The sequence below is a fragment of the Sturnira hondurensis genome, unplaced genomic scaffold (genome assembly GCF_014824575.4).
Source record: "Sturnira hondurensis isolate 20B ecotype Veracruz unplaced genomic scaffold, ASM1482457v3 Scaffold0003874, whole genome shotgun sequence".
NCBI lineage: Eukaryota > Metazoa > Chordata > Mammalia > Chiroptera > Phyllostomidae > Sturnira > Sturnira hondurensis.
The window spans coordinates 22348-599063 of NW_028076505.1; the positions used below are offsets into that span (position 1 = coordinate 22348).

The 576716-nt window shown below is 50.7% G+C and overlaps 4 protein-coding genes and 2 long non-coding RNA genes across 13 annotated transcripts; 4 read left to right on the forward strand and 2 right to left on the reverse strand.

Annotated features, from left to right (window-relative positions):
- Window positions 1-15366: 15366 nt before the first annotated feature.
- LOC118984823 (uncharacterized) lies at window positions 15367-20589 on the reverse strand. The gene is made up of 5 exons (XR_005065994.1): window positions 20036-20589; window positions 18714-18949; window positions 18319-18464; window positions 18001-18084; window positions 15367-17819 (listed from the first exon to the last, which is right to left on the reverse strand). It is a non-coding gene; the product is annotated as an uncharacterized LOC118984823 (long non-coding RNA).
- KCNJ15 (potassium inwardly rectifying channel subfamily J member 15) lies at window positions 18728-64265 on the forward strand. 2 transcript variants are annotated; one of them, XM_037042961.1, is made up of 4 exons: window positions 18728-18801; window positions 55214-55302; window positions 56663-56776; window positions 57944-64265. In XM_037042961.1, the coding sequence occupies exons 2-4, from the start codon at window positions 55230-55232 to the stop codon at window positions 59086-59088; spliced, it is 1332 nt and encodes a 443-aa protein (XP_036898856.1). In that variant the 5' UTR covers window positions 18728-18801; window positions 55214-55229; the 3' UTR covers window positions 59089-64265. The 2 variants fall into 2 exon arrangements, with proteins under 2 accessions (XP_036898856.1, XP_036898857.1); XM_037042962.1 differs by lacking the exons at window positions 18728-18801; window positions 56663-56776.
- Window positions 64266-105374: 41109 nt separating this feature from the next.
- On the reverse strand, window positions 105375-326889 carry ERG (ETS transcription factor ERG). 4 transcript variants are annotated; one of them, XM_037042964.1, is made up of 12 exons: window positions 326842-326889; window positions 260552-260653; window positions 256974-257061; window positions 157643-157860; window positions 144411-144562; window positions 125629-125832; window positions 124727-124807; window positions 122743-122814; window positions 115918-115986; window positions 114692-114748; window positions 113958-114005; window positions 105375-107311 (listed from the first exon to the last, which is right to left on the reverse strand). In XM_037042964.1, the coding sequence occupies exons 3-12, from the start codon at window positions 257010-257012 to the stop codon at window positions 106791-106793; spliced, it is 1461 nt and encodes a 486-aa protein (XP_036898859.1). In that variant the 5' UTR covers window positions 257013-257061; window positions 260552-260653; window positions 326842-326889; the 3' UTR covers window positions 105375-106790. The 4 variants fall into 4 exon arrangements, with proteins under 4 accessions (XP_036898859.1, XP_036898858.1, XP_036898861.1 ...); XM_037042963.1 differs by lacking the exon at window positions 326842-326889 and adding an exon at window positions 306508-306759; XM_037042966.1 differs by lacking the exons at window positions 122743-122814; window positions 326842-326889 and adding an exon at window positions 306508-306760.
- Window positions 191623-195729, forward strand: LOC118984825 (uncharacterized). 4 transcript variants are annotated; one of them, XR_005065998.1, is made up of 4 exons: window positions 191623-192668; window positions 192972-193052; window positions 194095-194267; window positions 194680-195729. It is a non-coding gene; the product is annotated as an uncharacterized LOC118984825 (long non-coding RNA). The 4 variants fall into 4 exon arrangements; XR_005065997.1 differs by having other exon boundaries at window positions 191623-192500; window positions 192579-192668; window positions 192972-194267; XR_005065996.1 differs by having other exon boundaries at window positions 192972-194267.
- Window positions 326890-430241: 103352 nt separating the features above from the next.
- Window positions 430242-446180, forward strand: ETS2 (ETS proto-oncogene 2, transcription factor). The gene is made up of 10 exons (XM_037042967.1): window positions 430242-430407; window positions 434375-434446; window positions 436771-436882; window positions 437966-438085; window positions 438438-438638; window positions 440008-440091; window positions 441050-441274; window positions 442136-442399; window positions 444082-444200; window positions 445121-446180. The coding sequence occupies exons 2-10, from the start codon at window positions 434375-434377 to the stop codon at window positions 445334-445336; spliced, it is 1413 nt and encodes a 470-aa protein (XP_036898862.1). The 5' UTR covers window positions 430242-430407; the 3' UTR covers window positions 445337-446180.
- A 5839-nt stretch (window positions 446181-452019) lies between these two features.
- LOC118984898 (uncharacterized) lies at window positions 452020-453919 on the forward strand. Its single transcript, XM_037043112.1, has 2 exons — window positions 452020-452688; window positions 452893-453919. The coding sequence occupies exons 1-2, from the start codon at window positions 452025-452027 to the stop codon at window positions 453534-453536; spliced, it is 1308 nt and encodes a 435-aa protein (XP_036899007.1). The 5' UTR covers window positions 452020-452024; the 3' UTR covers window positions 453537-453919.
- The last annotated feature ends 122797 nt before the right edge of the window (window positions 453920-576716 follow it).

Genomic DNA, 576716 nt, shown 5'->3' on the forward strand with positions numbered 1-576716 from the left:
GGTTGGGCATTCACTTTACAAGGCTGATTTTTTGTAACCGTGGCTCAGTCAGCCCAAAGCCACAGAGGCACCAAGTCAGAAAGCACCTGGAATGTCCCTGCCACTGAGGGTACTCAGCAAAGCACCCTGCTTCCCCAGAGAATCCCCAGGCACCGCCCCCCACCAGACTTTGTTGGCACCTGAGTTTGGAAAAACCTTTTCTGGGGTCCTGATTTATTTTATTTTTTCCCTTTCCCCCCTTTTTTCTTTTGAAGAGCTTAAAAAAATAATTTCCATTCGAGCTGGAAAGGCAGAAAATGCAGTTAACGCCAACCACATTTTTGGTACCCTATAAAAGCTAAATAAAAATAATAGTTAAACAATGCACCAGGTCCAGCATAGGTGTGGGGATCTTTTCAGGCCAATGAACAAACCAAAGACATGGAAAAGGTCGGCTTCTCCAGCCTCGTCTAAAGTACACACCAGGGCTACCAGGAAAATACAACCGCTACCGCTGGGGGAGCTCGGCCGGGCTCCCCTCTCCGCTTTGAATGAAAGCAGACAGCTTCACTGTGCGCCTGCCTCGGTGTGACTGCCCTGCAGTGGAGACAGGACATTTTTGCCGTGACTTTATCATCTGATGCAGATGTTTGGCTCAAGTCTCCCGATCTTGTCAGCAAAACTGACGGTAGAAAAAGTAGAACAAGAACCTTGGTTTATTTGTTTTCTTATGAGGTGTAAATTTGCATATGTGCGCGTGACTTTTACCGTGGTCCCTGACGGAGCTCTGGCCCTGGGGGGCACTCTCCATTCCTTCTCTCTGCGAGGAACAGTCGGATTCATTACTCCCATCTACTGGGGGAGATGACGGCCACCTCCCACACCCTTCGTCCTCTGAGGACCACAGTCATCAAGTGTACCTTTTTCTTTGGCCACCAAGAAATGTCGACTCCCACCATGGTATTGCAGCTGGCTAACCCTGTCTTGACCTCTAGCCTTTTCAAAGTCCATAAACAATAAAAACAATGGGGAATTTTCAAAGCTCATCAAGTCTAGACCTTCCTTCGAGGGCCCCATGCCTGGACTTGATGCACTGTGGCCGCTTTTCCCGAGCGAAACTGGTTAAAAAGTAGCTAGGAAGTTCTGAAAAAGCAAAAGCGGTTGTGATAACAAGTTAAGCATCAGCAAGGAAGTTTTTCTTGCGTGAGACATTCAGTGCACCGTCTAGGCTTCCGAGTAGTCTCACAGGCCGCTTGTCTGTTCTGCTTCCAGGGGTGAATGGAAAGTCGTTCTCAGAATGCGTCTGCATTGTTGACTAGCCGTGATGTTTCAGGGAAGCCATTCCTTCTTCCAAAACAACTTTAATTTTTATGGTGTCTCAGTTAAAGCAGGGACATTTATTTTCTTGTGGGTAAGGTTCTTGGATTGCCCGATTACGAGGATTTAGGTCATTTCTTGACCAAATAGCCCTTGACCAAACATGGCTTTCACAACTGACTTCTCTTGAAAGAGAAAAGAAAGACTAAAAAATGCAGGCGTTTGGTGTGTAAAACTGTTTTCCCGGGGTTCAGTTTCTCAAAGTGCTCATCTCCCATGAAAGATTTCCAGAGTCAGTAGGTGGTACCAGCCATCAGTGGCATAATGAAAATGACACGTGTATGTGTGTGTGTTATTGTTGAGTTGAATTGAATTTAATGAACTTACCCCCATGTAGTTCATTTGTTCAAATTATTGACAGATTCTCTGGGATTCACTGGTCTTAATGAATATGCAAATATAATTTTTAAAAAGTTCAGGCATCATGGAACATATTGTCCCTTATTGTAAAATAAAAATAGCCTTGGACAGCCCATGGAATGTGTTCTAGCAGCATAATCAATTCTTTACTGTGGTTTTCCTGCCAGCCGGGGAGCCCTGCGTCACACAGGGTGGGTGCCAAGTGTCTGGTTTGTGCTTTGGTAAGACATGTTTTTCTTGCTGAGAATTTTCAGGTTTGCCATTTCCCCAAGTGCAAGACAGCCAGGTCACCTTGCTAGACAGTGGGGCACAGCTTTTTTTCCCAGATGTTTCACTGAAGGATGGGGTACTAGAGTTCAAAACACCAGTGGGCGGCGTGCTGGAACCCACAGCCTCCACGGTGAAGCCAGCCGGACGCCTCCCTGTCGCTTGGCGAATGCCAGGGGACTGAGCCGCTCGGGGGAATTTTCATCTTGGACAAACGTGCTCGAGCTTCCAGATGCAGGTTCTCTGCCACAAGCAGCAAATTGGTGAGAGTGTGCAGAGTTGAGGCAACTCCTTAAGTACATTTTGGCAAAACATTCTATCGGTACGATATGGGATTTCCACCCTTCCTGAATTACCTTGTTCTGCAGTCTAAACTTTTTGAGAGGGACTTTACTCTCCTCTGTCCTGTTGTTCACACGGACCCAGGGTAGGTGTGGGATAAACCTCTTTCTTCTGCCAGAGAGGGATTGTCCTGGAGAAGAGCCAGAGCACCCTGAGCCACGTCTGTCCTTCTGGACTTGTCTCCGCTGTCCTACGGTCACTTGTTTTACGCAGGCAATACTGGAAGGGCAGGTTCTTCACACTCTCGTGGTCACTTACTCAAACAGGAAATGTAATCAGGGCGGCACGACACGGTGGTTGTGTGCTGCCCAGGGGGACTCGAAGCGGTTCCGAAATACCCGCTGCTCCCGAGGCAGCTCCTCTGGCCTTTGTTTCTGCCCCCTTGAGAGTGAGCACTGGGGTGTCACAGCGGGTGTTTGTGGGAAAGACCCCCTTCGCCACTCTCCCCACACCCACACTCAGGCATCTTCTTAGGTCAAGCCAGACAAAAACCCAGGGCAAGACGTTTCAAGAGTGTTGCATCTGACATTTGAGCGATTTTAAGTGCCCCGAGTAGCTTCCTTTCAAGTTCTTACAGTGGTCTGCGAAGCCCTACAGGAGTTCTGCCCCCAGGCCACCCCCACAGCTTTCCTGCCAAGTGCCCATGCCTCCTCTTCTCCAGACCTTCCCCTCCTACGCTCTTCCTATCGCCTATCCCTCGTCCTACAGGGCTCTGTCCAAAAGTCGCCTCCTGGGTGACCCCTTCCTGACCTCCCGTCTACCTCATCAAGTCCCCTCGAGCACACCTGCTTTCTCTTCCCCAGTGCTCATTCCCACCTGACAAACTGCACGTCTGTGTGCTGACTTAGAAGCTCAAGTCAAAGAGAGAGGAAGCGAGAAGCTGGGCTGGGTGTCGGGGACGGTCTCTTGTCCATTGCTGCCTCCATGGCTTTTGGACGAGTGACCATAGGAGATGCTTGATGAAACCTGGTGAGCACTGGACACGCTAAAGGGGACAAAGCCAAAGGGTGCGGCGCCTGGGACGGAAAAAGGCAAGGGTTCGACTCTGTGCCTCATCACCTGGTTCGGCAACCTCAGCCATGTCCCTGAACTTTCGGGTCTGTACCATTATTGAGATTTGGGCTAACGTCTTAGAAAGTGAACATTCTGGATGGTCTTCCAAGGTATACATTTTTAGAGTTATTTATCTTCTTTCTGACTTTCCCAACTAGACTAAAATTCTCTTAAGGGCAGGATTGTACAATACGCATCTTTTCATCTTCTGATGAAGTCACAGGACTTCTGCTAGTCACAGGACAAGTCTTGTCCTTGGTGCTCAGTTACTGCTTGCTGGAGAGAACTCTCTTTTCCCCTGGGGATTGCCTCTTCTCTCCGAGACTAGTCCCTGAGACATCAGCTGGGTCTTGGTCGGCTGGGTCAAGGGTTTTCCCTGACAAAGACCAGATGGTAAACGTTTTCATCTTTGCAGGCCATCCTTCTTCATCACAACTGTACAGCTCTATCATTTTAACATGAAAACAGCAATAAGCAATTTGTAAGCAAATGGGTGTGTCTGTGTTACAATAAAGTTTTATTTACAAAAACAGGTGGTGGGCCGAATTTGCCCATGGGCTGTGGTTTGCTGGTACCTGTGCTAGGCTGTTATTAACATAAAGTAACCATGCCTAAATATAAATTGTTTCATTCTATTGCACTTCAGAATTAGACATGACCTACGTTAAACTACTTTTAGTTTCAATTCTATTGTTAGCCATTTGTTACTTAAATAAAGACTTGCTAAGTGTCACCCAAGCTTGAGTCCTTGTTTGTTTCATTTTCAGATTGTATATATAAAGCTTAACCCACATAAGACATGTCCTGAGACACCGCTTTGTCTATTTTCTTCCTTTTCAAAAAATAATACCCTATCTACGTGACCGTTTTGTTTATGTAAACCGAACCTGAGACAGAGCTGCTCACGTTGGCCCGCTGTGTTCTTTGTGGTTAAACTAGTTTCTCACCCACTAGACTGGAAGAAAGAAAGAAAGGACCATACCAGATTAGATGTGTTTTAAGGCGGGGGGGAGTCAATATGTAATATAAACCAGACTGTACCTCTTTTATTCTCCCAAATGTACACGAGTGAGGACAAAGGGTGGGCGCGGCTCCCTTAGTTGAGACGCTGAAACACCTAGGCGACAGGAAACAGAGAGGAGTCCGCATTTCGGGCTTAGCACAGAAACCGGACCTGAACAAGGGCCTTAGGACCTGAATCTAGACCTATCGCCTCTCCTCATCTGGCAGTCACCAAACCAACTTCCGCATAGGTGTGCCTTCCATCCTCCCCAAACACTGTGGGGTCTGACCCGGAGTGGCCGGAGGTCGCCTCTAAGGGAACTGCCGGCTCCCCTGGCAGGAGATCCACCCAGCTCACTCAGGGAGCTGACAGCCTCCTCTAGGCGGAACTAAGCCCCAACCAGAAAGATCTTTATCTCTGATTCCCGCCCAGTCCCTATTCACTCCGAGGTTCAATAGGAAATGGGGGAAAGCGGGACATTTTCCTTTGACCCCCTGGAAAGCTCTGTCTTTTCCCAGGCCCTGGGGCAAAGCACTGTAGCTAATGAGACAGCAGGGGTCCGTCCTGTTGTAACTTTTAAGTTATTTATTCTGCAGAACTAATGGGCAGCAGTGGGTGTTTGGGACTAAGAACAGCCTCTTTTCTTCTTAATAAGAGGCCACCAAAACAGCCAGAGTTATGCCCGGGGGAGCAGACCAAAGGGCAGCTGAGAGGACTGGACACGTCCTGGGGCAGGCGACCACACGGGTACTGTGGGTCTGAGGCGCTCCCTTTGGGGTCGGTGACTCACCCATGACGTGCAGGGAAAGGCGTGGCCCTCCTTCGACCGCAGAAGGTTTCTGCAGGCCCTGCTGTCACAGGGTCTGAAAGCAGGAGGTCGGGAGGAAGGCTCGGTGGGAAGGGGCGAGGGACTGGAGACCTGGTCTGAAGTTCAAGCTTCCTGCATCCTCACTTTGTTCCTTCCTCTTCGTCTGCCTCTGTGGTTGTCAACCCTGCCTTCAGTCCGATCATCTCAGGACCGTTTCTGTCTGACTCATTTCCCTCCCCATGATGTTCTCAAGACTGATCCATCCATGTGGTCGCAAATGGCAGTATCCCATCCTTTCTTATGGCTGAGCAGGGTTCGGTCTTGTATGCATACCACAGAGTCTCCATCCAATTGTACACTGAAGGGCACTGCGGTGTTCCTGCGTCTTGGCTACTGTGAGTGGTGCTGCAATGAGCATAGGGGTGCGTATGTCTTGCAAACAAGTGTTTTCAACTTAGTTGGGTAGAACGAAGAAGACAAACAAACAAAAGCTCAGAGATGAAGACAGAAGTTCGGTGATTACCAGAGGAAAAGGGGGTGAGGAGGGTGGTAAAGGGTAGAGGAGGTCAAGGTTACAGTGGAAGAAGGAGACTTGACTTTGGGTGGTGTGCACGCAATGCAGTCCACAGATGATGTGTCCTGGAAATGTGCACATGACACGCATGTAATTGTATGAACTACTGTCACCCCCACACATTAACAAGAACCAAATAAACAAACAAAAAACAAATCACCTCAGGACTTAAACATGGTATCGGGGGTCCAAGCCTCACCTAGACCAAATACACCAGAATCACTTGGCCATTTAGAAGTCTCTCTGGGAGATTCTTTAGTCAGGGCTGGCGTCCACACAGCTCTACTTCATTATCATTTCGAGGCTAAAAAATACTCCGGAAAAGACACATGGATTATTGCTACCAGCTGCCTGGGAACATTTCCCCGGCAACCTTCTCAGAAGGCTGCGTTTGACACCAGGCTGGGGATCACCTTCTAATTCCATCATATTTTTAAAGATGATGACAGGTGTCTACAGCCAGGAATCAAACAGGACCTTGTTGCAATGCATGTGTTCAGGTTGGGCCCTTTTGGCCTTTATGGTGTGGTCCTGTAAGGCACCTCCATTAGGCCAGAGGTGACCCGTATGGGTTATGACTTCAGGGGTCAAGTACTGTGATTCAGTGTGGGGACTTGAGGGTGAGAACAAGATCTGAACCTCTGCACTTCAAATCACTAGCCATTTGAACTTGGACTTAACCTGAAACTTCATTTTCTCACTTGTAAAGTAGGGAAAATCATCCCTATCTCACAGGTGCTGATGTGTTAATACGATAATAATAAATTTAATAATGAATAACAATTAAACAAGGCGGTGGGAAGAAAGCACCTAGATCAAATTCCTGCCCCACGGTAAGCCTGCAACAAACAGCAGTTGTTATTAACAGAACTGAAATAAACCTTGTGTCTAGGCCAGAGTGCTGTTTCCCTGTTGTATGGTTCAAGAACAAGAGCCGAGCCCACTAATAAAGTCCTGATTTTTCTTGAAGCAGTGAGCTCACTAGGGTTTTCTTGTGTTGCCAAGTTCAATCAGACCCAGGAGTATTGGTTACTGTCGGGGAACAATGAAGACAAACATTCGGAGGACTCTTGCTGCAGAGTGCAGGCCAAAAATAAAACTGCCGGGGCTGCCTTTGATTCCCTTTGGATTCCCAGCCGCCCGTGGGAGGGGTGAGGGTGGTTCCATAGTCCTCGCTATCTGCTGGGGGTCAAGCGGGGAGCTATGCTGGCCCCGAGGGAGTGTCTTTGGAATCCCGGTTAGAATCAGGGTTAAGCATTTAGGCAAAGTATGAATCTCTCCAATGCTCTATTTCCATTAAAAAAGTAACGAGGAAACGCAATTACAGAACAAGCAGAACTCCAATGCAATCTTCACGAGGTAAGTTGTGTTTTGTGTTGCCCTGCATTGTGGCCACGGGGCTTGCTCTCCGGCCAGTGCGGTGGGCCTGCGTTTGGTTTAGAGGGACACGTGTTTACCGCATTGTCTGTCAGACCGGGAGTCCCAGTCGCACTCCGCAGAGTCAACATCTGGGAATTGCCATTCACAAATAACATGTCTGAGATCCAAACTTGAACTTCTGACGGGAGACTTTTCAAGTTGGAAATTATCCTGAGCCTCAATTTTAAGAAAAAAGGCAAAGTTACAGAATAAAAGCAGAAAATGAAGGATGAATGGGTGGGTGGGTGGAGAGATTGATTGATTTAAGAAAACACTGGAGGTCAAAGAAAACGCCATTCCTCTGTCTAATCACGTGTTCTTTGTGGTCACTTGGGAAGTTGGCCTTTTGGCGGGAGGCTGGTGTCAGCATGGTCATGGTCCATGACTTCCCGTGTTCCTGATAAACAGACATGTGCTTTACTATGCTTGGCCGTGGAAAGACACTTTCCACTACCTGCCACCCCCTCACCGCCTTCAGAGGAAGAAACCCAATACCCATGACACACTAGAAAGAACCTTGCTGATGCAGGGTTCACTCTTAAGTGAAATTTTATTTCTAGGGTTCAGCAAACTGACAAATGTCACTGCTTCTAAACTGGGCCCATGGTGACATGGCCCAAACAGGTTCTACAATTCAGGTGGGAGTTTTCACTGTTTGCCAGGGCACATCCCTTCACAAGGAACAGCAAATAGCACGCCCTCCCCACCCCGTCTTTACACACTTGCACACACCAGCAACCAGTGATGCCAGTCTCTGAGTCAGCATGGGGCAGGGTCAGCCCTTGAATAGCAAAAGAACAGAAGGGGGGTCTGAGCAAAGTTTTTTTTAGGTTCTGCAACTAAGATAGGAGCTAGATTCTCCTGCCCGATTACTGGGAATATGAACGTCCTGTAAAGCTCAAGAGACAAACAATGCTTAACTAAGTGGCATTAACCTTGCAGCTGATCACTGCAGTACCTGGCACTTCAATTAAGTTCTATGTGTTCACGTAATCTAAACTATTGGACCCCTCAAGCGATCTACAATAAAAGAAATAGAGGGAGACTCAGAGAAGCCCAGCACCCACACTGCTTTCCAGGGAAGGAGCGGCGAGACTTCTAGAGATTCACGGCATTTTCGTCAAGCTCAGGGTCTCCCTATGAGAACCAGTGCAAACACAGTACATTTGCAAGGAACTGAATGGCCAGCTCACCTGTCCCACAATTCAAATGCAAGGGACAAAGGAGAACCTGTGTATTGGGACAGAGATCGGGCCAGCACTCCTGGACGTGAGTTCAGGCCAAACGAGGAAGGATTCTGCCCCAGTGGCTAAGTACAATGGGCAGGAAGAATGTCCTGACACCAGCCACCTTCACCGTGAAACTCTACTTCCTACTGCCCTCTTAACCCTTTGGGGGCTAGACACATCTCAGACCCTTCCTTGTCTGAGCTGCACAGGAGCCCTGGGAGGAACATGTCTTCACCTCCCAATTCACAGGGCAAAAGCCAGCTCACAGAAGACAACGATTTTTCCTGGGCCTGCAGCTGGGACACAGACATCCTAGAAAGGAATCACTATCTGTTGGGGACTAAACGCACCCTTCTTCCCCCCACTGTACCGCCCTTCGTACCAGAAATAAATAATAAAATGATTCGCTGCTCTGAGGCAAGGGTTACGTTTTAGGCTCAAGTTTCTCGTGGGTCTCCACACTGTGCAATGCGAGTTGACTCACTGAGATAAGATGTACCATTAGGCAATTTGGAAAACAAAATGTCACAGTCATAATACCAATGCTCTGGCTGGTGTGCACGCTCCCCTGCGTGAGAATTGTCCGCTGTTGCTAAGTCCCAACGGTGCCTCTTCGGAACCAGGGCTGCCTGGGAAGCACACACGGACTTCAGGAGGGAAGTGCGTTGAGGCAAGGTGTCAGTGATTAGTAGAAGTTCTCCAAGCGAAAGTCATTTGAAGAAGAAAGAGCCAAGTCCTAAGTCCCCACTCACTCTGAGTTAGGGTGACCCCTGCGGCAAACCAAACCCAAAGGGACAGAGCACTCGAGAGACTGAAAATGTTCTCCAGCCTATGGTGGAGAACAAATGCATGAAGGGGGGGTCTCCCCAGGGGGACTTCTCAAGAGGGAATAAAGAGAATCCAGTCCCTCCATCTTCAGCCTGGGTGTCGTCTAATGAACGTCAAGGACACCCAGGCTTGTATGACTTTGCTTTCAGGAGGCCAAACTTGCCTCGTAATTCTCCAGCTTCTGTTCTTTAGGTTGGACCATCAAAGAGGAGAACGACAAGAAAAAATATCCTTCTTTATCAGCTCTGTGTTCTGCTGGTAACCCAGAAGTCTGGACGCGTGTACTGGATCAGGTAGGTGACGCGTGATGTTAGAGCAAAAGGGACTGTGGGCAGCTTCCCCTCGAGTCCCTCGGCTGTCTGATACATTAGTGGGTACACGGATGACCATTTCTGCAACTTCTCCAGGCAGGGCGGCCTGACTGGCACCCACCCTTGGCTAAGGCGATGAGGAGTAGATGGCGATGGAGTAGGAGGCGATGCGGTGCAGAGCGAGATTGCGTGTGCTTGACCCCCTGTTCCTGGGGTCACACTGCTTCAGTGTGGAGCCCTCTCCAATGCAGCACAGCTCGGCTGGGCTCGTTCACTTTACACAGGCCAGCCAATGTGGATTGCTCAGTTTTTCCACACTAACTAGAATATTTGGCAAAAAGGTACAACTTTGTAATGGAAAAGATCCCAAAGTAAAAAAACAAAAAAAACCACCTCATTGTTTACCCTGTTCTGTTAGTAATCAGTATTTAAGATGAGTCCCAAGAATTCTCCAAGACTCCCCTTCCATGAAGAAATAGGGGTGCTGAAACAAAATCAGGGTTTTCATGATTTTCTGTTGCTATCAGAGGCAGAAATTGCGTGGACCCACAGGGAAGTGATTCCGAAATTACAAACGAGGGCCTCACAGCGTAATACCATCGCTTAATGCAGAGTGAAGCAAAGGCCGGGAAGCAGGCACCCTGCCTCCAGTGGGCCCCGCCAGAGGCCAGGCTCCGATCCCAGGAAAAGTGGGAAAGAGGCCCTCTCTGTGCTCCAAGACCAAAATATCGTGCAAGACATGTTAGAACAAGGGAGACCTGCAGAGAGGCGACCGTTGGACGGGACCTGGTGACGAAGGACCGAGCCTGCCCCGGCAGCTAGAACCGGACATATCGCCTGTCCACTGATGTCACCAAGAAGAATGCCTGGTTTTTCAAAGCTGAAATGTGTGCTTTGTCACTAACCAAGAGCCAATTGCTGAAGTGTGAAGACGGGGGAAACTGTAGAACCCTTCACCCCTGCTGTGGAGCCCCTCGACCTGGGATCATTCGGGGAGATAGTAGTGTTGGCTGGACTGGCTTATTTGCAGCTTTCTAAATGTGGCTCTTGTCAGACACACAGGGAGACTGTTGAGAAAGTAAATTCTGAGAGTCCCCACGACAAACAGGTTCTTTTCCTGTCCCCCTTTTCTTGTGTCTGTATGAGGAGGGGGCTGACACTGTGGTAATCACCTCACAGAACACATCAATCAGACTATCACGGTGTGCACTTTCAACTTATCCAGTGGCGCATGTCAATTATTTCTCAATAACACTGGAAAAATAGAAGTGATTACATAAATAATGCAAAATACAAAAATAAGGACATAACTCAGATAATTGCAGAGGTGCTTCAAAATAAAAAAATAAATGCTACTTTTGGAGTTTGGACCCCAATCCAGTGCACCCTATGTACAGTGGCGGGTCTGCACCTGGAGGTGGCAGGGTCTGTGGCTGCAGGTGCCTCCCTGTCTGGCCTGGAGCATCCCTACACCATCGATTCAGAGGTCACAGCACTGAGACCAGACTGTTGCCAGAGGGTTGGTGCAGTTGGGCCTGGAAAGGAAGGTGGGCTCATTCTGGTGGCGGTGGCCTGAGATGGTAACACTCCCGGTTCAAGTTTGCGTTGCTGGTGACCACCCACGCTGTCAACTATGAAGCATGGTCATCACCGTGTACCTTCCATGGTTGGGTGTGAGCGCAGAGCGGCTCACTTAGTGAAAGCAGGTCTGAAGCGAACCAGGACAAACTGTGTATTTAGAATACACTATGCAGTTGGTTGCACAAGCGACCAAGTCCTGCTCCAATAAGGCAGGAGGAAATTGCCTCACTATTGGGTGGTCAGCAGTCACCAACGCCCAAGCCACGCTCTGGGTGGGGACTCAGAATCACTCACAAACCCCAGTGGAGGTTTGAAGGAAGGTGGCCAGCCTCCACCTTCTTCCACGCTGCATGGAGTGTTGGGCGTTGCCTGCATTTGATTTTTTACATGGACATTTTCGCATTTGAGAAAACTCGACTTGACGTTTGCCCTAGCAAGTGTCCACGTGGTACTAACCCATAAGGTCATTGTGCCAGTACTGACACACTTTTTATGTGTGTTAGAATTTGACGCCTGACTGCGTGAGAGCTGAGGACACACTGGGGAAGAGTGGCCAGCTGTCAGGGTTTGTGTGGGACTAGGGGATGGCAGGTTTTCCAAACTAAACCTGAGACAGTTGTGGCAGAGCCGGGACGGTCGGTCACCCTAGAGAGGAACATCCTGGAGGTAACATTTGCATTTCAGGACCATTTGGGGGGCATCCCATTGGAGAATGTGAGAAAGCCCTACAGCGGTCCCAGTGCTTTCCTTACGATGAATTGTTTTGGTCGGGAATCATGGTGGGAAGGTGGAGAAGCCTCCAGTGGGACCTTGGAGGTGGTTCTCACTCCCCTGTGCCTCTCCCTCAAGAGCCACATGGGACAAGAGCGTCCGGGTAACGAGATTCGCTGGAGGGGATCACAGCCGGCTGATCAACAGCGAGGAGGGCTTGTCCGACGGGACGTGGCTTAAAAATCGAGAGATGAAAAAACATCGAAGAACATAGAAACTTCTAGAGAATTCAGTGGGAGCCATTCACCTTCCCTTTAGGAGAGGTCTTCTGTGAGCCACACCAGAGTCAATGGCCTGTCGCAAGGCCTAGGACACTTGTAAAAGCCAGGTCGCCCGCAGGGCAGCTCTTCTGTCCGGTCTCTGGGGAGACCTTCACTTGGCCTCATCCCTATGACTTGCGTAGTTGGCTTCGGAAGCTCTTTTCCAAAAATTTTTATTGTTGTTGATAATTTCAAAATGTCTCAGGTCTTTTGCAGAACACAAAGCAGCCACATTCCTCACTCTAAATCATGCCCTAAAACTTGGCCTGTGGCCATGACTCTGTGCAACAGAAGGGGGCCCCCCACTTACCACACACTTACTGATCTTTTTCACTACCTGTCAGAATCTTCAGTAAGGAAGAAATATTAAGTGGCTAATGAGTTCTGGGTCGAGGCAAATTGAGAGCAGGAAAAAGTTAATGCAGCTGTTTGGCCACATGGCACATCTCGGGAAGGAATGAAGAGGGAGAGAATGCTAGAACTGGTCACCATCCTAGTGCCACTGTTTGGGGGCGAGACCTTATGTTCTTCAGAGCTGTCCCAAGAGAGTTCAGCGATCAGCCTCTGAGGCACCAGCAGTTTTGGGGGCCGGGATGGTGGCGTCTGTTCAAGAGTCATTCCAGCCCCAAAACGGTCCTGAAGACACCCCTCCGTTTTCTGCCCAACCCGGTGCAGTGCCCACCAGGAGAGCTACCCATGCTTGAACCTTCGGAGCAATTATTCTCACTGTTCTACTAACCCTTCATTGTTTTAAGTCTCCACACCCATCAGCCAGGTCCAGGGAAGAGCCATTCCGACAGCCCCAAACTGGTACTCACAGCTCCTCTTACACCAGGAACAACTTTAATGAAGGTTTCTGCCACTTGACTAACTTAGATGTGTACAAACAGGTAAATGTGGGGATGGACACAGCACAGGCTGGTGCGTGAAAACTTCGGTGAAGTACTGGTGGAAGCCCTGAGTTCCTGGCTCTGCCGACACCGGGAAAGTCACAGTCTGGCCTTCAGTGTCTCCAACAGAAACAGTAAAAAACTGGACAGGAGGATCTCCAGGAGTTCCTTCCCACTCTAACTAAGACTCTTCTCCTTGTTCTCTTTCTGAATGTAACCGTTAGTGAAAGTCTCCCTCCTTCCTGGAGCCAAGCTGGGAAGAGGGAGGCAGAGTGAGAGAAAGATGCTGGGAGGGAGAAAAGAGAGCACAGGGGAGGGAGGAGCCATGAAAATGGGTGGGGGTGGAGCCAAGGATGGGGGGCTTCCTTCACAACATGGAATTGGTAGGGTCCATTCTGGGCATGCTCATTTCTGATTGGTGACTCACGTATCTGACTAGCAGGTAAAAATGGTAGAGAACAAATATGAGCTTGGATTTCCTAGTTTAAATATTAATAATATTAACAAAATGTTGATGCCAATAAACGTGGCCTTTGTCCTTCTGATGTCATTAAGAGAAGAGTGACTTTCTGTCTCATGAGGTCATATGAAGGCAAATTGGACATATGTCCTTTCACACTTAATGGAATACTCTTAAGGAGTCTACAACTGAGTCCACTTTTTTCTTGTGATTTTTGCTACGTAAACCCTATGAGGCTGAGGTTAGAGCTACAGTCTTTACATGTCCCGAAGGTCAGATCACTTGGCTCTTCCAATCTTCACTAGCATTTGTTAGGTGGCTTTTTCCTGGAATGTCTACAACCCTTCTTTGTCTTCATCTGTGGCGGCCTTGATCCCTCCTCTTGAGCCCACGTTCAAGTTCAAGGTCAAGTTCATTGACCTCCCTGTTGACTTCTAGAATGTTTTGATCACATACCACTTATACTGAATTATGGTCAGCTAATCACCCATCTTTCTGCTGAACTGTAACTCACTCCAGTGCTTGGATGGTGCAGTCTTTCTAATCAGCAAAGAAAAGGCACCCAATTTAGTTACTCACTGAACTCCACCCTCATGATATCAATAACAAAGGGTTCTTCTGTGAGTGCTAGAAGGCATCCCCCTGGCACTGATGGTGACTGACCACGTGCTCCAACAGACCGTGCATGTGCACCCTAAATTGAATTCCAAATATTGGTGCTGAGATTCCCACTTATATTTTGATTGGGAACCTGATTGCATGGAGGAGGAGGGTGGGGGACATTGAGGGAGTGAGGGGCCATAGTCAGGGGGTGTCCTCATGCCAGTGGAAAGGAATCATTCCAGCCCTCACAGAATTAGCAACTGTAGCCAAAGCCGTTGGTGATCCACTCAGATTCCCTTGGATCCCCTTCACTGTTTCTGGGTGCCCATCTCTATGCTTCCATGTGCATTACTTCTCTCTGATCACCTGAAGCCCCTACTAGCAGACCCCGAAGACTGCCTAGGACTGCACTGCTTTGCAGATGCAGAAAGCCAGAGCACTTGGGAGACAGCATGCCCATCACCCCTGCTACTCTTAGCCGAGGTGGACTGGGCCAAGAGCATGAAAGCCCAGCTCCCTGACCTAAGATGCTGTTTTCACTCCAGAGTCAGTCAGGGCGTGGCCTTTGCCTGAGATCACACCCTTGCTTGACTCCCTCCTTCCCCTGATGAGCTTCCCTTATTTTCCTTCACATTCCTCCCAGGAGCACTTTTTAAATTGATTATGTGTGAATTTTTGTCTCAGCATCTGCTTCTAGAACTCCTATTCCAAGACAAGATTTCAACTTTGTGACTTCCTAAGATAAGGTTCTCCCTGAACAGGCCAAAGGCAAGCAAGTCCCCACCTGGGGCCTGCAGAGTCTTATAAGGATTGAAATGAGCATCCCTCATCCTCCATGGCTCACAGACACACCAGGGAGACAACGTAAATGCCTCTGGGGCAGAGATGGTGGGAGTGAACTGGAGGCAAATGACCAAATCCTGCCTGGCCTGTGGAAAGCTCTTTAAGCTGGTGGGGGTCATAGGAGGCTTTGATGGTATTTTAAAAACTGACATACCTCCCCCCAAATAGTTCTACATCTAAATCAACTTAAGTAGATCTAGTCAAAGATAAAAGTGTATTTTTATTCCCTCTCATCACACTTCAAAGTTTTTTGTCTTGATTCAAGCCAAGATGAGAATTGGATGCACTACAATACTTTTTTTTTCATTTTTGGAAATTATTCTTGGGAAATGGCTCTCTTGAAAAAGTTAGTTCTTGTAATCTTTTCTGCCCAGGTTTCAGACATCTTTTGAGAACTTTGGGTAAAAGTCTAGACTTTAGATTTACATTCTATTTAAATTTGACACATGAAAGGATTTTGCTTTTAATTAATTGGGGAGAAAGAAGAAGGAAAAAGAAAGAAAGAAAGAAAAGGAAAGAAAAAGAAACAGAGAGAAAGGTCACTTGGTAAATAGTCATTCATGTTTGTTTTTAAGGCTCTTAGATTAATAACATTGAACATCTTCAGTTAAAGAATGATTAACTGTTATTTGAAGTAATTGTATATGCTGGATTCCAGATCCTACTCCTCAGAGACAGGTTGTGAAGTAAATTTTACTCGTGGAGCGAATTAGAGATTGAATGACACACACTATTTTTCTTTATGCTTAATTGTTTGTCTTATTTCCATTGTCATTAGCCTCAGAAATTTCCAGAAATACTTAGATCATTCAGTTATTAAAAACATGCAAAATAAAGTCTGTCTTCAGTGACAGAAATTGCATTCATGTCTATATAGATGCAGCATTCTAGAACTTTCCCACTCACTTCACACTTTAGCCACACGTGTACAATGCCTCACCTCCTTTTGTGACTTCTGTCAGATGGACAACCTCAATATCTAATTGTTGGATATCTCCAAGTGAAAAAGAAGGAAAACAGGTAACCACCACCCACATAAAGAATATTGGCTTAACACTTAAATTATTTCATGTGTTCATACCAGTCCTTTGGACTCATTTTCTTGTCTCATCACTTGTAAGGCTGTTATGAATGAATGTGAGCTCTACTATGCGTGGTCCTGCAAGAAATAAAACTTGCCAGAGTATTAGGCCATGGTTATAATTCATGTCGTGTATTACTTGATACTCAAAGGAATCTACGCATGCATATGCATGCTCACACAATAGACTAATTTGGGAGAGATGTCCCCTAATGAAAACTGCATGGCCCGAGAGTGAGAAGTGCAGCTCTGAGCCCCAACCCCCCTCTTTCCAGCCCTGGGACTTCCAGGACCTCAGTTGCCTTTTCTGGTTCTAACTTTCTCGACCTTAAAATGTGACTGATTGTGGCTTTGGGGCCTGAGTGTCAAATTAATACATCATTAAAGGAGCTTTATAAATAGAGAGAGAACACTCAATGATCAGTTTAATAATTAAAGGGGAAATGACAAATATTAATTAAACCTAAGGAGATAAGAATTAAAGTTTAACCGTAACAACAAATTGTACCCTCCATTTATAGTCTTTTATCAATCTACTTGGCCAGCATCTTTTTGAGGGGCTATGATATGTGAAGTGTCCCCAAGAGACACGGTGACCAAGACAGGTGAGGCAGAGCTCTCGGAGCTCTGAGATAGAATACACGGGACATGGCAGAGTTGGGGTGAGGGAGCTGTGTTCAGTGGCATTCAGACCAGAAGGGGGTACCGAGATGCAGAGTTGGATGGGGACCGTATGAGGTAAGGGCCTTAAAAACGACATCCCAGAAGATGTACCATTTGGGCTAAGGCCTGAGCAGCGACAGTGAACCAGGCGGATGAATGAAGACCCGAGAATCCTCCCGGCAGAGGGAACAGTGTAGGCATGCTGTTCGAGGGAGCACAGATTCAGATTCTGAGTTCTGGGTTTTCTCTTTTTATTCTTTCCCGCTCTGTGTTTATCGGTGTCACATGGGACTGTTAGGGTGTCCTCCTTTGAGGTCTGTCTGGTGCCACGGCTTGGGAGTGAGACCGCCAGCCTTGAAAATCTGACCCTTGTGTGGCTCCTTCAGACTCTTAATCCCTGAGCCTCTGGGGGGCCAGCGTCTCTGAGGGGTCACCATCTTCTCCCAGGAACAAAAGGGAAGGACACTGGTACACTGTTCCCACTGGGGACACAGAGAAAAGGAATAACTTGTGTCGGGGCTTTGAGTCAAGGGAGAGGGGAGGAGAAATGGGATGGCCTCTTGCCTTCCTCCTCAGGCCCCAGAACTTGGAGGAGGAGACACACCCTCTGCTCTCCATAAATCATGTCCCACACTCTTCCCTCCAGTTTAAAGCAGCAGTGCAGGTCCCTGTGTCAGGGACAGGTGAGTGTCTCATCAGCTGGCTCCTTTGCTCCCTTCCATGTCGACCTTGGACCAGGGCAGGGCATCTCATTGGAGAAGGCGCCTGAGGGAAGTCATCCTCTTTTCTGGAACTTACTGGGGGTCTCCATGCACTTGGGCTAAAGCAGGCTGCTGACCTGCACGGGCTCGGACAGGCCTCCGTGGAAAGGACATGAAACTGCGTTCAAGGGAGGAGCTTGCAGCCTCCGTTCCCAGAGCTGGAGAGACGTCCGCTCAGACTCCTGCTTTCTGGATGGAATTCTGAGCGACTCTTGTAAAAGTGCCAGGCTCTGTGCGTGGACGCTGGAAACCAGATTCTCATGCACGTGCCAGACCCCAGTTCCGAAGATCCAGCAGAGCCCAGCTCTGCCCGCAGCTGTCCAACCGCCGCATACGTTTTGATCAAGGAAAACAGCCTACAGGAAAAATCAACACGGCCTTAAAAGCACTGAGCTAAAAACACAGTTCCCCCTGTGACCTTGTGCTCTTATGTTCTGATGTGGGTATTATCTGCTCATCAAAACTAAGAATACAAGAATTACAGTTCAACTGAAACAACACATTAGACCCTCCATTTATACTCTTTTATCAACCTACTTGACCCGCACTTTTTGGAGGGGCTATGACACTTCAAGCGTCCCTCGAGAGACACAGGGTGACCACGACAGGTGCGGTGGGGCTCTGAAATAGGACACACAGGACACGATAAAGAGCCGGGATGATTTTAGGCCGTGCTGAGTGGCGTTCACAGGAGAAGGGAGATTCCGAGATACAGATTTTCCCTGGAGGCAGGATTTATGTTACTATTCATTAGGAGTGGGGAAGGCAGGCAGGGAGAGAGAACTTGGGTGAAGGCGAACTGGTTAGGAAAAAATAATCTGGCTATTTATTTGTAGTTTATTGAGGCAAAGGGACCTTTAAAAGACTTTGACAAGAGTGGCTGAAGTTTCTTCAAAGATTAACTGGCATTCCTTAAAGAGGCTTTCGTGTTCTTTTATACAGGTGTCTGAAAAACTCCAAACCGGGCGTCCATTAGGATTCTCTGCTGGGCTGTAGGTTTCCTTAAGACACACAGCTGACATCAGGGACTCTTCTCTCTCTCTCTCTCTCTCCCCCCTCCCTCTCACTTTCTCTCCTTCCCTCCCTCCCTCCTTCCCCAGCCCTCCCTCCCTCCGCCCAGTCTCTTCCAACCTCCTTCTCTCTCTCCAGTTCCTTCAGGTGAATCCTACTCAAACTTGTCCCGACTCGTTTCTGACTGACAGGGAACGGTGAGAGTCGTATTCATTCTGCGGGAACCCACCCACACCTACCTTTCCCAGGGCGACCTGCAGGGACGGCTCCTTCCTCTGCCCGGACAGAGCGCACCCCCAGCCAGGAGCCAGCCTCCTCGCCAGGCAGGTAGGAGCAGAGAGCTGGAGCCGGCGGGGCGTGTGGGAGATATTTCGGAAATGCTTCCTTCTCAAGGTAAAAGGCGAAAGTGTGATTCTTCTCAAACTCACTGAAATCATTCAGGACGTTCCAGCTTATCCGGGGGGGTTTACAAGTGCTGTTTGCATGTGGAAAACGGGTTTTTTACTTAATGATGGGGCAGGGAAAAGAAGTGCTTTATTCTTGCCTGTGAAACACTATCCAGATGTTGTCTCAGTGTGTGTGTGTGTGTGTGTGTGTGTGTGTGTGTGTGTTGGGGGGGTGGTACGTGATCTCCATCAGGGACCAGGGGACTCCGACTTCCCCGTCCCAGTGCGTCTCCCTCGGCTGTCGGGGAGAGTCTGCTCCTGGTTGTCTGGTTCTCCGTGTCTGCCCCTGCGCTGCTCTGTCCTTGGGTGGCAGAGAAATCAGTTTAGGTTGCCGTAGGGTGAAACCTCACTGGAGTATTTAAAATTCTGCTACCTAGCCTTAGGAGAAAAAGTTATGTAAGTTTTCCACGCGCGGTATACGGAATGTAAACAGTTCTGACTTGGAGGACACCGGGAGCTTGTTCAGGCCCCTGCATAATACGCTTTCTAATCTGTGTGTAATTTCGTGTGTGTTCAGACCGGTCTCAGCTAATAAATGTCACGCCGGGTAAAATTTCTACATCGCTCCTGCGAAACGAGTTTTTTTTTTTAATCTCCTCCCTGCACTTCCGCGTCTAGCTGCCTGTAGGAAAGAAGAATTCGTTGTTCAATGGATGTTTCTTGACCTCACAATCACTTCAAGTCACAGGTTCAGAAACTTAGAACAAATGCAATATTTAACTTGGGAAAGTTAGAGACCAAAGTTTGTCCCACTCAATCCGAATGCTAAGATTTATTTCTTCTTATCAGAAAGTACCTTAATCTTAATTTTTTTTTATTGACCTAAAGGAAGGACTTTGAAAAAACATTACAAGTGATTCTTAAGGTTCTTTTCCTGAAAACCGAAAATCACATTCACACAATCAGCTCTTTCCCCAGATCCTGTCCCAATTCGTCGACTCTGGTAAATGTTTAAACAAATATGTAATGATCAACAACAGCCTTGGGTGAAAGCGTCTCTCAACTTAAAACTGTCTTAAGTATCAAAAGAAAAGCGTCTAATGCCTTTTTAAAATGCGGTCCTGTCGTGAAAACTAGGACTCGGAAGACTTCCATTCCGACAGCAAAGCACTCACCTCACACGCAGCTCCCTGGGGCCGCTCTTTCCTGGGCTTCATTTTTGTCGGGTTTCTTCCTTCCCTGGTTGTGAACACAATAAGGGGCTGCGAAGTGACCCAGAGGTCCCGCGGCAAGTCCTCACAAAAGGTTGGGAAGTGGAAGAGTTTAAACAAACTGCCGGGAGTCCTGTCTTGGAAATGCTCAGGAAACGACGGGGCTGCCATCTCTCCTCTGAGCTCGGCACACACCCCGTCCTTCGGGGGTTTTATAGAAATAGACCTCCTTGAATTTTGTGATTCTGGCTGCTTAAGGGAAACACATTTTGAAAAAGCCCTCCCTCCCTCTTACCAATCCTTCCTTCCTCAACAGTTGTGGTCATTTTATAGAAAGTGCTGTTTCCCCAGTTTGCCCCCTTCACACTTGTAACCGGTGCAGGCAGCCCTGCGTGGGGGGGCAGAGGGAGCGCGAGCCCCCTGCCTCCCCGCACCAGCAGCCCTGGCAGCCAACAACAGCAGGTCTGGGGCTTCGCACGCAGAGCTCAGCCCTCGCCTGCAAAAGGAACCTGGAAAGGCTGCTTGCTCCCTCCTGTCCTGGGGGGTGTGTGTGTAATTATACACCTGAATGACAATGACGTGCTTGCTGCAAGGAAAACCACCCATACGTGGCTTTAGGCAGTGAACAGAGGCAAACGTTTGGGGACTTAATCAGTAAATGTCAAGTACTTGAACTATTCTTTCCTGCCGCACCCCCCTCCTGGGCTCGAGACACGAGCGGCTGACTTCCTCGCACACATGGCGTCAGAGCCGAGAGGTGTGTGCGGATTGCCCGGTGGACCCTGCAGGGCCTCAGAGCCAACAGAAATGTCCACAGAAGGAGCCATAGCCCCGGACAGCTGCTGAGGACGGCCCCTGGGAATGACTGTTTAGGGCGTATAACCCTCCCTAATCATTTCCTTCAGGCTCTGGTTTATAAGTAATTCAGCTACTGTCTTTTCCCCATGACAGTTCAAGCACTTCCCACTGGAGTCAACTGGTATCTTCACATGTGTTGTTTTAATTCTTCTTTGAAGTAAAACGAACTCTACTCCAAAAACAGTCAGGGAGCTATGGCGAGACTAGTGTTACTTTCTGTGCTCGCAAAGGGGAGTGTGGCGCTTTGTAAGGGGAGAGCGCGGGGGCAGGTCAGGCAGAGGTCATTGGCCATCCTTCCCCTCCCCTCCCTCTGCCTTCCTCTCAGACAGTTCCCTGTGCCATGCGGGGGTTGGGCATGGGGTGGGCGGGGCGGCAGAGCTGGGGACCTGGATGGCAGGGCGGCGCCACGAACCAAGGCAGGTTCGCTTGCTCTGTGCCTCTCAAGGATGCTGCGCCACTGAAGGGCACAGATCTGACCCAACACACCTTGCTCTTGGATGCCGCTCAGGTAGCTTTCCCAGGGGCCAGTTCACAGACAGGGAGAGGACTTGAGGACAGAGGTGACAGAGCCCGGCGGTGGCACGTGCTCCCGCAGCACAGGCACAAAGGAAGCCTGTCCCTTACCCCCCCGCCCCCTTGGAAGGGCATGAGCGAGAAAACCACACATAATGGTAAAAGTAAAGTTCTGGAAAAGAAGTTTTATTTGATAAGTGTTACTTGGTTGAGATGGAACAGGAGAAAAAATGAGCAAACAGACACTCCTGATCAAAGACAAGGCGAGAAAGTAGTTATCTGAGAAATGTAGGCGCTCAGCAGAATGGTCTCTGGGTTCGTCTGTACTTGGGGTAACGCAGCTGGAATCCACACAGGCATTCTTCCCAGATCCCCAGGGCATTTCAGCCAAAAAAAAAATGGTGCTGCTGATTTCATAAGGTCAGGGCCAGTGACGCCTCTGTAGGCCTGTGTTTGCTTTCCTGAGGACCACGGCTTCACAGGTGAAGCAGCCAAGAAACCCATGGCCGCTGCAACCCAACGGGCCTCGGTGTTCACAGGCAGCCCAGCTCCGGAGTGCAGCCTGTGCTTCTAGACCAAAAAGTCTGGGCCCCTAAATTCTAGGTATTTTAGTCACGAGCCGAGATGAACCAGGGTAGCCTGATGATCACACCTACGGTGTAAGGAGACGAAGAAGCTGCTGATTTGGGGGGCAGAAACACACGTCGCAGGGAGCAATGACATGGGAGAGCATGTCTGTGCTACCTCAGGACAGAGAGCTTAGAGGAAACACCGGGACAAATCGGCAACAGGATAAGTTCTGTGTTGTCCCTCCCCATGTCCCCACAGCTCAAATTCAGAGCAATTTAGATGTGCAGGGTCTGCATCAAACTAGCTGCAGCTCTCCCGTTGGAGGATGCGCACCGGCCGCAAAGCTGATGGCCTCTTACCCGCCCCCCACCCCAGGGCTCCACGTTCAGGGAAGTGACATCCTGGGCCTGAGCCTGTCCCAGGGACGACGGATCCCATTAGTCCTCACAGTTAAGTGGGGTCATCTGAGGACAAAAGGGTGGGTCGGTGGAGGGACACGGCAGGCAGGGATCCGATTCTCAGGGGGCGTCGAGGCTCCGGGGAGCTGTGTTTGGGCTCCAGTCCACATCCTGTTTCAGTGGAAGTTGCCCTGGGTTCGCGCTGAAATTCTTGTGTGTCACCAGCACCAGAGGCTGATCAAGGTTTTATGGAGGTTGAAGATTATGCGATTTGGGGCCTCTCTTCAAAGGAAAACGAGCAAAAAATTAGGACTGTAAAATTAAGTACAGAGCTTCATACTTAGAAGCTTTGGAGGAGGCTGGTGTACACGGGGACCCAAGCAGTGTGAGTTCACTACCTTCACGGCTAAGTCCACTCAGTGCTGTGCACCATAAAGGCCCACACTTGTTTCTTGAAGGAACGACTGAATTAATTTATATACATTCTAGCTGCTTGCTGCTCTCTGAGTGATTCTGAGAAATGATAAGTGAATATGCTTATCCATATTGAATGACCAATGGGTAATATATCTGGAAAATTGATCTGGGAGATACCGAGAACATTTCTCATATCATTGGCATCTTGCCATGAAAGGTAGTTTTTTTCCTGAGTGAGGCTGAATTTTTCGGTCCTAACAACGCCCCAGAGTAAGATACTATGAAATCTGTTTTTCCTGCTGCTGGGAGGAGGTTTGCTAAAATGAATGGTACACTTTGAGCATTTGAAAAGCCCCAAGTTAAAACCCAAAGAACGAACACCGTGTTAGTTGTGAGCCTAGAACTTAAAAGGATATTAAATACACGAGGAATATGCTTCTCCTGTAACTCAGGGGTTTGCCCCAGGGAACTATCTGTGTGAATGACAAGAAATAGCCTCTTCTTCCTCAGTTTCCCCTAATACTCTTCCCAGGTCTGAGAGCAATGGAAAGTGTCCTTTCTCGGTAAGAATGCTTGCTAACTTCATGCCTACTGGGCCTCATATTGACTCAGTCGTGTTTACGTCTTCAAATATTTGCAGATTGCTATCTTGCTCCGTCGAGGTCCTGTTTGCCAAAGAACACAAGGCCCGCTCCCTGAATCTGGCTTTCTGACTTCCTGAGTTACCCTGGGCGTCTGCTTCTACCCCTTGAGCGTCCAGTGGAAGTTTGCCTTTTGCTTTGAAACACCACGTAGTTTGGCATTGTCTGCACTCTTCCTAAGGGCCACACCCCCACATACCTGCTAGGAGTCACAGAAAATGCAAGAGCCCTAGAGCACCTGACTCCTGTGTTTAGAATTGTCTGAATACTAAGGCATGAGGGCCCGCCCTGACTTCTTTATATTTTCACAAATCCAGGAGAAAAATGTGTGTGTAAATAGATCGTGAGCTTCATCACACACAGACACATACGTACATGTGAATGGCCACGTGGGGGTTCATTTAGCCAGAACATTCTTGATGAAACCGACTGTGCAGGTGTGGAGGGAATATTTTATTGTCAACAACATCACAATGCAATGGTGCTTTATTTTTAATCTTTTGCCCTGTGGAAGAAATTTGAAATCTGCAATTTTCATCTCAGGGTCATATTGAAGATTAAGGCCCCCCCCACCGCCCCCCTGCAAATCGCCCTCTAGACAGGGTTTTTAAAAAGCACTGTCATAGAGACATCGATGTTATCCTCGCTATTGAACAAAGGACCTCAGCATTAGGTCACGTGACCCGATTCTCAGCAATAGGCTGTGATAATCCCATTAAAAAACTCCCGGGGGTTCCAGCTTCTGGCCCCACCCCCCATGGGGCCCCTGTGGGCAAATGCATGACTGGCTTCCCCAGGCATGTCAAAGCTGCCTGGGGAAGGAGAGGGGAGGGGACAGTTCCAGTGGCAGTCCCTTAGAGGAGGGCCCTATGCTTCCTGTCTCGGAGGCCTGAGGGCAGGAGCCGTTCCCCCAGCCAGGGGGCAGGAGGGGAGTTCTGAAACTCGACCAAGTCTGACAGTGCAGCCTCCTCTCTTCTGGGAGGTTCTGTTGGACCCTCTCAAGGGTCCTTAAGAGGGTTTGGGGCCATTCTTGCTCTGCAAGGAGCAGGAAGGTCTGTACTCAGACAGGCTCGGGGAACCCGCTATCGTCACTGTCTGTGGTTCCCCCTTGGAACTTCACAGTCACCGTTACCTTATTAAAAGTTCTGCATCTAAGACATCCTTTAACCTTGAATTCTCGGTCTCACAACCATGTTGGACCACAGAATGGTCTCCCCTCCACCTACCTCCTTACAACGGCCACTCGGTCCTCTGGCTAGCATTTCATGCAACCCCACGGAGGACACTTTTGTAGACGATGACTGGTGTGGGTGACCAGATGTCATGTGCTCCGAGGAAGGACATGTGATGATGTCCACGCTCCACTTGGCTGTGAGCTGGCCTTTGTGCCCTAGCTACCCCTGCAGGTGACTGGCCAGCCTCTGGAATTGCGAAGTGGCCACAGACAGTTAGCTTCCCAAATTTATTTACTTTTTGTTCGTTTTTCCTTTAAATCTATCTTATTCCAAGAAAGGATTAAGTGAGTTTACAAAGACCTATCCAGATACTGGCTCACAAATATAATGCGCATTAAAAGTCACACAAATATAACGCAAATTAAAAGAAAGATAAGATTAGTTCTCAAAGAGGTAATTTGATAAAGATTATTGGCTTATATAATTTTTATCTATTTTCAAGAGTCACAAATGAAATGCACACAGACCAACAAGGGCAGAATCTTATTTGTGACTTCAGAATTGAATGCAGGTTTTAAATACGCTTCCTGTTTGAACCTGGAGTTGCAGGCGCTCCCCAGAATCTCCTTTTACAGGCAGCGCATATTATAGAAGACAGCCCCCGTTCTGCCTCTCAGGATTGGCTTGTCTTCTCTCCATCACTATGTGTATAATTTCATTGTCTGTAAGTGAGACTATAAACTTCTCCATCAGCTTAGCCTCACTTCTACCACCAGCACCAGGGACCAGCAATGTCCTGCCAGCCGGGGCTAGGAGCCTTCCGCAGACCTCCCTCGCCATCTCGGAGGCAGCTGGTTCATCCCACCTGGCTCTGCTTCACCATGGCCTGTCTATTCCTCTCTGTGCGCTACTGGGTTGCAAGCTCAGAGATTCTACCTGATTCTACCGCTTTGTTCCACAAGCCGGGCCCCAGCAATCCCGAAGGCAGTGCTTGTCAAATCAACATGCATTAACGAGAGGCACAATTTTTTATAGCTACATCTTCCACTGAATCATGACCTAATTCCATCCTAGCCTGCAAACACACAACATAGAACAACCCGTCTGAAGTGTTTTGAAAATTACGTGTATCTGAAAACTCCTAACGGGTGCATTTTGCTCCCTTGGTGAACGTTACGGAGTGATAGATTGGCTGCTAGGGTCGCTTACAAGAGGTGATCGAGGAGGGAGACATATTTTTATGAGTGAGAAGAAATGGGGCACCACGTAGCTACAGTATAGTGGTTGTGTAAACCCCATAGAGAGAAAATAGGAGACACGCAGAGGACTCTGGAAAGAAGGAAATTGAAATAAAACAGAAGTAAACGCTGAGCCTGCAGGGTTCGGTGTGGGCGCCCTGCACTCGAAGTTCGTTCCTGAGGAAGAAAACAAGGGGAAGGAAAGAGTGGGGGAACGGCTGCAGCCCTGGGGTGGGGGAGGGGGGTCCAGGGTGTGGCCCTTCCAGGGGCCGGGGAGGCCCCTCACGTCCGTCTCCCACGCACGCTCTGCTCAGACACGGTCTGCATTAGCATACCTGCGGCAGTAAATGTGTCTGGCTCTCAGTGTGTTTTACATTTTAAGTTGAGAATTTTCTAAGATTTGCCCATTTTAAAGGTGAAATATGATAGGACTAAGGCTCACAGGGGCCACTTTCCTGTGATGACAATCACACGCGTTTCATTCCGCCTGGGAGCAGCCTAAGCCAGCTCTCGGTGTTCCCCAGTCAAAGGCGGCACGGGGTATGCACAGCCACACAGAAAGTTTATAATTATGGATATTAACTTGTCTTCTCTAATATCCTGCAAACTTTCTCTACACTATGTTTTTGCACAGCCCTTTGTTTCGTTTTCAGGATCTGAAGGAAAAACACAGTCTATGACTTACTAGCCCCATGGTTGGTAGAAATGTATATTTAATGAGCTTTTTAATCAACTCTCATGAGAATTTGGATAGTTATCTTCTAACCCTCGGTAATTTCCAGAAGATAACGAGTAGAGAAGACGGGGCACGGATGGCAACAGAACAGGAGACAGAGTAAAAAACCAAATACTTCAGTGCCAGAGTGGCTCTGCTGTCAGGCGAACGTCAGGAGGGCGATGTGAGGTCTTCTTCACAGGGGGCTGGGGACAGCCAAGAGGGAGAGACCAGATCCATTCAGGACAGTCAGGAGAGGCCCGGGGCATCTGAGAGTACCTTGGAAAAGGGACAGGACTTCACAAGCCGTCCTGGGGAGGAGAAGCCGTCAGCGGTCAGGAGAACGCAGGCAGGAGGGTGTGGCAGCGGGACAAGCGCGGGAGCTGGGGTGCACAGAGGGGTTGAGTGTGCGGCCAGGACGGAGCGGCTGGCGGAGGGCAGGGCTGGGAGAAGGTCTGCAGCCACACGGCTGAGTGCCCACTGCAGGCCAGGTCTTTCTAGCTGCTCCTTCATCCACACGAAATCCCCTGCCCTGTAGGCTCTCTGGTTCAGAGATGAGGAAAGCCGGGTGCAGAGGCAATTAATTTGATGGCAGTCTCGGGCTTCCAAAGGGGTGAAGCGGGGCTTTGATGTCGGGTCGTTGGTCTCTGAAGGCCACACCCTTCTGTGTTGCGCCTTGGGAAGTGAGATGTAAGGGTAGGCTGCCTGGGGAGGAGTGTCTGGCGTTCACTGAAGGTTGTGGGTATTTTGGGTTCTGAGCTGCTCTTTAGACATCAGTCTGACCGTGTGGGCCTAGGCGCCTGTGGGGTTTGTATTTTCAGAGGCTGGGTCAAAGGGACGAAGAGATGTAGCAAAGCAGAGGCAGCCAGAAGGGAAAGGGACACACCGTGTGAGAAGCATTGAGACGGGAGAACCTCTGGGCTGGCACTGGGTTAGTGGGGACAGAAGGAAGCGAAGACAGATAGACAGGTGGGAGGTCCGGGATGTCGGCTTTTGGAGCCCAAGCTCCAGAGAAGGGACTGGACTTAGGAGAATAATCCGAGCTCCGTTTCGGGCAAGTCTGGGTCAGCTCGGTCGGTTCTGGGTGGTCCTGCAGGGGAGATGCCCCGGGGGGGGGGTGTGCTGAAACACAGATGAGCTGGGAAGGGATGGGATGACCCTCACGTCTTATCCAGGAATGGTTGTGAGGGTCAGAGGGAGGATGCCAAGAGGGAGCGTGAGGAGAGATAACAGGATGAGTGAAGGCCACAGAGGGACAGAGTTGTGGGGACGAGGGAGGGGAAAGAGGGGACGCCCACTGAGCAGAAAGAAAAATGAATCCTCGGAGAAGCAGAAGAGCCTTCTAACCCAGCCACAGCTGGCAGTGGGAGTTAGTTCTCTGAGCAAAAGGTGATTACCAAGGGGACCACCCTCCACTCACGAGTCGGGGGAGGGGAGAAGTGTGTTTGGGAGTAGGAGGGAAGAAGCCCTGGAGAGTCCAAAGGTGGCAACAGGAAAAGATGGTGTGGGGCCGGGGCAGGGGGGCGGGGGGGCTGGGAGCCCACTCACAACTCATTCTTCCAATGCAGAGTCCGAAGGATCAAGAGATTAGCGTTGGACCTAATCACTAATTAGGAGTCAGAGTCCCAGAGGCCTGGAGTAAGGCTCCTCCTAAGCCTGTTTGTCACCAATGTCCCTTTCCCTCTATTTCTTATTCTAAGTGTGGCTAATCCAGTCCTTCCTCCCTTAAAGCCAATCAAGTTATTCAGTAAATTAACAGTTACCATGATTTTAAAAGTATGTGCTCAGCAGGGAGGGGAGAGTACACGGGTTTCTGAAGGAATCTTCCAGCAACTCAGACCCCTTGGAAACAGGGTGCATACCTGGATTTTACAAGCTACCTCCTTCGGTGTTCTGAGTAGCTCTGGATGAACTACAAGCCCGTTCTTGAACGTGTTTCCACAAAACAGGGGGAGATAGCACAGTGTCCAAATTTGCTAATTACAGCGATGATTAAAGCAAGACTTTTTATTCTTTCATAAGCTCAGCAACCTTTTGAACACAAACACAGGATCTGACAAAGATAGCCTACAATGAGGGGTGAATGAACGGATGACGCTGGCTCCCTCGGAACAGTTCGTGGCTGCGGGCTTCGTGCTGACAGACTGAAGTTTGTTCTGCTGAGACTATTCTGCGGTTTCTTGGTGCTATACAGTGACTAAGTCAAACTTCAGCCCAACTGGAATGCTGCAGTATAGTGTTTCTGAAAAATATGGAGGTGGGCTATAAGAATTCAGCCTTCATTTTCTTAGCAAAATCACATAATTAATATTTTGGAAATTTCTGGATAAGAGAATATAAATATCTGATAAGAATTCTTGAAGCCCTACAGGGGGGAAAACAAAGGATGAAAGGGCAGTTAGGAAAAAGCTCCTGGCTGGTAATTTGGGGACCTGACCTTCCTGGATGTGATTTCCAGGTGTGCACACTGTTCACAGAGCACCCCGCATAGCCATAGCACCCTTGGGTGAGGCACACTGATGTGCTGAGCCTCAGGGTCTTAGCACACGGCGAGATGTGAGGAAAAAAATTCAGCAGAGGTGGGTCCTGTCTTTCTCCGCTGCAGGCCTCCGCCCTTGTCACCATCTCTCCCAACCCAAGGTGAACACGGGCCTGTCCTTAAGGCAGCCGCTGGGGAGGACACAAAAGGGTCAGACTTCGAAGCGAAAGTAGTGGGTCAGGCTCACTCACAGGTGGGGTGCGCCTCCTGCAAGTCACCCGACGTCTTAGTTTCTCATCTGTGAACTTGGAGAAATTCCACTGGCAGGGACACCAGGAGGTGGAATGAAATGACTTCAGTGATGGGGAAGCCGGTTCTGTCTTGTACGAACCCATAGGGAACAAGGATTCTCAAAATGACCAAAAATGATTCAACTTTCTCTTTTCATAAAGTTTCCTTAAAAACCCCACAACTTTATAAAGGAACACAGAATTCCACAATCTAAGTCACCACCCTTACAAAAATGTTAAAGTAACTTTTAATTTTTTTTTAACTTATAAAAGGGACTATGCCGCTGTAGCTAGCGACTCAAACTTCGATGAACAACAGTTTGGCCTGGGAGCGCTCATTTCCTGGGTTTGCCTCTAGAAATGTCTGCCGTCCTCCATGTAAACTGAATCAGGCATTAACCTTGTAATTATTTTGGGGGGGTCCTCCATTCCTTCCCGTTAAAAACACGTAGGAACCTTGCAGTGGTAACTTTCTCCCCGCTTTTATAAGGCGGGGAGAGTGACAAAGAGAAAGACTATGAACTTGGCATACAAGTGAACCATGCTCTGGAATTCGGGTGGGTCTAGGAAAAAGTACAGACTCCACTGGAAAACATATAAGGGTGTGGGAGAAATCCCCGTAAACTATAAACTGAGTACATACTGTGCAGGCTGGTATGGAAAGAAACCGCAATGCTCTCTGAAATCAGAGAAGAGGGACAGAGGGCAAATTTGGCACCAGGTGTCCTGGGACTTGGGGATGTTGACAATTAGTAGCAGGCTTAACTGGATCTAAGGAACCTCATTAGCATAAGCATCTCCCTGGGCGTCCAGGAGCTGCGTGTTGGGAGACCTGCTGCCGGCCAAGGTTCCCCATCCCTTGACCTCAGTTACCCACACTCCCCTCCCTCCTCCCTGTTGTTCTGGGTTCGTCCCCACCTCGCTGCCTTTGCCTGTGTGGTCTCTTTCCTGGAAGCCTCCCTTTCTTTCCTTTCCCTTTCAGAGTCTCATTATCCGCCCTCAAGCCCCCTGGAGGCTTGTCAGGCTCAGCTTTCCCTACCCCGCCCCCCGGCCCCCAGCCTGACCACTTCCTCACTTCCTGAATTCCATTTCTCCAGGCTGAACCAAACCCATTGCATGTCTGTGACACGAAGAACTTATCTACTGTGCCTCCAAGTGAACAGGTATTCATCGCCGATGCCACCTCCCTCCCTGATCAGATGACAAGCCCCTGGGCAGCTGAGGGCCTGTGGCATGTGGCTGAGTGAGAACTAGCCATCCTTTGCCGTGTCCTGTTTTGCACTCTGAGTCGGTACTTCCGACTCACTGTTTAGATTCCCCGTCGAACGCAAGGCGAGCTTTCTTATCTCCCTTCTCCAAAAGAGGGCACTGAAAACCAGGGAGGCAAAATCACGTGTCCCAAGTCACCGGCCCGGTTACCTTAGGTGGATCTCAATACCAGCTTTCTGACGTTTCAGGAACTTGCCCCACAGCTGTGACCAGAAGAGCTGAGATTTGAACCCAGACCTCTGTGTCTGGCCCCAACCATTACTTTCTACTATAACACAGCGCTTCCCTTCCCTGTTGCCAAAGTGCTCAAGATGAAGTTGAGCGTGGGATAGTATTAGATGAATATGCAGTGATTCATCCCATTTTGTCAAAACCAAGAGAATAGGACAAGAAGCAGAAAAACCTAACCAGGGCAGCGATACTTTCTCTCCCCTCTCTCTACCTAAAGTCTTAGTATGTTTAAAAATCACCATATATGCATAGGTATTATTTCTCAATATTTTATTTTTATTTTTAGAGCAATTTTAGGTTTGCACCAAAATTGATGGGAAGGTACAGGGATTTCCAGAGATTCCCCTGACCTGCCTCCCAGGTACAGCCTCTTCCATTCTCAACATCACACACCAGAGTGGGACATCTTTTTTTTTTTTACCAATAATGAATCTGCACGGACATGTTATAATCACCCAGAGCCCATAGTTTACATTCGGGTTCCCTCCTGGTGCTGCATATTTTATGAGATTGGACAACTGTACAGTGACGTGTATCCACCAATACAGTATTGTACCGAGTAGTCCATGGCCCTAACACTCCTCTGTGCTTTCCTTATTCATCCCTCCCTCCAGCTCTGGCAACCACGAACTTTTTCTGTGCCCCCAGTTTTGTCTTTTCCAGAACGTTGGATAGCTGGAATTGTACAGTCAGTAGCCCTTTCAGATTGGCTTCTTCTGCCTAGTGATAGGTGTTGATATTTCCTCTGTGTCTTTTCATGACCTAATGGCCCATTCTTCCCGTGTATTTATGACAGGACCAAGACAGCCCTCAATCCCCCCTCCTCTGTTTTGTGGAAATAGGTTATAAAAGTTTATATGCATGTTCATGTTCAAGTGTGTAAGTATGTGTTTCACCTGGGTCACATATAATTCCACATGTGCCGCACGCATCATAAACTTTTTAAATGTGGCGGGTATGTCCAATAGCCAAAGATATCTCTGTGCGGCAGGCCTGCTCCCAGCCACAGAGCCAGGCCTCTGGGCACCAGAAAGCATCGGGGGTCTAAGCTGAAGGAACCTTTTCTTCCCCAGTCCTCTTAGTGGCAAAGACCACCCAGGGGAGCGTGAGACTCCCTTGAGATTTTTTAGCACGCATAGGAGCTTGTCCTTCAGCCACCCTTGGGGCTCCTCCCCAGGACTGGGTGGAATTGAACGAGGAAAAGATGAAGCAAAACTCAGGGGAAGCAATACAGCTGAAGGGTCTCACAGTTGGGAAACAGAGAGAAGAGGCCTGAGTGGAAAGAAACAGGCAATCAGTTAACACGTGCAAGAATAGGAAAGGCGTAGGTGCACCCTTTCCCTAAACTATGGACACTTCTTCCATGACCTCTCTCATCTGAGGGGCGACCCTTCAAGAAAAATCCTTGGGGAACTGAGCTGAGCGGCGTTTTAGTTGTTTTCTAATCGAAAGCGGTGAGCCTGGGCACTATGCTACTGGCGCCATATGAGGCACCAAGCCCTGCCGGGCAGGGTCGGCGCAATTCCGTGCAGGTGGCCCGCATCCTGGGCAGAGGTCGCAGGAAGAGAGGTCTGTAGAAACGCAGGAGCAGGCCGTTGGAAGCAGGGTGCAGGAGGTCCACCCGAAGGCCTGAGAGGTTTCTAGGCTGTTGCCATTCCTTTGTCTGTTTTTATTTTCCAGGGTTAGAGTCAGAGGGTTAGGATTAAGGTTAAGGGTTACAGTTTCAGGGTAGGGGTTAGAACAAAGGTTAAATTCTGGGGTCTAGTTTAGTGTTAGGCTCAGGGTTAGTACTGTGGGTTTGGATTAGGGTTAGTATTACTTTTAGAGTTAGGATTGAGTTAGGTTTAGGGTTAGAGATAGGTTTGGGTTAGGGTTAGAGTTTGGGGTCTGTGGTTTTTTTAATGAATTTTACTGGGGTAGCATTGTTTAGTAACATTATATAAGTTTCAGGTACACAATTGTATATGTTACATTGGGTGCTTGCCACCCAACGTCCAGTCCCCTCCCATCCCCATGTTTGACCCCCTCGACACTCTCCGTCATCCCTTCAGCCCCTTCCCTTCTGGTAACCGCCAAACTGTTGTCTGTGTCTGAGAGTCTGTCTGTTTGTTGCTCTCTGTTTTATATCCCACATGAGTGAAATCATATGGCTCTTGTCCTTTTCTGTCTGACTTCTTTCATTTAGCGTGATACCGCTATGAACCTACACCAACCATTTGCTTCTAATGATTACCCACCACGAGGGGCTGCTTAGCAGCCTGGTGTTTTGGGAACAAAACACAAAGCCTGTGGCCTAGCATGGACCCAGCCAGGCCATGACACACTGTGTGAGGACCACGACAGCTCTGAGAACTACTGCAGCGTGGGGTCTGTCAGATGGTCGCCTCTGGAGAGAATGTGAGCGGCAAAGAACTCCTGGGTCCCCAGGGACCTTGGAAGAAGGACGACAAGTTGTGCTACCTCCTAGGCCTGAGGGTGGTTCTGCATAGCAGTGTTTGTTGCCAAATAGCCGGTAAAAACCTGGGGTTATATCAGGTATGAATACCGTTTGACGCGAGGAGGCTGCCTTCCACCCATAAAAGCCCAAGTGCCGTGCTGCAGGCCCTGGAGGCTCGGGCAGCTCTGTCCTCGGAGGTGGGTGAGGGATGCTGGCGTGCCCAGCTCTGCCTCCGAGGGTGGAGGGCGTGTTCTTGCCCACTTTCTCAGCTGTCAGTCACGTAAGCACTGGCCTATAGGTGTGGGCCCACACACGCCCTCCCAACAGCCCAGGCTTCCTCCTTTAGAGGCCAAGCCCCTTCCTCATTTAGAGCCTCATCTCTGGGCTCTTCAGCTGGGCTCTTCAGCTGGGCTGGACCGCAACACCTGGATTTGAGGTAAGACCCCCAGAGTGTTGGCCACTGACCAACTAGGAAAGGGAGCACAAACCACCCAAACCTCAAAGGGCCTGCGGCTTTCTAGAAGGTTCAGCCAAAGAGATTCATTTTGATCTCAGGCATAACCTCTTCCCTGCTCTTCACTCTTCTTATTTTCAATGAATGGATATTGTACTGATTTGAAGAAAACTCGTACTTGTGAAACTGCTTAAAAATCATCAAGCAGTACTCAGTGAGACTGCAGATAAAATATGGTGCTAAGTTTGTAAGGAGAACAGGTGATTAGCACTTGTACCCTAACTGGAAGGACTGAAACCTCAGTTTATTTGCATAAGCAAAGCTTTGGGTATAAAACCAGTCACAATGCCTCAAACAAACTTCTAAAAATAGCCATTATCTGTTCATTCAGATTAAATTTACAAATAAATAACTTGTTGAATTAGTGCAGAGTGATGAGTCTTACTGCTCTCCATGACAAGCTGTATAAAAGTTCACTCTGAAAAAGCACGGATACTTGGGCTTATTTCCTCCAAGATTTTGTATAGTGTCACCCACAAATCTCATTGCATGTGAGAAGTGATACGATCCTTAAATTGTTCAAGGACAGCAGGTGGCTGTTAAATTTTCCTGACTTTCCGCCAACCACACTTTATCTTAGGGTTTCAGCATCTACCCAAGTCCCGATTAACTCTTACAATTTTTGAGAGTGATAAAAGAGATACGACTTATATTGCTCTAAATTGATCTTAGCTCTGTGAGGTGAGGCATATTTGCTTAAGTATTTAATATTCCTATCTACAATCATAATACTTGAAAAACTCTCCTTCCTCCCTCCCTCTCTCCCTCCCATACATTCTTTCTTTCTTCTTTTTTTATGTGCTTTAACCAGCACCTCTCCCTTTTCTCCAAAAATCCACAAAGCAACTTCCCCAGCTTGTAAATAGGAGAACCTACTAATCTCTAATCATTCTAGCTGATCTGTTTCAATGTTCTATCAATGACCTGTCAATTACCCTATTCAATTACCCAGGACACTTGAGATTGCTGCCACCAAAATTTACGTTGTGCATTTTCACAGGACAATGTATTTTAAAACCAGGATGGTCATAAAACTAAGGACTTTGTGCACACCAACCTAACGGAGTTGCATTATCTCTCAGCTGAGTTTTGAACATCGACAGTTAAACATTCGATGTAAATGTTAAAGGATAAATTAACTTTCAAAACTTCACGTGCTCGTTCACCATGGGCCATGATGGAACAGAACTTTGAGGTCATTTTGTCCAACCCTCTCATTTTACAGATGAGGAAAACAGGACTAATTGATACCTAGTGATGCTAAATTACAGCTCTTCTAAAACTAGACAGCAGAGTTAGTAGGCTTCTTAACGTGCCCAACAGCTACACAGACTCCATGAGCTGATGAGTGTGCTGTGACCTTGAGCGTTTATATTCTGTGGTTTTCAAGTGTTGATGTTTCTAATGTGGCATTTGTGATCCCCAGTCCCGGTCACCTACTACCCTGGAGGCCTTGCCAATCCCCAGCTCTGGGCAGCCCACCTTGCTCCAGCAGGGTTCCCAGCCTTGGCAAAGTGAGGACAGGTGTCCCCGAAGGTACCAGCTCATATCTGGGAGCCTGTGAAAAGCCCTCGAAGCTGGTTAAACTCCTTTCTTCATTTCGTATTGCCTCCCCTACATGCTTCTCCAGCCCTAACTCAGGTTTGTTTCACATCCGTCAGCCTCCTTCCTCTTACACCAAAGACCATCACTTCCTGGACTGAGCACAGTTTCTGGAGTTTCATCCTCTACTGCTCAAAGTTTCCCCACAACTTTTTTTCTCTTTCTTCTCCTTCCCCACAACGGGAACGCAAGCTTCATGACAGCAAGCACTTTGATTGCACTGTCAAGTCCCTGGTGATTGGAACAGTCTGGGCGATAGTAGGTGTTCAATAAATATATGTGCAATAAACACATCTCTTCTCCTTCCCTCCTGTCTTACACAAACAGGTGTCACTTTCTTTTCAAGGACTCACCTCCCTGAGAGACTCATTGCCTCCTTGTCTACCCTCAGACCTTTGACTTCTACATCCTATCCCCTTTCTTGAAATCTTGCCTCCCTAGTTGTCCACTCTGATGAATTTACAGGCCTTTCAACCATCTGGCCGCTCTCTCTCCAGCTTCCTTGCTAGAACATCTTTTCTCCTTCTCTCTAAACATCTGCTCTCAGCTGCTCCCCTCTCTTGCTATTTTTCTATAATGTAAATTTCCTTGACTCATATTTGGTCAGCTTCTACTTCTTGTGCAGCAACTTCCAAATCTCCATTGCCACCCCCAAATTTACATCCTAGAAACAGGCACCTCAAAGCAGGCAGGCTCAGACTCAATGTCATCACAATGCCTTCAATACCCTCTGCTTTTCATTCCAGTCTCCCCGTCCATCAAATCCCCAAACCTAAGAGTTCTCTCATCTCCAGTGCCCCCATCACAACTTGACATCTAACAGGGGCAGGGATTCCACCTAGTGGTAAACCCAGGTGGAGATATTCCCATGTTCATGTGTGGCTTGGATGAATTCAGAAGCCTCCTAAGTTATCTTTCTATAGCTACTCTCCTTGTCTCAGTCTGATTAGCAGAGCCTGGCTTCTTCTTCCTGTTGAAAGATCACATATTCAGTCTTATTTCCAGGGCTGTTTAAAATCAATTGCTAGTCTAGCTTTCAATCCAGCCTCACATTAACTTTCTTGAGGTACCGCAGAGACTCTCAACCATGGATATACCTTAGGAGCAAATGGGGAGCTTTAAAAAAGTACCAAAACTCAGGCTCCTACTCATATATACCTCTCCTTGCCCCGACTGGCGATTCTGATTCAACTGGCCATAGCATTTGGATGTTTTATAGCCGCCCAGGTTTCTAACGTGCAGCCAGGGTTGAGGATCATTGACGTACGCTCTGACCCCGTCAAATGAGAGGACACAGGGAAGTACTTTACCACCACCCCATACTTTTGTGTGGGCAAATTCTCTTGCAAGCAATTGTCCTTCCCCTATTTCTTCTTCCCAAATTCTTGAAAACTTTTGTGATTCTTCCAGCTGGAGAGAACTGACTCTCCTCCTGGAATTCCTTAATATATTTCCATATATCGCATTTGTACATGTGAGCCGAGAAGACTGTTATATACAGAAATATAAAGTAGAACAAGACATGGTTCCTGCCTTTACATAGCGTACACTCTTGCAGAATGAGAGAAGGCATGAAGCAATGATTATCATTAAGTTTTATTCTAAAAAGTATAGACGTGTCCATGATACAGTGTTTAGATATGAGGGACTCTATCTGTTTAGTACATAACAGTTTGTGTATATGTCATCTCTTTTACTGGATGGTATATTTTTGAGGGCCAGGACCATGTACCATTCACCTTTGGGTCTTTCAAAGACCATGTCTTCCTTACAATAGTATTAAATGTTTGCTGAATAAGTGACTGAGTGAGTGAACGAATGGCATGTTGAAGATTTGTAGTCACTGGGGGAGAGTGGCCCTCCAGGGGACTAGAGCTGTAGGTCAGTGTCTGACCAGGGCTCAGAGGGTGTCTCACCAGAGGTCCAAGACCCATGTCATCCTTTGCAGTTCCAAGTTCTGTGTGAGTTTTATAATCTCCCCCATCATCGTTCCACATTTTGTAACTGGTAATAGGAATACCATGTGAGAAACTAGGCCCAATGACTCGTGATTGAAAGGTGGTAACAGGTCTGTTCAAAATAAACTTAGCCCCTTTTGTTTTAATAAACAAATCCTAGAGATCAAGTGGGGTGGTGTGATGTCTGATGGGAAAAACAACCGGGGGTGGGAGGATTAGGAGAAACATCAGCCTGCCCAGCAGAACCACGGGCTTCCCCTGTCCCTCCGCACTCTGCCATGACCTTCATGGTAAGCCGGTGAGCGTCTTACAGATGTTGCCAAGACAGCTGCTGAAATGGCAACAAATGAATGGAGACACATAGGACCAATGAGCCAGTGTCCATGTGAAAATAATGGTGTTTCTCCAGTGGGAACCTTTAATCTTTCCAGTAACTACAGGTATGATTAATCATTCTGCAAGAAAGAAACCATCCTTAGGAGCAAAAGCCATATCCAAACATTCACATGCTCTTTGAGGACATGAGTGAACCATAGCAGAAGAGTCAGAGACCCAATGAGAGGAGACGGCTGGTCCAGCTTCCAGGAGCGTCTGCATCAGGGCAGGTGAGAGGGAGTGCTCCTTGGCCCGAAGGGTCTCGACACCATGGAGACTCATTTCCCACAGAGGCGGAATGGTGCACAAGCATAAATCACCTCAAAGAAGCAATTTAGAAAGTGTCACCTGTAATGATATTTTAAAACCACTCACAGCTTTTAATTAATGGATGGATTCTTAGTCCACTTTTGATTCATTTGTTGACTCTTTTATAGAGTAATGAGTGTGAGTCATTAAACCTCTTTTTGAGCACACGCTATGGCGTATACACCAGGGATCACGTTGTTGTGGGTACAGAGATGAACGTGGCCCAACACCGGTCCTCGAAGAACTTTCCGTGTAGAAGGGAAACAGGTGCACTCGGTGAAAGTCAGGAGGCCGTGCTAGGGGTAGTGATGTTACACTTCAGTGAGAAGGGGGAGTTGGGGTCTTAAAAGGACCTGCTGTGGGAGGAGTTAGCTGTGGGAAGAACCAGAGGGGCACCGTGGGCTCCAGTACTAGGGCGGCCTTTCCAGGCAGGGGGCATCTTGGGAGGAAGGGAGAGTAGAAGGGTGGGGAGCAGTGTGCAGTGTGTGCAGAAGTGGAAGTGGCCCATCATCGCCGGAGCATGGACGATGGAGAGGGGAACCTCCAGAGACTGGACCAGAGTGGTAGCCAGGGGCCAGAGCTTGGACGACGGAGACACAGGGCAAATGGTTTAGACAGCATCGTGCAAAAAATAAAGAATGGTTTGAGGGAGGATGCAAGGAATGGACACAGACAAGTCCTCATTTTTGGAAGGTTATATTTGCATCTAGAGAGATTGGCTTTCAAAGGAAGTCAGATTAGAGAGGGGCCAAGAACAAACCAGGGATGCAGTGAGCAGTAGCCATGAAAGGGTGGAGGAGCAGGGAATGGAAGCAAGAACGATCTAGGAGATAACCCCGAAGATCACGTGCCTGCGGTCAAAATGGGAAGGGAAAGAGGCCAACTTCAGCATCTGGCTCGGGCAACCCCGGAACCACGCATAGAAATAAATAATACGGGAACAGGGGCAGGTTCAGGGTGAGGGCTGCTAACAGGGTGGCACGGTCCTGACTCACCGTCAGGAGCTCTGACTTGCAGGCATGATGCTGCCTGTGTCTGCATCAGTAAAAAGTCATGTCTGTTGTAAGACACTGATAGCTCATCGAGATACACTTCATACGCAGGTGCATTCTTTTAGAGACCCGGAAGATTCTAGACCTGGAAGATTCCAAGCTCTCTGTGCTTTCATTCATTCATTCATCCATTCATTCACTCACAAACATGAAGCCCCTGCGAGAACCTAGCCATTGGCACGTACAGATAAGATGTGCTAGCTCCCATTGCCATTAGAGGCCATGGGGCGCGATGGAGAAAGAGCTGGCTTTTGAGTCTGACAGACCAGGATTTCAATATTGTCACCACCACTGACTAGTTGTATAACCTTAGGCCAACTCACCTGAGTCTCCATTTATTTATTTATAAAAGGGTTTACCAGTCTCTCTGAAATGTATAGTTGAGTACATGAACTACCAACAAGGTGTTGGTTAGGTGTCCATTCCCAATGAATGGTAGTTGTGAATCTAACAATTGCTATTCAAGTTAGAGCTAGACAAGTGAACAAGAAATCCCACTACACGGAGATAAGTACTCTGGGAAACAGAAGCCTGGGGGGGAGGGCGCATACAGGGAAACACCTGCCCATAGCAATAGGGAGAGAAGCACCCACCTGGAGTGGCCAGTGTCTCAAAAGATAGACAGCAGGGAGCAGGTGAAGAGAAAGGAAGGACTCTCCAGCAGGTGGCTGGGCACGTGAAAAGGCATCAGGTCCGTCATTAGAGCACCCGTCCATTGGAGTCGTTGAGTCATTTGGCAGGTATGGCAGTGTGGGGTGCCAAGGTCAAAAGACAGGTAGGACGAGCTCCTGAAGGGTCTCACATGCCATGTTCACAAGGTTGGAAGCTGAGGCTTTGGCCTGTAGATAGTGGGGCCACTGAGCCGGGCAGCTGAGGCATGGTTTGGGGAGACCACTGAGGCTGTGTGGTGGGGAATGCTTCAGAGGGAGAGCAACTTGAGAGACGGACCTGCTGACGAGGCTGTTGTGGTCATTGAAGAGAGGACCTGCGTGTAAACCAAGGCGGGAGTGGTGTGAAGAGGGAGGTGGAGTCAAGGGACAGTGAGGGAAACTAGGGGTGTCCGGTAGCTTTAAGTGCCTGAGGGCCTGCAGAGGAGGGGAGGTGGCCTGGGCAGCAGATAACGAGTGCAGACCGTGGGCTGTCCCAGGAGAGACCCTGAGCCACTTTTTGACTGTTGGTTTGGCAGTGATGAGAGAGACCTGGGGTGGAGACCCAAGGTCTAGGCCTTCTCAAGTTTTTTTGGTGCTGTGCGGATGGGAACAGGAGTGTGTGTTCAGGGAGAAGAAAACAGTTTGGGGTATGGAGACTTGGAAAAAATACCATCAAAAGGACTGAAAGAAGAGGAGGTGTCTACAGTGGCATTGAAAAGGAGTCAGAAGAGTGAGGAGACTTTGGAGAGGACCGTAGCAACAGTCTGAAATACTATGAAGTGTCAAATAAGAGGAGGACTAAAATGTGCCCACCGGCTGTGCTGCGAGTGACTCTGATGGAATGCAGTGGCTGAGGACTTAGTGCTGTGGGCTGAAGGGGCACCACACAACCACCGGGGAAATGGAGGTGTAGTGGCATTTCTTTCCTCCTCAAAATTCTTCTCTACACTCGCTGATTCTGTTCCCCAAAGCTTGGCTCGTGCGTGGTGCAAGGCTCTTCTTAGCTGAACTCTTTGTTTTTTCCCACGACCCAAACAGGTATTTTAGCTTTGTCATTGCATGAGTTTCGTTACTAAAGACCAAGAGGAAAGAGGAAATGACACACAGAACAAACAAGAGGACACTACCGAGGTTTCTCAACCAGGGTCTCATTCCCAACCTCACCCCCTGAAAATTGGATCTCTTGCTGAAGATAGGGATGAGGACAAACCCAAGACAGAACATTAAGAATAGGCAGACTAGGTTTCATTCAAGAGCCAACCCAGCTGATGTGGACAATTAATGGCCCCTTGGAATTTCCTCTTCCATCCTCTCCATTGTTAAACATGAACTTGTGATCTCACTTCAATGTCAAAGCAGTTAGAGGTGAAATCCTGCTCGGCTGCATTATGTTTGTGTGGACCGCAGACCTGAATGCAGAGGAAGAGTCTTTCTGATTCAATGATACGTCACTATCCATTGACGCCAGTGACGTAGTCTAGACAACGTAGATCTTTGAAGACGTATTTGCGGCCACTATTGCATAGCACAAACTGGCTCAGACATTAGGCTACAGCATATGGTTCAAAGTAGACCAAAGTCATCTCTGGAAAGTTGTCCGAGGTTGTACAAACATGGCTTGCTGGGTGAGCTTGCGAATTAGGAGAATCATTTTATTCATCAATAATGCATCAGTAATGTGCGTATGTGTGCACGCTGTCTCACAAATACTCACTGAGTGCTGTGTGTGTGTGTGTGTTTTGTTTTTTCCTCTTCCTTTGGTCAAGGAGCATCTGTGACTCACTGACTCCCAATGCCAGTGCCCCATCAGGGTGAGGGTGTATGGAGAAAGCTCGGATGAGCGAGAAACTCCCAACTTGTCCCCTTCCACTGAACATTAGCATTACAGGGTCTTTGACAATCAGGCAAAGACCGATTATTTCCAGCTATGCTTCTCATAAAGGAAGTTTCCAGATATAAGCCAAACACTGGAAAAGAATTGCTGACTACAGGGCTGTGTGTAATACTGGGAGGTGGCTTATACACAGTGCTTCAAAAAATAATAACGCAGTCCGCTAGTGACCTTGAACTTCCTCCCATCGTTAAAGCCATATGCCCCACAAGCTTCTCAGAGGCCTTTTCTCAACCGAGTTCTGGGAGAGAAGGCAGCCTTCCCGACCACCCTGTCTTCCTTTCCTGGGAGTAGGTCACCTTTTCTCCTAGCACCTCGAGTGGAGCTGGGTGTGGCAGTTCCGTGGGAGAGATGAGACCAGCCTCCGAGGCTGTCCGTGCTCTGTGCTGTGCAGTTCAGACAGAGAACCTCGGAGCCGACTGTGACTCACAGGGTGGCCCCCTCCCGCCTCGGCTCCACATCGCCTGGGAGCCAGTTAGAAGTTTAGATTCTCACAACTCAGCCCAGACCCTCTGAATCAGAATTTGCATTTTAATAGGATCCCCATGGATCCTATTACTAAGTATGGGCCCTAGAGGAATGGATTCAAACTTCCACAGCCTCCTGTGCAAACACCCACCTACATGCGCACACACGTACACTCGTGCGTTGAGATATACATGTACAACAAACACAGTTTTTGTGCCGCACTTACGTTATACACGTTTTTAAATACGCACAACATACAAGCATTTAAAAGGCTGCAGCTGAAGCCACACTTGAACAAGTCTATTCCTATTACTTTCTTGCTGTACCCTCTAGGATACTGTGGTCCAACCCAGCAGAGGCGCCCGTTCCAAGGGAGCAGACAGAGCTGAAAGCCTCATGAAACACGCAACACACTTAGCAAGCAGCGTGTTGGGCTACATGGAGTGTGTGCTACCCAAGTGCTGATCAGTTTGGTCAGTCTGAGAAATGTAAAACCCATTCTCTCTTTGAGGTAGAATATCAGGGTACAGTCTTCGTGCTGTGAATCCAAACAGGAAGTCTAAATTGTTATTTCTCCGGCAGTCATTCACATCAGTGACGTATGTGGACCCCTCCCCATCCTCCCTCCCCCCACATGCCTAGTTTGGAACTGGCTTCCTCTCCGACCCAGGACACCACAGCCCACTACCTCCAAATGAGCTTCACCAGTTATCAAACTGGTTCCCAGTCATCAAACCACGACGGCTCTGCGTTCGCGGGAACGGCATCTCCCCACACCCTGTTGGTCCCTCACACTTCAAGTCTCTACCATGTGTGTGCCAGGCCCGTGTCGGCATCCGTGTGGAAAGAGGAAACGGACATCCAACCTCAGAGCTTTGTTTCAAGAGAAAGAGAAGTTTCGAAACAGATCGTTACAGCTACACCTTGAGTTTTGTTGTGGGGGGTGGACAGTGTGCACCGGGCAGAAAGGAGGAGCGAGAGGCAGTCTTCCTTGAAGCCGGAGGAGGTGAGACTAGAACGGGGCCTGTGAGTACGAGTGTGCCGGGCACAGGGCACAGAGAAGGGGTACAGGGTACAGGGGCGTGTCGCCTGCTTTCTTGGTGTTCCTCCTGGGCGAAGCGCAAGGTCATCTGCCCTGTGCTGACACAGACTAAGAACCCTGCACACGTGCTGACCCCTCGGCTCGTGGGTTTGTACAGTCGAGATGTCTCTGAGGGCAACTTCTTGCGCACGGTTTGGCCACAGCAGCGTGTGAAAAGTTGCTGGTGGAGCAGAGTGAGCCCTTCTCATTTACAGTAAAATCTGGAATGTGTGGGGCTGGTCCGGGCTAGGGAAATTGAATTTTAAGATTAACTGCATAAAAATGGAAAATCTGATTGAAAAACCTCCCTAATTTTGTTTTTCTTTGAAGAGATAACTGCTGCTCCCAGTTTAGAGGCATTTATTTGATTTTAATCCTGCCTAGAGAGAAAATCAGAGCAATGGTACCGAATACCCAACTTTATTGCATGACTTTTATTTAACTTAACATGTTTAGCTTTGCCATGATTTTTAAAGACCACATAATATTTCAGATTATAAATGTCGTGAATTTAAAATCCTTTCTGTGTTTTTGGTGATCAGGTTAGTCTGAATGTTTTAATGCTCTAACTAATGTAGAGAACAGGCTTACACATCATCCTGACGCATGTTTCTTGTTCATTCTTAGACCTACACTTACTGGGTCAAAGGGATAGGTCACTTTGAACTTTGGACAGAACTTGTCCAATTGCCACCGAAAGAGCTACCTACGCCAAATGACTCCATCAGACACCACGCATGAAGCTGTTCACCTCTGTATGCTTGTCCGCACGGAATGCTGGCATGGTTTTCAGAACCTCTGGTTGGTGACGGACTCTGTTTCTTGGTCCGTGGCTCCTTCTTGGTCTCATTTGCCAGCCCTCCAGGGGCTGCCCCAACTCTATGACTGCTTACATCCCTCAAGTCCCATCCGCAGACCAACAGGACAGGCAGTGCTCCTGGCCAGCCCTCTTGTGAACATCAGACACATCAGACCCAGGCTCATCTCTGCTCTGCTCCAGGCCACCCCTCACAGCCCCTCAAACCTTACCCGCCCCCAGGCTGGGCCCTTCCACGTTGCCATCAAGTACTGAGTGAGGCTAACAAGTCACCCAAGCAATGGGCTAGCTGATAACGTAGGAATTTTTAGATTGCAGAGGAGGATCCAGTGTCCTCTGAATCAGTAAATGACCGCCCACCCCAGGCACATCATTTCTAGGCAGGGGTGTCAGGAGTCATCTTTGAGACTTGGTCTGCCTGTCCACCCGTGCCACTGCCCCGACCTGCTAGAGCTGCCCTTGGACTCTGGCTGGGATGGGGAAAGCAGCACGGCTCCCTTCCCACAGTCCGCCCACATGGCCCTTGCTCTGGCCGCAGCACTTCAGGCTTGGACGCCTGAAGCACCAGTCGGCCAGGCTTTTAGCGTCTGCGCTTGCCACTTTCTGACCCATCTCCTGCTGGGTCAAGGACAATGATCTTGAAAAGCAAGTCTGACCCTGTCTGTCCTGTGATCAAAACCCAAGGTGCCTCTCTTCCTAGCACGAAGGGACACCGTCCTCATGGAGCCCACAGAGTCCTGCCGGGTGTGCTGTGCCTTGTGCTCCTGCCTGACCCCCGCCACTCTCCCCTCCTCAATATCCAGTCCTCCTGTGAGCTTCGTGCTTTTGCAAATACTAGGGGTCTCTCTCCCCAGAACACTCATCTTTCTCTCCCCTGGCCGGCCTCCTAACCAGCCACGTTATTCTGTACACATCCTGGGGAAGCTGCCTTGAACTGCAGACCAGGGCACAGTGTACTCCCCACACTCCGTTCTCTCATCCGTCCTTTACCTCCTCCCTAGTTCTCTTCATGACCATTGTTAACTAACTCATCTAATGGTTCACTTGGTCGCATCCTCCCCTGCCCTACTGTGAGCTACGGAAAAGCAAGGGCCGCATCAGCCTCATTCACTGAGGGGCTCCAGCACCTCGCACAGTGCTGAGCACATAGCAGGTGCTCAACAAACTCTCCACATAGAAAGGTATGGATAAGCGTTGTGAAAAAGTTGTTTTTCAATGTATACATTTTCTTGAACTGCATGTTTATAAACATGGCCATTTGGGGCAACAAGGGTTCTTGTTTCATAAGAACTTTCTATAGTCACATTTCAGCCCTCTGCTCTTGTCTGTGGTAAATGTAATTTCCTTTTGTAAGCTCTATGTTGTGTGTTTTGTTTACTGTAAACACACAATGATGAGTGCTAACTCGTATAATGTGAGCAGGCAGAGTTCTATGGCACTTCATGCGCGTTTGACCTCGCATGACCCTATCGTGCATAGGAATTATTATGATCGCTATTCTGCAAATGAGGAACCCAAGTCTCTGAGGGGTAAGCTGTTCAAAGCCTCGCCCCTATGAGTAGAGGCAGGACCTTGTACACTTAACCTTGACTCTACCCCGTCTCTGAAGGAGCCTTGAATCTTGGTGAAGGACAGAGGAGGTCACATGCCCTCTGACTTTGGCAGGGCAGGTGGGGTTAATGGAGAAGGGGACAGGAGAAGCTTTGGGAAAGTAGGGAGCAGTTTGGGAAGGGGCAAGTCCGCATGCAGGCTACGTCCTGGAGAAAACAGTCAGGGGAGGAGCGGGAACCAGGGCTTGCGAGAGCCTCTTGCCTCGCAAAGGTGTCCTGGGTCTACCCTGTCTGCCAAGGGGGCCGCCAGACGGTGGGTGGAGGGGACACTCTCTGAGATGGGCAAGTGTTCTGTCTCCTGGTCACAGCTATAACGAAGCCCTGGTGACTGAAAGTTGCATGTGACCGAGTAGTAAGGTGACAGCGAAATTCTAGCTTCCCAGTTCTGAGACACCCACACGTAAGGCTATAAAGACAGGGGGTGTGTGTCTGAGCTGTCATTTCCCCCTTTGTGTCCATGTCAGGAGAAACTGTACCATGATTTCTGAGCAGGGCTGTTGTGACACCTCCCCAGGGCAGCAACTCGAGCCCCAGTGTGACGGTCCCTGCTCTCTCCAGTGCATGTGGTAATGTCCTGGGGACAGACAGGGAATTAGCTGTGCTCCCCACTGGGATGCATGCCCACTGCTCTCACAGAAGAAACGGTAGCTAGAAGGCTGATCGTTAAAAACGTCAGGAGGGTGTCTGTGGGGAAACCAGTCACGAAGGGTCCCCCAGGTTAGCAGACTTCTGTGACATCATCAGGATGATGGTGCATGGAGGCTGCCTTCACAGCAGGGTTCACACCCAGGTCCGTGGGGCCTGGAAAGGTCAGGGCGGGCATTCAGAAGAGTGACCTTGGACGGCAAACGATGGAGAGTTTCCTTCAACCACCTCTGAGTAAACTTTCTACGTGTGTTCCTGTGAGTGTGCGACACACTGCCACCGCAGTGGCCCCAGCTGTGACTCCGTCATTGTAGAAGTCACAGGATTTCCACACGGCAGCTGTTCCAGAGATCTTTAACATTTCTGCTCACCACGCCTTACCAACTGCTAGCTCTTAACCAATGAATGCTTGGGGGGGAAAAAGCACAATTTCGGTTTTTAAAAATGTTTTAAAATGATTTATGTCTTTTGTAATCATAGTTGTTTTATTTTTATCTATTTGAACAATTTCTGAAAAGGCAGTCAGGCACCTTAGCGGTCTGCCAGAAAGGACCGTAGCACAAGAATGGTTAAGATGCTCCAAGCTAAAATATTAAAACGAGACTAGCCTACTGGGCTTCCCAACACCTCGGGTGCGTGAAAAGGCTGCCTCTCACCCCACAATGGCTGCATTTGTTGTCAGGGTTCCTAGCACTGAAAAAATCTCGGTTGCTGTTCTCAGAATATTGTCTGCACGTTGAACTTGGCCTCTCACTTTGTTGACCTTCTGAGCTACTGTTGGGCATAACTTTGCTCCTCTAGGGATGCCAGATTCAGTAAATAAAAAATATAGTATTTCTTTATACCTATGAATGAATTTAATTTCTAGTGTAAGTTTATATCAACTACTGCAAGGGACATACTGGTACTAAAGAATTAGTTGTCATCCATCTGAAAGTTAGTCTTAACTGGGCATCTTGTATTTTACCTAGCAACCCTAAAAACACCAAAATTGGGAAATAGTCCTCCAGCTAATTAACTCCAGATGGTTAGAACATGTTTTCTTGCACTGTTTACTGATGAATGTTAGTGCTGCGAAAGCTCTCAGACTTCGATTGGATGTGAAGGAAAGTATTTTAAAGTTTGAAAATTTCTTATTATCACTCAACGATCAGAAGTGTCCATGTTTTCAACTTTGGGACAAGCAGACAACTCAGAAATACCGCCAGTCCTAAAAGCAAATTGACCGCAGTCCAAGAATTCTGGTATTCACTGTGTTCGCCTGAGACCCCGTGATACCCAGTTTCTGTATCAGAGCCACGTGGTCAGAGTTGAGACTGACAGTGAAGCCGAGTTTCAAAACTTGTTGACACTCGTCCCGTCGTGAAATAACTTGGTTCTAAATCAAGTGAAAGTCATAAGTTCCTTTTTCTGGGACGAGAGTCCAATTATGATAATAAAGCGCATAGAAAACACTGAGGAGAATTCCACCCTCACATCAAGGTGAATCACACCAAAGTCCATTCATCATCGGTCAGTAGAAACCGACAGTTCCAAAGTCATTTTAAACGGAAGAAAAATAGTCAGAACGAAGCCAGGAAACCCAGCCAGCGTGAGGTCGGTATGTATGTCCACAACGCGATGCTCTTTCTATATTTCTGTCTTCCTTCTCATAAATAATACTGTGAATGTGAGACGGAGAGAATGTGCGTGGTTAGAGGGGGCGCCTTCACTGTCTCAGTGAGTGAGAGGTTTATTTCGGGGAAAATCAATTTGAGGTGCTGCAAATCATACGATAATGCCTTGTGACAAGTCAGAGATCTGTCCCGAGCAACTCTCCAGGACAGTGAGCGAAAACAGCATGCTTGCTTGCTTGCTTCCTGGTTTTGCCTTCCTTTTTGAATGCTCCAGCTGGGGCCGGCCTGAAGTTCCATGAAGTAGAGTACGCTAAGTAAAATCCTAGTGTCTCTAGGAGGATGGTCTGCAAAGATGGGTGCCTCCCAGAATGACCCCTTCCAGGTTGCGTCCAACAAGCTCGAACGCTCGGCGCTGCTTCCTCCTTATCGCAACGGGACAGCGGTGAGCGGTCCTCTCTGGGCGGCCTGGGAACCAAGCCAGACAAGATCTCAGGAGCTAGTTAACGAGCTCTCTTTGCTGAAGAGAAAGTTGGGGGGAAGGGCGTTCGGGAGGCTAACACAATCCGGTTCGTCTTGTGTTTTTTCCCCCCCTCAGACATAAATTTTCCTGTTTTACCAGTCATTTCACAACAATGCATGTCCAAGCCACGCTGTGATTAGAGGGGGAATATGCTTATTACCAAGTTCTTCACATGTCGGAGCACGGAGAGGCCAAGGGGGGTAAGCCAACGGAAATTTCCATGTGCTCGTCAGCTGCTACACATTCTTGCTCTATAGGAAAGTTAGCTGTTATTAAGTAATAATGTTCAGCTGAAGTTGGTCACTCGTAACACCAGACAGATGTATAATGTTTTATTTGGGTTAGACAACTCACTCGCAAATAAAGGGCCTGAAATTAAACTGTCTTTACAAAAATATTCAGCAAATGATACCTCTGACTTATTTCTGTGCTCAGATTCTTTGCCATGGAAAATGGAAAATGAGTCTCCCGTGGACCCCAGGATCTGTTTAAACTTGTCTTTGCCGAGTGGAGAAAGGTTGATGTTCTATGGAACGAAAAAAATTAAAAAAGACTGCACTAAGGAGCAAGGGTATAACTATGCAGACCACATTTAGCAATGGAAAGGGATTTTTTTAGTACTTATGGAATTCAAAACAATAATAACAGAATGGAAACATAGGCAAAAAGGCTAAATATTTGACCACAGAGGCAAATTGGATCATTAGACGCTCCCAGGCGATGCAAAAATGTGGAGTTTGTTTTCGAAGGGGGACTTGCCACTTCTCCAGTGGGTAGCAGGGCAAAAGAAAGACCTGGCAAGTTTGCCAAGCTGTCATGGGCCAACCAGGCACAGCAGCCTCTGGGGAGCTAGGTTCTCTGTAAGATGCAGCTCTTCGGTAGCACGGAGAGGTTTTATCCAGCAGCTCAAGGGCGGGACCCGAGAACTGGCATTTCTAATGAACTTCAAGTGATGCTGATACAGCCCTTGGGGGCGGGGTCCTCCTCAGCTGTGCTGCCCTGTCTTCTGTGTCCAGTGAGAGGGACAGCCCATCTCAGGGTATGTCGGGACAACCAAGAGCGGCATCTGTCTATGAAATGGCTTAGCCTCGCCATGGGCTCAGTGACTTCGAACAAATCACTCCCTTTGATCCTCTTTTCCTCCAAATACAAAGTTCAGTTTAGACCACATGGGTGCTCTTCAAAGTCCTCCCAGGGGTCTGACAAATGCCAGGTATGGTGGCGCAGGTGTCCGTGCTACAGGGCTTCTCAGAGCCAGCAACAGGCAAACGTGGGGTGTGATGCTCCAATGGGTGCAGACAGCGGGGCGTTAAGAGGTTTGGTAGGTAAAGCTTCCCGCAGTCATCTGACCACAAGTCTCTTTACCTGGGGGACACCTGTAAATGCCACACACCCTCGGGAGGCTGATCGAGAGTATGGCTAAGGTCCTTTCGGCTTCAGCTCTCCCCTGCCCCAGAACCTGGCTCCCCGCCTAGGCCTCCCGTGTTTTCAAGGACGGTGGTACCCGCCATCGCAGTAGAAACTTCGGGGCTGTCTTCAGCCAATTGCTCTCCTTTTCCCAGAAATCCTCATTTATTCCCCCAAACCAGCATGCCCGATCTTCTGTCCTCCGGGACACTTCTCCTGGCTACCTGGAAGCTCTACCCACCAGCCACCACTGTTGTCTATTTAATCCCATGGGCTTCTGTCCCTCCTCTTCTGTTGCCAGGTAACAAGCCTGAACTTTTAGACAAACCAGTTCACGAGCTTTTCCCACACATGTCTATCTAACTCATTAAGAGGCAAATAGTGCGGCTCATACTCTGGAAGTGTTGTCTCCAGACCGGCAGCATCAGCATCCCAGGGGGACTTAGTAGAAATGCATATTCCCAGGCCCCACTCTAGACCTACTGAACCAGAAACTCCCAGTGGCTCCCAGCAATGCACACTTCAAGACCCCCAGGCAATTCGAATGCTCCCTGAACTTCAGAAAACGAGTAGTATTGAAGTGGAAAGCAAGGACTCTGGACCCTGGGCTATGTCACGGTTTCCAAACCTGAAGTACAGGAATGACAGCAGCGTGTCCATGTGCGAATCCAGTTACTACGTGGCACCTCTGCAAGGCCCAGCACAGGATAAGCAAGGACTCCGTCACGGCTACTTCTGTCCAGCGGACACTAATGTGTAATGAGCAAGAACTCCTGCCGTGTTGCAGAGCACGCGTGAAGCGGCACCCTCCGTGAGGGAGTGTGGGGACAGCTTAGGTAGGAGCCCAGCTGTGGAGACAGACAGCTCTGATCCGCCAATGCGGTCTTCCATGGGTCACCTTTAGGAACACGTGTGAATCGCCTCATCTCTGCAAGATAGTGTTTTCATCGGGGACACCAAGAAAGGACTTTTCCCACAAGGTAAAGGGAAGGGTTAAGTGGAGCAGGGTCTGTAACTGCCTTGGAAAGTGTCTGGAGCCTTCTCAGCACCCCCTTCTCAACTGAAAGCTGGCAATGACACGATGACCCGATGATAATGACAGCACTGCCCAGCGTGTCTGTCATTGCAGATCATGAGGTCACTGCGTCCTTAACCGAGGGCTTCTTGCTCCCAGAATAGTTGAATCATGCTAAGGCCCTATACCTTGCTCTGAAAAGTTGTCTTCTCAAGATAAAGTTAAATATTGACTTAGGAGGATTGAATGAGAAACATTCAACTCATCACTTCTTTTCTATGTTCTCCTTCTTCCTATTGGAATCTTGCTAATTTGGATTTCTTTTCCTATTCCACATTTAGTCATAGACCAACATTCAGAGTTTACATTAAGGGTATGTGAAGGCTTTACATGTTTCCTTTAAATCCAGTAGCTTGTAGGTCAGGCCATCTCCCTAAGATACAAAAATGCAGAAAGGGTGTGTCTGCGGACAGGCTTTTATGAGGCTTTGTCTCAGTGACAAACAATTCCAAGAATTCAATGACTTACACTGGCAACAAAAGTTGTTTCTTACCCATGTTACATGTCCGCTTTGGTTCAGCTGTAGCTCAGCTCCAAGTGGCCCCTCCTCCCACCCTCTAGAAGAAGGAACGGCCCAACCGAAGCTCACCTGACAGTGCCCTGACGCCTCTGTTCAGGTGTGGTGTGAGTCACCGTGGCTCACACTCCATTGGCCGAGCAGTCACATGACCACATCAGACTCAAAAGTGTAAGGACACACTGTCCCACAAGAGCAAGCTCAGGGAGGGATTCTGTGGACGGACCCCACAGAGCCTGGCAGCCAGTACCTGGCAGCAACAAGCAGTCAGCCAGGACCACACAATGATGACAGCTGTACCCACAGGTCCCAGTTCACATCTTCAAAGCAGGGGTCATTGGGACAGAAGGAACCAGGTCAGGAATGTGCCATCATCTCAGAGCTATTCCCTTCCAGCCACCCTCAGCCCTCCATGGCCCAAGGGAAGAATTACTGCTGCACAAGGAAAGGCTAATTTCCCCAGCAAGTAAGAAGCAAAGGGCCACGCTCTGGAATCTGCTGAGACTCACCTTTAGCCACCTCGTTCTGCCCCAGTGAGTGTGTTTGTTCCAGAGGCCACCTGGGCAAACCATCCGCGTCCTCAGCTGCCATGGGCAAAGTCAAGAAGCCGTGGCAGGACAGTCAGAGCAGCCAAGGAAGCCGGTCCTGGGCTGGTCTGAGGAGCAGCGGGGAGGGGCAGCGGGCCAACAGCTGGGGTCCCTCGTGCTAGTGCGGCCGAGGTCACAGGGTCCGCAGGGAGGCGCGCTAAGCCTCACTGACTTTATTCCCAATTACTCTTAGACCTTCTGAGTTCAGTGAACCTCAAGTACCTCTTGTGAACCAATTCTTTTTCGACTTAATATTTAAACCTGTATATTCTTAAAGGGAAGTTTAATCCATGTATTTTAGATTCATAACAAGTTTTTTTTTAAATCTCCCAAAATTGTTTTGTCAGGAATATGGAGCCTCCAAGAAGGCTTTTCAAGCAACTTTTCTTACAAATAGGAAGCTGTTTTGCTAGAGCTTTAAAGCCGGGTCCCCACATGTCCTAGTTTTACCTAGAAATCCAAAGTTCTGGTTTGCTTCCGATCTCGCCCTTCTGCACCCGCACCACCCTGTTTGGAGGCGCATAGAGTGACTTCGCCTGATGCCTGAGAAGCTCCAGGTTGGGGAACCCCCCGCCCTCCCCCCCAGTGTCTGCTTCTTATTTTTTCTGGGGATGCAGATACTTTCTTTGCCCACCACGGCACGCAGAATGGAGTTTTTCCCAGGACAGGAAAATTGAAAACTTCCAAAATTTGACTCAACAGACCTTTCAATTTTTGGAAAGTATCGGTGTGGTACTAACTAGGAAAAAAATCTTTAACACTTAAAAAGTTAATACTTAGCGTTGGTCCACGGGGTAGTTGGCATTCATCTATGCAGATCATGTAGATTGGACATTCTGACAACCGATAAGCCGGTGTTTTCTGCGCCTTGTGCGATGGTGTTGTTTCAGAATGCTGAGGGGAGCAGGGGGCTGGGGAGACGCTGTTAATAGCACCCTACCACGTGCGTGCCACAGTCTGGTGGTTCTCACCATGTATTCCTGAGGCTGCGGCATCACCTGGGAACTTGTCACACATGCAAATTCCTGAGCTCCGCCCAGACTTACTGAATCGGAAACGCGGAGCCTTCCAGGTGGTTCTGAGACCGCTCAAGCGTGAGCGCCTGAGTCGGGGTGGTGGTGAGCGTGGGCTCAGGAGCTCGCCAGGGGCTCTGCTGTCACACGCCAGCTGTTGAGAATTTGGGTGAGTTCCAGAACCTGTCTGTGCCTCAGTTCCCCCTTCCCGGGAACGATGATGGCGCTTGCCTCACAAGGTCGGTGTGAAGGTTAAGTTCACACATGGAAAGCATTTAGAACAGGAGCTGGCACGGGGCCTGCAGGGTCATTTTGGATGATGATGACAGTTATTATTGATCTGGAGCTTTAGGATTGCTCATCTGAGTCTTTATTCTATCATTTTGTCAGTGCCATTGTTATTATTCACTGTCACCGTTCCCACTTGGGACCATTCCCACTTTGGACCCCTTCTGGCCCTGTTCTGATGGTACTCATGCTTATTATTTGCATCTGTATTTCTTCTCATTGCTCAGTGGCCTTCGGGCCACGTACAGGCTGGTTTCTCCCTGACAGGACAGCGCGTTCCAGCTTGCCCCGGCTGATTTCTTTGATCACCCACTCTTAAAAGAGCCCCTTTCTCGGGCAGAATTTTGTCCCTTTCTGAGGCCAGTGATGGTAACTTGCTTTCCATTTTCTTCAGTTCCCATCATTTTGTCCCCAGCGCCGGAGTGTAGTTCTCCTTACAGCTAATTACTCTTTTTCAGCATGCCTACTCTTTAGTTCTGTTTCCAAAATATGTTCTTCTTTCCTTTATCTCCAGAGAACAAACGCTACACTGCAGAAGCCTTAAATGACTCATGCCATGTACATTTTGTTGGCTTCCAGTAACAGGGAGTAATATTGATCTCTCCATTTAATAATTTCAAGGACTTCAGCAAAGCTATTGTAATTCTAAGAACTGCAATCCTAACCCACATGTTGGAACAATGTAATGCAAATAGGAGAAATGAATACAAAGCCTAAAGAAAACTACTGATGGTTTGTGTGGGATTTTGCTTACTTGTGGGACAAGGAGAAGGGAAAATAGCAGAGAATGTCTTTTACCATCCCCCCATCCTTAGCTTTGGTACACTCTGATATTTCCTTCACATTTTGGCATTGCAGCCAAGGTAGGGTGCAGGATGACTAAAGGGGAAAAAGGCAGTAACATAAGATGATGTAGAATAAGAGTGTCTATCAGCAATGAAATAAATGTCATCCAAGAAGGCTGCTCAGGGATAAAGTAGTGTTGTTTAAGAGAGGGACAAAGTGTGCACAATAAAGCAGGCACCAGATAAGGTCGACGTTGCCTCCTGACGGAGCAATGACAAAGAAAGATGCCATTGGCCAAACATACACACACCCGGGGAGAATCAACTGTAGAAGAGGCCATACAGGTTGATAATTGGGACTCCTTAACTGATATACATAATTCTTGTAATGATTTACAACTGTTGCTGGATTAGAAAAGAAGTGTGAAGGGTACACACGCCCCTTTGGGTCAGACAGACACGAATGGGTGTTGGTGCTTGTGTGCGGCTTAGGAAGAAGCAGGGCAGGAAAGCAGGCCGCAAAAGACCCTGCTGGCTCCACGCAGACTGTGTCAGACTTTGGAGGCCAGGGTGGAAGCGCTCTGGCCTGGCTCCTGCACACTCTGGGCCTCATTCTTTCTGCCCCAAACCATCTCTGTGACGAAGAGAAGTCGTTCCAACCTCCCAGGTCTCAGTCACCGGGTTTGAAAAATGTCTGTCAGATGCCTCCGTTTCGACAATCCTTTCAACTCTAATGTTCTGTGACTCAAGAATAATAATGCACTTCCACAGGCGGTAAAAATATTCTAGACTCTTCCCCTCCAGTTCTCACTGTTTACTTCCGCCGCACTTCCCCTTCCTGCCTCCTGTTTGCCGGCCAGTTGACCGTGGGCCTCAATGGGGGTGAGTTAACCCTCTTGCCAGGGTGGTTTGGGATTTCACTCCCTCCAGAGGGTGGGGATTCCACCGTGAGGGCTTCAATTTAGTCCTTAAAACACTCTTCGGGCCTTTCTTCTGGCGCCATGCCAGGTTACCAGGGATTGGAAATAAATGCTCGGGCCCCGGGCCTGGGGGGCATTGTTAAGGGTCAGTTTCACTGGACCAGTTGCTTTGGAAACACCTGTGAACCCCACGTGTCCCCCTCTCTTTCAGGCAACAGAAGAGTCCCATGGTAGCCAGGTGGGTGAAGGGGAGCCGGGACGGTCCACCGGCCCTGAAGAAGACGGCTTCTGACCTGCTGAGTAAGTGACCGGGCGGTAAACTGCGGGCACAGGGTGTCGAGAGGGAGGGAGAAGGGGTCACCTGTGGAGTGCTATCCACCAGCTGCTCTCTTACGTGGAGAGATGCTAAACCCAAGACCCACCCTGAGGCTCTTCCTGCACTCTGCTCACCAGACTCTGATGGGAGACACTACGGGTGTCGTCAACTCCGACGCCAGCCGTGCAGAAACACAGGGGGAGGCCCGAGAGCAGGGTGCCCCCCGTTGGCCCGCTGCCCCTCCCCCTCCCAGAGAGGTTAGAAGAGGAGCTTCACGGCACTGCGCAGTGTGAACAGGGCCCACTGGGCAGAAGCTGGTGGCCCAGGGAGCCTGGGGTGGTACTTGCTCCCACAGGACGTCTGTGCGTCGCTCACGCTTGAACACTTAAGCCTCTGCTGTTATTTGAGTGGATTGCATGGCATGCACTTTCCCTGGCAGGTTTTTTTTTTTTTTTTTTTAAATGCATGCAGTTACTTGTCTTCGGTAGCGAGAGTCCTGAGCTTGACTCTGCATGGGGCGTGCCAGCACGGCATGGTCTCCAAACTGTCACCCTGGTCTCCTTCCTCTTGGTCACTGACAAGTATTGCTGAGTGTCTGATGAGACCCAGGCTCATCAATTATATCCTGTACTTCTCTTTCATTGTTTTCATCCTCACCCAAGGACATGTTTATTGATTTTTTTTTGAGAGAGAGAGAGAGAGAGATCAATGTGAGAGAGAAACATCAATCGGTTGCCTCCCGTACGCTCCCTGACCAGGGATCAAACCTGCAACCTGGGTGTATGGTCCGACTGGAAATCAAATTACCTTTTGGTGCACAGGACAAAGCTCCAACCAGCTGAGTCAACCGGCCAGGGCCCTGAGCTTTTTTTAAAAGATGATCCCAGTATAAGTGGAATAGGCTTCAACGAGAAAAATAAGTTCTGAGTAACTTTATGGCCCTTCTTTGCAATGAAAATAAAAAAGTGATTTGATTTTCCAAGAAAAAAGAAAAAGATCATTCCAGGGGACATTCAGTAAATGGCACACTCCTGATACTGTAACAGGAAAAACTAAGGAGCCCAACAGACACCCTGTGTCCTCAAGTGTTGGCCCGTGAAGGACATGGTTTCACTTTCCTTGAGGGGGTTTGCCCAGAGGATTGTTTTCCAAGCTCCTAATTGAGGTAACGCTGCTGGGCCAGCAAAGCTTATTGCATGAATCATAGACCACTGCCCACGGGCTCCTTTTTATAGGGGAAAATGAAAAAAAGTTTTTACATGCCAGTGAGGTGGGAGCAACGACAACAAACAAACCATGCCACCAGGTAGCGTTCCCTCTAATCAGTCCCGCTATCTTTCCGAGGAATGTACGGGCCATTTATCTCGGTCACCAGGCAGGTACTCTTAAGAGGCCGGTGGCCTCGCTCCAGCCTGCCCCTGCCTGTGAAGCAGTGTGGGAACCAGGCCCGTGTTCCTGGTAGGTCTGCCCTCCCCGAAGCCTGTGTGTGTTTGCTTGTTCGTTAACTCTTTCAAATGCATTCCTCTGCTGGTCCGAGGCAGTTCTGAAGAAGTAAGGCTGGGTTTGCGTGCCTAAATGTCATGCCTAACAGGGTGTGGGGACAGCACTTCTAAGAATAACCAGCATATCCATTAAGCCATTAATCAAGTTTAATCATTTCCTATGTGTTTGTTGGAGGTTTTTGATAACTTAGTCTTTTCCAGTGTAATCAAGACTAGGAGAGATCATGGATTCTAAATTATTCACTGGGTTAGGGGCAAAATAAACTGCTGTTACGGGAAATGCCATGCAGAAGGGTAAGTTTTGAACATTTTATTAATACTGTCTAAGTTTACAAAATTTGTATTAGCAGTTCCCATTGCTCGTCAACAACTATCTTATGGCTACAGCTGGTGTGGCGCAGTCGGGTGGGCGTCATCTCAGAAAGTGAAGGGTTACCAGTTTGTCTCCCCGTCAGGGCATGTGCCTAGGCTGCGGGTTCGGTCCCCAGTTGTTGTGTGTACGAGCGGCAACTGATCAATGTTCCTCTCTCACGTCAATGTTTCTCTCCCTCTCTTTCTCCCTCTCTCTCTTAAAAAAAAAAAAACAAAAAACTTACGGATGGTAAATTTTAGTTGTATCCATACTGACCGTATGCTCAATCAACTTACTTTTAAATTTTCTAAAACTGGAAATCTATGGTACCTGAATGTACATGAATAGTCACAATACTCTTTGGGGTAGATGCATGCAAGTGTGATCACGCGAGGGAAGATGAATGTCGCTGTTTAACTGCAAGGCTCTGGTTTGGCCCTTTATGGCCTTTGTCTCCTTTAATTATTACAAATCCCCTGAGACAGAAGCTTTCTTCTCATTGTACAGATTAGAGACCAGAGAGGTTGAATCGCTTATCCTGGCTCACACAGCAAATGCATTGGAAGGTCAGCATGTAAGCCAGGTTTGCTTGTCTCCAGGGTCTATGCTCCTCATTTCCTCAAGTTCAAGTCAATCGGTCTTGCCTTCAGAAGTCTCCTGTGTATGTCCACGTGCATTCCTACTTATGTCACATGGATATCCTAGTTGTATTTTCTGGATGTCCTACCATCTGTGACAGTAATAATATGTCCTTCTTTGTCATGTCCTTAGGTGGTCCCAAGAGCCTGCCGATGGACCCAATGCGCCTCAGCATGTCCAGCGCTCCCCTGGTGAAGCACACAGCCGGGCCTGGACAGTCCCACAGACCTCGGGTCATGTCCAAGAGTGGACACAGCAATGTGAGAATCGACAAAGTGGACGGCATCTACTTACTCTACCTTCAAGACTTGTGGACGACTGTGATCGACATGAAGTGGAGGTATAAGCTCACCCTGTTTGCCGCCACGTTTGTGATGACCTGGTTCCTTTTTGGCGTGATCTACTATGCCATCGCGTTCATTCACGGGGACTTAGAGGTGAGCGAGCCCATTTCGAATCACACTCCCTGCATCATGAAGGTGGACTCTCTCACGGGGGCGTTCCTCTTCTCCCTGGAGTCCCAGACAACCATAGGCTATGGCGTCCGCTCTATCACAGAGGAATGCCCTCATGCCATTTTCTTGTTGGTGGCTCAGCTGGTCATCACGACCTTGATTGAGATCTTCATCACAGGCACCTTCCTGGCCAAAATCGCCAGACCCAAGAAGCGGGCAGAGACCATCAAGTTTAGCCACTGTGCGGTCATCACCAAGCAGAACGGGAAGCTGTGCTTGGTGATCCAGGTGGCCAACATGCGGAAGAGTCTCCTCATTCAGTGCCAGCTCTCTGGCAAGCTCCTCCAGACCCACGTCACCAAGGAGGGGGAGCGGATCCTCCTCAACCAGGCCACCGTCAAATTCCATGTGGACTCCTCTTCAGAGAGCCCCTTCCTCATTTTGCCCTTGACATTCTACCATGTGCTGGATGAGACCAGCCCCCTGAGAGATCTCACACCCCAGAACCTGAAGGAGAAGGACTTCGAACTCGTGGTCCTCCTCAACGCCACCGTGGAGTCCACCAGCGCCGTCTGCCAGAGCCGCACATCCTACGTCCCCGAGGAGATCTACTGGGGCTTCGAGTTCGTGCCCGTGGTCTCTCTCTCCAAAAATGGGAAGTACGTGGCCGACTTTAGTCAGTTTGAGCAGATTCGGAAGAGCTCCGATTGCACATTTTACTGTGCAGACTCTGAGAAGCAGAAACTTGAGGAGAAGTACAGGCAGGAGGATCAGCGGGAAAGAGAACTGAGAACGCTTCTGTTGCAACAGAGCAATGTCTAATGGTGGGACCACGGCCTCAGTTTCACTCTGCTGAGGTTTCCATACCTGAGCTCCTTTCCACCGAAAATGTGTGGGTGCACTCTAAAAAACCCCCAACTGTGCAGACATGCAAAATCTATCTTTTCCTTTGATCTGGTGGCTAAACGAGAGTCTCCACTTTCAAGAGCATTCCTTGTTTAGATGCTTTGTCTGAAACAAACTCTCAAAATCTGAATTTTCTAAAATGGGGCTATGTTTCGAAGACCTTGGTGTATGGCAATTGCAAAAATGTCCTGCTGGATGGAGGGAGACATTCAGCAATGCTGACAGTGAATGGCAATGCTTTTCTGCATAAGGGCAGCATCTGTAACATAAGGTATTTATTCAACCCAACACTCAAAGACATGGCCGAGACTTGAAATGTGGTTCACTATTCACTGATATTCACTATATCATTGCTTTAAAACACTCTCTTTTTTTTTTCCTCAGGCAGAGAAAATGTTATATGTACTGGAGGCTATCTGGTAATGGGTCAGGGGGACATATTTTGTACTCACAGAGTATGATAATTCCACTGTTACCTCTTCCCCAGTGGATTTCATTGTGTGGACTAAAGTTGATCGACCAGGAGTTAAGGGTTGTGGAGACATACGCAGGTGGAGCTGAGGGTACTTGCTCACACTCATGTTCCCTTGGAGCATGCCCTTTCTGTTCAAAACATGGACCACAGACCAGCCGCAGCAAGCTCCCTCTAGGGGCTTATTAGTAGTAAAGATGCCCAGGCCCCACCCAGCCTAGAGCATCAGAGTTTGTATCTTACTAAGACCCCCAAGTGACTTGTGTGCAAATGAGTTTGAACAGCTCCTCTCTGGGCAGTGTGTTCAAGGAACCTTCTGAAAAGCCATGGGACTCTGTGGGTCCCAGGTCCACGCCGCCTCCGGACCCATCCTTCCTTTGGTTCATTCTTATGAACCACACTTCCTTTCAGCCACTTCTTTCCTTATCTGTTAAAATGCCTTGTCCCCAGAGGAAGTGCCACTGACATTCTGAGAGCCAAATAAAGCTCTTGCAAGTAATGGTTGTCTCATTCCAGCTAAGTATTGTATCTGATTGTGGAGAATAGTTAGAATGAAAGAAAAATTAAGCTGTGTAAGGATCAGATATTTGCTCAGATGTTGAAATCTAGAAAGTTGAATGGTCCCACAAGCACAGGAGTTGGGAGGGTAATTCATACACAGATGAGTCTGGGAAGCATGGGCAAAATCCAATCATCAGATAACATGTCAAGGACGTTCTCAGAATTTAAACAAATCTTGTGCAACTCAGTGTTACAGAGTAACACTTTGCCTTCAGCGGAATTTAGGGACCAGGCACCCTGTATTTCTTTGGTGCAGGGGATAAATGGGCTAGGATTGGCTAAATGCGCCAAAGGTGAATTCTCATTTCACTCAAAATGGGATGGATTTGTGTATTTGCTCAAGAAGCACGAGTGTAAGTGTGTAGGTGATGCATGGACATACACGTGAGCCCACACGTGTACACACAGGCATGCACATATACACGAGGACTCGCACACTGGCTCTTGGAGCACAATTGTGGAAGTTGTGGGATTCCTCTAGGACTGGGGACACTGGGACGCGGGGGACACAGGGAAGCAGTGTGGATTCAGACTGTCGGTAATTGATGATGTGGACTCTGGCAAGTCTGGCCATCTCTTGACGCTGCCTCATTTTCATTCACAGAAAATGTGGCCAACACCTCTGAGATGGACTGCCCAGGTAATGAAGGGGTCTGAAATTGTAAAAGCCTAGAGAGCACTCTCAATGCACAAGAAGTTTTTGTCTTTAATTATTCAGGAATCTTTCCTTTTTCTGTTGATCATTTCCTGGCAGGTTGTTTTAGATCTTAAAAAATTACATGGAGTTAGGTGTTACCCCTTGCAGTTGTTCTCTGTAATTTTTGATTGTATATCGTGGCATAATCAACAGCAGAATAGCGTCATGGGTGTGCTTACAGGTTTCCTGTAAGCTATCCAATTCTTCTCACGGTATCTCCATCAATGTTCATTTGAATGTGACCAAGGTTAGGAGTTTTACGTACTTGTATTGCATATAGGACCATGATGTAGCAAGAAATGGAAAAAATATTTCTTATGTTCACTTAGCATATCTATTTCAGCCAAATTTGGAAGGCTTGAGCACCTGATCTTCTGCACTACACACAAAATAAATACGCAGTGTCTTCAAAGCCAATACCTGTGTAAATCAATAAATCGTGTAGCCTAATTTTTACTATGTGACTCTAAAGCTGTGACTGGTTTGAAGCTTGGCCTTTCCCAGGCACGCTCATTTGGTATCACTTTGTACAAAACGCTCTCACGCCTACACGCTGACGAAGGACCCTGGTGGCAGAGTGGATCTGTCTGGACACGGTCTTCTGGCGAAAACAGGTTCACACTCTGCCCTCAACTGAGAAGAAGCCATTCTCATGGAGCGCTTCTGACCCCAAAAAGCTTTTGCATTTTGAAGTATTTCCCATGTACCAGGCCGTCTCAGAGAGACCATCCCAAAATGCCGTGTTCCTGTTGAGAAACCACGAGGTGGTGTCTTCCTTATGTCAGTAGTAAAGTTTGTTGTGCGTACATGGTCCGCAGTGGCCAATGGGCCTGCAAGTGCAGCAAAGATTCACTCACGGACCCTCACGGTGAGCCACCTTTTGTGGCAGAGTGCACAGGGACCCCCTTTCCCATTCGTGGGGCTATCAACACCGAGAAGAGGCTCCAGAAATTAAAATTAACTGGTTAAAAGGGAAAACAGCCAGAAATGAGTGGACTGTAGATTTAAATGAACTTAAACAACTCTTTGGATTTAACTTTCAATTTTAATTGACTGTGAATTTCGATATCATTGAAATGTAAATTAAGGTGTATAAACCTGTATAAACACTTCGATTACAATACTATTTTTTGCCCCTGGCTTAGATCTTTAGTACTCAGACATTGTCTGGGGAAAGAAGGAAACAGAAAAGGGAAGAAAGCACAGGGCCTAAGCATTGGTAGCTCAGTAAAGGGCCACCCTTGTCCTCGGGCTTGGTTCTGTGTGTCATCACGACGGCCTAAGGGTCAGACACTTGACCACGTGGTGTCAGGAACACTTCCAGTCTCTCAGTCTTGGCTTTGTTCTTGCTTGGCTTTCCTTTGCCTGTTAAACATCTGTAATACCTAGCTTTGAATCCAGGTATCTTATCACGGCTTGGGGGGGTGGGACTTCCTGTAACAAGAGGCATTAGCATTTCAAGCATTGGTTTCCAACTGCACACTCAAAATCCAGCTTTTGACCCTGGATGGATCCAAGGTGCTCTGAATTTTCTTCCCCTGAGAAGAAAATCTACCCTTGAAGGTCCAAAGCTTAACACTTGACATCCAATGGACTCACTACGTACATTTTGCCCTTTGTGAATCTCGGTTTATCTTTAATCAGAGTGACCCGCCAAGCAGCCAAACCTGAGGTCCCTGGACCACAGTGAGCATGAGTTGTCTGCTGCCAGACTCCAGTGTCTGAGAGCAGAGTCCAGAGTTTCCCAAGTTAGAATTTTCACTGAAAGGAGGTGATTAGAACCAAACTGGGATTTTAAAGAACGAAAGAGTTAACTTCTTGAGGCATTAGTGTTTGTCAGTAAACTTTTTATTGTTGTTATGTGGGTTTGATTTATTTTTAAAGGATCTAAAACAAAACCTTTGTCTTTAGAATAACAAAGGTAAAAATGCCCGATTGACTAGCTTGTACATCAGTTCTCTTCTCCCGGTGAAGAACTTCTCTGCAGGGAAAAACTGGCCACTCGCTTTTATATGACAACAGACAGTGTTGTTCTAGACCTCTGGGGCCCCAGGAGAGACCATCTTCCTAGTTTTTAAGAAATACTGATGATTTCAGTCCAATTTCCGCCCCCCCCAATTACTTCTGCAAAATGCCTCATGAAAAAGAAATATAAGGCATCCTAAAGCGCCAGCCCTTCCCCTCCGCTCTCATCCTCCCTCCATTCTCCTGTGGGACTCAGCTTCCTCTCAGCCCGGAACACACTCGGCCCGTTGGTTTTCGCCCTGGCTACCCACTCCATCAGGTCAGGTAGCTCTGTGGCTTGAAAATCCTCAGTTCAAATTAGTAATTAATGTGTAGACGTTTAGATAGGCAATCCAAAACTGGGGCAGGAGTTTTTATTTTTCCATTAGTATGCTGCTGGTGTGTAGAAATAGAAGACAGAGAAAAAGCTCTTGATTAGAGTTGGTAATTAGTTCCTAATAAAACTACAGGAGTTGACTGTGTCAGTTTAGAACGTCACTGATACATGTGTATAAAAGCCAAAGATGCTGTGTGTGTGTGGAGGCCCCGTGACCCTGAGTAGGACCCCAGAATGAGGAATGCCAGCCATGCTGGGCACGTAGGGCATGTCCTGCTTAGTGACTTGTGTCCTGCATTCTGTCTGGACTTTAGGATGATGCTCTAAATGTCGTTTTTAATCAATAAATCACAAAATTGCATAAGCAGTTAGAAAACTTTTTTCCCAATTTCACTGGTCTTGAATATTAATTTGCTAGTTCTGCCACCCCTTAGAGAAAATATTCACACAAGAGCCGGACATAAATAGCCCTTTCTTTGGAAGTGACGGTTTTCACATCACTGGTAATAGAGAAAGGGTATTTCTCTAGAAAATATCCCTTTGGATATTTGGATATTTTTGACTTGCTCCATTAGTACGAGTAAACTGCAGGCAAACAGGGGGCCTTTGGCACATTCTATGCAGCGTGGAGCAGGATGCCATCTATGGGAGCCTGTTCATCCAGGAGAGGCCCAGGGTGCGGGGCTCAGGGCACCTTCGCTGGGTGCATCGGAGCCCTTGTTCCCAGCCCCTTGTGGGAGAATCAGGCCAAGGGTTTTGTGTTCCTGGCCGACACTGGATGGAAAAGCCGATGATGGAGAAGGAGTCAGTCTAGAAAACCCGTCAGCAAACTTCTTGAGCAGCAGCTCCCACTTCATGACATCGTACTGAGCTATGGTCTTTATCTGAGACCAAATCCTATCTAGTATGCAAACCTTTCCACCCCCTTAAGGTAGCCAAAAGTACTCAAGTCAGTGGTAGAACTTGCTCAAAATCAGACTCTAAGGTAGCCATTCCAATTGATTATAGAGTAGCTATTTCCTTAAAAAAAAGAAAGAAAGTCAGATGTTGTTGACTCTGAGCTAAGAAATGTGACCCCTCAGCTTATTATTACTAGTATTGTTACTAGTGCAGATGTCCTTAATATTATTTAAAAAGGGTTTCCAAGAAGGCGAATGGAGGGGAGTTCAAAGAAATGCAGTTTTTTTTTCATCTCTGTAATTTAACTACATTTTTTTTTCATCAGCAATCAAATCTTAAGAGTAAGGATGTTGTATTAAAACAAATCATCGCAGGAAGTATGACTGTGTCAGGGGCTTTTTACAAAAACAAACTTCCAGATCACAAGAGGAAGCCGGTTTGTGTGCTGACGGAGTATTCAATAGCAGTCGGGAGAGGAAGGCAGGACACCGGCCAACTGCGATCTATTTTTGAAGACTTATTTCTGTGCGGTGTCATGGAATTGTAAGTTAAAAAGCGGCTGCTTTGGTAAACAGACTTCTCGAATCCAAAAGGACCCACTCCAAAATACCACTTAATGAAATTCAAGGGAAGGTTATGAAGACTAAAATCCCAAATCACATGCAGATTTTACAAGCAAACAGTCCCACCCCTTGTAAATCCCAGCGGCGTGCCCTTGCCAGGGTCTGCATCGTGCCTCCGTCTCCTGCCACGTATTCTTCCGCGTCTGATCGCTGTACTGCGACACTGATGCGCGTCCTATACCTGCCTGCGCCTCGGCGGAATAGTGACTCGCGTTTCCCAAGGCTGAGCTACTGTTTGGTGCGTGTTGGACATCTCCCACTGAGTGGCCTGGGTGCTCTGGGGCCGCTGAGCCCAGTTCACACCGGATCAGCTTTAATGATGTCCTTTCGTGTTTTACAAATTCATACCTCTTTGTGTGAGACTATTTCGTTTTGCGTATGCAACCGAATCACCTTTCTGTTTTTACGTATGGAATCACTCTAATCTGTGAAACAATAGAACATACAAACACAATAAAGCCAATTCCACAGTCAGGAGTCTCCGGTTCCTTCAGTGGACTGGGCAAGGTGCTGCGGGGGAGTGCTGTGGAGAGGAAGCTGACATTTCCTTAGAGACCTCAGAGATAAACTCAGTCCAAAGAGCTGTTTGCAGCAATGCTGGCCACCCTCCCTGGGGACAGCTGGGCCCTAAGAACTTAAGAGGTCCGTTTCTGTCAGTACCTGAAGGACTGCATTTTGCTTCCCTTCTAATCAAAGAAAAGAAATGAAATCCCTGCCTCATCTTGTTCTCTTTTTTGCTTTGATGCTGTACTGATCATTTCATTTTAGTCAATGATTAAAGACCCAGTAATTATTTCACAGCGATGTTTCAGCACCTCATTGCCTACCAAAGTCCTTTACATGCTGTTGCTCTTTTACTTGGATGGATTGAAGGAAAGAAAACCCGTACTTATATAAGCCTTACAGACACCCGTATGAGTGTGACTGTAAGACAGCACAGCCATCTGAAATCCGCACAGCAGATATGCACCCAAGGACAGCCGTTGTCCTTGACACACTTTTCTAGGGAAGCCACATGGGCACATGTGGCTGCCATAGCTCCAAACTTTCTTCCAGCATCCCTTTGGGAACCTGCTCTTTGGAACCTTGGTTCATTTGATTGCAACATCCAAAGCAGTGGCAAGACTGTTTGAGTGAGAATGTGGTAGTTGGAAATAAAAAAGCCTGGTCATATAGTAGGAAGTCACATTTGAGGATGTCGTTTGGGGCAAAAAAAGTAGTTTCCAAAATGTTTTCCAGGAAGTGCATAGTGATGAGGCTCATCAGTAGGATGTGTTTTATTCATTGTAATTTGCATGAAATTTCTCTGACATGTATTATTGTCTATTCTATTATCTCAAGCATCCGCTTACCTTTAAGGGGTGACCTTGGCTGAGAACTGAGCTAGCCACATCCAAGATGAGACAGCTTTGTGTTCACCATACTGTGGTCTTGGGTCCGTCCATGAGTGTGGGAATTTGTCGCAGCAGCATTTGGGTCTGGGCTGGGGACACAGCATCCTAGCAGATCACAGTCCTCTCCTCGGGGATCCTGGACTTGGTGCACCTGTCTCCAAAAACATCAAACCAACGATTTCAGTGGTTAATTTTTTTATGCAGAAGTCCATCTTCTTCCTCAAAACTGAGTTTTCCTTCGGGTTTCCTACCTTTTTATTTGAATGTAAGGCTGCCATAATAATGTTTAGCATGTAGTACATTTGAGAGCCTCAAACATGTTTTCTCCTGTCCCACAGACCGCTTGCTCTATCTCTGTTGGTTTGCCTCTGTTGAATCTGTCAGACACTATTGCTCTCAACAGTCCACTCTCTGTGCACTCTGTTTACACGTGAGGTCAAGGTCTGCCACAGTCCACCACAAACAAGGCTCACTGTCAGTTAACTCAGAACAATGTGTGCTTTTCCTGGCCCCGCCCCCTCCAGCTGACCTGCTGCCCGTGAGGCCTGTTGCCTCTGGTCATACAAGCCACACTCACACACACACACACACACACACACATCTCATGACTTCTGATCACATCTTGTTTTGCAGCAAGCAAAGGACACTCACACCTACAGGGCTCTGAATGCTTCAAACCACTTCCAACACTTGACGGTCCATTTTAAACCCGGTGAAGAGAGCAGGACACGCAGCTCTGGCTTCCTCTCCCTTCATGGGCTGTAACTTGAACACACACTTCACAGACGACCTGAGAGCTCACCAAGGCCCCATGTCTCACCCACTCTGACCCCGCAAGCTGATGCAGTGAGCTGGGCCTTTCCCTCCTGGTGGAGTGTCGTAATCCCTGCATTTACAACATGGGACTGTCACTGTGGAGCTGATCTCTGTGTGTGATGGCCCAGGGCCAGGGCGAAAGTGACGCAGAATAGATCGCCCAGGAAGAGCGTGAGATTGGGAGGCAGGAGAAAGTGTACGGAGGCTTAGCATGCGCCCAGAGGTCTGTATCCAGGAGTCGAGCCTACGGAATCAGTGTCTGGGAGGTAGAAACGTCAGGAAACAGCCAGCCTGGAAGGAAAGGGCAGAGGGTCATGAATGCTACTCACCAAGATGCAAACAAGAGCCCACAGGCCTTTCCTGGGCTTGTAGGGAAAAACAATTGGCCACAGAAGAGACACGGCAGTGGCCAGGATTAAAAAATCTCAGAAAAAGATCGGGGAGATCGAGCAAAGGTACCTAGTGTGGCCCAGAGTTCTTCACGTTCACTATGATTGGTTCGACGTAAGAAACATCCAAACCTGTGGAGGATAGTTTATAAGAGTTTATCGGAGCCAAACCAACAACATGCTGGGGAGCAAGTTCTCAAACATCCCAAAAAATAACAGTTGTCAGCTGTTTGAAATTGAGGAGGGAACATGAGAAAGACGACATGAGTGTGGGGAAAGCGAGGTGGGGATGGGACTGCAGGACAGTGAACTTCGTGTGTTCTCTTGAGAATGGTTATAGCTGATTTCAAAGGGCTGTTAACCTAGATGCCCAGAAACAATGGACAGGGCTTGCTTAAGGCAAAGGTAAACTTTTATTACAAGCATGTAGGGTGGGGGTGGACTGCCCACTATCACCTCCCCGGTTAGGAATTTCTGATCTGATCACTCTGAGGGGCTGTTTTCTGTCAAACCTTTTCTCATCCACAATGAATCACATCTTCTTAACATGTGTAGAAACTGTTAGGACCCCCATTTTACAGATGGGAAAACTGAGATCCAGCGAAGTTAAGTTACATAGCTAATAAGTTAGAGTCAGGTATAAAACCCGGGACTGAACAAAGTACAAGCCCATCCTTTTCCACAAGCTCCATCTTGCCTCCTGGGTAGGCCGTCACACAGGGCCCCCATAGGAGCCTAAGGGAGTTAGTAGTTGAGGTTCTTGGAGTAAATAAGCATTTGCTTGGCCCTCAAGTGTTTTTATCAACAGAAAACCAAACCGAGGTTGAGTTGCTAGGTGGCCACAGACGTGACTCATGGATGCTGACTTAATGCTATAGACGGACAATGTGTGTAGTGGGGCTTTGCTACAGAAGACAGAGCGGGGAGTTTCCATGGGAACATTTGGCTGAGCTTCAGACACCTGGTTTGTGACCATTGCTACTGGGCTCTTCAGTGAAACTTGAAGATAGGTAATCATTTTAAGGTCTTGGCTGATTTAGCCCAGAGACCAAGAGAGCTCTATAGAGATAAACAAACACTCTGGAATCTGCAGAGTTTGCTGGGATCCTACACTGAGCGTCAGGAGCCTTCAGGGACATGGGTGTGGCCCCCACACACTCAGTCCTGTGAGGATGACCAGGGTCAGGGTGGTAATGGACAGGGCCCAGACACCAAACAAAGCTCGAAATGCCAGGCAGGGGCAGAGGGAGGCCTTGGAAGTGGACTGTGTAGGGAGGTTCTGATGATGGGTCTCATACTGGGAAAGACTGGTCTGCAAATCTCTCGGGGTCTGGGGCAGGTCAGTCAAGGGAAGGGAACCGGGAGGAAGTGCAGTGAGGACACACACAAAGGACAAGACCCAGGGAGAGAAGTTACAGGGGTGGGACCCAGCCCCAGGGCCCCACCTCGAGGCAGGACCTCTTCCCAGCAGGGGCCCATGGAGAGAAAGCCCAGCAAGCCTTATTTCAGGGACAAAACCCAAGGCTGGAACTGGAGCACGAGGACACCGGCCGAGACAGGAATGGAACTGGGTACCAGACTGGGGCTTCCTCACTGGAAGGAGAGGTTGGAATAGAGCAGGACATGAGTGAGGTAGACCGGTGTGGGAACGGCGTCTTCACGTCCCCGAGCGGGATTGGAGCGGAAGCCACCATGTGAGGGTCAGTCTGTGCTCCCGAAGGCAAAGGGGAGAGGCTGGGAGGCACGCACGCCAGGACAGCCTAGGCCTGCAGTTCTTTGTCGGGTAAAGTGGCCCCTTGCGTCACGTGATGTTTACTCAGCAAAAACAGGCTCTTTCACAATCCCCTGGTCATGGCACCAGGTCCTCAGAGTGTTGTGGTTTCCACATTAATACTGATTTGACAACCTCCCCTGCGCTGAGAAGGTGAAAGCAGGTTCCTGCAGGCGCTGGGAGATTTGTGTCTTTTTCTAGCACTGCCACGACAAATGACCACAAGCCGGAGGTTTAGAAGAACAGAAATTCCCTGTCTCGCGGGTCTAGAGGTGTGAGGTCTCAAATCAGATGTCGATGGGGCCACAGGCCCCTGAAACCTGTGGGGGAGGGTCCTTCCTGCCTCTTCCAGCATCTGGTGGCCCCAGACGTTCCTTGGCTTGTGGCGGCATCTCTGACCTCTGACCTCTGCCCCTGTCCCCGCATGGCTCTCTCTCCGTCTCGTCACACCATCTTCCCTCCTTGTCTGTCTCCCTGTCCAGACCTCCCATTTTTATAATGTCACCAGTCACACTGGGTTAGGAGCCAATTCACGGGTTCACTTTAATGTGTTTACTTTCGCCAGTGCCTCATTTCCCAGTCAGGCCACAGTGTGAGGTACCAGGAGTTAGGAGTCCCACACACCTTCTTGAGGGGACATAGTTCAAGTGACTTTTCTTCTCTCTCCATGTCATCGCAGACTGTTAACACGTGCCCCTCTGCCTGTTCTCCTTGGAAGAGCTAAGGGCTCCTCCTGCCCCAGTTATGGTCATTGTCACAGATTTCCCGGTCCCGCAGGACAAACACACAAAGCCACCCTCTGGCAGGTGTCCCGTCCTGGCTTGGCCATAGCTGCACAGAAACTATGCCATGGACACACTCAGACACCCTCCTGAGAGGGTGCCGGGTTCTCAGCCGAGGGAGCAAGGAGTTTTCTGCCTCGGAAGTCGTCTCCACTGTTTGGTACACGGGAGGACTTTGGAACCCTGGTTTTCCAGTGGCTGGACACCAGTTTGAGCCTCCACAAGGCAATCAGGAGCTGGGCTTCGCCCCCAGCTTCTACCACCAAGAGCTAGAGCTTTCGGGTCTCCCAAGACTTGAAAGCACTTGACATTTAGATGCACTTCCTAGTTCTGTGCCTGTCATTTCTTGGCATGTGTGTCTCCTACCACAAGGGTTGGAAGGAACCCTCTCTTCAACGAAGGCAGGCACATCAATGTGTCACTGTAGCTGTCACCGTCTACCAGCTGACGTCCCCTGGTGGGTCCTCACACTTACTCCATTTTGTCGAATCAGGTAGCGCCATGTCATTCCAAGAACAATACCCCCGTGCACTGTCTTCCTCCCCAACTATCTCCCCCTCCAGGGCGGCAAACCCGAGAACCCCCTCATCTCTCCCGCCTCCTCAGCACAAGCATCCGATCCATCATCCTGTCCACAGCACCCCTGAAACGCTCCCACACCAGCTTCTTCTCTTCCCTTCGAGCTGCTTTGCTCCTGGTACAGGCTGCCACCATCTCTCGTCTGGTTTTCCTGAGTTTTACGCGGGCGACACCACCTCTAGTCTTTCTCCCTCTGCACCCGTCTGTCCCACTGTTCACGGAGTGGTCATTCTAAAATGGGTCACATTAAAATCAGATCATACTACTCCCTTTCTCAAAAGCCAATTCTGCACATTTTGCCCGGACGTGGGCCCAATGGCTCCTCTTGATCTGGGTCTTCAATACCTTCTCCTTGTCGTCCCCTGCCTTCTCGGTCTGTCTTTAAATATCCTGCCCAGTTAGCGGACCCCTACTAGAGAGAAGGCTGCCTCTTCTCTCCGGCCTCTGGGCCTCTGTTCTGCTTCTTCTTCTGTCTGAGAAGCCAGCCCCTGCGTGGTCTGCTGGCTACCTGCGATGAAGGGCTTTCTCAGCCATGCCTGCTGTCTCCCCGACAAACTCCTGGGCACTTTATGGACTCCCAGTGAGCCTAGCACCGCCCCCGGAAGGCTTTCCCGGTAGTGTGACTGAGCCACCAAGCCTCCGGATAACATCCCACGACCGCCCAGCTGTATCTCCGGACCCAGGCCTCGCCGCAGGGCTGTCTGGGGCCTGGGCTCACTGACGCAGATGGCTGAGTCGGAGAAGGTGAGGTGGTGAGACACTTGCCTCTGGTGCAATGTGTAGGGGGTGCTAAAAATAAGTAAGAAAGACAATATTTTGAAGCAATATTTTAAAATCAAAATTAATGCCCCCCAAAATCCATGATAGACAAACTATCAAAACTTTAAATAAAGAGGATCAACCAAAGTGTTCAAAGGAAACGTTTCGGTTTCAGGTATTTATGTTAGAGAAGAAGAAAGATCTAAAATCAGCAATTTAAACTCCAGCTTCAGAAAGTTAGAAAAACAAAAGTAAATTGAAACCAAAATAAATGAAAGGAAATGCTAAAACAAGACAAAAATCAGTGAAATAGAAAAATACACAAATAGTAGTTTGCTTATGGTGGCAAACTTACTTTACCAAGGAGAGCAGTCTGTACTGGAAAAAATATGTAAAGTCTGCCACCCAAGGGTCCTGTAGAGTGAAGAAAGGCAAGCAGACTTCTGGGGAGAGTCGAAACTCACAGGAAGCCACAGGCCTGGGAAGGCCCATCTTGCTAGCCTCGCCCTGAGGACAGTTGCGGCTGTGACGTGTTACAGGCTAACTGAAACTCCAATGTCAAGTCCTCACTTCTCTGGTTCAGGAAAACAGGGAAGGGGTCCTGGGCACTGCCAGGGCTACTGCAGGGTTGTTGGGGACAGCCTGGAAATGAGAGAGCCTGGGATGGAGATGCCTAATTCTGTGCATGAAGTCTAGAAAAGTCTGTGGCGGACCACTGAGCCGTACACACATGGGGTCGACCGCAAAGTCCAAACTGAGAACAGGCTATGGTATAACGAACCGCAGGTCAAGTTTAAAGTTTAGTTCTAACCAAGTTGATTGCCTGCTAAAAGAAAAACATCTGCATAGTTTATGAGAACAGAACTCAGAGTCTTTACAATATGTTTTTAACAATGTTCAGAGTTCAAATAAAAATTAAATGACATATGAAGAACAAGGAATATGTGACCTTGTCTCAAGAGAAAAGACAATTAACAGGGGTCAACCCTGAGATGATAGTTTTCAAAACTATGCTCAGTAAGGTAGGGGAAGTATAATGGCAATGAATGGAAAAAATGTTTAAACCTCAACAGAGATATGGAATATAAAAATAAGAGCCAAGTTAAAATTTGGGAACTGAGAAAATGTATCTGTAAGTGTATGTTTCTTCAAGTGTATCTTGAAAATACACACAAAAAATTTAGCAGATCGGTTGAATAGCAGAATGGAAGTGAAGGAGGAAAGGATGGGTAAATTTGAATACAACCCCATAATATTATCCAAACTAAAGGAGAGAGAAAAAAATTAACAAAGCCCATGAGATCGTGCCAGACATCTGATGTCTCGGCGACAAGAGACCCAGTCGTTCCATCCTTAGACACTACCCAGGTGACAAGGAAACATATATCCATTCAAAGACGTGTATCATTGTTCGTGATGCTTTATTTCTAATAGCCAGAAAAGTCTGTGTACAGCCTGATGTTCACCAACAGGAGAACAGATAAAATTCGATCTATCCATACAACAGGGAATAGAATAAAAGTTAATGATCTACTGATGAAGACAGCAGCCCAGGTGAACAAGCCAGAGCAAAAGAGAACGCACTGTATGATTCTGCCCACACAAAATTCTGGAGTATTCCAAATAACCTATAGTGATGCTGAACAGAGGTTGCCTGGGGTCTGGGGTGGAAAGACTACAAAAGGGTGTGAGAAGACTCTTGGGGGTGACAGGTTCCGAATTTTACTTGTGGTGATGTAATAGGTTTGTACGTCACTCAAAACTAAGCTCTAGAGGTTGGCTAGATGAGTTAACATCACAGTTTTGTGCGCTTTACAGTGTGAGATCATAGATCTCATGTTAAGTGGTCTTACAGAAAACAAACATAAACACATATTTGGAAATGATGGATTAGTTTAGCACTTTGTGGTAATAGTGTCATGGGTGTATGCAAATGTCTGAGCTCGACAAGATGCATGCACGCAACTGGCTGCATGCTGATTACAGCCCAATAAACTTAACACACCCACACCAGGACAATTTAAATGAATGCAGTTTTAGTCTCTGAATATTACTATAGTAAGTGAGATTGAAGAGTTAATATGCATGTTCATCACTCAGGAGCTAGTCAAAATGGAGACTCTGATTCGTTAGGTCTGGGATGGGTCCTGAGATCCTGCATGTGTGACAGACTGCCAGGTGACACCCAAGCTGCTCGTCCACACTCAAGTTCCACCTCAAAGGGGACTGACACTAAGACTCCTTGAGCTAGAGAAGGTGTAACTCAGGAGCATTTGATAAATCTTGGTCTCATGTGTGATTACCATCGACTCTCTCATCCTTACAGAGCTGTGTCCCGTCCCACAGCTTCCTCCCACACAGCGCTATCGGTCTGTGAGACGGTTAGTGACAATAACAACCAGCCTTTATCAAGCACATACTAAGTGTCGGCTGCTATTCTCACAGCTGCCCGTGAATTCACTCATTAAATCCTCGGGGCAAAGCAAGTACTATTATTATCCCACAACAGCAAGTGTCAAAACCAAAGCACAGAACATTTAAGGGACTTGTCCACTGTCACCCAGATGACACCCAGAAGAGGCAGATTCAACCCTGAGATTTCACACCTAACCACACTGCTCTCCTTCTCAGAGGAATTCTCATCCCCCAGGTGTGGCAGGTTCTGGTCCAAAAGTCAGAGCTACTGATCACACCCCAGAATCTTCCCACATTGCCATTTTTTAAAATGGAGGGCTTCGTTATTTGAACATCAAGTGTTTATTAAGCGCTTGTCATGTGTCAGGTTTTATCCACAAGATGGTCGCCCTTGCACCACTGTGCCCTTGCACGGCATCCTGGAGCAGCATCCGCTTTTGCCAGGAGCACCCACAGGCATTCCTTATCTCCCTCCTCCCAGGGCTGATGTTGTGTTGGAGCACGGCCAGCCCCACACTTGTCCCCGGTGTCTCCTCCTGCCAGAGAGCCACATGGTGAGAGAGCCACGTGATGAGAGAGCCAGACAGTGAGCTAGCCATGCTAAGATCTTCTAAGGACTTGAGCAGCCATTTCGACCTCTGAATATTAGGGCAATGGAGTGTTTTCAGACATCCTGCAACTGGAGGAAATTCATTTAGACCAAAGGCATGATGGCCCTAAGTGGCCTATAAGGCAGGTATGACTGTGGGGCTCCCTCCTACAGGCCCGTCAAACGTTTCCACCCAGCCAGTCTCCAGGGAGAGAGCTGACACCCTGGGCTCAGCATCCATCCTCCAAGAAGACCCCTGATGGTACTGTACAATTTTTAAACTTCCTAGTTTCCTGTTGCCCCAACAACCACAGCCTGTGCATACCCCATCTCGGTGAGCAGGTACACCAGAGTGACAAGGCTGGCCCTGCCAGGAGTTGGCCTTCCTGCCCTCCCCTGACTGTAACCTAATTGCATTCAAGTGCAACAATGAAATCCCATCATGCCTTTGGCTTTTGTAGTCACCTGACCCCAATAAAGACACCTGCACATGGGTCCTTACTCTTTAGGCTCCTCCCATGGGGCCCGCTCCTTGGCATGTCATGCCCGCCATCCAGAGCCGGTGAGTATAAAACGTCTCTTTCACTTCCATTTGCCTCTCTGTGGTGTCATTCTTTGTCCATGCCAGACTGCCCATCAGAAAAAAAAAAACATTTAGAGTGACATCGTTATTCCTTATAACACAGGATTCCTCTCCTGGGCTGAGAATGAGATAGCTCCGGGGCCCCAGGGCGAGCCCTCGCAGCGAGGCCTGTAGAAGTGGGAACAGAGGGCTGGGAACAGAGGGCCAGCAAGAAGTGTCCAAGGACATCCGAGTGACGCATGAGCAGTGTCCACTGCAGTGGGCGAGCCTTTCAGGGCAGCCAGCAGGACGGATTTCCTGCAGGGAAAGGTCGCTGATGGCAGGAAGAGATTAGCAACCAAGACAGAACTAAGCCGGTGTAACAGGCCCTGCAAACGCCAATCTGCCCCAAGCAGGGGGCTGGGCTGGGTGACCTCCCAGAGCCCTCACATTTGGGTCTGAGGCGACCTCAGGAGTTCCAAGTCTGTTAGAACTTTGTGGGTTCCACGTGGAAAATTAACCACCAGAGAAGCTGACCCCAGAGGACGTGGGCCAAGCCCACTTCCCAGTTGAAGACAGCATGGCTTAAAAACAGCCTGGATGCTAATGCAATATTGAATGTCAGCTACAATTGAAAAACAAAAATAAATAAAAATAAAACACAGCCCGGACAGCGTCCTGGTCGTCTCAGCATTCTCACTGAATAGTATTTTGGTGAGCCGAGTGTAAATGAATGAGAAACACATGGATTTAATTTCCCTTGAAATTAGGAATGGGGGAGCCCAGCCAGTGAGGAATTGCTGAATGTCTCCAACAACTTTTTTCAAGTGCTTTTGGTTCAGAAAAAATGAAACTATGGTTTTGCAAAGCACGTCTTACTCTTTGGTAGGAGACTTCCCAGGTTTCCAGGGGACTTTGACCAGCATATTTCAACTCTTTTACACCTCACTTATCAAAATGTTTAGTAAAGTTTTCTGGAGGTCTGAGAAATATTTTATAACTTTTTTGTGAAACTATTTTTATTTAGGGGAAAAAATCAATGGGAAAGTTGGGAAATGTGTATGCTAGACAGTGTTTGTCCAGGTGAAAGTTCACACTGTTAGGCAGGTGTTGGGCTCAGTATCACCCTCATATCAGGGAGGAGTACAGACATAACATGGGAAAGGAGTGTATTTGAAAGTCTCTTGGAAAGCAAGGGGAAAGAGGGGCCATTCGATGGAGATAGGCTTGGGGAAGCGTGGGAGGGGCAACACAGGATCACGTAGCGCCGTATTTCTCATCTGATTGTCAGGCAGGGTATCCCGAGTATGAGTCTCAGAGTGGAGCAGACTCTGGTGTCCTAACCTTACCCCCAACATTGCCTCCACGCTTCTCCTGGCACCATTCTTCTCACAAGACACATGACGAAGGAGTTGCTTATGGAATATTTAGGAGTGGATGGAGGAGCAGAGATGGTAGAAGAAATGTGTCACAGGAGGTGGACAGGAGAGGGGCAGGGGCCAGCAGGCACCATCTTTGTTTCAGGGACACAGCCTAGACCGCAGTCCACCGTACTTGCGGAACCCTAATCGGCCCACCTCTGCTCAGAGAGGGACAGGCCCTCCTCCGGCAGGAGGAGAAGGAGGGCTGCCTGAGCATCTGATGAGGTTTAAAGTTATGGAAAGAATCCAGAGAATAAGGGTCGTTATGGTGAATTACCCCCCATTTTCATCTTCAGGCTAGTGTACAAAGAACAAACAGATTACATATCTCTTTAAAACCACATTTATTCTGGATTTAAAATGAGAAGACCACATAGGGTCACCTAGCAGTGACAATAGCCATTGTCAATATTCCATGGACTCCCCTGCATTTCCCAGTCACCTCTGTAGCTAGGTTGGGAACATAGGATTAGTTCTGGCCAATGAAATACTAATAAATAGCATAAATAATATGTGTCCTAGCTAAGGGGGAAGGAAAGTTCCAGAAAAGTTCCCTGGAAGAGCCTAGATAATGCTGCGGGCTAAACACACTGACCAAACTTCCCCGAAAGAAAACCAAACTGCCACCGTCCTCCACACCGATGACCACAGTAGCAAGAACAAACAGCTGTGTCTCTCGGTGTCGGAGCCTGTCGCACACTGTTTCGACTGCCTCTCATTCACGCAGATGGTGAGGGAGGGATTTCTCCCCAAACACACAACTTCTGACTCTTGACAGATGAGAAGGGCAGTTTATGTGTCATGTGTCCTCACAGCCCAGGGGAGGAGGACATGCACACCACGCAGGGCCACACAGGGGTTGCTCTCAGGATCAGAGTGAGGAAGCTGGGGCTACTGGGGGCAGGTTTATAGTAAAAAACAAAAACAAAAACCCAGGGGGTAGAGCGACCCCTGGTTCCTGCAGGCACCAGGCTGTGCTTGGCTCGCTTGAGTAATTCTGGCAGGAAACTGAATGTTGCCCGCTGCTCTGGGAGAAGCTGGAACAGCACTGGATTCCGGGCAGAGGGAGGGTTGCTGGGTTGAAGGACCCCATCTGCAGGAGCAGAGTGGGACAGGAGCTACAGGCCAGGCCACTCGAGCCCCTCCTGATTTGAACAGATGTCAGGGGGCACATGATATTGAGCCCTCATTTTTGGCCTTACCCCATACACGTATCAAGTTACTTCATCAAGAACTCCCAGGAAATAGGGCATCGTTTTACAGAGGGTAGACCCGAGATTTAAAAGGCTAGCAAACTGTCCAGCTTTGGCCTGCTGGTAAGTGGCCAAGCTGACCTTCAAATCTGAGTTTGTTCATCCCAGAGCTTGACCCCTTAAGTCGTTGCTTCCAAGGCATAGGAGATGGTCCATCCTAGAAACGGACCAGAAGAGAAAGAATGAAAAGGGATTCACAAATACACCTCCCCTCCCCCCACAATCAGGAACCTCAGTGTTAACTAACCAACACCATCTCTTTCTCTGTTCTACGTTCGTCTTTCCGAGTCCTACACAACCTTCCCCAAGGCAGTGGGTTGTTGGGAACCGCCTTGCTTGGTTTCAGAAGCTGTAACCCCCCATGGCTGAGGCTGAGGGAGCAATCTTGGGACCCTAAGCCAGTAAGGAGACAAAGCTTATCCCCCTGGCAGGAGCACCGCCTCTGCCCATTTTACTTCACCCTGCCTGGCCCCCAGTGCATGACAGGTTAGCCAATGACTGGTAAGATTCCTCGAGGGAGGGATGACCTAAGACAGGCATGGTCATGTGGGGGCCCTCAGGGAAGTACTTGGGGGGGGGTACGGAGAAAGAGGGTGATGGATCCTTGCCTTTTGGCTTTGACATAGACCGAGTCCTCATTCTGTCTGCAAGAAGTCTCCTAATCTCTTGGCTGCCTTACTTCCCTTGCCTGACCTAAGCCTGAAACAATGCTGGAGGTGGGTGCTGTCCTGTGCTGGAAAGTGTGGGTTCCCCAGGGTGATCAGGCCTAAGAAAGAAAGCATAAAATCCTGTGAAACCTGCTTTGCTTATACCCTCAATGTAAATGATAAGGGTCCGAGCATAAAATGAGTTTGTTTCCCCAAAGTTTTATGGCCCTTCAGCTATTTAATCCTGACTCAGAATAGGCCCTCAGGGTTCTTTGAACATTATCTATTTGATCATTACCACCTGACAATGATTGATGAGCTTTTCATATACACCCTGTATTCCTATGCAAATTAAGTCCAATAAAATCCTGTCCAGGCAGGGGTCAGCGTGCTCTCCTCTTGAGGGAGTGGCTACGTGGAGGTAGTCCCTTTTGCCCCACAAGACTCAGAAATCCATGCGAATTTGTCTCTCTCGGCCACAATGCTGTGCGTCAGAGGGTGAAGGACACAGCCCCACTGACCGCTAACAGCCCGGCTCTGCCTCAGATGTCCCACCTTGTCCTTTAATCAATGGCCCCCGAAATGCCTACAAGCCCAGCTACTCCAGACACGCTTCTGATTGCACAGCCCAGAGGCAGGGAACCCACCCGAACTGACCAGCCAGCTCCCAGGTGCTTCAAAATCCTAGGCCAGGGTGCCTCAGGTTAGTGTGACCTTTATGCCATTCTCACTGGGGTTTGGATTTCCAGAACAAATTCCTTTTCACTGAAAGAGACCTTAGATCCCGTCCAATCCAACCCTCTCGTTGCAGAGTTAAAGAAACTGAGGTCAAGGGGCATTTCCCAAGGCTCCTAAGCTAGTTAAGGCAGAAGCTCGTTTGGTCTCCTCCTTAGGCCCTTTACCAACTCCCTCCTCCCATGCCCTCCTCCCAACACAAAGGCCAGAGAAGGTGGATTCTTTTTCTTCAATGTCCTTTGCAGATCGGGCAACCACAGGACCCAGTTCCTGATACTGAACCACAAGAGAACCCATTGGAGGGGACCTAGGAGAGACGTGTCCTTCCGGACAGAAGGAAACAGGCATGCAAAGAAAGCTCTGTCACTTCTCTTGCCACCTGTCATGGGCTGAGTTGTATCCCTCCAAATTCATATGTTGAAGTCATGAACCTGACTATATTTGGAGACGGTCTTCGAAGAGATGAGCAAGTTAAAATGGGCCCTAGTCTACTATGACCGGTGTCCTTATAAGAGATCAGGACACAGACACATACAGAGGGTCGACCACATGAGGACACAGGGAACAACGGCCACCTACAAACTAAGGAGAGAGACCTCTGATGAACTCACTTTGCCGACACTTGATCTCAGGCTTTTGGCCTCCAGACTGTGCGATGATAACGTTCTGTTGTTGAAGCTGACCAGTCAGTGGGACTGGGTCACAGCAGGCCTGGGACACCAATGCACCTGCCCTGCTTCCTGGATCCCCCCACATCCGAGGAGGAAATGATGCTGGAAACCAGAGAAAGTGTGGAAGAACATTTGGAAGAACGAGGCTGGAAGGCCCCCTGGGCCTGGTTTCCCATGGGTCACCTCCCAGTGGGTGCACCTGCCTGACATCACGGCCCAGACTTTCTCGCTGTGCTCGTGAAATGCCATTTCTGGAGCTGGACTGTCCCGATACCCCAGGGGCATTGCCATCAAGCCTCAGTTCCGGCACCCGGCCCGTGACGAGAACCAGGCTTCCCCAGGCCTAGGGATTGCCACCGCTGATCACAACATCACCCTCAACTGTCCACGGTTTAGCCAAATCCCAGAGAGTTTGATTTACTGTAAGACAGGTGTTTAGAGGCAATGTGGGGTTCTGTGGAGATTAAGTTCAAAGTCAGGCGCAGGGGTTCAGGCACCCTTGGGTTCCTGGGGTGTCCTGGGGCCTCCCAGCAGGACCTGGGTCTCAGAATGATCTAAGTCAGTGGTCCCCAACCTTTTTGGCACCAGGGATGGGTTTTATGGAAGAAAGTTTTTCCACGTGGACTTGCGAGAGTGGGCCGGGGGAGGGAATGTGGGGATGAGAGGAGGCGGAGCTCAGGTGGCAATGCCCACAGCCCACCTCCTGCTGTGTGGCTTTTTTCCTAAGTGGCCACTGACCGGTACTGGTTCTCAGTCTAGGGACTCGCCACTCGTCAGTCCTTGGGACTCGAGTCAATCAGTCCTTTTGTTCTAGCACCGTGCCCTAGCCCTGCCACTGCTTAAAGCCTGCCCTGACACAGGTCACCAGCTACCCACACCTCGGTCACCTGCCTCTGTCACCAACACCCCATTCCAATCCCTCTGGCCTGTGGAGAAGCCTGGTGCCTAACCAGAGCTCTGCTCCCTTCCCCTTTTCCTTCCCTCCAGCTGCTCCCCCCAGCCCTGCCCCTACCCACAGTCCTGCTCCCAAAATCTGCATGCTTGCTCTCCATGCAGTCAAGTTCACCTTCTCTCCTCCCACGTTGTCCAATTCCTCTCCCAGCTCCTGTGAGCACTGCTACAAGCCTCTGGGTTAGACATGCCCCGTGCTGTTGCCACTCGGTGCTTAAACCCATTGTTTCCTCCCGGGAACTGCACTCCCTGAAGGCAGGAGCCGCCGCGCATCCCGCCTTCACTCAGCCTTCTCCCTGGCCCGAGCCTGATCTCCCAGCCTCGTCAGGCACACCTGTGACCCGAAGGCTACGCTGCGGTCTCTTGGGATTCAGGCTGCATTTGTCCTTACTCATCCTTTTGCCTTCATCAACCTTCTAACTGAGGTAGCCAGCCACTGTGATGTGATCAAGTTTTTAGAAAATCTCAGATTATTGATCACTTCCAACGGGCTGGGCACCCTAGTAAGGATTTACATCCACCCATTTAATTGATTTCCATGATAGCTCTTGTTGTTTCTTGTATTCGTATGGTCCCCACTGTGCGGAAGCAGGGATGAGGTCTGAGTGTGGCCGATGGCAATGTTGCTCTAGACTGCATGGTCAGAAGCAGTGGAGCCAGAAGCCAGCCTCTCTTCACTCCCAGAAAGAAGCAAAGGAAAAACCAGCCCAAACCTGGTTCTCTGCTGCCTCGTCCTTTTCCCTGGCGACAGGTTGGTGTGAAAGGGGAGACTCCCAGTTCAAAGGCAGAGGCCCACTGAGTCTCTGAGCTCAGTCTCCTTCCACCAGGCTGTGGGTTTGTTCTGCAAGACCCTGGACTCAACGCCAGCCTTCTGCAGTCTTGGGGCTTAAACACTGGGCAGACCATGCTCGGTCATACAGTGGCCACACCTAGAGATACCCACGTATGTGAATCTTAGGCCATATGTTCTTGGGCTGCATTTTCTGGGCATAATTGGGAATTAGATGATTTGCTTAGCATAGAACATGCTTTTTAGCTCACAGCTCTCATACTATCACCACTCCTGCCAAAGGTGTGGGCCCAACTCATGTGCCTGTCCTGTGCCAAAGGCCCCTGGGCTGAGGCCAGGCAGACTGGGAGGCCAGCCCAGGCCCCACCTCAGCCTCAGGGGCAAATCTATACCAAGGCTACACTTGGTGTGTCTTCCACCTGACTTAGACCGGTCTGGAGACCAAGGTCTTTCCAAGAAGCCCCAGGTGGCTTCAGGAATCCTGGAATCCATAAGCCTTTGTACCCCCACTTGGAAATAATTCCCCACAGAACCCCAAATGCCTTTCTTGTCCTAAGTACAGCTTCCCGTGACTTGGGTACACCATGGGCCACTGAGAGTAGGCAAAGTTTTAGGACTCTTGGTGTACATATGGCAGTACTGTTCAGAATTTTCTACAGAGGACCTTCAGCCACAAAGGAGGATGGGCCGGCAGCAGGAGCGGGAGGCAGAGCCTGAAGCAGCCCCGTAACCAGTGAGGACTGTCTTTGGGGTCCTGGGTGTATGTCCACCATTCATGAGAATTTAACAGTCTGCTCCCTAACATGCTCATGTCTATTTTCTAGTAAATAGAAAATTAACAATTGTCCAAACCCTTAAGAAATAGGTGCCCCAGGAATGAGTGCCCACAGTTCCCCCTTGGCTTCAGGTGGGGGCAGGCGGTGTCCCTGGGGGTAAAAACGCCCCAGTTGAGAGAACAGACATAAGGCATTAACCTCGCTGACTCTTCCAGAGCCTTCTCTGGCTCACACTTAGGAAAACCACAGGCAGTCAGGGTTTTAACTGAAGACACATACACACGAGCGAAGCCAACTAAAGAGCTAAAGTTCCAGGAGATATTTGCATGTAGGTCCAAGAGGCCTTCTGGAGGGGGGGAGAACAAAACCCCCACACGTCACTATTAGGCAGTGACTCCCAATGTTTGGGGGTTGCCTAAATACTGAGGCAGCCTATGGAGATCACCAGCACCTGGAAACACACACCTCCTCAGGTCCCTGTGGCCTTTGGAGATTTCTAGAAACCCACAGCCATGGGTGAGTCCCTAAGAGTACAGGGATCCTGGGGAGATCCTTTGTCCTACTCAGACTATGGTAAGCATGTGTTTTCTTAAAAGGCTTTGAGCCAATGTTTAAAAAGTGAGCAAGTTCACATTAATGGCTGGAGATTAGAAGTCTCTGGCTGGGCCTGGGGTGTCTGCGGCTCTGTGGAGGTGAAGTTTGGTTGTCATCTGTGGCTGGGGCTTGCTAGTCCATTCCACCTTCCTCTGTCACAGAAGCTGCCTGGTCCCTGGGCCCCAGCACCCCTACACAGGGGCAGCCCCCAGAAACAGGGCGGAGGGGGACCCCTTCTGAGAGGGGAGCTCTGGTGGTGTAGCTGGTCATCCACCTGGTGCTCTGTGGTCAGCATATACACAGAGCCCTGCGCAGCAAGAAATGGCCTCACTGCTGATCAAGGGGGAAGATAAAGATGGTCAGGAGATGAGGAGTGTGGACTGACATGAGAGTACACGCGTGAGGATGCTCGTGTGGCATGCTAGCATCCTCCAGGGAGCACCCACCGTGGAGGGGGCTCTGTGCAAGTCTGCTCGGGCCCCCGAACTCAGAGCCCGCACACTGGGGGGCTGACACCACAGCTCTCCGAGTCTGTTTTTGAAGGGCCCACACCAAGGCGGGACCCCTTCCTGAAACCAATCTGTCTGAGAGCGAGCCTGCTCTCAGCAGAGTCCCTATGCCATTGTAAATACTCGCATCCCTTCCCCACTTCAGACATCACTGTGTCTCACTGCCCTCAGCAGAAACACACCAGGGCACCGCGCAAAAACACCACTGCTCTGGTTCGGCAGGCAGGGCTCCCTGACTTCCCCGTCCGGCAGACGTGTCTGAGAACGGTGGAGCCTGGTGTCAGCAGCAGTGCCTTCGGATGTGCCTCGTGACAGTCTGCACTCTGAATAGCCCGAGCAGGGCAGGTCACTGCCGTTACTAATGTCCACACCGTGCTTTGCAGGACTATTTAATTTTCATAGATGCATTGTGTGAAGTGTGAAGATAAATTTTTATGAGATTTCATTTAGACTTTTAGTCAATAAAATACTTAAAACCTCTTTTATGGAGTCAAACAACACTCATTCTAACTGCCATAAATCATCATCTTATTTCATCTTACAGAACACTGAATTTTGTCTTGCCGATTATCAAGCCATCGACTTTCCCCATCTCATAATGAAAACATTGAGACATTAACTTACCAATACACACAGCAGTAGATAGAGTTTTCATCATTCTTTGAAGGCGTGTGTGAACCATATGGAGTGTAAATACCAATGGGGAGAATTGATACCACTCACAGCTACCCAAGTTTCAAGAAATTAATAAATAGGAAAAAAGAACGAGGCGAAGAGGAGACCACAGTACGTGGCATCCCTCCGGGTGGGGACAGAAGTTTCGTCTCACTCCTGCATCACAGCCACACGTCCTAGGTTTTCTGAGTAGACTGTAACTTGCAATGTGGTGGTCTGTTACCCTTACAAGGGCGTGCAGTCTGGCAGATGAGCTGTGCCCTCTGGGGGAGGGGTGGGCACACAAAGTGCTCATTACTCCGCCCGCACCTTCTCGCCAGCTCCCTAGAGGGCACACGCTGCAGGTCCTGGCTTCCTGAGCAGGTGTCCCCGGCTGGCCCTCCCCCCACAGTTCCCAGCAGACCTGGTTCCTGGTAGTTATGCGTTTGCTTTCCTCCCTGGTCTATTTTTGCCCAGAGCTGTAGATTCCCCACTGTCAGTTACGGTTCTTTCTCCTCAAGGACCCTTATCTGTTCTCCTGAAGGAGGGTTTCCTCTGAAAGCTCCTGGTGAGTCTGAATCACAGCCAGCATCCTTGCCGCGGGCCAACGGCCCCCTCTGCTAGCTAACCTAACAACCTTGTTTTTGCCTTTGAGGAAAAGGGCTGCACGTGGTCATCAGAACTTCAGCCAGAGGACACGTGTGGGCAGCGCCTCCGAGGGCCAAAGGCAGCGAGCCCCACGTGAGGGCGGAGACGTGAAGTCATCAGTAGCCACTGCTGCTGCCAACACTCCCCCTGGGAGAGCCCCGGGTGCCTCTGCAGTGACCGAGGCTCCCCTTCCACTATTGTAGTCTCAGCCTTGGGGAGGTCGGGGGGCTTAAATGGACATTTTCCAGAGTTGAGCCTTTACCCTGGTATCTTGGCCCTTGAGGTTATGCAGGCAGCTGAGCTTGCAGAGTCTCATACTCAGATCTCAGGTGTTTTTCACTACAAGGTTTGAAGCCCAGTAGGGTTCCAGGAAAATGCATGCTATTGTCTGTGCTAGCCACGGCTAATTAGCTAGTCATCCAACACACTTTATTTAGCTCTGTGAGGCAGGGATACCCATTATTCATTCAGTGTTTTATCTAGAATGCCTAGATCTGACCCCTAATAAGCACCAAACAAGTGTCGATAAAATGAATAATCCCTCTGATTTGAGAGGACGTTTACAGAGCTCTTCACTCCAGCAAGCACAGGAAACTATGGATTGTTACCCCCGTTGCTCTAACTTTTCAGAGTCAGCAGAGATTTCCTTGCAGGGCTTCATCACCACCCCGACAAGACATGAAGATCACTCTCATAAACTCACCTGGACTGCCTCTGATCCCACGCACTCATGTTCTCTGATGTTTCTAACAGAAACATCAGAAGACACGCTTTCATCATTGTCAGGTCGACCAGAAGGACTGGAAAAATTACACTCTGCCAGGTGAACCTGTGTCCACTAGTGTTGCAGAAGGATAAAGTGGTACGCATCCTCAGTTTCTCCCAGCCCCAACTCACTCCTCACCTTCTGATAGGCCAGCCTCGGAAGACCTCCGAGAGCAGATGTTTCAGGCCTTTTGCCCTCAAGGAAACTTCAGCTCCTTATGCCAAAGATGTCCGTCACTGACCACCTCAGCCCTTCCTGCTTCTCTGGCAGGGGTGGGCTCTCTTCTGTTATCATCTTACATCCCTAGTGGATCTCCGAGTGGGACCGGGAACATACGAGCTGGCGGGGAGTCAGCATCCCTTCCACAGCCACCTTCTCAAATTCCTTTTCGTTTTCCCCACCTTGAACTCCCCACTTTCCCCAAATGACCATAAAATAGCAGCAGAGTTTAGGGGCAAAAAGTCTCCGTGAAGCACCGGGCTGTGCACACAGCACGTTGTCATCGTCACGTTTATAATCCTATTTACAACGGCAGCTTTTCGGCCTCACTCTCTCCGGAGAGACGCGGACTTCACAAACACCCCCAAGACAGTACAGGCTAGGGTCCGGTCTCCCAGCGTGGCGGGGAGTGTGTGAACACTAAGAATGAGCCCCTCCGTCTGACTGTGAGACAGTCCCAGTAGGCTCTCCCACTTCATAACAGTCAACGACCACATTCCCGACCTCAGTGAAGTCAGAGGCAATAGCCTCGGACAGTGGAAAGGGCCCCCGCTGACTTGGGTGAGAAATACGCCCCTCCCTCCATGACAATGGCCCACAGGGGGTGTGAACTCCAGCGACCAGGAGGGTTGCCATGACTGAGGCCAGGCCGTCATTCCTGTAACGCCGCCAGCACCCTCTGCCCAGAAACACTTCCTCTGTTATCAAATAGAGCAAAGCCAGCAGAAAGTCAGTGAATCGAGTGTTTACGTGGCAGCTGAGTGTTGATAACATGTTGGCCTTGGTGTGGTTCTGGGCCCGGCGACAGCGAGAAGTGAGGAGCAGGTGATGGCCCTTAAACAATACCCGGTTCCGGGTTTTCCGCCCGGCGTTTGCTCCCTCGTCCCAGAAGCCTGGCTCTCAGGGCCTGTGTTTATGTGGAGCCCGGCTCAGGGTCACTCTGGTTGAGTGGCATCCAATTGGTGTGGGTCCCACAGCCAGAGTCCCGTTGCCAAGACAGATTAGGAGCCGCCGACAGGAAAGAAAAGGAAGGAACAAAAAGAGAATGTAATTTAGCAAGAACAGCCTCAAGTCACAGATGTTGCCAGGTTGCTGAGCTGATAGGAGCCTTGTCTACTTGTGGAAAATTAAAATCAGTCTCTAGTCCAGTTGAAACAATCTTCAGACTGTCTGCAACCCGTGGACGGCAGCGTGGATGTGTAGACGCTTCTTTCAGATTTTGAGTGCAAAAGAGCAGACAGCGAAGGGCTAAAGCAGGAGCCAGTTCTCTAGAGACCAGAGCCCACCTTCTCAGAGAGGCAAAATTAATCATAACAACGGTAACTACTATTACGAGTAGTGTTAGTGTAACGAGAGGCCATGAAACAAACCCCCACGGAGCTGTTTGCTCACTGAGGCAGGGCCAACCCTTTCTGTCTCCCTTGGGGTTTGCTGGAGCCGTGTGGCAAGTGCTGGATTCGTGCCCCCGTAACACCGAAAAGAAAGCAAATCGTCTCAAGTCTATAGCCTGAATAATCCACTAGGACAGTAACAGGAATATAGACACTTGCGCAAAAGTTCAATAATCACACAAAAGGACAGTCTTTCTTTGATGGACCTCCTCCCTGAAACCTGAAGGAGTGAGAAGCTCTGAGTGTTGAGAAACCCATGTCTTCCTCCAGCTATGCTGTGAGCTGTCCCCATGGCCTTGAACATGGTCCTGACCTTCCCAAGTCCTCTTGGGTCCAGGAAGGGGCTGCTGTCTGCTGTGCCCACCTCGACAGGAGACACGAAGGCCACACTCACACCCTCTGAGAAGGATACAGTGCCCCCCAGAAGCAAGCTCTGTGGGCTGCGGCTGCTGTGTCTTTTGCACAAAAACACATTGTCATCATTTACAGTTGCAGACATAGATCCTAGGGGAGCAGGAACTGGAGTTGGAGTTGGGATAAAAAATCAAGTGGAAAAGGACAGGAAAGTTTCTCATTACAGACCCCCCCCCACACACACACACAACCACCCTAGTGTCAGTTTCACAGATTGAGAACCCCATGCTGGGACACACAGCCATCCCTGTATTGTTGGGACACAGGTCACTGGAGACTTGTTCAGAAACATTCTTTCCAGACTGACCAGTGACCAACTCAATAGGGCAGCCATGAGAGGCAAAGTGGAACCAAAAGTCAGGCAGAGGAGGCAGGTTGCTGGAACTTGTATAGAGGACATGATGAAGCCCAGCCCAGACCCTACTTGAGGAAGGACACATGGCCCCAGTGGCAGGCAGAGCTGCCAGCCCCTTCCCGGGCGAGCTCTGTGCAGAAGGTGCTTGGCCAGTGTGGCCCCCAAGCCAGACCAGGAGGGAGAATGAAGGCCCAGCCATTGGCCATTTTTGCTCCCAAGCTGCACCCAGTGTCGGCTGAGCCTGTCACGCCTGCATCACGTTGAACTCCTCCCTCTTCCCACTCATACTTTCCCTCTCCTCCTTCCACTGGTTTTAGCCTCTTAATAACACCCTACACTCCGAACTCCACCTCTGAATCTCCTCTGAACCTGTAACAATGAGGAAATAGAAGAGGTGGGCTTCTCCGAGACAGAAAACGAGAAGGGTAAGGGAAAGACCTGCCTTCTCTTGAGCCGTCGTTGCTGTTCCGTGCCTGGCTTTCTGCTGTGGCCAGACCCTGGAGCACAGTGGAAAGGATGCAGGGGTTGGGTTTCCATCCTCGCTGTCACTCACTGCACTGTGACCTCTCAGGGCCTCTGTTTACCCACTAGCAAATGGGGAGAAGAATGCTCTTATCTGGGAGATGAGTCATTGTCAGGGTTTATTATGACAATGGACATGAATGTGCAGGGGAAACCACAAAACTCCATCTGCTAGTGACCATTTCTTTCTCCTCCAACCAGAGCTCAGAAAGCCAGTAGCAGCTTGAAGGCCATAGCCTGAGAGGAAGAGTTCTCACCCTGCCCCACCATCCCCAGGATAGCAGGGGGTGGCAGGGAACATTAGGGGCTGGGATGAACAGGAGAGGGGGACACGCAGTCTCATTAAACTCTCACGCCAGAGGTCACACTGAGTACTTGCTATAGGCCAGGGACCATGCCAGTCCCTCATGGTGCTCAGTGGGGGCCATGGACATGAACTACAGAAACCCACAAACAGATAAAAAAACTTCCCACAGGAAAGGAACTACGAGAGAGGAGCCGCAGACGGCATCCCTGAGGAAATGACTCTTGAACCAAGAGATAAATGATAGGTAGGAGTTATGTTGGCAAAGAAGGAAGGGAGGGTGAGCCCTAAAGCTAAGCAAATGCACGTGCACAGGAGACCTCCCCTCCCCGTGTGAAGGGGAGCAGTGAGCACAGAGCCTGGGAGGGGAAGCTGGAGAAGCTGGGAGTGGGCTGCGGGACTTGGCTAGAGAGGTGGGTGAGGACCAGATGGGGCATTCCTGGCAGGTGAGTTAAAGACTGTTATCCTTACCCTAGTGCAATGGGAAGCCACAGTCTGGCTTCACACAGGGCCCTGAGATGACTATCCTTGCTGCACAGGGAAGGACAGGTGGGAGGGAGGACAGGGTGGGTTATGGTAGTGACAGCTAGGACTGACTGATTTACTGTGTGTCTGGCACACATACCAGTATTTAAATGAAGCAGGCACCTAATGAAATAGGTCCCATTAGGACCCTCATTTTAACTATGAAGAAATTAAAACACAGAGAGAACAAGTAACTAGGATTCCAACCAAGTTATCTGACTGTGGAGCTCCACATTTAACTACACAAAATGAGACAATGGGTAGACCAGATGGATGGTGATTTTAGTCATTTTAATTGGGTGTTAGCAATGGAGCTGAGAAGTAGATGCATTCTGAAGATACGTAAGAGGTCCAATGACAAGACAGAATTCAGTTAGATTGGTTGTAGGGATGTGGGGGAGATGGTCTCATGGACAGTGCTGGGGTGGAAGTCAGGGGTGCCACTCACAGAAATGTGGGGCACTGGAAAAGAGCCAGGGTTGTGGTGTTTGGGGGCTGAGACAGGAGGCAGGGGACAGCACGAGCCCACTCGGACCTGCAGAGCGCTGGGGCGCCTTAGTGACACATTTGGTAGCATGGGATTCTTATAGAAAGACATGGTTTTCCCCTCTCTCAAGACAGCAGCTCTCACTGCTTGGTTCTGACCCATCTGCCAGACTCCTTGATTTAACATAATCTAGCTAGTGTGCACACAGGGAAGGAGCCACTACCTCCCTGAAAGTCCTATCCGAAGGCAAGCGAGCCCCCCACCCCTCCTCGGCAGGAAACCAGCAGCAAACCATCCATCAAGCCTGGAAGTGTCTACTACGCAATGAAAATGCAGAGGTGCGTGATGGGGGTAGCGGGTAAGAGTTAGATTTTGCAACAGAGTCTGCATTAGTTTTCTCAGGCTGCTCTAACAACAGAAATTTATTTTTATATGGTTATGGAGGCTGGAAGTTCCAATCAAGATGCCTGGTGGTTGGTTTCCGGAAAGGTCTTGCTTTCTGGCTTGCAGTCAGCTGCCTTCTCCACATGTCCTCACCTGGACCCTTCTCAGGACTTCACATGTGAATTCGGAGGGGGGTCACCCATTTTGTTGCGTAACAGATGCCACGCCCTATCTGTTATGAGTTGTGAGATTACATCCTTGCACAATCCATCTGTCTTTCTAAGTGTCAGCTTTTTGCCTGTAAAGTGTGCTTGCAGAGAGGGTGTAATGATATCATGTCCGAGAGATCTAGACAAGCCCGGAGCCGGACAGGGAGTCACCAAGCAGTGGTAGAAACTACTCTCGAGAGGCCATCAGAGCCCATAATCTCTCTTCACACTCGGATCCCTGGGGTCATCAGGCCCCCACTCCCATTTCATCCTTGTTTTATGCTCCTGATCCTATGGTCTCTCTTTCGAGAATAGTGGCCATGTGCCCTGAGGTTGCTCTGAGCGGCCGGCCCGGAGAGGAGCGCTCAGCGCCCCACCGATGTTTGGTCCATGTTCTGCCGCAGCAGCGTCTGCCGTTTGCTTCCTTCAAAGGAGGCCCTGCCTACGGAGTTCGTTTGGTGAGGGCAGGAGGTTGGGGCAGAGGACAAGGGGTTTATGTGAAGACAGTCTCAGACCCTGAAAGGTCATTTTTCATGGGACTAATGGATGAAGTGATTCCCTCTTCACCATCCAGGAAGTGAGGCCTGCTCCTTCCTGGCCGCTGGTTCCAGGGGGAAGGGTCAGCCCATCTGTGACCCGAGTTTTCCTGTAGAAGGAGCCCCTCTGTGGGCTTTTGCCTCCAGTCTCAAAGGTGGCGGGACCCATGTGCGGAGGCCCTTCCAGGGGTGATGAGACAGGCAGCCGGGTCACACAGTTTATCAGTCCAGAACACTGGAGACTTGAGAATGGGACAGGAAACGAGGCAGCTGAGACCCCAATGTCATGGTCTGATGTCTTGAAGGAAAGAGGGATTCCTAGAGACCCCAGACCCTGGGAGGGAAATGTCTCTGCTTATGAAACCTTGGGGGACACAACTGCACCTGATTGGGGGACAGGATTTTGTTGGGGAGGAAGATCCCTGCAGACAGGGCTCCCCCACCCGGGCCGTCCCAGCCGCCAGCAACCCTCAAGGAGGACCACAGTGTCCTTGCTGAGATGCCGCAAGATTCTATCACTGTTCGCATCAGAAACAAGTAGCTGTAGCTGTGTGTGTGCTCGTAAAAAGCCTGCGTGAAACACAGGCTTCTAGGCATGTTAATTTGTTCCAAGCCTCACACTCCTGCTGGGGTTTGCTCCAGGTGAAAGCCCAGGCAGTTCTGGCTGCAGCACACACCCCTTGACCTTGAACTTATCTCCTTTCCAATCTCCCTTTACACAAGCCTCAAACTGATAAAGGAGTAGTTCGTGAATTACATTTAGCAAACCGGTCGAGACCCTCCAGGAGTCATGTACCTAGGCCCTTTCCTCCCTGCCCGCAGTATTCACCGGGTTCCAGAAGTGGAAGTCCTTTTATTTCTTAAATACGCTTCCTTGGGACAAAAGTTTCGGTGTTGGATAGCTACTCTAACAAGGCAACAGTATGAAAGGTGCTTTCACGTCGGGTACCAAGTCTCTAAAAAAATACATAAGAACTGGGCTCATGTCTCAAAAAGAAAGAAAGAAGGAAAGAAAAAAGAAGTAGCTAAGTTTCACAGGATCGCCACTATCTGAACATAAGTGGGAGGAAAAATTCATGAGCACAGTTTTTTTTAAAAGAGTGTTTTAAAAAGAGAAGGGAGAAAAACTAAACTTACACTCTTTGTGTCCTGGGAGAAAGAGGAAAGAGAGAAAGCAAGCCAGGCACCTGACCCCTTGCTACCCTTTCTCCAGATGGGAGGAACCTCTCGCGTCTGGAGCCCCCCAGGCTGGGGCTCCGTCAGGCACCCTGAAGTCCCTGTTTCCTGGAATCTGCTGAAAGAAAATGGCAAACCAGCCAAGATATTCGACTGAGGTTTGTTAAGAAAACATAGTCTCAGTTTGAGTTGTTTTCTGAGAGGAGGGTCAGAGAGATGTGGTTTAAGGAAGAAAATTGCTCGTGGACAGTTATGGAAATAATGACTCTGTTCACTGTCCCGCATGTCTCTGGCTGTGGTCACAGGCAGCAACGTGGAGCAGCGTTTGCAAAGCACCTGGGGACCGTGGGCAGGGTGGACGGCCATGCAGAAGGCCAGAGCTGGGCAAACGTCACTCCGTGCTGGGTACCAGGGCAGCTCCACAGCCGGGGCTCGCGTGTGGGTGTTTCAGGGGAAGGTGGGAAGGCTCTGCTTTCCGGAGCCTGGCAGGACTTCCAAATGAAATAAGAGAACCCGCTTTATCTGATCTGTCATCCACACTCCCTAGAGAAGAACGCTGTTCACATCTCTGACGTCTACCCAGAGCAAACCTCAAAGGGCTTATTTTCATGCTCTTTTTTAAGGACGTGTTCACCAAAGTCTAAACTGTTTGACTTGACCTTGGAGATGGTTTCAGGCAGTTAAAGTCCGTGGTACAAGAGCATAAAAACACTGATTCCGTAGCTCTGAATCAACCAAATAAATAATAGTAATGATTCTAAAAGGCAGATAGTTGTAGCTGTTTGACCACCAGAATTCGTGTTTTTCTCTCTGGGGTATCTTTGCACCAACCCTCTGTGGTGTCACGCTCTATCACGTGTCACGTGTCTGTCATGCTCTCTCATTCGGGGAGATCACGTTACATTTGCTTTTGTATTTTGGGTCAGATTCAAAAATCTGCCGAACTACTTTTACGAATCAGTGGAGATTACGAGGCTTGAACAGTGAGGAGGGGTCATCCCTACCCAGTCACTTATCCCACACTTCCTGCGCCTCCCGAGCACCCCGACATTTATGCCGCAGCTGTGGGGTGCCTGGTGCCGGGCCAGGCTTGGGCACGGTGGGATGAGCTAGACCCCAGCCCTGAAAACAGAGTTCTAAGGCTACGCAGTAACGTCTGTAACACCCCGGGGAGCCAGGGAGGGGGTGGATAGTTCCCACGAACGAACGAACATCCCCAGAGAGGGAGAGAATTGACCTTGGGCCTGGGAGGACGGGGGAGACTTTGGCAGGAAGAAGTAAAGGGCTAAGTTGCTCTGGGTAGATGACTGTCCCAGTATGAGCAAACTGGGGTCGCCAGAAATTCGGACAACTGAGTGGCTGAAACGGCAGCTGTCTGCCAGACGAAGAATGGAGTGGTGGGTGATGAGTGTCAGATTCAGAACATGGAGAATCGTCAGGAGATAGGAGTTTGGGCTTTTTATGTACATATAGCAGCTAGAGACAGAGAATCTGTGGTTGGGGCGGAAAAAATAAGGGGCCTGGAAGAAAGTTCAGTCTGGGGTCGGTATGAAGACTGGACTAACGAGGCAGGTTAGACCAGCAGGGGTAAGAGCCAGGGGAAGCAGACCGGCCGTGCAGGAGTCTGAGAGCAGGGCGGTGGGCGCCAGAGTGGGGGCTCGTGGCGGGGCCGAGAGGAGAGGGAGCTCTGAGGAAGGCGCATTGGACTAGGAATCCAAGCTTCTGGGCTTCGTCCTGGTCCTGCGCTGGGCAGCGGTGTGCCCAAGATTTGATCCCTCTGGCTGCCAGTTCCTCAAGAGCAAGGGGACGAGGCTGGGGGAATCAAAGGTCCTGGGCACGGCCATCGGAAGGGACAGCTAGACCAGTTTGGAGAAGAGAAACTCAGAGTCCCCCGGAGGGGGGATTGGGGACTGTGGCTCTCAGACGTTAGTGTGCCTCAGAATGACCTGGGGGCTTTGTCAAGAGGGAGGACAAGAGCCCAGGGCCCATGGCTGGAAATTCAGATGCTCTCTGGGGCTGCCTTTGGCGCTGCAGACTTTGGGAGCCCCAACCTCATGGCTGAAGCGTCATCTGACCCTCTCAGACGGGAGGAATGTGAAGCCCAGTCTAAAGGGGGCACCTCCCACCTGCCCCACCACCCAGTGTGGGGACTCCCAGCAAGGGGGCCGCTACCTCCACGTCTCTCCTTCCCACTTGGTCTCTGCCTTGGCCCTGCCCCACGACTTGCTGAGAACCTGCTGAGCTCACAGGGTCCCCAAGAGCCAGATGTGAAGCTGCAGAATCCAGAGAAGCCGGTCTGATGTGACACAGGGACTGGCTCTTCAGTGGCCCCTGTGGCTGCAGTGGCCAGGACTCACTGCAGTCAGGAGCCCGCACTGGGCTCCGCCAGCCCACCGCCCTTTGTCCTTTGACACCTGCTTGTGCCTTGTGGTCCACAGCCTCCCCCAGCATTGGCATCGGGGAGCTGGTGGGAAATGCAGAACCTCAGGCTCACACCAGACTCGCTTAGAGCCTGGGCGGTAACAAGATTCCAAAGGAGTTTATGTGTGTGCACTTAAACCCCAGGCGCTCTGGTCCCTGCCTCCTCGGCCACCTATACATGGTCCTCACACGGGGGGTAAGGAAAGAAAGGAGCCCTGGCCAGGTGTCTGGAAGGAGTGTCGCTGGGCGCACCAAAGGTTGCAGATTTGATCCCCGGTAGGGGCGCATAGGGAGGCAGCTGACCAACGTGTCTCTCGTGTGGACATTTCTCTCTCGCCCTCTTTTCCTCTCTCCTAAATCAATGGTCATGTCCTCGGGTGAGGATTAAAGAAAAAGAAAAAGAAAAAGAAAAAGAAAAAGAAAAAGAAAAAGAAAGGAAAGGAAAGGAAAAGAAAAGAAAGAAGGAAGGGTGGGGAGGAAGAACCCTAGCGCTGGCCTGCCGCCTTCGCCGGCACACCTTTCTTCGCTTTCCGGTTTGCACGTGAAAGCTTTGGTGATGCGCAGCAGGACCCAAGGGTGGCGGATTTAAGGACCTTGGGATAAAAGCTCTGTGGTTTGCCTTTCACTTCCCTGGAAAGGAGGCCCATTCCCTGTTTCTACACGTTAAACTGTGTGGATTACAAACATGTCACCACCACTCTGAGCAGGAAGGTCACTAATCCCGGAGCTGGCCTGCGGCGACCAACTGAAACCCCGGTTAATCGGATTGGCTTCCACCTTAAGGAGCGAAGCAAATACCAACAAAACAGCCGAGCACCTGGGCTGGATCCTCTTCTCGGCCTGTTTCTGCACCGTGGGCCGCAGGGGGCTGGGGCCGGCCCAGGCACCTCCACGGCCCCCGGCAGCAGGCGCGGCGGGCAGCGCGGGCTGAGCGCCAGGCTCTCCGTCCTGGCTCCGCGCCTGGGCAAGCTTCGCCCGAGCTCCGCTCCCCTGGCCTGTGCCCGGGGTTAGGAGCCACCGTACCTGCTCAGCAGTGGAGGGGATTAGGAGCCCGTGGGAGTGCTCTCCCGGTAGCTAGTCCACAGAAACGAGCTCCTTTCGGAACAACCGCCTACAGCTGTGCTCGTTTGGCCCGGGGAACAAAGCTTTGCTGCCGGCCAGCGGAACGGGCCGTGTTCCCCAGTGTGGGGGATCCCCGGAAAGATTGTCCCTGCTCTGAAGCGACAATACAAACCAAACAGGAGCCCCAAGACTGGAGGGGAGCCTTGAGCAAGAGAAGCCGCAGTGTTAGCCGGGTCTTCTAGGGAACGCTCGCGCCATCTCTTGGACGAGAGTGGTGTGGACTCAGGTCCCTGGAAGGTTTGGCTGGTCCTGTCCTTTCTCCTCTCAACAGGCCTTTCACGTTAGAACCCCAGGCTTCTCCCCGGAAAAACGCGCTGGACTACTTCTCTATACAGTTCTGGCGTATCTCTTTCCCCTTTCTGCCACCCCGACCTTTCCTTCCCTCTGGGCTCACCGGGTCTGGGGCTGCCATTTCCACGTTTCTGTCTGGTTTCTAAAAATGCAGCTTGGCCCAAACATCCAAAGAACCAGTTCTGTAAGAGGATTATGGTGATCACAGATCACGAGTGCCGTCCTCCGCACGCGGAGCCCAGGCGGGGACACAGCCCTTCACATCTCGGACTCCACCGCCTCCACCCAGCCCTGCAGGCGTGTGACCTCGGGTCACTTACGTAACTTCTCGGTGCCTCAGTTTCCTCAACTGTAAAAACAGGCTGATGGCAGAAACCACGCAGCGGCTGCTGTCCCGTTAAACGAGTTAACACCCAGAGCACTGAGAACGGGTCCCTGGTGCATTGAGAGGCACGTGTTTGCCACTGTCGGCTTTCGGGGGCTGTTCTCTCCCGCAGCACCTACCACAGTGGCGTGTGACTGCGCTTGACTCACCGGTCCCTGCCAGGCCAACGTCTCTGTGTGTGTGCAGTGAAAGCAGATAAAGTGGGGGCCACACTGGGAAGACGCCGGGGTTTGGAGGCAGGTGCTCCACTGGGCCCCATTTTTAGATCCACAGACTCAACTCAACCGGAACGCCCAGGGGCGGTGACTCCCCGCACCCCCACCTGTGTAGAGCCCGGCACCTGGCCCCTTGGAAGTGCCTGGCTCATGGTTTTCTTCCCCAGCTCTTTCAATATATGGGTTTTGAACGAATAAACGACAGACTGACTGGATAATATGTCAAAATAACAGGACAATTTCAAGGTCACAGATCATCTGAGGTTTCTCTCCTCCTTCACTTCATCCCTTTAGAATATAAGTGTGTGTATTTTCCCTGTTTCTATAAAATCAATCTGAAAAGGAGATGAAATTAAACGTGGGTTTCTCATAACACAAATACAAGAAGATCCCCTGAAACAAATTTTATTTATAAAAACATGTGTTTATTCTCACTTGTTTAAACTCCAGTCACTTTCAAAGTGCTCTCCATTTGATGCAACACACCTAGCAAGACTTCTTTCCACTTCTCAAAGACAGTTTTTGGACTCATCAATTTGGATGCCTTTTAGTGCTTCTGCCATTTTTTTGTTTGTTACTTTGTTTCACCTCTTCCATATCAGCAAAATGTTTTCTTCCAAAACCTTTTCTTATCTGGGGACACACAAAAAGAAATCACTCAGGGCACGATCAGGTGAACAGGGAGTGTGGCCACGGGGGTCATGCTGTTTTTTTAGTCAAAAACTGCTGAGCACTCACTGCATTGTGGACAGGTGCGCTTGTAAATCACCATCATGAAATGGGCAAGTGCTTGAAAGAGTTAAAAATAATCCACTGCAGCCAAACGCAGCCTCTCCCAACAACACCAGCTGGCACACTGGCACAGATGGGCTCCTAGAATGTTCTTAGTGGAGGAAAGCCTGTCCTACAAGGGGCCTGCCCACCAGAAGATAATTCCATTTGGGGGAGGTTCCCCCTCGTATGTGGAAACAGGTTACAGGTGAGCACGGTGGGGATTCTGGCTCTGAATTTGATGACGTTCCCTGTGGCATCAACTCTGAAACAGGGAAAGTCATTCTTTAAGTGTAAGAACAGCTGCCTGAGAGAAGGGAAAGCCAAACCATCCCGCCCCGCCTGTAATGCTGTTGAGTCACACACACGCCACCGTTTGTGAAAGGCTCGCACGCAGTTACACTGGGAGCCCATCTCTGAGCTCGCTCCAAGGATCTGCAAGGGAAACACTTCTCTGTTTTTATTTGGAAATGTGCCGGCAGCCCTCGGCAAATAACCCTGGCCGACTGGCTCTTCCTGTGGCACCCGACTCCTCCACCCTGCGACCCAGAAGAACACACGGCCCACGTGCATGAAGGCATTCCAATGCACCGAAGAAGGGCTGGCCTGGGCCCTGGAAGTCATGGCCAGGGCAGAATCTCCCGGGGCTCAGGTTTCATTGACTATAATCTCCTCCCTACCGACCCCCCCTTTCCTGGGGCCACCAGTAGCTCAGCTGACCTCAGGGTTCCAGCCTGGCTCTGCTCAGGGGGACTGCCTCCAAACATTTCCCCATCAGTATGAAATGAAAGGACCTTACAGCTTCTAGATGGAAGCTCACAAGACTTAGACACACACACATGTACACAGGCATTCACAAAGTATGTGTCCACGGATTTAATCCCAGGCTCACAGCACACAGGAGACAACTGAGCAACTGGCTCCTAGCTCTCTCCAGAGAGAGGAGTGATACCTTTACACAAAATTTTCCAAGCTGAAAACGGAGGTGGGAGTTGGGTCTGGGTTCCCAGCGGAAGCCACTGTCAGTGTGTGCAGCTCTGGCGCCACCTGGTGGAAAGATGGGGTTGTCCCAGTGCTTGACAGCCAGCCCATCACCTCTCGCCTGGCCCAGAATTCTTCCCAACCAGCCCTTCTTAAGGCTTGGTGATCACAAGGTGTGTTCTAGAAATACTTTTAACATTGCACCTTCTGCCCTGGTTGGTGTAGCTCAGTGGATTGAGCGCGGGCCTGCAAACCACACGATCACGATTTGATTCCCAGTCAGGGCACATGCCTGGGTTGCAGGCCAGTTCCTAGCAGGGGGACACATCAGAGGCAACCGTACATTGATATTTCTCTCCTCTCTCCTTCCCTTCCCCTCTAAATATAAATAAATAAAATCTTTAAAAAAACAAAAAAAAACATTGCACCTTCTTTGTCGGGCTTTCTCCGGGAAGGTGGGGGAGCAACTCAGTCAACATGAATTGGAAGTGTGATCAAAGGGATCAGAGCTCTGAGACAGCCGGCCACAAAACGCTCACAGGGACACACATAGACACACAGATGACAGACACGTGACTCTCACACATGTAGAGGCACACACTAAGGAACACACACACACAAACACACTCAGAAACACAGGCACACACATGCAGGGACACACACATACCAGGACATCCACAAATGCAAGCGTGTGCCCAGTTTCTATCCCCAGTTCCCCCCCCACCCCCACCCTGCCCAGGCTCCTGGGGGCAGCCTGCTTGCTGCACACTGGCTTCTCCAAACCCCGCCACCTTCCAGAGTGGGAGGGAAGCATTCAAATGATGATTCCCGATGTCCGCAGAAGCTGCCTTATCAAGGTCCTGCCTCGGGCAAAAACCAAACAAACCAACCAACCTCTCCTTCTCTGTAACCTCCGATCAGGATGCAGGTCTGGCCGACCCAGGGGAGGGAACCATGGGACAAGCCTGGATCTTCCGGTGGGAGGCAGCGTGGTTGACAGTTTACACTCACTTCCTCTGCCTTTATCAGGGTGAGGGTGGAAGGTCCTGGGTCGACCACTCCCACCCCACCCCACCCACCCTCCTGGGGGTGCTGCTGGCCCACCAGACTGCAAAGACATCCCTGGTGAGGGCTGGTGACGCACTGGGCTGATGGCGACTCGGAGGTTCTGTGTCTCTTCCCCAGACAGGGCACACAAAAGTAAGGAATGACACTCTGTCCTTCATGACACATGAGGGTGACCCTGCAGGGAGCTCATGTGAAGTGACAAGAGACCAGGGAGAGAAGATTCAGAGAAGATGAAGGGACACCGTACAAACCACAAACCCAAAGCGCCAGCGTGTCTGCCTGATAGCTGCAGGGAAGGCAAGGGGCTCCTACCTGGCAGGAAACCTCAGCTTTCAGGCCTGGGTGGGAATCTTGTCCCGAGCTGTGTGACCTTGGGCAGGCCACTTAACCTCTCTGAGCCCCAGCTCCCTCATCCACAAAGAGAGGGTGTCTTACCCAGCTTCTAGCCACCAATGAATAATCGTGTGTTTGCCCATCCTGGGATGGTTGCCCACCCTGCGTCCTACTGTTAATGCAGCTTCCTCTAAGAGCTAGAAAGGCACAGTGACTAATCACAGAAGCTTTGAATCAGACTGTGGTTCAAATCCTGTCCCTGCTGCTTAACAGCCGTGTGAGCTTGGGTAAAATGATGTTAACCAATGCTCAGTCTTTTTTAACTGAAACTCTGTTAATGTTTTCTTCAATGCACTAAGGCAGCTTTACTGTGAGCATGGACCGGGTAGTGTAGGCTTAAAATCCACTGACCACTGCACAATGCCACTTTGAAAAACTTTGTGCCACACGAAGACAAATGCAGAGTGGTACAGATAGCTGTAGAATCTCAGGTTTAGAAAATAGCATGAGAGCGGCGATTTCTTCAAAGGAGAACTGCCGCCTTAACCAGTCTGACACAGGTCCTATGACGAAATTGGAACTATTATTCCCCGTTGTGGCACGTTTCCACGGGGAGGGCCCTTCAGCAGGGACTCTCGCTCTTCCCACCCCTTCCGCTCTTCTCCACAGGAAGAGGCGGGGCTTACCCTGCCGGAAACCATCTCCCCCTCCGCTTCCTGGTCACTCTCCCTGGCGAAAGGTGGTCAGCCCTTGGCACACTCCTCCATCTGACTGCTTGGACTGTCCTGGCTTTCTGTTAAAGAGCCTGTACCAAACCCCTCTCTGCCCTCTAGCCCCAATTCTTCCTTACATATTTAACTTGCACCCCAACCCCTCCTTAGCTTCCTAAGTGGAAAGCCAGCCCTGGCTCCGGCCTCCGAGGCCCGCGGAGGGGGTGGAAGTAGTGAGTTTGGAGCCGGTCGAGGCTCTCCGCGGCCGCCTGACTCTTCCAGCTGAGCCATGTCTAATGCCGAGCAGACTGTGACCAACAAGCCCAAGGCGCGTGCTTTTGTGGGGGCCTCCTCAGTGAGCAAGTGCGGGGCGACAGACCGGGGGCGCCTCGGCCTCCCAGCAGAGTAGGCTCCTGTTGCCCCGGAGACCCAACGTCGTCGCAGGAGAAGCGAGCGAGAGGGAGTCTAGCGCCGGTGCGATGTGATGTTTAACCCCCGACTGTGCTCCTGCCCTGCGGACAGAGTAAGGCTGCTCAGGAGGCAGTTTCCAAGCCGTCGTCATTTCAGACGCTTTTCCCTGACCTTCCTTGTGTGTGTATATGACATTTCACCATTTTGCAGAGCCCAAATGGCGCAGAACTGAAGACGACTTAGTAGCCAAGTACTGCCCCCTCCCACATAGCTGGGCAGTGGTCACGTGGTCCTTGCGAGCCCACCCATAGGCAGGACAGGCGTGGGTCATCCTGTGTGGTGCTTCTCTGATTGCAGGTTCATTTCTGAGTTTGGCCCAAGGGCATCCCTGCTGAGTCCAGTCACCTCTCCCTCGTTCATTCATCCACACAGGGGAAGACATTTACTGATAGCGTACTGTTGCCCTGGGCCAGGCGGGGTCCTGGACCGAGGGACCAGACGTGCTCCACCACGGCCCAGGCTGGGTTCCCTCACCGCCCTCGTCTCCAGCTGGCCTACATCCCTCCGCACGTGTGTGCGCGGAATTGATGCCGGAAGCAGCTCGACGCGGAAGAGGTAACTCCTCTTTCAGGATGTTTTACAAAATGCAACCTGTGTTTGAGTGGCCATGCCCCCTCCCCCACTGTCCTGTCAGCATGAGGCAGAGTAGTTTCAGAGTAGAAAGTCGACAGTCGGTCCTGGGACAAGCAGAAGTTCACCCTCTTCCACCGGGTGAGCTGAGCAACTTGTTTAGTCTGACTGTAGGGATTTTTCATTTTTCATTTGTTTCAGGAGGAAGATTGCAAGGAGCAATGAGACAAAGCGTTTGAAGTCTTCAGCAGTGTCGGCCCCTTCGCTCACCAATCACTGGATATTCCACGTCTTGTGTCCCAACCCTGACCTGCTTGTCACCGGTGTGGTGCTCAGCCCTGCTCCCAGGTGTTTTGGACATGATGCAGATCCCAGCATCAGTGAGCTTTTGTGAGTTTGCTAAACTTGGCTCATCCCTTCGCCTGCTCTTGGGGATCCTGAACTTGCTATGAACCTGTTGTCTTCTCCGCCCACAGCAGCTGGGGTTGTCTTAACGTACCATCCAGGCCCTCACCTAGGAAGGTGTGAATCAGTAAGGTCAAGGACAGTGACCTGTAATCTGTCCCCAGGACCTTCCTCTTGGGTGGGTTGATCTTTAGTTAGTATTCTCAGCCGCGTCCACTCAACCAGTCATGACCTCCTAGAATCTCAAAACTGGCTTATGAAGTCCTTTCAAAATGAAACTCTGGCTACCATTTTGGATTATTTTCCTTAGGGAACATGAAACATGAAAAATGAACTTTAAAAAAATCAAGTTCTTACATTTAAGATGCTTCCTGCTTAAGTCTGTAATTCAGCTTGTTCCGGAACAAATCATAACCAAGTGAGTAATATAAGGCCTTGCCTCACCAAAAAAACATTTTGTAAAAAAATGTTTGAGAAAATGAATGAAGCTTTTTTGCTTTATAAAATTAGTTTAACATAAACAGTATAAGTTAGAAGAGTCTGCATATTTATTTCCATATAGAACTAACTTGGGCTGGCCTTTACAGAGAGTGGAAAGAAAAGTAAATACCGCTGAAAAGCTGGCATTAGCTTCGCATTTCCAGCATACAGCTTTGCGAATTCATCAGAGAGAGAGCGTCAGACTTGTTCAAGGAAGTCCACACTGTTCTCAAGAGAGGGGGCCTTGGAGCACAGGCCTTCAGGTGTGCAGAGCTTAGAAAATGCGAGAAGATACATGTACCCAGAGTGTGTGAGCAGAGTCTAATACGGCCACAATATTTCTATTTCTGGGTGGACACGCCCTACAAAATCTTTCCTACTGGATTGTGAGTGAAACCATGAACATGAGGAATCCTGACTCCCGTATTTAGGTTATTGTCTGTGGTAAGAGTCAGTTTTTAGATGTAATTAAGGCCCTAATAAGTTGACCTTGAATTCATTTTTAAAAAGAGAGATGATCCTGGGTGGGCCTGGTTTAATCTGGAGAACCCCTGTAAGAAGTCAGAGTCACAGTGAGAGCGCGTCTCCTGCTGGCCTTGAAGGAGCCACTGCCTTGCTGAGGAGAGGGCCAGTGGCAGGGACCCCAGGTCCCTCTGTGAGGTGGCAGTGGCCCTGTCAACCAGAGAGGAAATGAGACCTCAGACCTGCAATCGCTAGGAACTGACTTCTGCCAACAGCCAGTGAGTCTAGGACAGGGTCCCTGCTTCAGATGAGACCACAGTCCCGGCTGATCCCTGGATTTCAGCCTGGCGAGACCCTGAGCAGGGGACAGTGATGTGGTGCCTGGATTCCTGACCCCCCATGGACGCTGTGAGAGAGCAGATGTGTGCTGTTCCTGGTCGTCTGTCACTCAGCGGTAGATAGTTAATTCTCGTGGGACTAGTTAACAGTCGGGAGGAGAGCTGCCCAGAGGACGTGCAACCCAGGAAGTCACGTCAGGGTAAACTAGCTTGACCTCGTGGGCAGATTCCACGCAGCCAGAGAAACGAGCTTTGTGGGGTTGAGGTTTCACACCGAACGTTCCACACCGGAACACACACCATCTCCCCTTCCACGGCAGCGCTTGTCAAGCTTCGCCAGCATCAGAACCACCTGAAGGCTGTTGGAACCGACGGCTGGGCTAGGACTGGTGGCTGAGTCCCTGCCTCAGGTGTGGGGCAGGGCCCGAGAACACGCCGCAGCTCCAACAAGTCCCCAGGTGAGGCTGAGGCTGCTGGTCCCGGACCACACTCTGAGAACCACTGCTCTGTGACAGAGAAGGAGGTCTCCGTTTCCTGTAACATTTGATTTCTGCATCCAGCCTTTTCCTCACTTGACAATGGGAACGTTTTTAAGATGTTTTTAAAACAAGATAGAGTGAAGGAGCAGAACCTGACAGGCCTTTGAGTCTACTCAGTCACCTGAGGATGTCCGCTCGGATGGAGTGACGAGACTAGTTCAGCCAGGTCTTTGAACTTCGTTGTTCTGTGTCCACTATTAGAGGTCCATCTGGGGGCCTGTGGGGCGTCTGTGCTATCCATCTTTGCCATCACACTCCCAGCTCCGGAGCATCAGCTGTCTGTCCTGCACCTGTCCCCTGAACACGTCCCTCCAGGCCCCCGTTCCCAGGTGGCAGTGCAGGGAGGAACTTCGAGGAAGCAGTGGGCTCCCCAACTGCATCAGTCCTGACCTACGTGATCTCACCCCGAACCCCGTGGAGATGTGGCCAGGGCATCAGGCTGGGAGCCGGAATGAACTTTGGGCTGAGCCTTGGGAATATGCAAGTTTCCATGAAGTATCCCAAAGACTACTTGAGATGACTACAGGGATGATCACAGGGGGCACGGGTCCTGCTGGCAGAAATGAGACTCTGCAGGGTTTGTGAGCGCCCACGGGGAGAGCAGAGGTGTGGAAGGAGCAGAGAGAGAAAAAGGTTCTTCGTGGAATGAAAAGTATGAATTGGAGAGTGCTCTGAAATGAGATTAAGACAGGAGCAGAGGGTCATCGTTCTTTTAGGACACAATTTAAGAATGGTTTATTTGGGAGGACTCAGCATTATCATCTCCCAAATTACCATGCGTGTCAGAGAGCTTGCTAATCATCTGGAGGGGTGGGGGTGTTGGGGAGCCTAACTGAAAACACCTGGTGCAGCCGAACACGACCGCCATGTCTTGTTTCTATTACTGCTCTCATGATACAACCTTGAAAGAGTGGAACTGAGTGATGAGCCGGGTACATTTGTATTTCTGCACAGGGTGGAGGCGTGCCTTGACTCTGCGTCCCCAAATAAAAATGACTGATCTTTTCCACTAGAGCAGCGGGGCTCACCCCAGCTGCCTGCTTTGATGCTTTTACTTATTTGTCTTTCCCCCAAGGAATAGAAGCACTTTGGGGGCCTTTCCCCAGCTGCTGGGAAATGATGGATGGGAGGGCTCCTCTTAACCTAAGTAATGCAGTGTCTGAAGCTTCGGGCACTGGATCCCACCGCTGTGAAAGACCATTGCCACAAGAGTCATCGCACCGAGGTCTGGCAATGTCACTGAATCACAGCAAGAGGATGACAACGGGCAAAACGAGCCCCATACCAGCTGTGAAATGGGCCCACTTAGAAACTGACTCGGACTGGTCAGGTTTGCTCTGTCTCACAAGGGTGTGTGTTCTGCCTCTCAAACTGCCGTCACCTTGGCCGAGGTTGGCAGCATTGGTGACATGCATGAGAGAAGAGGCATCAACAAAAAGTGACTTGAGATCAGAGAAATACCCAGTGTCTGGTAATATATCAGGCCTGGGGCTGGCTGATGACTCCCATACCACGGCAGCCAGATGAGCCTGGGGCAGGCAGATCAAGGCCCCAAGCTACCTGGCCAGATCCTTGGAGAGAGAAGGCAAGTAGAAAATTTAGAGGCTGCCCTGGTTTCTTTAAAGGCACAGCTATCATGACACTTTATTGATCAGCGATCGTACAGTTTGCATGAAGACCTACAGCCTGTTCATTTCACAAATGCTTTGTGATCACAGAAGGAAGGGTGCTCGGTGCCCCAGTGCTAATCCCGAATGTCTCCATGATGACCTCGGCATTAAAGGCCTCTTTCCATTCCGGGCATAAAAAAGGAGGCCTTGGGGGAGGCCTTTGGTCCCTTTGCTCCAGAAGGGACCAGGAATAAAAGAGAAGGGACAAGAGTGACCTAGAGAGGCCAACGATGCTGTCTGGGTGCCAGGCACCCCATTGGCTTGCCTCTCTCTTCCACAAGCTCCTGGACCTAATAACATTATAACAAAACCCACAACTTCCAGCACAGGTCTCTCTTACGCAACTTTAGTTGCTAAAAAAAGTGCAAACGCAGACTCCTGTGTAAATCTGATTTGCCATGCTAGGCCAAGCTTATTTTATTACATACATTCTGCATTCTAAGAACTAATAACTTCATATTGTAAACATTAAGCATACAGAGTTAAATTTCAAGGCCACATTATAGCATCGATTGTCTCTTTTGTCATGTATCTTTGGCTGGCCGAGATCAACTCGTAGTGTATAAATGCATAAGTTATATAATTATTATATAAAAAGGGAAAAAAAACACATTGACTTGTATACTTCACTCTGACAAACGCACAGCGTTCGCGACTCGAAAGGAGCACTGGAGCCCGCCTCACCCAGGTGCCCGGGGGATGTCGGGTGCGGCAGCCAAGATGGCTTCTCTCACCTGACCCCGTGGAGAACACAGCCCCCACGAGGGCATGCTGTCCTGAATGATCATTGTAAATAGCAGTCAATTCCAGTTACAGTTTTCTTCTGACAAACAAACAAACAAGAAAAAGAGATGCACGTTTCTGAGTCTGAATTCTACCACCTCGCCTCCCTCCGTTCCACTGCGCCTTCCCTGCAACACGGGGCTTGGCGCGAGACTGCCGCCCGCCACCTCGAGTCTCCGCAACGCCTCCTCCACGTCCCGGCCCGAAGTCCAGCCTGCCCTGCTTGAGAAGCTTCTGCCCCTGGCCCGCCTCCTCCTGCTCAGCTTCCCCCTACGCCGCTGCCGCCGCCGCCCCTTGCACATCCTCCAGCCCTCTGTCTCCAGCCACATGCCCTCCCCGCCTGCTCTCAGCCCGCCGCTCGGCCCCTCGCTCCTGCGATACTGGAAGGGAGTTGGAAACGCTGGGTCGTCTTCACAGTTTGAGAGAGCGGACCGCCCTCCACCGAATGGAACGGATCTGGTTTCACCAGAAACGCAGACGCGGATCAGTTCTGCATCAACGTCTGCTGCACAGTTTGTCTCTTTTTTTTCCTTTTCTTCCTTTTTCTTTTTTTTTTTTGATACGTTTCTATTTTTAAATACAGGTAGTTTTCCTTAAGATGGCGTTATGCACGGTACGCTAGGTCAAGACTGTGTTATCTCTATTGCTTTAGTTCAGCCCCGGTCGGCATTATGAGCAGGACCCCAAACTCTACTCTAAAGTGTATACGCTTCCTAAGACCACTCTCTCTGGCACTCTGTCCTAGGACTTCGTGCTCTGCTTACAATGTCTTTTACAAGGTTGGCCCACAGATTATATGTCCATATACGTTACATAGTTAGCATCCTCTTTACTTCTGTAGTAATACTTTGGTAATTCCCTCCCGCGAAGAGTCTTTGGATCTCGTCCCGGCTTCCTCCCCCAGCCCCCGTCAAGCTTTCCCATTCCTCTTGAGGCACTTGATTCCTCTTCTCCAGTCGAGTTTGTGGCTATTTACTGGTGACTGTGTGTTGTTGGGAAGGGCTCCTCTCAGGTCTTTAGTAGTAAGTGCCCAGATGAGAAGGCATGTGGCCGGCTGGAAGCCTAGTGTTAGGGTATAGGCCTCCAGTGGGTGAATTCCAGTATGGGTTTGGGGCGGCGAAAAAACTGGACGACGTCACAGGGAGGGCCGGAGGGTGGGGCGCCACAAAGTTCATCTTCTGCGGGTGGGCGTGGTAGGAGCCCATGTATGGCAGGTCCGAGGGGTACTTGTAGAGCGATGACTCTGGAGGGTGGGGCTGGAGGGCCTGCGCGATCCCGTGGAAGTCGAACTTGTAGGCGTAGCGCTTCCCGTGGACTTTGGTCATGATGTTTTTGTCATAGTAGTAGCGGAGGGCGCGGCTGAGCTTGTCGTAGTTCATGTTGGGTTTGCTTTTCCGCTCCCCCCAGCGCCGGGCCACCTCGTCGGGATCCGTCATCTTGAATTCCCCGTTGGTGCCCTCCCAGGTGATGCAGTTGGAGTTTGAGCTGTCGGACAGGAGCTCCAGGAGAAACTGCCAAAGCTGGATCTGTCCGCTCCCTAAAGAGGACGGGCAGGAAACACAAGACCAGTGAGGACAGGTTCCACAGAAAGGCATTCTTTCTTCAGTCACAGAGGCGGGTGCTGCTGGTGCACCCAGGCCCCTTTCCCAGGCCTGTGTCGCTGTCCCTCAAGTGCAGGGACCTCCCTGTTCTTCAGATCACTGCCCGTGGCTGGACAGGGTCTGCCACCCCACCCCAGCAGCCCATGGCCAGAGACACACACAAAGGGTACCAGGGATGGGGTCCCCTTGCCTCTAGGAGGGGCCAAGCATGTGCCGCTGTTCATGCTCCCGAGGACCCCTACGTCCGACTGAAGCAGGGGCCCAGCTAAGGCCCCAGCGTCCTTAGCTCTCCTTGCCCTGTCCTGCTTCCTCACGCCCTCTCCCCCTTCATTACACATACGCACAACATCCTCATCTCAAACTCTGTGTCTGGGGGACCCGACCAGGACGATGAGCCTTGGTGAGTGACCATCAGGCTGGTCGATAGACCCAAGTCCTCTATCAAAAGCAGACTCCCCCCACGGGGCCGAGCCCGGTGGGTGCCACACCATGTGTGACGGCCCTAGAGGAGCAGCCTGGTCGACGCGTTTTCGGGGGTGGGCGGGCTTGTTTTTCCTCCTTTTGTGAGGCAGAATGTGTCATTATGTGGATGGCAATAATGACTTCACACCACTTACATTGGCTAGGTCAAGTGAAATAATAAAAGTCAGGTTTAGGAAATGAACTTCTAAAAAGTTTATGGAAAAAAGAGAGAATGGAAGTAAACACTGTTATTTCTAACATAACATTTTGCTGGCACTCAGAAAGCCATTCTGTCAAAACTTTTCCTAGAACAGAATTAACCCACTCAAAATGAGGAAGTTTAGAAAAAAGTTGGCTCCTTGTCAAACCAGATCACCCATTTCCAGTATTTGGGCAAATGCGCCCTAACGGAAATCCACGTGCTGGGCCCCCGAGCTGCAATGTGCACTGTGTTCGGAAGCGTTTCTGATAGAGGATGCCAGCGAGGGGCCGCGGGTCCAGGAGATCGGGTTTGACTGTGGGCACCGCCAGGGTGTCCCTGGCCCCACTGGGGGCATACAGATGTAGCTTTTGTGCCCCATTAGATCCAGAGACAGATCTGGACACATCCTTTTAGCCACTGTGTCACAGCATGTCGGGATGACGTGTGGCCCCCTAAAGGAGGGACACACTTGAATATTGACGGTAACACCGAGTCCCGGGAGAGGCAGGGAAGCTTTGAAAATGGATAAGAAACTGTTCCTTCCTCCTAAACCCCAGCTACTGCACTGCCTCGGGCTCATGACCAAAACATGACCTTTTATTATACTGTCAGTGAGATCAATAGACTTGCTCAGGTGATTAAAGTCTCTTTAACTGGCAACCGTTCCGGGAATAGATGTGATGTAAGAATCGATCATAAATTTGTTTTCACTCAGCCTGTCTCACTTAGCTCCAAATATACACTGTCTGCCTCATAAACCCCCATCTCCACACTGGGTCCATGGAAACGGACGTGAGTCCGTCTGTACAATAGCATCGTGAGAAAGGTCAGTCTTTCCTGACTGTGTTCTGGAAGGTTATCATTTTCAGCTGAGCTACACATTTGAAAGGTATTAGAGGCTTGTAGTTCATCACAATGGGGGCCTTTGCTTCTTCGGGACAACATGTTCAAACTGTTCTCAATCAAGTGTTCTTGCCCCCAACGTGGCATTAATATGCATTAACAATACAAAGAATGGTATGAGAAAGCCATATGGTTTCAGTACATACATTGTAACCAAAGGATTAATACTTGAAAAAAATTCCATATATGACCTGGGAATAGGAGAAAACATGGATTTTTGATTTATGGGTCTAACATATGCTTCCATATAAACAGGGAATTGTCTGAAAATAAATATTCACTGTCAGCCTCCTCCCACGAAGAGAGCAATTCCACGCATTCTGTATAAATACAGATTTTCCTCAGCAGCCAGAATGTTTGGTATCTGGTTGAGCTTCGGCTCTGCCCCTCAGGAGTCTGTCCTTTATAAACGTGTGAGACGGGGGACCAGTGGCCCCGCAGCGGCTCCCCGCCCCCTGCTGCTTCTGAAGCACCAGGATGTTCGGGACCCAAATCCCTGGCTGGAAACTCAAAGCTCATGGGGACGGAGAAGCACTGCTCCCTGTTTTACCCTAAGTTAGCCTTTAAGACATGGGGCCCAGGCCTCTGAGCATTTCCAGGGTCATCGGGAGCAAGAGATCTGTAAACAAAATCCACCAACTTCCAAACCTGAGACAGAACTGTCAGTGCCAAAGCGATGAATGTCTGTAGAAGGGAACATCGTGTCCAGTTCACGAGTCGTTAGATCTAGCGTTTATCACAAACCCGCTGCACTCGAGCGTACACCAGACTTTATCTCTGGGCAGCGATTCTCAGGGACGCGCCAGGGTTGCCAAGAAATCACAGTCAATGGTGAATTAAAGTCACTTATGGCCACGATTTCCAAAGCTATCCATTCTAGTCTTTTAGTGTCAAGGCAATAACGTTTCCTGTGCAATAAAAATGCATTTTAGGGTGCTGGATAGGGGTTCCAAGACAGGAACCCCTACAGTTTTGGAAGCCAAAGTGTGACCTGGGGCTCACTGGCCAAACCTACCAGTGAAAGGAGAAGCTCTCGCAAGACACGACCCTTCACCCCCACCAGCACCCCACCTGCACCTCGTGAATCAAACACCTCGTGAATCAAACACCTGTCGCACCTGTTTTCTCCCTCTCCCGTGACAACATCCTTAACACCGGGGAGGAGCAGGTACGTGAGTCCCACTTTCGTCCAGGGCAGGACCAAGCGGCAGGGGAACAATGACGCAGGCGGCCCACCCGCAGGAGAGCCTGGCGGGGCGAGCGGCCCTGGGCTCAGAAGAGGATGAAAGGTGATCCCTGCATTTCCCAGAGGAAAGCAGTCTCCTAACACGACGGAGAGAAGAGAAACAGTGCAGGAGGGAGGTGTAGACAGAGCACACGAGGGCAGCACATCTGAGCAGTATAGAAGCTGCAGACGACGAGAGCGGAGCAGGGAGCGAGGCAGCTGTTGTGGGCATGCAGGACTGCCACTGAGCAGGACACCGTGGGGACAGCTGATGGAGGGGCCCAGCAGGTGCCAGGTGATGGTCATTTGGGGCCACTTTCTACCATAGCTGGGGCTACGCGGAAGAACGGTGTGTGCATTGAGGCGGCAGGCACATCCCAGGAAGGCACGCCCCGGGCTCAGCGGAGCTCAGAGAGGACTTCTTGGAGGGGCCACTTTGGTGTTGGCACTGCCTGGCACTGCCACTTGGGGACCTTGGGCAGCTCACCCAGCTCTCTGTGCCTCGGTGTCAGCTGCAGAACTGGGTGACCGTAATGGTGCTGTCCCCCAGGGTCACGGTGAGGATGAACTCGGGAGGCAAACGTTCTCACCATGGTCACTTTGGGCTGAAAACCTCAGTTTAAAGACAGAAGCACCCCTTGCCTGGAGATGCCCACAGAAAGCTTGCAGCATGCCATGCACTGTTCTGAACACTCTACGTGAGTTTATGTACCAGGCCCCTCGAGAATCACGTGATCACTCAGGGCAGAGATGAGCCTAGAGCCCAGAGCGGTAGGGGATGGAGGCTGGCTGAGGCCAGCAAGCGTTGGAAGCCTGTCCCGGGCTGTCAGCCTGAACCACGGTACAAACTTGCCTTCCGGCCTGGCCTGGTTTCTGTCCACAGTCCTCTTGAGTCCTTCCTAGGCTGTCCCCTCCCTGGGCCTGGCGCTTGTAAGTTCCGAGTGGTGGACTGGACACTCCTAACTCCTAACATGGGGACAGTCCTGAACCAGGTCTCAGGTTTTGCACGGAGCGGATGCAGGCTCCCACCCGCCATGGAAAACTATCCGTCTGTCATCCAGGCCGCTGAGCCGAACACCATGAAGCCCTCAGGTGGGAAGGAGGTCTCTGTTCACTCAGGGAACCACCTGAGAGGCTCAGCCAGCCTGAAGGGACATTGAGGAACTATGTGACCCATGACACAGCAACACAGTGACACGCGCCTCTCAGCAGGAGAGGTACAGCCAAAGTGCGTATCTGGGATGGAGACACAGAGAACCACTGTCACCTGTGCATTCCTGCCGGTGGCACTTCTACTGAAAATGCTGAAAGAATTTGCGCTGTGTGGAGAGCCCAGGCAGCTGTGCAAGTGAGGAAGGATTTATTTGCAGAGACGGAATGACAGACTCAAACAGGAACAGCATTAACAGAAAGACAACAGACACCGTGGTGTAGGGGGAGAGGCCACAGGAGGGTGACCAAGGCAGCGTGAGAATGGGGTGGGGGGGGGCGGCTCATGACAAGCTGAGTGAATAAGCCTTTCCATTCAGATCAGAGACTGGACGCCGCCGCCATCCATCCCCAGGCCCACTGAGGAAGGTATCCAGGGAGAAGGGCGGCCCTCGATCTGGACACGAGAGGCCACTGGCCCACTAGGTGCCCAGGCCTGCGACGGTCTGCAGTCCCCTCCTGGCTCTGCGCTGGAGGAGACTCCACCTACAGTGGGTCCCCCCAGCGGCTGGGCACAGTGTGCCTCTGTGAAAGCTGATGTTCCACTGAGGGGCCAGCCTCTCTCTGTGGCCCCACGGTCTCTCCAGCGACACCCTGGAGCTATGACAGCGCAGGCGTGGACATCAATGTCATTTAGCCAGCTTGTGTGAACGGAGAAGCCGGTGGTCTGGTTTGGCATCCCTGATCTTGGACCTCACCTGTGCACCTCAACAGCTGTCCAGCTGCATGGCAACCCTTCCGTTGCCTTCTCTTGCTCCCCATTGGCCAAGCCATGTCCTCTCCCCCAGGGTTGTGCAGGGTGGTTCAGGGGAAGAACAGGAGAACAGACTTTGCAGACAGAGAGTGCAGGTTCAAGTCCGGCTCCCTGTGTGACCCGGGAAAGGTCACCTAACTTCCCTGGACCTCGAGATCCTCTTATGCAGGTGCAGTTAATGAACTCTCAGGGCTGTGAGGAGATGGGGCCACAGCCGTGGGCGCTGGCCCAGCGCACAGGGGGTGGAGCTATTAGAACCTTCCCTCGCATTATCCTGGGACATTCCTTCCCAGACTGCTCCGGCGCCCGCCTCTTCCTTGTTCTAGCCCCTCCCGAACGTTGCTGCCGGATCGGTCTTCCCAAACCACGGCCGATCATAATCACCTCAAAACACGGCCACCCTTCCTACCTCAAGGGCTACGGAGACTGTTGCAAATGGAAAGCGGACCCCAGGCCTGAGGAGGGACCAGAGAGGTCCCTGAGGAGGGACCTGAGGAGGTCCCTGTGCCTGAGGAGGCACGGCCTCCACACGGATGCTCGTGTGCGAGGCAAGAGCCCGCGGCCCCCTGGCTTGGACAGTGTCGGCATTACCCATGTTCGCTTCCGCACTAGAATGTACACTCCTTGAGGGTCAGGATGGTACCTATTGCTCTTGCACTTATCTATTCCACAAATAATTACTGAGCCCTAAGTTGGGGAGAGTAGTAAACAGAACAGTCCTTTCTAACTGGTCAGAACAGTCCTTTCTAACAGTCCTTTCCAACTGGTCAGATTCTTAGAGAATCTTCGTGGAATGAGTTAACCTGAACTAAAACATAACACCAAACAGGGAAGACTCTCCACAGTAGTGTTTCGTGTTCTCAACATGCATGTCCCCTTGAGAGGGGGTCTGCCGACCGCATCTGAGTTTTCCTATCTCCAGCCCCTTTCCGGCCCCTGCATTTAGGAAATACACATTGCAGCTTGTATGTGCAAGACGCCTGTGACGCCTTGGCACTCCAACTTGAACTTGCCGTGAGGATGCGCAGCCTGTGCCGTGAATTTCTGAGCACAGCTGGCTCTGACCTGAACGTGAACAACAAAACCATGTGGTCGGCACTGAAACCCGATGCCAGGTGACAGTCCTTGGCAAGGCACAGGTCGCCAACGGGCCAATTGTGAATCTGCACTTTCTTCTAGCATCTAAGTGGAGAAACAGACCACTCATGGAAGATAATCCTAAACTGGAAAATGTGTGGCTGTAATTAGCATTCTCCTTTTTTAAAATACAACGTAACTGCTTGTGTAACAGGCTGGCTGGTGCCCCTCCCCCAATTCACATGTTGGAGCCCCCGCAGAGCCTCAGACTGTGACCTTATTTGGATGTGAGGTCTTTACAGAGGCGACCGAGTTAAAGCGAGGCCATCGGAGACCCCGATCCAGTAGGACTGGTGTTGTGAGGACAAGGTGACTTCAGACAAAGAGCCGCACAGAGGGGAAGACAAGGAAAGGGACCCAGCAGAAGGCAGCCGTCTGCAAGCCAAGGACCGACGTCTGGGACAGACCCTCCCTTCATGGCCCTCGGAAGAAGCCACTCCCCTGACACCCCGACTTCGGACTTCCTGCCCCAAACTGTGACAGAGACGAGTCTGATGTCCGAGCCCCCCCTCTGCCTGTGGTACTTGGTTCTAGCGACCCCAGGAAAGCCATGTCGTTTGGGAAGGTGAGGATGCTCTTTGCTGAGCCTCCAATTTTAATACGCATTTTTCCCACTTGGGCCAATGACCCAGTGACAGCTCCCCCAACCCAGGCACCTCTGCTGGAGTGAGGCCACCAGCAGTACCTCACCTGGATTCGCAAGGCGGCTACTCGTCGGCCCCAGGATCTGGTAAGGATCTGCACAGAAAGAGAAGAAGTCACGTCCCAAGGACGCAGTCGTGACTCGTGAGATGCACCTGCAGGCCCCGTGCCACCTGTCTCGTGCTTCCCAATTTCAGAGCGGAGAACGCCCCCACACCAGCGCCACTGAGCCCCACTTCCTGTCTCGGAAGTCGCGTGGGATCTGGGAGAAGTTTCTTGCTCAGGGCCTCCTCGTTTGGCGGAGCTCAGACTGGGCCTGGGATTCCCAACACCCAGCCCCACACGCTGTCCACCCCAGGATGCAAACAGGGCACACGGGTGGTAAGTCCCCAGTCTGCCCGGCACTGACTGGGCCGTGCTGGCTGTGCCACTGACAGTGTCAGCCTCCCACTGCGCCCCAACATGGGGTTTCGAGCTGCTGTTGACACTGAGGCACCTGGCCTGTCAGGTGAAATGAAAAGAATCCGGGGTCAGAGGGCGCCGCAGCCCACGTGCACTCTGAATGCGTCCTTCCGCATTTGCTCTGTGGGTTTTGGAGACATGTCATCAAAGCCCCCAGTCATCCTCGTTGAGTAGGCTAATAACTGGGCGCCGTTTTGTGTAGGAAGTAGTTACAAAGGAGACAAGGGAACGAGTTACATTTAGAAAAGGACACGTTTTAGAAGTAAGCTAGGAAACCTGTTTCTTCTCTGCTGGCCCCTCGGATGTTCCCCGAAACATACCCAACTGAGGCCGCGGGTCTTCAGTTTTGGGCACTGTGGAAGGGGATAGCTGAGCAGCTGAAAGCACACAAATGAAGGACAATTAGCTGTAAGTTACGTTTGGCCGCTAGTCTTTGGTGTTGTGTCATCATTCCCTCAACCATCTTGGTAACATAATCCAGGCTTCCTTTTATAATAAGGAACACCTTGAAAAGTGTACTTTTAAATTATTTAAAAAACCCACTAAAGAAACGGAATTTGAAATGGTTTACAAAATAGGTGAAAATGGGTCACAGTTTAAAACAAATAAAAGGGAAACTGCCAGGAAAGTGGAATAAAGCAAGAGATACTTTGAACATGGCCAAGATCAGGAAATCGCTCAGTGTTGAATCCGTGCTCAAATGTGCCATGATGCACGTGCATGTGTGCTCACGTGCATGTGTGTGCATGTGTGTGCGCATGTTGAAATCTGGGTGGGCCAAAAAGTTCGTTCACTTTTGTCTGTACAGTGGCTCTGGTCGTGCTTGGTTTTCTTTAACTTCATTTGAAACAATTTGTCAGACTGTATTGTGACCGCCGTCGTATCAGCGTGCATTTATGAAAAACATCAAAATTGGTGAATTTTTGTACAGCCATTTTAATATTGAAGATAGAAGGTAATATGTGACATTTTCAGCATATTATGCTTTATTTCAAGAAAGGTAAAAATGCATCTGAAATGCAAAAAAAGACTTGTGCAGCATATGGAGAAGGTGCTGTGACTGATCGAATGTGTCAAAGTGGTTTGAGAAGTTTCATGCTGGAGATTTCCCACTGGACGATGCTCCCCAGTCGGGAAGACCAGCTAAAGTAGATAGCAGCCAAACTGATTTGATGTTCTCTCAGTTGAGAACAGTCAACATTATACCACACGTAAGATAACCGACACACTCACAATATCCAAATAAATGGAGTTATTGGTGAAATGAAAAATGTGTCTTTTATTTTACAGAAAAAACTAAACAGGCTTTTTGGCCAACCCCATGCATGGCATTAGTCATTTCTTTTCTCATGGAAGTGGGCATATCCCCAAAGGAGAAAGAATCGTGACATATGTAAAGACTAGTTGCCCTTGTGTGATCGATGGGACAGTCACTTGCCCTGTTGACAGGGCACAAATGAGCTACAGAAAACGTTGTTTACTCCACCAAGAGTCACCCACTCTCCTGTGACATGCAGGTTCAAGGCTACAGGAGCCAACACTGTACCTTTCGACGGGGGGGCAGGGTGGCCGTGACCAGTCCAGGCTGACCTCCTGGGGGGTTCATAAGGTAAATCTGTAAAGACAAGTAAACTGACTAAAAGATCAATAACGTCATTTTATAGTATTTTTTAATTTTGTATTTGAATAAATATTGGGCAAGAAAATCCAGGAACCCAAAGAAATTTTCAACCTGGATTCTACTAGATCTGGGTTTGGTTTATGAATTATAATTCTGCTCATTTTGTTGATCTGACACTTTCACCGGTTCACCTGAAAACTCCCATGGGCAGGCTCTCTCAGAGCTGGCTGACTCCTCCCAGGCCACTTCCAGCAGCTGCAGGGCTGGCTGTACTGGACGTTTCTTCCAATCTAACGTGTCCTGAATCCAAATGGGACCGACCTATCTCTACCCCTTTTTGGTCTTCACGGCCCAACCAAAACGGAGCCCGCCCTCTGACCAATCACCATTCTTGTTTGCGGGCTGCACCTCCATTCACCAAATAATGTTCACGTTCCCTTTTCTTCCTTACAAACACGCACCCTCTTCTCATCCATGTTTTCCAGCCGCCGCCCTCGGCCAGCCCCTCACTCTCACCTTATCGTCTCACCCATTCATGTTAAACCCATCTTATTAACTGTCTTCTTATTTTTCTGTGCACATGTCTACTCTTTCTTCTTCTCTGAATCAATCTAGAATTTCTCTAAAATATATTACATGAAATAAATCGCAAGGCTGAGAGAGTAGGGTGCCCACAGCATGTTAGCAATGAGCGTGAGAGCTTAAGTAGAGGCCACTGATTTCTCTGTATTGATCATGCGTTGTCTTGTGTCCTGTGAATCTTTATGCACTTTGCATATGCAAATTTAGTAACTACTTCTGCATCCTCAATGCAAGTTCTGGTAATGGTTATGAAGGCTCTAAGTCATTTTAGGTTTCTTTCAAAAATACAATATATTCCAGGAACATTAGTCCACATGCCTGAATCGGGTGGGCATAGAGCTATTTTGACCTGCTGAACCATTTCAAAACTACATCTTCTTGGATCGATGGGTCTCAGTTCAATGCTGCGTGTTATTCTGGACCAGCTGAAAGAGCCGCAGCCAGATATTTCAGCGTGTATCTGCTGCCCGACGCCTGCCAACGGCTACGAAATCTCACTTGGAGAGCAGCTCAGGGTACTTTGTTTTGAGCCTGTCTTTAAACAGATCATTTAAACCTTATTTAAAACTGTAGATTTGGTGGGTCCACCTTCAAAAGGCTGGACTATGTTGCGGAAGATGTGTCTCTTCCCATTTTCCCATCCTGAAGAAAAGAGCGGTGAGATGCAACGTAGAGTTCAACTCAGAGTTGCTGTGATGTGTTTGGTCTGCTTGGCTCCATGTCTCCACTGGTGTGCGTGGCTGTTGAAACCCGACCCCCTGCAGCTTCGGCTGAGCCGGATGTGCTTTCTCCTTGACCTCTGCTGTGGCTCCCCACCGCCTGCGGCCTGGCACTCTCGCATTTTCAGACCGCCAGCCGTTCCCACCCAGCTCCTCAAAGCCTCACTTTGTTGGTGTTGGGGCTGCACATGAGCATTAAATTGGTGGCGGCTATCGATTTACAAGGCAATTTCAACTTAAGTGTCTGGGAGCACTTTGCATACAGATTCTCACCCAGCTGCATGTTGTCTAGAGCATGGTTAGCCAGAGTTTCGGTTTGAGGACCGGCTCAGAACCAAAAAATCTGCCAGCGAGGTGTCCGCAACAGCATCCGGCCCAGTCCTGGAGCAGACACGGACACCAGCCAGGGGCTTCTGCCGAGCACGTGAGAAAGCAAGGCCACACAGAAACACATCCTAGCCCTTTGCTTCTTGAAGTGTGGTCTGTGGACCAGCAATGCCGGCAGCATCTGCGAGCTCGGTGGAGATGCAGACCCCCGGTCTTAACAAGATCCCAGGTGGTCTGGTGCACACTGACGTCTGAGAAAGCCTGGCCTAGACATGCCCATCTCCCTTTTCTAGAACACTGTGTTCCCACAGACAGTGGTTTCAGAAACACTGCCTGAGTATGTTGGTGCCAGTGAACAAATGTGTGGGAAGAGTTCCAGACCGAGCAGTTTCACCTGAGATGTCAGCACACTAGTGGAGTTAACGGCAAGTGTCAGCAGGTCAGTCAGCCTCTCCTTTAAACAAAAAGCCAGTATTGCTCATGAAATGGGGCTGGATGAGATTAAACTCCAAACGACTCATAGAAAAACAGTTTGAAACTAGTTTCTTCTCGTAAAACCCTTTGTAGGGCATACAACCAAGCCCACCCTCCCTTGAAAATAAGTCAGGGCCCGGATGACAACCGAGTCTGAGAGTGAGCCAAGAACTGGAGATGTTTATGTGAACCATGACTAACATGCTCACAGACACACTGCCATGGACGATAAGGGGGCTCTTGTTTGCCGTCACCAAAGTCTGGGCCAGCGCTTCCTTCCCAGCTGCCGATCCTGTGCCGTGGGCACCGAGCCCCCTCCTGTGGGGTGTGATGTGCAAAGTGCTGGACTTGGCCTTGTGGGTATGAGACGCGGCCGGTGCTGGCCTCGTCAGCAGCTTCCCCGTCAAAGCAGAGGAGGTGGATTCTGCTTGAAACGTTACTACTCCGGGTACATTGGCTATTTGTTCCTTACTGAGAGCAGATCAGGGACTTCTAATAAGGATACATTTTCTACTTAATTCTTAGTGGCCATTTTAATACACTTTCCACTTCTCTTCAACCTTGACCTTCAAGGTAATTAATTCAAACCCTTGGCAGAAGGTCCTGCTTTGGGCAAGGTAGATTTCTGGCATTGACCTAGCTGTTTTGTTTTTTCCTGTAAAGCTTATGTGTAAGAACTGAACTTTACAAAAGCCATTTCATAGGCAGCTTAGGGTCACACAGAAGTAAGCACGTGCCATGATCTTGACCAGTAAGCATGAAGCTACATTTGTGTGGGGTCGACTGGTGTTGGTTCTTCCACATCCGCACCTCTGCTGATTTACTGGGAGCTGGATCAATCAGTTCCTGGTTCTGAAGGGGTTCCCTCCCCGCATCGACCTTTCCCTGGATATGCAGGAATCCACACAACACCGCCCGGCCCTTCCTGCAGAGTTCGTTTCGCCAGGCTCCACGCTCTCCGCGCTCAAGCTTTACTGCAGAGCAGCCCCCTGGCCCTCCCGGCGGCCCCCTGCCCACTTTATTTCCGAAAGGGCTGGAACCTGACTCGTGGGAGTCGTGCCCACTCTGCAGCACCCGCCCCACATTACAGAGCTCCTCCAAGGCCCCGAGCCAGGCTGGGTTGTGAAGAATGAAGCTTGCTGGCTCTGGAGGAACTTAGATGCCAATGGCAAAGACAGAAGGACCAAGTGCTGTTGCCCAGGACCAATCTATAAACACCAGTTTAATGGGAGGAAGATTGAGAGTCAACTCGAATGGTGTGGCTCAGTGGATTGAGCAATAATGGTCTAGGAACCAAAGGGTCGCTGGTTTGATTCCCAGTCAGGGCACGTCCCTGGATTGCGGGCCAGGTCCCCAGTAGGGGGTGCGTGACAGGCAACCACACATTGATGATTCTCTCCCCTGCTTCTTTCCTGCCTTGCCCCATGTCTAAACATGAATAAAATTTTTAAAATAAAAAAGTCACGTGACTTTAAAAAAAAAGAGTCAACCCTAAGACAAGTAAGTTGTTCTCTCATTTTCCTCCATATTTTCCAAAATCCTCCACCAAAGAATGGGGATCCAGGGGCATTTCACATTCCCTCCTTGTCAAGGTTGGCAGATCTCTGGTTACATTATAGGTACAGAAAAGCAAAGAACACGTGCTTAGCCTTTGCTAAGATACAGCATCACAGACCATCTCACAGGGAGGAAGTGCGTCACCACGCTGTCTGGCCCTGGCTGGTGATGCTGAGCACCCTCCGCTGTGAGCTGCCGCAGAGGAGCAGTTCAGAATTCCAAGACACCCTGGAAGAGCAGCAGCTGAAAGTGGAAGTCAAGGCTGCACTTGCAGGCTCACCTCTCTAGTCTCTTTTGATAACTACCCAGATGGGTATCACGATGCATGGGTTGCCATGGTGATTGAGGAGAGGAGGCTGCAGTTACAGAACATCCTCCTAGGCACACACCGGAGTTTTCACATACAGTGCTCCTAAGATGCCAGGCGGGGTGGCAGATCCTGAGGTCAGAAACCAGCTTGCAAGTTTCTAGGAGTCAGAACTGTCTATTTATGCCACCTAAGACCTTCGAGGGGCCATGACTCCCAAGACATGTGTTCAGCAAAGGAGGAGGGTGCTTACGAGGGAGATGGGGAAAGGTTTCTGACAGCAATAACTGACAACTTGAGAAACACCTTAAAATAACGATCACAGAAACAGAATGTAAAGTGATCTGCCTGTGTGCTAACACTCTGTGAGAGAGAGGAGAGACTGCTCTGAATGCTAACTTATAACACAGGGATCAGGGTGCATTCTGCATCAGGAACGTTTGGGGAAAGCTCGTAGAACAAGCAGAGGAAGGGAAGGGGTGAGCGTGAACGAAGGGGTGAAACGTCCGTATGTGGTTCTCTGTAAGGTCTCTGCAGCAGCCTTGGCCATTTGTGGGGTGGAACGGAAAGGACGCCGTGACTTGACAGGGTCAGCAGCAGAGGGCTCTGGAATAAGGGGTCCATCTGGGAAGTCCAACAACAGCAGGGTCAGATGGGGCAGGGGGGCAGCAGCCCAGGGATGGGCTGCTTGGGGCAGAAAGGAAAGGAGGGGGGCGGGGAAGCAGGACTGGGCAGGATGACACAGGTGGGTGAAGGAGTGCTCTGTGTCCGTGGAGATGGGAGTAGGGGACAGGAGTGGACTTGGAGATCACGACACAGCCAGCTGGGAATGCAAGGGAACAGAAACTCAAATCTCTACCCCCAAGGGTTCAAGGACCTCTCCCAAAGAGGCCAGAGTCAGCTTTTCTGAAAGCAGAAAAATGCCGACTGACCACAGGGCTGCAGTCAGAGTCCCAGTGACTCATTAGGCCTCGGGCCATCAGCTTGGCAGGGCCCATACCCGCTGAGATGTCACAACGCTCCCCAAGGACACTACTACAGGCTGCCCCACGCATAGGACAGACCCTTTCTGTGACCCGATGCCTAATTCTCTTCTCTGAGGTCCAGTCCCTGAATCTGGTGCACAACGAAGCGTTCTCTGCTTGTTCAGTCTGGTTGCAATTCTTTTCAGCTCGGCTGCCATGATTTGTATCTCCTTACATAATCGCAGGAGCTGTCATCAAAATAGGTGTTTTTTTGACACAAATTGAGAGCCTCAGAAACAGACTTTGCTGGTAATGGAAATCAGGAAGTGTCATCTCAAATGATGGGCACAGAGCCATGGGGTGGGGGCATCTGAATCTGCCGCCTGGTTTTTTCCTCAGCTGAAACACAGGGATGGTGACCCAGCCGTCACCCTCCTGGCCAGTCCTTAGACCCGGCCAGGCTGTATCTTCCAAGTCCACCAATTCCTCAAATATGAAAAAAAATAGTTCCAGGACCCACTGTTCTATCTGTGTAGCAACAAGCAACAGGCTGCTCTGACCTCGGGGCTGTAACAGCCCATCTGGCCAGCACTGTAGCCTTTTGATACAACTCAACACCCGCTCACAATCCCTGGCTTTTGTGACTCTGTCTGAGGCCTCCATGAGAGAGCGTCAAACCAACCAACCAACCAACTCCGGCCAACTGTTTTGCAGACAGCGTTGACTTATTTTTTTTTTTTAAAGTAAGGATGGAAGTGTTTTTAAATGCTCACAAAAATCGCTGTGATTTTCCCGCCCTCCCCAAGTGTTCCCAAGGATGCACCAGCCAGTGGTAAACTCAGAACTCTCCAGAGCTAGAGGAATGCGGGCCTCAGTATTTTCCATGCTCAGCACACGGGGAGGTTCCCACAGGGCCAGTCTGCTTTACTCTGGACCCTAGGTCTTGCCCAAGATTAAGTGGCCTGCACAACCCCCCACGTGACGGAGCTAAGGGAGCCCTTTGGCTGAGCCTTCCCACCATGCTTCTCGGGAACAGGGAAGCAAGCGTCTTCTCTGATGTTAAGGAGAAAATCGCCAGCCTGAACCCCTGGGGCAGCCCAGTGTCTTTCCCACTGGAAGGGAACAGTAGCTGCGAACTTAGTGCCCCCACGAACTCCAGCTAAGACATGTGGAGCCGGACATGAGACTGGGGGCCAAGGGCAATAGCCTGAGTCTGAGAAGACTCGAGTTCTAGACCCGTGTGCGGACGTGGAGAAACCCCGCTGCCGCCCTGACTCATGATTCGCTTGGCCGAATCGTGAGCCACCTGAGCCTGGTAAGGGCACAGGTGTCTAAGGCAGGCCGTCCCTCATCTGGGACCCCCCTCTTCCTCTGACGGAGGGGAGAACCCCATCCCCTGCTCCGACGCCCCTGCAGTCAATCAGTGCTGTTAAATGTCACTGGTTTTGGGGGGGTTCCTCTTGCTCTGCAATGTTCCCTTGAGGAGCAATAGTCACACTTCTGTCCTTCAATTAACTTAAAAGTGGGCGGGGTCCTGGTTGCCAGGCACCCAGGATGCTGTCTCTACCCATCCAACTGCCCCACAGCTGGTTAAGGGGCTGATCTGCTGTGAACACCACGGGGACTACCCGGGCTGTGAGGGTGTGCTTTTAATGAACCGGCCTCCCTGACTGGGCTCTGAACCACAGGGACTGTTTGGGACTCACTCCCGACCACCGAGGAGGGGCTCTCTTGGTGCCACATGACTTAGGTCACGGATCTCGAGGGCCCTCCTGGGATGTCTCTCACTGCACAAAGCGCACAGGGGGCATTTTCGTACCTGGCCTAGTTGTAATTCTTTGCGTAGCTTCAGGATAGACTGAAGTATTGGGGAAAATAAAAGCTGCACCCCCTGCGGACAAAAGGAAAGACAGAACAAGTGAAGGTCTTCTGCTGTGGTCGTCGGCGGTCGCTCTCAGCAACAGTGCCCGCCTGCTCTGCCCTGTGACGAGAAGGGAGGGACCTGCTAGAACCCAGGTCCCCAGGGCAGAGGACAGCACCGTGTCAGCGGCAGATTCTGAGGTGGGAGCAGACACGAGAATCTGCTGAGCCCCTTTGCTTAGCAGGTGTCCTGGGCTCGGATTTCACAGCTTCTTGCTGAAGCTCATTCTGGTGTCCCCACCACATGCCCAGCCGTCTCCATTTATTAAAAAAGGTCTACGGTGCGTGGTGTAAGTTTAAAAGTGCCCGCTCCCCTCCCCAAATAAAAACCCTGTAAAATATTTTACAGAGCCTTTGGAAAGTAGTACCAAACAGTTATAGGTACTTTGCCAAAGAATCTATGGATCTTATTAAAAATTAATCCACATCTCCATTCAAGTGAATGTTTTCCCTTTCTGTCTCTCCAGCAACATGCACGCATTAGCAGAAAATGTTCCCTTTTTTTAGCTCAGTCCTTCTGGGGGTGATTGTCCTGGTCTTTGACTGCTTCTGTGTTCAACAATAACAAAAATAATAAAATCAGAGATTTCTAGAAACCTCCACTCACTGTTTTTTTAAATGACCATGAAATTATCAGACAATATGAATAGCTCAAAGGTGTTTCCTAAGAGGGGGAAATTACTTTATCTAAGTTATTTGTTATTTCTGGCCACAAGGCCATTACTAGGCTAATGAGTATAATTGACATCGAAGAAGTATCCTATCCACTCAAAGCACTTTTTTTTAACTTTAAATTAAAAGCACGATATTCTGAACACTTAGGACCAAGATCAAGTATCGATTTCATTGCAGTACTCAAACCTGGGCTCTCACGATACATTTAAAAATAAAATGGCAATTATCTGGCACACGGCTGCGTTGCTACAGGAGGGCCAACTTCGAGCTGGCCCCTGATGGCTGTACGCCCAGCCTGGGTGGGGACAGAGGGTCTGTGCAGGCTGAGAAGTGGGGGAGCAGCCTGTGGCCACGCGAGTGCGGGTGTGCTGCTGTCTGTGCCGCCGGAGGGAGGGAACAGAGGCCAGCCACGGGCACATTCGGCCGAGGGAAGCTCCGCCTGTACTCTGAGCCTCTGCTGGGAGGGGAGGGAGGGAGGTTAGCCTGGATAAAGCACTATGTTACGCTCTACTAGGCTCAGGCAAAAAACAAACAATCAAATAAAGTGTAGACTCTGTGGTGAGAGAGAGAAGAGCAGGTATCTGGTTAGTAACTCAGTTCACATCCTCCAAAATGACACACCGCTTCCCTCTCAACACACGCGCCGCCTGCCTTTCGCCAATGTGCAACGTCTGCGCCAGAAGGTTAAAGTTGAGATGAGCAGCCTGAAACTCTACCCACGAGGAAAACATAAAAGTCCTGCTTGTCCTAGTCAACACTCCTTGAAGAGAAAAAACGAAGAAGAAGAAGGAGGAGGAGGAGGAGAAAGCAGGAGACGAAGAAGAAGAATGCTAAGGGCCCCTTTACATCAAACATGCTCTTAGCGTCTACAGTCAGCACAGTGCGCATCTGGGGACCAAGAGGAGCAGGTTGGAATCCAGCAAATGAGAGCCAAGGCTGCGGCGGATGGCCGCTTCTGCACGTCTCCTGGTTAAAAGTTCTTGGTTGTCAAGGGAAGTGGGGAGTGTGCAGAAACCAGAGGGCGCCCCCTGCCTCTCGGCTGTGGTACCTCTAGCACAGAGCCTCCTACCTGTCAAAACCCCTCAAGCGTCCACCTGTGCCGTCTGCCTTCCTGATGCACTGACTGTCCCACGCTCCACCTCTACAGCATGCAACTCGCGGGCGGGGCCCCACGCTGGTCCTGGGGGGAGGGGCAGGGCCAGCATTACCTGTGTTTCTAGCATGCATTAGCCGTGGAGAGTTTTGTAAGGCTTTATCAACATCATCTGAAGTCAAATGTGGAAGAGGAGCTACAAAACAAAACAGCAACATCAAAATGAAAAAGAGAGAGAGAGAAAGAATCACCTTCCTTAAAAAAAAGAAAGAAAGAAGAAAGAAAAAAACACCCCCCCCCAGCGCCCCCACTAACATCATGGGCTGCTTGGAAATCTCTCCGTGGCCCTGCCACTTGTTAGCGTGTTAACTCCCAGAGGGGCGGGCACCCACGTGTGTCTCAGGGAGTGCGTGGTGGGGATGCCAGGCAAAGTGTTGACACCAGAGCTCCCCCCACCCCGCGGTCGCACCGCGCCCGCCTCCCCCGGACCATGCTTGACGTCGGGCAAATGACAGCCTGCAGCAGCCTCGGCGGGTTCATGCCCCTAAGTGCCACTGTGCCGCTCCCGTCCAGTGCGGCCTGGCCGCGACTCGTGAGACCAGGTGAGGATGCCCCTCAGGACGCAGTCACGTGGGGCCCCGGTTTAGCTTTAGGGAAGGTGAACCCTACTCCCCATCCTGGGGGAGCCTTCCCATACATCTCTAGTGCCTCTGGGGCCCCAGGGAGACAAGATAACATGTGACCAGGTAAAGCCTCTTTTCCCTTTGACCTGCTCATCCAGGGAGCCCTGGCGGAGGCAGCTGAAGGCTAAGGTGTCTTTCTGGCTTCTCGTGGCCGCGCCATGGGCTTTGCAGTGTGCGTTCACTACGCCATCGCCTGCTAAGCAACCGGCTCCCTCAGACCCAGAGTGGGGGTCAGGGTGGGGCAGAAAGGCTCTGTCGGACGGAACCCCGCACCACTCAGGTCGAAGAGAACCACGGTGGCAGTGACCTCGGTCCTGAGTGGGGACCACCTTACTCTCTCTGAGGTAGTGGAGGTGGGAGAGAAGGATTTCGGCGTTGTAGCTGGGGGTGAGCCTCTGGAAGTCGTCTTTGGTCATCTTGCACAGCTCCTTGCCGTCGATGTTCTGGAAGAGTAAGACGTCGACGTCGGGGAGGCCGTACTCTTTCACGGCCCACTCCAGCCACTGCCGCACGTGGTCTGTACTCCACAGCGTGGGATCTGCAAGGGGAGGGGACAGACTGGGTCAACTCTGGGAGGCCAGCGTCCGGGGCAGAGGCAGGTCCTCCAGCCAGGCTCCGTCTGGGGCAGGTCAAAGGGCAGGTCTGACCTTGACTTGAACTGCTCTGGAGGCTTACGCTTATTCACCCGCCCCGCCCCTCTGTTGCTCAAATACTCTCAAGTTTCCTGTAGAAATGGGGGCAGGGCATTCTTTTTTTCATTTGTTATCATTTTAATTTATTCACTTAAAATCAATACATACAAATGGAAAATTTCCTTAGAAAACCACTGGTATCTTTATATGAAATCATGAGTTAGCAACACATATCAGGCAGATGCTAATGACAGATTCCAAAAAATCCAAACCGGTATTCACACAAAATACTGACCACAGAATTGGGAAGAAAGTGTCGGTTCAGTAAACCCACACTCCAGCATCGGCTGGGAGCTGTGTTTCTCAGAGGGGCTGTCAGTTACCCGCCTTCCCCAGAGAACTTGGTTCTGCAACTACCTCACACCTGCAGGGACAGGGCTGGCCGGTGACTCACATCCCGCAGCTGTGGTGCCCAGGCACCCACAGGATGCAGGCGATGTCATCACACTCCACTGCCGTGGTAGGGAAGGGACCCTGGGAGGGCCAGGCGGGCAGGGCCCTGGGAAGAAGGAGCAGGCCGTGCCCAACAGAATCGCCAGTGGCCTGGGGGCTGGGCATGCAGGGCGCTCCCTGGCAGCTGGGATCCGCCCTCAGACCCCCGAGTTCTGAGACACCTGGGCAGAGCAGGAGCCCAGCGCCAGAGCCGGGGGTCTGCCAGCTGGTGACGGCCTCCCGAGGCTACTTCTGTTTTCTCTCTGTTTTACATGTAAAGTGAGAGCCCTGACCTCGATCCGTGGCCAGGCCCGCAGGGGTCAGGCGGGCCAGGATGCTCCAACCACAGGGAGTGGAAAATCCTGGCATGGGAACCAATCATCCCTTCAAATCACTTTTTAGCTCGTTGAACAGGCTTGGCGTTGCTCACGTTTCAGGCTCACAAGTGGGATGTGCTGTGGAAATGGGTTTGAAGTTTACAGAAGCGAGCAGCGGTAGCGGTGAGAAATCGGCAGTCACAGGGCTGCCGTTCTCGTCCCTCCCTCCCTCCTTCCTGTCACTCATTCCCTTCTCTTTCATACCTTTTCCAAAATTAAATGTGTGGGGTGATGTTGGTTAAGAACATTACTTAAGGTTCAGATGTACAACTGTTCGATTCATCACCTGTACACTCCACACAGCCCCACTGCCTGATGTCCAGCCTCCTGTCACCGTGCATTTGACCCCCTGGGCCCTCCTCTGCCTTCCCCTCCATCCCCTCTGGTAACCACTGCACTGTGGTCTGTGTCTGTGAGTCTCTCTGTTTGTCTGATCTGCTGCTTCTGTTTTATATTCCACATGAGTGAAGTCATATGGTTCTTGCTCCTTATCTTTTTAATAGAAAGAAACCATCTCAAATCCAGTACAACCCACCCGCAACGCACACCCTCCGGCAGAGCGAGTGCTGCAGTGGGGGCCGGCGTCGTGCCCATACAGGTTTGCGTATTTTTACCGCATCAGCTGGATACACTGTGTTGTGTTCTCAAAGTTAACACGAGCGGTGTCTGACCTGCTGTTGCACTCAGCACTGTTTCCAGGATGTGCCCAGTTCATGCACGGAGGCACAGCCAACCATTTAAGCAGCTCTTGGGCACTCCCCACAGGAACGCGTCCGATTTGCTCCCCGTAGGAGCGCATCACGCTCCTCAGATGACCCATGTGCACACCAAGCTCGGAAAGCTCTGGCCCAGGGCATGCAACTCCGGCTCCCAGGGCACGCGCACCGTCAGCGTTACCCGTTGTACTGGATTTCAACCTCCATTCTAGCACATGCACCCTGACCAGTAACTAGTGCACGGCATCTGGAGACCTAGGAGGAGCCTGCCCGCCTACCCGCCCCCCCACCCCCGACGAGAGCAGAGAGCATCGGCGGAAACTCCAAGAGCAGCATGGACGGACGGGAAGGCGTGCCCCTTCTCCTGTGACTCCCTGATGTGGGGGCACCGTGTCAGTCTGGAAACCAACGTGGGCACGGGAGTCTGGCTTTCTCCTGCTCAGTGGAGTTCCAGTGGTGCCCGGTCACTGGGTCAGGGCTCTGCTTCCCGGGACAAAGCTTTCAAACCTCCAGACTCTTCTCACAGGTCTTTTGTCTACCTCCCTCCCTCATGACAATCATGGTTCCTCAAACACATGGCACGGTGGCCTCGGACGCCCTCCCTTCAGGTCATCCCTCTGCTCTGGGCAGAGGGGACAGCTGCAGCGTCTCAGACAGGGCCTCCTGCCGGCTGTCCCCAAGGTGCCCCCCACGGACTCCACCACGAGGCACTAGCCCCCTTCCCTCTGCTTTGTTTCGCTTCCCCTTTAACAACTGGAGGGCCGTGTCCTCCTGGGGCCGTGTCCTCCTGGGGCCGTGGCCTAGAAACCCGCTCTTCCCAGGAGTACATTCTCTCCTCTCAGTGGCCGAACCAGGTAGTGTAAGGACGACACGTAAACAGCTTCCCGAAGGTCACCGGGTTCTTGTGAAAATAGCGAAAGCGCACCGTAGGGAGACGGCCCACACAAAGCCCAGTCTACCGCCCCCCCCCCCCCCATTGATGTGCCTGTTTACTGGTGTCCCTCCCCAAGCTGGGCTGTCACCGCCCATTCCATTTTCCTTTAAGAAAATCATGTGCGGGACCCCGGGGACCAATTCCTCAATCGGTTTTGTTCGTGTCTCTAAAACTCCCAGGTGGAGCGGCTGGCGATCTCCCCGGAGCTGCTGGAGAGAGACGCACTCGGCAACCCATCTCAAATGGCTTCTTAAAAAAAAAAATAGGCGCACAGTGTCTGAACTAAAAACCCCACTTCTAGAAATTTACCTAAGGAAATAATAAAGGATGTGGGAAGTGATTTATTTTCAAGGATGTTGTTTCTAACGGGACAACACTGGAAACACCCGAAAAGTCCAGCAGAAACAGAACTGGTTGAGTTGTGGTACATTCAGGGACGTCCCGGTGACGTTCAGAAACTAACACTCGCACCACTGAGTGTACTCACTGACACAACAAAATGTCTAAAATAGGGTAAATTTAAAAAGTCTGAAAACCCTATGGCAGAATCGTTACATTTTGCAAAGAAAACAAGACACCCAGGGAAAGCCTGGGGCGATGGGCATTTCTGCGGAAAAGGCAACGGAGATTTTCAGGGTTTTTTTTTTCTTTTTTACTAAACTGTTATCTTCTCTTTTATTATTTTTGTCAAAGAAAAAGCAGATAACAATTAGGTTAAAATTTATTTACAAAAAGTGTATTCTTCTCTGTGTTTCCAAATCAAAATAAGGTCTCACAGAGGATTAAATACACGTTTATATGTATATTTACTAGTTAGTGTTTTTATGAAATTTCCTCATTGGCATCAAATTGTAGTCTCACTTTCCTACACAGTTTGGTAATGGGAACGGCTTTGTTTGGGAAGGAGAAGGTCACACAAAGCTGGGCTGTTTCTGGGTCTGCCTGGGCTTTGGTCCCCACGCTCCTGCCCTGTAAGTTCCCGACCTACCCGCGGCCCCTTGTCCTGGGGCTGCTCTGTAGGTGCCATAACTGAGAACAGTTCAAAAGGGGCAGGCTCAGACTCCTCAGCCTGGAGCACCTGGCCCTGAGTTCTGTGGTCCCTGCCGTTCTCCCAGTCCCTCCCCCACCCCTGTCCACCGCCACACACTGTCAGCTGCCATCCCCTGAGCCAACGCCCCATGCCTATGCCCACACAGCACGCCCTCCTTCTTCCTCCTCCTCCCTTGACCTAGACTCGCCCTCCCCTTTGGGTGTCTGTCCCCCTTTTCTCTTGAGCTGGAAGCTTCTACAATGAATCTCTTGGGAGGGGAGCAGTTACCATACTGCAGGCCCAGGCCTCGCCCCACGACAGCCCACTCTGAGCTCCACCCCCGCCCCTGGGCCCGGCATGGGCACGCGGCTGTAGACAGAGGGTTTTAGGGCTCAGGTCAATGAGTTGGGGCTCAACCCACCCTTCAGCTCCACAGAGAGCCCAGCAGAGTCTCTGGGTCTCCTCCAAGACCCCTGGTGCGTCAGCCAAGCTTGCTTCTGTCTCCTTGCCTTCACAGAGGGGAGCTCCTGAGGCCCCCCAAGATTCCACAGGCCTCGCCTCCTTCCCTGACCCACACTCTGCAGGTGAACAAGAAAGGGCAGGAGGCAACAGAAGGAGCCCCAGAGAAGCATCACCCTTGCCCAGGCTCAGACTCGGCAACCACATCATCTGCCTCCTGGTGGCAGTGAGACGGGGAATGTGTCACCTAACCTCACGACCTGCGGCTGAGCCCTTCACATGGAGAACTCCAGACTCTGATAGGAAAAGAACTGAGATGAATTTAACTCGGGTGAGAGTTACTGAGCATCTCCTATGTGCCTAAGTACTACAGGGATCCAGAGCAGCCAAGGAGAAGGCATGCTGGGAGCCTGCCCAGGGAGGCAGCTGTGGGCACCACCCGCGGGCACCACCCACAGAACAGAATGAGAGCTGTGTCTCCAAGCAGGACATGTGTGCACAGAGAGGGCCCCGCAGATCCCAGCCAAGGAAAAGGGAGAGGGTTTCGCCAGGGGTGTGTGGCGTGAGGCTGCACCAACGGAAAGGACTGTTGCCAGAAGCAGGAGAGAAGCCCCTCAGTTTAGGGGCGCAGCTGGAGCCGAGCTTCACACCCACCGAGGCCTGGGGTACCTGGTGCACTGAGGGCCATGTGAGAAAGTGGGCCTGGCTCTGGTGGGGGATTTACGAGGACTCCTGGCCTCAGATATATGGGGATGGAGACAGAAGTTGGGGTCAAACAAGGGGAGCCTTCAGTATCTTGCTAAGAAGCCTGGACTTTATGGTCTAGGAAGTTCAGAGTCATTGAAAATATGTGAGGAACCAAAGAATGCTTTAAATGGCATGAGGTACCACAAACTTGATGAGATAATTAACGGCTTTACTGGGAGCCAGAACACCCGAATTTGGGTCTGATTGAACCATTCACCACATGTCAACATTCACCTCTCTGGAACACGTTTTCTTTGCTGGCGGGTAATTAAGTGGTGAACTGTTAGGGAAATAGAAACGTAAATGAGATACTGCGTGTGAAAGCACTTTGCCGACACAACGCATCGCAGAGAAGCCGTGCATCCACCCGCCGGGCTCTGCAGTGCAAACTCGGCTAAAAGGAAAGAAACAATCTATTATCACAGGGCAGCCTCTTCCTCTTAAACGCAAAAGTCTGATTTATCACTTTATTTTAAGAAGCGTTTGAAGGTGCTTCTGTCAGATGAATCATGAGCCCCTGCAGGGAAGTCGTCCCGTTTTCAGCCCCGAGGTCCAATTGTTCTGAAAATCTCTGTGTCATCGTTCCATGCTCGTGGACGTTCACGTGGCAAACCCCCAGGTATAGGGGAAGAGGAAAGACGCCATCTCTCCCGGAAGCCTCTGACTCGTGTCTTAGATTACATGGTCGATAGCCAAGAGTTTTAGGAAGGCTATGCCAGTAAGTGGGAATTTAAAAATAAATAAGAGCACGGCATAGAGTTTCTGGAGCTGCCCTATTCAGGGTCCTAGGGGACCAGGGAGGGCGGGGGATGCCCAGCCACTGGATTCTGACCTCACAGAGTTCTGCTGTCGCCAGGAAGATATGCAATAGATACTTAAATCAGCTGAAGGATATTATATGGCTGAGGGCGCGCTGTAAACCTTCACAAAACAAAAGCCCTTACACAGGCCAATGCCTGGTTTGAGAGACTCCTCGAGGGGAAGGGACGACAGTGAGCTTGAACCACAGCTGGGCTGGTGTCAGACCCCGGGTGTCATTTTCCCTGATCGATGTCATTGCAAAGTACTGGCTTCCAGACAGAAAAGTCACCCTTGATAATGGAAAAACAAACACCTTAAAATAAAGTGTGCCTCTAAGACACACCACCACCCAGCGAGGTCTCTGTTTGTAAAATCGGGAGCCTGACAAGCCTGCCAATCTGCTGTCCCAGACACTCAGAAGTCTGCCAGAATTTCCCATTTCGCCTCTGCCTGGATCTGAGCGTTAGCCCACCAGAGATGGAAATGTGGTCTCTTCACAGCCTATCCTCAAGGCTGTTTCTGTAAGTCTTGGTTTCCACATCTGTGGGTGGGAGTCTTACCATTCCGATCTCTATTGATTTCTAATTTCACTGCACTTCGGCTGGTGAGTGAGGTCACACGACACTTCTTACTCTTCACATAGGTGGTTTCTTCTTCGGTGTCCTATCCCATGGGCAGTGTCTGCACACGCACCTCAGGTGTTTAAAAACAACTACAGTCTCTCTACCTGTTGGCACAGGTTTATATAAATAACCACTGAATCGAAATTGGTAATGTATATATCATTTTTGTGTGATTGATTTATCAGTTACAGAGACAGGCAAATTAAAACCTCTCACCAACGTGGATTTGTCCACTTCTCTGGTTCTTTATGTGCTGGGGGGCTATGTGATTAGACACATGCAAGTCCCTCACTGTTACACATTTTCGTGAACGTAATCTTTTTTCGTCATGAAAAAAAGATTCTCCTCAATTATTTCCAGTAATGCTTTCTATTTCCACGTTTGTCAGCTCTGTTTTGATTAGAATTTGACCAGCGTGTCTTATTCCATCTGCGTGCTGATACACGTTTTTGTGGCTAGCGCACAACAGACTTTATGGCGTTTTTAAGAAACCCTTCACTCTCTGTCTCAGTAGCAAGTTTACTTACATTTATTGTTACCGACTTAGCTGGCCTCTACTGCTTTATTTTGTGCTTTCTATTTCCCTTGCTTTGTCTGTTCTTTATTTCTCCCTTCCAAATGTCTAACTAGATTAATCTACTTTTCTTCCTTTCTTTTTTTTTTCTCCACTGGCTTGGCTGTTTAACATTTTGGCTCTATTTCTTCACTTATTAATCTTGAAACAAAGTATGTGTAATCATCAAATACACCCTTTTCCCCAACAATGTGAGGAATGCAGAAATCTCAAACTCCTGTCATCCATCCCTAATCACGCATGATAATGGTGTCCGGGGTTTTATTCCACCTTCTTACTGTGCCCCCCCCCCTTAGGAAGCCGGGGCGGTCCTTTTACTGCCATTTCTCTTTCATCTGCCCTCGTATTAACCCATTTTCACTGCTCTCATTTCCTTCTTCTACCTCACTCCTTCCCTCTAGGATCCATTTTCTTTCCCTGTTTATCAAATCTTTTGTTATCTCCTGCACTGGGAGTGAGTTAGCAACAAACTCTGTCTTTGAAAGAATCTTTACTTCACCCTCAATTTACACAATGGATTAGACTGCACTCTGATAAACTTGCTGCCTCTGTATCCTTGTGAAGTCTATTTTACTCGTCCAAAGTCTTTATTCTAAAGACCCCACTGGCTTCACGTGGCTCCGAGAGGGGTCTCTGGCGGGCAATAAGAAGGATGGGAGCCCAGAAGAGAGCCAGAAATACGCCCGTTTCTCCCAGGTCACCAGGGATTTTCTTCTACCACCCTCTGTGTTCTGCTTTGCTGTTGGACAGCGCGCTGCCCTGGGGACTGTCGTTACTTTCAGAAAGTCTGTCTTTTCTCTTTAGTTGGCTTCAGTGTCCCCGGTCACTGCTCTTCTGCGGTCTTACCAGAGTGGGACTGCTTTGGACTGATTCTTAGTTTTCCTCCCCTGGCTGGCGCGTCCCCTGTGTGGAAAATGGTCTTGTTCATCAATTCTGGAAAAGTCGGCTTTCATCTCTTCAAATATTTCATCTCCCTCATTATTGATTCCTTCCTTTTTGAAATTTCTATCGGATCAGCATAGCACATTATCATGAGTCCTTCCTACTCTTGACATTGTCTCATATTTTCCATCTCTCGTCACTACGCTGCTCTCTGAGAACAGTACCAACTCTTTACTTCACTCTTCAGCTTTTTCAAATCAACTGTTTAACTCATCTGCGTCTCTGATAATTTGTGAATCTTTTTGTGTTTCGAGGAGTCCTGCTTCTCCTTCAAAATTATTTGCTCATTTCCACATTGTCTTGTTTCTCCCTTTTTTGGTTCCTTTTTCTAAGTAGCTCATCATTTTAAAATCTATTTACTTAATATTTTCTATCCTATACTTCAATTATCCAATGTTCTTGAGAGTTTGAGCATGTCAAGTGTTGTTTTTGCTGAATCTTGGTCTAGGTAGACCATTTCTTCCTATTTTTGTATTTGGGGTTACAGAGGCATCTTCCGGTCTTTATCTGCAAGAAACGTGTAAGGCTTGGAGACAAGACATGCCTCTCCGGGGAGATTCTGTATGCCCTTCTGTTAGGGGCCCAAGGTTATCATGAGCCATGGCCGCTTTGCTCTGGTTCATTTCTCAGCCCCAGGGTTGCTGGCACTCACAGCTGTGTGCACATTGTGTTAAGGGCTGGGGAGAGGCTCGGTCTCAACTCCTTGCTGTGTGCAAGGCCAAGACCTCATCTCCTGCCCTTAACTGACCTTTAAACCCCAGTCTCAGTACAATACAGGCACCGGCTCCCCACCCCATCCACGCCACCAAAGATGCCCAGGTGCCAGCGGGAGAATGGGCTGCTCTGTTCTCAGCACCCTCCTTGTTTTCAGTCTCCAACGAATTCACTTCTTCCCAGTTCAGCTGCATGAACAGGATGTTCGATTCTATACAGCATTTCTAGGTGCTCTGCACAGAGACCGTCTCTGGTTCCTGGTTCCTTCTAAGTTCAATATTTCACTAGAACCAAGAGCCTTTCCTGCACATTTTTTTACCTATTTAAAACTTTTCCATTTTCGAAATAGTCACCAACCTAGGTCAAGTTAGACTCTAGTTTGTTCATTTATTAATTAATTGATTATCAGTAACGAACTGCACATGTGAATTGTCAACATCTCTGGGGAAGTATGCCTGTCCCCCACAGGCTTGAGAAACCACCGTCCTATTATGTGTTTTATTCAAAAAGGACAGGACTAAGTTACACTCGTGGGCCCCAAACAGATCTCGATGTTCTGACACGCCAAAATGCGTTCCCGGAGGGGCCATGCTCCACTCTTGCTGCGTGATTATCCAGGTTTCAGATTGGGTTTTTCTTTGTTTGTCTTGCCCCTGCTGCCTCCCCGTAGCTGTTCCTCGACAGCTCTGCTGTGTGCATCCTGTTTTCAACACCGAGTGACCTGTTCCACTTCAAACCTTCTCCCTGCAGTCTTCTGTCTCTGCCCCCGACACGGGGGCATCCCCAGAGTTTTGTCCTTGGCCCTCCCCCCGCCTCACTCCAGAGGGAACCCTGGGTGTTCTCTCCCCTGCCAACACGTGTGCTCTGTCGACAGTTTCTGAGGTCTGCCGACACTGAGCTCAGTGGCTTAGAGCAACGACAGGTATTGTCTCCCAGTGGGGGGGTGGGGGCGGGGGCTGGACGTCTGGGACCCACATGCTGGCCAGGCTGCGCTCTCTCCAGGACTCTGGGTAGAGTCCGTCCTGACTCTTCTGGCTTCCGTGGTGACGCCTGTCCTCGGAGCCCCTGGTCTCCCAGTCGCGTCCCCCCCAATCTCTGCCTCTGTTGCTCCACGGCTTCTCCCTGCGTGTTCGCATCATTTCGCCCATGTATGTCTGTGTCCAAATTCCCCTTTGGAAATGGACACCTGTCACTTTATGAAACCTACCCTAATGACCTCATCATGACTTGATTAACTCTGAATATATTCTCGTTCCAAATGAGGTCATGTTCAAAGGCACTGGGGGATAGGGCTTCACATGTCTTTTCGTGGGGGCACTGTTTGATGTGTGCCGCATGCCTGTGCCTGCTGACCCAGCTCTGGCGTCCAGGGCTCTGTCCCTCTGTCTCCAGCATCGAAGCAAACAGGAAGAAAGAGCAGCGATTGTTTGAGGAATCCTCACATCCCAGGCACTGCTGGTGACCCTCGTGTGTATTGTCTTACTGAATCCATCCAGCACCGTATACAGTCGGCGTCACTGCCATCCTTATTGTGGTGGCAAGGAAATAAAGAACAGTGAAATTAAGTGACTCCTCAGATCCCAGAGCTAGAAAACGGCGGCGTTTAGAGAGCTAAAGGGTGTGATTCCTGATAAGGGGCGCTCACCCTGAGCTCTTGGTGGCTTGCTGGGCCACGCTGTGGGTCTCACAGGTTTCTTAAACACCCAGTGAACCAAACCGACATCATCTATCTTAAATTTTTTTCTACATTCATCAACATCCACCTGGCCAGTCATGCTCAATCTCAGCTCTTTTCAGTTCCATTCTTCTCTTTGGGTTTTAAGCAAAACAGATACACCATTGCCATCGTAGAGACGTAAAGGTAAGTGCTGGGCAACAGGGAGACTATTTTGAACATCTCACCCACCCTCTCCTTGTTTACTTCGGTCTCCTCGGAGAAGGCCACTTCGGCATCTCTGCAACAACGTCATGATCTTGTCCCACCCGCTACCGCCCTGCGTTCTTCCCGAGGTGCTTCTGAGAGTCCAGAACAGGCATAAGACCCAAGGCTCTGGGGTCGGACAGACCTGGGTCGTGACCCTGGCTCTCCAATGGCTGGGATGCCTTGTGCTCAGCGTCCCTCGTTTTAGTTTCTCCACCTGTAGAGGGAACAAGTAGCGCCTAAAAGACAGGGGACCACGGGGGTTAAATGGGGTAACACCTGTTTCACCTGTGCAGACGGCCAGGTGCTGACGACAGCGCGCACTTACTCGACAGACGGGCGCTGCCACCGTTTCGGTGTGTGGGACTTTGGTCACAGGTGAGCCCCCAAGAGTGTCCTCCAGCGCTATTCCGCTGACAGTTTAAAACAATAACTAACACTGACGTTAGGATGAACGTTTCAGCTGATCTGCTTGTTTAGTTAAGTTGCGTAGAAGGAATTTAACCAGAAGCTTTTGGAAACCCGAACTATAATGCAGACAGAGTGGGAGGGGTCCTGGGGAGAGTTCAGCTCGGCCTGACAGAGGACAAGAGAGAAATGTGTGGTTTCTGACGTCAGATTCTTCCAACATAAACGCGCAAGGCCCGCCCGGAGCGGCTCTGCTCTTACCCGCCTGTGCGCGTGTCCCAGGGGACCTGTGCTGCCTCTGGAGGGCTCTGTCTCCTCAAGTGCAAAGGCACAGGCTCCTGAAGCATCTGCCAACTTGACTGGGTCAGGAAGCCAGATATTTAGGGAACATTATCTCGGGTGTTTCTGTGAGGGCGTTTCTAGAAGAGATTAGCATTTAAATTGGCAGCCCAAGGGAGCAGAGGGCCTCCCCTCTGTGGGTGGGAGTCTTGGGGTTCCCTGGGGGCCGAAGAGAACAAAAAAGTGGAGGGAGAGAGGACCGGAGCTGCCTGCCACCCGTCCTCTGCTGGCTGAGCACCGTGGGCTCCCCGGACTCCCCTTGGCAGATGTCAGGGTGTGGGTTTCCAGACGCCTCAGCCTCCCAAACCCCACAAGGGGATTCCCCGGAATAGACAGACAGACAGACAGACAGATAGGTGGTAGATATTGTGTGTGTGTGTGTGTGTGTACACAAGAGGGGAGGGGAGAGAGGGAGACAGAGAGACTGGCTTTGTTTCTGTGAAGAACCCTGACTAATACATGAGGTTGAGCAAAGACCATCAAGAATCTTGCAACTCCAGCCCCTGTGACTCTGGGATTCCCAGTAACTGAATCTGGATTGCCATGAGCTCAGTAAATGCCCCTTGCCGACCTCTGCTTGCTACTTTGTCTGGTGACTAAGATGCAAAGGACGCAATCACCAACCCACGAAGCTTATAATGACCTAAGGGAATAATAGACAGGCTTATAAACCACCACCAACTCTACTAGGACGAAAACACACGGTGCTGGCCGCCCGGGCATGGTTGAGGGGATGCTGTTCTATGACTCGTCGGTCATCGTGGTCGAAGCCCAGCCTGGGGGTGCCACACGCAGGCAGGCTCCTGGGAAAGCTATGTGGGCCCTCTGCCTGGGTGGGGCTCCGGACCCCGACCGCACAGTCGCCAGACAGCAAAGGCTCTCACTGGGCGCCAGGTGTCGGTCGGCACCAAGCGCTTCTCTGCCGCAACCCGCTCTCTGTGGAGGATGTGACAGGTGGCTGGTGAAATGCGGTGTCGCAGCTGCGGCGGGAAGACGGTCACGTTCACCAGCCTCCGTGGGACCCGAGGGTCAAGTCCAGGGATTCTTCTCTGAGAAGACGCTGGCCTTCCCTGTGGCACCTTCTGTTTGAAAACAGGAATTACTCCCCGATGACTCTTTCTAGTGCGGCTGCCGGGAAACTGAAAGGCACACTGGAAGCTTAGCCCGAGCAGGGTGGCCAAGCTGTGGCCAGAGCGGCTGCATTCTCCCTTCATGTGACCTTGGCTTTCTACTAACCTTTAATTGCCTCAATGCTGACCCCTAATTTCTACTTGAACAGTAGTCTGGTTCATGTGTTCACCACTAGTCTAGTTCACAAGGCTTCTCACCCAGATTTAAATAAGGAGATAGATGCATTATAGAATATAATCGGAAACAAAATGAAGTGTCATAATAAAAGACTTAGTAAGACGTAAAAGAAGCGATTAAGTTGCCAAGAGATCAAGGGTGGCCTCCCAGACAGGGTGGATTTCAGAGATGCCTTGAAGAATGAGAAGGATTTGTGGGCATAGAAAGGAGGGGTGTCACTCAGCGGGGACAGCGCACAGGAAGACAACGGGCTGTGGCCAGGCAGCAGGGCGGGAACTCAGTGATGTGCCCGGAGGGCAGGGTGTGGCGCCGGAAGCCGAGGCGCAGAGGGAGTTAGGGATCAGACCCCGAAGGGCACAAAGGAAGCCCTTCTTGACCAGTCATGTTTATATTCATCTCCTTCCCCAGATGTCTTGAGTCACCGGTCTGAATCACGCGCTGGGACGCAATCACACACTCCCACATCATGAGCTGCTTTGTGTCCACGGGGCTTATCTGCTTCTGACAGCTTCGGGTGATTTCCTCTGGGACGAGCATGAGTGACAAGTACTCGCTGAACACTTCTTGGGTTGAGCAGAAGTTCCCCAGTGCGGAGGGTCTGAGGAAGACACCATACGGGTAGCTTCACCCGTGTGTGTTTGGGGGCCAAGAAGAGGGAGTCTTCGGTTGCATACGAGCTTTTATTCATGGTCACTGGAACACAGGAAGCACTTGGCGAATGAGTGAATGAGTGAATGAATGAATGGAGTAAACCAGTGAGGACACAGACGCAGCAGCCCTACCCCTGAGCCTTCGGATTTCCACGGGGGCTTGTGCTCAAGGTGGATATTTAGAAAGTAAGCAGAACCTTTGAAAAGCTCAATGCTTTACCACCCACCTTAGGGAATAAAAACAGAGAAAAAGAAAAACCTTTCAAAATAATGTCAGCTGCTAAACCCAGAGGCCCTCTTGCATTCGGGTCAGCATTTTGCAACTTTGGAGAAGACCGTACCTTCCTCTTTGTGCGGGCTACTGGTTAGCACGTCGCTGAGCACACTGTCAATGCCCGCAAAGGGACAGCGGCTGCCCGAGGCACGCCTGGCACACGGAGGGGCGGTGCCGCTGATGGCAGACACTTCGCGAGACACGAGACTCATGTCCCTGAGAACATACCGGTCCTGTTGTGTGATACGGGGACCCACTGCTTCTGAACCCTGACCTATTCCACAGCCCTGGTGAGGCAGCACTGGAAATACCTGGAGGTCAGATTCCAGCCTCGTGCCCAAGTCATCTCGGCTGTTGGTGAGAACCCAGTAAAATGCATTCGGGGCTGGTCGTGTGCTCGACCGAGGTGCCCGAATGGAGCTCAGCGCCGATGCCAAGGGACGTTGGGGAGGTGCTTCCTCGGCTCTCGTACCGCATGCCGTGTCTTTGACGGTCCCGGGGTCCCTGGGAACGCCTTGACACGCGGCCTTCACCAAATCCAGCGTGCCAGCCAAGGACAAGCCCCAAAACACATCTTCAGGGAGGAGCTTTAGGGAGACAAAGTTCCTTCCTACCAAAAGGCCGATGATGACGATGATTCTTCTTCTTTGAACATTAATGGGAAGCTGCTATTTCCTATTCTTCCTTCTACCATTCCCTCTTCCAAAAGTGACGTATCCTACCTTTGTTCAGAATAATTAACATATTTTAAGTAGAATTTATTTAGTTCTTCTCGCCAGACCAGCGCTTCTCACACCTTATTATGCATGAGAATTGCCAAGGGGCGTGTCCACAATGGAGAGCCCTCCCCCACCTGGGTGCAGCCAGTCTGGGCACGTGCACGTTTAAATCGCACGCCCCCCCCCCCCCGGGATTCCCGACACAACAGGTCTGATCCCACTGGAGAAGCACGTCCTAGTCGGGCTCCACATTAAGCTGAGCCAACAAAGAGCCGCTTAGCCAGGTCATAGGGCTTGGGTCCCTATGATCAACACTGATGTCACCAATGACACTGATGTACAACGGTGTCAGAAAGAGCCAGCCCCATGGGATGCTGACCTAGACATACGGACATGCACACCAGAGAGATGGCAGATGGATGGGATGGATGGACAGACAGATGACAGACCATATAGAGCAGGGGTGTCAAACTCACTTTCACCGGGGGCCGCATCAGCCTTGTGGTTGCCTTCAAAGGGCCGAATGGAATTTCAACTCCTTAACAGTTAAGGAGCAGTTACATGTACACAGTCCTAAAATTATTTTGGCCCTTTGAAGGCAACCACAAGGCTGTTGTGACCCCTGGTGAAAATGAGTTTGACACTCCTGGGATAGATAGATAGATGATAGATAGATAGATAGATAGATAGATAGTTACATAGATAAGACAAAGACAGATTGGAAGTACAGACGTGATTTATTGTCTAACCAGTACACTTTGAGAAGGAGAGACACCATCCAACAATTTTGCCAAGACAACAGGCATAAGCCAGGGCTTCTCAGAATGCCCAGTAGCCCCACTGATAGGTGCTTTTCTCATGACCTCCCTGTAAATCTTACTATAGCAAGTCAAGGAACACACGTTTCTCTCGACTCAGAGTCCACAGCAAGGCTACCTTCCCCACACGAGTTTTCTTTTGTCCTGTGGGATGCCGAGTCATGGGTCCCCTTCGCACTGCCTGCTGACACCTTGGAGCCAAATAACACCCAGTTTTTGCAACTGTGCAAGATTTAAAAGCTTGCATTTATATATATATATATATATNCAACTGTGCAAGATTTAAAAGTTTGCATTTATACATATATATATATATATATGTATATATATATATATATAGAACCTCCCTCCTGGTTCCACTGTCTCTGTTTTTCCTTTAGTCCATGGTCCCCATCCATCTCTGTTTTAAATTGGCTCTAGCTTGCTCTTTTGTGTACATTTGTGTGAACTTTCTAAAATCCATTCTGCAATAAGGAGGCAGAGTAAATACATTAGATTCCAGAATATATATATATTCATGAGAGACATTTTATGAGTTTCTTTGTAGTTCTGGAGTTTAAGATAGTATCAACACTAGAGACTTTGAGAAGCGAGCAGTCCAAGTTCAAGAGCCCCATCTGAGCACAGACAAGGCCCCAGGTCCTGTCTTCTCACCTCTCACTCTAACCACCCACTCCCTGGCCTGTGTGTACTGGAACCATTTTTAGGTCTAGAATATGAACATTGGTACGTAGTTGATTGCTGGTACAATACTTAGAAGTAATAACCTTTTGAGCTGTCTTTATGATGAGCACTCCTGAGTATTAATCAAGGCCTCTATCTAGTAGAAGCTATATGAACCGTTGGAACCAGGTCTGCAGAATTCTCTCCCTGTGTGCAGAGCACTCTATGCCCAAAATGTGCCCGAGGGAGGCCCGGGTCCTGGGGTCCTGGGGTGTGGGTACAGCAGCTGAGGGGGCTGCCCCAAGTCCTGCAGCCTCGCAGCCATGCTGGGGGACGATCTGCATTGTGCAATGTGGCCGTGTGTGTGCGTGCACACGTGTTCATCTGTGTGCCTGTGTATGAGCACACACACATGAAGCTTGACCAATAACTGAAAGACACAACTTGCAAAATCAGCCACAATTAACTCTTACAAACGCTACCAACTGAATAACTGCCTGCATTTGTGTGAAGCAACCTGAGGCGGGAGCCGCTGAAAGAGGACTTTCTTCAGGAGCCGAAACCAGCCTTTACACAAACACCGACTGTGAGCCAACCTGCGTGGCCAGCCCTCCCCCAACCTAGCAGGCACAGCACGAGAGAACCTACCCTGGGTCAGAAATGGCGGGGGCTCGGCTCAGACTAGGTTGAACTGGCTCTTTGCCACTTCCCCATGTGAATATCTCTCCTATTTTCTAAACATGTTACTTCACACAGAAAGCCTCAAGCCTGGCCTTTTTGGAAAGGACATCAATGACATCAAAACATACTGATGGTGTGATAGAATTATGACCTCACTGGGTAGAGGATGTAGGTGGCACCAGGCATCACCTCGTGGGTCTGTGATCCCCTGAGGAACCAAGACAAGAAATTTCCAGTTCAGGCCCTTTGGCAGACTGATTCTCTCATTGTAGAAAACGAAAAACTTAGCTTTGCCTAAATTGAAGTTACATAATTCTTAAGGGGGTTGGCAAAGGGTGAGTGGGCTTGGGTGGGAGTTTTCTGGGTTTATGCCTCATCCTGTTTCTATCTGGCCAGTCTCCCTCCCAGGTGTCCCCAAGCACATCCCTGCTCTCAAGCCTTGCTGAGGTGCCACACACCCAGGATAGGCACCTTGGACCTTTCATTTCTGCACCTTCCCTCGTTTAAAAGGAAATGCCTCCTGCTCTCAGCACAGTGACAAGTGACACACCTTGGGTATGTATCCCAGTTGCCACAACCAAACCAAATAAACATGGCTCCTGTAAAAGTGTCAAACATCAAAACCAGTTTTGTCCCTCACACAAGGCACACATGAGACTTTAGCTCTGCGGTGTCCTATGAAAGCCCCACAAGGGGCTTGCAGATCAGGATTGGCCGTAGAGACTGAGCCCTCTCATACCCAGCTGTATCAAATCAGCTTCACACAGTGTGCTGAAAGCCCATGGTGACAGCCCTGCAGAGAAACCCAGGCCAAGAATCCAAGTCAGGTGCTTTGCCCAGCACTCTGCCCTCTCAGCCCTCCTGTGTGGAAGGTGGTAGAATTCCACCGGATGGGAGCCTACGGCAGAGTGAGAGGGAGGAGTCATACCACAGAGAGGATTTGAAGGTGCCTGCCATCACTCTCCCTGGGGGAAGGGACCATCAAGTTCACACACACAGCATCCACGTGTGCCATTTACAACCGTGGCCACAAGGAATGACCTGTGCACGCAGCCCAGTGACTAGGTTTCATTCCATTGCCTCTCCCTCAGTTAGTGTTCACGGGGGCACCCACTACCTCCCAGGCGCTGCACTTGGCCACTCGGGTGAGGCCTTTGTTGGGCTCACCGTCCATGGAGCGAGGGAGATGACCAGCGAACATTCACATGAATGTGCACTGTACCGACAGATGGGAGGAATGCAGTAGAGAAAGATGGGGTGGGTGGGGGAGGGGGAATCACTGGGTGCAGTGGGGAGTGACTCCAGACAGGGGTGGTCCGGAAGGGCCGCTCTGAAGAGGTGCTTGCACACAGCCCGATGAAGGATGGGACCACCTGGAATCAAGGCTTGCAGGCTGAGCTGCCAGCGAGTTCAGGCCCCTGGGTAGAATGGCAGGGTGACCAGATGGCCGGAATGAGTGATGGGAGGGACTCATGGGGGCTACTGTCAGGAGCTGAGATTTAATCCGCCACCTCAAGAGAGAGAATGAAGGATCCGGGCAGATCTTTTCAAATTCTAACTTGGCCTCTGGTTAGCGGTCTGGCCCTGGGCAAGTTAGTTGACCTTGCAGATCTCTCTTTCCCTCCTGGGAGCACAGTGATGAGCCCACCTACGTCTCAGGACCACATGAGACGATGTCTGCGAATTGTTGCCTGAGACACCCAATCCTGAGCCAGGCTCACGGCACGGTGGCTGCTGAGCTCGTTGCCGTGGTGTTTCAATTTCATGCTACGCATTTCCTCTCAGGAGCTTTAAGTCCGTCCTCCGATTACCTCGAGTTTTGCTAAATAAACACATGCCTGCCATTTTCCTCCAGGTCCCTGCTCTGGGCTGGGTTTAGAACGAATTCTGTGGCGAACACAGCTCTGGTTCTCGGAATCGGGATTACAGGCCAGTGACGCTGGAACGCCGGACTCTGAGAACAGGCGGCGCACGGTTCCCAACTTGTTATTTTCCCAGATAAGAAAAAATTTTTAGGAAAAACTAACAAGGCTATCATCTATTATGAATAGCATTTCATAAAAGAAAAGATATTTAACACCAAATAATCTTAGCGAAAGGGCAATTCCTGCCTCTAGGGCACTTCGGGGCCATCCTCTTTCACACACGCACACGCACACGCCAGTGAACACCTCACCACACGCGGACCCACTCCTGCTGGCTCCCACGTACAACCACTGCTCTAGGCCACGGAGGGTGACGGAAGCCACAGGTGGGAAGAGACCATCCTGTGACACCTTACACGGGCGTCTGACCTGCTGGGACGATGACTCTGCGCTCGTTCGTGGTCATGTTGGGGGGTGCCATGTGCTTCTCCTCCATGTAGCTGCCGTAGTTCATCCCGACCGAGTCCGGGCTGCCCACCATCTTCCCGCCTTTGGCCACGCTGCATTCATCGGGGGAGTTCCTGGTGGAGGAAAAGATACATTCCCCTATTACTGTGGCAACTGAAAAACACGCCGCCCTGGGCTCGCTGTGATTCAGAGACAGGCAAGGAAGGCGAATGGAAGGCGAGGCGGAGGAGACGGAAGGAGGAGAGGGGAGCGAGAGCAGGCAAATGCAGTGCCTGTGAGGGACTGAACCTGCCCCCCCGCCAAGTCCCTAAGTGGAAGTCCTCATCCCCCATGTTATTGCATTTGGAGGTGGGGCTGGTTGGAGATCAGTTTAGATGGAGTTGGGAGGATGAGGCCAACACATTGGATTCGTGTGCCCTTATGAGAAGGGGAAGAGACCAGAGAGCTCTCTCCAGCCGCCCTGTGAGGACACAGTGAGAACTAGCCCCCTGCAACCTGAGGAGAGGGCACTCGCCAGACACCACCCCAACCAGCACCTTGACCTTGGACTCCCAGTCTCCAGAACTGTGCAGAATAAATGCCTGCTGCGTGAGCCCCTCGGTCTATGGTGTTTTGTTATTGGCTGCCTGAGCTGTGACAGGGGCCAGGCCCAGTCCCAGCACAGAGAAGGCACATGGGGAGCGAAGCTGCCACCTGGCTTCTATTTCCTCAGCCAGCTCCTCCTGAAACTGTCATGTCAAAACTCCCTCTGTGACAACGGATGGGAAACATGTGCAGAAGACGGTGAACTGCCGTTTGTTCTCGCTGCGTGACAGTCAGCAGGCCACGCACACAGATGCCGGAGGCGACTCCGGGCAGGGTCGACGAGGCTTATCCTGAGATGAGGTTCCTCTTTGTTGAAGCTTCAGGGCGAAATCCCTGTGTGGAATTTCACATCCCAATTTCAAGCCCCTCTTTCATTTGGGGCCTTGGAGGCTCACAAGGTCCCGAGCTTGGGTGCCAGCAGGCGGGCAGAGGCGGGGGCAGAGGGCGCCCTGGGAGACGGCCGAGAGCGCACTCCAGTGCCCAGGCAGGGGTGTGCATGGCACGGCGTGGTGTGGGTGCAGGAGGGGTTCGGCCCCCGGGGCCCTGGGGGACAGTTCACAGCGCTGCTATTAATAAGGCAGCACAGCCATTAGGAGAAGGACAAGCCTGCCTTTCTGCAAAAAGGAAAAAGGGAGTACTTTTTTTTGAAAAAAGTTTTTGAGATTGGAAAGTTATAGGAACTGGTAAAATCCTGTCTAATAAGAAAACTCCCAATAGAAAGTCTGGTTTACTGAGGAAACAGAAAAACACGTCAAAACCTTCTTCGATGGTTAATCCAGGGTCACTGTGGCAGAGAGGCCCTGGTCTGGGTTACACCCTCTAAGGTGGATTCCTAGATATTGCCTCTCGAACTCTACCCGACACGTGACTTTTCATTTTCCAGGGAACCACACGTCCCTGCTGGATTTTAGATTTCCATCCCGAAGTTGAAGGCCTGAGGGTGGTGGGGGGTCTCCTCCACACTTTGTTCATGGGAGCTCTGCAGCCTCCTTGCAGAATCACGGAACGAGAGCCCTGGCATGGACTTGACCTTCAAGCCTGAGAAGGTCACAGCCATTTAGGGCACAAGGGCGCTCTGTGGGTGGTGCAAGGCTGAGGTACGATGAAGGTCACTCCGGACCCGAAGGCCATGGCAGGGGTGTGGGCAGAAGAGCCGACTGGGGCTGCACAGCTCCCAGGGGAATTGGTTCGGCACCCGGGAACTTCAAAAACACAGGTCTGTCCTCAGCATCAGTTGCTGAAGTGTCAGGGCTGCGGGCTGACTACGGGTGAGAAGCTGTTAGCATCTGTGGGGGGAGGCTACAGCCGGGGCCGCCCAGGATGCAGGCCTGACCGTGGGCCTGGAAACACACCGCCCTGCTCCGCGGTGTGCTCACAGCTGTACTAACATGACGGAAATTCAAAACTAATGACTGTCTGAGTTCCCATGGTGCAGGCCCTCCACTTTCCAGCGCTGCCTACACAGGCACTATTTCCTCTTGATGCGATTTTTCCTGGCTTCAAACATTTATCTCTCTAAGACCCATCCCAGCATCAAAACACCAAGTGTCTTCGCTTGAACCTTAGTTTCCCGGCCCTTCGGAAAATTCCATCAGTTGAGTGGAGTGTGTGTTTTGGTTTGTTTGCCTCAAGGAGAGAAGTTACCAGGGCAGAGAGTAAAAGGGATGTGGTTCTTCAGGAAAAAGACTAGATGCAGTGGTGATGAGCAAAGACCTGGGGGAGCCCTGCTCCGAGTCACCCCCTCCTGCCTTCATTGAGCTGTTTTTGTCGAGTGCCCGCTGTGCCCCAGGCAGCCTCCGTTCTTCCCTCTCCAGCACGACAGTTCACTATCGAAAATGTGAAAGGTCAGAGCAATGTAGAAAACAGATTCCCAGAAATAGGGGAAATGGGAACTGTGGACCCTTCAGACCATTTCTTGCATTTTCTTCATTTGCACTGGCTTAATTTCCACACCTGCGGCCACGTACTGGAGCCAGACCCCCATCGAACCCAGGCAGAGGACGGGCTATTAATCTCACTGCCCAGAGCTTTCCAAAGCTCACGTCAGTAAGTGTTTGGGGGGAGCTCCTTCATTTTCGTGTTATAACCACGAGACCTAATTCAGCTCATCAAACTTCCCCATCCCCGTTTCCATTGTAACATCAGACCAACAGACCTGAATTTCACAAGCTGCACCTTCAGGACGATAAAAAAAATAACCTTCTTTCCATGGCATTTTGTTTAAGCTTCTGAGGAAGACAGAATGAAACTGTGCCATGGATCATTTCAAAAAGTTTTTAGAATAAATCTAAGGGAACTCCAGCCCAGGGGCAGAGAGAGGGCCGCCCACTGGTCCACATGCTGGACTCGAGGTCGGTGGTCAACAAACATCAGACAAAGGTGGCTTGAAGCGTTCCATTCTCACTTTTCAGTCATTTCCCCTTGTTTTCACCCTTGGAAATCTCAACAGCAAAAGAGGGCATCTTTGTGTGGCCCTGTTCTGGGGGCTTATCAGTCACCGGTGCCCACAAGAGCCTGGTGGGGCAGGTGGGAGACAAAACCAGGATGTGTATAAAAAACCCTAAGAAACAGAGGCAATTCCTGGAGCAGAAAAATTTTCAGGGCCGTCTATTAGGCACTGCTTTAAGAAAATGAAACCCTAACATGATTCAGGGAGCTGGAAGTACGAATTTAAAAGCTTCACTATAAATACCCGCTCAGCTCTTTGCCCAGGAGTGGGGAGAAAAGATGCAGAACGCGGAGTTTGCCTCCTCGCGGAGGGCACCACGCTGCACCATCACTGCGCACGCGCAGACGTGCCCCGACATCAGGGAACTTCCCACAGACAGCGTGGGGCTCCCCTGCACTGAGCCCTGCCCAGTGGGGACAATCGCGAGCTCTCTACCCCGCCGGCCGGCACAAGATCTGGACATTCAATGCATTCCTTTTGAAATGCACACACACAGCCAAGGGCATGCCTTTGAGTACTGTATTCTCAGTGTTCCTACAGGTGCTTTCTAGCCGTTTCTGTGAAAATCCTAAAGCAGTTCATCAGATGGTTGCTCAGTGGATAGTCATTTGGAAAATATGAAATGCCCTGTCTTACTGCTTGGGCCTCTGTCTTCCTGCTTGCAACACGGAGTTCTTTTTGCCAATAAGCATGTCCCAGATCTTTCTCTCAGGCCCTCTTAAAAGCGTACAGAAGTCATTATGCAAATCAAACCACGGTGAGCTATCACCTCACACTGTCAGGGCGGCCATCTCAACCAAACAAATGACGACAAGCGCTGGCGAGGAGGCGGAAAAACCGAAGCCCTCGCAGCACCATCGGTGGGAGTGCGAAACGGGCCAGCTGTAACAAAAACGGTCTGAGAGGCCCGTGAAAAGTGTTTAAACATGAATAACCACAGGACCCAGCAGTCCCACTTACACATATTCATCTCAAACTGAAATCGGGTCCTCAAGAGAAATCAGTCTCCTCTGCGCATCAAAGTGCGGTTCACCAGGGTCAAGGTGCGGAGGCAGCCTACAGGTCCGCTGATGGACGAACGGACCAGGGAAACGGGGCGTATAGGCACAAGGAACGCGGTTCCATCTCAAAAGAAGGAAGTTTTCCAACATAGGATGACATGGGTTAACCTGGAAGATAGTTCACTGAGTGAAATAAGCCAGTCACAGAAAGACAAATATTATGTGATCCCATTTATTTATAAGAGCTGCCTAAGTCAGATTCAGAGAATCGAGCTGTGAAATGGCGGCCGTGAGGGGGATGGGGAGAGACGAACCAGGGAGGCTGGGCACAAAGCAAGGTGCTCCCAAGACACAGCTCTCGGCTGCGTCAGCAACGGACCCCGAGGGACAGCGGGTCCCCAGCCAGCCCTCCATGTGGGCTGCTGCTTGCTTTTGAAAGGAACTGTCCCCAATCAGGGAGAGGCGGGCAGGAACAGAAAAAAATAAACAAGCAAGGGATTTTAAAAATGAAAAGATCTTAAGGGATGGAACGCTATATAGTCCAGTGTCCACAGTCTTCTGATTTCTGTGTTTCAATGTCAAGTTTGCCTCTGAGAGCACCCGAGTGCTGGGAGAAGACACAGAGGCACAGACCTCATTGGATTGCTCTTCTGTCTTGTGACTTCTGTCTGGATCGGACTCGTGCCAGGGGTGGCTCCAAGCTCTTTTCATGGATTAACGCTGTAATCAATATGTGGCTAAAGCATTTAAAATGCTGTCCCGCACATGATAAATGCTATGGGTTAGCTGTTACTATTCTTTCCATCAACACAGCTCTACGAGTCAACACCTGTAGCAGGGATGTCATAGGGGAAGCACAGAGAAGGTGACACAGGTTGGGCTCCAGGTGGCCGGGGTCCTGAGTCCAAATACTTGACCGCCACACTCCAGGACCCCACGCGGGATGGGGTCTCTTTCACAGATGCACAACGTAAAGCTGACACAAACTGACCCTCAGTAGACCGGGTGCAGTCGTCACACTGGGTGTTTTCAGTGAATGACTTGGGAGTGGCCCTGAGGACAGTCACAGAGAAGGTGCAGGTGTGAACTTAATCAGGCATCCGTGTGCAGGCGAAGGCAGAGCCTCCTGGGAGATGCAACGTTATCTGGATACACAGAGGAATTTTGATGTCTGATCACCTCAATGTACAGTTGGATGTCACGTGCTCCTCCCCAAAACTTCTTCGAGGGGCTCGGCGTGGTGCACACTCTGCACACCCGATGGCCCAACATTCTCGAGTGTTAAGAGGAAACAGGGGAAGTGCCCCTGCTGAGAGGGCAAAGCAGGAACGAATCTGACTTAGATCGTGGGCCTGAGAAGGGACAGAGTGGAGGACCAAGACAGAAGCTGGCCCATCGGAGAAGTAGCCAACCTAACTCTGTAAGATTAGGTGGGCCCCAGCCTAACACAAAAGCTTCCTTTCTTGTACCCATACATAATACCTTTTCTCTTTAAAAAATATTTATTTGTTTTTAGAGAGAGGGGAAGGGATGAAGAAAGAGAGAGAGAGAATCATCAACATGTGGTTGTCTCTCGCACGCCCCCTACTGGGGACCTGGCCTGCAACCTAGGCATGTGCCCTGACTGGGAACTGAACCAGGGACCCTTTGGTTCACAGGTCGGCACTCAATCCACTGAGTCACACCAGCCAGGGCACCTTTTTTTTTCCTTGAAAAAAGAGTAATGTGCCTATAAAAATGTACTGAGAAATTAAAGCTTTGATTTTTGAAAAGGAAAATAAACTTGGCATCTAACATTGGTTTTTCCCACATCAGCGTCTACTCAGAGCAGCAGGGCAGATTCCACTATGGAAAAGACCCACGGAGACAAGGCACAGACGTGGGCGGAAAAGACCCATGGGGACAAGGCACAGACGTGGGCACGGCTTGACAAGGCTGGAGCCTCGGCCCTGTGCGGTCCTCTGGGCCAAATGTGAATGGCCTCATTTATCCAAGAATGTCATGGAAGGCAGCCCCATGCAACGGCCCCAAGCTCACTAGTCACATTAAATCTGTGATACACCCCCCAGCTAAAAAGTTAGCATAGGCTCTCTGGCCTTCCAGAAAGTCCCAGGAGAGCTGACATCAAATTTAGGAAATCGATGTGACTCCTTCTGGTGCACAGAGGCACACCTGGGGATCCTCTAGAAAAGCTACCCTTCCTTCGAGACCCATCCTCCTTCCTATTCCCGAAGTCCTCTCACACTTGGAGACAGGCCTCTGCTGCCGTGGTCTCCAGCACATGCTGGTGGGAGAGTTCCGGGCTTTAGGTCCACAGCGACCTTCCCCAAACACAAACCCCCACCGGCCACATGCAACCCAGCTCTTCCTGCACCCGAAGTGCCTTTGGGTAAATCCTCATTCCCCAGGATGCTTCTCAGCCATCTGGATAGCCCTGGATCGTCTCAATTCATTGCTCATTGAACAAATATTCACAGAGCAAACCTCTATGCGGGGCACTGTCCCAGGTGCTGGGGACACACGAGTGTCCCTTTTGTCCTAGCACCTGTGGTTGAGTGGCTGAGGCCCCTCCCCCCGACTCCCTATATCTGCCCCTCCCCAAATGCCCCAATCTATATTCCATATCTCTCCCACCCCACCCCCATGACTCTGTCATGGGCAGATGAGCTCCCACTGACTCCCATGCAGTGTCCAACCCCTCACTGTTTATTAGAATGTCACTGTCTTCAAGAATGTCCATTCGTTTATTAGGTGACTTTTAGGGATGAAGCCACAGGGGAGCAATACAAAGGTTTTCTTTGGCCCCTCTACCCAAAGAGCCCCAAGGGCCGGCTGGCCCCTCCCACCAGCCGGCGGGCTCCCTAGGGGGCCGGCCCACAGAACCCAACACCAAACATTCCCTCCACACGGGGTTTTCTCCCTGAGAATCCTGAAAGCACACGCTTAGTCCTGAACAAACTCCTAATCAAGTTTTACAGCGTGAAGCGAGGTAAGCCACCACAAAAGGTATTTTTCGCCCAAGACAAGGAGGGGACTGTCTACAGCGCTCTGGGGTAGTTGGTGGGTGGGCCTGTTTGATTTCTGAGTCAGAGGTGATGGAAAGGCTGCCTCGGGCCTGTGGCCCAGCAGTGGGTGGGGCTCGGCAGTGATTCATGGAGAACTCCTGGCTTAGACCAAAACTGCAGACGTCTGTCCTCGCAACTCAGCCTGACTTTTGCCCTTGCTAACTATGCTCCCTTACACCTGGACTCGCGGGCTCTTCCCACCAGCGCCGCCCTTCCCCGTGACCTCCAAAGCAGCTGAAGGCTAAATTAATTAAAAAGTCACCACCAGCAGTGTACCCACAGTGAGGTCTTTGTCTCTAAGAGGGATTGGAAGTCTCCCTGGGAAAGTCTCGTTACTTAAGTACATATTTATAAAGTTCTCTTCGCAGCAGAAAACGGGTATCAGCAAGCCCACTGGATGTGTTCACCTTGAATGCATCCTTTTGGGTTTCACCACCTGGAAATAGAATGTTCTCTAAGTTGAGGTCTCTGCAAATAGTTACACGACATCTTTTCTACCCTGTGAGGGTTTTTGTCCTTTTTTGTTGTTGTTCTGTTCTTTTGTTTTGTTTTCTTTTGCTTGAAAAACTTTCATTTCTCAGGGAGGGGAGACTGAAGCCCAATAGCTATTTCAGGTGCTTCAGGTTTTTATTTTCATTAGAGGCTATGTAACTTCTGGTTAACCAAAATGATTTCCCCTTGGAGACAAAAAAATGCCAAAGCCATCCCCCGCCGCCCGCCCTCAATGACTGTGGTGACCCTGTGGATTTGCTGGCATCCTAGTGAAGCACTTGGCCACTGGGCTCTCTTCTCTTACCAAATGAGGCCTGTCATTTCACATCCAAAGAGACAACAGCAATGGATGGACGGATGGATGGACGGGGCACCTCTGCCCTCCCCACCGCCCTTTTCCCTGGCGGAGGCCCTCTCCACCCACGCACAGTGCAGCTTACAGCCCCACGAGCTGGCATCTGTAGAGACACAGGCCCCTTTACAAGTGGGACATGCTAACTCCCTGACCTCACCATCACGGTTTGGAAAAACCACCAGTGTGCCAGTCTCCGGCTCTGCACCCCCCCACGGCTTGGCCGGCGGCCGAGCTTAACCAGGAAACTGTTCACGCTGATCCACTTCAGAACCCTGAGGCGGAGAGGAGCAAACACGTCAGAGCTGTGCATCTCACTGTCCTGAGTGACAGGCGGAGTCGTATGGAAAATGTGAGAAAAGTACACGTGAAGTCCAGTCTCGGCATGTCAAAGTAGGAAGGCACAGAGGGACACTGATCCTGGGGTCACACATGCAATGAGAACCTGATAGGAAAAGGCCTTCAGCCGAGATCCTCTTGTCCGGTGGTTGGGCAAAGCCTCTCCCCACACAACGCAGGACAGGGCACATGAGCGGCCGTTGTCCAGACCTGGAGAGTTCCTGTCTTTAATTTCTGTCTTCAACACTCCTGGCCCACAAGTGTTTAGTGGGCCACCGGGGCACTCAGACTGCGTGCGGGTCTCTGCTTCACACTTGCTGCCTTCAAGGGGTGGCTTCGTCTGCAGACACTGCGGGAAGACGACGCAAGGCGAGAGCAGGCAATTGGCCTGGGGCAGTAAAACAGCACTCGCTTTCAGAGCTAAACCTTTACGTGTGCAACACACACACACTCCACGTGTTTAGTGGAATTTAGCGTTTGCATTTAGCGCCTCTCGGAAGATAGAACGTAGAGCTTGTCCGTCACCTGGAGAAACCCGCTGCTGTCCCAGACGGCACAGAAAGGGTGTCCAGCCCTAGGGAGAGCCCCAAGGGAGCGAGGAGGGGCATGGGCCCTCGGCCAATGGCCTACGACAGGCGCACTTGAGCAAAGGAACCAAAACTTTTGAAAACTCAATGGTCTTCATCTGGAAAATGGGGACAGTCACAATGCCATCTGGTAGATTTAAGGAGGAAATGGGATGATACATTGTATCTAAGAAATCACGAGGTGCTGTAGAAATGACGTTTACGATTACTCCTCACGATCCCCTTTCCTGCCCAGGTGGTGGGAATCGTACCTCCCTGCAGCTGTGACTGGGCCCTCTGTCCTTGTCCTGGTTAGGCTCTCTCACAGAACCTTTTCCGCCTTTGCTGGACCGTGAGCTTCCCCTAACCCGTCCTCACGGCAGCCAACCCCATATAGGATGCAGAGGAAACACCAGGTGCACGCTGGTCTGGCACAGGGTTTCTCACCTTGGACACCACTGACATTTGGAGCCAGGTCATTTCTTGGCGGGGGGATGCTGTCCGCTGTTTAGGATGTTGAGCATCGTCGCTGGCCTCCACCCACTAGATGCCAGGAACGTCCCCCTCCCCCGCGTTGTGACAATAAAAATGTCTGCGGACATTGCCAGATGTGCCCTGGAGCACGATCACTGCGGCTGAGAACCACTGATGTGATGAAGGCGGACCCTCTGAACTCAGGCAAGGGGGCAAGAGCCCCTCCCACTGGCTTGGTGGTTGTTAGTGCCTGTCCCCAGGGTCTGAGCCACGCCCAGAGGGGCCTGGGCTCCGGTCTCAGAAGGATCCCCAGTTGTGGCTCATCCATACCTCAATGGCACCATGTCCCCCAAACCCGGGGCTCATCCTCACCTCCCTCTTCCTCATTCCACAGATCCCACCTATCAGTGAGCCACACAATTCTACCTTAAAAACATATCCATAGTGGCCCCAGCTGGGTAGCTCAGTTGGTTAGAGCATTATCCTGATGTGCCAAGGTTGCAAGTTCAATCCCCAGTCAGGGCACATGAAGAATCAATGAGTGCATCACTAAGTGGACAACAAATCAGTGTCTGTTTCTCCCTCTCTCCCTCTCTCTCTCACCCCCTCTCCTCACCCCTCCCCCTTCCCGCAGTCCTCACTATCCCTTACCTGCAGAGGCCTCCAGTAGTCCCAGCTTCCACGCAGGAGCCCAGGAGACCCTGCTAGGTCTGAGTGGCATCATGTGGCCCCAGGGTTCTCCTAGCTCACTCAGACTGAAGGTCACACCCCCTTGGTGGCCCTACGATCTCGGTGCTGCAGAATTTGGAGTGCCCCCTGCCTCCCCGCTCCTCCAGGCTGACTGCTGGGGTTTGGAGAGCAGACTCGGCCTCGGCACCCAGCTTTCAATCCTCTGCAGGGTCATAGCCTGAACGACCCCACTGATCCACTGATCCCATGTGTGACCCCCTCTCCTATTCCCATCCCAGCGGGCAGAGTCCCTCCTGTCACAGGAACCTGGCCACCTCAGGGGATGCTGCTCTGAAGTCTGGAGGGACAGCCTCACCCACCGCTGACCCAGCGCAGAGGCCAAGAATACCAGGCACGGTCAGGTTCTTGTGCCCAGTTGGCTAGGCCATTGTGCCCAGAGAGTTCCTCTGTTGCTAATCGAGGTGTTGCTGTTAACCACACCCATGTTCAGTACAGGGGACTGGCCTCCCTGTGGCTGAGCCACATCTCATCAGGGGACGGTCTAAGCAGATCTGACACTTCCCTGAGGAATTCCACTCCAAGTGAGGAATTCCACTCCAAGTGCAGGGGTTTCCAGCCTGCCGCCATACCCTCCTGCAGGCCCCTTGGCCCGGTGCAGGGCTGCCTGGACCCCTGTATTAGTCCCTGTGCTGACCCCTCAAGCTGGGAGAGTGGCCCCGCCAGGCAAGTGGGCAGCAGGCTCCTGAAGGCAAGCACAGGCCCACGTCAAAGGCAATGGTGTTTGCACTTGGCTTGCAAGACAAGGGGCTCCTACCCCTCCTCCTCCTCCTTCTACCTCGGGAACAGCGCAGTGGGAACAAGACAGAGTTTTGTTTCTGCAGCCCTGTCCTCCCCTCCTCACTGCATCTCCATCCTGAGGCTTGCTCAGTGCAGGCCAGCGTTCCTGGGGCTGGTCTCAGGCCCGACCCCGGAAGTGAGGGCAGGGGGCGCTCACTCTGCTAGCCAGCAGGGGTGCTGCGTGTGCCCCTCTGCCCCCACTCCACACACATACACCACACACCACACACACAGACAGACCACACACCACACGCACACACCACACCCCTCCCACACACACCACACACCACACACCCCACACCCCTCCCACACACACCACACACACAGACAGACCACACACCACACGCCACACGCACACCCCACACCCCTCCCGCACACACCACACACCACACACACAGACAGACCACACACCACACACCCCACACCCCTCCCACACACACTCCACACTCCTCCCACACACACCACATACACAGATAGACCACACACACCACACACCACACACCACACACACACACACTACACACTGGTCTATTTTCTACAGGTAGGAACTAGTGCTTGAGGGAGAAAGCTCTGGAAATGCAGCTTGCTGTTGTGTTCCCGCCATGACTCTCCTGGCGTGCGTGGCATCAGGGGTGCCACCAAGAACAGATCCCTTCCCCCAAAAAAACACAGACACAAAAACAAAAACAGATGGCATGCCTGACCACCACACTGCGCCCGGCCTCCACACTCTCGGTGACATCCTTCACGACACAGTCACGCCCCACTCTTCTCAGCCTCAGACACGCAGGGCGGGGCAAACGCAGGTTAACAGTTGTTTGGGTGGAAAAATAACACAAAAACTAACCCATGAGGATACAAGAATAAACTGCTCCACACTCACAACTGCAACCTCCTTTTGCCCGCACCGTACATCTGGCCGATGGCTGGCGGAAACCCTCTGCCAGATGGACGGGTCGGCCTGTACGACAGCTACACATAACAAACAGGTAAGTGCCCGCAACTCTGGTACCGTGGGCCCTCGGATGGCATTTTCCACCAGGGGCCTTTCAGAAGTATGGGGATTTCTCTCTTGATGGGGTCTGAGGTGGGCCTGCCTTGGCTCGAGTTTCGTGTGGAGTACCCATCCACGCCACGGGAACGTTCAACGTCAAGGTGACCTCCCCAGTTTCAAGGGGACACCAGAGGCAGAGCGTGAGCCGACTTCTCAGAGTCCAGGAGAGTCGTGGCATCTCCCGCCTCCCTCTTTGCCATGTCCAGCGTCACTGCAGATGTTCCCTCTAAGGCACTGTGACTTGGTACCACCTTCATCGATGACGCACTGGAAGTTGACGCAGTGGCTTCTGACACTTATAAAACTGTACTTAGCATTAAAATACATACCCCAGAGGGCCTACTACATCTGTAACAGAGGGAAGGCCCTGGGTGTGAATCCAGATTCAGAGTCCCTTTCGGTGGCCATCTCGAGTTAGCCAGAGAAAGCCTGAGCCTCAGTTTCTTCATCCATCAAATGGGGACAAGCACCCCTCACTGGGCTGCTTGGAGGAGGGATGGGACATCGTGGGTAAAAGAGCTTTGTACACAGGGAAGCACCAGAAAGTGCGGGCTGTTCTTACGACTCTAGTTGTGCAACATTTTAAAATATCACCCTTTCTTTGTCCTGTGGTTTTTATATTCTTCTTCCTGAATGTATATAGGGTATGAGACCATAATTGAAACCAACTTTACTTTTCAAAACTACATCTGATGAAATGCTTTCGAGGGCCAAGGATCGTTCTGCACTTGATAAGACATCCTCCGTGACAGCACAGAGAAGTTCATGATCATGGGCCACAGAAGAGCTCGGCTTTAAGTGTAACAAAGATGAGCAGAAGCAGCAAGTGTTAAGAGGAGAGGACGGAGGAGGGAAGAGGGGTGGGGGGGTCGGGGGCCAACACGTGACTAAGAAGATCCATCAGCCACGGCATATGGCTCGGACACACGTGATGCTGCCTGGCCACTAGCTGACACTCTCCCTCCATAAAAACATAACACAGCATCATTTTCCAGACAATAAAACCTCAGAGATGAACGCTGCCACATGTGTTCACGCCCCCCACCCCCGCAGAGCCCTCATGCCTGGAAAATGGAATTGAACCCCACTTCTTCAAAGCGAGTTCTTGGTAAATACACTACCAGTTTTATCACCCTTGTCCTTCATCACGCACTTTCTCAGCACTGGCCAATGCGACCGCTCAGTGGCCTTGCTTCTGAAAGGATGTTTGGAGAAGCGCCCCTGACTTCCACTTGGCCTTGACGAGGGGGCAGGGAACCCAGGAGGACAAGAGTCAGTGGTCTCCTTACCTCGAGCCGTTCACCTGGTTAGGGTTACATTCCATCTTGATGGTGACCCTGGCCGGGGGCTGAGACAGCCAGTCCTGCTGGGGGACGCGCGGGCTCATCTTGGACGTCTGTCCATAGTCGCCAGAGGAGGATGCGGTCATGTCCGTCTTCGCCAGGTGCGGCGTCCCGTAGGCGCACTCAAACAACGACTGGTCCTCGCTCACCACTGACAACGCCTCCTGAATGTGCAGAGAAACACAGAGTCAGGACACACTGGAGGTCAGGCACTGCTCAGAGAGGTACGGTCATTTCTCACTGGGACCACCTTGAGTGAGTGCCAGGGGCTGCCTTTCGGGAGAGAAACTAGTAGCCGGTTTCCTCCCTTCCGGACCCTAGGAGCCTGGGAAAACTTGTATGCTGGCCTCCACACGGCCCGGGATTGAGTGCAGCAGTGCAGAGAATACCCACTTTAATCTCAACTCGAGGAAGTTGAATTTCTAAGATCTTAGAAGACATCCAATTGCATGTGTCATTATTTGACAAATGCAATCTATAATTCGAGCAGACAGGACACAGGCGGGCCGTGAAGATTAAGAAAGGAAAGTGACGGTGCACACCTAAGCATCTGGCGAAATTGCCACATTCCCAGGAGAGTTTAAGGAAGAGGCACTTAGAAGGAGAGTGAGGGGAAACAGAGCGCAGAGGACAAGCACACAAAGATATGAATTTTTCCACTTTGAAGTTATTAGCTGCAAGAGGCCTGCAAGAGGTGCTTCCATGATGGCGAACATCTGGATGATAAATGAACCAGAACAGGAAAAAAAAAAAGCTGTGAATTATCCCGATGCCTTCAAATACCAGGATGTTCAAACTCTCTGGATCACCAGTGAGCTCTTTTTTATTTCCTTCCTCCCTACTGCCATTTCTGCCCTTCTGCATGATTTGGTGAGAAGAAAGAGAAATCTGTTGGTGCTGGGTCATTCTTTCATGGTTTTAAGTCAAACAGGTGGCTAGCCTGTGGCTGGGCTGACAGTCTACCTGCCGCCAATTCAGCAGAGGGAAATGCGACTCGGAAGGTTCAACCACGCCGATGACATACCACGCAGCAACCACACAGAATAACCGGGAGATGATCCAGTGCCGGGTTCTAGGTGGTGGCTCATTTTTATTTCAGCCTGTTGGCCAACTCGGTACTGCTCTCGAGCAGGGAGACGCAAATGCTGGTTGGGTCCCGCCTTCTTTAAAAGTGGAAACTTTGGAGCCCGGGCGGAGGGTGGGAGCAGGGACTGTGGAGACTGTCTCGTCCAGACGTCTCATCCCCAAATGAGGAAATCTGAGTTCTAGAAAGATCCAGCCCTTGGTGCGAACTCTCTAAGGTCAACAGGGCACCGGTGAGGCAGCTGCCTTGTGCTGGGTCATCTGCGTCTCCTGCCCCACAGCCCACGGCGCCCTTCTTCCATTTCCCGGTTTGGGATGTGTGTTTATATCACACTCCTTTCTTATGCTCTGAGTTGCTGCTAAAACGAATAAGGACGCTCCCTGTTGGTAACGGAGCCTTACGAGGCAGCCTTACGAGGCAGCCTTGCTAGGACAGAAACCTCCCTCTCTACCCAGAGGTCTCAGCATCCGTATGGAGCACCTGCTACTTCACAAAGCCAGCGCAGCACGTGCTCTGCCCCTGCACACCCCACCCACCCAAGGACCAACCTCGTTCACAGCTTCCCGCGTTCATGGGCTTCTCGCTGTGAACCAGTGAGTGGGGAAAACGACAAAAGGCAAGTTCAACGCTTTGGGTCTCACACTGATGGCCAGGGCCCTGCATGTAAGCACCATCCACCTCCTTCAGATCCCTTAGAATCACAGCCCTGTGGTACTTTGGGAAAGGGGGAGCTAAGGGTGTAAACACAAAGTAACACAAAGCGTGCAGAAGGACCCCTTGTGCCAGCCAGAGAGCCAGAATCGGGCCCAAGAAAGACAAAAAACAATGCAGGCATGTCAGACACACTGCAGCATGGACGACACCAACAGGCAGCAGCAGAAGGAGGCAGGGACCCAGCCTGGGGCGCAGAAACGGGCAGGTCGGTGTCGAGGACCCCGGACAGCAAGTCTCTCTCTTCTGGCCACAAATGGAGGGAATGAAGTGAAGGAGTCGGAACTCACCGACATGGGTTTCAAAGTCAAATTGGCACCATGGAATTGGGTAGCTGTGTCAAGACAAAAATGGTCGCTTCTTAAATAATTTTTGGGAAACAGGCTCCCTTCCCGTGGCAGCACTCGGAGAACAGTTCGCACACTCGGAACAGGAATGAGGCCGGAGCTGCCCCTGCTCCCACCAGCCCTGTAGACTCCGCCAGGGCCAGAGCGCAGAAACCTACCAGGTAACCTTGGCGTTGGCTCAGCGGTGAGGACAAACATGAACAGATGTGTGATTTATATCAGAAATTAGCAGACACGGGTTAGATATAAGAAACAGGTCTATTTCAGAATCACACACAAAACAGTGGCTTTCACAACAAAGAGTAACAATGTTACAATATTAGTATGACCGCCCCCAACCCCGAGAGAAATTAGGAAGTTCTTGCAAACACATCTAATGACCAAATAAATGTAGCGTGAGATTTTGAAAATGGACCAAAATATTAGAACTCAGAAAAGGCTACAGTGTGTGCTCAGAGGGGGCGGAGTCCACTCTCACATCTGGCAAATCATTACTTCAGCACATGGTTTTTGAAAGAAAGGAATCAAAGTTAATTGAGATCAATTTAGAAAAAAAATATTTATGAAAGCGAGAGATAAGGGAGACGCACATTTTTCCTCTGTATCTTCAAGTTCTCCTCAAAGTCAGTATTGTATAAAAATGAGAATGGCAATAAGACTCAGAATACCAAAAGTTGCTTTTGCTCACCGCAGGAGAAATAGTCTAAGAAACCCCCGTAGCTTCAGGACAAACATTTCAAAAGGAGTGAACCCCAGTCCACATCCTGGAAAGACAGGGCAATCAGAGAGCTGCCCCGAAGTGATTCTCATGAAACCAAGAGGACCGAACACTTGGATTTAAGTCCAGGTCAGGAAAGGAAACGAACAGATGAACAAAGCACACACATGCACGCGCACACACGTGTCCACATGCCCGTGTGACACGTTTTTACAGTGGGGAGCACAGAAGGGCTGCAGGGGCATTTTCAGAGACCCCCACCGACAGGGGCGACCCCTGCCAACAACACACGCTGCGCTTCAACAGCGTCTCTCTGTTCGCCCACTCGACTTCGCTCTGCTCCACACGGGCTTCGCCGATTCCTGCCCGTCCAGTCTGAAGGACAAAGGCTGATGCAGAGGATTCTCCTGCTTGGCAACCATGGGACTTCAAAGCTGGGACAGGCCCTCGCCCCGTAGGATTAAAACCAGAAAGAACGGCGCTCTGAATGCAGGCGCATAACCAGGAACACGTGAGTCCTTCAACCCCGGTTCTGTGAGGGGCTGTCCCAGGGCCCCGACAGCCAGGCTGCCCCCGTCTCCCTGCCTGCCGCCTGGCTTCCCTCCTCTCCGGTGCCATCTCACCTACCTGCCTGCCCACCCGCCACAGGTGTCGCCTTAGTGAACGTGTATGGGATATTCTCCCAGAGCGCTCGGCCGGCCGCAGGACGTGGGGACTGCTGTGGCTGCTTCATAACAGAGGATTCAGAAAAGTCAAAACCTGGCAGGAACACGGCATAATAACTTAATATGCCTGCCTCTGTGTTGCTATAAAAAGCCCTGAACTTTAGACTGGTGTGTGCGAGTGCGTGGGGGTGTTTTTCCGGCAGCTCCGGGAAAGTTGGGATATTCTGATGTGGCGAGTGGCGGAGGGCCGATGCCATTTTTTATGGACTCAGGAGAAACACATAAATCCTAAGCAAACTGTCCCCAAACCAAAGGGCCCGCTGTGTCGGTGCACAGTGTTTACCATTTCATTTGAACACGGAATACGCACGGCATGTGAAAACCATTCCTCTGGGCTTCCGTCACGGGGTAACAGTTGACCACCGGCTCCAGAGCAGGGAGAGGACTCAGCCACGTCGCACTGGAGGACTAAAATATGCTTTTGTTTTTAAATAACTAGATTGGAGTCCGACAAAGGATCCAAAGGATCCAGAACAAAACAAACAACAGCAGAACGTCCAATGCACCGCCATCTCCAGCCGAAGGCCCGGATGCCTTTCCGTAACAGATGGGCATTTTGAGAGGCCCCCTTAATTCAAGGGAAAGAATTTGAAAATAAGGGTCTAGACTCACATGTGCTTCTACCATGTGCCCGACGGCTCATAACAACACTATAATATTAATCCACAGAATGCAGCATCCTTGAATTTTCATGACAAGCCAGGTGTGGCCGAGTGTTGAAAGCGAGAGCATCTGAAAGAATGATGAGCCCGCTTCCACACTGGAGCGTGTGAAGCACACAGAGGGAAGTGGTCCCTGAACGCCTTTCAGAAACTCAGAAGACCGCCAGACCCAGCTGAACAGGGCGCTGGGTTTCCCAGTCGCTCTCCGGTCTCCTCGAGCCTACACGCCTCAGATGCTTACGAAAAAACAGATGGGAAAACGGAGTGCGACAAGCACACTAAGTTTGCAGTCATGCTTCCGAAAACAATCCCTTTCGGGGTCCTCACTGTCGCAACGCAGTGCCCACTTCGGGACGCCAGCGTCTCTTCTGCCACCAGCCCACCTCTCCGTAGAGTCCCCGCCTCCTCACACCTCGGTGCAAAACGCTTCCCGCACTTCCTCTCGCACATGACCAGGCAGACTCTGGAACGTCATACAGCTCCCTGCTCTGCACACAGATCTTCCAGCCGTGTTCTGCTGGCTCATAAACAGTGGACCCATCACATAATAAACCAGGTCACCTCGGTAAGCGCTTGGCACGCCATAACTTTTCAATGTCTGCTTCACTGACCCCACTTCTTGCGTTTGCAGAGCTCTGAAACCGGGGTGCCCCTTACAGTCGGCGGCATGTCGCAGTTCAGCGGCAGCTCTCCTTCCTCCTTCCTGGCAGATAAAATGATGGTTCGTTTTGGAACCAATGGCATCTCACATTTGATGAATGACTACAGCCATTCAGTCCTGACAGCAGCCCTGTGCGGTCAGTGGTCATTCCTGCCCGTGGATGAGGAAGCAGGTAGGTCAGCAGCGAAGAGGAGGCAGGGTTTGGGTCTCTGAGTGGATCGCTCCCCGAGCCCTGCACCCGCACTGTCTGGGTTTACGAGAAGAAAGAAGAGGCTGGGCTAATGGAGCTCGAAGGAGGAGTGAGTCTCCACCCTGTCTCTCGACAGCTGTGGGAAGAACAGATAAGAAATGGAACCACCTAGAAAGGTAGAAAGGCTGGAAGTGGGAAGAGGTGGGAGAAGGTAAGGGGACAAAGGCCCAGATTCCCAGGGTTTCGGATGAGATGGAAGGAACAGGAGAGGAAAGGGAAAGTCCTCTGGGGACAGCAGGTGACCTGCTGAGTACGACCCGCTCTCCTATGAGCCTAAAAGCATGACGGCAGTGGGTCCCAGATACAATTCATTATCTCTCACTTAATGGTTGAAGCCAGCAAACCTGTTCTTTGCTTTGGTGAATCAGATCATTCAGACCCAAATCAATAGCCCGGTATTGGGGTGCATTCATTGTGAGTGATGCCCGACTTCCCTTTGTGTGGCAGCAGACACCACACAGGGAGAGTAGGGCGGGTGGGACCACCGTTTATAGACAGACCTCAGCCGCTGGCACTTGGCGGCGTGAGGTGGGCGTCTGCAGGCTGATGGCACAGGAGAGAGACCTACGAGGCTGCCTCAAGCCCCGGTGCCTACAGCTCCTCTTCAAGACAGAGTGCACGCCAGAGATGCTTCTGGAAGGTCTACTCCTGTCGAATTTGGAGGAGACAGAAACAATGCAAACACAACAGACGACACACCCAGAGAAACCCTCCCCTCTGTCACCGTTCACCCAGTACCCACACGCCAATCAACCTCTCGGGAGTTTTATTCTAAACAATCAGGTGTAGCCAACATGTCACGTGACGAGACGCTTCATCTGACTGGCGTGTCTTCTAACTGTAATACCACAAAGCCAAACCCTACACGCTGCAGACACCTTGTCGAGCTGGATGTGAATCATTTCGCCCCTTATTGACATTATTTTCTTTTCTTCAGTGGAGGAGACATTAAAACCATATATTACATGCAGATCTAGCTCTGTGCTCATGTTTTTCTCATTTAACACGCTGCTATTTTCGTCCTTCAAAAATATAAAAAATCTTGGATTAACCTCAAAGGAAAAATGTACATAGGCAAATGAAGCCTGTCTAAAGAGTGTATTTCTCCAATGTGGTATCACTTCAGCATCAAAAAAGTTTACAACTCTTTCACAGCCAGGCACTAGGGGAATGAGACCCAGGACTCGTGGGAAGGTGCATGCGTGCATAACATGCATGTGCGCACGCACACATACACATGCATGTATACATGTATGTAGACACACATGCACATATATACATGTGCATGTACCTCTGTCTATCCATTCTTATTATCTTTAGTAACCTAGCACCTTAGAGGACCTTCCCATAGGCTTGTCTCTAAGCATTTCCCCTAGGGCAGATGTTGCCTAAATGATGGTGAGAACCCGAATTCTTCCTTTTTCACCCTTACTTGTTCCTTCCCTTCTCATCCAAGAAAGTGCCTTCCCTCCCCTCAGCACACCCCTTCAGAAGAGAATGAGCTGGAGACGGTCCCCTGGTGACCCTGGGCCGAGGCGCCCTGCTCTGACCTCCCCAGGTCTCTACTGGCCTCTGGGCAGGTGTGGCCACCCCTGGAGTCTTCTTCTGCATGTACTTCTCCCCCTCCCCTGCCTTTATCCAAATAGAAGCATTTTCAGGGCAGGATCCTTTGCGTACATGTTCCTAGCATCCAAATAGAGTATTAACTTCACATAGGTGTTGATACTCACATTAACCATGAATTAAGTTCATGGGGGCTACGCACTTGGGAGACACACGGGGTGTACAGCCAGTGACCGGGACCAGCAGGTCCTTGCTGCTGGCTTGGTGTCTGCAGTTACAGCACCATGGAGCACAGTCCTGCAGGCCACACCTGGGACTAGGGACTCTACATAGCTACGGGACACACAGAAAAGAAGTAAGGCTTATGTTCCACACAGTGCAAACCAGGTTCAGATGAGCCCCGAGGAATTAGAAGCCCAACAAACCTAATTTTCAAACAACCCTGGCGTACTCTCTGCATACTATACAGGATGCTCTTTTGAACATTTGAAAGGAGAACGAGAGGGGACTATGGAGCACAGTCCCTGGCATTCAAGGGTCCAAGGATTCAGATACGCGAGAGGAAAACGTCCCAGAGCCCTACAGCTCAGCCTAGTGCTGCAGGGAACAATACTGTATTGTGAACCCAAAAACTGGCTAAGAGGTTAAATTGTATGCGAAGTGCTCTTATCACAAAAACAAAGTAAATAAAGAGAGAGGAAGTAAACTCTCAGAGGATGTGTTTGTGGCATCGATTGTGGTGGTGGTGTCGCAGGCTTATCTCCAAACTCCTTGAGTTGTGTACATTCACTATGTACAGAGGTTTAAAAGCAACCAGAACATTGTATAAGTGATGTTAATAGCGTCTTTGTTCCCCTGCAAAGAACACACTCTCTTCTTTCCCACGGGCTTCTTTCCTCCCGTAGTGATAAACGGAACCCACAGACATGTGCAGAAACAATCCGTTTGTAGGTTCGAAGCTGAGTAAGTGCAAAGGGTGAGCCGCCATGCCCGTGGGTCCCTCTGCACCCTCCCAGGCTCGTGTGGGGCTGACCATCCACACTTACTCTTGTTTTTCCAGTCACATTCATCACGTAACACTCAGAGAATACTCACCAAAGCCTTCATCTGCTTGGTATCTAGTTCTAAACACAGGGGTACCTCGGCACCCATCGTTAATCCATTCCAGAACTTGTGACGAGTGCCGAAACCCACGAGCACTGAAGGATGAAACATGTTCTCTTGCGGGCTGACCACTGCGACTCACACGAGTTCTAGCAAGTGTGAGAGTCCCCAGCAAGCACCACGTGCTGAAACATTTTTTCTGGTCAAAATGCGACGAGGACAGGGTTTGAGGAGTTGTGAAGCTGACCAGTGCCGAGGTGTGACTGTCATTCATTTGATACGCAAAGATCATTTCCAATTCCCTTTTGATGAGCAACTGTAGGATGTGTGAAGCTGCACCCAGATGCAGGGGACAGCATGGCTGGACGGGGTGGCCCTGGGTCTGGGATCAGCAAACCTGAGTGTGAAGCTCGGGTCTGTCCCTGCTCTCCGTGTTCCCTGGGGAGCCCCCTGTGACCTCCGAATCCGCCTTATAACAGCACCCCCCCCCCCGGGAAGGGGGCAGGTCAGTGCANCGCAAAGATCATTTCCAATTCCCTTTTGATGAGCAACTGTAGGATGTGTGAAGCTGCACCCAGATGCAGGGGACAGCATGGCTGGACGGGGTGGCCCTGGGTCTGGGATCAGCAAACCTGAGTGTGAAGCTCGGGTCTGTCCCTGCTCTCTGTGTTCCCTGGGGAGCCCCCTGTGACCTCCGAATCCGCCTTATAACAGCACCCCCCCCCGGGAAGGGGGCAGGTCAGTGCACAGCTGCATATTCAAGCTGCAGCAGAGCTGCCTTATTCTTGTTTGAGTCTCAGTCTCTCTAGTGATAAAGGGGATGTTGATGACAGCTGCCCAGACCCCAATCAGCGTCGTTAAATGGACCAGATGAGCTTGTGTATAGAAAAGGCTCTTATCAACTTTCTACATGTATTTTATTTAGGGTCACATTGCAGTAAGTTGATGTGACTGCCCCCAATTCTCCACGTGGTTCAAGGTGACAGTTCAGACCACCCATTTCAACTCATATTATTCTAACAAGCCAGGTGCCAGGAAAAAGTACAGTCTCTCATGGGCAGTGAGTCACTCTCTCTCCGTAAGCACTAGGTCTAAAAACCACACGTCTTTATCTAACATGGGGAGAAGGGTGAGTGAGCATCTTTCATCGTTAAGAGCACATTTGATACTTGAACTTCCAGTGATACATCCTTTTTGGTCCCTGGTCCAGTTCTATTAAAGTTTTGGGTTGTAATTCTGTATTAGCTTGTTTGATGCCAATTAAATAGGAGTTTTCTGGAAAAAGGAATCTGCATCCCCAGCTCAAAAATGTAGCCTCAACAGCCACTAAATTCCCTCCCTGATGCTCTTACAGGTCTTCTCCTACCAGGCAAACGAATGGAGTGAGGAGGGAGGGAGGGAGGGAGGGAGGGAGGGAAGGGAGGGAGGGAAGGGAGGGAGGGGGAGGCTGAAGGGGGGAGGGGGAGGATGAAGGGGGGCAGTTCTTACAACACAGTCCCCATTGCCATCCCTAACAGTGCACAGCACACAACTGCTGTTCCTCAAACTCCCCCCAAAGAGTCTTTTCCAGGTTGTGGGACCCAGGCTCCGTTTTATTTTAAATGTCCCCTACAATATAGTGGGGTTTTCCATAAACTCGTACACGGAAGTATCTCTACGGCAGCCTTCCTACGAGGCTCACAGGACTGCTCTGCCCCCCTGACTTGCGAAGCTTACCTGCCCAGGGCGGGGAGCAGATGACTTGGGATTCACGGGGCACAGCGGACCCCCAGACAGTGCCCCCAGGGTCACAATGTCCTTGCTATTCCCTCATTAATGAAACAGTCCTTCTGTGAAGACCAGGGGAGGGGTGGCATATTACCCCTCTCATCTTCAGCTCTCCGTGTGGCCTTTTCAAAACACACATCCATCTGCTGAAAACACGGGCGCTGCGCATCTGGAACACGTCTCCCCCTTGAGTCTCTGACACATGGATCCATTGCTCTCAATACAATTCCAAGAATTTTATTCATGAGGAAATCCCGGCCCCATGGAGACCCCTGGCGAGCAGGGGCGGATGCCCTCGCCCTGCCCACACCCCGCGGCAGGTTCCACTCTGTTTCATCAGGTGTGTACGTCATGCCTTCTGACTTTCAATCCAGAATTTTCCCTAAGAGGGGGGCGGGCATTATAACAGCCTTCACTTAAAAAAAATACTGGAGGCAGTTCCCACCACACCAAATAGGCACATCACACCAGATTGAATGTGCAAGAGTCGGGATCCGCACAGGCGAGTGCCCAAGGACTGAAGGACACAGCCGACTCGGGACCCACCTGCGCACTCAGCTCAGCCACTCTCGCCCTGGGGCCTTGGCCTCCCACCTGTGGAGTGAGGGTCTGGTGCTCTCCAGGGTCCCCCTTGCACTCAACAAAGTACAGTTTAGTTGGCTATGACAGTCCCTTCCTGCCATTGCCGCACTGCAAGCTCTACCTTCTTTGTCTTGAAGCAGGTGTGTGGCTGAAAGCCATCCCCTGTGGAGTGGCCAGGAAGGTTAACTGCCCATGTTCCCCGGTATCTTCTGCCTACTAGGGATGAGAGGAGGCCGGGTCCCCGAGAGCTCATTCCACGTCTTCCAGTGTGGCTGGGACGCATCTGTACAGCAACACGGCTGGGCTGTTCTGCACGGAAAACCGGCAGCAGCAATGAAATACAGTTCGTGTGACCAAAGGCCTTGCAGAAACTGGGGCTCGCACACCAGGACAGGAGCCCTGCACGGAACCCCTACTATTCTCCAGGTGCTCCAGGGATGCCTTCTTTTCTTTTCCTTTCCATCCCTGTTGTCCCCAAGTATCTGTTGGCACAGGCCACACACTATATAAACCAGAGAGAAACGGGCATTTTCTTTTTCTTGGATGCCAACTCCCACTGTGGAAGGAGCCAAGTGCTCACCGCTGTGAGGGTCACATTCCTGCCAAGCTCTGGTCTCGGCTCCATGAGTGATGACACCTCCCTCCCCCAGGTCGGGAGGCTAAGCCTGTGCGCGGCAGACTTTCCAGCCCATAAATCTGCCTCGGTTGTGGAGCCGGCAGGAGAACAAGGAGCCAGGGCATCAGACCTCCATTCGCACTCTGCGCTGAGCTCATTTCCCTCCCATGATGCAGCGTGGGGCTCCGGGAACTCCCCTTCATCAGAACACTCTCCTGCACCCACGAGCTGGGTGTTGTTACGACGGTGGGGGCGTTGATCTGAATCATTCTTTGTAAATGCGCCCAGCAATTTCAGACGACACCCCCGTGGGCCTACCAGCAGCCCCGCCTGGCACAGGGCTGCAGCCCCTCTGCAAATCAGTCCGCCTGGGAAACCGCAGTCCCCTGAACGCCTGCAAATCCGCTCACACCACCACCAATCCGACCTCAGATCCGCTCAGTGCTAATGCTGAGCCGCAGGGGTCTGCCCCTCAGTTTTGGGATTGCCTCCTTATTCAGGACCTCTGTATTCGTCACACTGACCCCCCCAGAGGAAGCAGGGCCAGGGGTGTCCGTGTCTACACATCTTTTCCATGAGAAAGAGGCAGCTCGAAGGACGTGTGCACCACCGAACAGCCCCGTGCTGCACAAAGACACCCACGGGACAGGCATGGGTGGGCACCTGCCCGCCAGGCCCCGTGGCCTGGGCAGAGCTATGTCTTTTCAGAGGGTCGGGGCATTCTGGGTTGCCCACCCACCTAATTTAAATGATGGCCTTTGTGAGGATGTCCCATGAGGCTATGTCTGCTTGTCCTCCCCGTTGTCCAGCCTAGGGGACTGGCACCGACCACCATGGGAAGCACAAGTGCACTCTGAAGTAACTTACAACGAACACGGTGCAGACAACTGTGCAACTGGAGGTCAGGAAGCCACACCGCCACCATCCGGTCTCCAGCCGTCAGAGCCTCATCTGGACACAAGCAGGTGAGAGCCCCCAGAGTCCTGGCCAGTGGGGGTCGGACAGGTTCCCAGGGGCCCCGACAGCTGAGGGGGACGTTTTTTAACGCACTGAATGCTGGTGCCATCTTCCTGCAGGCGCTTCCGCCCATGCACCCACCCACGTGGATCGCTAAGGATCCCTTTAGTCTCACTCAGCGTGGTGTCTCTAAACGGCGTACTTTGCTTTCAAACAACAGGGTGTGTGTGTGTGTGTTCTCCTTGCCATCAGGGGGGGGGGGGGGGGGTGGCCGCTGGTGATGAAGGGGACGAATCATGTCTACACCCCAAGCCTGGCAGTGTGGTCTGCTGTCACCTGGCCAAAATCAGCAGGGAGCTCTTTGTGACGCTACCAAACCCACGCACCCAGCTTTCACCCTTCTTATCTACTCGGGTGCAGGTGACAGGAAAATGTTAAATTCAAAGTAAATATATAATGTCTAGAGTGAATCAGGACCTTGCTTTTCAGAGTCTGATGCTCGGACCTGCATCACCAGCAGGGCCTGGGACTTTGTCGTATGCGCAGAACCCCAGGCCCCACCCGAGTCAGAGTCTGGGCACAACAGACGGACAAGGAGCATTACTTGTACACAACGGTGTGGGAACTGGGTCAGGAGGCGGGGAGCGCTCTGGAAAGAAAGAAAAGCCAGAGTGGTCAGGGAGGCCCCCCTGAACAAGGAGGGGCAGATGGAGGCTTCCACTGGAGAGTGGTCAGGGAGTCCCTCATGGAGGAGGTGAGGCCTGCAGAGACTTGAAGGGCAGGAGCCCGTGGATTCCTAGGGAGGGAGCCCTCCACGCACCAGCAACAGCCAGAACAAGGCCAGATGTGCACACTGGGGTTTGAACATGGGATGCCGGGTTCAGGGAGCACCAGGGAGGAAGTATGGCCACTAGACAGGAAGAGAGCAAGTGTGTGGTGTGGACGAGGAGAGCAGCCAGGAAAGGCCGGGGTGGGCAGGTGGGCAGAGCTGGACACGCCACTGGCAGGGCCTGGGCTGGGAGTGAAATGGGAGCCCTGGTAGGTGTTATGGCGAGAAGCCCAAGAACTGTCTTCTTTCCTGAGATGTATGAACATTCTCCACCTTGTAAGGGTTCTGTAAAAGACAATTCTTTTTAAATTGTATGATTTGCAAAACTAAAAGGGATCAGAGTGCATGCATGCGGCATGCCAGGCATACCCCAAAAGTCACGCCTACAGGAACGTCAGCGTCATCCTCTGCCCCCCAACCCCTTGCAATGGAAACTTCCAGCCAGTTGTCACCCACAGAAACTTTGGGAATGTGGGCTTTGCATTCGGAGAGGCCGTAAATGGCCATGACCAATTTTAAAGGTTTTACAGAGAGGAAATACCTCATGGAGGCATCCCCCAGCCTGACACAGAGCGGCCCTCAGGAAAACTGACCTCAGGAGGAGGCGTAGGACTGGACTGTGCCCTGCATGAGGCCTGTGCGTTTTAAGGCACTTGGGGGCAAACGGCAGCCAGGGCCACTTCGTTCTTTCTGCTCCCCTTGCTGGGGCACGAGTCTCACAGCTTGAGACTGCGAGACTCAAGGACGCCGGTCATGTGGGACTGGGGCCCGCCCTAACAACCTAGTCCTAACTACCTCTATAAAAACCTGCTCTCCAAAGAAGGTCCATTCTCCAGTTTGGGGGTGAGGACTCCAGCACAAGAACGTGGGGTGATCCCACCCAGCCCGCCACAGTCTGCACGCTCCAGGAGAGAAGAGGACGAGCCCACTGTGTTCACTACTGGACCCCCGTGCCCAGCACCATGCTGGCCACCAGGGCAAGCACAGTAGGTCAGCAGTTCTCAAAGCGTGTTCCAGGAACCCCCAGGGCTCACCCTTCTTGGGACTCTGCTGCTCGGGCCCGTGTCTGTAACGCACTACTGTCTGCCTTTCCCACTCTCACTCTCTCACACGTGTGCAGCGAGGGTTCCCAGAGGCCACGCGACACCTGATAGCACAGCCGACCTCACGGCAGCAGGTCTCAGAATCCAGCTGGGCCCCGTTCAGCCAGATCCGCAAATGTATGCACTAAATACGAAAGACCAGGACTTCTCTCACACAATGTCTTTTTGGAAAATGTCGTTATTTTTCAAAACATATATGACATTTAAATGAACACATAATGAGTTCATTATTGTTATGCTTAAATGAACTCATAAATCAATGTTTCAATAACATCTTGGTTTGTATTTCTAACTCAGTGAATATCAACCGATAAGACCCATCTAAGTGAAGGCTCTTTAGCATCCTCACTACTTTCTCAGAGTTTGAAGGGTCCTGAGACCAAAAGTTCAAGGTCCACTGCTGTGAAGAAGTAGCTAAGACAGTCTGGCTTCTCTGATGTAACCCACAGCCTTACAGCGATAAGAAGTTTTATAAAGAACATATTTTTAGTAGCAAAGTGTCACAAAAAAGGAAGCTTGTTGGCCAACCTCATAAGTTGACAGCACAGAGTTCTCATAAAAAAAAAACCAAAACGACCAATCTCAGCTCTCCCAAGATAGTACTTAGTGATACGTTAACTTCAGAACTTACATAAGTGACCAAGGATCGGGGGACCAGAATGTTTCTACGTCCCAACTGCGGAGAGCCAGACCCCAAACTGCATCACTCGACCAAACTTCCTAAAGGACAGGCTGCCCACGCCCTCCTGGCTACAAACTACCCACAAGCCTCTGCTTCCAGCTAGGCCTTCTTGAAAGTGCTGTGTCTATGGCAACAGAGGAGGGGGGCTGTGAGGGACCCCAGACCAGCAGAGAAGGAGGGGAGGCTGCAGACCAGCCACCTGCTGCCAAGCTTGGGCAACGGGCCCCAGGGCCGAGGGCTGGGGAGCCCAGGCGCAGAACCCCTGCCCGTCCCCCAGCACCCCCACCTTGCTACCTTCCCCTTGTGGCATTCGCTGCATCTCTGTGTGGGCAGGTGGCACTCTCCAATAAATGGTAGGGTCCACTCTTTTTCTTTTTTAATGACCAGGTTGTTTTCATTTTTAAACTCGTCTCCTGGACTGGGACTTGGAAGAATCTCCCCATTTTTATCCTTGCTAGAAATCGCACGAAGGTGTCCCATTTTAAGACAAATCTCAAAGGGGTTTGATTCAAGTAACAAGTAGTCGGGCACCTGCCCGCAGGAAGCGGTGACGACGGGCACTGGCAGTGGGAATATGAGGCTCCACTATTCTCAGGGTCTATCATTCTAGACGGGCTGTCATTACTTTAATAGGGGGACAAGACACACTGGGAATAAAGGAGCTGCCTCGGGAGGGGGCGGTGCAGGTGCCGTGAGGGCAGGGTGAGCCCGTTCGGGGAGGTTTTACCAGGGCCTGGAGGCGCTGCCACGCGTGACACACACATGGTGAACACTTGCTGCATGAATTCCTAGTTTGTAGGTCCTTACTGTAGTGCTGAGTTTGCAAACCGCGTAGAGAGTAGAGGAAGGGGAGGAGGGAGGGGAAGGGAGAGCGGAAGGAGGGAGGGAAAAAGACCTTGGTGCGCACTGACCTTGAAGAGCAAGACAAACTGGGCAAGTCGACATGGTGAGGCACACTTTCTAACAGAGAACCCAACAGGAAAAGCCCCAGAGGAAGACCACCCTCGGCGAGGCGTGGGAGGCCGAGGGCAGGGGTGGGCAGGTTGTGGGGGCTCAGACTGGGGGCATAGCCTGGCCTTGGTTTCTGAGGCCTACCCAGAGTCTGTCTTTCACTCTGCACAGAACGTGGGCTTGTCATTTCCACTCTCCTATTCCTTCTCTCCTGGCCCCCACTGTCTTACCCTCCCCATCCGTGATGGTAGTGTCTCCTCTGGTTTGGGGGCACATCGCTCCTAGTTGAGTAAGGCACACACCTGAATATGACGGACATTCGCTTAAAAGTGAATTCGATTTCCACCAGCAGGAGTGGTTTAATCCCCCACACAGTGTGCCTAAGGGGGTCTCTCTGGGCCTCACTCTGCTCCTGGAAGACACACTGGCCAGTGGGAGGGGCTGTATTTTGGAAGCAAAACTAAAAGTCAACAATTTGCAAGAAGTCCAATTTGAGGAATTCCTCCTACGGATGGTCAAGCCCAGCTGCTAACAGGGTGGGCAGCCCAAACTGGCAGTGTCTGTGGAGAACCAGGTCTCATGGATCCGGGCCATGATCTGTATTAACCAGCTTCACAGGTAATTGATCCCATGGGTTGGGGCATCTTTCAGATGTGGGACAAACTACAGCAAACCATGACCTCAGGTGAGGTCATGTGTAAACAAAAAAGCAGGGCTTCTCTCCAGGAATGTAATCCCACCGGGCCACCCTTCTGCCCCCAAATAAAATCCAACCTCCCAGCGTGTTCTGGCTCCTAGAGACACTCAGGTCCTGCCAAGAGGGGTCTTGAGCTTGTGGCTCTCATTGTTTCCTCTTGCAGTGACTCATTAGGGACCTGAATGGTGAAGATGGACTCCAGCCAATCAGAAGAGGCAGGCCCCCCCACCCCACCCCCCCGGCAGTGGCCTGCACGGCGGGGGCACAGCTGGCAAACTCTCCCATTGACTAAGTCAAGACACACCTGGAGGCGTGGCTGAGAATCAGGGTCCAATCACGGGAATCCAGCCACTGAGTTAAGGAGCTTGTTCTTTACCTGGGTGAGGTCCCACCTTGTCTTTCAGAGAAAGATCCACGAAAGAAAGCAGAAACCACAAGCCACGGAGACAGAAAGCAACGGTGTGTCACTATAGATTTCTTGTGTGGCGAGGGCTTCCAAGCAAACATGCCAACTCCCAAGTGTGCACTGTTGCCCCAAACACACCTCTCCCCTCCTAGCTGGCCCCGCATCTCCTGCACACGACAGTCCCCAAACCAAAGTGTGAAATCAGAAACACACATCTTCACAGAACCCATAAAATGCGTTATCCACCCAGTTAGGTGTGGCCGGGGCAGGCGTGTCAGTGCGGTTGGAGGGAGGGAGAGAGAGGTGATCAGGAGGACTCGTCAGGATCTGAGACAGGAAACTAAGAAATAACTTCAACAGACAGACAGAGAAGATCCATAGCAGTAAAAGTGCTCTCCTCCAATAGCCAGGATTTCAAAGGACTTGAATCTGCGGCCAGAGAGGAGTCTAGTGATTCGCACCTTGACTTTGGGGCTGCCGACACTGAGTCAGTGGTTATACCTCGGGGCCCAAGCAGCAGAAAAACAATACACATTCAAGTCGCACAATCAACTGGTGAATTCTAAGTCAAGTCCTAATACTGAAAAAACAAAGTACACTTTTCCGGCATGTGACAGGGATATCGGCCTAATTCCCGAAATGCTCAAGCGCATATGTGTCCACGCCTGCCATCCACCGACAGGCTCCATGCACACCATTCCTGCCGCCTGTTTCCCGCCCTGGGAGTCCCTCAGCCCCGGTCTCTCTCCCTCCAGCTTCCTGCCTTCTTAAAACGTTTCACAGGCCACAGGCCAGTGACCCACTGCTGGTACAGAAAGGGAGGAAAGGGGTGCACACAGTGCACACAGTGACTCGTCAGCCCTTTGGGGGAAAGGTTCCTGGTGGACAGCCAGGGAAACCAGGTGTGTGAGTGATGGTGAGCAGCACCTTCCTCACCTGGCCCCACCCAGGCCAGCTCACCGGTCGGCAGAGCCGATCTCCCAACCTAACCGGCATGCCTGCCCGACTGCTTATCCTCTCCCACTAGCCTGAAACTGTGCGATGGAAGGACCGCGTGCTTCTCTGCCTTTGGGGACAGGCAGGGGGCTTGGGGGTTAGCATGGACTGGATATGGTGAACTCCACTGTGTCCTAAAGGCACAAACCAAACTTGAGAGAAGCAAAGATTTTCCAAATGTCCACAGCACTGGTCTCAGTTCCTGAAGATTTTCCCCCTTGACAAAAATACTGGGACGACCTGGAGGGCCTGGCTATCCCGGTGACCACATGTCACAGCTGAGGCAAAAACGGGACACTCGAAACTCCCCTTTGGCAGCTGCTACCCCAAAGGAGACGAGGAGGGCCTTCAGGTTGGCCCACACCCCCTCGGTCCAGCCCAGCATGCACTCGCCATGGCAATGAGACTAGAAGACCAGCTTCCAAGCCCTCGCCTGGCACGGGCCCCCGATGGAACCGCAGATGCCCTTGGGTCATGTAATCGGTGTCCACAGCAGCAGCAGCATTTCTAAGAAAACCAGCTCTGGTCAGAGAATCCAGGCAACTTGGGCCCAAGTTCAATGTCTTCTTCAGACTCGGGACACTCTTGTTTTCATTAGTATAGCTATGAATCCTGAACTCCTTAATTCACATGTCAAATATTTATCAACTCATTACTCTGCACTGTGCACTGCAATGCAATTTCAACACTTCTTAAAAGAAGACCCTGGGTCCTAGCCACCTGCCACTTGTATGCCATGATCTTAAGAAGTCTCATCCTCCTGGGTGGGCATTTCATAGAAATTCAGCCACAAATGCTCATAAGCATCGTCCCCATGAGCTGGATTCAGTGCTTCAGAAGATCCTGCTTTCTTAGAAAAATGAATGAATAATTACACCTATGGGTATAATTAGCTGCATAATATTTTTCCCTGGAATCATTTTGTTTATGGCTTTGGGCTATTTTCCTTCTTTTCTTTTAGGAAAGATTATGAAACATTTCCTGTTAGGCAAAATTAATTTGTAAGGAACACATTTTATGACAAAATAAATTAGTTTCCATTTTTATTTGCAAATAAATGGAGAAGTGAAACACAGAACTTCAAGGCAGCCTGGAAGCAAGTCTTGCTAATACCGGGTAAGGAGGTAAGAGTGCGGGCTTAGCATCTGCCGACGGCGCGATGCTGGAGTAGGAACTACAACCCACTGGTCCCCCCCCCCCCGCCCCCGTACACTTGACGACCTCGTTTGGATCCCACGTAATCTTTATAGCGCACTGGTAGGAACACTTGTCATTTTGCTACAATGATTTCCCCAGTAATTTGGCTTTTTAATCATCTGCACTGCACATAGAGGTTTACAACTTCTATAAGTGTTACTGCGCCCTCAAGGTTTGTCTGTCTGTCACGGACCCTTATTACACTGTCTGGGAGGGCAGGGGTGCATGGGTTCCTGTCTGGGCCTGCAGGACCGAGCGCATGACTGGGAAGATGCTCGAAACCTCGCTCCGTAACTTCCTTCTGTGTCCTTCCTCACCTCCTCTCTCATTTTCCCACGTTTATTGAGCACTAATATTCCATGTACAATTAGAATTCTTTTTGTTATTAACCAATTAGACAAAGTTTTGAATCATGTTCCCTTTTTTTTGGCCAATGAATTCTCAGACTTATAATCTTAATGTTCAAGTTCAGGAAAGAGGGCAATTAAGAAAATAAAATGAGCCCTGGCTGGTATAGCTCAGTGGATTGAGCTCGGGCCTGCGAACCAGAGAATCGTGGTTCGATTCCCAGTCAGGGCACATGCCCGGGTTGCAGGCTGGTTCCCTGCAGGCCAACTCCCAGCAGGGGACGCACAAAAGGCAACCATACATTGATGTTTCTCTCCCTCTCCTTCCCCTCTAAAGATAAATAAATAAATAAAATCTTAAAAAAAAAAGAAAAGAAAATGAAACAATGATGTTAAACTACTTTTTTTTTACTTTTAGAAAACTAATTAGAGTCTGATCTTTGAGCAATTTTATCATCTAATTAGGATCTTTAATTAAATGAGGTTTGATACTCACTATGGGCCATGTGGCAGATTTACCTGGATATGGAGAGACGGGGTAAAATGTTGATGTTTAATGTAGTGGGGTGTGTCCAGAAAAGATGAGACTGCAGTCTCTATCTGTCCCAGCAATCTGACGTTCCTTGCAGGTATCGTCCTTCCCAACAGGAGGCACTGTTGGAATTTTGGGCATATCCTCTCCCTTAATTATGTGGAAGTAGACCACATTTTGAAGGTACCCTTGGCTATGCCCACTGATGGCCGGAGCGCTCCCTCCATGATCCTGCCAACCCGAAACGCCCACACGTTCCCAAACGCCATCCCTCATGGGAGACGCAAGCCATGCGCACCCAGTTGAGAACCAAGATGCAGTCCTTTCCACTTAGCACTTTCCTTGTCTTTCCTTATTTTAATATTCAAATCAAGTAGCAGAACTGTTTACCCACTCTCATCACTGAAGTCCATAATCTAATTTTAGTCTTCACACAACTTAACATTTTTGTTTAAAAATCTAATGTTTATGTATCATCCGCTGGCATCCACTATGAGGAATACAGAAGCTGTCACGAGTGTGTAAACCAGAAAGCAGACGTAGCAGAGACTGCCTGGGACAGAGGCACACCCGGCAGCCGTGTCCGGCTGCCAGCAGCACGGGGTCCCCTTGACCTCCTCTAGCTCATAGTCTGGTCTCCTGAATGCACACACTTGTTAGTGACAGCATGCAGGGCTAATGTGTTAGCACATTTGTGTACTTGGTTACTGTCTGAAGCGCTAGACAGACCAGAAAGGGAAACCCGTGAGGTCAGACGCTGTTTCCCCAGGACGGGAACAACCCTCGGCACCGGGAAAGGTCCTATTTGTAAAATGAAGAATGAATGAAATGATGCCGTGGTATGTGCTACCTGACGTGCTCATATATTTTGAGCTAGGGCTTTAAGAAATGGACGTTAGACTGGTCATCTACTATGCAAAGTCATTTACCGGACTGTATGTTGAGCGTTTTACAGTTTAATAAATACCTTTCGCATTATCTCACGTGAGCCTTCTAGCCACTCCATGTAGACCTGGGATAAACTCTACAATCCCCAGCTTATAAGGACATGGACTGTGTTCGTGAAGTTTGCCTGCGAGCCTGTTTTTTGTGATTTCTCGCACTCTGACTCCCACAGACACATGTCGTACGAGTGGTGTGAGTGGTGAGTCACCCTCAAAAAGGTGCCACATCTGTCCCCCGCCCCCCACCCGGGCTAAGCAGACTGCACAGGGCTCCCGGGAGACGGTGCTGAGATGCGGGGGATGGGGCTTTGCAAGTCAGGAGGGAGGGGAGAGAAAATGAACACTTGGAAAAAGGCCTTCCTAAATCGCAGTGTTTGTTCGGGGGGAAAAAGAAGTCGCAGCTGCTAAGTTCTCTTTTTCGTGACCTTAGAACAATGATTTTTCAACCAGTGTGCTTCAAGAATTTTTAAAACACACAGCACCTGACTGTTTAGGCAGGGGGACTAGGGGACTGACCTCTTTTCCCCAGATTGTCAAATCAAAAAATGGGGACAGCCAACACAGCAATAGCCATCCAGTGTCAGCAAATCAAAACTATGCCTCTTTTTTGTCAAATTGGCAAAACAACACATTTTTTTGGTATGCAACAGAAGTTTAGTAATTAGTTCACGTGTGCCATGAGATGAAAATGGCTGAAAACCGCTGCCTGAATGCATGGAAATGTCGGCGACAGCGCCATCGACATCTGGCTGCCACGGCTCAGTGTTCCAGGCTCTCCCTCTCAAGGAGCCCCCACAGGGCCCAGCGAGAAGGGGTTTTGCAGCCCCATCGCCACCCTGAGCTGGGCTCCTCCAGCTGACCTCTGCTCCGCGCCTGCACGCCTGGCGTGAGGCAGCAGGGTGGGGCTGCTGATGACCCGGAGACCTGCCTGCTTCCGAGGCGGGAGCTGGGATTTCGAAGTACAGCGTGTTTTCAGAACACAGAGCGGTCTGCAAAAATGTGCTTCCAAAGGAAGTGGAAGAAGCACTCAAAGAGGAAAAGGATGCAGAGACGTGTCAAAAGGACACAGGAACCATCCTGACGGAGAGAGAGCTCCCAGTGGCCATCGGTGGGGCCTGCTGAGCAGCCAAGTAAATAATGAGAGCACTGGAGGATAACCCAAATGGTAGGATAAATAGCCAAATGCCTATACGCTGATGGAGGTAAAGGATGGAACTAGAGCAATAAACAGGGGGAGGGGCGCGTGGGGAGAGAACTCTTCTTCACAGAAGAGTCCCGAGCAGTAAGCAGAGAAGGGGTCCTAACTGCCGTCAGCGGGGCGCGCCAATCAGTGGGTGATACTAAGGGAGACCATCTGAGGGAGGAAACAGGCTCTGTGAACACCCTCAAGCTGTCTCCCTTAAAACACAGACCAATTCCTGTTGTGATGTTAACGTTCATCCACAAAATCTCAGATAATTGCCCCTCCCCTTGACTAGGGGTTACACCTAGTGCCTTGTAAGGCACACAGTACGGAGAGGGAGAAGCAGTCACTTTGGAGCAGACAAAACAGGCGGACCCCACCTTAGCCAAGCCGTCCAGGTCAACGCCACCAGCAAGAAGACAGAGTGATCGACACATCAGGCCCAGGGGTCCTCTTCTAAGCACCTGTGACCTCTACTTAGACATGACAACACCCACCTGGGGGTGTCCCACCAGATACCTGAGCAGTGCTCTTCAAAGATGGCATGGCATGAAAGGCCAGGGAAGAACATGACACCGTCATAGTTGAGAGGCACTAATGCAAGGCGGTGTATCCTGGATCAGAAAAAGGACACTGGGGGAATCTGAGTAAAGTGTGGAGTTTCCTTAAACAGAGGAGGTGGCGATGTTTTTCTCTATCATGAGCCAATTATCTCTCAGCAAAATTTCTGGCTTTGCCAGCCGTGTGGTTTCCTTTGAGATGACTTACGCCTCTCACTGCAGCCCAAGAGCAAAGGCGACATGTAAATGAATCGGGGTGGACACTGTCCAATGAAACTTATACACAAAAGCGGGCGGCAGGCTGGCTTTGGCCTGGGGGCCAGGTTTCCTGACTTCTGGACAATGGTGGGGGACCAGTGTTCATCTCTTCATTTTGATCACTGTACCTGGTGATGTAAGATGGTAACACCAGGGGAAGCGAGTGCCCGGGACAGGGAACCCTCTGTGCTACCTTTACTACTCTCTAGTGAACCAAAATAATTTCAAAAAACCTGTTAAATGAAGTAGAAATTGTTTGGGGATCGTGGGCCATTTTTGGATGGTCTTGGTCACCCCCAGGCCACACCCTCTTCCCCCATATTGGAACACATCTTGCCAATGTGGCCAATCCCATGCCATCTTCTGTGTCCGTTCGGTACAGAATGGAGGGGTGCAGGCTCACTACATCCCGTGAGTGTTGAAAGCAACAGCGGGGCATACTTCCTGAAAACGAGGGGTCTCAGCCCTCAGAGGGAATCCCCAGAAGGGGACAGCAGTAGCGCCACTGCACCTCTGCTCATAAAAGTGGCTGGGCGGGTCCCAGCGAAACCCGGCTCATGGCGCCATTTGCAAAAACCCAGGAGAGCAACGTGGAAAGTGCTCTCTGTCTTCTGCAAACTCCTCCGAATAGAGTCGAGAACTGCTTTCCTACAGCGAAGGCCTGGAGTGACGGGAACTAGAACCCACACCTCGGGGCACTCACCCTTTGATAACGATGGCATTAAAACCAAACCCGGTCACGGAACACTTCCTCCAGGCGAGGTCCTAGGTGGGAGTTCAGTGTATGAAGCAAGCAGCCTCACGGAGAAGGGACAGTGAGGCTGGGCCTTGCAGGGTAAGCAGGGCTTTGCCTTCACCCGAACAGAGCCCAAAAGTCCCCGCCATGTTGGGGACCCTAACTGTGGCCCCAGGGTTGCAGGTGACAGGATACAGAGTGTCTTTGGTCTTGAATGGACCTGGTCTACCCCACGGGAACTGGCAAAGGGTCTTGCGCAGGTGAGCGGCCCAGCCAGGTGTGTGCTTTGGAACGATGACACCGAAAGTGCCGTGGGTCACTGGAAGGACGCTAACAGGCCTGAGAACTGAGGGGCGAACTGGCTGGGCCATGTGGGCTCCACGGCCCCAAGCCCGAGACTCCAGACGTCTGGCTGGGAGAATGCAGCTTGCTCTTTCTCAGCCAAGGGGGACGGTGTGGGTCTTGACCCTTCTTAGTGGGAAGGACCAAGGTCTTGACCCCCGGGCTTTAACTGCAGCCATTTTGTGGAGTTCTGTACCCTCTGTCCCCCAGGTCTGACACCTCCAGGAAGCTGCGATTTTTTCTTGGTGTGCACCCCCAGCTGCTCAGGTTGAGTGAAGGAGGTGCTAATTACCTCTGAAATGTAAATCTATGACTCATTTGGTAAGTCAGAGGCATAGCCAAGTACACTCTGTGCTGACTGGGCCACGTCGAGCCGTTTCCTAAATCGGATTCCCAATGGTCTCAGCCCCATCTTGAGGTCACACTCCGTCTGGGTGGGGGTTTGATGAAGTCACCTGGCCTCCAGCTTGCCCAGCTTTTTGCTTTTCTGTGGGACACTGAGTCTATTTTTTAAATACTCACATGATCCTACATTTAATTCCATCTACAAAACTGTTCTGTGTGTGTGTGTGTGTGTGTGTATGTGTGAGACAAATCCTTTTAAAATAAGACAATTACTTTAGCTACCAGAAAGTGATGAAATAGTAATGATTCAAACTTAATCCTATCTTGACATATGGGAAATTGACTCAAGTCTGGGAGTGTGAAAAATTAAGAAGCATTCACCAATGCCTAGAAGGAAATAGCCTTCACTTTGTGGCCAAGAAAAAACAGCCGAGGTGGGGGAAAGGAAGGAAGACGGTCTGGGCCTACTGTTATTTTGTGAAACGAAGCTTAAATGTACGGTACAGATACCATCTTAAAGCTCACTGAAGTGCTACCTAGGCAAGATGGCTGAGGTTGGAGGACACTTATGGGCATAAATATATTTTTAAAGGCCTTATACATAATAAATAACATATAAGAACATATGACAGATGTGTAAATAACTATATAATAAATAAACACGGATATGTAACACCCAAAGAGGAAGTTGAAAAACTAAGCTGAAGCTTTTCCCCCTCTGATGGCACGAGATAACGAAGACTGGCTAAGCCGACTGGAGAGCGGGTCCCCCTCTTAAGAAGCACTTCCTGCCCACCAGCAGCAGTGAAGCTGGGAGGGGCGGTTCCCGGCCACGTCTGAGTCATCCACCCCCGGAGTAACTGTAAGAGGTAAGGCCCGTCCTTGGTCCCGGAACCCACTGGCAAAAATGCTCACGCCTGAGAATTTCCTGTCACCGCTCTCTCCTGACTCCATCCCACCCTGTTGCCACCCCAGCATCCCCTGCTGTCCCTCGGTGCCATCCTTAGAAAACCTCCGAAACAAGGGAAGCAGGTGGCAGATGTCTCAGTAGGAACGTGGGGAGGTGAGAAAGCGTGGGCAGGTGGGCTCCCACTTGGCGCAGGCTTCACAGGTGTTCGGCGATGAGGCAGAGTCTGCGTGGTGGCTGGGCATGGTCTCCAGCATAGGCGACCTCAGTGGGCGGAGCCCTGATGGGTCACTGGAGGGCCTGTGCCCTGTCCTCAGGGTCACGGTCTGGCAGAGGCCCCTAAGAGACCCTGCCCCAGCAACACACCCCATCCTCTCTTCTCTTCTCACAGGAAGAGAAGGAAGAGAAGCCCTTCTCTTCCTCGGCTTTTTGCCCAGAGAACCATGCTCTTCCTGTGAGTTTAAGAGCCTCTCTAAGCTGTGTGATGGTGGGCGGGCCAGAGAAAGTGCTGGGTCCTGGAAGGCCGCAGAGAAACCCTGTGGGTCCTGCCCGGCTGCGGGGAGGCCCCGGGAATACAGAAACGGGGTGAAATAAAATACTCAGCTCTATCTCCTTTTTCCTCTTTTGGAGAAAAGGCTGTGATACAACCAACAAGAACACCTCTGGGCTCTATGATAATTTATCCATCCTTTTCTTTGGGGGAAATCAATGGCTGGAAGCAAGGGAAACACAAACAATACAGGCTCCTCCTGACAACAGCAGCCTTAAAGACACCATCACAGCGTGATTAACAACACAGTGACGACGTGGCAGGCTCTGTGCCAACTGCCAGGGTGAATTCATACATCTAGCCATTTAAAGTAGGAGCCGCCATTACACCCATTTGAAAGATGCAGAAACTGAGGCTTAGCAAGTTAAACTGGGGCATAATGCTAGCAAGCATGAGAACCCTAACCCAGATGCCTAATTCCACAGAACGCACTGCTCTGAGTGGCTAGGACTGAAGTGACTGCAAAGCACGTTGACACAGAGGAAGCCAGAGAATACTGGGGATCAGCCCAGCCCAGGAAAGGAGGAAATGTGGGGAGACAGGAGAAAAGGAGGAGGGAAGATGACCTAAATCACTCAAGTTTCCCTCCCTGTCTTCCACTCTGGGCTCCTGAAAAGGGCACCTCATTCAACCAGCCCCCCAGGCCCCCCGCTAGGTTCTTTTCCAGTCTTCATACCCGGTCCAGGTCTGCCCCTGATTAAAGCAGAAGCAGACGGACCCTTTATTAGTGTAGAACTGTTCCTCTCATGGCTTCCTCCGAGAGCTCATGGTGCCCACCGCCTGGACACAGCACCCCTCCCTCCTGCTGCCCAAGCAACAGCCCCTGTTTGGAGACAGCCCAGCCCGCCCCTGCCCCAGCTCATGACACCGTTCCCCAGAATAGCCAAGCCTCTGTTAGAGATAAGCCTCTATGTTCTCACATTTCCTTAGGGGTCTCCTTCCCCAACCCCCTGATCTACCCCAGGGCCCCTGTTCACTGCCACCAGGCTGTCATGCTTGCTGCCCACCTCCTGCCATAGTCGACCGTCACTGCTCTGCTGTGTCCTGTCTGTCACACCCTCCCCACCCCCACAGAAATGAAAACGCCCCGTGAGCCCCAGGCCCATGGCCACATTGGGTGCCCAGGAGATTGTAAGCAAATAAATAAATGAGCTGATCCATGCACACCAAACCCAAAGGGCTAAAAAGCTCCCATTTCCCATTTCTATGGGGAAATGTTTTGAGACAAACTGAAGAAATGAAGCCCCCAGTTATCAATATGTGCCCACAGTGTTTAGGCAGACACGCGATGATGGTGCCCTGGAAACCCCTGACGTGAAAGCAGAGGCCTGACATGTGCACCACAACTCAATGGAGGGGTCTTGGGAGAGGGGCCCCTGCCACAGAATTCGGAATGGCTGCTGCCAAAGCTCCTCACCGTGGGGGTGGGGAGCCTTGGGAGGGAAGAGCTGATCAGAGGACAGTTGTTTTGGAATCTTCAGAAGCGAACACAGGCCATTCTGTGTGAGCAGGCCCCGCACAGAGCAGGCGGCTGCAGGTGCCTTGCGTGATTTCAGACAGCGCTGGCTTGGGCCGCCCAGGGGTCCCCGCTGTTCATGAGGCCCAGCCTTTGTGACACTCCAGGGCTGTATTCTCCCGAAGATGTCCCCTGAGCTAGGATGTGGCTGGGCATTGTCCCGCTGCACACCAGCGTCGTATCCCAGGGTGATCCACCCTTCTCTTAACGGCTGGTGGCAGCTCCGAGAGCTGGGCGAAAATCAGTTGAAGGAAAAGGAAGTCTTGTCGGAAATGAGATTAATCTTGTAACGAGTGTGCAGCCCTGATAACCCATCTGGGCGCACAACTGCTCAAACTGGAGAGCAATTAACCTTCACCCGACAGGCTCTGTCCAACCGTTATAAACATTAAAGAGACAGAATCCTTCTCCACTCCTTGCAGACTAAACAACCAGATTTGAATTCCACGTCAACGGCCTCTCTCTGCAGATGTGCGGAGATGACAGAGTCCAGGGGGAAAGGTGGCCTGGGGCTCTGCAGTAACTCAGGTGACCCGGGGACCCCATGTGAGCAACCTGCAGTGACCTCGGGGAAAAATGGCGCAGGGCGTCCTGAAATAAAATCACTAGCTTTGGGGGTATCGCATGGAGTTGGTTTCATGGGGGAACCGTGTCTGCTAATGGGAACCCACTGGAGGGAGTGTGTTCTTTCCTCTTTTTCTGTTTGCCCAACAGGAGGAATACTGGCACGGAACCACTCCTCACTGGAGGGCATTCCAAGCACGGCGACCATTCACAGGCGAGACGCAGCTTGTGGTCACGGAAGGGAGACACTTTTGTTTTTATCTCCAAGAAGCTGCTCACTTTCGTGGGGAGCAAACCTGTGATCTCATGTTATCTGTGGGTGCTGTGCCCAACGGGGCTGAAGGAGCTGGCCCGTGTGAACGACGGAGAAGCCAGCGAGTCTACGAGGAGCCCCAGGGTTAAAAATAGCTTTTCCAGCACTGAAGATAAATCTCTGAGGTCACTTCACTTAGCACTCGGGCAACCGCGGGCTTTGGTATTTGTTGACCCTGAGCCACTGGACGGCCTCTTGGGCCTCCGAGGCGGGCGCACACTGCCCGGAGCATGGAAACCACAGGAATGCTTACGGACATACACAAAGCACCACGAGGGGCCGATGCTTGGTGCGGCCGGACTCTCTGTGGTGTGACTACCCCCAGATTTTTAAAAACCAATAAAACGGTAAAAAGGAAAATATAGAAACTTCATTTAGTGTATTTTAAACAAATTTCTCTCTCCCAAGGTTTTAATCCAGCCTTCGGGATGGCTGCAGACAGCTCCCAAAATAGCCCATCCAAACGCCTCCAGGGAGCCCCCGTTTCGCTTTCCCAGGGGCCGGGTCGTGAAGGTCACGGCCTCAGGGGTGTCGGCACCCAAAAGGCTAAGTTTCCATGGCCTATCCCTCACGCTGGTCTCCAGACTGGCCTCTAATAGCAGTACCAGAGTGACAAGATAGAGATGATCTAGCAACCTGGGACAAGAAGTCCAGGCCACAGGACCTTGGCTGCCTTGGTAGGCCTCACTGTGCCTCTCCCTGCCACCAGCGGTAAGACAGTCCCCACCCTCCAGAACAGGAGCAGAGACAAGAGAGCAAGCGGGATGTGTCCCGCATCACAGTTTACACATCTCCACACTGGCGGCCAAGAGACACACAAGCAGAGGATGCCCGGACCCGGCTGTCCCAGTCACACCAGGAGCATCCTAATGCCTTTGCCCAGGTGAGCTGGGGATGCTCTATAGGCACCTGAGCTGGCCAATCTGCATGCCCAAAGGACCGTCAGGTGTTCTCAGAGCAGACAAGGGCCTAGCCAAACAGCACGGCAAGAGCCCCGATCCGGCTCTTACGTTGGATTCACAGGTCGACGCTCAGTCCACTGAGCCACACCAGCCAGGGCTTGGCTCCTACACTTAAATGTGCATTTCTTTCCAGAGAAAACATGCAGCGCCTTCACTGGCTTGCAGTCAGGTGCAGTCCACAACTCCTCACACCAGAATGTCTGGGGGCGGTTCATGCAAAGTCCCCTGTGTCTCTACCTTCGGCAGCCACCAGGGACCGGAGACGGACATGAAATCACAGTTCCTGGACAGGAGCCCTGTGTACGATGCCTTTTTATAAGTTCTGTTGTAGAAGCCTGTGTTCAACTTGCAGTCTTGAGGGAAGAAAGACACACGGATAATTTTTATAAGATGGAAACAGCATGCTGACCCGGGCAGGTGGCCTGAGGGTGGCTGGCTGCCTAAGGAGCACCTCGCCCTGGGAGCTGCTGAGTGCTGGGGGCTGCCTAACCTTGGCGCATGTCTTGCCTTTGACCGAGGGACATGATGAGATAAGGGGAACCGCAGCACCCAACTCGGTATCTTGTGAAACCGAAAGAGTTGCAGAGTAAACACCATGTCGGACAGTGATTTTTAGTGTGATTGCTGGGCTGCATTCAACGATGAAGTGGGGGACATCCGTGCTACGAAGTCATGTGTTCTTTTCAACGAAACGCACTGTACTTTCCCATTCCAACGTGGCGGCTACACAGAAGTGACTCAGGCATAAGTTGGAAGGTGGGAGCCCTGGCATGGGCACTTCAGTTGTGACGCACCACCAGTGAGTGGTGTGTGGCTCTTCGAACAGGACAGCACTGCCCAGGAGACAGGCTGCCACCCCTGAACCCACCCAGAGCGGGTTAAGTGGTGTCGCCTCCACCATGCCCGCCTGGATCCTCAGAATGTGTCTTTATTTGAAAGTAAGATCTTTGCAGATGTACTCAGGAACAGGATCGAGAAGAGATCACACTAGATTAGGGTGGTCCCTAAATCCAATGACAGCACCCTTAGAAGAGACCCAAAAGGACAAAGACTCAGAGAAGGTGGCGACGTGAAGGTGGACTGGAGTGTTGCCCCTACACTCCAAGGAGCGCTAGGGTCGCGGGAGCCGCCAGAAGCCCGGAGACAGCCCACCGCAGTGCCCCTCAGAGCTCCAGACAGCACCAGCCTGCGGACGCCGGGGTCTGGGTTTGGGCTGCTGACCTCTGGAACGGCAAGAGAATAAACTTCTGTGGTTTTAGCCACCCAGGTGTGGCAATTTGTCATGGTGACCCTAGGAAACTAATATACTGAGGGTGGAGTTTTTACCAAAAATCTTGCCATTTTAGGGCATTCTGTGGCCCACTGTTTGATTTATAGGGTTAGTACAGCTTTCAAAAGGGCTTCAGACTATGCCAAGAATTAGGTAACTTCCTGGTTACAGCCACCAGATAGCCTTAATTTTTCAGAATAACACTAGTTTTGTAAAACTTCTCCAGGTAACCTCCTCTGTCTGGCTAGGCCCCCATTTCTCTGCTTAGGGAAGTCTGGCTCTGGCACCATTGCAGGGAAAATGTCTAGTTCAAGTTCGAATGAAAGTCATGTGGGGACGTGGTTTGACAAGTATCTTTAAATCTCTCAAAGTTTTGTTTGAAAACAACATTAGAAGTTTCTGAAAATGGAAATTAAAATATAATTTCTTTAGTGAGTGTTTCCAACCAACATTTGTGGGCAAATCAGTCAAATTTTTCCCTGGCTGGTGTGGCTCAGTGGACTGAATGCAGACCTAAGAACCAAGGGGTCGCTGGTTTGATTCCCAGTCAGGGCACAGGCCTGGGCTGCAGCCTAGGGCCCCAGTAGGGGGTGCATGGGAGGCAACCACACATGGATAGTTCTCTCCCTCTTTTTCTCCCTCCCTTCCCTTCTCTCTAAAAATAAATAAACTTCCAAAAATTAGTCAAATTTAGATCGCTTCGTGTATACTCCCCTATAAAGACCTAGTTCTCTCAGTTCCTTTTATTTACCCTAAAAACAGTTAAGAGTGTGGCGATCTAAAGTATAATTGGGTTGGAAAACACTGGAATCCTAGATAACTAATCAGGTTTCTTCCAGTTTTTGACTCCCAAATAAGAGTTACTTCCTTTTCTTCGACTCCTTACCAACTAGACTACAGTTTTGCTCACAGAGGGACCAACTCAGATTTCTTGTCGTCACCTGCCCCACCGAAGACCTGCTTCACTCAGGGAAAGATTTCGCTACACATTTGGTCATTTATTGATGTGTTCACTCACTCGGTGAGTATTTACGGAGAAGCACTTTATATGCCGAGAACTGTGCTGGGCACTGAAGAAACAGTGGGGAGGCAGATTCTGAAATTATTAGACTGAAAATCAGTTCATTAAAAAAAATCTCACCGAGATAGGAGGTTTTATGGTCTCAGGAACGCTCACGTTTTCTTTGGCTTGGACCAGCAAGGCCCACTGAGTTAAACAGTGTGTTGGCTAACCCTAAAGTTCAGGAGGGAACTCCCTTTTCTCTGGCTTAGCCAAACGGACCCTTAATAGCTGTTAAAGTTGATCGTTATTCCGACGCAGATCACCTTGCAGTGAAGTACGGAGAACTCAGCTGTTTATGAAAACGGTCGGCACGTCCTGCCCACTGCAGATGCCACTGGTGTAACCACGACAGTGCCGCAGGAGCTGCCAGGTTTGCACGTGACCATGGGCACCCCCGTGGGTGCCATCCCGGATGCCCTGGCTATGTGGAGGAGATGAAGTGACAGCCCCACTGAAATTTCAAAGGGGGGACCACAGTCACAGAAGAACAAGCGGTGCCCACTGGAGCCCACAAAGCACAAGCTTTCATCCCTGGAGGGCTTTGGAGCAGTGGAACGTTTCGCTGACCCACCGCAGGCCCGGGCAAGTGCTGCGAGGTGTGGCCCGTCGGGAAAAGCACAAAGCCTGCTGGGTTGTCTGGCTCATCCCAACCCGTGTCACGTGATCCAATGCCGGCTCCAAGAACCGCATCCTGGCTTCCAGGCCTCGAGTGGAAAGCACCTCCAGCTTGATACCGCGGCCCCGCGGAGACAGCGTGCAGCCCTCAGTCACGTGCTCACACCTGTTCAAATCCAGCCCGATTCGGGGCAGCGGCCCCATCACCCCCCACCTTCCCAAACACAGGCAGGCTCGGAGGTCCCACACTCACTCACGTCTCCCATTAGGCCTTCGCATGGGACCGCAGGAGCACACCACACACTGGTCACCATGTGATGCTTCTCTCCTGCTCAAGGAGCACAGCTTCCCCCACAACTTGCGGGGGTGGGGCACGGACACAAGGTTTTTATTAGAAGAAGTCAGCAACTGCTCATTGGATTAAATGAACCAATTCTCCAGGGCAGGCTACCAGGTACCACCTCACTAACTAATGCACTCACTCACGCGTTTACCATGCAGGCAAATACACAGCCATCCCCTTCTAGGGTATGTATCGACTAGACGTGACTCCTACCAGGCACGATAAGACACAAGATTACATGACAGCAGCGTGTAACTTAAGGCCACAGAGAACGGAACTCTAACTCCCAGTGTTTCGGGAGTTGCCGGTGTTCTGTGAGGTTCCGCAGATTCTAAATGATGGACAGGAACCGGCACTGCGACAGTTCAGTGCCTGCCCACTCCCCGTCCCACAGAGCGCCCCGCTCGCTGGCACGGGACAGGGAAAACGCCGAGGCAGTGACTAGGGACACCTCACAGCCCTGCAGCTCTGCCTGGAGCTTCCAAAGTCTTGGTTTCCTGAGCTCGTGACAATGCAGCTGAGCTCAGCTGCCGGGAGTCTGGCTGACATGCGGCTTGAACCGGTAAGCGACGCCCAGTGGCGACTCTGCTCTGTTCTCTCTGCCATCCACAAAGGAATGGCATGAGACGGAGACGAATCACGCAGAGGGAAGTGCTTCCACCTCTCTAGAATAAGCTACGAACGCCCAAAGTGTACCTGGAGGAGTCCTTCTAAAAGACAGACGTGGGAAACGAACACAGTCACCAACGAGCTACTTCACGAAAAGCAAGGAGAATGAATTGAACGACAGGGATGAGCCAGGGATCGGGAACCACAGCCCGTAGCAGGGGATGCCTTTTATACTCTAAAGCACAGTGCCGTCCAGAGCCCACCCACCCGCCAACTGCTTTTATCCTGGCACCTCCCCCACCAAGTAGTGCCACTGTCACCATGGAATCTGCCCTACAGACGAGGAAACCCAGGCCCAGACGAGGGGCGTCGCCCTGCCAGGGCCGAGGGACATGGACCTGCCCCCGGCAGGCTGGCTCTGCTCCGAAATGAGAACCTGGGTCCACTGGAAGGTACACGGGCCTTCATCGCTAAAGGGGGTCACATCCGATTCAGCCCTAACTCCTCTTCTCTTCACTCTCCTAGAAAAAGGCCAGTGTGTCAAAAAGGACTATCAAAAACGAGTTTACCCTCTCATCTTTCATTACTCACTTTGAAGAACACGCCTGTGTGCCTGGGAAAACAAAGCCCCGCCCCCAATCCAAAGGCATGAAGTCTCAAAAGACTCTCGATGGTGTACTATCCATTGTTTTAATTTCCATTACTAAATTTTTATTTTCTAATCTACAAAAACTGTTGCTGAAATGGGGGAAAAGAACATAGTTGGACTGCAGTTGTTTGACCGACATGCTTTTCAATGGACGTATTGGCCCTGTATTCACTTCAGACTCGGGAATACAAAACCAACCAAACAACCCAATCCCAGGCAGACAGCAGTGATTTTCCGGGAGAAGGCCCACAGGCCGGCCACTCCCCCTGGCATCAAAGACGAGTCTTGACCTGGGGTCCTGCATCGCACGGCTGTGATCCCAGCGGTTTCGGCACAGGGGGGAACAAAGGCAGAGGAAGACATCAGCGTTCATTCCAACAGGAGGACCCCGAGGTCTTACAGTGAGCAAAGACTTATCAACAGATGTGTCCCCCAAAGAAAATATTGCTTTGGGTAAGTTTGTGTCAATTCAACCAAAATAAGCACATTGAGTTTGTAGATAGACTCGGCAGGGCACCTTCATGAACCAGCACCTTCCAGCACGACGTGACTACATCGCACCCTGTTGGGCAGCTTCTTGGGGTCAAGCGCAGTCTCTGCACCCCCCACCTGTCAGTCGGCACACCTATGGACTGCTTGCTGGATGAAGAGTTCCTACTGGACAGTCCTCCTGTCCATCACAACATGAAGCTCACAGGCGCTCTTCCGTCATCGAAGGAGGCGTTGCACCAAGACCTGAGCCAGCCACTAATGGCCACTTGGTTTCCTGATGATTTCAGGGACCTCAGGGGATCTGGGTGGAGCCCTAGGTTTCCTCTCTTAGAGAAGGTAAACAGCAGCCTTCGGCGCTTGGCCAGTGAGTCGGCTGTGTGGCTTTCAGGGGCTATTTATTTTATTTAGGTTATTGTTCAGTGTTGCTGTTTGTTGACTTGATGTATTTTTTTCCCCCTACAAAGGGGCCAGTCAGTAAGGACACATCCTGTGGATGGATAATTGATGATTCCCTATTGTTCAGTGTTTGTGTGTGTTGTGGTTTTATGTGCTTTGGTTCAAAGGACCTAAACAATGCATCCGCTGGAAGTTAACAGCTAGTGTCAAGTCAGCACAGAGGACAATCTGTGCACCGAGATTTCTGTGCCCAGATCGGTGACCGCTGCTTGACTGAAGAGAGCGAAACCGAAAATGACCGTTACACTAAAGAAACATGAAAAAAAAAACAAGATCACCCGAATCTCCAAGTGGCTTGTGTCCCGACAAACACAAAGCAGACTCATGTATCATTCTCCAGGATAAAATGGAGACTGAGGGACCTACGGGGCACCCTGTGCTACTCACAGGTACACCTAGTCCAGCCTCACTCAAGAGAAACCTCACACTCTTTACCTGCTTCGAGACAGAGATTTCTGCCTGAACGTCTTTAGCAGCAGGCTGCTCCCCTTGGGGAGGAGTTACTGAGGAACCAGGCCTGCGCTGGCAAAGGAAGTTTCCATCGGGGCCCTGCCCGCATCCCCGTGTCTCTGGCTGGGCTGGCTATCTGTGTAGGAAGTGAACACAGGAAGTATCTGTCTACAGACCCTGTATCCTCAAGGTAATTGCTACAGCAGCATTTTAGTGTTTACCAAAGCAGTAAACATGTGATCTAAAAAAAGATGTTTTCCATCTCCAGAGAACAAGCCTTGAAAACATGCACGTGCACTTAGTTCAGAACCAGCTTCTTATCAGAACTGTTTGCAACCTGATGTGCTTCCAACAGTGAGTGAGTCACTGCCGTCAGCTTTCGGGGTGGGACGGAGGGTCCCCTCTCGGATGCCCAAGAAACCAGGGGTGGCTTTCTTCACTCCAGCAAAGTAAATGGTATTTCTCTTCTATGCTTAACACAGGCTTACCGAGTTCCCTGTCTGTGGCTTAATAGATAAAATCAATGAGATTATCCACATTAACTCACACGGCGGGGGGGGGAGGATAATTCAGAAGTCAGCGAGTTTACAATGTTGCTTGTAGTTGATCTTGGATAATATTCTTATTTTATATGTGAACAGAAATATGCTTCTAATTCTAGGGCTTCACGCGAGATGACGTGGAGAGAGAACACAAACGCAGGGGTGTAGCTGCGGCTGTTGATGGTGTGAACCTCCCACAGGTACAGCCTCCTGGCGAGTCTCTCTTTCTTTGCTCTGGATTAAAAGGCTTGCCACCTAACTGCCCCAGATTTCCTGGGGCGAGAGAAGTGACCCAGTATCTGTGACAGGCAGCGTGAAGCGGACCAAAGCAGGGACCCCAGGAGTCCAAGAGGGACCCCTGAGCATGCGAGATGTTGAAGAAGGCCCTCCTCATCCTCATCGCTAGCCTTGACGTTACAAAACTCTCTCGTTGGCTTGTTAACCATTCATTGCAAAGCAGGAGAGGAAGGCGGGAGCGTGGGAGTGAGGGGTGCGGAGAGAAGCGGAGGGAGACGGAGACGTGAAGGGGGGCCCGAGCGTTTCCTCGTGCGGGTTTAAGGGATTTTCAATGCACAGAAGGTGCTCTGAACAGTGAGCACTCGCTGTTCTGTGAGAGTTTCTATTTTGTAATAAAGGGAAAAGAACGTGTGAGAGGAAAATTGGCTGCCTGAAAAAATTGTTTTCAATCCACAAACTATTATAGAAATAGAGAGAAAAAAATAAAGCTTTTTTAGATTTCCTGATTTTTGTCCTAGAGGGAACATGTATTTGACTTGAATGAATAACAGCATCAACTAACATGGATTCAGGACTTCCCATGGGAGCTAACCCAATTAATCTCAACACTCACCCCACAAAGTAGAAACTGTTGCTACAGATGGAAAGACCCAGATACTGGGAGCTCAGTGACTTGTCAAGGATGAAATGCCAGGAAGACCCTCTCCCTGTCCCCGAGAAGGAACTGAGGCCAGGCCAGGCGAATTCACCTGCTTGGGTCCAACCTCACCGAGCTGACGCTTTGGCCCCTGGCTCCCAGGCCAGAGGCCTCTCTCTACTCCCCGCACCCCCGCACCCACACCCCCCTTTCCCTGTGGGCGAGACAAGCCCAAGCCCTCCCCAGCAGAGGCTCTTTGAAGGGTGCCCTGAAGAAAGGGGGTACCAAGGGCCTCCCTGGGCCTGAGCTAAACCCCACTGCGCTTGCTCTGTCTACCCTTCACGTTTCACACACTCTCTGCACATCAGGTAACACGCACGGACAGCGGATCCCAAGAGGACTTCGCAATATAAAACCACATAGTGTTTTTTTTTTTTTAACTTGGAGCAACAGCTTGGGAAACCTACCTCAAATTGAGACACAAACTAATTGTGTGAACAAATGCTGCAGTGTGGTTTCAACATTTTCCTCTTCCTCAAAGGTGAGCATCGCATGCATACGGTTAACTCAAAAAAAAAAAAAAAATGGGCAAGACTCCATGGGACCGAAAGGGAATGGGTGATAAACTCGCCATCGGCTGATGACTTGAACCTGTGGCCTTGGGGGAATAGAAATGGAGGAGGGGTGGTGGGGGGTGGGCACAGAGATGTTCAATTACCAAGGCAGAATGCGTGAAAGCTGTCTGCCTGCGTTCAGTCCAGGAGCACAGGTTCTATGCATACGTCCTCAAGGTTCTGCATTATATTTTCCAGAAGTTGACCTGCGCTGTCCTGGACAAACACCTTTGAAGTAACAGCCCTGGGGTTAATGTTGTGATTGGACTATGATGTGGCTTTAAAAATAAATAATGTTTCTTGGCCTCGGCTTTTTCTTTTTTCCCCTCAACGTCTCAGCACTTATCTGAGCGCGACAGCAGATGACCATTCCTCCCAGGCTAAATTCCATGGACGCCCCTCAAAGGCTTGGGAAGACCCGATGGAAAACTCTGAGCCGCATTTTCACATGCGTTGCCAAGACGAGAGCAAGGAAGTTGACACTTGGAATGAGGAAACTTAAATCAGCAGCTGATCTGGAATCTAGAACCACTGCCCCTTGGAAATTGCCAAATATGGAAAGAATTCTGGTCACCGGGCAAATACAGCATCTGGTGCTAGAGCTTTCGGTCTTGAATTTTCTGGCACTTTTTCCTTGTTTCTCTTTCCTTCAAGGTCCCTCCATTCTTTTATTTACTGATAGTCTACGGGTGACAGGACTATAGGTGGCCTCCACTGTCACCCCCTTTTCACTTCTTCCTGATTAGCCACCTGGAGTATAACCCTGGATGCCCACGGGGTTTTTCACACAAAAGCAGGGGCAGACACAAACCGGTGGTCGTAAGTTTCACTGTTCCGGGAAATGTATGGCTACATCATCGAATTCATCTTTTTTTTTTTTCTGCACAGTAATTTAACATTTGGTACTAGGGCAAAAGAGCAGGGAAAAAAGATCGTGGGGTGATAAACTGAGGGGAAACCAAGAGATTTGTGTGACTTCAGCCACATTCTCAGCCTCCTTCATCTCCGTATTTATTGGCGGCAGCACCCAGGTTGCGAGAGAGACGCCTGAGTCGAGGTGAGCACCCAGCAATTCCGAGGGTGCTGATAATTGGGATTGTGAATTCAAGATACCACAGCCCCGTGCCCTTTGAAAACATCTTTCTGTGCTCTTTTAAACATCAGCGTAATGCTATTTAATTCGCTTTTACTTAACTAGGAGGAATATCTCCACAGAAATATGACTTAGTATCTACAGGCATGGTTATATGACTCTGTGTTCAGAACTTCAGAATGAGGTTCCCTCTTTGGGAGAGTCTCTTCATTTTTCCCTTTAGGACTTCAAAGGAGCTTCATTAAAATCTAGTTTTTCAACAACTTTTCACTGAACCCCTGCAGTTTGCTGGCCCCTGTTGAGGACACAACACAGACGGACAAGCTACCACCGACAACAGGTTCTACGGCTCACACAGGGGAACGTGAAGTCCTGGGGGGGCTCACGGGCGCAGCAGAGCCGGGGGGGGGGGGGCGTGCCGATGGAGGGAAGACCACGCCGGGGGGAAAGGGGACAGGACGAGGAGTGACCCCAAACGTCGTAAAACACGCCTCAGCCGAGTTCAGTAGGGGAAACGTGTGGGAAGTAAGTTGGACGGAGCAGGGAATGAGAGTGTGAATGAGAAAAAGGTCCCGGGGTCACAGTGGCCACTCAGCTGAAACAGGTTCACAGACCAAAATTGTAATGAAATACTGGGACTAAAATGAGATTCCCATTTTTTGCTGTCAGAATGGCAAAAATTCAAAGAGTAAAATATTCAGAGTTGCTAGGCGTGCAGAGAAACTAGCCTCATCAGCAGCTAAAAGCAGTGGGAACGGGGAACGCTTCTAAGAAGTGAATGGGCCAATTTTTCTCTAATTGGCAAATATTTAAATTTGGCACAGACTTTAATACACCTACCCTTTGGTCCAATTATTCCTTTCTTTAGCACCAGTCCTAATAAAGAGAATTTTAAAAATTAGATAGAAGGTCTGTTGCAATGTAGTTAGTGAAAACTGAAGGGACCCTGGCCAGCCTGGCTCAGTGGGTTGGGTGTCGTCCTGCAAAGCAGCAGGTGGTCGGGTTTGATTCCCGGTCAGGACACACGCCTGGGTTTTGGGTTCGGTCCCTGGTGGGGGCACACACAGAAAGCAGCCGATCGGTGTTTCTCTCTCACACTCATGTCTGTCTTCCTCACTTTCTCCCTCCCTTCCTCATCTCTAAAAATAGATAAATAAAGTATTTCTTAAAACATGAACTGAAAGCAATATTATTTCCTACCACAGGATTTGGTTATACACATTATAATATTATTTTAGGTGGGATATATAATCACACATAAAAATTCTGCTTATCAAATATTTTGAGGGACACGTGGAAATGTTTGTAAAACAATGTTAACCGAGAAAAGTAAGACAGTTGGGTAGACAGACAGACAGAAACACACATAGGCAGACCCACCAAATGTCAGTAATTTTCTCTGGCTGGCTGGGATTAGAAGCAATTTGTATTGATTTTGTAATTTTTCTTTTCATTTCTCTACACTGAGAATGTTTTATTAGTATAATCTGTACAACAAAATGCATTTTTCCAAACTACTGAGAATATACACGAGAAGAGCAGAGGTCTTCCAGGGCCCCACCCCTGGACCGCGGAGTCCACCACCTGCCCATGGGTCAGGTGCCTGACTTCCTACCCCGTTCAAGGTCACTGCAGGCTCCCCGCTCCACATCTGTCCTGGCCACGGCCTCCCAGGCCTGCTTTGCCAGGTGCGGGAGGCCGCAGTCCTGACATGTACACGGGACCCTGTTACTCTGCCCCTTCAGAAGCGTTAGAACAGAATCCCGGTGGCCCCGGACCTCGCAACTTGAGCCGGGCCACGGAAAGCAGAGAGAGAATGCAGAGCCGGGCCAGGGGCCAGTGCAGTTTCTGGGGGCAGCTGCTGGGGACTGAGCACCTGCCAGAGGCTCTCCCGACCTCCACTAGCACAAGTCAGGAGAGCCACTGTGGTCCCATTTCACAGGTGAGGCAGCGGAGGGCAGGTGGGTTGGACCCCTGACCCAGGGTCATGCAACTCCTAGGAGCAAATGCAAGTGTGTCTGTGGCCACATAAGATAAGAAATCTCAGGGACTGAAAAAAATCGTCTTCCATCCTGTCCTAATAAAAAGAGGGGATGGGTCCCCTGGAGTATTTGAGGTGTCTCCTAAGCCTAGAGCAAAGATCCTGCCCCAGCAGGGGGTGCCACCAGCCCTGCAAGGGCCTGGGGACTGTCACCATGGCCCTTCTCTGAGATTTCACACTGCAGAGGGGCTCTCTAGTCTCGATTTCCCACAGCCCCAGGGCACATGCCTCAGTGGCCAATCTGCCCTTCTGCCCAGGTCCTGGGGGGCACCGGGGAAGCTCTCCGTTGCAGGTCTACGGGCCCACCCAGGGCCGCTTATCCCGAAGTCCTAACCAGAAGCGACGTCTCCCTGAAGGCATCAGGAATGGTTGCTGCGCTTATTTATTTTATTTTGATGTGCGCTTTCTCAAGAGATGTATGCGCGAGTGTGTCTGTGGGGTTTTTAAATAAAGGTCTGCCTTGCAAAAACACACAAAAAACAAAAAAATAATAACTTTAAAGAAAATATCATTAAGGAAAGGTGCAGGCTTTCAGAACATTATCTGAGAGCTGGGCAGTTTCATGCCCGTATTTAATGGGCGTTCAGGGGGAAAGAACAGCCACACCTTTGGCCGTTCCCGGTGCTGCTCACCAGGGCCACTGAGTCGGATGCCCAGGAGCAAGGCACGCACAGGTGTGCAGAGCTGGGGGGTGGGAGTTGCGGGGGGGGGGCTGCTTCCACAGAGACTGAACTGCACCCCAGAGCCACCCAGGTGTGCGAGCACCAAGCCATTTTCAAGTAATGGCCAGAAATTCTGGTTTTAGGCCAGGACAGAAGACCAGAGCTTCTTCTGGGGATACAGTATTGGCAGCTCAGCACGTTACCGTCTACACCCCTGCCATCGCCACTGAGCCCCTCCCCGCCCCCCAGTGACAAGGGGTGAAACAATTCTTATTTCACGTAAGCCGATGGGCTGACGAAAACCATATATTAAGCTCATTCAATCATCATATCCACCAAAATCCAATGAGATGAATTTTCTTCGGATGACCTTTAGTGTTTAATAAGTTTCTGCATTCACATATAACAGTGACGGCCCTGTGAGTGTCTGCTAGGCGCCAGGCGGGATGTATGTAAAACAGCTCTATGTTTTTAAACGAACACTTCACCTTTCGACTACCCTCAAACCCCCGACCTCTGTTCAGTCAAAGAAAGTAACTTGTTTAAACAACTAATTGAAACAGTAATAGCTGCCTGCTCGTGGAGCCTCGTTTGGTAGTAACTTTCCACATCCTGTGGGGCCCTTCGAGGCTGGCCGAGAGTGCCTGGCCTCCTCTCCCCCTCCGTCAACATCAGACCTCTCCGGGGATAAAGGAAAATGCCCACTCGCCCTCCTTTTTTAAAACACTCGAGACCGCTGCACTCTAGCGTCAGGGGCTGCCGTTACCTGGGGTTCCTGGACCACCCACGGAGCCCGGGGGACACTGGCTTTCCTAGAATTAGCTGCTCTCCTCACTCTAGGTACTGCGACCCACTGGCAGCATTTGGCACCGAGAAGCACTATTCTGAGATGGGACCGCAGGCTTCCTTCGACTTCCCAAGGGTCCCGTTGCTTAACAAAAGGATCAAGGAAGTCTTGGGGACTTGGGTTAAAAACCCCAGGGAAGCACTGTCAAGTTCCAGGGCTGCGGAGTCTGTAGGAAAACGGAGGTGCCGTTTTCTGGGGCAGCGGGGCAGGGGGGTGTTGGACACCCCAGGTGCCGTGCTTGGCACAGGACCAAAACCGATCCACGAACTGCATACGGGGACCTCACCCTCAATGCTTATGTGTTTCGTGGAAACTCGTAATCTGATCTTCAAATCCAGGGTCTCTTGGAGATGGATACATGGGCACTCGCACGTAAGCTGATAAAATTCCTTTACTTCTTCCAATGCTAACATTTTGTTCCCAATTCCAAACTACCAAGGGAATATAATGGTGAGAATCACACACACACACACACACACACACACACACACACACACACACACAAAACCAGGATAAAAACATTTAGCTTTTCCTAGTTCCTCAGAGGGTCTTATATTAATGAAAAAACAAAATCCCCACTCAGATGTGGAATACCAACTTAACCATTCAGCCCATCTGAAACTTAATTGACTAATTGGTTTCTTTACTGTAAGAACGAAACGGAGTGTGTTTGAGACTGGAAATTGCCTGGAGGAAAGACTGACCCGTTTCCCAGTCCCAGTGACCAGCCTCACCTTTCCCGATGCTAATTTGAGCTTTGCACTCACGTAATTAACACTGCAGCCCACAGCTGTTTCTATAAACAAGTCCATAAAATCATCTCATGACTTTACCCAGGAAGGTTACCAGAAACATGTCTTAAGGGAAGTTACCTATAAAGAGGGGCTATTTTGTTTTCACAAGGGATTAAAAATAATTCACTTGACATCATTTTAAAAGTTCACTTGAGATGCAGACAACATACAGATAACGAAGGTGGTGAAACCTGAGGGCAAGCACGGCGTACGAGGCACATGCAAACTATTCCTCAAAATTCATTCTGAAAGTCACTGAACATTCCAGCTTCAGGAAAGAATGTCTTCAGATCCTCAGGAATGTAAAACGTGTATGTTTTGCAAAACATACCCTCCATTCTGAAGGATGGTCTTTTATTTTAATGTCCTATAATAAACTGCTTTTTTGAAACATAAGACTGTACTCGAGCTATTCAAGATTTACAAAGAATATCTGATTTAATTGCTACGAAATATGGACTTAATTAAGGGTGAAAATAAGGATAAAAAGGATAGCAATCGGGGTTATAAAAACAAATAATTCTACTCATGTAACTGGAGTGAAGCACATCAAACTCCCAATTTCCAATTCCTTTCTATGAGAACCGACAGTTCAGCAGTTTCCATCCTTGAAGCCAAAGAAGGAAAATCTATATAAGGTGAAGTCTTTGATGCATGAACTTTTAAGGTATTATTGAACACACCTTGAGAAGTACAACTGAATAGAGCTTCTGAAACACTTTACATAGTGGATGTTACTCAAATCCTCTAATACAAACATTTCAGATGAACAGACAGACCCAACCCAGGACTGGTTTTTGAAAAGGTCTTGGGCCCAATTCCAGGCAAACTTCCATTTTTCCTGAGATTTCAAATGAACTAAAACCGTTGATGAAAACACAACCAAATGCTTCTCACCCCCCTGCCACCACACACAAGGCACGCAGCTCCTTCAAGCTCTCTTTTTCCTCCTTTTAGTATTTGCTGCTGACTTTTTCCATTTCTACAAATGTCACCGAGGCCTGGTGGCCTTGAAAATATTGTAACGGACCAGCACTGCAGAGACGCCATGCCGCTGGCTGGCACACTCCGTCACACCGGCCTCACTTCCAGGAGTGAGGCCACGTTCAAGGTTCCACCTTCAAAGATCTGCACCCACGCTCACCTCTCCACACCACACACAAGACAGATTGGCAAGAAAAGCACACCGGACCCGCATCTCCCCCTGAGCACAGAGAGCCGAGAGGCTGTGCCCCCTGACGCCCACAACCACACATCACTGAGAAGAATGCTCACTCACAGTGCACAGAAAAGTAGGCATTTTATTAAAGACAAATACATAACCCCACGAACCAAATTACCACCATCTGAGTTACGAAAATGCTCCGTTCTCAGCACGAAGGATCCGAAAACCAAGTCAACATTGGCGTGCCCTGTGACCCGCAGCCACTCGCCAGGCACCTCTTCACTTCCACTGGGGCTGGCGGGCACCCCTGACGCTAAGGGTCCCTCCAGAGCATCCGAGAGAGCAACACTGACAAGCCCGTCCTTGCCGTCGACCCTGCCCTCCAACCTCTCCAAGGGCACTGCTGTCCGGCACAGACGCATCCAGACCGGCGGGGAGAGTTCAAGAACACGAAAATGCAGACCCGCTCCAAAAAGCCTTTGCGAAAGTCGTCCACGGCACTCAACGGTGAATTTAGAAACCCCAATTTTTTCCTGAGTTTGAAGTTTTTAAGCCTTGCGGATGGTTGGAGTAGGAAAAAGGAAATTTACTAGGCAGTGCAAAGGAAATCTTGTTGTCCTCTATTGTGGCAGGGGGGGTGTTACCCAATCCTGACTTATCTGCCTTGATAAAGGAAACCAGAGAAAAGAGTAACAAGCACAAGATTTTGTCAAACGGAAAAAAAACCCCTCTCCTTACCTTAATAGTGCTGGCCATAACGCAATCAAGTGTATTGATCGTTAATAAATGTTAATAATAATTATTGCTTCTCTCTGACCAGAAAGTAGTTTTGATGAGGTTGTTTAGAGCGGATGAGATTGTGCTAAGTCTGGGAAATGAAGTCAGCCAATGGCAGGAAGAGGTTTCTATTGGTCCTGGCTGCCCAGCCCGAAGAAACAGGATATTTGGGAGTGGAGAGATAAGAGACCCTGAAAACAATGTTGTTTTTCTGGATGATATGCAGCCAGGAGATTTTTTTTTAATTAAAAAAAAAGGGCATGCATCACCCGAGACTGGGCCCGCCAGAGCAGGTGTGACCCAGTGTGCGCCGCAGGACACGCTGCATGGAGGCAGGATGCAGATGTGGGGACACTCTCCCGGCTTCACACGGGCTGCCTGCGGCTCGGGACCCAAGCACCGAGGGCGCCCTGCCGCCAGGGCCGGGCCTGCTCAGCCCCCACCCCTGAACCGGCCACACGCACCCCGGGGCCGGGGGTCAGGGCCCAGCCTCTGCCCCTTTCTCCTGAAAGGGGACTTCGCAGGGAGAACTTAGGTTGGGACAATGTGTAGCAACAGCCATCCGCTCGCTGGTTTTGAACAACCTTCACTTATTCAACACCTCCGGCAGGCGTCCCAGAAGGGTTTCATTGTTTGCCCTCCAAACACGCCATTTTTATTTGCCCCGTGATAAACCCATATTGAACACAAAGTCTTGAGAATTAAAGTAAGCAAGGAAAATAAACGTGTCAAATCCTTGCTCTCAAATACTTATTTAAAACCTGCATTAACTAAAATTACTAGGAATGCTTTAAAATGTCAGCGAGCTTGTCCCCTGTGACGGACATCGGGCAGCAGACCCGATGGGACTCTTGGGCACAGGGACACGCCATGCAAAGGCAGCCTAATCAAGGGCTTTAAATCTGAACTGTAAGTTCACGGCCACACGTCTGTTTTCCACCCAAAGGAAGTACAGCTCGTAGGCCTGAACATTCCTTAGAGGGTTTCGGGCCTTTAATTACTCATTTTCAGGAAATTACTTGTTCTCTGGAAGAAACAACATTTTGCTTTGAATCTCGCTACATGAAAGTTGGACCAGAAAAAAGGTGTGGTCTCAACAGGGGCCCCGCAGAGCACAATGGACCGAGTCCTGAGTCATCGGGCCACTCTGGTCCCAGAGCCGCGTGCCCAGCGGGTTGCTCTCACTCCGAGTGTGGGCTGCGTGTGTCACGGGGCTATACAGTGGTCCAAGTCTGTATGACTTGTCCCGTGATTTACTCACTTGAGTACAGATGGAAGGAGGAGGGGAGGAAGAGAAAAGAGAAGAGGAGGAAAGAGAGGAAGAAGATGGAGAGGAGGAAAGAAAGAGAGAGGGGGAGGGGAAAAGAGAGAAAGAAAAGAGAAGTAAAAAGAAGAGAGACCAGAAGGCAAATAGACACAAATAAAAAAAAAATAAAGAGAGAATAAAAGAAATCTCATTCTGTGTAAAAATCAGAACCTGACAAATCCTCAGCACCCACAGTTTGAGGGGATGTTGATTTCCGCTCTTTTCATCTCCGAACAATGAACGAGATGGCGGTGGGCTGATTAAAATTGTTTCCCCTAAAATTTCAAAGTACTGAGTTGTTTTATCTGGGCAGCTTCCACTGGGATTCAGGAGCACTGAGAAAAAATGCTGTCCGCTCCCCCAAGAGTCCTTGTCTTTCGCTCCCCTAAGAAGCATCAATTTAAAATGGTCCCTGTGGTACCCGAATAAGCAGGGCCCTATTATGGATTTCCCAAAAGGCCGCCTTCCTTAAGAGGGATGACCCCTGACCACCCCTATGCTAAGGAAGTTGCCCTGGAAGAAAATCCCGCAGGGTGTGTTCAGCCCACTGCCTGGTTTCCGAGCCCTTGTCCTGCAGCCGCAGGGGCATCAGCGTTCCTGGGAAGAGTTAGTTCTTCTTTGAGAGTCTGCCCTTCGCTCCTCGCTCCTTGCTGAATTCAAGGCAATGAACACTGACATCTGACCCTCCACTTGGACCCAACTTCGAACTTGCAGAAAAGCGATGTGATAACACGAGGAACTAACATCCTTCTCCCAGTTACTCCAACGTGGGCGATTCACCACTTGCTCCACTTTCCCTCTCCCTTATTTATGTAAAATGCACAAGCGTATATGTATGTGTTATATTCTTTAATAAGATTAAAGAAAAAAATAAAACGAGATGCTGCATTTGATCTATTTCCTGAAGTCCACCAAGAAATTTCACTCTGTCTGGTTTCAAAAATGTCTAGAAATTTACAAAGTGATCTAATAAAAAACTAATTTTGGGATAACGAATCCCAATAAGGAAAGCGAGCCTTCATTTCTAGGAACACAGTGTCTGACTGAGACAATCGTCCCCAGAGACGACAGTTCCTGGTGGCCTAAGGACATCCAGGCCCAGTGCTCTCCGAACACTTACTTCAGAGTTCTTTAAAGAAAACAAAATTTCGTGGGCTATCGATAGAAGGCATATCTGTTCATCCAAACATAATGTGTGCATTATTCTGGGAGAAAGCCACCTGAAGACACAGATGCCTTGTCACCCCCCCCCCCCGCCCCCACCCCAGGCCCTGCTGTCAGACGGCCTCAGTGCCAGCCCACTTGGCCAAGGAAGGACCCAGCTTCCCTTCCAACTCGACACCCCCGTCCTTGGAGGCCACCCTTCGGGTCACCAGGCAGACCCGGTGCATCCTGCCCTGAGTAATCTGTCAGGACCGGGCCCTCCTCCACCCTCCCTGGGACACGCAAACACCATGCTGGCTGGGACGGCCCTCCCAGCATGGGCGGGGATACACTGCACCCTTCCACTCTGTACTTAACCTTGGTGGACCCATTACCACGGATTTACCAAAGCCTTTCGTTAAGTCGGTCCGTGTCTTACTCCAAATAAAAAGAAGGGAATCATGGAAAAGAGCCCATACATCTACTGTCACTATAAGAGGAGACCGTCACTGCTTTGTCCTAAAACCGTGTCTTCCCCCTTTCTAAAGACTCAACACCCTCTCACCCTGGCGCTCTCTCCCCGCTCCTCGAGGGACCTATGGTGGGAGGTCAAGAGGCGAGTGTGCTGGGTCAGGGGGGCGGAGTTTAGAGACGATGGGAGAGCGCAGCCAGGAGATGAGGGCCGCCAGCTCACCTGGGACACACCAGGCGACTCACGCACGGTCCCCGCACGGAGCGCACAACGGACTGCTCTCATCGGTGAGAACGCCGCAGCAAAACGGTGGAGCAGATGAATATTTAGTGACTTGGAAAACTGCTCCGGTACAATGCCTTGTAAGTTAAAACTCTGGTTACGGAGGAGAATTACATCACAGCCCCACATGTGGAAAATAATTTAAAAACAAGAAACACTGTAGGCTATGCCCTACAATACTAACAGGAGAAGGCCCTGTCTTTCTGTTTCTGTCCCCCTCAGCCCCTCTCCTTTGGTTCATCTGTATCAGGGGTGCAGCCCAGGATGGCTCTGAATGCAGCCCAACACAAAATCGTAAGTTTATGAAAAACGTGATGAGATTTTTTTTGTGATTACGTGTCACGAAGTATTTCATGTGTGGCCTGAGATGACCCTTCTTCTTCCAGGGTGGCCCAGAGACGCCACAAGGTTGGCCACCCCGAAAATATTTACAATCAACATACATGACAGTTTCATGTAAGCGTTATGCAAGTAACATGCAATATTCTACGTTTTCTGTAAATAACTGTATTGCAGGTCCCACACAATCCCTGTAGTTGTTCAACCTCAGTACGTGTGCACATCAGAATGCACACTCCTTTCCAACAGCCCAGAATAAGGACAGAGTGGCTCACTTTTGCTGATTGCCTGAGGACACCCAGAGACACAAGCAGCCCATGGCAGCCGTCCACCCGGCACCAACCAAGCCAGTCAATGGGGATAAGGGCCTCTTTCCACAGTGGGTGCTCTGGCGGCCACTAGGAAGCCAGGGTGACAGGGCTCGGTCCAGCCCCTGGGCGTCTTAGCATCCAGGAAGTCTGTTAGACAGCTTCAATTCCACACACGTAAAACCGCAGTGCCTGGGACCGATGCGGGAAACCCAGATTTTTTAAGGGCAGAACAATAGGACAAAAGTGCTGTATATTGTTCTTAAGATGACACATGAATCTTAAAAATGTATACTGTGCGGATTATTCATGAGATTCCTGCAAGGACGGCGTCCCAGGGATTTTTGCCAGGGGCCCGCCCGAGGCTGCAGATAAGGATCAGGCATCTGGACCGGCCCCCACAGTGGAAAACTCCACGGCTCCTGGAACTTTTCCATCTCTGTCCTGGAGGGTTTGCCTGAGGACAGGCGCAGCCAGCAAAGGCGCTCCCAGCCCCTCGAGCCCCCACTTCACAGGGGTCAGGGACGCTTCTCTATTCCAAGCAGACTTCAGGAGTGCAGTTTCCCGCCATTGGGTAAGACCATCCGTGTGTTTGCACATGTATGTGTGTGTGCATGCACATGCACAAATGTGCACCTGTGCATGTGTGGCATATCCTCCAGCATCACATTAAAAAATAATCCAATTACAATTTAAATAACTATTGTTTCAACGGGTTCTCTAGGTGGTTCATATCCTTTGGCGTCTCGGCTGATTTGAACTCATCTAAACCAAGGAAATTATCACATAGTAAATCCTCCACTTCTCAACACCCAGCTGCAATTTCCTTAATTGTGCAGCACGTGTCGGTTCAGCTCCACGGGCTCCCGTGGAGCAATGGTTCCAATGAGCACAGTTTCACAAGCCTCGCACACATTCTCGAATGTTGCCAGCTCTGCTCTTACCCAATTCCATATGCCTGCAAACATGCAGGCATATTAAAGCCAGTATCGGGGATTCTAAATGTGTCAATTTGTTACTCAAGGCTTAAAAAAGAAAACCCAAGAGCAGAGTAATTACTTTGACACAATAAATTAGTTTAAAGGAGCGTATACATTTCCTGTTTCAAGTATCATGTTTTTATATAAGTGGTGGGCAAAAGCAGACTTACAGTTGTGAGTATCACAATACAGTTTATTCCTGAATTACTAATTAACTGTTGAATGAGTTTCCATGCAAGCAATTGTTCTGCCCGCCCCACGCTCTATGTGAACCTTTGAAGGCACGGGGAGGCCTTTTTCTGTGCGCTGGGCACACGGACACAGAGAACCAGCCACTGCAGGGCACAGGTCACCAGCAGGCTTGCTTGGCTCCCATGCCTCACCATCTGCGGGTGCACAGGGGCAGGCCACCATCCTGCTGAGAGGTGGCCCTGTGCCTCTGTCCCCTGCTCAGATCTGGAGTGCTGCATCCAGGTGCGGTCCTCAGGCCCCACCTCTGCCGCCCTGAGAAGATATCTGAGGGTGTTAGTTAACTCACACTTTGACCACTAGTCAGACTTTTAATGTTTTTTTTAAGTGTGCTGATTTCATTGAAGAGATATTGGATACTGATATTTATTTTGTCTTGTTCTATAAATATTTTATAAATTAGTTTTTAGGAATATACATACAACTTCTTAAAGGAAGATAATAAACTGCACCACATTGTCAGCAACCGAGAGAAAGTGGCAGAGAAGCCTGGAGGGAAGAGTTGCTCCGGCTTTACACAGGCTGCTTGCCGGCTGAGGTGGACACGCCCCCTCTGATGCATGGGGACACAGTTCATCTACATGTCAGCTCCTTTGTATCACGAAGGGAATCAGAGAGGAGGACCAGGAAAAAAACGGCCTAAATGCATTTACATCTGCATGAGTGTCCCCGGGCATCTGCAGACGAACAGGGTCAGCCCTGGACACAGTCCCACTGGGGGAGCTGTGGCAATGACTGCCCTGCCCTGCCCGGCCCCCTCTCTGCCCTGCCCCTCTCTGCCCTGCCCCCTCTCTGCTCTGCCCCTCTCTGCCCTGCCCCCTCTCTGCACTGTACCCTCTTTGCTCTGCCCCCTCTCTGTCCTGGGCTTCTGTGGCCTGGCACCCTCTCTCTATTTCACCCTCTCCATCTGCACAGTGAGGCCAAGGATCTTTCCCTCTCAGAGTGTGAAGTGCAGTTCAAATCAAGGCCGACCTATTCTCTTCCCGTTCACCCTTCCAAAAACGAGTTTCACCCCTTGTAAAGGCACTGAATGGAACTGAAGCTCTGATGCAGATTAATCCCTGGTGTTTCTCTAATCCCAGTACCTGTCTCAGCGCACACTATGGGCTGAGTCACTGGGGACAGAGGCCCCGACAAGCCACAGTTTGCTTAGTGCATATGACTTTACCCTTTTCGTCCTGCTACAAAGATTACCCTGCCTCTAGAGTTTGAGGAAGCAACCACCTCTTGGCCACAGAAGTACACTGCTGGGGCCTCTGTAGTCCCCTGCGGCCGTCCCCTTGGTCTGTGAGAGCTGCTGTCACTAGAGGGCGCTCAACGTCCCTCTAAGGGCCCTGACAGGGACTGCTGCTGTGCCCAGTTCTTGACTTTGCACTTCTGATATTGTATCATTTCCTACAAAGTTGTCTCACTTTGATCCACTGAAATGAATGCTCAACATTCTTAATGTAGCAGACGATTTTGGAAAACGCCAACTGCCTGCCACCAGGGAGCATAAGGGAACACGCACGTGCAAGGAGACACCTTCGGTTCAGCCGGTGGCAGGGGGACTGAGGGCGTCGTTGTTCCCGGTGAGGTTCGACCATGGAGATTGCGTGAGTGCCCACACCACGGCGCATGATTCCAAAGCCCGGCAAATTATTCTACTTCACAATAATTCTAGGTGGTTCGATCTTGTCCTCTGGACAAGTTCCCTCAGATGGTAGGTTTTGAGTGTGTCTGTCTCCTCTGTAGACACCATGAGTTTCTGCGCACCAGTCTTTGTTGTCTCAACTCAGGCATTAGTGGGTCCTTCCCCGCGGCGAGCCGGGGGGTTGGACAGTGGGCTACACAACACACAGTGTGTGACAGCACCTTTGTGGTGCCTTCCGTTCTTTCAAGAAAGTGTAGTATTTGGGGATATGTTTACGGTGCATCAGTTACATATATGTGAAACAAAACCAGCTCTGAGACTAAATAGGAGGGCTTTCTTGGAACTAATTTTGCAATCACACTGACTTTACATGGTCAACTTGTTAAACAGAGCAGACTGCATTGCCTTGGAAATATTTGCAAAATGGAAAAAGGTACCTGATTTTGCAACTTTCCCCTATGTGCCCTCACCTTTACTTAAAAGTATCTGGAGTGTTTCCTTTGTGCCCCCTTGCGCTCTGGTTTATTTACCAAGGAGGAGTGGGGCCAGTGGGGGACAGCTGTTTGTTTGTGTTCCCGGCTGTTGGGGGTGGGGCTTCGGGGGCGGGGCTTCGGGGGCCAGCCCTCCCCTCCAGCCTGCAAGGAGGCTTCAGCCCCCAAGGAGGGGGACTGATGAGGGACTGACACGGTGGGTTTTCCAGCGAGCGGAGCAACCAGCAGCTCACTCTCAGTGTGCCCTACAGTGGGGTGGGTCATTAAGGCACTGTTCCATCTGCGGGTCTGCGATTTTTAAAGGGAAACACACAGCAGCTCTTGATCAGGCTCAGCACACGCGGCACCCACAGTGATCAGCTGGCTTAGGCAGAAACTGAGGATGAGAACGCAGAGCTGACTCCTGTGTCAGCAAGTGAAGGACAGACGCGCTGGGGGCAGGAAGCTGAAGGAGTGAACACATGCATGCATGAATAAATGAGTACACACCCTTTATTTTGCCTGCACCATGATGCATTTAGAGCAAACTTATCAGAATTTGAAAATAAAATAGCTCCATTTGTATATTACCTAGCCCTTTACAATGTTCCAAAGGAACATCAACTAAAATTACTTCCAGCTAAACTATTTCAGGAAGTGGGTGGATTCCACACGCACTAACTAGAACCCGTCAGGACGGCAGAGTCCCCACACTTCTACCCACTCGTCACAGCACCCGTGGTGGGTGCGGTTGCCAGCATGGCCCAGGCTGACTTCCCATCACACATTCCCTCTCACGAGGTGACGTGGACCCTGCTTCCACCAAAAGGTGGGGTCCGTGTCCCCACTCCTCAGAGCCACCAGGCCTGTGGCTCCAGCAGAAATTCAGCTGCGTGACTTCCAAGGCTACCTGTAAAGGGGACACAGCTTCCACCTGGTGTCCTTGCAAACAGCACGCTTCCGCCCCATCTGCCACACTGGAAGGAAGCACAAGACACAGTGTTCCAGCCGCCTGTCCAAGGCGAGGGCTGGCATCAAGGGGGCGTGCGGAAACCTTCTCCCCGAGACTCCGGCCCCGACCGCCCCTGGACTGCAACTGTCTAAGAAAGAGACCCCGAGTGAAACACACCAAGGCAGCCCGGTCAATCCCAGAACCATGAGAAACGAGGCAAAAAAAACTGTCATTGTGACTTTTGATGGGATGGGAGTGATGTGTTAGGCAGTAAAAGGCGACTGGAATGCCATCGGAGGTTGCCTTGTCCAAAAGCAGATTTTTGCAGCGTGGTTATAGTAGAAAATCGTTTCCCCGTGTGAAGATCCGTCCGCCCATCAGATCTTTACTGGCCTCAAATGTGTGCACGGGTCTGTGTCGAGCACAGAAGAGGCAGGAGCCAGGGAAGCGGTCCTGAGCCGAACAAACAAAAACCTGACAGATTAGCTGGAGAAACAAAAATGTGCCCAAATCGCCACAGCATTTTGACTCAGGAGAAAGGGCAAAGGTCACGAACGTCCAGTTCTTCCCCCTCCGCCCACTGAATGTGCGGGTGCCTCAGGGTCACTTCATCCCATTGGAGGGGAAACGCCCCCGACTCCCACTCCTCTCTCCTCCGCAACCCCCAAAGGCCAGTAGCCCTTCCCCCCAACCTCCCCCTGCATTCATATTGCTGGTGCTCCATACCTATTTTCTAGAAACATCTCTGCCCCTCAACCCCAGATTATGTTCCCAAGGAGGCGTGGGAAAACTTCACTTCCTCCCTCCAGGACTCCCACCGAAATGGGGGGGGGTGGATGTGAAGCTGGCCAAGAGGCTTCTTCTCCCCGAGTTACTAAAAAGAAAGCCCTAGTGTTTAGAAAGTGGTATTATTATTATTTTCCCTGAAACACTAGCTCCCAGAAATCAGGGGCTCCGTCTCCAGTGTGTTCTCCAAGGGTTCCAGGATGCTAGTGGGGCAGGGGGCGGGGACTTCCACCAGTCAGTCCTGCTGATAATGAGAGCCATCTGGAAGGCCGCCCTGGTGGGTCTGGTTGGGCCCTGGACGCGAGTGGTCCCGTGGGCACAGGGACACACAGTGGGTCTCTGTTTCCAAGAACCACCGTCCTGTGCGGCCCTCCCCCAACAAGAACATGCTCTGAACAGCCGTCCCCAGGGGCCTTCTCCCCGAACGTCTGTGAGGCTTCTGGAAGGAGTGAGGTCCCTCGCTTTGCGTCTCACGTGTTGAATTCCTGCAGAAGCAGCACCGCTGTCCCGACCCCAGAGGGCCAGAGCACCCCGACGCACCTCCCTGGCCGAGCTGGGATCGGCGCTGTGTGATTGCGTCCTCCTGCAAGGGGCTTCAGGCCTTCATCCGGGCACGAAAAGCATCCATACGTCTCACGGGCCACTCTCTGTTTTATGGAATTCTTGCACGAGGGAGCTCTTTTTATTTCATTATTTTCTTTAACAGCCAGAAAATGGGGAAGTTCACAAAGACATTTTTCAGCTGCCTGAGGTGACCCCTAGCTTAACAGGTTTTGCCTAATCTGTAAATTGGAGTTAAAAGTCTTCCAGTACCTCTGGAGCAGGGGCGCTTTGTCTGTAACGGGGCAGGGAGACCGCCAACAATGGGGCTCCACATACCTTGCGCCTCTTCGTTAGCGACTGCAAACCAGAAACAGATGTGAAATATCAGCGGCTACCTCGGACTGACCCGTGGAAGCTGCGGCTAATCCAGATCAGTCCTAATAACTCAGAACTGCCACCATGTAATTATCTCATTTTTTTCCCACTCACAAATGCAAAAGAGACTCAACGGAACACGCTGAAATCCATTTCCCTCCGAACACAGGTTTCTGCTGGGGAGACCCAGGGATGGAAGCTTTTCCCCCCTGAGCTCAGTGAGGCTGTCATCTACGTTTGGTTGAGCTGATCGTGGGCTTTAAGGACGCGAGACCTGGAAGGGGAGCGATTTTCCCAGAAAGTAGATGTCCCTGTTGTTACCTTGCCCCAAAATGCGTGTAAACGTAAGAAAACCTAGAGGTCTAGGGTGAAGAATCTAGCATCTCAAAACATTCCTGTAACGTGGAAACCCTTTTCATTTTCCTAAATTTAAAGTCATGAATGTAAGTGAAGGAGAAAAATCAATAGAAACGGGGATGATTCATAACCTCCCGAATGAGGAAATCCATCATTCTGCACGAAATTTGAACACTCCATCAATAGCATGTCTACTAGATCTGAGAAGGACTACTTTAACATAAAATCAAATGTAAGGTTGTTTCAGACACTGAATGTTGTTTTTTATCTTAAAGCAGGCACAACGTGGAATGACTTTAGTAGCAAAGCTAGACATGGACCGGTTCTTAGTGCTTATAAATATGGCAGTCACGCTGTCACGCTGCGCCGGCCTTCCTGGCCACGCACTGAAGCTGCTGCTGCGTGTGTGGAGGGCCGGGAAGGGGTAAGAACAGCTGTATCACCGCACTTCATCACTGCACGACTGTGCTTGGTGAGGTGTGAAGCCCACCGTGATTTCATGTATCCCTAGGAAAGAAAAAATGATTCTGCCAAACAAGATGAGCCACAGCACGTGCGCATTCACCAGCCATGAGGCACATCGAATTTTTGAAAACACGCAGTGGGTTATCCCTAGGAAAGAGCAGATGCAGACAGTCACTGGGAACAGGCTGCAGGGGTTTTCAACCTTGGCACCGTCGACACAGTGGGCTGCAGAACTCTTTGTTGGGGGCGGTCTGTCCTGTGCCCCGTGGGTTGTTTACTAGCATACCTGGCTTCTACAGGCCTGTGGCACCTCCCTCACCCCCAGTTATGACAATCAAAACTGTCCTCAGACGTTGCCAAATGTCCCTGGGCACAGAAGGAAAATCGGCCCAGCTGAGAAACACGGCAACAGAGCAATCCAACGCTGCAGTATAGTTTACTCTACGAATAGACGACAGGCTGGCAGCCACCTGGAGACTGCATTCCTGGGCGTGACATGCTGACCTAAGAACATCACACCAGCACAGAGCTGGTGCACGTCAGCTCGAATCATCCAGGAATGCAAACCCAAACTGCCATGAGCTATCACTCAGACCTGCCAGAATGGCTATTTTCAGAAAAAAACAAACAACAAGTGTTGGTGAGGATGCGGAGGCAGGGAACCCTCGTGCACCGCTGGCGGGAGTGTAAATCAGTGCAGGCGGGAGTGTAAATCAGTGTGGCCATGGTGGGAAGCAGTAAGGAGGTTCCTCAAACAACCAAACACAGAACCACCATATGATCCAGCTATTCTGCTCGGGGCATTTACTACCAGGAAGCAAACTGACCATCCTGAAAAGGGACCTGCACTCCTGTGTTCACTGCAGCATTGTGCAGCCAAGTCATGGAGACGACCTCGGTGTCCGCAGACAGATGAGTGGAGAGGAAATGCAGTATGTGCATACACTGGAATATTCATTAGCCATGAAAAGAAGGAAATCCTGCCATTTGTGGTAGTACGTGAAATAAGTCAGACAGAGAAAGAGAAACACTGTATGATCTCATTTAGATGTGGAATCGAAACACAAACAGCTCTAGCCGGTGTGGCTCAGACGGTTAGAGCATCATCCTGTAACCAGAAGGCTACAGGTTCGACTCCCTGTCAGGGCACACACCTGGGTTCCAGGTTTGGTCCCAGCTCTGGGTGCGCACAGTCCCAAGTCTGGGCGTGTTTGATACTCAGACTGGGCACATACAGGAGGCACGCAACTGATGCTTTTCTCTTGCATCGATATTTCTCTCTCCCTTCTTCTCTAAAAAGCAGTGAAAAAATGTGCTCAAATGAAGATTTAAAAAAACCCTCACAGATACAGAGAACAGACTGGGGGCTGCCAGAGACAGGAAGAGAGTGGGGGACAAAATGGGTAGGGGTGGTCAGGTCAAAGGAACAAACTTGCAGTTATAAGAAGTAAGTCTGGGGACGTGCTGCCCGGCAGGGCGACTACAGCTGACGGTGCTGCATGGTGTATCTGAAAGGTCCTAAGAGAGTAAATTGTAAAAGTCTCATCACAAGAGAATTGTAAATTGTAAACTTTTACAAGTAAGTTGTAAAAGTTCTCCCCACACTGTGTGTGGTGATGGGATTTTAACTAAATTGATTGTGGCAATCAGTTCACACTAGAGACATGTGCCAAATCATTAGGTTGTACACCTAAAACCCACACAACGCTGCATGTCAATTACAGCTCATAAAACTAAATAAAAGACGCTGATGAGAGCAAGTCACTATCTCGAGATTTCAGTTTATAACCTATCCCAGTAAACATGACATATATTAAAGACAATCAAAGTGAGGAATGTAGAACACCATGTTTTGGGCCTCGTCACAGAACAACAGCGAGAAGTTTTTTGCAGCGTGAACAAGAATGCGGAGCAAAGAACTCTCCCTCTTGCAGGTTAGGAACACAGGTCAATGCCTCATCAGCAATCTTTCTCTTAAAAATAAGCAGTAACTGTTAAGAACAATGAGTAATTCATCTAAATCCTCTTCAAATAAAACTCTAGAAAGGTGAAGAAGAAAAAAATCCAGGACCCAAATGATTCACCAGCAAATTTTAACATGATTAAAGAAGAGATATGCCAGACTCACCCCAAATTTTCCAGATAACATTAAAAAAAGGAGAGCTTGGTATCAGAGGGACACTCATGTGTCGTGAGAAGGGAAGATGACGGGCTGAGCTCTCCCATCAGGGCACGTGCAGAAACCTGAGCAAAACCCCAGAAAACCAACGGACGTGCAGTGGGTGGTGCACACCAGCACTGGGCGGGGCTTATTCGAAGGACGCAGAATCGTTTCAATCAATGTAAATGGCAAATTTACACTGTAATCACAAAAAATCGTGTGATAATCTCCCAGAGGTGAGAAAAAAGCACTTGATAAAATTCAGAGACAATTCACAATGAAAGTTCTTAGTAAATCAGAAATTAAGGGGAACTGGCTTGCTCTCCTCGAGGGCGTCCAGTGGACCCCATGGCCAGCCACATGCTGTGACAGTGAAACACAGAAGCCACCCTTGCCTGCCGGGAGAAAAGAGGAAGGGGCTCGCCGTCCCCACGACTGTCACGAATTGCACTGGAGGCCCTTGTCAGTGGGTAAGGAAAGAAAATGAATAAAATGTCAAGGATTTTGGGGGAAATAGATGAAACGTTATTAGCAGATGGTATGGGTTTTTTCAGATAAAAAATCCGAGAAAACTTAGAAATGAACCATTAGATCAGTGGGCTTAAGTCTACCAGCTATGGGTCCACAGAGAAAGTTTCATTTTATTTCCACATGTCAGCATCCATAGAAAATGAAATTTTAAAATGACACTATTTTCATTAGCATCAAAAATATCTTAAAATGTGGGAGTAAAAACAATACCAGATGTGCAGGACCCATACACAGAAAGTTAAAAATATTACTGAAGGAAGACCTAAATAAATGCATAGCCATTCACACATTGGAAGACTTAATACTGTATTGATGTCGATTCTCTTCAAACTGATCAACAAACCCAATGTAGAGCCTGTGAAAATTACAACAAGATGTTTGTATGACTTGACAGATTGATTCTCAAGATCATACAGAGATGCACAGGGTCAAAGACAGGGTCAGGATGCTCTTACAGGAGAGTGTGGGAGGACACCCTGCTCTGCCAGGCACTGTCACAAAGCCACTGTGAGTAGGTCACAGTGGACCCATGTGTGTGCAAACAAAACAATGGGAAAGAAAAGAGCGCCCACACACACGTGGGCTCCCATGATTTTTGGTCAAGGTCACACATAAAGCAATGAAGAAAGAGGGGAAATCTCAGAAAAATGATGCTGGGGAAATGGGACATCCATCCGGGGAACAGAAACCTGACAACAAATTCAATCCACCCCAAAAATCGGGTCCAGAAAACTACAGATATAAACGTGACAAGGAAAACAAGAACATTTCTGGAACGTAACACAGAAGACTAGCTTCATGACTTTGGGAGACGAGTTTGTGAATAAGACAAAACACTATAAACAGAAAGACTGATCAATAGAACCACGTTATAACTTAGAAAAAGTTTAAGAACTCCTTTCCATCCAAAGATACTATTAAGAGAATAAAAATACAAGCCATGGAATGGAAGAGGATATTCTTAGCACATCTAGCCTGCTCCTCATATCCAGAATAGGTCATCAGTAAGACACATGACCCAGTGGAAACACAGCAGTGCAAAGGGGGCAGTTTTGCCTCATGTAATGTTTCAAGTCCACTTTTTCCAGCTGGGAGGAAGTAGAGAACAATGATACGCAGCCTCACAAACACTCGTCATGACCCTCAGTACTCCTCAGTAAAGGTCACCTCCTGGGTGAGGGTGCAGGAACTGGAGGGAGAGACCCTCAGGGACAAGTCACCCTCACCAAGGAGGTGGCATTACACAACAAATAGAATCCATTTACAGATGCAGAGAAGCAGCCCTCCAGGTGAGGGACCAGCTAGTTCAGTATTCCTGAGCCGGGCATGAGCCGGGCACACCAGACAACCAGATAATCCTAGAGCGCCACGTGCCAGGACTGTGTAACTTCATCCGGTGTCTGCAAGGTGGGCAAGGCAATGTATTGAGGGGCTTGGACTTATTCCCACGGCGGAAAGCCACCGGCCTAGAGATCACGTGGAGATTGTGGGATCTGACCGACACGCTCCGGGGCCTCTCCAGCTGCTGTGTAAAGGCTTGTCAGCACGCACAAAGGGAAGCGGAGAGAACCCAGCTAAGATGCTACTGCACCACGCCAGGTGAGGGATGATGGGCCAGGAGCTATGGGAGGGAGAGCTGACAAGGCTGGCTGATGCGCTGCAAAGCAGAGAAAAGAGACTCAGGTGGTTTGTGGTTTTGTGGTTTCTGGCTGTCGTTCGGTTTTATTGTCTGGCCTTAGCATTTCTACTCTACAGAGATGGTGGAGACTGGGAGAACACAAGTTTGAGGGAATAGATCAGGATTTGGACTTGAAGTAGAAGATGCTTATAGATATCAATTCAGAGATAGTTAAAAACAGAGAGGTAAGATTGAGAGTCACTGAAATTTGCGTGGATTTTAAGCCATGCTGTTTGGGGCGGGGGGGAGGTGAATGTAGATTAACAAAGAAAAGGTGATTAAAACAGAGCCTTGAGACTGCCCACCACTTAGGAGCTGAGCAGAGAAAGAAGAGCCAGCCGAAGATTGGGGTAGCGCAGAGGGGTTTCCACGCAGTGCTGAGTGCCCATCGGACATTTGTGGTCATGAACTTGGAGGGAGACTGGCTAGCTGAGTCCTGCATGTTTCTTCAGGCAACATTCGGCACCTCAAAGTGCAGCTACTATATACAGAGCAAAGCGCTCTGGGCCAATCGTCATAAATCCTTAGTCTGTATGCTTATTATTAGCCAAACTTCATAGCTGAAGGACAGAGAAGTTAAGGGACATGCCCACAGTCACATCGAGCTGCGATGTCATTCAGGAGACAGTCACACCCAGGGAGGTAAGGATGGGAACTGCTGACTTGGAAGCAAAGCCTTTCCACCTCCACATTCCACATCCTTACCCGCTGCTGTGATGCCACACCCCAAGTGGGGCGACCACGGTGCCCCGGGGCAAGAGAAACTCACAAGAAGGAAACTTGTAAAAACAGAAAGGAGAACTCAAATGAAGAATAATACCAGGGTTATGGGGAAGGGCGCCCTACGTATAAATACGATACGGTCCATCCCAGAGTGACAAATACAAAGAGACAAAAAGGACAGATATAAAGATCACAGAGTGTGTTTGCAAGAAACCATAATTCTGATTTTGAAATTTGGAAACTAAAATAAAGTCGTAAACAACTTAAGAGATATTTTAGGAATTCGCAGTCAAAATTAGACACTACAATGACAAAACCCCTCTGCACACAGGCCAGAGTCAGAATCTCACAAGTCCAAGTGTGCGGACTTCACTTGGCCATTAGGATCACGGTAAGTGTGACCAGGTGGACATTACAGGGGCCCCGGGGTACACATGCGGATCCAGATGCCCTTAGGTATGAAATTCCTAGTCATCGCTGCAGTTTGTGGTCTGGATGGTAAAAATACGATGTGAGAGAAATTGAGCTAATCCGTGGGTAACGTGATCACCAGTCCTGATGGCGGTTCAAGTTCTCGGCACCCAGGGCTGAGATTCGAGTTACAACTGCTGAGCGTGTGGGAGGAGCATGAAGAGTTTTGTTACGTACGGAGTTGCTTGAATCTACACCCGGAGGGGCGGTAACGGTTTGTCATCATACGTGGTCCCCCTCTCTAAATAACCAGAGAAAAAAGCAAGGTCTCCTTTTTAAGAACTAGTATAAGGCTGGCCTGCTTTCACATGTAAATGCTGGCAAAATACAATGAAATTAAAATATATAAAATAAGCTTTGTACTTTTTTTTCCTAATGTGAGGGAAGATTTACTTGCGAAGTAATGGTCTTTACAAAATACACATTTTCAGTTTCCTTTTTCTTACGATGTCCATAAATTTGCTAATAAAAGGCTCTGTCTTGATTTACTAACATTTGAAATGATGGATTATATTGGTATTGCAAGAAAGGGATATTATAAATTAAAAATCCATACGTAAACTGGATTCTCTTATTTGCAATATGACAAATGATTGTGTAAAGTCACGATCAATAAAAGCTATTTGAAAGTGATAAAATGGATTCAGCCACAACAGCTCTACTAGCCATGTGAAAACACTCCACCTATTTTTAATTATCAGTTTATAGCGTAGATCCAGCAGGTCAAAATATTTAATTTTAATCAAGCAATTATCTATATGTGGCTTCATATTACAATGTGAAAGTTCGATCAAACATTTCCAAGGTATTTATCAAAGTTCAATACAGGTTCTGTCTCATAAATCAGTTTTAGACTAGACAAAAGGAATAAGTTCTTGTTTATTTCAATATTTTCCAAGCCAACCCCCAAGACAAAGCTGCTATTCTCATGTGAATTTTCAGTAGAAATCTGCGCAATCTTGCTCCCACAATCTGTTTAGATGTGACAGGATGGCCATAGAACAAACAAAGCAAAGTATAAGCTCCATTAAACTATTCCTTGGACACGAAATACGTGTTTGGGGAAGAACTGAGTTGTTCCATATGAGCTACGGCGGTTATTTCTCGTGTGGGGCGACTCCGGTCTGCAGCGCAGGTTCTCAAAGGAGCCTTTGTGTCCGGGTGAGACCAGTTTTCCACTGAAACCCTCTCACTGAATTCCACTGGATCGCACGCTTCCAGGTCCCCTCCCTGAAGGACAGCCTGCAGTTCTTAATAAACTGTCAGGGGTGGCAGAGAGGGCATGCTAAAAATAACGTGGCTTCGTGTTTACATCCTGTCTGTGGCAGCTCCGACCTGAGTATTCAACATTTTTTTAACACGCTATCGGATGGTCGCTTGTCTATCACAGATCAGCAAGCCATTATGAGCCCCCGATTAATTAGTATTAGTACCTTTTCCTAGGATGCAGAGAGTACTGTTACGGTTGCTGTAGCTTGTAAGACAGCAAGTTTGTATTTACAGTGAACACTCCAGGGAGTAGCTATCCCTGATACTACCTCCAAAAACACTCAGGGGAGCACCTTCTCTGTTCTGCTTCATCTAGAGAGTGGCATTGGTTCGGGCAAGGGTGACGGCCAGCCCTTACTCCTCACACGCCGCGAGTCACAGAAAACCCTTTATGCACATGAATTGTCTGAGCTCATTCTTGCCATGGCCCTGTGAGTTACGTGCAAATCTTCCCGTTTTTCAGGGAAAGAGGCTGAGGCTCAGACAGGCTCTCAGTCCTTTACCCAAGATCAGAAAGGAGGAGGCAGGACCAAGGTGGCCATGAAGCTCGCCCTGACCACGAACAGGTGGTGGTCCAGAAAGTCTTCTCAGAGCTTCTGCCCCGGTTAACATTCTGCATCGGATTCTCACTCCATTCACTATTGTGACGCTCACTGAAACCCCAGCTACCCGCGTGGAATATTCATCTACGTCTAGCCCAATTCGCTACTGGGTTTCGGTGTTATTTCATGTGAAAACAATCAATAACAGAAAGGGCCTGGATCTGGTTTCGAAAAACATAATTTGAAAGGAATTCACTCTGAAAGCTGCAAGCAGCCCAGCGATCTCCGACCAGTCCCCTGGACAGGCTTCTCGGCTGCCTCCGCACCCCTCTGGGTGCCTCCGTCCGTCCGTCTGCGCACACACGCCCAGCTGCTCACACTCACAACCAGACACAGAGAGACCCAGTGTCCGACCGCACGGCTGCGCTTGTAAGAGGTGCTTTGTTTTCGTAGGTGTTCAAGGATTTGGAATCAAAGCAACAGAATTATTAAAATTAATCCAATTTTCTTTCATTTATTTTGTTAGCTCATACCTCTAAAAGACATATTTTGGAAGGCACCGCTCAACCCAACCATTTACAAATCAAAGCTTTCTTTGGAATCTTGGGGACCTAACCCAAGCTAGACCGTGACACCCTGCCAGGCCAAGCCCTCTCCCCTGGAAGGAATATGGAATGTGCTCACATTTAATTACAGTGTCAAACATCTAACTTAAATGGCTTTAATCAGCGGCCAAAACTATGAGTCTTTCTGGCTTGAATTGCCATAAACACAGAATAAATTCAAACATGTCACAAAGTGGCAGCAGCGCGTTGACCACCGGACTGGGAGCCGCGCCACATGTCCTCGCGGGGACGGCAATCGGTGTCTCCATGTGCAAGACTCGGGGGTCGTCGCAGATGACTGCTCTACGGCACCCACCCGAGCTAATGCCCTCCCTGCCCTGCAGTCCCTGGGCCTCCTCACGCTGCAGAGCCTGAACGAAGTTGGCGCTGACCTTCCCGCCCTGTCTGAGTACCACACAGGCACGGTGGCACGTTCAAAACATACCAGGCAAGAGGGGCCTCAACGATCACCAGAAACTCCGAAAGACAGGAGCGGCGGGAACAGACTAGGGTGCCTGTGGTGAGGTGGAGAAGACAGAAACCGCCTGACTATGGAAGTCCCCCAAAGCAAAGAATGAAGTGTCCTTTATTCTGGAAACATTAAAAAAAAAGTCTGCAAGCAGAGATGTCCCAGTGCAACCTGAGCACGTCTGAAAATAAATTCTGGAACGCTCCTGAGAGAGCATTCTCTAGCCTCCTCTGTTTGAACTTCTTCCTCAAGAAAGTACAGAGCCAAAAAAAGCCACCAAAAAATCAAACAAACAGAAACAAAACACACAAAAAACTGCATTGGACCAAAAAGAGAGAAAGAAAGTACAGAGTCGGTGTAAACACAGGAGCCTGTGCTCGTTCCATGCACGGAACGGGCCCCTCACTCACAATTCAGAACCCACCACGGAACACAGGCCCTCCGCGCCCGACGTTCGCCTCTGTGGAAGGACTGGAGGCCGATGCTGAATTAATAGCACTCGCAACTACAGACAGAGGTCAGAAAGTTAATTTTAAAAACTGAAAAGGAATTTATTTCAGATCATCCAAGAAAAGGCTGAGACAACCTCAGGTAAGGCTCAGAAGACCCGCCTTCTTTGGTGGGATGTGAAGGTCACGGGAACGGAGGGGACAGTTGCCAAGGAGTTAAGCACTCTTACAAGATTTGAGGCCAACCAATTAAAATATGGCTTAAAAATTCTGAACTGAAAAAATCTTTCCAGGGCTCTTTCCTGGAGCAATGCAATTCATTGCACATCGCATGGAGGTGTGACTGGGCCACAGAATCCCGCGACCCAGTGACTCTGTTCACCGGCTGCTGCACGCAGACTGGTGTGGGGCACTGGCCTTCATCCGTCTAGGGTGGGGAGACACAGGCAAATCTGCAGTCACTCCCGTGTGTGCTGTCTGTTTAGGGAGTAGGCCCCTTGCAAGGAGTTACTGAGAAATTCATTATGCTTAAATTTTGTAATGAATTTCTAAGTAAACTTTGATCTATTTATTTGTTTATTTTAAAACCACTTTAAGCTCAGTCAGTTTCTTAATAATTTTTTTCACTGTTTGTTACTACTTTGTTTTTTAATCCTCACCGAGCAGATATTTATTGATTTTAGAGAAAGAGGAAGGGGGTAGAGAGACATCAATTGGTTGCCTCCTGCATGCACCCAGACCGGGGATTGAACCTGCAACCTAGGCATGTGCCCTGACCTGGAATCTTACCCACAACTTTTTTGTGTATAGACCAATACTCTCACCCAATGAGCCACCTGGCCAGGGCTGTTACTGTTACCTTTTTAAAAAGTTCTTAAGCTTAATGAATTTCTTAGTAACCTCCTGGACACTCTGGAAGATTCCCAGCCCTTGCAGTTATGGGAAACCACATGATATGCCAGTGGGGAAAAAAGTAAAAGATGTCCCTGAGGTCCCAGGTAGCACATACAACAGGGGAGTTCTCCACGCCCTTCCCTCCCTCGCTGGGGTGGTCCCAGAGGCCGTGTGTTGGTACAAGGGGGTCCTAAGACAGGGGCACTCTGTCAGCCCGAGAGGCTGTGTGGTGGTACATGAAACCAATCCTTGTTAAATTAAGCCACTGGGATTTGGAGCTAATTTGTCACCCCAGCGTGACTTCGATGACACCGTTCCTCAGAACTCCATTAATGGGGTTGCTGGTTTTACTAGGTTTTCTCACGTTCCTGATAGGGTGGACCAAACCAGGAACCCACCTGCCTTCTTCTCTCTCCCCGGGACCAGAGCAGGGCGTGTCTCCCGTGGGCCGACCGACTGCGGGTGCAGGTGCGCACATCAGGGGGAAAGAGCAAAAACGGAAGTCCCCAAACCATTGAAAGCTGCCTGTGGAGCCTGTGTGGCTCCTGCCCCTTGTCCTCATCACTCACTAGCCGTACTGGGGACATACATAGACCCCGAGCCTGTAACCCTGCCCCTGGGGAGGAGTCGAGGAAGAAATGACCACTACATACAGGAATCATGTCACAGATGAAGATATTCTGATAAAAGTAACAACTCCCTCAGGGTGAGAGACAGCTCCTTTGGGACAAAGTGGCCGAGGCTGGCTCTCTGGGGTGACTCCCGGGCAGAGTGCTGGCTGCTGTGAAGGAGAAAGCCATGACAATTTAGGGGAAGTGGTCTGGGCAGGGGGAGCCGTGAGCACAGGGGCCCCAAGGGGGAAATGCGCTTGGAATATTCTAGAACCAGCCAGAGCCAATGTGTCTACAGCAGAGTAAGCCGGTAGCACTCATCGGGTAGGGCCATGGGAACATGAGCAAGAGTTTGGATTTTACACAAATTGTCTACACGTATGTGGTGATGTTTAGCAGGGAAGCGGCATCAATCGATTTGCACTCTGAGGAAAACACTTTGCTTCCTGCAGAGAGAGGGGCCCAGAGGGGCCGTGAGCAGAGGGGCCTTGTTTCATTGCCCAAGAGAACGACCTGGTGACTGGAATTCAGGTTCTGGGGGTGCAGGAGGCGGGGCGTGGACACGCTGGGACACATTCTGAAGGCAGAACCTGAAGAGCATATTGATGGAGTGGGTAAGACGTCTGGCGCCTAAGCGCCCAGGTGAATGGTTATCCAGCTCCCGAGACGCACAGTACCAGGGAAGGAGGGCTAACCACACGGACTCCAACAGAATATCAGGTTGGAATCAACATCTAAGGCGCCGACGTGTCTCTTTGTTCCCTCTGTCAAAACACACACTGCCACATTAGGTGCTGGGTCCTCGGGACAGTCTTGATGCAAACAACAACATATGGAGTCACAACACGTACACGTAGTGCATTCTCCTCATAAAAAGTCAGGTCACAGTCAACATTCTGGTGCCTGTCCTTTCATAACACAAAATGCATGGACGTGTCATTTCGCAGCCACGGATCTGCTATTACACATGAGAGTGCTATTTCCATTTTAAATGGCCTATTCTGTCAGTCTTACTTCTGGAGGGTAGGGTCCCAGGCTGGTTTTTAACTTGATTACCTGTGTTTCTGTGAATTATTGAGACTTTTAAATGAGCAAATAATTCTCTAGATTGCCACACATAGACAAAAGACAGGTGTTCGCCGGTAAAGCTCTTCTCATGGGGGACTAAAACAAACAAAAACGCGTAAAGTCAGACGAGGGGGCACTGGGCTCTCGGTAGACTTGTGCCTCAGGGAGCAACCCCACCCCCACCCCGCCACCCCCGCCTGACAGTCTGAGAAACCTGCACTCTGTCGCTTGGATCCAATCTCAAATATTGCGTGTACTTTCAAGGGCAGTCTGACCAGCACAGAATGAAATGAGTATTTGTTTTATTTTTTAATTTTCCTTTTATCTTCACTCTAGCACATTTTCCCCATTGCTCTTAGAGAGACAGGAAGACAGAGAGACACATTGATGTGAAAGAGACACGTCAACGGGCCGCCTCCCACAAGCGCTCAGACCGGGGGCCGAACCCACAACCCAGGGATGTGCCCTGAACTGGAATCAAACCTGTGACCTTTCAGTTACGGGACGACACTCCAACCCACAGAGGCACACGGGCCAGGATGAAATGACAGCATTTTGCAAAGTGACGGGAGCCTTGGGAATACATCCATGGGAAGACAGCCAGCATGGCATGACGTCAGAAACAAAAACCCTGGAAAGACCAGCAGAGGAGCCTGAGCGAACGCCTTGGAAAGAAGAGAATGAGGGTGAGGGAGGCACGAGGTGCAGTCCTCAAATATCTGAAAGGTCCCACTTGGAAAAGGCATTTCCTCGTTCTTTACGGTTTGAATAGTTCCAGAGGGTCTATCTAAGACCAGAAAGGCCAGAAGTCTCCGAAAGGGGAAGCAGGCGGCAAGGGAAGGCTGCACCGTGCCACCACCTACGGGAATCTGTGGACGAGGCTCATTAACTAACGGGGGGAGGGACTGGCAGGCAGAGCGCTACATGCCCCTCAGCCTGCGTGCTACACTGTCGGGTTTCACGGGAGGAGGAGACGGCTGCCCGTCCCTGAAGCTCTAACATGTGGACAGTCATGTGCTTGGCTGGCACACGGCTGGGAACAGGGATGGCAGGCTGGAAAGCAAGCTTTTTCTCAGCGGTGAACTTGACTTCCATAGGCTCCATTTGATAGGTTGCAAGAGTCTAAAAGCAAAGCTGAACATGGAAAGACTTGCAAGAGCAAATGACATTTAAAGGCTCTTCAAGGTCCCTAATCTAGGGTTTTGCAGTTATGTCCACACGTGAAAATCCTCATCTCAGAAAAGCCTCGAGACATTAAATAGATCAACAGAGGTCGACTGGGGGAGGGGCTGAACTACAGCCCTCGCCAAACATTCATAACCCAGAGAACAATGACCGGCCTGCAGACACAAATATTAACAACAAATCACCGTAACCCAAAACTCCGCGTCACTGGTGGTGGGCAGGGAGCGTGAGTGCACTCCTGGCTTGGCCTCCCTTCCTCCAGGACAAACATGGGTGGCAGTATCTGAACTCGCACAGCTCATGGGACCGGCGGGCAGCCTGCAGCTCCTGCCTTCACACATCTGGCGACCAGTGGTGTGGATTCCCCATGAAAGAGATGTCAAGGCGTCATTATTCAAAGTGACCCTCCCTCGGCTGGGCTAATCAGAAACAGCGCACAAATAAATTAAGATTCTTCGTCTTTGCTAGGTAACCTTCCATGCCTGGTGACATCACCCGACATGTGGCAACACAATTTTTCCAGGGCTTTTTTTTTCTTTTTAAAAATGAGAATCTGGCTGAAGGCTAAGATTAAACTTAAAACAAGGATTGACCCTTCCTTGATACTTTGAAGAGGGTCCGTGCATAAACAGCCACCCTTGCCCCTCAGACTTGCGTGGCTTCAGTGAAATGTGCCTGTCCTCACCTGGCAAAGACCTTTCAGACAACCTAACTGAATCAAGAAATGCAATTTTTAATTGTTTTCTAAATCTGACTTGGATATGCTAAGTGAATTGCTGGTTTATATGTAGAACAGAGAGAGATTAGAGATTAGAAATCTCAAGAGATTAGAAACCGTGTTCTTAAAAGCTGCAAATTTGAACCCAATTGGGAAAATCACAGCACATGGACAAAATAAGAGCCAACAAAGCTGGAGAAAATGTCCACAGCATTCTTGAGAGTACAGTGCCACTGTGAGGGGACATGGTTCCAATTATGCACCGTCTCTGTGAGCTCCAGGAGACATCGTTGCAGGGAAGCCAAGGCCACGGCTTCAACAGAACCGGCCCAGAGAGCGTTTCATGGTCTTTCGTTCAATTGGAACAACTGTGCAGACAATTTGGTTCATTTCGAGAAGGAAGATCTCACGTAAGAAAGAGTGTGACAGGGTATCTTTTTTGCCCTCAGTACAAAGCCAAGTTGTGTGCATGTAAGAAGTAAGATTCTGCATTTTCCTGGCTGCTTTCAGAACAAGACTGGGTCACAAAGAGGAGAGAGAGAGGAAGAAAGCTCAGACAATCTGAAATGACAAAAGGAAAGACCGACTCCCATTATTCACAGACATGGATGGAAAACCCACGATAATTGGACACATGGAAGTTTTGACAAAATAAGCCATTAATAGTGCTCATTTCTGTCTTTGTTTGAGCTGCAGGAAAAAAAAAATACAGATTTCCCCCCCCCCCCCCGATAATAAAGACACAGTAGCTAGAGACGAAGAGTGCATTTAGGCAGAAAGTGTTTGTAGGTTTCCATTTCAACTGATGGAAAATAATTTCCAAAGTCGCCACTGAAGGTGATATAAAACCAAGAGAAGCCTCCACACCTTGTGTTGTTCCTTTATCGGAAACAGGCAACTCTTTGTGGGGGATTCTAAAGGGGACTGTCACATGAAAGGTGGGGTCTGGAGAGAGACGTGGGGAGGGCAGCCAAGAGCAAACACTCCTGGTTCCGGTCCCAGGCTGGTTGAGTTCAAGCTGGGGATAGACCACCCCACCGGCCGAAGTGTGTGGAAGGCACAGAGCTCCCAGCACACCGCCTGCAGCTCACTCGGTCAGCTCCCCCACCCCCGGACCCAATACCTGGCCCCCAAGCACCTCGGTGGGCCCCAAGCACAAAAGCACCCCTAGAAAGAACCGTCACCTGACATTCTCACTGGAGGGTGATGCGTGAAGCAGACTCACAAAAAATACAAAGATATCAAATAATAAAATTACACCAACTGACACAATAGGCTTCTTAGCGCTGCGTCAGTCGTCAACTTTACGGTGAGTTCTGGGTGAAAATCAGCTACTGAGTGAACAGCAGAGTCTCCTGGGGACGAGATCCCTTTTTCATTTCTGGCTTCCCAGAACCTGGAAGTCAGCAAAATGCTTGTCGAACTAACATAAAGTGCTTTGAGGTTTCACATTTCCAAACTAAAGGACACACACACAGAAAAATGCTCTTTTTGAACCAAAGTTATTAGAACCCAGGACAAATTCCCAAGTGGGAGCACAGAACACCTTTTCCTAAAAACGTTTCCAGACAAGATCATCAGGAATCTGACTCGGTGATTTAAATTCAAGTCATCACGCGGCTGCCCGGGCGAGAGGGCAAGGCTGGCGGGGACCACGGGGCCCCGGGCGTCCTCAGCCTGGAATTCCCACAAGCACCTCTGCCATCCTGCGATCGATCGGCTCTTATGGAAACGCAAAGGAGTCAACCTGTTTAAAAGTGCACCTTTTCCTAGTTTTGCCTCTTTGTGCAAACTCAAAGAAGCCTCACATAAATGATCAAAGACTTCTCAGTGGTTGTTCCAAATGCACATACCAGCAAGGGCTGCCGCACTTCAAGACTTTTCAATGAATCTCCTCAGATGAAGGTTTTGAAGATGCTTGCCAATGGAACGTCCTGCCTCACAGCTATAATATTTTTTAAAAGGCATTCAGTTTAAATGAATATACTTGGCCAGACAACTGTATTAAAATTCTTGTTATTTTTTCTGTTATAATGGTAGCCTGTGGTATGACTAGTCTTCTTCAAAAATCTGCGGAGTTATTGCTTCTCTCGCGCCCGGGGTCCATCATGTGTTTCTCATTTGCGTGCGCTGCCCTGCACCAGCTCATTAAAACAAACAGGCTAAACGAAAAGTCCTCACATCCAGCCACAAAGGGCGTAAACTCACTTACAGAGTTTCAGAGCCTCATAACTCACTGCAAATCGCTCTCACACCAGCTGCTCAGTGGTATTTAACTCTGCTGGGTGATGTCACAGCATCCCGGCTCGGAAACTCGCCTGCCTTCGGCAAGTATACGAGGGCACTTTTTCTCAAGCAGAAATCAAGGGGAGTTCCAGCAGGAAACAGAGCCATTTTTCCCCTCCGTGAGACACATTACCCCGCCACACACACAGGCACACACACCAAACACTTCACTTCTGCTTGCACTGCACGGAGAGTCCTAGTGCATTACATGCAAACAAACCCATGGTAACTTGCCTCTCTCCTGCTGGACAGCTCCACGCAAGTTCAATATTCCCCGGGACGGACAAGCGTGCCGGTGTGCCTCTGACCCTCATCCTCAGCATACGATCTTTGGATGACTCATCTGTTCATCTTAACCTCTGTGTGGGCCTGTCAGTCACTATCGACAGAAGAGCAATTTGTAATTTTTTTAAATAATAATTTGGACTACTTTTCTTTTCAGGTTTGGGAGAGAAGTAGTTTGCGGGGGGAGGGGTGGTTGATGTCCCAGCTGCTGTCTTCAAGCCTGATTCAGAGAGTTCTCCGAAGTCACACGTAGGAAGTCTTCGACCTCAAAATATAGTCTGTTTCTAAGAATGGTTTCTGGAAAGTCGCCAACTGGCTGAAGACAAGCCAGTGGCGTGCGAGAGCCTCGTTCGTTAACCGTAAAGAGAGCTTGGTGCCTCGCAGCCATACGGAGGGCTGCCATAAACACGAAACACAGACAGAAAGGGACGAGCCCCGGTGAGGACGCGGAGAAGTGAACCCTTGTGCGCTGCTGGCGAGAAAGTGGCACAGTTGCTGCGCAAAGCAGTTCCTCAAAAAATTACAACGAGAATTAGTCTCTAAGCCGGTAGTTGCACTTCTGGGCATATGAAGCCCTAAACAGAAAGCAGGTTCCAGAAGATACTTTTGCACACCCGTGTTCAGAGCATCATTGTTCACAACGGCTGAAAAGTGGGAGCCACCCAAGGGTCCATCCGCCGGTGAACGGACACACAAAATGCGGTCTGCAAGTGCAATGGAGTATCATTCAGCCTTGAAAAGGAAGGCAAGTCTGCTACAGCACGGACAAATCCTGAGGACATGAGGCTGAGTGAAATGAGCCAGGCACAAAAAGACAAGTACTGCTACGGTCCCACTTATATGAGGCACCTGAAATAGCCAAGGTCACAGAGACAGAAGGTAGAAAGGTGACTGTCAGGGGCTGGGGGGCGGAGGGAATGTAACATTTTTGGTTGGTGGGTATAGAGTCTCATTTTTGTCAGACAGACAAGCGCCAGAGGGCGGGGGTGCAACAATGTGCAGCTATTTTAACATGACTGACGTGTGCACTTACAAATGGTGAAGATGATCCACGTTACGTGATGTGTGTTTTACCACGATTAAAAGCAAAGATTAAAGTTTTCCAGCACCTGCGACAGACAAACAGCACTTGACATCTTCCACTGGCGACTACCTGGTGATTTTCAGAGCACCTGACCCTCACCCCCTCACGCACCCCTTCAGGAGCAGGCACGCACAGGTAACCCGCAACGCGTCAGCCCGTGAGCCGGGCAACGGGGAAGGTCGAAACAAAGGTGAACCACGTAGATGCTACAGAGACACAACCACTGGGAACAAAAGCAGGATGTGGTCCCTGCTGAAAGCTGCTATGTTTCCGAGACTTTTCCATCCAACTGCAGTCTCGGATCTTCTGCCGTGTTGGCCGCATAAATTCACTTGCGTTTATAAGTTAAAGTGCTTGATTTTGGGGACGGCCTCAGTTTTCATATGAGAGAGACACACAGATAAATGGCTATGGAATTCCAGGGCCAGAAGAAACATCCTGTTAAACCCACATCTTTAACCAATAAGAAAATACAATTTTTTAAATCAACAGTATCTTCTTGGTGCCTTTTCACCTCTTGCCCTCTCTGCTTCTCCGCCCTGTCCAAGCAAGCTCTCTCTGGACCCAGCCCTAGCTTATTACATGTGATGACAAGCATGACACGAGCTGTGATGGATGGAGCTCACAGGGGGACCTCCATCAGCCTTGCACTGAATACCGGGCTGCTACGTTAGCTCTGGAAATGGACTTTCCAGGGGGCGAGCGAGGCTGTCTCCATCCAAAGCTGACCTACTCACCGGGGTTCTGGGGGCCTCCCGAGCTGCCGCGCGGCAGTGTTGTGCCGTCTCAGGCCCAACCAGAAAGCTGCTGGCTAACACCAAGGGTGAGCCCTTTGGAGCAGGAGCCCGTGTGAAAGCGACTATGGCTTCCAGAACAGTCCTTCTCACCCAGGCCTGAACACTCCTCTTTCTTCTTACCTCCCTTGAGAGCTCCTCTCCATCCTTCCAGGCCAGAGCACGCCTTACCTCCCTCCTGAAGCCTTCCCCTGGCCAGTCACCCCTCCTTCTATGTCCCCTAGTGTCACCCCATCTTCTGTGTCCCATAGCATTCTGTGCGTCCTCTGTTAGGCCACCTGCTTGCGCAGCTGTGTCCAGTGTTACACTTTGAGGCAATGGGCCACAGTTTGGAATGTTCAGAACTGAACACAGAGCCTGAGGGACTGTGTGCTGTGGGCAAAAAAACTGCTTGGCTGGTGCGGCTCAGTGGAGTGCGGGCTGTGAACCAAAGGGTCGCCGGTTTGATTCCCAGTCAGGGCACATGCTTGGGTTGTAGGCCAGGGCCCCAGTATGGGGTATGTGGGAGGCAACCACACATTGGTATTTCTTTCCCTTTCTTGCTCCTTGTCTTCCCCTCTGTTTAAAAAATGAATAAATAAAATATTTAAACAAAAAAATGCTTGAAAGAAATCGTGCGATTAGCCGTGACCAATCTATACTCACAAATGTCAGGTTGATTTGGTTGCAATTATTTCAATCTTGAAATTTCCTCTTGCAAGTTACATCTTTGCTTAATAACAAGAACAAAATGCATTGATAAATCTAACGTGTGCACTTTTTTTGGTCAATCGAATCTATTTAGTGCTATAGGAAGAAAACAGAATTGAAGAATTAAAAGCATACTCGAGCATTCCTGGGACTAGTTGGTCCTCTTCCTTCCAAACCCTTGCACAATGGAGATAGAATCTGTGTCCCAAGTGACTAGTGATCAGATGAGAAACAGACCCCCACCCTGTGGCCACTCCCTTTATGCCGGAGCTGCAGTGGGAGGGACACTGCTGGGGCAGGTCCAGGTTTCTGGAATTGGTGTCTGGCCAAGGCTTGTCCCAGGATGAACTGGCTAAGGACGTGACCCAGTCTGTCTGCTTCCATGGTTTCCATGTTTTCACGCAAATTCACCATGTGCCACATGGCTAGGCACTGGCCTGGAGACAGGGGGACAGGAGATGTCCTGGGTGTGAGGTTGAGACCAGGAAGTCGAAGGCACTCTTGGGTGTCTCTTGTCCAAGCTCCACTGTCGACTGCCAGGGGACCGCTGGGACAGCCGCTACCGTTCTCCCAGATTCATTCTGGAAGATGGGACTGGGCTCCTTTCAGCTGCTTGAACCCTTTCTCCCCGGAAGAGAGACCTGCCAGTCCACCCAGAACAGGGGGAGAGCCAGGCAGCAGTTCACCCTCCGAGGCAGAAGGAAGTGAGCTCGCCTGTGCTCTGGGATTCTCAGCTTCCCACTCAGGACACGGAGAGGGGTGAGTTCCTCCCACCTCACTCCCAGGGCTGTGAGGCCGGGAGCGGCCCTGTTTGTCATTTGTGCAGGCCGTTCAATGGCAACGAGGCTGAGGCTCTCTCCTAACGGGATGGTGATGACTCTCAGTCACCACCCACATCTCAGCTCACTGAACATCTCCAGGGTCCACAGAGAACTCAGCAGAAGTAGGAGCGTCCAGACCTATGCTTCCCCTACAGCTGCCAAGAGCCACGTGTGGCTGCTGACCCCAGGAGAGGGGGCTGGTCCGAGCTGAGAGGCGCTGGACGTGTGAAACATACACTGGGTTTGAAGGCGGTACAAAAAGAGACAGTCAAATATTTCATGAGTCACTTTCATACTGATTACACACTGAGAAGATTCAATTTTGTATGGAATGGACCTTCCAGGCAGCAACTGAGGTGGCGTCTAAAGAATATAATTAGAGAAGATACGGAAGTAAAATTAATTCCATCTATTTTTTTCACTCTCACTTCTTTTCATATGGCTCCTACAGAATGTAAACTTGCCTATGTGGCTGACACCCTGTTCCTACAGGGCAGTGCTGCTTCCTGCCATGACCCCTGAGCTATTTTTAAGCAGGGGAGAACAGAAAGAGATCAATGGGTAAAGACAAAAAGCTAAACATTAGAGACGCCTAGAAATCGTTACCGAGTTTTCTGGTGAGACACCCCGAGAACCTATTCCTGACTGTAGCAGGCACTCACTGCCTGACCCCCTGCCTCCCATTTCCTTTCTGCTGCCGTGCTGTTCCTGGGCGCTGCCGGGCCGGAGTGGCCAGGGTAGGCTGTCCACACAGTGAGCATGACCCGACACCTGGGAGCGTGGGCACCTGCCCTCATCCCAGGTGGGCATCTCAGGGAGCGGCATGTCCCCAGCTCTCTTTCAGCTCTAAGCCTAGTACTCAATAAGAACATCTGCATCACCTGATTTGGAAACATCGTTCAGAAATAGTTTTGAAACTCACGCCACACAACATAAACCGTTTTAAAGTGAACAACCCAGAGGCATGCGGCACACTCATGGTGCCGCACAACCACACCTTGGTCTAGTTCCAAAACTTTCTCATCACCCCAAGAGGAAATCTGAGCCCCTTTCCCTCCCCGCTAGCCCTGTGTTTTGTGCATCATTGAGCTGCCCTTAGCTGTAAGTTAAAATTTAAATAAAAGTATTAGTAAACTCTGGGCCCAAGGTGGTGGATTATTAAATCTCTCTCAGTGCCCTGACACAGGCTGACTCACCAAGAATGCAATGGTGGGCGTTGGCGAGATCGCCGCCTATCCCTCCCCACTTTCAGGGCATGAGACACCTTACGCAGGTGCGGCCCGGCGGGGGCTCAGGTCCCGTGATCATCACTTAGGCTCCAAGGCCCTGATCCATCGACACACAAGCAGACCCTGCCTTCCAGAGCTTTCTAACAGCCCCCGTCATCTCAATCAGATCCTTCTAGGACCCAGGCACTTCTTCTGGGTGTGAGACTCCTCGGTCTGCCTCCACAAAATGTGTGCCACAGGTCAGCTGACTAACCGACCTCCGAGCTGTAAGTGCGAAGACATGTTGGTGATGACAAAGGTGGGTGGCTCCCTGGCAAGGAGGAAGGAGAGGGCTGAGAGGGCCTGGCCAGGAGGCCACATCGTGGCCCCACATCACCGATGCTGCGGGCTTCCCACCAAAGCAGCCAGCCACTCGGGCTCCGCGTGCTCCAGGGCCTTCCCGGAGCTGCCCCTGCAGCACCTCTGGTGTTGGGAAAGGGCCGGGGAGGTGGGAGCTTCGCACACTTTGCACTTCCCTCACCTGGACACAACTGTGCATGGAAAGCGTGCTGCAGGTCTGCCTGCCGGTCTACTGGGCGAAGCTTCTGAGGGCTGTGGAGCCCATCTGGATGAAAGATGCCATCCAATTATAAAGCCTTATTACTGTTTTTTATTGCCTTGTAAGAGTTCTGATGCTGGCTTTTACACGCCCATCTGTTTCTGTTTAAGGCGCTTCATTCAAATCAAATTTGAAGAAAAGTCCAGATTACCCAACCACAGTGACCCACATGAAAGTCCCCTCCATCACGTCAGCGATCCAAATGAATGAACTCAGGGCACGAAGGGAGGCTGCCTGGCTGGCCCTGCAGAAATGGTGCCTGGCCCCCCGTGTCCCCTCACAACGCGGCAGTGCACGCCACTGCCCTGCGAGTGGCCATGGGGAGGCCTGGGGCAGGCCACAGGTCGCCTCTGGCTGTGCTCAAAAGCACACCCAAAACAGTTCTCGTATCCCGGATGTTACTGAGAGAGCAATTGTAACGTAGGTTGCAAGTCACTAAGTCAGGCTTAGACAGAATCTCGAACAATTTAAAAGTTTTTTGGTGAATCACTGAGATTAAAACACCATCAAACTTATTCCCAAAGAAAAGTTTTACTTCAAACTGATTTAAAGTCTACACTGAAGAAAATACACCAGAAACAAAAACCTTAGCAATTCGAGTAGAATTCAAGTCACGCTTCTTAAAAATGCACAATCCAAAAACAGGGAGAGCTTCAAAGTACAAATATGGCATACTCCCGGCTCTGTCTGTCCCTTCGTAAGCCGTCGAGATGCCCTGCGGTTCTTCAACACGCAGGACTCAAGTTACCGACTTTCCTTTGTCGGCATTTTCTAACGGCCTGTTTATGATCCCGCTGCTGGGTCTGCTGTGCATCTCCAAAGGCTGAATGATGTTTACGGGACGGATGACATCATCGCCATGACAGACCGACTGTGTTTACACCGATTGGGTTTAGAGGGCCTTCAAAACATGGCTTTAAAATCTTCGTTATTATGTAGCTTAATGTGTTCCTGATGTTTCTAGAGGAACACACTTCTAAAAATAGAGAAATCACTTTGTTAAAAGAAAATGAACTACTTGTCTGGTCTATCGTACGCATTCGCGTTCTTCCATGACAGCCCAACACTTGAACTGTGAGCACCGGTGGAGTGGCACAGACAGACAAAAAGAAAACACTAAGTAGGGGGGTCCGCACAAGTCATTACTATGTAAGAAATAAAAGGATATTTTATAGAGAAGAAAGAATAGCCACAGCAGAAGGAATTTCCTATTTTTGCAAATTTACTGTTATCCCTTTAAAACTGTTAAAAGTGTTTTACACGTGTTTTTGCTGCCTGAGATTCTTCTTATCAAAGTCCTCAAGGAGAACCTACCCAACTGGTGGCCAGAGAGTTTCCGGTGGAACTCACAGTGGCACAAACTGCCCTGGTGGGTGACCAGCCAGAGAGAAGAGATCTTTCTACGGAGGTAAAATCGCCCTTCCTGTAGCCTGCCACACCCCCCCCCCATTACTGCAGGTCCTACCCCAGGCTAGATTTATGTAGAACAAGTATAGTGTGTCTCAGACACTAGAATAGCTAAAATGTTTCCTGTGCTACCAAAACCTCCGAATCCCCAGACCAAACACCCCTCCAAACATCCTTTGCATGGCGTGATTTCAGACCCTCACCCCTGGTCATGTCCCTGCGATCCCCTCCTGTTCATCCACACCCAGTGTGTGTAGCCAGATGACTCGACACGCACTCATTCATCAGGCATGCAGCACCCTCTCTGCGCTGGAACTGCGGGGGGAGCAGAAGAGGCTGCAGCCACAGGCCAGGGAGAGGAAGACCCCGCCCCCGTGAACCTCTTTTCTTGTTGAAGGACATGTGTGGGGGGAAAAGGAGTCAACTCAGTGGCTTGTTAGGGGACATGAAACTGAGGAGGGGAGCGAGTAGGGGTGCAGTACTGGGCAACAGCGCTCCTGAGAAGTGACTGGGAAGGCCTTTCCAAGAATGTGGTAAAGACCTAAAGGAAGCAAGGTTATAGGCATGTCACTATTGGGCAGAACATTCCAGATGAAGGAACAGCAGCTGCAAAGGCCCTGCCACAGGAACACACCTGGGATGCTTGAGAAACTCAGCGAAAGCCTGTGCAGGTGGTGGGGTGGGGGGGACTAAGGGTTAAGCAGTAGGAGATGAGGTCAAAGAAGCAACGGGATCAGACGGCACAGGGCCCCATGGGCCACTGGGAAGACTTTACTCTCGGTGAGGCGGAAGGCAGTGGAGGGCATGCGGCAGCCAAGGGGCATGGTCTAACCATATTCAAATCGGTCACTTTAGATGCCAGAACAGGCACATTCTGGTGAGAATAGACCCACGAAAGGTCAGAGCTGAAGACAGCAGACTGGTAGGAACAGAGTCACAGTCCACACACGAGATGATGGTGGCCTGGGCCAGCAAGATGGCTGCGGAGGAGGGCCACGTTCTGGGTTTCCAGGGCTTGGCCAACAGGGTTTATGGAGGAAGCACTGTTTAAAGAAATGTCTGGAGCTACACACAGCACTCCAAATGTGGTCTTAACCAAGGCCGAAGAGCAATGCATTTTTACGTTTCCTTTCCCAGGGTATCCTATTCTGTTAGACACAGAAACTCCAGACCAGCCAACCACACATGACGAACATGATTTAAAAAGGTGCACAGCCCGTGCAGGATCCAACCAGACGAGGGTCAAAAAACCTCTCACTGAAATTCCTCCCACTCACCACAGCCTTCTCTCCTTCCAGCCCGCCTGGGCCCCTGCTCCTTCTGCAACTCCCTGTACCCTAGTTAAGCCCCTCTTCTGTGACTAGTCTCTCCCCAGACCCTTTGTCAACTCGTGGATTCCCTTACCTCCCGTGGTCAACACATCACCCACTTACTCTACCCTNAAAAAGGTGCACAGCCCGTGCAGGATCCAACCAGACGAGGGTCAAAAAACCTCTCACTGAAATTCCTCCCACTCACCACAGCCTTCTCTCCTTCCAGCCCGCCTGGGCCCCTGCTCCTTCTGCAACTCCCTGTACCCTAGTTAAGCCCCTCTTCTGTGACTAGTCTCTCCCCAGACCCTTTGTCAACTCGTGGATTCCCTTTGTCAATTCGTAAGAAATTTTGAAGCAATTTCTTACCTCCCGTGGTCAACACATCACCCGCTTACTCTACCCTGAAATCTCCCTCTCCTTACTCCCCAGGAGGCTGGGCAACAGCCCCCGCCCCACCTGCTGCCGGTCTTCTTCCCTGGCCCCAACCCCAGAGACTAAGCATTGCTGGGAAAATCATACAACTATATTAGTCGGGTCTACCACAACCCCGTCGTTTTTAAAACTAATTTGGAAGGGATTAAGCTAAAGAACATATATGTAGAACCCATGGGCACAGGCAGATAGTGAAGGCCAGAGGAAAGGGGGAGTCGGGGCTGGAAGGATGGGGGGAAGTTCAGACATCTGCAATAGTGTCAACAATAAAAGTCAATAAAATAAAAGAATATAGTAAAACTCATTTGGAATATACTTCCACTCCTTAACTTTATTTATTTCTAATCCATGTTCTATGCATGGGTTTTCTAAAATGTGTATGTAATGTCCAACACAGCTATGGGAAATCTCGTTTCCTGCCTCTTACCCCAAATCTACTCTCAGAAGATGGATGGTATTATTTTTTATTTTGTCCAGAAGAGTAAAACCACAGACCTTAAGTTCTTTCAATGTGAATTTTTCCCTCTCAAGCATTCCCAACAGCTTCACCACATCCTCCCCTTTTCTCCCGACTCAGAGACGTGTCTTTCCAAATCTGACCCCTCCACCGGTACCCTTGACCCAGACCCCGCCGGCTTCCCAGCTCACTGCCCCATCCACCGTCCTCTCCCTCTGGCACCCTGCATGGTTCTTTCCGCAGTGGACTGTGCAACAGAAACTTCTTTTGTCCCAGAACAAATAATCCAAAACATCTCTTAACCCCACTCGTTCAATTTGTCACTTTCCCTCGTGCTGCCTAAAGCCAGCTGAGCCAGGACAGCACTACGATTCTCAGACACAAAGACAAATGCAATGCAGTCCTGCCCTTCGCCACCGTGTTTCTCCAAAGAACAGTCAACACAGCCTATCATCTGCCCGCTTTCTCTTTAGTGACTGTATTTTTAGGACTATAAGGTGCACCAGACCGTAAGACGCACCTAGGTTTTAGAGAAGGAAAATAGGGAAGAAAATTTTGAAGCAAAAAATGTAGTGAAATATTTAATAACCTGTGACCCTGCTCCATTGCTGCCCCCGCCCCCACAGTGACCCAGGTAAACTACATTTGTCCTATAAGACACACCCCCCTTTCCCTCCAAATCTGGTGGGGGGAGTGCATCTTACAGTCCGAAAAATACAGTACTTGCAAGCTGGCTTCCGGCGAAGTCCACTGGGAGAGCCTTCGCAATGTGACCACAGCCACACCAGAGTGAAACTCTCCCTTTGATCAGTGATCTTCAACCCCCCAGCTCCATACAGTCTCCTCGGCGCCAGTCCACTTCCTGTCCGGCATCCCCACTCCACCCTTCAAAGCCAGATTCTCCAACCTGCTCCTCCCTTCTCTTTCCATCCAACTCCATCATCTCTTCAAGGTCCTTCTTAATCCTAGAAATGGCTCCCTGGTCTTCCAGACCTCCAGGTCCTCCCTCCCCTGGCCTCCAGACCCAAGGCGGATCTCACGGCCTCTTCTCCACACGTAGCTCCTGTTGCCGCTGCCCGGCTCCATCCTCCATGCCCACGCTTCGCCCCTTCGTAAAGCCTTCGTCTTACCCCAGATATGAGTGGCCACCCCTTCCTTAAAATCCCACAAATGTTTTTCTTCTTCTGTTGGCACATTTACTCACAGTAGAGCTTTCTGTGCTATGGCTGACCTTCCCTTCCTCACACCGAGGGGCGCCGGTTACAGGGCCCCTGTTCTGCCCCCTTTTCCCTCCTGCTACAGAGCAATACGAACCACACAGACAGGGCCGTCCCGTGCTCCCTTCGGCCCCATCACAAACCAGAATGGTGTCCTCGTCCAAACACCCCCAGTGCCTGGCAGAAAGAATCAATGATGGCTTCTTTCTTGTTTGTGGACGGCCCTGTGAAGGGGCTCGCGGCCCAGCTGACAACCATTACGAGTAATATTCCTCTTTTAGGCCCAGAGGAGACTCTGCCTGCCTGCAGGCATCCCGCCTGTCTGTACAACTGCTTCTCGTAACTTCCTTTGCATTCCCTAGGGTACTGGGAGAAGAAAGAGTCTAAGGAATGGTGCATGGGGACTCTCCCACTGCCATCGGCCTGCCCTGGCTGACTTCTGAGTCGATGCACAGGGTGGAATGAAGGACACAGATTCTCTGCGGTCTCTGGACTGCAAACGCCCTGATTTGGCCTTACTGCCCAGCTTCCCGCATGGGCGGCCAGGGGCTCATTCTCACCAAACTATCTGACATTGCATTAGTGACGGAAGAGGCTGCACTTTGTGCTGCACAATGTCTGCGTGGGTGACGATCAGTACATCTTGGACTGTGATATTTCCAACCACCCATCGATTCACCAGACTGAAGAGGGCAGCAAACTTACTCCCACAGGACAGCAGGGAATGCTGCCTCCGCGCAGAGAAGACACCACACCCAGGGCCCCTGGAAGAGACTCCGGAACAGAAACCCCAAAAAGGCAAAGGTGAGCTTTGCCATCACAGAGGGCGGCCGGGGCCTTTCCGCGGCCACCACGAGCGCCACAATTCCGTTCCAGCGTGGCCGCCTTGCGGATGCTCTTTGTTGCGTTGTGTCTGTTTTGCTATTACTTTGTGGAAACTCACTTGCCTTCTACAGGTGAAAGGAAGGTAAAACAGTGCCCTCGGCCCCTTCAGCTACCCCCGGCCACTGAAATACTTTCCCGAATCCGACAGGCCAAGAATGTCCCGGCACCAGAACCTTTGTTACTACGGCCAGAAGCTGTAAGATGGCACGGATGCTGATTTGAGGCAACTTTTGATGCATAAGGTATGAACACACGTAACAAAAGGCACAAAATGAGCAGAACATTACATAATCCTCAACTTCCTGTCTAATTCAATAGAAACACATAGATGCTGAGCAGGACCATGGCTGGAATTACGGAATCGTAATTGTTTTACATCAGAACCGCTTTGGTGAGATGTCCGACACTATTTTTCCCCACGTCCCTCCCTCGGTCCTGCTCCCAGGCCTTGGTCTAGGAAAGGGAACCTCCACAGTGAGACACATGCGTCCCTGGGCAGGCCGGCGACAGTAAGAACCTGCGTGACATCCCACTCCATGCCACCAAGAGATCCACAACAGCTTTTCCTGTTTTAATTGTCACACCGTATACAGGTTAATTGTAATTCACTATTTAATTTTTTCAATTACATTCCAAAAATAAAGCCCCTTACACCAACGGAGGCAACCAGTCCAAGATTTTTCATCTTTGCTTCCCTCCAACAGAGGCCATTCTCATGACTGTTAAAAGAACCAAACAGTCCTTTCTGGAAGCTCAACCATGGATGACTTTGGAGCAATCATTTTTTTATCTTTTGTTTGTATGTGTTCACAGTGGATAGACAAGCTCCTATTGGTTATATCGGTTTCAGGTGTGTGAGACTCTGATCTGGCATTCTTCCGCCTCACTACGTGATCACCCCACTATTCCAGTCATCATCTGTCGTCATGTAAACTCACCACGGCATCACTGACTGTACCCCTGCCCCTCTGCACCCACCCGCACAGCTCCTCCCGTCCGGAGACCATCGCTCGGCCTCCGGTTCCATGAGTCTGCTTACGTTTTAGATTCCGCCAGTAAGTGAAACCATACGGAATTTGTCTTTCTCTGACTTATTTCACTTAGCATACTTCCCTCTCAATCCATTGATGTTGTCACAAATGGCAAGATTTTTGTTTTTATTGCTGCGTAATATTCTATTTGTTTGAGGTCTGTCCAGAAAAAGTCCAGCCATTGCTAATACAACAAGACTGGTTTGCGCAGCATCGATGTAAACTGGCAGCCCAGGGGCGTGGACTGGAGTGTGCATGTGTGAACAATGACGACTTCACTGTACTAGTCACTATTGAGCGAGCTTGGGTACCGTGTGGCTGTCTCATTCAAAATGACTGAGTGAGTCAAACGAATCTGCATTAAAATCTGCGTTAAGCTTGAACATTCCTCCAGGGAAACTATTTGTAGGCCTCAGAAGGCTGCAGCTGGGGGCAAGTGGTGATTGGCAGCTTCCTCACAACAACACGGCCACTCAGGCATCAGGTCTCGTGCCAAGTTTTTTGGCGAAACACCCAATCACCCAGGTGACTCAGTCCCTCTACAGCCCAGATTTGGTGCCCTGTGACTTCTGGCTTTTTTCAAAACTGAAATCACCTTTGAAAAGGAGAAGATTTCAGACCACCACTGAGATTCAGGAAAATATGACAAGGCAGCTGATGCTGAACTATGTGAGGTCCCCAGGTGCCTACTTTGAAGGGGACTGAGGCATCATTGTCCTATGTACAATGTTTCTTGTATCTTGTATCTTCTTCAATAAATGTCTCTGTTTTTCATATTACATGGCTTGGATACCTTCTGGACAGACCTCAAATATCTACACCACATCTTTTTCACTCCTTCATCTATTGATGGAACCCCTACGTTGCTTCCATTTTTAAAATTGTTATTCAGAACAGTGATGTGTAAACCCCAGGCAGTACATCAGAATCTAAAATACAGCCACACCCAAACCTACCCCTGACCAATTAAATGAGAACCTCTGGGGGTGGGGCCAGGCATTTTTTTAATACCTTGCAGATGATCCCTGGGCACCTGGGATTGCAACCCCGGGCGTTATAAATGTTATCTGGGGGCTCCTCAGAGCATCAGAGAACTTCTGAACTAGGGTCCTGCTCCATTGCACGTCCTGACACTCACCAGCTGCACACCCAAGACAGGGAGCTCTCTAAGCAGCTCCTTTAGCTGCTTCACAAAAATCTACTACTACACACATCTTTCCATCTATCGCAGCTGCGGCTCCCCCAGCCCAGTCAACGTGATCTGCTGTCAAGACGTCACACACGCACAGCGGTACACAGTGCGCAGACTGGGGGGGGTCACTTGCTTTGCATTTACGACTTCTGCACTCGTGTCACAGCAGAAGTTGTGTAACAGGACAATGCCCCAGGAGGTGAGCCTTTTAATGCAGGTGCTGCTTCGTGCGCACACATTTGTTTTCACGAGAAAGGGAAAGCACAGAGAAAAGAAGTGCCCGTGGTGATAGGGGAGAGAGTGCCTTCATTCATGCAGAGTGTTTCAGCCTGGACTTCTCAGTCTTCGGCGGGAAGCAAAGGATGGGTGCCGCTGCTTCTACCTGGGAGGTACAGGTGGGGTGGCGAGAGGGAGGGAGCCGGCCGGAGGCAGGGGACCAGAGGGGCAACGTGATGTGACGCGCCCCTGCTGGCTCCAGGACGAGCCCTTGTAACTACCCAACACTGAGGAACGCGGGACTTTCTTTATTTTTAGTTGTTAACATATGTGGTCCTTAAAACGTCATTTACAGCCAAAGGAATACTTCCATATTGAATTTCAGGAGTGCAGTATGCGGTCGTAGAAGAAAATCCAAGCATCCAGCACAGAGAGCCCTCTCAAGTTACCCAACAGGAGGACCCCCGGGTGGTGGCGACCAAAGATAAATGGGACTGAAAAAGAAGCTAATGTGTCTAAATAAAATGGTTCAACACTCAACAACTCAGAAGTCCCGGGACCTTAACCAGAGAACAACAGAGTGATCGTGCAAATGTAAAAGCTCTTAAAAGGGCAGATTAAATCCTAACCACATGGAGGAAACAAAATGTTTCGGAGACCATCACCCTGGGCCCCTCGGGAGACCCTCAGGATGCTCCGAGTCTGCCTTTGGGGTGGCAGGTCCGAGAAGTCTTGTGTCCCCACACTGCCGCTCACTCTCCTTTCCTCTCTGCTCCCACAGGCAGGTGACCTGGGACTCGGGAGTGGGGCAGAGTCGCTGCCTGGGTGTCGACCAGTGCACAGAGCTTTCACAAGTCGGGTGTGATTCGGAGCTATTTATCACTGACGTGGTCTCTCGGCAACTGGCATCTTGTACCTCATTTCACTGTTTTTTCCTTTGAACTGTGGAAGGATGTTAAGCTCCTGAGTCTTGGTCTCAGACCTTCAGCAGAAGCCCTCATTCTGGAAAGAGGCCCCAGGCCACCAGGGCAGGACCAGTGTCAGGTGGCCCCAAACCTGGCCTGGCAGACTTGCCCACACTGACTTCCCGGGTCCAGGGGGAGGGAGGGGCTGCCACGGGGAGAAGTGAACAAGTAAAATGGGGAAAGAAGGGACACACCATCCCCGACAGACCACACCCTTCTTCCCCACGGAGCTTTCTCAGCCCGACACACGCCAGAACCCAGAGAGGCAAGAAACCTTACATTAAACAGGAGGCTGAAGTCTGAAGGATTAACTGGACTTCTCAATACCTGAAAATGAATTACAAGTGACCACATGAACAATTATCAGTGACCTGAGATACCACTTGAGTGAAAGACTGTTCTCCTGGAAGCACCTGAGAAGGAGCAGGAGTGAGAAAATAACTAAGGTTTCATGGGCACGTGACTGAGTCCAGGTCAGTCCATAAAATGGTTACACACACACGTGCCAAGCGGATCATTTGTAAAAATCACATTGGTAGCAGTTTTAAATTTCATTCTTCAGGAAGGAGTAAATCATAATGCCTTCTAGCTGGGCCCTGTTAGGCATTCTGCTTTTCCAAAGGCACTCAAAAACTGCCAGTCCCAAGGCCAAGGTCATGGTGAGTGTGCCAAGGTTATGGTGAGTGTGCCTCAAGTAAGAAGCGGTTTTCCACCCCTCGCTCAGTCCTCGGACAGTGCAGGGTGAGCAGAGACAGGGTGGCGCCGAACACGTGCCCAAGTCTGGAAGACATCTTCCTTGGGAACTGCTTTATTCTCCACCACACGTCTGCAAAGAAAGTGGCTGTATGTGAGCCAGAAGGAAGAAGAGAAGAAACCTCCCGGACTACCTTTACCACACACAGAGGTGACAAAAATTACACCACGCAACGCAGGGAAGGTAAGCAGTTCCAAGCACTCCACCCAAAGCACGAAGGCACACGCAGAAGAAGCGAAGTCACAATGACAGTGTTTGTAAACCGTTCAACCATCAACACGAGGAAGGTGTGAAGTGTGTGAGGCCTGACATCGGGATGAAGGGAAACAGGGAAAATAATGTTAGAACGGCTGGCTGCATAGTCGGAACATAAAGAAAACGCTGAGGAGCTAAGAGAGGGGAGAGCGTTCGAGGTTCGGCTTCCGCTGCGTCTCCCTAGCAGTCAGAGCAAGGGCCACAGCATGAGGGACATCTGGCTGAGTGCCCCGCCCAGCTCTGGGGCCACACACCCTGCTCCAGGAAGCCCCGAGGGTGGCCTCTGGTGAGAACATCAGGAGCAGCACAAGGAACCCATGTGCGTGTCCTCCCCCAATTTCTTCCAGTCCCCAAATCCCAGAATCCGGCGGAAGCACAAGGCCAGAGCAGGAGTGCGGAAGGAGGTGGACAGGGCAGGCTCCTGGTGGCCAACACAGGAGGGGACCTTTCTGCTTCCTGGCACGGTACTCGGTGGGAAATAGATTCTTTTGTCTGGATCCTATCCCCTATAAGTGCTAAAGATCACCGTGGCAGGACCTGGGCCGGGCAGCGTGGGAGGAGAGGCCAGACACAGGACTCAAGGAGGGCCAGGGCGGACGGACAACGAACGTGATCAGTGTTCAGACTTGGAATCTGACTAATCAATAACAGACTTAACCCAAAGGCCTACGAGAAACTGAATGTCAACCTTCGATACCACAAGAGGTAGATTATGTAACAAGAGTTAGAGCAAAAAAATTATTTATCCATGGGTCTAACTATAAGAAACATTCCAACAGTGGAATGAGTAGGATTTTTGAAACAGTCATCTGTTTTTTCACTAAGGATTCCAGTTTTCCACAGTGGTACCTGGGAACAGTGGACCTGGGACAGCCACGTGCCTGGTCCACATACTGCTTCTAAGAGGCTGCAGCCCGTGTTGCCAAGGGCACGTGGATTTCACTAACAAACAGCACTAACTGCCGAGGAGGACAGTCCCTCAAATGGCTAAGTTGCCCCGAAAAAGGATGGATGACAATGTCAAGCAAATGATGACCCTGCCAGACTTTCCAAAGGCTCCACCCACATCCTGTCCTCGCCTCTGCACTGCTCACGGCCCCTCCCACCTCCCTTCACAAAGGAATCCAGGACTCACCTGCACAGCCTCCAGCCACTCAGGGCTCAGGCCCTGCCCATCCTCCCAGACACCTGGAGCCAACAACTGAGCGCAGCGGGGAGGGGGAGCCTGGGTGGAGCCTGGGCATCTCCCCCAGCGCTGGACCCTCGGAAGGCCCACTCTGCTCCAGAGCCCCAGCGGGCCGGTCCGACTGTCCCATCTGTATCCGCTGGGGCTCTTTCTGCCCTCTCCTGCTCCACCCTCAGCTGAACCTCGGCCACAGGCGCACCCCCGCCCCTCCGGCAAACTCCGTGTGTCCTGAGTTCTGTCTGAGTACCTGCTCCCAGGGAACCCAACTCACACACGCTCTTAAATCCAGAGCTAGGGAAAAGGGACTCTGAAGACTGACTTTCTGGGAAATGAAGTTTCAGAGAAGTCCCACACACACCATGTTACCGGCCATTTCAAATGAAACGAGCAAGCAGCATCATAAGTCTTGCTCTTTCATGAGTGAGTCAGTGATGAAAATGCTGTTTTTGTCCTGAAGACACAAGGCAGGGGTGTACGTGACATGTCAGTTCCACACTTTCGGGTTAGTCTAAAACCTACTTGACGTAAAAATAATAGATGACACTTAATAAATCCTTCAACTGATTTATGTCATCAATCAATATTGATTGAGAGATTTTCTAAAACATGTTTAATACTGTAAAGTGGATTTAAAAAAGGGATAAAACCTGAGAAACATAAAGCTGAGTGGAATAAGTCAGACAAAGACAAACACTGTATAATCTCACTTATACGTGGACTTTAAAAAAAACAATTCATAGAAACCGGAAGTGGATGGAGGTACTGGAAACTGGGAGAGTCTGGTCAAAGGGTACAAACTTCAGGGATGAGATGAGCCCTGGCCAGATGGCTCAACTGGGAGTCGTCCCACACACCAAAAGGCTGAAGGTTCGGTTCCCCGTCAGGGCACGTACCTAGGTTGTGGGTTCAATCCCCAGTTGGGACATGTTACGGAAGGCAACCAATCGATGTTTCTCTCTCCCCACTCCTTTTCTCTAAAACCAATTTAAGGATATGAAAGTAAGGTAAGTTCTGGGGTGTAATGTACGGCATGGGGACTATAGTTAACACTACTGGATTGTTACAGTTGTGCTGCTAAAAGAGTACATGTTTTCACCACCAAGAAATGAACTGATAAGTAATGCGAAGTGAGGGAGGTGTCAACTTGCCCGACTGCGGTAATCGTTTCCCAAAACGTGTGGATCACGGGCACCGCACGCAGTGCTCAGCATCAATTACATCTCAGTGACACACGGGGAACACATGAAACCCGTGTGTCACTGTTTTCTAATCCACAGACCCGTTTCCTCTCCAGGTAAACCTTATGCCACGTAAGATTTGTTTTTGTTTCTTTGCTTGTTTTTAATTTTGGTTTGGGGGAATCAGGTAATAGGTCTTTTAAAATCTTTTTATTGGATATATGTGAATTTCCCAGTCCTAAAGGCTAAGAAATAAGAACAGGAGTATATTGTTTAAATGATTCATAAGATAAAAACATCTTCTCTCTTGGGTCTGCTTTCTTTCCTGGTGTCTTGGTTCATTGCTAGGACTGTCTATTTTATGAGTAATTCTCCCAGGACGACCTCCCCTGATGGCCGAATAGGAAACTTGCCCATGGCCTCTAGTCCCACCTGCAGGCTCTAGCTTCCTCCTGCCACGGGCAATGAAATAGGTAAGTTTACACAACCCCTTCTTCAAACAATAATGAAAAGCTGGAACTGGGGGCTTTTTCAAACAGCGTCAGTCGTGAAAAATCTGATTCTTACTTTTACATCAGGGACAAACTTTTGATTGGTGACAATTGTTCTTAACCACAAAGATTTCAAACACAACCCATTTTAAATGTGGGCTTTAAAACAAAGGACACACGAACCACACGGTTACAGCTGCCTGTCGTGCCAGCCTCGAGCCCGACCAGCTTGGCACCCCCACTACCATGAAAATGGACGGGACCAATTCGGGGTCCATATAAATTGGTGTTATTGTCTATTTCTGGATATCGATAATAGCAGCATATTAGCAGTAAGTGTGTAATGCAAATGAACAGCACTTTCCAGAAAATCCACAAAGAATCCCTCAAAAAATTAATGGCCATGCTTTGGTTAAATTTGCCGACTTTTTTAAAAGTACATTCTCAGAAGTAACATGTACTCTCAATTAAGCAGAACACAACTGGGATTTTCATTTAACCCTGGAATTTGATCTTGAAAATTAGCAAAAGAAAGAACTTTCTCTGCTATTTACAGTTCCTGCTCTGGATAAATCCTAACATCTGGATACCAGAGTTAGCAAAGCAAAACCCATGGAGACACATGTGCGATTTTATGCTGCGAACCCACGGCTTCTTAAGGTGGAACTGCTGGGGTGTCCTCCCTCCCCCACTCAGCCTCCACAGAAGTCACAAGCAGTGTTTGCTCAGTGTATTCAGAGCAAGAAATCGTATATGGTGTATCCCACCCGGTATAGACACACACACAACTAAAACCAGTTTTCCAAAGGAGGACTTTTCCTACCCATTCCATTCCACTTCCTTTGGTTAATATCAGCCTTGCCTCCCTTCCACAAGTGGGTCGTGGCCTACAGTTTGAAAACCACGGCTTTAACATATTGCTATAGAAAGACTGGTCTTCAGGGCAGCCGTGCAAGGGCCTCGACTGAAGTGCAGACTCTGAAGGCCACGCAGCCCCCAGGTGACACGGGTGCACACTGATGTTGGAGGGGAAGTGCTCTTGGTGACAAATCTGCGGAGAGAGTGTCTGTCATCTGAACTGAACTGAGATCAAGAATGTGCCTCAGAATGACCTCTGTTCAAAGGAGCTCTGTCCATGGACTTCAAGAGGCCGCACGTGTTCTGGCAGCAGAGCTACGTGCAAATGGAAATTTCTTTTTGGTTTCACCAACTTCGTCCAACAGGGTTTCTGTCACCAGCACAGCCTTGGTGGGCAGGTTAGGGGAGTCCGTGAGGGGGGTCCTGAGTTGGCTGCAGTAGATCTGTGAGCATATAAGAGAGTGGGTGTTGCTTATTCTGGGGAGAAAATATATGCCATTCATCCAACTTTTAAAAAGTTCCATGACTTGAAAAAGTCAAGACGAGCTGTGAAGCTATGAGAAGACACAGAGGAAGCTTACCTGCCCAGGCCAATCTGAAAAGGCTATCTGCCGCCTGATTTCAACCACGCAGCCTTCTGCAGAAGGCAGGACGGGGGAGGCAGGAAAGAGATGGGCAGTTGCCAGGGGCTGAGGAGGGGAGGGAGGAATGCGTCGTGGGAGCACAGAGCGTGCGCAGGGAGGTGCAGCTGCTCCGTGCGATGCTTCAGTGAGAGACGCAGACCCCTGTTCATTAACCTAAACCCACAGAGCACACGGCACAGAGTGAGCTGTAAGCTGTGGGCTCTGGGCAACGACCGCACGCCGGCGCAGGCTCACGGGTGGTTAACAAATGCACCACCCTGGAGGGGGGTGTGGGCAGTAGCGGGGGGGGTGGGGCTGTGGGTTTGTGGGGACAGCGGGCATATGGGAGCTCCATGTTTTTCTGTTTAGCTGTGCTGTGAGCTTAAAGCTGCTCCAAAAAATAATAAAACATATACACACACATATGTATATATGCACACACATATATGTAAATTAGGACACAGTGCCCCTAAAAACATATTCTCTGTTGCCATTCGGCTCTGTGATGATCACTGCCACATCTACAGAGGAAGGGAGCAATGTGTGAAGAGGGAAAGGAGTCATCCGTCCCAGAACAGAGCAAAGTCCCTGGGTCCCTGCCACTTCTCTGTGACCACTGCTTATTTAATTCAATCAACACCGCTATGTTGAACATCTACTAAGCACAAGGCACAATAAGAGAAACAGAAATGGTCGTAGGGTCACACTGAGTAATGCATCATCCAACAAGCAGAGAAAACATGCACTAAGAGAATCATTCTACGGTAAATACCCCGTCCTCTGTCCAAGTGGCAAGGATCCAAGTGTCAAGATGTGGAGGACAGCAGACCCAAGCAAGAGGCCAGAGGGCATGGAGCAAGGATTCCAGCTCCCTGGCCAGCGAGCAATGGGAGGAAACACATGAGCACTTAGGGAGAGCAGCCGTGTCCAAGTGTGACCTCCTCTGGCTGGTCTGTGCCCCATGTGACCGGTGTGCTGTGCTCACTGTCACACACTCTAATTGTCCAAGCTTTCTGTGGGGGTGCTCTTGCAGAAAACACCCTGCCACATGATGTCGGGTTCGTGTCGCACAGAAGGCAGAACTCTAGGGGAAGAAACCTGGGCTGTGCTCCTGCACACTTCTGCATGTCTTCCGGGCACATTGATGATGTTATTGGTGGTTTCCAATGTAAAACGTATTTTCTCTTATTTCTGTTTACAAAGTTACAGAGTTAAAAAACAAACAAACAGAAAAACAGTTAAGAACATTCTAAGCTTAACAGCTAAGAAAGATCACAAAGCAAAGTATAGGTGGAAACAAATAAAAACACTTATCTTGTGGGGTAACGATAAAAATTAAAAGGCAGAACCAACATCAAAAGCAATCTGTACGATTGCCCTGGCTGGGTGGCTTAAATGATTAGAGCATCATCCTGCAGACCAAAAGTTGCAGGTTCAATTCCCCATCAGGGCACACACCGGAGGCAACCAATTGAGGTTTTTTTTTCTCTCTCTCTCTCTCCCCTCTTCCCATTCCTCTCTCTCTGAAAATCAACAAACGTGTCCACGGGTGAGGACTAAAAAAACACATGACAAACCTGACATAGCTCGGGCTTAAGACCATTAAAGCATAACTCGTACAAGCGGCTGGGAAAAGCAGCCAGCCTTCTAAACCCGGCTGTGACAGGGGCTGCCTGCTCACGCTGTCTGCGTTTCTCCTCCCATTTGAAGCCGCTGCCATGTGCCAGGTGTCCGCTCCACGCATAGCACTCTTACCAAGGCCACCACGGCCTCCACATTGCAAAGCTGACAGCCCTCGCCTCTGCCCACCCAGCACCATCGGGTCCCTTCCCCCCCCTCCTCTGAGCCCTCTGGGGGCTCCTCCTCCTCCTCTTCCCAACTTGCATGTGCTGCAAGGACTCAACGCGCAGCCTCACGCCCGCTCAGTATCTCATCACCTCGCATCAGCGCCTACGACTCACAGAGGTAATGGGCGCAGCCAAGGTAAATTACACTTCAGTGACACCATTAGAAAGTTTCAATCAAGTCACATCACCCATTCTACTTAAAACCCAATGGCTTCCCGACATGCACAATGAAGTTTAAGTCCTTGTCCTTGCGCATCGGAATCTCCCTGTGACCTCAGGACTTCCTCTCTGACCCCACATCCTGCAGCTCCACCCTCACCCTGTGCGTTTCCCTGAACGTGCTAAGTGAGCTCCTGCCTCACAGCCTTTGCACACGCTGTTCCCTCTCTCCGGGCACTCTTCCCTCGTAAGATCACATGGCCCACGCTCTCACTTCCTGTCTGTTCGATTTTCACATCCTCCCAATGACCTTCCCTAACCTCCTCCCTCCTTTCCATCCTGATCACCTCTTGCTTGCCTTATGTTTTGTTTCAGAGAATACCAACCAGCATTAATATATGGATATACACACACACATTTGTTGCGTATTTAAACATATCCTATATTTCAGCCCCTAGAATGTAAGCTTCATGTAAGCAGGGATCTTTTCTGTTGGGTTCATGCTATCCCCCCACCCCCAGCAATGTTAAATGATTTCACTGAAACGAGCAGGAAAGAGAGTTATAAAAGAAATTGAACTTGCTGGTGAGTGTATGAGGAGATGATCACTCGCTCAAGTTTCCAAATGAAATGACACCTATAACACTCCATGTTCCACCCTTCAAATCAGCAAAGGTTAAAACTTGCAAAAGGACCTGATGAAATGATGGTTTCACACCCTCCTTGGAGAAATACAGAAGAGCACAGTCGGGTGGGTGGCGATGGTGTCAAAAGCCTCTTTAAAGTGTCCATGCTCCTTCAACGAATCAAGGTTTCTGATTAGAGGGAGGAGCGCTGAAGGAAGCTGCCTCCCGGGAGGACTAGCCTGGCCTGGCGGTGCATGAGGACATAAGGACGGGGGTGGAGAAAGCAGCCACGGAGGAACAGAGACCCCTGTCCCCGGTCAAGAGGGAGATAACACAGACCCACATTTGTACCACGAAGAAAGGGTGCTATGAATAAGACAGGAGGGGAAAGGTGGAGGAGAGAAAAGAGTTAAAGATATGCCTTAAGTGTTAAGCCTGAGTCTCGGGGAGAAATGGCTGGAAGTCTAGCTTCACACAAGCAGGAAGCCTGCCTGCTCACACTTACTCTACAGCTGCTGCGTCCCAGAGGGAAGAGGTGCTAAAAATGAGGCAGCTTTGTAGAATGCATGAACCTGGACTCTCTGCGAGCTGGACTAACGACGTACGCCCCAGGTTAAATGCACCAGAGCATCTGAAGAAGCTCTGAGGACTCAGAGCATCACACAAACGGATGTGTGGCTCCTCTGATTGGTTGGCAAGTTGAAGGCACCTGCATCCACACCCAGGCAGGGCATCTAACAGGCACCTAGTGCTATGAGGCTGGAGATCAGAGCCAGGTAAGAAGACACAGGAGTCTGGGATCAGAGGTAAAGAAGGTGCAAAAGGACAAGGAGAAGGGGGGAACGAAACCACAGAGAACCCGTGAGTAAGACGAGCATCGCACATTAGTAAGAACAGGGAGGAAGTTGGATGTTCTCCTTAGAAAATACACATGCAACATCCTGAGCCCGTCACACCCTGAGCTGGCCTCCAACTCCTGCCTCCCCCACACCAGTGGTCCCGATGCCGAGTCTTACAACAGGATATCGATGCTCAAACCCCAGTGCCACAAAGGGTGCTGTGCATGCACGGTGGGTCAGGCGCGTGGCCATCCCCAACACACTCGGCAGCTGGGCTGACCTGAGGAATTCCTGATTCACATTCCTGAGTCAATTCCCCTAAGAAGCTGGGGACACTTCTCTCCCGGGCTCTGTTACACTTAATTGGGAGCCCAGGAGACACTCCGGCGTTTTGAAACCCAAGTCCAAACAGCATTCCTGAGACCCTTATGGGTGTGACTGGGACACTCAGAGCTGCCACACAGAACAGTGCCCCCTCCAGGGCAGACAGGAGAAAAAAAATCAGTAGCTCTGATAAACATCTACCAATTGATTATCTCAGGTTAGCTTAATTATTAATAATTTCATTCATTATCTAAGTAAGAGCCACTGAAACACCTCAGCACTCGTTAAATCAGTCCCTTGGGTCCAGCCCACACTTCCTGAGGCAGTGGCTTTGGGGGGAGCCCACGAATCTGCATCTGGAGCAGCTCTCTGGGGCGCCGTCAGAGACCCGCCTCTGCAGGAAAGCTGCCCGCAAGGGTTCTGGGCCAGCCACGCACAACTTACTGCCGTCCCCACAGGCAGTGGGGTCTGACTCTCCTCCGACCCCAGCCCACACCTCCTGGTTACACCAGCACCCTCCCTGAACACGTCAGCAGCACCAAATTTTGACGAGGAGTCACCAGTTTGGGGGACTCTGGGTAGTCCTGGGGGAGCACACGACTGAACCCCACTGCAGGTGCCCTGAGAGCAGCCCCGAGCGACAGAAGGTACAGCCCAGCCCCAGCAAACTCCATGTAACATATGAGGGGGGCCCACAAAATGGAATTATTACCTGGAGGGCAAGCCCCTGGTAGAACAGGCTTCCCCTGCTAGGTGAGGGTTCTAGGAACCCATCTGGATCAGTGTGCCAGCTGGCACTATTGTGAGAAGCTGCGTTTGGCTGCAGTGAGTTTTTTGTTTTTTGAGGACCCTTTCACCACATCTGCCCATTTCATGATGGGCAATCTCCGAGCGTACCCGTCCACCCCGCACTGGGTATTCAGCAGTCTCTGACCAAAAACGGCATGAGCCCTGTGCCCCACCCTCCCTACTCACCCGATCTCACCACAAGTGACACGTTTTTGTTCCCCTGGGTGAAAAAAAGTCCTCAAAGAAAAATGTTTTGCCAATGTGGAAGAGGCGAAACAAAAAACAGCAGGAATACTGAAACACATCAAAATCAACAAGTTCAAAAACTGTTTCAAGCAGTGGAAAAAGCGTCTTGAGAGATGTGTTGCATCAGATGGTGTGCACTTTGAAGGTGACTGAAGCTTAAACATGTAAGAATAAATACACAATTTTTTATAAATAAATTCCGGGTTTGGGGCATCCTCCTCGTATCTGTAGGCAAGGCCATCTAATGTTAGAAGTCTCCACTACTATGCTGTTATCAAATATCTGGCTATTTCTAGACAATGTTATTTTTCTGATTATAAAAACAATACACACTCATTGCAGGAATGTCAGCAAATTTGCTCCTCTCTGTTTCACTAAGTGCCACTGTCCTGCACAGGAACGGACGTGCAGCTGTCAACAGCCACGGAGCTGCCCAGCTGGTCGAGACGCGCAAACCCTGCTGGAATCTGATCAAAGCTTGATTTATTAAGGAAAAATCAGGCCGAGTATCAAAGGCTTACATCATCTTCACAGCACACAGACTTTGGGGGGAAAACTCCGGTCTCTGGTCTCTGTTGAGTGTATCCTCAAAGGATAAACTTTCTAATTTCCTGTGAAGTGAAGTGACTATAAATCAGGTCTGCAAACACGTGCGAAGTGCTTACGACTCAATGGGTCTTTTGTCAGCCAGGTAGGAGCTGGGGAGTGAGACCCACCCTTCTCCAACAAATCAAGATGGGCCCAGAGAATCGGCCCGACCCCCTTCTTAGATGCAGGGATGCAGGGATGCAGGGATGCAGGGATGCAGGGATGCAGGGATGCAGGGGTGCAGGGGTGCAGGTCAGGGCATCCACTCCATGTTACTTTCAGAGTCCAGCTCATTGGCTGGATCCTCAGGCCTCCCAGTGGCCTTGCGGTTACTGCTGGCCACTTCTTACGACCCTTTCAAACCCTTCCTTCTATGGAACACAAATAGCATTTAAGGTCAACATCTTTTAGAGCAAGAAACATGAAGCATTACTTCCAGAGCAGCAGTGACAGAATCATGTGGGAAAGAAGTTCAGCAGTTGACTTCTTGCTACCATATTTTTTGGACTATAAGCTCACCCCCCCATTTGAGAGGAAAATGGGGGTGTATCTTATAGTCCGAATGTAGCTTACCTGGCTCGCTGTGGGGGCAGAGGGGGCAACAGCCTATGTTATTTATGTTATTAAATATTTCACCACATTTTTTGCTTCAAAAATTTTTTTTCCATTTTCCTCCTCCAAAACCTAGGTGCGTCTTATGGTCTGGTGCATCTTATAGTCCTAAAAACACGTAAGTACTGACCCTGTAACTACCCAATTCCTTCCAGAATATTCCTTCTTCTACCTTCTCCCCTTCTACTGATATTACATAAGTGTGTGCTAATGACTTATATTAATACCATAAGCATATATTATGCCTTTGCTACAACATTTAATATTTGTTCTGGCAGAAAAGGTAAATTATGGTAAAATTTAGCATAATTTATGGTAAATCATGTAGGATAAATTCCTTTAACATAAAATGTTTCTTTCCCCAGTTGAGCCTACAGACTGGAGTGTGAAGGACACCCAATCTCTGTGGCTTACCCGCAATGTTAGGTCTCCTCTACAGAGAACTGAAGTCTTTTTTCAGTAGCAATGAGCCAAAGACGAAGTCATCCACTATTTATATTAACGCAGCACAGGGAGCCACTCACATGCCATTTACCAGAGCCCCCCTCCCGGAAGTACAGGCTGCCTTCCTCACCCCGGAGCCGGGAACTGCCCCGCATGGAACCTCCTGCGGAACCAGTTGCCCAAATCAGGTATTTTAAGGAAATACAGAAAGGCGATCGATCTTCCTAACTTTGTTGTCAAGGACACTGACTTCAAATACCAAAAGAAGGAAGTCCAGGAACAAGTATTTAAATTCCAATAGGTAGAATTTGATAGATTCACCAAGGAAACAAATGTCTTTAATATAATTCTCGCTGCCTTGGAGCCAACACCAGCTATTAGAAACTGCGATGCTCACTGGCCAGTTCATCTTCAAAACACACAGGAGCAATCTGAGTCGGAGTTCATTTAAAAAAAAATTAACAGGGCTCCCATTTTTTCAAAATTATCCTCAGCTTATATTTATGCTGACGAATATGATGATAATATAATAAATCAGAACTGAAAGCACAGTTCCGAAATCAAATCCAGGACAGTTCTCCTAAACACATTTCCAGAGGACATGATCCTCAGATTTGTCTAAAACCGTATGTGCTTCATGAATTCCCTTTTCAAATTCTGCAATAATTTCTTGCTGACTTCGTCCTTCTAGTTGGTTGGGAACAAAATGCCAATCAAAATGGATTTCCACTGTTAGCCCGCCTGCTCTGAACTGTACAAGGTATTTCTTGCGTCATCTTTCCCAGGACCTTTAATTTGCACCTTGCGGCTTCATGGTCAACAGAGCTCCCCGCCAAAAAAGGTCCCCCCGACCCCCATCCACGTGTACCATGAACACACTTACCAGATGCGCTCCAAATATCTCTGAAGAAAACTTACACCCACAAGAGGTTTTCCACTCTCACCTTTGTAGACACTATCATGCCCCCATAAAATACCACACAGAAATCAAATTATAGTGTCCCCAGTAGGGATCCAGTCCTCTGTACCCCTGCATAAAATTCGGAATCCTCAACATGCCTGGGATACCTGTTATTTTGAAATTTCACGAGCACCCACAAAGCTCAAAGAATGAGCTAGAGCGCTTATTACTTCCAACCCCATTTTCCAAGACACGGATGTAAGCTGCACATGGTCCAGGTCCATGACCCTCCCAAATATGTTACTTTTGAAATGTGTGAGCGTGTGACATTTTGGAGGGCACTTTACATGGTAGGCCAAAAAAGGTAAACTATTCAATACCATAAACTTTCCTCTCAATGATAATCCACTTTCCATTTTTAATAAATGTTTCAGGCGAAGGACACAAAGCGCATAGGCTACTCAGGGGAAATGAAGACTATGGGGAATGTGAAGAACCGGCGACTCGGTGAGCAATCTGGCCCAGTGCAGGCAGCTGAACCAAACAGCACAGGAGTAGACAGCCTATCTGATAACGCAGCTCTGGCCCCAGGTTTTTCTGTAATGGTTAGTGGGTCAAGTATATTAAAACCGTCGCTTCATTCCTCCCTGTGGCTCTACCCACGTGTATGTGTGGTACGGAAACGAATGGGCCGGCTTTCTCTGCGGACTTGCCTCACTCTCGCACCTCCAGAGCGGCGGAAGGGCTGTCAGTGAGCAGCAGGGGAGGGTGTGGCCTGACCGGCCACCAGTGTCCAAGTGCCCAGGGACCCAAGTGGTAGCCCTCTAGTCTCTTTCTAGGTGACCCTGGGCAGTGTAAAGGAGGTGGAATTAAATAGAAGTCAGGAAGATTTGGATGTAGTTTCCTACGTTCGCTCAGAGCTCCACAATCTTCCCCTGCAAAGGGCCAACAGGGAGCATCTTCCGCATGCAGGCCATATGGTCTTGTTGTAGCTAGTCAACGCGCCTCTAGAGTGTGAGAGCCGCCCTGGATGAAATGTACATAACTGACCGTGCCCGAGTCCCAGGGAAACTGCTGTGACACTCAGTGAAATCTACACTTCCTGTAATTTACATGTGTTACGGAATATTCTTCTCTCGACTTTTCCCAATCACATTTCAGAATGTGAACACGTGCTCAGCTCACAGGCTGTAGGAGACGGCAGTGAAGTGGGCGGGGCCCACAGGCCTGGTGGGCGGCCCCGATGTGGCTGATGCGCAGGCAGGCACCCATGCNGCGCCTCTAGAGTGTGAGAGCCGCCCTGGATGAAATGTACATAACTGACCGTGCCCGAGTCCCAGGGAAACTGCTGTGACACTCAGTGAAATCTACACTTCCTGTAATTTACATGTGTTACGGAATATTCTTCTCTCGACTTTTCCCAATCACATTTCAGAATGTGAACACGTGCTCAGCTCTCAGGCTGTCGGAGACGGCAGTGAAGTGGGCGGGGCCCACAGGCCTGGTGGGCGGCCCGGCGTGGCTGATGCGCAGGTAGGCACCCATGCAAACCCAGCCAGGGAGGAAGCCCGCAGCTTCCGGGCCAACGGGGAACCTACCTTGATATGAGCTGCTGGGTCCGGGACAGTCTGAATCATGTCCTTCAGCAGGCCAGCTCACTCAGCGTCCAGGTAGAACCGGAGACAGCTAGGAGACAAAAAGGGATGGCACAAACCGTGATAAACAACCAGGTTTCAGTGTTTTGGTCTCCTGAAGGACTGAACAAAAGCCATAAAGCGAGGTTTAAAAAACAATTCCCAGCTTGGCAGGAAATGTGTCAGCCCAAAAGTGTCCCAAAAGCTGGATTCTACAGTGACCTCTCCCCTCTTCGGACCCTCCCCCAGGGTTCCAGGCCCCAGGAAAGCTTCCCACCCAGCCTTTGGGTGTCTATAGATTTTAGCCATCAGTTGGCACTGAAAAAACCTTTTCTAATGTATATTTTTAGGTACCATCACTTTTTTTAGTCAACTGTCATTTTTTTTGTTTTTCTTCTTCTTCATAAATCTGGCCCACGACTCTAAGTAGTAATTAACCCCAATATAAAAAGAAACAGCTCAATTCCAGGACTTCAGACACAGAGCTGCCCTTGAAGTTTGCTGGTGAACACATCACAGCAGAGATGTGCCCAAGATGCACTGCAGCCCCAGTGACGTCCCTACTCCTCCCTCTCTGGGGCACAGCAGCCACTGCCAATGTGGCCGGGCTGCTCACGGGTAGCCCTGGCCTCCACGTCTGCATGCGCTGGGCCTGTCCCCCAGAAGGGCTCCACAGGGTCCTGCAAGCTCCTGGCATGCTCAGAACTTTAGGCATTGTTTTTGCCATAGCCAATTTTCTTCATCTTGGAAAGTATGCAACTTTTCCCTTTACATCTAAAGCAAGTCATTTTGGAGGGTAATACTTTCTTTAAAAGGAGTGGCACACTGCCTTGAGATTGAACTGGGTCGCCCTTGAAGGTACCCGGGCTCCTGGCGCACCGAGGAGAGGGAGGCTGTGTGGGGGCGTGCAGGGGGTGGGGCGCATGGATTCTTTGTCCCCCAAAGAGACCTCTTCAGGAAAGCAGCAGACACCCCCAAAAATGACAAACACCCCTCTTCTCCTGGGGTCACGCAGCTCAGCCCTCCTTATAGAAGACAGCCTCCCTTCAGCGCACCCCCCCCAACACACACACTCAGGAACAGACCGTTCTTTCTGTACAGCTCAGCGTCTCTCCGCGTAGCTCACCCCACACGATTCCTCCCTCCGCACACACATGCTGGTGCTCTCACCACCAGCTGAGCTTGTCCCCACCCCTCAGCTCCTGGCTGATTTACAACCACCTTTGATCCGGAGAACACAGCGGAAGGGATGGTCCGGGGGTTCTGAAGCCAGGCCTCCAAAGAACCAGAAGCTCCCCTTCCTGCCTCTGGGAACTCAGGCCCCATGCCCACCAGCGGCGCAGTGATGTGGCCACAGCCCGAGATGGGTGCCTGGTGACAGCCAGCACCACGTACCAGGCCTGCAAGGGAGCCCACCTGTATGTTCAGAATGGTCACCTTGCAGGTGACCACAGTCCCTACAGGTGTCCGCGGAGCAGGGTTCTGGCTGAGCCCCATCAGTCCACAGAACAATGAGAAAAATACATGAGACAGTGTTTTCAGCTACTAGGTTGGGACAGTTTATGACACCATGTGACGGCCACTGAACCACCCCATGAGTGTGTGACACGGAGAAGACAGGGATGCAATAGCCTGTAACACAGCGATGGCCGCAACTCTCGGCTCTTCCCTGCGCCCACACCTTTTGCCAGGTACTGTGGTTCCTCTCCCTACACAGGCAGAGTGTGTTTGGCCAACCCTGGTCTCAGGGGGCCATCCACATAATGTGCTTCACCCCCCAGAACACAGCCAAAGGACAGTGCGCCTGCTCCCAGGCCAGCTCTCGGGAGACGTGAAGTACTTCCACGGCAGCTTTGCTCCTCCTTCGTGAGCGCATCCCCAGCCCAGAACGTGGCTCCCTCTCAGCCTTCTGATGTGCCTCTTCGGGATACTGATTATGTTAGGCTGCTTATTTTTAAGAAACAAAGGACTCAGGAAGACCTTCTGACCTTCCCCCTTACCTGCCTAGAGGAATTCAGATAAAAAAAAACTGCTTAAAGAAAGGGAGCACCACCTTAGCACCCAGATGTGGCAGACGGGCAGCATGGCAGACTCCGCTCTGTGTCTCATTACTGCTGGGGGCCCCGGCGGGAATGTGTTTATCGGCTGTTCACTCTCTCTCCTCTCCCTGCGAACCACCCCTGTGCTCCCCTTCACTGACATGGCCCGTGAGCCCCGAATGCCCAGTTTGTCCTCGGTCCTGTGGCTTTGTGGAACCCTGGGGTGTACATACATGATCAGTGTGGTTACTTTCTCCTGCTCGTCTGCTTTCATGTCCGTGGGAAAAGAGGGGAAATATTTCCCTCTCCTTGACCTCGGACCTCTATTCTCTAGAGCCAGGGTGGGGGTCTCCCAGAACACATGTGATCCAAACCCGCCCCCCACCAAAGTCTGTGGTGCTTTGCTACAGCAGCCCAGGCAAACCGATATGCATTTACCAGTGGATGTGCTGTGATGTTCTGACCAGTGAAAATTAACGGCCCTGGTGGGAAAGGGCCTCGGGATGCGCATCCAATTCACTGCACCCTTCCCCCGGACACCAACGTGACCTCTACTTGAGGGGCGTCCTAGGCACCGTGCACTGTTCTCATCTACTGATGACTCCTGGCCCGATTCTGGCAAAGGACAGACTCCTTTCAGTCTGACAGCCTAAGTGAGCAACCCCCCTTTGGTGGGGCCAGGGCCCCACCAAAACCCCTCCCGCCCACTGCGGTGCTCTCCTGAGGGCGGCCTGACAGTCCCGATGCGCTAGGCGGCGGGGTTGGTGTACCAAGTGCCGAAATCTCCCACCTTACTTTTCACAGTGAATGAATGCAGAGATCCCCCCTGTGTGTGTAGGCATGCCTCTTGAAATGAGGCTTCAGTGGAACACAGGTAAAATAGCTAAAAAATAACTACAGATCCAATTCAGCCGTGTGGCAGAAATGACGAAGATCATAAAAGCCTAGGTCTGCAGACACTGTCCTTGGCCTTCAGTCCTTCTGGACAGAGTGGGAGAGAGCAGGGGGAGGCGGAGGCAGGAAGGGCTGTATGGACTGCAATACTCACAAATGCTGCAGCGTTGGGCAGGAGGGCCAGCGGTGCTGGGTGCCAGGCGGCGTGTTTGGGAGAGAGAATCAGTGGGGCCAGCAGAGCCTGGCCAAGGACACCCAACGGACCAGTGAAAGGGATTTGCAGGTGTGGGACCAAAATACCAAATAGGAAAGACACGGGATATTGACACCACCACACATTTTTTAAATCCTAACTAGGGCCCTGGCCGGTGTGGCTCAGTGGATTGAGTGCGGGCCTGTGAAGCAAAGGGTCGCTGGTTCGATTCCCAGTCAGGGCACATGCCTGGGTTGTGGGCCAGGTTCCCAGCGGGGGACACATGGGAGGCAACCACACACTGATGTTTCTCTCCCACTCTTTCTCCTTCCCTGCCCCTCTCTCTAAAAATGAATAAATAAATATTTTTTCAAAATCCCAACTAGGAAGGGTAGGGTTGTCCCGCTCTGTGTTACCTCCAGTCGCCTTTGCCACCACCATGTTTTCTCTCTGGGAGTCATTTGTCTCGCTCTCGGTCACGACGGCCTTCCTCGGGCCTTCAAAGGTCTCGGAACAACCTGCAACAGAACGTAAATATAGTAAACCTCGGTTTTGTTTTTTCCCCCAAAAGTAGTACCAAGGACCAGCTAGATGTTTAGTGACAAAACCTATTCCTCACACACTACTTTTCGATATCCTTTGGAAAGGGTACAAAGTTAAAATCCGTCTCTTGAAAGTGGAGGCGGTAGGGAAGGGTGGTAACATTCCTCGGAGGGAGGCTCGGCAGCAGGAGGCAAAAACCAGGAGTGAGAAAAAGGCCTGGCCCGGGCTGGCGCACTGGAGCCCACGCACACGTTTGCAAAGGAAATATTCTGAAAATGTTTTCCTTTCCCCACAGCCCCCAGTTTCAGTAATAATGGTTTTCCCAGATCATCCTTCCAGCGCTTGTCTCTGCTCAGAGCAAAGAATAATGGGGTTTATTAAACACCCCGGAGCCTGCAATTAAACAATTGTTTCCGTCCCAGCAGAGAAACAATCCTTTTAATGTGTGGATGCTGGGAGGACCCACATTTTTTAAAAGGTTAGAGCAGCACCAGATGAAGAAAAAAAAGAGAGAGAAAGAAAATAAATCTTTCCTAGAATAGGCCTGTCGGCGTGGCTCTAAAACCCGATCTCTTTTTTAGGAGATAGGAGAATTTCTGTGCCTGTGCAACTTTCCGAGGAAACTATCCAGTCCCAAAATATTACACTTAATAGAACCCTCACAATATGACAAATTGCAAGTGACAACTGTTTCGGTTGAAAATATTTTCAAATTAGAAAATGTCTCAAGCATTGCATCAAAATCAATATTTGCGATGGGCAATATGGCGGTGTTTACAAACGGACCCACGGCCAGCTGACCCTTCCGCTTCACCTAAACGCTTTGAGCCGTGAACAGAGACATTTAGTCCCATTTGCCCAACTGCCACCCCAAAGCGCCTATTATGACACAGAAAACACAAATTCTTGGGAACAAAATTTTAGGGTACAGAACCATACATATAGCAGGATTCCAGCCTCATTTAAAAAAATGGAAGGCAGGCAGAGAAGGAGGGTGACCCAAGGAAGAGCGTGGAGTCGCCAACAGAAACAACCTTTGTGTTTCCAAAGTGAATTACGGGGGCGTCTTATTTTTTCCTTCATAGCTTTGGCTCCTTTCCAGGTTTTAAGACCCAAGAATACTCATCTTGATCATCAGAAAAAAGAAAACACTGAGCCATAGCCAACACATGGAAACAACCTACCAACAGGTGAATGGATAAAGAAAATATAGACAGATAAATACACAACAGGATATTATTCAGCCACAAAAAAGAATGAAATCTTGCTGTTTGCAAGGACATGGATGGACCTTGAGGGCATTATGCTGAGTGAATAAGTCAGACAAAGGTAAATCCCCTGTGATCTCACTTAGGTATGGAATCCAAAAAATAAAGTGAAAACCCTTACAGATGCAGAGAACGGATTGGCGGCAGCCAGAGGTGGGGGCGGGGTGTCAGGGTGAGTGAAATTTCCAGCTGCAAATGGGCAGGCCGTGGGGGGGTAATGGACGGCACAGTGGCTCCAGGTAATGGCGGTGCGCCGCCTGTTTGAAGGCTGTTGAGAGAATAGACATTAAGAGTTCTCATCACAGGAAAAAATTAAGCCTATAACTCCGTGTGGTGATGGGTGTTAACTAGCCTTGCCGTGATTATTTAGCAGGATTTGCAATATCGAATCATCATGTAGTACAGCTGCGTGTAGCACAGCTGCGACTAACACGCAATAGTCCCCCTACCCGTGGTTTCCCTTCCCAAGGTTTCAGTTACCCATGGTCAACCACAGCCCAAAATTGTTAAGTGGAAAATTCCAGAAGGACAAAGAAACAGTTCATGAGTTTTAAATCACTCGCCATTCTGCGTGTGGTGGTGAACTCTCCCGCCATCCAGCTCTGGCAGCCCCAACCCCAGGCTGTGAAGCGCCCCACCAACAAATGCTCATTCCGAACCCAGGACACCTGGGTTATCAGATCGGTTATGAGAGAGAGAGAGACCATGTTCACACAACTTTTGTGACAGTGCATTGTTACCCCTGCTCTACTTTATTATTAATTAGTGTTGTTAATCACTTCCTGCACCTCACTTAGAAATGAAACTTCATCACTGGTAGCCATGAACAGGAAAACACACAGTCGGCACAGGCTTCAGTCCTGCCTGTGCTTTCAGGCATCAGCTGGGGGTAGCCCTGGGATGATGCTGTATGCCAATCACACCGCAATAAAAACAGGAGAAAACTACGTAATAACCACTGTGTCCCCTACACACATTTTCCCGACAGTGACGGTGACTTGTCCTGTCTGGCCGCTGGGGCAGTACTGTCCTGTACCAGTGACCAGTGTGCAGAGGGTAACGGAAGGGCCACGGCACTTTAGGTCAGGCTCCGCGCGGCTGCCCAGGGGCTGGGCTAACGACGTGCTCCCAAACGCAGTCCCCTCTAAATCGAAGGCCAGTACTGATTACCGCTTAGGCAAGTGCTTCCCATGAACAAGTGGTTTAAATGCTCCTGAGACTCCGATTGCTGTGAAAGGAGTGACAGCGTTCAAAGCCTGGGCCAAGTTTTCCCGTCCGATGTCATCCTATAGCATATTTTTGTGCCAAAACGTCTCCTAGGCCAAATGAATCATCTGATCTATGATTGCACTGTTGGACTTGACTTAAAGACAGGAGTAGAGCCCAGAGAAGATTTTGTTAAATACGTGCAATGGGTATTTCTAAATTAGCGTTATGGCATTAATATTTCATTTGTCCAGAGGGTATTTATCTGACAACATAAATTATCCACAACGCAGCTGAGGAGCCACAAAGGGGCTGAAAAGATGTCACAGAGTCCAGGGGAGACACTTTTCCAGACGCAGGCCCGCCACCAGCCACACGAGGCGCCAGCCTAACCAAAGCAGAAAGTCAGAATGCTATGCAAACCAGAGTCAACAACTCAGAAAAACTCAAGCATCAGAAAATTTGGGTACGAGAGCAAACTGCCTGGCACAGCCCCAAAGTCCCTGCTCCCCCAAAAAGCAGAGGTCAAAAAGCCATGTGACCGGTGAGAGGCCCCAGCCCTGTCCCACCTGAGGGCCGCAAACCACCCACCCTGGGCCTCCATGAGCCTCCATATTCTGTACCGCGAGAGGCAGAAGAACGACGTGATCATCAACACCAATGTTCTCAGTGGAAACGGCGAGACACACCTGAAGGGCAAGCACAATGTGCTGCAGTAGCTTCGGTGTGGCAGAAAGGCCCCGAGCTCGCAGCCACGTCCAGGTGGCCCAGCAGCAGCCCACTGAGCCCACCTGGCCTCAGCGTGCTCCTCCGCAGGCTGTGGGTGACGGACAGGTGACGCGAGTCCTGTGAGATGCTGCTGTGACAGTTCCAAGTGCACACACGGAGAGATGCAAGGCATCGTGATGTTCAGGGCCTGGAGACCTCCTTGTCCCCCAAACACACTGGCCAGGGAGCTGCTCCCTGCACACGGGTGTTCCTGACCACCTGTGTCAGCAACAGCGACTATTCCATAAGTGAGGTCAACTCCTGGAAGTTGGACGAGTGGACACCTTAAAGAGCTGCCTCCATGACAGGGACCAGCCAGGATCTCGGATGAACAAGAGCAGCCTGTGTGAGAAGGCTCCCTTCCCACCAGGCATGGACAGAGGGGCAGCAGCTGTCCCCACAGTCATGGTGAATGTGGTCACAGAGGAACTAGTTTTTCCTTTTATGGTTCCTCATAGCTGGCAAAGCCAACACATAGAACTGGCTGTCCCCTTCTGCCCTACAGAGCAAACCCCAATTTTGTTCCAGTGCGCAGCTCACCCACCCTGAAGTGCCCTGGGGAAAGCGAACCCCGCCCCAACCTCAGGGGTAGATTCTATCACTGGGCACCCTTTCCTCTTGCCACCAGTTGGCTTAGGGATCGGCCTGTGAAGAATCCTGGCCAATTCCACCCTGGGGAAGTGAGCAAGAGGATTTCTGGGAAAAGTCTCTTGGCTGACAAAGAAAGGTCGTATGACATTGTCCTGTGTGGCACTTGGAACTGTGCCAGCCACCTCAGGTCCGTGACAGGAGGTGGTCTGAGGATGGAACCCACATACCGTGGGTGTCCGGGAAGAAGTGGAAGAAGCCCTCTGCCCAGGGTGGGGGAGAGCATACGCACATCTAGTCTCCACGGTCAAAAGAGCCGCTTCCAGCTCTTTGCCACCTGCAGCCGAACTCCGACAGCCACACTGACTGTGCTCTTCAGGTCTAATGTTAAAATAAAATGATCTGCTGGGAATCAGTCCAGCCCCATACATCCTCCTACTTACAACACTGTATCTGAGCCTTAGGAAACAAACAACTATTATCAAGATATGTGACCTACCTCCACCTAGACATGTACTGAGTGGAGCATCCTGTACCCACGGGGACATCAGATCTGCCACCAATAAACAAAGGGCTTGACAGGGGCTCACACTCTCAGTTGAATAACTGGTTGGAGGCAGAATGCGGTGGGTAGAGAAGCACGGGAGAGGCAGCAATTAGCACCAGGGGACGGCCAAGCCCCGCCAGGGGCATTAGTGGGTGGTTGGCACTTCACACTCAGTGGGCACTCCATAGTCGGCAATGGGGAGGAGACACGGATGAGCAAAGGTGCGGGGGTGAAAGAGCGCACTTGGAAAGGGCACGTTGTAGGGAGAGCGGCCTTCACCCTCATGCCTGGACGGGGCACAGAGTGTGAGCTCAGAATTGGTAAACGACTCGTCTCTATCACTGAGGAGAGGTTCCGCTGGTACTGGACTCCTTCGATGATCGAAACCCAAACAAACCATCCTTCAACTCCATTTGTTTCCTTCCTTGACCTAAACCTAACTAACTTGCCCTTCAAATCCAACCAGCCATCCACCCACCCATCATCCATCCATCCTCCAACCATTCATCCATCACCCATCCATCCATCCATCTATCCATCATCCATTCATCTATCCATCACCCATCCATCCATCTGTCCAGCTGTCCAAGGATCTTCCATGTGCCAACTACTAAGCTAAGCACTAACTAGGGAAGGGCTTTCCTCACGATTTCAGAGTCAAGTGGGAGAGACGGAATTTAAAGAACTAATCATAAATACCGAGCCTACACTGCCTTGTTTGTCTGCCAGCTGCATAATAATTCACATGCGGGAGTTACGTGGGCAGAAGGCAACCGAGGACAGCACCTGCACTATTCGGGAGACTGGAGGAGAAACCAGGACAGCCCCGACAGGAGGAAAAGCAGTAAGAGAATGAGAAGAGCTAGAAAAGACCCAAGTCCTGGGAGCCAGGCAAGGACATGCAGGGAGACAGAAATGCTTCATAGAATCTGATCTGCAGAGAGATGAACGAGCATGAGAATGCATCCAGTAACCACATACATGGAGAACCAGTCCCAGACCCGGCAAGTCACAGCCTCTTGGTGGCCTCCAACAATGGGGCCGCACAATGGCCAGAGTAAGCCAGCTTCCAAGTGTCTCGGCAGTCAATGGCTGAGAAGATACGTGGCGGTCGATGCAGGCCATTCATGCAAGGAGTTAAGCAGCAAAGAGAGGGAAGGGGAGTGTAGTTCAAGGAAAAAGCACGGATGCGTTCACCCACCCACCGTCTGTTGTATGTCTACTGCTCTCAGAAAGCGCAAGCAGCTAGGGATGCGGCAGGGCTCTCCCTACCTCCCACCAGTTTGCTGCAGTCCAGTTGGAACAAGGCTTGCCTTGCTTGTTTGGCCTGTTTGTTTGGTAAGGACAGGGAAAGCAGGTGTGTTTATAGGTAGGCTAGAGGGCACTGGTCGAGGGGTAGATGGACAGATTCTGGACACAGAGAAAGCAGGGCAGTCCTGTCTGGAGGAGATGGGGGAAGGCAAGGCATGACAGCCCATTGGCGGGGTCAGCACTGGCACGTGGGTGGGACCCAGTGCCGCAAGCGGAAGAGGCGTGCTGATGGGTGTTCAACGACCAGCTCTCCGCAGCCAAACCGACTGGAGGCGATTTCTGCAGAGTCACAGTTCCCATCGTGGCCAATTTCCAGGAACCGACTGCAGCCCCTGAAGGCACAACTGGACGGAGATGCTCCGAGGGGCCCCGAAACGTGGCAGAGGGAAGGCGCGAAGGCAGAGGACCGGGAAGACCGGCCAGAACAGCTGCCCTCCTGGTGGCTGAGTCCCTGTGAGCAGTCACTTCTGGGAAAGGCAAGAACTAGAAAAGAGGGGAGGCCTGGGAGCTCTTAAATCACTTCCACGTAAGCTGTCCGCTTCCTGAACCTGGTCGGTAGCCCAGAACGGGAGTTGTTTATCGTTATCTCCCTTCAATCTGACATCGGCAGTGTGCACGCAGGTATGTTTCCACTTGTAAATCACCGCACTGCCTTCTCCGCGATAACTCAGAAAACTCAGTGAGGCAATTCTTGGAATCTTATAGAATTTCCCAGAGGGTCTGGTTTTGCTCTCCATCATAGAAAACTGTTGCAAAAATAAACAAGAGCAGTTTTGCTGGAAGAAAACGGCAAGCATCGCCGTGAATCACATCTGAGCCACGGGACGGCTGTGGCTGGGGGCTTCCTGTTGGTTTTGTTTTGTTGTTGTTTGCTCGCATTTCTTTTCAAGCAAAATATGAGCAATGACACTGAAATACGGAACAGGCTGACAGGGTCCAGAGGGGAGAGGGGAGAGAATCATAGAGGAAAAGGGGAGGGACTCACATGAACAAGTATAAAGGACACGTGGACAATAACTAAGGGTGGGGGGCGGAAAGGGGAGGGAGGCGGGGAGCATGGGGCGAGGGGCGGGCAGGGTTGGGAATAGAAGACAGAAAGCTGTACTTGAACAAGAATTAAATAAAATAAATAAATAAACATTAAAAAAATTAAATTAATCGGGGTGACACGGGTTAATAAGATTACATAGGTTCAAAGTGCACGTTTCTATGACACACCACCTCTATGCTGCACTGTGCGCCCACCTCCCAAGGTCAGATCATCTTCCCAAAGTCGACTCATCTTCCATCACCATGTATTTGACCGTCTGTGCCCTTCACCACCCGCTCACCTCCCTTCCCTCTGGTAGCGCCACACTGTTGTCTGTATCTCTATGTTTTTTGTTTGGTTTTTTTTGTTTGGTCATTTATTACTTTCAGTTTTATGTCCCACATGAATGAAATCATATGGTTCTTGGACTTTTTCTGACTTATTTTGCTTAGCAAGATATTCTCAAGGGCCACTGCACAGCAAAAGAAGCCACCACCGACGAGAAAAGGCAACCCGCCCAATGGGAGATGATACTGGCGAACAACAGTTCTGATGAGGGATTACTATCGAAAATATATAAAGGAGTCACACAACTCAGTACCAAACAAGGGAATCTCCCTCCACTTTTAAACAATTTTAAATAATTTTAAAAACAAGCAGAGGACCTGGACAGACACCTCTCCCAAGAAGACATACACATGGCCATCAGATATATGAAAAGATGCTCAACTTCACCAGCTATTAGAGAAAACACAAGTCAAAACTACAATGCAATACTGCCCTGGTTGGTGTGGCTCACCGGATTGAGTGCCAGCCTGTAAATCCAAAGGGTTGATGGTTCAATGCCCAGTCAGGGCACGTGCCTGGGTTTTGGGCCAGGTCCCCAGTAGGGGGCATGCAAGAGGCAACCACACATTGATGTTTCCCTTTTTTCCCTCCTTTCCCCTCTCTAAAAATTAAGAAAGAAAATCTTTTTTTTAAAGAGCTTTAAAAAAACGACAAGATACCATTTCATCTTGTTTTTGAGGGTCAATCTTTTTTGCCTTCAACAAGTCAACCCCCATCCATGCTGCTTCTTCCTGTTCCTTTTCGCCTACACGAGTGCACACATGCATTCACCTCCTCTAGGCACCAGCTTAGGAAGGCTACGATGCTGGCGGGGGGCCATCACCCCCGGTCACTCTCCCATCCCAGTGCTGGGTCTGCAGGTGAGAGTACTGGGCCTTGGTTCGGAGTGGGAGGCGGGGCCCGCTTCCACCGAACGGACCACACAGCAGCCAACAGCCCCATGGCCCCTCTGCCGGGCCCACGGCCGGCCTGGCGGTCCCAGCAGAAATGAGACATCTGAAGGGAAACAGGCCGCGGCTGAAAGGCGAGTGACATCAAGACAGGGAAAAACAACTGTAAACACCCTTTTACACTGAGCCTTCTGTTCAAAGGAAACACATCGACCCGAGGGTTTTTTCTCCCCTAAGTCGAACTGGAAAAACATAAATATTTAGTCATTTCATAACAGCAGACAGCTGACAGGCAGGCCGCCGGTTAAAGGGACATTGTGTATTTCTAAGAACGCTTATCAAATAAATACCGCATTTTGCCATGTATGATACACACCCATGGTTTTGTCCCAAACTTTCAGAAAAAAATCCTTCATTTTAATTTTTTAATTCGATTACTTATTTATAATTAGATACTTGTTTTTGGCATTATTTTGCATATGGATATCATTATTGCTCCCTAGAGTTATAGCTGAATGCATAAGCATAAATAAAAGAAATAAAAACATTCATATAGATACGGAATTAGGACTGCTCACATAAATGTGCATCCTTATTTTTCCCTCAAAAATTTGGGCAAGAAAGTGTGCTTTATACACGGCAAAATATGGTATATCTTTAAAAACAGAATACTGAAGTCAGTTATGGAAGCAAATTTGACATTCCTACCAACTCTGCCTTGATACAACCCCAAGATCAAGTCTGCGAGGCAGCAAATGCATCAGTAATCATCTCTGCAAACACTGAGGTCCATTTCACATTTTTAAATTTACAACGCCAGCCAGGAAAAAATTAAAACATTGCCATTAAGACATCATTGCTTTTGAGGTTGTCAATTAAAATAACTGACTGTCAGTTAAGCTCATTGTTATTGTATTAATACCTTAATATCATAAATAAGAAACGTGAAATTCCTGAGTGGCAAGACGATCTGCAACATGACAAAAATGACAACCTACGTTGATGGCAGGACCACCTGTGGGGGCTCAATGACCACAGATCATCATTTTTATGAGAAATTCTTTCTTTTGACATCACTCTGATGTTTGTAGGAGGCAGATGTCTTTATTTTGCTAATACAGTGTGCAGAGGCAGCTGGGGAGAGTTAGAAGCCTTCCTAGGGAAAAAACTCTAGCAGCGTAAAGGCAGAAAAAAAAAAACACTTGGACTCTAATAATGCAGATAAATTTCAACATTATCTGCCATTAATGCTGTTGTATAAAAAAAATGCAAAAAAAATTTATAGAATACCAGCAAGGAAAGGTTTCCCTATGCTCTGTGAGGGTGAGAAATTTCAAAGAACCTTGAACTCATCAGGAGGGCCGTTCTCTGCCCATCAGCTTTCCATTTCCACAGACTTTTCACCAGTGTCAGAGACCTGTGTGGGGTGCACCTCACGGTGGTGGGACACATGACATGAAGACCTCTGGACTGTCAATAAAAGTCATGAGCCTCGTCACAGCAGCCCTTTGCTGATACTTAGGACGTGAAGGCTAGTGCATGCCTCTGGCTGTACAGCTCTGCATTCTGTCTATCCAGCATTCGCCATGAACCCCATCTTCAGTTAGTATTAACTGGTCACTCCCTGCAAAGAGCTGTGTTCAGGGGCGATGGACAAAGAAGAAGTTCAAGCATGTGGCTCTTGCTCCCAAAGAGCCTGCAGGTCTTGCAGGAAAGTAAACCTGTGGCCTGGGGTTTTATGATCTAGAATAAAGGACACGTAGCAGCTCCAACATGAGGCACTGGGTTAGTTCAGGGGACAGGAAAAGGCAGCTCTGGCTTACGTAAAAAGTAGGAAGAACACATGCGCACATTGGAGAGGAGGCAGGACGATGAGCATCACGACAGGCAGGGGAGTCATGGCTACGGAAGAAGTGCCTCTGGACCAGCACAGGGCCGCCCGCTCTGCATGGGAGGCTCACACCAACGGGACAGTAGGGTGAGACCCCTATGTCGGCGTGGCCACCTCCTTGGGGGGAGCCTCTGTTTACCCCATGAACCATGCTGTCCTCTGGAGCAGCAAATGTCACACACTGGTCCAGCAGCAGAGAAGACAACCAGTAGGCAAGCTCCCCTGAGCCCTTCCATGTGTCCCTCCCGCTGGGGACCTCTCCCGAGGCCCGGGATTCTCCTCAGTGAAAACCCACGAAAAGGTACATGAAGCCGTTTAGGGGGAAGTTACAAGTTTGGGGGCATTACTTGTGAATTTTAAATACTTTGTCCACTGGAGTCACATTAATAGTTACCTGTTAGAAGTCACTTAAAGGGGAGGGTCTCCAGTGAGCGTGAACCACGCTCCACTGGGGTGGTGAAGACAGGGCGGGAGATGACAGCCCATAGTCTAGGTATTGCCGCCGTGGTGTTCTCCTAGATGTGGCTGACACCTACCACCAGTTAACTGTCAGTAAAGCCGATTACCCTCCCCGACAAAGTGGGGTCTCACCGAACCACTTGAAGAGCTTAACAGAAAAAACATAGTAAGACTGAGACTGTTATGGGGAGAACAAGTCCTGCCTCCAGAGTGAGACGCAGAAACCCCGTCCGAGGCCCAGACTGCCTGCCTGCCTGCCCCACGAACTTCAGAATCGGACTGAGGCAGCGCCTCCTGCCTGAGGGTCCAACCCACTGGCCGGCCCCCAACAAGTACGTGAATTATGTGGACCAAACTCTTAAAATAAAACTCATTAAAACAGACTCAGACCTGAGTGACCGGATCAGAGGTGGAGACATGGAGATGAGATGGAGGTAAGGGTAGATGTCTACACGCACACACCTACACCCTCCTGCTGGGCCTGCTTCTCGGGAGAACCTGACTGGGCCCCTGCCCTGATTAGCCATCGGCAGTCCAGGGAAGGAGCACGACCTTGGCAGGACAGCTGTCGTCAGCTGGCCCTGCACAATGGGGGCTGACAGCTGAGGCATCTCCCAGTCACGCTCTCAGGGTCTAACAGAGTAAGTCCCCTGCTCCGGAGGGGGTGTGGGTGGCACATCCCAGAGTCCACATCAACAGAGCAAACTGAATGGACATAGATCGCATCACCAGAACTATGAAGAAAAACCCAGGATAATCAAATCACATAATTTATGGTCGGGCAAGAACTCAGACGCCATTAGTAAGTGCGAAATAATCCAGCAAAAGTGGACATTCAAGGTCAGCAGGGCTCCTTGCCTGAAGTCTGGGAGGCCCCAGAGAGCAGGTGACCCAGGACCTGCACACACGGTCAGACCCAGGCGGGAGCTGACCCTTCCCCACCGCAGGACAGAAGGGGCTGGCAGGCTCTGCTGACTTCTGGGTGGGTACCTGCCTCCCCGACTTCCATCTATAGCCGGAGGACTTTGGGAGCGAGGCCCCGGGGCAGCCACAGCTGTCATGGCTGACTCTCACAGGGGACACTGACGTGCAGGTCAGGGAGACCTGGCCTCCCCTTAGGGAGAGCATTTGTCGTCAGACGCTGATGGGACGGTGCCTCTCCCCGCCCCAAGGCGGGAGGGAAGGGGACTTAAACCGTGAAGCCGCACCAGGGCTCACTCACACACTGAGGTCACGGTGGGTGGGGGGAACTTCAGGAGGAGCATCTGGGGAGCTTCCCAGGGTCCCCTAGAGCTCTAAGCTGCCAGGGCAGAGACTGGTGCCTGACTCCCAGGTGAAGAATTTCACAGAGGCGGCCTGGAGCCACCTGAGCACAGGTGAGTAGGAGGGGCCTGGGTGGGAGGGAGCTGAGCTGCCTTCAATGACCTGAGCGTCGCNAACCGTGAAGCCGCACCAGGGCTCACTCACACACTGAGGTCACGGTGGGTGGGGGGAACTTCAGGAGGAGCATCTGGGGAGCTTCCCAGGGTCCCCTAGAGCTCTAAGCTGCCAGGGCAGAGACTGGTGCCTGACTCCCAGGTGAAGAATTTCACAGAGGCAGCCTGGAGCCACCTGAGCACAGGTGAGTAGGAGGGGCCTGGGTGGGAGGGAGCTGAGCTGCCTTCAATGGCCTGAGCGTCGCCTAGTGCCATGAGATCCATGGATGGTGGCCAGACCTCTGGGGGCGAGTCAACCCTGAGAGAAAGGGGCTGGAGATACACCGGGGTGGAGACGCTGGGGGAGGGTGTCTCAAGCAGATCAACGTGGGGCATCACTGTGCAAGGGCAGCTGGAGCGGGGTGTCCGTAAGAGAGGAACTCTAGGGCAGGCGCCCCGTGAGGGAGACCCATGCCGGGAGCTCAGCCCCACAATAACAGTGCAGGGCCAGGACCCTGTCAGCAGCCCCTGCTGTCCTCTCCCTTCCTGCTCCAGCCCTGGAGGGCCAGGGACAACAGTCAGTGAGGACAGAGGAGGGGAAGGGTGAGGCTGGGGGACAGGGAGCCGGCTCTGGACCCGGAGGACCTTCCGATTCCGAGAAAAGCTCACAATGCAAAGGATTTTCCATGTGGCCTGGAAAACAGACTTCCGTGCATCGGCCTTACCTGGACTTCTCAACACTCAAAAATTCGACTGTTACTTAGTGTCTGGCAGTGAGACGGAATGCCTGGCACCTGACAGGGCTTGGAACAGAGGCGGGGCAGGGCCCAGACTTGAGCAGTGAGCTGGGGAAATGAAGCTGCATCGTGCGCTGCACCCCACTGCGTCCAGCTCACTCCAAAAACACACCCGTTTTCTCACGTGTCTGGATGCTTCGGTGGGAAAACCTGGAGCTGCACCAGGTGGGAGCGGGTGGGTGTTAGGAAACACGAGGCCACGAGTCAGCAGCAAGCCCCCTCGTCTCTGCAAGGTGTGGGGAAGCAAAGGAGGCGAGGCGGTGAGCAGTGGGGGCCAACACCAGGGTCGGAGCCAGGAAGCCTATGGGAGTGAGAAGTGCCAGACAGACCAGCACCAAGAGTCCTGGCTTCTGTTCGCCTGGGACTGCACAAATGATGTGTGGAAACACCTCGCCGCAGAGAGGCTGGGCGTGGGTGTGAAGGCAGTCCCAGCAAGCTCAGAACCAGAGGCTGGAAGAACTGTCTCTCTATGTAGAGACTTTAAACTCACACCCGGGCTCCCACCGCTCCCCAGGAAAGGGTGGGCGAGCCAGAAAACATGCCCTGTTGGGCAGGACCTGGCACGGCTCAGGGCCCTACAAGTGCAGTCTCACGGGGTCCCTGCCTGCCCCATGGGGGGCAGCCCCCCAGGGCACAGGAGGGGCACAGAGGGGCCCCAGAATGACCCCACCCCGTGCGGCTGCCTGTCTCAGGCCAGCACTGCAGGACCTCTTCAGCCACGCTGACCACCCTGCCCGCTTGGGAGGAGTGAGGGCAGGTAGGGGACTCCACTGCAGGGAGCCCGGAGATGCAATGATCACACTGTTGGGGAAGAGATCGCAGCACCGATTCGGACGACCCGGCCCACAGCGTGACAGCGTGACAGTGTGACAGCGTGACAGCGTGACAGCGTGGCAGGCAGGAACCTAGCTCCATGTTGAAGCAGCGCCCCTGAGGGAAACCGTGACCGCAGGCTCAGCCGTCCCCAAACAGCTACAAAGTCTTGGGAAGCCTAAAGGACACCTAGGCAGACCTCTTCGGGGACAAAGACAAGGTACAAGGTCACTCATGAAGCACTCCAACACCAAATGATTAAATGTAATAGACGTGCTCAGTAGAAAACAATCAGAAGGACAAGATGACAGAGGGATGGATGGACGGACGGATGAAAGAGAGAGAAATTCAGACTGATTTTACTGAGTTTTCCTTGCCGAAGCCCGGCAGAGAAGGGGGTAGACACAGAGTGGGCTGGAATCAGAACTCAGACTGTTCCCGCCCAAGAGGAAGCCCCCCCCCCCCCGCCTGCTTGAACCCCGAGATCACTGACCCCCTGCTGCTCACTCCCCAGATGTGCTCTGAGAGCGTCGCCTGCCGGCCGCCCTCCCACGTCCGCACGCAGCCCTCCGGACACCACGTCAAGGAGAGAGGGTGACTTTTCTGCTAGAGCAATAACAGAAACAACCCCAAAACAACTTCACGGACATTTAAAAACTCGGAATGAACAGAAGTCCGAGCTGAACAAGCCCTGTTTCCCAAGGAAGCTGCTGCAGGAGGGACGTTTTGGACTGGCAGAGGCTCCGGAGACCGTCCGGGTGCTTCTGGCGTCCCCCAGACGCGTTTCATCCTGCTCCTTCGTGCCTGGCACGAACCCCCCACTTCTTGATCTAATTTGGGTTTAACTTTTGACACTTGCATTACAAATATAGGAACTTTTAAAAAATAAACCAAAACAGCTGCACAAATATCAGACATTCAAAATCAAATGATTTTAATAAATATTGACGTTAAGTGTGGGGGGGGGGCGGGGTGAGGACTGGAAAAGCCAAACCGCTGTATTCACGGCAACTGGAGCCCAGCCCTTTCGGGAGAAACGCCTCTGCGCTTCCCAAACACCAACACAGAGCCAGAGCACCGTGGGGGCCACACTTACCCACACAGTGACAGGGGCGCTTTGGGGTGTCTCCTTCTCTCCCTCAGGCCCCTTTCAAGGGGATCTTTGAACACCTCACACTGATTCGATGCTTAACGTTGAACTCCTTAAGCAGCTGGAAGTTTCCTGAGCAAAACACATGAGCCTTTCATTCTGAGCACTCTAAAATCTGCTGAAAGCCCTCAAAAAAATTACGATTCCAGTTGGAATGAATTTCCTCCTGAGGAGTGAAAGATAAACCACATCAAAAAGGTGATTGAAGAGCTTTCTGCCCCCACTGAGAACGGGCCGATCTCGCCACAGCCGGGGCCGGGGCACAACCGTGCCATCGAGGCAGGGTGAGTGCAGACCCATTTTGGGGGGCCGCGTGGGGGGCGCACCCCGGCAAGGTGCCATTGGAAACCCTGCCCAACCCACTGCACCGTGAACATTCCTGGATGTCGAACTGAGCCAGCTCAAAAAAATGTTAGACATCTAACTCATGTCATTGTCCCCAAAAGAACTTTTCTTTGCACGGACTCCGCCACGTGGAGAGGCCTGACACCTGTCCCCATCAGACCCTTCTCCCCACAGATGCAGATGGCGAAAAATGCCCAGGTCCCCAGCTGTGGGCCTTATCTGAGCATTTCGCAGGACTTTTGGACAAAATTTCATTGAGGCAAACAGATAACCCCGGGGCCACCCTCTGAGGTCCCTCCTGCTGGGACTGCATGAGTGGGGGGCCTCCGCCTGTGTGGAGAGGCAGTGTTGTGGGGACCGCCGTCGGAACCCCCAACTTTCTCTCTTGCCCTAGTGGATCCGTCGGCTGCTGTGCCAGCGCGGTGACAGACCCAGGGAGCAGGAAGTCCCCTCAGGTGGTGCCAGTTCAGGACTTGTGGCCTGCTCCTGGGTCAAACGAGGCACCGGGCGGGCTTCCAGTCATCCTCACAGAAATAAGGCAGGACGTGGCAGAACAGTAATTTTATTCAGAAAAATAATTCAAGTCACTGAAGACATGTTCCTTTCGTTTGAGATTACATCCTTCTCTTTTTCTTTTTTCTTTTTTTTTTGTAGAGGTGTTGGGTGTGAAAATGTCCTTCGTTTGTTGACATGCTGTGAAATTTCAGAATAAGGATTGCTTTTGCTTTTCGCGTCCTTACTCGACCTGGCAGAGCGGGCAATCCCGATTCCCTCCCTCCTTTTATTCTCGTGTCTTAACAGTGGAGCCCCACCCTAAGTGTCTACAAAACTATGGGAACTGGATTAGATACCAGAAAACGTGTATTATAAAATAAATAGAAAGGGCAGGCTGCGCTCCCTCCCAGCCTGCCCTTTCCCACGGTGGGAGGGCCACTTTCTCGCTGAATTTTCTGTGTTCCTACCAGAAGAAAGGCATGATTTNCATGCTGTGAAATTTCAGAATAAGGATTGCTTTTGCTTTTCGCGTCCTTACTCGACCTGGCAGAGCGGGCAATCCCGATTCCCTCCCTCCTTTTATTCTCGTGTCTTAACAGTGGAGCCCCCACCCTAAGTGTCTACAAAATTATGGGAACTGGATTAGATACCAGAAAACGTGTATTATAAAATAAATAGAAAAGGCAAAATATTATACACAGCCATACAACCAGGAAAGCTAATACACAGGTGCGAAATAAAATGCAAAATGAAGATAGTTGCATAAGGATGGCATAATTCCAACAATGTATAATTTTTTAAAAGTTCTTTTAGATATTCCTATAGAATTATCTTTTAAATTGAAAGATCTTTTACATTAAATTAAAATGAAAAGAATGAGAAAGTAGGAGATCAAAAGCCAAAAAATAAATAAAAGTTCCCTATCAAAGCATACGCATTTCTCTCTAGAACCAATGAAGTGTGTTTTTCCAAAAACATTCAAATAAATGTTGGCTTTTTCATCACTTTTACCATTTATTACTATTGTATTATTATTAATTATTGTAATCAATACTATTATTTATTGTCATCAGTATTATTTATTGTATCTGCTTTCAGTGCTAATCCAGCCCATGGGCCCATGTGGGTTCTGAAGGACAGTCCCCGCCCCCTTCAAAGACTCTCCGACTGGGCAGCTGGACCAGCAGCCTCGGAACTCCCTGTGCCATTTCCGTTAGGCTCGGGCCACTGCCACCATCACTGTCCATTTGCTCCCCGTTGGGATCCTGAAATGTCAATTAGAGAGCGTATTTACTAGAGAAGTTCCCTTACCTGGTCCTGTACCGATTCTAACTGCAGGCTCTGCTTTGGCTCCCCCTAAAACGGTACCCGCATCGCGCTCCCAGCATCTGCGGCAGTTCACAGCACCGCATGGGCTCGGCCAGTCACTAGGAGGGCAGAGCCTCCCCCCACCCCGAAACTGCGCTTGCGATAGCAGCAGCCGCAGCAATAACCAAGGGTGCTATGGTCTTCAGTGCTGAACAGAGGACACCATTTTCTCCCTCTGCGCTCCCTCCCAGCCTGCCCTTTCCCACGGTGGGAGGGCCACTTTCTCGCTGAATTTTCTGTGTTCCTACCAGAAGAAAGGCATGATTTTATTTTCTCCCTCCCGCTCCTGTCTGCTTTTTAAACTATCAGAAAGCTGTCTGTCCCGATGCTTGCAACAGCAATAGTATACGATTGTATAAAGAAAATCACCTTCAAGTGGGAGAGTTACCCACTGTCATCCAATGAGTTTGAAGTGACTTCTTGTATTGAATAGTCATGCTGCTAGAAACACAAAAAAATATTCTTCCTAAAAAAGCGACCCTCAGTCACCACGTGGCAGAGTCACCTGGGACGGGCCATCAGGCCTTGTTCCCATTACAAACACAGTGATGCTCTATAGCAAATATAACCACCTACACCCAGCACCCAGGAAAAGGGCTTGCACGGGAGCCAAGAGCAAAAGAAAGAAGAAGGAACCACCAAGGTCCAGGACCAAGGGAGACACTAAAGCGGCCATGGCTGAAATCACAGTGACCCACAGGAATACGGGTCCCAAACACAGGCCCCTTGGAGGACAGGAGCTGGGGTTCTGAGGCCCCAGCAGGGACCAGAGGCCTGGCTGTGTGCGGCCCAGGGAGCAGGAGAGATGCAATGGGACCCTCCACTGGAGAAAGCGTTGGCACAGGCCTGAGGCCGGGTGAGGATTGAAAAGCATCTGTGAGAAACCCAAACCAGGTCTCTATTATCTATTATCTGTAGTTTGTACCAGGATAGATTAGGATAAATTACCCCCACTAAAGGTGAGCTCAGGAAGCAAATATTACAAAGTACACGAAGAAAAAACTAAGATGACTAGATTTTAGTAGATGCCAAGAGAAGGTGGATTGGCACACCCAACATTCTGAGTTAAAAAAAAAAAAAGATCAAACCCAAAAAGTCTATGAAATGAACTTAGCATGACTTTTTCAAGAAGTAATTAAAACCATCACAAAAGCAGGACGGTATACACCAGTCACAGGCAGAGCTGAAATAGCTGAAGATAACTTCCAGAAAAGAAAAAGGTAACAGATAGGCTAAAAAATACATTGTGTGTAAATGATGGGAAGAAGCAGTGAACCATCTCGAAAGAAAAATGGTGCTGGGGGCGGGCGGATTGGTTAAGAAGCATGAGGCTAGAAGGCGCTCTCCGAAGCTCATCGTGGGTTTTCCTGAGTGAACAGTGAACACGGAAGATGAAGAATATTCCAGGTATGTGGGAAAAATAGCAATCAATTTGAGGACATCAGTGAGACTTCAGGATAAAAAATAAAAAGAAATCCTGTGCAAAATAAATGTAATTAAATCCACATCTAGTCATGTCATAATGAAACATCAAAGACAAAGAGAAAGTATTAAAAGTGACCAGAGGACAAAAGAGATTATCTACAAAGGAGCCAATGTGATGGATACAAGATTCCTCATCGGCAGCAGCAGATGCCAGAAAGCAATAAAATAACATCTTCAAAGTGCGGAGGGAAGGACTGGCAACCTCCAGAGCGGTCTGGCGAAGCGAGCTCTGGAGGGGGAGGGTCAATTCAAGAAGTGCTGGGGGCAAGACAGTAAGACTTTACTACTCACAGACTTTTAATTAAAGAACGACAAGGAAATGAAGCCCAGAAGGGGAAAAAAGTTAAATTCAAGAAGCAAAGGCACATGATTTAGTAAGCAGCTGATAAATCCAGATAAACACTGATACAATTAAAGATGATAAATAATGATCCATTTTAGAAGGACTTTTGAAGCACAGGAAAACTAAGGGGCAACAACCTGAGAGACAGGCAGAGGGGGCGGGAGAGCTCAGTAATGTGCAGAAAGGGGGTACCCCCCCACATATTACTGTGTGGGAAGCAGAGGTACTGCTTAACCGTCCACATGGCGCGGTAAAGAGTAACTGTCTAATCATAGGAGGAGCTTGGACTGAAATTAGAACGTGTACATGCCCCAGACCGTAGGTATGGGAGGAGGAGTAAGTAACCCGATACGGCCAGAAAAGGAGTGAAAATGGGAAGCGCAGATGAAGTTAAACAGTAACAAATACAAACGCGTGTTGTAGCTGCGTTATAGACGTACAGTATATAGATGGAGCGTGCTGGTCAAAACACAGTTATTCTCATTTGGGGTGGTTTTTAAAACCCAAGGTACATTCTATTGATGAGAGACATATCCAAAATATAGATGAACAGAAAAGTTTCACAGAAATTTGGTGAAAAAGGTAACCCTGATATATCAAACAAGCAGCTCAATCCCTAACAAAGAGAAAGCAGAGATTTTTTTAATGTCAGGAAAAAAGATACTAAGATGAAATTCATTATTAGGGTGGGTAATGCTTTCTGACAAAAAGGAATAATTCACCAAGAAAAATGTTAGAATCCAGAAGCTGTATGTATCAAACAACAGGCCTCAAAATAACATAAGCACAAATTAACAGCATTATGGAGAGAAACAGAAAGATACAGCATATGTTACAGAAAGAAATTGCCACTTTCTCCAAATGGTTAGATCCAGTGGGCAAAAAAAAAAAAAGAAAGTCACATGCAGGGTTTTCAGAGGATGTTCTGAGGGACTTCGGCTGTTGCCCGGGATTTGGTGCTGAGGACGCAAAGCCAAGACATGGAGAAGTCTGGCACCCACATTCCGAGGAGAGACATGAGTCAGCGGGGGGCTGCGTATAGTAACAGGTGGCTGCAGTGGCCCCTGCCGGTTTACATAGGGGACAGGGGCGGGGCCAAGGATCTGTTTCCTACACATGCCATGACATCCTCAAACCTCTTGCTGATGCAGAGTGGTCTTGGGAATCAGTAAGGGCTACCTCTCAGCAGTGGGGGCGGGGGCGGTGAGGGGGCCACAGGGTCTCCACTCCTGGGAATCTCGCAGGTCTCCCTGAGGCACTCACACATGGGTTGCCACCCGGGGGGCCATGGTGGGACGGTATCAGACAGACAGGGACAGCCAAGCTCCTCCAGGCACAGCCAGCCACTGTATGTCACCTCTGCAGACCCACCCACATACTGGGGAGCTGGAACCGAGTTGGGGGGCAATAATGGAACAGGCACGCCCCTGCATATCCCCATGGCCCGCCCCTCAGGCCCCGGAGGGCAATGCAGGGAGAAGGGAGGGGTAAAATAGTGGAAGCGTTTTCTATTAGACTAGACCCAACTGCTACACGACTGATGGAAAATGGAGAGCTCTGCACCCGACCCACGAGAGCAGTGAGGGATGGGAAAGACAGGAGCGTCTGCTCGTGGGTGCAGGCGGAGTGGAAAAAAAGCGTATTCGCCAGCTACACAGAGCTCTGAAAACACTCTGATCCAGCCAGCTCTACCACGTGTTAAAAGGTTCCCGCAACTCACAGAAAAGAAACTCTTTCCATGCCCAGGTGGAAGCTGTGTAAAAACGGACTAGGCAGTGAGTCCCTAAGACACAATCCACTGTCCATACAACCCACTCACACCACAACGGCACAAGACTGGGAGTCACAAAAGACATCTCACACACAAAAAAAAATTCAAAATAATCATGAGTCAAATAAAATTAGGAAATAGTAAGAACGCAGCCACCACAAATTTCGGCATATGGACTAGCTCTGCACGTATTGATACCGGTAAGTCTTAAAGCACGAGGCTGAGTGAAAAAGGAAACTGCAGGTGGACATGCATGAACTAATGCTACTCGTGTAAAATGTCAGTGCATGTACAGAATACACACGCATGTGCATGTGTGTGGTGTGTGGCACACACATGCAAAGAGAGACACGTGAGCAGGAAGAATTCACACCTATCTCTGGGGCTGAGTGGAGAAGGAGAGGGGGGACTGGAAAACATAAAAAACGAACCAAAGAAATACAGATTTTTTATATGTTAGCGTTATCACCACTGGGCTTTGCCTATGTCAAATGCGCAGAATCAGACACAAGAAAAGCCACCTGACTGCTCGCAGCTTCTGCTCCTCTGAGCAGGGCTCTGGCTGGCCCTTCTGGGTGCAGACGGACTAGAGGCCACAGCAAAGGGACGGGGGATATGCAAGCCCATTGTTGCCATAGCTCAAACACAGGGTAACTGACTGCGGCTAGTAATCAGGTTTCTCCCAGCCCCCAAAGTAAAGTGCCCCAGAAAGACGGAACCAATGCACCCTCTGGAAGCACTGCTGGATTCCTGGGAGTCAGGCCCCAGCTCAGGTCACAAAGGGTAAAGGGCGAATCCACAGAGCCGCTGCCAGCTCCCTGCCCTGCCTGCCTCTGTGCACCGGCGCCAGCCCCGACCTCCGAGGCCCGAGGCCCCCCTTTTGCACAGACAGACAGGGCCCACATCCACCCACCTCTCTGCCTTCCAGCATCTCCATCAGCAAACCTGCTCTGAGCAGCCCTGTGAGCACCCCACCCCCACCCCCCGCCTGTGGGGTTGGATTCCTCAAAGTTTCAATGAAAACCCTGAGTGCGGACCAAGCAGGGCGATATCGAATTACAATTGTACCAGTGCTTAAGGACAATGAACTTCTGATCCCAGCAACTGCTCTGCTCTGTGGTGTGAGAAAGGAAACCTTGGGAATGGTACCCCTGCCTCGATGTGACCACACAGGGACGCGTGTCCCGGCAGGCTCCGGCCCACAACACGCCTCTTCCTTCCAGAGCCCTCAGCACAAACAGGGACCCCTGCCTGAGCGGGCTGCCGGCCACGAGGAGGATGCGGCCATGGAGAGCACGGAAAAGAGACAGACAGAGTCTCTTCCTGTGAAGGGGGCAGGCGCTTTAGAGTAAGATGGCTCAGATGAGAAAGTCCCCATTGCTGTCCCCAACACTGTCCCCAGGCCTCTCACCCAGAAGCCACCAACATGGGTGGACAGCAGGATGCTGACGTCAATCCCTGCCAGCAGCTCAGACCCCAGCGCTGGCATCACCCTTGATTCCTCTTCCTGTCAGCCCACTGGTCCAAACCACATCCAGAGCCTGCCACGCCCACACCCACCAGCACCCACCCCGTGGCCATGCCCTGGCCCAAGCCCACTCATCTGGATTATTCCAAGCTCCCTGCGTTCGCTGCTTCAAAACCGCTGTCCACACAGCAGCCAGCCTGACCTTGTGAAAATGTACATGGTATCATGTCACTCCCGCTGCCCAAACCCTCCAGTACTCGGCTCCCCGTCTCGGAGATTAAAAACCAAGGACCAAGCCCTTACAGGGCCCGTGGTGATCACCACTCCCCAGTTTCTCTGACCTCATCCCCACTCCGCCCCCTGCCCTCTGTCCAGCTGCACTGGCCGCCTCATTGTGCCTCACACTCAGAAGGCACTGGCTGTTCCCTCTGTCTGGAATGTTCTTGCCCCAAAGAGCTGACGCTTCCTCCTGGAGGGGAGGGTCCCTTCACTCGAGGGTCCCCTGGCCCACTCCTGGCCACTCCATAAACCCTAACCCCACATCCCCTACTCACAGGCCCAGCTTTTCTCCTTCCTTCCTCCTTACCGCCCCCCAATCAGGCCTCTCCCTGGAGAATGGAAGCCCCTGAAGGCAGGGACCTTGGTCAGCTCTGCTTGCTGCCAAAGCCGTATCCTCAGCCCCCAGCACCGGGCCCGGCACACAGTTGGCAAGCCAAACACAGCTGCTCTCTGGACCAGAACATCTGGAACAACATGGAAGCAGAAGGGAAGGAGCACTTCCCTGTTCTGGTTTGGGAAAGTGAGAGCAGGAAAGAAAGGGGTGCATGGGACCCCTCTTTCCTGAGTCAAAATGCTACTCACTTTGGTTTTTAAATAAACTGAGTTTAGCTGGAAACATGTTAAACCCTCTTTCTCAAGTTAAGTTATGTGTACCCTAGCTCGTAAATAGGGGGAAGAATGTGGGTCGCGTTCCAAGGCAGTAGCCAAGGCCGGCCCAGGAGAAAACATACCAAATGCCCCAAAGGTCTCACCACGCGCATGGAGAACTCCATTTTACAAAATCAGAGTCACAAAATGTTCAAAAAGTGTGAAGCACCGTTTAACACTTAAAAGGCTGCTCAAAAACAGCTTCCTGGAAAAGTAACTAGCTTGGACTAATTTTTCCTTTTTTTTTTTAGAAATAAAATACCGGTAGCTTTTTGGATTAAAGCATATTAGTTACTTGCCAATTTCTATCATGACACATGGTGGCTCCTTCACGGCGTGCTTATTTTGTTTTGAAAGGCTAAAATCACATGCGATGGGCCGATTTCACTCACATCAAGGTNTCTCACCACGCGCATGGAGAACTCCATTTTACAAAATCAGAGTCACAAAATGTTCAAAAAGTGTGAAGCACCGTTTAACACTTAAAAGGCTGCTCAAAAACAGCTTCCTGGAAAAGTAACTAGCTTGGACTAATTTTTCCTTTTTTTTTTTAGAAATAAAATACCGGTAGCTTTTTGGATTAAAGCATATTAGTTACTTGCCAATTTCTATCATTACACATGGTGGCTCCTTCACGGCGTGCTTATTTTGTTTTGAAAGGCTAAAATCACATGCGATGGGCCGATTTCACCCACATCAAGGTGTCTGCACATATGAAGTCCTTTACATCGCCTTTGAACAATTCCCCTGTGCCTTTCTCCACCCTCCATTTTCTCTAAAGAATTACGTTGACCTTCGTGAATCAACAGATAAAGAAGGGAAACCCAGCAACTGGGAATCACTGTGGTGATTCTCTTTGAGACGTCCAAGCAGCAGGCTGTGTTTGCCAAGCTCACTACTCTCTGAGGAAGGCAGCCCAGCACATACAGAAAGGGCACCTCGAAGTCCTAACCCATCCTAACTCGGCTGCTGGATCTTAATCAGCGCAAATAACTGCTCACCCCACGAATCACATTTGCAGGCATTCAGTCAGACTGGCGTAGCGGGGCCCCTCTCTGGATGTGTCCATCCCGGGAGCCCTGGACACTGGGCACCACCCTGAAGACTGTTTAGTAAACTCACAAATGACACCACGCTGTTTAACTGCCATCAGTTCAGCAGTCACTGGCCTTTACTCAGACTGGGATTTCAAGATAAAAATTAGCACAAGCGGCTACTTCCTAGTCTGTCGTCCATGAGTATTTGCTAAGAAGTGACTAGAATGCGAAATGCAACACCAGTCACTGATGCACACACATGCCCACCTTTCAGTGCACACCGAAAGTGGTCCTCGTGATAAGCACGCATCCTCTTCCTTCCCTGTGGCCGTGCGCTGTCCACTGTTCTCCTGAGAACGTGAGGATCCGCTCCCAAAGAGCACTGTCCCCACGGCGCCGATGGCAGCGCACAGCAGGGGCACACCTGTGGGCAGGCGTTCTCCGAGGCTCATGAGGACACAGAGGCCAGCCCCCTTCGTCTTCCCTCCTTCTCCCTGATCCATTCCCACCGACACCCACGTCACTGGCTAAACACAGCTGTCCTGGTGAAGCAGTGAAGCGACAGTTGCCCCTGGGCTGGTCATCAGGACAGGTGAAGGGCGGCAGATGGCTCCCAAGAGACAGGAATGTCCCACCTAGAAGGGGTCCCCTTCCACACCCAAGGACAGGCTCACATGCGCCTCCACAGCCAGCCCTGCTCAGCCCTCGGACCAGCTTCCTCGGGACACCAGGTCCACTAGGGATGCCGGTATCTTCATCACTTGCCTCCTGCCGTCTGAGCTCAGGAGCTTTAGAATCGAAGAACCGTGGACTTCAGGGTATCAGAGAGCATCCCCTTCCACTGGACGGGCCACTGAGGAAACCAGACTCAGGGGGGCAGAGAAGACATCCCTGCGGGTTTCATGAGGGTGGAAGAGCACCAGCTAGGCACCCAAAGCCCAGCACTCTTCCTAGCAGCTTCCTCCTTCCCGGGAACAGTAATAATGCACGAGTGATGCAGAGGAAGACCCGGTTTCACCCACTCCTTGGGTCTGCAGAAGGAACCTGATGAATGGGGGAACCTGGGCAGTCACAGATGCCTGGTCGATATCCCTTCTTCCCCACCCCCATCCCGACGACAGGACAGGACACAAGGTTGTTTGGGGCAGCAATACCCTCAGGTAAAATGACCTCACCCACGGTCCCTTGCAAGTGGGTGTGGCCATGCAAGGGGGCGTGGCCTAAGGAGATGTGTCCTGTACTGAAGATTCCTGATCTGAGCCCTGCAACTTCCTCTTTGAGACATTCTCCTCCTTCTTTTACCAAAAACAGGGGCCAGGTTACAGGTGGGGCAGCATCTTGGGACCCTTTGGATGAAACCACCTGTGCACGTGGCAGAACAGCAGAGAGACAGGGCCTGGGTCTGTGATGAATGACATCCTTGAGCACTGGACCAAGTTGGGACAGCTCCTGTCCAGGCCGCTCCTTAAACAAGATGAACACACTGGTGGGGGTGGGGGGGCAGGCTGATGTAGGTGACCGCTGAGCTACAGAGAAGAGAAGACACAGAGCGTGCTCCGCCTGTCCCCGCTGGGAGCTTCTGGTTTGGGGGAACCAGCCTATCCACAGGCATTATTCCGGTAAGATTCCTGGGACAGGCTCTCCCCTGGGGGTGGCCTGGGGCTGGCCAGTTCTGCCTATGACCAATGGTAAGTATGTTTCAGAGGTAACATATCAGCATGCTCAATTGTTTATTATTAATTCGGGATTCCATTAGCCCTCAGCGAGTGATTTTCAGGGATGAGATTGCCCAGTACGACACAAAGCAGAGAGGCACTGTGTCGTTGCACCTGTCCAGTTAATTACGCACTTCATTAATGCAGGAAAAACTGCGCATAGAATTTGTCGATACCGGCACTGCCCACGCAACCCGATAAAATGCCTCACCGCCATATAAAAGACCAGGGGATGCAAATTAAGAGGAGCTCAATTTTCCAGCCAAGTAGCATGATTATGTGCACCAAACATTCTCCAAATCGACTTGTCATGGGGCCGCAAAGCCCCCAAGTGCCTATGCTCTTAGAGGGTGCCATTGTACGCCGGGAAGGCACCTGTTAAAATTGCAGCTGTGGTCCTTGGAAAGGTCTCTGGCAGGAGGCAGTAGAGCACAGCGGGTGGACTCATAGGCTTTGAGGTCAAGGTCAAGTCCAGTTCTGGCTCTGACGTCTACTGTTTATGAGTTTAGGTTCTTACGTCTACTGTTTATGAGTTTAGGTTCTTACCTTCCCTGAGCCTCATCAGTCGAAACTGTCTCAGAGGCCAGTGTAGAGATATTGAGACAAGTTCTGTACAGTCAGATAAATAAATGGCTTACATTATATAAATTGGAGCATACCAAATACTACTATTCATAATAAATAGCAGCAGATCATGAGACTGTGAGACAGAAGCTGTGGGGTGCTGGCAAAGTACTGTTTGTTTCTTGGACAAAAGGCCCCAATCTGTAGCAACCGCCAAATGCTATGGTGTAAATACCCCTGCTGTGGCCAGCCTGCGGCCACCAACGTGATGTCACTGAATGCAGACTTGGGAAGAGGTGCACACTCGCAGCCCTTTGGAGTGGGTAAGAGCAAGCAACAGTCCCCAGCAGCACAGCCTTTGTCGTCAGGCCTACACAGGCAGGCCTCCCCTGCGGCTTCTCCCATGGGCAGAATGACACCCGGCACACAGAGAGCACTAAGAAATATTCAGTGAATGAACGAACACATCATCAAGGCACTGAACTATTTTCATCTCTTAATAACTTGGCGTAGATCTGAACTGGGACTCAGACAAAACACTCTGTGGAATATCAGAAAGGGGGAGGGAGCCACCAGGCGCATGGCCCACAGTCACCTGCCAGCCCACTGAGGGCGCGAATTGTGCGTTATGGCCACAGCACAACCCTCAGGGACTCGGGGCACTGTCAGGAAATGTCTGCTGAGCTGGAATGAGCTGAAGGAGTTTCCAGAAAGGAAGTCAACCGAGGTCTGCTCCACACACCCCCAAACTACACGAGCCGTACTAGTCAGGCTTCTCCAGAGACATGGAACCAACAGAGAAAGTGTGTGTGTGTGTGTGCGTAAAGAGGTTTGTTACAAGAACTAGCTCACATGGTCATGGAAATGGAGAAGTCCCAAGACCAGCAGTCAGCAGGCTGGTGACCCAGGGAGCCAATGACGAGAGTTCCAGCCCCAGAGCTGGCCACCTCACAAATGAAGAAGAGCCAACATCACAGTTCAAGTTCAAAGGTGAGAAAAAACTGACATCTGAGCTCAGTGGGGTCAGGCAAAAGTCCCCTCTCACTCGGGAGAGAATCAGGCTTTTTGTGTTTTTCGGGCCTTCAACTGGTACGATGAGACCCGCCCACATTAGGAGGGCAGCCTGCTTTACTCAGGGGAACAACCCATCCACAAATGCCCTCCAAAACCCACCCAGAGGGGCGTCTGACCGAATAGCTGCCCCCGCCCCAGCCCCACCAGGCTGACACATAAAACCAGCCATCACCAGAGGGAAGGTAGTCTGCCTTCCCCTCCTCCTCCTCACTGTAAGCCCTGCCAGGAGGAAATGACCCCAGAGTTCCAGTTCGAAACACAGCCTAAGATGCTGGTCAGTTGATGGAAGTGGCTCTTGATCAGTTCTGATTTCTGAAAGTTTCTAGGAGCCAAAGGATTCTAAAAACGCCACTACTCTATTAGCAAAATCATACGGTATTTGTCTTTCTCTGACTGGCTTATTTCACTCAGCATAATGATCTCCAGGTCCATCCATGCTGTCACAGAGGGTACAACTGCCCTTTTTCACGGCTGAGTAGTATTCCATCATGTAAATGTCCCATCCCTGTTTTGTCCTCTCATCTACTCATGGGCATTTAGGCTGCTTCCAACTTTTGGCAATTGTAAAAATGCTACAGTGAACATAAGGGTGCCTTTATTCTTCTGAAATAGTGTCTCAGGTTTCTTCAGATAAATTCCCAGATGTGGAATCACATAAGGCAGTTCTATTTTCAATGTTTTGAGATAACCCCAGCCTGCTTCCCACGGTGGCTGCCCCAGTCTGCGTTCCCACCACCAGTGCACGTGGCTCCCCTTTCTCCACGTCCTCGCCAGCGCGTGTTGTTTGCTGATCTATTGATGATGGCCATTCTGTCAGGTATAAGGTGATATCTCACTACAGTTCTAATTGCATTTCTCTGATGGTGAGTGACGTGGAGCATCTCTGCATATATCTATGAGCCCTCTCTATGTCCTCTTTTGGAGAAGTGTCTATTCAAGTTCTTTGCCCATTTTTTAATTGGTTTGTTTGGGTTTTTTGGGGTTTTTTTTTTTTTTTGGTGCTAAGTTTTCTCACACAGAGCAGGCTGACAATCTGGGGGCAGGAGGGTTGCGGGTAGAGAGATCAAAAGGAAAAAAAGAAAAAGATGTCCCGGCAGGTATGGTTCAGTGGGTTGAGTGCTGGCCTGCGGACCAAATGTCACTGGCTCAATTCCCAGGCAGGGCACACACCTAGGTTGTGGGCCAGGGCCCCAGTAGGGGGCGTGCGAGAGGCAACCACACATGGCCATTTCTCTCTCTTTCTCCTTCTCAGTTTTCTAAAAATAAACAAATAAAATCTTCAAAAAAAAATAAAAAGAGCTCATGGACACAGACAACAGTGTGGTGACTGTGGGATGAGGAGGCGTGAGTGGAGGGGGAAGTGGGCATAAGGGGGATAAATAAAAAATAAACCATTAAAAATAGCTAAATAAATAAATAAAAATGCCACTACTCAGAACACCAGGAAATTCCCTGGCGATTCCCAAGGAAATGATGAGACAGGCCTTTCACCTGAGGTCGACCTCAGCATCCAAATATGTGGGGAGAGAGGGCATCTCATAACACGACCTGCCTGAGTTTGCAGCCCGGAGACCTAAGGGTCACACCACGCTCTGCTTCTCCAAACCCAGCTCCCGAAGGACCTTCACCTGGAGATAATGCAGCTGCTCTTACTAACACTGCAGTCTGTTGGCAAACGTCATTTTTCCTCATGAATTTTGGAAGACAGGATGTCAAAGTTCTTCCGATTCTCATACTTGACGGTATCATAAATATGACTTAAATAGAGATATTTAATTTAAAAGTTCCTCCGGAAAGAGCTGTTCATGGGAAAACACAGACCCAGCACACACCTTGGCCCGGAACACACGTCCCTTTCCAGCCTGCCCTCGGCCTCAGCACTTCTGTGCCAGACACGCGTGTCCCCGCAGACAGGCCCCGTCAGCCCGTCCCGGAACCTCATGGGAAGGCCAGGCAGACAGCCTGCCAGTGCTGAGAACTCCCTGCAAGTGGACGTTTAGAGAAACACCTGGGTTGATGAATCTAGACTTTTCTTTAAAAACATACCCAGGCCTTCATCTCAGTGGTCCCAATGGAACTTTGGAGGAAGAACTAGATGAAGGAGATCACACTGTTTCTCTGACCTCCTCCGTCACCTCTCCACCTTGTGATAGTGTGTTGGCCAAAAAGTCTGTTACATTTCTTCCATAAAATACCAGACACATTTTTCACTTCCATCAATAACTTTACTGGTTTGGATATTTTGAGTATGCCAGCTATCTCATGCTATTGGCTTCTACTGGGGAGAGGCCAGGAGTGCTGCTAAACATCTTCTCACGCATAAGACAGCCCCACAGCAAAGAATTGTTTGTCCAAAATGTCAGTAGCACCAAAAAACTTCACAAACCACTTCTGACACATTTAATCAACCACGGCACCTTCTCCATACACTGCACAAATCTTTTTTTGTTTTGCATTTCAGTTGCATTCATACCTTTCTTGAAATAATAAAGGATAATATGCCAAAAATGTTGCATATCTTCTTCCATTCTCAATATTAAAATAGCTGCAGACAAAATCACCAATTTTGATACGGTTTTTTTAGTGCACACTGATGTGACAGCTGTCACAATACAATCTAACAAAACTGTTTTGAATGAAGTTCCAAACAACTACCAGAGCCACATACAGGAAAAACAGGGCAGACTTTTGGGCCACCCAGGACCACACGCACATAGGACACACCACACGCCAAGAACACATTTCGATCCCAAGTACCAATGCCAGTCACTGAAAAAGCTCCTGCCACGTTGGTGGCACAGAGAGCTCCTTCGGTTTCTGAAATTGTCCCATCCCACTGGAGGCATCTGCCATGACATGTTCAGGTGGAAACTGGGTGTCATTTGCTGTCTTGGTCACCTGAACGGTTTGGTTCGAGTCCACTGCTGAGGAAGTAGAGGGAGGAACCCGTCTCCAGCACAGAGTGACGATGAAGGAAGACCCTTATTTACTCGCACGGGTGGCAGCAAGCAGTGGGGAGGAACACCTGGCAGCTCTGGGTCAGCCAGGAGCAGCCACCGGAAGCATGAGTGAGGGGCGGGCACATGTGCCATGTGCAGCACCTGCTCACTTGCCAATGTGACAGGACAAGGGAGCAGAGGCTTCCAGACCACTAGCGGCCAGACAAGGAAAGGAAGGGGTGTAGCTGGACCGAGCACCGAAGCCCGGCCCCCACCGGAGGCTGAGAGCCGAGCAGGGAGTAAGACCCTGTCCTGTGAGATGCTTCAAATAGTGACAGTGACATGGCACCTGTGCAAACATGCGGCCCAAAGACCATCTGAGAACATACAAAAGGTAAGAATGCAAGCAGCAAACTTCAGGACCATGAACTGGCAGAATGACGCAGGTCCCTCAAAATCACAACCAACCATGGAAAAGGAGCACTGCCCAATGATCATAAAGCAACTTGGATCGGGTTGCCTCTAACAGACATTCTTTGGCCCAAAAGGAGGAGGCTCAGTTAGTGACATTGTAAAGCATCCTAACTATAAGGTGGGTAGGAATGAGCGAGCTCCATTGCTGTGGGGAGAGCAGGTTGAGGGAAAAGAAAAAAAGCTTCAAAAAAACCAAAACAATAAAATAGATCATACTGAGCCCTTCAGAAGATTCTTCAAGAGAAAGCCACTGGTCTGTGGGCAAGGTGGCTATTCTGTCCCTAGAGCACAGTGAGGGCACCGCCTCCTCACAGTATGGACACGTCCAGGAACACCCCGCACACCCCGAGACGGCAGCCCGCCAAGCTGGGTTCCACGGTGACACTGGCTGAGTCACAACTCTGCGCCTCAGGCTCACCAACGCTCAGATGAGAATAAAATTGTACTCATCCCCAGCAGAGCTGAAACAACTGAGTCACGCCGTGTTACAGAGCAGAGCCCAGTTCTGATGATGCAGCAAGTACTTAAGTCAATGTCAGTGCCCGAGAAAGAAACTGAAGGGGATTCTTGAACGTGAAATAGATGGAGTTCAGCCCAGGTCCTGCAAAGCCCCGTGAAGTGGGAAAACGACCGGGTCTGCCAGGTGCTTCATATCCAAATTCCCTGTCACCTGCTGCCTTGCGCTCCCCTGACTTCTCCAAGGTGGCACCGATCACAGGCTCTACCTGTAGACCCAATCCCTCCCTCATTCCCCGGGCAGGCCAGATGCTCAGCTGGGAGCCTTGGAAAGGCTTGGGCTTTTATAAGACAACAGGGTCTGGAACCAGGGACAACACACCTGGGACCCAGAAAGCCAGAAGAGGCTCGGGCACTAATGGCTTCCCCAGATGTAGCGGTTCCTCATTCCCTCGCCCCCTCCCTCCCTTCCTCTTCCTCCCGCTCCCTCTCCCCCCTAACCTCCTGCGGTCCTAGCCCGCCTCACTCCCTGGCCTCACAGTGCCTTAAAACTATGGCCCTTACTCCTTCGTGTAGGGAAATGAAACAGGGCTCGAGACCTATATCTAAGAGCGCAGCTTTCCTGAGGTCCTAGCTAACGGGGACACTCAGGGGACCCTGGCACAATGTGTGGAGTGACTCTATTATATTTCCATCTACAAGGCCTGACACAGGTTCCGAGGCCAGAAGCTATGACCAGCCTTATACCTTCATGAATCAGCTGATCAGGCTATTGTCCCACGTCAGCGTGCCACTGTATCCGTGAACGCATGGTGTCCCCGGCTCAGAGTAGCATGAAGGCCATCACTCTCCAGTACCAGAGCATTAATTTTATCCTGGGACATAATTCATCACGGTTGGTATGAGCATATGGACGTAGACAAAAGGGGAGGAAACACAGGTAGGTTATGGCCTAACTGTTGGAATCGGTCCCTAAAAGGAAGGACATACTTGGTACAGTTTGCAGGCTGAGGGTGAGCCCCGAATGTGCTCAGTGTTATTCCAACCCCAAGAGCCTCACACACTTGAATGGGAAAATATGTGGTGGGAAAAAAAGCCCATTGAAAATCTGCAGAACGCCGGCCAAGCAACAGTTCTGCGCGCTGTCAGAGGCTCTGGGCGGAGGTCCCTCTGCGAGGCCGCCCTGTAAGTGCCGGTAAAGAGGATCCATAAATCAGCACCGCGTTCCTCCAGCGTGCCCCAGTGTCTTCAGCAAGGGGCTTCTGCTCTGCGGCTGTTGGGTCCGCTCTGGTGTGATGTGGTCAGCTGTGCGATTGCTCTGATTTGGGGGGGTGGGGTGGGGGGTGGGCAGAGGAGCCGTGCAGCGTAAAAACCATGACTTGTTCTTTTGTTCTTGCTCATGACTCCGAGGATGACAAACAGGGCCAGTTCAACACTCCCGCCCTGAATGGCAGCCAGGTGGCTGTCTGGCTTCCAGCTCCAAACCCCCAGGGCATTCCACAGCCTGCAGCCAGCCTGGTTGCTCGGGAGGAGCCCCATCCTCATGTGCAAGTGACCGAGGCAGGAGGCCACTGGCTGTATTTACTTTAAAGTACAGGTTACATTGTCTCGCAGGCGAGGAATTGATTTCTTTTTAACAAATGAAAAAACACAGATTCTGACTCATTAGAATGTCCCGCCACTGAGACGCCAAGGTGCTAAAAGCAGCTGGCATTATCGACGGCACCTGTGTTGTGAAACAAGCATGGGTGTCGGAGGCAGAAAGACATGGGTTCACGTGTGGACTTCACCGTTCACTGTTATCGCAGGGCAGGCCTTTCTGCCCACGAGTCCAGGGCTACCGCAGGGGGCTGAGGGGTGGGGGTAGACAGCAGGCCCGTAGGTTTGGTCCTGAAATGACAGGTCTGGAAATGTTGGAAAGAGGAATCTGTTTGGAAACGGTTTACATACATTTGCCTGAGCACAGACTTACTCGGGCAGAAGGACCTTGGACGTCCTCCGACATACTTTACCCCAGTCTCCCAGAAAAGGGCTGAGGATTAGAGAGTGAAGACTGTCAGAGGAAGGACATTAAAGCCACCCGCCCATTATGCGTCCAAGTAAGATGTCGAGTCAGCAGCTGCACATGGGAATCTGAGTGTGTGGGGATGGCCTGGAGTGGAGACATCTGGGAGTCATCAGCATATGGTGGTACAGGAAGCCATGGGCTCGGACGAGGCCACTCAGGGAGGGGAAGACGAACCCCATTCTTTGATAAATGAATGCAGCAGATTCTGTGGACTGCTGTTCCAACTCTCAGCACCGTCCCTCCTGCAACAGGACAACTCAGTGCCACTCAGTGTCCTGTGCCCTGTCCAGTGGGCAGAGCGTACTTGCCTCCCCATTAACTTCGGGCTTGGCCATGCCCCTTGCTTTGACCAATAAATGGGCAAAAGTGAAAGTGTGCCAGGTCCAGGTAGCACCTGGGAGAGGTATCACAGGTTGCTGTTGCCCTTGCACTTCTGCCAGGAGAAGAACACGCCCCAGAGGGCAGCTGCCCCTTCCCCCTGGGGTCCAGGACAGAGCCCAGTCAAGTTCATCTGACCCACACTCTTCAGAGTAAAAATAAGTATTTGTCATGAGAAGCCGCCAGTGTTTAGGGCCATTTGTTACTACATCAAAGCTGACTAATGCAGACATGAAACGATCACCCCCCAGGAGGCGGTCCCCATAGAGCAGGGTAGGCCAAACTCAAAGATGCCAGACCTCTAAGGCTAAGAGAGTTCCAGAGAGCTATGCAAGGCCAGCCTCAGGCAAAGCTACAAAGTGGCCAAGTTCACCAATGGAACTCACAGACTGTGCGTAGGTGCTCGCCACCCCCTCCCACGAGTGCCGTTGCCACTGTGAACCTGGCCCTGAAGAAGGGAGCTGACAGGAGTCGTCGTGAGAGCACAGTTCAGCATTCATGGGACTGACAACCCAGGAGAGCTGCTTACTTAGGAAGCTGAATGCAGGACAGCCCAGGCCTTCGGTGGCCTGACATCGGCCCTGAGCAGGTGCGGCCAGGAGGAGATGGCCTTCGATCTCCAGATAAACACATAAGAGACGGAGCTGTCAGGGAGCCTGGTACAAGAGCCTGCAGGACTCTGGGTCGTGCCTGACCACTCAGGGACCGCCCCAGGTGTGCCAGGACACAGGAAGGAAAAGTGAGCATGTCCCGGCAGGTGTCGCTGCAAGGGCCGCTACCCACTGCAGCAGGGCATGCCTGTCCCAGGCCTTCAGTGCAGGAGGGGTGCTGCATACACCCGCATTTTAACAGAAAACTGGTTTCTCACCTTCCACGGGTCAGCTCGATTCCCCCAGTCATGGCCCTCTGTACAGCCCAAGGCCGGGTCCATGGAGGAGAGTGAGGCCGGCTGCCCTCTGGGAGAACCAGCCTCTGAATGAGGGGTGCCCGAGGCCTCTTTCAGTACCAAACAGCGGGTACACACACTCAGACACACTCGCACCCCCACACGTTTATGCACACACTATATACTCACGCTCTCACAAATACACATACACACACTCACACACACATTTATGCACACACATGCTCACACACACATACACACTCACAAATACATACACACACACTGAGACACATACCTAAACACACACACTCACATACACAGTCACATATGTACACACTCACACACACAGAGTTTGCAAGAAGTCACAGAAAGGACATAAAAGCAAATCTTCATTTCTCCTGCAGCGCAGACCGAATTAAAAATCAGAGAAGACAAGCCACATCTGAGATCTGTGCACATGATCTCCTAAATGCCCATCGCCTGCAAAACAGGACTTCGCTGGTCCCCTCACCTGTGTGAGTGTTCAGGGCAGTTGTCACCTGCACAATGATGGCATGTTTTGCCGTGTTGCGGGGCATGGGGCCCTGACACATGTCAGCTTGTTTTAGACATCACCGTCGCAGAAAACGTCAGTCCCAGACTCAGAGGCGCCCCTCCCTGCAGAAATGAAACACGCGTGCCGCTTCTCAAACTGACAGCAAACATATGATTCAGGCTCGGTTCCCACCTGCCTGGGAGACCCTGGACTTGAGAGGAGCCTGCACTCGGGCCCCTTTCAGTGGACACACGGGAAGCACCCTCCCACAAGTGCATGACGCGAGGCATGACATTCAGCCACCAGACCTTAAAGGGCGTCTCTGCTGCACCTGTGCTTCCACAGGCACATCCACGGGCGCACACACACACAATTCAAGTGAGTCATTTCCCCCAAATTTTACAATATGTCTTAAATTCCCAGAGTTGTCGTAATCACATAGCAAATAAAAGCATTCCTGAGATGGTTTTCACTTTGACTAGGAAAACTATTTATTAAAGCATCGTGGCTTTCTTCATCCCTCGGATGATCCTGGAAGGCTTGAGAAAAGCCCTGAGTGACGGCAGCGACCTGACTTAGAGGCCCTCAGCCCTCCCTCTGGGTCCTTTCTGGCCAAGGCCACCGTGGCCCCACGGCCCAGCCTCAGCGAGCCACTACTGTCCCCGAGATGCACCAAGTGTCAGCCACAGGACCCAGAGGGTCCTGGCCACAGGCTCTGGCTTCTGCTTCTTCAAAAGCTCCGCCCACACCACCCAGCTAACTTGGGTTGGCCCTTGGACCCAGTGCGGGCAGCACCAGCCGCCCCCTGACCCCAGGCACCAGGCAGCCTTGGTGACACACCCTCCTTACAGGTCCTCCTAGCCTCCCTGCCCTCCCCCCCGCCACCATCTACCTCCATCCTGAGAGGGCAGTAGAAGCAGAGCTCTGCGGTGTGACTGGGTGTCACTCTCGGCTCCACCTCTCCTTAGCCCTGTGACGTCTGCAGGATCCCTCACAGAATTCAGCTCTGCAGCCCTAACAGACGGGCAAGTGCTAGGAACACTGCATGTCATCTGAGAAGATGCACTGGCACATGAAACTTACAAAACTTAAACGGCATTTTACACCCCAAACCTTACTTTCGTCATTTCAAAGCAAGAGACACAAGAAAGAGCATTCATTGAAAAAGCGACAGGACCAGATGTCTAGTATTTCCTACACAAAAATACATGTTTCTGAAGGTTTCTCATGAAAGACTTACCTGGGCTGTGACAACTAATAAGGGGCAAAACCACAAAACTGGGAGAACATTAAACGGCACCAAAGCTGGGCACTTGGAAAGGGCAGGTGAGCCCGTGACCCCGGAGAAAGGGAGCTCAAGTGCCACTCGCCGGGATGTCATAACTCAGTGTGCTCGGGAGGAGCTGACGGTGTCGCTCCCAGGACAGGGACAGGCTGTGAAACAGCTTCCCTGCTCCGGGGACATGCACCGAGCCAGAGCTCGGCTTCCGTTCCTGGGGAAGGCCTGCTCCCAGGGAAAGACATGTCCCCTGGACCCACACTTACTGACCGAGCGCAGGAAAGCCGGCGCATCCCATGCGCTGTTTCTGTCCNAAGCAGAGCTCTGCGGTGTGACTGGGTGTCACTCTCGGCTCCACCTCTCCTTAGCCCTGTGACGTCTGCAGGATCCCTCACAGAATTCAGCTCTGCAGCCCTAACAGACGGGCAAGTGCTAGGAACACTGCATGTCATCTGAGAAGATGCACTGGCACATGAAACTTACAAAACTTAAACGGCATTTTACACCCCAAACCTTACTTTCGTCATTTCAAAGCAAGAGACACAAGAAAGAGCATTCATTGAAAAAGCGACAGGACCAGATGTCTAGTATTTCCTACACAAAAATACATGTTTCTGAAGGTTTCTCATGAAAGACTTACCTGGGCTGTGACAACTAATAAGGGGCAAAACTACAAAACTGGGAGAACGTTAAACGGCACCAAAGCTGGGCACTTGGAAAGGGCAGGTGAGCCCGTGACCCCGGAGAAAGGGAGCTCAAGTGCCACTTGCCGGGATGTCATAACTCAGTATGCTCGGGAGGAGCTGACGGTGTCGCTCCCAGGACAGGGACACGCTGTGAAACAGCTTCCCTGCTCTGGGGACATGCACCGAGCCAGAGCTCGGCTTCCGTTCCTGGGGAAGGCCTGCTCCCAGGGAAAGACACGTCCCCTGGACCCACACTTACTGACCGAGCGCAGGAAAGCCGGCGCATCCCATGCGCTGTTTCTGTCCATATCACGTGGATCACGGGAGGTCAGTGTAGATGAACTTGGCGCCTCTCTAAGAAGCTGGTGTTCTCCCAACTTCTTAAAGATGTTTACGTGTCTGACTTCTTTGGGACGTCTAAACACTGTCATACTCCTAAGCGAGAAGGCGATGCAGTGTTTTCTCAATGTATAACTTCATACAACTATGCATGGAAGAGGCAGGAAATAAACGGAACAGTAACTGCCGCTAACTCTATAGTGAAATCACAGGGAGTTTTTTCTTTCCTTTTGCTTCTATGTGTTTAGAACTTTTCTACACTGAATTTCACGCATGTCATAAAGAAACTAAAAACCCAGAGTCATAAAAGGGTCATGAGTTCAGCCACTTTAAAAAAAAATCCTCAAGAGCTTTGCCCATCTAAGGGAGCTCATGAGCCGTCAATTGCCGGTGGGCGCCATACACGACCCAGAACCACGAACACACGCACTACGAATGTGGTGACCTCAGGACCTGGAAAGGTTTCAGTGAACATAAGGGTGCCCACTCAGTGGCCACCTGCACACCCACAGCTACTGGGCCAGGCAGAGAGCTGGGGCCTCCGTTCCAGAGCGTGTCCACAACAGACCACCAAGAGCACGGCAGGGCCTGGCAACTCAGGCGACCCAGTCCTGGCCACCCTCTTGCCCGAAGTCTCTTCCTCCCTCCTGCCCCGACGTGCTCCCAGCTCCCAAAACACTGCCTGTCACGCTCCAGAGTCCGCCTGGCGAAGCTGAGTATTTTTACATGGTTCCTCCTCAACTATCACTGTTCATGAGATCTGTATATTAACTTTTTCTCTTTACCAAGAAAGAGAGCAGAAACACACAGCTTTGTTTATAAGTGACAAAGGTCATCTAAAGTGTCCCCCTTCCACTGAGTAATTCAACAAATTACTGTCACTCTTGTTGTTGTTATTGCTGTTACTATTATTACTACTAGGAAGATGCCCTCCATGTAGGTAGATGACATTTGCAGTTCAGGGGTCAAACTTCCCATGCTGGATGCACTCCCAGACCCCTGCATGCATCCCCAGGACAGGTGTGTATAGAGCGCAGACGCCTGTTGGTAGAGCTCTCCAGGGGCAGGCAGAGAAGTAAACCCCCGGACAGGAAGGTAGGAGGCCTGAGTACCTGCCCTTCCTCAACCACCAAGGAGGTAAGGTGAGGCTAATCACCCACCTCCCTGCTCCCAGGCCAGAGGCAGTTAAGCGGCTTCCAGAACTGATGCCCCAGTCTCCGTGCCCCACCCCACCCAGTGGGGTGCACATCAGCTAGGTTCACTTTAGTTGTCGGGGACAGAAAATAACATTGATTATTTTTAAATGGTGGCTTTTCAAAACCAGCAGCCCAATTTAAAAATTGGAGAGGAGCCCTGACTGGTTTGGCTCGGTTGGAGAGTCCCTATGAGGCAAAAGGTTACAGGTTCGATTCCCAGTCAGGGTACATGCCTGGTTTGCAGGTTCGATCCCCAGTCAGGGAGCGTGTGAGAGGCAACTGATTGCTGTTTCTCTCATTGATGTCTGTCTGTCTGTTTCTCTCTCTCTCCACCCCCCACCTCCCACTTCCTCTCTCTCAGAAGCACTAAGAAAATGGCCTCGGGTGAGGATGAAAAAAACTGCATCACAGCAGCCCGAGCTAAGTTTCTATCATGATGGCGGAAAGTTCTGGGCACGAATGCTGGTGATGGCCGTACAACATTCCATGTGTCCTTCATCCCACTGAAGAGCACACTAAAAAATGGTTGAAGTTGTGAATTTTATGTTATGTATATTTTACTGGAATATAATTTTAAAAAATAATGGTGGCTTAAACCACATCAAAAGAGACAGATGAAGGCTGGTATGATGACCAGGGACCCTGGGTCCTTCCATCTTGAGGTTCTTGCCACTTAAACATGCAGCTGCTTCTCGGTGACTCAGGACAGCTGCTCCAAGTCCAGTCGTCACATCAGGAATCCAGCAGGTACCAGCGGGAAAGGAAAGGAAAGGAAGAGGCACACCCTTCCTTTAGAGTCTAAGTGGAAGTCCAACTCCCTAGAAACTACACACGGTGCCTCTACGCGAATGCCCTTTGGTAGAGCACAGTCACACGGTTGCACTCAGCTGCAAATGAAGCTGAGAAACGTAGTCTGTGTTCGGGGCACCCATCTGCACAGCCACCGTTCAGGAGTTCCACTGTTAAGGAAGAAGGGAAGGAGGAGCATTGACAAATAAGCCATCTGTGCACAAGGCGAAAATCACCTTGCAAATGGTTTTTGGCACAAAGGTACAAACTTGAAGGTTTTCTCCGATCACGAGGAGGAAGGGCCAGATGGGGGTGGGGAGGGCTTTTAGAAACAACTGTGACCACAGGAGCACTCACTTCTTCTTTGACAAGCTCACTTTGCAACACACGAGGGACCCAGACCCTTAGAGGGATGCAGAGCACAAAGACAGGCCTTCCCCGTGCACTCCAAGACGAAGCACAGATAAACTGAGAAGCACTGCGAAGAAAGAAAAAGAAGGAGAAAAACAAGAAAAGAGGAAGATAGAGAAAGGGTCCCTTTCTTAACGCCTTACCCTTTGTAGAATCTGAAAAACCTGGAATAATTGAATGCAGAAAGGCCCTTAAACCTGAGGTCCATTCAGCTTTGGCGGGGACCGGGAAGTGCCCACTGGCACATTTGAACATTTCAGAGTGATGATGGACATCCGTGTTACCAAAGGCATTGACCTCCCTCACCTCCGAGTACATCCTGCCCTCCCGGAAAAAGGCTCCGCACCCTCAGAGCGCACCGATCCCTACACTTGGTTGTCTCTGGCTGAAAATTTCACAGGCCAAGTACAACATTTCACGTACTCACACAGTTGAGAGCAATCGAGTTCTTCTGAGTCACAGAAAACTTGGTTTAAAAAAAAATGGCATCAGGAAGAACCAGTAACACTAAACGCCCACGTGTCTCGTCTCTTTAAAGCATACTGGAGGAAAGTTTGCTTTTAGGGGTAATTCAACATTCTGTTGCTGCTGCATATGTCATTTTCGGCAGGGACAAAGTCACTAACAGCCTGGAAAGACTTTTATAGCCTTCCCATCCTTTTAAGGGAAGGCGTGGTCCCAGTTTTGACCACCACCCCCGGCCTTTTACTCCTTTCCTTTCTTTTGGACAAAATCTGTGTAATCCTCAGTAATATGAGAACAGCTCTGTGTTACCACACGTGCGCACCTGACTCCGGGCCTTTTCCGCCCCCTGCCCGGGCAGAGATCTGTAACAGACGCCAAAAGCCTCCGAACCCTTCTTCTGGCCTCCTAGCGGCGGGGCCCTCCCCACAAAGCAGACGCCCTGGCATCTCCTGTCTCCTGCCAGGCCTTCCGCCTCGAGCCAGGAAGGACTTCAGACCCGAGCCTGCCTAGGAACAACATCCTGGAGGCTGTGCTTGGCTCGGGACGAGCTGCACAAACGGCGTCTGCTTGAACCATCATGGCAGCGCCGGCGCTGCCTAAAGACAGCGCTCACGTCCTGAAACCCATTAAACCCTTGCTTTTCAGTAGCATTTGTTTTCCATCTCAAAGCACAGCTTTCCACAGGCCCTGGCTCTAAGGGGGTCACGTACGCTAGTTTGTCTGGTTTGGCCTGTTGTCAATATTATCATTAATTGCATCTTCTTTCACTCCAAGTTTTAGAAGGAAAGTTATGACGCCCAACTAATCTCTCTAATGTGTCCGTAACTCCCTTGATAAGAGGACAGACTCTGCCCTGGTCACCCTTCCACCCTCCAAGGACACTCAGAGAGCACCTGACCCCAGCAGGTACGCAGCAGATGTTTGTTGAAAAGGGGGAATGAGCTGTGGAAAAGACGTGGAAGAACCGCAAACGCAGTCTACTAAGGGAAAGCAGCCCATTTTAAAAGACTGTGAGCTGCACGGTCCAACTCTGTGAGGTTCTGGAACAGGCAAAACTAGGGCGACAGTAAAAAGACCAGTGTCACCCAGAGCCTGAGGGAAGGGGCACAGGGGGTTTTAGGGCAGTGACACTATTCAGCAGGACACTGTAATGGTGGACACTTGTCCTTACACATTCGTACACACCCACAGCACGTGCAGCACAGAGAGTGAGCACCCACACAGACGATGGGCTTTGATTAATGACATGCATCAAGACTGGTTCATCGGTTATAAGGAATGCACCACAGTTTTTTAAAAATCAAACAAAAAACCTGCCCTGAGATAGTGAAAAAAAAAGAAAGAAAGAAACAGATACACAGATAAATAGTGAGCAACTAAATAAATGAAAGAAATCATAAGGAAACTTCACAGGCATGTCTTCCTTGGGGGGGAAAGTTTAGTTTCTAAACCTCCAAAAACTGTTATAAAAGTGTGGTCTTTTTAAAGCACAACTATGGGGTATAAAATACCAGGTTCCAGCACACAACTTTACGATAACCTTTCTGTGTTTAGATAAGGCCGACTGGATAGTTGGGAGCCTGGGGGCACACAGTAGGGTCACAGTGACAAAGGCCCCTTCTGGCTATTGCCACTTACACACACCGTGACTGACCCCAGGGTGAGTGAGGTCAGCATGAGCCACAGGAAGTAAGGCACTGGGCCAGGGTCCCAGCTTTGCCGTTCACTAGCTCCGCGATACTGCCGCCGACACGTGTCCACGCTCTCCGAGGAGAATGCACAGGGCAGACCCGCTGACAGCTTCTCCACTGGTCTCCCGTGGAAGAGAAGGTCGGGCACGGCCAGGAAGGGGGGGCAGAGGGGGGCAAGAGGGACCAGCTTCCCCCCAGAGAGTTCCACTCTTTTGGGGTAGATTTACTTATTGGGGTTTTATGTACGATTTTATTCCAACAAAAGGATCCTCCACCAAAATAATTTAAGAAAAGAAAACCAGACGTCTTGCTCCTTTTCCCTGAAGGTATCTGCTCAAGCCAAGGCACGAAGCACCTGGGGGTGAGAAGCAGATGAAAGCTGGAAACACAAAAACTCAAGGGAACCCATTTTCATTTTGAAGGGGATTACGGAGAGAGGAGTCTGCCTTGGCTCCTGTAAACCATCCGTACCTCCTCTCCCATCGGGGCCAAGGCCGCAGATCCGCAGGACGCCACCCAGAGCGTCCCGCTCCCCTGGCGATGGCCAAAAGGGAAGAGACTGCCACCTGGTTGACTGGAGCCCCGTGTCTGGAGGGTTGGGGACCCCTATCTGGGCAATCACCCCATGTAGAAGGCAGCGAATGTTTACTCAAAATCATTTATTAGGTGGTAAGACAAACTATCAAAAAGGAAAGAGGCAAAAACTGGTTGTAGTTTATGTAAAAGAGTCACGGACCCTTAAGGTATGAAAGCCTTCTAATGTGGAGGGAAATAAAGCCACGGAGGGCGGGGGGGCGGGTCTGCCCCCCGGGGTCACTGTGAGGATTAAATGAGCTGATACAGGTAGCACCTGTCACGGTGAGAACTCCACAGAAGCCTGCTTCCCTGGAATCGAGGCTTCATCCTGCCCTTCCATGCCGACTGTCACAATCCATGGACAACATGCAGACCCCCCTTACCCATGATACTTGCAACTCACCTCATCCCTAAAACACAACAGGTCCCATTTTCAAATGGCAGGCTGAACCCATGAGCTCACCTCAGGAAAACCACACAAGGCGGAAATCCAGGAGAAGAGAGAGGAGACAGCGGCCCCTGGGAGACCCCCCGCGGAGCTGGCAGGTGAGCAGCAGGCAGATGGGTGGGAAAACCTCGGCCCCAGCAGAGGGCAGATGGGGTGGGGCCTGGAAGGGAGAGACAATTCCCATCCTAGAACCCAGAGAGGTCCAGACACCTGAGGGCCCCGCCTCCGGGGCAGGGAGGGGCAAGGACGGAGAGGTGAGCATATCTAAAAGGCGGGGTAAGGAGCGATGCCAGGGCCCCACTCCTGTCGCTTTCCTGACACCCTGCAGCCAGGCAACTGTCGGTCCTGTCTCCTGAGATATTATTGGGCAGTCCAGGCCTCACAGAGTGTGGGGCGGAGACAGTGCCCTGAAAAGGAAAATTCAATGAGGGTCCCCTCTCTACTCCCCTCTGAGAACACTCCCGCAGCCCGCCCCAGCAGCCCACTGTCACCCTGCCGCCCTCCCCACGGCCAAGGACTGCAGGGGTCTTCTCAGGAGACACCAACCAGCCCCCCAGGTGCTGCAAAGATGGCCGCTGGTTGTGCCCCAATGCCATGGTCAGGTGCCCACCCTCGTCACAGCACACGCTGCAGCCAGCAACACCTGGGCACAGTCAGGACCTGGTGACGCATTCCGAGTGCGGACAAACACACAAGGAACACCGGAAGTGAGAAAATCGTCCAACCTGAGACGCAGTGCCCAAAAAACAACAGAAACAAAGAACAAAAACAAAACATGTAAAACCAAAAGAAACATCAGGAAGCAAAAAAAAATTTTTTTTAACTTAAAAAAACTATCATTAAGGTCCTAGAGACAAGAACAGACACTGTATCTACTGGGGGTGGGGGGGCAGGTGCTAAAACGTCAGAGACTCAATTTCTGATTAGTATGGGTTCCAAGAACAGAGCACATTTTTTAAAAAACAGGAAGGGAAAATTATCAAAGAAAGAATACAGGAAAACTTCCCACAACTGACTGACGAGCGTGAATTCCAGGCAGAAGGGCCCAGTGAGTGCCCAACACAATAGAAGGAAGAAGATCTCACCAGGGCACATTACTGTGAAATTTCAGGATAAAGAGAAAAACCTGAAAGAAGGGAAGCGGAGGCATGGAGCTTCCCCACTCCAAAAATAAGACTGAGAAGTCCACGAAGCATCGCTTTCCAAATCGTGACGGAAATTCTTTTTAAGGAGGATTGAGTGTCCTGCCAAACCGCCAACCTGAGACCAACAATGAGGCTGATGGGACACTGCCAAGGCAGGGAGTCTGGCACAGGAGACCCCCGGGGGCCAGCAGGTTAGGACACTGGGACCGCAGCCTGCCTGCAAGCAGCTGGTTCAGAGAGCGCAAGCCTCCCTCCCAGGGCTCTTCCTCCCCTCCCCTCCCCCGCCCCCCACTCCTCCAAACCCTTCCTCCCTCCAAAGCCTGAGAACCTCCTCCCACCTCCCCCCCCATCCCTTCCACTCTCATCCTTCCAAACCCTTCCTCCCCCCACCCCCCATCCCTTCCACTCTCATCCCTCCAAACCCTTCCTCTCCCCACCTCCCACCCCCATCCCTCCAAACCTGAGAGGTTCCTGAGAACACTACACAACCTGAGAGGAGACGCCCCTCCTGCCGAACGCAGGGAGCCTTACTGACTCCTTACGGAGGAACACTAAGGCCTCACTCAGGCCCAGGACCAAGTCTGGGAGAAGACAAACCTCGCTCTCTCCCAGCGCACCGTGCGGCTCTCCCCCTGCGTCACAGACACGGTGACACCAGGTTAGCAGTGAACGTGCATTGCACCCGACTGCATTCAGGGACACTGGAAGGGTGGAGAAACAGGAGATGGGGGTGCAAGGGGCCTGAGCCACATTCTCACCTTCCTTAACAGAAAACTGCAGGCTCATGAGCAGCACGAGCCCGGGACCCACAGAGGGGGACATACAGGACAGAAGGACGGCCACGAGGACAGAGCTTCCTCAGGGAAGGTGGTTTTCATTATGAGCCCAGAAATACTATTTGACTTTTCAAAAGCTATGTCTCTGCATTCCTTTGAGAAAAATAACAATTGAATTAGAAAAGTAATGAAATACATAGGGGACTCTGAGAGTGAATCGAGAATGGACGGACGTGCAGTGACCCCTGAGGACGGGCCGGGGGCCCAGACGAGGTGTGGGGCTGGGTCCTGCAGGACGGCCCCTGCTCGCCGGGGCCTTGGCGTCCACTCTGTGGTGGGGCCCAAGCACCACCTCTGGGGAGAAAGAGGCACCAAACCAACTCCCCCCCATTATTTGGTGACATGCTGAGTTGTTGATTTCAGTCGTGCCACAATGTAACACAACTGCGCAAAAGCCAAACAGCTCGGTGTGGTTCTCGGGCTGTGCACATAGGCAGGTCTTTTCAACTTTCACCACGAGTTAAAAACAAACAGAACTACAAACAGAACAGCGTGGTAACTTGGGGGCATATTTCAAATGACTAAAGGCAGCTGCGCTTGGCCCCACGGTTCCACTTCGGAGAATGTATCCTACTCTTTGGTAAAGCCTACAGTACACTGTGCAACGGTGACCTTCGACCGTAACAGTGTGTGAGAATACTGATGCCCGAGCCCGGCCCTCAAGGCCCCCTGATGTAACTGGTCTTTGATGCGGCCTGTGAATCTGCATTATGTGGCCGAGAGGGGAGACGCTTGGTTACTAACAAAGAAAACTGGAAACAGCCTAAATACTCAACAGAGAGAACAAATCATTACAATGTGCTGTTAATGTAAAAAAACAGATTATCAAAATGTATATGTAATATCATCAATCATGGGGGAAATATATATATATATATAAAAGAATTACCACCATTCTGGAATTAAATGCATCACTGGCAACAGCCACAATATCTTTGAGTGTGGAAAGATTTAATTTAAATACTTTTGTTTATCTGTATGTTCTAACATTTCTGCAATGAGCAAAGTATTACAGACACTACCTTCTAAAGTTCAAAAATGCTTAGGCACGTCACTTGCGAGTTGTAAGCATTTTAACGCTGTGCATATAGATTTCAGCTCACACCCACCCACGCTCCGACCAATAAATCCGCACACACAGACACACCCAAACACTCACCAGCAGCTTTTCAGGGCCCGGCCGCCTGCCAAGTCTCCTCAGGGCGAACGACTTTCCCAGGGGTTTCGTCTTTCCTTTGCAGGTGACAAAGTCGGGATGCCGCACACCCGGGCTATCCTTCCTTCTGACTTTGTTACACCCACTGGCCTTTGTAATGCGCCCTCACAAATGTCTGCAGGATGGGGTGCAGGCAGGGGGTGGTACTGTAATAATATCAGAAAACCAGAGACTGGCTTTGTGACCACGGTAAAGACAGCGAGGGCGTCGCCAGCACTGTGTGTGGCCCCGAAGCTCTTCACCACCCCTGGTGGGCACTGAAGGGGGACACGAAGGAAGAACTGACGCTAACGGACATTCAGAACAAGGATGTGTTTTCCCAGCAGGAGGAAGGGGCTGAGTTACAGTGGACCCTGGGGCAGGAAACACCAGGAGGGTGTGTCCCCTTGTGTTCCCAGCACAGACCGCAGAAGTGCCATCAGCTTCGTCCTTCATGGTCCCCACCCTGATGCCCACTCCTTGCCCAGTGCCCTCTTCCCTTATGCTTTGTATCAAAGTCGTCCACCAGAAAGGACCAAGTAAGCTGCAAAGTTCTAAATCATCATCTTCAGAAGTTTTTGAAACTTAACATGAAGGCAGTCAGGGGATTAAGACCCACCCCAAATCCGTGAGCACAGGGCTTTCACACACAGCACAGCCTGACGCGTCTGCTTCCCGGGCCCAGCCTCTCGCCAGCTAGGAGCGATGGGGACACTGGAGCAAGCAGGAAATCTAAAATTAGGTGCTACTCCCTGCAACGGAGGATTTATGGGACGGTTTAATTGGTAGTCTCGGGACTAAAACCTGCACTAGGGAAACGAAAACATCTCTCTGGACATCTGAGGGCGCCCGCACGCACTCTGTGAACCTCCCCTACAGCCAGTGGGGACGCGAGCCCCCCAGGGACAGAGCGAGGACTCGTCTCTTCCACCTTCGAGCCCTGACACGTGCCAGAGCCATGCAGACCCTGGTCTTTTTATTCAAGAGGCAAAACAGTTTCCTCGGTCGCCCCATGGACTGTCGGTGTTCCGAAGATCAAAAGCGCCCCTTCCACTCAGTCGCCTCCAATCCACCCTGAACCACGAGGACAACACTCAGAGGTCGGAGGGACGTTCAATTCAACCATGATGTGTTGACTCTGATATGGAGTATGTATCTGCCAAAAAGGCCTCCTTACTGTTACCTGGGCCCAAATTTAGAGCCAGGGTCTTGGTTTAAAGGTGGCCCCTCACAGAGGCTGCATTTCAGGGAGAACCCACAGATGGAGCTGCCACACCTCCCACCCTGAGCCCCTGCATCTGAGCCGACCCTTATAAATAAGTTTCTGGAATTGTACTTAGACCGTGGGCTGACACCTGCCCCGTCTAATTTGAGCTCTACAGTTATACCCTCATTTACATCTTTACTGACCCATCAGAGCCGCTCCACAACGACCAATCACAACATGCAATTCTGACCAATCAGGACATGGTATTTGGACCAATCAAACTGTGCGTTTGGATTCAACATTTGCCTAAAAACAAGGCAATTAGGAGAGCCCCCTCTTTGTCTCCAGGGAGCTCTCTCACAGACAAATGGATCAGTGTGCACCGGTATGTGGCCATTTTCAGGGCTGGCGAGATCATCTGAAAGGCTTTCCAGCACCATTTTTGGTCAATGCACAGAGTAACTAAATTATGGCTTTATGTGGCCTCCAGGTAGTCAGAGATATTTCAAGTAAATACAAGAAAAGAAGAGCAAAGGGCTTGAGGGGTATGTCCACTGGTGATGTGGGCCAGGGTGACAAACTCTCTATCCTCTGCAGGGGGTGACTCACAGCTGAGTGTCCACAGACACTACTGATCTCCTACCAGGGCTGTGGAGAGCCAGGGTCCCAAGGGACTAGCATGTCCCTTCTGCACACCCGTGTCCCTTTCCATCCCACCCTCTCGACCAATGTTAGTGGAGCTGGTCTTCTTTCCTAGGAGGGTCTTTCCAGCCACACTCTCTCCCATCTGCAGGTGGCACCCCTGGATCCACTGGGGACAGGATGCCCACCCGAGTGCAGGCCATGCCAGCAGGGACAATGACTGGCTGTCTGACTCCAGCGAAAAAGGTGGCTACTGATCAAGGTGGCATCCTCTCTGCAAACCGACACGACTCTATCCTCAATAGAAAGCCCCCTTTGAAAGATGCCTGTATTTCTTGTAACAAGATGGGAAGACGTCTTTCTCTTGAAACCATGTTCTTAAAGAAGATTTCAACTTTCCTAAGATAAGCACTTTTCCTAGGCCCCTCCTGTCTGGGAGGCTTCTGCGCAGGGCGTGGCTTCTGGGCGCCCTGCAGCCTTCCCGAGGGTGGACTGCAGGTGTGGCAGTCTACATGGGGGGATCGGTCTTTTTCTACCTGCCTAATCGGCCAAGGGTGAAATTCAGAAGGACGGGGCTTCTGCCCGGACTTCTCAGACTGTGTAAGTTATCTGAGGAAGAGACACTTACCCTAAATTCTAGGTTCTGGTGATGAGGTTATCACATTATTTACAGCACTATTATAAATATTGTAATCTGTGTAATAGATCATATGTACAAAGCTGGACAAATGTAAGTTTACAGTTGTGAATACGTGAAACAGTTTATTCTTGTACTATTTATTAATTACTGTATTATTTTCATATAAACAACTGTAAACCTATTTTTGCCCCACCCTGTCTAGTATATGTAATAGCTTACATATATTTAAAAATTGGGGGGGAAATGTCACTCAAAAATCACAATAAGTAAAACTGAGCGAAGCAGTGAAACAACTCTGAAGTGGCCCAACTCTGAAGGGAATAAAAGAGTACATCCTTCTGCTGGGGACAGACATGGACTTCAAGGCATCATTAGCCCTGGCTGGTAAGATTATTAACATTTCCTAGATTCCTAGTTGTTTATGTTCAACAGGAATTCCCCCAAAAAAGGAAGAGCAAAATAAGTATCAACTCTTGTAGGAGATCAAGTATATAGCTTATAATATAAGTAAACTTGAAGTAAATTAACTGTTCAATCAGACATTGTGGTGTATCATCATCTAATCCAACCCCGATTGCCAGAAAAGGAAAATAACAACATGAATTTACTCCAATGGCATCCACTGCGAGAGCAGCCACGGTTTGAAAAGGTATTTTGGAGATTTCTAAGGGCAAGCACTCACAGAATTCCAGACCTGTGCTTCCCGTGACCACGACACAGCACTCAGCCCTCCTGCTTGGTCTTCAAAGTGGTGACGGGGCGGGGGGGGACCGCCTGACCCCAACCAACATCCATTTGTAAGAAATAAACAGAGACAATTTGCGAAGAAGAAGGGAAAAGGTTGAAGAAAGGAGTTTTCCCAACTACATGTTATTTGCTTGGAGTTAAGTGCCTCTTCAAATGCAAACAACTAAAAGGAGCAATGAAAATGTGCCTTTCGGCCAAACCAGAAAGGAAGACGCAAAACTGTCATTATTGGCAGGTGATATGACACTGCTACTGTAGATAGAGATCCCTAAAGATTCCACCAAAAAATTACTAGACCTGATCAATGAATTCAGTTAAATAACAGGATACAAAATAAATATCCAAAAAGCAGCTGCATTTTTATATACCAATAATGAACTATCATAGAGAAAAACTAAGAAAACAATCCTATTTAAAATTGCATTAAAATTTTAACTCAAAAAATTATAAGACACTGAAGAAAGAAACTGAGGAAGATACAAATAAATTGAAGCATATACCACGTTCACGGACTGGAAGAATTCACATCATCAAAATGTCCATACTTCCCAAAGAAATCTATACATTCAATGAAATCCCTCTTAAAATGCTAATGACGTTTCAAAGATTTACAACAAAATATTTCAAAAATTTATATGGAGCCAAAAACAACTCCAAATATCCATAGCAATCTTGAGAAAAAAGGAGAGAGTTTGAGGTATCACAATACCTAAAATCAAATACACTATAACGTCATAGTAATCAAAATGGCCTGGTAGTGGCATAAAGACCGAATTCCATAGATCAACAGAATACAATAGAGGTCCCAGAAATAAACCCATGCCTTTATGGTCAATTAATATTTGACAAAAGAGGCAAAAACATATAATAGGGTAGAGATACTATATCAATAAATGATACTGGGAAAATTGGACAGATAGGTGCAGAAAAATGAAACTCGATCACCTTCACACACCATACACAAGAATAAATGCAAAACCCTAAAAAACCTAGAAGAAAACATAGTAAAATTTCAGGCATTTCTCATAGCAATATTTTTTCTGAAATGTTGCCTTAGGCAAGGGAAACAAAAAAATAAACAAATGGGACTACATCAAACTATAAGGATTTTGCACAGTGAAGGAAACCATCCACAAAATGAAAAGACAATGCACTGAATGAGAGAACATATTCACTGGTGATATATCTGACAAGGGGCTAATACCCCACATTTATAAAGAACTCATACGACTCAACACCACAAAAAACCCCACAAACAATTGAATTTAATAATGGGCAAAGGACCCAAACACACACTTCTCCAAAGAGGACACATAGATGGCCAATAGACATACAAAAAGATGCTTAACCTCACTAATCATCAGAGAAATGCAAATTAAAGCCACATGGCTACCCTGAATAAATCAGCAAATAACAAGTGTTGGCAAGGATGTGGGTAGAGAAAGGGGAACGCTTGTGCACTGTTGGTGGGAATGCAGACTGGTGCAGCCACTGTGGGAAACAGGTGGAGTTACCTCGAAAAATTAAAAATGGAACTGCCTCAGGACCCAGCAATTCCACTTCTAGGAATTTATCTGAAGAAACCCAAAACACTAATTCAAAAGAATATACGCACCCCTACATTCACTGCAGCATTATTTACGATAGTCAAGATTTGGAAGTGGCCCAAGTGCCCCTCGGTAGCTGAGTGGATAAAAAAGCTGTGGTCCATCCACACAACGGGACACTATTGGGCTGTGAAAAGGGAAATCTCACCACAAATGGACCTATTAAGTGAAATGAGCCAGAGAAAGACAAGTACCATATGATTTCACCTATATGTGGAATCTAATGAACAAAGTGAACTAACAGGCAAAATAGAGACAGACTTGTAGATATATAAAACAGGCTGACAGCTGTCAGAGGGGAGGGAGTTTAGGGGCTGTGTGTAAAAGGTGAAGGGGTGAAGCAAAAAAAAAGAGAAAAAACTCAGACACAGACAACAGCATGGTGAGGACTGANCCATCCACAAAATGAAAAGACAATGCACTGAATGAGAGAACATATTCACTGGTGATATATCTGACAAGGGGCTAATACCCCACATTTATAAAGAACTCATACGACTCAACACCACAAAAAACCCCACAAACAATTGAATTTAATAATGGGCAAAGGACCCAAACACACACTTCTCCAAAGAGGACACATAGATGGCCAATAGACATACAAAAAGATGCTTAACCTCACTAATCATCAGAGAAATGCAAATTAAAGCCACATGGCTACCCTGAATAAATCAGCAAATAACAAGTGTTGGCAAGGATGTGGGTAGAGAAAGGGGAACGCTTGTGCACTGTTGGTGGGAATGCAGACTGGTGCAGCCACTGTGGGAAACAGGTGGAGTTACCTCGAAAAATTAAAAATGGAACTGCCTCAGGATCCAGCAATTCCACTTCTAGGAATTTATCCGAAGAAACCCAAAACACTAATTCAAAAGAATATATGCACCCCTACATTCACTGCAGCGTTATTTACGATAGTCAAGATTTGGAAGTGGCCCGAGTGCCCCTCGGTAGCTGAGTGGATAAAAAAGCTGTGGTCCATCCACACAACGGGACACTACTGGGCTGTGAAAAAGGAAATCTCACCGCAGATGGACCTATTAAGTGAAATGAGCCAGAGAAAGACAAATACCATATGATTTCACCTATATGTGGAATCTAAGGAACAAAGTGAACTAACAGGCAAAATAGAGACAGCCTTGTAGATATATAAAACAGGCTGACAGCTGTCAGAGGGGAGGGGGTTTAGGGGCTGTGTGTAAAAGGTGAAGGGGTGAAGCAAAAAAAGAGAAAAAACTCAGACACAGACAACAGCATGGTGAGGACCGAGGGAAAGGGGGGAGGTAGAAGAGGGTAAAGAGGGTGATGGAAGGAGACCTGACTTTGGGAGGCGAACACACAACACAATATATAGATGATGTAGTAGAGAACTATACACCTGAAACCTATACACTTTTAATAACCAGTGTCACAGCAAGAAATTCAATAATTTTTTTAAAAATATTTCTTTTTCTTTTTTTTTCTTTTTATTGTTGTTCAAGTACAGTTTTCTGCCTTTTACTCCCATCCCAGCCCACCCCCCTCAGCCCTCCCCACCTTCCTCCCATTTCTAGCCCCTCTTGTTTTTGTCCATGTGTCCTTTATACTTGTTGCTTCAAATCCTTCCCCTTTTCCACTGAAATTCCCTCCCCTCTCCCCTCTGGTCACTGTCAGTCTGTTCTCTGTTTCAGTGTCTTTGGTTATATTTTGCTTATTTGTTTGTTTTGTTGATTAGGTTCCTGTTAAAGGTGAGATCATACGGTATTTGTCTTTCACCTCCTGGCTTATTTCACTTAGAAGACAAGCAACCCAATTAAAAATGGGATAAGGACTTGAACAGACACTTCTCCAAGGAGGACATACAGAGGACCCAGAGACACATGAAAAGATGCTCAGTATTGCTAGCTATCAGAGAGATGCAAATTAAAACCTCAATGAGATATCACTTCACACCGGTCAGAATGGCTATCATAAACAAAGCAACAAATAACAAGTGTTGGAGAGGTTGTGGAGAAAAGAGGACCCTAGTGCACTGTTGGTGGGATTGCAGACTGGTACAACCACTATGGAAAACAGTATGGAATTTTCTCAGAAAACTAAAAATGGAACTGCCTTTTGACCTGGCAATTCCACTACTAGGATTATACCCTAAGAACCCTGAAACACCAATCCAAAAGAACCTACAGACCCAACATTCACAGCAGCACAATTTACAATAGCCAAGTGCTGGAGGCAAACTAGGTGCCCACCAGTAAATGAATGGATCAAAAAGCTATGGTACATTTACACAATGGAATACTACAAAGCAGAGAGAAATAAGGAGCTCCTACCCTTGGCGACAGCATGGATGGAACTGGAAAGCATTATGCTAAGCAATGCAAAAAATATTTAAATGTGCCTTCTACCTTCCAAATACAGGGCTCAGACAGTGGAGGGCCTGCATCAGGGCTCAGACGTGCTCAGAGCCAGATAACCACCTGGACTGCCCACCTCAGAGTGAAACGAATGCCCTTGTGATGTCCCAGAAAAGAGCTGTCAAGAACCCCAAAGTTTTGCCACCCCAAAATATGCCTTTTGGAATACTTATTATTTAAGAAACAAAAAACTCCAAAAGAACCTTTGACCCTCCCCCTTTACCTGCCTGAAAGAATTCACATAGAAGGATCTGCTTAAAGGGAGGGGGTATCAGCTTAGCATCATAACATAAACTAAATGTGGCAGATGCAGAGAAACCTGGCAAAGCTGTCTGTGAACCTTCCCTCTGGTTCCCACTGCTTCTGGGCGGAGCAGCAAGAACTCGTTTACTCCGGTTTGTCCTTTCTCGCCTACCTGTAACCCACCTGCTTTCCCTTTGCAATCCCAGGCTCTTGCCCCCCTCGGCTCCATCCAAACTGCTGCATAAACCTCAACTGTCCAATGCGTCTCTGGGTCTCATATTCTTAGGGCACCCCCACACGGGCCTCTCCCTCAGAGTTGGAGACTCGCTCCTGTTAAATCTTCCTCACGTTAATTTGATTACTACCCAGCCAGAGGTACGCAGAAAGGTGGGAGGAAAACTGGGGTTCTGACCCCCCACATTACCACAGTACCGCCCATAGCACAAGCCAGAGGGAGGCATTTAAAATAAAGCTTCATCTTTGTCTCTGCACTCACAGGAACGCGATTTATCATTTGACTTTTTTCCTAGAAGCCATGCCACCCCATTACCCACTTGGAGCACTAGAGGATGTTAGGGCCGCTGGTGATGAGGGGAGACTCACTCGCGGCTCGGATCCCCACCACGCGGCTCCGGTTTCACGGCCCACCTGGTTCTCTCCCCGGCTCAGAGCCTGGCGCGCTTTCCCCCTATTTCCAGTCTCGCTGGGTCACTTCTAGTAAGGAGCGCGGCTGCTGCCGGGTCCAGGGCGTGGGCGGGCGGCCCAGACTCTGCCTCACAGACGCTCACCCCCGGGCTCTGAGTCAGCTGCCTTTTCATGGAAATACTACTCAATGACCATTTTCATAAAGCGTGGTGCTGGCGCCGTTTCGTTTCTCTTGACACCGGCCCAAGTGTTTTTCTCCTCTGACTGATTTTTGGTTGAAACTCGGCGTGTCTTTTGGGGTTGTTTATTTTTTTCATATATTTCCATTTTTACTGGAGGGGAAACATGAGCCTCGATGGGATCCAGCTGCAGTTAAGTCAGCCACGGGAGGTGCCCGTGTACACCCAGGACGAGGGGCAGACGCTGCCTTTCCAGCTGCACACACGCCAGGGCACGCTGCCCCTCGCATGGGGACACGTGTTTGCCACTGGGGTCTTCCCACAGACCACCTGATCTTCGGGTGCACACGAAGTCCGAGAAGTTCCCCGTCCCCGTCCGTCCAGTGGAGAGTGCGTGGTCAGCCGTTACACGCATTCACTGCGCCCCCTGAGAGCCACACAGGCGGCCCGACAGCCTGTCCACTTTGTCACCGTCCAGGCCATACTCTATATAACAGTCAGCACGCAGGGCCCTGGCCGGGTAACGCCGGGAGTTCGTCTGGACTCCCCCCTCCTCTGAGCCTTTCTGACATCCTCTCCCGGCACCTGCCGTCCTCTCTCTGAAACAGAACCTTTCCAGAGTTAAATGCTGGCACTGGGTATTTAAGCTGCGCGTTCCCAAGGAGGCTGACTCGCTTCTTGGAGGATGAGAAAAAGTCTCTTCTTATGTGTAAAGCCCAGGTTTACCTAAATGTAGGTGCATGTACATGTGTATAATGCAAAATACCTGAACAGATGTACGCTATACCTGTGGTATTACATTTTCATTGGGGGGGAGGCGTAACCAGGAAAAAACTCTCTGAAAAGACTCATAAGGGGTTTGGTCCCGGAAAGGGGTTTAAAACACACTAGTTTAAGCTGAGAGTAACTGCATCACCGAATACCATGATCTCTCGTTGGGGTCGGCACCAACGCCTCGGTGATGGGTACATCACGAAGTCTGAATCTGCCCCGGTTTCTTTAAGTTCGCCCCATGATTATTTCTGTGAGCCGAGAATTCAAAGAGCTACACTACACTAATTACTCTTTAACCAACAATTTACATAAATGCCACCACTTGTTTTAAAAGCCAATGGGTGTTGAGCACAAAAAATAAACAAACAAAAACTTTAAAAAGCAAAGAAACAAAGAGCTAATGCTCCAACGCAAGTGAAGTAGGTTGATGGCTGTATTTAACTCAAAAACAGCTGGGTTTTAATGTCTTCCAGGGAAAGAGTTCCCAGGACACCTTTCCATCCCACAGTAAGTATCCAAAGCAGCAAACCATCCTTGCCTCGCATGACTCTATTTTGAAGCTCTCTTATTCCAAAAAGGAGGCTTATTCTCAGAATGCCACATATTCTCCAACAGAGGAGATGCAACTCTCAATTCCACTTGCTTGCTGCAGAGACTGAAACACAGCCTGCAACCTTGCTTCCCTCGCCAGCGCCAACGCAAGTCCTCTGGGCCTCGCCTGCACTCCTGAATCCGGGCTGAGCCAGGATCGATTCCCAGTCTTTAGGAGAGGAAGCCTGTGTTCCTGACCCCGGCCACCACGCTGCAGGGCACCTTCTCCTGGCTGCGCTGGCCATGCCTTTGCAGGACAAAGAAAGGGGACCATTTAACTCACAACCTCAGAGGTTACCTACGCCAGCATCGGAGAATACAGAAATCACTTTGCAACGACTTCAAAGGGTGAATGCAGAGAACAGGGACAGTAAGGAGAGCCTGTTTTCTGCCCTCAAAACTGCAGGCTCGGGCAGACATACGAATAATTTTCAAACACCAGGAAGTCGAAGAAGATCCCCACTGTTTCGCAAAGATTGCATGGCACGCACAGAACCTCCTGGGGCGCCCCTGGACCTGACTCCTGATGGCCAGCGCCAAAGAACGCAGGCACCTGCCTGCAGCAAATCCACTCTGATTCCCCTCATTCCCAGACACAAATTTCCATGAAAACCAGACACAGGAGAGAAAGCGAGGGCGGGCTCCTCCAAACTCGCTTCAGACCTGCAGCCTGATTTCATTAGGTTCGCGGGCTTGTTTCTCATGAGTCCACCGCTGGTGACACTTCTCTGCCACCAACACTTTAAAACCGTGCGTGTAAGCAAGTAAGGCCAGGGAAGCACGGAGAAGGATTTGGCTGCAGCAAGGGAGGTGGGGGAATTAAGAGATCAGGAGGAGGAGGAAACACTTAGCAATGCTCAGATTCCTCTTGGAAAGGACTCTACCTACTGGCTGTTTGTTACTGGTCCTGGGGCTCAATCAATTCTTCCACCCAGACCTCCTGAAAGGGTGAGAGTTGCTGAGTCTGGAGGGAAAAGGCCTCTACCAGCTTGACCAAATAGAGCAGCTTTCAAAAGCACATTCTGGCCATTTCCCACTTGCCAACACCAGGTGGAGAAGCTTGTGGGGAAAACATCTGGGGCTGAGGCAGGCAGCCCCCTGGGGTTCCTGCCACCCTCGCTGCGCCACAGCTGAACGCAGCACCCACGAGCTGGCCGTCCTGCCCTGGCGGCTTGTCTCTAAGGTCCTCCTCAACCACATTGCAAATCGTAAGGACCCAGCGCAGAAGCAGCGGGACCTTGACCTTCCCCAACGAGCCGTGGGGCCAGCCTGGGGTCCCAGCTGCCAGCAATGACTCGGCTTTTCCTCCCAGAGTTCAGGCACATGTGGCTCCCATCAGCGTGGTCTCGGACTCATTCTGTGTTTAGACCACTTGCCTGTCACGTTCTCATATTTACACATGTTCACTGAACGTAACCCCAAGTGAATTATTTAAGAAGTCTTAATGTGCCTCAGATTTCTCAAATACAATTTAGACTTTAAATTAAATTCGCTCTCCCGTGGGAGAGTAGGCAGTGGAACGCAGCACACGGCATGGAGCAGACACGCAGCAGGCCTCAGAGCAGACCCTCAGGTCCCTCTGCCAGGGTCGCACCCGGTGACCACGGAGGACGGGGCGGGGCTCGTCTGAAAAATTCAGCCTCAATGCAGCAGAGCCTGCCGTGCACAAGATAAATATTCTCACTTTTCTGCTTGTCCCTGAGGGCCTACAACCAGACATGTAGAATGGTGTGGCCTAGAACACACAGCCCCTTTCGTTAGTTTTGAGGTATGGAGGGTTTTTTAAAAAAAATAAATAAATGACAGTATTCTTTGTCCTTCCATGTTTGGTTACCAATAATTGTGCTGAATTGGCTGTTAAATTTGATACGGCAATTAGAGTTGAGAAAGGCCACACGTATTTTACTTAACACAGTTTTATTTTGTTTAGGGTTTTGGGGGGTTTTTTGTGTGGTTTTTTGTTGTTGTTGTTGTTTTTTACAGTAAGCACTGCCCACGGGGCAAAATAAACCAGAACAAAGAGAGTGGAATCCCCTGACCATGACCAGTGATAACGGACACAAACCATCTACAAGGAAGCACGGAGAGGAGCTGGCTGCAGAGCAGGCACTGGGCTGAAAACAAATTTCTCATCCAGGGAACTATGAATTTTTCACCTTTTTTAAGAGCAAGAAGTGAGTCAACAGGAAATTATATATACATATCTTCCCTCCAACAGGAAAACTGCAGTTTCAGGACTGGACATATTGTGCCAGCTCCCACTTTTTCAGGCTATCGTACCTGGTCCCCAAACGATATGTGGGCGACATGGCCAGTGGAGCTTTGGAGCAACTGCTACAGAGCAGACGTCACGGTTCCCAATTCTACCAAATCTGAACTCTTCTGAGAAATGCTCTGAATTTGACTGTGCATATCACTGCTGAGCACTCGAAATGTGCTATAGATGTGAAGTACACCTGGGTTTCAAAGATTCAATATAGAAAAAAATAATGTAAAATATTTCATCAATGTCTTATGTTAATAACATTTGAAGTGATAATGTTTTAGACACGTGGACTAGATTGTTAAAATTGGCTTCACCTGTTTCCGTTTCTAATGTGGCTACTAGAACATTTTAAACTGCACACGTGACTTGTCATTCTATTTCCTTTGCTCAGCCTCTGTGTCACCCTGCTTCCTTCTCGTCGTCTGTCACAACCGTAAGTGGACCCTCTGCTCTGACCAAGAAGACTCCGGGCAGCAGAGCCCAGGCATGGATTTCCGAGTCGGCAGCCAGTTCAGTTCTACTCTGGCTCTTACGATCTGTGGAACTCTGGCTTCCGAGTCTCACGTTGCTATTCTGGAAGACGGGGGCAATTCAGGCACCTCCTTCAAAGAGCTGCGGTGAGGATGACCTGTGGCGACACTGACCCTTGCCTGCGCCACCTGGAGAAGGCAGTGTCAGTTACCACCCTCCAAACATCGCGCTCTCCTGTCCCCTTTCCAAGATTACGTTTAACTTCACACTTGGGTTATGGAAACTGGCATCTACATTAGTCCCTCCGAAACCTGGGAAGGGCTGAGCAGGTCCTGCAGCACGCGGCCCAGGCCCCAGGGAACACTTCTGACCCTCCTGCCCTGTGCCTGTCCGCACGCGACACACACCGTCTCGCAGCTGCAGTGCCTCCCTGCCCCTTGGGAAACACTTCCGGGTCTTCCTGCAGTTTGGCTCATGTCGCTTTTTGAGTCTGTGATTCTTATGAGATGGACTATTTTATCTATACTCTACCTTGTTCCAAAAAAGGATGCAAAGAGATTGACAGGGATATATGCAATATAACAAGCATATTTTTAAAAAATTCAGAACAGATGCAAAATAAATAATAAAGATCAGGCAAAGAGATGCAAGGGCAAGAACGTAAACTGGAACTAAGAATGTGGAAGCCCTGGTGGCGCTGAGCACACACAGGCCTCCCAGCGGAGCCAGCCACCCAAACGCTCAACGGCTGCTGCTGTTAAGACTAACAGCGAAGTCCTCCCATGGGTCACTGGGACGGAAGGACCTGTGTGGTAGGATAACACGCTCACCCAGCAGCGGCCCCGCAGCAAGCCCTGTGCGTGGCCTGGCCGGGGCTCAGCCATGGCCCTGCCATGGCCCTCAACGCAGCACACAAAGCACTTGGTGTAGCCGCACTGCCTCCATCACTGTACAGGGTCGGGCCCTGGCTCGCTGGCACCCTGGCCTGGTGCGCAGGTGGCCCTGCTGAATGTGCCACCTTGGGTAGAATATGCACTCACCCCCTTTCTTCATTTCGTGGAATATGCATTCACCCTCTTTACAGACCATGGCCCATGCATGGGAGCCCGCCTTTCTATGTTCCAGGACATAAGCATCCGTCCCCTTTCTAGGTCCCACGGCACATGCACGCACTCCCTTCCTACAGTTCCACTCCCTGAAGGCATGGCCTGAGTCTTCCCCGTCCCCACGGTGCCTTGCACAGTGTTTTGCACAGACTGTAAGACAGTGACATGGGCTGAAAGGGCAGCTTGCCTCTCCCCACATAGTTTACACTTTCTGGTCTCTCTTCCTCCCACGTGCCTTTCTGTGACCCAGAAGGTCCTCCTCGGCTGGAGCCCTGAACTTGCACAGCCTGGGTTACATCTGCCCAGAGACCAACCTTGGCCCCTTCGGGACTCCCAAAATCCCCAGACATGCCTCTTGTTCCGTGTGACTCACCACACGTGGATATTCATCCCAAAGACGCTGTGTTCAGAGAAATGCTTTTGGTTCTTTGGAGTGAAAAGGGCTGCAGTTTTGTTTACAGGTTGCCAATGTAACTGATAACTCGGGCAGGCAGATAGGCAAGGACACACTGAAATGTTCTGGCTTTTCCCACTAAATTTGCTGTTGTTTTTCTAATTTCTAGACAGGTCCTGCACCTAGGGGTGTCCAACCTTTTGGCACCTCTGGGCCACACTAGAATTGTCTTGGGCCACACATTAAATACATTGCAACATGTAATCACACACACACACAAAAAAAATCTCATCATGTTTTAAGTAAGCTTACAATTTTGTGTTGGGTCACACTCACAGCCACCCTGGGCCGCGTGTGGCCCCCAGGCCGCAGGTTGGACCCCCCTGAAACAGTCCCTGATTACCCATCTCTCTTTTAGTATAGTGCTCTTATTTAATAGGTGATCAATACGGTTTGATTGAGAAATGTGTTTCCAGGTTGCTCAAAATTAATAAAGAAAATTTAACATGACTGAATGCTTACTTTTTGCAAAGAACAAATCATGCTGATGCTCAATGTAGGTGTAAATGGGATCGTAATATGCACAGAAATGAAGCCCCTTCTTTACCTCCTGGAAGTTTAGTCAGTTTACGGTGGGTTCAACATACTTACGGGGTCATTTTATAGAGCGTTTTGCAATCTGGGTATGAAGTACTTAAGAGAAATTGTTCTTGGGGGACATTCTGGTTAGTCACCTGCATTTCTAAGTCTTAGGGAGCTGCAAACACAAATCAAATCTCCTCGTGACGTATGATGACGAGCCACTGCAGGATTGACTCAACTTCTGCAGTAAAGTCCTCTCACCGTGATAACAGCAGCAAAGATCCCTCTTCTGCTTCCATAGCCGGGGCTTTGGGGGGCGGAGAAGGGGCGCAGAATCGAGAATAAATGCAGGTCATACACGGACCTAAACGCCTTCTCCAGGGAAGACCTGCCCGGTTCCCTGGATGCGATCCGTGTGGCCATCACTAATGTTTCAGAACTCAGTCATGAAGCACCGCCAGGGGCAGACACACCAGAAAGTGCGTTCTGACACTCAAGAAGCAAATGGCCCCCCTCCTCTCGCTGACTCTGTCATCTCGTGTCCCTGCTGGCACAGCCAAAGCCAGCCCAGCCCCAGACAAGCTGCAGTTCTGAGGAGCAAGAGCCCCAGCTTTGCAAAGAAAAAATTCTGTTGACGCTAAATGTATCCCATCAGCCCTGGGGCGCGGGCCACGGTTTCAGTGAGCACCCATTCAACACGGAGATTTGTTAGAGCGTTCCTGGGCCAGCCGTCGGCTCCCTTGCTACATGATCTTACCGCGTTTCCTAACAGGAGAAACTTGAGCTTTCTAACACGTTCCACGTCAAAGGTTTATTTATGTTGAGATTGTGAGTGTGAGTGGTTAGTATTTCCTACCATTTGCTTTCTCTTCTTCGGTTATTATTTGCATTCTGCTTGGACTTATGTACATCCACGTAAGGATCCTGAAATGCACCTTATTCACTCCCGGGTTGAAGCTTTACCTTCCTGACTCCGTGATGCAGGGGTGGGGGGGGGGGCGGTGCTCCCTCCCTTTCCCACCAGGCTCCTCAGAGCCACTTCTTGCAATCCCTTCTCAGAAGCCTGGGATCCCCATTCACTCCAGCTTCGGGAAGAATCCAGGCATCAGAGACACAGAGGAAATGGAAGGAAGAGCGCTTTTCCCATGGCCAGTCCCAATTGACACATTAGACTGAGGCGACGGGTGGTAAACCAACAGAGTAAGGGTCCAGGTTTCTTCCACTGTAGCAAAGAGTTCCGAGCCTGGTATCTGCGGTACCTCACAAAGGAAGGCGAGCGGCGCCCACTAATGCATTTCCACAAGGCCAGCGATGAATGCACCCCCTAATATGTCCTCAGTGCGGCCGCACACCTCCTGGCCCAGTGTGAAGGGAAAAGGAGCATGCTTCAATTCAGACTCTTACTTTGCAACTTGAACCTTGTTACTAAGCCCCAAGAATCCATAACCCACATGTCCACTTTGCAGAGAAAATGAACATTCCCACCAAGAATGGAGAATCACTTAACACTGTGATTTTCAACCGGTTTGCCACGGCAGGCCCACGGGTGCGCGGCAAGAAGTTTGAAAACACGCAGTGCCTGACTACATAGTAAGGGGCTGGCTCTTCCCCCTTAGATGGCCAAATGAACAAAGGACAGCGGCCAACACACAAGTCATCCCGTATGAATGAATCAAAGTCACACCTTTTTTTAAATTTATTTTTTTTTGTCAGACCGGCAATAGATACACTCTGACATGCCGCAGGGCTTTGGTAATTAGTTTAGGTGTGCCACCAGATGAAAAGGGGTGAAATCACTGACTCCATGGAGTAAGACAACGGCGGTGCGTCGCCCACAGGGCTGGGCTCCTCTGCCCCACTGTAGTCGGACCGAGGCGCAGACACCCTGCTCCACCTTTAAATGAAGACCTGACAACCGCCGCCAAACCAGCCCGTCATCAAGAGAAAATAAGGATTCCCAGTCCTGCATGGTTTCTTAGTCACCGTAGATGTGCCTGTTTTCTCGCCTATTCATTGGAGGGATGTTTTTCTCCCCCTTGGGTGTGTCCTCCAGAGGGGGTGGGGGGATGGCCCTTGGAATAATATCTGTATCACTCTCAAAAGGAATCTTATGTAAGAATCAGCCTGTGTGAAAAGTCCCGCTCCCACCAAAACAATTCCAATCACAGGCTGTGTTTCAAACAGAGGCAGCGGCAACCTAAGTTTTCAAAACCTTAAGACGGGCTGAGAGTTTGTCCTAGGTCAGATCCCACATCTGGTTCTCCAGAATTATAAATCAAACGCGACACATCCATTCAAAAGGCCTAATTTGCATACTCGAAGAATACTTCGGCCTTTGTGCACAGCCATTTTCAAAGAGGAAAAGGTCCTGTCACCGAAGTCCCCCTGCACACACCTCTGAACGAGCACCGGGTCGAGGAAAGCGAGCCCCTCATTCGCGCTGCTAAATCGCTGTCCCCCAAGCACAGCCAGGGGCTTCCAGACCATGACCTGCCACTGTAAAAATAGAGCGCCAGGGGACTCCGTGCAGCGCTGCCTTCTGAGCACACCCTTTAATTTCTTGCCGCTGTCTACATTTCACTTACACTTAAGTTCAGTAAAGTAATTTTAGATCACCCACCTTCACCACCTTCCCTAGATCGGGGCCATCACAAACGCGAAGCATCAAATCCTCTGTCTTTTAAATACAAAAATGTATAACATAAAAGGTAACATTAAAGGAGGGAGGTTTACCCCTCCCCTGGCTATTTTGAAAACTGGGTTCAGATGCTAGTCTCGCCACTAGAAATCCCTGCTGCTCTGCAGAATGACTACTGTGAACCACTAAGTGCGAGATGTAGAGTGACCGTGGGTTCTGTACAGCTGATTAACTGCTGACAAGCCCGCTGGGGGCGTTAAGAAGAGCCAACAAGAACGCCATTATGAATACCGACGACACAGACCCTCTACACCAACACCCGTCACTGCCATGACTTTCCAAGTGCCCCCGCAACTCCAACGTGCCCTGCCACCGACAGGGATCAAATTTATCTGAAATTGTGTCCAAAATATTTAAACATCTCCGTTGTGCCAGCTTGTCTCTCTGACAAAAGCTACTCCAGAGGGTTTCAGAGTTTCGAGGTCAAGGTGTAGCTCATACACAAGGCTGTGTCTGAAGGACTGCATTGCCCAGGAATGCCTGCCCAAGTAAGTACCCTCACACACTGGGAAAAGAAAATCGGGCCCCGTCGGCATTCCCCACTCACTGGGAAAGCCCGCCTGGGAAGCAGAGGGTGACGCAGCCAGGAGGTGACCAAAGAGACACGCATTTAGAAAGATCAACTCCCAAGTTCAACCGAGAACTGACTCTCAGCCTCCAAAAGCTGGGATTCTGCTCACAATGACTTATTTCTGACGTCAGCTACTTGACCACCTCTGGCTTCTCAGGCTCCCCAAGTCGCATTCAAGACATGCAGGTGTCTCTGTGCCAACACCTGTTGAGTGGGGGTCCCTGAAACAGCGGACAGCACTGGCATTCATGCATCAGGACAGTGTCTCCCCGCCACCCGGATCGGATGACCCACTGACCTGCTATCAGTTTCCACCGGGAAAGCAGAAAAGAGTTTAGAAGCATTAGCTGCCCTGTCTAGTGAAGAAATAAACCCCCCTTTACCATTTTGTTGTCGTCATTGTTTAAGGGGAGGTAACAAGAAAAAAACAGAGCTAATATTAAGTTTAGAAAAATGTTTAAAGTTTTTTATTACCTATCTATATAGGCACAATATGTGACATTTTAGAATAGTAAGTTAAAAATCAATACTGACATCTTTCAGAGATGCTTAAGTCTTACTTATATATCTGGCACTCTGCTGGGATGCTAGCCCTTCCCACTAATAAAATATCTGATTTTATGAGATTAAAAATTCCACAAGATTTTTCTTTAATACCTACCAAAACAAANTATTAAGTTTAGAAAAATGTTTAAAGTTTTTTATTACCTATCTATATAGGCACAATATGTGACATTTTAGAATAGTAAGTTAAAAATCAATACACATCTTTCAGAGATGCTTAAGTCTTACTTATATATCTGGCACTCTGCTGGGATGCTAGCCCTTCCCACTAATAAAATATCTGATTTTATGAGATTAAAAATTCCACAAGATTTTTAATACCTACCAAAACATCAGAAGTGGGGCGAGGAGAATATTTATATACTCACGTACAAGCAGCCCCACTGCATAACCCATTCAATGTTAAACACTAATTTTCAAAAGTTTACCTAAAGAAGGCAAATCAGATTAAATAGCCAAGAACTCATCATGAAATCACAGGTACATGTAAAATGATGTACCACAATTCTACCCTGAACTTCTACAAATAAAATGAAGCAACGATAAAGTGTTAGAAAGGAGAAGAAATTGAAATTTTAAGTGCAATTGGAATTGTATTTTCTTAAACAAATAACTCAAAAGACATAATACCCATTCACCAGTTTACTGTAATTTGTCAAAGTCATTGACTCAAACTGAAGCTCAGATTACCAAACCGCAAGCAGCATTCGTGATGTTTTGTGGCACTCATAAAACCTTTCTTTAGAATTATAAAGCTTTAGTTATTAACCACTAGTTTGCATAGCTCATTCTATTTCCGACAGAACTGTAATTTCAACTGTACTGATTCGTTCATCCACTCCTTGACACACACTGATTAATTTACTGGTGGCGTTTTTTGTGTGACTGCTCTTGCCTGGCCCTCTGCTGATGAAGGAGTCTGCCTCGAACACGCCAGCAGCGCAGGGGTTAAGCCCAGGAATGTGACAGTTCTCCTGGTGATAAGGTGACGGAGAGCTGAGGCCGGCTCAGGGCTCTAAACTACTTGGAGAGAACTGAAAATACTCAAAAATAGTCCCAGTGGTAAATGCACTCTGTGCCTCATGCTATGTCACTCTGGGAAGAATAAAAAAGTGCTTTTTTAACTCACACTGAAAGTTTTCTGAACCACGGAAGCTACAGAAACATGACGAGTGTGAAATCTGCAGCACATATGAGTACGTTTTTTGAAAGGATCAACGAAATTGTTACATCAAGGACAAGTGGTATTAAAGCCGCATTTGCATTAAAATTGTCTACCCATTTTACTGGGCAGTTTGGTCTACTAGTAACAATAGGATCTAAGTCTCATGCTTAAAAATAGTAACAATAACTCTATGCAGTACCTTTGCTAGAACCCCCACATGATATACAATAGCGATAAATGGAAGATGGATTTCTGACAGAAACCAAAAAGACTAGCTGATTTAAAAAATGACAGTCTACATTTTAAACATGCCGGGTTTCCAATTAAAGTGGAACACGGGAAGCCCAGAAGCACAACAGCTGCAGGTCGCGGTGTCTGTCAGAAGGTGAAAAGACAGATTGAGAGCTGGGCCAGGAAAGGAGACGTAGCGGGTTCAGGAGCGCGCGGCCCGGGCGCCGTCGGAGGGCGATTCCACGCGCCGTTGGACCAACCGGGCAGTAACAGCCAAGCCCACATCTGGTCTCTACTTTCAGCCAAGCGTGGGCTTTAATTCAACCCTGATCTCCACTCCAGGCAAGAACAAATAACCTCTTGCTCGGCGCCCCAGCTGCGGCTCCGGCGATTTGCTCTCCTGGCCCGGGCCGAAATCGGCGTGGCTGCTCCTCTCCCGGGGCCTCCTACCTCGCTCGTTTTCCAGGGACCCTCCCGGGTTTCGCACGCCCCACCTGGCCCGGGGCCGTCGGAAGAGCCGACCACCCGCCGCCAACGTCCCCGCAGCCGCCAGCGCGGTACCGACGCCCAGGGCACTGGACTTACCGCGAAGCGAGCTCCGCCGTCGGGGAAAGGCGTGTCCGCACGTGTGCGTCCGCGCGTGTCCGCGCCCGCCTGTGCCCGCGCGCGTGCCTGGCCGTGCACGCCCTGCCGGCCGGCACTGACTCCGGGGCGCCGACGGGTTCAGCCCACGGTGTGGGCGCCGGCTCGGGGAGGCTCCGGCTCCCGCCAATCGCCGCGCAGGGCGGCCGCCCCGACGCGCGACTCACGATCGGAGAGTGCGCGCCGGGGGCGGGGCGGGGGCGCTCGTGTCCCAGGGCGCGTGGGGTGCGCGCGTCCAGGTGCGCGTGGGTGCGCGTGGGCGCGTGTCCGTGCGCGCGCCCTCGGGCGGCGCGGGCGGATCTGGACGCCCGCTTTGGTCGAGCACGGAGTTGGCGGTTCCCAGTAGGAGCAGGAGGAGAAGGGAGAAGCGGCGCCTGGGGCGACGTGAGCGGCGACCCAGTCCAGGCTCCGGCGGGCAGCACGGCACCCGGGACTCGCCTCCTGGAGGGGGAAGGAGCGAGAACCGCAGACGAAGGGAGAGCAGGGACGGGGACAGAGAGGTGGAGAAGCGCGGAGTGGCTGGCTCCTCGTCACTCGGCGTCGCTTTTAGTAAGAAGTAATTTTTCCCCCGCCTCAGCCGTTACAGACGTTAAAATAAGAAAAGTTAAAACTGGTTGCTGCAGTAGTTTAAAATGACCACCGACTGCTTGGGAAGCTACTCAGAATTAAGACGACGTCGCTCGAAGACGATTGGAGAGAAGCACCGCCCAGGTGCCGCCGCTATAGGGATCCTGGAGTCACCACCTGCGCGTGCCCAACCCGGCGTTGGGACGGGACCGCGGGGGCTCGGGAGGAGCTGGATGCGGTCCCGAGGACGCGGAGGAGACACCCCGGCCTGACGGATGCGGTGACAGCAGCCCTGTGACAATAGTGTCCCCAAGAAACAGCCTCAAACAGCGGGAGCCTCCAGGTTTGGCTCATCGACCTGGGGGGCACCGTGCTAAGAATCTGCAGACGCTTTAGTTTAAAAGCGAATTCTGACATCAAAACCGCTTACCTGAGTGCCGCTGCTTCTCTTCACTTCCGTCCCCCGGGGACCATCGCCACTGTCCGGGCGCCTATCGCAGGGACCCCCTTCCAGAGCGTCCTCTCGCACACTCTGCCCTTTCCGACCGAGTGAAAACTACTCATGTCCCTCCCTCTCCAAACTTTAACAGCCAAGAATTTCAGCAAACAGCCAGAAAGAAAGCTAAGTTCCCCCACCCCAAGGGAAGGGAGGGAATAAGCACTCCTTTAATTTGAAAAATAATAATTAAAACTCCCTCAACTTTTAAAGCCGGGCAACACAATCTATTAATTGGTCGCTATTAACATGCAGTTTTATTGACCATAGCACACAGAAGTCCGATTGTGAAGGAGGAGTGTTTTCAATGAGAGTGGAGTTATTTTAGCTGCAGACGTGTTTACATTTCTGTGGTTTAGTCTATAACTTTCTCTTTTTCTTGCTTCAGAATTCTGCTCCATGAAGCAAAGCCCTTAGCTCCCAGACATTCCAAAAAGTCTGCCAAAATAATAGAAAAAAAGAGAGGGAAGAAAAAACACACAGAGACCCCCAAGTCTGGGTCAGGCTGAGGGTTGTAAGTGGGCATCTTAGGTATGCCCCCTTCCCACACACTTTCCAGTTTAAAAAAAAAGCCTTCAGGGCTCCATTTCCTGTTTTCTGGGGAAAAAATAAAATGGGGCTAAGCAGCTGAGTCTAGAAATTACCTTTTCCAGGACCTATAGATTCTGAGAGGGTCTTTAACCCTAGAGATGCCAAAACAGCTCATTCATTTGAGAATCTACCATTAGGAACTGTCCAAAGGAGTGCTTCTCTTTTAAATGGACAAGATTCATGAAACAGCAGATGCATTCTTAGGAAATTTCTTGAGCAAACAGGCACACCATGGTGGATCGGTTACCAGCCCACCTCTTCACAGGAAGCCAAGAGATGATATGAGTAAAAATAAATATTGAAAACAGTGCAGGCCTCGGACAAGCTGCATCTTTTCCTTTCGGAGGCTATAGGATGAAAAGCAGAATGCACATTAAAAGTCACATGTTTAGTCACAGGGCCATGCCATCTTAAACAGTCCGTGCTAGATTCATTATTTGCAAAAATCGATTGATTCCTTAGAATTGCTACCTAGTAACAGAGGAGCCACAATGCTTGTTCTCATGGTCTTCAGAAAATAATATTCAACCTGCCTTTCCCCTACCAGCCGCATGTTCTGGTTCCTTTACTCTTTGACTAGTCTCCAAACAGCCCAGATCCAAGAAACCTCGCTGGATTTTGGAATTTCTCCCCTTCGCCACTCATTTTCAAACCACACCACAGGGAGCCCTTACCATTTCAGGGAGCGCTTTAAAGTAAACAGATTCTCAACCTGCCCAGCGATCTCGGCAGTCCACTGGGCAATGGCTCCGCTCTATAATCCCACGTTACCCTGGCAACGTTTCTCGATTATTATTACTAGTACCTAACATTATAATACTATAGAGCAGTACTGAAAATAATAGTGCGTGCCAACTGGCAAAGAGCATGTTTTGTGCATAAAGACTGCTTCTGTAGTATAAGGAACGTGCTTTTAACGATCCAAGTTACCACTGTTTAGAGCAGAAAAAAAATAAGTTCAGAAAAAAACACACGTCATTTGTGGCTCCCCCTTGCTACTTCTTTCCCTGAAAGACACCATGAAGAAATAATGATGGAGATAGGTGAGAGAGAGAAAATGTCGTTGTTGTTGTTATTGTTATTATGTTTATTGATTTTAAAGGGGCAGAAGAGAGAGAGAGAGAAATGTTGACTAGTTGCCTCCTGTACACACTCTGACCTGGGCTCAAACCCGTCACGGAGGTAGGTGCCCTAACTAGGAATCAAACCCCTAACTTTTGGTGCCCAGAACAACAATCCAACAAACTGAGCCACCTGGCCAAGGCACGAGCATATCGTAAAGGGCACACCCTGAGCCCACTCACAAGACTGGGGTCGCTAACTTTGAAAAATCCCAGAGTTTTGCAGAGTTAGGGCAGCATCTCCTCCAGCTGATTATATCTTGCAGTTGCAGTTAGGAAGTTGTTTCCATTGTCTAACCTAATCCCCGCCTACTACCACAGCACTCCCTCAGTCTGGTCCATAATCAAGGTCAAATAGAGGAAACCAGTTTCAACAAATTAAATCGACTAAGTGTTATTTGGAAAGCCAACAGGACACGAGTCATGGAGGCACATTCACTCTCTGTTCTGCTGGACAAACACAAGACACAGTAACTCTAAGCTAATAAAAATATGACTTAAAAGGAAGGGTTTTTATATAAACACCTCTTGACACACTTAATTCTTATAAGAATTAGTATTTTTAAGTATTTCATACCTGAGATGATCTTTTTATATAAGGGTTTGTGGTCGACTTAATTCCCTTTGAAATCCCTTTTATCCAAAAGATGTTTTGGATTAATTTAAGTATTTGTTACTGGCTAATGTCAAGTTCTTATTCAATGAAATGTCCTGCATTGGGTTGTCACACCTGTTAAATATAAGCCCCCTTTTCTTTTGATATTCTGAGAAGGGCCTTAAAAGGTTTACATCCTTCAATATGGAGATTTAATTGCTTTACCTATAATAAAAATAATCCCTATAAACTTCAGATTGTGGATATTTCAAAGCTTTAAGAACGATTGGATCGGGATGTAAAGGTTGCAGTTCAAAAAGCCTTCCACTTTTAATATAACGTGCACAGAGTTATGAGTTATAAACTCCTGGTTATCATTTTGTAAGGTCTGGTCTTTGTTGTCCTCGCATGGAGCCTCTGTGAGCTCCCTTTATGGCCGAGCAGCTAGTCCTCGTGGGCGCGTGTTAACTCTGAAAAGGGCAGCCTATGCCTCCGCAGTAAATGCTCTCGGGGAGGAAGTCTCAGGTTCCGTTTCAAACGAGGTCCTAGAGCGAGGCCCCACACTGACACTTTCACGTCTTCAGTGAGTTCAAATGGGGCATGAGGCCACTCTGAAGGGCAGCCCTGGCCTGGGAAAGGAGACAGTTGGCAGGCTTCTGTCGCTGGCCGTTTTTCAGCTTTCCACGCCAGGAGTGCCCTTCAGCGTGCCTCTGGGCTTCCTGAGCCCTTCCCGGCACAGCCTGGCTCCATGCACGGAGACCTTCTTTCCATCACAGAGGTGGTGGGGACAGGAGCTTCTGTCCTTCAGGGCAACCCACCTTCCTTCGGGGCAATCCAAGACAGAGGAGGCAGGGGAATAGGTGTCAGGACTCTAGCCTTGGGGTTCAACCTGCAGCATCCCTACGTCCCCCTGCCCGTGCCACCAGCCCTGTTCCATCCCCTCCAGCACTTCTATTCTGGACTGTTAATGAACGCCGAAGGGCAGGGGCCGCGTTCCCTCCAAGAGTCCGGGACCTGCTACACAAGCACTACTGTTATCTTTCACTCCCAGCCACTGCGCAGTCTGTTTCCTGCGTTCGTTGCCCTGCAGACTGATTCCGGGCACCGCTCGCACTCTGCAGCCCTTTTCGACTCACGTCAGATGCCGTTTGTCTCCAGTCCACACAGCAGTTCCTAATAACACGTGGTGACCACAAACTGCTCCGTAAAATTGCATAATGCGTAATTCCTATCAACTTGCATAATCCACAGAAGAAGTTGATAAGAAACACATTGTTCTCCTGTCAGTGAGCTTTGGTGACAAAGGTTATACAAATGAACCAGGAGACCATGTTTGTATTGTTTAAATGGAATTACATGCAGCGCTTTGGGAGATTCATGCCAGCCCTCCGGTGATTGTATTTAGGCAATTTGCTCTTGAGCTTCATGTTCTATGACACAATCCATCAATGAACAACTTTGTCATGTACATTTTCATCAGCGTGGTTACTCGGGAGTGCAAAAGCAGTTGCCTTTTTAGAAAACAGAGACAATTTCTTCTCAGGGGTCCTCGTATTGATAATGGCATTGGCCCCACGGTGCATCGATGCAAACGAAATCAATCTCTTAATGACTTCCTTTTAAATAGTAAACTGTTATCTTATGATTATGGATGGCCCGATGTAATTTTCATGAGTGGAAAGTCTATTTCAGATGGCGTGCACAGACCATGGGTGGGGACTGTGTGAGAACAGGACCAGCTTGCCCAGGGGTGGCGACCAGCACCAATCAGCCTGTGGCCTTGGCCAAGTCACAGCCTCTGTGCCGATGCTTCCATTTCCTTCTCTGTTAACTTAGGCTGCTGGAGTGGATGACCCAATGCTGAACACAGGGTCCCCCAGAGAAGAACTTGGACTGTTCCTCTTTATGTCCCTACTTTTCAGTATTGGGACTGATGAGCTGATTGACTGCACAGCCTATTAGAAATTATACTCCTCTTGCTTGGATCAGCCCTGCCGCGCCTGCCTCGGATCTTCCATTTCTTCCAGGAGAGCATGCTACTACCCAAGTGTGGTCCCCGGAAAGGTACCAGTCTGTGAAATTTGTTACCAGACATTGAGAGTAGGCGCGTAAAAACTTCCATAGCAATGTTTCGAGGTAATTTTATTATGTCTACTCAATCTAATAATCAAAATTTGAGCTTGGATTTTGTATACCTTTTTTTTTCATTTTTCCTAGTAACTTATTTTTCTTATATTTCATAAAATATCCATTAAAACATATTGGAAATATTTTTAAAATGAAATTAAAAGAGCTCTGGCTGGTATGGCTCCATTGGTTGGAGCATCATCTCATAGACCAAAAGGTCATGGGTTCAATTCCCAGTCAGGGCACATACCAAGGTTGAAGGTTTGATCTCTGGTCAGAGGGCATACTAGAAGGCAATCAATTGGTGTTTCTCACATCGATGTCTGTCTGTCTGTCTGTCTCTCTTCCTCTCTCTCTAAAAAAAGCAATAAAAAATGTCCTCAGGTAACGATAAAAAAATAAAATTAAACTAAAAGGGTGTTTCCGCACAGAGGCTTTGGGAGACAGCACCGTGGACTGCACCAGCCCCACATTCCTGGACACTATTTGGGAAAACATGAAATGTGTGACCCAGCCCTGCCTAAGAAACTGATTAATTCATTGGATCAGACTAAAACTTCTCAACCCGACCTTCTCATAAAACTACTATTTTTCCTGCTAGTCAGCAGATGGGGCAAAGGAGGAAGCTCTCAGTCACTGAAGAAATCACCATTCTCTGAGCACATGCAGTAGGGTGTGAATGAAGGTTTGCGGCTGCTTTAACAAGTTTCGGGCCTCCCACAGTTGGGGTGCAGGTTTTCTTTTAGCTTGACACCCACCGCTGCCTTACATGAATTCCTCGTTACCCAGGGGTCTCCCCCACCCTCTGCTGACTGTGCACAGCCAGCCACTTTCACTTTCATAGCATGGATCACAGTGTTGGAAAGACAATCCATCTTGGCAAATGTCCTTTGATTCCTCGGCTTTGGTGCCACGTGCTAAACCTCAGGTAGCGCTAGTCATGGCCCCCCGCACCTCATTGTATCTAAATATAATCAATCCAGCTGACCCTCTGCCCTCGATCCCACTGGCTCGCCTGATTTCGCCCCCAGGTGTGGGGAACTATTCCCTCAGACACCAGCACCTCCTATCTACCCTGAGTATCAGCGTGTGCAAAACAGCCCAGAAGTGCCAGGGATTGTACGGAGGCACAACCTCAACCAATGAGGGCCAGCTGTGAGTGGGCCCATACTCAAGCTCAACCAATGAGAGACAGTTTGTGGGCGTGCCCATGCCCCAGCTCCCCACCCCTCAGGGACACAACTCTGGAGCACAGGCTAAAAGGTCACCTAAAGGGTTTCCCTTCACTTAAGCCCAAATGCCGTGGAGTGGTAACCAGCTCCCAGTGAGTCACTTGTCTCCGACCCTGGTCCTGCACAGGCGCAGAACTTATCTGTGGACTGGATCCAAGAGGGGACCAAAAGCCAGAGGGCATGGCCAACATTAGACTTAGAACCAGGATGAGCTTGAAGGTCACCTCCATGGGAATTCGGGCATTGAGAGATTTGGGGGCCTCACCCTCTCAAAACCTGACTGATCAAACAGCTGATGTCAAGGAGGCCACAGCTCTGTCACTTGTCTAACCCGCCCAAAGCTGCTGTCGTCCAAGAGAACCTCGTCCTTCCCCCACCCCCACAAGGCAGGCAGGACAGCCCTCTCCCCTCACGCACTGATTTCATCCTTCTTTGCAGCTTTTTAAAGTCACTTTAACCAAGGAGGGCAGAAAAGAAGTGGTAGAAAGAAGTGATGGGAGGTCAGGGTAAAATGCACGTGGTGTCACTCTGCGTCACCCACGGGTGACCATGACTAGTGGGATGATGGTCAGAGGAAGCAAGTCCTCACCCAGCCCTGAGCCCAAGTCACAGGGCAGCATGAACCCTTGAGTACTAAGAAGCCCGGGCACGCCTGTCTGTCTGTGCAAGCCAGAGAGAAGGACAGACAGCACCTCCCAGAACAGTTGGTATTTCTCATGTCACCTCCAGCACAGGGACAGGCGTCCTGCTCCAGTTCACACGCCCTTCCATCGCGGAACTCGGCATGTGGTACGATTACGTGTCTCTGTCTCCTGCCAGCCCTGTGAACCTTGGCACTTGGTTTTGTCCTATTTATCTTAGTGCTCCCAGAGCCTGGCACATGAAAGATACTGAATAAATGGTTTTTAAATTGAGTTGAAATGAATTAAATTTGGTCTGCTTTGTCTTGGATTAAAATATACTGGAGCTAAAAGTGAAACATGATATAGTTTGTGTGGATGGATAGATAGACAGAATATAAATATAATGAGTAAATATACATTATATTTATATTCTATCTTTGCACCCTCACTCTCTCTTCCAAACAGATCTGAGTTGAGGCAGAGCGGTGCGTGTTCACTCATTCCATTAATCAATCAGGTCCAGAGTTCAGTCTGATTGTAACAATATTCAGCCAAGGATTTCAAATCATCATTGTGGAAAGATACCCCGGAACCCAGGGCCTTGTGGCCTGGTTCCAAAGAAAAGAAAACACAAACTTTTTCTCCACAGCGTTTTGTTGCGAAGAGCAGTCTCCCCTGTGCATTTTATTCCCTGGCCCACAACTGACTGCCAGATTGCTGATGAGTAGGCGGGCTGAGCCGTCCGTTGACTCTGGGGGATCATGGCTAAAGTTACGTACTGTTTACGATATCCTCCCCCAGAGAAGCCATTGCAGCTTTGCCTCCCGCCACCCCACATGCCCCCCACCCCGCCCCGGTTTCCCACTGGCCCTGCGCCTGCTCTGGGGACCAAGCTCCCTTTCATAAGTTGCAGCAGACCCGCCAGCCCCCAGTTCCCTCTGCGGGCCGCATCTCCCAGACCAGACCACTTCTGTTGAGTAAGCTGTCTGTTTCTATGGGGTCTGTCACCAAAGGACTTAAATTCTTTTACTACCGAAGTCACTGGGCTTTTTTTTTTTTTTTAAACAATCCTTGGAAACAATCCCAGCTTTAAAAAGAACGAAACTCAACATTAAGCCAAATACAACTTTTGAATAATTTAAATGAGAGCTACTTAAGTCTTCTGAAAACAGCGCCAACCGTGTGTTCTCTGATGTGAACAGGAAAAAAAATCATTATGCACCAATGTGCAGAATTTGAGCCCATGCAGATGGCATGTTTTGCACCATGGATGGCGTTACTGTTTTGGCAGAAGCATTCCTGCGACTGGCTCGGCCGAGGGTTTCCACGGCCGCGCGCCCTGGCAAATCGGGCTTCGGGGTTTGGCTTGAGGGTAGATCTCCAAGTCACATTACAGCTACATCCATCATCAGATTTTCCTGGGTTTACGTTTCTCCTCATTTTAAGTAGATACATCAGAGGCCGAGCTACAGCCAGCAGCCAGGTTTCTCAGTCTCTGTTTGGCCGAAATGTCTTCGGGCTTCCAGAAGAGTCTCTGATGGTCATTTGACGTGTAAAGACCGAATACAGCATTAAGATATTTTCCAGAGAAAAGCAGAGCCAACAGCACAGCGCGGAGGAACAAGGGACTGCTGACTTGCTCTGCCACCCCCGTGTGACGTCAAAGGGCAGATCGGAGGGTTTCTCCCTCAGCACCCACGATATACACTGTGCAAGCCTGGAGCCATGATGTTGGCGGGGCACCAATATGCAGATTTTCCTTGAGTTGGCTCCCTTGTAAGGAAGTGAAGCTGCCTACGCAAAACTCTACAGCAAGCCTGTGTGAGAGAAGAGCCGCAGAACAGAGCAGAGCACTATTACAGACTGAGCTGCCTGCAATGTCTTTTTCTACGTCAGAAACCAAGATGGGCTTCCTGTAAGCAGGTCAAACTTATGCACCCTTGTGTTATGTTCTCTCCACTGGAGGTGGATCAGGAACCAGCTAGAGAAGCACAGGTTCGTTTGTGCACTTGGCACACGTGTTGAGCACCTAGTGCATGCATCGTGCCAGGCACGGAGGGTGAGAAGAGGGCATGACTTGCTCCCTCCAGGAACTCAGGGTCTGCTGTAGGCCAGCGGAGAGGGAGGGTCAGCAAGTGTGGCCTCCCCAGCTCCGTGATAAGAGTAATGAGAGAAACGGTCTCGAGATTCACTCCCGGGTAGCCAGATGCAACACAGATGGAGATAGGACCTCATCTGTTGGGCAGAGCCGTGTAATTTTAAGTAGACTCGAACCATATCTGTCTAGAAAGCTATAGTCAGATGTCCAAGCCAGATCTCGGCAAAGCAGATGAATCTCATTGACACAAACCTTGTAAGGAAGGTCACCATGTGAACGAGCAGGAGGAAATTCTGATAAATCATGTAACATGAATTTCATGAAGTTAGACCCCACCTTATAGAACGACTGTGCTAATCAGATAAAATCCAAACATGAATTAAAAATTGGGAATCAAAAAAATGGCGTTGACACCATTCATTTAGCACACATGTGGATTTTTTCTTGTGTGGATTCAAGAGTTGAGAATGTTACCCAAATTCTGTAACAGAAGCATAATTTGGCATATCTTTAGTAAAGCCTAGCAACACTTCAAAAGAGTTTGTGATGTTTTTAGCAAGAGAGTAAGTGTGGGGGTCTGGCTGACCCTGCTAAGAAAATTGAGTATAAATTCAAGACTGAAATGGTGCCAAGAGGCTCCCCAGACCACCTTGGCCCATGAAAATTTTTGCTTTCCTTATGATTAGTTCAAGGCAACAGAAATATTATCCTCCTCATGTAGTTTGTCCCCTTCTGCTTCACGTGACCAGCCTTTCCCTCTCTGTCCATGGGAGTCATTTCTCAGCTATCGGGCCCTCTCGTCTGTTCCCTGAGCGTGGGGACTTCTCCCACTGCAGAGTCAGTTCCACCTCTTCTCTCTCTGCTTTTGGACTCTCAACACCAGTCACTGTGGACACCTAAAGATCACCCCTGGTTTCAGGGACGGAGCTGCTGAATCGCCTTTGAAACAACTGCAACACAGTTGATTTTTCTACAGTTCGTATAATACCAATGCATAAAGTAGGTACTCCAAAAAAACCCTCGTAGGTGACTTAACAGCTTCTGAAGAATTGAGAATTTCACCCGAGTTCTATAAGACAACTTTGTGTATTTGGGGGTAAGGGGCTAGCAATATAGCTTATGAAGAGCTTGTCATACAAATTCCAACAAGGGGGTACCCATGGGCCCATTAACCAGAGGCACCCCATGTTTGGATATATTTTAAACTAGAATAGAGAGGGAGATAGAAAAAGTCAGTGTCCAGAAGAACTTGAAATTTTTTTATCGTTTACTTATCTGAAGCTTATTTTCCCATTGCGTATTCCCTACTTCTGTTTTGCTTTATGTCAGTGGTGACTGGAACTCATCTTCACCTTCCTGAAAAACAATCATTTTATTTACGATATTCAATAAGCAGCATGATTTTATCCTTCCTTGTCTTTAAAAATTGTTTCTGTATTTGTTAATCCCAGAGGGAAGCAGCTCATTCACAGAAGAAAGCAGCTTCATCTCCACAGAAACTTCAGGTATTTGGGACGAGACAGGCAGCTTTAAACGACCCAAACGTGGCTCTCGCCCAGCCCTTGTTGGGCCATCACTCAGTCGGTCACCTCCCCGCCTTGTCTTTCTAGCATCTCATCTTATTAAATAAACCCACCTGTAACAATGTTGTTTAAGTCTAGTCGGGAAAGAAAATGACTCTGTACCCGCCAAGGATGGGATATATAAGAATTCTTAACAATGAATAAACGGCATTCATGCCATCAGAATTTCTCCGCCTTCTTTGATGAAGTAACTAGAGTTTCACTTGAATTATCAGCGCACTCAACACAGTATGCCCCTGGTAACAGGATGACAATTTTTCACTCCCCCAAAGCCGTTTTATAAGACGGTGCAGATTTCAGCAGCGACATAAATAACAGCGTTGTTTGAAAACTCATGAGGCAGCTTTCCGTTTGTTGCTCTGCCTCCTTCCCCACGTCCCTCCCCACCCAGCCCTCCCGCCTCCTCCCGAACCACACCTCTCTAGAAATACTCGCTTTCTTAATGAAAACCATATTTAAGGAAAAAAGAGAGAGAGAGAGAGAGAGGGTTTGCATGACCCACTGGAACGCCTGGACAATCTTCACTGTCAGCTTCAGACGACACGTGTCTTAGGAAAGTCTGGGCCCCTGCCCGTCTGGCGGAGAGAGCCGTGTCCCACATCTTTATGAGAAAGAGGGACAAAACTTCTGTTTTTGGCATTTTATATTGGAGCCTGTTTTAAGTGGGGAGGAAAAAAATAGCAACGTAGAGTCTAGACAGAAGGGATGGGGGTGAAATCTGGAAGCCATCCCCCCGGCGAGGGCAGCGGCTGCCGCCGGTGAGGATCGCCTTACGCGGCCTAATTACACATGAAAAATGTGCACATCATTTCTCTCGGCTGCTTGGAAAAACCGGTGCTCCAATGGTGCTCTGGGACGGTGGCAGCCGAACCAAACTGATATTGTGGACTTGGGGTATCTTACTCCCTGCCTTTTGCGATGGAAGGTGTTTTAGTGTTTTGGTTTTCCCCCACAGGGAAGTTCGTATTCCTCTCGCTCCTCCAAATATTTTTAGTGCATTTTAAATTAGGCACATGGGCACATTCTATGAAGAACATTTGGATGTGAAAGTAGGTTACGTACGGGGTGAAGTCAGGCACGTTTCTGATGCGAAGTCTCTGTAAGGACTTGGCTCCGTGTTAAGGGCCAGGCACTGGAGGTCGGCTGGGCTCCTAGGGTCTGATTTACGGGGAGCTGATTTGTTGTTACGATAACTCCTAAATCATGGACCCGGCTCGCGCAATCACGGCGCTCTCGCCAGGCATGGCTCTGCGGTGGAGGCGTGACAAGGGTTTTTTTAAAAGACTCCTTCAATACAGTGTCTTTTTCCAAGACTTCAAAGCATGTTTCAGATATTAACATTCTGTCACGTGGCAATCCTGGGGCCTGAGGAGGGGACGGGGTTGTGACCAGGAACCGAATTGGCAGAGGGTGCTCTGTGCGGGTTTTGAGGCCGTGGTGTCGCTTCACCTGCAAAACATGAAAGAAGAGAAGAAGTTCAGAACCTGTCCTAACATGACAGAGAAGAGCTAGCGAGTGTGTGTGTGTGTGTGTGTGTGTGTGTCTGTGTGAGAGAGAGAGACAGAGGTAGAGAGACGCAGAGAGAAAGGGGCAGACAGACAAGTGGACAGAGACTCTGGCTTCTTAAATGAGACACGAAATACGCTCTAGTGACTGGTCCAAGTTCTCACAGTGGCACTTACGGTTGAAATGAAAATAGAGACATTTCTATCATCTGCTTGGCACTCTCCAGCCTTCGCTAAGAGGAACCGAAGAAAGTATTTCACGAGAACAATAGTACGCATGACCTATCAGCACATAAAAGTTGTTGTCACACCTTGTACGTTTTTTTTCTGCTGACTACTGTCCTTGCTCCAAATCTTTGCTTTGGACTTAGAAACTCACTCAACTCCGTCATTCAATGCTTTGTTTGAACTTGACAGGAAAATCCGACCATCGGCCTTTATGAACTTAGAGTTGGTCTACAATAGGAAGACCCTGTCTAGACTAGGACCATGAGTGCCGAGGAGCAGAGGCTGATTCTGTGAGGGTTTTGGTACAGGTGTCTCCACCTTCACAGCCAGGTAAGGGGAGGCAAAGGTGCCTCCGTTTATGACAGCAGCGAGTCCTGGAAGGATGAGAGGGTCTTCATCATGGCCCAGGGGAGAGAGTGGCGGCTGGAATAGAAGAAGCACTGGAAGGAAGAATAAAGGCTTTGACAGAAAAGCCAGGGTAGGGGGAGGTTTAGTTCCCTCCTGCCAAGGCCTGAGGTCACCCTTGGCCCAAGTCCCAGGCCCCACCTGGAGCAAGGGGCCTAGACTCCTGGCTTATGTGGGGCCTCCCCACCCAACATAAGGTCCCATCTTCCTTCCTGGGTGGGACCCTCAGCACCTTTCCATGTGCACCATGGACCCCCTAGCTCTGTGGGGTGCCTGTGTATCGCTTCTCAGGAAATGTTCCTAAACCCATGAAAGCCACTCAGTGACACTGATATCAGAGACCAAAACATAACAACAATAACCATGTGGTATGTATGCTTCTCTATTAACTCATTACATAAAATGAATTATGGGTACATCTGAGCGTTAGAATACTGAAGAAACCGTGAGCAAAATCCGTATGTCAAAATCCACGTATCTGCAACAACTGTAACATGCCATGAAGATATGTGGGAATTGTGTTGGTGACAAAAGCCACGTGGACGTAAATAATAATGGGGAGGGATTATCTCGTAAATATTGGCAAGGCAATAGTGAAAATTGAATTTTTCCTTCTCATCCAAGCTCACCCACACCAGGTTACACACCCAGGCCTTTGGAGAGCTCATTTAAAAATTCTGGGAACAAGAGCTTCAGTCTTAGCCCCCACCTGGAGGGGGCAGCAGAGAGCCACACACCCACAGCCTCCCCTGGGGATCCTAAGAGTGCACACACCCTGACTTTCAGCCGAAGGCACCAAAGCATTCTGGCCACTTTTGGCCCCCATCTTGGAACTGGAAAGTGTCCCCTGAAGTCCTCAGCTAGTTCCCAGCCTCTACACACTGTTTCCTTCAAACTTCACCACCCATTCATTCATTCATTCACTCACGTGTTCCCTCAGCAAATGTTTATTCGGCGCTGACTTTGTGTGTGCACAGGCGGAGGTCTTGAGACGCAGCCCCGGAAAGGACAGCTCCTGGCCGTCGTGGAAAAGGCATGCGAGGTTGGGTGGAGGGGGAGATGGGCTACCATGAAACACACACACAGGTGGTGAGCACTGAGATAAGGCCCCCGCAAGGGGGTGGGGGGAGGATGGAGAGGCCCCAGAAGCTGGAGGTCAGGGAGGGCCTGGGAGACAGTGAACAGAAGCTGAAGGGAGGGATGGGGGGATAACAGGAAGATACTGGAGGAAGGGTCGCATGTGGCAGTTTGGGGAAACAGCAGGGACTGAGGAAGGCTGGAGCCTTGTGGGCAGTGGTTAATGAGCCAGGTCTTGTGGATGGCTCGCTGGTGACCTCGGCAAGCAGAGACAGTAGGGTGATGAGGCGGGACGCAGGGAGAGGCTGCTGCCGTAGTGCTGGCAGACACGGTGAGGCTGGACTGGACAGAGGGACACCACAGACACACCCCTGACTCTGGTTCAGGGCGGAATCTGTCAGCCTGCCAAGCCACCGGGGGCAACCATGGTGGGGACAGCGAAAAAACATGGAAGACGAGGAGCCTGTTCTAACATTCCATCCTGTGCGCTCTCAGCAAGGGCTGTTAAATAAACTGGGGCGACCCCCTCCATAGTCAATTGGCTGCAGCCACGAGACTCAACCCCGTGGAGGGGGGGACCACACAGGTGCATGCCCTGGTTCAAATTCACCACGCTGCGCACACTCTTCACAGCTGACGATTTCATTCTATAGGAATCATCTTCCGCTGATGAGTAGCAAATGAGATCATTCTCAGTGTTAAGTCTCATCCACACCTTGCACTGCCCTCTGAATGTCCCTGGCCCCCTGTCTCTGATTTCACAACAACGGTAGCTAACACTTGGATGGTGTGTGTTCCCCAGGGGACTGGCACCAGCCTGAGCATTGTACACAGACTATTTCAATTAGTCATCACCAACGGTAACAGGTAGATGCCACTATTATCTTTGTGTTGCTGGTGGGGGATCAAGGGGCAGAAAGGTAGCAGGACTCAACCAGTGTCTGCTAAGACATGACAAAGCCACACCCACCCTCTTCTGCTCAGGGCCATGTCCAGAACCAAACTTGAGGCACACCCCAAAGGTCTCAGGAGATGTCAAGGGCCTGGGCCACAGTGCGGTGACCACACGTGGCTGGAATGCCTCCTACGGAGACTCAGGGCCCGTTTCTCCATGGAGTTAGGAACCGCCAGTCAGCTGTAAGAATCTGACCAAGATTCTAATGACCAATGCCACCCCAAAAATTCCCTTGGGAAAGGGACAATTACCTTCTGCACCCTGGGCTGGGGCCCCTGCGTTCCAACCTCGCAATCATTACTTTTGCTCTTTTCTGAATTCTATCTAACTTTCCTGCACCCCTCTAACTTTTTGAATGCTATTGACCTTTGAAGAAAGTTTAGTAGTTAACAATAGAGAACATAAGACTACAATACACAGACCAGGTTATCGGAGGATTTTGATATTTCAGAGCTACACGTGGATTATTGACATGTTGGCCTAGAGGTCAAACCTAGATCCCGAGTGTTCAAGAGACCAATGAAGAAACATTTCTGCTACAAACCAGGAGTCCAGCAGCTGGGTGGTGGGGCCGAGACATGAAGATCGCCCTCCAGGATGGTTATTGGGGGTCGCAGCCCATGAAGTTTCTGGAAAGGCCTTCCAGCCTCCTACCCTGCCCCCAGGCTCCTCTTTCTAAGTGACAGTTGGCAGGCCCGGCTCTGGCCTTAGGGTCCCACAGTATGATTTCAAAGTCCAATACCTCTTTCACCAGGCTGTCGTGGTGCAGGGTCAAGGGTACAGGGATACCCCCAAGGGGAACCCCACCCCTCCCAGGAAGCTGTGCAACTTGGCACAAATTCCTTCAGCACTTTGGGCTTTATTCTCCATGTCTATAAAATGGAGACAGTAATACCTTCCTCACTGGGTCTTGGGAAATCAGAGGTGGTAGAAGGTAGAACACCTGATGTGTAGAAGGAGCTCCTTCAAGCCCAGCCGTCCTGATGATGGTGGAAATTGCCCACGCAGGGCCCGTATCCTCCCACACAATCCAAGGGCAGACCTGGGGCCTCCGTGGCCGCCACTCTCAGCAGACGAGGAGCGAGTGTGCGGCATGCCAAGCCTTCACCACAGGCAACGTTCCACTGCTGAAGTCAGATGACTCCCCCGGGCTGCGGGGAGGAGCAGAGGGGGCATTGCGGGGAGCTGGGGGCCATGGGGGACGCCTTGGCTGAGTGGGCCCTCTGCCCGGGACAGAATGGTGGTGGCCTGGAGAAGCAGCTTCTCAGGCAGCACTTCCCAGCACTTGCTGACAAGCTCAGGCCAGCCAGGGGGAGCAGGGGAGCAGGGGGTTCAGTCAGAGATAACCCCAGTCTCCTCTCTGGAACCTCATCGGTCCCTCAGTAAATCCCAATGGTGCTGGGCCCCTGGGCCAGTTCCTTTTTCTCCTGGGCTGTGTCTTATCCCGGTTCACACCCTGTTGACCTTTTGCATGTGAACGAAGTGGTTGTGAAGCACTAGCAAGGCCACACGTGTCCCCGATTTGCCATGAGGTGGCATGAGACATGAGTGTGTTGCACAGGACATGAATTACCTATGTTCACATGTAATACATTTCAGATGCTCACCTATGCATATTTTTAATGTGGAAGGATGGGTAGAGGCAACCCAGATCTCAAACTGTGGTCATCCCCCAGGGATGGAATTAAAGATGGTACTTTTCTCTCTTCTTCATACACTTCCAGTTTGCTGACTATTTTTATATGCTTGAATTTCCCAGTTTAAAAAAATTGATTACAGCTGTTGGGAGTTCTGGTGTTTTGGGTTTGATCACAGAACCAGGGGCTGTTAGAGCTGGAGGAGCCCCTGGTGCCTGTGGCCCTTCGGCCTTTGCCATCCGCCACCTATCCCGTCCACCATCTGTCCCAGCCGCAAGGGGCCCAGCTCGCTGTGGGCCAGCCTGGCTTCCTGTGGGCGCAGGCGCACGATGGCTCTCTCCAGGGGGGACACGCAGCTGCGTGAGCCATTAGGGGTGGGGACGTCCCATCTGAGGCTCATATGCCCCAGGGAAAGAGCCTCTGGCGCAGGGTCCTGGCCGAGGGCGGGGGAGGGGCAGACTGCGGTGCCCTCTGACCTTCTGTCCCCCTTCATCCAAACCTAGCCCCACTGGAGGGCGCCCCTTCCCACCTGCCTGAACCCCTCCCTTTCAGTTGCCACTTGGGCTTGCTTGTGGGTAAAGAACAACTGGAAAGTTCCAAGTGGGGGACTAGTCAGTCTGCATTTTAAACGGCACGCGTATAATGGGGTGAGGGGGAAGCCTGTAATAAGAATGACCTACGAACCCTGCAGAATGTTCTGGGCTTTTACCTCCTTCCTTCTCCCCACCCCTGCTCTTCCCACTTACCCATTAGTCCTGCTGCCTTTTTCTTTCCCAACCTCTTGGCCTTTGCATCTGCCATTTCTGCCAGTATGTCCCCCCCCGCCCCACCCCCCATACGGCTTCCTTTTCCTTTAGATCTTCCCTCCCCAAAGGCTTTCCTAACCAGAATGTGCAATGAAGACACTGGCTTTAGCATATTGGATTAAGTACAATCCTTTTATTTTTTTAACTTATTAACATTATTTTGTTAAAACACCCTAGGTGATATTTTTAAATGCCTTATGGTCCTTGATGGATTTCTTCTAAGTGTTGTGATTTGATTGCTCTTGTCACCTGTTTCTTTATTTGTAATCCACCTTGTTCCAACCTCAGCAGGTGCCTTGCCCGGCATGGCTCAGCTGGTGGGCATCACCCTGGAAAGCAAAAGGTGGCCGGTTTGATCCCCAGTCAGGGCATGGGCCTGGGTTGCAGGTCTGATCTCCGGTCAGGGGGGCATACAAGAAGCAACCAATCAATATTACTCTCTCACATCGATGTTTCTCTCTCTTGCTCTTTCTCCCTCCCTTCCTCCTCTCTAAAAATAAAAATAACACAATTTAAAACTTAAAAGAACACACAAAATCTTCAGCAGGTGATTTTTGGGAATCATTACTATGCATGTCAGAAAAAACTATTCCCCTCTCAAGGCTTGCGAATTTAGGGGAGCAGTAATGGGTGGCACCCTGCACTGGAGTGGGAATAAGAAGGGTGAGCTGGAGGCTCCTGAGGGCCCAGACCCACCGATCAGGAGCCTTTTAGCCTGCAGCTCACCCACCTCCAACATCCTGGTTAGAATCATATTTCCCCATTTCTCAGGCTGGGGGGCCCTGGGAAGATCCACAGTCAGCTTGCAGGGCCTGTGGGCCCTGTTCCACTTCCCAGGTATGAAAGTGAGTGAAGGGCACTGAAGGCCCCCCAGCAGGGGTGAAAATTAATGTGGCCATGTTGGAGAAAACTCAACCTGCAAGATCCCAGACAAGGCTCAAGGGTGTCATAAGTATTCTCATCTGGGCAGAGCATCCCCTAAGAGAAGCAAACAGTCTGGGACCAAGACTGGGTAAATCAGTTTGGACCACTTTGAAGGGCCTTTGAAACTGGACTGAAGCTGGCCAAGGACCACCAATCGGAACCTCCACCGCTAACACCAGCCCCTGTCATCTCCCCAAAAGCAGAGGGGAGAGTGTCGCTGTTGTACTCAGAGTTCGTTCTGTCTACTGTGTGGTGTGACTGTCAGAGTGAAGAACCAGGTTTGCAGAGGGACCCTCAGCAGGACCCCAGGCAGCAAAGGTATGCAGTCTTGGGGGCGAGCAGAAACACTCCCCCGAGTGGTCTGCTGTCCTTCATCAAGGGGCCACAGGTTGGCAGAGCTGCAAGAGCCTGCCACAATAGCAGTTCAGTTAGTCAATGGCAGAATCAGGACTGAAGAGATGATGCCAGACCCTGAGTGTCCCAATGACACTCTGCTCTTGAGGATTGTTAGCGCCTCTCCTGTTTGGTATGGTGGTCAGCCCACCTGGTTAAACAGGTCCAGTCTGGCAATGACCTACCACGGCTCCTCCCGGGACCTCCTTCTCTGATTTCCGCTTCTCGGGGACTGCTAGGTGTCAGACTAGCTGACCGGAGGAAATGAATCACTCCCTGTGGTCCTTCCTCTGCCCACAGCTGTGCTAATTTTAACAAACCGTATAAAAATCACAAATCCAACCCTGGGTGTGGATATTGTTTGTTCAGCAAGTGCCCAAAAAATGAGGTGAAGGTGGAGGCGGAGGCAAAAAATGAGCAGAATGGAGCCGGTGGGGAGGAGACAGCTGACAAACCGCCCTGGACAAGACCATCTTTTCGTGACTTCTTCTGGAAACCTTGTCACAAAGAACAAGACTAACGTTTTTGGAATCACTTCTCCGAGTAATGTCCCACTGCCTGTGGAGGAAACCAGTGAGTGTCAAGAGCAAAACAGCGGCCCAGCTTCCACAGAGCCGTGGCAAACGACAGAAGACTCCAGCGACCAGCCGAGGTGATGGCTGAAAACCGTGCTGTCTTTTATCAGTGCGACTCTTCAGGTCAAATAGGGTATCATCATTTATACAAAACCTGTGAGCAACTGGACCAGAAGTGTGAAATCACTCACCTGGAAACCTTCGCCTGTTCAGCACATGGTCACCCTAGCACTGGATGAAACGCTGTGTCACAGGCTGGGTGGCTTAGAGCAGCAGAGCCTTGTGCTTTGTCATAGTTCTAGGGGCCGGTGACCCGAGATCCAGGTGTGGGCAGGGCTGGTTCCTTCCTAGACTGCAAGGGAGACTCCGTTCCAGGCCCCCTGTGTCCTCACATGGTCCTCTGTGTGTGTATGTGTGTGTGTGTCCTCATCTCCCCTTTTAATAAGGTCACCAGTTCTATTGGACCAGAGCCAACCAATGACCTCATCTGAACTTAAACACCTCTGTAAAGACGCTCCTCCAAAGAAGGTCATATTCTGAGGTCCTGGAGGTCAGGGCTTCCACGCAGAACTGAGGGGACACATTTCAGCCTGTTACAGGGAGAAAGTCAAAGGACGAGCTAAATGTCTCTGGGACATTGCGATTGCCTCGTGTACCAGGCTCTTAGCCATGAAATATCTACCTAACACCCCCAGGCTATCTTCTTCCCCTTCCGCCCCCGGGTAGGTGTAGCCCACCCAGCAAGGGGGAGCCCAGCACTATTCTCAAGGGTGCTGCTCTGCTCTCTGGTCCTGCCTCCGCGGACCCCACAATTCAGTGACCTCTGACCAGGGCTCTTCCTCATAATCCCCCAGACGCCCCTAACACCAGGCTGTTTATCACTTAGCATCCACAACATGGACAAAAGCCCTGCAGCGGACTGGGGGCGTCTGGCACTCCCTCCCGGGATGTTCCGGAAGGGGAGTCAGCAAACCTCTGGAAAGGCGCCTGGAGAAGATATTTTAGGCTTTGCAGGCCATTCAGTCTCTTCCCAGCTTTGATGCAAAAACAGCCGTCAGTACATGGATGAGTGGGCTGTGTTTCAGTAAAAAAACGTTTTTTTGTAAACACTGAAATTTGGCTTGTATATACTTGGCAGCTGTCACACAATAGTCCCCATCCGATTCTTTCCCGGCCAGCCGACAGCATCGAGCTGTCCTTCGTTCACGGGCCGTTCAGAAACACAGCAGGGCACTGACCCGCCCTCTCTGATCCTGGGGAGCCACAGCCAACTTCACCCTCTGCTCCGTTCTTCCTTTAAGGTCCTGATCGTCCCTCTTGGTCCCTATTGGCTTGTCACAACCCTGCCCCGAATCCCTTCCCATGGATTCCCCTAAAGGGGTCGATTTGAACAGGTTCTGCAAGACGGCAGCCGTGTGCCCCATGGGGAGCCCCCATCACTGTCTTCCAGGTCGTTGCTCCCCTTGATCCCTGTCCCTGCTCAGACCAGGATCTTCTCTTGCTCTGGCCATGGGGTGGTGGGGAGAGTCGGCGCCTCTGACGGCAGGCAGGGCCGTTTGTTACTCTGAGAGGAGCAGAGCGCAGCTCTCCTGTTGAGCCAAAGCTGGAGCACCTTGAAATTCCTACTAAACAGCCTCTCCAGCCCCGCCCCAGCCCCACCGCCCGCTCAGGCAGCAGCCGTCTCCTTCCCATGGAGCCACGGCAAGCTGGACCACATGTTGCCGACTTGCCGGCTGGGTCAGGCACTAGGCAGAGCCCAGGGAACGCTCCCCGAACACTGGCTGGGTTGGTGGGGAGCACCCATGGTGTGACAATATCTCCCTGAACTACTGTGTGCTGAAGGCAAATCCAGTCCTTCGTGTGAAGGATGATAGCCATAGAAATTTGTTAGGGGTGTAATGGTGCCCCGGATTTGCAGGCTACAAACTCAGAGACGGGCGATATTGTTTTTCACCCCAGCAATTCGTTAATTAACCAGTGCACCCCTGGTATGTGCACATCAGAGGGTGCTCGCCTTTCAAAAGAAGACTAAGGCTGTGGCTGGAGTAGCTCAGTGGATTGAGCACAGGCCTGTGGCTGGAGTAGCTCAGTGGATTGAGCACAGGCCTGTGAAGCAAAGGGTCGCAACTTCAATTCCCAGTCAGGGCACATGCTTGGGTTGCAGGCCAGGTCCCAAATGGGGGACACGTGAGAGGCAACCACACATTCATGTTTCTCTCCCACTCTTTTTCCTTCCCTTCCCCTCTCTCTAAAAATAAAAAAATGAAATATTTTTTAAAAAGACAAAAAAAAAAGAAGGGTAAGGAATTGTGAAACCTAGGTTACAGCGCTTCGTTACAAATTGCACTCTGACATGCACCATGACAAGGAATTTCCAAACAGCGTTAGAAAATTTGACTTGGACACTAGCACTTGCACTGTCCCACTCACCTTCAATCATGGTACTAATTACATTTTCATCACGTTCATGGGCTGCCAGTATTTGATAAATGAGGACACATTGTGGGGTATTTCCCCCGAGGCCCAGGCCCTGTGGTGGAGGCTGGCCCGATCACGCTCCAATCCAGCCTCTGCAGGTCATCTCCGCGGCTCCATCCTGGACGGTCAAACCTTTGAGGAAGGGCTGTTGGCTGCAGAGCTCGCCTGGCGGTGCCCTTGGTGCAGACAGTAATCACGTGGAATGACAGTTCTGCTTGCACTGGAACAAAGTCGGGCGACTCCTCTGGGCAGGCGTCTGCCAGCCTCAGAAGGACCTCTCCCAGCCCCGAGGCCCCAGCAAACCTGGGTGTTGCTGGACGGAGGCCTTGTGCCTCATCTGTTTGCTCTCTTCAACTCCCTCGTTGACTTTGCCATTGGAGAGTGACTCTCTTTGCTGGGTCACCGGTTCAAGAGCAGCCCGGGCCCTCTGGGTGTGGTCGTGAGCACCGCTCTGTTCTCCCGCACCCCTCACGCAGGCACGGCCTCATGCAGGGGCCCAGGGCCTGCCCGTCCTGTCCTCTCCGCCACTTTCCCGAGCGGCAGCTCAGCCCACCTCAGAGCAGCTTTGAAGCAGTGCGTCTCTGCAGAGCTCCACGGTGAGAAGCCACGGTGAGCATCCAGACCACAGAGGCGGGAGCCAAACCCAGGGGTGACCTGTGGGAATGCAACACTCCCAGGTGGCACACTTGGGTTGCCTCTGCCAACGGCACCCCCAAATGAGAACGGCCCTGGCGGGTCAGCATGGGTCACGGAGCCCCTCCACCGGAGAGACGGACCAGAGGGGCTTCTTACAACACAAACTAGACAGACCAGCAAAACAAGCACAGATTCACCAGGGGGGCCGATATTTCTGTTCTGAGAACATCATCACTGTTCCCATCATCTTGGTAACGCAGCCGCCACCCTCACCTCTGACTGCCATGGTTTTAAAATATTAATAATATTCAGTGATATCATTGTTAATATTAATATAAATATTAATAATATTCAGAAGAATAATATTCTTGCTGCTTCCAGGGTATCAGGATGTGAACTTACAGTACAGCCCCCCAAAAGGGCTAGAGAAGATGGTATTTCTCTGACTGTAAGAACTAAAAGGACACTTCAGCTTTTGTGAGTTACTGGGTAATTTCTAACTTGACCTCATCTAAGGGCCGGGCATTGACCCCGAGGCTCAGGCCCTCTGCCCGGGGCATCAGCCCTGCAGTTAAGAGAGGAGTTTCTCACAGTTTACAGGTGAAGTGAAACGGACGGTCCTCACTAGGGGTGAACCAGCCACCTGGTCAGGGCCAGGGACAACCGCCTCCGGCGTCCACACGGCAAGTGAGTGCCCTGGGGCGCACTAGTCTGTTCAGGCTGCCATGGCAACCACCATAGGCGGGGCGGCTGAGACGATGGGAATATATTTCCTCCCACTTCTGAGGGCTGGCAAGTCCTAGATCAAAGTGGGGGCAGGGTGGGCTTCCTGGTGAGGGCTCTCATCCTGGCTTGCAGATGGCCGACTTCTCCCCCATGCCTGCGCATGGCCTCACCCCGGTGTGTGCCCAGGGAGACGCAGGGAGCCAGCTCTCTGGTGTGTCTTCTTAGAAGGACACGAACCCTATCACATCACAGCCCACTCTTTTGACCTCCTTTAACCTTAATTACTTCCTTCAAGGCCCCATTGCCCAGTAGCTGGAAAAAGGACTCTCTTAGGCCACTTCCTCACTCCACTCATTCATGCCCCTTATTTGATACCTGCTCACTGATGTTTCCACGCACCCAGTGCTGGGATCACAGTGGGAAGCAAGAAGCGGCCTCCCAGGGAGCTGCTATCCTGGGGTGGGGGCAGCAGGGCTCAGACCAGTGAACCTGAAAGAAAACAGAAAACATCATAGGATATAGCACACAATGAGAATAAGTGATTTCTCGTTTGGGCCTGACTTTTTATTGGTTTTCTAAAAATCTGGACTCTCCACCCCTTCTTTAAAACTTTGCCAAACAGGACGAGTGTCTCTCCATTTTTGGAAAAGTGGTGTCCTCAGACATTTTAGACTGCGTCCCTTCTCTGCAGAATTTAAACAGTATTCTTGCTGCTCTGTTTGTTCGCAGTGAATTCCCACAACCATAGCCACAAGGGCTGGGACTGAGCGCGAGGGCGGGTGTGTTTTTTAAAAGAAAAGGGTACGGAGCTATTTCTTCCCTGAGTAAGTGTAAAGCATCACAAAGCAGCCATTGTTCCTTTCTTCACTAATATCATTTTAATATGTGATCTCTACTTCTTTCCCTCCCGATTTGTTGCTTTGGAAAAACAGAAAGCGCCGTTAGGAGGAGGAGACGCGGGTGGGTAGAGTCATTACAAACCTGACGTTTCTAAACTGGGCTGACAGTGGAACTTTGAAAATATTTATCTATCAGAAAATATTTTCAGCCGTGGGCAATTTGGTGAAAAGGTTGAGTTGATGGAAAAACCATAACTCAATGTGACCGGCTTTAATGTGAGATGTTCTTGAAGGCCACAGGATAACCAGCATTTCCAACCACCTGGAAAATTTAGACCAGCTTGGAAAAATAACAGGGGGCGGGGGCCGGGTGGTTAGGCAGAAGGCTGTACAGGATCAGATAAATTTATGTGCTTTAGAGATTTGGATTTTAACGTTAGATTGTAAACGAATGCACTACTCGGGCTAAGCGTTTAAGCAGGTCTCTCTCCGATGCCCGTTTCCCTCTCCCCTCCAGAGGACTGGGACGATTTTCCAAAACGAGGGGTTCTGCTGCATCCATAGGTCGTTCTTTCACTTTGGCATTTCTGGACGAAACGGTGTGTTTTGATGTCTCCTTCCTGTAGCGCCTCAGAACTCTGCCACGTGAGTGCTGGCTGGCAACTTGGTGGGTGTGCGTGGCTTGCCATCCGTGCCATGCTCAGAACATCGGCCACTTGCCACGCTGGTGGCTGGACAGGCTGCCCCAGCTGCCCCGCATAGCTGCTCCGAGAGGCGGCACTGCCCGGATGGGCTCCTCTCTCCAGCCTGCCCGGGCTGGCCTGTTGCTTCAGCTTCCACGCAGGCGATGGGCTTCGGGCTCACTTGAAGCCCTGAGGCCATTTCTTCTGCCTTCTCAGCTGCAACTGCCCTGCACCAGCTTTCTTCTTGAACTGTCTTATGAGCAGGATACAATTTTCTTTGTCTTTTTTCTGCTCTCACACCAACATTAAAGAAAGCGACTCCCCCAAGAACACACTATCAGCAGAACAAAGGAAAAGTGCGCCCAGGCCTTCAGACACCTTGGTCCTCCCTGGCACGCCTCCTGCCGTCCTGCCGTCCTGCCGTCCTGCCGTCCTGCCGTCCTTCAGTGTACGGCGTGGCACTAAGCAGGCCTCAGGGCCAAAGCCCTCCTCCCTGCTGCCCCTGGAATAGTTTCCAAAACCACAGCTTGGCTTACAAGCCCCGTCTCATCCTCACAGCCTACAGCTCCCCACGCTCCCACGTACTCTCCATTGCCACCGTAGCCTGGGGTGCCCCGTTCCTCTCTGCCACCCAGGCCCCGGCACATTCTGACACTTGTGCTGTTCTTTTCACTCCTACTCCCTGTTCAGTTGGCCAGCTCCCGTTCCCTCTGCCAGGGTCACCAGCTTCCCTAACGGTCACCCCACCATGGCTCCCAGGGGCACTCTGTCCCAGGGCTACTTCTACTTGTCCCCTGTCATTGCCCGTTTGCACCCTGTTAGAGGCTGGGAGGGCAGGGCTGCATCTCATTCCCCATTTTGCCCTCACATGCTAGCACTGTGTCAGGCACATGGTGAGTGTGGGACACACATTTGACACATGGAGGAATGCAATCACAAGAACCGACGACTAGATTAAGCCACATGAAATTGCTGACGTTTGATGATTTTTGATGTATAAAAATGGCCCTTGCATGATTCTATCTAATAAAGAAACTGCCTTTGGAATACTGGTCACTGCCCGTGACATGGCAGACTGCCAAAGTGGTTTCCAAAGACAAGGGTCAAGGCTCCAGAAGAGAAGTTTCAGACGGATAACATAGAAAAGGACGAAGGTGGAAGGGGGGAGAGTTTGAGGGGGAGACTTAACAGGCATTTGCAATCAATCATGTGCTGGGAATTTTGCCTGGTCTCTCGATATTGTGCCCTTGGACTTCCAAACCATCTGGAAAATTCTTCCTTCTAGACAAAGTATAATCGTGCCAACTCAGAATGCCCCCCTGACACTCACAAGGGGGCCTGTTGAACTGTGTAGTACAAAAGGGGGAAAATCTGAGTCAGAAAATGATTCAATCTTGTTCGGTCTTCAGAGGGCCCAGTAGCAATAGGATTGATATGTCAAACCTATAGCATATCGTGGATTGAGAAGCTGATGCACGGAAAACCTGGATTCTAGGAGAAAAATAAGCTCAACATGAGAAAACACGAGATGGTCTGATTTGGGTGGAGGTTGAGACCTTGTCACTTGTGTCATGAATAATTGAGAGTTTGATGGTTAAAGAGGAAAAGGGCCTGGCAGGCTCCTCGCCTGGGTAGGAAGGGTCCTGCAGGGCACCCATCCCACCTGTGACTGCAGTCCAGGGGATGCCAAGGGCGTCTGAGCAGCAATTACGGCTCTTCATGGTGGGAGGTCTTCTGTTAATCAAAGGAGACAATGTTTGAAAATACAAATAGGAAGCCAACCCCAAAGCTGAACCAGCAGGTCTGCACAGTGCATGGAACTTAAGAGAGCAACGTGCCTTCGGGTTGTTCAGACTGTTTTGGAAAGAGGCTTCTAAGAGGCAGTGTATGTTCAACAGCGTCATCTGTAACCCAGACACCCAGGGAACAGCACTCAAAATCCAACCAGGAAAACCACAATAGCCATGCACCCAGCATCTACCAGGAACTTGGCTGTGGGGTCCAGGGCCACACAGACGAAGGAGCAGCGACTCTGGGCCTCCAGGAGCTTGCCTTCTTGTGCAGGAGCCGAGCTGACAGACGCCCCTGACGCCAAATGGAGCTGACAGGCACAGAGCAGGGAGACAGGCATGGCTAATGTCCTGGTGGGAGGCATGGACCAGAGTGCTGGGAGGCAAGAGAAGGGTGGCAGCTGGTGAGGACGCTGGGAAGACGTCGGGCAGGAGGGAGAAGTGGATCAGCGTTCAAAGGTGGGAACGGAACCATTTCTCTGCCTCATCCCCCAAAAGGGAAAAGGGGGTGGGGTTGTTCTGTGCTTTGGGCCTGATCAGGGATGACAACCTCACTGGGCTGGAGCCTGACATCCTCTGGGTGGCAGGAAGGCCCTGAGGAAGCACAGCCTGCTCTGACGTATGCACAATCATCTGGGGTGTGTGCGTATGTGTGTGTGTGTGTGTGTGTTGAGTGTTTTCCATTTGTGGATAAATTTATCTCATTTACTCTTATTAGTTCATTTAGAATTAGTTCTAGTATTTATTGCTTTTTACGCTTTCTGGCTTTTTTTAGCCTCTAATTGAAGTGTAACATAATTGAAGTGTATAGAAAAAAATGAACAAGCCAAAAATGTGCATTAAAAGGATTTTCATAGAGTAATGTACCTGAGGAACCAGGACCCCCATTAAGAAACGGAATGTAACCCTCATTTTAGAAACTCCCCTTGTGACCCTTCCCGCCGTTAACTCTCCCCACAGGTAATCACTAGCCTGACTTCTAATGCCGTAGATTCATCTGGCCCTACTTAAAAGCTTCCCATAAACAGAATCATACTGATGAACTTTGCCCAGCGGCATGCTTAAGAGATTCAGTCATATGGTTGCCTACGATTGAATTGTATTCATTCTTACTGCTATATAATATTCCATTCTTTGCATGTACCACAACCAACGTGTCTGTTCCACTGTTGAAAGCATTTGGATGGGTTCCTGCTCGGGGCCAGTGTGGCTAGTGCTGCTACAAATGGTCCTGTGCTCGCCTGTTTGTGAACACGCCCGGGGACGAAGCCACCAGGTCGCAGGTTCCGCCAGAGCAGTGGCACGCATTCACATTTCCACCGGCAGTCAGACGGTCAGCAAGCTCTGCTACAGAGAAGACTCGGGTGCCCCCTCGGGCAGCAAATGCACACCTGAAGAAACTCCTTCTCCACCAAGTCGGCATAGGCCTGAGAGCTCCAGTATTAAATATCTGTGTTGCTTTTTCAGAACTTAAGTAAGAGTACACTCTAGGGTTCTTAAAGGGAAGGAGACCAGAAAGAAGTGTGTTCTGAGAAGCATTGAGGACTCCTTTCCAAGATGAATGAATAATGTAAAATAAATATAGGTCGATAAAACAGCACAGAAATAACAGCGAAGACTTACCAACACGGTGCCAGATGGTGGTTAGAGAACCAGATGTTTCCAGAAAACTATGGTCCTTGTTTTAAACTCTCCTGGCCAAAATGTGGCTAAAACTGTACATGTCAGGCTCTCGGGGCACTCTGACAACAGTGCTCAGCCCATTTTGCAAAGAAGGATTGATTTCCTTGGATGCGTCAGGAAGAAAATGCCGATAAGAATTTTAAAACTCATAGGATAAATTTTCTTTTGAAGTTTACCCATTTTTTTGTTGGACTCAATAAGCAAATTCAAAGAAACCAAAGTTACAGAAGGTGTAAATGTAATAGGTGTAGAAATAAATACTTGGTTTCTTCCTGAGATCAAGCAAAACCTAAGATTTTTATCAGGCAACTGATATTTTTAATTTAAATAAAAATGAGACTTCACATTTTCCCCTCTGAAAAATTTTCCATTTTTTAAACCTGAATAAAAAGGAGAGTATTCCAACCAGAGTTCAGTGGAAGCATACATAAAACATCTAAGCAGACCCAAAACATATAATTGAACTAATGCATCTGCTCCGTTCTGTTGCTTCTTTCCAGGATACAAAAAACACATCCCAGGCAGACGTACACTCCCTACACGTGCACAGAAAGGAGTCATCATTCCCTCACTCGACATGAATTGACCTGTCAGCCACTGTTAATGACCAGCATAGAGAGGTACAGACCAACGCTGGCTGTGGGAGCCACAGTGACCGAATAGATGGGACAGTTGACCGTCTGCCTAGTGTGGGACAAATCTTTAATAATTTTCCCACTTTCGCATTTATGCATCATTTTTTAGCATCATTTGCTCAAAAAAAAAAAAAAAAACAACCCAAAGGTTGAAAGAGATGGAAAGTGAGCATCCAAGGTGGCCGATGACTTAGAAGGGGGGCCCTCGTCTAGGCTGCAGGCCAGCACAGTGAGACCACAGTTCAGGAGACACAGGCGCGCCCAGAGACCCGAACAGTGGGAGTGCGGGCACACTAACCCACGCGCAAGGGCGCACATGAAACAGCTCTGGACCAAGACAGAAACCCCACCCCGGTCCTTCTTCAAATTCCCGCGGTGGCTTCTTCCTGTGGCCTCCAACCCCAGCACTTGGATGTGGGGACAAGTTCTCGCTGAGCTAGCCGATGCCTCCCTGTCTCTGTCCGTCACCACGACCTGTCCCCGTCTCCTCTGATGCACCACATTGCAGCAAGAGCCACGGTCTGTGGTTTTTGCCATCGGTTCTGCTGGTGCTGCTTCTCCGTGGAGCCCACTTGGACCAGGCTTTGGTCCCCACTCCTTGCTCAGGATGTTCTCACGGAGTCGCCAGTAACCTCCCTTCTGCCCAGGCAGGTGGGCGGTCCTCAGCCCCCCTCTTTCTCAGCCCCCCTCCTTCCAGGGACACACTCCCCGTGTGGTGTGGGACTTCTTACTGTCCCGACCCCTCCTACCTCAGCAGCCCCTCCCCATCAGCCTCCTTGGTGGGGTCTTCTTCCTCTTCCCAACCCCCACCACCCACCCGAGGGCCACGGCCTCAGGGCTTGAGGCTCTTCCCACTCACCCACACTACCTCCGACTGGTTCTCAGCCAGCCTCCTGGCTTTCCGCCCCATGACACACTCCGTCGATCGCCCAGGCTTTGTGTTCCCAGCCCAGCTGCCCTCCCAAGCTCCAATGGCAGTGCTCTTCCTTTCTGCTCGGTTGTCTAATAGACGTCAAAATGCACCTTCACAGCCCAGCGTGTCCCTGCCCAGGGGCCATCAGCAGCTAATTGCTCACAGCTGCACCTTTGCGGAAGCATTGGCTCAGCACAGTGAGATGCCCTAGCTGACGAAGACACATCACCCAGAAATTCTGGGAAGCTCATACCCTTGAAGGGGTAAGTGGGCACCCTAGCCAATGACTGGCTGTTAGGACTGCCTGGTACAAAAGCGCAGCCTCTGTGCATCAAGGAGGGACGACTCCACAGTGACATTCATGCCCCAGACTTGCCTAGGGCATCAGGCTCAGATGAGACTCTGACTGCAGCCAGCCCCCTGCCCGGCTCAGCCCCCTGCCCTAGTCAGCATCCCACATCCCTTTCTCCTGAAAGACCCTCCCCCCACGCTGCCAGTCCCTGGCACAGACTCCCCTCCCAGGCTATGCTTCTAGGAAACCCACTCTAAGAGAGGCACTTCCCACTCACCCGCCCCACCGAGCAATTGATGGACTCCTCCCTCGACTTCCTGTGATCTATCAACCCTCTTTGTCACAATGGACCGCACCATGGATGGCAGAGACCTAGACCTTGTCCCTTTGCTTCTCCCTTTTCTCCAGAGCCCGCCTGTGATCGAGTCAGCAACCTCGCCTGGAGAACACCCTGGCTCCGCCCTTCCTCCCTGGCCCGCCTCCCACCTGCACTTCCCAGCCCCGCCTCCTATTCCTCTCCAACCGTCCCCAAAACAAGACCCCCTTCTGCTCAGAACCCCTGATGGCCATGGCTTCCCTCTGCCTAGGACTGGCTCTCTCCCATCACACACCCCGACCCTCCCTCCGCTGCAGACAACTTCCTTGTGACAGCTCTGAAGCCCCGTTGAAGGGGCGGCTGTGCGTGTGGCTTCCGTGTGCTTTACAAAGACGCTTAGTTACTTTGGGCATCATGGCTGCTAAAAGTTCCTCCTTTAAAAATTCAAAGTGAGACAAGGGAGAGGAGAAAGCAAAACCGTACCTACCCTGCCTAGAAAGCGTTACTTACCGAGTGCGACTTACTCTTCTCTGCAGGAAGGCAGAGCAGTCACGGGCGAGGGCCAGGAACTAAGACCGGTCCTGGCCTCTACACAGGGCGTGGGGAGTGGACGGGCACGTTCTCCCATGTCGTGCTCTCTGCTGCACACAGAATACCGAGCACACGTGCGGAGAACACTGTCCCTCAGGAGTCTTTCAGAAAGGCGGGGTGAGGTGTTTGTGCGACAGCCGGTCTCAGCCCTGCATCAGGCACTGCTGCACCTCTGCCTCCTTTGAGACCCACTGCAAAAGTCACCTCCTCTACGAAGCCTTTCTGGCTTTCAACAGAACCCATCCTGCTGCCTCTGGGATCCCATTTGATTTTTTTCTTTAATTTATTGATTAGAAATATCAGTCTTTTTCTGTTGTTCCACTTATGTATACATTCATTGGTTGACTCCTACCTGTGCCCTTACTGGGAATCGAACCAGCACCCCTGGGGTACTGGGACAACACTCTGACCAACCGAGCTACCCAGCCAGGGTCCCATTTGATTTTGCTCTGTTCTTCCTTTTCTTAATAGCAAGCCCAGGCCCTATGCACAGGTGGTATTGGCTAATGAATGAGAGGATGACTCACCTACCAGAGTGACGAGTGGGCTGCCCCACTGGGGACATTTCCCCACTTCCTTACGAGGAGATGAGGTGTCAAAAATTCAGGAAGTTTCAAATTTGTTCACATTAAACCATCATCAATGAGCATGAGAGGATGCTTCTTTCTGTGCTCTGTGTGATTTTAAAAATACATTTAGTTCAACACTCTGCTGCTGGAGTCTAAGTAAGACAAAAAAATCGACATCTCTATGTCAAATATGCTATTACTTGCTTAGAAATTAATTCCATGCACCTGGGGTGATTCTGAGCTGCATGAAAACATCTTTCTGGGAGGGCCACTTGTCTGTCTGCTTCTGTTTGCAGCACCAAATGACCATCACGTGTCCCTGGGGGGAATAATAAATGACTTGGCCCTGGCTGGTGTGGCTCAGTGGATTGAATGCCGGCCTGTGAACCAAAAGGTTGCTGGTTCAATCCCCAGTTGGAGCACACGCCTGGGTTGTGGGCCAGGTCCCCAGCTAAGGGGGAGAGACAACTGATCAATGCGTCTCTCACACATTGAGGATTCTCTCCCTCTCTTTCTCTCTCCTTTCCCCTCTGTCTAAACATAAATAAATAAAATATTTTTCAAAATAAACGACTTCATCCATCCAGACGCTCCTCTGGGCTGGACCCAGTGGCTGGCTCGCTGAGAGAGGTTGCTGTTGGGGTGAACAGGATCTGCCAGTCCACTCACCAGGTTCCCACGCCCAGACAAACGGGAGCGAGGGGGGAGCCCCTTCCCGGTCTGGAAGCAGACTCTGGGCAGGCAAGCCAGTTGGCAGAGTTCAGCATTAAACACTTGGAAAGTCGAGTTTTGGGAGAGTCAGACAGACAGCATTTCCCTGCAGTCCCCATAATTTCAAACGAGGAATTACAGTGCACAGTCAGACAAAGTACTGTCGTCTTACGACAATGCCAGAGAAAGGCGTTTACAAAATCCTTCTCTTTTTCTCTTTTTTTTTGCAAAATGGACCATTATAGATGCCAGTCCTCTTTGCACATGCACTTTAAACAGCGTGAGGTCTCCTGGGTAGGACGGTGCCTGAGCCCCAGAGAGCCCCGGTGCCCTGCCAAATGCCAGCCAGCCTCTTTACAGAGCCTGGCTTTTAGGGTTAACTGTGCTGCACCTCTGGTGAGCCCCTCAGTTACAAGAACTGAACAATGAGAGAGGGGATTCCTCTTCAGTGTTACCCACAGGAAGAGGGAGTCCTTCCCTTTCCCCCATGCACTCACCTGAGTGGGAGCACCTGGCCGGCCCTCCCCAGGAAGCCCCTCCCCAGGAAGCCCCTCCCACCTCTGTCCCAGTGCAGTGGGCCCAGAACCTGTGGAGAGGCTCCATGTGGGGGCTCGGTCCACCCGTGCAGCCTGGAGATGCTGGCGGTCAGTGTCTAGACCCCCTTTGCAGGGCTCTGGTCTAACAAGCATATGGACCTTCATCCATTCTGACTCCAGGGGAGCACCTTGAGGTCCTCCTGCCACTGGCAAACCCTGAGAGAGTCAGAGAAGCTATTTGGGCACCAAAGCCACAGGGGAGAGGTTTTCAGGGCCAAGTGCTGCGCCGGGTGTGAGGGACGATGCTCAACATTAGGGTGCAATTAACGTGCCTCTCGGATTCCGCAGGATTTCGGTGCCCATCTCGGCCCCCGCCATTGCACATGGAAGGGGCAGCAGCCTGGACTCTCTCGGGTTCTGCATTTGGCCTGGCTGCCCCCTCCGACTACCATTTGACCCCCCTACCCCGCTGTTGTCCCCACATCACTCCAGGACGCTTCCTGCCCATGGACACCTACACAGGCCATAGAAACGAGGTCTGCTCTCTCCTCCAGGAGGGAACCCCCAAAGCCAATGTTCCCTGCCTCAAAGAAATAAGAGTTAAATGGCAGTAAAATACAATTCAAATTGGCAAAGATTTAAAAAAAACAACTCACCAGACTTAATAGTGATGAAATTTGAGGAATTACAAACTCTCATATTTGGGGAAATATAAAATCATTTAGCTTTTTCATAAAGCCATTTGGTTACACATCACAAAAGTTTAAATCCTTTGATAGCGCCCTAATTTTACTTCAAGGAACTTACTACAGGCGGTAGCAAAGCATTTATGCCAAGATGTGTATTCACTAGTGTGTTTGTCTTGATCTAGTTAATCATAGTGAACATTTAGAAACAGTATAATTTTCTAACAATAGGAAATTGGTTAAATAAATTAAGATTCATGTACATGATAAAATAGTATTATATATTTAAAGTTATGTATAAAAGTTATCATGGCACATTACAAAGTAAAAATTAAAGCAATTATCAGATAAACTGTGTGCTAGTACAGCAATTTTTAAAAATCAAAATACATCAAGCATAAATATTGAACTTTAATAAACATATGTATACCTGGTGACACCACAGAAAATATTTTGTTCTTTGTATTTCATATTTTCCCTAGTGCACAAATTAACCAACCTACACACCTGTTAGAATGACCCAAACCAGAGCCCTGACGACACCCAAAGCTGGTGGGGACATGGAGCCACAGGGACTGTCATCACCGCTGGTGGGAGTGCAGAGTGGCGCAGCCGTGGTGGAAGACAGTCTGGCGGTTTCTGACAAAACTACACCTATTCCAACCATACAATCCAGGTGGTATTTACCCAAAGGAGCTGACAACGTGCGTGCACGTGAAACCCTGCACACGGTGTGCACGGCAGCTGCATTCGTCACTGCCAGAACCGGGAGGCAACCAAGCCGCCCTTCAGCAGGTGGGTGGGCAAGCAGAGGCCCGTCCGGACAAGGGAGTGTTACCGGTGCTGGAAGGAGGCGGAGGAGCCTTGAGTGCCTGTTACTGAGCGAAAGGAGCCGGTGAAAAGGCTGCTTGTGTTTCCACGTATGTGACATTCGGAAAAGGCAAAGTGCGGAGACAGTGAAAGATCGGTTCTTGTGCAGGGAGGAAGTGGGCTGAGGAGGAGAACACGTGGAGCAGCAATAAAGTTCAGGGCCGTGAAAATAGCCTGTGTGATGCCACGACGTCATTTCCCAAACCTGGGGAACGTACGACACGAGAGTGAGGCCCAGTGTGGGCTGCGGACTCCGGGGGATGGCACTGTGTCCATGCAGGTTCATCACGTGGGACAAACGCTCCGCTCTGAGAAAGTTGCTGGAAGGGAAGGCTGTGCGTGTGGGTGACGGAAGGGGACTCTCCGTGCCTCCTGCTCCATGTTGCTGTGAACCCAAAACTGCTAAAAAAAAAGTGTTTAAAAAAAAGGAATGAACCTTAAGTCCAAGTCATCAAGTAAGATGCTCAGTGCTGTGTTCCAGGGCTCCCAACAGCGGTTCCCCAGTTTGCTCCCAGCACCCCTACCCGGGGGGAAAGCGCACCCGCCCTGGTGGCCTGTCTGGACTGGGAGGGGGCAGACGCGTGGTCAGTAAGGTGTGGGAAAGCGACAACGCCCTCGGCAGACTGGCTTCTTTCCCTTAGTGAATGTGCATTATGCCTCCTCTGTGCCTTTTCATGGCTTGACAGCTCGCTCACTCCGGGTCTGTCTTAGATTCAGGCTGGAGAGACTCCACACAGCAAGGTGGGGAGGGCCAGCGGAGGGAGAGGTAAGGACCGCAAACAAGCAGTGCCGTCCCTGAGGTGGTTTCCAGTTGCAGCCAGTGCCACGAGAGAGAGAGACTGTAATACTATGGAGAATAAAGGCAGGGGAGGCGGCTGTGGAAGGTGGGGAAGGGCCTCGGAGGTGGAAGTAATTCTGAGGCTGGAAGGGCAGGGGCCAGCGGGGAAGAGAAGGGAAGGGAGTGCCCTGCAGAAGAAATGGCAGGTGCGAAGGTGGGAACCCACCGCTCAGGTGGGAAGCAGGTGGCCAAGCTCCAGGCCCGGTGGACCCAGGGTTAGGGTGAGGGGGCTGAGGCGTGGTGGGCTGCGACCTTGTCTGGGCCACTTCAGCTTTGAGACGCCGACGACACAGGGGAATGGGAACGCCAGCCAGACATCACGTCCTGCATCTGCAGCTCAGGGGGCAGGTCGGGGCTGCAGGTATAAGGTGGATGGATGGCCAGCACTGGAGAGCCGTTAGGGTCACCCCAGTTTGCTTGGGACTTTTCTGATTTAAGCAAAACCCCACATTCCGGGAAAGCCCTCAGTCCCAAGCAAACCCTGACAGTCAGTAACCCTGATGACATTTAAAGCCACGGAAAAGGATACTGTTACCTGGGGAAAGAGTGCTGATGGAAAGACAAGAGGTCTCTGAACACAACCCCAGGCACTTTGATGCTTGGAGGTCAAAGGAAGGAGGGCTTTCCATCCCCTTCCAGAGCTGCTGGTGGCTCTGAAATTCAGACCAGAAACCCCATGCACAGAAGTGAGGGCAGATGCAGAACAGATATTAATTTATTACACTGAGGGGTGGAGACTTGGAGAGTTGGGGTGCAGGGCAGCAGGATCATGGAAGTAGCATTCACCCTGAGACCTGGAGGGTGATGAGGCTGCTGCTCAAGGGGTGGGGGGAGGGGTGTCGAGAGGGACAGAAGGCGTGTTCCAGGCAAAGGCAGCAGAGTGTGAGGTCGGGGAAAAGTCCAGAGCGGCCGCAGCTGACACGTAGGGCCCCAGAGGAGGGAGTCAGGGTTGCAGTGGAGGCAGGGCCATGACTTTGAACTTCACCTATGGGCCAAGGGACACAACAGATGGATTTGGCAGCAGAGGGACAGGATCAGGTTTGTCTTTATTTAAAGGGATCAGTGGCTTCAGATGAGGGCAGCAGTTAGAGGAATTAAGTAAGGGTGGAGGCAAGGAGAGCAGCTGGACCTTCACAACAGTCCCACATGGGCAGTGGCAGCCTGAGTAGACAGTGACAGAGTGGCAAATGACGAGGAGGGGACAGAGCTGGAGCAGGTGGTGCGGATGGGATGGGCCACTGGTCAGCGCTGGTCAGCACCGGGCCGGGGGCCATGTGGGGGTGGCCAGCCCATGGGAATCATCGGCACCATGGGAATCAAAGCCTCGGAAAAGTAGGCCCATGTTGGGCAGAGTGATAACAAAAGAAGAATAAAGAGTTACCTATGCAGCCTGGGGCTGAGAGGCAGTGAGTAAACAGAGGTAACACGGCCATGACTTGGAGGTTTTTACTTCTGCTTGCCTGTGCTTTCCCAGATTTCCCCCATGAAGGTAACTTACTTGTTAGAAAAGAAAAAAATCAATGAAATGCTATTTTTAAGGGGGAAATAGGTAGTCATCAGTGAAAAGGGGCAGCAGGATTGAAAGACCAGCGTGATGCAGTGGGTGTGGGGGGTGCTGGGGGTGCAGTGACCCCCAGAGCAGTCAACCGGTCATTCGTGCCGAGGACAAACCACGTCCACCCAGGCCGCCCCCGGGGACACACACACACAGTGGGACTCTTAGCTGATGTTTTTTTTCCTGGAAAGTTCAGCTCCACACCATGCTGACAGCACCCGCAACCTGGAAGCACGCCCCTCCCACCCCACTTCGTTTATCACTTTATCCTTTGCCGAGATAAACTAGAGCATCTCTGATTTGTGGGAGGGGGGCAGAGGAAGGGGAGGGAGGGGTGCCTCTCCTGTCCACCGGCCCTTGACGTCCTCCTCTCTGTCCTGACTTTCACAGCCGACTACGAAGTACGCTTGTTCTCGGTTTAGAAACAGAGACTGGGGGGACTTCTGGCCAAAATGGAGGCATAGGTGGAAACACTGTGCCTCCTCACACAACCAAGTTTAGAGACAACAAAGTTTTAGTAACAAAAACGCAACCAAAACACAGAAAATTGCACTGTACCAAAGTCCAACAACAACAAACCATTCATCCAGACCGGTAAGAGGGGTGGAGTCAGCAACTGGTGGAGTGGAGTCAGAAAGGAAAAAGTGGCCAGACGGACCCAGGAGCACAGGCAGCGGTTGGCAGATCCCAGGCGCCAACAGCTGGCAACAAGTGGACCCAGTGAGGGCGCAGGGCTGCTGGCTGACCATGGTCACACATTTGCGCACAGATAAACCAGGTGAAGGAGTGAGCAGTGAGACAGACCACCAGGCTAGGGCCCCAGCAATGGGAATTAAAGCCTAAAAGCACCAACTGGAAAAATTTTCGGGGTCAAGGTACCAGGAGAAGCACCCAGGCTCACCGAGAGTTTGTTGGAGAGACCCACAGGGTTCTGGAGGGTGTACAAGCCCACACATCCGGGAACCAGCACCAGAAGGACCCAATTTGCTTGCGGGAAGCAGCAGAGGGGACTGAAGTCTGAGAGAGAGCAGAACAAAAGCCATTGCCCCTCTCTGACCCCACCCCCACATACAGCATCACAACCCAGCCACTTGGTCCCCCTGCCCTGATGAACACCTAAGACTCCACCCCTCACTAGCAACAGGCGCAAACAGACCAAAACATTCTGGCTCAAGAAGAACAGCTCAAAGCCCCATAGTCAATACTTCAAAGCAACCAAGAGACAACTAACCTATCATACTCACAGTTCAAAACACTGGTGATCAGAATGCTAACAGAACTGGTTGATTTTAGTCAGAAATTAGAAGAACATATGAAAGCTAAACTAATTAAAATGTAGGGAAATGCACAGGAAACCAATAGTGATGGAAAGGAAACTGGGACTCAAATCAAGAGAGTGGACCAGAAGGAAGGAAAAAAATGACCAAACAGAAAAGAATGAAGAAACAAGAATTCAAAAAATGAGGAGAGGCTTAGGAACCTCCGGGACATCTTTAAATGCTCCAACATCCGAATTATAGGGGTACCAGAAGGGGAAGAGGAACAGCCATGAGTGGAAAACTTATTTGCACAAATAATAAAGGAGAATTTCCCCAATCTGGCAAAGGACATAGACTTTCAGTAAATTCGGGACACTCAGAGAGTCCCAAAGAAGTTGGACCCAAGAAGGAACACACCAAGGCATATCATAATTGCATTACCCCAGATTAAAATGAAGGAGAGAATTCTAGAAGCAGCAAGAGATAAGGGGACAGTCACCTACAAAGGAGTTCCCATCAGACTGTCAGCTGATTTCTCAAAAGAGAACTTACTGTCAAGAAGGGGCTGGAAAGAAGTATTCCAAGTCATGAAATCCAAAGACCTACAGCCAAGATTGCTCTCTCCAGCAGAGCTTTCACTTAGAATGGAAGGACAGATAAAGTGCTTCTCAGATAAGGTCAAATTCAAGGAGTTTCTCACCACCAAGCCTTTATTATATGAAATGTTAAAGGGACTTATCTAAGAAAAAGAAGATAAACAATATGAACAGTGAAAGGACAGTAAACTCACAGTTATTAACAACCACACCTAAAACAAAAGCAAACCAAGAGGACAGCTAGATCAGGAGAGGAACCATAGAAATGGAGATCACATGGAGGGTTAGCAACAGGGGAGTGGGAGGAGGAAAAGGGGGGAGAAGGTACAGAAAATAAGTAGCATAGACGGTAAGGAGAAAATAGAAAGGGGGAGGGCAAGAATACTATGGGAAATACAGAATCTAAAGAACTTGTGACACATGGACATAAACTAAAGGGGGGAATGGTGGGGGAGAGGTGTGCAGGGCGGGGGGAATGAAGGCATAATGGCATAATCAATAAAATATATATTTTTAAGATTTTATTTATTTATCTTTAGAGGGGAAGGGAAGGAGAGAAGGAGAGAAATATCAATGTATGGTTGCCTCCCGTGAGTCCCCTTCTGGGAACTGGCCTGCAACCCAGGCATGTGCCCCGACTGGGAATCGAACCTCGATCGTGTGGTTCGCAGGCCTGCTCTCAATCCACTGAGCTACACCAGCCAGGGTAATAAAATATATTTTTTTAAAAAAAGGAACAGAGGCTGGACAGGTCACTGGCCCCCGTCACAGAGCGGTGAGCAGCAGGCAGCACCAGGACTGGACGCACCGCCTCCATCCCGGCAACGGGACACACACAGCCCACCTCCCAGCTGAGGTCGTGGCTGCTGTGGCTCAGCCGACCCCTTCTCTGCTTCCCCAGTAAAGCCAGGCGATAAACGTGCTCGTTAGCCTTCGGCTCTCTTTCATCCAGAATGTAGGTCTTTATCTTAATCCAGCAGCTCCCTGCAGACGACACACTTACCCCAGTGTCGGTAGGAGTGGATTTTTCCTTCCACACCGTTAGTTTAAGCCAAATCGGTTGATCAACGGAAAAACTCCCCCAGACCTGACCAAAGGTGTCTGGAGGCGTGACAGGGGCCGGGACCTCTGCCGTGAGGGGCATCGCAGGCAGACACGCTCATCGTCCAGCCAGGCACTCCAGGGCCGCCGCCTGCCAAACCCGGCCACTACACTTAGCAGTCTCCCGGATTAAAAAGTGTTTAAACATCTGCTACTTAACGGATACGTAAAAAGCAATAAATTAAAAACCGGGGGTGCGGGGGCAGGAACTTCAATGGAGAGAGGGAGCAGACAACTCAAAGGCCTGCAGAAACAGAGAAGCCATATATTTTCGTTTCTGAAATGACCCCTTGACGACTTAGAAATAAGCACTAATTCAGGTGCCCGGAGTGTAAAATAAATCTGAATGAGCTTAGTGGAAATCGGGCAGCCGTCCACAAAGAAATGCGATAGGCTCACCCTCTTACTTCTAATCCGTCTGGGGCGGCTTTGCACGGGCTGCCCGAGCGAAAGTGGGGTCCAGAAGCCCGGGCCTGTCCCTGTCCGGCTGGGCAGGGCGTGACGTGGCTGCACACTGAGCCCCTGGCACACAGGGCGTCCTTTTATTGCGCCAGTTGCTTTCAGAAGGAATCTTCTGTCTAGTATAGCTTGGTCGCAAAGCATCCCGTGAACTGTGGCTCATCACCGGCGATGATTGCATTGCCCCTGCTCTGCACTTCAGCGTTGGCTTCCATCTCTCCTAAAAGCCAGGTGACATCGCACTGTTCCCTAGGACAGTTTAACCACCCCTTTCCTGTCCAGGTTGTTTGAGAAGACTCTAACCCACAGTCACACCTATCTCTAAGGCACGTTGATTTCTAGAGTGAAAGGTGTGACCGCGGCACCGTCTATACGTGGAGAGAGTAGAAGCTGACATGAACGCAGCCACATGACTTATTTGTGTTCACCATTCACACAGACGCCATCCCGTGCACCGCCCGTGTCACATGCAGCGTGGTTCCCCCGACTCTCCGAAAGCCTCTCCCTCGAGGAGACCTGGACAACTTCGTGTACGTGTCATTGTTCCTTACGAACAAGGACACTTTGGCACTTGGCTCAAAAACAGATGTTCCTGTCTGCACGTGGGTGACGCCGCAGATGCGGGCGGATGGTGGGGTCCAGGGTTTGTGTAAAGGGGACGTGGAATGTGCAGTCAAGCACAATTCTCGTACTTGACTCCCTCCCCCTTCTCCTGTCTGGACACAAAGCCAGCTTCTCTCCTGGGTCTCTTTCACACTGCCAGGGAACTGATGGGGAAGTCACTCTCACCGGGTGCGTGTTTCAGCCGAGCACAGGTGCTAGGAATCCCGGCATTGAGGTAAGGGCTCGGGGCTGAGCATCAGAGCCCCCCGGCCAGGCCCAGGCCCTGCCGCTGCCAGGCACCGACCTTCAGAAATACAGCCGGTTCCTTCCCTTCTCTTTCCTGACAGTGAAATGGGGATAGTAGCATCCTCACGTATCTCACAGACATATTGTCACGTCGAGTAGAACAGAATATGCCATCATGTGCAGAGTTTTACATGATGGCTCTGCTGGGTGAACTCCGTCTCTCGGTGCCAAACGAAAAAATGAATAAATGAAAGGTGGACCTGTAACTAGAGACCGTGAGGATGCTTCACGCTCTGTCCTAAATTCCCAGGACAGAGACTTCTACATTCAGCAGTATTTTTCTTTTAAAAGGCTTTTGTTCCTTTTTCCTAATTTACAAGTAAATAGTCTGATCTTTCTAGAGAATTTGAAAAGGGAAACACAAAATGTTACTCCAAACCAGAGATGACAATCCTTAGCATTTTTGCATTATTTCCTAGCAGCTTACATCTATGAGGATACATTTTTTACCAAGTTTGGTTCACTACACATGTAAACCTACATTCCTGCTACTATTCCCTTCAGGTAGGTTCCCGAGAGTGAAATGACTCGGCCGAAGGGTCGGGAGTCCTTGAAGGTTCTTCACAAATGCACCCGCGTCTTTTGAGAAAGTCTGTGCCAGCCCTCAGTGCCCAGGGTAAGGGATAACAACAGCTACCCCACAGCAGCCTCCCAAGCACTAAGCGGGATCGTCGTCTCAAAGCCTTCCCCAAATTTGATTCCTTTCATCCTTATTAAAGCTGAAATTTTTTCATATCCCACTAGACCTTTCTGTTTCTTATTTTGTACCTTGTATCAGTCAGGAATGCGTTGAGCCGCAAGAGAGCAAAAAATCTGAACCACAAGGCTAGAAACAAAGAGTTTTTTTAAGCAGTCTACAGAAATTGACTTTAAGTGTCATTTCAGCAGCTCAATGGTGTCTGTGACAAGTGTTTCTGCAAATCTTGTGGCCTCGCACTCCTGGTGGCAAGGTGGCTGCCTCAGACCCACCATCACATCCTTATTCACAGCAGGGAGGAAAGAAATACATGGCAGTCATATCTGTCCCCTCCAAGAACCCTCCCCACAGTGATTTCAGCTTCTGTGTCAGTGGCCAGAACTGGGACCCATGGCCACACTGGCCACAAAAGAGGCTGCAGAGATAGTTTTTCCAGCCTGTGTAGTGGAGGTGAATGAGAACAAAGGGGCCTGAAATGGTTGTGGGTTAGCTGACAGCTGTGGTCTTGTCTTTTGTGCATCTTCACTACAAGCTCTGTCTAATGGTATTGTACCAGCCCGCCAGCCAGTAGCCATCAGAGGAATGTGAACTGCCATTAAATAAATAAAATGCCTGATTGTCACCTTAGCCCATGCTGCAGAGGTTGACCACTCGAGAGGCAGCTGGGTCACAAACCAAGGACTGGCTTTCAAGGCAGTCTCCACGTGACCCTGTCACTCATCGAAACCATGGCTTCTTTGTCAGTCCAGGACATCTAAGCGCCTTTGGCAGGTGTCTTCAATGACACAGGCTTCTTACAAGCTGGCTGCTGTACTCCCAGTTCCCATGACCTCCGTCCAGCGGAAAAAAGAGAAAAGGGTGACCAGGCGACTCAGAGGACCCGCCCATCCTGAGACCAGCGGGCACCTCTCCAGGCCCTGCACTCTGCCCATGGCTTTCTCCGGGGCCGGGGAGCCTGGGGGACTCTTCTCTTCAGCTGGGAGTTGAAGGCTCTGTTAGTAAGAAGGAGAGCAGCCACGTGGTTGCTGGCTGGACCGCTGGCACTGGCTGCTACCAACACAGGCAGCTACTCTACCCAAAACCTCCGTATTGAGACACTGAATGTTTAGTCTCTGCTTTCGATTAGTCTGCTCCAACGGGTGAAATAAATACAAACACCTAGAGACTGACTAACTTGTCACCTACCCTCTCCAGAGTTCACCCCTGTCTTCTGACATCAGGCTGTCCTTTCTGTGGCCCCTGAGGATCCCCCGCACCTCTCTCTGAGACAAGGCTGAGAGGCAGAGGCAAAGCCCCGGGGCCAGTGGGGTCACCACTCAGCCGCCCGTTAGTGGTGGGAATAACCCCTTCCCACCGCTATTCCCTGCTCTCCTACCAGGGGAAACGATTCCGTGTCCGCAAAGACCGTTCTCCACCTCTTCTTGGATGAGCCCCGCCCTGCACTGTTGGGGGTGGGGGGGAGGGTGTGGGTGCGTGCACGAGGAGCCTTGTGACTCCTTAAAGAAGTCCCAAAGTGCAGACACATGGCCACCTCCCTCGTCCCCGTGATTCTGACTCACCTAGCAGGATCCTTCTCGATTTCAAAACAGTTCCTCCATTGTACTGTGAATTCTGCCAAATAGTTCTTACACCATTCCAACTTCCGTCCTTCCCTGAATGTTATAACAGCATAAAAACCACGCAAAATATGTGTATAATCTTTAAATAAACTAAACCAAGCCTGCTTGAGAGAAGTGTCACCCTTCCCAAATGTGTGTTCCTTCCCTGCTTCCTCTTCAGTAACACGGGTTATAGACGGAGGTGAGAAAAGGATCAGTCATTATAAGGTACCTGCATTTCCAGGTGCTGCTGACTTCATTTCTCAGCGGAGGCCAAATCGACAGAGGAGCGCAGTCAGGGACCGGGATGTGGCACTGAGCACAGAAGGTAGTGTCTGTCCCCGCTCATGGTGCTGGCCACTTCCATTTACTGGACACCCCTCTCTAATCTGGCCATCCTCTGCGGTAAGGGGAGACTCCGAGAACCGTGAAAGGGGGGTTCCTGCCAGAGAATTCTAAAATGCTGAAGCTGACAACTGGCCCAAGGGTCCCCTGACTGATTTTTTCATTTTAAAAACTGAAACTGCACAGCCCAACGAGCTCTCAGTCCCTGGACCTCTCCTCCCAAACTTAATCCTTGTGTTGCCTTAAAGGAAGCAGTTTGTCTGTGCGCTCTCTACCTGTGCTGCGTAAAAATTGGCCAAGAAATAACCCCCCCAAAAATATAATCTTGCATTTATGTGTCCCATAGACAATCAACCTAAAGATCGAAAAACAAAAGCAAACGAGAGCCGCACAAACTGCCCTCCCACCTTGCCCCCTGCTCTCCTTCCCACCCCCCAAGTCAAGCCCAAGGGCTGTGGCTACCTCTGCACACCTTCCCTCTGCCAGCTCCAAGTGCAAAGCCCTTTCTGCCCCATGGCGGTGTTTGTTAGGAGCATTGGTAAAAAGTGCATATGCCCATCAATAGACTAGGGGTTTTAAAAATAGGCAGTGGTCCATACATGCAGTGGAATATTACTCGGCCATAAAAAAGGATGGACTCTTACCATTTGCAACAGCATGGATGGACCTAGAGGGTATTATGTTAAGTGAAAGAAGTCAGTCAGAGAAAGACAAGCATAACACAATTTCACATATATGTGGAATCTAAAGAACAATATAACTGAACAAAAAAAAAAAACCCGGAAGCAGACTCGTAGATACAGAGAACAGACTGAGGGTTCCCAGGGGGAGGAGGGTTGGGGGATGGGCAGAAAGGGCGAAGGGACTGAGAAGTACCCGTTGGCAGTAACAGAACAGTCACAGGGATGGGAAGTAGAGCGCAGGGAATACAGTTAATAGTATTGTCATAACTGTATGGGGCCAGGCGGGTGCTGAAATCATTGGGAGCACTGTGTAAAGTAGCTGATTGCCTAGCCTCTACACTGTGCACCTGAAAGCAACACAAAATAATACTGAATACCAACTGTAACTGGAAAACTTTTTTGTAATTTCAAAGTCTAGAAACTTTGACTTTAAGTCCTTCCTGGTAACCGTTCCATGTACATTCACACAGTCAACCAAAAGCCTGTGCACCAATGCACACACACCCTTGCACACCCCTCCCCTGGCCCTCAGGTCATTGAGGGGAGGCTGGACAAAAGGCCATTTCTGTTTTTGTTTTGTTTTTTTAAAAGAAGGCAGCTCAAGAAAGCAATGGGCTCAACCTCTCACCTAACATGAAGATGGAGAAACACCACGAGGGACCTAAAGGAGCTAATGAAGGAGTGGAGACCCCGGAAAACACTCCAGAGCCAAGCGTAGCCTTCTTCTCCAGAGGGGGACAAGTCTATGGAGAAATTAAGCCCCAGAAATGCTGCGTGGATGTGCAGCAGGCCTGACTAACACCTTTCAGAGTGGGGGATAACTGGACACCCACAGCCACGCCTCGAGAATCTGCAATGCACATTATCGGCCGTGCCAGGAGGGACCTGAGGGATCGCTGTTTCCGGGTGTTCATGCCCGGGGAGAAATGTGAGCATCTACGGGTTCCACGGGGGCTGATGGGTCTCCACGTCAACATCCAATGTGCTGTCAGTTCCAACGTTGTAACATTTCTCTTGTTAAAGTCACTTATCATGAATCACCACCATCCTCATTGGCACTGGCACAATGGAAGCGACTTGTCCTGAGTGAGCGCTCTACTTTAAGGCAGATGAGGTCTCACTGGAGCCACATGTCCCTGGGCCGAGACCGTTGGGCTGGGTACCGCACACGCTCTCCAGCTGAACCCTCTGGCAGGCCACTCGGCTGCTGTGCACGTACGTCCCAGTGGCAGTAAGCGAGGGCCCGCATTGCACGCGATGAGCAAGCATGCCTTCTTAGTTTTTATCATAGGTTAGGGTGAGTTTGGAAATTGTTTCTGCAGCATCTGTTAAACGGACACTACATTCATGAAGTACAACAGCTGTCGCCCCTGTGCACCCCTGTCAACAGACGTCACGTGAATTGGCACGGGGCCACACTGCCCCAACCAAGTGTGAGGAGCTTAAAGTACTCACCACCACCCACAGTCATCGGGGAACACTTACAGCCCTCCCAGCCACCTGGGCGTGTCTGAGGGCCACAAGCCCACAGACAGAAGGTCTCAGGTGTGTATAGGAAGCAGCCTTCTGCGTCAAAGGTGACGGCCAAGGACATCCCTCAGCATGGGTGGCAGGCAACTTTCAGAGGTAAGTCGTACAGAGGGGTGGATTTTAGTCATCACAATGATTGGGGGGCTGGGGCCATGCTTGGGACGGTTCTGAATGACGAGGGACTGTCTCCCCCAGCGTGCCAAAGGGCCCCTGAAGAACTTCTGCAACCACGAGACTTCTCTCCAGGCCATTCTGCCAGCCTCGCCCCCAGCTACTCCCTTCCTGCTGGAGGCCCCTTCGCAGCAACTTTGCCCTCACCGATGACAGAGACGTATAGAAAGATCTAAGTGTTGCTTTTCCTAAAAACATCCAACCATAGCTTTCTGAAGGAAGAGATAGCCAGTAATTCACAACAGCTGGGACTCAGCTGGGACTCTGTGCATCCATTCTTCATGCTGTTTTGCAGTGTTGAAAGGAGCATAAAATCAGCCCAGCCCCGCTAGAACATTCTGTCATGAAGTAACAGAGACACGTCCTGAGAGGAAGGAAAAGGGATCGCCACGTGCTCCCACCTCCCCGGAGGCACCGATGCTGCAACCCGGTAACTGTTCCGAGAGCCGAACGAGAGCCGGACGCACTTGCTTCCCACAGTCTGTCGAACACACCTGTGAACAAGTCACGTGCAGGTAGCGAGCGGGACCTCCAGAAAAATTTAGGAAGGGAGAAGGAGAGGGAGGGAGGAGGGAAGGGAAGGAAGCAGGGAAGGAAGGAAAGAAAGATTTTCTTTTTTTCCTTTCTTTAAAATACCCTGTGAAGATTTTGCATCACACCTGACCTTGGCACTTCTTCCTTCTTCCTTCCGCACTCCGGACTGGAGGAAGACACATCGTCAACACTTGCTTCGGACATGGCTGGTCCTGGAAAAGAGGAGCAGAGAGATGCTCTGGAAGCAGAGGGCCCTCAGTTCTTTCGGACAAACCACCTTTGCTGGCTTTCCAAGGTACCTTCTGTGTCCGTTTCCTGGGGCTGCCATAACACGTTACCATGAACTTGGGGGCTTATAACAACAGAAATCTATCCCTCCCAGGTCTGAGATAGAGGTGTCAGCAGGGCCCTGCTCCCTCCAAAGGCTCTGGAGGGTCAGGGGATCCTTCCGGCCTCTTCCAGCTTCCGGTGGTGGCCGGCAGTCCTCGATGTCCCTTGGTTTGTAGATCCCTCACTCCAATCTCTGCCTCTCTAGTCACATGGTGTCTCCCATGTGTCTGGGTCTCTGCATCCGACTTTCCCTCTTCTTGTAAGGACACGAGGTGTTGGATTAGAGCTCGCTGTAATCCAGTACAGTCTCACGTAAACACGGCTGTAACTGCAACAACCCTGTCTTCACGTAAGGTCACATTCACGGGCACTCAGGGTTAGGGCATCAGTGCACCGTGTGGGCAGATGCAGTTCCACCCAGAACACCCCCTCAGGCCACACTGTATGAACAGCCACTCAGTCCCACAGCTCGTACACAGGCGTACGTGAAATTGTTTTTGTGGTGCTGATTGATTGAGGGGCGGTGAGGGAAAAACAGACAGTCAATCCCAGAACCATGTCCACACAGCACCATGCTCAGCAGAGCCTCGTGGTCCCCATGCGCATGGGCCTCCAATCACTCAGCCACCAGGACGCAGCAGGATGACTTGGCGCAGCTAGAAGGGAATGAGCAAAGGAATCTACCTGCGGTGGCACTTTCCCCAGGTTGTGGCCCTGACTTTTGCATCTGGCTGTGATGCCTGGACACAACAAGGTCTGAGTTTCCTGCCTCTGAGTGGCCCCTCAGCTGGCCAGTGAGCGCTCCCTCCTCTCCTCCCCTCCCCACCCCCTCCGTGACCCTCAGCTCTGCAGCCAGGCACTCCCTTCAGTGCACTCCCGCTGGGTTGGCGGTGGGGGGTGGGGGGTGGCAGACCAGCAGGAAACTGGTGGGAGCATTAGGCTAACCCCACGAAATCACCAACACTTGGCCATTTTGTACCTGCAGAGCCCATTTCGCACGGGCTTTGGGGCTTCTCTGTCTTGCTGATTGGACTGACTCCCATTGACATATTGATTAAGCTGAGCTGCACACATCAGCCTGGCCAGAGAGGGGAGCCAGCAAAGCTGTAAGTCACTTCCCAAGTCTGATGAAGCGTCCATTTTTAGTTCAGCATGGGCTCGTTTGTTGGTCAGATCCTTTAATTCCCTCCAGGGCGGGTCCACCTTGTTCCATCTGCCCTGGGAAAGGAAACGACAGCTGTTCAGAACAGCATGCTGTTCAGAAGTGAAGGAAGCATCACTTGGAGCTACAAAAATGTCCTATAATCATTTTTAATCGATAGTATCTATTAATAAAACTACAACAGAGGTCTTGGGCTTGCAGAAACCTGAACTATTATTATTTTATTTTAAATACCAGGGTTTAACCTCTAAAGTAATGGGTCCCCTCAAACCATCTCTTTGAAAGGCTGTGACTTTTTCCCAGGGTGAGCGTCCAGGGAGCAAAACATCTCTCAGAAACCTCATGGACGAGGCTCTTTGGAGCTACCTTTTTGCTGGTTGACTGGAATAATTTCACTCCACCTGGACGGCTCACTTTATTCATCAACGAATAAACGAACTCTGGTTGTTCGCAGAGATGCAGTGCCTCCTTCCGCCGGGTGAGTTGCCACCGTTTCTTTTATTCCACAGGAAGCCCAAGAGAGGTGTTGAGGCTTGCTTTACATTTGCGTGTGAATACCGTGTAAATTCACACAATAGCATTTAGGCAAAGAAGCGTGAGAGTGAGCATGGTCCTGGTCCAGCCCAGCAAGAGAGGAACCAAAGCCACTTCTACCTCAGGTACGAACGAGGCCGTCCCTACTCTCCTCACGGCTTTCTAGTGCCTGTCACAGGGCCTGGCATACACAATGAGAGTGACTGCTCTGGGCTGTCACCTCACCCAGTGGTCCTGCTGGAATGAATGAATGAATGAATGAATGAATGAATGAATGTAACAAGATGAACTGACCCAGTGACCTTTAGGAATCTACTGCCCTGTATTACTCTGATTGAACAAACTGTAGGGCCCAGAGAACAAGCGCCTATTTCAAGGGACAGGGGACAAGGACTCCTTCAGGAAAGGTAGAAACCTTAAAGAGTTAGGTACAGAGCTACCGGGCAGATAAGAGGCAGAATAAGGCCCTGAGTACACTGCTGAGTTTCGGTAAAGGAGGAGGCTGGATAAGGCAGCCTGGGGACCGGCCCAGGCAGGTGGGGCTCAGGGAGGGGAGCAAGGTCGCCCACCGCCAGTGCTGTGGGGGAGAGTTTCCTTATAGGAACCACCCAGGGCACCCAGTTCGCATGCGGTGGCCTTCATTCCAGACTTTCCTTCGTGCAAATGTATGTCTCAGATGTTCAGTGCAAAATTAGTATCGTGCAATTCAACATTTTGTGTTACTGTTTACAGTTTTTTTTGTTTTTTTTAAAGATTTATTTTTAAAAAAAGATTTATTTCTTTATCTTTAGGAGAGAAATATCAATGTATGGTTGACTCTGGTGAGTCCCCTGTTGGGAACTGGCCTGCAACCCAGGCATGTGCCCTGACTGGGAATCGAACCGCGATCGTGTGGTTCACAGGCCCATGCTCAATCCACTGAGCTACACCAGCCAGGACACTGTTTACAGTTTTAATAACATATCATGAACATGTGTTGTGCTGATATTCTTTGAAAACCTAATTTGTAATGTCTACACAATATACCATTGAACCAATGGCCTTGATTTATTTAGCAACACCCTCACCCTTTGAAACATTTAGCTTGTCAAAAAAATTTTCAGAGTAAATGAGCATGTACCTAAATCTGTGTCTATCACAGGACCAGTTTGCAGGGCAGGACTGCTGGGCCCAAGAGCATGCATGTGGCTGATAAGGCCAGTGATTCGTGCCTCCAAATGGTACTCCCAACAAAGGTTTGGCTAACACTCACCCCCGCCCCCCCCCCAGCAGATTAACCCCAGGGTTCAGTCCTGCTGCCCCCCGTACCCCGTGCACCCAAAGTCGGATTTTACAGATGAGAAAAAAAGGCCCAGATCTGCCGGGTCTTGGCCCAAGATTCAGGACAAACCAGGTGGAAATAACAGATAGCATTTCCTCGGAAATAGAAGATAGGCCAAGAAGCAGGTGACATCCCCTAGAAGAGATACCCCAGCCTGGGACCCCCTTCCCCAGCCGCCCCCCCCCCCCATCCCGGCCACCCACGGACTCCATTGCAGAGCCAAGACTCTCGGCCACATCTTCAGTGATTCCGGAAACTGCACCCCTTGGAACCTGCCAGAACATTTCCAAGTCACGGTCAAATTATGATTGTTCTCACCCACGCAGCTACCCAGTGACTGTGTGGTGAGGGATTTGCTGTTCGCCACAGACAAGATCCAACACCAGGGAAATGTTCAAAGGAAAACCTCTGCATTTAGATCTAAAATAAAAACAGTAAACTGGACAGCCGTCAGCAGGTCCTAGGTAAATCAGAAGCACCAGCCTTTTGTCTCTTGCCCTCCTCTTAAAACCAGGCGAGATTTCTGTCCTCTGCAGTGACTCGGGTCTCATCAGGGGGACCATAACTGGTTTTAGGTTTCGGTCAAAGCTGTCACTCCAGTAGCAATTTACATCACCATTCTTAAGCCAGGGCTGCGTATTCAAATACTCCCCCCACCCTCTTTTTAGAACTTGGAGCTTTTGGTTTCTTTGTGTAAAGACATATCAAAATGATCTTTAGAAAACAGTAATTTAGCCCTTGAATCATTAATTGTGCCTTCTCCATCCACTTTGGAAGAAAATATATTCAAAGATAGATATAATGCTGATTTATTACACAATTTCCTAAAATTTTAATTGATAAGGATAATCTACAGAAAGGGTGCCCACCTTCCATAAGCAAAGGCAGGGCCTTCAAGAGATTCAGCAGTCTCTTTCAGGGATTTGAGCCATTCTAATTTGAGCCATTTCCTTCTAATCTTGTTCATTTTTTATTTTGAGCCATCCGATAAACTCTCAGTACAAATGGAAGTTGTCACACTTGACTGTGAACTCCGTAAGGGGAGCGCACGCTGCTGTTTCCCTATTAGCCTCCACCTGCCCACCCCACCTGGTGTCCAACACTCAGCAGGTGCTCTTTCTGCGTTTGTTCAGAAACAGGGATCCTCCCAGATGTGAAATTATTTTCCCAGGTTTCCCCCTAGATCCCTTTCCCAGCCTAATCCCAGTCTGGTCTCCTACCCAGCGCAGAGGCTGGCTAAGCTTCCGGCCGGCCAGGCCCTGTCCAGCCCTGGTTCCCTGTCACCAGGCCTTGCCCTGGCAGTCAGGACCATGTTGAGAAGGGACTGGGTTTCCTGAACCTTTAGAAAGATGTGTTTCGGTCAAAAACTTCTATCAGCCAAACACATCTTACTAGTTTTTGAAGTCCTGGTTTGTAAATGATATACAACTGCTATAATGTTTCTTGTGCATTATAAAAATATACCTGTTGATTAAAAAAACTATGAATAGAATGCCAATGTTTTCTTGTAGTACCTGGGAGCTGTCAGCTCACACAGCGTGTGCAGGCACAGCCACACGCACGAGCCCTAAGGTGGATGCACAGTTTTCAGAACCTTCCGGTCCAGTCTGGCCCAGCCTGGGTCCACAGAATCCGTGTTGCAAATCCTCCATCAGGTGGTTCGGGGAGCATTGGGAGGGGTCAGCCTTTCCCACTGCAGACCAACTGCACCATACACAGGATGCTTTGAAAATAAGTAAGAAAAATGTGTTTTCTGCCTGGTCCTGTTACTCTTTTCTTATGTCACCAAAGCGTGTCATATCCAGCTCGTTTATAAAGAAGACAATTTATGTGATTTTTAGTGGAGATACCGACATGGTTCTCATGTCAGTATCTTTAAACCCAAATTATTGCAAGACGAATGTGTAGTTATTCAGAGGAAAACTACCTACATTAAGTATCGAGGATACTCATCACGGTCATTTCACAGGAAATGGATAAGAGTGGGGATTGTACAAGATCTAGAAATTTCCCCTTGGCCCTTTTCAAGATAATCCTCAGCCACGGAGTAGGTGTTCCCGTTTCGACCAGGTGGTGGCGCTCGCGGCAAATGGTGCTGCTACCTTGGCCCGGCAAGCGCTGACCCTGAGCTCCCAAAGCACAGTCAGTCAGAGGGTGGATACAAGCAAAAGCCTGGTACACAGACGGAGACCAGCGCCTCTTGCAGCCTCGGGCAGGCAGCAAAGAAACAGCTCGTAAGGAAAGAACTGCTTCTCCACGGCAGCCGCCAAGGCCAAACCTGGAGCTGGAGGACAGAGGACATCAGGCGGCCCGCATGCATGCATGCGTACAGCGCATCCCCGCCCAGTGAGCAGCCTGCAGCTTCGGTGGTGTAAACGCCCGGAAGGGAGCCACATCCACGGAAACAAACAAATCTTAATCTTACTAAGATTCAACATTTTAACCTTCACCCNAACCCCCCCCCCCCCCCCCCCCCCCCCGCGTCTCTGCTGATGAGATTTAATGAGAGTCCTTTCCAAGTTACACTCCGTGTCCATTCGTATGTAAATGAATTTAGGTGATTGTTTTCCCCCGGAGTCTTTATTACTTTACAAAACCATGATTGCCTTTTGCAAGTAAAAAGATCTTCTGTCCTTCGGATCACAGTTTAAATCCAGGTAATTATCGCCTCTGTTTAAATAGACCTGAAAAAATAAAATAGGGCCATGTAGGCAAAAGTTTAATTTACGGAAGGAAGTTCTAAAAGCTAGGCTCTGGACATTTTGCTTGAGTCTGCATATTTTTCAAGGGAAGACTGTTAAAACAAAATGTTCCTGAAACCTGAAAATTTAAACACAAATACCTAGGCTTTTCAGTAAAACAAAGCATATTCGGCACCCCTGCCTTTCATAAGAATTGAATAAACCATCTTGGTTGTTTACGTGTGGATTCATTTCCAACTTGTAAATGACCTCTAGTTGGAGTCGTCATTATAAAAACCTCACTCACTTCCTTGAAAATTTGGGGAAGGAAAGGATTATGACCTGATATGGTGCTGTAAGGCAGAACGAAAGAGGGGAGGCCCGTTCTCTAGGGCAAGATCCACTTTTTATGGGGCTGAGCCCTAAACAAATGGAGCAGAACTGGACTTCCCTCTGCCTGCAATGCTCAAGTTCAAGATGGGCTTTGCAGAAGGAGAGAACCCGATCCTCCCTCTCATCATTTTGTACCAGCCCCCGGGAAATTCTGTCTTTGTTTTCTGACACACGAGGTTTCTCTACTCTGGGAGAAGCCACGTTCTGTAAATGAAAATCTTTTCCCCTGGGAAAGTTCCCTTTCAATGTCTGCGCAGGGGAGTCTCTTCCCCCACGTGCTTCTCCTACAGCCCCCCGGGGTGTGTATGGATGCCGGGTAGGAATCCATTCCTGGTGTGATTTGGAGAAGGGCAGACAAATGGAGTGTCATGCTCAGATGTGTCCTTGAGTGGCGGATTGGGGAACACCTATACAGGTAAAACAGCCGAAGCTCTATTTTTTTTCAGCTGTGTGCATTCTTCACAAAAGATGTAAACTTTTATGAAATAGTCCTGGCCTATAAAGTAAAAAAAAAGAAGAAGAAGAAGAAGAAGCCTATTTGAAAAACAATGTAGTCATTCTCTCCAACGTTGCACCATAACCCAATTTTAAAACGGGTAGGAACCCATTGACGTGCTGACCCAGTTCAAAATTGGAGTAGAGGTGCCCAATGCCCAAATAGTTCGTTATGTGAAAGCCCGTCTCTGTGGTGAACATTATATTCAGAAAAAAGGTATCAGTTTACAAAAATTGACTTGTCCTATTGTCTTCTTAATAAAGAATAAGGAGAGGAAAGCAGAGATAGAACATTCGTGACTGGACACCCAGAATGAACACCCAACATGAAAAGACAGGGGAAATTCAGTGGCTGAGAACAGTTAATGGAGTCATTCCCCTTGCTCTGAACCTGTCTCCGCAAATTACAAAAGTGGCGACTGTGGGAAATGGAAAAGCCATTAACCTTCCTGAGCTCAGTTTTCTCATCTGTTAAACAGAGATGATAATGGAACTACTTTTTGAGGTGCCGTGAGGTCTGAGTTTAAGTCATTGAGATTTGCCCTAGGAACATAAAAATGCTGAGTGTATCAATCATACCACTACATTATTATTTCTCATACCTGATCGCTTTTTTCCAACAGACAAAAACAAAAACAAAACAAGAAACAAAATACCTTCATTCCCATCATGTTTCAAAAGTCCTGCATCTAATTCATTATATTCTAGAAGCTTTCCCAAAATGCATGTTTCTTTACTAGCAGAGAGGGCAAAATAGCTCTATGATCCACAGATAGCTCCATATGATTAGGAGAGAACAAAGTGTTTTATTTAAAAGTGTTTTAATGCTATCCTTGATCAGTTGGTTGGAGTGTCCTCTTGAAAACCAAAAGGTCATGGGTTCTATTCCCGGTAAGAACACAAAATGTTGCATCCACCAACCGCGAGAACAAATGTCGGAGACTTTCAGGGCTTCAAAGATGTTGCTTTATTGGCCAAGTTTAACCTGTGCAGGGGCGAACTCTCAGAGTGTCCAGAGACACAGTGCCTGCAGGGGCTGCAAATGAGAGTCGCGCCTAGTGCTTACAGCCAAGTCCTTATATAGGGGCAAGCAAGCAAGCGTTGCACAGAAGCAGATGTGGCAGTTAGCTATTGGCTCACAAAGCCCGCACGCGGGAACAGGGTGGGGTCTGACTCAACTGAAAGGAAAAATTTGAAACTAAACAGATGGCAATCAACTTACAGGATGTTTCCTAGGGATGCAGGCTCCTTGGGGCTGAGACTATTTTTCTTGTTCCCAACAATACCTCGGTCATGGTTCATCCTCAGTCAGGGCACGTATGAGAGGCAACCAATCAGTGTTTCTCTCCCTCCTTTCCCCTCTCTCTAAAATCAGTAAGCATGTCTTTGGGTGAGAATTTAAAAATTAATTAAATAAATGTATTTTGGCATTTTTGGAAACCACCTAAGCATCCGACAATGGGTAAATAGCTAAGAAAATTATGGAAGGGTCATAGAACATTTACAAATAATGTAAACTGCATTTTTATAAGCAGTACACACTCAAACATGCTATATGACAGATAAAGACTAAACATAAAATGCTAAAACCTTCCAAGCGGTTTCCGTGAGTAGTGGAGATGAGAGATCTTTCCTTTCCCCTTCATGTCTGCCCCACTCACCAAACAAATGTCCATGGAGTTAACTGAGCACTTACTTTGCGCAAAGCACAGCTCTAAGTGTTTACTGTGTATGAATTCATTTGCTCTTCACAAAAGCCGTTTTACTTAGATGGCAAATGCCCCCATTTTACAGATGGGAAAAACGAGGGAGAGTGAGAATAAAATGACCCACTCATGGCCCCACCTCTGTTAGTGGGGGAGCCAGGGGTTTGGTGGAGATTTCTGACCCCAGAGTGCCCGTACCCATCAGACCACATTGCCTCTTCGTGCATACATCACATTGAAAATGGAAAAATAATCATTTTTTAAAATTTAATCTTGTCAACTAATTTGACAAAATGTGGTGCTTACATTAGAATACACTCTTCATACGTATTGTGGTTTTAGACTTTATACAACCCAAAATAGCACCACCAAAATACCACATTTATAGGATTTGCTTTGATTTTTCTACAGTATTGTTTCTTCCAAATATTTTGTTGGAAGTGACTGTTAGTAACACAAATTCGGATTTCCCTTCTAAACAGACAGAAAACATAATTACTATATTAGTAAAAGACATGTACTTTTAAAGGCATCATTAAGTGGGGGATATTTTGGAACATTTTTCTGCAACTTCGATCTGGAAATGACCGTGTGGGGAACAAAACGGCCCCTTGAGAGGGAATGGGCCCAACTTCCTCTTATTTAAGAAGAGAGCTCCGTAAAATTCCGAAATTGACTTCATTTTGTATCTTCTTTGAGAATCGGAGTTAAGAATTCGAACGTGAAAATGGAAAGAAAGACACTTCTTCTTCATTTAAAAATATATTCAACTTAATGTCTTCAGTGAAGTACTCCCACATCTTTTTTTAAAAAAGGCAGGGAATGCTGGGCCAAGGTCAAGGCACACGGCAGGTCACAGAGGCCAAGGGCACTCACCTCCATTAACTGATATTCCAATGTTATCATCCAACAACTATTCACTGGCTAGCTCCCCTTGCGTTAGCCATGGGGCTAACGTTTAAAAGTCTTTGGCAAACCCCTTCTGAAATATCTGCTCAGTCCAAGAGTCTGAGGGTCTAAAAAGTGCCAGCAGATGTTTGGACCTCAGAAAACAGGCCATCGGAGCATGTTGGACCACCCAGCGTCTGCCCTGGGCAGAGCTTCCTTCTGAAGGGGCAGACACAGAACATAGAGAATGTTCCTTGAAAGTCTCCGCAGATGGAGGGGGTACCCAAGGGTTTGGATGGTGCCGGGAGGTGGAACCCAACAACTGAGCTCCTGAAAGTTTCTGGGAAAACTTGACCTGTTCCATGGGCCAGCAGTACACTTCAAATAAGCAGCCAAGTTCAAGCGGTGGACTTGGGAGAATGAAAACGTGCGGGTGTCTGAAAGCAGAACATAGCCTCGTTGGCTGTCACAGGCCCTGACGGGTGGCACAGGCCGTCCTGACCTCCTCTTCCTGTTCGCCCACGCGCTGACTCCAGCCACCCTGGCCAACCGACTCCTTGCAGAACAGAGCGGTTTCTAAGATGAAATCGTTGGAGTTCATGCCACTTACATCAATCGGAGACGCTTTCTTTCCCTCAAAACTGACTTCCTTGTAGCCTTTAAACCTATACCCCAGGGTGGCTTTTGTCTCCCTGCCTCACGGGAAGTGTAAAAATAGAACAATTTCCTTCTCTCTGTCAGCAGTCTGAGCATTAGGCGTTTGCCCGTGAAACTGCAGATTTATTGTAAAATATTCCTGTCCTGCAGCTCAGAGGGGGCTGTGGTGAGGTGCAAGGAGACCTTCCTTTTTCTCTCAGGAGGCAACGTGAAAGCTGACCAGGTGCAACACTTGTGAGTATGGTTGGTGTCTAGGGCAGGGCACTTAGCGGATGTCTCATTTAGACGCTGAGCAATGAAGGGGGTCTTGTAGGCTGCCCCGACGTGGGTGTGGAGGCAAGGGGGATGTCTGTGGTCCTGACCGGGTGGTGAGGAGGAAGACCCTTCCCCTCTCAGGCCTCGAATTCTCCGTCTGAGGGAGACGGATGGAACCAGAGCATCTGCCCCTGGTGCCTTGTTCTCAGGCTGTGGCGCTAGAACAACAGAATGTCAGGAGCCTGGGGCAGCTGCCTTTGCCCACCAAGTCTTCTCTCCGGCCTCTAAGATTGTGCCAGTCTCCCTGGACGCCTCCGCTCAGGGCTTTCCTCTGGCTCCCTCCATCCAGCCCACCGCATCTCCCCTTAGAGCCTGGGCTCTGAGTCAACAGCAGCCAGCAGCCCTGACCCTCCTCTGGGTTTTTGACATCTCGTTAGAGCCCCTGGTGACCAAGGGGGAATCTGACATGAGCCCACAAGTAATGGAGATCTGGGAATGGATGAACAGATATCCCGTAATCACCTATTCTGTGCCAATCGCCCAAGCCTCCCAGCAGCCCAGTGAGAGCCCACCAACTGTTCATTCGCCCATCCTATGTTTCACAGCCTGTTTGTCACTAGGCTAGTACCGAGGAGCCCAACTCTCCAAAGGGGACAAAACAGAACCGAGCCCTGCCCCCAAGGAGGTGGAGCAGGGAACACACAGGAAACAAGAGTGCAGCACACTCTGCCGGCTCCAAGGAGGAAGGGGTATTGTCTTGAGAGTAAGTGACAGGGCAGTGCCTTAAAGGGAGGGGACAGGAAAGGGGTGACCTGGGGTGAGTAAAGAAGGAGTAGACACTGGGCCAAGCCGTATGTGTGGCCACTGCCCCAGAGAGAGATGGTGCGTCCCGGACCAGAAAGGTGAGTGTGGCCGGAGTCTAGTGGGACAGAACACAAGACGACATCCCACGGTTAGGCAGACCCACTCCTGCAGGGCCAAGGAGGCTGGGCAGCACGTGTGGGCTTTACTCTGAGTGCAGATAGCAGCCCGCGCAAGGGGACACTGCGCTGCCATGCAGGCATTCCCTGCAACAGCCAGCCCCTCCTCCTCCCTACACGCAACCCCTCTCCACGTCACTTGTCATCTTTCACTGGCACCTCCTGTGTGCCTCAGTCTCAATCCCAGCTTCTTCGCCTCTTGTTCTCCAAGTCTGACCTTTCACTGTAACACAGAGGGTTTGACCTCTGCTGTACACACACATTCAACATACCAATCACATGAGGATGAAAGGGGAGGGAAGGGGAAATGGGGAGTTTTCCCAGCGGCCCTACCTCATTTATGCAAAAGACTGATGGGGTCCCAAACCCCATGACGAGGGCTTCCTGGCAAGAGTGTCAGGGAAGCTGAGGGCCAACCTGGACGGCACTGCTGGGTTTGCCAAAGGGCAGTATTTCCCCAAGTGTGGACTGTGGCTGCTTTGCAAGGTGTCCGTCTGTGTTGCATGGAAAGGTTTGGCAATATGGGATTAAGAGAAGTTAAGCCAATCTCTTGACCACAGGATGTCTCAGAGCCCTTGATCTGACACTGCAGGGTGACAGTCCGCATGTCACTGTGGTGCCCACAGTGGCCCCACCTCTGCATACTCTGCTTTCCCATCTCCATCGAGAGTGTAACACATCAGGAAGGCAAAGATTGTGTCTTCTTCACTATCCCGTGTCTTGAATGTTGTCTCAAAGGTGGTCGGGTCTCAATGTTTATCAAACAAATAAATAAAGGGTTTGCTAACAGATGGCCATTTCCCAAAGTCATCTAACCCTGAAATAATTTTTTTCCCAGAACACACCCTGAGACTGTTGTTCTAGACAAGACTCTTTAGGAACGCTTCTAAAGGACGCTGCTTTGGCCCTGGCCAGGCGGCACAGTTGGTTAGAGCGTCATCCCGTGCACCAAAAAATGGCAGGTTCAATCCCCCATCCAGACACATACCTGGATTGTGGGTCTGATCCCTGTCGGGGTGGATGTGGGAGGCGGCTCACTAATGTATGCCTGTCTCTGTCTCTGTCTCTCACTCTTACACCAACGAACATGTCCTTCGGTGAGGATCAAAAATAATAATAATAATAAAGAAAGAACAGTGCTTTAGGAAAACCAACACCAGAACTATGATGTGGTCCAGGCTCTCTACCCGCTATGGAAGGGCCTGGAGCCTGTCACTATATCTTGTACTTTTTTCTCCTAGAGAACTTGTTCTGTCTATATGTTACTTAACCTAGAAATATCACCATCAGTCAAAAGAGCTGTCTTGCCATTGTCTCTTCTCTCTCCCCCACCCCCCCTCTCTCTCTCACACACACACACACACACAATGATGCATGACCATCATCATTAAAAATTGTTTTAGATTTAGAAAATACAGAAAAGGAAAAAATTGGTAATCCCACTACAGCTCAGATTGTTTTGGCGTGTTTCTTTCTCTGGTCTTCTTTCTTTGCTATTTATTTTCCACACTAAGCATTCTGATACACCATGGAAAAGCCGGGCCGGGGACCCACCAGCTACTTCCAGCCACTCCAAGCAGCCCAGTGTGTCCAAGATGCCCACAGACTCCTTCCCGGACCGGCCATGAGTGGCCCCCAGTGTGTGAGTACCCCAGACTGCCACAGGTCACTGGGGGTCACCGCCTGTGAGGAACACTTGGGTGGGGGTTGGAGGGGCAGTACATCAGGCTGGCATGAGCTGCCTGCCCACCTGGGCCCTGGACAGCCCTACGTGACACCCCCGGTCCCCTGCAGAGTTTGAATGGGAATCAGCGGAGTGTGGCAGAGACCCCTGGTCACAAGGCAGGGAGCTGGGCGAGAACGGGAGTCAGTGAGGCGGCAGCAGAAGCCGAGGGGAGGGCAGCTGAGCCCTCGGTGGGGGAGGGAGACAGGAACCTCCAGGGCAGACCCAGGATGGCGTCCAGCTGTCCCTAGAGCTAACGCACTGCGTAACTGCCATGCTGGCTGCTGAGTGTCCCACCCCTGCTGCTGAGCCACCCGGCCCCGCCCCGGGACATCCCAGCCTCCTTTGGCCTTCCGAACCCCTCTTCCAGGACATCCCAGCGTTGGTTCCGATTGGTAGCAGTGTGGGGGCTGACGGGAGACTGGGGCTGCAGGTGGGCACCATTCTCCGTGGAGCAGGGTTGTGGGTCAGTCTGCTTCTCTGGCACAGGCTGGGCTGGGCAACCTGTTCTCTCCACACACCCTGCCTCCTCACAAGGAACCCAGACTCTGCGGCATCCTGGACATGCCCCACCTCCATGCAACAGGAAGCCACCCCCTGGCGCAATTACACATCCCGATGCACGCTGGGTCTGCAGGGCTTCAGGCAAGTGAAACTAAAAATACATCTAAAACCAACACCATGACTAAGGAAGTGATGAGGCAGTACCCTACACAGAGGTTTTGTGCAAGTGGAAAGATAATTCAGTTCTGCAAAAGTAGCTAAATTGTCAGTAATCTCTTCTATAAAATCAAGCCCTTTGCCTCCCAGAAGGTGCCCCGGGGGTCCCTGACTCACAGGCGTGGGAAGAAGCTAAAGGGTAATTTTAAAATATCCGTGCCCAGTAAACAAAACCTCTTGATTTTTCTTCTCTGAGATTTGATGACTAAATTGTACTGCCTAGAAAAACAAAATGTACACCATCAGTTTCCTTTTCTTCATTCTATGACACCAAAAGTATTGATTTATTTTATTACTGGACTTGCCATTTAATCAGGATAGTTTAATAAGCACCTCCTGCCTCAGGCTGGTGCAGAAAGCCCTGCATCATGCCCTCTCCTACTCTAGCTGATGTCGTGGGCTCTCCTCGCACGTCCCCGGAACCCGTCGCCGATTCCCACAGGCACCCCACACTGCTTCCCAACACCCTTACGTGAGGGAGGGAAGGAAGTCACTACACTTAGTAAGTGTAGTGAGCCAGTCAGGTTGCCTAGTGGGACAACGACGGCCCTAGGAGTGGAGCCCAGGGCGGAGCCCAGCGCCGAACTGAACCGAGTTCTGAATCTGAAGCCCCGCTCTCCCCCGTGTCCTTACAGAAAGAAGGGATCTGAGGGGTCTCTCCCTGCACATACACAGGAAAGGGCCAGTGAGGAATTTGCTGGCACCCTGACCTTGGACTTCCAGCCTCCAGGACTGCGAAAGAATAAAGGCCTGTAGTTTAAGCCCCCGTCTGAGGAGGTATTTGGTTGCTGCCGCCCAAGCAGACCAACACGATGCCTTAGGCTGAGGTGTCCACGGCACCACCGAGGGTGCGAGGGCGGCACCACCTTGCTCGAAAGATGACCCAGCAATTGGCGTTCCCAGTTCCTGAGCTGGAGGGCGGGCCAGTGATGGGACCTGCCCCGCAGGGCCAGCATGCATCTACATCAAGCTGGTGTTTGGGGAGAGCTTAAACCAACGTGTTTCTACACGAAAATAAAATGAAACGAAATATCTGATAGACGGGAACGAACATCTACTGAACATCCGCGTGTGCGGGCATCATACTGAGCGACATCACTGATATTTTACCAAGAAAGCAGAAAAGGCCCTGGAATGCATGGCTCCACGCAGCTGCTCCGGCCCAAGCCCCCGGAGCTGTGGAGGCAGAACCTGGAAGGGGTCCATTGTCTGTCGCCCCCACCTCCACCCCACCCACATGAGCCTCCCACTGCTCCCTGTCACAGGCGCTGCCCCAGGTGCCGCCACTGGGGCTCCTAGGAAGCACCTGCTTTGATCCCCCAGGTGGGTCCAGACCCTTGAACTACTTTGAGCAGCTTCAGTGCTCATTTCAAGCTTGTGATCGATGGGTAAGAAGGTCGCCTCTGGACCCCGCTGCCCTGGCAGAGAAATGAAGCTGGGAAGGGGACAGACATGCAAACACGGGGCCAAGGCAGCCTCTTTGAGGCGTCTCTTGGCCTGAGCAGGGAGTGAGGCTACTGCTGCTAAAATCCTGCTGCCGTGGAGAGACCCCTCCCCCTCCCCCAGGCAAAAATGTGCTTCCTAGTCCTTCGGCCACGCCCTTTCCTCGGTGTGTAGCACACTGTCTTTCAAACCTGCTACAGAAGGGGACTGTCCGGCCTGTCACACCTGGGCGCTCACCGTTGGGCGGACAGAACACACATTTCCTGAATCCGCTGCTGGGTTCCTGGTCCACAGCTTTGCTACCATTCCAGGCAAAGCGAATGGGCTTGGGAGAGAAGTCATTTCCTGCCGGTGGATGATGGGCCCCAAGCTTCAGGGGGCTTCAGCTCCCTCTGGGCCCGTCCTGGGACAGGACCAGGGTCCCTCTCAGCTCCTGCCACCCCACGCCTCCCAAAGACCTGACCCACCCCTATTGTGCATTCATCCTCTTTCCTGCTCACTCTTGAGAAAGTGAAAAAACATGCTCCCCACCCCCGCACGTTTGAATCCAGCTTTCCTACCAGGCCGGCAAGCTTCTCGCAGAAAGAGCACTACAATCTTATAATTAAATTAGCTTCTTGTGGGAAACAGCACAATTAAAACCAGAAAATAATTTAGAAAGAGCTAGCCCAGTAGGGCAGGGCATTTCTTTTTTAGTGGAGAGGAAATACAATTAGGTGAACTTATTAAAAACACCTACACAGATATCTGAAAATCTCCCAAATGCACTGAAACGCCCTGCTCTGTGTGAAGCAGACACTCCACTTCCTTTCTTTCCAAATCGAATTAGAAACCCGAGCTCCACGATCCGCCAGGAGACACAGTTACACCTCAGCAGATTGAGAGAAACTTAATCTGAAGCCCCCGGAAATTATTGCAGCGCTCGGTAATTTCCATCCTGTGCAGGCGGCGAGCGGGTGATTTTGTGGTAGGTAAGTCTATTCTATCGCCTGCCTTTGTATACACCTTAAAGCCTTAAAGGGTTAACCGCAGGGTAGAAGTCTGCAGGTCAGGGACAGAACAGCTCTCCTGACTGTGACAATGACACAAGATCAAGGATGGATGTGACCTGACACGTGGTACAACGGACAGTTTAGGCACAACATCCACCTGATGTGTGCTCATTGGTATGTGTGGAAAAGATGTCCTCAGAATTTGGTCCTTGGAGAAGCACAGCAAAGGGATTAAAAGCTTCGCTTTGGGAGTCAGACAGGCGGGAGTCCCGTGCAGCCGAGGGAGCGTGAAATTTCTCTCCACACCTCAGTCTCCTGGTCTGTGAAATGGGAATTATAGAACCCTCTTTGAAGACCGGGATGGGGACTAGGTGAGGCAATGCCGGCAGTTTGCTGAGCACGGCCCAGCACTCAGGAAATGTCCGGTGTTCGCTGTCGTAAAGAGTAAAACCAAAAGTTCGCACGACCACAGCTCCTGCTATGCTCCCGACTGCGGTGTAAATGCCTTCTGTATACGACCTTATTTAACCCCCGTGCATACGTGGTGAGCAGGTATTATTAATTCGACCCCATGTGACAGAAAAGGAAACGGAGGCACCGCGGGTTTGGGAAGTATACCAAAATCACCCGGCCAGCTGGTGGCCAGGCCCATGCTCAAAGCCCTCACTCCAGAAGCCTACGACAGAAACCAGGCTCACCTTTTCGGTAGGTGGGAAGGAAGCAGCACTCGGAAGCCCAGGTCACTGACACCCATCCAAACGCAGGGTGTGGACCCTGTCATAGGTGTCAGGGCACCGACGCTCCTAGCCCTCACCGGTAAAGCAGGTGGTGGTGTAGCTGCCTCGTATCCCAGGGACAAAGAGGCAGCTACACCACCCATGTGACAAAAATATCCCATGTGACATTTTACAGAAATGGATAACAGAAAGAGGAAGGTAGCAAAAAAAATAAAATAAAATAAAACCATGCCCCAAAAGGAAAAACTGATAATGTTGGAAGTGAAATTTGAATCAGCTGTACCTGGACTTACGGCAGATACAGCTGGTCATGGGGATGGTGGCACTGACGCTGTCCTGGAGACGTCTAGATATGAGCCAGGGGGCAGGGCGGAGAGCCCCGTAAACTGAAGGAGTGACATTTAGGGACGGCAGGGAAGGTAAGAACTTGTGTTTTACAGCACCTTCCATGGCTGGGCACTTGGAAGGCGGGCCTTCCCATAGGAGAGGAGAGAGGGCCCTCACCTAGCACCTTGGACATCAGACACATAAGTGGCCTGGGAGCTCTGCGCTCACATGGCCTCTGCAGGACCCCTCCCCCCGGTCCGGGAGCCAATGTCCTTCTGAGCACTTTTGTCTCCTCCCGTGTCATTGCTGGGGTCTCCTGAGACACACAAGTCAACCCTCCACACAGGCTGGGCCACTCAGGGACAAGCACTTCACCTGTAGTGACTCGCCTTACTCCTGGGACCATCTCCTGTGTGTCCCTGCCATCACCCCAGTGGGACCTGATTCCCCAGGACAGATGGGGTAGGCAGGGTAGGTCAGGTCTGGAGAAATCCCCACCTCCCCCAAGGGGGTGCACTTTCTCAGCAGCCCCAGTGACAACTTGGCCTCCATAATTCATCGAACAATTCCGCTGTTTGTATCTCTGGGCAAAGTCAATTTACTTCGTTTTCAAAAAAGCTGATGGTGCGTGCACTTGGCTAGGGCAGCAAGCAAGTGGTACTTGGTGGAGGAGAGGGCTGCACTGGGGACAGGAGGACCCACAACCACGCACTGCTTCTTCTGAAAACAGTGACTGGGACCAATCTTTGCCTTTGCCACAGTGGACAATTTATGAAAATGCTGGGGAAGCAGGGGGTGGGGTGGGAAAATCGATTTGATCTCGCTGAAAAGGCAGTATCACATCTTTTTCCTCCCCACCCCCCGCTCTCTCCCTCTCCCTGTCTCTTCAAGGTGATGCTTAGCTTATCATTTCTTTGTCTGAGCTAAGATTGGTTAAAGACTGGGCGAAATGTGTTCAGACAAGCTCTGCAATGTTTTCTTTTTTAAAGAGGAGCAGAAGGTGCCACACATAGGGCCTCCAAGGTCACAGAACATTCTGTTCCCTGGTCTTCAGTTTACAACCGAGTGTGCTTTACATTTGGAAGACAAGCTATAGCTTGTGAAACAAATGTGGAAATAATCTCCGGGACGAGACAGCCAACACTTGTTATGTAACTGGAGAAAATTCTGGCAAGGGGAGCGCTTCAGCGGAAAGCCAAGGAGCTCTGCTGTTCTTCCACAAAATCCAAATGGATCTGTGTTGCCGATAATGTCTTGGTGGCGGGCGGTTCCTCTAAAGCCTGCCACCCGAGTCCTGCCAAGTTGGGTGTCGCGCAAATAATCACGAGGATGGGAAATCGGGAGAGTTTCTCGGGCCAGAAAGCTGAATATTTTTAAGTGTTGACATTTTGTGAAGGAGGTTTTCTTCCTGAAAGCACACCCAAAGTCCTAAATTTAGAACGATGACATACTGTCTCCAATATCGGTCTTCTTTAACAGCGCCCAGGTTAATCTGGAGAACAATCTGTGCTTTAAAAACATTGTGATAATGTGATCCCAGGGACGGCCCCGGTTCCGTGAAACAGGTAGCTCCATCCCTTCAAGCCCTCCAGTTCAGTCATGGAAACGCAATGCTTTGCAATGACCTTTCTCACTGCCTCCCATGAATGAAACCACCTCCCCGGTGTCACCTCCCCTCCTGCCATCCAGCACTGGTGGAAGTCCAGCCTCGCAGGAGTGGACAGTGATCTTTATCAAGTCCTCTTTCTGCATCGTCTGTGCCACGGGCAGGGCGCCGTGGCGGGGGCTCTGCCTTCAGGGGCAGCCAGGTCCCCCACAGCCTGTCCCAGTCTCACTCACGTGCTCCCTCGTGTTGCTTTATTTTCTCACAGCAGGTCATGCTCTCCCAACCATACTATTACTTGACTCACGGGTTGCCTTTCTCTGCTGACGAGGAAGTCGGCTCCGAGAACACAGGGGCTTGTTCTGTCTCATTCTCTTCTGTGTCTCCAGCTTCTAGGAAAGCACTGCACGCGTCGTAGGTGCTCCATAAATATGTGGGGAGCTACATCATTGCCTGGGAACTGTCACGGCAAAAGGCGCTGTGAATCCCTTACCGGTGTTAATGGACTTCAACTCTGATTACATGCGATGAGTACGTTGCTAATTTAACTGTCAACAGTAACCCTGAGGATGGAGTGAGAACTTCCAACGTCAGGGGGAAGTTGCTGAGTTGAAATGCTGAAGGCTCCGTCCTGTTACCACTCAAGCTCCCTGCATCCTGGTTTTCTTGTGTGGCGAATGGGGTAATAACAGCTTATCTACCTACCCAACAGGGGTGAAAGAAAACGAACCCAATTTTCCGCTAATGCACTTTGTAGGCGACACTCACCCACAGGCTCTTCCGACAGAAGTCTGTTATGACGACCCACAGGTCTTGGGGCCACAATCGAGAGAGGCCTCTGCATCGCCCCGCCCATACCCGTCATCTGCCTGGTCGCTGTGATCTACTGTCCCCAACGTTGCAATAGGAGCAGGCTCTCTCCTGGGGTCTGCAGACGATCCCACACACGAGCAAACCCTGTGTAGATGGGATTGAGTGCAGACACCCCTCCGTGGCTGAGTTGTAGATTCACACAGTGTGGATCCAGTGACCCCCAGAACGCTCTTCGTCTGTCTCCCAGCCCGACCGGCCAGGACCGAAATCTCCTGATGCGCTGCAGCGCCGCCTCCCTGGAACACTGCTGTTTCCTCAGGCAGGTGAAATGTGAAGGCGTGTTGGGAACAGTTTCTCTCCTGCCTTTCTTTTTCTGTGCAAAGAAGAAAGTGTTATGTAAAGACAAGGATCATCGTAACTGGTTATTCTTCCCTCATCCGGCCCATTTCCTGGGAGCTGGTCCTCTTGAGCCACATTGTGCTAAGTGGCGTTGTACTGCTTTCTCCACCCCAGGTATTGCTGGTGGGGACACCCTCTGTGGTCTCTTTGTGGAGGACATGATGACGTCTCCCTTTATGGGTGTCTGACAAGTTCACGACCACATTTTGTCAGAGGGGTAAAGGTATCAGGAAGTTCTGAGAAGTGGACATGGCCACATAAGTCCTCAGACCACGCAGGTCCCCCAGTGTGGGCAGCGGACCCCTCGCCCCTCCCCAGCCCAGCGCCGTGTCCTATGTGCTGTGACTACAGGCAGGTGTGTAGAAAATGAAACAATGTTCAAAGGCCAAGCAAAGAGAAACATCAGCCATAAGCCCACCATTGTGAAGAAGGCGACATTAATACTTGGGTATCTCCCTTTTCAATATTTTACCTGCCATGTTCTGCCAGCGTCGGGGAATAGCAGGACGTTTTGGTCTTCCTTACAAATGTCACAGGTAAGAGCTGGTTTCCCCTTGCATGTCCATTTCCTCGACGGCCGTGGGACTATTTCTCACAAATGACGTACTGTTGTGCCTTCGATTCATGCCCACGCCCGCCCACCTGGCTGTCCGTGGGCCTGCGTCAGTTACTCCTGAAGCCGTGGGAACAGTCTTGGATGGGACAGTATTCTCTCTATCCTGGTGTGGAATAAAGGCCCCCCAGCCCCATTCACTTTGGCAGCCTGGACCTTGCACCACCTGGTGCACTAGAATCCCCAGTCCCCTCCCGCTTCTAGGTGCGGGGTGCTGGAAAATGTGGCCCCCACCTGCCAGGACATTCACCCTCTCCCTCTTGGGCTCTCACCCTTGTACTGGTTCTTCTAGTCACCGTTTGTCCACTTAACACCTGGCTGTGGTGCCTAAAGGTGCCCGGCACGCTCCGGGTGCAGGGGGTGAAGGGAAGTTGTGCCCTGGTGGAACGTACCTAGCGGGCACACCGACGGTCGGGGTGATGACCAAAGGAATGCGCAGTGTGGCTCGACGTCTGCTAGGTGCTGAGGGAAAGCCAGGCAAGATGCAGGTAACGACTGACCAGGGCGGGGGATGGGAGCGGGGAGGATGCTACTGAGCGGAAAGATGTATCCCTGCCTCGTGTTACGGTCAGAAAAGCCCCCTTGACCATCCTTCCCTCCTGATGTTCTGCACGTGCACGGAGTGGCCCTCCGGCCACAGAGACGATATTTGCCTCACCTTTGAGGCCTAACACAACACCCGTGTGTTACTGACCTAGTTTTGTTGAACCAAAGAAAATCTTTCCAGGATATCTCTGTCAATTCAATGTGAGCCACCAGCAATCTCTGGAAGTTTCTCAAATTGGCTGGAGGTGCCCCCTGCCCTTTGCCAGCCTCAGTGTATCAGGTCCGTAGTGTCTGGGCAGACGCTACTCTGCAAACAGCAATTGATGCCCATCTGAGGATATTTGCTGGAGGCGGTGCGGCAAGATGACATTGAGTATGACAAATCACCCTTGGGGGACTTCACTGGCTTGGCTGGATTTCAGGTTTGCGTGTAAACAGGGCCCCCATTCATCTTGCCAGCAGACTCTGCGTCTGGCGCTCCCACACAGTCCCAGGACGGCCTCTCCCTCCCGTAAGTGCTCGTTAGATGCCGTGCTACCCAGGGCAGGCCCTGGAGGCCCAACAGGGAGGGCACCTCACACCTAGAAAGAGGGGGCCCCTCCCATGATCCACATGAAAATGCCCACTTTGGCAAAAATAGAGTTAGGACCCTTTGTTTCAAACCTGCAAAAAAAAACTCAAAAGTTTTATAGGTACTCCTGTTTATAGTAAACAAAAACCCCATTTTTCTTTGGATAAAGGCACCTCCGTGTAGGTAGTGAGGACCAGAAACTACAGGAACAAGTGTCTGCTTCTTACCTCCTGCTCCACCGAACACATCTGGCCAGGCCTGCAGCCACGCACAGACGGTGAAACTGCTGGCCAAGTGGTCTGGCTGTGTCAGACCAAAGCTGCAAACCCGGAGATGACATGATGGAAACCACTTGAAGATAAGGCCCTGCTAACTCGGTGTCTGATGAAAAGTGGGGGGCCAGTGCAGCAACAAGCTGCTTTAATCAGACCAAGTGACGCATGGGATGAGGACTGAGAGGAAGCTCGGGCCCTGGACCACAGGAGTGACCCCCAGGGAGTGTTCGGGGCTGTACCGCTGGACAGGACGCTCTCACATACTCCATCCGACCGATTTCCAAATTCCTCTGAGATCTTAGTGTGGTTATTTTGTACGTTAAGGTGACGAAACCTAATCTCTGAATGTCGTGTCCGGTGGGTATGGGCCTCCTCGTATGCCCCCCAAATTCATACGTGGGTGTCCTGACCTCAGAGTGTGATCTTATTTGAAGATTCGGCCTGTAGAGATGTGAATAAGTTAAAACGAGACCACTAGGGTGAATCTGAGTCCCATGTGACCGGTGTCGTAAGAAGAGATTAGGACACAGAGGGGCACAAAAGGGACATGGCGTGACAGCGAAGAGAGACGACAACCACCCACAAGCCGAGGAGAAGTCCCCGCAGAAACCAAACCACCAGACAGTTGGGTCCTGGATGTCCGGTCTTCGGAGTGCGGAGAAAGTCTGTTTCCATTGTTCTAAGCCATGCGCTCTGTTGTGCTTTGCTGTGGGGTCCGCACTGACTGAGACACCGACGCAAGGTCCCCAGAGCTAGAATGGAGCTTCTGCTATTTCCTCGGAAGCTCCTGGGGTCATGCAGAATCCGTGTTCCTTCCAGAGATGACTTCGGGGGAAGGCGCAACAGTCTGGTCCCCTTTGCCATCTGCTCCTCCTCCTTCCTCCCACCCACCCCCCTTTCCCTCGCATTTCCTCCCTCTCTGCCTCCTCCACGCCGGGCGTCACATTTCTCAGCCATCTGCAGAATGCAGATGGTGTTGTGTGTAAGCCCCGTCACTGGTGTTTTGTTTTGTGTTTTTAATCTCCTTATGTTTCTGACTCTTTTCCTTCAGGACTGTTTTTGAGCTCAAACCTCGTTGCAGGATAAATATTTAACCTCTTACTTGAAATTGCTGCCCTGAATTTCCGAAAATGTTTTTATTCTGCCTTCACGCTTGATTGATAGTTTCTGTGGGTATAAAATCCCAGGCTGACAATCACCTTCCTCCGGAATGCTCCATTATCTACTAGCTCCCAGGGTTGCTGCCAGGGAAGACAGAGTCACTCTCAGTCCTGATTCTTTATATATTGTGGTTTTTCCCCCTCCTGGAAGCTTGTAGAATCTTCTTTTTGCTCTGGTTATTCTGAAATTTCACAACAATATGCCTCAGCGTGGGTCATTTCTACCCACTGTAGTACTGGACCCTTTTGGTCCGCAAGCCTACATCTCTCATTTCTGGAAAAATTGTTCTTGAGTTGTGTTTGGAAGACTCTTTTCATCTCTGCTCTCTCCTCCTGGAACTCCTATGTGTGCCCCCTCCACCCCTGCACCAGGTCTCTGATTTCTTACATTTTTCTCCCCTTCCTTCTCTCTTCATTTTTCCGCTATTTTCCGATAGATATTTTCAAGCTCACCTTCAAATTCTTCCATTGGGTCTTTCCATTCTGCTATTACGTTGTTGTAATAACCAAAAGCTCATTGGGTTATTGCTGTTTTCACATGGTTGCTTTTTTATAGTATCCCGTTCTTTAGTCATAGATTTAAAAAACAACTCATCTTGCTGGAGATGTTCATGGTAGGCATGGACTCTGTTTCCTCCAGGTTTAAAAAATTATTAAGACATGTTCTATATATCCTTTCAAAGCAGAGAGTTCAATGGTTTTTTAGGTGCGTCCACAGAGCTGGGAAACCATTAATCCATCTTTACAGAGCTGTCTGTTCCGGACCTTTCACATGTGAGAATCACAGACTGTGTGGCCTTCGTGTCTGCCTTCTCTCACTCAACGTGACGTGTTAAGGTTCATCCACATGAGAACCGGCTCACTGCTTCATTCCTCGTTGTGACTGAAGAATGTTCCACGGTATGGCTAGACCACATTACGTGTATCCATTAAGCAGCTGATGAACATTTGGATTACCCTGCTTCTAGCTGTGATGAATAATGCTGCAATGGATATTTATATCCGAGTCTGTGTGTGGACACGTGTTTTCAGTCCCCTTGGGCAGACACCCGGGAGTGGAATCGCTGCGTCCTGAGGTAGCTTTCTGCTCATCCACTTTAGGGATCTCCAAGGCAGCCGCGGCATCTTACGTCCCCACTGGTGGTGTGAGAGGGTCCTGATCGCGCCACTTCCTCTCCAAACTGGCCATTACCTGTCTTCCTTGTAACCCTCCGGTGGGTGTGAGGTGGTATTATTTTAACCAAGTTTAAGTGCACGGTTTAGTGGCATGAAGTGCGTTCACACTGTTGTGCCACCATCGCCGCCATCTGTCCCCAGAACTCTTTCATCTTCTCAAACTGAAACCGCTCTGCCCCCACTGAGCACTCGCCCCCCTCCCTCCCCCCCAGCCCCTGGTCACCACCATTCCGTTTCCTGTCTCTGTGAATCTGGCTGTTCTGAGAACCTCCCACAGAAAGAGTCATACGATATTCCTTCTTTTGCGTCTGCCTTGTGTCTCTCGGCATAATGTGTTCCAGGCTTGTCCATGTTGTAGCAGGTGTCAGAACTTCATTCCTTTTCCAGGCTGGCTCATATTCTATTGTGCGTGCATACCATGCCTTGTCTATCCGTTCATCCATCGGTAGACATTCGGTGGCTTTCCCCTTCTGGATACGATAAATGGTGCTGCTGTGAACATGGGTGTGTAACACGGCTTTGACTCACCCTCCCCTGACAGCTGAGGTAACAAGACCCTGAGCACCATCTGCTGAGCTCCCTGGCCCACGTTATTTAAGCTCCCATGACCAGAGGTGCCAAGTCCTGATGTTTCACAGTGTTTCACAGGGCAAATCAGCTCCTTCTGCAGGTGTGGGGTTCGGCTCCCTTCAGGCCGGCCAAGCCCAGCACCACCTTCCATCTGTGCTCCAATCTCTGTGCCCAGGTCCAGCAAGGAAGATGCAGTAATGGCCACCATGAGATAACACGGCCGGAAGAGGACTGTTATGGAAGGAATTATGTCCCCAAAGTAACATGTGGAAGTCATCACCCTTGCCACCCTGGAATTATTTGGATTATTTGCAGTTACAGTTAGTTAGATTAAGAAGTAGTCACACCTGATTAAGGTGGAGCCCTGACCCCATGTGACTGGTGTATGCAGAGGGAGAGAAAGGCGGTTCAGAGACAGGGACTCGAGAAGGCTGGGTGACGATGGAGGCGGAGACTGGAGTGACTTGTCTGTAAGCCAAGGGACCCCCAAGAACTGCTGGGAACCACCACAAGGGGAAGGAGCAAGGAAAGATCCTCCCGGCAGGGAGCGCAGTCCTGCCAACGCCTTGATTTCAGAACCCCCACCAGAGCTAGGAGAATCGCTGTCTGGTGTCTAAGGCCCCAGCCTGTGGGGCTTCGTCACAGCGTCCCCAGGACCCTCAGACACCGTCAGATCACAGGGACGAGCCTTGCCCTGATTCTGATTTATCTTATTAAAAGTGATTACTTGTAGGCCCAATTGATTGTGAGTGTTCGCATGTCCACTCTCTTGTCAGCATTCACCTCCCGGGTTTGTTTAACTCTTTTTAAAAAAGATTTTGTTTCTTTATTTTTAAAGAGAAGGGGAGGGAGGGAAGAGGAGAGGGAGAGAACCATCGATACGTGAGAGAAACGCTGATTGGTTGCCTCTTGTACTTATGCACTCCAACCCAGGACTGAACCTGCAACCCAGGCATGTGCCCTGACCAGGAATTGAACCCACGACCCTTTGCTTTGCAGGATGGTGCCCAACCCACTGAGCCAACACTGGTCAGGGCCCAATTTGCTGAAGTCTTATTTTCAAACAGTTCCCTCCAACTGCCCGTCCTTGGCAGGCTCTCTAACTTAGAGATCTTGGGGAGGCCCAGTCAGGTCTGCTCTGCCCCACGCCCTGGCCGTCCCACAGCAGGGACGTTGGACGGGTTTAGAAAACAACGCCGTGCTTACCCCCAGTGTGGGCTGGCACAGCCGGGGTGAGCCAGGGCAAGGTGAAATGCTGCTGGGTGTCACTTGACACAGAGCCAGAGCAGGTAGGAAGGACACCCTCGTTGGAACTGAAAATGGGAGACAGTGTCCTAACTGGAAGGACAGCAGGGGAGACGTGGAAACAAAACAGGGTCACTCACCTGGTGACGCACAGCACAAAAAGGGAAATTAAGTTTCACTTGTTTTCAAGGCAGTCACGCCGATTCAAGAAATTACAACTCTGTGAAAGCGCATGAAGCGAAAATGGAAGTGCCTCTGACTCCACCTTCGCCCCCAACTTTTCTCCATGTTCAGACTCCAAGGAAGCGCCTGCTTCCAACGTGTGTGGACGCAGCCGAGCATTCTCCACTGCCCGTGCAGACAGGCAGGCCCTGCCGCCGTTGGGGTGTGTTCGTGTTGCTTTAAAGCCACGGTGCTGGGTGACTTGCTTTCTCACTCACTGGCACATTCCGGTCCTCTTCCCACACGGTGGACAGGGAGCCATCTCAAAGTCCCTGCGCCTCAGCATCGGGGTCACCTGGTCTCGTAGACGGCGATTCTACATTCACAAGGTGCCCCGAGGAGGTACCCGCTGTCTTTGGGTTCACCCTGCAGCACACTGATTTGGCAGAGTCCACGGAGTCTGGAGAGCAGTAGATTTTAAGGAGATCGAGGGAAGAGGAGCCCTGGCTGGGTGGCTTGGTTAGAGCGTCATCCTTTACACCCAAAGGCTGTGAGTTCGATCCCTGGTCAGGGCATGTATGGGAGGCAACTGTTCGATCTCTCTCTCTCTCTCTCTCTCCGATCAATGAAAATCCCCAGGTGAGGATTTTAAAGAGAGAGAGAGAAATGGAAAAACCCACTAGCCCGTTTTAAAGCTAAGACTCGTCACCATAACTGTGTGAAATATCTCTTCCTTGTGGGGAGAAGGTGGTCACTAGGGAAGCCCCCAAAAGGGTCAAAGTTGTAGTTGGAAATACTGACAGTGTAGAAAGGAGCTGAAGAGCCAGGGGTGGGTGACACATTTTTATCCCGAGTCAGGTTAAAAACAGACCTCACTAGTAAAATGCAAGATGGCCGATGTACAATTTAATTCCTGAATCTTAAACATTTTGCAGGCAAATCACGAAGAAAAAAAAGACAAAAAAGTGATCGGGAAAGTAGAGCTTACCTTCTTCTCCGTGGGATCCAGCAATTCCCTGAATGCCTCAGAAAAACAAAATTTGTTTGAGATCGTTTAGGCACTGAGACAGGTGGAATTCATTTGCCCACTCTGATTAATCATGTTATATTGGGTTTCCAACTGCGCCCACCCCCAGGGGGCCATGTGGCAAGGTCTGCAAACATCTTCGATTGGGACAGCCGGGGTGGGTGCTGCCAGTGTGGGTGGGGGAGACCAGGGACACTTTGAAACACGCTGCACCCCACAGGACAGCCCCTTGCAGTGGGAGACGGTCCAAGCCGAAACGCCAGCCCTGCCAAAGCCGAGAGGCCCCGAGGTATATCTTTCCTAAAGGGTTCAACTTTGTTTTATAGTGGGTGAGAAATCCTATTTAATCAACTTTAGAAACACTTCAGAAACACGGATTCACATCATTTTCCTGTGCATCTAAACCCATCTAAACTCACTACCCTACTGCCCCCGCCCAAAAGAAATAAAATAAAAAGGAGTAAAGATTTGAATGGGGTTGACTGACTTCACCTGTAGAGCTCAGCTGTGAGGTCAGGATCAACAGAGGGACTCCAAACAGGGCACAGAATTTCTAGACGGGGAAGGTATGACTTCACACACTGCAGGATCAGGGCTGTTTCTCCTGCAGCTAATCCAGGTATCGTTTACCTCACAACAAACCTACTCATGGCGTGAGGATGACACTCTGAGCCTGTAGCACGAGGTAGAAGAAAGGAATAGAAACTTACCCTCTTACGTGGTTAGTTGCCTAGTAAGACACATACATGCTTATTCTTAACTTTTGTGAATAAAATCCAGCTCAAATCTAGGAAGGGGGGGAATCACAGCCAGAAAACATCTTTCCTTTTCTCCCTGGGTACCAGTCAATAACCATTAGGCTACGGCGCCCTGCTTGCCTAAAACCAGTCACCCTCCCACCCTGACCCACCCAGGCACCAGCTGTGTGGACTGTGAATTCCTGAGGTCAGTAGGGCGGCCGCTGGGAGGGCTGGGATGTCTCACTGCCTCGCACCTGCTCTGAATGTCCCCATTGTCTCTGGGAGGAGGAAGCTCTGTAAGCCCACCAGCGAGGCGGAAGAATGTGGCACATCTCCGGTGTGGCTCTGTGTACGCAAACTGTTTATTCACGGCAGGTAGCAGCAGACTGTGGGGGAGCCTGGAGTTTCAACAAGAACTGCCCTGTGCCCTAGAAAAACCTGTGCGGAAACCACGGCACCAGTGACGACGGAGACTTAGATGCAGGAGGCCTGTGTCGGGCCAGGGCCACGGGCCACCTGCAGCCGTTCAGGCTGCACTTGAAAGCCCAGGGGTCTGGGAGGCAGGCTGCTGTTCCGCCCAGGGGCTTTCCTCTCACTCCCCACCGCCTCCAGGGCACCGGAGCGACTTTCAGCGGCTCCCGACACAGAGGGCCAATCCTGCACAAATAGTCAGGGGTTCCTTTCAAGTAAGCTTTGCTCTGCCCTCCCTGTTTTCATGAGAAACAGGAAAACTGCTGACCCCTATCTGTTTTTGAAGTGATCATAAACTAAATAATCAGCTTCTATTAATGACCCTAATTATTCAGCTCCTATTTTTACATGCTGGTCTTGCAGCATGCTCTAGGTGGGTGGCTTTAATGAAGCCTAATTGCAGATAGTCGCATCCAAATACGCACGAATGAGTAACAGGTCTTGGGGCTCGGGGGCCTTAAGCAGGAGTTTGCCGTGGGACGATCAGGTATGTCACACTCAAGCATGTACATTACTTTTCTGATAACAACACAGCACACAGGGTTGTTGGCAGGCAGGGTTGTTGATCAAAGTCGTTCAGAACAGTCTAGCGTCTCTCCGGAGATACTCAGAGACGACGTCCACTTCACAGGTTTGCATCCTTCCTGCACTGAATTGGACTGTGCTGGCTTGGAGTTTCTTTCGGATTTGTGTGTCCACATATCTTCTTCTTCTTCAAAAAAAGTGTCTTCTAATACAGTGACATGATTGTATCATTAAAAAAGCACTGGTACTTGGGGGGGGGGGGGGTTACTTCGTGCAAAGTCCAATTGCTCCTTGTCAGCCCTCCCCTAGACACCAGCTTTTTGTCGCGGACATCAACGCTCAATATTTCATCCAGGGAAATTGAGTCAGATTCTCCAATACCACCCGAGTTAGGCGCTGTTTATTTTTCATATTAGAAATGAGCAAACCCAGCCTGAAAAGATGGTGTGGCCAGCAGGAGACCTCGAAGGACTGGGCGGAAGAGTAACCTGCACTCCAGGGACCAGATCTCCAGGAGATCTGGTTTCCTTGGTCCAAACCATCTTACCCCGTGAGCACGCATCACTCCTGATGGGCGGGGCAACCCGGCCCAGCAGCCAATCAGGGGCTGCCATATGAAACACCAGCAACTCAGATCCTTCCACCTGCGCACCTCCACCCCCTCTGAAGTGGTACACTCAACACCCACGAAGATTTGACATTTTTTTCAGAAGTCACTCACAGGACACAGTAAGAACTAATAAAAACTGTCCTGGTGTGCAGACTGCCTGATCCGTTGGTTGACATCAAAGAAGCTGCAAATATGGAGGGTTTGTCTGAAAACAGTGACATCTGTGGCTTTCTTACAGCGTCTTCGACACAGACATCAACTCGGTTCAAATCCAGTGATTTGGTTCAGACATCCACTCAGTTCAAAATACATGGGATTTCTAGAGATAATCTTTGCAAGGCGGGGTTTCTGTCTGGTGGGGCGGGGGGAGTTATTCCTTGTGGGAATACGTTTCTGATGCGCTGAGGGACAGGCTAAGATGCGCAGGAGCAGTGGCGGTGAGTTGGCTCTGGATCGTAACAGAGGCGCCCAGAATTCATAACCCAACCCAGCTCCTACGCATTGACCTTACCCTTCTGCCGAATTGAGAGGGATTCCCTTCAGTCGAGGCCAGCGGTTCAGGGGTCTGGGAACTTGAGGGCTGCTCACTGTCAGGGGGATAATGGGATCTTTAGATGTTTAACCGCCCAGCACAGTTGACTTGGATGAGGTGTGCAGAGGTTACTAGGGTCAGAGGCTTTGAAAGCAGGCTGGCCTCCACTACCCGCTGTGTGACTGCAGGCAAGTTACTTAACCTGTCTGAGCCTCTGAGTTCCACACCTACAAAACCGGACAGTCATACTTTTATTACTGGGTCATCATGAGGTTTAAATGAACTAATGGAGATAAAGCGTCATGCCTTTAATAAATAGACATAAATGTTAAGGAGGGGCCTTTCTACCAGAGTTTTTCCCCGAAAGTTAGAATTACGACAGTATTACATAGCAAAGCCAAAGTGACTATGGTTCTTAAATATTCCCTAATGAATTGACCCCTCAGAGAAATCATGACGCTCACACCCCTCCACACCCAGCACCAGCCTTGATCGCAGACCCTGGGTTAACGTCCACCCCAGTCTTATCAACAGGCAGAGATTGAAACCACCTGAAAACACTGCGCAAAGACAATGCCAACTAGTGACCAAGTGAAACTTCCAATTCTGCCCAGGATACAGGGTCCTGTGAAGTTACCCAGTGCGACTGAGGAGCTATTGAGCCTGGTCAGCGTGCAGTAAAGCCCGGAGTTGCAACTGGAACCTACAATTTATTAATAAAAAGCCAAAGCTGTTTGTTTCATTACTTTAGTTTTAGTTTTTGAGATGGTATTCCAGTTGTCACACGTTCCCCCCACTGGTTCTGAGAAACCTTGTTCCCCAGCTGAAGTGAGTTCCCTTTAATTGGCCTTGATTCAGTCAAAATTTCTCCAAGGGAAGAGGTCTCTGCGTGTGTAACTTACAGATGGCAGTTCATAGAATAAGGGAAAATTCAAAATTACATTTCCCCAAAAGGAACTGTTTAGGCACAAGGACAGACAAATACACGTTGAATAGAACTAAGTTTTCTGCGTGCCTCCGGTGAATGGGATGGACAGATAATTCAGTGGAGTGAGCTGTCACCTCAGCTTCTCCTCCCCGCCGTGTCCATCAGCGTCCAGTTCCTTGGCATCGCTGCACTCCAGAACACCAACCCCGCTGCCCCGCCCACTTCCACTCCGCCCCTGCCCTGCGCTCCACGCCAAGGCAATGGTTTATCAACATCTGGGCACAAGCTCCCAGCCCGCAGCTGGGTCCCTGTTTGAATGAGTAATCCCATTAAGAGCCCTCGAAACCAGCCGGCTCCCCAGGCTCGCAGCCCTGCAGGCCTCCTAGCACGACGGTGACTCATTCGTCAACCATCACAACAGTACCATGAGTCACGTGTTATGCAAAAGCTAAAAGGAGGTCTTCTACGTACACAGAACATCAGGTTTATACATTTCTGGGATTTAACTTTATGGGGGAAAGAGTCGGGTAGAAATAAATGCCACATTTTTTTTTCCAGAGGGGATGGTATTAAAAGCCCACACCATGCAACATCTGTGTGACTCAGTCTCCAAGGACTCAATGTAAACACTTGTTGATATAAATAGATGTGCTCTTAAGCAAAGACAGATGGCCCAGATCGAAATGTTATGAAAACACATAAAACAGTTTGGTTCAAAGGCATCTTGGCTGTCATTTCTCCCCCAGTAGGTGAATCTTCTCTGGGCCATGACAGCGAGGGGTAGCGGAGGGAACACTCCGTTTCCCGATGAAAAGCACGAGGCGCCGTGGGCAGCAGGCGCGTGGACAGCACAGATAGAGCGTCCACTCGCCTGTGTTGTGATATGACCTTTACTCAGATATTCTCATGGTATTCGTTGATTTATTGAAGAACATTCCAGAAGATCCAGTACTCAGACTGCCTCAGAATATTTCTCAGAGAGTTCCAAGTGGGAGGCACCAGGAAACAAGCCCCTGGAATTTGGAGGTTGGCCACTCTGTCATCGGAGGGAGGAGCAGTGGGGAGCCCGCAGGACTCTGGAGCAGGGCAGGCCATGGAACTACAGTCCCCGGCAGCAATGGCCCTGCTCCCCGGGCTCCTCCTGCTCTCGGGGCAAGGACCCAAGATCAGAAAGATAAGAAACAAATCTGCATGTCAGTGCGAGAGGACATCTCAGAGAGATTACCAAGGAAACTAGAACCAGGCAGGAAGGTCATTTATAAATAGAGCGATTGGCATTGTTGGCATGGTAGGCACCAGGAAGCATTTTCACATACGTTCCCTTGCTGAATGCGAGAGTAAAGAATTTCAAACTTCAAAGGAATTTGAGAAGGCAGACAAGGACATATTTGACCATAGTTCCCTTTATATGGTAGAAAAATTCTACCAGACTCTGTCAAAGCAGATCGTCCCTTCCTGCCAGAGGGCACAGCAATGACCATTGTCCTTGGGCTGGGCTCTCCCCCGTCAGAAGCTGCAGCTGCTTTGGGGGCCCTGAGGACTGAGTGGGGGGTGTCAGCGCAGGAAGGTGAAACAGGCTGGTAAACTGGCCTAGGAGTCTTTGGTGATCCCCTGCCCGGGCAGCCAGGGCACGCCCAGCTCCAGGACAGGCACGGCGTGCGGGAGGTGCCCTTGTCTGCGAGGGCACGGCCAGCTCGCTGGCCCCTTGCAAGCATGGACATGCATGCTGGCTGAGGTTTACAGCGGAAAAGCCCACCTTCCCTCCCATTTGAAGCCGAATGATCTGGAACTTGGTTCTTTCTCAAACTATCAGAAAAGAAAGTCCAAACAAAGCCCCAGTCACAAGTCACGGTGGGATTCATGTTGTCCTCAGGGGCTTTTATTTATTGAAAATTATCACTCCATTGTGCGCACCGGCAGGGTGAGTCGTTGGGAGCTGCAAGAGCAGTCTCTGACCCACTCAGAACAACACCACGATCAGTCAAAGGACCTGACGTTTGGTCTCCACATTTCCAGACATCTGTGAGTATTAGGATGAAACACTGTAGTTTTTAAATATTTTATTTATTTATTTTTAGATAGAGAGGAAAGGAAGGAGAAAGAGAGGGAGAGAAACATCAAGGTGTGGTTCTCTCTCATGCACCCCCTACGGGGGACCTGGTCTGCAACCCAGGCATGGGCCCTGACTGGGAATCAAACCAGCAACCCTTTGCTTCACAGGCCCGTGCTTAATCAACTGAGCTACATCAGCCAGGGCAAACACTGTATTAATCAAACATTTGGATGAGGCCACTGGGGAAGGTTGGTACGTCTACACATGTTGTAGCTGAGATGGGCGAAGTAAGACATTCACGGTCTCCGGTCCTCTTCCTGGGCACAGAGGAGGATGTATTTTCCAGCCCCCCTTGCAGTTAGCTGACCATTTCACCAGGTCCAGGCTGATGGAAAATGGGAAGAAGGGATGGAAGCTACTCATGGGCTTGGCCATAAAGCTCCCCACGGGATCTTCGGTGCCCTCTCTTCCTCTTCCACAGTGGGTTCTGAAGGTCGGATGTGAAGACGGCGGCTTCACGGGATGATACGAACAGACTGGATCCCTGAGTTACCGCTTAGAGGAGAGGCCAAGGGAACTGCCCAGGCTGCGTCAGACTGGGAAAAAGACCCCCAGGCAGGAAGGGAAAACGGGTCTTTCTTATAAGACACTGAGATTTGAAGATTGTTCGTTAGCATTTAGTATCCTGACTATGCATCTAGTTTCTGGGAAGCACAGATAGATACTACCCAGCAGGGTGCTTTCGAGAACTTATTTGGGGGCATTGTCCTGACCAGGTGTATAGCTGAGAGTCGGTCCCAAAGGACTGCAGTTGGGAAGAGAAAGAGAAGCAGGAGGAGAAGGATGTAGTGATACTCACCCCAGACCCAATTCACTCCTAGAGCAAAAGGAGGCTGCAAGGCCCATTCGGTTCGTTGCCTGCTTCCAAGCACGGCTGCATCCTGAGGGCTAGTCTGTGCCCCGATCCTAGAGGAAGACACACGTGGCGCTCCACAGCCCACCCTCGTAATTCTGTGACTCAGAGCTTGGGGACCAGGGGGTTCTTCCCGAGTGCCGGCCCCAACCCCACTGGCCGACCTCATCTTGTTCCCATCCATTCTGTTCCACGAGGGACCAGGCTGCTGCTCACAGTTCCACTCTGCGTGGCTTTGTTTATTTGGCTACTGACATCGCATGAATTTCTCATCGCTCTTTGCTATCTAGGTAGAATAACGCATTGCTCGTAAATCTATTTATTTGATTCAAACAGCCATGGCTGCGGCTTGGGCTCTGCCCTCAAAAAGAGAAGACAGGAAACACAAGAAGGCTGACAGTTTCTCATTCTGTTTACAGTGAATGAGAAGTATCTGGTTTGGAGGAAGTAGCATGTTGCAGTCTTCAAGGGGGGCTTCCCAGAGGAGGTGGGCTTTGAGAGGCCCTCAAAGATGACAAGAGTTTGAAAGACTCAAGACAGGGGTTAGGATATCATGAGAGAATTCTGGAAGCCAGTATGAGCATGGGGTAAGATAGTGAGAAAACCAGCCTGACTGGAGCAAAAAGTTTCATAGGGCAATAATGGGGAAAGGGTATCAAGGAGAAGAAGAGAGAGACCTAGTCTTGGAGAGAGCGTGCAGTGACTAATGCCCCGCTGGGGACATCCAAGTCTGAGACCCCCAACCTGTGAATGGGACCCTATACAGCAAAAGAGACTTTGTAAGTGTGTTTAAGTTAAGGACCCTGAGGTAGAGAGATTACCGTGGGTGGTCCAGGTGGACCTTAAATAGGAGCACAAGAATCTTTGTCGGAGGGAGGCAGGGGTGGCTGCCTCAGAAAAAAAGAGATGTCAGGATGGACGCTAAGGTCAGAGAGAGAGTGGGGGGCTGGATTTCAAGATGCCGTGCATGACGCTGTACCTTGAAGACAGAGTCGAAGCCATTAGCCAAGGAGCACAGGGGGCCCGTGGAACCTGGAAGAGGCCGAGAAACAGATTCTTCCCTCGAGACTCCGTGAGGAATGCAGCCCTGCTAACACCTTGGTACTTTGACTTCCAACCTCCAGAACTGTAAGAGAATAGACTGTGTCATTTTCAGCCACTAAGATTGTGTTCACTTGTTAGGGCAGCCACAGCGCTCTGACATAGAGGACTTCAAATCGGAGGCTGATGGGACTGTCACCTAAGACAATCAGAGTCGTGGACTCAGAGACTTTTGAGCAGAGGCATGAAGTCACTCACCCTGCACGTGTGCATTGTGTGAGCTTTAGGTAAGCGTCACACAAACAGGTCCTGACCTGTACTGGTCCCCAAGCTTCCCAGCATGGGGAACAGTGCCTGCCATTCAGATGACACCCAGCAGAGTGTTGTCTGGGTGAATGAATACGTGAGTAGTAAATGCCGCAATCTGTCTAGCTGAAATCCTCAGTCCCTCTCTTGCCGGCACCATTTCAACATCCACCCCATCGGCCTCTAGGTTTTTGATCTGCTGCCAAGTTCATGTTCCAATACAAGCTCCAGTTGTGACTTTTTCACCCAAATAAAGTCCAAATTCCTGCAAACAGTATTTAAATTCTCTGTGACATGGTCTCAGGTCACCTTCAGGAGCAGAAGCCGTCTACACCCACAGTTTCCTGTCTACGCTGATGTGACTTCACTCTCAAGCTGCTTTCCTTCACATGACTGTGCCTTCTCACTGTACTCACCAACGGCCTTACTGTTCTAAGAAACCCTGGTCCAGAACAACAGGAGTTACTAACTTTACGGGTAATCACAGGATCTTCTCAGAAAAGCCCGTTTAAATAAACGTCAAACGATTCCACTGTTCATTAGACAGTATCCAGGATTATTCTCCCAGACACGTTTGAGAGTCTTGCCTCGACCCCTCACCTCGTTGCCGGCATTTCTCCTGAGTCATTCTACCAGGACCCTGCCCAGTCCGCAGCGAGCTTCCCCCCACCCTGCCACGGTATGAGGGGCCTCACCCTGGAGAGTGTGTGGATGTCTCAGCTTGGCTTTATACCTGGAAAACGCTGCTTAGACGCTGCCTTCCAGGGAGATTATTTGCAAATAATGCAACAGAAACCAGATGGGCACGTGCTGTGGGGCTGATGTATCTTCTGCTGTTTTCGGCTTGTAACACTTTGAGGGGCGTAAGAAAATGCTTGCGAGTCTAGATGAGTAAGGAAAATGATGATACCGAAATTGCTTCATGAAGTGTGTACAAACTATGATGCTGTGTCAATTCATTAATTGTTGGATTCTGAATATGTGCAAATTGCACTATGTTAGAAAACAATCTGTGGGCTTGATTTCCTCCATTCACCAGGATTCAGGATGCTCCAGTAGGCACAAAAGATTCAATCAGTGCCTGGCAGCCAACTAATTCTGAAAGCAATGTTACTTTTAAAAAACCCTATCAAGTTATTCTATGCTCAAAAAGGCTGTTTAAGATGTGACGCGGATGCATTTTAATGCACGTGGTGAAATGGGCCGTGGTGCTTCCAAGAGTGAGGGCCAGGGTAGACCTGGCCAGGGCCCGAGAGCAGCGGGGGGGAAGAATGGTAGTGTGGCTGGCAGCCCTGAGGACCAGGGACAACGTGGCGATCAGTCCCTGCACACTCGTCACGCGCAACGGGTTCTTTCCGTGGTGTTTGTGATTGGAGGTGAAGTTCACATAACATACATTTACCTCTCTTAAAGCACGCGGTTCAGCGGCACGCAGCACCTTCCCAATACTGTGCAGGAACGTCCTCATCTCGTTGTGAGTCATCTTCTCACCCTTGAAAAATACCCAGTACCATCAAGCCCCCCACTCTCCCCTCCCTCTCCCCCTAGTACCACTCGTCTGCTTTCTGCCTCTGTGGGTTTTGCTCTTTTAGACATTTCATAGGAATGGAATCACACACTAGGTGCCCTTTTGTGTCTAGCTTTTTTTGAAAAAAGGATTTTTATCACCTCAAAAGAAACCCCATTCTCATTAGCTATCACCCCATTATCCCTGCAGTCCCCCCAGCCCTGAGCAACCCCTAATCTACCTTCCGAATTGATGGATTTGCCTATTCTGGACATTTCATATAAGTGGAATCCTACCATGTCTGGCCTTTTGTGACTGGCTTCTTTCACCCAGCACGGTGTTTTCGAAGTTCATCCAGGCTGTAGCTCTTGATTGCTTTTTTATGCCTGAATGATGTTCCACTGTACATATACAACTTGACTCATTTACCCATTCATCTGCTGACAGACATCTGGGCTGTTCCAGCCTTCTGACTATAGTGACTGATGCAGCTGTGAGCACCCAGGTGCCAGTCTCTTTCACGTCTCTTGTGTACACAACCAGGAGTGGAATCGCCAATTCCTGCGGTAACTCCGTGTTCACTTGTGGAGGAGTGATCCTTTTCATCCTCCCAGGAGTAAGATGGGGAACTAGAAACCGTGATGCACACGCGCCCAAGGGGACGCCAGGAAGGGGTGGAGCCTCTTCATCTGTTTCCACGCGTTCAGCTGTTTGGGTGATTTCGGCCGCCATTCTCAGTGTGTCTTAACCTGGAGTGTGGTCTGCTACTTCTCAGTGAATGGCTTCCTCCCACCCACACAGAACCTGCTCTGGACACAGACGCGGTGGGGCTCCCTTCCACCCCTGCTGCCCTCTCCTTACTGCACATCGTGCTCTCAGGCTTCCCGCTTCATCCGTTCTCCACATGGCCAGAAAGATGCTTCTAGAATGCAAATCCACACCCTCTGCTACCCCGATCCACCACCTCCAGCCTAGCCCCCCCTCTATGTCTTCTATCATCTACTCAGGAGACCATCGTTAAGACTCCAGTTTATTGTGGTGAGTAGTCAGATGAATTTCAAAGAGAAAAGCAGGGTGCCCATCTCTGGTGAGATGAACAGGATCGTGGCGTTGGCCCATTCCAGTAACCGTTCGAGACGAACGTCTCCGATCAGGAACGAAGCGCTATGTGAGGGGCTCTGACTTCCTGAATCCCAAAACCTGACGTTGTCTCTGGACAAAAAAGGGGATCTGTGGATAGTAACCTCACAGGGCGATCTGATCATAAATTCCTACCTGAGCAGGTCATGGTGAGTAGTCACTCCCCAGGCATGTACCTTCTGTAAATAAAGGTTTATCTTTGCCTTAATCAGGCCCCATTCATTCTGTCTGTGCATCTGGGTTAACACAGCTCTCAAATGCCTCTTTTCAGACCTCACCAAAGCAAAACTACCCTCAAGAGAGCAGATTTGGTTAACTATCCTATAATCTCGTCCTAGCCTCGTTTTCTCACACTTTCATATAATCTTCCTTACGTTCCCTCCTTAATTGTAAGTGTATAAAACAAGTTGCAAACTATCATTCCAGGAAGCATTTTTCTCAGCCTATTGAGATCTTGCTTCCAGGCACATCCTCTGTTTGGCTCCAATAAATTTTTATAAAATTCTCCGTAGGTCTGGCCACTCTCGTGGTAACTAGAAGTAAGGAGCTGGGATGCAGCAGAAGCCAGAGCTCTGTGCGAAGGTGGCCTGCCAGGCAGCACCACTCATCCTCCTGGGGACAAGCAGCCTGATGAATCGGCGGGTAGGAGCCGGGACAAGGTATGCAGAAAGTCTCTGTGGCACTGACTGGAGGTGGGGTGTGGCAGAGAGAGTGTGGGGCTGACCTTGAACTTTGCAAAAGTTTCTTCTGCTACTGAAGCATGCCCTGAGCATCTGATCCGTCACACTGCCTCCCCAAGCCTTCCTGGGTCACTTTGCTCCAAATGGAACCCGGCCTGAGGTCAGCCGGGCCTTTCTTGTAAGATGACAACCGAGACTGAGATGTGGAGAAGGGATCCCGGCCGGAAAGAGAAACCATCGCCCAGAATCTCAGCTTTACTGACCCCAAAGGGCTGCAGGAGTCTGGTCTCCAGTTTTAAGTCCTGAAATCGCAGCTAGAGGCATTTTCAGCGTAAGGGATTAATCTGGCATTCCAGATTTGTGTGCCCTAGTCAAATATGGTTCTGTTCAGGCAAAAGAGAGAACCCCCTCTCAGAAGGATTGTTGTGTCAATCGAGTCCTTGTGGAAGGGGAAGGCTTTCAGGACTGCAATTTATTTTCACTTTGGGCTTGCCAGAAAAATCGCTCACCAGTCAACCAAGCATCAGGTTCTACTTAAATCAAAATCATTGTTCTACAGGCCAACTTCCAAGCTATTGAGGGTAGTTAGGCTCTACATCACCACAGTGAGGCGAATGTTGTAATGAGTGACTCACATGAGCATTTTGGTTCCCCCGTGCACATAAATATTATGTGGGCACTATACTGTAGTTTACTAAGTGTGCAATTGCATTATGTCAAAAAAAGTGGTGTGCATGCCTTAGTTAAAAAATACTTTATTCCTGGAAAATGCTAACCATCATCTGAGCCTTTAGCCAGTCATAACCTTTTGGCTGGTGGAGGGTCTCACCATTAATTTGTTAAAAAAAAAAAAAAAAGCAATGTCTGGGAAGCACAGTAAAGCAAAGCATAGCGGCAAGAGGAGATCTGCCCGTATTGACACAACGTACAGAAGGCCTTCTGGGAAGGGAGAAACAGGCTGCAAGTGTCGGCCCCCGCCTGGCTCTGAGCAAACATTGCTTCTAATCCCCCTCGAAGCCCTGAAGGGAGGCTCAGAACAGGAGTCCCATCTTCTAGAGTGAGAAACAGGATGTGCGCTTATCGGGCGACTCGCAGACAGGGCTGCGGTGCTCTCACTTGCCAGGGGAGGTAGATTCGGTCCATCGGCCGATATAATAAAACTGAACTTTGAAAAGTCACTTATACTCCACTGCAAAGCAGCAGGACAGAATAAAGGCAAAAAAATGATGCCTTCTGTTTCTCTTCAGTTTCCCATTTTTACTACATTGTACTAAATTCTCAAACTCTCACCTTCTCCCAGGTTCTCATAGCAGGGAAGGAAACAATCCTACTTTATACAAAAGCATAAGATGCAATAATTTTTGGACGTGGTGTAGCCAATGGTAGTGTTTATGTCTCTAGCACAGACTGTGCCAAAACATTGTGTGCGCGGCCTGGTCAATAGATGGTGAGATAGATACTAGACAGACAGACAGACTGACAGATAGATAGAATGCCTAGGTGGCTACTCACCCTCACAATATCTCTGTGGTATGTGCTGCGATCCCCCTGTTAGAGCTGAGGCCCAGAGAGGTCCGGCACCTAGTAAGGTCACACAGCTAGTGAACAGCAGGGCCCAGACCTGACCCCATGCTGGGGCCTGTGCCATCCGGTGGCCTTCCAAATACATCCAACACAGAACACGTGCTCGTATAGTGTAAGCACTTCACTCCTACTAGGCTGACACCTAACTGAATTACACACTAGTATAACACACACTAAAATAGCCAGTAGTAAAAATATAAAAATAAAATATATACCTGCATACTGCTATTTGGCCAAGGATTTCTTTTAAGGTTGGGGTCCTACAATTAAATTTGTATAGGTTTCTAATTCCAAATTTGGGAGCCTCGGCCTACTAAATTAATTAAACAAGGACAGTAGACTGAGGTGACCTTCCTGTCCTGGTGGCCTACGTCAGCAAACCCAAATCCAAGTCTATAAATACCTCAAGGTTAGGAAGTCAGAATGCTAAGGATGAGCAATGACAAACGGCCCACTAGGCTTTAAACGACCGCCCAGAATGAGGCTCCTTCTGCACTTTCTCTGCGATGGTCCCTTCCCTGGGGCCTGTCGGGGAGCGTCCTGACCACTTCTGGTCTGGCGCTGCCAAATTCTAATGAATTTTCACTCAGATAAACTCTTAAAAGTTTTATATGCCTCCATTTATCTTTTAACAGCCCCCAAAGATACAGTTAAAAAATATTAAAGAAGACAATTTAGATGATATAAACGCCATTTAACACCTCAGGAAGCGGACAACTGCCGTTGGGAGAGCAGCAAAATCGGGGAGAAGACAGGAAGCTTTTCCGGGATTAAAAACAAAGAACCGGCCCTGGCCAGGTGGCTCAGTGAGCTGGGCATCATCCCAGGCAGCAACCTGCTGCAGGTTCCATCCCTACCAGGACCCACGCCTCGGGCACAGGTTCGATCCCGGCCTGGGATCGTGCGGGAGGTAGCTGACCAGTGCTTCTCCCCCTCTCTCGTCCTTCCTCTCTCTCTAATATCAATAAACATATCTTCAGGTAAGGATTAAAAAAATAAAAAATAAACAATAGGAAGTAAGTGCAGAGCTAGAGGTTGGCCTGCGTCTGGGGGCTGCCTGCCTGGGTGGACCGGGGTTCTGGTGGTGTCCACAGACAGGCTCATGCAAGTCAGTCAGCAGCTCTGCTTTGCTGACGTGACACCCTGGCAAGGGCAGCTGCCCCTGGAGCCTAGAAAGTCACTTCCGCACCACCAGAAGCTGCAGAGTGCTGTGATCACCGTGGCCCTCGAGGCCGGCGATGGAGCCTCCAGGGCATTTCTGGGATCTTCTGAGAAGGGCCAGGCTGAGCCTGTGAGCCCTGCTGGCTTTCAGCCTCCATGTCTGCAGGCAGCTCTGCTGCCTGACTTTCTGTAGGGTCCTCCTGAAATTCCTGTGAGCCCTGGTAAGTCTGAGACCACCACTAAGCAACCACTAAAAAAAAAAAGTGTTCTCTCTCAAGATGGGGGTTTTCTCATAAAACGTATGGTTTAATGGCATCGTAATAAATTTTATTTTTCCTCTGCCATCTGTTTCTGTTTATTGAGCACCTACTACCTGCTGAGGGATTAGACATGAAGGAGAACAGGAATGGGCATCGCTGAGAAGCCTGTAGTTTTTCCCTTACCGTTTGACACCAGCAGGAGAAGCACAGTGTGTCTGACTCTGGTAGAGCTAGCGTGGTCTTGTGGATGCAGCACACTGAGGAAGGGGTCCCGGTCGTCTGATACACGGGAAGACGGACAGAAGCTTGGCTGAGTTGGAATCAGAAGCAAAGCTGCTCACCTCACCCACACCCACGATACTGACCCAGTGCGGAGAGCCTGAAACCGGTACGTTGGATACTGAACGCTCTTCATCACATCTGACACCAGACAGCGAATGTCACAAAAAGGAAGGTCAGGTTCTTATTCTGAGAGATGTAAGGCTGTTCAACTGTTGTTTCAATAGAAATAAGCCTATAGTCCTTTTAAACAATTTAATGTTAGCCTTACATATGGTGTAAACTTATTTTCATACTCTAATTTCTGTCTGTGTAATTTCTCTAGATTTTAAAGCAAGGACTTTTAGGTTGGCATTTGTATTGAGCCTTAGCATGAGACAGTATGTACAGGCCCAGACTCTTCCATGTATGCTTAATTATAGTATTGCTCGATAACCAAAATCAACTAGACTTGAAAATTTGAAAATGGAGATGTGAAAATAAGTTTTTTATTTTATAGAATGTAGTACATTAAACAGCTGAAACTTACTCCTGAGTTTTAAGAAACATGGTAAATATTTAATAATTCAGATCTTCAATGGCCATAAAGCCTTGTCAACCCAATTACTTTATGATATCAAAAATGTCTAGATTTATTCACTAATGTGTATCTCAACTTTCTAAATAAATGCTTGTCATATAGTACATATTTAATAAGTATTATTTTGGCTCACAGGCTGACACTCAATCCACTGAGCCACACCAGCCAAGGCATATTATTTTTAAAAATGTCTAAAAATAAGGAACTAAAACTTTAAGGTATGTGTTTTTAGTTAAAGCTGTTTGTTCAAAGAATAAACATTAACTGCTCTGGAGCTGACCTTCCTATTTCCAAGAGCAACCCTGTTCTTTCTCTAGCAAAGATGTCCCCTCCTCTCTTCCACTCGCCAGAAGCCCCTCAGCCTTATCCCTCTCCCTGCCCCCCCACCAGCTTTACATCTGTATATCCCACCAGGCGGATCACCCTGAGGGATTGGCGTAGGAGTAGAGGACCACCAAAACAAGTCCAGGGCGGGGCTTCGAGATGCCCTCTCATGCGTGGGCCCCACAGCCAGCCCCATGCATGGCCCCAACACTGCCTTCCCTGTGCTGAAGGCTTTTCTTGCTCACCCCGCTCCAGGCTCATTGCATGAAGTGAATGAACCCATGCTGATTCTTCTACTGTGTTTCTGTGGGTCTCTTCGGCCTTTGATGGGGACAAGTGACTCACTCCAGACCCAGTCAGAACTTTCTACATCTTGATACCATCTAGATGACTACTGCCTACGACACCTGGGGAGCTGGGCAAAGGTGCTATTTGCTCAGACCGCACTCACTCTAAATGTATTCTATTCCTTCCTGGAAGACAAGCCAAAAGTTGCTGGTGACCCCTGGCAGCTCTGTCTCTCTCTGCTCCCGGAATCAAAGGGATTGCCCTGTTCACACTAGTTGGTGTAGTTAAGCCGTCTTGGTGCCTTCTTGGGGCTGGAGGCCACGGGGTGTCAAATTCACCTGTTCAGAAGGTGGGATGTTTGTTTGACTGTGACCTCTGGCCCAGAGCAGCTTCATACCTGCTGCTCCGGTAAAGAGATTGAAGGTGAATTTCAATCACCTTTGTTCCATTCATCAAAGGGAACGTTCACTGTAATTGTAAGGGCTCCTGTCAGCGTATGGAGGCTGCTCCTGAAACACACAGCCTTTCAGAGAGCACAAAGGAGCACTGTGCCAGCCTCCACCCTGGAAACAGAGCGACAAACACACCATTTACAGCTGTGCCCCTTGGGCCCCGCCACTTCCCTTGGGCCGTGCGTGGCCATCGAGCGTGGACCGCGTTTATTTCACAAGTTGAGACTTCATTTGAGCATAATTAAATGCAGGGGCATTTGCTTGGTGTTTAAAAATCAAGCCACAAATAAACATTATGCTGGGGAGGGGTCCCTGGGCTATAGGATAAGAAGTCATGGGTCTGGTCCTCAGTTCATTCTGCTGACCAGTGGAGACACCTCAGAAAGCCACGCTGTCCCACGGGGTATCTCCGTTTTCTCGTCTGAAAAGTGAGGAGATTGGATACATCAGAGCAGCAGTTCGCAAAGGATGAGCAAGGAGCCCTAGGGGTCCCTGAGCCTCGGTCTGCGGATCTGCGAGGTCCAAACGACTTTCGTAGGTGGCCTTTGCCTTCTTCACCCTTGCTCTCTCACAAGGGGTACAGGGGCACTTTCCAGAGGTTCCGTGACACGTGTGACAGCCAAGGCTAGAATTCAGGGGCAGATATGAGAGCCCTGATTTCTGCTGAACCACACTGTAAAAAGAATTACAAAAATGTAAACAATGCCACATTTTGCACTGATATCTTCTTGTTTTAGAACATGGATTTACTTTTTTATTTAAAAATGTTATTCCTGTAAACGTGATAGGTTTATTGTCATTATTTTTTTAATGTTTATTGATTTTTGAGAGAGAGGAAGAGAGAGAGAAACATCAACATAAGACAGAAACATCGATCGGCTGCCCCCCTTGTGCGTTCTGAAGGGGATCTAACCCCCAACCCAGGCATGTGCCCTGACCAGGATTCGAACCCGCACCCAACCTTTCAGTGCATGGATGGCACTCCAATCAACTGAGCCACACCAGCCATGGCCCTAGTCATTATCTTTAATGAACAAATATTTTCAATGTTTTGGCGTTGGGATTTCTAATACAGTAAAAATTGATAGACTCCATGTAAGCAAGACATTTTAAGAATGTAAAAGAATACTGAGACCGGAATGTTTGGTACCCACAGCACGTGGTCATCTTTAGGGCCATTTGTCATTCTGTAACTAGAACTTCCTTTGCCTGGTTCTCATCTCTTCTTTTCCTCCATTGCATACTTACTGCCATTTTAATGATGAAGACTCTATTTATTTGTTACTCTTATTACTTACTGTGTGTACTCCCCCACTCTTATGTAAAGTCCACGAGGGCTGAGGTATAAATTTGGGGCATTCTTGTATCCTAGGCTGCCTAGAACTGGGATGGCACAGAGCAGGCCCTTGGTAAATATTTGTTCATGGAAGTGGGGAGAGGGGAAGGAAGCAGGATTTAATTCTTCCAGTATCCGTTTCATCTTCAGTGCAGGTTGCACTGCCTCTGTTTTATGGGGAAAACTAGGGCATCAGAAATGAAGAGCCCATGCTAGACCCCATGGTAGGTGGCAAGGCCAGAAGTCCCTGCCTTTGTCACATGATTCTATTATCTGACCCCCAGAAGGCAGCCCCTTCTCCAGCAGAGCCCAGGAGTATCTGAGTCCCCGGGAATCGGTATTAGCAGAGAGCCTGTGTCCAGTTGACCCGGAAAGCTTTGGGGACACTGCTTTCCCATGCACAGGTTGCTGGTAAATGACCTCAGAGCCCTTTGGAGGAGCTTAGCAGGAAGGCTCAGCCCCAAGGGGCGGCGGGAGAGCTCTGGGTGTGCGACCAGATGCAGGCCTTGGAGTCAGCTGGGAGCCTCTGAATGAGATTTGGCGACACAAGTCAGGCCCCACTGACCATATTTGGAGTGTTTTGGGCTAGGCCAGGTGTGCCCTCTGAGGGGTATCCACTGCCTTTGCTCTAAGTTCACGGGTAGGGAGCCAGGATCGCAGACCGGGCCTTGCTGCCCGCTCTGGACATCTCCAGGAACGAAGAGGTGGCACTGTGCTCAGCCAGCCAGGACCCTCGCAGGCACGGAGCTGGTGGAGCCCATTCCAACCCCAGCCTCTCCAGCCTGGAAGTAACCATCCGCCAACTCCTCTAAAAGACCCTGGTGCTCCTGCCAGGGATGCTCAAGGCCTTGGTAAGAGGGGAATCTTCTGGGCCTTAGGAAGCTGAGCATCTCTATAGAGAAACAGTCAGGCAAGACCGACCGTTACAGCCCAGGAGTTGAGACCCAGGAATCAGCTCAGAGAGCCAGCAAGGTGACTGCGAGGATAACGTTCAAAACAGGGCCTGGGCCCCAAAGCGCACCCAATAAATTGCAACAACAGTCTCAGTCTGTCCGGGCTACAATCACAGAACGCCACAGACTGGGTGGCTCAGCAGCGGCAGGCATTTGTTTCTCATAGTTCTAGGGGTTGGGAATCTGGGATCAAGGTGCCGGCAGATTCAGCGTCTGGTGAAGCCCCAGTTCCTGGTTCACACACGACTGTCTTTGAGCTGCGTCCTTACACAGTGGAGGGGTGCAAGGGAGCCTCCTGGGCCGGCTATTATAAGAACAGCAACCCTTTCTTGAAGGCTCTTCCTTCATGACCCAACCACTTCCCAAAGACTCCACCTCCAAATACCATCATACTGGGGGTTAGCTTTCAATATATGAATTTGGGGGCCATACAAACTTTCAGACCATAGCAATGATTACAGAACATACTCAGTAAGTTTCTGTTCTCTTGTCTCCTGTCTTCCCTTCCCTTGGCTGGATCTTGGGGTACTTGGCGGTGGGAAATGGGAGAGGAGGCTGGTAATGCGGATGGAAGTCATGCCAAGCAATTTGGGTTTCATTTTAAGAGCAGTGCAGAGGCACTGAACATTTCTAAGCAGGGAAATGACAATTAGAGCAATGGATTAGGAAGCATATCTGGCTGCCTGGTATAGGAGTGACTGAAAAGAAGGTATCAGAAGGAGGGCCTCTGATATGAAAATGACTGCTAGATGCTGTTGTGCCTATGAGAAATAAGAAATTGATTATTAAAGAAATGTAGGACCTCGGATTTACAGGCCCTGGGTCAGGATTATTTGGAATGGGCAAAAGATACAAAAGTCTGGGGATTGCCCCTGGTCATCTGGGAGATAACCCAGATGATGTGAATGTCAGAGATGGGTGTGGCTGAGTCTGCTGGATTCATTCTTAGCGCAGGCTCTTCCAGCTAAAGACTACATTTTCCAGACTCTCTTGCAGCTATATAAAGTCATGTGACTAAATCCAAACCAATGGGAATGAGCAAGACTGCTGTGTGCAATTCTGAATAGTGCCCTTACTGGGAAAGGCCTCTGCTTCTCTTGCATCCTTTCCCAGGGAGAACCATAGACATGGTAGTGAGCCATTTTTATCCAGGCAGATGAGCACATAACAAAATTGGAGGAGCCTAGGTCCCAACCTCACTGGCCACCAAACCAGCCTCAGACCACCTTCCTCGAATGTTATTCTGGAGAACAATAAACTTCTATTTCGTTTAAGCCTCCGTGTCTGGTGTCTTGTTACTGACATGTTGTATTCAATTGCTGTTCTCTGTGAGAGGCAGACCTGTTTCCTTTTTCTGTATTTTAAGTGACTGGGAGGTTGAGAGGCTGAATCTCTGCACCAAGGGCTGTCAGAGTCACCGAACTCTGCCCACAGGCTCTGCATCCACCAATGAAAAGCACCTGCTAGGTACCCGAGGCTCACACCAGCTCAGGGGCAGAGGCCATTTGGTTTCACAGCATGTATCTGGGCAGTAATGGGCACCTCGCATCTGCTCTCACAGGAATGGGTCAGGACACACACCTGACATTGAAGGCCTTGGAGTCACCAGGATTTTGTGGAAACAAGTGGTATTGTGTGACCCAACAGGTTTACAGGAAAAGCAAATAAAGCGAATGTGACAGATGTCTTTATTTGTTCTTCAGCAATATATTTCCCACCATGTCTTAAATCTTCGTGTTAGTTATACAAAGAGAGTTTTCATCCCAGGGTCACTGCTACCCAAGGGAGAGTTCTGGGGACACACTACGGCTTTGCCTTAGTCACTATTTGTTCCACAACTTGTATATCAAATTTGCAGGTGATCAAAGCAGTCGGTAATGGAAGATACTTTGGAGAACAAAACTCAGGAGTCAGAAAGACCCGAAAGACTGGAATGATGCATTGAACCTAGCGAAACTCACTCATTCATTCACTGAACATACTACATCAGCACCTAGAACAGCTAGATGTCGCTGATGGCGCTGGGTCACGGCAATGAACAAGGCGGACAAAGGTCCCACTCGCACTGAACTTGCGCTTTAGTATACCGGAGAACAGGACAGCGAAATCAGATGAATTAATGAGAAAACGGTGCAGTGATAAATACCAGGAAGAGCACTGCCAGCTCGGTGTGATAGAGGCAGAAAGGGGAGCCCTCTCCTGACTGGGGGCCACGAAGCATGGCCCTGAAGCGGGGACACTTGTCCTGGATGATGATAAGGAGCAGACACGGGGGAGGAGCATTCCAGAGAATCGCAAGGGCAAAGGCCCCCAGGCAGGAGCAGCGTTGCAGGAGCAGACCGAGGCTGGTGCGCTGGGGTACAGTGGGCGAGGAGAAGAGAGGGCAGAGGGGAGCAAGGCCGGGTGTTCTGGGGCTTTGAAGGGAGTTGGGGCTCTGTTCTGTGTGGAAGGAGACGCTTGAGAGGATTCTGAGGGGAGAGGTGGCATCACCAAATTGATTTTTTCAGAGACCGTATTGGCTGCTGTGCGGAGGAGGGACAACAGGGGGACTGGCGCAAAGGGGTGCTCACGAGTTAGGAGAGTGACGCCTGAACGTCAAGGGGAGCAAACCAGTGACAAGAGTACAGAAGGAGATGAAGGGAGACGTGAATAGATCTGAGACAGGCTATGGAAGCAGAGTCCAACTGATCTGCTGAAGCTTTGTGGGGCACCGGGAGGAAGAGAAGTCAGGGCGACTCCTAGGATCTTGACCTGAGCCGCTGATGAAGGGTGGTGCTGCTACTGGAAAGAGGAACCTTTCTCTTCATCTCCACCATGAACTCATGGGCCCAAGCCACCCTCATCCCCTACCTTTATTCCTGCTGCAGTCACGTGGCTGGCTTCCTGCTGCCACCCACCCCGTCCCCACAGTCTAGGATGGCGTATGTTAAGATCAGCAGTAGTAAGGGCTCCACACTAACACTCCCACAAGCTAACAGGTGGGTTGGAAGGAAACCTCCGTGTGGTTCATACACAGAGAACAGGCAGACAGATGGTCACTGGGCGGGACTGTCCTTAGATCACAGAACTCGGATGTACTTCTGACCAGGGAGGGGACAGAGGAGGGGAGGGGAGGGGATGTGCTCCTGACCAGGCAGGGGAGGAAGTCTGAACTGAAGAAATGAAACTGAGGCTGGAGCTCCACCCAGGAGGCCAGAGGTAGCGGGGCAGGGGGCAGGGTTCTCGCGCAGAGCAGAGCAGGGACCCTGGGCTCCCAGGACCCAGCAGGGACCCTGGGCTGGCCAGGAGACGGTCCAGTCCCCACCACGCTGTGCAGCTGGCTGTTGGTGTATTTTTGGTTCCTGCCCAGAAGTCCACAAGGCCAGCCCAGTTTTCTGACCAACTCAGGAATAGGGGTTGAATCAGATCCAAAGTGGGGGAGGGGGGTGACCAGAGAAACCAACTGGGAAACCCTGGAAATGAGGAGGAACAAGATAGCCAAAGCTGACCCTCAGGTTTCTTCTGGTCTTCTGGTCACCGACCACTCCACACCACTATTAACAGGGAATTGACCTACATTGAAAGTTCTTTTTTTATGACATCTTTCACCATAATTGTAGATGGTGACTCACCTGCCAGATTGTACTTGACATTCCATGTTATAGCCACCATAAATGCACGTTCCCCCCACTGGCTGGAGAGTGATTTTGCAAATCCCCTTTCCTCTTTTTCTTGTACAGAATGTCAAAGATCCCAGCCACTGCCCAACTTAACTTATTCTTTTAACTGATTTTTAAAACTTACTCAAAACTTTCTTACTCGTGCTAAGACCCCTCACTTTCTCAGGAAGCTGCGTGTCTCCAGACCCCGGTCCCTGGAGCCCGCATTCGCTCAGCAGACGCCGATTGCTGTGTGTTGGGAGCTGCTCTGCCCATCACAGAAAAGCCGGCACAGTCCCTGCCCCGCGGCAGCAGAGTCTGTGCTGGAGACACAGAGTGAGCAGGGCAAACGAGTCAGACATAAAGGATGCTGAAGAGTGATGCTGCTTAAGGGGAAAAGAGCACGTGCTGGGTCAGAGGGGCAGTGGCTGAAGTTTTAGTTGGGGTGGCCAGGGATGCTTTCAGCAAAGGTGATGATTTAGTGAAGGTCTGAAGAAGTGAGGGAAGGAGCCAGGTGGCCTCTGGGAGGAGCATCCCCAGGACAGGGGACAGCAGGACATGAGGAAGGACCTGCCTGGTGTTTGGGGATCCCCCGGCTGGCAGCCAGAAGGGGTTTGGGATCCAGGAGAGAGGAGTGATCACGGAGATGGGGGAAGCCAGGCGACCAGGCCGCGGGGGACTTGGGCTTTTCCTTTGAGCCCCATGGGGTCCATTGAAGGGTTTTTAGCTGAGGAAGGACAGAGCTGACTGACGTTTCAACCAGACCCTCTGGCTGCTGTCCTGAGAACAAACAATGTCTAGAAGTGTTCAGAAATGTGTATGAGTATTCTAATTCACACTGAAAAATCATTGTGCAGTGTCAAACAATGTCAGTTATTTCTTGGTAAAACTGGAATGAATGGTTGATTGATTGATTGAATAAAATGTCAGATGGATGCTTTTTTCCTAAACTAGAGCAAGCAGTTCCTGCAGGAAATAATCTACCCATTTTTCTACACAAACACTAACATGTAGGGGAAATAAAGAAATAAGAAGGCACAGCTCGCCCTGGCTGGTGTAGCTCAGTGGATTGAGCACAGGCCTGTGAAGGAAAGGGTCCCCGGTTCCATTCCCAGTCAGGGCACATGCCTGGGTTGCAGGCCAGGTCCCCAGTGGGGGACACATGAGAGGCAACCACACACTGATGTTTCTTTCCCACTCTTTCTCCTTCCCTTCCCCTCTCTCTAAAAATAAATAAATAAAATATTTTAAAAAAATATTCTAGTCGAAAAAAAGAAGGCACAACTCACTGAGGACAGTCAAACGTTCTTGCTACCAAGAAACACCAGCGCTCAAGGTCAGATGGGAGAGGCTTCGCTGGCCTTCCTGTCCTGCAGAAAGGGCGGCTGACCGAGAGGCACAGTCAGGTGGCCAAGTCCGGCAGGTAGAGGTAAAGAAAGTGTTAACTTGGAGCCCAGCCCCTAGGAGAGGTGATCTACAGCAGCTATGAACAGGAGGTGCTGATACCTCGATGGATCTGAAAGAGACACAGACACCAAAGTTCATAAATGCCAGGAAGTGCGGTGGGGGAGCGCCGCAGGCCCCGCAAGCCGTTCCTCAAAAGCACAGGGGCAGCGCAGACATCCCAGTGTCGCCGCAGGCCCCGCAAGCCGTTCCTCAAAAGCACAGGGGCAGCGCAGACATCCCAGTGTCTCCGAGACTTAGGCACATACATGCCTGCTTAGTGGTACTTAAAACGTTCATCCGGGTCTTATTTTGTCACCTACAGCGGCAGGTGAATCAAATGACAATCCTCCGCTAGACTGACCGCTGCAGCACTGACCGGCCACCGGTGAGTGAGACAACTCGGGGCGGAATGTGCCCGTTTGGGATGAGGTCGGGCCACGGGGCGCTCTGCATTTGGAGCTCGCTGTGGGAACCCTGCTGGGAGGCGGAGCAAACACTCACGTGACCAGACCACGGGTCTGTGCGGGGCTGACTCACACTCCAACCTGTTCGTTTAGGGGTTATCAATGCTACAGAATGCAGCAGGTCCTCTTACTACTTCCGCCATCTGGGCTTGCCTTGGGCACGTCATCACGTCGCTTAATACCACGGTGGACCCGGAAGATGGTTTATGTACAGAGCGCCGCCTTATAAGGGAAAATGACCGTCAGGCAGGAGTGTGGTCCCAGCCCTGCCAGAGAGTAGCCACGTGACTGTGGGAAGGAATCGATGCCCCTTGGGCCTCAGTTTCTTCGTACAAACAGGAGCTGGTCTCACTTACCAACTCTCTGAAGCAGTGGTCCTGAACCTTTCTGGCACCAGGGGCCGGTTTTGTGGAAGATAATAATTTCACCGATGGTGGGTGGGGAGACAGAGGGCAGGGAGTTGCGTGGTGTTGGGATGATTCAAGCACATTACATCCAAGCTCACTGGCTGTACAGGCTGGCTCCTACCAGGCCTGGACAGGTACTGGTCCTCGGCCCAGAGGTTGGGGACCCCTGCTCTAAAGTGTTCTCCAGTTGTTTGAAAATTCAGCGCTCAGGCCCGGGTATTTTACCATCCAGGCCAAGAGGATGACACTGAAAGAAGGCAGGGCCCCTAGTGACAGCCTTGGTCTTGACCCCATCCCCCACTTAGACCTGAAATCCTGCCTTAGAGTGTACAGCAAAGCAGTGATCAGAGAGGCTGCTGGGAAGGCGGATTGAGCTCCCCACCGTCCAGAGAATTCCTATTTATCACACGCGTAGACGGTGTGCCGGGCACTGTTCTAGGTGCTTCAGAAACATTAACTCACTTCATCTTCAGGCAGTCCTTGGCAGAAAGGTCCTGTGGTCACGCACATTTGACAGACAAGGAGACTGAGGCCCAGAAAGGCTAAGTAACTCGCCCAGGGGTTCACAGCTGGAGAGCCAGTGAATGGCTGAGCCAGGACTGGACACCAGGGTGTCTGATCCCACAGGCTGCCCTCCAGAGGGAAAGACCTCCGCTCCACCTAGTTATCGTGCTCTTAGGCCCACAGACGGCCCGGGGGACGAAAGAGGCCGCCCACAAGCTGAAAAGAATGACAACAGGCCCTCAGGAAAAGGCTTTGACTTCTAGGAAGGCCCCATGGCTGCTGCTGCCAGGATTGAAAAGAGGAGGGTGGACACAGCCAGCTCTTGGGACCACCGTTTGGAGAGATGGAGAGGCTGCTAGGCAACCCTGGGGCAGCTAGGGATTCCTGGTACCTGTTGGGGCCTACAGCTGGGCAAGAGCAGAGGGCCAGATGGACCTTACACGTGTTGCATGGACACCTGGAGGTGAGAGGCGGGGATGGGTGAAGGGGTGGCAGCCTTGGGGGTCGAATAAAGCCTGGCTTGATTCGTTCCTGGACCCCAACATGTATCAGTGGAATACCTGCTACTTCTGAGCACCACTCAGTGAGTCAGGGTGAAGGGGCAGGAAAGGAAACACGGGTGCAAATGTGCACGAATTAAATCATTTCTGCTTCTAAGTGTGTTCTTCTCTCCTGCAGCGCCCCCCTCCCCCCAGCAGGATTTCCAGAGTCTCGTACCTGTGTGATTTTAACTGTCCTGGGCACTTCAAGGGCCGGGATGAAGCTTTACTCATCTCTGTCTTCTCAGTGGGTGACACTGTTTGCTGAATGAAGAAATTATACAGCTCAGGCCAGATGACGTCTTTAGTTTGCACTGGAAACCACCTGGAACTGTATGCCAACTATTGATTGGGATGTCAAGGGAAACACAGACATGTTTCTAAGGACACGTTTTTGCTAATTTTTAAAAGGATGACTTGGCAAGCTAATCATTTTTAATAATTATGCCTGGAGTCCAAAGAACTCTTTATCTGTAATTTACTCCCTGGATATTTGGTATTTAAACGCAACACATGCGCATCCTGGGTAGTGTCCCCTTTCCTCTTGTCCAGGGGCCTCTCTCTTTCTTAAGGGAAAAGAGACTGCGGTTGCCATAGGGCATCGGATCATTTCATCCTGGGTGGCTCCTGTTAATTTCCTTCTAACGCCTTCGACTTTTGATTTTGAAGCACAGGGGCTGTACTTTTATTAGGCTTAATTTACTGTGAAGTTTGGCACTCCTTGTGAATCAAGCCATAATCGTCAATGAGTAATCACAGGCTTCAGCCTGGCCAAGGTCTTAGTTCAGCTGAGTAACTAGGAGACATCTAATAGCCGGAAGGTGAAAAATGTTAGGAAGACCGATATCGCCCCAGAACCACGATAAGCCATTTTATTACGACCGTTCGACCACCCAGGCACACAGGGGGTCGGCCAGAGTGTAGGACCGAGGGCAAGGGCGCTGCCTGGATGAGCCCAGGCCTCCTCAGAAAGGGAGTCAGGGAGCGACAAGGAAGGGCCTGGGTGGGAGTTAAGAGTCCAAGCTGGCTTCTGACTGTGGCTCCCTCCCCCTGTACCTCTTCCAGCTCTGGCGTCTGTGATCTGGCCACATAATTTTCTTTTTTTATCCTTACCTGAGGACATACTTATTGATTTTGGAGAGGCGAGTCAGGGGTGAGGAGAGGGAGAGAGAGAGAGGAAAAAAAAAAAACATTGATGCGAGAGAGAAACATTGGTTAGCTGCCTGTCATAGGCACCAGGACTAGAGACCAAACCTACAACCTAGGCACGTGCCCTGAACAGGAATTGAACCTATAACCTTTTGGCTTACGGGACAACACTCCAACCAACTGAGAGGTACACCTGCTGGGGCCAGCCAGAGCATTCTCAACTGGGTTTCACACACCACTGAGTGGGTAGGGATGATGGTTTCTCGTGCATATGATATTTTTTTTCAAAGGGTCCCTTTCATAAGATGCTTTCAGAGGAGAGCTTGGAAAAAGAAACTGAATAGCTATGTATTTTGAGCCTCTCTACCATGCGCTCAACACTGATAAATTCTTGACCTATTTGGTTCTAAGTCGATTGTTCATCTCAGCTTGATGATAAAGTTTCCAGAATCACCTTTTCTTCTACAGAGGAGAAAAGGAGCCCACGGTTTAGTGAGTTACAGCAGAAGAAACATCGGCTGTCAGGAACGGATTGCCTGCAAACCGCAGAACTCTCTTTCAGATACCTTTCTGCTCACATATGTTGGAAGTGACTCAACGTAAGCCAAATGCCCCCACCGCCCACCTCAGCCTGTACCAGCCCCTTGAGGAGAAATGATGTTTTCCCAAGGAGTCACTGGACTTCAGTGACTCAGCCTGAAGCATCCCACACTAAACCCCCATGAGTGCCAGAGAAGGTGCGATGGCCAGGCAGTCCCATTTTGAGCAAATGAACTTGACCCTGTGGCTGTGGGCACCCAGCTTCTCAGACACTATTGAGGGCTGTTGTGGGTAGCCTGGAGGAGAAATCCTCCATTAGATAAAACTGCAGCCTAGAGGAGTCTGTCTTTTCTGCTATTGTTAAAAAGTAGCAGACTCTTCATGTCTCCATGGTAACTTATTATGGATCTGGGTTCCGTTTATGTTAGTCTTTGCTGACCAATCTATGGCTTGTGACTGGGGGCTTGAATATACACTGAGTAGCCATCAGAATGCATTCAGTGCCCTGGAAATATCAGTGCTGGTTGTACTGAGTCATTCTAACCCTGCAGACCCCGCCGTTGACCTGTGCAATGATGGTACCTGGCGACCCTCAGGCACCTGGAAAACATTAAGGTACCGGTGGTATCCGAGTAACTCTGGATTTAGGGTTGCCATGGAAACCCGAAGTCCTGGTAACAGAGAAGGAAGGCAGTTCGTCCGGTTTCACAGCACTGGGTCCCTGAGATGTGCCAATTTTTAGTCCCCTGACCTTGCTTAAGCTGGGCTATTTTATTTTCTATCCACCTTCAGGAATCTGTATTTTCCTCCAAAATATTGAGAATCTGACGTGAATTTGCATAGGGAGTGCACACACACTTCTAGCCACCGACTCAAGCACTTTCTGCTAAAAATGGAAACTTGGCAGAATGTGGGCAATGGTTTTGACCGTGGGTGGTAATTACACGTTTTATGACCCGGCAAGTTATTTACTCTAAGGTTCAATTCCCTCATATTTAAAGTGGGAACAAGAAGGCCTTGGAGATGAACTGTGCGCCTTAGATGGAGTTCAGGTTGGTTACAGCTGAGGCATCACTCAACTCTAGGGGGCGCCACCCACATGGAGGCTGTGGGAACCGGGCTGCCTGGAGCAGGGTGGACTCAGCCCTCCAGCAAAGGGCCCGGTTCGCTGGTTTATCATCTCATTCACAGTCTTTTCACAATAAGAATGATAAGAAATCAAAGATCTAGGAAGACGTCCCAGAATGGGGCCTCTAATTACCCAAGCCCTGAGGCCGCTCGGGGCCTCCAGCACCCCGTATTTGACGTTAAAGCCTCGCGACTCGGGGAGACTCTCTGCCGGAGCTCCCGCGCACACGATTGCGCGAGGCCACCGCACTCAGGGCCCAACGAGGGAGTGACGGAGGCGGGCGGCCGTAGGGCGCAGCAAAGTCCGGGCCGGAAAGAGCCGGCTCCGCCCCTACCCCACCCCCGTTGCTTTCCCTCCTCTTCCTCCGGTCCCTCGCCTCCTCGCCTCCTCCCCCCATCCTTCTTCCCTCCCCTTCTCTCTCTCCCCTCCCCTCTCGATGCCCCTCCTCCCGTCCCCTGAAGTCTTCCCTCCCTCCTCCCCTCTCTCCCCGATCCTGAAGAGCTCGTTGCGAAGGGACCGGGCGGGTTACTTCCTCCAGCGACGGTGCGGAGCTCAGTGTAGCCGCAACCCCGAGTGCCCGGAGCCCCCCGTTCGTTTGCTCGACTGCCCGCCCGCCCGCCCGCCCGCCTGCCCCCCTGCCCCGGCCTCCCGGAGCGCCCCATCCGCGCCTCGGCCCCTGCCCTGCCGCGATCGCACCGAGAATCCCGGGCCCGAGCAGCTGCTTCCCGACCGCGCGCCGGCCCTGCCAGAAGCGGCGCGGTAAGAGCTGGGTCCGGGGTGGGCGGGCCGGCCCGGCGCGGGCTGGGGGTATCCGTAGAAAGCGCCCTCCGGCGCCCGCTTCTCTCCCCGGGGACCTAGAAGCCCTGCTGGGGACCTGAGTAGCGCAGAGGTCCGTACCGCCGGGATCCAAGCTGGGTGGTGGCTACTCCTAGGATTCGGGGGTCGCGCGTCTGGGTTCCGTGCCTCTTCGGGCTCGTGTTGCGGGTGGCTGGGTGGCTTTGAGGGCGGTCGGGACGCGGGGCCCACGGTAGGGCGCGGGATGGGCCGGGTAGTGACGCGAGGAGCGTGCTGCGAACTTGGGCCGCGGCCCCCAGGGTCGCCGAGCCGGCTGGGGCGGGCGTGCACGCCGGCTTGTTTCGCTTGTTATTGTTTTTAAAAGGAATGTCGAGGGCCTGGTGGGGGTTCTTGTCTTTGGGCACCCGGGGTAACCTGATTTCGCAAAAGGGGCTGGAGGTACGCAGGAGAGGGTGTCGGAAGGGGCTCCAGGGCGCCCCGGTTTGCGGGTGACTTACCGGAGCGCGCCTGGCCAGGGAGGATTGCGCAAATACCTGGGAGACTGCGGCTCCCGGAAAACGTTGGGCCCCTGGTCACCTGCTCGGCCATGTCCAGGGCCGGCCCAGGGCGGCTTGTGCGTCCTGCCTCTAGGACGAGACCCGCGCTAGCGCCCAGGAGTGGATCAGGGCCCTAGGGCCCTGCGAGTCCAGGAGCCGGAGCCTGTCGGGAATGGGGAGGTGGGTGTGATGGGCTGCTTTTATTTTCTCGTTCTTTAAGCATTTTTAATGAAGGGCTATCGGTGAGCGTTTGTGCATTGAGGTATTTTTTTTAAAGCACAGGAGACTTTTTATATTGGCCTGTATTCAATTTCAAGGTAGCTTAAAATAGTAGTTGACGTGCTACTTACTTAGAAAGTAAAGAAGTGAGCAGTCCCCTGTGGAGATAAGGGTAATTTATTTTAATTCACCACTGAGAGACTATGTTTGTTCCGGACAATGGAAGCGCCTGTGCGCCATCTGCCTGCCCACACCACCACCCATCAGGGAGATAAATCTCCGAGTTAAGGTTTATTAAAATTCTGAGTAATATCATAGTACCGTAAATGTTAGCACCGGCAGTTCTGCAGGGAAATATCAAACACTCATTGTTGGGATTAGTCACTCCTCTGGCTAAAGTGATAACTTTCAAAGGGAAAAAGCACACCGACCTTCAAAACGTGTATTGGGCGGTGGGGGTACCTGTTGTTTTCAACTTTCTTTCTTCCCCCCCCCCCAATTTACCTAAATACAAACCTGTAGTCTAATCTCACATAACTGATAGCTTGTTCCCCGGAGGCTGCGGCTGTCAGGCGAGATCTGCTGTGTAAAGTTTAACTGTCCTCAGCACTTAGATTTCTGCCCTTTTCCTCTTTTATTCTTTTTTTTTTTTAATTTGTTCACAAGCTGCAATCCAAAGGTCAACACCAAAGGACCCAAGTTTAAAACTGATTTACATGGAGAAACTTGGCCGGCCTGCCACCGCAAGGAGCCCTGTTGAGTCTGATAAGTGAACGAGCTCAAATTTGGTTAGTTCTGTGTCTGCCTGAAGCCACTCTGCATAGTCCTTACAAAACAGATTAAAAGCTGACAACAGAAGAATTCTCTTCTGTGGTAATTACCACTCTTTCTGTGGGGGTGGTAGGCTGCCTTTTCTCCCAAGTGTTTGTACACAACCCCTCCAGCCCCGCTCCCCACCTCCATGGAGCTTTCCATTGCCTGCCACACCCATTCTCTATCTCTGTGAAGGTGGGACACTAGTCTCCATTTCCCAAGTCACCAGGTGTCTGCACACCAGACCTGGAAAAGGAAGCGGGCTCAGCATTTTGGTCTTCGGTTTGAGGCTCGTGTGTTTAATCCACAGGTTAGCAGGACTTGGTCCACTCAGGTACATGACAGGAAGCTCCTAGCTAAAGCAGCATCTCACACCAGCAGGGGCCCTGGTCTGAGATCTGCGTGCTGAGGCCTGCGGGGTGCAGCGGGACAAGGCCCGGGCCCCACCAGGTTGTCCTGGTACACAGGGATGCTCGGGTCTGAGCCACCCTCCACGGCCTTATGGTCTGCGCTGCGCCCCTTAAAAGCCCTGGTAGTAGCTGTGTGACCCCAGACAGGTTCCCGGAGGTCTCTGGGCCTCACCCTGGCACATTGACTTCTCAGGGATGTCTGGGAGATTCAGTGAGGTCAGCAGGGACGGTCCCCAGCTCAGACTCAGCCCTCAGGGAGGAGGAATCTGTCATGGCAGCCATCATCAGTAGTGAATGTTGATTCTTGAGTGACTCAGGGGGCCCGCAAAGTGGAGATTCTGAGCAGAAGTGGCCACTATTGGTCCAGGACAAGCCTGGACTCTCCCCTACCCTTCCCAAGTAGCTCCCCAGCCTCCCTGGCCACTAGGGCAGTTACCTGCACTCTGAGGGTTTTAACAGCCCTGTGCAGCCCTCTGGCCTCCCGGAGACAGACACTTACCACCTCCCTGCCTTGGGGGGGGGGGGGGCAGGGTCATGTGTGTAGGTACTTGTGCGTGTGTGCACGTGCCCACGTGCGTGTGTGTTGAGTTGTTGGAGACTTCACTTTAGCCATAAGATTGATCATGAAGGAAAATCAAGAAACCACTAAGAAACCCAATTAGTTACAGTAAACTGTGCTATTGGCCACCTCCAGTGAGCGCTGTCAATTGCACAATATTTTAATTACCTGAAGGTCTTAGCTGCAACGGCGGGGAGCACCCAGTGGAGATGGGGGGGGCAGTTAGCAGACCCTGCAAAGTTGCCTTGTGGGCCTTCAGTTCCGTGGCCAGCGACTAACCCAGGTAATTTGAAAATGAGTTCTAGTTTCTCTGGTTTTTTATCTAACACTGGTGGCCTTATCTAGGTACCTGTCTCACTTATTAATGTGTAATTTACCTGGCAGAGCAATTATGTTTTAAGGCCCTGAATAAGTTCTTGGTCTGTTACAGGATGGCCCAGTGCAAGCCAAATATGTAACTATAAATTTTCTAATTGCCACGTCAAATATATGAAGTAGGTGAGCTTAATTTCAGCATATTTTCATTCACCAAATATATCCAACATGTTATATAAACATGCAGTAAATATAATGTTATTACTGAGATTTTTTACTTTTTTCTGCGAGATCTTTGAAATTGCGTGTGTGTGTTACCCGCAGTCCCAGCTGGGTGACAGGCGCTCAACGGCCACACGTGGCTGATAGGCACCCCGTCGGGCAGCACAGGTCTTGGGTCTCGTGCAAGCCGAGATGCTATCAGAGCAAGCCGGGCAGACCTGTGATTGGAGCCGCCTCTGGAGGACATGCACAGCTGTGCGACACAAAGCAGCCATGTTTGGAGCTGGTGTGTTTCACACGGGACCAGGAAGAGGGTTTGGTCAGAAGCAATGGTCCTCTCTCTGATCTTCCTGGGCTGGGAGCCCCTCCAGTACGGACAGGGGGGTGCCTCAGGGCTCCTGTGCCTGCTTCCCGGATCTGGAGCTGCCTGGAGCTGCCTGGAGCTGCCTGGGGTGGGCCCTCTTCGGTGCCCCTGAGGCTCCCGGGTGGAGCTGCTGCCCCCTGGCAGACGGGAGGTGGCACCTCCCCAGGCCCTTCTCTCTCCTGTCACAGAAGCACACAGGCTGCCTTAGGAGGCTCTGAGCAGCCACAGAGAGTGATTTGATCTAAGTGGAATTCCGTGGGAATCAGCGCATTATTACTTAACTCCTTAAATTGCAGAGCCTTTGTGAGCAGGACTTTTAAATAAGAATTCCTGGTGTTTTGGTTCTGAATGACCGTTGATGGGTGGAACTTGACAGCCTCCCCAGAATCCGATGTCTGTGTAGCTGGGCAGCCCACGAAGATGCCTTAGATATGTAATACTTGACTTGTTGCCTCTGACTCTTTATTTTCCTCTTCCTTTTTTTTTCTTGAAGATGAATGATTTTGGAATCAAGAACATGGACCAGGTGGCCCCTGTGTCTAACAGTTACAGAGGGACACTCAAGGTGAGTGAGCGAAGTCCCAATGAAAAGTTCTGTTATACAGTTTGGAAAGCTCAGTCTCGAGGAGGAAAATGAAATAGAATAAAACTGGCTGGGCTGGGTCCCAAACAACAGGCTCTAGCCCCAGTTTTCAATTCACTGGCTATGTGTGACTCTGGGCTGTTTGCTTATTAATCTCTCTGGGTCTCGGTTTTCTAGTCTGTAAAATGGGCATCCCGATACTTATACTATTTGTCCTCCAGGATACAAACCCCATTTAATTTGTAGAAGTTGAGGCTTCGGTCGTTTGTGTCTGAGACACCCCCCCCCCTCAACTAGGTGAGAAGGCCTATGGTTCTTGGTCGGACAGAGCAGGAGTTTCCTTGGACCAGGGAGGGCTGTTTCAGAGGTGAAGCAGAATTGTCCGGGAGAGGCAAGCGGACCCCGCCGCTGCTTCCACCGACCTGGCCAAGCGCACGGGGCAGCTGTGTGCATGGGAGCCGGACAACAGATGAAAGGTGAAAGGCTGTACCACACACAGGTCATGGAGCTTCTATCTTAATTCTCCCAGGGAGCGCTCTGCCGTGACACACACGGGTAACTTCCCGTTTGCCTTCTCCTTGTTTTTAGCTTTGTGTCGTAAACATATCTCAGAAGCAGCAGTTTGAGGTGGGCCTCCTCCAAGTCTGGCTGTATTTTACCCTGGAGGTCACTGTGAGGTTATTTGTCTGATGGGACCCAAAGAGCCAAAATGGGTCGGTCCTTTCTCCAGGATTAGGTAGGTCATCCAGCTGTGGGCTAGGGAGCTTTCTTGTTGGTTTGGTCAGACATTTCCAGCCTGGCAGAAACTGGACAAGCTGTGATAGTACCAACTTTAAAACCACACCCCTAGGAAGAAAAATTCTCCTGCAAACTAAAAGATTCGTTGGTTTTGTCCGTGCGATTTCTGGATGTGGGGGAGAACAGTCCCTGGAATTGAAGTGTTGAAATACCCAGCACGAGTGGGTCTTGTCTTCTGACTTCCTGATTTTTTAAAAAAAGAACTTGCTGTCAGTGAAGGAAAGACATTTCTTAGTCACTTGGGCAGTGCCAGTAGGGATTTGAAAAGTCGATTGGATATTTTCCCCAAAGTTAGTTCGAAGTGATAGATCCGTTTATAAACCAAGACGAGTATTTCGTACTTGCCTATTTGGTTTTTCCCTCGACGCCTTGGGTCCTGAAGGGCCGGGCTCTGTCCCGGGACTCATTGCCAGGGGTGTTTGGCCCAGTCCCAGCCTCCCCCCACCCGCCGCCCTCTTGTGTAATCCGTCCTTCTGCATTTCTGAAATGAAAGCACACAAACCCATTGTATCTGTAAGTGTGTGACCCGTTCTCTTCGAGATGACTCAACACGTGTCATTGGATTACATAGGACCTGGGACTTCCAGCTTATGTTAGAAAAGTGTAATCTTTCTTCACATTTTTTCCTTAACGAGTCGGGCAGAGGTGACTCAAGGCCTCTCTGTTACTCGGGGACGAGTCCCACGCTAAAGGCTATTTTGTTGACAAACGCTGGGATGAGAACTGGGCTGTGTGGGGTTTCATCTCCGGGCACCCCTGCCCTCCCTGAAGGAGATGGTTTTAACTTTTCGGCTGTGTCCTTTGGAAATCCTTCACCACCGGTGATTGTGGGATGGGGGAAGGGAGGTTCTTTTTAATACGCTTTACTTTTATAAAAATGAACCTTAAGGAACTTTCTCACACCTTTTACTGTTTTCTGAACCATTGGAGTGGGTGAGGAAAAACACCTAGTTTCAGTAGAAGTGTGTCATCGTGAACATTTCAAAAGAAACGTATCTACGGACCTTTTATGTCCTCGTTTGATTTTCGGTGTTCGTTCAGCCATTGGCCTTTCATTTTAAACACGGTGACCTCAAGTGGCTTTGCCAAAGGTCGTTTTTCTCCTGCCCGAGGCCTGACTGGATTTCTCTCTGATTATGTCACGGAAGGGCCAGGTGTTCGGGCCAGTCGGCCTCTGAGACCCATCCCAGCACTGCTCTGGGATTCTGGTGTTCTTAGGATTGTTTGCATACTTTATTAACTGAAGTGGAGGAGGCCATTGAAAATGAACTCCCAGTCGTCCCGACTCTGCGAGGGCGATTTAATGACCCAGAGTGACAGGGACTCCTTTTGGTCCCATGGGCCATCCCAGAAAGCTGCATGAGTCCTGCCGGTCCCTTGCAGGAGCGGCTTCACCGCAGCCAGTGTGGTCAGGGTGCATTGGTCAGCTTGCCCGAGGACCACTTGGAAAACAGGTCATTAAGGAGGTAAACATTACATTTCCATCTTTTTTCCGCCCATTGTTGCAGCGCCAGCCAGCCTTCGACACCCTGGATGGGTCCCTGTTTGCCATCTTCCCCTCCCTGAACGAAAAGCAAGCTCTCCAAGAAGTGCCCACGGGCTTGGACTCCATCTCCCATGGTAACTAACGTGTTCCCCGGGTGGACACGTCGCGCGTGATTGCCCAGAGCAGCTCCTTTAATAAAGAGACGACAGTCGATGAGCCAGGAGTGTCGGTGTCTTGGGTCTTTGGTGCCAAACGCCTGAGGGAGGCCCTGGACCAGAGACAACAGTTTTCCTCTCCAGTGGGTGTGAGGATTCTGGCGTCTTCCCTGCCGGACACTCCCCAGGGAGGGCTGGGGTCCTGCTGCAGGCACCCTGCCTCAGACCCTGGGGTTTCCACCAGGGTGTCTTCAGCCCGCAGCTCCCAGGTTCACTCGGCAGAGCAGCAAACGGGGCACATTACAGCGCACCCCAACTTTTTATCCTGGGTTCACAGATCAGCCCCCGGAGGTTGGGGGCCACAAGTGACTCTCGCTAATCCTTCCCCATCTGTTTTTACTTCTCGTGTCATGTGTACCCTTCAAAGGGGGCTGGCACGTCGAGAAACGCCTCTGCAGTTGCTATGAGAGAGTTATTCGTTGGAGGCATGCCAGAGCTTACTTTGTTGTATGAAGTAGGTGCTGGGAAATACAGTCCAGAAAATTAATTAAAACACATGTGCTTGCATCAGCGTGCCATCACGTGACAGTCATTTATCATTCCTGAAATTGCTGAGGGAGCCCAGAGAAGACCGCTTCCCAGTAAAAACTGGAAGTGTGCCAAGCTCACGGGCACGGAGGCCTGTGTGTGTGTACGAGGCTCCGAGTCTCTGCCTGCTGCTTAGTGTAATGGAATTGGCTTCCAAATGATGTATTTACAGTCCCTGAAGCCTTTGAGCCAAAAGTCATGTGTTTGCTTTCATTGTCTAAAATTTTCAAATGGCCTTCACTAGGCATTTTACCGAGGCATAACATTGTAGATTGTTTTTTTAATCAGGGATGTTATGAGATGTCTGGTATTTTTTCAATTTTTGTCCAAAAATATTTTGCTAATATTCCTGAACCCCTTTAAGGAGTCATGTCAAGGTTGGAGATCAGAATCGTTCTTTTCTGAGAAGTAAGATTTCTCCCTGCGACCTTGCCAGCTATGGAATCCTAAAGTCGCCCCGGGGTTTCTTTCCAGATGCGGCCAACTGCGAACTGCCCCTGCTCACGCCCTGCAGCAAGGCCGTGATGAGTCAGGCCTTGAAAGCTACCTTCAGCGGCTTCAAAAAGGAGCAGCGGCGGCTTGGCATCCCCAAGAGTAAGTGCCTCTTGCCAGGCTGCTTGCCAGGGTCTGCTCTGCACTGGTCAGACGGAGCTGACCGCCGTTCCTTGAGATGGGTTATTATTTTTCGAGCTTTTGTGGAATGTATCTTGCAAAGAGTGGCAGAGATTGGGGTTCACCGGAGCCAGTTTTGATTTCAACCCAGTCAGCCCAGGGCTTCAGCCAGGACTGGTGTTCCCATGTTAGAATGTACCTGGGGGTCTGGCTCATGCCCTTGGCCTTTGGTGCACGTGTGCACTTGGTGGGTGAATCAGCAGTGACTCCTGTGGTTCTCCCACCTCCTTCCATTTATTCCTTCCGTGTTCTGTCCTTCCTTCCCTCCCCATAGACCCCTGGCTGTGGACGGAGCAACAGGTCTGCCAGTGGCTTCTCTGGGCGACCAATGAGTTCAGCTTGGTGAACGTGAACCTCCAGAGGTTCGGCATGAACGGCCAGGTGCTGTGCCACCTGGGCAAGGAGCGTTTTCTGGAGCTGGCGCCGGACTTCGTGGGCGAGATTCTGTGGGAGCACCTGGAGCAGATGGTCAAAGGTACCAGCCATGGGCGGGAAGAGCACGCGGCCGTAGGGTGGGAGGCCCAGATGATGGGAATGGCCTGAAAGTGCCACGGGCGAGGGTCACGTGGGTGGCGGTAGATCTGAATCCACCTCAGTGCGCGTGTAAGGCGTCGAGTGTAGCCGAGGGGCAGTCGCCTTAGTCACTAACTCGTTGGCTTTTGCTGGAAGACACGTGTCAGAGGGATGACGCGTTGGCTTAGATGCGGAGGCTTTCAAAGAATTCCCCTGGTGTGTGGCTCCCCTTCCAGAACCAAAAGAAATGAGCCAGCTTCAACGAAAGGGAGTCTTTGTTCAGACAAACTCCGTGAATTCTACGGTAGATTTTCCTAAGTCCAAATGGAGTCCAACAAGTATATGGTTTTCTTTTTTGGGGTTTTAGGTTTCTAAACAAATGTAGAAGTAACTGATAGGTGTTTCCACGCTGATACATTATACAGAAACTGGCCACCGAACAAAGAACTCTTAACCTATAGAGAGAAAGTCTTGATTCAGACCCTGTAAGAGCATGGAGACCATTGTTAAAAAGACAGGGTTAAAAAAAAATGTGTAACAAGGGATCACGGAAGTGAAAACTTTAAGAAAACGAGCCCCTTTGTAGGGTTCAGGCAAACAGGCCTCATGTCAGTGAGCACTGAGCTGCACACCTGCTGTGGACTCAGAATTTTCAAAATAGGAGTCAGCTCTTTTTAGTTGTGGCTTCTGAGGGCCAGGGAAGCTTGTTTGTAAAGACCCCCAAAGGCTCCTTGAACTTGGACAAGTCTGACCCGACAAGGCTCAGGGGAGGATCTGTTTGTCGCAGGTTGGGCCTGTTTGGCCATTCCTCGGGTGCGAGTCTGGGACTGGGTGTGCGGGTGGGCGTGTGGTTCCCTGTGTTTGTAGGGGGCAGACAGACACAGAGCCACACACCTTTCCCTCCCCAGGTTCCTAGGCACAGGCACCCCTCTGTTGCCCACTTTTCGTGGTGGGGGGCATCTTTCAGAGGGAGGCGGGAAGGGAGTCTGTGCAACTCACCTGCTGTCCCCAGCTCCTGCCTGGGGCAGGTGACACCCTGCCAGCATTTCACCCTTCGCTGGCACGTCTAGGTCCTCCAGATGGTACAGTAGAAAATTTAACTTCACCTGTGATAGCGCTCATGTTGGAAAACTTCCTCTACTTGTTGAAAAATGCATTGCTGTCTCGTGTTTTTAAATGGATGAGATGGCTTGGAACACTGTCAGATTAAACGTGAACCGTACATGCGTCAAGTTGCCCTGAAATAACCATACACAGTAATTCGGACAGTCACTTTTTCTCCTGTGTTGTTTTGTTCCTGATTTGCAATGTTACTCTCTCCGGTTCCTTAGAAAACCAGGAAAAGGCAGAAGATCAGTATGAAGAGGAGTCCCATCTCAACTCTGTTCCTCATTGGATCAACAGCAATTCATTAGGTCAGTCTGGGCTGTGCCCCTAAGATCTTGGTTTTAAGTCGTCCTGTTCGAGGACGGCCCGAAGGCACCGTCTAGGCCTGCGCTGACCCATGTGGTAGCCTTTCGTGGCTGTCAAGCTACTAGGGCATGAGATGTGGTTGGTCCATGTTGAGATGAATGGTAGGAACATAATGCACAGCAGATCTGGAAGCCTTACCATGAGATGAAGAATGTAAAACAATAGCTCCTTCCTAATTGCAAAATGATTATGATTACCTGCTCAGATGATCATTGATATCGTAGGTCAAGTAAAATTTTCCAGTTTCCCATTTCTTTTTACTTCTTAAATGGGGCTGCTAGAAAATCGACCATTGCCTAGTGGCCGGCACTGGTCCAGGCCACTCACAGAGGGAGCGGCGGGACGCAGTGAGCTGGTGGCTGCGGATGAGTCTGGTACACGGGATGAGAGGTGGTTAGCAAGACCACGTGTGCTCTGAGCTTTGGGGTTGAAAAAGGTGTCAGGGACTTCAGGTTCTCCCTCTGGCTGCTGACACGGTGAAGAGCATAGGTTATGGGCAGTCCCCCCCAGCCAGCCAGGGCACAGGGGACTGGATATGCCACTTAAAGGCACATACAGGGGCACATCACTTTGAGCCTCAGCGGCATTGGAAGCCAGAAGCGCCAGTGACCCAACATTCTGAGGGAAGAGTGAAAGCGCTTGGTGAGCGAGAGACATAGTACCACGAACATGAGCGTGGCACCCTGGGCCAGAGGCAGTGGGCACTTTGGAAAAGGGCCTGTGAGGCTGGGAAGATGAATGGTTTGAAAACGGAGGACTTTGTGGAAAACCCACGCATCAAAACCCACGTGTCCACCGAGGGCTGGCAAAGCCGGGGCCTGCAGAACCGCTCGCGTTCCATTTGGTGAGAGGTGTAGTACGGTCACCTAATGGCTCCACTGTTGCATGACTCTGTTCTAGGGTTTGGCGTGGAGCAGACGCCATATGGAATACAGACGCAGAATTTCCCCAAAGGTGGGCTCCTGGACAGCATGTGTCCCTCCACAGCGGCACCCGGTGGCCTGAGTGCCGAGCAGGAGTTTCAGATGTTCCCCAAGTCACGGCTCAACACTGTCAGCGTCAGCTACTGCCCCGTCAGTCAGGACTTCGCGGGCCACGGCTTGAGCCTGATCCCCAATGGTTCCGGTGAGAAGGGCTCCCAGCCCATCCCTTCAGCAGGCTCTTGGTCCAAACCCGGGAGCCACGGTCAGACAGCGACACGGGCTTCTCCGTCCATCATCCTGTGTTTAGCTGGTGGAGGAAGCCAAGGACTTGTCCTTCAAAGGGACGTTCAGTCACTGCCACAGACGCCTGACTCACTCAGCAGGCCTGTCCCCCCTGTGTTTCAGGCTGCGGGCCGGGGGGCCTTGGGTGAACAAGATGCAGTGAGGGCCTGCTGTCCTGAATAGATCCCTCCGTCCAATGCGATATTTGGGGGGCGGTGTTAGGAATCTAACATCCCTTTTACAGAGATGTATGTGCACGGCGCACAAGCTGCTGGGCACGTAGCTGGTTGGGTTTTTACAAGCATGCAGCTGAGTAACAGCCGCTCCGGTGCAGATGGGTTTCTGGCCTCCCAGAAGGCTCCCTCGTAGCCGTTCCTGAGTCAGTATCCTCCCCACCCCAAGTGGAAATGATCATAATTTTTCCTGGCTTTGAACTTGATATAAGTGGAGGCATGCTGTATGTTGTCTTCCGTGTTTGTCGCTCCTCGTTATGTCTAAGGCCCATCCGCGGTGTTGGGCACAGCAGCCCATGACCTTTGTTGCTGCCGTGTCAGACTCCATCCGATGAGGCTGCGCTCGATGGATCGATTCAGTTGCTGGTGGGAGGTGTGGCTGTGCTGCGCACACTTCTAAGGAGCAAGCCCCTCGGTCGGAGAGCATTAGGCGTCTGAACGATTCCGCACCAGCAGGGGCGGTCGGCAGCGCTGCCGCCGTCGGAGCGGGAGAGCTACACGCCGTGGCTGGGCGCGGCATTGAGTGTGCGCCCCCTTGTCTCCGCCAGGGAAGGCCGGAGACCCGGACGCCCCCGAGAACGGCAGGGACGGCAGCTTCGAGAGCTCGGACCCCCTGCTGCAGTCTTGGAACAGCCAGTCGTCGCTGCTGGAGCAGCGGGTGCCTTCCTTCGAGAGCTGCGAGGACGACGGCAGCCAGGCCCCGGGCCTCAGCAAGCCGACCATGTCTTTCAAGGACTACATCCAAGAGAGGAGTGACCCGGTGGAGCAGGGCAAACCGGTCATACCTGCGGCCGTGCTGGCTGGCTTCACAGGTGAGGGGGTGTGCCACGCCGGAGTCCGGTCCCCACCCCACCCCCACCCCGTGCCCTGCCCTGCCCAGCACAGCCGTGTTTACCGAGGGTGTTTCTGGTTGGCGCTCATTGCCTCTGCACTGCATTTGACCCACGGGGCTTAATCCTGGCTCCAGACAAGCTGTGTCTGAACTCTAAGGAGGCCGGCCTTGTGGGGATGCCCTGTACTCAGCCCAGCGGTGTGGTTGGAGACCAGGCTGCTCCCGCCACCTGCGCTCAGCCTTTCGGAGAGGAGGCCACGGGCCGGTGGAGGCATTCGCTCTGACTCACCCAGGCCGGGAATGTCAAAGAATGTAAACCGGCTCAGGGAGGGGCAGCCAGCCGGCCTCAAATGACACGGAACTGTTCGCCTTGCCTTGCTGCTGAAACCCATCTTGTGTGCAAGGTTTGGGCAAGAGCTATTCTAGACAAGAGTCAAATATTAAAGCTGTTTTTAGAAACAAATATTTCCACCACTGGAGCGAAAATAGAGATTTTTTTTCAACTGCTTCATGTGTCCTTAAATGAGCTATTTTGACTATATATAGAGCCACTGGGGACTTAAGAAATGCCTCCTCACAAGAATCTCATAGGTTAAAATAAGAACAGGTTGGCATCATCCATTTCTTTCTGGTGGGTAAAACAAACAGCCATGGAAACGTGTTAAAAATACCCAAAGCGTGAGTGGGGAGTGGTGTAGATTTCACCCTTGGGTGGTCAGGGCGGGATAGGAAAATAAACAGCCGTGGGGTTGGTGGTTTTCATCTCAGGGTTGGTCACCTGCCCGCTCGGTGTGGGCAGCCAGGTGTGTTGTTGGTAGGACAGCCCACCGTGGCAGGGAGGTGACCCACTTTACAGATGAGGAAATGTGCTCAGGTGACACAGCTGCCTGGTGACACAGGCAACCAGCCCTGTCTGGTTCCAGAGCTCCTGGAGCTTCACAGCCCAGCCTACCCGCCGACAGCCTTCGTGTCTTAGGGGACAAGTCCTTGGTGGGCGCATGGTCCAGGGTGGCACCAGGCCTCTGAGCTGTGTCTTAGGCCTCGTATTTTGAAGGTGCTTCTTCGCAAGGCACTGGTTCTAAATGCTAATGAGGAAAAGGCCCATTGAGGGCACTTTGCAAAGCACAGGCCCGGCACACGGCTGGTGAGGCCGTGGATGCCACTCCAAATGCCCAGGTGGGTCTGGACACATCTGAGTCCTGGATTAAGTCCTTTAGCCACCGTCATGTGGCCAGAGGCTGCAGCGCAGGATTCCACGAACAACACGCCTCTTTCTGTGGTGCAGTGCCCCGCCTTCCTCCGCCCGTCCTGACCCGGCATTTGAAGAAACACATAGTGCACAAGAAGGGACAGTGACACAGGATGACGAGTTTTGAGGCTGAGAGTTGGTAGCCTGGAGTTTTTTCCCAGTTAAGCTAAGCCCAGCATTCAAGGGCCCACTGACCTCTTTTTTGGGAGCAGGAGGCATGGACGAAGACCCCTGTTTGGTGTCCAGCCTCATCACACCAGCCTTCAGGACTGTCACCAGCACCTGGGGTGGCCCTTCCCACCGGCACCCGGAAAGGGGGCACGAGTTCCTCAGCCTATTTGTTTCTCTGGGGTGGCTGAAGCCTTGCTGTGTTCTGAGTCTGTAAAAGCCTGTAACCCGGCCCTCTCCCCCAGGAAGCGGGCCCATCCAGCTGTGGCAGTTTCTCCTGGAGTTGCTCTCCGACAAGTCCTGCCAGTCGTTCATCAGCTGGACCGGTGACGGATGGGAGTTTAAGCTCGCTGACCCCGATGAGGTATGGCCGGAGCCCGGGAGATCTTGGGACTTTCCACCCTATTTTCATCCCTTTGGTTTGAAAATTTGGTTCCCTGGGACGAAGGGGAGCTCTCCTGACGGCGGGGGAACCCGGGTATGGCCCTGGCCCTGGGAACAGGTGTGCCGTGTCTCTGGGCCAATGCTTGGGTGTAGACCAGAGTTCACCGCCTTGCCTTGTCATTGAGTAAAAAGGGTGCAAGCGGTAAACTGAGGCTCTCTCCTGACCGTGTGAAAAACCCTTTGGGAAACTTGCTTCCTCCTGTTGGGGGAAGCCGAGCCTCGTAGCCCGAGGCTCGCTCCCTGGCTGGGCTTTTCTGTGCCCCTCAGCTGAGCTCAGCCGAGCTGCCCCAGTCCCCACTGGAGGAGAAAGCCAAGGGCAGGTCCAGACCTGCCCATCGGGACCGCATTAGAGAAGCCCTGGGTCTCTGACTGATCCAGCGCAGTCAGGGTCCATTGTCCCCTCCTGCTCCCGTCCCCTTGGGAGGCAGAAGCGTTGAGGATGGGGTAATGTCACATGGCTCAAACCCCACTCAGCAGTTGGCCCTGTGTGGGACTCAGAACCCAGGAGGTAGAGGGAGGGGACGCAGCTCTTGCCTTGTCTCAGAACCCTCCATTCAGAACCCTCGGCTTCCAGGAGGTTTTGTTGGAGGGAGAGGCTTGGAGAGTCCTGTGTCAGATAGTGCTGTGGGTGGGGCACCGCACTCCGCTCCTCCCTCTGTCCTTGGAGAACCAGCCGAGGGACACAGTGCCCTGGCACACTCATCTGTCTTAAAACAGGTGGCACCTTTGGGGTCCTTTAGTGGGCAAGTTCCCCCCGTGAGCACACATCAGGGGAAAGTCATTCAAGCTTTCTTAACTGCCCAGTGGAATTGAACTGGTCTGCGTCCATGTCCACTGCAGGTGGCCCGCCGGTGGGGAAAGAGGAAGAACAAGCCCAAGATGAACTACGAGAAGCTGAGCCGGGGTCTGCGCTATTACTACGACAAGAACATCATCCACAAGACGTCGGGGAAGCGCTACGTGTACCGCTTCGTGTGTGACCTGCAGAACCTGCTGGGCTTCACGCCCGAGGAGCTGCACGCCATCCTGGGCGTCCAGCCGGACACGGAGGACTGAGGCCCCGGGGGCTGCCCATCCCGACCGACTGTCCCCGGGCCCCTGCCAGGCCGACTGAACACTCCAGGGAAGTCGCCGAGAAGCGGTGGCCTTACTTCGTCGGGAAACCGCAGCTCTTCGCCCAAAGCAGCGCGGTGCATAGCTTCCGCAGCCTGCGGATGGGAACCGCTATTTATGGTGCAGTCGAGTGACCGCGGCCCCACGGGGGCACGCTCCGAGCGGGTCGTGCGGCCCTGCCGCTCAGGCTAGGCTGTCGGACATTCTCCGAGGAGCGAACACGTCGTGGACACACATGTTTTTTAATTTTCTTCGGCCTTTGGCAACCAGGAATCACAGAAGCAAAAGTGGCCTCTGTTTCAGAGGCAGGAGGGGCCAGGAAGCAATGTACCATTTCGGAAGTTGGTTTGTATATATGATTGTAATCTTCTCATTGTTATCAAAATCCTCTAACAGTTCTATTTAACAGAAATTGTATATTGTAATTTAAAATAATTATATTACTATATGTGAAGTAAGAATGCAATGTTTATTCCGTTTTTCAAGAGCACACGCGGCATTTTGCCAGCATTGAATCGGCCACAGCCGGCGAAGAGAGTTTGTAAGATTTGTATTATTTACCTTTACTTTGCCTACAGGAGTAAGGTCTAAGAGGGTTAATTAATCCCTGGGGGTGGGGGTGGGGTGTTTGTTTGTTTTGTTTTGCCCGGGTTGTATCAGGCAAGGACTTTGTACATTTGGGAATTTTTATAAGAAACTTAATGTTATTATCTGGGGGCACATCTGGCCTCTGGTTTCTCCTTTAATTGTAAAGTAAAAGCTATAAAGCAGTATTTTTCTTGACAAATGGCATATGTTTTCCATTTCTATGCATGCCTTTAACTCGGTGGATGCACAGAGTTTTTTTCTGGATTCCATTGTGTCTCCCCCACCACTCACCTCCCTGACCGCCGTGCCCACCCTGTGCCCTACTCACCTCCCTGACCGCCGTGCCCACCCTGTGCCCACTCCCAGGCCCCAGGTGATGCTGGAGGATGGAAATGATTTTGGAAATTTGCGACTCCTTTTCAGAGATCAGGAGGGATTTCCGTAGCAGCTATTTTTACTGTAAAAGTAATTCACTTGGGAAAAAAAAGTAAGAATGCTTCATTCTCTGTCTCAGCTCCACACAAAGTCGAACACTGTGCAGGGCTGAAGGTCTGGTGGGGAGGGGGAGCCACGTGAACACTCCCAGACATGGACGAAGCACACCGTCCCGTCCGAGTCCTCGTTGTCTGGACACCACGCTGCTCCTCTGCCCGGCGGCCACGGCAACGTACTTTCGTTCTTACACTTTGGACGCAGAACGCCCAGAGGCGCAGGGAGTAAGTAAGCGTGGTGGGGAGGATGCTTTGAACTCCTCCGCATGAGGAAAACCTTCTGAGCACCATGGAGACTTGCAGCTGTCTCTGAGATGCGCCTGGGTCAGCGTGTATTCCTGGCCTTCGAGAATGGTCCAGCCCTGGGGATTGGCAAGTGAGACTTTGGCCCTGAGCAGTGTGAGGGGACACCTGGACCCGTCCATGTGCTGAGACCTCGTGCTTGGCCAGAGGGGAGCCGAGGAGGGCGGCGCTGCCTTCAGAACCACACGAGGCAGCTCCCGGTGTCTCGAAACAGGACGTTTCTCAGGCAGGGCCTCGGATGTCTGTCTGTCTGTCACGTCAACAGACACATGACTGGGAACACGCTGCAGCCAACCCAGATCTCAGCCGCCACTCATTTTGTTTGGGGGCAGACCACACAAAACCAATGTTTAACTTCTTTTCCTGACCAAGTCGGCAATGTCATGCGGTCGGACCTAAGAGTGACGGGAACCGAAGTCCCTTATAAACCTCTGACATGGAAATGGACAGAACTTAAGTAGAAAAAATTTGTAATTTGGCCGTTTCTTTCCCAAATAATAAAGTATTTTGTTTATATAAACTCCTCCTGGTAAGAGTCAGTCTTTGTCCCCACCCCCACATGGAGCAGGGAGGGAGGGCGGGGAGGGAGGGCACTGCGCCCAGGGCCACAACGCTCCGAGGCTGTCAGCCCTGAGTCACACACATCTCTGTTTAACCGATTTTACACACAGCTGCCTAGTAAATTATGACCAAGCTGGAGCCAGCTGTGTGCCCTCCCTCAAGGAATTCCCCCGAAGCGTTCGTTCCTGACCCACGAAAGTTCTTTTAAGAAGCCTTTGGAATAGGAAGGTTCAGGTCCTGTCTGCCGGGGTGGGGGAGGTAGCAAACCTACAGAAGAGGTTTGGGGATGTGTACATCCAAGAGCGTGAGGCTTTGAGTGAGGTTCCAGGACTTTGGCAATCAAGGCTGCGACTCTCCTGAACCCCTGACCTTGCTAACACACCTTAACAGGAGAGAGTGGTGGACCACTCACTGCCCTCACACCCCTCCTCCCAGCTCCTTTCCACTCTGCAGGAGTGAGGATGCCCCAGAACTCTGATGGTTCTCACTGGTCCCTCCAAGTTCACTTCAGGGCCAAGTTGGCAGTTCGAACTTGGTCGTGATGGGAGTATTTGTACCACAAAATCAGCAAACAGTACAATTGAGAAGGGCGCCCCCCGCTCCGTCGCAGGGGCTGGTTGTTAAACATTTACCAGCACACCATTCACTGGTCAGCAGTGTTTACCACCTTAGAAATTCGCACACTTTAAAACGATTCATTTTTAAAATAACATTAACGTTTTTATGAGAAATAACTTTTTCTAAGAAGATGAGAATGGCATTTTACAGGTTGCCTTCTTCCAAATGTATCACGTGATACATTTGGAAGAAAATTAGGCCTCCCAGAGATACGTAACTTGATACGTAACTTGGAAGAGGGAGGGGAAGGTAATAACTTTCAGATAACTGGATATTGCTTCATACCACACCTGAACTGACAAATTGCTTAAAGGTTAATTGCCTTTGGAATATGAAACCATACCTATTAACTCTCCTATCTTGCACTTTGAATAGATTTCTGGTCTGTCTTGCACTTTGAATAGATTTCTACCCCAGTGGGATTTTGTGACATTGTGCATTAGTCACATGGAAAATGTTGCTTCAGCATGTTGGCACATCTCAATACACAATACCACGCAATTGCGTTAGTTACTGTTACCGCCAGTTTCATCAGCAAAGCACCGGGAAGCTATCAGGCTCACAGGGGCAGATACAAATTCCCCCAAATTCAAATTTTTACTTGGAGGCTCAAATTTTATCGGCAAAAACTACCAAGTTTTCTTTGAAGTGACAGCCCTCTTTCATTTAGTACTTTTGAGGAAATACCTGTCAAGCACCCAAGTCTGAATAAATAGAATTTGCTGAGTTGTTCCTTCCATGAAAACGATGTCCATGAATAAAGCAGGTGGTTCAGCTTAAAACTCAAATAAGTTTATTTGAAGATAGTATAATATTTATTTTACATATCAAATTTAAAATAATACAAAAACATTATTTCTAATTTTTTATTTTCCGGTGGCAGTCGACGTGCAATGTTATCTTCCTTTCGGGTGTACAGCACAGTGATGGGATTGGCACACCTTCCCCGGGGGTCTCCCTGACAAGTCCCGTGCCCACCCAACACCATGCAGTTGTAATATTACTGTTCATACTCTGTAGCTACACAAGTTCCTTATGTTCACTTTTCACGGTATGGCCCAGAAATGAAGAAGGTGCGTATTCACTAAGTCAGAAAAAGTTCGTCTTCACCGCTCCACGTAGGACGTCTCCACCAGGGTTCTGGTATTGCCCCTGCAAGTTCAAGGTGGTGAGGACTACGGCGACCGCTCGGTCACTCCTCAGTGTCTGCATCCGGCAGTTTCTCCCGCCCTCGCTTTTTTCATACCCGTCAGTGCAGATGCCAACACGGCAAAGGGCAGAAGTATCCCTGTTATCACAGACATTGTTCTCAGCTTGAGGGTCCCCCTGAAAGGCTGGGGGCACCCCCTGAAAGAGTGCCCAGCCATCAGGGGACCTCACTGGAGAATGTTCCAGAAAGAGAGGGCCCGGGGGAACATTTTTCGTTTTCCTCTCTCTCCTAGCGTCTCTGTTTCCAGTCTTTTCACAGGCAGTCAAGAAGCTTTTCTTTTTTTCATTTACAGCCAAATCATCGTTTGATGTTCTGTGTGATACATTTCATTGATGAAGGGGAAACTGGACTTTCTCAAAGTCCTCTTCCACCCTCCACTCTCTTTTTCTTTTTTTATCTTCACTCCAATTCAAAAATTTTTAAAGTTAGAATGAAATGTATCTTTTACCACATTTTTTTAAAAAAATACATCATTTCTCTTAACGTAGTCAGCACAGGATGAGGTCCACCTGGCCTGTCTTCCGGGGTTTCCACACGGTGCGGGAGCAGTGGAATTGAACTGCCTTCGGCTCTCTGCCCCCGCCCCAGTGGTGGTGCTCCCTCCTACAGGGCCTGAGGCCACCTGTGAGTGGAGGAAGGGGTGGGCTGCTCAGCTGTGTGCGTGAGGCACAGACCCCGGACGGTGAAGAAGAGACGGGGACAGGGTGAGGTAGTGGCCGGTCCCTCCCACTTTGGGAACAGGGGCGAGGTCGGCAGTAGGACATTTCTGTGCTTTGGAACCAGACCTTAGGTTGTCACCGTCGTGTGCTGGGGTGTGACCTTGGGCACGCGACTTAATGACTCCATACCTCAGTCTCCCCTCCATACAGTGGGGTCACTGGGTAGTGACCCCACTACCCAGTGGGTGGATGAGTCTTAGGTGTCAGATTGCGGGAAGCCGGTGGTCTGGGGGCTGCAGTGAATTCACAAGCCAAGCGCCCCAGCAGGGGGTCTGCTCCCAACAGTCATGGCTCCTTCCTCATCAGAAGAAACCCAGGCATGGGAAGCTGGCACTCAAGGCCACCAGGACTCCACCCCAGGCCACGACAACCGCATCGCGTTGCCCCTGTCATTGCCTCCACTGCCCAGGGGCTCCGCCATGCTTCCAGTTCCTCCTTTTACAGCCCACGATTTGACTTTCAAATTATCCACCAGCCTCCCGCCCAGAGAACTCTGGGCCCTCCCATGTGCAGCGGGCGGTGACGGCTGGGTTACCCTGGGCAAATTCGAGGGTCCCGTCATCTGGGCCAGATGGCAATCTGTCAAGAGCGAAGCAGAAGGGTGTGGCCCGCGGCCGTGACGGGGGAACCCCTCCTGTGTGACTGACTCTTCTGTAACTCCTGGGCAGGGTTGGAGCATGTGACGCTGCTTGGTGCCAAACGTCTGCGGAAGGCCATTTTTGGTCATAGCTGGGATGAGGACACCTCACAACTAGAGCTGACATGGCCTTTGTCCACGTGTTATGAGTAACAGCCCCTCCTTGTCTCCCGAAGTCATGTTCAGATGGCCAAACAGCCCAAGATTGCCAAATCAGTCCCCCCCAGCTGTCTCTGTGTGGCTTCACACGCTGCATGCAGAAGCAGGGCTCGGCACGCACATGTGTGTTTGTGTGGCCTGGGGCCAGGCATGCTGATCCTTGGGACCCGGGGCCTGGCTGGCTGGAGAATGGAGTGTGGGTGGCGGTGAGGGGGATGACAAGCAAAGAAAATCAGGTGTCAGCTGTGGTCCATCTCCATGTAAACCTGTGAGAAACACCTTTACCATATGCTAACTAACTCCACCAGATTATACTTATCAAAATGCAAATACGTAATGAATAAGGGTGAGATACGGCAACATTTACAGGGCTCACTTTCATCTGTCACCACGCTGTGACCCTGGGAGCTCAGGTTCTCCATGCTCACTGTACAGATGTGAGGACTGGGGCTTGGCGAGGTTGAAACCCTATATAGAAACGGAAGGGACTCACCAGGTCCTGTCGGTGGCCTTTGATCAGCTGTGCATGAGGTTTGGACTCTGGCGTCAGGTGGCAGAGGGCTCGGTCACCTGGGGCTCAGAGCCGCCACTGCCGCAGAGGACCTGGACAGCCTCTCACAGAAGGCCACCCTCATCTTGCCTCATCTGTCCCGGGGACCCAGCAAGAGTGCGCAACGGGCTCCCTCTCTCTGTTCCCCCCTATCTCTCAACTCCCTGAGGACTTGCTGTTTTGTTTATAATTCTTAGGAAGCTGGACCAGAGAGGGATCTGAGCAGGGACCTCCACCCCTTATGGGTCCTCGGTCACTACCTGCCTCCTGGTCAAGTTCAACTTTCAAACTGGGACTTCAATGACACATCAATAGAGGATATTGATTGGTCGCCTTCCATATGTGTCCTGACTGGGGACCTAACCTGCAACCCAGGCATGTGCCCTGACCCAGAATCGAACTGGCAATATTTTGGTTTTCTGGATGACGCACAACCAACTGAACCACACCAACCAGGGCCTTGACTGGCTCCTGTGCACAGAAAGAGACGTGGCCCAGCCCTGCTCTGACCCCTGGGTGTGCTACACAGCTGGCTGGGCCTGGAGGGACCCACCTCCTGCTGCTGCCACCACTGTCCTCAGCCCAGGACCCGTAGAATGCCACCGCTTCCTGTTTCAGACCCAAGTGAGGGGCAGTTTTCTAGACCTACTGGCCACCCCTCCCCCACCCACTGACCAGCCCTGGTTGCTAGGCACCTGTTCACCATGGAGACAGAACACGCCTTGGGGTTCTGAGCAGTTATTTGTGCCCACAGGACACTGGCAGTCGGTGGCAGAGCTGCGAGCCTGGCCAGCCATGGAGGGCCTAGTGCCTGCCACTGCCACAGCCACCCCGTCCACCTTCCAGCTGATCCTGGAGCACCTGTGCGCGATTCTGCTGCTGATTTCTGAGAGTTTGGGACATGTCCCAGCTCTCGCTGTGTTCCTCTCTGTGATCCTGGTGGGCACTCTGGTGGTGGTGTCTTTCGTGGTGAAGAGACGACACACGTCAAGAAGTGTGAAGGTGCGAAAGAAACCGTGTCCTTCCCGTGACGAAGTCTGTGCAAGACACAGTGAGAATACCGGACCAATGACAGAAGCTGACGACACCCCCAAGCCACCTGGGGTGGAGGCCGGTCCTCTCTGGTTACAGACCTTGTGCTTGAAGGCCCTGAACAAGCACCTGAGCAGGATGTCATCCCTTCGGGACCTGGCTGACTTAGTGAGAACTGTGCGCAGGACCCAGCCTCCTAGACATTCCTGCGTGACTGATGAGAAGCCCGTCACCAAAGCACCGGGGACTGGCGGAGAACAACTTCAGGAGAACATGCCAGGTGACTTGAACAAAAACACTCATCATCCCGAAAGTCCAGAGGTGCGCCAAGAAGAAACTGTGGGGTGGAAGCAGGATGTCCAAGATAAAGAGGAAGAGAAACAAGGTCCGGAGCCGTCGATGGCACCAGTGGAGCGGGACCTGCAAGGTACAGTCAGCCAGTCCCTGTCCCTGGGGGGAGGCCCACTGCAGACCAGCCCCAGGCCCGAGGTCCTTAGAGGTCACCTGGCTCAGGTCAAGTCCCAGGTAGAGAGACAGAGTGAAGCAGAAATTGGGGATCAGTTTGTCCATGGGTCAGAAGGTGATCTCAAGGGTGTCCCTAGTGATGCTGACCTCAAAGTGCCCCTCCCAGGTGCTGACGAGGACAGTCAGGCAACAGCCAGACAACTGTGGGAGCAAAAGCAAAGAGGTGAAGAGCTGGCAGCAGAAATAAGGAGCCTGCGAACCGAGAAAGCGTCTCTGCGGTGTGAAAATATAAACCTAAAGGCTGAGATCCAGCAGCTGAAGCTGAAGCTTCGAGTTCGGCCTGACACCCAGAAAGACCGCCTGGCTCGGCTCCACCAGCAAGTGCTGGAGGCGGAAGTGCGCTGCCTAGAAATGGAGAAGAAGCATCTGGACAACTGGAGAAACGTGAACTCCACCTACCAGCTGCTGAACACCTACAAGAAGATGACCCGGGACATGGGCCAGGATCTACGCAGAAGCACCTCCTGCTATGGAAAGGAGATCCGACACCATCAAGAAAGAGCCCACGGAGCCCGGATGGCAGCCGAGCGCATGGAGAGAGAGGTCCAGGAGCTGCGGAGGGAAAACGATCGCAGTGCACAGATGCTGGCCAAGGCCAAGTCCACCCTCCAGCACTTCCCAGGTGGCCCTTCTGCTCCTGCTGCTCCGCCCGCAGCCCACAGAGGCCCAGAAGTGCCAGGCCATCCCCTGGGTCGTGTCCTCAGGTCCCAGGAAGGAGCCGGGTCATGGGGTAGGAGCTCAAGAGTCTAGGCCCACCTACAGATGTGACTGGGCCCCCACACCCAGGACACAACACCTGCCTGGGTTTCTGTTCCAGTGATTCTGATCGTTGTCTCGTTGGTGAGGTGCTCTCACCAAAGTGATGCCACAGCTGCCCTGAGCAGTGCAAGCTTTGCACCCCAACGGCAATGCCACGTCCATACGGACCCATTAGTGTAAATCTCCTGGGTGCAGAGTCCCCGGGAGGCCTTTAGGAATTGTCTGCTTGTTCTCAGTGCCACATTTTGAGTTAAGAGACCCCTCACGGTGGCCTGAACCATCTCGTCTCCTCAGTTTGACGTGGTTGTTTCCACAAAGACCATGATGGTGCTGGGCTGTTGTCCCAGACCCTTAGAGTAACTTCGTATGTGCCCCCAAAATGTTGGTTTTAAAAACAATGCAAAAAAAAAGCAGAACTTGAACAAGACAGCACCACATCAAACTACATAATCTGTTTATTATTTTAGTCCTAGATGCCTAGTTTATTCCTAACCATAAAATAGTTTAAGTCCTAAACTTATAGATTAGAAATGTTTAAATTTGTTTCCTGCTTTATAGTTTTTTCTTGTTCTCTATTTAAGATAATATTTATCATCTAGCATCTCTACATTCTGTGCACTCAAACAGAAAGTTTCTCTGGATGGCATCACGCACACACACTCACTCTCGTTCTTTCTCTCACACAATGTGAAGATACAAGTTCCTCTTAGTTGTTTTCACTCTGAGTAAAATGCAAAGATACTTTTCCAAATTGAATAAGGATTGTCAATAAACTAGTCTGTATATGGACACAGTGGCGTGACTGTCTTTTGTGCACAGAGAGATGACCTGGAGTCTCACCCACACAGGAGCAGAGCTGCCTGGTGCACCTGACAAGGTCCCACTGGAAACTGCTCACGATCATGGCCGGAGAAAACGCTGGGACAAAGGCCTTCCCCCAGAGTGACAGGGCTAAGGGTGGAGCAGGGTTGGGACAGGTTTTCCACTGACCCCAGGAGTCTCCTGGGTGATGGGGACCCAGGGATGGAGAGAACCGCCCAGGGAGCTTAGGGACCCAGCACCTGTGATCTAGGAGGGAAGGTCTGGTGATCAAGGGTGACAGCATCTGCCCTGCAGGCTCTTCCAACTGGGTGATGAGTAACGGGGGTGATGGGGTGACACCCGGAGGCGACATTTATGGTGAGATTAAAGGCAAGAGGAGTTAGCCCGGGAAGATCAAGGGGCCACATATTCCAGGCAGAGAGGACAGGAAGTGCACAGGCCTGAGCCCTGGCTTCTGGGGCAGGGAAATGGGGCCGAGCCGACTGGGAAGTAGAAGGACAGGGAGCCGGCCCCTGCACAGGTGACTCCTTGGTGCAGTGTCCCACCTCCGGGGACAGGTGTACACTGGGGGGGACGGGTAGAGGTTGGGACGTGGTGGGTGTGTATTCTGCACAGATCTCAGTGGCTGCGGAAAGAGGGGAGGGTCAGGCGAGAACACGTAGGGGGCAGTTTGGGTGAGGGTGGTCGTCACAGAGATGGAGAAGGGCATGGAGCTGAGCTCCGGTGGCTGAGGGTCGGAGAAGGGAGTAAAGGATGACTCCAGGCCTTTTCTCATAGCCCTGGTGTTGATCTCAGTAAAAGCTCCGCAGGGGCCCCTGCATAAAACCATCAGGACACAGATGCATCACCTCCACCGAAATCCTGTTTTTCTTAGGGAGAGGGCGTGGAGGGAGGTCCATCCATTTGGGCTTCCACGTGGCTTCTCCAATGCCTGAAGATTCTCTGAGTCAGGTGATTCCACCTTCCAGGTACTCTCACCCCAGGGCCTCCAAGGACAGGTTCAGGTTCAGAAGGGGTTCACGTGCAGGGAGAGGATTTCCAAGAGGGATGCACTTACTACCTGAGTTGAGCTTACACGATGCTGCGGGTGGGGATGCCAGCAGGAATGACTTGTTCACGCCCACAGAGCGCAGAGTCGGGGAAGAGCAAGACTCATGCACCAGAGGCACCCACGAATGGGGGTGTGTGTCCTCATTGCTGGCACCATGCCCTGCTCTCTGACTGTCCCTGCTGCAGTCTGAGATGGAGTGGGAGGTCTGGGAGGGCTCTCTGGAGGAGGTGGCCTCTGAGCTGAATACTGGAGGACGAGTAGGAGTTGTCCACCTTGCTGTTCACACTGGAAGGGGTGTATGAGTGTCACTTGAGGATTTCATTACAAAGCAGCCGGATTCATCAGGTCTTTGGAGGGTCTGAGACCCTGCTTTGCTCCCAAGTGATGTCCACGCTGGAACCAGAAGTTTAATAGGCAAGACCTTTAGATGATTATGGGAAGAAGTGGGGCAGTTGAAGGGCAGAGAGGCATTTCTGCCTGAAGACACGGCACAGGCAAAAGTGCAAGGACAGCGGCAGCCTGGTCTGGGCGAGCAGGCGGGTGTGTAGAACTACCGTTGGGGAGCCCAGAAACTCAAAGCCAGGAGGGGACACCCAGAAAGCAGAGCATATGTATGACATGTGTCCAGGCTGCTCACAGCATTGACCCTCAGCTGTGCCTGAGTGAAGACCCCCTGCCAGACCCTCCCCATCTGCTTCTTAGCTGGTCAGGAGCCACGAGAATCTGGGTAAATCACCCAGGAAAGATCCTCTCCCGGGCCCTGGTCTGAGGGACCATGTGCCTTCACTTCTGACCCTGTGGCAATGGATTTCCCTTCACACACACACACTCATACACGTGTGCACACTCACACAACCACACACACTCTCACACACTAGGACCAGCCAGCATGGGAATCAGAGGACAGTCACACACACAGGTCAAGGAACTTGTGTCCAGCCCAGCAGTTGGTTCTTGAGAACAGGGACCGAGGTGGTAATTTTGACAAATGCTCTGCCTGGAAGACACACGGCCCTGTTTCCAGGGCCACTCAGAGTTTATCAAAGGATGTTTGGAAAGGGAACCTTTTATTTATCATCTCTAAGCTGTGCCAGCAAGGATGCTGGGAAGAGACAGCTAGGGACAGAGGGGGTTGGGTTTACTTTGTAAGGACATGATGCCAGTGAAATGTGAAACCCAAGCCGTGGCTTTGATCCCAGGGATGGAAGGGAGGCTGGGGCAGAAACCCTGGACTCCCTCCAGATTGCTGCGTCACTGGACATGGTCTGAGCAGGTGCACGGACTGAGCCGAAATGACAGGCCTCCAAGCACGGACACCCTGAGCTGATTCCTCGGGACCAGGGCCAACAGATGACCGGGAGGGAAAGCGCTGGGTCGCTGCTGGGCGGTCCCAGGTGCTCTCGGGACACCACACCTTCCCTGCACGGCAGGGCCTTGCCACTGAGGCCTCTGCTCCAGAGAGGACTCGCTGGGTTCAAAGAGAAGAGCAGGTAGAGAAGCCGACATAGTTTCCAATGTCAGGACGTGGGACTGAGATGAGTCACGGAACAAAGTTCTTCTCTCCTCAAAGCCCAAGGGAGCAGCGGCTCGTGGCGCCAGGTGACGTCAGACCCACATCATCTGTGCCCGTGGACTGGGCACCCGCCAAGGCCAGGCCCTGCCCATGTCCACGCCAGAGTCGGCCACCCTCCTGCCGATTCTGTACGGTGTGTGTGAGGTCCTGTCTCCAGCTGAGAAACTGAAGACCAGACTCAAGCAGCCCCTGAGGCCAGAGCAGGATTTGAGCTCACGTCTGCGGGGAGCCTGGTCTCCACTTCTTCCTCTCTCCCCTTGGCCCACAATTAGTCTCTGTCTCTATTTGCCCCCCCACCTCTCTCATGTTTTCTCCTTCCTGCCTTTCTCCCCCTTCCTTTCCCCAATTTTCCCCTCCTTTCTCTTATTTACCTGCTGCTCCCACCTAAACCCAACCCCCAACACCCCACTCCACCCCACCCCAATCCTCAGAGAGGGGGCACTTTGCAAGTACTGAGCATTTGGAGACAGCTGGACATTCGTACTGACCCAGAGCGCTAGTAAATATGGCCCTAAGTCACATGGAAGAGGGCTGTGCTTGGGATTTCCAGGAAAAAATCAAAGTGAGCTGAACACGTGACTCGTCTCTCTCCCTGGGTTTCCCCTTCCGTGCGATGCTCAGTCCGTAGTTTCCAGGACATCCTACCAGCGTGCCAGCCACTTCAGGGAGGGGGCCCGCTGTGGGCGGAGGGGTGATGGTATGGAAGGGGAGGGGAGGAGGAGAGAAGGGGAGTGTCGCCTTCCCAGGATGAACCGACTCAGACTCCAGGCGCCTCTGCAGCCCTTTGGGAAAGAAGAGCCTTCTTCGGGGAGAAATCGCTTCCCGAATTTCTGGACCCATTTTGGACTTAAGTCCTCTTGGAGGACTTACGCATTTATTCACTGCCAGGGGCTATGAGATTTACCTGTGAGCTGGGCTTTTTCCAATCTAAAGATAAGCAAAAGAAACCCCCAGGATAGCTCAAGGGTTCCGTCACCGACACAAATGGAGGGCTCTCGGGGAAAATACCGCCCCTCTTGCTGCCAGAGATGCAGTGTGTCACCGCCAGCCCAGGGCACTGGCTGATGGCTGCCGTGAAGAAGCGGCGCTTCCCTGAACTCGGTTCTCAAAGGGCAAATCACATGTCCATTAAGGGACCACAGACACTAAGTCTGGGGAAGACAGGTGCAAGGAGTGTGCTTGGAAAATCCAGCAGTCCCTGAGCCTGGCCCAAGGCGATGCCCCTTCTTGTCTGTCACCTCCCTCTCCAGGGTGCCTCCTAGGGTGCCCACTCAGTTCACAGCCTTTCCTGAACCTCCCTGGGGGAGGCACCGGCCCCCTCGCAGGACCAGAGCACAAGGTTCACCTGGGAGCCCGGGGGGCACTGTTCTGGGTTTGCATTCCGACGCTGCCACTTCCTGGCCCTGTGTCCTCGGGGATTTTGTGTCCACTCTGCGAGCCTCGTTCTCTTCCTGGGCCCGATAGGAGACAGTGCGGCAGTGGGGATTCCGGTAGCAACACGTGCACAGCTCACAGCACCCAGCTGGCCACGGGGGGAGCTGGGGCCCTCTTCAGCAGGCTGGGGAAGCCTGTGGACCCCCTCTCAGAACCCTAGTGTTAACACGTGACATACCAGTCAGAAGGAAACCAACCACGCTGCAGTGCATGCAGACTCGCTTCGCTATCACACAATAAGGTCCTCGGCAGGTGTAATAACTGTTTCAATTTCAAATAGTGACGAGCAGCTTCGGTGTTGCGAGGTTCTGCCAGAACAGCCCTGTGACGGGAGGGCCTGCGACTGGACTGTCAACAAATCCTCGGTGCAGCCGGCCTTCCACCATCAGTTGCCACCGCGCAGCAATCGAAGGCAAGGCCACCTTAGTCGGACGCCAGTGAAAACCGCAATGCAGTTTTCTCCCATCCAAGTTCATTCATGGACCCTGAGGACTTCTCGGGATTCTACAGTGACTGGCAAGTCTGGGGCAGCAGGGGTCCAGGGGGGAAGGAACTCACCCCTCGCTGTGAGCTGGGAACCACAGCGAGAGTGCAGATGGCGGTCTGTGTCTGGCTTCCTTCCTTTCTCGCAGTTCTCCTGGGACACAAATGCTAAGTGACAGCATCTCAGAGGCGGGGGTGTTCTCCCAAGCGTTCGCGTTATTCCCTGAATGTGGAGTTCAGAGACACCCAGGTCTCCCAGAGGAAAGCTGTGGGTGGGACACTCTTAAACATCAGACCCGCTATAGCTGAGTACAGAGGGACGGGCCAGCTTGATTGCCATTATTTAGGGAGCACTTTCAAGCTTTCAGAGTTGAGAGGTTGTTTGTGTGGAGGGGTTTTCAGAGGCCCCCCACAACCTGCTATCAATTTATTCCTCCTCCAGCTCGCCAGGTGCCCAAACAGCGCATGCTAGCTGGGAGGCTACTTGCTCTCCAGTAGTGAGAGCTGCGGTTGGGCCTGCCCCACATCTCTGTCCTCTTCTCTTGCTTTCTGGTAACTGCCCCCTCCACCTGGGGGGGACCTCCAGCCTCTCAGGACAGGTGTGGGCATGAGGTCACCCCTGGGCTCTGCCCTTTCACAGATGAACAGACACTGAAAGAGAGGGGCCCTGTCACCTTCTGAGACCATAAGCACCAAGAGTCCTGGAGTCCTGGAGTCCTGGTGCACCCATGGCCATCTGGCCCCTTCTAAAGGTGTTCTGTCTGAGAACTAAGCTATTGCAGAGAAAGCAGTAGAGCCAAAAGGCACTGAGAAACAGAATCCTGATAGCTGCACCCTGGATCCAGCTGTTTCCGAAGCCTCACTCCCGGTCTCGTAAATGACCTAAGCCAGTGAGCCCTTTGGGGGCTTCAGGCAGTTTGAACAAAGTTTCTGCATGTGAAAGAATCTTATTGGTTATATTTTATAATGATTCTGCCAATGAGCAAACTCTGGGTGAAGTAGAATGCTCCGTCCGGAGTCACAGAGTCCATCAGAACAGCCAAGGTGAGACGGCTCGTGGGTGCAGTTGGCCATACCTGGGCCCATACCTCCCAAGTATAAGAGCAGAGGCAAGTGTCCCCTTTCCACGTGTATAGGGTCACTCCCCCTGGAGTCCCCCACTCTTCCTTGAGGTACATGCTCATTGTGAGGCCTGGGGACATGGGATTCTCCCAGGGGACCCAGCAGACACCACAAAGTGAGGACTCAACCCTGACCCCTGACCTGCCAGGCCCATGGCAGGCTCCTGCTGGGAGCAGGGCTACGGCTGGGAGCTCTGAGCTCCTGGGTGTGCTGGGGAACCTCCCTCCAGGGTCTGCTTCTGGGCAGGGGCTGCTGCCTCCCCGGGGGAGGAAAAGGCCACTGGAGACATGACTCAGTCTTCTGTCTCTAAGGATGACACAATGCACTACCTGGATTCCTGCTGAGGGTTATTCCTGCTGGGTTATTCCAACCCAGCCCCGAGGCCAGGTCTCCCCTGGGCTTCCCAAGGCTGAGGCCTGGCAGGGGCCGCCCAATCAGGGCCCGCACTTGCCCAACTGCCTTCTTCCCTCGCTCACCGGCCCTGCACAGTCAGGAGGGAAGAGGCGGAAGTCCGTCCTGACTAGAACCCCCATTGTCAGGCCCCCTGGAAGTTATTAATGATGCCAGAAAGAGGCTCCTAATTCAACAGCTCCTCGGAGCTCACGTGTACCCTGCAGCACCTCCTCTTGGCCACTTCTCTCAGCCGCTGATCACTGAGCCTGACAACTAGGCAACCGGTGCAATTTTGTCATCAGTCTCCATGACGGCCAGGGTGAGACTGGCTTTAAATTTTGAGTATTCTCTCCTGTGCCCACTGCTGATGAAATTTCAAGTCTGATCACAAGGTTAGGATGAATGAAACCTGATAGACTAGAATAATTGGGAGACGGATGTGAATGGCAATTCTGCTCCCACGCCTCCTGAATATCTTTTTCAGGCATCAGACAGAACCTTTAAGCCGAAATCACATCTCTACCCACCTCTGGACTCATGCAATGGGAGGAGAAAATTAGGCAGCTATTATCTCATCCATGAAGATTTCTAAAAGACAAGCTGGATGTAAAAATACATTTTTTTCCTTCTGGGCAAAGTTAGTATCAGGTCATGTCAACCAACTTTCTGAGAGACACACGGGAAGAGCATTCATGAGAAATGTGCACATGTCTGCATCCACTTCCCTTATTTTTAAGGAAACAGAGGTAAGTAGACAGACAACATGGAAAATTAAGCTCCTTGTCTTAGATGGTTATGTTAAAAGTGATCTTCTGGGGATGTCCTGAGGTGGACACAAATTCCTCATGAACTTGACCAGGAACAGGGATTCACAGTTTGCACCGGGGTGTAACTTGGCAAATTTCAGGCAGAAACAAATTCTACGCATTTGCTGAACAGAAGGTATGTCCCGGCCACGGGCCAGGCAGGAAGGAAAGCTGGGGAGATGCACACCCTCACTCCTAAAGCCTCAGTCTTATTCCCAGAAAGGGGTGTCCAAAGGAGCCTCGGAGACTCGGTGGCACAGGGTCTACTTCCACTCTCTCCTCTGCTCTTGGCGGTGAACGCAGAAGTGGCTCTAAGTCAAACCCACTTGGGCAAGGTGTTCCCACCACCTTGAGGCCCCTAAGGGATGAGACACTGTTGTCCTAGGGAGCCTTGCCTCCGACATGTGGACCCACACAGCAGCCAGTGAGCCAGAATAGGCAGCGTGGAAATTGCTCCTGACTGTTCAAATGGACACCTTTCCCAAACCCTGAGTGTGGACAGCTGACTCAGGGGCCACCAGGCTTGTTCTGCTAGAAGGAGCTCCTCCAGACTTTGAGATTCCACAGGGTCAAAATCAGCTGACCATGTGATTGAGGGCCAATTGCCTAATTTCTTCATTGCTTAACTAGCGGAATGCTCATGGTCTTTGCATTACAAAACCTTCTTTTTGTGCATCATGTGTAAGCTCCTGAGGGAGGTCTGATGGCGTGCCAAGAGTGGAGGGGGCTCCTGTCTATGGCCCAGGTGGCAAACACAGGGCCTTTGGCCCAAATCCACCCCTCCACCTCGTGTTATCCGGCCCGGCACCTTGTTTCTACCTGGCAGCAGGGCCGAGCTCTCGCTCAGCTATTAAGGGGGAGTTACATTTACACAGTCCTAAAATGACATTCAGCCCTTTGAAGGCAACCAGGAGGCTGATGTGGCCCCCGATGAAAATGAGTGTGACACCCCTGGTCTCTGGCACCTCATGGGAGCAAACATCAGGACCTCGTTGTGCAGCAAGGAGTCTGAAGCTTAGAGTGGTGAAATGACTGGACCAGGGTCAGAGATCTGACGACCGACCCACTAAAATTGCTTTACCGCACAGCCCACAGTCTTCTCCCCTTGACCACATTCAGATCTGCTCTTAAAAAGTTTGAGCTGGATGGGCTATTTTTGGAAGTCTGGTCAAGTTCCTGCCCATAAAGGGCGAGAGACCATGAGGTCTCAATGTAGATCAGAGGACTCATCACGAAGCGTCGCCAACGAGCAGCTGCAAAGCTGGGAGGAAAACCCAGATTTTCTAAGCCCAACGCCTCCCTTGCATCTTTTCCCCTTATTTGAATAATTTTGTTTTTTGGTTTTTTTTAATATTTTATTTATTTTTCGGGGAAGGGAAGGAGAGAGGGAGAGAAATATCAATGTGTGGTTGCCTCTCATGTGTCCCCCACTGGGAACTGGCCTGCAACCCAGGCATGTGCCCTGACTGGGAATCGAACCGCGATCCTTTGCTTCGCAGGCCCGCGCTCAATCCACTGAGCTACACCAGCCAGGGCATTATTTGAATAATTTTGATTTTAGCAAATGAACTTTAATGTCAGCTGCATAAACACCACAATTTATCTTATCTAGTTTCGGCACTCTACCTAGCATCGATAACAATGGCGCCGAGCGATGGACATGCTCCCTGTGTTCAACCAGGGCGTCACGAGAAGGCAAGTCCCAGGGGGATCGATCGCATCTTGCCCAGACATTTGGATGCTCTTCCTACCTCTCGCTCCCTCTCAAGTCTCCACTCAGCCAGGACCCCAGACCAAAAGCAAACTCCCATCGTCAGCCCCTCTTCCTTGTACTGCATTAAAATCAGTAAACATAGTCTGTTTCTTTGGCAAACACTCTAATCCCAGAGAGATATCACCACGTGGGAGCTTCCGCTTGTCTCTCCGAGCTTGGCCTCAGAGGGCCTAGTCCTCTGCCTCCCAGTTTTACCAGGGCTGCATCCACCACTCCTGAGGAGCTCGGCAGAGTTGTTCTCCGGATAAACCCCTAGAGGTGGGATTTATCAACCCATGTTTTATGTATTCTTATGCAGTTGGCAACACCTTCGGGGGCGGGGGGCACACTCTGTGTCTTTGTCCTGGCAGCAGTTCGGCTTCTTTCTATGCTCCAATCTCATAGCTTGGGTTAATGTTGGCGTAAACAAAGCTGTTACGAGTAATTAGCATCCAATTAGGTCAAAGGTCTTTGTGAGGCGAGGCCTCTGTTTCCAACCTCTGGGAAGAACTAAGTAGGTCAGGCCTCTGTTTACAAAGCAAAGCCCCACGCTGACTGCCCCCCCAACCCCCGCATCTTGTAAGTTGTTACAAGCTGGACATCCGCAAGGAGTTGCTCAGTCCCCCTCCTGTGGCCCCTCCTTGCTGCTGATGGAAGGCTGGCCCCAGTGATCTTCCCCTTCCTCTCTGTGTTTTTATCTTGAGGAACTTCCTGTTCACCAGCATCACCTAGAAGCTTCATCGTGACACAGAGGAAAGGTCATGACCCTGCTCTCTGGGGAAAAAGGTCAGGACGCTGTTCTTTTCATCACTGGCCTGTTTCAAATGACAAGCCAGGAGTAAGAGCCTCTCCAAGGACAAGAGTTTGTGCCCGATTTGTTTTCCCAACTTTGCATTACGAACATGTTCAAATACGCAGAGAAGGAAAAGAGCACAATGAATGTTTGTTTACCCACCACTCAGATGCATGGGTTGTGAAATTTTTTCTGAACCGTTGGAAAGACACATGCACCGCCTGCATGGGTCTCCTGCGAAGAGGGGCGTGCTTCCATACAACCGAAGCAATACCACGGAAAAGCACGCATTCCGCCTCAGTTCCCGAAGTATTGGAGCAACACTGCTCACAGCATCTCCTCGTTGTCCTTTCTGAGTCCGTGGGGTCTGTAGCGATGCTCCCGTTTCACTCTGGATACGGTCGTTTGGGTCTTCTCTCTGTTTTTCTGAATAAGTCTAGAGATTTATCAGTGTCATTGTGGGTTTTTTTCCCTCAAAGAACCAGCTATGGGTTTCATTCATGTTATTTTTTCTTTGTCTTTGTATTCCATTGATTTCCACTTTTACGTTTATTACTTTCTCCTTGTTTTTTGGTTTAATTTGCTTTATTTTTTCCCTAGCATTTTAAGTTGGAAGTGTGGGTCATTTTCTTTAAGTTATTAGCCCACAAATGTTGCCTGTTGTGCTTTTATTCACATTTAGCTCAAAATCTTCTTGACCCCCCCCTTATGATTTCTTCTTTGACATGCATGTTACTCAGAAGGATGTTAATTTTTAATATTTAGAGATTTTTCAGATATTCTCCTGTTGTTTTCTTATTAAATTCTGGTGTTGAGCAAAGCATAAAGTTTGTACGACTTCAGACTCTTAAAGTTGTCAAGGCTTATTCTATGATTCAGCACATAGCTTATCTTTGTATATGTTCCACATGACCTTGAAAGACACGGATGCTCCGTTCCTGGTAGGTAGATTTTTGGATCAGTCAGGTCAAGTTGATGATGATGAGTTTGTTTTCTTGCTTTACAAATTATTAAGAAATAAGTGCTAAAATTTTCAACTAAAATAGTTACGTTGCCTGGTCTTTCAGGGCTTTTAGTTTTTGCTCCACTTATTCTTTGTGTACACATTTAGGGTTATTATAGTTTTGGTACATTGGCCTCTGTCCCTGTAAAATATGCTTCTTTAGTTCTGTTAATATTTCTTTTTCTGAAATCTGGTTTTTCTCATGTTAAAAAAGCCACTCTGTATTGTGCTTATAGTTTGCATGGTGTGTCTATTTCCATCTTTTTACCTTTACATGTTTTTGTCATCACATTTAAGCAGGATTTTTTTGTACATCACACATACTTCTGTCTGTCGTTTTTATCTTAGAAGCTCTGTGTTTTAGTTGGAATGTGGACCATTACACATGTCTGAACTTGTCACCTCACTACGTTTTTCTATTTGTCCCATCCCTCCCTTATTTCTTCTTCCCTCTTTTGCTACTTTCTTTTGGATTAACCATATATGTATATATTTTTCTACTCTACTTACCTACACTACTGGCTGACAAGCTGTACTTGTTGTTTTAATATTTTGAAAGTGCTTAGATTGATAAAACTCAACATAAACTTACTAAAGGCCACATGGAAATAACACTGTGCCGCTTCGTGTAAAATGCACAATTCTCAGAACATCGCACTTCTGCATTCCTCCTGTTGTTGCTGCTCTTTTGTCATTGCCACATTTTATTTCTCATATTTAAACCCATAATACATGTTTACATTTTGCTTTAATGTTCAATTATCTTTTAAAAGAATTTTAATGAGGCAGCCAATTCATTTTTACCACGTCCTTACCGATCTTTGGCACTCTCCAGTTCTCTGCATACACCCAAGCTTCCGTGTGGTCACAGGTTCCATATTCCTCTGATTTAAAGAACTTGGCCTTTATTCATTGTGATGCAGGTCACCTGGAGGTATATTCCTACAGCATGTGTGTGTCTGAAAAGATTTTATTTTACTTCCACTTTTTAAAGGATTGGTTTCCCAATATGGAATTGTAGGTTGACAAGATCTATTATCTGTCTCTCTATTTATCTATCATCAGCCTATCTATCTCCCTTTAATGTTTCCTTCCCTACGGCCTGCATCATTTCTGACAAGAAGTTCAGTCATTCTTACCTTTGTTCATTTGTACATATGTTTATTTTCTATTTCTGCACTGGAGAATTTTTAAATACTACCATCTGTGAATGAGGGTTCCCATTTCTCCACATCCTTGCCAAAACAGGTCATTTTCTGTCTTTTTTAAAAAATAATAAATAAATGTTAGCCTTTTTCATGGGTGTGCAGTGTGTTAAATTGTAGTCTTGATTTGCATTACTTGAACGACTAGGGACATTGACCATCGTTTTGAGTGCTTAGTGACCACATGTGGCTTAGATTCTGACAAGCAGGCTAGGAGGATGTCAGTTGTGCAAGGCGGTGGCCAAGCGGAGGGAGCTCACAAGGCGACAGACACAGTGTTCTCCTGGGGCAGAGCTTCTGAAGTCTGGTTCCTAGTAACTCCGGTTCTGAGCAGTGAGCAGTGCCAACAGTGGGGTTTCCACCGGAAGAGATCGTGCACTTCTGGGCATTTCCCTCGGTTGCCACTGTTTCGGGTGGTGTAGCAACGGAATCTCATGTCCTGGGTCTCACTGGGATGCTGTAAGCCTCATAATCCTCTCATTACAAAGAATGAGAATCACTCTGGTTTTAAAATAACTAGGGTGCCCTGTTATCTGCCACTATGAGCCTTGACCAATATAACCAGCGTCTCATCAACAGTGGAAGGAGAGTTAGTATGTTTTTCTGAGGCCATCCTCAAGTCTAAATAAATATGTGTTCTTGGAATATTTCACTTTTTAAAAGGGAAAAAAATCAATATGCTACGAGCTTGGATTAAGAATTCACAAATGTTGAAAGAAACAACCATCCCAAAGACTCAGAGGATAAGGAAGAGACCTCTGGGAATGATTTACTACAGAAACCAGAAACGAGTTCTTTTGGAAATAGTTTGCTGTCCTTGGTGGAATACGAGAAGGCGGCGGCTCCACGAAACCAGGTCAGAAACCAACACCTAGGCACAGGCCATGGTGAAAGACAAGAGACGCTAACATTAAAACAGAACAATGGTGGGCAGACCTCTGTGTGTGGGACACATTTCACCAACTCCACCCAAGTCTCTGGCCCGGTGAGTGGGGGTCGATAGTAATGTAAGGTATGAGAGCTTTGAGGAGGGGATGAAATGTGTGGGACAGGGCCAGCCACTCCATTTGTAGGTCTGATGTGGGGAACACAGGTCCACAAAGCTCTGTGGGTGTCTGCCACCAGCTCCCACGAGCAACCATGGGATGTCACACCCGACATTCTTCTACAGAGATCTAGGAGAGGTTGAAAGGGAGCAGTGAGCAGGCTGATGCTGAAAAGGCAGTGACCAGGGGAAAATTTCAGGGTGGATGGACTGCTCCAAAGTTACTGCTGCTCCACCCGAGGTCGACCAGCTGGTCTCAAGGCATGTGGGTGCCTTCTGTCCCCGCTGAAGACTAGAGAGCGCCACCCGTCCCTGAAGACGGGACTCAAGCCTCCAGCGCTCAGGCCACTGAGCTCTCCCACAGACAATGGAAACTCAATAAGATTGATGGAAAATAAATATCAGTATCTTTAAAATTAAAAAAAAGATGGCTATTTTTATAGCCAAGACTATAAAATGGGAAGGTAAATAGCGCAGGTGAGATAAGGAAGGATTCTAAGGAAACTGAAATCGCAACAACAGAAACATGTTTTGGGGGAGGCAAAGAGTACATTGTTAGGTTTGATGTAATGAAATATTTGATTCTTTAAAAAATATAGTAGATAAACTCTAGGAAAATACAATCAAAGTAGGAGAAAAAGAACAAATACTGAAATGAGAAAGAGATAAAATAGATCATTTTCTGACAAATACAATCAAGAAAAACAAGCCAATAAGAATTTAGAAATGAGAAAGCTCAAGGAAAAAATGGCTCAAGGGAGAAATACAATCAAAGAAATATAGGAGACATGTCAAATGATTGTAATGTATGAACTTAATCAAACTATAGCTATGCAGATGACAACTGGCATAAAGTGAACACTAAATGGACATTGGATGACAATAAGGAATTGTTAATGTTTCAGATGGGTAGTGACATTTTTATTGTTTTTGGAGTCCTGTATTGTAGCTATATATACTGAAATATCTACAGATGAAATTACGCTGATGGGATTTGCTCAGTCTCCTGTTATTACAGAGTGTGGGGGAGGTAGTGAGTGAGCATGTGAGTGATGCGTAGACAGAAAGAGTTGTCCCTCGGGTGACAAGTATGGAAGCCAGAGGATAAGAACAGTACTACATTGTTCTAGTCTCTTGAAGCCTGTATAATACAAGATTTTAAAAATTAAACTGAAGTGATAACAAAGGCAGTAAGAAATTATGACATTTTATCCCATTCAATTTAAAGAATGGGGGGCAATTTTCTAGGCATATTATCAAAATTGACATGAAAAGAAATTTTAAATGTCAATAGATGACTAACCATAAAAGAAATTTAAAATACAATAAACTTATCTCAAACGCTTCTTCCAAACTTCTAACAGTTAGATTGTATCAAGACTATGCCAAAGAATGAACAAAGATGGAAAGTGACACAGTCTGGTCCGGGAAGCCACATTAAGCCTGATCCTAGCCCCTAACAATGATAACACGAAAGACAGAGAACTGTAAATCATTCTGACTTAGGTGTCCTTTGAAATCCTAAATGAAATAGCTGCCAAATGAATAGGATCGTAAAGAACTTTCTACCCCCAATTCAGGAAGGCTTGCCTTACCTTGGGACAGGAAGAAGGCTCGGTATCAGCCAATCTGACGTTTTAATACTTTACGTTAGTAGACCTCGCTTTTAATCGTAGTTTACAGGGCATTAAATAACACACAACACACAGTCCCAAATTTCCACAAGAGCATTAGGGAAAATTAGAACTAAAAGATAATATTTCACATAATAATTGTGTAAACAAATGGCCAACATCTCAACAGTGACACACTGAAGCTATGCCCATTAAAATCAGAAGTAGGGCAGGTGCGTCTGCTTCAGGCATTTCTATTTCACGTTGCTTAAGAAGACGTGACTCATGGAATAAGATTAAAAGAGCCATATGAACTATAACCCCTGGAAAGGAGGAAACAAAAAACTTATTCTATACCAACTAGAGAGCCTAAACGCTAAGGGAATCAACTCTTGAAACACTTAGAATCTAAAAGAAAGCTTGGTACCATGGCCAGACTTAAAAACTTATAAATGTCTAACAAGCAATAGCTTTTTCATATACCAACAGGGAGGAGACAGAAAATACAAGCGCATGGACAGAAAAGATTCCATTTTTACTAGCAAGATGAAGTAAAGAACAAACGTAATGATATGCAACACAAACGTAATGTTTGTGAAATGTTCATGAAATGTTACACAGCCATTAAAATTCTGTAATGATGTGTGGAAATCATTCTGGAAAAAACACCACAGAATAAACAAAAAGCAGAATTCATAGACTATATTCACAATTCTTTTTTATAGAATAGAAATTATATATCAGTCCCGCCAAAGTAAACCATTGCAAGTAACCTAAGAGATTTTAATAATAATTATTTTTGTGAGATGGATTTTCAGCTCATTTTTATTTTCTCTGTACTGTTATGCTCTATTACCTACAACAAACAAATATTACTTTTGAGGTAAGAAAAAAATGAACTTATGGAGTTGACTTGAATTTAAAAGCAATCAACTGAAAAATAATATATTTGTTGGCTACCTATGATTTTCAAGATTCAAGATTACAGTTCTGTGAATCACCCGGAGACGGGAGGGTCTGTAAAACAGGAGGTAGTTCCCAGGCAGGAGCCGAGAGTCTAGGACAAGGTTCAAACGGACAATCCTGGAAATATTTCTCTGGCTTTCCTGAGCTGGCTGGTCTGCCTCGGAGTGAAGTTAAGATTATGAAGATGACATCATTGCAGGTGTTCCTTCAAAGTAGAACACACACTGACAGTGCTTTGGCCAACAAAATTGGAAGGGAGACAAGATTTTAAAAGCCTCTGATGTATTCTCTTTGTCTCTGCTCACCATCTTTATCTTCAAATAGACGTATTTATATTTCTTCTTTCTGCCCCTCAGGCTTTGGTTCTTGGTTAAGAAATGTCTCGTCAACATCAGGAGAGGAGAAAACATACGAGGATAGTACACCGTGTTCTATTTTTTTAAAGACTATAAATATTTTAACTTCTGGAAGAGACCACCCATCACGGAAACTTCAGATCTTCTTAAGTCTTATAAAAATTAAATGTGAAGTTTATTATACGTTTCAAACTCAAGTAGTATATGTCAGATTGGCCTAAAGCATTTGGAAATTGCCCACATATTTGTAAAAGGTGAACATACTGGAAAAGAATAATTTCATATATGCTGTCAATAAAAAAATCAAGTGCATAAACTTGACTGAATTCTTTTAATAAAATCAACAGGCTATCCCACTTGTCCAGACAGAGCCTCATACTTGCTGATACTCCAATAAACATTTATTAAGTGCCTGTTGTCTACACAGAATTGTGCTGGGCACTGTAGACAGAATTAATGAAATATCTCAAGGAATTTAGAGTGTAAGAGAGAGAAAAGACAAGTATAATAAATAGAGCACCTACAAATGAACATAAAACATCCAATAACTTCATTTTAAACATGGGCCAAAAGCCTGAACAGACATTTCACCAAAGGAGATAGACGAAGGCCAGTAAGCGTGGACAGTTGCTCAACGGGATTTGTCACCAGAGTGATAGAAATCAAAACTCCAGCAAGGTGCTGCTTTGCACCCACTAGAATAGCTAGAACACAACGCGACTGATAGCACAAATGCTGGCCGGGTGCAGAGCAACCGCACGTCGCTAGGAGAAAGGAATGGTCCAGCCGCGTTAGAGATCTGTTTGGCAGCTCCTTCCCGGTCAAACACGTGCCTCCTCTATGACCCGGCAACTCCGCTTCCACATACATGCCCACAGAAAATGAAAACACGTCCACAGAAGGGCAGGCGCAAGAATGTTTACAGCCAAAATACTCACAACAGCCCAAAGATAAGTACCCCTCCACCAGAGGATGGGTGGACAAATGGCAGTGTGTTCATGGATGGAATACTACTCAGCAATAAAAAGGACCAAATCAGTGATAGGCTCAACAGCACCTCTCGAGACACCATAGTAAGTGGCAGAAATCAGACGCACAAAAAATGCATACTAGAAGAACCCATGTATTTGAAACTCTAGAACACACCGAGTTAATCTTTGATGACCGAAGTCAGAGATTTGCGGCCTCCGAGGTTGGGAGGGTCGGCCAGTCATAACGGAAAAGGGAGAGGGGGAAACTTGTTCTGGAGTGGTGGATATGTTCTAGGTCCTGATGGAGGTAATGGTCACACAGGCGTACCCTTGTCACCGAACTAACACTCAAGAGCTGTGCGTTTTATTGTACTTAAACTAGACTTCATTTTTTAAAAAACACTGAGAAAGGTAAAAATAGAAATAGTAAATATGTATTTCCTCTGTGAGTTTGCATTACCAGGAAGACACAACCCTCGCATTTGTTGGCACAGGCAGCTCATGCTGCAATGACAAAACACCGCAGTCAGGGTGCCTTGAGCAACAGACATTTGTTTCTCACAGTTCTGGAGGCCGGGAAACCCCAGGTCAAGGTGCCAACAGAATTGGTTGTTGGTGGGGGTTTTCTCCTGGCTTGCAGATAGCCATTCTCCTGCTGCATTCTCACAGGGAGGAGAAAGGAAGCTGTAGGGTCTCTCTGTATTCTTATAAGGACACTACTCCCACCAGCAGGGCCACACCCTCGGGACCTCCTCTAACCCTCCGTAATCGCCTCCCAAAGGCCCCACTTCCTCCTGCCATCCCATTGGGGGTTAGGGCTTCATTGCATTAATTCTGGTGGGATATAGCGCTCAGTCCATAGCATTTGTTACTATCACCATAGAACATAATGTCCCCCCAAAAGTTATCATTCTGCCATATGAGGTCAGGAGCGTGCACTGGACAACAAAGCCACAATAAGGCCAGGTGTTGGGTAGAAGCAGGAACCACCTCTAGGGACCATTCCTGCAGGATCTGAGGCTCAAACTGGGGCCTCGGAGAGATTGAAACTCACCACACATGAACCTCTACAGCAGCTTGCAAATAATCAAAAGAGGGCAGGTTAAAATCCAAAGATGCTATTCCTGTGCAAGATAGGCTATTAGGAATACCACGTGAAGTTGTAGAGAACGTTTTATATGACATTTGAACTGACAGTCATCTCACCTCCTAGGGAGTGAAAGCACACTAGTTAAGGTAGTGACCCGTCAGAGGGTCAACACTCCACAGAGTCCAGCCCCACCCAAAAGGGAGGAAGTGTGCATTGGTCCTTCGATCTGAGATGAGCGCAGGGGAAGCTCTACCGAAACATGGAGTTGCTCCGTTCAGATACACGCACCCTACTCCTCAAAAGAGCCTTTAAAAAATTGTACCTCGTTGTCTAGTGTATTTCAGGTCAAGATGTCTCCCTGGAATACATGTAAATGATAAATATATAAAGACTTGCCTTAGGAGAGCGTTCGAACATACTAGGCAATAATAGATGTTAGCGAATTTCAATGTGCTGGCAACTCTGGTTTTCCACCCTTTCCCCCATCGAACACGTGGGAGGAACACAGTGGGTAGACCGCTGCCTTCTTGCCCATCAGAACCGATGCCTCTATAAAGCAGTGGTGTTCTATAGAGAGTAGCTGCATGGAGACCTCCTGGGGGTGGCGGTACAGGGCGTGATACACGTCTCCCCTCCCCCACCAGCAGAATCTCATCAGGGATCAAACTGATCAAACACCCATATGCTCAGGCCCGAGACCTGCTTGACTCCTCTCTGTCTCCCCAGCGCCCTCTGTCACCTGGCCCCGTTCCTGTGCCTCAGGCTTCCCCACTTCTCTCCCCCGACTCTAGGTTCAGCCACACTGGCTTCCTGTTGTTCTTGAACATGTCTGATGCTCCTGCCTCAGGACCTTGGCAGTGGCTGCTCCATCTGCCTGAACACTCCTCCCAGGTGCCCCAGTTAGTCAACTCCTTCACCTCTTGCAGGCTTCTCCACAAAGGTCATCCTCTCAGCAGGGCTGACCTTGACCATCCCTAGATAGAACAGCCATTTGTCCTCCCTCTGGCAAGTTCTAGGTTCTCCTCCCTGTTCTGTTTCCTTTCCTTCCAATACACTCAGCACCTTCAGCAAACTGTGACATTTGCTTATTTAATATATTATCTTTATTACCTTATTATAGCATACTTACAATTTGTTCTATCATTATCCGATTATATATCTTGGGGGTTTTGCCTGTTGCCCTTGCTGCAGCGTGGGCGCCTCCCAGAAGGGGCCTTTGCTTTCCTCTCGGACATCTCCTAAAGCACCTGAGTCCCATCAGAGACCAGGTGAGTGAGCGGAGGGATCTGGGAAGCCTGTGACGGCAACCACAGGGGAGAACCCCTTGGAAGGCAGCCCTTGACCCCACCTCTGCCTCTCCCACAAAATCAGCGACTGGTGTGTCTACACAAGGACAAGGTGCCCAGCCCTGTCCAGTTATCTCCTTCTCCCTCTCCGATCCCAATGTACCCGGCCAACAGAGTAAGCAAACAGAGCAGAAAGCTTTTGAGTGGGTCTTTTCTTGAACTTAGACTCCCATCAACCCAAAAAGTCAAGTAGAATAATGTCATTAGTTTGCCATGTGTGGTAGATAAATTGGTTTGCCTCATTTGATGATAAGAAAAGACTCATTCGGGTCACCTTAAGAACTGGGGTTCTACAATTTATTTAAGGAACCACCTGGTAAGAGGAAACGTGGGTGGGATAGACTCTGGTGCATTACCTGCCCCGTGAGGATGAGCCTGGACGGCCGCTCAGGACCGAAGGCGGCTCTGAGTCCCATTCCGTCCTGGCTCTTCACTGTGGGAATCCCACGGGCAGGGGCTCCCTACAGCTAATCGGTCTCTGCTTCTCTCTAGCTGTCTCCTCACTTCTCCTTCTGGCACCAATGGACTGATTCCGTCCTTGGCTCCAGGAGAGAGACCATGGCCATCCTTGCTAGCTACAAGGCTCCTTGCTTAGGACTCTTACCCTGCAGCCCCTCAGAAGCCGCCATTCACCACTACTCACTGAATGGCCACCCTTGCTTTTGGCAGGGCCCCCCAGCAGGCTCAAGGTCTCCAAAGATGGGAATTGTGGTGGGGGGCCTTATGATGGTTTATTTTATGCGTCAACTTGACTGGGCCACTGGGTGCCCAGATGTTTGTCCCAACATTCTGAATGTTTCTGTAAGGGTGTTTCTGGACGAGATTAATGTTTAAATCAATAGACTGGGTAAAGCACATTGCCCTCTGTCCTGTGAGTGGGCCTCGCCCCATCAGCGGGAGCCCTACTGGACCGAAACACCGGACTCGGAGGGCACTCCGCTTGCCTGGCTGTGGGAGCTATAGTGTCAGTCTTTTCCTGCCCTGAGACTCAGACCACACAGCTTGGCTCTCCCGAGTCTCCAGTTTGCCAACTACAGATCTTGCACCGTCTCGGCCTCCATAGTTTGCTTCCCTGGGAAATCCTGCCTCATCTGGACAAGCTCACCTGTGGATAAGGAACAGGGTAGAGGTGCCTCCTCAGCTTAGCTGTGGGCTGAGCAGTTGCCTTCAGAAGGGGCAGCTGTGGCAGGTGTGTGAGTCATGGCCTCAGTCCAATCCTCACAGCTCTGTGTGTCAGACGGGGGGACTGGCGGGCTTCTGCTGTGACCACAGCTGAGGCCAGCCCCTCTCTCAGACCATTCTCCCCAGAACCCCCTGGCTTCGGCAAGCTCACGACATTGCCCCAAACGCCCAGGGCCCTAGACTCTGAGTCTCCAGCCCTACTCAGGACACTCTGTCCCAGCTCCCCCTTCTCAGAGTCTAGTTTTCCAGTCTTCAGTTTGGTGAGCGTGTTGACAGCCTAACCCAGAAGAGCACCACTGTAAAACCACCCCGCCACTCTCTGGTAACTCCCTGGCTCCCAGACTAGGGCGTCCGGAACCGCCCAAATCCCGTTCCCACAAGGTCCAGGGTGGATTTTGAGGAGCATCAAAAGGAGCCATTGGCTCGACAGAACACCCACACCCCCTGGGGTCCCCTTAGAGAGAGTGTGGAGGGTGAATGCAGTGACCACACACAGGAAAAGAACACAAAGGCTCGCCAGCTCACGCCAAGCCCAGAAACTCCCGTGCGTGTTGCCACATCCACAAATATTTTGCTTTGGAAAAATAGGCATCAGGCTCATCCATTCAGAAAACACGCTGCGGCTGCATCGCCTTGCGTCCCACACGCTATGTGGGGAGGGCGGAAAACTCCTTGGACGGTAGGGTCCTGGGTGTTCATCTTCAGCGGCTGTTTGCTGATGCCTACTGTGTACCGAACAGCGTGGACAAGAACAGGCCCCGTCCTGTCCATGTTTTTATTTCAGTCCCTCAGTTCTGTCCTTAACTTGCTGGAAGCTGCAAGGAATTCAGGGCTCAGGGACAGGCCACCACAAGCCCAGGGAGTCAGCCGAGACTGATTCACTTCGCCATCCAAGAATAAAAATAGAGGCTGATCCGCTAAAATGATCCTGGGAGATTAAAGGATTTCTAAGCCCCAACAAGACCTGAGATAAGCTGCCTACGTATGTGAGCGAGGAGGAGCGTCTGTCCCAGGGTGCCAGCCACGTACGGGAAGGGACCCTGGGGCCTGATGAGACTTGCCTGGCGGCCTTCTCCCTCCCAAGGCCCCTGCGTGCTGCCGGCAGCCCCGTCCCAGGGTCTCTGCCCATCCTTTGGTGCTGGGTAATTTCCAGTTGAAACTCATTGTTTGTGCTGTTTTAAAGGTGTACCCCACTCATTGCTCATGTTTGTAATAACCGAATTAATCTCTCCACTTGCTGGGCTGAGATATCTCCCCTATCCGCTGTGAGAACTGCATTGGGTCATTCCTCAGCATCGACATGGACTCCTCGTCTTCTCAAGGGCTCCCCCGGCTGGGCAGCAGGGGCGAGAAATGTTGACTCGGAAGCAGGACCCCTTTGCCCCGGGCTGGCGGAGGCTCTTCCTGGGGTGGGCATGTATAAAGGGCGACCCCGTACATGGAGCCCGTACATGGGGTGGCCCGCACACTCCCGGGACAGCACGTGTTGACTGTGGGGGTCACTGCCGCTCCAACAACCAGCCATACTATGCGCAAGGATGGAAAGACAAAGGATGGAAACCCTCTGTGTTGTTGTCAGATCCTGAACAGCCAACTGCCGTCCTGTTTTGCCTCAGACAGACATCAGGCTTCGAGCCAGAGGACGTGGTTTCCAGTCCTGTCACCGGGCCTTGGCAGCCATGCCACCTTGGACGGCCTCTGACCCGGCTTCCTCATCTGCGCCTCGCAGACCGCCCTGTCCCTCCTTCCTCACGGGGCTGTCGGGCGCATCGGCGAGACAATACACTTGGACGCGCTCGGCAAGTCCACAGTACACAGTGGGGGAAGCTGCTGTTGTTCTTGCTACTGTTGTTGTTATCATTATTTTTTCATCTTTCACTCCCAATGGACAGCTTAACCTTCACCTTCGGGAAATGGTTTTAAATAAAAAGTGACCACATTTGAGGAGTCGTAGCGAAATGGAAGTGGAGGTATTGGTACCTCCCACCAAAAGGGGAGGAGAGCCTGGGGGCGTTAGCCGGATCACAGAAGACGGGACGTTCCAGCTGGAGGGACCGTGTCTCGTCACGCGCTGCACGCGAAGCCCTCCCCAAGCGCTCACCCACTCGAGGCGCTGGTATTGACCAGGGTTCCCGTGTACTGGGCACCCACCAGGCTGCTGCCGCTCTGCTGAGAGTTACGTAAGCTTTATCACACGGAACCCTCGCAACGGTGCTGAGAGACCACAGGTGACCGATGTCTCTGGTTCACACGGGGACACTGCCTCTACACCAGGTAGGGTCCCTCCCATAGTGCCACAGCCAGGGAGCTGAAGGGCTAGAACCAGGGGCCCTCTGCCCAACCGCGTTGTGCTGCCCCTACTAAGGAATCATGACTGAACACCCTGATCGTACCAGGAGGGAAACCGAGGCTCAGAGAGGAGAAATAGTTTGTCCATGTCACTCTGGCAGTCAGCCAACCTGAGACCAGCTCTTTTTCCCAGACAAGATCCTCTTGGTTACTTGGACTTTGTTAAGAGGAAATTCTGCTCATGTCAACCATTCCCAAGAGCAGCCCGCAGAGTGTCCCTGGGCGGCACTATTGCCGCCATCTGGTTCCCCGGGCTCTATCTTCACATCAGGGGACACACTGCCTGCCAACTAATCTCATCTCTCCTGGACTTTCCCTTTCTTGGCCCACATGACGCCCTAGTGACATGCCGGGTGCTGTAAATGAGGGTGTCGTGCGTGTTCTCAGGTCTTCCTGGAAGTGAAGCTGTTAAAACACAATGTAGTAAACAGCCAGCCCAGTCAGCTCCTGCTCAAGGGCTCCCACGTCAGCACAGGCGGGGCCGAGGCCTCGGGCCAGAGCCCTGTCCAGCCGCCGCCCTGCCCGAGTGCCAGCCTCGCCTGCCCACGTGGGCCCCCTGCTGGGTCTCCTTGTTGATTCTTGATGAACGAGAGGACTTTGCTCATAAAATTAGTTTGGCAAGAGCTCAGAGGGCTAATCATCCGTAGGAAAAACGAAGTAAAAGTTCCTCATTAGGAATGTGAGGGTAGGGGAGTCCAACTGGCTTCCTCCAAATACCGATAAGAAAAAAAGAACATGTCAGTAAGAAATAAATACCAGTAAGAGAGAAATAAAATAAAGTATCACTAAGAAAGCAAATGATGAGCCCTGGCTGGTGTGGCTCAGTGGATTGAGTGTGGGCCTGCGAACCACACGATCGCGGTTTGATTCCCAGTCAGGGCACATGCCTGGGCTGCGGGCCAGTTCCCAGCAGGGGACTCAAGAGAGGCAACCATACATTAATGTTTCTCTCCCTCTCTCCTTCCTTTCCTCTCTAAAGATAAATAAACAAAATTTAAAAAATAAATAAAAGAAAGCAAATGATGATAGTGAAACAATAAGGCTTTTCCAGTGCTTCCATAAGGGGCGACGTGAGGCTTTTCTGTTCCACGCAGATGCTCTCCACCCTTCATGCCTGCTGAGGACAACGTTGATGGGAAACCAGCCTAAGCAGGCATAAAAGTGGGTGCCGTGGGGGATTCTGAAGCCAAACGCTAATAATCACCGAGGTCATCAGAACAGCTTCTCCTCATCTGGCTTTAATCCACTCCAACCGAAGCTGGGAGGCCAGGACACCATCGTACTCCTGCGGTATCTCCAGCCCAGAACCACCTTCCGCACAGACGTAGCAGCTCCGTGTATATGTCATCACAGATCCTGGGCACAGGTGAATCTGTTTGTGCTGGAGACTGTGTTTCCCACTGTCCTTGTAGTATTAACAGTCTTCCCACCTGTGAAGCAGGTCTAACTCCCATTGCACAGGTGCAGAAAGGGAGGCTGGAGCGGGTTAGACGCTTGAACGTGGGTTCGAAGCTGCCAAGGGGCAGAGCTTGGCTAGGACTGTGGCCTGTGGCCTCCAGATCTAATGCAGTTAACTGTGACGCCGGACCCTCCCCAGTGCTGCCATTTTTACTGAGGTCTCTGGACGACAGGCCATGGGTCCCCAAATTCCCCCTTGAATTGTTCAGGGGATCTTAGCACCCCGATGCCTAAGGGCCTATATATACTATATGAAAGAGAAAGCCCAGGGCCTCTAGATCCTCAGAAAGACCCAGCATCCAAAAAAAATTAAGAATCACTATTCTAGACCCCAAGGGGGTAAGAAATAAGGAGGGTGGCCAACTGTCCCCTTTTGTCCTAGTTTTAGCACTGAAAGTCTCTTGAGCCCCCCTCCTGATAACAGGCCATGGGGAGCCCCAGGGGACAGAGAGGCAGCCTGTGCCCGAGTCCAAACTCCTGGTTTTCCTTCTTTATCAGCAGAAAGAAAGGGCCCAAGAGAAGCAGGTGCAAAACTCAGCAACTGGGGTGAGGAAGGCCTGAAGGTGGGGTGAGGCAGGAAGCACAGGGTGTCGGGAGGCAGAGGTTGGCACGCTGGGCCTGGGTCTGGGCACCTGCCCTCTCGCGTTCCTACAGTGGGCACTGTCCCTGGGGTTGGCTGAGAGAGGTGGGCCCAGTGGTAGAGGTTCCTGAGAAAGAAAGGGGAGGGGGCTCAGAAACGCCCTCACCCCCCGCACCCGAATCGCTGGCGTGTATGTCAATGCAAACATGGCCGTAGTGGCCAGCATTGTGTCAGCACCACCGACGTTTCCAAGAGCAGTTCTCCCCTTTCCAGGGCTGCTGGGCAACCTTGCAAGGAGGGGATCCTCAGGCACCTGGTTAGGGGTCCCTGAAGACAAGCAGTCCTAGATGGTGATACCTGCGTCCGCCATGAGCGAGAACATCCCTGGACGTACCCCAAAGCCAACCCAGTGCCAGGGTGAGAGCTGCATTCGCCGTGCTAGTGGGGACAGCAGCGCTGAGCAAGATGGCCAGGAAACGCTCCGGGCCCGCGATCTCCCTGCCACAGACAATGGGACTGGGGTCTGAGTCACACCCGCCTAAGCAGCAGCCACTCAGGGCCTGGGCCTGACAGTGTACAGCTCACGGCACAAGGCCGATGTTTCTGTCTTCACTTGCTCCCAATATCAGGCATCTCCCTCCGTTGCCTTGTCCCACCCTCCCTGCCTGAGCAAGGCCTGCAGCCCTGTGGCCTGCACAGCAGGGGGACAGATTGCAGGCTCACATTCCTGTCCTTTGTTTCCCAAGTTCAGGGTGTCCTTGTCCACTGGGCACTTTGGAATGTGTGATGCTGGCCTCCAAGTGGCCAAGCTCCAGCCCGATCAGGGCCTCCACCATGGGGACTGGGCAGCCCCAAGGTCTACAGGGCGGTAAGACGTTCTAGGTGAGCCCAGGTGCAGCTCTGCCAGAGCCAGCCCGCCCTCCTTAGGCAAAGCAGCAAGGCGTGTCCCTCAGGCCCTCTCAGCCCTGCCTTCCATTTGCATCGAGTACAGCAGGGAGAAGAGCAGTAATCAAACAATTAATAGTATTGCCTCGCCTTAGACTTACGTGTCAGCAGACACGCCCTCCTGAACATTTGCTTTACAGAGCCAGACCCAAGCCTTGGGCTCCCTGCATTCATCAGGGTCAGTAAGAAGTGACGGTTGGCCCTGAGAATGCCATAGGCCACGTGTAGTAAGAACTAGGCCACCCACCTCACTGGCCGACACTCTACCTGCAGAAGCACCAGGGGCAGCTTCGGTGGAGAAAGGGCCACCGGCTCTGAGTTAGATGGTTTTTGGATCCAGGATTCAGGAGACAGCTGTAGGGCTTTCAATCCCTCTTCCCAAAGTTCTCTGGGTGCAAAAGGCAACCCACCAATGACCTTGCCAAGCCCAGGCCAAGCCCAGCCCTGTACCTGACCATCAAGGACACCAGGCAGGAGTTTCAGGAAGAACCCAGCTCTCAAAGTTGACTTCTGATTACTGAGTCATCACCTCTGATTCCAGTGTGGGCCGACACGGACTTCGAGACGGCTGACTGTCTGTCTCACATTTGAGACGGCTGACTGTCTCACAGGAATCCGCGGTTGCCTCAGCAGGTAATTCACCTCGGAGTTTCAGCTGCTGAGGAGAACAATGCGTTTGCACGTACCGTCCAAACTCACATTCTGGCAGCAGGCCGTCTTTGTCTGGCTCCAAGTGGGGAGGGCCCTCCTCTCCCCTGCTTATCTAAGTGCACCTCACTATGCCCTGCAAACAAAAAAGAACCCTGGGAGTCCCCAGCCACGGGCCCTGATACGTGGGCACCCCACCTTGGTGTTCCTCCCCTGGTCTCTCCATGTCCCAGTGGCTTTCTCTGCCACAAAATTCTCCCTGGCCCTGGGTGACGATCCACCGCCTCACAACTCCAGCCTCCCTCCAGGTCCCACGGCAGACGTCAACTCCTTTCGTCAAGGGATTGCCCTTCGTGTCCGTGAGCAGCTCTTCCTGTCTCACCCCGCAGACCAGAATCCTGGGTTCTTGGGCTTCCTAACACTTTACCGGCTGACATCTTCCTGAAGGCTGGCTCTTCTTGGTGGCCTCCCTCTCAGAATGTGACAGCCACATCAGGGGTGGTCTCGCCAGAGTCCCCTCCCTTGTTTCATCCACTCTAGTCCTATTAATAGAATCTGAAAGCACAGTGGCCCATCTGGCAGCCCAGCCCAATGACGGCTGGAAATGAGATGTATGTGGAGCCAAGAAAACCCCTCTCTAAGTGGGCGCCGCCTGCCACCCCCACCCCCGGCAGCCACACTGACCCAGGAGCTGGGAGCTGATCTGTACATTGGTTCCTGTTGTAGTTCTTCTTTTTACTTGGCCTGTCACCCCTTCCCTGTCATTCACAGTGATTTTCTGTCATCTGGGAACCTGTTACAAATGTCTTCTAGAGACCAACCCAGATTATCATTCGAAAAGTGCGTTCAGGTATGGCGGCACCAACCCTGTTAGCCCACAGCTTGCTTTTTTCTCCCTTTCTTGAAGGTAATAATCCAAAGCTGCCTGTTCATTGCTTTGCTAAAAGAGCCAGAGAGAAGTTGGGGACCATGTGGCTTAAACCCTTCATTTACAGATGAAGACACTGAGGCGGGGGCGGGGAAGATGTGCTGAGAGGCCACCCAGTTGCCCGATCTGTCTGTGGCACAGCGAGGTATTGCCACCCAGGTTCCCTTTGGATATTTGCTCCCTACATCTACCAGAAGATTCCAACACTGGACAACAGAGTTGGACGGCAGAACCCCTGACCTTGAGGAGGAGACAGTGGATTGGGATGGGGGTGGGGACACTTTAAAGCCACTGCAGTCCATCAGCTGACGGATAAACACCTGCTATGGCCACACCATAGAATGCTATCCAGCCGTGAGAAGGCTACAACCTGGGCACCTGGACAACGCCAGGGGGAGTGAAAGAAGCCAGTCACAAAAGGCCACATAGCGCATGATTCCTTCATTCGCGTGACATGTCCAGGGCAGGCAGACCTGTAGACCGAGCAGGGCATGTGCTTCCCCAGGACTGGGGACTGAGGGGGGTGGGAGGCGGCTGCTGCTGGCACCAGGGTTTCTTGGGGGTGGGGGTGAAGTGTTCTGAAATCGGGTAGCAGTGGCAGGTGTACAACTTTGAGGGTATACGCAACCCCGCCGAATTAGGTGGCTTATCGTGGCTTAAAGGGCAAGTTTTATGGCATGTGAATTATATCTTAATGTTTTAAAGACACCACAGGGAACCTTTCCACTGGAGGACAGTGAGGAAGAAATGAGGGTGTTGGGACGGATTCTCTCCTCTGCTCCCACCAACCCAGCTCTCCAAAGGGTGAGGCAGGGGCAGGGAGGGACCCTGTTCGGGCAGACCCTCCCTGAGAGGATGTGACCCAGGAAGGACCCTCCAGGGCATGGGAACACCCAACCTCTGCCGCAGAGGGAGTGGGGGCCTCCCCTGTGCCCATAGCAGCTCCGCACTTGTACGCAGGGCAAGAGCTTGCAGGGATCTGTGTCCCCTGCCCTGGGTCCCCAGTCTGCAGGGCAGTCCAGTGGCCTCAGGCCCCAGCTCCCCCGGATGCATTCTGGGCAGTAGCTACAGGCTCTTCCTGCAGAGGTGGCAGAGAGCAGGCCCTCCAGAGGGCCAGGCAGGAGCAGGGGCCATGGAGCCTGGGGCCCAGCCAGGGTGCGGCAGGAGAGGCCCCTGATCCAGGTTCGCAGGAATCAGGGCGAAGAAGAAGAGAAGCAGCTATCTGGGTTGGTTTAAAAAAAAAATTAAAAACCCCTGTCAGTTGGAAGCTAATGGCTTTCATGTCGGCTTGACTGATTCTGCGGGGGCGGCGAAGTACCTGGCAGGCTGCCTGGCGCGTAGGTGGTGTTCTCAGAACAAAAGTTCAGGGCCGCCCGTGGCCAAGTCACCTCCCGTAACAGCTCAGCCCCTGCCCTTGACAATGGCTGATGTCCCCTGGGAGAGCCGCAGTCTTTCCACAGTGCTAGGTACACACCGAGGCCCAGGTGGACACAGGCCACACACACACAGAGATGCACACAGACACACACATCACAGCACACATATCAGCACACCACACATACCACACATTGTGCATATCACACATGCACAAGATACACCACAGATACTGCAAAAACCACACATGCCACACATGCCACAAACATGATACACCACACAAAACATCACACACCACACATCATACACCATACAAACCACACGTGCCACACATACCACAAACATGATACACAATACAGCACACACAGCATACACCACACACACCATACATACCAACACACATCAAACACACACCACACAACATAAACACACATACCATATCTATCACACCCAACACACCATACATATCAACATACAACATGACACAAACCACACATATCACATTGTACATATCACACACACAAGATACACCACACCCACCACACAGCACACACACAACACAAACCACACACACCATACATACCAACACACATCACACACACCAAACACAAACACACATACCATATATATCATATACAACACACCATACATACCAACACACAACACACGGTGCAAACCACACATACCACACGTTATACATATCACGCACACACAATGCACCACACAGACCACACACACACCACAGCACATATATAACACATACCACACACACATCATACATGCCAACACACAGCACACACAACACAAACCACACACATCACACATGCCACAACACACATAGCATGCATACTTCACACCACCCGCATCACACCATACCACGCACCATACACAGCACACACATCATCACACAGATACACACACCCCACACTGCACATACCACGAATATCACACCATACACAGACATACCACGTACAACATACACTGCACACACAACACACGCACAACACGGCTGGCATTTCCCTGTGCAGAACAGAAGCAGTGGAACTCGGTTGGGCTTGTGAGGCCTCCACCCCTGGGGGAGGCGGGGAGAACATGGAGGCCCGTGCTCCACGGCAGAGACCAGGGTGCCGGGCTCCCATGATCGGCACGGCGAGAAGCGGCTTCGATGGAACACCTGGCATCTTCAGAGAACGTCACACACACTGACTAATCAAGCCGCCCCTGCCTGGTGAGGTCAGAGGGGAAGCCAAGACGGGGCCACAACCCCGCCGGCAGCTCCTGGGGGGCCAGCCAGCACACCCTGCCATCTCGTGGAAGGAGGTCACACTGGGTCAGCAGGCAGGGTCCAGCTCTCCAAGGGGTTAAAGAGTTAAAGGAGGAGGAAGAGAAGGAGGAGTCTGGTGGCTGGTGACATGAGGTCACCTCGAGGTGACATCCCACCCTCATGTGGGCACCACCGGCCCACCTCCTGCCTGTCCCCCAGGGGAGCCGGAGGAGTGGATGGGCCCGCACTTCCCACGTCCGAAGGCCTGGGTGGCAGCTGCCCCTGCCCTCCTGTGCTGGCAAAAGCAGGCCTCAGAGGGCCGCATGGCATCTGTCCATTCATTTCTCATCCGGAGCAGTGATTCATTGTCACTGTGTGGACCGACCTCCCTCCTGGGCAGAGCTCTCTAGCGCATCACACACACCACACACGATGACTCCGCCATCTGAGAAAATCTCCCCGCCGACGAAACTGGCCCGTGCAAGGCTGTCATTATGCTAATGGAGAGGGAAAGAGAAAAGGGTTTTCGAGCAAAACAGCTTCTGAGACCTGCATTCCCTTGTTTGTTCGTTCGTTCGTTCGTTTGTTTGTTTCTGGAAGACTGAACCCGGGCACAGCCTCTCCCCCATCAAGCCCCTACTTGGCACCCTTCCTTTGCCAAGAGATACCACGTCCAGCCAGACTCCAGAAGGCCTGGCCCCTGGGACTGGAAGATGTGCTTTCATTTTAAACAAAAATTGATAAAGTAGACTTCCTTAAAATTCAAAAGATCTGTTATGTGAAAGACAATGGCAAGAGAATGAGACAACAAGCCACAAACTGGGAGAAAACATTTGCGAAAACATCTGATAAAGGGGCTGTTACCTCAAATATACAAAGAACTTGGGACACTTCATCAGAAAACAGCCTGATCAAAAGATGGGCAAAGACAGCAAGAGAGACCTCATCAAGGAAGATACTCAGATGACAAACAACCGTACGAAAAGGGGCTCCGCATCGTATGTCATCATCAGTGAAATACAAATGAAAACAAAAGACACCACGGCACACCTGTTCAAATGGCCAAAATCCAAAACACTGACAATGCCAAGTGCTGACAGGAATGTGGAACTACCAGGGCTCTCGGTTACTGTTGGTGGCAATGCGGGATGGTGCAGCCACTCCAAAAGACACTTTGGTGGCTTCTTACGAAACTAAACACACTCTTTCCGTATAATCTAGCAATCATACTCTTTGTTATTTACCCAATGGAGCTGAAAATTAATGCCCACAAAAAATGCACATAGATATTTATAGCAGTTTTATCTATAATTGCCCAAACTTGGAAGCAACCAAGATATCCTCCAGTAGATGAATGGATAAAACTGTGGCACGCCAAACAATGGAATATTATTCAGCACTAAAAAGAAATGAGCTCTAAATACACACGGAGGAAACTTGAATACATATTACTAAGTGAAAGAAGCCAACCTGAAAGGCGTGATTCCAACTCTAGGACGTTCTGGGAAAGGAGAAACTATGGAGACAGTGAAAAGGTCCCCATTGCCTGGCTTCGGAAGGGAAGAATGGTGGGCAGATCAGAGCAGGTTTGGGGCAATGAAAACACTCTGTACGACACGGTGATGGTGAGCACATGTTATTAAAACTTTGCCCAGACCCAGAGAATGTACCATGCGGAGTAAACCCTAGTGGAAACTAGGGATTTAGGTGAAAATCACCACCAACATATGTTCACTGATTGTAACAAGCACACCACTTTGTGGGGAGGCTGGTAGCGGGAGCTGTGCATGGGGGGTGGCAGGGGGTGTACAGGAAATCTCTGTGCCTTCTGCTCAGTTTCGCTGTGAACATAAACTGATCTAAAACGTAAAGACTCAATCAAGAAAATCAAATGATGGTTTGGTTATTGCGTTTGCTGGAGCTAATCGAAGAGATAGATACCTGGAAGGTCCTTGAAATTGGGGGGGGGGGGTGCGATTTCTAGTTCTTTGTGTTAGAAATGAGATTTGATGGATGAAAACAGAGGCGGAGGGAGGAAAAGGAAAGGGAGGAGGAGGAGGAAGGAAGAGAAACAGATGCGTCTGTGTGAAGGGAACAAGCAGGACCCCCGAGAACGGAGCCGCCCCTAACTCAGCCCCGCCTGCATCTGTGACTCGGGAAGAACAAAACCGTCTTTCCAGCCCTCCGCCTCCTCCCCACAGGGCTTGTGGGCCCTTCCCCTGCGCGGGCCCCCGCCTGCTACACCCATTTCAGAAGTCCTTCTTTTTCCTGAAACAATAAACTGAAAAAAACCCCTGGAACAGAAATATGTGAAGGCATCTGAAACGGAAAAAGAAAACAAGGAAAAGAAAGAGCAGCCTTATACAGAGTAAGATGGAGCTCAGTGAATATTTGTGGACCGAATGAGTGCCAGCTCCTGATGAGCACTTCGAGGGCGATGCCCTTCACACCGTCCTGAGGGGCTGCCTGGGAAGCCGAACCCCACCGCCCCTGCCCGTGTTAGGGTTGCCACCACACCGACTGGAACGGCCATGCATGGCACCGGCTTTCTAGGGTTGAGACTGTGTCCTCCCGGCCCATGTGCATCACCGGCTCCGGCCCAAAAGTATATTCCGGGACTTTCCAAGTGCCCAGTGGTGGGAATTCGGAGGAAAAGTGGTGACATCTGATTAACTCTTTGAGAGACAGTGGTGAAACATTTGGATTCTAGAGAGGGGAGCAGAGGGTTCCAAAGCCAGGTTCATACTTAGGGCAGAAGAGGAGGGGAGAAGGAGACGAGGGAAGGGGCCCAACTCTAACATCTTAATCTTCCAAAGTGAGGGCTTAAGAGATGCTGTTGATGAGGCAACAAATCTACTATTTTAACTTACAAAGTCAACCAGCTGAGAAACCAAAATAGCACCTTACCTGTCCTGACAGGAAGGAAGAAGAGGTGAACGCCTGCATGTCTCGTGACAGAAAGTTGGCCAAAACTGGGCATTTTCTAAGCGTTGTGCATGTAACACTTAGCAACCAGGCAGGGATTACCAGCAGGACTGAGAACAGAAAGGGCTGAAATTTTCATTTAAGAGGAAATTTGCAGGGAGCCAGCCTGCCGCGGGGGCGGGGGCTGGTAGGGCAGGAGAGCCTAGCTTTCTGTGACAGAACCTTCCTCTGCAGGTTGGTTTTTTTCCATGTCTTATTTATAAAAGAAAGTTCTAGTTCACATTCAAAGAGCCCCGTGGCCTGTCAGAGCTGGCTGAGTCAGCCTCCCAGGGCTCATCAGCCACCAGGGAACATTGTGACGGGAGTGAACAATGAATGAACACCGAGGGGACAGTCTGACAACACCTGCTACTCATGTACAAGGTCATTGCTGGCCGTCTGGTGAGCACAAGAACATGCCCATCTTCCCAGGGCCCACCACCCAACCAAGTCCAAAGGCAGATGGCCTTCTAGGGTGACCCAGTCAGGCCACTTTCTCCAATACTTCTCCTCCTGCACCCCTTCCAATTTTTTTAACCCACTCTAGTTTTTTAAATAAGTTAAAACATTGAAAGAAACATCATTTTCAAAAATGTCCTTGGAAGTGGCCGTTACCCAGGCGGCCCCCAGAGGGGCAGGGGGACATTTCGTTCAGACCATCTCAGCAGCCTTGCCAAGGACAGACGCCTCAAACCCAGCGCCTTCGGCAAACCTCAGCCCTTTCGGGACTTAAATCGAGGTCGTCAACAGAAGAGCCTTGAGACAGACAAAAATGAAAACCAGACTCTGGGCTCCGACCAGGCTCAAAGAGGCTCTGTCCAAGCAAACAGAAGTGGTCCCTGGGAGTCCTCTCATTGTGTCTCATCATCAGCGTGCATTTCGCATCCTTGCTTTACAGGCACCTTGAAGGAAAAAGGTGCAAAAAGAATCCTTTCATGCTTCGGGGACGGATTTCAAAGCAGGCTTTGAGGTTACCTGTGGAAAAATTATAAGCAAGAAAGAAAATGCTCTCCTTCGGTTTCCTAAAGTTGGGCAGAGCCCGTAACGTGGACTTCCACTGGAATGAAAGCAGGACTGGAGCGCCATTCTGTCCAGGACATCATTTCCCTTCGGGGGCCCAGGGGGCTGGCGACAGTGGGGGTTGAGGCCAGCTCTGACTCCCTGTGAGGTGCTCCTGCTCGGTGATACCTGGGCAGAGACCTGAGGAGGCCTGTCAGGTGTCCCTGCTAGAAATAGATGCTTGCCTTGCAGTACGAGGCCCTGAAAGAGGGAATCCCTGGAATTGTCTGCATTTGGCTTTCCTTAGCCAGTTCTTCGCCGTGATTTACAGATTTGGGATTTTCAGATGACACTCCCCTAAATCACATTGAAACCACCTGGAGTGGCTGATAAACCCAAGGGTCAGTACCAACAATTGGTCAGTACCAATTCTAATAACCTCTGTGGACAGACCAAGTGAGAAGACCCAGGTATGGGTGAATGACAATAGAATAGTAGGAAAGAGTGCCAGTGAAGCCTGCAGGAAGTGGGGTGGATTTGCTGGCTCCCCAAAACCAGCCACAGCAAGGTATCTGATTCAAAAATCAAACAACCCAGCAGGCAAAGAATGAAACAAAAAGCAAATGAAGTCTCTGGAAAAAGCCAAAGAAAGATTCCTTCTTAACACCCAGTGAAACTGCTTTCTCCCTTCCTTCCCCATTCTTCTCTCCGTGCCTTACATTTCAGCTCTTTGACGGTTGCACTCTCTCTTCGCCCCAAACTCTGCAGCCCCCTTCCAGGACACACCCTGCCACTGCTTTCCTCGGCCTTTTTGTACAGCAGTACTTCTCAAAGATTTTCATGGAAAATCCGACCATTTGTCTCCCTCGGCTTCCCTTTCTCCTTCCCTGTACTCAAAGCTCGCATTACAGGTTGGGGGACCCTGGGCGTGGGTCGGGAAAAAGAGTCTGGCGTCTTTGGCTCATTGAATCTGTGGCCCTGGAAACAGCGTTGACACTTGCAGACAGCTTAGTGTGTGCTGGGCACTGTGTTAAAGTACTGAATTTAACAGGTGTCCAAATCGAGGTTTTTGTAAGTGTACTCAGAGGACACTGTTCCAGGGAGATGCTCCTTGTTAAGATGGTTTGATGATTAAATACACTTAGAAAACGGGTCACCCCCTGCCAAGCTCCTGGAGATTCCCAGTACAGGTGAAATCCCGGGCTGTTCCTGTAGTGAATGTGTGGATTTATCATTGGTCGACCCAGGACTTCCCTAACTTCCTTGCTCGCTCAACTTACTTCACCAAAGAAGGAGTTAGCGGCAGCAGCACGCTCGGCCCGCACAGACCCGGGAAGTGCAAAGCCCAAGCACCTTGTGTCGTTGGCACATTCTGGAGAACCTGCTAGGTGTCCACTCGGATTTACTGGTGCAGATGTGGGCTGTGTTAGTCTTGATCAACAGGCTTCACTCCCCAGGCAAAGGGGATAGGTAAAGGTGAGCCAATAGGACAATTCAGTGATGGCTTAAGAATGAGACTCACCAATGTCACCTGGCAGTCCCATGGGAGGCACAGCCCCTGCAAATGCCTTGGGGACAGGCAGAGGGGGTGAGGGCCTCCAGGTCTAGGAATTCAGGCTGACTGGCTCACACAGTGGCATAAACGGTGTCATTCTGCAGCCACACACGACAGCCCTGAGTTTAAGCTTGCTACATCCAGACTATGGTTGATAACTAGAAACGGAAAAAATCACTCAATCAACCAGTTTCAAAAATGGTTATGGCTTTGAAAAGCCCCCAGGACCTTTGGTTTCCTCTCCCACACTCCTCTTCTCTACCACCAGTCCCCATCTCAATACCACGGGTTCTTAAATGGACTGGAGACCCAGCAGGGCCATCAAGACCTGGGGGAGGAGGGGCAAGCCTGAAGCAGCCGAGCCAGGACAGGAATCCCCCAGCCAGAGCCAGCCCCCGACTTCTGCCACGGGGGCTGCTATTTCCAATGGCTGCTTTGAGACCTGCGCCTCCGGGCATTTTGTTATCTCACTCTTTGCTTTTGGAACTTCTTAAACCTCAGAGAAAAGAAAACTCCTGTCTGAAATGGACTCCTTTTAGAATCCAAGAAATGACTCACAGAGGCTATTTTGGCTTTTATGCTCCCCGTTGAGTTAATATGATTAGACTCATAAATTCTATATTTGAAATGTAGACTTTGTACTCTGAATATTCTTCCAGAACAAAAATAGCTTGGGGGGTGGGGACAGCATGGGTGCTCACATATTTGGTGTTACTTAAATATGGGCTATATACCCACTAATTCTTACCTTTCGTCATCTATTTCCCCATCGAATTAAAGAGGTTGTGAAAATTCTTGGGTAAAGTTGCATAACACGCTTTAGAATAAATCTTGTTCACGCATAACACCTTGGGAAGTTCTGTTTTCTCCAAATGTCCACTGACTGATGAACGAAGAAATAAAACATGGTACATACACTCCATGGAATATTGTCTAGCATTAAAAAGAAGAGAAATTCTGGCACATGTTACGACCTGGAGGAACCCGGAGGACGTGGTGCTGAAATAAGGCAGTTGCAAAAGGACAAGCACCAGAGGCTTCCACTTAGGGGAGGTCCCTAGAGTCGTCAGATTCATAGAGACAGATAGTGGGCACCAGGGGCTTGAATTTGGGAAGACGAAAACGTTTTTGAGACAGCTGTGAATGTGTTTAATGCCATCAAGTTGTCCACAGAAATGGTTAAAATGGTAACTTTTGTGTCGTGTGCATTTTCACACACATACACACACAGCTGTTTTCCCTGGGAGCAGACACTCAAGTTCTCTGGGAACAATACTTGAGGCCTGAGGCTTCCCCAGGCTGGCATTTGGTCTTACCCACCCTGCTCCTCCAGAAGTAACCAAGTCCCTCCTCCTTCAGCGCTGACACATGGCCAGACCTGAGTCCCACTGCTTCCGGAAGCGCCTGTTCCAGCCGAGCGAGGGTTTCCCTGCAGCCTTGGTGGATGGCCTTGGCGGGGGGTGGGGGGCAGGTGCAGCCTTGCTTCCTGGAAAGTCTCCACCGTAGAAGTTTGACGGCTCCCGAGATTCGTTTCAAGTCACCGTCGTCATTTCATAAAGCGACACGCAAAGCTTTGTTCTTGTGGAGTCAACGGCTGATCCCTGAGAGCTCAAAGGCACACGGCCCTCCGTTTGGCCATAAAACCAGCCCTAATCTGCAGACGGCTCTGCTCCTTTGCACCCGCGCGGCAAGCCTGTGTTTGAACGTTCTGACGGTCAGATCATTTCTGATAACTCCTATAAAGCGATGCTGCGCACAATAAAATACTTCATGTGGGGCCATTAAGAACAACGAACTGTGCTAACCACAAACCTCAAAAGGAGTCTTCTGTTGTTTGAGGTTTAAACGAGAAATAAAATCTCAATTCTTGCCAAGGCCGGGAAGGTCTTTGGAGAACTTCGTTTTTGAGAGTCCCTGGCATGATGGCGGAGGCAGTGAACGCCCATCCTGGGTCCTCGCGCTTCCCCAGTAAGGCACGCCACTCACTGCAGGATTACACGGTGAGAGACCTCTACAGCCAGGGGAGGGGCCCGTCACAGCCTTCCCCAAATAGTCCTTGTTCGGCACAGCCTCTTTAACCAGATTCACCCCGAACCCCTCATTCCCTGTACGGAAGCAGCCTCCTTTCTCGCGTTGTGATGTGCCTGGATGGAGTCTGGAGAAGGGAGGCGTGTGGGGAATCGGACCCAACAGAGACCACGTTGTCAGAGGAGCTGCACAGGGAAGAGTCTACCGCTTGCCTGTCATAGGCAGGTCGTTCTTAGTTTCCTCCCTGGCCTAATCTGGAGGGGTGTTAACACGGCACAGGGTCTTACCCTGTCACCTTCGTGCTTCTAGACCATTTCAGCCAACACACCCTCCAGGCAAAGGAGAAAGGTAGATGGAAACTCCATTCCCACCAGCTTCCAGGATGCTGATCAGGAAAATCTCCTTTTGTCCCGGGGCCAGGGGAGCAACCACCCGACAGCGTAGCTGCAGAGGTGTGGGGCATGGCAGGGCGTGAGGGCCGCCACTTGAGACCCAGGGCTGGGTGCCCCACTGCCCTGGCTGTGAGGAAGAGCTCTGGGCAGGGCAGGAAAGTGACTCAGGCAAGGTGGTCTTCAACCTCATGCTGCTGACCTTCCCCCGACTCCTTATGCCCCCCTTTAAGGTCCGGGCAGAACAAAGGGTCGATTTCTTCTGAGGTCCTAGGAGAAATGCTGCCCACAGAGTGCGCCTTTTGTGGACCTGCAAGGCCAGCCCGTAAGGACCTGGAAGGCCGTACCACACGGAAAATTTTAAAGAGCCAACCCAGACCCCAGAGAACTCTAGAAAAACCTCCGTGGTGCTCAGAATGACGGGGTGGGGGTGGAGCGGAGGGGTGTCCCTCCACACCCCCGACTGCCAACAACGACACGTGCTATGAAGAAAAAGGACAGGAGTGGTTTCGGGTGGGTGATGGAGCTAAGACCTCAAGGATGGAAAGCAAAAACCCAGGAGGAAAGCTGTGTGCATGAGAGAAACCTCGTGGGCCAAGGCCCCCAGGTAGGGGTCTAGGGTTTTCGAGGAGCAACAGAGTGTGCGTGGGACTGGAGTGCAGGAAGGAGGGGTGTGCGGGCAGCTGAGTCACAAGAGGGGTGAGATTCCCTAAAAAGAGCACCAAAGGTCATGTGAAGATGGTCCCCAAGTGACCTCTGAGGGTACTCTCTCTTGTCATCTGGAGTGTTGAACCACCTAGGGGGCCAGTGGAGGGGACGTCTAATTCAACAACCAGTGAGGAGGGCTCCCGCCACACTTACACACTGCTGGCGAAGGTGCCTCCCTTCCCCGGTGCGCCCTCCGCCCACTCCAACGCTCTAAGACTGATCCACTCGCCACTTCACACTCACTGTGTTCTCCACGAAGACGGCAAAGCCAGGCCACCAGGCCACCCCTTCCCCCCCCCCCTCTGTTTTTCTCTGGTTTGGTTAGACGGACCCTTCCCAGCGGGTGGTGGTTTTGCCCTCAAGGGACACTGCTGGGTCTGGAGCTATTCGGGCCAGTGCCCCAATTGGCCCCCGACAGCAGAGACTCTCCCCGTCCAAAATGCCCACAGACAGGTGAGAAGCACGACCACCCGAGGAGGTGACCAGGGAGGGCTCTGTTTCAGAGAGAAAAACGCCCCGTAGGAAAACTGGCCCGGCTCTCCCCCAAACTACACACCTCCCTCCCTGTCACATGGTGGAAAACTAGGGAGTTTCTGTTTCGGTCTGCGTGGCGGGCTTGCCGCCCCTTTGGCAGGCTCGTGGGCAGGGGCCCGATGCCCCGTGGACAGCGAGGTGCGGTTCCCTGTGTGTCAGAAGGTGTCCCCGAATGGACCAGAGCTGTGCCCATGGCAGGCAGACCACCCGCAGAGCTCCTGGGGGCTGGAGCGCCCCACACTGTGTCCCACCCACGGGGAAGGACTGGATGTGAGGCTCAAAGCCGGAGGCACTTCCTGGCACCATGGTTTTTCACTTCGGGACGTTTCCCCACTTATATACATGGCCATAAGCGCTCCCGAATTCAAAGCAGAGATTTGTCTAAAAATACCTTTAATGGTTATGCCGGGGACATCACCACACCGCAGTGGCTGCAGGCTGAACTGTGTGACCCCCGCCCCATTTGTATGCTCAGGACCCCACCCTCGGCCCCTCACAATGGGACTGCATGTGGAGACGGGGGCTTCAGAGAGGGAATGCAGGTCGAATGAGGTCACTAGGGTAAGCCTTCACCTAATCTGACTGGGGTCCTCATAAGAAGAGACTGGGACACAGACCCACGCAGAGGGACGGCCATGTGAGGGCACAGCGAGATGACGCTGTCTGCAGGCTTCTGCTGCTGGAGCCACACCCAGCCTGTGCGGCTTTGATGGACAGCCCCAGCAGACTACCACAGCCATCTCAGAGCTTCTGAGGTTCAGAAATTCTCCCGTGTGCCCCGCCACCTGGAGCCACCACCTCCTTCGGGGACACCCTCTAAGGAGCAGTCCAGTCTCTGATCAGGGTCAGGGATGGGGGCCTCACTACTTCATGAAGAAATTGCTGAGCATGGCGTATCAGCGTCTTCTTGCTGCCGTAACAACAGGAATTCCTTCTCTCACGGTGCCAGAGGCCAGAAGTCCAAAACCCGTTTCCCGGGCCTGCCGTGGTGGCAGTTGCAGGGGACAGCCAGCTCCTCACCTTTCCGGCGTCCAACACTGCATCCACGTCCCTCGGCACGTGGTCCCCCGCTCCATCTGGAAGCCAGCAGAAGGGCATCTTGCTTCCATCACCACCCTCCTCCATACCACCCTCTTCCACACCACCACCCTCTCTGTGTGTCAAATCTCCCTCCCTCTTCTGTAAGACTTGTGTCAGCAACTCGGGCCCAGCGGGATGACCCAGGATCCTGTCCTGTCTCCAGATCCTTCATCACAGTCACAAAGTCCCTCTTTCTATACAAGGTAACAGTTTTGCGGATTCCAGGGATTAGGACTTCTCTGCAGAGAAGGGCATTATTCAGTCTGCCGTGTGCCCTTGGACAGTTCTTGGGCTAGGCCATTTTACTGGCCGCCGGCCAGCCTGGCCCTCACTAGTGGCCAGAGTGGTTAAACCATGGGACACCACCTATGTGACCACAGGTGTATGACGCAGAGCTCAGAGAGAGTGGAGTGTGGCAGACGCCCTGTGTGGCCTTGCTGGTAAGGCCTGCCCAGAAGGTTTTCCCAGGAATTATTTATATTTTTGAAGCTTGCTTTGGATCAAAGGAATAAAGGTCAAATGACCAGGGCCGTGTTGGCCACAAGCCCCTTACCTTAAGCCAGCAGTCCCCGCCTCTACAGAAGCAAACAAACCAGCCGTGTTCCAGCCGACGGGGACTTGACACGCTCCGGAAAGGCGCCCCAAGACTCAACACCATCCCCAAGACCAGACCTCACTCTCCCTTCCGAGGCTGGGTAATACCGTGCTTATGGGAAGTGAGGTCACGTCTCTGCCGCTTTAGCCAACGCGTAGTGGCGGGGCACCGTTGACAAAGCGCGGGTGGCCGTTTGGCTCAGCTCGTTTCCTCCCCCCCACCCAGCAGATCCTACCCCCCTAAGAGATTTCTTTGAAAGACCTGGACCCCGAACAGTCACAAGGAACTGAAATACTAACAAACACATCATTAAACATATACGACTTCCTTCCCACACACTCTGTCCAGATGCAGGGGACAGTCACGGCATTTGGTTTCAGACCACCCTCATTACGGTTCCCCCCCACCCCTCACTTTATTAAATCGGCTTCGGGCAAGAAAAAAAAAGTCACAAACATCTAAGTCACTGCTTCTCCTTCTCTTTTTCCAATTAAATGAATCTAAGTGGGCCATCTTTGCTTCCAGGAGAAAACCTCGGAGATTTCCCTTTTTCTCTACTTTTCAAATCCTGAGAGGCTGCCGCTATTTTTAAGCATCTGAGTATCCAGCTGATTACCCCTGAGCGAAGCCCCCTTCCTCCAAGGAACAAATACTCCCCGAGGAAGCTGGCAGCTGTCTGGTGGGTCACCCACCTGCCCCCCGTTACAGAGCACGGTGACTCAAACAGGCCCCATCAGCCAGAGCGCTGCCCTAAGTCAGGCAGGTGAGATGGGCTGGATTCTGTCTGGCAGAAAGACGCCCGGAGGCCTGAACACGGTCCCTGGGAAACGGGGCCTCGCTTGGGAACAGGGTCTTTGCAAAGGCGATTGAGTTAAGATGAGGTGGACGGAATCTGGCAAGCCCCAGTCCGATGACTGGCGCCCTTCAAAGAAGAGGGAAGTTTGGACACAGCTGTCCTGAGGGAGGGTGATGGGAAGACACAGAAGAGAGCCCTGCGACAGCAGTGACATGTGGAGAACCAAGGGTTGTTGCCACCGCCAGAGACTCGGACAAGAAAAGAAGGGGTCTTCCTCTGGGCCCCCAAGAAAGAGCCAACCCTGCCGACACCTCGATCCCGGAGTCCCGGCCTCCTGACTGAGAGTCCACACGGTCAGTGGTCTAGGCCTCCCACCCAGAAAGCTCCGCACGGCAGCCCCGGCCGACACCACCCCCGAGTCCAGCTAAAACACCCCCTTGGGTCTGTCCACTGGGTGCAAAAGCTGCTGCCTGGCTTCCTTCTTAATACATCTCCTCTGCCTCACCTGTTTCCTAAGCCCGACTTAGGCTGCAGATCTGAGGAAGAACCGCCCATGCCCTCTTAGGGTTTGACCAGCTTGCTCCACAGGGGAAACGGGATGTCCCCTCCCCAGCCCATCCTCCCCACAAGTTCTCTTGAAGTAGGCTGGAAGCACAGTAATACCACACAGCTGTCTCCGTGGGACTCGGGGACAGAGGGGAAGACAAGCATCTAGGGGGTGTCTAGGGCTGGCCTGGTCCCCTGCTGGGAGTGGCACCTGGACCACACCGTCCACACCTGTGTCCAGTGAGGGCCAGGCTTCCTATCTGCAGGCGCAGCGCCTGTGAGTGGGATCTGAGCCAGGTGTCTTTGCTCCAAAGTCCACGCAAGGGGTCACGCACAGTCTGGTGTCCCCGTGGAACCTGTTCTGTGTCTGGTCTCATGTGGGGCCACTGAGTTTATTTCTGTTCAGCTCAAGGTTCATCACAGCAGCACTTCCCAGACTCCCCACAAGCCTCAGAATCACATGGAGGGCTGCTTAAAATACCCACCCCTTCCCCTGCTGCCATCCCCAAGTTTTCTGAGCTGGTGGGTCTGGGTGGACCCCAGACTCTGCATTGCTAATGCATTTCTGGGCAATGGTCCAGGCTCCAGGGCTTGAGAACCACTGGTTTGTGTGGCCCTGGATGGCATCAGTGTGGCTTGAGTCCTGGTGCCCAGCCCCTCCCACGATGGGAGAAAAAGGCGAGGGAGAGGAGGCCTTCTCCTGCCTCACCCACCCCCACCCCCAACCTGTCCCTCCCAGCTGCCTCCTCCAGCAGGAACCACGTCCTCCGGGACCCCCTGCCCTCGGACGGCCCGCTTGGCCTTCCTGCTTGTCCCCCATTAGTGGTTTGGTCGTACGGTAAAGGGTCGCCAAACTGCTGTCCGTGGAGCAGACCTGCCCACGAAGAGACCTCATTCCTGTTTCATTTCTCCCTGTTGACAATGAACTTTCCACTTGGAATGATTTCACTGTAGGAATGATTGCAATCCTGACCTCCGACACCTCAAAATGTGACTACATTTCTGAGGCGAAGCCTTTAAAGAGGTGGTTGAGATAAAGTGGGGTCATGGATTGAAGGTGACGAGGGCTCACCCTAATTCAGTTGTGCCGGTGCCCTTTCTTTGTTATATCACAATGTACATATTTCAAATGGACAAAAAATCAGTCTTACTTTGAGTACTTTAAGTTAAATTGCCTTTGGATGGGAGCTTACCCTCCAGTACTTGGAGGTCTACGGGGTGTGTCTAGAAAATCTGCCGCTGTGGAAAATGAAGACAACTTAAAGCAGGTGGGGGGAGGGGGGCTGTGCTTTTGCCTTTGGATTAATTACTGTAACGCTGTCCCGTGGCGGCTGCCTTCTTGCGTCGCTGACACTCAAAGGCCAGTCTGACTGCTGTCCTAACAAGAGAAGGCCAGAACACCGGTACACACAGAGGGACAGCCAGGGAGAAGATGGCCACTTATGTGCCCGGGAGCGAGGCCCTGGGGGAAAACCAGCCCTGACTGCACCCAATCTTGGACTTCGAGCCTCAGCGCTGTGAGGAAATAAATGTCTGTTGTTAAACTCCAGTGCATGGTATTTGCTCACGGCAGCCCTAGCAGATGAATACACATTTGCATTTCTGTGTCCCTGCTGGATTATAAATTCCCAAGGACAAGAACTGTGCCTTCTCATCCTTGGATTCTCAGCACTTAGCATGTGCCTGGGACCCTTAAAGGGCATAAGAATGATAATGGCAATAAAATAATACCCACGATTTATTGAGCACTTACTATGTGCAGGTCCTGTGCTCAGCACTTTATGTTCACTCCTCACAGGTATAATGTGGGTACTACATTAGCACCATCCTGAAAACGAGGCTCTTGAGAGAGCACAGAGAGGTGAGGAGACTCACCCACAGACCCACAGCTTGTGAGTCCATGTGGTGGACTGAATATCAACCCCAAAGATATCCACGTCCTAATTCCTGGAACCTGTGAATGTCACTAAAGAGACTCAGGAGAGGTTGTTAATTTAAAGATCTTAAAATGGGAGATTATCCTGGATCACCCAGATTCACCCTAAGTACAGGGTGAAGGGGGAGGTGGAACTCGGACAGAGGAGGAGAAGGCAGCTGCGCTCCCTTAAACAGGGTGCCGCCCTGCTGGCCTTGAAGACGCAGGAAGGGATCCCAAGCTGAGGGTGCTGGTGGTGCCCCTAGACGCCAGGTGAGGCCAGGGCTGGACTCTCTCCTGGGGCCACGGGAGGGAGCCCAGCCCTGCAGACCCCCCGACTTCAGCACACCCTGATTTCAGACTTCTGGCCTCCAGAACGGGGAGAAGATACATTTGTGGTCATTTCTTCAGCAGCCCCAGAATCCCGCTACTGGGGGAAAGGATGGAAGCCCGGCTAGTCTGTCTTCGGAGCCTGCACTGCTGCTTTGCTTGGCTAAGATTTTTTAAGTATTTCCTTAAGATTTTAAGATGTAAACTTTTTTTGGTCGGGTCAAACTTTATACAGCGAAGTACACAAGGTATTTTGACGAATTTAAACACCCGTGTAGCCCCCACCCTGTCAAGGTACAGAACAGGTCCACCCCCCTTTCTGGCCAGTTCAGGCCCTGCTGTTCCAAGACAGCCACTGTGCTCCATTTCTGTCACTGCAGAGTAGTTTTGCCTGTCCCCGAGCTTCACATAAATAAACACATATAGTGAGTTGTGTGCACCCCTAGTTGGTTTTCCTGCGTCCGTGGTTTGAATACACCACAACATGGTTATCATTTGTTCCTTGCCCCCAGGGTGGAATTTGAAACAGCTACACAACGCAAATCAAACTGGAGCTGAAGGCAAGGTGTGTCACACCAGCCAGGAGGGCATGTGCGTGGGGTTTGTCCTGAGGTTGAAATGAGATGACCTACACAAGGCCCGGAGTGACTCGCCCTCAGGAATGTTTCTTTCCATCCCCCTCGCTGAGCAGGAGTCCTTTCGTCTGCAAAGTAACTCCTTTTGGCCCACAAGGCCACGCAATGAGGTTTTTTTAGTAGGAGAGGAGGGAAGACTTGACCCTCCACCTTAAAGGTTGGGCGGCTGGGTCTGTGGAATAAAGTGATCACAGAGGGATTAACAGAAGAAAAGGTGCAGAAATATATTCATTTTAATATGTGCAGGGGGGCATCACCGAAAAAACGGGAATTCTCAGGTAAGTAGGTAAGACTTGAGAGCTCCTGTACTGGTGTGATAGGGGAGGGGAGGGAGGATGAAGCCAACTCAGTGGAGAGTAAGTGATTTTTAGGGACGATAAGAGGCCCTTAGAAGAATAGATGGGAGGCAGGACAGTTTATCAGGGTGTGGTGCTGACTCCTAGCCTACTCTCCGGCGATAAGAGTCAGTCTTCCAGGTAGACAACATTCCTGGGAAGGGGTCAGGTGACAATCGAGTCCCTCTGGGAGGGTCTGGCTTTAGACCAACACAGGGCATTCAGCCAGAGTGTCTCCAGAACCCTGCTGTTTTTCTAGTGCTCCGTCTCAAAATTGTGCACGCCAAAGCGGCATATTTTGAAGTGGCCTGTCCTCACATCCTTCATAGTCATATTTCTTTTACTTTTACCCCAACCTTTGATCTGTTGTCTGCATCCTCCTGCTACCCAACCTCCAGTCAGGGCCTCAGGGGCCAGTCCTCCAAACTCTGTTCAGGGCACGGTGGCTTCTCAGATGCTCACTGCAGACACTGTGAGCAGCTCTCCTTCCCACAGGTGACAGGTTACACATGGCCCTTTGGGAAAAATCGCTTGGGGAAACACAGCCCCAGACTCCCTCCCTCCCTCCCTCCCTCCCTCCCTCCCTCTCTAAGGTGCTCTGTGATTATCTATCCTTGAAGATCAGCTTGCATTTAGGGAATTAACGTTGGAGAGATTTTTCACATCTTGAAAAGTAGCCAAAGACTCGTATCTACCATTAGAGTTTGGACAGGGTTCCTTTTTACGAAAGAAACATGTGATTCCCCAACGGCTGCAGTAGCTCTGGACGGCGTGGAGTTTGCCCAGAGGCCCTCCTTCCTGTGAAAATCAGGCATCCCCTCTCTGTCTTCCTCCCACCTCAGGGGCCCCAAAAAGGATTCTCACCCCCTCCTCGTCGGGATTCCTGCGTGCGTGTGCCGCTGTAATAAACCCTAGTGAGTTCCCCACGCAACACAAGATCCAAGGTATTAATGACCGTGTACAAACCCTTACTTGTCCCTCCCCATCACAGACACACTTGTGCTGAAACGCGTTTAGTCTTGTTTGTTTTTCAAGATTTTATGTATAGAGAGAGGGCAAAGGTGGGAGACAGAGAGGGAGAGAAACAAGAGAAACATTGATTGGTTGCCCCTCACATGTGCCCAACCAGGGGCCCAGCCTGCAACCCAGGCATGAGCCCTGACGAGGATTAAACTGGTGACCCTCTGGTTTACAGGATGAGGCCCAACCTTCTGGGCCACACCAATCAGGGCTAGTCTTATTCTCTTCTGATAACAGAGTTTTTAAGCACACGTTTTTTTGTTTGTTTGTTTTTTTAAGATTTTATTTATTTATTTATCTTTAGAGGGGAAGGAGAGAGGGAGAGAAACATCAGTGTATGGTTGCCTTTCGTGCGTCCCCTGCTGGGAGTTGGCCTGCAGGGAACCGGCCTGCAACCCAGGCATGTGCCCTGACTGGGAATCGAACCGGGATCCTCTGGTTCGCAGGCCTGTGCTCAATCCACTGAGCTACACCAGCCAGGGCCTACGCACACGTAGTTTTTTGATATGGCAAGCTTTTTACTTTTGCCAGAGGTTCCCCTGTTGAGTGCCATTTTCTGGGATTCATAGTTTTCACTCAGTGTTTTAAGTTGCCAAGACTGATGCACACGGTCACGGATGGTTGCAGTTAATTCTTTCTCACCGGGAGGTGCTATCTCGTCCTGTGACTGTGCCACAGTTACTTTGTCCACGGTCCTGTCCGTGGGCAGTGGGTTATTTCCAGGGTTTGGCTGTTCCTAAAAGTACTGATTATAAAGGTTCTTCTGCACTTTTTTTATGGACGTGCACAGGATTTTCTCTTTGGTGTGCGCCTGGGGTGACCTGCTACGATAATGACAAACACGTCCTAAATGGCCGCGGCCATTCTCTGCGCCTACCATGCCGTCTGTCCCCGAGACCAACGAGGGAAAGGGGTTGGCTCGGGAAGCCGGGCTGGACAAGAAGGCTCTTCCGCAAGGAAGAGGTGGAGTGGCCGCGGCCCCACGCTGTCCCCGCGACTCCAGGCAGCCCCAAGACTTACACTGCAAGGCCAAGCTGGTAGTTGAAAAGGGAGATGAGTATTTACTTCAACGTGAGCAGAGGACTTCTTAAGGCACAGGAGACATACACCATATTCAATGAATGACAATTTTGACTCAAAATCAAGACCATCCGTTCATCATAAAAAGACCTTAAAGATGGTGAACAGACAAGACGATACAATAATATACATGGCAGAAATGGGGTTCACATCTAGAATATATAGAGAACCCTGACCAGCCAAGAGCCCCCTGGGTGGCTCTCCGTTTGAAAACTTGAACCAGATGAGGGCAATCTCCTCTCTAAGTGCTCCTGCCCCCGCCCCCCCAATTTCCTTTGCTCAGAGTTAGTCTCAGCTTGTGACTTGCTCACCCTCGTCTGGACCCTCTTGGCCTCCAAAGGCTCCCAGGCCTTCTACCACCAGGGGCCTTGGTAGGCATCACAGCCCGAACCTGGAAGGGTCTTCCCCAGCAACCCCTGGGGCTGGTTCTAGAAAAGTCCATCCTGGCCACGCCTGCTAAAGGACACCTCCAGGCGTCACAGTCACAGCACATGACTGTCTCCCCGTGGCCAGCACTCAGCAGTCGCCCGGAAGAAGGAAGGGGAAACGGCTCCTCCTGGAGCCGTGGGTCCAGTCAGCCTGTGGAGCAGGGGTCTTAGCAAATGGAGGTTTTCTCAGTGTCTGGACAGCGCCTGTGACCCGGACTCTGCCTGAAGGTAGCTCTGTGATGTCAGGACCCCACACCCACTGTGGTCCCGAGTGCACCCACATGTGAGCGCACACACAGCGCTGACCACACACAGGGTCTCAGGGGTCATGGTCCCTGGGATGTGAGGCTCTGCACACATGGCCAGGCACACACGCGTGCACACATGCACACAGTCACTGCCGATCATGCACTTCACATACTTTATCTCCAAATTCTCCCAGCACCCCTCCGCACAGAGTGGGTGTCATTACCCTCCATCGTGCAGAGGAGCGAACCCAGGCTCCAAGGCGTGTAGCGTCTTATCTGAGGAATCAGCTCGTGAGAGGCAGAGCTGAGCTTCTAATGCACATTCTTGCCACTTCCCAGAAACTGCTGGCACCTCACGTCAACCCCGGGAAGGACAAGCAAGGACACACCATGACTTCAGCAGGTCCCACGACCGACTTCAAATCACCGCACGTTTCTATCTACCTGCCGGGAGCTTGGTCTTCACTCTCCGACTCAAACACGGGAGGTAGAGGATGGGAAGTCGCCGGCTCATGAAGCACACTTTAAAGAGCCTTCCCACCCTCACCACGAAAGGGAAAACGGGAGAAGGGCCAGGCCATGCCCATCAGGTGCCCACACCCACGTAGGGAAGGGCTCCCCTTGCTCCAGGCAGACTCAGTGTGCACCAGGACTCACAGTTTGTGCAAGGAGCACAGGGGACTCAGGCCCCTGGCACACTCCTTTGGGTGCCTGGTGCAGGGCACGGCTTGTGCAACTGTACATACAGCCTGTGATGAAAGGGGACACCAGCCTTGGGTGCATTGGTTGAAGTGGGCGCAGTGGGCGCAGTGGGCACTGGAGGAAGCTGTGACTCTGGCTGGCTTTTCCAACCCCCCGGGGCCGTGCTCAGAGTAGGAGAGGAACCTGGAGGCAGACGAGCCAGCCTATTCCCAGCTCAGCCAGCAGACCTGTCCTGAGAGAAACGTGCTTTCTCCACATGCCACCAACCGCGCCAGGCACTTCGCCCACCTTGTCTGCCCGTCCCCCCCTCTGCTGTTCTCTGCTCCCTCTCTGTTCACACCGCTCCCTGTGTCCCTGACTCTCTCTCTGATAGATGCCATTTAATTCGCTGCAACAGACAGAAGGTCTGCCCTGGTGGGTGGCAGTTCCTCAGGGTGGAGGACTGGAGAGGAAGCGCTCCATTCAGATGGCAGGCCTGAACCACGCCTGGGATTGGCCAGGGACACTGTTGCCGTGGCAACCCCACTCACAGCTTCCTGCCTGACCCCCTGCACTGAGCATCACCTTCATTATTACCCTCAGCGACACACCGCAGATTATTAAAGCACTTTAATTAACTCAGCCCTGGTGCAGGGGTCTTAGTCATTGCCTGTCACCCTCTCTGCAGCGACCTGTGCCATGCCACCTCTCCCAGGGAAGCCTGTGAATCAGTCCTGGCCTTTCCTGCACATTTGGGGCTTAGAGAAATTTATATCCAAATATTACTTGGGGCCATTTAAGGAAATTGCTGCAGCTGCCTCCTTTGCTTTCTACCAGGCACGAGGTTCCGTTTGTCGTTCTGAGGCACAGTCATCTGGGCAGACACCGATGTCTTAGAGGAGGAAACCAGCACGCTGTTGGACACGTGTGGGAGGACACAGTCCGTGGTTCTTCTGCACCCGGGGTTCCAGCGCAGAGCAGACAGCGGAGACCAGGGCAGGCACAGCCCCTGCCTGCCTGGACCTCGGCTGCAGGGAGGGGCGGGGAGGGACCGAGGGGGTGACAGGACCCAAACCAAGCAGATGGCCCCAGAGGTCAGTGGGCATCAGGGGCTAAGGACCCCAGAAAGGAGAGTGTACTACCCTTGTTTTCCCCCTCATAAGAGTCAGTCACTGGCATCTCATGAAGAGGGAGGTATAGCCATGTCTATGTCTCACTCAATGGACTGATTCATAGGTATAAAGTCAGGAGGTGTATAAATACGTGAATGAAGAGAGAGAGCGGGGTTTTGTTTGCAAAAAACATCAGGATTTCAGCACTTATTTATCTCTACTTTTGACCATTCTAGTCCTCAAAAGTACTGTGAACATTACATACAAATGTGGGGACTGAGCACATCGACCTGCACGACCTAGTGAGGAAAAAACGTACCTACAAATTCTAACGCCAAGGAATGGAAGATAACACGATGCTCAGTGCAGACCACAGAAGCCACTCTGCTTGTTAAGGAAAATCGAATCCTCTTCCGATGACTTCTATCAGATCAGAGACGCTGAGGTTTCCTCTAACTTAATAAACTCTCTCCAACACCAACGGCGCGCATTGAAGTCCCAGAACCAGTGCAAAGCGTTTTACTCGAATTCCTTCATTTAATCATTTATTTTGCTTAGCAAATGCACATGCAGTGTTTGCCGCACGCCAGGCAATCCTCCGGGTGCTTCCAAAGCAGTAGCTTTTCTCACCTTCGCCGCAACCCTGGAAAGGGGGTGCGATTACAGCCCTCGGTTTTTAGACGAAGAGGTAAGGCACGGGCAGCTGGTGCCTTCTGTGGGGTCCTCTGGCCAGCCTGCACCTACACCTCTGGCTTCCGAGCCCCTGAGCTGACCCCCCATGGAGCTCGGGGCTCCCTCCCATGCTGGCCTTCATGCTGTTGGCTATTCCTCGTCTTCACACAGCTACTGCTGCGTGGTAGCACAATTTGGTCTCTCTGAATAGGGCGCAGGCTCTAATTACGTCTTTGCGAGCCATCATCAGGCCCCCACCTGAAACAGGCATCAAAGAGTTAAAGGCGTGTGGGAAGATCATGCCCTGGGCTTCTTAGGAAATCTTCCGTGTAGCTCACCATCCATTAATGGAAGGGCATGAACCACTGGAGTCCAAAAGAAAACTCCAATTTCCCTGACTTTGCTTGCTCACATTTCATCCTTCAAAGCACAACTGTGGTGCAGATACCAAATGAGCATCAGATAAAAGTGCAGAAGCTGCATCTAATCAGCCATCTTTACCTGGGGAGCTGCTTAATAGCCACCTGCCCCAGCTAGTCCATCATCACAAGCAAGCCTGCGACTCAGCACTTGCACCACCGTTGGAGTGAGTTCTAGGAGCCGCGTGACGGCCAGTGAGTCTATCTGCACAGCCCCGTGGAGGCTGGTCTGACAGGTGCCTTCATCCCGATGATGAAAATGCAAGGCCATGGAGGCTGGGCAACTTGCCTCGGGCTCAGCGTGATCGCCAATGTCAAGATCTGAATTCATCTCATTCCTGCTCCCTCATCCCAAGCAACAGCTGTAGCAGTCTCTCCTTTTTTCAAAATCAGCATTATTCATGCATAGTTTACATGCAATAAAGTGCATCCAATTTGCTTGTACAGTTCGATGGGCAATGTGAACACTCATGTAATCAATGTAGTAAATATGTATAGAATGGTCCTGTCACCCCCCAAAAGCTGTTTCCTACGTCTTTGCAGTCAGCCCTGCCCGTGCCCCCCAGGCATCCGCCCAGCAGCTCTCTGATGCTGTGGGTTTGACTGCCTTTCCTGGAACTTCATATAAGTGGAGTCGAATGTAAACTTCATATGAAGGGGAGTAGGAGCAGTGGTTGGTGTGCATTTACAGTCTGCTGTGCTCTGAGAGGCTGGGAGGACATTTGCCTCCAGGCCTCTTCCCCGTCCTCGACAGGTACACCGGCCTCGCTGGCTCCAGGTGGGAGAGTCTGGTTGAACCAGAGATGGGAGGCAGGGCGCTCAGTCTCCAGACACCTAGAACTCAGCATGGCTCTGCCCACAGTGCCCCCGGCCTACGTCCCCCTGTCCCTTTCTCAGGCCGCTTGCTGTCTGCGTGTTCCACTTCACCTTTATGGATGACACAACGTGTTGCCTGGAGTCCCCAGAGCGGCCCTCGCCCCCTTTGCTCCATTGCGTCCCTCTCAGCTCAGACCCAGTGCGGAAACTTCCGGCTTCCCAATATCTGTCATCCCCAGCCTCTGACTCCCCGTGTCCCCACTTTGGTTAGGTGCCCCCTTTGGTTAGCTCACTTCCCCACCGGCTCCTCCAGGTGCCCTGGAACTTGGCTTGTGGTTTTGATCCATTGCTTCCCCTGCGGTTACAAGCAGAGGCGATGAGTTTCAATACGGATAGGAGGTTGACATGGGGGCTCTCTGTAGGCCGACGTTTCCTCGTGCCTGGACTGGGGGCCTCCCTGGGCTCTCCCCAAAGCGCATGTTCACTGCAGAAGCACAGACTGGCGCTTCCTCTGGTTTCCCTCTCAGGGGCCATTCGTGAAAAAGCAGGGGTGCTGTGTGGGGGCTGCTCTGGGAGAGGGGACTCACAGAAGGACACGGGATTTCCAGCACAGGCGGACAAGAGAGGCCCACCTCTCTGAGCCTCAGTTTCCTGGTTAGACACCTGGTCCAGGGCCCATGAGGGAACCCTCATCACCTGGCCTTGCACGTACTGAATACCCAATAATTGTGCACTGTGGTCCATGCACACCCAACCGTGCTCACAGTGCCGTGGCGGAAGTCAGCATGGAAAAGCTGATTAAGGAGTCAGGCCCTAGCCAAGCCCACCTTGGGGTACACTTCATCAAAGCCCCACAGTCCGATAGGTGAAGCCATATTCTTTGCCTAAGATCCATGCCTGGCAGAACGATCCCCAAATGTGTCCATGCCCTGACCCCTGGGTCCTGAGAAACTGTTGTGTTCTGTGGCAAAAGAGACTTGAAATGGAATTAGGGTTCCGCTTTTAAGACAGAACAATTTCCCTGTGTTACCGGGGTGGTCCTGTCTCATCACATGAGCCCTCGAAAGCAGAGCACTTTCTCAGGCTGGAGTCCGAGGAGGGGTACAGAAGAGGGGGAGTCAGAAGGACCCCAAGGATGAGAAGGATTTGGGGGTTTTCCTGTCTCTGAGATGCAGGGACTATGTGAGGGACCAGAGAGGGGCCTTTCAGAGCTCGGATGGCCCCAGCTGACAGCTGCAAGGAACCAGGGACCTGAGCCCTACAATCGCAGTGAACTGGGTTCTGCTAATGACCTGAGTGCACCTGGAGCCAGGCTTCCCCCGCCACCGAGCCTCCCAATGATGGCCCCACCAGTGGACACCTTGAGTCAGCCAGTGAACCCAGAGCAGACAAGCCCACTGGGCAGAGAGGCCCACCGAGCAGCCCAGCCCGCCGAGCAGCCCAGACTTCTGACCCACGGACTGTGAATGGTGGTGGAGAGCCCCACCTCCCTGTGCTGGCTGACTGGCCTCTGAGGCCCTGGTCCATCCGAGTCCAGCGCAGCCTCTGCACTGCTGCAAGACCCCGTTTCCTCTGCCTCTTCTCCAAGGGGTCTCCTGCTGCTCTGACCTCCAGCCGGGCAGTCTCCTCTGGGGCTGGCACTTGCCAGGCCTGCCCTCTCCCCGGGCCCCTTCCCCCGGAGCATGCTTGCCAACAATAGCTTCTTCGCTCACCCCCTCAGGGGCTTTGCTCAAACCATGCTTCTCAGCCAGACCTGCCTGACCCCCTCCCCCAACTATCCCTGCTCTACTGCTGTCTATAATTCAGCACATGTATTTTTATTTATCTATCCTACTTCTCGTCTGGCTTTTCTATGAGACCAGTGGTTCTCAAATGGGGGATCGTGGGCCCTGCCTGGAGCATTTTTGATTGTCGGAAGACTGCGGACCTGCTAGCACGTCATGGGTCGAGGCCAGGGGTGATGCTAATCATCCTGGGTACCCAGGGCAGCCCTGGGAAGAAGGCCCCCACCGTCAGTGGTGCTAGACCATGAACTCCAGGAGGACGGCAATGTCCCCCTCACCACTGTGCCCAATGCCTAGGAGAGAGCCTGGCACAGAGCAGGTGCCCCCACCCACAAAGGCGTTTCTCTGAGTGGCCACACAGAAAATGGCTCTTTAGGACTCAGGAAGTGAATTGGCTGGTCCCTCCTCACCATCATTATCTTGTCCTTCCCCAAAGCCAGAAAGCCAGGACTCACTTTCAACTTTCCCTTTCCTGCCTCCCCTCCAGGGTCCACAGGGCTCAGGTGCTCCCACCTCCCTCCACCCTCGCTGTCCTTTCAGCCAGGAAGCTACAGAAGGGGGCGGGATCTCGTGGTTTCGGGGAAGGAAATGGCACAAGGGAATCAGGCCCTTCTTCTCCTGGCCAACGAGAAGCCCCATGGCCTCTCCTTTCAGGCATTCTTACCTGGCATTCACACTCAAGAATTCAGATGGATGCGTCTGCTGGTGGGAAGTCAGTGCTGGCGTTGCACTCCCTGGGGCTTCGGGATGGCCAGGGTGGGCACGCCACCTGGTCGCCACACTGGGCTTCAATAAAGGCAGTGAAGCCAGAGTCGCTGAAAACCACAGGAAGACGGAGAAGAGATTCAGCCAAAGGTTCTCAAATAAGACTTTCTCCCAGAACCTAATGTTCTGGAAAAGGTCTTCCTAATGAGTCATTAACTGGTACATTATTAGCACCACGTGCCAAAGGTCAAGGGGGCCATACCCAGGATCTCTGGAGAGCAAGGCGACGCATCCCATCACCCAGGCAGGGAGGCTCTGGCATGTATGTGACCTTGGCAGCTGGCCCTCAACCAGCACTGCAGAGACAACCCCCACGGCAGTGTCTTTGCTCAGAAGCAAACTCCTGAGCCCCTCGTGTCCCCAGCCACAGGGAGAAATACTCCTACGGCTGGTTTTCATTTCCCACTTGCTGGGTGCCCACTTTTTGAGAATGAGTGTTCCTCTCAAAGAACTCCTACTTGTGTAAGACTCATTCTCCTGCTCGGGAACGTCGTGTTTCCAGCCCCTTGGCTATTCCAGGAGAACTGCAAGTAATTTTAGCACTGTTAATTGGCTCTGCTAAAGAAACTTAGTTGACATGACTATGATTCAGCTCTTAGGCATAGCATTTTATTATACTTTATCATACTTCAGTCATAGCCTTACAAAAGAAACTTTATTCTCTACTGTAAAAAAATAAATCATCTTAAAGTCTGACCATTTTACACGGTCAAAACTGTCTCTATTTCTATGTTACACAGATGTTTCACAGCCCCAGGAACTGTGGTACATGGAGAGAGAGTGTGTACACCCTGGACGCAGGGGTCTTGGGTCTGAGTCCCAACTCATCCTTGTACTTATTGACAGGTATGGGTTAGCCCTGTCTGGGGGCGGGTGTGGGGGCAGTTGAGAGGGGATGACGTCTCATCAGGAGAAGCCAGGGGAGCTGGGACGGGTGGGGGCGGTGAGCAGGGCTCCAGGAGAACCCCTGCAGTAAAGGAGCACAGAGAAGAGGCAGCACCTGGCCTGGGGAGTCCCCGGTGGCACAGCAGGGACACAGTACTGCCCCAGGCCTGCCCTGTTGCAGCCTGTTGTGTGCGTGCACCCGTGGGTGGGGGGAGGGGACCGAGGAGGGGGAAGGGCTGCTGCAGAGGGAGGGAGGGAGGGAGGGAGGGAGGGAGTGCTGGGAATTAGAGTGCCCCAGGCCTCTCCGGTTGGGAAAGCAGGCCTCCCCCTCCCTGTCTTCTCGCCTGCCCCCGCCCGCCCGAGGAGGATCAGGGACAGATGCCACAGTACTTGCTCCAGGCTTCTCTCCTCTGCTTCCCAACCCCACTCAGCACCCCCAGGGAGAAAGAGAGCAGGACTTCAAGCCAGGACCCCATGGGGATGCACGCCTCTCGGGACAGACTGAGCCCGCAGGCTTAGCAGCACACCCAGCCCTCCGAGGGCTTCAGACTGCGCGCTGGGAAGGGGCTGTCGTGTAGGATGCCTTTTCTCACTTGTTAAAAAACTGTATTTTATTGTTTGTGCTATTACAGTTGTCCGAATTGTTTCCCCTTTGCCTCCGCCCACCCAGCCCCGCCCCACACTCCATCAGGAGGCCCCCTGCCCTACACCAGAGCTTCCTGTGGACACTGTGGGCTGGATAAGTCTCTTCGGTGGCGGCCGCACTGTGCAAGGTGATTAGCAGGACCCCTTCTCTCCCTCTGCTAGGTGCCAGTAGCAACCCCCCGTGTGTGCGTTACTCAACTGTGACCAAAAATGTCTCTAGACATTACCAAGGTCCCCTGGGAGCCAAATCTCACACACACACCCCTCCTCCATTGAGACCACTGCCCTGAACCCAGTACCAGCTACACCTGCGATGGACAAACCCACATTTATGACCTAGAGAGGGAGGCAGGGGTGGGACCTCCTCTATCTGCGGCTGGAGATGTGTTTATTAAAGAAGGGACATGGGACTCCCAGTGAAGAGATGGGAACTGGAAAGGGAGAGGCAGGATGAGACCAGGGAATGTCCCCAGAGAGGAGCTCCTTTGAGAGCCTCGGTGCAGAAGTGGCCCAGCCAGATAACATGGGGTAGTTAACAAGGGGCTGAAGGTGAGAAGTCACTCTGTGTCCGGACGTCCAGGAGCTTCTAGGCACCATCTTGCAACCGTGGGGAGGAAATCTGAGATGGAAGTTAAGCAGAGGCAGGGAGAGCTGAGGGATGGCAGAGAGACAGCCTGGGGACAATCACCGGAGACCCTGGATCTAGCCAGGCCTGAAGCCACTTCCTTCCTTCCTTCCTTCCCTCCCTCCCTAATTTATTTTTGCTAAGCCAGTCTGGACACAGTTTCTGTCTCTTGCCCCGAAGCAGCACAGATCACTGTGATATGTGTCTCAGTCATATTCATCAATTCTATGAAGCCCTGGTGTCCCCAGGCCTAACTGGTCTGTTATTTCATTTTCATTGAGTGAGAGGCCCTCTAATCCAGGCTTTGCATTTCCTTGACGTGAAAGTGAAGAACAGAGCCGAATGCTGACCCTGTCTCTAACTGGAATCTCAAGGTGTATTTTGGCTCCTGGAAAGGAAAAGACGAGGCTCTGCTGATGCAAGCATGGGGAGGGCTTGCGGAGCCCCCGGTGCTTGCTCGGACCCCCCTGGCAGGCCTCGTCCACCCTGCGGGTGCAGCACAGGGTGCACCGCTCATTCAGTTTTCTTTGCTTCAGAGAAAGCTTCCCGGTTGCAAGATTCCGAAATCTCTCAAGGCCTTTTGTGGGAGCTTTCACAAGCCTTGGAGCTGATGGGCTGGACCAGGGTACGTGCTCAATAGTGGTTGAAAGAATACATGTGAGCTTGTTCTTTGAATTTATCCACAGATTAACCATGATGATTCATCAAAAACCTTCCAAGTAGAGGGCATTCCCCTTAGTTTCACATACCATGAAATTCTTGTTAAGCTGCAGAATAATAGCATTATATTCATTACAAAAGTCTGCGGAATAAGGAACAAGTTACGGCAAAGAAAATTCAGAAAGTACAAATGATCAGAAGCTTTGAGGTAACTGAAGAAAAATCTTTTAATTTGTAATTGAAATAATATCAATATTTTTTACTCAGCCGGCCGCACCCCCACAATGCAGTGTGGCTCAGACGACGGCTGTGCTCCAGGTCTCAGAAGCATTTCTTCTCACCTTCGGTTTCCTTTTAAACACGCAAGTGCCGTCTGAGATACGCCCTGGTGTGTGGGCTTTGCAGGGGTATTAAAGACGTTTTGTCCTGATACAACTATCATTTGTTTCGGGAAACCACAGGAATGGCTCGGCCCAAATAAAAGCTTTGGTTAATGAAAAACTAGTTAGGAGGTAAAAAAAAATCTAAGCAGAGCGAGTTTTCATGTGTTTACCGTGAAAGTACCCTAGACTCCACTGTGGAGCATATAAATATACAGACTGTTCCCTGTATATGTTGGCATTGGTTTTTTAAAAAAGCTTTTGTATACATATCCTATTAAAACTTCCTTGCTACTTTAATCATTTACTCAAGTAACGTCTGAAAAGACTGGAGGACCCGTTCATCCCCGAAGTAGTCATTTTGTTCTGGCTCAGGGGTGGGGGCGAGTTTTGTGCAAGGGTTACGGGCCAGGTAGGGCACATCGCTGGGGAGTGCTGCTGGTGCCGGGCCAGGGAGAGTCCTCTAAAGCACACCCAGACCACCAACTCGCTCCATACCCCTGTCTGTGAGTCTGTGAGCGTGTATTTTCCACTGCCCTGGGTCCTGTGTGTTTAGGACAAACCCGGCAGAGTATCTTTAGGTCCAGGAACAGAGTTTCAGTCCCGAATACGCTGTGAACTGGGACACTCCTGCCAGAGCGGAAACTCGGGCCTGGGACAACACCTAGACACCCCTCAAAACCCTACGCCTCTCGGAGGTCAGATGGAGGGGGAGCGGCGTTCCACAGAGCAATGCCTTGAGTGCTGGGCCAGCGAGGTTCGCTGCCTGTTGTTAAATTCCGCTTCATTCTATGAGGCCCGTTGCTCTGGGCTCCTTTCACTGTGAATGAGGACAGGGCGGTTTGGGCATGTCACCTGGGAATGGAGTCGGGTGACTGACCTTGAGGCCTTTGAACTGTCCTCACCAGAGGCTGGACAGTCACTCGAGGACCCCGTGACGTGGCAGATTCTGGTCCAGACTGGGGGTGTGGGGCTGACATGCTGCATTGCCAACAAGCCTGCCCATGCTCAGACCACACTTTTCGAAGAAACAAATCGCCTCTGTCCAGCTCAGGGACAGCTGGCCACAGCCATCCTGGCTTCAGACCTCCCGTCAGAACATGAGCTGCAGGACGTCTAGAAACTCCCACAGCCAAAATCTCTCTGAAGACACCAAACCAGCGGCACTTGCCCCTTTCAGCTGCCAGATGAGGCCAGAGAACACGCTGTTCTCGAAGGTCCACAGGCTCCGCATTCTCATCACAGCCCAAAGAAATCCAGGTGACGCTGAACAATGACACAGGGCCAATCCCTCAGAAATTATGGATTGTTCGCTCTGGAGAAGGACCCAGAGAGATGAGCTCACCTTTCATCACTTAGAAATGTGTCATTATCAGGCTTTTCTTCACAGGAAACCTGATATGGAATCCGGGGCAGGAAATACTCAAAGCACAGCTGTGACCAGGGAAAGGGACAGGAGCCGGGCCAGGTAAAACCCCCGTCCCCGCTGCGGCTGAGACCTCTCCCCGGAATTCCTCAGGCTCCAGAGGAAAGTTGGAAATGCTCAGATTGTCTTCAATTCGTTATTTTTTTTCTATTTTTTTAATCACGGGGGTGAAGTCCACAGAACATTAAATTCACCATTTCAAAGTGAACAATTCCGTGGTATTCAGCATGTTCGCAGCGTTGCGTAAACGAACCTCTATCCAGTTCCACAGCATTTGTGCCCCCCAAAGAACAGCCCTCCTCACAGAGCGGCCATTCCCCACTCCTCCCTCCCCAGCCCTCAACCACCACCAACGTGCTTCTGTTTCTATGCACCAACCTATTCTAGACATTTCAGATAAACGGAATGTGTAAGGTGTGGCCTTTTGTATCTGTGTCCTCTCATGTAGCATAATGCTTTAGCGGCTTCTACGTGGTAGTGTGTATTACAACTTTGTCTCTTTTTGCAGCTGAATAATATTCTGTTGCATGGAACATCTCTCTCCCAACCTTTGGGCTACTGTGAGTTATTGCTGCTATGAACATTTGTAAGCATCTGAGTCTCTACTTTGGGATATACACTAAACGTTCCTTCTTACAGATGAGGAAATGGGGGGGGGGGGGTGGTCAGAGAAGCTAAGGAACTTTCCAAGGCCGCGAAGCCAGTCATCGAGGGATTGCATGGGAACTCGGGCTGTTGGCTTTGATTATCTTCAACGTTGCTGTCTCCTCCCTTCAGCCCAAGCCAGGTGCCTGACAAGGCAGGTGGCCCATTCGTTAGAAGCACCTTTTGAAATGGTGAGTGTGGACAGCAGCCCTCCAGATCGGACACCCAAGTAGGGCTGTTGCTATTTGCTTCAGAGAGATAAAGCTGCTTTTCTCAGGAATAAACCCGGGAGTTTAGCAGGGGCAGGGTAAACTGAAATGTGAGACCTCAGGTAATGGGTAATGAACGTGTTGGTTGGGAGCTGCTTCTAAATTAAGGCTCTGCACCTGGTCGCTATGGGACGGCTGTGGTGCTAGCCCCAAGCTGCAGGCGGCTTTGTGCACCAGCCATCTCTGGTTTTCCCCAATAAAACACCGCACTCGGCTCTGCCATCGGCTTCTTCCTCTTTCTTGGTGGAAATCTACTGCTTCTTAAAGTAGTGCGTGGAAAATTACAAGGTCGGTGTCACACTCAGGGCCAGAAAAGCACATACCCCACAGTGATTTCAAATGATCCAGCCTTTCATCACAGAAAAAACAGTCTGCGGGCAAGGAGGGAGGGAGAGTCAGGGGGGCCCAAAGCAGATGACTCATCCCAGAAAGAAATGACAGGGCTGCTTCTGAACAGACAAGTTGACAGGACTCTGAGCAAATGTCTCATTCATTCATTCATTCAGGCGAGCGTTCATTCACTCCACAAATATCACGGAGCACCAGGCTCTGCTGTGGGTGCAGGAGAAGGACCAGCCAGTCCTACAGCAAAAGCCAGAGGTCCGCCTTCCCACCGGGTGTTCACTAGATGGGGAACAGAGTGGAAACGTTAGGAAACCATATCACAGGGAGCTCAGGTGGATAAAGAAAGCAGGGAAGGGGTGGGTGTGGAGGCTGCTACAATTTCAAGTGGGAACCACCTGGGGAAAGGTGGCATCAGAGCAGAGATCCCTGAGGTCACCTTGGGAGAGCAGTCGCTCCAGGCAGAGGGAGCAGCATGGCTGGAGCTGAGCACATGGGCAGGCAGGCTGGGCCCACGGAGGGCCTGGTGGCCATCCTGAGCACTTTGGCTTTGCTCTGCGTGACACGGGAGCCACTGCTTTGTGCAAAGTAAACAAGCAATGGAACTTGCCTTTTACAAGGTTCCCTCCAGGGAGCAGGGAGCTGGGAGACCAGGGAGGAGAATGTTCTGGTGGTGCAGATGCAGGGTGATGGGGCAGGGGGCGGGGTGCTGGTGGGAAGAGGGCCTGGCTGTGTGTCGATGAGATGCCGTTGATAGACGGTAGAGGTTTTGCACGTACCTCTACTTCATCCCATGGACATTCAGGACCCCAGGGGTCTCACCAGCAGGTCTCCCTGGGATGGCCAGTGGGAGACAGAGGTCCCCATCTGTGTCTGTAGCTGGTGCTGACAGGTGCCCAGAGCCGTGGCAATGTCACTTCCGGCTGCCCCGGGGTCAGGTCGAGATCTCTCTTTGCTGGCAGGGAGAAACACGTGGATAGAGGATGCAACTAGCTGGGGCCAGTAGAAATGGTAGTTGTGGGTCGCTCATTGGCCTAGACCCTCGTGGCTGCCCTGAGTGCACACACCTGCCCTGCGCGTGCTGGCGGAGGGGGAGGGCGGTTTCCCCTCACTTTCAGGCAGGTGTGGACCACACCTTCCACCTGATTGCCTTTGCTGTAAAGACGGCCTGTCTTTCAGATCATGATTAGGAACAAGCAGACAGTATGCCCCAAGGTCTTCAGAGGTTCGCTGTGCAGAGTGTATCGGAATAAAATTGAAGTAAAAGAACTCCATGTGGAGAACAGGTTTCCTTCCTCCTCCCCAAACTTCAAGGCACGCAGGTATTTCTTTTAAACAATTAATGTATTGATCGCCTGACCCGAAGAAGCAATTATGCTCAGACCTCAAATGTGAGTCGTTGCAAATCAAACATCGTAGCAGGTGCAGCTCCAGTTAACCTGGGTGATGATTAACTGGGTTTTGTACCTATACCCGGAATCATTTTCAACTTAAAAGAGTACAATTCTATGTTGGGTTTCAGACAACATAGAATTCACCTCTTCGGTGAAGAGGCACCGAAGGGCTTTCAGACATGACTCACGCTCAAACAAGTGTGCAAAGTTTCCCTCGGAACCCCCCTGGTGGGCTCTGAGTAGGGGGAGGGGTCATTAACAATAGCAGCGCCAGGCAAGATAGCTGGGGTGGGTTGACTGGTGGTCCCCCCAACAGATACGTCCCTGTTCTAACCCTCAGACCCTGAGAATGTGACCCGATGTGGGAAAGGGTCTTTGCAGATGGGATGGAGTGAAGGGTCTTGAGATCTTCTGAGATCTAGAGTGGGCTCTGAACCCAGGGTTCTTCCTAGAGACGGAAGAGGAGACACAGAGGAGAGGCCACGTGAAGGCGGAGGCAGAGACAAAGCAATGCAACCACAAGCCAAGGACACTTGGAGCCGCCAGGACCAGGGAGAGACGAGGGAGGGGCCTCCCCCAGAGCCTTCAGGAGGGCAGGGCTCTGCCGACACTCTGAGCTCAGATGTCTGGCCTCCAGGACGGCGACAGAACAGGCCTCTCAGCCATTCAGTTAGTGGCATTTCATGACAGCGGCCCCCCGGACGGGAATCCAGTCTCCAAAAGGGAACTCAGGGCTCTCAGCACCTGGATTTGGGACTTGGGAGCCGCCAGGCAGAGAACCAGCGGAGCCACACACACTGTGTCTGGCCTTCTACCTACAGAACTGTGAGATGGGCATTGTTCCGAGCCACTAAATTTGTGGTGATTTGCACAGCAGGACAGTGGGGTGTCGTGTGAGTGCCCAGAGAGGACCCTGGCCTCCCTGGAGGGTGGGGAAGGCCTCTTCCAATGAGAGGCTTCGGGCTGAGAGTGAAGATGTGGGCTGTGGAGAAGGTCCCAGATGTGGGTGCTGAACACAGAACTGATGTCCTTGGTTTCATCGACCGTCACAGTCCCAGGCAGCAGAAGCCAGGGTCCTGAAGAACAGAGAACCCAAAGGTCTGGTGGCCTCAACCGACGCTGAAGGCAGCCACTTCCAGAGAGGCCTGCCAACTGGCCCAGAGGTTGAAGGTGCTTGGTCCACAGCATGTTATGTATTTAGGGTGACAGCCCAGGAAGCCCCAAGACTGACATTTTCTTATGTGACCCAGTAGTTATGGGGTGAAACAAAGTCAACCATGGGCAGATGGCACTTGACCAAGGGTCCCTGCCTCCCTGGAGAGTTTCCAGCTCAGTCTCAGGCATGATGCTGGCTTTGCATCTTCTCCCAAATCCTCCAAGAAAACCATGCTACTCCAGTTTCTTTCCAAACAAAATTCAAGTCTGCCCAAATGTCTGTTCCCAAACAGGCTATTCAGACTCCAGTGACATTAGGCAAACTCTCAAAATACCTCGGGGAACTGGCCAGAGCTCTGCATTTCATGCACTGAGAATCCCACAAAATCCACAGTCTCTGCACAGCAACCAAAAGGTACAGAGAAGCTTCACCCAGGGCCCCAGCCTGCCATCCACTGAGGCCAGTGAGGCCCTGCGAATACTCTAGTCACAGTGGGGTTTTTTTGTTTTTTGTTTTTAATTTTATTTATTTACCTTTAGAGGGGAAGGGGAGAGGGAGAGAAACATCAATGTATGGTTGCCTTTTGTGAGTCCCCTGCTGGGAGTTGGCCTGCAGGGAACCGGCCTGCAACCCAGGCATGTGTGAATTCCCTGACTGGGAATCGAACTGCGATCCTCTGGTTCGCAGGCCTGTGCTCAATCCACTGAGCTACACCAGCCAGGGCCACAGTGTTGTTGTTTAACTGTTAAGTATGTTTGAGTAACAACTGTCTCTAAAACTAATCCGATTAGCACATAAATTGCAAAATCTCCATTATATCTTTTCAGCCACACACAATGAGGATTTCTTGGTGCAGGGTAAACTCAAAGATTATCAGTGTTATTCTGACCCAAGGAATGGGTCCAAGAGAAGGGTCAGGTCCAAGTTTTCTCTCGTTGTGCCAGTGAGAACGTTCCCATCATCCTTGACCTCCCTCATTTCACCCTGCGTGTCCAGCTCCCCCTACACAGAAGATGTAGGTAGGAGTTCGGCTGAAAATGTAACAGAAAGCATAACCCCTGAGACATGAAGACCTCGTGGGTATTTGCCTGCTGATACAACCAGACTGAGTTTTTTAGAAAAAGAGTTTACAAGCCAAAGAAAGTTTGACTTGTGTGTGATTGACAAAGGCCAGTCTAACGTTGGCTACCACCTCTGTAGTTATATTTTGTTTGCCTAGAATTAAAAAACACAACCAGTCCAGCAGCTGTGTGCCTCACGCAGTCCTCCGAGTCGGTCTGCTGCAGACACAGGTCCCCGCACACTCTTCTGCCTCACTCCTGCCATCGGCCAATGTAAGTGGCACTTGTAAGAGACAGATGGACTCAGCTTAGAATCCAGAAGGGTGGAGGGCAATTAAAGTTTCTTCCCCTGCAGGAAGAAACTGCAGACCAGGCATGAGGAAGCAAGGCGAGGTGAGGGGTCCGTCCCCCCGGTAACAAGGAACCCAGTGCTCCTCCGAATGTCTTGGGTCCGAGAAATCTCCTCTCAGGCATTTGACCTCCTGACAACCACCTTCCCTGCTGTAGACACTTGTTTTTCATGTTTCCATGACTCTGGCTTGGTTTTGAAATTTGGGGGGAAGTTCCATGGCGTCTTTAACTGTCCAGGGGTGTCCTGTTACTGGATTAGGCACTCCATAGAAAACTGTCAACTTCAAGAGAAGGGAGAAAGGCACCCGAGGGATTGAGAACAGATGTGCCACCAGGACACGTGAGTTATTTTGAGCTGAAGGCAATTGAGTCCCCGTCGTTCACAAGAAACGTTTACCTCTTCCTTAAAGAGTTTTTAAACATGGGGACTTGACCAAGAAGAGTTATTGCCAGAAATAGCTTTTTATGGTCAGGGTAAACTTCTAATCACAGAACATCTGCTCTTCTTTTCGTCCCCCTTCTGAAGTGCCAGGGTGGCCCTCAGCTCAGAGCGTCACACGCGCCTCGTCCCCCTTGCTGTCCCTGAACTTCTCATTGAAATGTGGGATCTCTGACTGTCTCATGTACGTGGGGTTCCCACGCTCTCGTAATTAAATTTGGTTACTTTCCCTTGTCAGCCCCATATCAATTTAATTAGTAGACCAGCTGGAAGAACTTAGAAAAACAGAGGGAAGTTTCTCCCTGCCCCGCGCATCTAAGCCGTCTGTCCTCGTGAACTGGGGTGGCCAGGACACCCCCACCACAGGATGGCCAGACCAAGAATTGAGGATGGTTCTCATCACGCCTCAAAGCACTGCAGCCCCGGTGAGGTCACCCCGGGGACCATCATTCCCAGCACTTCGGCCTGAGTTTTCTGGTTACCAAAACATCCCTGGGTCCAGACAGGTCACCGTGTCCTGGAGCCACATGAAGGTGGCCCCGGGCAGAGGTCGTGCAGAGACACTGAGTTGGCCTCAGAGGTCCACAGCTGCCTCTGTCGGGCCAGCCCTCTGGGCCAGAAAACGCTCATCCCAGTGGTGCTCTGTGGAGTGGTTTTGCCGCCCCGCTCCGCCCCTCCCAAGCCTTTGGCCAGGCCTGGGTCTGGGTCTGGGTCTGGGTCTGGGTCTGGGTCTGGGCCAGGGTGAGGCGAGGAGCAACAAGAAGAAAAATGCAGGAAGTCCGCATTCACAGGTCCTGCAAGTGCTAGGAGCCTCGATCACCAGCTCTTGGTCACACCCTCGCCTGGAGACACTCCAGTCAGGACTAGAGGAGGGGTAGCTCCGGGCTACCTCTGCTGGAGAGAGGACAGCCCCCACGACACAGTGGGGTCCAGCCCAGAATGCCAGCAGCACCAAATTGAGGATACCTGGGCTAGCTTCACGTGTTTAATAAAGAAATTCGAGCCACAGTTGATTCTGGAATTTTAAGCTCTGATGAGAGCCAACCGCCAGCTTCCACCCACTGCCTGGGCAGGGGGAGTTAGCAATCGGAGCCTCCCGCAAACTAGTAAACTATGTGCTCTCGATTTGTTGTGGTTTAACGGGCTCAGGCCTCAGGCCCTGCAGGAAAGCCAGGTGGAGGCACCTCCGTCGGGAGCAAGGAGCCGGCCCAGCTGAGCTGGCGGTTTAAACATCCCCAACCATCTACCAAAATCATAAGCTCAGCATTATTTTTATCCCAATAAAACCCAGTGATGTAGGCTGGAGCCAAAGTAACCATCCCTTTGTGTTGGTGAGCAGACTGAGGTACAGGGAGGTCTGACCCCCCGTGGGAGGTTGTCCGGCCCACAGCGACGTCCTGGGCAGCCCAAGGCCTGCCCTTCTGGACCATTGTCCATCACACACTTTGAACCCAAGCGGGAGTCCCACACCTACTTCAGAACCAAGGGCAAAAGAGCTTGACTCACCGGGAAGGCAAGACAGAGCCTCTGAGCAGCTTTAACAAGCAGGCCATGGGTACAGGACTGAGGTCCCTGGTCAGGGCTGGCAATGGACGAGAGCACCCAAAGGGCTGCTCCCTCCGAACAAAGGAGGATGGGTCCCTGTCAGAACCTCTCTTAAGTCACACACACTGATATCCCCCGTGTGTCTCTCTCCGAGGGTCCCCCGCACGTGAAGTCGGAGCAGATCTTTGATCCTGGGTTTCCGTGCCACGTACTCTCCCACCCTCTGATTCGTTCCTCTCGCGTCTGTGTCGGTCTCTCCCTGGGCCTTGTAAGGCAGGGCCTGCATCAGCGGCGTCTGCTTCAAGCAGAAATGAAGAAACCGTGTCCAGTGTCAACTTGTGCGTCTGGCCCAAGGAGTGTCCTTGCTCACCATGTCAGTGGCTGTGACGCGCCTCCGCCCCTTTCACCGGCACACGCATATGTGGACACGGAACCGGGGGCTGCTCCCCGCCCAGCCCCACTCTGTGACGCCCGCACAACGGAAACTCCGACAGCGCTGCCATCCACCACCCTTCGGAGAAGCCGCTCCGTGCCTCCTGCCCAGCACGAGGTCTCCGTGTACTCTGAGAAAGTGGCCGGCTGTCAGCTCCGTAGCAGGTATGGCTCACCCAGTGCAGACCTCAGTGGGGGCTCACCTTACAAAAGGGCGCCACAACAAAGAGGCGAATGCATCCGCCGACAGCTGGACTGTCCAGATGAAATCTCAGCTCCGCCACATAGAACTATGTGACCTTGGGCAAGTCAGCTGGAACAGGCCTCACTTTCCACTTCTAGCAAAAAGGGAGACTCTCCAGGCCTGCTCCTAGACTAGGTGGGGGGACGGAAGGGGTCAGCAGGTGTGAGAGCTCAGCCTTGTGCAGCCCAGGGGAATCTTCAGAAGCAGTGGGTGCTCCATTTATCTTTGCAATAGTCCTGGATATTTGGGGGCTTCTTATCACAGATGAGGAATCTGAGGCTTGTCCAGTGTACGTGACTTGCTGTAGGTCACAGAGCTAGTCAGTGACAGATACATGTGACCCCAAAGCCAAGCTCACTTCCCTGAATGCAGCCAGGTCAGGGGTCGACACAGTGGGTGACTAGCTGTGAGGAGGGGGCTCGCCGTGCATTTGGTGGCTACACACCCTTCGCAAGGGTGTTTTTCTCCCCGGGACTCCAACTTGCTTCTGAAGGAAATCTCGCCTTGTACAGAATGGAGAGAATGGCAAGGCCAGGCAGCACCTTCTCTTTTTGGTGAGCGACAGAGCCTGAAGTGTAAGTGTTGGGACCAGCCTGGTGATGGGTGTGGAAAAGCACCCGTGGGCCTCCTTCCAGTTGCTGTCAGTTCAAGGCCCGGGGCTCTATTTGGTTCCCCCTTGTAACGCTGAGTAGGTGACTCAGTCAGAGGAAACCCAGGGGGAGGCCCCGCTGACCGCTGACTATCTTGCCTTGTGTCCCGGGGTGTTACCACCCTTGAATCTGCCATCATGGACAAGTAACCTGTGGTCAGGGAGAGGTGGGAAGGAGCCTGGGGACGTCCCCTCCAAAGGGAAGAGGACCAGCCTTCCACTCCCCCCGAGATCGCCTGGCCTTTCTTCCTGCCCAACCCCCTCCTCTCTCCTGCAACCGGTCTCCAGCTTCCTACTACCACCCTCAGTGGTGGGCAGTTCTTGTCGCACTGCTGAGGGAGTAGGGGACTTGTTAGCTCTGGCTGGTGACACGTGATGGGTGACTGAAAGGAGGAAGGAAGGAAAGACTGTCTGACATCTGTTGTTTTGCCAATGACAAAAATTTGTCACCTTTGTCATGCTGAGGTCACCAAGCCCCCCTCCTGCCCTCAGCAACAGGAACCAGACGGCAGCTGAACCCTGAACCGCATACAAAGGCCAAGCCAGCAGACCTCTCTCATGCCGTCACCGTCTCTGCCACCCTGGGCCTGGGTCACTGGCCAAGGATCCCAGAGAGAGTCAGTGGCCTAGAAACGCCCAGACCTGGCCCATCTCAGACAGCTCATGAGGACAGCGAAGAGGAGGGTGACCTGCTAGGCACAGCAAGAACAGCGTCCCCAGCGTCCCCAGAGCGGTGTGTTCCCGCACATGGGCTGCCCCGCAGCCTGGGCTTGCAGGCTCGCACTTTGGGCACTGAAGCCCGTCGCATGCTGACCACGGTCACTTTAAACTCCCCTTCCCACCACTCCAACATCTCTGCCTTATCCGACTCAGGTTCTGACACTTGCTCTGTGTCTTCGAACTCCTTTCCTTGTCTGTGAGTGTGCCTCGTAATTTCTTATTAAAAGCCAGACATGTCATTCCGAGGAAAAGGACCCCAGTACTGGCTCCCGAGTCGTCATTCTCTGCATCTGCCGTCTCCCACATCTGGGAGGCAGTGGTCGGCTCTGTGACCTCAGTCCTCAGACGGTGGTGGTTTTTCAGTCTGTTGATTCTTTCTCGTCGTTTTCTGGGTGGGAATGAGGCCGTCCCGGCTCTTCACGTGTTCAACGAAAATCAGACGTCTCCCCTTTCCTTTCCCTCCCGGCCCACCTTCTGTGGCGCCATCTTCAAGCCTTGAACGATGCTGTGAACTCCTCCTGGGGGTCTTCTCCCCTCCCCACCATCCGTTCCTACATGAGCAACATTGTTTAGGTCTCATTAAAGGCTGTTTCTTCTGGAAAAGTCTGCCCTGGCACCCCAGTGGGAGCTTCCAGTTCTTGCTTCATCCCCCTATTGGCACAGAGGATACGCTGCCCCACGGAGTGACATTAACATGGAGCATTGGTGCTCTTGTGGAACTGGAAGCTTCTTAGGCACCGAGTGTGGGCCTGCTCACCTCTACCTCGAGACTGGATGCTTCATAAATGCCAATCAGACAACTGACTTTACGCTGCCATTCTGCAGCCAATCCATGTTATAGGCATTTCCAAAAATATACCACCTGGACATTAGCAGAACCTCTTTTGGGGAGGTGAGGGTCTCTGTTCAACAAAATATCTCAGTGCAGCTGCTCGGGGTAGAAACCAAGAACCTGAGGGCAAGGGTCACTGTAAAGAGGGAGCTAAACCACAGCATTAGGAGCTATCCTAGGATGCAGGAAGGGAAAAAGCAGAGAAAGGCCAGGAAGATGATGGCAAAGAGCTGAAAACCACAAAGGGTGGTGTGAGCCGGAGCTGAGCAAACAGCCCATGTGGAATGCTTCAGGCACAGAGAGATTCTTCCCAGAGTTGCTGGTGTCGCTGCAGCTCCCCAAGACATCGGTCGAGTGTCACACTGTGTGTGCGTTTGTGACAGAAGACCAGGTACTCTGTATCTGGGTGGACACAATGAGGAATGAGGATTGCCCAAGAAGGTGATAAAATCTCCATAAAGGAGACCGTTCCACCGAAGCAGAGACTCAGAGGAGCTGGGCTTCCCGCAACCTGCTGCAAGGGTCTGATACCACCTAGAACTTAGGGGCTGAGCTGCCACAGTCGACATCTGCATGAACAGGTGCAGCATTGCACAGTCGCACATCAGAGAGAGAACCCAATGGCGAGAATGCTATTGCGACATGAGGGTCAGGACTGGCCACCAGATAAAGCACAAAAAGAAATACCACTCTCAGCACTGAAAGGCTGCGTGGAGGAAAGAGTTTCTGTGGGTGTGTTTGGTTCCATTGTATTTCGCAAAAAGCAGATGCAACAGCAACTTCATGTGCCCCAAATGGAGACCTGGGAGGGTTTGCAGCTACTATCTGTTGGCCAAGAGCAAGGCAGCCATGCGGGTGGGGAACGAAGATACACGAAGCTACTGGGCTCAGCAGCCAGCCTCTGAGTGTGGGCCCGGTCCTCCTGGAGGGGCAGACCCTGGTGTGGATAATGGTTGGCCTGGAGATAGACTCTGTCTTTGTCTCTCTCTGACTCTGTCTCTCTCCCTCTCTCTTTCATCTCATTTCTATTATTTCTGTCCAGAAATTAGGTTCTAAGAAGCCTGCACCCTCAGACTCCATCTGTTAATCTTCCACCCAGACTCCCTCCAGTAATCTCATTATCCAAAGCAAGGGAGAAACCCAAAACCATCCCCAAACACATAACACAACATTAATTAATTGCCAGGAGGCATCCCCAGAGAGCACAGGGAAACTCTGCAAAAGCAAAACAAACCCAACCCAAACCCCTGTACATGAGGCTGAGGCGCGGGAGTTAGCTGGGAGGCACCCTGGGTAACTCGGCTTGGGAAAACAAAGAGTCGTGGAGCCCGTGGCTCTTAAAGAAAGTTATTGAATGCTTTCCAGCAGCTTCAACAACAGCCCTTGGGGATTAAAAGCCATAACTATACCTGCAGGTGTAGATCAAGTTCAGACATCTGACTCTGGTTACTGGGCCCTGGTGAGGCTGGCAGGCTTGATATTAGACATAACCATTCCGCTTTTTTTTTTTCAAAGTCCATGTAATTCATTACTGGGTTGTATTTCATGTTTAGGTTGTCTGGCTTGCTTTCTCCTTAAGAAAACAACCAACCAAGACCAGCAGGCCAAGCATTCCTAAGAATCATGAAATCATAGACTGTCAGCCCCAGGAGGTGGCTGAGGAACCCAGACTCTGGCCCCTCTGTTTTTCAGAAAAGGTAACTGGGTCCTGGGGAGCAGAGGGGAAGGGTCTCTTGGAACAGACAGAGAAGGAGTGTGATGGAAGCAGGACAACTCTTGGCAAAATACCAGATTCCAGAGCTGAAGTGGCACCTCCCAGTTTCACACCACCTGGATTTAACAATAATAAAACCCGCTGTTATGTGATTAGTTTTTCCAGTTTGCAAAGAGCTCCCAACTGAAATCTCTTTTGATGTTCATAATACAGAGGCAAATTTATATATGATGACCTCTACTCCATAGAAAAGGAAACTGGGACTCACAGAGATGCAGGGATTTGCCCAAGGTCCCAAGGCTCGGGGCTGACGTGGCGCTGGTGTGCACCACAACTGTCTCAGGCAAAGCAGGAGGTCGAGTCACCGCACCAACAACCGTCAGCCACGCCAGTCCCGTCGGCCGTGTCGCCCCAGTCCCACAGTCCATTGCATTAGACCACTTATTTTTCTAAGGGCTATTATGATTTTCTGGTGCAAGAGGACCCTGTGAGTTGGGCAGGGTGGGCATGCATGTCATTTACACAAGAGGAAACCGATTGTCCAGAATCAGCTTCTTCAAGGACTAGAGCCTGGGTGCGAAGCCGGGGTCCCCCACAGCTGCTGTAAGTCCAGGGTCCCCAACTCCTGCTCTGAGTCCCCTCCCCCACATGACTTTCCCACGTTGGGGAATGGGGAGAGTAAGGAAGTATTGAGTTTGGAGACATATGGCCCCAGAAATCACGTTGTTCAAGAAGAGAAGAGGAGTGACGGTGGGAAGGAGCAGGCTCATCACTGACCTTCGGGGACACAAGAAGCATCCTAACTCCTCACGGACTGCGGGGCACACGGCCCACAGTCCCCTGAGAAGAAGCATCAGCCCAGTAATGTCGGCCTTTCTGGCCAAATCATACCTTGAATCAAGGTCCCAAATCTGGGGGCCCATGGGAGTCACCTGGAAGCTGAGCCCGCCCCCCAGACCTAGGAATCAGCCTGATTTTAACCAGATCGGCAGGGGATTAGAATGCGCAGCCTGGCAGAAACTAGGACTCAAACAAGAGTCAGTTGGTTTTGAAACACATGTAAAAACAATTCCTAAAATCTTCCTTTTATTTCAAGTGACAAATTTATTTTACCAAATGGAAAACCACTTGGCAAAATACAATGATATCATTATCATCTTTACCCAGTGCCTTTACGGGGCAGGTTTAGTGAATGTGGGTAAAGCATGGATTTGGGCAGCGGAAGGGCCCGGGTTGAGAGTCTGGCCTCGACCCTAACAAGCTGTGGGACCTCAGGCCAGTCATCTGCTCTTCCCAGGCCCTGGTCATCTCAGCGGTAGAACGATGGTGACAAAGATGCTGATGCTGGAATGGACACGGCGGCGCTGTTGTAAGAGCCATGGTATATTATGTACATAAGTCGCCTTGCGTATTGGGAGCCTTCAGATAATGGCAGCTCTTAGCGGCACAGTTTTGTTGTGCTGCCTTGGCAATTTGGGCAGTCCTCAGTGTAAAGTGCAGTTTTTATTTCTCACGGGATCATGCACCCACAGCCACCACAGCCACCATCTTCCTCGTGCTCGCTGCACCCAGCCCCCGCTGTCTAGGATGGCATCATGCCTCCTGGGTCTAAGGCCACCATGGGAGCAGAGTGTTTTCCCAGGTCAGGTTCAGGCCCAGACCCCCTGAGGCAGGTGAGGGAGTTCTATGAGATGCCCCTCCCATGGGTGAGGTGGGAGAATCACCATGCCAACCCATCCTAAAAACAAGGTGGGCCTTCAAAGGGTGCAGTAGGAGGAGGAGGAGGAAGCCTCTTGGCTGGATGTCAGTGAGCAGGTGAGATCTATGCACACGGAGACGTCTGGAAGAGCTCTCTGGGCCAAGGAAACAGCTCGGAGGGAGGTCACAATGGCCCCGAGTCCGGGCAGTCTTGAGTTTCCTGGCCTGGTTGGTGTGAACTCACACTCAGAGGAGAGGGTGGGGAGAGCATGAGGCCAGCCCTGCCCACTCCACTGGGCCTTCCAGATGATGGGGCTACCAGGCACCCCAGGAAGGCGGGGGTCTGCTCTTAATCCCCGCAGGAGAGTTCATTCTCCATGGAGGGCCTGACCCTAAACCAGCAGGACCGCCCACACCGGAGTCGACTCTCCAGGAATATCCTGTGCGTGGGGGACCCAGAGTGACAAGGGTGTACTGCGTCCTGAGCATACACTGCTCACATTGAGAGTGGAGGAGCCCCAAGGACCAGGGCTTTGGATGGATGATTAAACACAAGAAGCCCCAACCCTGGAGACATCGACACCAAAAGTTATCAGAGTTAGACTGGAGGGTGCCTGAGGGCTAGACGGCGCTTGGAGATGCTGCTCAGGACTGGCCCAGGTGAGAAGCCACCACAAGGTCAAGGTGCCACCCCAGCCATGGTCTTTCTGCACTTGAGTTGTATTTGGATGGGCCAAAAAGGGGGTTGGTCTTCAGGCTACAGAACACAGCACACAGCCTCTCTCATTTTTTAAGTGTATTTTATTGATCATGCTATTACAGTTGTCCCAATTTCTTTCTCTTTGCCCTCCTCTGCCCAGTAATCCGCTTCCCTCCAGCAATCACCCCCTTAGTTCGTGTCCATGGGTCATGCATTTAAGTTCTTTGGCTTCTCCATTACCTACACTGTTCTTAACTTCGTCTAGGACACATGCCACTTTGGATTAGTGCTCAGGACAGGGTAAGGTGGTGACTTTTCCTCCTGCGGGGACCCAGGTCAGGCAACCTGGCACCTCGTCCCATAAGACATTCTGTCTTGCAGTCAGAAGCCCGGCAATCCCAGACCATGAGCCTCACGAGTCCTGCTAACTACTGAGGGTCCCTTTCTCCGCCAGACAGCGGAGGCCTGAGTTAACGAGAGGGGCCGGCTGTGCGGAGAAGAAAGCACAGTGATTGGCGTTTCAGAGGATGGGCCCGCTGCATGGCAGGTCCGCTCTGTGAAGTGGGCATGGGCGGGGCTCCATCTTGGCTGCTGTGCTTCAGTTTAACGGCTGGAGGCGAAGGGAACACCTCTGGATCTCAGTGAAAACAGACGTTTGCACGGAACTCGAAGCAGCGATTAGTAGCAGAGGCACCGGCTCAGACTTAGGCCTTCGCATTGCCTTTAACCCTCAATCAGCATCTACGTAGAACATTTATCAGGACATATCCTGTTTTTATACAAACTGTAATATTGACATTTTAGGTCAAAAGCATGGGCCATCTATGTGTCCCCTCTCAGATCCTCTTGCACGGAGGAAGCTGGCCCTCTGGACCCAGGGTTCTTCAACCTGACATCCTCTGGGATGCTCATGAGAAAGATGTGCCAAAATCCCTGGCCCTGGGCCAAAGAATCTGCATTTTCCCAGGCTCCTTGAATGAGTCTAGTGGACATGACATTGAGAACCAGCCTTGACTTCGTCAAGCTGCATGACTACTCCCCTGGTGGGGGTCCTCTGGGGGACGTGGTACCCAGGGGTTACAGTCACCTTTCCCAGGGCCGCCTGACACTTCCTTGACCTCTTCTAGACAGGGAGGCATCCCAGCTACCAACATATCCACTGGCCCCAAACCAAGCACACAGCAGGCGAGAAGACCACAGGCAAGACCACATATGGAATGGATGGCAGCATTTCTTGGGGGAAAAAGACCTTCCACTTACATTCATAGTGAGAAGAGCTGACCCCACGGCCTCCATCCCGGTGAGTGGGCAGGTTCACAAGCTCCTGAAATAAATTTAAGCAGCATTGTGGTATAATGATCTCTTCAGAACTGCACTTTGTAACCCCAGGGCGGCCTCCATCAGGCCAATTCCCATGGCACCGGCTCCACCCCCAGGGCCAGCCAGTTCAGGTAGTCTCCGACGTTTGCCACCAGCTCCCGATCCTTTCCTTCGAGTCCCCGCACACCACTCCCCTCCAGCTAATGGTGGCTGTGTGCCCTTAACTTTGCCGTTTGGCCATCACGAAGAGAAATGCTCTACCTCCCAAAAGAAACCTTCTCAGCCTGCAAGAGGCTTCACCCCTCCAACCTCCCCACCTCCACGCCCACCACCCAGCAAACCTGGGGTGCATTTGCAGGTCCCTAAGTTAGTAAAGCCATGCAGGAAGGACGGAAAGACAATTAAAGAAGAACTCAGCCCTGCAGGCTCCTGGTGGGCTGGGCAGAACCTCTCTGTAAATGCATGGGCACCAGGGGACATGTCAGGGGCAGCTCCTCCCACTGGAGCGGCAGGACACAGGTCCAACTATGAGCCCAGCACAAGGAGCCACACTGAGTGCACTGCAAGGATTGGGAAAGATACACTCCTCTTCCCTCCTCGTTCCGAGCTGCCACCGCCCTGCAACAAACCCTGCCCAAGTGGTGGTAGTGTGTCAGCGAGAACTGTCTGCCTCCATTTTCTGCTATTTTCACTAGCGCCAAGATACAAAACAGATCCGCATTCAAGAAATCCCCCAACCAGCACTGGTGTGTAGATGAGAGCAAGTGAAAGCAACCTCTCTGAGCCTCAGTTTGCTCATCTGTAAAATGGGAATACAGCAGCCCTAACTAACCGTGTGGCTGTGATGATTGAGAGAGACACCTCAAGGGAGGCTCCAAACTCCATGTCTGGCACAGTTTAGGTTCCAGAAAGCTCGGCTGTATGGGGGTGGGGGTTACAAGAGAACCCCGGCTTCTCCCCGCTCCTGGTTTCCACACGCCATCGCTTCTTTTGATTTTTTCCTGACTCCGTGTTTTAGTGGGTTGAATTACATCCTCAAAACAAGATACACAGAAGCCACATGAAGACGGAGGCAGAGATTAAAGTGATACAGCCACAAAACTGGGACCCCTGGAGCCCCCAGTGCCAGAAGAGCCAGAAAGGATCCTCCCCTAGAGGCTTCGAAGAGGGCTGGCCCTGCCAACCCCTGGGTCTGGGACTTCTGGTCTCTGAACGTGGGGAATACATTCCTGTTGTTTTAAGCCACTAGCTCGTGGTGCCTGGTTATGGCGGCCACAGGAAATGCATACGGTGCCTTTAGTTTCCCTGGCCGAACACCAGTCTTCATTATGTAGTATCTTGCTTCTTTGGAAAAACCGTTTAGAATGGAGTGGGCCCATGCTGTGGGTTTAGGCTCATAGAGAAAGAAACCACACATTTCCTTTGTTTTGGCGCCCTGAAATGGGTTAAATTTCTAGTCTCATCCTAAGGACCAATCCAACTAGGGGACCTCAGACAAGATAAGACGGGACCGAGACTCGGCAGGAGCCAAGGGTCGTTGGAGCTGCCAAGGCCGAGTGGGAGCCTGCACACAGGGCGGCTGGGCAGCTCCAACGTGCGCCCGGAGCCACCCCGCCGGGGCACGGAACTCGGGCGCTTAACTGGGGCTCGAAGCGCGGCAGTCTGGGAACTTGGATGGGGAAAAAATCCATTTTTATTTTTCAATGACCACTAATAGAACATTAGTATTTCCTTCCATTAGAAACACAGGCACCAAAGCCCGGGGTGTTCGCTGGACCCGTGATTGTCAAAATCACAGCTATTTTCACATTGCATTTCAGCTGTTGCCAGGGTCTTAAGCACCTTCCATGCATAGCTCCACTTTGAATCATGCTGCTTATTAGACAGACTGCTCCGTCTTATTTTTAGCGTGTTAATAAAGAAGCACTTGAATTACCAGAGCACAGTTCTGCTTTTCGTAATATGGCGTTAACTGCCTGTCAGTATAATGGCCTCCTTTGTAATCCTGTGTAATTTAGTCCATGCGTTTGAAGTCCTCGTTCTGAGAAGGGACCTGTAAGCCTCACCAGGTTCCAAAGGGGTCGGCTGGGACCTGCTGGTTTAAAGATTAGGAGCAAGGGCAGAGCGGCCTCTCTCAGCACAAGCTCCGGGCAGCTAGAACTTTTCAAAGATGCTGCGTCACATGAAGAAGACAGGTGACCTTCCTGTGCCACTCGCCAGAAGCAACCAGATGGCTTGGCAACTCTGTGAGCACCACAGTTGATATGTAGCCCACGAGCTCCGCAGCCTGAAGGGAACTGGCATATTTATCTTTGTGAATTGTTTTACACGGATGCTGTCTCATTTCCAGGAATCAGACGGTAAAAATGATATATTTTTGTGGTTTGGCATTTGGAGTGTTCTTCTGGCTTTGCTGGTTACTGCCAACATCTGCAAATTATTATGCGCTTTAAAAAAAAATCACCCACCACCGCAGGCTGCGCCCACAGTCTCTGGCTGGGCCAGGCCTCCTGCTGGGCCACAGAGCAAGTTCTTGGACCAGTAAGCAGCTGGATCAGGACCCCATGTGTCCTTGTAAACCGCTAAAGACATTTGTGACTAGAGCCAGGTGTCCCTCAACCTGTGTGACAATCTCCTGATTCTCACTGTCATTCACTCATCTGTTTCAGGAAAGGAAGAGAAAAAAACAGCTGTGGGTCCCCCAGATAAAAATCACTGAGTGTATCTGTGCCAACATCAAGAGACGTTCAGTTCTCAGACCCAGCTCCGAGCAAGGCCACCAGGATGAGTGAGCAGCAGTCTCGGGGACCTTGTTCGTAAACACAGCTGCAGAGGCTCTGCCCGTCACAGAAGACAGTGCCGACAAGGGGGGCCCGGGCCCAGTGCTCGGACCCCCGGCAGGCCCCGCGCTGCGCCGGGGAACCCCTCACTTGCCAGTCTCGTGACTGGCTCAGAGCAGCAGGGCAGATGTTTGTGTGGGAAGCAAGCCGCGCCCGACAGCTGTCCTGCGGTGGGGGGACCTGTGTGTTCACAGGCAGCGCTGGAGTCCCCTGGTGGGCGGGGCAGGTGACTAGCGTGCTGCGTCACAGGTAATCTAATTATGGGGGGATAGGGCAAAGCCCTTGGGATAAGCAGTGTGATGACTTCGGTGGCTTTGTCATTTTTCCTCTGTTAGTTTTCTCCATAACACACGTGAACGTCACAAAGCTTATTTGGAAAGAGCAAGGGTGGATTCATGTCACGTGTTACTGGACAAAGAGAGTGTTGCGTCCCTGCTCACGTGCGGAAGGGGGAGGGGGAGGAGCAGACCCAGGAGTGTAGAGTGAAACTGAAAACTCAGCAACAGAGACAATAAAAGGTTTTGGTGAAATCAGACATACATATTCTGATGGAGATGGAAGACAAAGAAAGGAATAATTCCAGGAAGTCTTCCCGGAAGAGGTGAACTCTTAAAAGAAATGATGGGCATAGTTGGAAGACAAAAATAGGAAAAAGAAAGGGCACCAAAGCCAAAAAGAAGTACAGGAGCAGAATCGAAGGGGCAAAAATCAAAAACCATGTGGATAAAACCTAAGACAAGTGACCTGACCTTAGAGAAGAGTATCCTTCAGGGCAACACCGGGCACAGGAAAGAGGCGGAAAGGGTAGAGGATGCCCGGCCCCAGGCTGTAAGCAAAGTCTGGCAGCAGACACCTAGCCCAGTCTGCTGGGAGTCAGAGTAACCAAGCCTCGTAACAATGTCACCCCAAGCCCCCCGAGACACTAAATGTGCAGACACCCCTGGACCTAATACACCGAAGCCTGGTGGCCCCTAGGATTTGCACATGGTGGGCAATGAATACACAGATGCTGTCTGACTTAAGAACCCGGACCTCCAATTCATCCCCTCTGCTACTCGTGGACGAGCTCAATGGAATAGTTCATTGGTCATTCCTGATAGACATCGACATCGTGCGTGATCCTGAGCAACGGATAACACGTCTGTTTAAAATCTGTATGCGATTAGATCACATCAAAATCACTTTGTGTTTTCAGAACATACAATAACTGGTGGAGCTGTGGGATGACGTGGAACACGTGACCCACCCCCCAGGAGGAGGCGTGGACCTGAAAGCCACATTTTCTGAGAGGGCGGAGGCGTCCTGTTGCCTGGATGTTACACTGGCATTGGCAGCGGAGTCCTCTGACCCAGCCACCTTGCTGACAGTATCTCAAGCAATTATTTTAATTTGAGACTTCATAATGACCATCAGAAGATTACTTGGGTATGACCCTGCCACGTCCAGTCCCAGCACCAACCATGCTGTCTGACAAAGTCCAAGCATGGGGAGGACGACTTCAGAGAAGCGTGTTCCGGCCTGGCGGAGGTGGCATAAATGGATATGTGGTGTTGATTTTAATCTTGCTGTCTCTCGGTGTTCTAACCTTTACCTTTCTGATCATTTGGAATCTCCTAGAAATGCTGACCATTCTCAGAGCTGAACAGCAACTAGGTCAGGCTGAGAACAATATCACCTTGGCCTTTCCCCCAAATAACACCTCCTTCCCTGACCTGATTAAGCAATTGTACAATAAGATGATATCAGCTAGTAGGGGGCCTGGAACACCCAAGGCAGCCCCCTTAAGTCCCGAGGCAAATCCCCTCTAATGAAACAGCCCCTGAATGTCTAAAGTTGTTGGAATAACAGCCCCTCCTTTACCTTGAATAGGGATATATATCTATGGTCAAAATAACTTTTGTTTAAACTATGGGAATTTTCGTATTTTTCCTAATTACCTTTATATTGATTTTTTCTGTTCAACTAATTATACTATGCACTTGTAAATGTTAATGAAAATATAAAAAACCTGCTTGTACTTGCAATAAACAGAACAGTGCTTCATGTGCCTTTGAGCTGTGTAGTTGTCTGTTACCCAGCGCCGACACCTGTCCTCACCTCGAGGGACCCCTGGACCCTGCTGCAGCCGGACCGCGGCATGACCCCATGAGGAAAGGCATTACAAAGTGTGTGGATGAGGATGAAGTGAGGATTCCCTATGTCACATACATAGCGTGACATAGGGAATATGAACACACTCACGCACACACATAAGTTCACCGCATCTGATGCTATCTTCCTGGTCCCACCAAGCCTGCACCAGATCCTCTCTGTAATGTGAGGTCTGGCCTTGCTGATCCTGGGGAGCCTTCCCTGTGCACCTACTTTTGTACAGTGCACTGCACTGGGTGTTGGAATGGCCTTGGACTTGCACTCAGAACTCGGAGTTAACTGCAGAGAACTCTTGGTCCTTTCATCTGCCATGAAGGGAAAGTCACTCTGTTAGTTTTCTGGTGCTGCCGTAACAAAGGAACACGAACTAGGCAACTTAAACAACAGAAATGTACTGTCGCGCAATCTATAGACCAGAAGTTCAAAATCAAGGTGCCGGCAGGGCAGGTTCCTTCTGAGGGCAGTGAGGGGGGTCTGCTTCCTGCCTCTCTCAGCTTTCAGTGTTGCCCAAAATTCTTGGCCCTCCTTGGCCTGTAGACACATCACTCTCATCTCTGCCTCCATCAGCCTCATGTGTCCGTGTCTCTCCTCTTCTTCTTATAAGGACACCAGTGATATTGGATTTAAGGACTCACCCAAATTCTGTATGACTTCATCCTCACCCTACCTGCAAAGATCCCATTTCCAAATAAAGGCACATTCAGATGCAACACATCTTCTTAGGGGGGCACAGCTCCATCCATGGCAGTCACTTATGCGGACAATCCTCGTTGGCTGCGCACACAGGCCCACCTTCTGCCCTTTCTAAAGAACGCACCATTCTGTCTGAGGTTGAAAATTGAGAAGACCTTTTACCTGCCAGCGTGCCGTGCCCACAAGTCCCTGCTCCAGCTGTTTGGCTGGAAGGCGCCATCTTTCTACTACACAGTCCTGTGACAAAAGCTGCATTTCAGGTTTGCACACATGCATGGGGACACTCAGGCTTTCGGCAGGAAGGTGAGGATTCCTAGTTGAGTCTGTTTGGAAAAGTCTCCCCCAGAGAAGTGGTTGGAACTGGATGGCTCTTACCCACCCCCAGGTCACAGGGAAGCTTCTCATTGGTTCTAACTTTTGGCAGGAATGTCCCAAAGCCCAAAGAAAATTGCCTGAGACCATGGAAGCAGACGACAGGTGCGTCCTGGTGGAAGAGGCAGCCGGCGGGGCTTGGGCAGGTGCTTGGAGATCAGAACTGCACAGGTAGGCAGCAACTAAAATGAAATCTGTCTGCCAGGTGAGTACGTTTGTCTTGCTCTCAGTGAAATGGACATCCTTGGAGATGAGAAAACAGTGTCCTTTTGTTGGCCACCTGGAAATTCCCTTAAGTCCTGGGTCCCCCCATGTCCCCCCTCTGACAGAAATGGAGGGGACCTGAGCTGAGCCTGCAGCTCTGATCGTTGACACCCTCTCCAACCACCCCTTCCCTCTCAGGATTGCTGATCCACTGTTAAAAAAGAAGGTGGGGGGGTGCAGATTAAAATGCTAAGTACAAGTGAAAGGTTGCTTTTCTCAATTACAAATTTCCTATTAGCATCTCCCCATGAGGCTGGGTCAACCACACTATTGAACAACCGAGTAGATTATCCCCTTGAAAGGAGCCAGTGCCGGCGTGACCATGACCGTGACTGTGCCAGGCTGGCCCCATCTCAGAACAGAGCTGCAAGAAAGTGAGCAGGGAATTAATTTGTTTGCTCATTTGCTTACAGGAAGACCCCATGCTCCTCTCCTGTCCTGCTTCAAAAAGCCCTCACATGGAGGTCCAGCGGGAGGGGCATCGAACCAGGTTCAGGGCCTCGCCAAAGCCTCAAGCATCCAGCCCTTTCTCAGAAGTGTTTCCGTGGAACCGACCAACACAAAAAGCTGTTGTCAGTCCCCTGCCCTCCTTGCTGCACCTAACAGGGCTTTTGGCTCATTATTCTTAACGTCTCCCCCAGCGTTAGATCCAAAGCCACAGAAAAGTTTAAACCGCTAGTTCCCGGACCTTCCTGATTTATCAGGAGCCACGGGTTGGGCAGGNTGGGGGGGTGCAGATTAAAATGCTAAGTACAAGTGAAAGGTTGCTTTTCTCAATTACAAATTTCCTATTAGCATCTCCCCATGAGGCTGGGTCAACCACACTATTGAACAACCGAGTAGATTATCCCCTTGAAAGGAGCCAGTGCCGGCGTGACCATGACCGTGACTGTGCCAGGCTGGCCCCATCTCAGAACAGAGCTGCAAGAAAGTGAGCAGGGAATTAATTTGTTTGCTCATTTGCTTACAGGAAGACCCCATGCCCCTCTCCTGTCCTGCTTCAAAAAGCCCTCACATGGAGGTCCAGCGGGAGGGGCATCGAACCAGGGTCAGGGCCTCGCCAAAGCCTCAAGCATCCAGCCCTTTCTCAGAAGTGTTTCCATGGAACCGACCAGCACAAAAAGCTGTTGTCAGTCCCCTGCCCTCCTTGCTGCACCTAACAGGGCTTTTTGGCTCATTATTCTTAACGTCTCCCCCAGCGTTAGATCCAAAGCCACAGAAAAGTTTAAACCGCTAGTTCCCGGACCTTCCTGATTTATCAGGAGCCACGGGTTGGGCAGGCACCCTGAAAGAGGAAGTCAGAAGCCACACAGTTGCTCCATGCAGGAGGGGGCCCTGATCTCCGCCACAAAGAGCAGAGCCCACCCTCCTCCCAGGTTCCCCCCAAAGTCTCAGGGTTCTGTGTGCACACACGCAAAGCTGCTGGTGGGTGTTGCACGTCTAGAAACTGGAGGAACGGTGCTGAGCACACACAGTGTGTTCACCAGACCCCAACCAGGGCCAGTCGGGCCACGTCCTTCCCCTGAGCTCTGCTGAGTAGACACGCCTAACTCCGTGGCCAGTGAACCTTGAGCCACCAAAATAGGGCTGTTCAGAGAAGTCCATCTCCACGCCCAGCTCCCCACACAGAACCCCCTCGCCAGCTTGAGAGTTTGGGCACGAAAGTAAGAGCATACGACTCTGCTTGTGCACACACGTGTGTGTGTTTAATGAAAAGCAGCTTGTTTGGAGTTAGTCAAAGTCTTTGGGAATCAAATGTGGCTTTGAGCTTCTCCATGGCAGTGCACGCTGTGTGGGGAGGGGCAGTTGCCCGGGACGGGGACCGCAGCCTGGAACACCGCCCAGCCAAACCCAAGCCCGACGCCAGTGGGAGGCGGGGGGGGTGGGGGGGGGGGGTTGTTCAGGGCATTTCATTTCTGTGTGTTTGTTTTTTCTTCCATCTACAAAAATGTGGAAGGGAAAAGACTACGAAGCCAAAAAGGCTTATTATTACCTGAACAAGGGGGTCATTGCGATGGACTGAAGTCAGTGAAATGCTTTGAAGATTAATGGGACTGTATAAACGTTCGTTTGTTATGGGGTTTCTCCCAGGACATTAACCAGAGCGCAGAAGACGTGTGTATAAATGTGGCCGGCAGTCCCTGGCCATAATTAGTGTCTATAAAGGTCTCTTTATCAGACGCACGCAGGACCAGCACCAGAGGGGTTAGGACAAGCTGCTCCCACTCTGTTTCTGGGACATGAGAAAGTGGGACCACAGGCTGATAGGCTCTTTGGAAATGATCGTGGCAGGGGGACGGGCACACCACGGTGAGGAGTGAACAATGGTCCTGAAAGCGGGGAGATCCGGTGAGGGACACAGAGAGTCCCTTGAGGAGACCAAGGCAACACAGCCCCTTTGGTCCACCACCCGTGGCTCACTCTGTCCCAAATGGTTCAATGAGGATGGGACTCAAGGTGGCTCAGTCGCCTCGGCCCTCTCAAAGGGCCCCACCGAGGGGCCTCGGTGCTGACAGTGCCTCACTAAGTCGGGGTGTCTTGTGGGGACACACCTCACACGTGCTAACAACATCAAAAATGAAAGTTAAAAACCAAATGAGCAGGACTCTATGGGAAGCCCCCTTTTTCAGCAGCCAGCCATTGTGGCCCAAGGGACCCCATCAACCCAGAAGTAACCGACCGCATGGAATTGTCTGACGTCTCCTGGGCACTTGCCTTCTGTGGCCATCGAGGGACTGGGGTTAGGAAACCCCATGGAAACAAAGAGAAAAATCAAGAGCAGAAGGGTCACAGTAATCACGGAGGGATTGTAGAGCATTGTAGGTGGCGTGCATGTGTCCTAGAGAACGATGCACACATCACACAATCGTGCAAGCCATGGGAACCTTTGCCACCGCTATGAGCCGAGTGATGCCCCCTCCCCAAATCTGGGTGCTGAAGTCCTCACCCAGCACCTCAAAATGTGGCTACTTGGGACAGGGCTTTAAAAAGGTGACTAAGGTAAAAATGAGGTCATTAGGGTGAGCCCTCGTCCAGTCTGGCTGATGTCCTTGTAAGAAGGGGAAATTCAGACACAGAGAGACAGCAAGAATTGGGGCCCACAGAGAAGAGACCATTGAGGACACAGGGAGAAGGCAGCCATCTACAAGCCTGGGAGAGGTGCCTCAGAGAAACCAAACCGCCGACACCTTGATCTTGAACTTCTGGCCTCCAGAGAGTGAATTCCTGGTCTGTGGTATTTTGTTATGGCTGCCACGGCAGACTGATACCACCACCATTGGGGTGCCAGCCCAGCGCTCTGAAGGAAGGACACATCGACACCTTGGTCACAGATGACCAGGCTGGTGTCTGCTCTGCGAGACTGCAGCCCGTGGCCCATGGTGATGAAGACAAGCTTCTGCCTGAGAGACAAGTGACAGCCCACTCGATCCACTGCATAGGAAGAGTGTAGACAGCTTTGGGGGAGGAGAAAAAAATACCACATTGCTAGGGTCCTTGGCTGCTATGAAAGGCGGTCATAGGGGCAATCCAGCCCAGAGACTGGGCAAGTCCGCAAGGATAGCGTGAAGCTCTCCAAACAAAAGGAGGAAAGGCAAAAAAAGAGAAAAAGCTTGTTTCCAAACTGCTCTTGAACGTGCATGTCCCCAGTGTTTGAAGCACTCACATCTCTTCCCTCCTTCCACACTCAGCCCCCAGAGCAGGGACGGAGGCGCAGCCTCCAGACTTTCGTCTTTGCCTCGTCACCCCTCCTTGCATTTACATCGACAGCGGAATTCTTGGACACAGCGCAGCCGTTGCCTTGAAGGACCCTTTTAAGTCAAGTGATGGGAACACATTGAAATAAAATGCCAAGGGTTATCTGGAGTTCTTCTAGAATGCTGAAGAGATGAAAGATCTTTCTAGAATAAAATTATCCCACAAAAGTGTTAAGTATTCTAGCAAAAATAGCACAACACGTGTGTGTAGCAAGAGGGTAACAGTTCTCTTTTGATTGGCTGCATCAGTGAATCAATCCATCATAGGCACCCAATATATATTTGTTAAATAATCAAATGAATAAACTCAGGCATTAGAATTGGTGTACTTCAATTCACGTAGCACTGAACCCTCATAATAAGCTTCAGGAGTTGCGCAATCTATTGTTGACATCCTAAGTTCTGAAATGCAGTACATTCTCCATTTTCTTCTCCTTATTTCCTTTTCTGAAGTTTCTAACAAACGAAACAAGATATTCTTGTGAGCAAATAATCCCCAGCAACCTGCCTTTGCACACGTTCCTGCTCTTTGGCTCTGTCTCTGATTGTCAGATCTTGGCCTCCACTCACTCCCAGGTCCTGTCCAGACACAGCTACAGGCTCCAACTGCCCGGAAAAAGTCCGCTGATCCAGCCATCCACAACATGCCTTGGGTCTGGGCCTGTCTCCTTTTCGAAGAGCCTTTTATTTTATTCCACCAACCATGTATGTTCATATGTTCTTTCTCTCTATCTCTCTCCCTCTCTCACACACACACACGCATACACACACACACACATCACTGTGCATCTCAGTCTGACTCAACCCACCCTTTAGTCTCCAGGCCACTCAGACACCAGTCCCCCCTCGCCTCTCGGGGACTGTCTCACCCTCAGCTGGCACATGGGAGTGACAAGGTGTTCCTGTCCAGATCCCTTACCCGAGCACCCTGCTTCAGCCCACACTGGCTCAGAGGGGGGAGGAGGGAGTATCCTCTTGTGTGCTGAGAGCAAGGCCATGACAGCGCGGAGCAGAGGACCAGGTGGGCCAACACAGACTGCATCGGATGGCCAGGAGAGGACGAGGAAGAGGCTGGGATGGTTCTGGAGTCCCTGGATGCCAACACGGTTGGCTAACAGTGCTACTCACGCCTCACAGTGAGGAGCCAGGAGGAAGAGGAGTGAGTCTGGAGGGGCCAAGACAAGTGAGCACAGTTGGAAGCATTTGGGGTTACGCATGAGCTGAGAAGAGGAAACCAGCAAAGACCACTAGGAAGGAGGGATGTGGAAAAGCTTCATTCAATAAACGCTTGCCACAGCGGAGCACCTTCTATGTGCCCGGTGCTGATCCCCTCATGGGGGCTTCAGCAGTGAACAACACAGACCCCACCCTTATGGAGCTGACATGGGGAAGAAGGGGGCTTTGGGACAGACAGGGACGAGATGAGTAAAACAGGTACACCAGATGGTAATGAATGCTAAAGAGAGAAATCAAGTGAGGAAGCAGGAGAAAGTATTAGGATGGCTGCCCCCTGAGGCATTAATCAGCCCAGGCTGCCGCACGAGAAAACTCTGGCCGAGTGGCTTGAACAACAGGCAGGTGTTGTCTCACAGTCCCGGGGGCCAGCGGTCTGAGGCCTGGGCGTGGGCAGGGTTGGCTTCTCTGTAGACGGCCACCTTCTCCCTGGTGATCTGTGACCCAATCTCTTCTTACCGGGACGCCAGTCAGACGGGATTGGAGCCCACCCTAAGGACCTCACTGTAACTCAATTGCATCTTTAAAAACCCTGTCTGTAAAATAAAGTCACATTCTGGGGAGTTGGGGGTTAGAACTTCAATGTACAATTTTGGCAGGGGGGTGAGAAGACACAGTTCAACCCATAATATGGATGGTGGCGGCTGGAAGCCTTCTCTTTGTCCCTGCAGAGTCACCCCAAGTGTTTGCACTCTGCTCTCTGCCCCGGGGACACGGGTGAGTGAAGTGTCTCGGGTGGCACCCTGTCTGCCGGCCTCCTCCTCAGGGTGGCGGGGCAGGGAGCACAGACAGAGATTACAGGGAGGAGGGCGCTTTCTCTCCAGGTTCCACGGACAGCAACTGCTCCTTCCCTTCATCCTGCAGACCGAGATTAGTAAGGGCTCCCCGCTATCACTAGTCCTGGGGTGCTGCACCTCCCAAACCCAGCCCCTGGATTGATAAATTGTCCCTTTCCTAAGTTCTCCTCACGTGACCCCATTTCACCGGGCAGCCAACCAACACAGCGGGCCAGGCAGGCCTCTCTGAAAAAATGTTAGAGGAAGAGAAAAACGGTGACCCGTAAGCCAAGAGTATCGCAAGAAAGAACTGAGACCTAGGGCAGGAGCCGCAGAGTGAGAACAGGACAAGAGACTGCAGATGCAGAAAGACCCGGGGCCCCAAGCCGCTGCAGGGGGAGCGGGGGCAGCAGGAAGCGGGGTGCTCACCAAAGACAAAGAGGCTCTTGGAGCTGAGGAGCAGGGGAGTGAGTTTCGTAGTAAGAAAACACAGTTGGTGGCTGAGTCCGTGTTGACTCAAAGCGCACAGGCCCCCGGCTCCTCCAGTAGTAAACCCAGTTTGTGCACACGTCCGTGTGCGTCCGCACAGATGTACACAAGCAGTCACGGGGGCCCGTGATCGCAGAGCTCACTCCATCAGCAAAGATCTCTGTGTCTCCCACGTAGAGCTGAACAGTAAACATGTGTCTGGCTTTGAAGATAAAGCCTTGTTTACTGAGGCTGTACCTCTCCAAAGACCTGTCTGATGCCAGCACTTAATTAGTGATGCAATTTCTGTATTTCTGGTGCTGAAGCAGTGGGGGATTGCCTTTCGCGTGTCCTTTGCTTCTTACAAGACTTTATTTTTTAGAGCGAAATGGATGAAAAGCAAGGGTGGAGGGCTCCCGGGTGCCCCAGGTACACAGCCCCCTCAGCGACCACACCCCACACCACAATGTCCACTTTTAAAGTGTTTTTAATCCATTTAAACAGCCAGAGGATTTTTCCAAAAAATTTTTGGAGACCAATAGTATTAATATGGGTCTACTGGCTGAGAGTTAGAACCAGATTGAAGACTTCCTCACCGATTGTTCAAAAAAGACTGTCTCTGGGCCTGGAGCCCAAACCACACCCCCCCCTCGCCCCCCACCAGGCCATCTGCTTCAGCAGAGACCCTCCCCAGGCAGTGGTCCCAGAAGGGCTTAGTGGGGCAGAAAGGTCAGAGGAGGAGGGCAGGGCCTCCAGCCAAGGGGCCGCTGGAAGCTGGGAAACTCGAGGAGACAGACTCTCAGAAAGAAGGCGGCCTGCGGACCCTCGGTTTTTGACCAGCGGGGCCTGCGTCTGGCTCCCGACTGCCAGAACCGCAAGGGAACAAGTCTGCTGCTTTAAGCCACGAAGTCTACGGTAAATTTTTGCCACAGTGGCAGAACTGATACAACATTATGTTGCGTACCTGTGTGTTGACCTGAGCATATACCCGGTCAAAGCCAAGGCCTCGAGGACAAGGTGGTGGCTGCCTGATATGCCCTCCTGTCCATCACAGAGTGCATGTCACGCCTGCCTCTGGGTGACTCCACCTACATTTTGGCGATTGATACACAACACACATCAGTTGGGACCAATGTTCACTTCCAGGCCCAGGAAAATGGGAATGGGATGCGGAGAGGAAATGGCTGCTCTCGGGTTGTCGAAATTCCTCCACTAGGAAGAGGATTTCTGGGGGAGCCTGTGGCCCAAACCAGCCCACAGGAATGGCTTCTCTGGCCTGTAATTATATCAGTTGATAATCACGACCCGAAACTCAGGCTGCTGTCCGGGAGCCTTCACCTCCCACTGACCCCACGCACCAGGCATCCGACCGAGGGAGAGGCCCGCCCCACCCCTGCCAGGCTGAGCCTGTGGTGAGAGTAGGGGAGACCCAAGCAGGTGCTGGGAGCCGGGACCCTGGGAAGGAGAGTAGGGCAGGGCAGGGAGGGTGTCCCCCAGGACACCTGGTTTCCCTGCCAACGCTGAGAGCCTGATCACAGACACCAGCCTGGCCAGGTGCATGATAACAGGGGTCTCTGAGGACCCCACTGGTGGCTGGTCAGGGTCAAAGGCCCACTAACTAACCAGTAACCTTGAGGAAAGGCTGTGGTGCCCACATGGGAAGATGGAGGGGTAGCTTCCCGAAGGAACCCCTGAGCCACTGTCTAACACAGCCTGCACCTGACGAACGAGTGTCCGCTGCAGAGGGAGGGTGGCTGGACCAGGGAGCAGGGGTGCTGAGGTGGCATTGCAGGTCTGGAACGAGGAGGGATAGCTAAAGCTTCTTGAGAATAAAATCTGAAAGGCACTTCACACATCTCATGCACCCAGTCCTTACAGCAGCAGACGAGGCGTCTGCCAGAGGCCCATTTTACAGAAGAACATACTGAGTCTTAGGAGGGCAAGTGATTGCCCCAGGTCAGGGGTCCCTGCTGTGGCCAGCATCAGGTAGCTTGCCTTTGGGTTTGGGAGGCAGTGGGGTGTCATATTAATATCTGGGGCTCTGGAACCCCACTGTCTGACTCCTCATTACTTTCCTCTCTGCCTCAGTTCCCTCCTCTGTGAAGTCGGATGTCACCTGCGTGCTGGGATGTCATACGGAGTCACCGAGTTAGTTCTCGGCAGGCCCTGTGCATGGGCAGTAGGTGCTCAGTGAGTGCCACCTCTTTCGTGGACATTCGGTCTCAGCTTGGCTGGGAAGTGGCTCTTGACCCTGAGCAACTCACCTGGCACCTCAGCATCAAAGAAGGCAGCCATGCTCCAGGGAGCCGGTACGTGGTCAGCAAGTAGCCAGCTTCCGAGAAAGGGGTCCCCAGAGGAAGGGAGAGCTTCGGCCCGCCCACCCAGGAGTCTCAGGCACGTGGAATCAGAATGTCTGCACATCGGCCTTCGCTGCCTCGGTCGTCCCACAGGCCAGACTGGGAGAGTGCACCATCCTTGTGCCGTCTCACTCCCAGCCCTCTTGTCAGGAGAGAGGACCTTACGGAGGAAGGAGGCACTTTCTAAAAGCTTGAAGCCAGAGAAACACTGGGAACCTTCTCAGAATGCAGGGTGAAAGGTCAGCTTGACCCATGTGGCTGAGGGTCACATGCAGTCACCTCCCTATTCATACCACCGCAGCATGGGGCATGTCAGGCGTGACTCGGGGTGTGCGTGTGTGCGTGAGTCCTGCAGAGCAGTCTGCATGCCCAGTGGTGGGGGGGGGCGGGGCACAAATTCTCCTGTACTGAAAAAACAAGCCCAGAGAGACGAGGGCCCGAGTCAAGTCCACGGGCGGGCTGTTGGCTGTGGGATTTTGCCGAACAGCAGCATCCATGGCCAAGGAGAACCCAGTGCCACACCGAGACACGGACAGCTACCGTCTGAGAGCCCTGACCAGGGAGAGAGCAGCCTCACACCTGCACTCACTCGCCGTGTCCCTGGTGGCCTTGTCCAGGACTCGCATCTGCATGTGCCATTGACCCATTACTCAGCTGGGATAACTGAGGTGGAGCACAGCATGTCCTGCTCAAGGTCACAGAACGAGAGGCTGAGCTGTCACAGCTGCAGAGGCCCTGGGCCACCCCAGCCAGGAGACGCCCACCCCAGCACCCCCAGGTCACCGTTTCTGGGGGTGATTACATCACTTTCCTCCACCCCAGCCACCCCCCACTGACACACATACACACACACACACTTCCTCCCCTTCCCTTATCGCTGGAGCACACACCACTCATAAAGGAAAAGAACCACCATGACACAAGATTGATATCCAGTGTGGAATGCAGGCCAATGCCAAGCCTCCTCCTGAACGCCCGTAGGATGCCTTGCCTGAGCGGAAACCAACAAGGCAGAGATAAGGGGGCACCATGCTCCTGACCATGACGGGAATGTGGGTTTTTTAGGCTTTCAGACACAAGAGTCCCTGGAAAAAGGCCTGCTGTATTCTCTTCCTCCAGCTGCCTCACAAATACCGCTGGCTGGGAGGTTTATCCTTTCTGGAAGCCACCAGGCCAAAAGCAAGATGGGGACAGGGACGCAGCTGTCTCCCTCTGTTCCAGGGAGGGTCCTTCCTCCCTCCTCCCTCTCTTCCAGCTTCTGGCGGCTGCTGGCAATCCTTGGCACCCCTTGGCTACAGACTGTGTCTCTCTGAACTGTCTCGATCCCCTGTGCGCCTGGTCTTCTCCCCTCTGCCTATGAGGTCCGCCGGTCACCGGACCTAGGCCCACCCTGCCCCACCACCACCTCGCCTTGACTTAGCTCTTTACATCTGCAGAGACCCCATTTCCAAACAAGGTCACTCTCTGAGGTTCTGGGTGGACATGAATTTGGGAGGGACACTATTCAAACAACCACAGCACGTTAGTTAGCAGGGCCCGCACCCACCGCCTCTGCCAGGCCTCTCCTTAAAACTAGCATCTGGGGAAGAAGCCCCGGGGGGCATCGGCCCCTGGCAGACAGCAGTGGAGCAGAGGCGGCTGGGGTCCCAGCACCCTGCTTGCTGCCCGCCCCGTGGCCCTTCCATTTAGGGCAAACTCTTCATTCTCCCCTGGGTCCCAGGGCAAGGAGCCGAGACCCTTCCATTGGGAAACCCCCATCTCCTCCCACAAGTAAAGAACTCTTGGTGTAACCTATACATGCCTTCATCTTTTTTCCACTCATTCAGATGTGACGCGTCACTCTCAAATTGCCACAGGGCCTGGATTGAGGGTGGAGGAGGGCAGGACAGAGGGACAGAGGGAGTGACTCAGTCGGTCCATGCTTGGGGCACAACTGCAGGGTTACCTGGGTCTATGCAAGCTGCAAAGACTCATTTTCCATAGCGTCCACAGCCCGTATTCCTCCGCGATTCACCTACTGCAGGAGATTAAGGGCCTAGTTCCCGGCTTTGGGTTTCTGGGTAGGCTGCCTCCCAAGTTATGTGATTCTTCCCATCAGAAGGACCTGCTGCTGGGTCTGAAGTCCTGCCTCAGCTTCTGGGCTTCACCCCATGGACGCATGTTCCTCCAGGGCCAGAGGTTTTCTGCTGGTAACACAGACAGAGACGTGGGTAGAATCTCACCCTTGCTGGGGCTAGTCTGTGGGCGGATGGGGAGAGAGGACCGGAGTTTGCTCCCCACCCAAGCACCAGCCATGCATTTCATCGTGTATCGGAACGTATCTGGTGAGGGACGAGGTGCACACAGGGAGCAGGGCGGGAGTGACCGCAGGTAGAGCTCCCCACGCACAGGGTTCTCTACAAAGGGGAGTCCAGCAAAACGGGACAGGCAGCCAGTCACTTGGCGGACGGACAGATTCCAGATTTAAATCCGAAGGAGGCTGAACATATTTTAGCAGGAATAGCTCCCCTGCAATGACTCAGCCTTTTCTAAGTCTCCCAACATGTCCCATCAGAGAGGATTTTTACCCTAAGTCACTGCCCCCAGCCCGCCCCCAGGCGGCTCCCCTGGACTGATAGGGGCAGGGCATTCCCAAGCAGGCAGCGGCAGTGATGTGGCCTTGGCACGTCAGGGACACTGGGAGAACTGGGAGGGCTCTGAGCCTCGCCCTCTGGAGCCTGGACCACCCTGGAGGGGAGGGGAGGAAGGCATCTTAACTGGTTTCTGTCCTGATAAAAAGCGTTTTTTTCCCCCCTGTCATTGTGTCCCTTTTCATGAGCTGTCGGGCCCCCCACCCTGCTCCAATCTCTGCACATCTACATTTCAAAGGGTGAGTTTCTATTGTTTTCATTCTGGAATGTTCTAATACAATCGATTCTCATCTCCCTGGGTTCCAGGTCTAGAGTCTCAGCTCTTACAATTTTCACAGCCCTGCCGATTTTTCCGCCACAAAGCACACCTGTGGGTGACCTTGTTGCGGTCCCCCCCGCTGTTCTTCAGTGACTGCCCCTCCTGGCCTGAGCGTTAGGTAGGTTTTCTGCAGAGACGTACTTTTCCCAAAACACTCGAAAGCACAGAATTCTCTACAACGAGGGGGCTCCGGGTCCAGATACCAGTCTGGAATCTGCCTACAAACTGAACCAGAGCAGGGAACTTTTTTCAATACAGTCGTGCTTTAGGAACAAACAAAACCTCAACTGCTTAGAATTGGGGATTTCTAACACTTTTTGGCCATCAATACCTTTACTCAATCAACAAATGCCAAAATCCTGTGAGTCTGCGACGGGCTGACGTCACAAGGGAGCCTCACTTTCCAAACCCCTGGGAACCCCTGCTCTGGGCAGCGGGTGCCTTGAGACAGGTCTTGGTGTGGGAGGGGTGAGGCCAAGTGCTTCAGGTCTGGGTCCGTATACAGGCAGGGGGTCGTGAACTGAAGTGGGCAGAGTGGGGGCTCAGTGGGAAGAGAAGGCACCCTTGGGGGCGGGGGGGGGGGGGGGAGCCCGAGGAGTGGGTGGAGGAAGAAACAGATCTGACCTTGGTGTTTGTTTGGCCACCTCCCCACCCCCATCCCATCCCCCACCCCCAGTCGGCATTTGCTTGTCGGCCCCTGAAGACCAGGAGCACTTCTGTTGGGGGTGTCTGACCTCTGGGAACACAGCCACCCCGCCACATTCTCCGGCACCAGCACCCCCGGGCCTTGCTCAGCCCCCACCTGGACAGCCAAGACGGTCAGCTGGAAGTTGACCCCAGAGGCCTCCCCGAACTGGAGGAGGCGCTTCACCTGGACTCCCAGAGCTGTCTTCGCAATCTGTCCGCATCCTGTTAGCCGCCCCGCCCCCACTCTGCCCCTGCACTGAGAGAAAGAGCTTTGCACTCTGGAGCTTCCACTGAGTTTGGGGGTAGGAGGCAGAGATTGGAAAGGAAGCTGAATCACCGAAAATACAGGCAGACTTCTACCTTCACAGTGATAATATGCTGGTCGGATTAGAATCGGGCTTTTTTGTCCTGAAAGCACTTTAATTGCTATATAAATAAAATAGCAAGGCCCGATTGCCAACTTCCGAGATAAGAAAAGGGAGCTGAGGGGCCAGCCCACATGTTCCCAAAATAAAAAGATTTTTTTGAATATCCAGACCCAGCAGCTCACCATCAGAAGTCGGGGGAGGGCTGTGCTCACACGGGAAGCCGCCCCACCCTGGCTCGTGTCCCCTTGTCCTATACCTGTCCTCCTTTTGATTCATGGAACCTGGCGCTGGGTCAGGCGCTGACCTTCAGCCGGACCCCGCCCCTGGAGCCAACACCTCCACCCAAGGCTGCAGCTCATATCACTTGCGCGCCCACCTCACCGAGTGGCCTCCTGCTCCACGGCCCCAGCCTGCGCGCATGCCCTGCTTTGAATCCTTCCTCCCCTCCCCTCCAGGGTGGTCCAGGCTCCAGAGGGCGAGGCACAGAGCCCTCCCAGCTCTCACAGTGTCCCTGACGTGCCAAGGCCACGTCACTGTGCCGCTGCCTGCTTGGGAATGCCCTGCCCCTCATCAGTCCAGGGGAGCCACCTGGGGGTGGGCTGGGGGCAGCGCCGGCAAACGAGGGGAGGCGCTGTGATCTATCTCGTGGACCGTCCAGTCTGGTCTTCGAGAGAGACGCCACGCAGTCACACAGTTGGCCTCTTCAGGGCAACTGGCAGAAGTGCTGCGGCGGAAAAGACGCCTGGCTGGGGTGCTGGGAGTCGGGAGGAGTGGGGGGAGCACATGGCAGGAAGGGGACCATCCCACGGAACGCGAAGCAGACAGTCTGCCCTGGCCGATGTGGCTCAGTCGGTTGGAGCATCATTCCGTGACCAAAAGGTTGTAGGGCACACACCCAGGTTTCAATCCCCAGGTTGTGGATTCGATCCCCAGTGGGGGTGGGTGTGGAGAGCAATTGATTGATGTTTCTCCCTCTCCCTTCCTCTCTCTCTAAAAGCAAAAAAATGTGCTTGAGAGATTTTTTAAAAATTAAAATACAAAAAAACGGACATTCTGATCAGCATGTCAGATGTTCACTCTGGCAGCCACTAGAGCAGGACGGGTAGGAGGCGAGGACGGGCACGGGCCGGCCATCGGGCAGCTTTGGCAGCCATCCGGGCGGTGAAGGCCTCGTCCCGGGGGGCGTAGAGGAGGCTGAGCCAAGTGCACAGACGGACGGATGGCGTGAGAGGGAGAGAGAGGGAGAGCACGATCGCCAGGGTTCGCCAGAGAAGCTGATCTGAGAGGAGACACGTGGACATTTGCCATAAGGATTGGTCGCACGGCCAGCAAGCCAGAGGCTGGGGGCGCTGAGGTGTCGGACCCGAGTCCGAGGTGAGGCCAGAAGAAGATCAATGTCCCAGCTCAGACAGTGAGGCAGGGACAGCAGCCCCTCTCTCCGTCTGCCTGGAACTCCGTTCATGCCCTCAATGGACTGGAGGGGGCACCTGGCTTCACTCAGCTGATCCAAGTCCTTCTCCCACCTGGAACAACCACACAGACACACCCGGAATCGTGGTTACCGAGAACCGAAGCACCTCTGGCCCAGTCCTGCTTACACAGACTGTCAGCCACCTCCGGGCACGATGGAGGATTCAGAGTGACAGAGGCCACACGCCCCGGGGAGGAACGCAGGCAGGGGAGGGGGGCCATGCATGTGGTCGGGGGGCCCATGGGACATCCACGTGGAGATGTCAACACAAAAGGGCTAAGATGAGCCAGACACCACCACAGGCACATGGATGGCTCCTGGGGACCCAGGCCATCATGAACTTGACAAAGAAAAGAGGGGCCAGAGTGAGAGGCACACCAGGACTGAGCCCCAGGAGCCCTTGACCACGTGGGATGCAGGTGGCAACGATGCCTAAGAAGGAGTTCAGGTGCAGCTGACTCAGGGGGACCCTAGCCTCCCCTGAAGGCCCTGCCACCCTGAACCCCACTGCCACATGCTGGCCTCCCACCCCCCCTTTCGCTAACCCCATGATAGTTATTTTTTTTAATCTCTTCCACCAGTTTCCTGAATAGAAGGAGGAGTGAAGGAATAAGTGAACACGTGAACGAGTGCTCCTTACTCTCTCTGCGCTTTTTCTCTGCAGTGGCCCCGCAGCCGGGTCCCCTGGGAGTCCACCTCAGCTTGGCCAGGAGCAGTCCCTCCCTCCTCTTCCGCAGACGGAGCACTCTCTCTCTCTTGATGAGATTGCAAGATTTTCTCATGAAACTTTTGTGGGCTTTCCTGGGAACTGTTCCACAGACAGACCACATAATCCCTGGACACTGGGTGGAGGCGTGCCGTCCTCCTTCTCTCCAGGTACCTGTCCCGTCTCCATGTCCCCAGACTTTCATGCAAGGTCAACCCACTCCCTGCATAAGACATGCCCGTGAGGCAACACAACCCACGACTTAGAGCAAATCCACCGGCAGAGCTTGTCCATCCGCGTGAACGGGGCCGCCGCAGGGCTCTGATCCAGCGCTGACCTCCACAACGCAGTGCAACCTTCCGCCCCAACCTTGTCCCTAGAAACGCACAGCAGGCAGGCTCAGGGGATGAGAAAAGGCGTGTTTTCATACCACTGGTGACAGAAAGAGCCCTTTCGTCTTGAGGTGGTTCCCAAGCAAAACAGCATGTGCACACCATTACTGAGAGTGTTTAAAATTCATGTTAATATTCGGACGTGAAGACAGCTGTTCTATGAGAGCTGTGAATTGGAGTTTTTACCTGTATTTCTCTAACATTGTCATCATGTCACACTTTTAAAACACCTTTAATAAAAGGAGAACTGTTAGCCCGTTTTCTCAAACCCATTCAGGTGGTCACGGAGCTCCAGTCTGTCTCCACAGGGGGCGGGGAGGGGAACAGAATGGTGTGGGGAGGGAGAATAATGCAGCCCCCAATCCCATCCGCGCCCCACCACCCTGGGGGCAGATGTGACGGACCCTCACGTCACCACACTAGGTCACTTCAGCACGTTTCCCAAGAAAACCGAGAATTCGAGGCAGTTACTGACTCCCAGAGGCTTGTGCTCCTCGGATGCCCACGAGGCAGCCCCAGCCCCAGACGGAAGCCGGTCAACAGTGCCCAGCAGGCAAACAAAGGGGAAGCCAGGCCTCTGCCCCTGCTGCGGACTTCCCTCTTCTGGAAAGTTTACTTGGGAGCGTCCTATACTGAAGTCATCCCGCAATATTAGTGAGCGAAGCTTCCTTCCGCAGGGCTTCCGGGCTGGTGGAGTCCAGCGAATGCCACCAAGTGAGGGCACACGTCCTGCTGGACTGAAACCCCCCCTTCGTGGATGAGCGCTGCCCAGTCGGCCACTTCCTCTCGGAGGTTTTCCGCTGACTGTCCCAGGGAGTGTCCCTCGGTCGGTGACACCGGCTCAGAATCCAGCTACATCTTTTGTTCCCTTCCAACACAGAGAGTAAGAATCCTCCTCCCCCAGGGCCTCTGGTCTCTATTACAGTGGCCAGGCTCCGTTTTTTCTGTTGGAGAACAGACTCGACTGTTCTCCAACCCACATGAGCTCTCTCAGCTGGGTGCTCTGGAGGCACTTTTCTGGACTCACACACACATACACACACACACACACCCTGTCGAGACGGACTTTCTCCCTCCCACAGCAGTCTGTGTACTCAGTGGACCTTGGAGAGGATCGGGGTTCTTGGACCCTGAACCTGCACCTGCCTACTCAGGGGAGCAGAGCTGCCTACCAAGCAAAAAAGTCAGACAAGCAAGGTTCTATTTTTGGATCCATGGAGGTACAGCCGCTGGACCCAGTCCTTCACCTCCAGTCCTGGGTTTAAAAAAAAAAAAAAACCACAGAAGAAACAAATACCTGTGAACAGCCACATGGGCTTTGCTCGAAGGTCCTCCCATATCGACAAGGGTTGGTCTGTTTTTCTTTCGAGTGCCTAAAGGGCGGGGCACTGGGGGGGAGAGATCTTATCCAACAGAAACAGTGCTCCTGGGGAGGTCACGGGGAGAAAGAACTCACAGGAAGGGCCGTGGGCTCCGCGGGGAAGGGAGCCCGGCTGGCACAGGCAGCACGCTTATTAACATGGCGGTGGTGACAGCTCCTAATGACTGGGTGACTCCAGTATCAATATCCAAACAAAGCTAATGACAAGTTCAAGGGGCAGGGACGCCGTGCCCCTGAGTGTGTTCCTAACCCATCACGTCAACTCTACAGCTTCTCGCCTTCCCAAAGCCTGACTCCGGGACTCCCTCAGACAGCTTTCTCGGGCTTTCCTGCCCTTCCTCCGCTCCCTCCCACCAAGCCCAGGAAATCCCTCCGCAGAGATCATCCGAGACACACGGGCAAAGTCATTTAAGCTTTAAAATACCCTCTTTCCACAAAAGTGAGTTGGTACAAAGACATTGTTCCAGGACACGCAACCAGTGGTGTGAGAGTAGGAGCTGGCACACTTTTTTACCTAAGGACCAGAGAGTAAGTATTTTCTGCTTTGTGGACCATCAGTCTTTATCAGCCACTCAGTTCAGCCACAGGAGTGCACAAAAGCAGCCACAGATAATATGGAAGTGAACGGGCCTAAATATGTTCCAATAAAACTTTATTTATGAATGCTAACATTTGACGTTCATAAAACTTTCACGTGTCACAAAATACTGTTTTGATTTTGCCCCACCCATTTAAAAGTGTAAAAGCCCTTTTTAGCTGTGAGAAAATGTGCAAACACAAGGGACACCTGTGTCCGGCCTCAGGCTGAGGCTGGCTGAGCCCTGGTCTACAGCTGTCCGCCATTGACCAAAACACATGTTCACCTCTACAGGCTCACATACACTGCCCTGTGTGTTATAAAACATACTAAAAAAACCAACATGGTGAAAGGGAAAAACAGAAATGGGCATTCTAGCATTTTCTCCCCAATGGCTTCCAGTTTATCGTATTCTAAAGCCCTGGAAGTGCACGTCCTCCCCCCGGGGACGTCTGACCTAGCAAATAGGAGAACTCCCACGAGGTTTGTGTCTTCTAGTAGCTCGCTGTTTCAAGAGATAAAGGAGCTAGGAGGCATCCCACACCCGACTGAGGTATTTGGGGACGATAATAAAGGCATGCTGGCTTATATTCACAAAGCCTCGATGTGAGAAATGAAAGAACTCAGTATTTCAAGATTTGAGGATGGCTGTGCTAGAATCAGCCAGTTCAGAATCGGCACACACGCTGGTTTGCTCAGACACAGCTAAACCTGTACAATAGAGACTATGGGCCTACGATTTTATCCTGATTGAGGATGTGACATGCCCTCCCTCTGCTCCTTCCTCTGTTACCTGAAGGGCTTCAAACCACCCCAATTTCTTTTTCAGGTCTGACAATGAATCTAAGGCATCAGCCTCGCCTTGGAGTAAGCCATTACTGGTGTGTGGAGTGTATTCTTGTTTATCTTCTGTAACCAAGGGGTCCCAGCCTAAATCTGGATCGTTCAAAGACCTGAACTCCCAAGCTCCTCAAGATCAAACCTGCCTCCGAGACAACTCAGAACTAGAGGCTGACTCAAGAATGGTCTACACAGTCCTGGCCAGCGTGGCTCAGTTGGTTGGAGCATCATCCTATAGATGGAAAAGTTGCAGGTTGGATCTCCAGTCAGGGCACATGCAAGAGGGCAGCTGATCAATGCCTCTCCTCTCTCTCTCAATTTTTCTCCTTCTCTCTCTCCACTGCAGGCCCACTCACACGCTCACACACACACACACGCACACACACACACACACACACTCTGAAGGGAACCAACTGCAGCCAGACCCAGGAGGAAGACAGTGTTAGGAATGCATCCTGTCCAGATGTCATCACTGGTGTTTCCGTCACTGCCATCAGGTGACCTGCAATAAACTTAAGGTTCCTGAAGGCAGACCAGGGTGTTGAGAACTTCCAGTGAGGACAGGAGTCTCCCACGTGGCAGTGACCAGATGGCCTGGGTGCCAGGCCCCTCAGGTCGGCATCCTCGGCAGGCATTCTACCTCCTTGTCTTCACACGACTGTTCTCAGGTCAGGGGACAGACCCCGGCCAGACCATGTGTCCTGATTTACGGGTCAGAAAGTCTGGTAGCCACCGCTCTGCAGGTGCACTTGACACACTTCTGCAAATTGTGGCAAATGGATGCTCAATTTGTTGATTCCTAAATGCTCTATTCGACCTCTTTGCCCCATTTTCGGGGATGTTGAGAGCCATGTTAATCACATCTGAGAACTTTTGGCGGGTACAAAGAGAGATGACGCAGCTCATGGGCCACAGGGAAAACTGGGGGAAAACTCTAAATGACTCAAGATTTCTTTGGCCTCTGAAAGGCGTACAATGGAAACCCTGGTGAGTTGCCTGTGTATTCTGGGCGATTAAATTTGGGAAGATGAAGAGAAATGGAGGGCTGTCTCTTTGCACCCATGAAAAGCCTGATCACACCCTTTTGCCCGGGTGACACTCCTCCCGAGGCCCCAGTAACATCCTCAGCACCGGTAATTACCCGGCCTGGCCCATTTACGGCCCGCAGTCTTCTGGTTGCTCCTTGTCTTTCTGGCAGGATAAAAAAATCACAGGCCTCCTGAACCTCCATCACCAGCTCAGATAGTCTCCCAAACAAACTCCTTTCTGTTGTCCTGCAATGTGCTGATTGCCCGTAATGAGTAAATTATAGTAATTGAAGACAATTACGTTAAACCTTTGAGTTAAGTAGCAATCCTTCACCAGTGAGTTGCAAGGCCTTTCCTAAATATGAATTAAAGGCCCTACCAGCCCCCTGAGCTCAGGCAGAGTTTCCCCAGGTGGGGAAACTGAGGCACGGGGTGGCATGGCTCTCATTCTCTTTCATAAGATGGACTGGTACATTTTAATGAATTTAAATTAAACTGGTACATTATCTATAAGGAGTGAGTTAAATCGATTGCTTAGCCTCTCCACGGAATGGTAGGTGGGTGTAAAAATTCCTGTTTTCAGAGACACAGGGGGTGGGAGATGCTAGTGATGGAATTTAAGTGACCGGAAGAGGATTATGCTGTAATCGTAGGTTGGTCTCAATCATATGTGAAGGTGTCAGGGGCCATCTGTGTGTCTGTCTGGTTTTCAAGACTAGACTATCAAGTTAATAAGCGTTGCCAGTTCCTGGTGGGGTTCAAAAATGACCCTTAGCTTCTCCCTTCCACTTTTCTTTCTTTACCTCTAGGTTTTCTAGATAAACATTGAGTCTTTTATAAATAGAAAACAAGAGAAATGTAACTTTAGACATACCTTTAATTTCTAAAAAATTAAGATATTTTTAAAGACTTTGTACTCCCTGTTTTAAAACAGGCTCCTTACCTCTTTGTATGTATTTATGGTTTTTATTTTTCAATGTTCTCCTCATAGTGAAAACTTCCATTGTTCCTTTAGTCTTGCTTACCATCAAGTTATAAGAATGACCCCAGGGTGGGCCTCTCGCCCGAGTTGCCCCCTGGCTGGTGCTCACCTAGAGAGGCTAGAAATGTTCACCGAGGCCTGGAGAGGAGGCCTGGGGCCCAAACCCAGGTCATAGAGCAGGCCCTCCAACGGGGCTCAGGATACCCCCAGGCACTGCCTGGATCCATGGGGCGTCCTTTGTGGGCCACCGGTCCCGGAAATGGATGCCCGCCTGTGCCTTCCTCTGAGGCCCCCCGTCCTGTTCAGCGGCCAGGGACAGAGCGGAGGGCAGCTGACATCAAAGACAGAGCAGCGCCCATGGAGCTCCTCACCTGCCAGCCTGGAGGTGCCCTTCCTGCTGCCGGAACAGCTGCTCCCCCTTCCTGCCCTCCCACTAAGGCTTCAAGGTTCACACTGTCCTTCCTATAAATACACTCTCCCACCTTTGACGTCCTCGCCCTCGACGAAACAGCCATCGGACACCACGCATGGGCCAAGCCAGAGGCCCCCAGGATGGGCAATGCAGAAGATCTCGTGCCCACCAACAAAATCCACCCGCTGCACCCCCAGAGGAAAGCGCTGACCCCCTTCATTGACTTTGGCTCTGCCTCCAGATGCCCAGGCCTCTCTGCCCCGGCCAGCAGAAAAGGTACAGGAAGACTGGGCGGCCGGCATGGTCCCACGTGGCTGAGCAGAGGCGGACCCTCCCTGCAGCAGTTGTGAGTGTTCTGGCCACACTGGGGTGATGCAGGGGACACATACATGCACAGTGGACAGAGCACCAGACTCATGTCTGGCTTTGGCCCTGCAGAGCCGTCCTCATAGACACAGGAATCTCAGGTCAGGGCCTGCTCTGTGCCCACTTCCACAGAGCTGTGGCCATTCTGTAAAGGAACCTGCACCCAAGTCTTGTCTTCATTAAGCTGTGCATCAAATCCAGTTTCCAGTGGAAAGATAGTTCTCCCAAGACCTGCTAGGAAGCTTGGGACTGACGGGGCTGGGTGGGCAGGAGCTGGTGAAGGGGGCACAAGGTGGGGAGCGCCCAGCTCAACCAACTCTCAGAATGATCCACAGTCATTTTGTCTTACTACACAGGCCTTGAACACAAACCACAGTGAGGACACGAGGGAAGAAGGGGACAGCGCCTGGGGCTACCATGCGGAGGACTGAGCAGTCAGGAGACTTTGTGGGGAACAGAAACAAAGGGAGAGGGAGCAGGGAGCTGGGCCAGGGCCCAGCGAACTTCTGGCTTTTAGGTTTGCTCTGAAAACCCTGGACACTCCCTTTCCTTCCACTTCCATTTCCGTGTCCTTCGTGTGAAGCTCAAAACCACGGCGAACACAGACTTTGCACCCAGAGGGTCACAGCCTGGGGGTGAGAACCTTTGCACTTGGAGGAAAAGGGAAGATGGAAGAGAGTCGGGGTTAGCCCCCCTTCTCCCGGGCTGGTGGCCCCGAGAGGGCTCCTTCCCCTCACCTGCTCCAGCCCCCACACCTGGCTCATCCTCTCCATGCTTCGGTTCTTTCCTCCCAGCAGCCACCTCTCTCCCAGCGTGGCACCCGCCGCAGATGCCTTCCCCGAGGTCCGCCAAACCCGCCCCCACCTGCACGTGGTGTTTCTGGTCCACACCAGCTGTGGAAGCAGCAACTCCGGGAAAGCCCCTGCTTTGCCCTCAGGAAGTCACGCCGGGTGGCTCATGGGCAGTCACCGTCCACATGAGTGACCCCTGGGGTAGAGTACTGTCCAGCCACCCTGGCTAAATGGGCCCATCCGATTCCTCAAGATGTCACTACTAACACCCCTTGTAACTAATCCCACAGGCAGGTGTTTTTCATCCCAAACACGTGATGGGGACAAAGCCCAGCGTTGGGATCTCGGGAGACTCAGATGCCACCCCCTATTCTGCTCTCAACGCTTGTGCAGTAGAACACACAGCCCTGCCTTGTGGACCAGACGCCTCGGAAATCCGTTCCAGCTGTGAAACCCAACGGCGGGTCACAGGCCCCTGCTCGCTGTCTGGACCGGGCCCTCTCACACTCACTGGCCGTTACCACCTCCTCCCCTCCCCACCCTGCGTGGGAGCGGGGGGCTGAGGGGTGTCAGGGTCACACTGAGGCGGGGCTCCCAAACTGCTGAGTGGGTGAGCCAAGACCCACTCAGGAGCCCTGTCCTACAGCCCTGTCTGTCATGCTTGATGAGACCAGCCCCTCAAGGCCATTGTCAAGGTGACTGAACAGAGACTAAATTCCTGGGCCTCGGGCAAAGACGTGTCTTTTCCAGGATCGGCACATCCACGCATACGGCAGGGCCCGACCCTTGCCTCTTCATTCCAGCCTGGACAGGACCCAGGGCCATGAGATTTTCATCTCTGAAGGCCCAGCCGATACCATCAGCTTAGCTCCAGATTTAGCCCAGAGAGAGAAACTGACCCAGAGGGGAGCAGGGGTTATCTTCTTCTGCCGCCAGCGAGCACTTGCCAACACAGCAAAGCCACAGAGCGGCCGGCGGAAGGGGCGCCTTCATCACTGCTGTTTGCTCAGGCCGGCTCTGTCGGCCACAGCGAAGTAGTGGGGGGAACGCTGCCCGGTCACAGGCAAGCCCACCCGAGCAGCAGGACCTCCTGATCAAGGCTTCCGTGTCTGGCAGGCCACCGGCTGCAGGGGCTTGTGCGCCTCGGTAAATGGCGGGCCATGTTCGTGAGGTGCAGGCAGGGCCCTGGCCCCGCCTGGGGGTTAAGTAAGTCCTCACTGAGCTGCATACCTGAGTCTCAACATGGGGCCGAACTCCAAACCTGCGGCTGAGAACAGATGGCCAAATGCCGAGGAGGAATGTGGAGCCGGGCCACGCCGTCCCTCCCACTGACTGCCCTGCTGACTTGAGTGGGCGAACTCCAGATTCCCTCCTTCCACAGAGGACTGTGCTGGCCCAGGCTGGACGGAAGCCAAGGCCCTGCCCAGGGCAGCCCACTGGAAGCTCCGCCTCAGCTGCGGCCTGCTCCCCAAAGGGCTGGCCCCGCACAGTTTGCTTGGTGCCGAGGATCACCCCTGGTCAGCGTGAACCCAGTGAGAGCCGGGTTCACATGGTGTGCTGGGAGGATTTGGGGTCTGTCTGTGTTAGTCCCTGGCACTGCTGTGTCACAGTGCCACACACTGGGAGGCTTAAAACAGCAGAAATGTGTTCTCCCACAGCTCTGGAGGCCAGGTGTCTGGAGCCACAGTGTCCTCAGGGCCCTGCTCCCCCTGAAGGCTCCGGGGGAGGGTCCTCCCTGCCTCTTCCAGCTCATGGTGGTGGCTGGCAGTCCTTGGCTCGGAGACACATCAGTCTCTTCCTCTGACATCACATGGCGTTTTCTGCCTCCGAGGACACCAGTCATGGTGGATTAGCACCCACCCTACTCCAGTATGACCTCCTCTTCATTTGATTGCCTCAGCCAAGACCCCTGTTTCCAGATAAGGTCGAAGTCACAGGTCCTCAGGGTTAGGATGTCCACATATGTCGGGAGACACACATCAACCCTGACACCTGGACTCAAAAGAAAGAAAACAATACAACTCAAAATTTTTTCACTGCAACCCTATCGTTTAAAGCCATGTAGAAATAACCTGGATTTTTGTGGGTTGGACTATGATGTAGACATAAAAGATGAGCATTGAGGGACCATGTTGCAAGATAACAAAGCATCTCTCACAACGCCAGGCCACGCCTCGGACTGCAGTTATGAGAAATGCCCGTCACGTGAACGAGGCTGGTTGGGAAATGAACGCAGCTGTGTGGGAGGTGAGGAAGTGCGGACGCTCCGGAGCTCAGAAGCTTCATCTCACACATCTTTTTTTAATATACATTCTGAGTTTAGAAGAAGGAAGAAACCACGGGCCTGAGTCATGTCAAACACTCAGCAGCTGAGCTCAGGGACAGGGATTCAGCTCTGCAGACCTCCATGCCCCTTGGCCCCTGAGCATGGCTGGGGCTCCCCTGGGTCCCCGTGACCTAAGAATATGGACCCCTTGATGCCAGGGCCACTGAGCAAAGCCTCTCCTCGTTCCTGTTGTCAGAGGACAAGGCTGTGCTTCTGTCACTGTCCTTTTAAATGCCTGAGAGTGCACTATGACTAACAGATATTTTGTGCAGGAAAGAAAAGGAGGACAAGGAATTAGCAGATCAAAGGAGCACAGACTCAGAGTGAGCTCAGCCAGTAGGCACAGGGATGTGGGCAGAAACTTCCAGAACTTTGATTCACTACCACGTGGTTTCCCTGCCACAGGCTGAGCCCTCGGAGAACGTGCCCTGCGTCCACGGCGTGGTCTCACTCGTGGTTGGAGCACATTGAGCGGCCAGTTGCCCAGACTCTACCTGAGCAGGTAGATGCGTTCCTTCCACATTTACCGGCTCAGGGTTCAGAGCGGGGCACTCTTCTGTGATCAGGAGGGGCGGGGATTGCTGCAGGCTCCTCCTGGGCAGAGAACTCACCTGACTGAGGAAACCTGGCCCCAAGCTTCCACCTGGGGAGAACGGAGGAAAAGGGGAATGGCCACCTCCTGCTGGGAGACCACCTGTGAGCCACCCTTGCTGTTCACAAGGGCATCACTCATTCTCTCATGCATCCGAGGGTTGTCCCAGAACGCCCGGCCAGTCCCTCGGAGCTGCGAGCGTAGCAGTGGAGAGCCTTCGGGTCTGATCCAGGTGTGCTGCCTGGGCAATTTGATTATCCCCTTCAGTTTCTGGAAAATTTCTGGGAGGAAATTCAGAAAAGGGTCCAGGAAGACTGAGTGAATTCTCGGGAATCTGAACCCGAGAGGGGGCCTACGCAGCAAGGCCACCAAAACACACGATAACCAGGGAACTCTGAGTTACAGGCTAGACGCAGGGTGGGGTTGCGTGTCAGACTGTGACTGGAAGAGTCGGTCTGGACCCGCACCAGCCCCGGATCCCAGATCCCAGTGTAGCTGATACCACGTGACACACCCCCTGGGATGTTGGCACGCATCGAGGACAGCCTGGGCCTGAGTGGCCACACTGCATTTGAAATAAGAAAAAATTACTTCTTTTAAAAGGAATCCCTGTACCTTTTCACTCATTCTTCCCCCTCTCCCTCACCAGTGATAATCTTCCATGTGATCTCCATTTCTGTGATTCTGTTCCTGTTCTAGTTGTTTGCTTAGTTTGTTTTTGTTTTTGTTTTTTAAGTTTGGTTGTTGATAGTTGTGAGTTTGTTGTCATTTTACTGTTCATAGTTTTATCATCTTCTTTTTCTTAGATAAGTCCCTTTAACATTTCATATAATAAGGGCTTGGTGATGATGAACTCCTTTAACTTGACCTTATCTGGGAAACACTTTATCTGCCCTCCCATTCTAAATGATAGCTTTGCTGGATAGAGCAATCTTGGATGTAAGTCCTTGCCTTTGAATGCTTCTTTCCAGCTCCTTCTTGCTTGCAAGGTTTCTTTGGAGAAATCTGCTTATGGTCTTATGGGAACTCCTTTGTAGGTGACTGTCTCCTTTTCTCTTGCTACTTTTTAAGATTCTCTTCTTATCTTTAATCTTGGCTAATGTAATTATGATATGTCTCTGTGTGTTCCTCCTTGGGCCCAACTTCTTTGGGACTCTCTGAGCTTCATGGACTTCCTGGAAGTCTATTTCCTTTGCCAGACTGGGGAAGTTCTCCTTTATTCTTTTTTCAAATAAGTTTTCAATTTCTTGCTCTTCCTCTTTTCTTTCTGGCACCCCTATGATTTGTATATTGGAACATTTACAGCTGTCCTGGAGGTTCCTAGACCTCTCCTTTTTGGGGGTGGGGGGGTGGGTTCTTGTTTCTTCATTCTGTTCCAGTTGAATGTTTATTTCCTTTTTACTCCAAATCATTCATTTGAGTCCCGGTCTCCTTCCCTTTATTGTTGGTTCCCTGTATATTTTACTTCATTTCACTTTTCATAGCTTTCACTTCTTCCTCTATTTTGCATCTGTACTCAGCCATTTCTGTGAGCATCCTGATTACCAGTATTTTGAACTCTGCATCTGCTAGATTGGCTATCTCCTCATCACTTCTTTTTCTGGAGTTTTGATTTGTTTTTTCATTTGGGACATATTTCTTTATCTCATCTCAGCATACCTATTACACTATCAGGGGCAGAAGTATCCACCAGGATGAGGCAATCCATGTGGCTGCGTTGTGGTGCTGTATGTGAGGGAGGGGTCAAAGAGGGAATGATGCCCCTTGCTTGTCTCTTGCCCAGCTTTCAGTCTCTTCCTCTGCTACCCATAAGCAAATTGGGCCCTTCTGGTGCTGTTTCACAAGTGGGTGGGAAACTCCTTCGAGCTGTCCTGTGAGGCTGAGAGTTTCTCCCACCACCCCGACACCCACAGATTTTTACAGGCAGGGGTTTTGAGGTTTCAGTTTCCCACTCTGGAACCCTGGGTTGTGTGGTCTGTCTCACTCCCCAGTTGTTCCTCCTGGCTTATCCACACCCAAATGTGGGATCACCCAGTCCTCTAGCCGCTGCCTTGCCCTGCATCCTCTCCACCCAGCTGCCCATCTCTGCCCCTCCTACCGTCTGGATGAATGTTTCTTCCTTAACACCTTGGTTGTCAGACTTCTATACAGTTTGATTTTCTGGCAGTTCTGGGTTTTTTTGTTGTTTTTAATTTTGTTGTTGTCCTTCTTTTGGTTGTGCGAGGAAGCAAAGCATATCTACCTATGCCTCCATCATGGCCAGAAGTCTCAGCTTTGAAATTTTTAATGTCATTTTTGGATTTGTAGTCAAACCCTTTCATTTCTTTTTCATTATGTTGTTCCTTTGTGTCTATATCTAGAAATCCCTTTACCCTAAAACCAGATCAATATTTATCCATATTTTCTAGCTCTCCTATGATTTTGTTTTCTATACTTGACCTTCACGTACGTGGAATCTGTTGTGGCATGTGTGATGGCAACACATGCCAAGAACCTCTAAGAAGTTCCCACCCATTCACCCTGCAATTCCGTTTCTGCACCACCCTGGGGGGTCCGTGTCCCACCTGGGGCACGTTCACCTCCTGCGGTGTGTGACCAAGTTCCAGGTGTGGCTAAGGCCTCAGGGTCCCCAGGTCACATCTTCCCAGAACATTTGTTGTGGTGAAAGGCTTTGGGTGTAGGGCTGAAAATAGGTCATTGAAGTAATGTACAAGTATAATTGAAGACATTAGTTTAACATTAAAATAAGCTAATCCACTGTGTAGAAAAAGGTAAAGTTCTCATAACATTTTTAAGATAAAAGTGAAGAACTTGAAGTTGTTCTTAGGGCTGCGCTTTGGAGGAAGGTGGGAGAATTGGCACGGGAAGCAACAAATCTGGGCCCTGCACAGTTATTTCTCCTCTAAGAGGTTCACTGCCACATAAATGATTACGTGAAAAATTGGAAACAACGGAAAACTCCAACCCTAGTAAGTTGGTAAAACCAATTATATGATAAGATGTACTATGATGAACATGGATTAAAATCATTGTTATGTCTGCTAATAATATTGGTCATCATAATAGTTATAGTTGTCCTCTGGGTTTTTCTATGTGGCCCAACTGTTTCTGAGTCCTGAACATGTTAAGATAACTGTTAATACTCTTCCCATGACTTAGATCAACATTATACCAGATGCCAAATGCAGAAAAATCACATGGAAGGAAACGCTCAGATCACGATTGTTCACAGGACAGAAAAAAATCCAGAATGGTTTTCTGCAATGAAAGCCATAAGGCCTGACTGTTTTTCACTTACCTGTTCTTCCTTTCTTGGGCAAAATTCTGCTTCAAGTCAGACCCCAGGGTTATGGTCTTACCCTATTCCCAGGGGTCAACAAGATGACATTGATTCTGAGACTCCCTAAGGACAAGCCTTCCTCGAGGTATGAGACCACACTATCCAACCAAAGGCTGGACAGTGATGCATCTTTGGGACTGATCTATGGCCAAAAGGGGGAACTGTTCTATGGAAAGCAACCTCAAGAGGCGAACTGATCCTAAATTTCTAACTGGGCAGGTCGTGGTGGCCAGTCCACACCAGGCACGTAACTTTTTAGTAAAACCATTATCTTTGTCTTAAGTAAGTCCCACTCATCGTTTCTGGGTTAGCACACTTCAGAAATAACCACTCTCAAAGGAGCATCCAATCTTGTTAACTGTCCTGTAATCCCTGCCTTGCTTTCTCCCGTCTCCACGTCGTCTTCCTTGCATCTCTCCTTCATTCCAAATTCATAAAAGAAGCTGCAAAACTGTTATTCTGTAGAGCATTTGAGATCTTGCTTCCCAAATATGGCCTCAGTTTGGCTCAAATAAACTCCTGTAAAATTCCTCCCCCCCAAAAAAAAAAATCATTTTCATAAAGATAATGTTAATCCCAATTGCTGTTTTTTCAACTTGAATGCAATCAGGAGAGACTGCTAAGTTAAAAATTCTGTAAACAAAAACATATCCTGTGTTACCCCAGCTTCGTGACAGCGTGAAAACATGTGCCTACACGTGGGAAGGAAATGCAGCAAACCGTTAACTGGCTGGGTAGCTGGCGGGTTTCATTTTCTTCTTTAGGCTTTTCTGAGTTTCCCATTTGCTTCACAATGAATTCATGATTTCCTCCTCAGAAAAACAAACCAGGGTTTGGAGCTGACGTTGCTCAGTGTGGCAGTTAAGAGACATGGGAGGGAGGAGAGGGACACTGCCCATTTTCACACTGGCCCAGAGGACCCCTGGGAACTGGGTACCTTCCACTTCTTTCCTCATAGAGTAGGAAGAGAGGCACATTAATATTTTCCTTCTATGTCAGCGTCACCCTTCGCTGACCCCCAGGCTTGGAAACAGCCCACCAAACTGTCGTGTGTCCCAGTGTGAGGCACATCCCTGTCCACTCTTCCTGTGACACCCATGAGGTGACTTGGGGTCACATTTGTCTGCTACAAGTGTTTGATCAGCTTCATTTCCAAAACGGATCACTCACCAGGGCAGCCTGTGACCCTTCCTGTGAGATGCACCTTCAAAGCCTGTCTTTGGTTGCGAAATCTGAAAGAATACCACAGTCACGCCAGCTGTCTGTCTGTCCAGGACTGGGCCAGTTGGGGACAGTGCTGCCGGTGAGTCATGGGTGTGCTCTCTCTAGACACTGGGCTCTGACAGCCCAGGGCAGCTGCACATGCCACTCCCCCAGCCTGGGTAGCAAATGCCCAGAACCTCGGTTTGTGGAACATGAATTACCTAATAAATGTTAGATGGTTCTCTTCCCCATAAAAAATAAGATTAAAACCTGGAGGGAGACAGGCAATTCAGGAAAATGGGGATAAAGGATATTATTGTCTAAAAGCAGCAGGATAAGAATAAAAGTGCCCACGAGGCGATCCACTGAAACACTTTAAGACAGCATCATAGGACCGAGTTGTGTTCTGACCTCCCAGCCTGACCTCACCCGCATCGGCTCCCCACCTCATGTTTGACACGGGGGAGAGGGGCAAAGCTGGGGAGACCCCTCTTGGACTGGCTGGCTCAGGCCAAGGATAGAATGTGACCCCTTTATTTACTATTTCCAATACCCCAGGTATATCTTCCTGACTTTACATATGAACACTTCTTGAGTGTTCAGTATGTTCCAAGCACACAAGCAGGGCAGTGATCTATGCCATCTGCGGGGAGACACTTTAAGACCAAGCACGTGTCTCGCTTCTCATCAAGTACACACACACACAGATTCGGCACCCTCTGGTGTTTGTTTAAGTCAGTATTTACGTGATGATCACATGATAGTGATTTCTGCAACTACATTTCCACTGCCTTTCCCAGCCAGCACCCTGCCACAGGAATCCTCCCTTTTCCCTCCTATAGTATGAGTTTATTGTCAGCGGAGAAAAAGCCTAGCCTAGCCTCTGAGACCACTGTTCCCACTACGCACTTAGAAACAGTTCAATGTCGGCAGTGGGGGCCGAGTGGCGACTTCTTCATTCTCCATCCCACCTGCGCATTGACAGGAGAGAGAGATGCGTTTGTATCCATAGACATGACTGAGAATGAAATAATATGTCAGGCCACCTTTTAAAAATATTATTCCATGCCCTGGCTGGTGTAGCTCAGTGGATTGAGCACAGGCCTGCAAACCAGAGGATTGCGGTTCGATTCCCAGTCAGGGCACATGCCTGGGTTGCAGGCCGGTTCCCTGCAGGCCAACTCCCAGCAGGGGACACACAAAAGGCAACCATACATTGATGTTTCTCTCCCTCTCTCCTTCCCCTCTAAAGGTAAATAAATAAATTTTAAAAAAATTATTCCACAACAGCTCTATTCCCACCCAGAGAATATATGTGCGTAAGGAAAGTGATATTAAAGTTTTCACAGAAAGAAGTAACTTACGCATTTCTGGCATCGGGTGGAACGATGGATGAATTGGAACGTCAATGCCACAGTGTGTCCTGTGTTTAACGAGACGAGGAGATGAGGCAGCACCGTGGCTAAGAGCAGGGATGGAAATGCATCTGCTTTGCTATGGGGTCTTTAGAATATTTAAGGGCACTATCAAAGGTGACCAGGAAGTGGGACTGTGTTCAGAGTATACTGATGCGACAAGCCACCCAGCCAGGTAGACGACAGGCGATGCCTTCCAAATGTGGATCCCTAACTGGCTTTGGGACTCCCCAGGGAGTTCAAAACTTACGTCCACACGAAAACCTGCACGTGGATGTTCACAGCTGCTTGACTCATAGCTGCCAAAACGTGGAGGCAACCAAGACGTCCTTCAGTGGGCAAATGGATAAACAACTGGTACATGCACACAAGGAATATTATTCAGTAATAAAAAAGGAACTGTCAAGCCTCAATCAGACATGAAGACATCTTAAGGACATATCACTAAGTGAAAGAAGCCAATCTGAGAGGCCCACACACTATATGACTCCGACACACAACATTCTGGAGAAAACAAAACTCTGGAGGTAGTAAGTAAGGTCCGTGGTTGCCAGGGGCTCAGGGTGGAAGGAGTGGGTGGAGCGGGGCACACAGAGGATGTGCAGGGCAGTGAGATGACTTGTGTAACACTGTGATGATGGTACATGTGATCACACACAGGTCCAAACTCAGGGCACATACACCCCAAAGGCTGAAGCCCAGTATGAACTAAGGACTTTCGTTCATAATAACAATCAATACTGGCTCGTCATTTGTAACAAAGGAGCCACGCTAATATAAGATGTCACAACAGGGGAAGCTATGGGGTGGGTGGGGGCTGCGTGGGACATGGTACGTAGGACTCTGCACTGTCCACTTAGTTTTTTCTGTGAACATAAAACTGTCAAAGGAAAGATAGTCTATTGATCCAATAATATAATGCCATGATTTCTAAAACTGTAAAAAAATAATCATTTTTAGTATCAGTATTATCAAGTCACATGGTTCATGCTACGTGTGTGTGTACATATGTAATCTAAAACCCACCTTAAAAATTATGTAGGACTCAGACGACACTGTTGTATATGTTAAAATTTATAGGCTATGTCGATATCACCACCTGAATTTAGATCCCACGGAAGACAAGACGGCACATTGAGCATGAGGTGGTCCAGGCTGTGATTTCTGGCACAGATAAAGGAAGGTCATTCATCTTCAAACATGCACACAGAGGTTAAGGGCAAATACCTCACAGATTAAAACAAAAGAAGGTACATTTTTAAAGGAAGAATTCAACTGGATACTTAAGTCTGTCTTAAATGATTGAGTTCCAACCAAAGCTCTCCGCACAACTGTTTCCAACCATCTGACCAGGCAGGAAGTCTGAGGCACAGAGATGCCCCCGGGAGGAGTCCTCCCGTTTCCCTGGTCTGTCCCCGCCGAAACGGAAGCGCTGGTTTTTAAATAGACCCTCACCTAGAATGGGAGTTAATCCTTCGACGCAACACAGCATCACATTTTCAAAACTACCAACAAGCCACTGATTCCAGGCAAAAAGAGCAAATGCTTGACCACTGAGCTCTTTGAAATTAAAACTCTTCACACACTCCAAGAAAAACAGGATATTTTCCCCATTGGCTCTGCAGATCACACCTCAGGTTCCACTTCAAGTCAAAGCCAAACACACATTGACCTGCGATGACAAAGCTGTTTAAACACTCAGGCCGTGTAATAAAACGATTTGACGGTGCCAAGTTTCATTTAGCTCAGACAAGGCCGAGTCTCTGGCTCACAGGCCCCTCCCGCTCTAACAACAAGCATCTTATTCCAGGAAAGATTATGAGCCAATTATCAGGAGTTATTTCACAAAAGTGCTCCTGAGGAGACGGCTGCCTTTAAAGAAAACCAATCTACAGAGTGTTTTAAAAATAAAATAAAATTCAAGAATAGCAGACTTCTGTTTTTAAAATCTGTTCGACCCAATAAGTTTAATTGTTTTTTTAAAAGTAGTGAAGGAGTTGAGCCTCCAGGTGCAATGAGCTAAGTGCAGAAAGCCACATAATTCAGGGCCCCTTGCAGAACGAACACATGGGCCCTCGTTCAAAAATTAGGGATTTCGAGATGGCACCAGTAAGCCAAGCACAGGGTCTTTCTAAGTGGGGCACACAGGTAGGACGCCACACAGGCGGGACGCACAGGACACCAGGGCAGGCCGGGTTGCCTTGGACCTGCCGCCACAATCCAGTCTGCCATTTGCAAACCCTGGTTGGCCACCGGGGCCCAGCAGCAATAGGAAGTGAACGTGCACAAAGAAAGTGCACAGGGAAGCACACAAGAAAACCTCCGTCTTCTCATTAGTTAGACGACAACTTGGACAGGTGCTCACTGTGGCATGGTATGAGCATCGTGGGCTTCTTCTTTTTATGCATTTATTGGGGTGACACTGGTGAATAGGATCCTATAGGTTTCAAGTGGACACATCTATGACACATGAGCTGCATCCTTTTCCCTCCTGCTCTCTATGAGACATCGCCAGAACACACGCCCACCCTGCACCTGGGTAAGAAGCCGCTGCCTTCTTCACCCTCACTGAGAGCTTGCCCAGGGACACACAGCTACTCTGACACCCCGAGTGAGCTGAGGACCCTCCCTCCCTGCAGAGGGGTTCGCAGAGGGGTGCCCAGGGGCCCACCCCACTGGGTTTGCACACTCAAGCCCTCTCTCAACGAATGTTTACAGCACCTGAAACCCTTCCAAAGAAAACTGAAAATTCCACCCTCCACCCGACATTGCTGAACACTCAGTCTCTATGTTCCCCTCCTGAAAACCAAGCCAGTGAGGCGCGACGTGGACCAACAAACGTGTGCTCTGCTGAGCCAAACAGCAGGGGTCTGGGTGCGCGCTTTCCGCACCTATCACAGTTGGGCGGCCAGTAAACCTGACGTCTGCTGAAACTAAAGAGTCATTCACCCCCAGCAGGGCTGCTTCGGTTTACAGTGGGGCTATTCCCTGTCTAGAAAAACCGTGGCACTCTGGTGGAAAGGATTTGGGTTGCTTGCTATATGCATTTTATTTTGCTTTTAAAAAAATTATCTTTAAAGGTAGTTAATGTTTGAATAGATAATACATTCACATGGTATCAAAAAGTGGGAGTAGGTATGTAAGAAGTTTCTCTCCTCCCCGTCCCATTGGTCACCACTCCCGGTACAGGGTTTCCTATGCTGTTGAAAAGTTATTATGCAAACACAGCAAATACACGTTCTCCCCGCCCCTTTTACCCGAAGGGTACTGTGCCGCGCAGCCTACTCTGCACTGTACTTCCCGACGCAACACTCTTCCCCAGAACTGTCCGCATCGGTGTATGAAAATCACGCCCCTCACTGCATTCCGTTGTAGGAATGTCCCGTGGTATCCTTAACCCATTTTCTCTCAGGGGACACTTCTGATGCTGCCAATACTTGACTGTTATAAAATGACCCCACTCTATTGACTGCATGTGACCTAGCAAGCCCCTGAGGCCAGCGCCATGCGAGTCAGTCCCTGGTGTGCCATAGGGTCCTCCAGGCACAGCCTCTCCATCGTGAAAAGCGGGTTTGTAGCCAGCGGCACCCATTCTGACCCCACGGGAGTTCGATGCCCAAGGTTTTCCCTCTCGGCCAAGTTCTTGCAGAAATTTTTCTGAGAATTTGCCTCCAAACTAAGGATGCAAACTTTTTTTCCCAGTTTACAAGAATCTATGGGTACAGATTCAAACAAGGTCCAAGTTGTCAGAACTGTGAAAGGCCCACAAATACCTTTACATTTTTCACTCACGTTTGATTCTTTGGGTTCAAGGCCCTTTCTATGTTGAGAGATGTGCAAAGAATGAACTAATTCTAACAGGTGAAAGCACCTCACAAGAGGACTACCCCTAGGAAGTGCCCAGTAAATAGCAGCTCAAAACCAATGAGCTGGTCACATCCACTTCCCCGGGTCAGAGCCAGTCACACCCACTCCCCCCAGTCAATAACGTGAGCGCTGACTGAACACTCAGAAGATACGAATAAACACAGAAAAAGTCAGTGTGCTGCCTGTGACCCACGTCGGATCATCTCCACCCCCAGTGTCTAGGTTAATGTGTGGCGCCCTCCAGCAGACTTGCACCCCAGGCCTCACCGCCACACCAGGTGTGCGGCTTCTAGAATGAAAGCCTCACACCACGGCCTGGGAGACCTGTGCCGGCGATTCTCCGAGTGTGGTCTCGCCAGGGAGCCCTGGGAGTCTCAGACCTCGGGGGCTCCAGGAGGTCGAAGCCACTGTCCCGGCAACACTGAGGTGTCATTTATCTTTCCCACTCCTGCTCCCTCGGTTCCGTGGGGTTTTCCAGAAGCTCCTTTGTGTGGAATATTGCAACGAACCGAACACAGCGGCAGACGGGAGAGTCCGGGTGTCTTCCACTTCCACAAGAAATCAAAGGGACTTGGAAAATGCAAAATACTGCTGCTCTTCCTATTAGAATATCATGTTAGCAAAAATGTACCTTTTTAATAAAAATCTGTCAACGTGTACTGCGTTTATTGTTGCTGTTTTTTAAATCAATAAATATTTTTTAATTTCTCAGTTTTACTTTCTAATACAGTAAAGGCCATCTTTTTAGCATAACCCACAGGAATAAAAGCTCTCTGAGGTCTTCAGTCATTGCTAAGAGTGTACAGGCATCCCAAAACCAAAAGGTCTGAGAGCCGATAGCCCACACAACAAGTAAAGACACGTAGATGGAGAGTGGGTTAACAGGCAGTTCCAGGAGGTCAGCTGGCCTGTTTAGCTCGCCCTGCTGTTCCCAACCACAGCATGGTCCCCACACGTGGTGGGTGTCTGGTGCGTGAATAAGAGAAGCTGGGAGGGAGTGAGGAAGGCAAGAGACCTTCCCACAGATTATTATGAAATAGCACAACTAAGTCAAATGGGAAAACACCCAAAGGCCAATGGCGAGTTATTCCGGGTGAGCTGCTTACCAGTAAAGAAGGCGGGCCAATGGAAGAAGACAGGACTCTATGCTGAAAAGGAAGGGGGGGCCCTGGCTGGTGGTCCACGAAGAGCTCCCAGGCAACCACCCACCACTGTCCCCTGTGTGGGCAGCCAGGGGTGTCCAGCTTCCTGGGCCCACCCTCCACGGTGCGGCACCCGTCCTCACCCACATGCCCTGTGGTTCTGATGAGAATGCATTTGGGACCCACGCCCGGGAGCACCATTGCTGGGTGCTCCACTCCCGGGGGCTCATTGCGGACTTAGATGCAGTGCCGCGACTTTGCCTCGAGTGCTGCCCCTGTCTGCGCCCCACCAGCAAGGCCTGAGGGCGCCTCCGTCCAGCGCCCACCAGCACTCAGCCCTTGAAGCCTTGTAGTGCTTCTTAATTATCCTAATATATGTAAAGGGATCTCATTGCTGGCTTTGCATTCCTCCCACTCCTAATAAGGGTTTCCTCACGTGCTTGAGTGTGGGGTCACCTCTCCTATAAATCACCTGTTCATACCCTTCACTCTTTTTTTTAAATTTGATTCCTTCTTTCCCTTATTGGCTCGTAGGTGTTTCTCGAGTGTTCTTCATTGGCTTTCGTGGCAGACATGGCTCCCTGAAACCTGACACCTTCTCTAAATACATATTTACCTTTGTTCCTGGAGTCCTCCAGGGGAACACAACCTTTTATTGCCTTTTTTTACTTATGACATGAGCTTGCACATTTTTTTACTAATCTTTTCCCACCTCTTGGGCCAAGGCTATCCTCCCACATTTTCTCCCATTGAATTTGAGGCTTCGCCTTCCACTCCCAGTTCATTAGTCCAGTTGGACTCAAAGCTGGTGATGAAGCGTTTTCATATTGCAAAACCAGCAGCACAGTAGCCCATGGATAAGAGCCAGGCATTTCCTGGCCAGAGGGTGGCCGTCTCGAGCTTGCACCGCTGGGGGCCACTCACGGGTGTATTCTAAAGTCTACGGATGGGGGTCAGAGGGCGTGCAGGGAGGGCAGGGAGGGGCCTTCTGATGGAGCCGCTCCGTGCAGAGCGCCTGGGAAGAACCCCTGGGCCTTCCTCGCCGTGACCGACCCCGCCCAGCCCCAGCGTGCTGCAGCCGTCCTGTTGGTACAGCTTCTGGGAAAGGCTCACTCCGTGAGGCAGGTGCAGCTGTCCTCAGAGCAGTCCCTGGAACGCCGTTCCAATAACCAGGGCCTGCCGTCTGCCAGAAGCCGGTGTCAGCACTTTGCACGCTTTATGCCAGGACCTTTGTTGTGCAAGTTCCCGTCAAAGCCTCAATGGAGACGCTGCGGGAAGTGTTGAGACATGGCCGGTGAGCATTCCTCAGGCTGGATCCTGCCATGGGGCGCAGGGTGACACATTACACCCCGAGAAACCGATGTTCTTGGCCAACCTTCCAGCTCCTGCTCCAGAAGCCCATTAACAGCCTGTGTGTCTCCTGACCCCAGCCCTTCCCTTGAGAGGAATGGTGAAGGTGTGACCTCTTTTACCCAACTAGGGCAAATGCAGGGCCACGGCCGGAAATTCTCACTTTTAAAGCGGTAGCCCAATGTGGAATCTACAAAAAGCAAACTCCTAGAAACAGAAAGTGAAATGCTGGTTACCAGGGGCGAGGTGGGGGGCACAGGAAGAGGTCGGTAAAAGGGTGCAAAGTTTCGGTTATAAGATGAATATACTACATTGCATAATTGAAACTTGATAAGACAGTAGAACAAGGCGTTCTCACACACACACAAAAGGTAAACACAATAATTAACTCAATGGTGGGACTCTTTCCCCAAGTGAATGTCAAATAATCACACTATGCACTTTAGTATGTTACAATTTTATTTGTCAACCAACCTCAATAATGCTAAAAATGAATAAGCAAAGTTATGACCCAGTAGTGGGGTGGGGTTCTCACTGCCCTCCCAGACCCAGATGAAGTGAGCTTGAACCCCCAATTCCACGAAAGCTGCATTGATGTGAAGTCATCTCCGCTAATTCCAATGGTCCCCACATTTGTGGCCATAGGTAGTGTTAGGCCAGGTTGTTTGTACTTGCCGGGGAGATTCTAAAAGAACCATGCATGGAAACGTTCTCAGTGAACAGATGGGCAGTCACACCGGTTACTGGTAGACGTTTTTGCTCCCTCAGGACATTTTCCTACTGACCACCTTTCCACATCTGGTCCAAGTGCCCCTGCCTGCCTGGAGTCCATCGTCCTGCAGAGATGACACGGGGAACGTGGAATCCTCAGGGGCAAACGGTTCAAGAGCTCTACAGAGGACGTGGCCGTTCAGGAACGTAGCTGAACCTGTCCCGGTGAGTGCTGAACCAAGGACTACACAGCTGAGGGAGGGACATATTCAGGGGCTTGGCATCGTCCTCCTGGGGGAGAAAAAGGAATGAAGTTCGTCTTTAATTTTAGTTTCATCATGGGTTGTCCAAACTTTTCGAGGGACCAAATGTCAGTCTTACTTATTCTATAGCTTAAAAGGGTGACACAAACACTCTGATGTCACATGTTGCCCCTTGGGAATCCAAACTATCAAAATCACAAAGGAACTTCCAGACTTTTCTCACATGTTCGTCTTTTGTCAAGTTGATGATGAGGACAGTGAAATGTTATGACACCATGGTTGTGTTTGGGAGGAAGAAACTTTCCTGTACCTTCTAGGTGCTTCCGGATGTTGTAAGAATGAAATCCACATGAGACAGATCATCGAGAGGAAATAATCAAATTTAACTGCATACGTACATACAGGAACCCCACATACATGAGAAAGTCTGAGACCCCACATATTTGAGAGGCTCCAAGACAGAAAGTGACAATGAGGAGTAGATGACTTTCTAGGCTACAAGGGAGCTCGGGCACCTTGAGGCCTCAGTCGCTGCAGGGTGGGAAGTAGAGCAGGTGTCCAGTGATTAGGTGTTTGCCCAGCCCTATAGACCGCTCATAAAAAGTTATTTGTGATAATAACTCTCATTATGATCAACACCCCAAATTTAAATTCTTTCAGGGAGAGGTAAAATTTTCTAGTGAGTCTGCTGGGTCTCAATTACCTTCAGCCCAAAATAATTCACAGGCCAAAGCAGCGCGCCTTGGGGGGCCGGTTCGGACCTCCTTCCCTTGGAATCCTAGAAGGTGTGACTGCACCCACCAAGCACACAAGAATTCAGGCTCAACAGAAACCTAAACCCAGGTTTGGGGGATGTTGAGTGACAGTTGTCCAGACATTGGCAGAAGCACCTTTAAAACAGCCTTTAAGATTTGCCATCAATAAGGTCAACTTTGGCAAAGAGCTCTCTACACACCCCCTCCCCCACTCCGCACAAACTCACTCGCTGTCTAATCACAGAACTAGATGTTAGGGTAGTGTTCTTGATGCCCCCACAAAATAGTTCACCTTAGAATTAGTAGTTAGTGTCTAATTAACTATAGGTTGTATAGCAGGAATGAAAGCACTCCCCGCATTTAAATAAACACTCAATGTCTTTTATAAGCATTTTCCCTTAGAGCAAAGATGCATTGCTCCTGGCTAGCTCTGAGAAAAGAGGTGCGATCCCACTTGAAAGCTTCCAGTTCGTCAGCACCTCGCTGAGGAGTTTAGGCCAGTAATGACCACCTATACACCCCCGTTAATAATGGTAGCAACTCTTTCTTCCCAAGACGATTCTGTGCCGATGCCTTACAATGAAAAGACTAAACATAGAAACTCACATTGAATTACCCTGTCAATCCCAGTAACACATATCCTCCAAGTGACCAAATATTCATTGTTTCTGAGAAGGAGACCACCACAGGGTATGTCCTAGAACTGCATGAGGCCCTACTAAGTGTCGACTCAGCACTAAACGGTATCTTTAGCCCTAACAACAAACCTGCCAACGAGGCATATTAACCTTTTGTTATTTATCAAGCTCAGAAAAATTAAATAACTTGTCTAAGGTCAACCAGCAAGAACCAGAATTCCGGGCCCTGGCTGGTGTAGCTCAGTGGATTGAGCATGGGCCTGCGAACCAGACGATCGTGGTTCGATTCCCAGTCAGGGCACATGCCTGGGTTGCGGGCCAGTTCCTGGCAGGGGTCAGTTCCCAGCAGGGGATGCACAAGAAGCAACCATACATTGATGTTTCTCTTCCTCTCTCCTTCTCTCCCCCTCTAAAGATAAATAAATAAAATATTTTTTAAAAAAAAAGAACCAGAATTCCAATTTTGTCTGACTCAGAACTACTGGTCTGTATTAGTCTGCTCAGGCTGCCATAATAAAATACCATAGACTGGGAGGCTTAAAAAAACAGACATGTACTACCTCTACATTTTAGAGTCTGCTAAGAAGTCCACGACCAAGGTACCAGAGTGGTCTGTCTCTGATGGCAGCTGTCTTCCTGGCTTGCATCCAGCTGAGCACTCTGGTGTCCCTTCTTATAAGGACACTAATTCTATTAGAACAGGGCCCCATCCTTGTGACCTTGCTTAACCTTAGTTACTTTCTTAGGGGCCCCATCTTCAATACAGTACCCTGGGGAGTTAGGGCTTCAATAAAAAAAACTGGGGGGTGAGAGGGCACAAACATTCACCCATAATACAGTGTTTCTGCCGTATCACACTGCCTCTGTATATCAATACATCCATTAGCAAAACTAACATCAAAACTTTAGATATTTTTAGTGACAACCTCATAAACAGAGACTCATGTCTTCCCTGGCTTCAATATGTTCTACTGTTAAACTTTGTCTTCCTTATTTCTGAGAGATGAGAGAAACAATCAAGAAACAAGAATTCAAATGAGCAAGGGAGCCAGTCTTTTTCTTGAAGCTGTCCAAGAATTGGTTTCAAATCATCACACCTCTATTTTAATCCTGTCTGTTTTAGGGATCGTACATATTTTCTCCTGCGTCACACCTGCGCATCTGCGTGGGCTGAGGTCTCCTTCATTGAACAGAAAGTCTTCATTTCAATGGGATCGCTAGGATCTCTGCAGAGATGCTGCGAGAACAAAAGATGACCCGGCCCCTGGCTTCCCTGGGCTTGCAGACACAGCTTGTCAGCTTAGCCGTCAGCAGGGCCTGGGCTAACCAGCCCCACCCCGTGCTAGACACATCTAATATCCGTTCCTCACTCAGAATGCAGGAGAATTAGGATATTCCCAAACGAATGTTGAGCTACCAGCCCCTGAAAGACAGGAACCAGAGAGAAATAATCCTCCTCCCAGCTGGGAAAGATATAATCTTCTTTTAATATTGTGAATCCCCAGCAGAGCCAAAGTCATTTTCATCATTTCATCACACTCCAGGGACTTCTGGCCCCTGGAGAGACTTTGAAACACACGGGCCGGGATTTCAGGCCGTCGGGCTCTTTCCTGTCTAAGGCCCCAGAGTGCAGGTGGCTGGGCCCGAGTGTCATGGACAGCACGGAGGGGGGGCCCGGAGGCAGCGCTGGCTCCATCGCTCAGCACTCAGTCACACGCCAGCGCCAAGGCACACGCAAGATGAGCGAGGCGCACACTGGCAGAATGGCTCCTCCGTCTAAGGGGGCGGCAGGTGGGGAAACAAGTGCATGAAATAGCAGACGGCCCTGCGGGAGCACAGGGTGCCACGGGGGCAGCAAAAGAGAGCAGCCCAGGGGGCTCAAGGTGCCTTCTGGGAAAAGGGGAATCCAGCTAAGTTTTGAAGACAGAAGAAAGGTTAAGGGCGTGGCCTTGAGAGACTGACAAGGGTCCAGGGCCAGCTTCCAGCACTCCCCGGTTGTGTGGCTTTAGGAGTGAGGTAACGGCCAGGGACAAATGTGAGACCTGGAAGAGAGGGACTGGATGTGGCCAGGGCTTGCGTCAGGGCCCGGCGCCTGGCTCCCGCGCAGGACAAGTGTTGGCGGTGGGAGAGGTTTACTGTCGAGAGCAGGGGTCCACGGAGGATTGAGTGTCTTCACCTCAGGAGAGAGGGGTCTGCTCAGGCCCCAGGCCCAGGGGGGAGGGGGAGGGACCAGGCTGAGAAGCCACAGGCTGAGAAAAGCCAGTGTCAGGGCACACCCAGCACTTTCCAAGGACATCGCAGGTCCCTTCCAATGGAGGTGAAAGCTTGCTCCTCACAGTGCCGTTTCTTATTTCTATCGTGGTAAAGTGTAAAAAACCCGAATTGGTACCACTTTAACCTTTTGGGGTGAAGAGGCCCGTGGCCTTAAGCATTCGCATCGCTGTGCGGCCGCCCCTCCATCCATCTCCAGAACTTCCTCATCCTCCCAAACGGAAGCCCTCCACTTGACTGTATCCTTTGAAAGACAAAATTTTTTATTTTCATGGCATCTAATTTATCTACTTGTCCTTTGGTTGTCTGTGCTTTGGGTG

Bases quoted from the DNA above. Each gene is read 5' to 3' on its own strand.
- KCNJ15 (XM_037042961.1), top strand. From the start codon at position 55,230: ATGGTAGCCAGGTGGGTGAAGGGGAGCCGGGACGGTCCACCGGCCCTG. The intron at 55,303-56,662 runs GTAAGTGACCGG...TATCTTTCCGAG, and splicing joins GACGGCTTCTGACCTGCTGA to GAATGTACGGGCCATTTATC. The intron at 56,777-57,943 runs GTAGGTCTGCCC...TCATGTCCTTAG, and splicing joins GAACCAGGCCCGTGTTCCTG to GTGGTCCCAAGAGCCTGCCG.
- ETS2 (XM_037042967.1), top strand. From the start codon at position 434,375: ATGAATGATTTTGGAATCAAGAACATGGACCAGGTGGCCCCTGTGTCT. The intron at 434,447-436,770 runs GTGAGTGAGCGA...CCATTGTTGCAG, and splicing joins GTTACAGAGGGACACTCAAG to CGCCAGCCAGCCTTCGACAC. The intron at 436,883-437,965 runs GTAACTAACGTG...GTTTCTTTCCAG, and splicing joins CTTGGACTCCATCTCCCATG to ATGCGGCCAACTGCGAACTG.
- LOC118984898 (XM_037043112.1), top strand. From the start codon at position 452,025: ATGGAGGGCCTAGTGCCTGCCACTGCCACAGCCACCCCGTCCACCTTC. The intron at 452,689-452,892 runs GTACAGTCAGCC...TGCCCCTCCCAG, and splicing joins AGTGGAGCGGGACCTGCAAG to GTGCTGACGAGGACAGTCAG.
- ERG (XM_037042964.1), bottom strand. From the start codon at position 257,012: ATGATTCAGACTGTCCCGGACCCAGCAGCTCATATCAAG. The intron at 124,808-125,628 runs GTAAGGTGGTCC...TTTGTTTTGTAG, and splicing joins CCTCCACTACCTCAGAGAGA to CTCCTCTTCCACATTTGACT. The intron at 114,749-115,917 runs GTACAGTGTTGG...GTGTGCTTTCAG, and splicing joins CCCTGCCCCCCCGTCGAAAG to CTGCTCAGCTATCCCCTTCC.